The 576,716-nt window shown below is 41.0% G+C and overlaps 2 protein-coding genes and 1 pseudogene across 5 annotated transcripts; all 3 read right to left on the reverse strand.

Moving 5' to 3' along the window:
* Positions 1-13,961: 13,961 nt before the first annotated feature.
* On the reverse strand, positions 13,962-64,748 carry ASPHD2 (aspartate beta-hydroxylase domain containing 2). Of its 3 annotated transcripts, none has more exons than XM_075276551.1 (4): positions 64,658-64,748; positions 35,814-36,949; positions 23,861-23,974; positions 13,962-15,429 (listed from the first exon to the last, which is right to left on the reverse strand). In XM_075276551.1, exons 2-4 carry the CDS (start codon positions 36,763-36,765, stop codon positions 15,320-15,322), a joined length of 1,176 nt encoding a protein of 391 aa, XP_075132652.1. In that variant the 5' UTR covers positions 36,766-36,949; positions 64,658-64,748; the 3' UTR covers positions 13,962-15,319. The 3 variants fall into 3 exon arrangements, with proteins under 3 accessions (XP_075132652.1, XP_075132651.1, XP_075132650.1); XM_075276550.1 differs by having other exon boundaries at positions 35,814-36,943; positions 64,520-64,748; XM_075276549.1 differs by having other exon boundaries at positions 64,520-64,748.
* Positions 64,749-112,745: 47,997 nt separating this feature from the next.
* SEZ6L (seizure related 6 homolog like) lies at positions 112,746-442,313 on the reverse strand. Of its 2 annotated transcripts, none has more exons than XM_075276577.1 (18): positions 442,133-442,313; positions 441,569-441,749; positions 261,028-261,732; positions 260,122-260,255; positions 200,516-200,708; positions 195,342-195,527; positions 185,632-185,797; positions 169,231-169,385; positions 155,593-155,787; positions 152,881-153,019; positions 147,171-147,367; positions 140,642-140,836; positions 135,436-135,627; positions 130,909-131,103; positions 128,176-128,208; positions 126,300-126,414; positions 116,713-116,815; positions 112,746-113,847 (listed from the first exon to the last, which is right to left on the reverse strand). In XM_075276577.1, the coding sequence occupies exons 2-18, from the start codon at positions 441,654-441,656 to the stop codon at positions 113,818-113,820; spliced, it is 3,021 nt and encodes a 1,006-aa protein (XP_075132678.1). In that variant the 5' UTR covers positions 441,657-441,749; positions 442,133-442,313; the 3' UTR covers positions 112,746-113,817. The 2 variants fall into 2 exon arrangements, with proteins under 2 accessions (XP_075132678.1, XP_075132679.1); XM_075276578.1 differs by having other exon boundaries at positions 441,569-441,802.
* A 54,235-nt stretch (positions 442,314-496,548) lies between these two features.
* On the reverse strand, positions 496,549-496,769 carry LOC142190773 (U2 spliceosomal RNA; annotated as a pseudogene).
* Positions 496,770-576,716: the final 79,947 nt, after the last annotated feature.

The following is a 576,716-nucleotide window of genomic DNA, read 5'->3' on the forward strand; positions in this document are numbered from 1 at the left end:
CTCGTGTTCACCATTGATTGACTGTCATTTAGCTAACAAGGTCAAGATGTTGGCTCATTACACCTATTGTTTACTAACAAGGACATACTTAATACTAGTCATGAGAAAGGCTTTTCCAGCAATGCTATGAAGGTTTGAGTTCAGCGATTAGAAAATAGTCCTGTTATTCAGGGTCGTTTTAACATATTGGTGGGCCCTGTGGCAAAGGTTTCATAAGTGGGGCTCCCATCACCACCACTTCCAAATACTTGACCTGCACAAATTATAATTCACCCTCAATGGCCCACACATAGTATAATGCCTCCCTAGTGGCCCCATAGAATATAATGTCCCCTTCCAGGTTGCCCCCACATTTTCTTGTCCTTCTCCAGGTTACCCTCCAGATTTATGTCCCCCACCCCTGGTTTCCCCCACAGTCTCATGAGTCCCCCCCAAGTTGGCCCCATACTGTCATATCCCCCTCAGTTTGCTTCCAAATCAGCCATATGTCCATTTTTTTCACAGACATAATAACACAGTTCAGGACTTTTGTGTCCATTCAAAATAACGGACTTTTGATGGATGGCTAGCGTCTGTTATTTTTTTATATTAATGTCTATGGCTAACAGACAGTAACGGACTGGAGTTCATTATACTGTCCATTATTACTTTCCGTTTTTTTTACTGTGCATGCACAGAAAGCAGAAGCAAAAAAAAAAAATGGACAGTATAAAGACGTTCATTAACTTATACTAAATGATGCTAATGGACACCTTAACACCAGATAGTATCCGTTAATGTCTGTTAATATAAGCGTCCTTTTCTAAAAAAATATTTTTTAACAGACACCAGCAGAACGGACATCTAAAGGTAGTGTGAATGACCCCTAAGGGTTAAAGTTAACGGAAAACGTGTACACATCTTGTTGCAGATCAATTGCTTCATTGTACATATTGGCAGGGTGCCCTCTCCATTGCTGAAGATGATTCCCTGTACTCTCTAGATGATGGCGTACAACTACAGAGGTAAACTATATCTTGTCAAAACAAGTCTTGTCAGCAAACATTTGTAAAAGGAGAACATTTCGCAAAATATGGGTTTGCTGCACATATGTCATCAGCACTTTTCCGTATATATATATATATATATATATATATATATATCTACATATATAAAACAGCAAATATATAATAATAATATATACATAATGTATGTATACATATATATTATATATATTTTTATATATATATATATATATATATATATATATAATGAGTAATATATGATTTACTAAAAAAAAAAACAAGGTCCATGCCTATGTTATAATAAATATTTGGATAATATAGTTATATATAGTTATATATAGTTATATATAGTTATATATATAGTATAATATAGTTATAAGCTGGCTATTTTAGATGATATACAGATATATTTCAGTGGGACCAGTTTACTATGTAATATATACGCTGATGCCATTGCACTTCCCCAAAAGAAACAGCCAGAGGAAGGAAGTGGGTAATGGTTTACTAAGGCCTGGCTCAACAAATTATTATTTTTGTTATTATTTTTTAAATGTCATTCATTTCAGTATATTGTAAATACTTTATGAAAATATCTCCAGGAATATAACCTGTAAGATAACAAAATATATCCACCCAGGTATAAATCTAACCATATGCAATAGTATTTATTGATAAATAACCATAGTAATAAATATAATCAGACATAATCAAGAGTCAACATTGCAAAATATGACCAAAATCCACTGTAGTCTCCCACAGAACAAAACCCCAGGTATATGGTAGTACAATTGTTGCCATATAGAGATGAGCGAGTACTGTTCGGATCAGCCGATCCGAACAGCACACTCGCATAGAAATGAATGGACGTAGCCGGCACGCGGGGGGTTAAGCGGCCGGCCGCCGTCAAAGCCGAAGTACCAGGTGCATCCATTCATTTCTATGGAGTGTGCTGTTTGGATCGGCTGATCCGAACAGTACTCGCTCATCTCTATTGCCATACACCCAGATAATACAGATTATAAAACAGCACCTTTACGTAAAGGGAACCTGTCAGCTGTTTTTGCTTCCACCATAAACTGACCCCATTGTGTACAGGATTGAGTTATTCCCTTTCCATTGCTGCCCTTCTGTAATCTTTCCATTGGGGAATATGATGGCGCTATATAAGTAAGCATAATAAATAAAGTAATAAATAAAATAAATAAGTAAATTATCCTAAGTAGTCATGGTGGACGAGGAGCAACTTCAGCCTAGTCACTGTCCCCTTGCTAATCCCACTTTATAGGCATGATTGACATCTCCCTCATAGTCCATCACTTCTCAATGTCACAAGATGTCAATCATGCCCAGGAGGTGAAAACAGTAAGAGGACATTGTGACTAGGCAGAAGTCACTCCCCGCCCACTGTGACTACTCAGGATAATTTGCATATAACTTTTTTGGTGTTCAAACATTTGTAGCTTGCCTTTGCTGAATCAGAAAGTTTACAGAGGGACACCAATGGAAAGGGAATTACTTGCTGCATATGATGGTAGGGTCGCTTTAATCACAGATCAAATGGTGCAGCTGCACGGGATCCCCATAAGCCACGCCTAGTGACATCGCTCAGTTTGTTCTGTTCTCGCCCAGAAGTTCCTCAGCACTTTCCACCACACGATCCACTGTGTATCGTATGGTAGGGAGTGCTCAGGACTAGAGATGAGCGAGTACTGTTCAGATCAGCCGATCCGAACAGCACGCTCCATAGAAATGAATGGATGCACCTGGTACTTCCGCTTTGACGGCGGCCGGCCGTTTAACCCCCCGCATGTCGGCTACGTCCATTCATTTCTATGCGAGCGTGCTGTTCGGATCGGCTGATCTGAACAGTACTCGCTTATCTCTATTCAGGACCTTCTGGCCAAAGACAGAACAAATAGCTATAATGGTCACAGTTACAATTGCAAATGGGCCCCTAAGCCAGCGGGTCCTCATAGGCTCTTTTACTACACTACTGCTGTAGTGAATTTCATACTTACCTCTTCTTCCTGCAAAGCAGGAAGCACTAGATACCAAAGATCTAAGAAGAGGTGCGCAGATCATAACTGTCTCCTCTGTAAGGCATGGCAACTTTTTAAATACTATGGTAGTATTGTTTGTACAACTCTTGAGATTCATCAAATAAGATACAAGTCTGAATGTGAGCATGCTCTTAAGATGATACCACATAACAAATAGTAAATATTTTTTTATATTGATTTAATACTTCCCCGTAGTAAGCTAATATTATAGGAATATTCAGGTGGCTTCACATTCACCCATGGACCTCCAGTGAGCAATGAGTAATCTCTAAGTTGTGTAATAGTAGAAAAACAAAAATAAAAAAAGATACACTAAAAAGTAACTTTTATTAGTCTACTAGCAGGAGGACCCAGCTTCACATGGAAATTTTACATTTTTTGTTTGTGTAGTGGCCCCATAAGAATTGTCCAATTATGCATTGGTGTATTTTGTATGTCGTTTGTGTGTGTCCATAAGCATCATGTGATCATTTTGGATATCAGTGAAAAAGCCTGTGATCAGTTGTTATGGATACCTGGAGTAAAGCTGCGTGTATGTGACCTTGTGTAACAGTGTCATCCACAGTGCCCTGCTTCTTTAAAGCTGACATACAGCAGTGAAGATAAATGGCTGAGTTGCTACGGAAACCTGGAGTAAAACTCTAATGTGTGGTACTCTGTGCAGAGCCGCCTATCTAATCCTCCAGTTTATGGTACTGTGTGCATAGGCACATATCTAATCCTCCCTGTGTGGTATTGTGTGAAGAGGCTCGTATCTAATCCTCTGGTGTGTGGAACTGTGTACAGATGTGCGTATCTAATCCTGTCCTATGTAGTACTGTTTGTAAATGCAAGTATCTAATCCTCTGGCGTGTGGTACTGTTTGAAGATATGCATATCTAATCCTCCGGCGTGTGGTACTGTGTGTAGAGGCACGTATCTAATCCTCCTCCTTGTAGCATTGTGTGCAGTGGTGTGTATCTAATCTTCCGGTGTGTGGAATTGTGTGAAGAGGCGCATATCTAATCCTCTGGCATGTACAACTGTGTGCAGACGCGCGTATCATATCCTCTGGCCTGTGGAGATGTGTGCAGACGTGCGTATCTAATCCTGCAGCATGTGGTACTGTGTGAAGACATGCGTATCTAATCCTCCTGCGTGTTGGACTATGTGAAGATGTGTGTATCTAATCCTCCCGTGTGGTACTTTGTGCAGACACACGTATCTAATCTTTCAGCGTGTGGAGCTGTGTGCAGATGTGCATATCCAATCCTCCCCTGTGTGGTATTGTGTGAAGAGGCACGTATCTAATCCTACAACGTGTGGAACGGTGTGTAGATGCGCGTATCTAATCCTATAGTATGTGGTACTGAGTGCAGACGTGTGTATCTACTCCTATGGGGTGTACAACTGTGTGCAGACACGTGTATTTAATCCTATAGTGTGTGGAAATGTGTGCAGACATGCGTATCTAATACTATGGCATGTGGTACTGTGTGCAGACCCGTGTTTCTAATCCTACGGCGTGTAGAACTGTGTGCAGATGGATGTATCTAATGTTCTGGTGTGTGGTACTGTGTGCTGAGATGTGTATCTAATCCTCCCCCATGTGGTACTGTGTGCTGAGACGCGTATCTAATTCTCTGGCGTGTGGGACTGTGTGCAGAGGCATGTATCTAATCCTCCGAAGTGTGGTACTGTGTGCAGACGTACTTATGTAATAGTCCCCTGTGTGGTATTGTGTGAAGAGGCGCGTATCTAATCCTCCACGTGTGGTATTGTGTGAAGAGGTGCGTATCTAATCCTATGACATGTGGAACGGTGTGTAGACGCACGTATCTACTCCTACGGCATGTGGTACTGTGTGCAGATGTGTATATCTAATCCTCTGGCGTGTAGAACTGTGTGCAGATGCACTTATCTAAGCCTCCCCTGTGTGGTATTGTGTGAAGAGGTGCATATCTAATCTTACGGCGTGTGGAACTGTGTGCAGATGTGTGTATCTAATCCTATGGCGTGTACAACTTTGTGCAGACACGCATATCTAATCCTCTGGTGTGTGGAACTGTGTGCAGATGCGTGTATACAATCCTCTGGCATGTGGTACTGTGTGCAGACACATGTATCTAATCCTTCAGCATGTGGAACTGTGTGCAGACGCGTGTATCTAATCCTCTGGCATGTGATACTGTGTGCTGATCTGTGTATCTTATCCTCTGATGCGTGTATCTCAGTTTGGATATCAGTGTTGGATTGTGCATGTGGAGTGACCGTGTGTATTGCAGTTGGAATATGAGTGAAAGACTTGCAGGTTTGTATTGGCTTAGGGGAGGGGGCATTGCGTTGGGAATGCTGTATCTCAGCAACGGTACGTCCGAGCGAGTTGGAGTCTTGTCTTAAACCTTCCAAGATGCCTGAAGTATCTCTCTACTAAATTTGGTGAAGATCGGTCCAGTCGTTTGGTCACATATAAAGAACAGACAGACAGAAATTCATTTTTATAAGATAGAGAGAATAAAAGCGAAAAGTGAAAAATGCTAAAATTGCTTTCTGTTATGCTACAACAATTAACCTGTGTAGTCGGTATGCATAACTCAAGGCTAGTTTAAAGGCATACACTGCATAAATAAAGGCACTAAATCATCTAAGGCTATCAACCTAGGGATTGAAATTATTGCTGTATAGTAGTTGCACAGCTGATTATAATGAGTGCCTATGTATCTTGTAGTGGACCCTGCACTGGTGTGAACACTCAATAGATATAAAGGAAAGGGGGTAATTTGTAACCCAAGGGGTCTAGTAACTACAAGGTCTGACCTCTACTAGTTTAGGAATTGTCTGACCCACTACGGTGACCGCTCACGGTGCACTGTCTCTCCACTTAGCAGTTTCAACACACATACAGATTCTTAGTTCTTCAGGTAGCCTACTGGCCCAGTATTTTCATTCACACCGTACTAAAGCCACACAACTGCCTGACGCGTTTCTACTGCACATTTCAGCTCATCAGAGGCAGATACACACAGTTTTTTTGGTTCAAAGATAGAGCGTAGGAGCGCTATAACGAGCAGCAAGTTAGTCTGCCCGGTCAGCCGTAGTGTATGGCCATGTGAAAGTGTGCGACCGTCACTTCTTCCCTAACAGTATAATTGTACTGAGAAGTGGCTGGGGCCTCCACATACCCAGCAATGATGTTGGGCAGTAAAGACCACCCATTTGGCGTTACATTATGTTTGTTACTAGAGCAGCGATCAGAAGATAAATGTTTGATCAAATAGTTTATGTAGACAAAAAAATCTCCTTGTGTGTAAACAGGGGGCACAAAGCCAATACCAATGGAAATGTAGGAGTTGAACGAAAGGGCAGAAATCTGCCTGTGTAAGATATCGATGATACATAATAGATAGCTTTAAGCTGAGAGCTCTCCCAAATACCCAATATACATGCGTGCTCTGCATAGCATAAAGATGTTTCAATAGGGAAAGGGAAAAAAGTTGATGTCCTAAAACAGTTGTGACATAAAACACTTGTGCCCTCAAAGGGTTTCTACATCCTCTGTTCAATTAATCCTCGCCTTTCTTCACTACGGCCCCCTGCAGAGAACCATTACCATAAGTATGGCCCGTCATCAGCTTTGGCACCTTCAGATGTTCTTGTCCAGACTTTTGCAAATAGTCAATAGATGTTGATTCCTAGAAGGCAATGTCAATACAGACCACAAAAACATTCACAGAGTAATATACTGTTAGGTGTTTGATTCTGACCATAGTGAATATGCAATGTGGTGGAAATTATAGTGAACCACATTCACTTTACTAATTATTAAGAAATCCTATAAGTAGTAATAGGCAAAAAACAAGGCTTTTGGGACATCAAAAGACAACTACTGTCCTGCTAAGCACAGACCATCCCTATACATGAGCCTTGTGCACCTGCACCCCCGTATTTAAATCACTCTGTCTTGCATAATGAAACCTCATTCTTGCACATCAAAGCATTGAGGGTTTTACAAACACTTCTAAGACTTTTCATTGTCCAGGGGCAGAGGTCTCCAGCCATGTAGATGTCAAGGTGCTGGTAATGAAGATTTCTTCGTATATACTCTGAAGCATGTAAATAAATATATGATATGTTCCCGTATACAGCACCTCATTCTATATTTGCTATGTTATTCCAATCAAGACATGTTTAGAAATGTCACAGACTTTCCCATATTGTGTTGTGACTTGAGTAAAAAGATTAGGACTCCTATTAGTAGCTGCTCAAACAGGTCATTATCTCAGCATGAGAAACACATTGTTCTGCTCTAACTCCATCATCCTATAGGAAAGGCCATTTTCCATTCAATGCCCCCATGACACATCCTGAGCCAGAAGCTTATAAGTGGAGCATTTCAGACAAAGTTGCACAGAGTTGAGGAGCTATTTTCCAAGAAAGATGTCTAGATTTTGGCTTTGCCTGTATGTCTTTATCCAAGTTTCTTGGAGTTCGCCCATCATGAACAGTCTTGGACATCTGCCAGTGCACAAGATAGGAAGGGCTGAGGAAAGCAATAACTTTATCAAGAAACAGAGATCAGAGAGTAGAGAACGAACGGAGAACATCCTTGAAATATTTGGGACTGACAGATGGTCCAAAGAACAAGATATTCTAAAATATCACCGCTCGCAATGCAACTATAAAAACCAATCTTGGACACAATGGCAAGGTTCAGCTGATCATCAAGACCTCACCTCTGTGTATGACGTCAAAGTCTACACCGGACCCCTGAAGCCGATATTCCCTCAAAAAAACCTTTTCCAATACATGGGCAGGATCTACAGGTGCTGCAAGCTTGGATTCAGCTGTAGTAGGATAAAGGGTCTCCAAGGAACCTTAGATGAAGGTAGGAGGTTTTTAATACTCCTTTATATACTGTACTACTCAACTAGTCATGGATTAATTGTTACGGTGTTATGACACTTCGTGAATGTAAATCACTTAATGCTATGGTTTTTATAAAATAGATGGTCAGCGGTTATAAATTTAATGGCAAAAACAATCAGTAAACTCTTTTAGGAATTAGCTGAAAAAATACTATTGCCATATTTTATATTTATATTTTTCTTTGCAAAGTATAGTACTGTATATTGTGTATATATGATCACTATGGTGTGTAGTTTTTAAAAAGCCTCATATCCCTTTAACGCATGTTTTATCTCTTGTGCAAAGAGATGTCACATTTCCCAAAAAAATTAAACGCCCCCCCCCCAAGCAAATAAAAAAAATGGCCTAAGACATTTTTAGTGGAACTTACCTACTGCTTCCATGTCGCCTAGATTACAGATTCATCATCCGTCTGCTATAACACCGTCTATATACCCATGTCATTTTTTTTTGTATGGGTTGGGGATGTTTAACTAGGTTACCATGATCCATTCACTCATAGGGTTTATTCCATTGTTTTATGACTCTGATACTTTCCTTACCTTGAACATTTACACTTCTCATCAAATTACAATTTGTTTCTATGATCTCCATATCTGATCTCGAACAAAATGCTGAGAATCACTAAATAAGATAACTCGTATATTAGCTTCCTATAAAGCGATACATTAAAAATATCAGGCTAGCTGACAGATCTAACATAAAATGTGTTTGGATGTAGGAGGAAGAGAGCTGGCTTTCTACATTGACTCGGATATCTTCAGTCTTTCCATTCAGCGAGCCGAATTACATTTGCAAATTTCAGCTGATGATCAAGTGACGGTGATTCCTGTCCTTAACGTCAATGGAGTCAGGCGCTCAAGGTACCTATATTATGCTTCATATGCAGTATTTTGTTATACTGGGATACGTTATTCATATGTAACTGAACAGCTAGGTGTCAGCAGAGAGCTGGACAACAGTGACATGTAAAGGCTGGTAATGTGACAGTCTGAAAGAGCCATTTATACAATGCAATAATCATTAACATTTCACTGAATGAGGTATAGAAAGCTCAGCAATAAAAATACACATATATCACACCTACTTCAAAGTGTGCAATCGGAGAATACAATAGTGTTATTGGTGGCATACATGTCCTGGCAACTTTTCATACCACCAAATGTTTGTTCAAATGGGCTTTAGGTATTGCAGATTGACTAGGACAGATCAGCCAATTTGGGAGAGGATTAGATAAGTTTGAGAAAAGAGAATGTAGATATTTCAGACAAGGTTCTTATTCGGGCAAGTTCACATATTAAGAATTCTTTCCAAAATTAAATCAGCACAACACCAAAATCTGCTTATTGTAGGCTATGGCTTGGTAAGGCTATTCCAGGCATGACACATCCAGAGACTGCCACATCACTGTGCAGCATTGCAACTAATGGAAAGTAACTCTCAGCCATAAAAAAAAAAAAAAAAAAAAAAAAAAAAAAAAAAAAAAATAGAGCATGGATTTTTAAGTTTTATAGTCACAGCAACCCTGGGATCACAATGCAGTTCAATTCATTTACATTCGTTGCGAGGCACAACTACCTTTAGTAACATATGGAAGGATATCGGACCTGCTGTGGAATTGAAGATGCACAATATTCCTAGAATTTGAGGTGGATTTTTTTTTTGTAAGTGTAAGCGAATGGGGTTCACTAAAACCCCTTTTACTAACATTGTACTGTGTTTTGTAGAGAAAGATCAATTTAGATTCTACAACTAAAATTCCAGAACAAATCCCTTAAAGTTCACACAGAATATTTTCTCACCACTTCTCAATGAATTGTATTAGTAAAACTGGAATTAGGCTAACACAGAATATTATGCAAATGATACCGAATAAATATTTTCCACGCCTTGGATAACAATGCTGTTGCTATAATTTCTAGAATTCTCAGTAATCTCATTTATTTCTTTTAGATTCGTAGAGAAAAGGAATGGTCTGATCATAGACTTAGCTCTTGATGTGATGTTCATCTTACAAGCCTTAAAAGAAAGAGACATGGCGGACATGGTGCACGAAGAAGTAATAGAGCTCAGCTTGTCCTTACACTGTATGCAAAGCGATGTCCATGTGCCCTGTAACCTCCATAGAGTATCTCTGCTTCATTCACCATTCATAACAATACAGTACAAGTAATACGGCCAGGACTTGATCTAACACTTCAGACGGAGGTATAGAGGCATTGAGGACAATCTGCTGGACACTCGGACTATGGTGTAGTCAATTTAAGAACTCTCTGCATTTTACAGAGCATAAATGGCAAGACTATATTGATACCATATAACGTGGCATAGCATGGCAATAATGCAAGAAAGTTTCATGGAAACATAGATTTGCAAGAAAAGATATACCAGTACTTTATCACTGCAACTACCTTGATAGCTAAGGTCCTATCAGACAGGCTGATATCCTAGGAACGCTTGTTGCCAATAATGGCCCTGTTTAATAATTCTGCCGATCAACTGACCAGTGAGCAGTTTCTCGCTAGTCTGGCCATTGTATCTTTTATGTAGGGAAAAAGCTGCAGATTATTACTGGAATATTGTCCTGTGTAATGCAGGTAAAGGTGCCAATAATCCATACAGATGAATGGCGATGGTGAGATCACAATAGAGATCATTCCTCCCCATTGTTGCACTGGCCTGAATGATTAGGTTGATAAATGGAGTTTTTTCATTGGTTGGCAAACTTGGGGGCCAAGATATGGCTGATAAAGCCTCCACTTCTGTGAGATCACTTCTTCGTAACGCTGTATTAGACAGCCACCTCTTAGCCCCCAAGGATGTCGATCAATGAGAACACGTTCCTAGAAGCGCTTGTTGCTGAGAATAACCTTATCAGCCAGTTGAATGGGGTCTTGAGTTGAACTGCCCCTCTTCTCATGTAGCATAACCTCGTATTCTGGCACTTTTATTATTATTTTTTTTATATATACAAGAGGCTACATTTTGTTTTGAGGCAAAGTATTGACGTTTCTTCCACCAAAATTTTTGCCATGAAATATAGATGGACATTGGAAGTAAACAGCCATATGTGATTTATGATACTACAGCAGGTTAAATTCTTATAGGACACGTGAACCCACTGGCCATACATCATTGACATTTTACTCTTCCTCTACTGACATTTCAGAACTTTTCACATAACAAGTAGGACATAAGGGGTAGATACATCTTTTAAGAAAATGTATATAAAAAGAAAAGCATAAATTTGTAATGGAACGTGAATAATGTAGCTGTGTAAAGATGGAATATTTCCAGATGATAATAGTTGAAGGGTAGACATATGTGGGCACTTTATTTGTGTAATATATATTTATGCACTATATTTTAATTTCTTAATGGTTCATGCAATGTTTGGATTAAAATTCACATTTTTATAAAGTTATTTTAATAAACATTTCTCAAAGTATTATGTATTGTCATAGTATTTACCAATATGACCTTGTACTGCAAGTCCAGTAAATCATCTACAAATATGATAAGGAGGTTGACTTGCATTTAGGCCCTCTTGAGAATGTTGCTTTATACAATTTTGTCTACTCCAACTTTAGAGCAAGATGGTTCAAAATGTACCTGTCCTCTCCATTCCTTATTATTAAAATAAAATCAACCTATGTCTTGGCCATTGCAAGGTGATAATACCCTTTGAATAAAATCATGTGGAAATTCTCATACGATCAAGGCCACTTGACACTATGGTCATATATCCTATATAAAGAATATTGCTGAAAGACCTGTTTTATATGCGGGTTATTTGGCATTTAGGTCATCAGTATCAGATCTGTGCAAGACATAGCACAGTGGATACAGATATGCTTGCTGGCAGTATACAGCTCTTTACACTGTCTAGTGGCTATGGCTGGTTACTGCAATTCACATCCCATTCGGCTGACTGAGCTGCAGTAACCAAGTACAGCAATTATATAGTACATGGAACTATGCACTTACCAGCAGCCGTGGTTTATGCAATCCCCTAATCTGAGATTTATGACCGAATTTATAGGTGGTATAAACATAGAATAGACAGTGTGAGGGTTTGTTCACATGGAGGAATTTGCAGCCGCTTTTAATGAGAGTATGTTCACATGGAGTCATTTGGTTAGGAGGAAATATAATCTGCTTCAGGATGATTTTTATGCAGATTCTGAAAAACTGCTTCAAAAATCTGCCTCTCATTCATTACAATGGGAGTTTCAGGCAGAATCCATATTTAGGTAAATGCCCCACGTAGCACGATGCAGCCAAAAAATGCTGTCTCATGACATGGGGTTGGGCATTCGGTTGCAAAGATGAGAATGAGTTGTGGACACTGCCAGCAGATCTCTGCGGTTTAGAACAGCAGAAACCCAGTCAGCTAAGGTCTATTACACATCAGCTCCTGAGTAGGTGACAGGTTTAAATATAAGTTCTTGTTTAAGAGGTTTCGTGCAGGTCTCAACAAAATCGCTGCTCTCTTCTCAAGAATTTACATCACAGCCATTGGTCACATGGCAATGTCGCATCTCAGTCACATTGAAATGAATGAGACTGAGCTGCAGCAAGACTATATGACCAACAGACCTGATTTCACTTCCTGAGAAGAAGAAGAAAAGATGTTGTCGAAGTCCTGCACAACCCCTTTAAAGAGGAGGTCATTAATATCAGATCAGTGAGGTCTCAGCATTGGAAGCAGACAGCTCAGTACACTGTGTAGCGACCATGTCAAAGCTGCTACCATCCCTACCAGAAGTGGGGGTGCTGGAAGTTATAGGACCATGATCTAACAAGGATGACATATCCAAAGAATATGATCAACAATATCCCGGAAAAATATACTGTAATAAGAAGAGATATAAGACACTTTACCTGATCAATGAGCTTTTTGCCCTTTGCAGATCTGAATTTTCAGTTGAGGGTGAGAAAAACATTCATATTCATATTCGCCTTCCCTTACTTCTTTTTGGCCTCATTGTGGCGTTGAGCACTTCTCTTTGAAGTCACTGACCCAGACATGGGCACGCCGAGAGTCATGGAGCACGTCGTGCCCATATGACCACTGGTGACCCGGTCACAGACCTCAGTGCTGAGCCAGGGTCTTCAGTCACCGAAGGCGAGCATGATTTCTTTTTTTTTTTTTTAAATGCCAGCCCTCGGTGTTCACCTATTATTCTATGAAGAGACCCCAAAGTATAATAATGTCACTCTGCCATAAGTATGGCTGTATTCGGCTAGAGAGCTAGAAATTGGATAGGTAGATTCCTAAGAGCCCCAAGACTGTTCTATGCTTTGTTTTAAGCCAATTTAAGGTGCGGTTCATACCAAACTTGTTTGACCCGAAACAAATCAGGAATCTGAGCCACCGAACCCAAAACAAATCGTGAGAGGTTCGCCCCTCTCTAATAAACACACTTTTATTACCCTAGACCACAATCTAGTGACATTAACCCCCACCTTCTACCTTAGACCACCAGGGAAGTTATACGTAATATGAAATATTTTTTTGCCCCAAAAATAATGTGTATATTTTTCATACAAAATGTGTATATTTATATTTCAGTAATATTTTTGCCATCTTCAGTCTACGGTATTTCTTCCACTCAATTCTGTGATGCCAATTTTCAAGTTTTGTGTTAAAATAATATGCAACTGTATCCAATGTGACCAGAAACAGAACTTGAAGCTACTGGGTCCACAATGCAAAATCTGTAACGGTGCCTCTACCTACCTAGTGCCATTTAGAACAGTAGAAGATTTTGTGTGGTAGAAGGACCTTTGGGACCTCCTCAGGGTCCAAACCTGGTAGTGACTAGCAGGCTGTTACTGTTGGCAAGCATGCTGTAATAGAAATAAGTAAATAATACATTAATAATAAATATATTATTATATATTATATATTTATAATATATTTATATGTATATTTTTGGGAATGATGGCATATGTGAAACCGCTTTGTAACAATTTACAAAATAATCCCAAATTGACATTGTAAGCCACATGTTTTACATATGGAAAACATTTATTCATTCTATCCCACAACAAAATACCAAATGAAATCATTATATATCTTAGACACTTTTTTTTTCTTTTTATTACGGAACAAAATGGAGTCTGTTGCACTGTGAAAGTACAAGACAAAAGAAAAAAAAAATCTACATTAAAGACAAAATGGCTGCTTTACAACCACCATAAACAGAGATCTTTAAATCTGGAGCTGGAACACTAGACAGACAAACTGGAAATGTTCCTTTTATCAAACGAATAAAACAAAACAAAACAAAAATGCTTTGGTCGGATAAAGATACAAGATCTCTGAAATTCCTTAAAAATAATCTTGACCCAGCCCTTCCAATGCCCACAACTATATAAGTGAGCTCATATATATATATCTGAAGAGATATCTAAAGACATTTGAAGAATTATTCCTATTTGTCAATTCAAAAAAAGTCTCTACAAATTTGGACCACAGTAGAAAGTCCGTAATTTTATTTCGCTTTTATCTATGATTTAAGCAATATCCTCTGCATTCTTGAGATCTCTGAATGCAGTACTGAAGCTCATTTAAAAAAAGACATTATTCATTTTTTTTTGTTACGGTCATGGCTGAGCTGAGAGAGTCGTCTCCCGCGTGATTAATGAGGGTGTAACTACCCCAACATATCTATGAGAATTCCTACATGGTTGACAGATTTTGACATGAACGTGACAGGGTACTGTCGTGTTCATGTTATGAGTACAACGCTTTACGTCCTGTCCTTAACTTGGATTTCAGAGTTGTATAAATATACAGTAGCAACATGTAACATACTATAGTAGTGCTGCATTCTAGTAGAGGATGGAGAGTATGGTATTAGCTGCAATGTGAGATAATACAGTCCTCGCTACAGAACTGAGCTTGTAGAGTCTTTCCAGTCATTCCCTGAATACTTCCTATTAGCGCCTATTGATTTTCTCCCAGCCTCGGTCTCATTGTTAATAAGCTTTTAAGTAGAAGGTTGGTTTGTGCTGTTTATTAAATATGGAGCCAGGAGTCTTTAGCTTCCATATTAAGTGCTCTCCTCTGCTGAGTAGAGTTCGGTGCTCTTTCGTGCCAGAGTTGCAAGTTGGTTGATGCATATGCTTCATCATCACATAATTTCTACAATGTAAACCTATGGAAAAGCCAATGGTTAAATAGATAACATAAGATGTAGCTAATATACACAGAAGGTTTTTTTCTTTTTCTTTTAGAGACAAGCTTTTTTTTTTTTTTCCCTTTTTTTTTTTTTTTTTTCCCTTCTTTGAGGCAATATCCCATGAGCATAGATGTTTTGATGCAATAGTGGTATTCTTGTATCAGCGACCGGGAGCAAATATGGAATCCAGGGCTTGGCGTTCAGCTGCTGCCACGTTGGGGTGCCACAAATCGACCATAAAAATGACTCTAGGTCCTTCCTCAGCTGATCCTATAGTGATAAAAATAAAAGTGTATTGTAATTAGGTATTACTGGATGAAATCAACAGTTTGCACTAGGCGATCATGTCAGCCAATCACAAGTCTCAATGGTCACCGCTTGACAAATGGCACATGACTGCTGTAATGTGAATAGGTCCCCACTGAGGCCTGAGATTTTGCAGCAGCAGATACCAGGCACAAACAGCCCAGGGACTTGTAAACTGAAGACGGAATCTACCGCCATTGGAAATGAAGGTCCACAGGCGAGTAGAAATGTTAAAATTAGGATGATTAGCAGAACTCTACATGGGTGGATCTATTTTGGGCTGGAGGATGCTTTTGTAATGAAGAGGTTGGTATAGGGAGAGGGGAAGAGAGAGGAAAAAGTTTCACAGTATGCGTGAGATTTAGTGATATAGCGAAGTACAGTCAAATTGGGGAAAGATTTTTTTTCTCAGATACTCGTATATGGTGTATATGAGAAAAACTAAAGAAGAGGTTATTGGCCTCTAGTTTCATATGAAGCGTACTAGCAAGTGACGTGGGTGCGGCTGTTAGGGGTCACTTCACTCCACTCGTTCGATCTTGCACTCAAACTTCATTTAGGATGCAAATTGAGCATTAATAGCACCTCAAATGCATGCTGCCGACACCTATTGTATTCAGAAATCAGGGTCAACAGGAATCCCATATACACACACTACTGCTCCGGGCAGTCAGACGCAAACACGCACTATTAAATTTAATGATTTCAGCTCTTTATATGAGAAAGACAAAAAAGAGAAAAGAAGAAAATACAGAAGAACCTTATACGTAAAGTCCTTATGCTTCCAGGAAGATTAGAGGAGAAGTATGGCTACCACCCAGGTTGTTTGCTGACTTCTGACTGTTTATACCTTAAAACATCTGATCAGTTTTAAGGTATAAACAGCCTTTTGTACAGTAAAACTCCTGGCTCGTGCTTAGCTAAGCTATGACTCCTGTTAAAGTGCCTCTCTCCTCCTCCATCTTGCAGAGCTGCAAAGTGATTGGTATCATCTGCACCTTGGAAAGAGGAATACTCCACACAAATGGCCATGAGGTCACTAGCTAGTCACACTGTCTTATGAATGCCTGACTAGGTAGGTTAAAAATCAACTAGTGATAAAGCAACTAATATTTCTTGGCAGTATCTGGTCCTGATGGCAGAAAAACATTTACACCCCTGACATTACTTATATACACACATACCAATGCAATATACTGACAACACAAGCATACATGAACAAAATAACTCAGCAATGATATATCCACTAGTTGCCTCCTTTCATCACAACTTGTGGTATGGGGTGGTATGGAGGAGATTTGGTTCTCACTGTGCTTGTTCTCCATAGTTGTTATACTGGGAGATGTTTAGACTCCATATATTTTGCTTTCTTTGCCTAGCTTTGTGGAGTACTTTGAACAATGCTGTAAAAGTGATGTAATATTGGACTTTACTTATAGATTATAAAGTATTTTGGCCTTTAATTACCAAAAATAAAAATATTGGAGCATTGAGTATTTCTTATAGATGTTATGGGGTTGGAGCACTACAATCACAGAACAGCCTATAACTGTGCTGTTTAACCTTAGGGTTTTTCCCCATCTCAGGGTTTCACCAGGTCTCCTGTTTCCTCCACTTCCTGGGTTGACTTTTAGGGTGGAATGAACAGGTCAGACCAGCTGAATATTCGAAGACTGCATGTTCTAAAATGCACACTTGTCTCATACAAAGCCCTATTCTAGACCTTATCAGGGTGCAGATGTTAACCGGTTAAGGACCAGGCCCAAAAGTATGTTAAAGACCAGGCCTCTTTTTTCAAAACTGACATGTGTCACTTTAAATGGCAATAACTTTGAGACGCTTTAACTTACACAAATGAATTTGAGATTGTTTTCTTGTAACACATTATACTTCATGTTAGTGGTAAACACTAATCAATATTTTTGCATTTATTTATAAAAAAACTAGGAAATTTGATGGAAATTTGAAAAAAATTGCAATTTTCAAAATGTGAAATTATCTGCTTTTCAGGCAGATAGTCATACCATCCAAATACATGAATAAATATTATCTCCCATATCTCTGCTTTATATTGGCATCATATTTTGATTGTCTTTTAATTTATTTTGGACGTCACAAGGCTTACAAGTGTAACAGCAATTTTCCAGATTTACAAGAAAATTCTCCAAACCAATTTTTTAGGGACCACTTCAGTTCTGAAAGTAATTATAAAGGCCTGTATAATAGAAACCCCCATAAATTACCCCATTTTCAAAACTGCACCCCTCAAATTATTCAAAACAGCATTTGGGATGTTTGTTAACCCTTTAAGCATTTCATAAGAATAAAAATAATATGGCAGTGAAATTTAGACATTTCATTTTTTTTCACTAATACATTCATTTAGACCCAAAATTAACACATTCACAAAGGGTTGAAGGAGAAAATGCATATGACAGTTTATTGTGCAATTTCTCCCGTGCACAGAAATACCCCACATGTGGGTATAAACTGATTTTTGGGCACACGGCAGTGCATGGAAGGGAAGGAGCGACACTGGGTGTTTGAACAGCAGATTTTGCTGGAATAATTTTCAGTGCCATGCCTTATTTGCAGAGACCCTAGAGTACCAAAACAATGGAAACCCCCCAAAAGTGACCCCATTTTAGAATCCACACCCCTCACAGAATTCATCAAGGGGTATAGTCAGCATTTAGACCCTACAGTTGTTTCACAGATTTTACTAACATTGGGATGTGTAAATGAAAAATTACTAAAATGTCACTTTATCTCCAAAGTTTTCATTTTCACAAGGGGTTAAAGGAGTAAAAGCCCCCCACAGTTTGTTAAACAATTTCTCCTGAACACGGCAATACCCCATATGTGGCTATAATCTGCTGTATGGGAACATGGCGGGGCTCAGAATGGAAGGAGCGCTATTTGGCTTTTGGATGGCAGATTTTGCTGGAATAATTTTAGGTGCCATGTCGCATTAGCAGAGCCCCTAGAGTACCAATACAGTGGAAACCCCCTAAAAGTGACCCCATTTGGGAAACTATACCCCCCACAGAACATATTAAAGGGTAGAGTGAGCATTTTGACCCTACAGCTGTTTCACAGATTTTATTAACATTGGGCCATGAAAATGAAAAATTACTTTTTTTCCAACAAACTGTCAATTTAGCCCCAAATTTTTAATTTTCACAAGAGGATAAAGGAGAAAAAGCTCCATAAAGTTCGTTACACAAATTCTGCTGAACACAGAAATGCCCCATATGTGGTCATAATCTGCTGTATGGGAACATGGCGGGGCTCAGAATGGAAAGAGGGCTATTTGGCTTTTGGAGGGCAGATTTTGCTGGAATATTTTTCAGGTCCCATGTCGCATTTGCAGAGCCCCTAAAGTACCAATACAGTGGAAACCCCCTATAAGTGACCCCATTTTGGAAACTACACCCCTCATAGAATTTGTCTAGGGGTAGAGTGAGTATTTTGGCCTCACAGGTGTTTCACAGATTTTATTAACATTGGGACGTGAAAATGAAAAATTACTTTTTTTCCCAATAAATCGTCCATTTAGCGCCATAGTTTTAATTTTGCAAATAGTTTAAGAATTAAAAGCCCCCCACAGTTTGTTACACAATTTCTTCTGAACACGGCAATACCCCATATGTGGCCAAAATCTGCTGTATGGGTACATGCTGGGGCTCAGAATGGAAAGAGCGCTATTTGGATTTTGGAGGGCATATATTGCTGGAATAGTTTTGAGGTGCCATGTCGCATTACGGTTACGGCGATACCTCATTTATAGTATTTTTTTATGTGTTACTAGTTCTGCAGAGGAAAAACACATTTGGGGACATAAATCAATGTTTTTTGCATCGCATCTTCTAAGAGGCGTAACATTTTTATTTTTCGGTTGACAGAGTTGGTTGAGGGCTTATTTTTTGCGGGACAACCTGCGCTTTTTATTGGTACTGTTGTCGGATGCATATGACTTTTTGATCACTTTTTATAGCATATTTTGTATGGTGAGATGGCGAAAAATCATTACTTCCGGCGAGTTTTTTCCGTTTTTTTTTTCCGGCGTTCGCCGTGTACATTAAATATTATTTCAGTTTTATTGTACAGATTGTTACGGACGCGACAATACCAAATATGCATTGTTTTTATTACTTTTGAGTTCTTTTTTTATATAATTCATTTTCTATTGAGAAAAAGGGATTTTTGGGCTTTATAACTTTATTAATTTTTTTCATACACTTCATTTTATTTTTTTTACATTTTTTTTTTACTTTTTCATGTGTCCATTTAGGACACTTCAATCAGCAATACTTTGCTGATATAGAATGCCATGTGAGACACAGCATGCAGGTGTCCCACATGGCATTCCGTAGCAGGATGTCAGGCTGTGTAGACGCACAGCCTGACATCAGAAGGTCCTGGCAGGATCACCAGGTATGTGGGGGCTCCGGGCAGTCTGGGGTCACTGGCCAGACCCCAGACTACCTTTTACTGCTATCGGCACCCTCCGATCTCGCCGCGGGGGGTGCCGATCAGCTTCAATTGTCGGCGGATGCCTTTCGATCGCGCCGTGATGTTTCACGGCGCGATCGAAAGGGTTAAAACTTCCAGTCGGACTCAGTTCCGACTGGACGTTATGGAGGAAGGGGTTAGGTGTTAGTAACACCTAACCCCTGTCCCCCCCGCACCCCTCCCCCCGCCAGAAAGGTACCTAAAGGCCGGACGTATTTCGGCAATAGTCCGGTCTTTAGGTACCAGCACATGAGGCCGTAAATTTACGTACGGCGGTCCTCATGTGGTTAAAGGGGTTTTCCCATGAACATAATATTTTATAATTTGTAAACAATTAAAAGTTAAAAACATTTTTTGCGAATGAATTAAAACTAAAAACAGTGTTATTATTAATTCTATTTGGAAAAACGTTTATCTTTTAATCGTCTACAAATCTTAATATGCCGAAGAGTGTGGCGTACCGCAACGTTTTACAGTCACAGCAAAGTGGATGGGATCCTAGAAAATCCCATCCCCACTTTGTGGAAAAATACATGCAGCAGAGAGGCTGCGATTTCCAAAACAGTCGCAGTTTTGGAAATCGCAGTATGTCATTTATACCTACAGGAACCAGCGGTTTCCCTAAAGGTATAATTGAAGCAGAAAGTCTGCAGAGGAAACCTGCGTTTTTTTTCCCGCAACACGTTTTTGCTGCAGGGCACTATGTGGGGCTTTAGCCTTAAAGAGGACCTTTCATGTCCTCAGGCACCTGCCGTTTTATATACTGTTAGAAAGCAGACAGTGTGCTGAATTCAGCTTTCCTGTTCTGTGTCCCCTCTGAAGAGCTATCGGTGCCGTAGCCATAGCTCTTCAATGTCAGAAGGGCATTTCTGACAGTCTTGTGAGCAACGACCCTCCTGACAGTAGAGTCCATAGCACTAACTGTCAGAGGAGATGTTCCTCACTGCCCAGCGATGACACTGAGCAGTGGGGAACGCCACCCACCGTCTCCTGACAGTACTCGTCCATAGGCTAGTACTGGGAGAGTGTTCCTCACCGCTCAGCGTCATCACTGGGCAGTAAGGAACGCGCCCTCTGACAGTATTATTTGAGTGTCCTCTCTATCCCCCTCCTCTCTTCACAGATGAATATGGAGAAAGTAAATGCCTGAAAAATGGAGAAGAAAACATACAGTCCTATGAAAAAGTTTGGGCACCCCTATTAATCTTAATCATTTTTTGTTCTAAATATTTTGGTGTTTGCAGCAGCCATTTCAGTTTGATATATCTAATAACTGATGGACACAGTAATATTTCAGGATTGAAATGAGGTTTATTGTACTAACAGAAAATGTGCAATATGCATTAAACCAAAATTTGACTGGTGCAAAAGTATGGGCACCTCAACAGAAAAGTGACATTAATATTTAGTAGATCCTCCTTTTGCAAAGATAACAGCCTCTAGTCGCCTCCTGTAGCTTTTAATCAGTTCCTGGATCCTGGATGAAGGTATTTTGGACCATTCCTCTTTACAAAACAATTCAAGTTCAGTTAAGTTTGATGGTGGCCGAGCATGGACAGCCCGCTTCAGATCATCTCACAGATGTTCAATGATATTCAGGTCTGGGGACTGGGATGGCCATTCCAGAACATTGTAATTGTTCCTCTGCATGAATTCCTGAGTCGATTTGGAACGGTGTTTTGGATCATTGTCTTGCTGAAATATCCATCCCCGGGGTAACTTCAACTTCGTCACTGATTCTTGAACATTATTCTGAAGAATCTGCTGATACTGAGTGGAATCCATGCGACCCTCAACTTTAACAAGATTCCCGGTGCCGGCATTGGCCACACAGCCCCAAAGCATGATGGAACCTCCACCAAATTTTACAGTGGGTAGCATGTGTTTTTCTTGTAATGCTGTTTTTTTTGGACGCCATGCATAATGCCTTTTTGTATGACCAAACAACTCAATCTTTGTTTCATCAGTCCACAGGAACGTCTTCCAAAATGAAGCTGGCTTGTCCAAATGTGCTTCTGCATACCTCAGGCGACTCTGTTTGTGGTGTGCTTGCAGAAACGGCTTCTTTCTCATCACTCTCCCATATAGCTTCTCCTTGTGCAAAGTGCGCTGTATTTTTGACCGATGCACAGTGACACCATCTGCAGCAAGATGATGCTGCAGCTCTTTGGAGGTGGTCTGTGGATTGTCCTTGACTGTTCTCACCATTCTTCTTCTCTGCCTTTCTGATATTTTTCTTGGCCTGCCACTTCTGGACTTAACAAGAACTGTCCCTGTGGTCTTCCATTTCCTTACTATGTTCCTCACAGTGGAAACTGACAAGTTAAATCTCTGAGACAACTTTTTGTATCCTTCCCCTGAACAACTATGTTGAACAATCTTTGTTTTCAGATCATTTGAGAGTTGTTTTGAGTAGCCCATGATGCCACTCTTCAGAGGAGATTCAAATAGGAGAACAACTTGCAATTGGCCACCTTAAATACCTTTTCTCATGATTGGATACACCTGGCTATGAAATTCAAAGCTCAGTGAGGTTACAAAACCAATTTTGTGCTTCAGTAAGTCAGTACAAAGTAGTTAGGAGTATTCAAATCAATAAAATGATAAGGGTGCCCATACTTTTGCACCAGTCAAATTTTGGTTTAATGCATATTGCACATTTTCTGTTAGTACAATAAACCTCATTTCAATCCTGAAATATTACTGTGTCCATCAGTTATTAGATATATCAAACTGAAATGGCTGCTGCAAACACCAAAATATTTAGAACTAAAAATGATTAAGATTAATAGGGGTGCCCAAACTTTTTCATAGGACTGTATTTCTCTTATAAGATATATTGCAATGTTTTTTTTTATTTTCACCTGTATTATTCACTTATGAAAAGTTCTTTATTACTGGAGGTGAGCTTTAAGGGCCCAACTCTTGTTCTCCAAATCTGATGCGTGACATTTTATGAAAATAATGTATATAATGAATTTACTTACGCAAATGATTTTGAGCCCATTTTCTTCATGACACAGTATAAATTAATTTATGCTGGTGGTAAATTGTGAAATTTACAGAAAACGGAAAAAAAGTTAAATTTTCAAAATGTCAATTTTTTAGTTTAAAGACAAAAAAGTCAATAATTAAGATCATATATCTGCTTTGTGTTGCTATTTTTTAATCTTAAAGATGTGACCTATGTTGGACTTCAGCAACAGTTTTGCATTGCTGGTTTTCTCATTTCAAAGGACAGAATTTCTATTTACCCGTCAACAAAGCTGTATGAAGGATTGCATCAAAAGTTGAATTTTTTTGATGGCAACACACTAGGTATAAAATCCCGTAATTTTATTACAGTTTTGGTGTTTTGCTTTTAAGACATCCACTTTATGATAAAAATGTAATCATAATTTTCTGTGGTTCATTACAATGATGTAACGCCCCCTCTGTGTGTAGCACTACACTGTCAGAAGGGGCGTTCCTTACCACCCAACTATGACGCTGATTGGTAAGGAACACCCCCCATCCCTCGACAGTACTCGTCCATAGACGAGTACTGGGGGGTGTTCCTCACCGCTCAGCGTGAAGAGAGATAGTTAACGGCACCGATATCTCCAGCCCCGGGGCACATAACGGGAAAGCCAACAGTGCACCGAATTCAGCGCACTGTCGGCTTACTAGTGGTATATAAAACCGCATATGCTTGAGGACATAAAAGGTCCTCTTTAAGTGTAGTCCATGACCTGACAAATAAGAGCTACCCATGACAAACATTTTTGAGAGGTTAAAAGTGTTTTTTGTCTTTTTTTTGTTTTTATAAACCAATGTATATATATCTTATTTCAATAAAACAAAAATTAATTAAGCTTTTTTACCTTGAACTAGAACTTACCCTCATGAAATGCTGTGTGCAGGAAAGAGTCATCAAAAAGAAGACAATGTCCTTCTGCCCAACACTGGGGTTCTCCTCCTACCACAAGCTCACAGTTAGCTGGGATTCGTAGACCTTGAAATTAAACATGCAGTGTTATTACATATAATATTTTTGAGGCAGATATTCTTAGAATATTGCATCAACATTTTTTTGTAGAAACAACAGTTTTTTTTCCACCTATATGTAAAAGTGACATTCAATACATTATATGTAAAAGTAAAAAACATCTTCCTGCTCAGAGGTGAACAATACATTGTGCAATGTGGACAATCTGGGATGGCTTTTGGATAATCTTGAGCTCTACTTCAGAACAATGGTTTTTTGTTTTTTTTTTGTTTTTTTTTTAAATTTACAAAAACACACAATTTTTGTATAATGTCATCTACTTGTCACTTATATGCCATGCCTACATATTCTAGTTTCATTTATACTGCAGTCTATAATCTATGAATAACCTGCTGCCAAAATATTCAAGATAAGATCACAACACCACAAGCTTGGCCTGTTCTCTGATACTTGGGCAGTGACTGGACAGCCTGCTCACCAGCAGGGATCTGTGCTCCACGCCATAGAGTACATTGCCAGCTAACAGACATAAGGTGCATACATGTCTGACGGAGAAAACCCCAAACCAAAGAGATAAGCAGCGATGTTAGGGGGTGCTATAAGAACTTGAATAACTTGGTGCAGATACTGTGTCTACAAGCCAGCTGAAAATGACATCTGCCATGAGCACCCTGAATTATTACTGACATTATTATTATTACTGAATTATTACTGATCTTTATTACTGACTGACAGTAATTAAGCACTACTTAGCAGATATCCTTGGCAATGGTGACTATAACTGCCTGGCGATAGCGCTTACGTTCCTCCTTTCCCCGGCTGCTCCAGTGGTCCCGCTGGTCAATGTAGATTTTCTTACAGTACTGACACCTTCTACCAACAGTGGTCAATCATGGGGCTCAGGGGCTTTGAGATATACATGTCAGGATCATGCCTAAGGCCAGCCACAGTTTCCAGTAGTCACATGGGTAGATAGCATGTAGAAGAAATATTGATACTTATAAAATGACCAAGTCAAAAGATCTACTACCCACTCCATGTGGGCGGGGCCTGGGCCGCAGCATTGTCAGATTGACATTGGATCCCGGAGAGGTAAGTAACATTGTTTATTATGTTCTCTCACTTCCCTGGGGCTCCGATTATTATACTCGGTGATCTGAAAAGACCCCCGAATATAATAATAGCGGTAGTGGGATCGCGGCCTGGCTTATTCACTACCGCCCGCCGCAGCCTATAGTACAAGGGGAAGCGGGGGCGGCACTGAACAGGTCCGGGGAGGATGGTAAATAGGCCGCTACCTGCTGGGAATACTCCAGTAGGTAGCGGTCTATTATAAAACAAACAAAGTTCTCATACTTACCGACCTCGATACTGCTGCTGCTCCCGCAACCTTTTCTCCTGGCAGAAGTCTGCGTATCAGCGTAGGCGGCATGATGACGCCGCCTACGCTGAAACGTAAACGTCTGAACCAACGCAAGGAAAGCGGCAGCTCTCCTACGCTGGTTCAAACAAAGTAAAAAAAAAAAAAAAAGTCACGCGATCGACCCATACTTCCTTTGCGATCGACCGATAAGTCGCGATCGACGTATTGGAAACCACTGGCTTAGACCATCAGAACCACAAGGGGATTTATCAGGTGAATACTGGTTTATGTTTTTTTCCTTTCTTGAGCCTAAATTTTGCCCAAGCAAAATCAGAGGTGGTTAAACTTCTGACTTCTGGGAGATAGAGTAACAATGTAGTAACAAACCTTATCCTCACACTACAGGTTTTAAACAAGCAATTTTTGGAGCATGTTTGACCCTATATTTCAACCCTGGTTTCTGCTGCAAGCGGGTCAGCTGCAGGATCCGGTGTGGCTTTAGCCTTAAGAGTCTAAGTACTTCTTCAGGTATGTTCACACAGAGTTTTTTGCAGGCAGATTTTGACGTGGAATCCGCCTGCAAAAATGACTCCCATTCATTTCAATGGGAGTTCCTCGCTTTTTTTCCCCACTAGTGATTTGTTTCATCTAGTGGGAAAAAGAAGCGACATACCCTATCTTCCCGCGGATTCCGCAGGAGAGTCAACTGAGGCACCCGTGGCTTGAGACTCCTTCCTGATTAGGCCCATTCATTTGGCACTGCATTGGCATCCCATTGTGGCTAGACACACAGAGAAGTCACACGGTGGAAAAGTTACCCTAATAGATAACCTAGGTCTGTCTTATGACTAACCAAGTCTACCACTATTCTTGGACAGAGTGCGGCATGGAAACAGTGCCAGGAGGGGCATGCTCTGATGAACAGCTGATCTGCAGGGGTCTCGACAGTTGAGCTCTAACTGATCTAAAACCAAGCCCTAGTTTTTAAAAGCTGAATAACCCCTTTAATTTTGGAGAAAAAGGGGGGTGAACTCAAGAAAATCTGTTTAAATCATGTTGGAATGCTTTTATAAGCTACATGTGTTTTTTTTTTCACTGACTCCAAGCTTAAATCTTATATAGTATGTGATCCAAAGAAAATCAGAAAAAAAATACAGGCATTTAAGCAGTATGTCTTACAAGAAAACAGCTCCTTTGGCAAGACTCCAATACTACACTGTAGAGACTCTAGTAACAGAATGATGAGACATCACAACTAGGCGGCAGCTCTGAAGGTTTTTCTTTCCTGAGGGCTCGCACATCTACTTGGTGTGATAGGAAGGTGTTAATTACAAGACAATATAAGGCAACAAACTTATCTAGGTCAGACATCAAAATCTCTCACAGCTCCTTCTGCAAGCTCTTCCACATGTGTATTGCACCTACAATTTGGGAATTGCTTTGGTTGTAGAAAAAGCGATTGCAAAAACCAAACACAAAAAAAACCTGCTTAACACCCAGTTTTATTATTCCAGGGCACACGTATCTGAAGACAATCAGGAGATGAGAAAGTGCTCCGCAATGTACATAAGACAGAAGGCTGCAGACACACAAGATCGCGCTGTCTTTCTGTCATTGATATGATACATGGCGAAGATTTAGTGCTCTTGAAACATGAAAGTGGAACAGAGATTGGTTGCTAAGGGCAACAAAGACCATTTTCTTTTTTGGCAGTGTTGTAAATCTGCCCGTCAGACTGTGATAGTAGCCGTCTCTCTCGTCTACACTTGTCATATGGACCAGTGCATATAGATAAAGGATTCTACAGCATTAGGCAAACCCAGTCCCGTTGCCTCATACAGTGGTCATTTCTTCTGTATGGGCCGACTTAATAGTAAAGGTGACAACCTATTCCATTGGTATAACTGGCCTTTCTGAAGAGGCCTAATATATAAAGGTACATTATAAATGTCCAATATCTACTCCCCGTGCTATATAATAAACTTTATAGATCATCTATATCTGATCTGTGGGGTCAGATTCCCAGGTGAGTATTTTTTTTTTTTAGTTTTTTCACTGCCCCCAGCAGAATTAAACTTTACACCATGTGGGGCCCCAGCCTTAAATGCTCAGATATGCTCGTTGCGGGAATGCCGCAGGAAAAATCGCAGCGTTTTACAATCACAACAATATGGATGGGATTATAGTGAATCCCATTCCCATTTTGCGGTAAAACCTCACTGTAAACAGGCTACAATTACCAAAACCGACGCAGTTCTGGATATCACAGCATGTCAATTACACCTATGGAAACACCAACGGTTTCCCCATAGGTATAATTGAAACAGAAAGTCTGCAGAGGAAACCTCTGTAAACTTTTTGTCTAAAACACTGGGGGAAGTACCGTGATGCGTTGCCGCTGCATTTTTTCCCGCAGCGCTTTTTTGCTACGGGAAAACCACATGGGCCCCTAGCCTAAAAGTTTAGCCTAGACAACCCCTTTAGGACTCGTTCACATGGGGCAAGATGGGGTGGATTTTGGCGCGGAATCCACATCATAATCCGCCCCCTCACAATGGTGGTCTAGGTAGACCGCTAGCGTTCTTTTTTTCTGCTAGCGGCATGTTGCCGCGAATGGTAAAAAGAAACAAGCTGCCCTTTCTTCAGGTAATATTATTATTGCTACTACCACCATGTATTATGTATCTGTATACACATTTCATGGAAAGTTTCTCTGATCGCTACAGTTCAGCAGTCTGCTCATATTTTATGATATTATTGGAGTTTCTCCATTTGGCTACAGGAAGGTTCCAAAAATACTCTGCTAAATGCAGGAGAAAATTCTCTGAGAAAACTCCACCAGCATCGGCAAGTGAGATACATTTACAATATTCTATAAAATGGATGGATCTGGCAGCCTACTGTAAACAGCAAATCAATTTGTTCTTCCTCTTGCTCAGTATTTTGGAAGATTTCCACGTTTTATAAAACAACAACTTTAAGGTCTAGTAGATTCAATGGCGCTAACCCATGGCTTTAGTGTGGAAGCTATGGCAATATTAAAAACTGTGCTTTTTAACCTCAAAGCATAGTGTATAAAATACATCTTTCACATGCTGAAGAGACAGGTTCTGCCTGTATCTTTATTTGCCAAATGAAGGGAGGGTCAGTGGTTACCATTAAAGGATTAATCACATAATAAGCCCCATCCCTCAATCGCACAAATTCCTCCTCCATTGACATATCAGGCTGAAGTGTACTGACTGGGAAACAGCAAGTGTTAAAGACCTCACATAACATGGGGTTCCTTATAAAATGCAGTGTTAAACATGGTGTTAAAGGGGTTGTTCATAAACTTAAAACTTTTGACAAAAATCTCAGAATGGTCCAAAATAAAGTGATTTAGGATAGGGATGAGTTTTCATCAAGCTAGCTGTCGGCGATTCAACAGTAGCAGTGCAGTAGATGGGATTTAACCCTTTAATGCTCTGTGCTGTACTATTACGGCTCAGCGCCATAAAGGTGAATTCACACTGAGATTCCACCTTGCCAAGCCCATTGAAATGAATGGGAAACGTTACGGGATAACATTATCTATCCTGCACGGTGAACAATGTTAAAAACAGATATACTACAAAGCGCCAATTAATATGTTTTGGTCAACTCTCCTTCCCCAAAAATAGTACTAAAAAGTTATCAAAAAATTTCACATACTAAAAATTGGAACAAATAAAACATCTGTCAATAAAACAGTAAAAAGATATGGTATCACTGTATTCATAATGATCCACTGGACATACTGTAGTTGTAACGTCATGTAATGTAATGCAGAAGATATGTGATGGAAAAACAAAATGCAAAATATAAGTGACGTTCTGTTTCCGGAAACAGGAAAACCTAACGTCACCACAAAATCTGAAAGTGTGCTGGGGCGGTCACACGACTGTCCCTGTGATCTAGGTAAATATAAATTTGTAAAATAATTAAAAGGGCTCTATCATTGGGAAAAGTCATTTTCAACTAAGCACATACAGGTAGTCCTCGACTTACGACGTTGATCCGTTCCTACATGGCGTCATTTTTCGCCGGTTTTCGACGCAAGTCGGAACATACAAAACTGTACCATACACAGTACAGTATTACCATAATAACAGTTCACAGGCTTTTCCAGTAGTTTACAGTACCTTGAAAATCCTGCATTGTATTGTAAAGGGGAGTTGTGGTCACGAAACATCGTAACCCGAGTCAGTCGTAACCCGAGGACTACCTGTACTTGCATAGCCTTTAGAAAGGCTATTCCACACGTACCTTTTGTATGTAAATCACCTCAGTAGTTTTTGAATGAGCCCGTTTTTATTCATATGCTAATTGGCCTCCAGCGTGCACCTGGAAGTCTCAGCGAGCACTCCTCTCTCTCTGCTGTGTGAGAGCAGCGAGATGAGTCAGCAGCAGCAGCTGCTTCCCTGCTCTACCACACACATAGCAGACAGTGCTCGCTGAGATTTCCGGGTGCACAATGGAGGCTAATTAGCATATAAATAAAAAAGGGCTCATTCAAAAACTACTGAGGTGATTTACATACAAAAGGTACGTGTGGCATAGCCTTTCTAAAGGCTATGCAAGTATGCGCTTAGTTAAAAATGACTTTTCCCAATGATAGAGCCCCCTTTAAGTTAGAAGGTAGGCAGGGGGAGGGTGTTTAGCTTAGTGTAGAAATATTTTCTTGGACAACCCCTTTAAACTAAAGCATGCTAAACAAACCCAAAACAGTCTGCTGTGGTCTTGAACTTGGTCTAAACTGGTTAAAAAGCTACTTCAGCCTTTAAGGATAAAAATGATTCTTGTGATAACCCTTTAAGTGCAACACAATTAATAATTCCAGATGACTAAAAGCAATAAAAAGTCCAATCCCACCTAAATTTTTTATTTTTACCAGTGATGCCTTTTTTCCATCGACTCATCACTATGTCCAATGATGCTACATACATAGGCTGATATAGCGCTTGTTCCAGGTCTGCAGGTTAGCAATGCATGCTGTGATCTCTTTTTTACATTTACTGATTTATTAGAAGAACAATCCGGCAGCGCCTCACCATTAGTCTGATCAATACAATATGCTAATTGCTCATCAGTTTTCATTCTGTCGCCTGTGCCAGGGAAAAGCAATGTACAAAAATCATTACAACACGGTTTTCTACAAAGATCTGGAGACGCCTCGCCATAACCTGCAGTTATTTACAGTGGAGGTGTGACTGGACATTTTATTCCGTACATCTATATTTTGTACCTGGATTAGATCAGTGTTTTTTTTTGTTTTGTTTTTTAATCAGAAATATTTATGCTCACTTATGTTATAATTCAACGTCTACAGTTTATGTGTTTTGCTAAGGTTCACCACAAGGGTATTTTTCATTTTCTTTTTTAACACTTTTCGCAATGTAATGTATATGTTCAGCAGCAACTGGTCTGCTATACCAAATTTAAAGGTACGTTCCAGATAAATTTTTTAACCCTTGGAGAGGATTAAAGTAATAAAGAGTGCATATTTACCCATGCTGAGGATCCAGCAGATACGTTTACATGGATTACGTCCTGAATCTGCCTCCCGTTGTTTTGAATGGGAGGCAGAGATTGCAGCAGGACGCTGAAATATGTAATATGAAATGTAGTAGCTTTGTGGGTAATTTTTACAAATATTTTTTTCTTGAAAAAAATAAAAAAACAAAGCCGAAAAAAAACATAGGGGAAAAAAATCCACACGTATGTAAAGTTATTCTTAAATTCATATTTAATATAAATAAATGGTAACATTTAGCTTGTGTGAAAAAAGCCTAAGGCCCCACATACCATATATATATATATATATATATAAAAAAATCAAACACCCACAGTTTTTTCACAGCGTTTGTCATTGCAATTTTGCTCAGTTTTTCTTCCCTTATTATACCTATAAGTAAAATGCCAGCGTCTCTGCAGCAATTTTTTTTCTGCAATGTGTGGATGGGAATAGCCAGGTACTGTAAAACAAACGGACAATACCGCTGTGTTTTTGCAACATGGGGTTTTAACTTTTAACCTTAAAGGGAGTCTGTCAGCAGGAATATCAAATTAATACCAGCACCTTACAGAGCTGCTTTTACACTTTCCAAAGATGCCTTTCATATTCTGCATTGCAACTCCATTTTCAATCAGCATTTTATTTTTCTGCAAATAAGCTGAAAAGGGCTTTAGGTCAAGGCCCCACATACCAGACTGCAGCAAAAAAGCACTGTGGTGAAAAAAACGTGGCAGAAATGCATCACATTTTTTCCTGCAGCAGTTTTCACAGAAAGTCTACAGAGTTTTCCTCTGCGGACTTTCTGTCCGTATTTTAACTATACGGAAAATGCCATTTTTTCCATAGCTATAACCGACATGCTGCGATTTACAATAACGCATTGGGTTTTTTGTAATCACAGCATGTCCTCTGCAGATATTTTTCTGCAACATGAGGATGGGATTAGCCAGAATACCATCCACTTTGCAGGTACTGTAAAACACTGCAGTGTTTCCATTACATGAGGCCCAGGTCTTAGGGGAGTTTCTCATCTGGCTGGGGATTCAGTCTTTAATCCACTTTGTGAGTGGTGTAGTTTGGTTAGTGTGTACCAAGTCTATCGAAGGCAATCTACACACACACAAAAAAAAAAAAAAATTGTCACAACGGCAAAAACAAAACTTGTAAACTCATAAAAAAAATTGGTGCTATCCAACTCCATTCTGAAGTTTTTTTTCTAGCTTCCCAGTAGATTACATGGGTATTATATGGAACATTAAAGGAAACGTGGAAGGTTTTAGAAGATGGGAGTAAAAAACAAAACCAGAAAAAAATGGCTACAGCAGGAAGACAAAAAGCAAAAAAATAAAATTTAATTAAACACTGAGGCCACAGTTTTTTTTCTTCTTTTTATAGTTCCCATTCCCTTGGAAGCATTTTTTTGCAATGTTCGGCCTCAAACTTAAAGGGATTGTCCAGGATAAAACGAGCTTTCTAATCCAAGCTACCCACTGCCTACCTTGTAAATACTGACCTGCTACTGTGCATGCTGGCACTCTGGCTCTATTGTCCAGAACAAGTATGATAGGTGGAGAGGGGTTGAGTTGGTTCGGAAGGGCTAGTGAGGGAAACAGGAAGGGGGTGTGAATGAGGGGGGAACAAGAGAGGGAGGTGGTGTGAGTCAGCTCGGAGTGAAGCACAAGGCATCATGGTAGTTGTAGGAAAACAAAACAGGAAGCTTTCCATGTAACAAAAGCAGAAGAAGCCAGGAGCTCCCAGAAATCTCTGAAGACACTGTTTATTCGGTTGCTCTTATAACACTAACAGACTTTAAAAAAAAAACAAAAAAACATTTGCCTGAAAACCCCTTTAAAACAGAGAACCTTTAATTTCATGCCCTCCAAAACACTGCATGTCATACACCATTACACTTTTATAGTCTTGTACTGTTCCCCACAGCCCAGTGATGACATTGAGCCGTAAAGCTGGGCCCCCTGAGCCCAAATAAATTCCACCAATTACTGGAAAAAGGGGGACGATACCAATACACCACCGACAGCTTTGTAGTGGTATATGACGTGGCCTATCCGCTAAGCAGCAGGGGTTATGGGGAGATGTAATTCACAATTATTTTGGCCTTCTTGGTTAACAAATTTGTAAAAGTCTAGATAAGTGATTTGTCATTTTAGGACCATCACCAAGAAGAGGATTTAGATGAAGTTTGCACTGTTGTACAATGTAGCTGCAATTTCAGCACTCGTAGGGTGTTATGACACTAGATAAGGCTTCCTCTCCTAGGACCAGGAAACCAGTCAAGGCCCTTTTAAAGACCAATGATAGATTTGTTATTGACCCATGACCCTGATAAGGACCCCAAGATACCTGGATGGGAGTTTTTTTTATGTTCAGGATTCTGTTCCTCCATAAACTGTCATGTTATTCTGCTTTCTACAAGATAATACAATGCATCTGTATAACAAGTATGGCTTTTACATAGATAAAGCTGTACAATGTTTTGGGCACGAGAACTGGACAAGCTCACCATTGTAACCATGCATATTCCTTTTTCCATGCTTATCGTAGTCACTCCATTTACATTAGAATGCTGGAAAGGGCTATTGTCTTGAGAATGTATGATATGAATACAGGAGTGTAATATGGAAAAACCTAATATGAAAAGTGTCATGTAGACAGCAGAGGACATCTAGTACTAAAAGTTCTCCAATCAATGGGAGTACATCAATCTCACGCTGTCTGTACAGTATATCCGTGGAGCACAAAAGTTCACCTGCAAGCAATCGATGAAACCTTTAACCTCCCCGACATAACATAATGACATCCATGATTAGCTTCTACTAATACAGACTTCTATTTCTTCAGACAAAGCAAACCCACACGAGATGCCTGGCTACGGATTTAACCTTTCTGCAACATGTACAGCAATATATCTCTGTAAGACTCTACCTTTTAATTGGATTGTCTGAATGGAATTATTTCTGATAGTTTTAACTTAAATTTGTCATTTTAGGACCATCACCAAAAAGTGGCTTTAGATGAAGTTTGCAGTGTTGTACAATGTAGCCGCAATTCCAGCACTCGTAGGGTGTTATGACACTCGATAAGGCTTCCTCTCCTAGGACCAGGAAACCAGTCAAGGTCCTTTTAAAGACTGATGATAGATTTGTTATTGACCCATGACCCTGATAAGGACCCCAAGACACCTGGATGGGAGTTTTTTATGTTCAGGATTCTGTTCCTCCATAAACTGTCATGTTATTCTGCTTTCTACAATGCGATTCTCACTTATTTTTTACTATGGCTTCTCACTTCACGCTGATGTGTAATGCATAGCCTACTCAATCTCCCTGATGGCTGACATCACTAACATACGGTAGTAAGAGGGAGAGACCCAAGAGATGTGTGCTGTCAGATCCATGTCATAAGCAGCAATATAGGCAGGTGTTCACACACATACAAGCTGCAGCAACAATGGAACTCAACAGGAAATGGAAAATGAAAACACTCCCAAAATATTTTAGAAGACATAAACTCATACTTTCCATCTGTGTTCACCAATGATCTGCCAGGCTGAATTCCAAGTGGGGCTAAAAACCCCAGTCTTCAAGCTCAGGGAAGGGGCAGACAGACAACCAAAACACCCCCTCCCCTTCCCCAGTGTCTACTGCACCAAAAAATTCCAACCATTTTAATTTTTTAAATTTTCCAGTAGCTGCTGCATTTCCCACCCTCGGCTTAAACTCAAGTCGATAAGTTTTTTGTGGTAAAATTAGGGGCTTCAGCTTATATTCGGGCCGGCTTATACTCGAGTATATACGGTATATTGGAACATTGTACAACTTATTAATATACAAACCATAACATTTTTCTCTCAATGTTGGTCTGAAAGCGGCCAACCCCTTTAACATGTACCACTGGGAGAGAATTGCTGTCAGGGGTATCTAGAAGGTTTATTTTTTTTACCCCTCTCTACTGCAGCAAACAATCCAAGCAAGGGTTCAGCTATACTTACCTATTGATATGAATGCTGAATGTATGAGGTTGTACTATATAAGAAAGGAACTTATTAATACTTACTCTTTTTCTTCTAAAACTGACATATCTTCTGCCTAAAGCAAAAACATTCAAGCTCTCAGGTACATTATGCATTAATAACACAAATGTACTCATATTGCTGTCTACTTGACTAAGGTTGTGATGTGCCCCATTACTCCCGACACAGCTCTTCTACATAGCCATTTGTCTATGGAAGTAGAAGCTCTCATTTTCTGTTCATCTCTCTAACCTAACATAATAGGAAACATGAAGTGTATCTAAATTTAAGGCATAAATCTATCAACAATGGCTTAATCCAGTAAAGAGCATTGATGGTCATGGTTTCCAGGCAATCCTGTGGATTTCTTACAGTAAACTAATCCATGGTGTGAAAAGACCAATTCTCAATCAGTAACACAAGTGTTAAAGGAACAGTAGACACAGAAAAAAATATCCCATCAAATTTAAAAAAAAAAAGTAGATTGTGTGCCTGACATAGGGCTTACAATATACATTTTTCCTTATCAGTATGTCTTTAGAGTATGGGAGGAAATCCACGCAAACATGGGGCAAACATATAAACTCCTTGCAGACGTTGTTCCTGGCGGGATCTGAACCCAGGACTGCAGCGATGTAAGGCTACAGTGCTAATCACTGAAACCCCCTCCCCCCCCACACACAGCCATTGTTAGCTACCAGACAAAAATTCCATAGATCAGTAGGGGATTGTTGTCGGTGGTTGCATAATTTCTACAAGACTGTTCTGTCACAATCATGAATATGCTGCAAGCTGTTTACTTTTAGCATTCATTTTTAGGTTTACTGTTCCTTTAAGATAACACATTTTTGAGCCATTGGGTCCAATATCTACTGAAACAAGAACACGAATATATACAGCTTGAATAAATGCTTACCAAGATGGCATCTTATCCTGATGTTGGTGGGGCCATAGTGTTCTGTGATGACGGTCCCTGGAGTAAGCACAGATATACAAGCATTCCCAAACACATTGTTGCCAATGAAGGTACGGAGGTTTCCAAGCAAGCGATACGTCCGTGGGCATTTCTTGCAATTGGCAGGAATACACACACCTTGGTTGACTAAATAAAATGTATACCATTCCCCGATGGGAGTACTGTTTATTTTCCACCCTTGAGGCAAGTTGCAGTTTGAAAAGGCTTTGTAGATGACTTCAAATTCACTAAGAATAGTGGCAAAGTTCTGTTCTAGCAGTTCCACGTCATGCTTTTGAGCATCCCGTGCAAAATACGGCATTGTGGGTAAATCAGGAAGGAAGAAAACCTCTGGCTTTTGTATGGATGGCCTGTCGTTCAAATAACGACCTTGTTCTCGGATGCCTTTGTGAATTCTGCCCATGCCGGACCAGGAGTACCTTTTAGCATATTCCTGCAGATTGTGATAGAGTTTTTGGTTGAGTCCATCATTATGCGTACAGCGTACACACTCACGTGAGTGGCAATAAGCAAACCCGTTCTGCAAGCCTTTGGCATCTGAACTCTGGATAAGTAAATTCACAGTGGCAAAGGGAGAACGGGGTTGGTCCTTGCCAACTCGGTAACAATACCATGCAAACAAGAGCAGGAGGCAGATAACGGTGGTTAGTGCGAAGGTATTGCAGTCACGCACAGCTTGGATGCAACCAGCAATAAGGTCACGAAGTCCTTTCAGCAAACAGGTCCAGTCAGTCAACCACTCTGCAGACATTTTTGTCCAGGTGCTGTCTGGTTTGTAAGACGATGCAATGCAACAAGGACTGGAAGTTCTAGGAGGGGCCCACACCATGCGGGTTAATATGGATGAATTGGTGAACGACACAACATGATCCTGCCTGTTCTCTTTAGACATCTAAGCAGAGTATTAGTAGCTACGAGGGGTTTGGTGTTGACATTCAGAAGCGCATAGAAACACATGGGACCAAACAGACTTCCGGGGTCTGGTTTTATATAGGACGTAGCAATGTGTCATTACCGGCTTTACTGCTATCCACTGAGGAGAGGTCATTCTGAAGAGGACCACAGGTTATCTAGATCTGTTGAGAACAAAAGAAACACAAAAACACAAATAAAAAAAATTCAGTTTGTCTTCAAACAGAACAAATAATACTTCTTGTCTTACTAATCTACGTGATGCAATCTATTGCAAAGCACTTTGAAAAGCTGGCAACATATAATACCTCTGGCAACGTATAATACCTCTGGCAACGTATAATACCTCTGGCAACGTATAATACCTCTGGCAACGTATAATACCTCTGGCAACGTATAATACCTCTTTGACAATAAAGGATTTCCATTGTTCATACTGGGTACAAAATTTTTGTGCATGGACACTGTTGTTCATAACAACCAGCGCAGCGATGTGGGGCCAAGTTTGTAGTAGTGTGCACACAGATGAAATCAGAGTATGTTCCATGATAGATTCATGTCTATCGGGGCTTCTGATCCATTCTGTTCTGATGATACAAATGATAACACAGCAGGTACTATCCTGCACCATGTCATCGTAACAGAATGGATCAGAAGCCTCTAATGATATGAATGCATCAAGGAATACACCCAGATGTCACTCACTATTTGTCACTGCAATCTCAGCCCACATCGGAAGCACATTCAATTGTATGCATGGAGTTTAAGTGTTGAAGGCTATGGCCCCACGTAGCGAGTCATAGCAAAAAAAATCCATTGCAGTTTTTCCCACAGTGCTTTTCACAGATAGACCACAGAGAAAACCTCTGCAGACTTTCTGCTTCAGTTATACCTATAGGGAAATCACCAGTGTTTCTGAAGGTATAACTGACATGCTGCGATTTCCAAAACTACAACAGTTTTGGAAATTGCAGTGTGCCCACTGCTCTTACCTTCCCCACAATGTGTGGATGCAGGATGCGTTTACACCACGTAGGGCCCCGGCCTAAAACATTTCTGTGCCTTGCCCAATAAGCAGGTGTGGCTTATTGAGAAAGGGATAGGGCTTAAAATGTGACACCAAGCATTAAAAAAAACAAACAAAAAACAAACAAACAAAGCACCAAAATTTGGTGGCATTTTTTGTTAAAACTAGGCCAAAGCCTAGTCCAACTTGACACCAAGTGGCGTAAAGTTAGACTAGATATTCTGAAAAATCTGGCTCAGTTTAAGACTGTCTAAAATGTAGACAGTATTAGGTTATCTACCCCACTATTTTTATTTCAATCTACCCTATAGTTTAACAAAGAGCTTGGAGCAATAAGAGTTCACTGTGCGACTTCTCCCCAGCCTACTCTGCTTCATTGAAAGGGTCCGGACTATGATATTCATTGCTGTGTCCACTGTATAGTGGCTGTGCTTGGTATTGCAGCTCAGCCCCTTCATTTGAAAAGAATCAATGGAAGTTATAGGCTTATTATTTATTTATTATGCTTACTTATATAGCGCCATCATATTCCGCAGCGCTTTACAGACATTGACAGTCACTGTCCCATGTAGGGCTCACAATCTAAATTCCCTATCAGTATGTCTTTGGTGTGTGGGAGGAAACCGGAGTACCCGGAGGAAACCCACATAAACACGGGGAGAACATACAAACTCCTTGCAGAAGAAGTGACGCTCACCCAAGTACCGCAAACTGTTGATAAATAGGGGTCTCGGGTGTTGGACAGACCTAATATAAATGGTCTATCTTTAGGATAAGTCATTAGTTTATGAATCAAGCTGGGGAGGGTGGGGAGAAGCAGGACAGCAAACTCACCCCCACGCTAGGACTCATCTCCCTATACCCCGCTCTTTTTGGAAAAATCTTCTGAGCATTTCCGAGTAAAACATAAATCTGTATCACAAGGCAGCAGGAACTCATTGATGGTTTGCCTTTAATCTTACTCATATTGCAAGGACATCTTGCCATCTGTGGCAAGATATTCTCCATTTAAGGCAATCATATCATAAAATCTAGTAAAAAACAAAACAAAAAGGGCCCCCAAAAAATGATGCTGTTTTTTTCTAAAGAATTTGAGCAAAACAGTGATAAGATATGGGATCATAGTGGAGGGGTACAAAAATATACACTACTTCAAAGCAAAGAATTCCATTTGTGAAAAGTTTCAGATTGCCGTGTTAGAAAAGGCGACTAATTAGGAATCTCGTTAAGATGCCGCTGGATGTATTAGGCTTGGCTTTCTAATTGTACAGTAGAGATTTAGATCATATTAAAAAAAATTACATTACCATGCAAAAGAAGCCTCGCAGGCGCACACACTGCATTATTAACAACCAATTCCTGAGCACAGTCACCGACATCTATATCTCACAACCGCTACAGACAGTACTGGAACGTCATAGAGCAATGATATGCCAGCAAACACAATGCTAGCACTTTGAGGATGACTGCTTTTAGTCAAATATTTTCCTAACAGGTAATAAAAACACAGTCTAATTCCTTCCGAAGTATTTGCTGTCTGCATACAGTCTTGCTGAAGTAACTGTATTGGAATCCTAACCCATAGTATGCAGTCATATAATATAGCCATAAATATCCATCACCCATAGCTTTAGACACACAAAGATCCATTATTTTTATAGCTTTCATGCACATAGCTAGATTATGGGTCTATTTAAAGGGAGTTTTTCAGGTCTAAAACTCAATAATAATGCTGGGTAGGGAGCTTTAACAGAAGAAGAAAAGATAACTATGGCCACAAAGCGATGAAACAATGATCATCTTTTTATGGATATGCAAACCATCCTCAAGTGCATCAGGGGTGGCCCTGACTTGCCAAAAAACGCCTATAAATCTCCACATGGGTTTCAAATATCCTCCAAAATTGCTGCCCAATGTCGCAGTGAAAGACACTTCCAGTCTCTCTGAAGAACATCTGACAAATCAAGCCCAGCCTCCAATGCACTTGCAGGTTAATTTGCATATACGATAATATATGATTATCTTTCTATCACTTAGTCAGTTTGGGCCACAAAGGTAGACTTCTGCCTCTATTAAAGGCTTTATTATTGGTTGGGGAGGCATTCAGTACCCGACAGGCTCTCCTTACAGGATAAACCTGACCAGAGGTCAGACCCAGACAAACGGGCTGCAAGATGTGAAGCAGATTTCTTAAATTTGGCGTTATCGCTATCATACTGGACACTGAAGGTTAAACATGGCACCTCAATGCAAAGAACTCTCTGAGGATCTGAAAAAAAAAGAATTGTTGCTCTACATAAAGATGACCTAAGCTATAAGAAGATTGCCAAGAGCCTATACCTAAGGTGCTGCATGGTGGCCAAGACCTTATAGCAGTTTAACAAAACAGATTCTAAAACAAAACTTTGGCTTATACTCGAGTATATACGGTAAGTCTATTTTGAAAAGACAACCTCTGAATATGATGCTGAGCATGGGCATGCCACTTCTTTGGTTGAACCAAAGAAGTGGCATGCCCATGCTCAGCATCATATTCAGAGGTTGTCTTTTCAAAATAGACTTACCGTATATACTCGAGTATAAGCCAAAGTTTTCAGCACAGTTTTTGTGTTGAAAAAGCCCCCTCGGCTTATACTCGAGTCAGCAAAGAAAAAAAAAAAAAAAATATTTTTTTTTAAGAGGGGCGGGGGGTGTTCTATGACCCGCCGCAATATCAATGTGTAGAATCTCCCATAATAGTGGGGAAAAAAAAAAGCTTTAAAAAAAAAATAAAAAAAGTTCTAAATCCCTCCTTTCCCTAGAATACATACAAAAGTAGAAAATGACTGTGGAACACATACACATTAGGTATCACTGTGTCTGAAAGTGCCCGGTCTACTGAATATAGGGTATCTGCAGTGCTCCTATTCCATCGGGAAGAGGTTAATAGGAGCACTGCAGATACCCTATATTCAGCCAGGCTGAATTCCAAGTGAGGGAAAAAAAAACAAAAAAAAAAAAAAAACTCAGTCCTCAAGCTCAGGGAAGGGGCAGACAAACAACCAAAACACCTCCTCCCCTTTCCTAGCACCCAGCATATACTGCACCCAAAAACTCCGACCATTTTAATTTTTGAAATTTTAAAGTAGCTGCTGCATTTCCGCCCCTCGGCTTATACTCGAATCAATAAGTTTTTTCAGTTTTTTGTGGTAAAATTAGAGGCCTCGCTTATATTCAGGTCGGCTTATACTCGAGTATATACGGTATTATAGCAGCCAGTATTACTGCAGAGGTAAAACGGGTGAGGGTTCAGCCTGCCAGTGTTCGGACCATACACCATAGCACATGTGCACATAGCACATCAAATCTTCTAAAGATGATGCAAAGCAAAGCCAACAAACAGTTTGGTGAATACAAGCAGACTAAGGCCTTGTTCACATCTGTGTTGATAATCCGTTTGGGCGAGTCCGAATGGGGACCCCCCCGAACGGAATGCCAAACGCATTGGCAAGCGGTGTGCAGTGAAAGCACATGGACCCCATAGACTATATAGCTATGACACAGTCGTCAACAAGAGCGGGAGACAGCTGCTGAACCTGTGCCAGAGACTGGGACTGTACATAATGAACGGGCGTACCAGAGGGGACACTCAGGGACGCTTCACACTAAACTCCCATGTGGGCAACAGCGTGGTGGACTATGTCATCACAGACGCAGACCCAGCAGACATAGATGCTCTCATAGTCACCCCTGAGACACACCTGTCAGACCACAATCAGATCCTGCTGTACATGAGATCCACTGACAAGCCACTCACACAGCAGCCCCACCAGATTGGTCTCTACAACCTGCCACCATTCTTTAAATGGGCCAGTCACCGGGCCACCGAATACACCAATGCGGCTAACCGACCCGAAATCAAGGAACTGCTCAAACACTTCTATATGAGTACCTACCAGCCAGACCAACAAGGGGTCACCCGAGCAGTGAAGGACTTCAGTAACATCCTGTACACCACGGCAGAACTAGCAGGCCTGAAACAGACAAAGCCCAAGAGACCGACTAACAAACAGTCTCACAAATGGTTTGACAGTGACTGCAAGGCTCTACGCCGTTCTCTAAGGGCAGCCTCCAACCAAAAACACAGAGACCCCAACAACAGAGAGTCGAGGGAAGCCTACAACAATCTATGCAAGCAATACAAGGGCACTCTCAGAGAGAAGAAACAGAGGTACTTCTCCCACAAAATAGAGCAACTAGAGGACTCCCTCCAGGACAGCTCATTCTGGGAGACCTGGCACCACATGGGCACAAAGCCCAAGAAAAACTCTCTCCACATTCAAAATGGCAATATCTGGCTCAACTACTTCAGAGGTCTCTACAAAAACATCCCAGAAGAAGAACTAACTCCAGAACAGCAACAGATAATCACCAAACTGAGGGACATGGAGAAAGTCATCAAAGACTTCCAGAACCCTCTGGACTCACCAATCACCATAAAAGATATACAGGAAAGAATTGTCCTGCTGAAAGGCAAAAAGGCCAGTGGCCCTGACGGCATCCTACCAGAGATAATCAAATACAGCCCTCCAGCAATACACGCGGCACTGGCAAAGCTATTCACCCTCGGGCTCAATGCTGGAACTTCCCCGAAGACTGGAACAAAGGGCTCATAACCCCCATCTACAAGAATGGGGACCATTATGACCCCAACAACTACAGAGGGATCTGCGTCAGCAGCACGCTGGGGAAACTGTTCAACAGCATCATCAATAACAGAATCCTCACCTTCCTCACACAACATGGGGTCCTCAGCAAGAGCCAAGCAGGGTTCATGCCAAACCACCGCACCACAGACCATATCTACACCCTGCACAGCCTCATCAAGACGCACGTCCACAACACCAGAAGAGGCAAGATATTCGCCTGCTTCGTGGACTTTAAGAAGGCGTTCGACTCAGTATGGCACCCAGGCCTGCTCCTGAAACTCCTAGAGAGTGGAATAGGAGGAAGAACGTACGACGTCATCAAGAGCTCCTACACCGGAAACCAGTGCAGTGTGAAGGTGAATGGGAAAAGGACAGCATACTTCCAACAGGCCCGAGGGGTCAGACAAGGCTGTAGCCTGAGCCCAACGTTCTTCAACATCTATATCAATGAACTGGCTACAGCCCTGGAGGCCTCACCAACCCCAGGGCTCACCCTGAACAATCGAGAGGTGAAGTTCCTGCTGTATGCCGATGACCTCCTACTCCTGGCCCCCACTGAGAAAGACCTCCAAGAAAGCCTGTCAGTGCTGGAAAAATTCAGCACCACATGGGCCCTACCCATCAACCAGAAGAAGACCAAAGTCATGGTATTTCAGAAGAAGGGCCACAATAAAGCCTCCACCACCCCACAATTCACACTGAACGGCTCCACACTGGAGAAAACCAACAGCTACACCTACCTGGGGCTGGAGCTCAGCCAATCAGGAAGCTTCAAAGCAGCAATAGAAACCCTGAAAGCAAAAGCCTGCAGAACCTTCTACGCCATCAGAAGACAACTGTACCACCTCAAACCACCGGTGAGGGTCTGGATGAAGATATTTGATGCTGTCATCTCCCCGATCCTTCTCTATGGCAGTGAGGTTTGGGGCCCAGCCACCTACCCAGACCAGTCAAAGTGGGATTCCAGCCCAACAGAGAACTTCCACCTGGAGTTCTGCAAATACCTGCTCCATGTCCATCGCAACACCACCAACATGGCCTGCAGGGCAGAGCTAGGTAGACTCCCCCTATGGCTCACCATACAGAAGAGGGCGCTAGCTTTCCAGGCACACATCCAGGGGAGCAAGCCCGACTCCTACCACCACCAAGCATGGCTAAGCCACCTGAGCAAACCAGACACTCACCAACCAAACAACAGCCAACCACCAAACCAAAAACACCAACAGACGATAACCAAGGCCGAAATAAAGGCGACCACAGAGGCAAACAGAGAGCGGTACATTGAAGAATGGAGAAACGAAATAAATAACTCCAAGAAACTCACCGTGTACCAATCCCTACAAAGGGACTACACCTTGGCCACCTACCTGGAGAGAATATGCCACCCCAAGCACAGACAGACCCTGAGCCGGTACAGACTGAGCGCCCACAACCTAGAGATAGAGACGGGGCGATACAGGCAGACGTACAAGCCACGGGAGAACAGACTGTGCCAGCACTGTGACCAGGGGGCCCTAGAAGACGAGACCCACTTCCTGCTACACTGCACCAAATACTCAGCTGTGAGGGCCGTCTACTACCAAAGACTCTCTGCCCACATCCCAGACTTCATATCTGCAGACGAGAAGAGGAAACTCTACATCCTACTGGGAGAAGAAGAGGCCACTGTGGAGATCGCTGCCCAATACGTGTCCAGCTGTCACCAAACAAGAGGAAGATGAGACTCCACGGACTGTTATATTTATCCCAAAACACCCGCCCCACCCCACCTCCCCATATAACGGTCACCAACGAAGAGGAAGATGAGACTCCATGGACTGTTATACCCCAAAACATCCACCCCACCCCCACCACTCACCCACCCGAGTCCAACTCCCCCCCCACACACACTTTACTAGCTTTGGCAATGCCAAATATCTATTCGGACGTGCCAATAAAGCTTTTTTGATTTGATTTTTGATTTGATTATAATGGGGTCCATGTACTCTCCATGCGGTGTCCGCACGAAACATGAGGTCCGAAAAGTAGATCGTAATCTACTTTCATGTCCGCATGAGTCGTACGGGCAGTGTGCGGAAAGCACACGGACCTCATAATAGTCTATGGGGTCCGTGTACTTTCACAGCACACCGGTGGCCAGTGCGTTCGGTAATCCATTTGGGGGTCTCCATGCAGACTCTTCGACACTGCCTCCCCGTGTGAACGAGCCCTTAAGGGTTAAGACATGGATTACTGAAGCAACGTCTTGTGGTCTGATGAGACCAAGATAAACTAATTTGGCTCAGATGGAGTTAATCGCGTATGGTGGAAACCAAGTGAGGAGTACAAAGACAAGTGTATCTTGCCTGTAGTCAAACATGGTGGTAATGGTGCTGTGGTTTGAGGCTGCATGAGTGTTGCCGGCTGTGGGGAGCTACAGTTCATTGAGGGAACCATGAATGCCAACATTCATGGGCCATAAGGGCAGTATTCCAACATGATATTAACCCTAAACACAGCTCCAAGACAATCACTGCTTTACTAAAGAAGCTGAGGGTTAAGGTGCTAAACTGACAAAGCATGTCTCCAGACATAAACCCTACTGAGGATCTGTGGGGCATCCTCAAATGGAAGATGGAGGAGTGCAAAGTTTCAAAAATCCGCCAGCTCCATGATGTCATCATGAAGGATTGGAAGAGGATTCCTGTGGCATCCTGCAACATTCTAGTGAAATCCATGCCCAGGACGGTTAAGGCAGTGGTGGTAAATAACAGTGGCCACACAAAACATTGACACTTGGGGCACGATTTGTGCATTTTCACTTAAGGGTACACTTACATTTGTTGCCAAGGATTTAGACATTGATGGCTGTGTAGTGAGTATACATAAATATATCTATATCACACACTATATATGTATGTTATGTATTTAATATGTGAACCTGTCTGCTGCAGCCAATAATTTCATATTCTTATAGCGGTCACATGTCAGTACAGACCGTCATCACTGTTGCTGGCATGTGAAGAGAAGTTAACTACATTGAATTGGCTTGGTTCACTTCTACCGCTTTTGTCATTTTTCCATAGTGAACCAGTCTTGGCCAGTACGTGGTCCTTTTTTTGTTTTTTTCTTTAAGAAGGAGTATCAAGCAAGCCAAAGTAGTACTGCAAGGTCATGTGTCCAAATACTACAGTGAAAAATGAAGTGCCAGATAAGAACATAGACTTGAGTTGAGGTGCGGTGAGTAGAGATGAGCCAGTACCAAGCAGAAGGCACCTGGCTATAGATGGGCAGGATACCATGGCATTGCCAAAAGGGTAGAAGGTGATTCATGTGTTTTTTTTTCCCCAACTCTTGCAGCACCCTTTATACCTGCAGCGTCCTTTACGGACTAATATTCAATTGTGGCTTCAGCATAGACAAGCCAACCCCATTTCTGTTTATAATCCTAAAAAAAACAAAACATGTTTTTCACGGCTCCCCAATTAGAAGAGTGTATATCCTGCTGTGTATTATGTGATATGGCAGTTACTTTTTATCTCACCATTCCGGCTGGGTTATACAATGCCTGCCTTCCTCAGCAGAAGCTATACGCTATACACCACGGCAATTAAATAGCATTCATGGGTAATAAGATACACACTACAATAGAACGGGAAACTCCACAATGGCTGTTGATGAAAACCTATTTAACATCTTCAGTGACTGTGAGATATATTTTCATGTTTTTGGACATATATTTCCATGAAATCTCTTTGGATGAACACCTCTTTCAGAAAACCACCCTTTATCTAGACCAGATTTAGAAAGAGTGATTTTTTAGGGTTCTAGCACAAAAGCGGTTTGTACTTGCATTAAAGGTTTGTCCAATCCATTTTTTTTTTTTTACTAATGACCCATTCTGAGGATAGGTCAGCAATAAAAAAAAAAATAAAAAAAAAATACTGGAACTGATACCTGGACCCCACGCTGATCAGCCGTTTGAAGGGGCAAGCATCAACAGTTGTTTTCCTATAACAGAACGGGGAAAATGATTCCCATCTTGCAGAAAGAGACAGAGCCCACAGAGACAGACACATCCATTATGTTTATTATAACGAGGCCCATTGGGTGTCCGGTGTTTTTAAATTGGCTCTATCATTGGGAAAAGTCATTTTTAACTAATCACATCCTTGAATAGCCTTTAGAAAGGCTATTCCACACCTACCTTTAGTATATAGATTGCCTCAGTGGTTATTGAATAAGTCAGTTTTTATTCATATGCTAATTACACTGGGTGCACGATGCATCGTGCACTCCTCTCCTATTATTTCCTATGGGAGGCTGCTGCTGATGACTCAGCTTCCTGTTTGCACACACATAGGAGATAATAGTAGAGAGAAGGCTGCTGGGAACGGAGGTAGTGTTTTACCTAAGTACCATCCATACCAATGGCCCTGAATATCTAAATAGAGTATAGGGAGCAGAATATATTCTTTTTTACTTATAGAGATGGAAAGCACTATTCCTAAGTCCCACCCGACTGGGCCTTATGGGAACTGCCAAATAGTGCTGCTTTATGCTGTTCAATGTATAAAAGGTAAATGGCAGTTCCAGAAGTTTAGTTATGCTGTTCTAGTCACTGTGGAGCTACAGAAACAGTGTAGTTCAGCTGTGCCATGCTGTTTCTGCGGCTTCCATTCATTTCTGTGGGACGTATGAGAAAACTACCCATTTCTGTAAATCCCAACCTGATGGATAGGACTTCAAAGAATTATTCCCATCTTGGCAATAGAGAATAACTGCTTGCAAATAAAAAGAAGCATCCATGAACATGAGAATCATCTACTGGCACTAAAGGCACATTTAGGCGTTGTGGAAAAGATGCGTTTTTCGTTGCAGATTTTGCTGCATTTTGAGCCAAAGCCAGGAGTGGATTGAGTAGAAGAGAGAAGTATAAGCGCTTCCTATATATTTCCCATTCCTATTGTAGCTGCTCGTGGGTTTGGCTCTAAAAACGCAGCAAAATATGCAAAAAAAAAAAAAAGCAGCTTTTCCGCAACGTGGGGCTTTAGCCTTAAAAAGACTCTATTATGGGGGGATGCCTTGCTGCCTCTCCAAGCTATACAGGCTTTTTATAGCCTCTCTCAGAGGAAGAAAAAAACTAAACTATTGCACGAGAAATGTAAATTCATAAAAAAAGGAAAAGCAGGGAAGAAAAATGTAGAAAGCAGAGATTGTAAGATATCAGTGTACTGGGAGGAAAGCTTGGTGTGAATGCGTGTAGAGCTAGAAAACAGGCAGTTTCCAGATTTATAGAAATCTTTTTTTAAATAATGGAATTTGTGCCAAGAAACAATAATTTTTGTCCATGGCAAAATGTAAGATAAAAGGATAAGTGACAATAATAATACAAGCTCTATCAAAAATCTCTTCATTCCCTGGTTCATAAATTATCTACCGGTACCGCTCATTCTTCTAGGACTTACATGAGAAGTTATGTACTCTCTTGGGTTTAATACGATATGTTTTCCCATTGCTTACAAATCATACACTTTTAACATTTAGGGTCCATTGACACTGAGTTTTTTGGCGAGGATTTTGGCGCTGAAAATCTATGTGGGAAAAAAAGCCTCCCATTGACTCCCATCCGCGTTAGAATCCACGTGGAAAAAACGCCTCCCCATAGAGTTCTATGGGTTCCGCTTTTTCCCCTACTTCTTTCAGACGGATTCCACCTGCAAAAACCAACACAGTCAACAGGAGGCGAAAAATCCACATCATGGATTTGGGCGCGGAATTGGCAAAAAAACGCTAGCTGTTTTTTCAAGGTCCATACACTGAGCTGGAGGAAAAAAACATTTCCTAATTCCTGAAGCAGATTTTTATCCTCGCCAAAATCCTCCATCCAAAACCCAAAAAACCATCCATGACTGAGTAACCAAAAACACACATTCTGCAATAAAAAGCCTTCAATTATTTACCTTTACATACAAATCTATTCATCCATATATGCAGACAAAGCCACTGATCAATGTTTCCCAAGGCAGCATGTAATATACCTGTAAATTATTCACGACACCGGTAGAACAAACAAAATCATCAACACTATAAGAGTTACAAACAGGGGAAGGTGAGGCCATGTTTTCTTCATGCTTGTATAGAAAATGAATAGGAATAGAAAAATTTTCTACAGGGCCCACAAACGCCCATATTTGACAAAAACTGACATTGATGTAAGGTCCATGGACCCCGACATTGGGTTTGCCATTCAGCAAATTCTATTATGCTGTCTTTTATTATGTGCTGATCAGCCATGATATTAAAACCACTGACAAGTAAAGTGAATAATATTGACTAGAAAAGAGGCTCCCAAACTGTGGGTTGCAAACCTCTGGGGGGGGATGTCATGTAAAGACTGACAAAGATGGCAAGACATTAGTAGTAATAAGGCTGTGCAGCGCTACAAAGCAGTCCAGATATGGCTGCTGATAAAGATTAGCCGCCGTATTGGTAGCAGAGTATTGCACAGCCTTTAGCAGTGGGCCCAGGAGAGGGGAGTGAAAATAACTAACACTTATACTCACCTCTCCATTTACATCATGAGCCCCATGTGACCACTGAGGTCCAATCATAGGCCTCACCAGTGACCCCCGGGGTATGTGACATCACAAGAGGTCTGAAGAGGACACAAGGTGATGGCAGGAAGCTGCCAGACGCAAGAGGATACTAGGAAAGCTGAGGCAAGGAGAGTATGAGTATTTTTCCTCTTCTCTCCTGGGCATTCACTTATTATACTCTGGGTTGTGAGGAACCTCATGAATATTCATCAAATAATTGGTGGTTTGACCATCTTTACTAATGTAGAAGTCCGAGGCATTATACTGTGTAGAGTCACTGTGGAGCATTTTATATTGTGTGGAGAGTTCCAAAGAACATTATACATTCTATGTGGGAGCCACAGGACAGTAAACCGTAAGATACATTGAGGGCCCACAAATTTTGCCAGTATGAGCCTCCAAAATTTGTGATGGCAGAATACAATAAAAGACAGAATACAGTGCTAAAAAGCATAATACAAAGGTAGATTACAGCAGAATAGGAGGCAGAATACAGGAAAGGACATTTATTTATTGTGGCTGAATATGGTAGAGGTGGGTCTTTGGCAAAACTCTCATCCAAAAGTGGGTCTCAAACTCCAGGCGGTTTGGGAACCACTGGACCATTTCAATAATAACCATGACGGATTGGGCTATATATCGCAGCGTGTGTTATCTTCTATTGTTACACTATCTATCTTCTCTATGACATCTACAACTGGGACTAGGAGTCGGCAAAGGTGGTGAAAGGTCTATATAACTGTCAGTTAGCACACTGAGATGAACGGGTCTGTGGAAGAACATTATATTAAAAAAAAAAAAAAAAAAAAAAAAAAAAAAAAAAAAGCAGGTCACACAGAACCCTAGAATGCATGGCCAAAAATCATCTCAGTCATGTGAATATAACACAAGGGTCCAACTGACAATATACTTTTGCAATATTTGCATCTTTCTTTTGCACACACTGATGCAAACAACATGAGGAGGAATGACTGCTGCTGCCATTGCTCCTTTCCTATACACTTTCAATGACTGGTGCCAGCACATCCCAGTCTACCCAATTCCTGAGAATTCAAGCATCTTTTATACAGCAGAAAAAAGACAAAAACAGCTGACAAATGAGCATTTGCTCTTTTGTCATCTGATCAGGAACATATTTACTTGGGACAATTACTGGAAATAAGAATGCGTGTTCCAGATATTTGGGCTATGACAGACTGTGTTTATAAGTTCAGTTTTTTTTATTTTATTTTTTTAATATGCCGTCTTTGAAGCCAGCATGGCGAAAACATATAAAAGGACAGATGGTGCTTCTCTCTTTTGCAATAGACTTCTGATTTTGGCATCTAAAAACCTGAACGTGAACATGCTCCATAATCGGAACCTGCCCCACTTTCATCTCCAAGACTTTCCGCATACTTCACCGATTCACTAAAACTGCACTACTCAAGGCTGTGAGAATATCCAGTATCTACAGTTTAATTACTCTTTAGGAAAAAAACAAAAAACAAACTCAATTTTTTTAAATTTTTTTTTAGCCAGGCCTTTCACACTTCTAAGTCTTCTCTATCTCCCGACCCCCAACCATATTACCTTCAGGTATATGGATCACATATATACACACAATGCTTTGTAGAATTACAGCAGGATCATCTTTAACTATTGGATCACCACACCATTTCCTCATGGATTGTAAGCTTCTGTGTCTTACTGTAATGTCTGATTTTACGGTCCCTCTGTACTGTAAAATGCTGCAGAATGTGCTGGCACTATATAAAGAGGTAATGCCAATTTTATCCTGTTTAAGTAATATTTTGGGAGCTTAAAGAGGACCTTTCATGTCCTTGGACACATACGGTTTTATATACTGCTAGTAAGCTGACAGTGGGCTAAATTTAGCTCATTGTTGGCTTTCCTGTTATGTGCCCTGGGGCTGGAGATATCGGTGCCGTTATAACAGTGCCCACTGTCAGAAGGGCTTTCCTGACAGTCTAGCTGGGCTGTGAGGAACACCTACCCTGCCACCTCGACTCGTCCAAAAAAACCCTGTACTGTCAGAGGGGGTGTTCTTTACCACCCAGTGATGGCGCTAAGGACCGACCCCTCTGTAAAAAGTTATGGACGAGTACTGTCGGAGAGGGAGGCATTCCCCACAGCCCAGCTAGACTGTCAGGAAAGCCCTTCTGACAGTGTACATTTTTTTGCTATCAGTATGTTTTTGTTTTTTATTTTTGGAATACGGGATGGAAATCCATGCAAACACGGGGAGAACATACAAACTCCTTACAGATGTTTTTTTGCCCTTGGCGGGATTTGAACACCAGGACTGCAGCACTGCAAGGCTGCAGTGCTAACCACTGAGCCACCATGTGGCCCCTGACAGTGGGCACTTTTATAACAGCACCAATATCTCCAGCTCTGGGACACATAACGGAAAAGCCTGAATTCAGTGCAATATGATACGCGCGTATCATATTGAAAGCAATAGGGAAAAAGCAGCCCATACATTTCTATGGGGAGCGCACGTATGCCGGCTCCCATAGAAAGCAATGGGATCTGTTTTAATGCCGCTGATTCGGAACGTGTTACACGTTCAGAATCAGTGAGCGTACACTCAGTGTGAATGCACCCAGACTGATACACTGTAGCAAACTGCCAGAGACATTTGTGCCGTTGCTGCTGCTTTATGCAACTAATGGACATGTCTGGCCAGAACCTAAATGGATACAGATTTCAATGCAGGCAGTTGTATTTAGAAATGAGAGATACTGTAAGGACAGAGAGAAATAATGGCCACAATAAAGAAAGAGATAGAAGATCAGGGTCAAAAGATAAATCATGCTGAGGACAGAGGAGACAGAAAACTTTTTTTTTTTCACTCTGGGCAAATTCCATAGCGAAAATCCAATTCATTCCCACAAGGAGAGATTTTATGTAATTAACCTATCTTCTGCTAGAGGGGATCATGTTAATCTAGAGCCAGGGCCTTCTGCCAAAGACATGTTGAAAGGTTATTTCTAATTTTTAATAGATACAGAAGATTCTCCTGGCTGATAGAACAGGCTCAAAATGTCTAAAATGTAAAGAAAAAAAAACAAAGAGCAAAACACACAAAACACTAACAGCTTCCAATTTTGATGATATAAGATATACAATATTTTCTAGCCATTATCAACTAACCAGATCTAATTTTTCAGAGACTGTCCTGACACTGCAATGGCCATTTAACCCATTTAGATGCTGCAACGGTGACTGCGGCATTTAATGGATGTAAATGAAGGGATGTGGTTGCCCTTCTGACGGTCGATCGCCGGAGGAGGCCATATTGAAATCAAGGTCCTAACAAAGTACTCTGATACATAATGATATATAAATAGCTATTAGGCAGGGCTTTTAGGTAAGGCCAGGAAAGAGCCTGTCGGCTTTGATGAAAAGGCAATAATGCATCTCTAGCTGGAAGATTTTTTTAAAAATACATTAAATATAATGAAATTAAGAAAAAAGTATGCATATACTAATTTCTAGGGGTTGGTCCTCTCAAAAAAGGTGGCCAGTATGCACAGTACAGTATGTGATGGAACAGGAAATCTAATCTAGATAAATGAGAGGTCTTGTCATGTGGAGAGGTTTCACAGTAGATCAATCCTCCAACCAAGGACGTATCAAAGGTCCCAGAGCCTTAATACTACGTGTAAATACCTATAAGGCCATGCTGTAGGAATAGCCTAATAAGTACCAGTCAGTTTTTCACTTAAATAATGCATTTCTAGTAGAACGAAAAATTGTGTATAGAAGGTTTAATGAAACTAAAGAGGTTTTCCCACTGCCAACACTAATGCTCGAAGGTTCAGTAGTCACAAAAACTGGGATCCCAAATGCTCAATGGGAATGAAGCACTGGTGCGCATCGGTGACCACCACTCTATTACTTTAACATATCTTTTAGCTGACTGCCAGAGACCACAGTTCGGGAAGTGAACGGAGTGGTGGTCATGTGTGTGCGCTACTTCTACATTCACAAGGGGCACTCAGGCATCTCAGTTCTGGTGACAGCTGGGCATCCCAGAGGTTGGACCCCCAGTAATCACATATAGGAAAGGGAAAAACTCCTAGTAGTGAGATAGGGAAAAGTCCTAAGAATGAGGAAAAACCCTTTTAGGGCCATTAAGATGTTTGGTTGTATAAACATAGTCTGCATGACAAACAGATAGTCCCTTTCCCCAAACTAACCACCGTTAAATTGAATTTGTAGCTTTATAGCAATGTATGATATTGTAAGATCCTAAATTACTGCGGTTCTACAGTCACAAACTCTGCTCAGTAGCAAGGCACTTTAAATTTTAGGTTTTATATGAATAAATCTCATCCACTTTGATGCTACTGTACAATGCAAGAGCTTAGTTGCTGGTGAGTACACCCAGTATTACCCAACCTTAAAGAGGTTTTCCCATCTTACATTTTCAGAAGTTTGCTTGCTATCTCTTCTTCTCACTTCTTCCCACAGCTTGCTGGGACACACAATACTTGCAGATCAGATAATATGCACATGCTGGTAGAGAACTACTCAGGGCTCGTTCACATCTGCGCCCGTACTCTGTTCTGCAGGTTTCCGTTTCCTGCTCAAAACTGGGCAGGAAACGGAAACCTGCCGGCATCTTTCAAACCCATTCATTTGAATGGGTTTGAAAAGTGTCCGGCTGTGAGCACTGGTGAGCGTTTTATGCTCTCTGTGGCAAAACCTTTTTTTTTTTTAAACCAGACACAAAGTTGGACATGCAGTACTCTGTGTCCGGTTTAAAAAAAACTGGTTTTGCCGCGGAGAGCTCAAAACGCTCACCGGCGCTCACGGCCGGACTCGGCATGACAGGTGGCAGAAGACGGAAACCTAATACGGGAGTTCCGAATGCTGGTGTGAAACCAGCGTCAATGGTCTGCTAGGAGTCCCTCTCTTGCCATGATGTTCTGTCGAGTAGGTTTCACAGCTGAAACTTGTTAGTTGAAAACTGATTGCCGGTTTTCGTCTCCTGTCCAGTTTCTCAGGTAGAAGATGGAAACCTGCAAAGCGGAGACCGGGCGCAGGTGTGAACCACCCTTAGGGAACAGAATACCCTTTCAAAGGGTCCTTTTTGCTGAATAAAAGTAATAAGGCATAAAATTACCTAAACCATACATATGTCTATAACCTGGAAAACAAATTTAACATGTTCTTTATATGTCACTATGATGAATGGCATAAAATAAAAAAGTAGAAAACCATCTCCAATAGAGGAATGGCATAAAACAAAATAAAATGTATCAATGTTGACAGCCCCTCCCCAAACAATAAATATGGTATGTTATTAGTCTCTCAATCTACAATTATTATAGAAATAAAGGATTTTTCGGTTCCTACTTTGAATGAGAGATTTCATTAGAGCATTAGAGGATGTTTCTGTTGTCGCATGTAGGCTTGCTTTATTTCAATAGTGTTGTATTGACAAAATCCGCTAGTGAAGAGAAAAGCTGTTTCTGTAATACACCCACTCAGGACCAGCTGCTGGGACTACAAATATTTAATGCCTGAACATGCAGCAGACCTCCTCTGTTCCTGGCATCATCATCCATGGTTTGTCTTCCTACAAAGCACAAAGACAGGCATGGAGCAAAGGAAAAGAAACAAAAATATCCTTGCTAATAGGTGGCAGGAAAACAGAACAGGAAGGCAGCACGTACCCCAGATATAGATCACATCTCTTCACAATTACATCTATTATTAAAAAGCACCTGTAAACCTAAAATTACAATAACGAATATAATGACAAGACTTGTGTTCTAAAATATTGTACCTCATTAAAGGGAGTTTATCCCCTTCCTTAACCCCTTCAAGCTGCCACCATAGTTCTGTAGGGGCTGTGACACGCTTCAATATCATACCTTTATTATATGTCACAGCGCTATGGCGGCAGCTTGAAGGGGTTAAAGAAGGTGATAAACTCCAGTTAAAAGATTCTGTATAGTGAATCTGTCACATGGGAAATGCAGCACAATCTACACGTGTTATAGAGACTGAGGAACTGGACAAATTGATATATGGTTGTGAGAAAAGATTCTTTATAAAAGTACGTTCATATGGAGAAATTCCGAGCCAAAATTCAGCCCGAAATTTGTCTCCCAATGGAAACTGTGGCACACATTTCTTGTTTCAGTGGGCTGAAAAAGAAGCACTAGCTTGATCTTGGCAAGGTTTGCCTAGCGTGGGGCATCATGCCCGATCATCCCCATTGTATATGAGGATAATCAGTGTACAAACCTGCACCAGAAATCCAAGGCCGAGCTTTGACTTTCTGCCACTGGTTTCACAGGGCTGGTTTTTGGAGAAGAATCAAATCCAAATTCCTCAGTGTGGATGGGCGCTAACATCATTCCTATTTCTGCTCTTTTCTGTGCTTAGAAACATTCATGGGGGTGGTCCTATCAGTCTCCGTATCTCGGTTTGTATGGCCATACAGGGAGGGCTGTCAATCACTAACTAGGACCACCCTCATGACTAAAGGACTGTTGCTGACTGTTTCTAAGCATAGAAAAAGCAGAGATAGAAGAGACATTATACTGAACCTAATGCCATAGGATATCAAAAAACTCCTACAGCATTTTCACAGTGGCAGGCTCACTTTAAGAGGCAGCTGAAAATGAAGAGGGATTTGAGGTGGAAATCCAACGCAGAATCCTCTCTATTTTGCAGCCCCTGGTTTTCTCTCACTGATCTGGCTCAGTGTTGAGTTTTTCGGGCCAGACACTGCCACTGAATCAGACATGCAATCCACAGCAAGATAGAGCTGGGCACTAATTTTTTTTCAGCATCCTGCTTTGACCTCTTGCGTCCCATTGAAAACAAGAGGCAAATCATGGCGGAATCTGCCTACTATAGAGCAAGAGAAGCAGAGCAGATTGCTATATAATGTGTTGGAAAAGATTTAACATAAGATGTTATCCACAGGTCCGCAATTTGTGTCACAGACAGCGCACAATCCTTGTCCATGTGTTTCCCTTGGTCAATTCATTTTACACATCTGTATGGAAACTGATAAAGCTTTTTTTCTCCCAAAGTATTTCTGTTTGTCAATGTATTGGGCCCAAGAAAAAGACACATGGATGCCATTAGTTTTTCTTTCCATGGATCTATAGAGTTACAATGGTATGATCAATGACAATAAGCAACCAGGTGAACCTTTCTTTTATGGACCCATAGTTTGTGAATAAAACAAGTATGAATTAAAACATTAAAATGAATGGATCCTGGACCCAGGAAAAAGTCAGACACCAAATGTATGTGAAATGTGCATAAGCTCTATCCCTGTATGCAGTGTTATACACCGCCTCCTTGACTTCTCAGCATACAAGAACAGAGATGTAAATATATATATATATATATATATATATATATGTTCAGCTTTCCTGCTAAGTAAAATGATGCCGGTAGATTAGAAGGCATTTTAATGGCTACAGGTTCCTTCTAAATAGGTTTCTTAACTTTGCGTTTCTATCCTGCTCTCTAGAAAATCTGACATGAATGCCCACTGGGCATCTGCTGTGAATTATCGTTGTCACAAGTACAAGAGGTTTTGAATGACAACATGCTATGGGGCTTGCCTTTCACGCCCTTTGCTCTGTACCATGCTGTCTGCAGATCAGACACCATGTTCGATGTGATAGGTTCCCTTTAGGTAAGGGCATTACTGAAACACTTACCTACAGATTCAAAAGGCGAGTGCTGCAGGGAAATACAAGACCCCTATTATACAGTACATAAGATCTAGGGAGACAGAATGTGTACATTTTGGAGATACCATGATAACAAAAAATGCTCTCTGTATGCCTGTGTCAGTTCTGTTCGGCTGTTCCTAGGTGATCAGAATGGTGTACAATGCTGTGTTATTCTGCCCATACTCGGAAAAGGAAAAAAACAAACAAACAAACAACTTATGTTATTGGCAATAAAAAATACAAATTGCCATGTCAAGTAAAAACAGAAGCAATAACCATAGTAAGAACACAGTTAGAGGCTGTGACACTATAGTAGGGAGCCATGAAGCTACTTTACATAAATGTGTGAAAACTCATTCTAAATCCAACTCACCCAAATTTTTTTAATGTAGATTGTGAGCCCCATATAAGGCTCACAATGTAATTTTTTTCCCTATGAACATGTCTTTGGAGGATGGGAGGAAATCCACGCAAACACGGGGAGAACAAACTCCTTGCAGATCAGTGGCGTAACTACCGCCATAGCAGCAGAGGCAGCTGCCACAGGGCCCGGGACATTAGGGGCCCGACGACAGCCTCTACCGCTGCGTTTTTTGTTTTTTTTAATAGGCCGTTACCGACTGGAGTTACTCCAGCAGGTAACAGGCCCTATTTACTTACTGATCCTGGCAGGGCAGGGATCGGTAAGTGACGCGCGGGCCCCACAAACACTATCATTATACTTGGGGGTCTTTTCAGACCCCCGAGTATAAAGATCGGAGGGGAGGAGCGGTAAGAAACATAAAAAACACTGTTACTTACCTCTCCACGATCCGGGCAGGCTTCAGGCCTAGTCGTCTGACGTCTCTGACGTCACATGACCCCGGCCTGCGTCCCGGGTCATGTGACGTCTGACGTCATAGAAGATGGACTACAGCAGAGGCCGACAGCGGAGCCGGGAGATAGGTGAGTAACATTTTTTTTCTATTTGTTATCCCCCCCCGGGTCTCCTATTATTATACTCTGGGGTCTGAAAAGACCCCAGAGTATAATAATTGTTTATGCGTGTCCACAGTGGGACATAATACTGTGTGCAGGGGCCACTGAGGAACAGAATACTGTGTGTAGGGGGCACTAAGGGACATAATACTGTGTGTAAGGGCCACTATGGGGGATAATACTGTGTGTAGGGGCCACTGAGGGACATAATACTGTGTGCAGGGGCCACTAACGGACATAATACTGTGTGCAGGGGCCACTAACTGACATAATACTGTGTGCAGGGGCAACTAAGGGATATGTCAAAAGTTCGCCACGGGGAACCGCCATTTCTAGTTACGCCACTGTTGCAAATGTTGTCCTTGGCGGGATTCAAACTCAGGACTCCAGCGCTGCAAAGCTGCAGTGCTAACCACTGAGCCACCGTGTTGCCTCCGCACCCAAATCTTAACCATACTGGAGCTGCCACTAAAGCTACATTCACACGATAGTGAACAATGGAGGCGTGATGTCGATTTTTTAACAGACGTTACATGGCAACTTTAGATTCAATGTCAGTGAATGGGGGCTATGTCCTATTTTTGTCCATTGTCATGGATCTATCCATACACTCAAATGTATGGGGGATCCATGAAGACAGGTGCCCCTCAGCTGCAGGATGCCATGAACAATGGACGGTTTGCAAATCGATCGTCTGACTGTAGCCTTATCGGCATGCTCCCTTCCTTAATACCTTCATGAATGTTCATGTCATGCCTGACTTGTGTGGTTAGTCATCTGTGCAGTAAACTCTTTATATGGCTGCCTGACCTAATATTAATTAATATAGAATTGGTAGAGGTCACAATCTGGGAGAGTCAGCAATGCTGCGGAGCATTTTTACTGTTTAGTCATGAACTCTTTAATTACTTCCAGAACTGACTGGTTACCTTGAAATTAAACCAGCGTCTCAATAATGTGCGACCTATGGGTAAGAACATATAACATATTATATAACATATATAACATACTGATAGGTCCCCCTGCAGAATAGATCACTAATATATCTACATTCTTATATGCCCTTCCCAGCCATCATATGACCTAAAAGAGCCCGTCAGGGTAGAGAGCACAAAAAAGGGGCAATTGTGCAATTTTTTTTTTTAGCAAATGCCCCTTTTTGAACGCTAAAGTGCACATGGCCAAAAAAAGCACATCTAAACTAACATGTACAACATTTAACAAGGAGGTGTGCCTACATTATAAATAACCACTACAGTAAACCTAGTCTAAAATAGGCGTACCAGCAAAAAGTATGTCTAAAGTACTGTCAGTGATCGACTGCTTCACCCTAAGACTGAGTTCACACAGAGTTTTTTGGTCAGGATTTTGAGGCCAAAAAGACGGCTCCCATTGAAATCAATGGGAGCCGGGCAGGTCTTTTTTCCGGGAGCCAATCGTTCCGGCTCCTGGAAAAAAAGGATGGACATGCTCGTTCTCAAGACACTCCCTCCTCCCGACTAGGCCCATTCATTGGGCCTAATCCGGAGCGGAGTGCGCAACTGGATGCTGGTGCAGTACACTGGCATTCAGTTGCGGCTACCCGTTTTTTGGTCCGCAACCTGCGGCGGCCTCTGCCTCAGGTTCCGGACCAAAAAACCCTGTGTGAACTTACTCTTAAGTGTGAGAAGGAGCGCTATCGGAAGTGTTTCCTCTCCGCTGCTGTTAGGCTGTACATCCAACACCAAGCTTAGCATAGATCATTCCATACAGAGAACTGAAAGATCCTTAAGTTTGTGATATCCCTTCTACTATTGCTTACCTTTGTCTTATTTTAATCTGTACCTACTGTCACTGTAATGCCTCTACCGTAGAGCTTTTATATTATCTATGCTGCTGTAACACACTGAATTTCCTCATCGTGACACTATTAAAGCATTATGTTATCTTATCTTAAAAGGGGCAGACGATAAATAACTCAGATTGATTTCAATGGAGCATTTTAACGGACCGTCAATTCAAAAGACAAGACATCCTATATTTTTAGGTCTCGTGGATCAGTCAATAGATGACCCATGGATGAAAAATATAATCGTAATAACAATAAAAAAAAAAGTCATGTTAGATCAGTTTTTAATGTCAGTTTCTTTCAAGATAGTGTCCATTTCAGGAGATCCACATCCATGTTAAATGGAGTCATTTCCTTTGTGGAGGGAAAGGGCAGGAATTTACAAGAGTGGGGCTTTCTTTGAGAAGTCCTGCGCCACTGGAGAATGTGCATCATTTTTGAGGAGTCTGTGTGCTCATACTGAAAACTATGCCGGCTCATGGCTAGAAAACTGGCATAAATGACAAATCTTGTAGGGCCACAATATCCTCTAGCCATGCTCTCTTCTTGGAAAGTGCAAGGGTCTCGTAAAAACACTACTTGAGAAAATTCTGGTTACAAAAGATGTTTGAAAAGATGCAAATCCGAGGTTTGCGAAACCTGGCGCACAGGCTTAAAAAGGGTTATCCCACAAAGAGAAAACGGAAGGACCTTTCTTCTGCTGCAAATTTAGCCTGACAACAGCTAATCATGGCATAACCCCTTTAATAAATCTGCCTTAAGTGTTTTGAAGTTGGACATCCCCTTTAATTAGGATGGCCATATTTCTTAGATAGCTGTTGGCTGAATGCTTGTCCGCTATAGACATAGATAACTTTCTTTTTCCACTATATAATGTTTGTATTGCTGTTTTTGCCTCTCATTAGTCGCCTCATCTATCTGACTGCTATAGAACTGAAACATGATCACGAAATTAGAAGGGTCACTTGTTCGAGACCAGAACATGAATATCTCGAAATGCTAACATTTCAGTTATTGATTTCTATGTTCCATTGCCAGACTGTCAATATGTGCAGCACGTCCTTCCCTGTCCATCAAATTCTCGAATTTTCCCAACATTTACACTTTTTGAACCATTGATTTTTTTTTTTTTTTTTTTACGGTTAATTAAGTTTCAAGCAAAAAAACAACTGCGAAAAACTTTATCTACAGCAACGCTTGTATTCATACAACAGGGCAGAGACTTTTTTTTCACAGATCTCAGGTGCAGCGTGGCTGATAGAGTGTGTGACCAGGCACTAACTCAGGTATTTCATTATTTACACAATATCGATAATTGTATATTACATAATATTTAATCATTTTGTTATGAAGCCATAGTTGGTAACTTTTTCCAGCTGCTGGCAAACAATCTTTGTGAACATTTTTGTGATGTCCAGTAGCCACTGTTCCTCCATGAAAATGTCAACTGCGTTGTTACCATTTCCAAGAATCAATGGTGGATTGCTGCACCCCCTCCCAAAACATGTTATAAAAGTTATTTAAAGACGACCTTTCACGTAATCCTAGATCTGCGGTATTATATACTACTAGGAAGCCGACAGTCCGCTTAATTCAGTGCACTGTCAGCTTTTTAGCAGTACATAATACAGCTGGTCCCAAAAGATGTGCAAGGTCCTCTGTAATACTATTCTATTACTAATACAAAATTATTTAAGTGGCATTTTGGATTTTACACCAAAAACGTGCTACAAATTACAATACTATGCAAGTAAATGTACATATATAATCTCTCACACATGAAATATGTACGATTTTACAGGTACAGTGGAATTTTGCCACGTCTGCTGCAAATCCATCTCATTTGAACATACACATGGATTTTGTTTGAATTCCACTAACAGTAAAATTCAGTAAAGAATATGCATCTGAAATCTAACAAGAATTTTTTTTTATGTTTTTCTGTATTGATAAAAAAAAATAATCAGATTTATTAAAATATTTCTTAAAATGCTCTAAAAGAAAAAAAAAATAGTCTTAGTTGGGCATAGCAACCAATCGCAGCACGGTTTTGTATTCTCCTGAAATGAAAGCTGCGTTGTGATTGGCTGCTATGAGCCTACTAAGACTGATTTGCTTTTAGACTGTTTTAATAAATATGCGCCAATGTGCTTGCCCACAACTTTGAAACATACGGTCAAGTTCACACAGGACAGTGTGGTGAAGCTTTTCTGAGCCACAACTAGCAGTGAAACTAGGAAAACTGAAAAATTTCAGTTTTTCTATTTTTGGATGAATTCCTGCGCATCAAACTTCTACTATGTGAACAAGGCCCAAGTCCCTTACTTACTCTGACCATACACTTTGGATAGGTGTTGGCCAAATGATTTTACAGCCAACATCTATACTTCCTAATTCCCCCATAACACTTGGCTAAGTGTGCATGTGTCCTGAATGAGAGAGGAGTGGTCCACAGTCAAAACACCTCTGGTGGCGGGTTATCGCTCTTGAGAACAAATCAAACATCCTGACCCTTCTTTTCTCTGACAATCACCATCGGGAAAAGTTGGAACACCCCTATATACATAAGGTGGTTGGCCAGTCTCTCTCAGAAGTTGATGACTTTAGCCAATTTAATGTGTAATGGCTTCCTTAACTCAGTCCTTTGGATTTTGCCAGGAAAATAGTGTTGGTCTACAAGCAGCTCTTCGGGATGTGGTATATGTACAGATTCATATGTACCCATACAGCGTCCATGGATAACACACCACACTGTTCCAGGATGCACAAAACATACGAAAACCAGAAGGGCAGGAAATAATTGTTTGCTATAATGAATTGTAACACACAAATAAGTGCATGCACATATATAGAGGAAGAGAGAGTAACTGTACCCAGACCCTGGTGCCTTAGGAGGTCCATAAGGCCACTCTGCCATGTAAAAATGATAGATCACTGGGGACATGGGTACAGTGTTTTATATATCAGCTTAGCTAGCTCAACTAGACTTATTGATAATCTAAGAGAGTCCTGTGAGAATTAAGGGATGCCAAGGTTATTAGCACGTAAGGATTAAACTGTCTGCTGTGTATACTACCTGATATAGAGAAAACTGTTGATCATCCTTTGTGGGTGGGGTAAGCAGTATTCCCACTGTATCTCTTAGGAGTCCAGACAGGACTAAAGCTGCTTGTCTCTCATAACTCCTGATCCAAATCATATAAACATATCACAGAGCTCAGAGTCTCCCCTTCGATCATTTCCCGTTATCTGATAGGGCAGCAGAAATCAACTCATAGGTTCAATTTAAAGGTGTCTTCTAAGCAAATTTTATTGAAGACCTATCCTTAAACTAGGTCATCAGCGTTAGTTTGGTAGGGGACCGACACAAAGGACTCCTTCAGATCAGCACTTCTTAGCAGTCACAGTGTGTGCAACAGAGCTGGAAGCAGACAGCATAACCAATACAGCGCTATCTTCTTCAAGCTCTGTGGTACATATAGCAGCTGCTGAGAACAGCTGATCTGCGGGAGTCCCATGCGTCACAATCTGATACAGATCCATTATCAGGATCATTTGCTTTTAAGGAGTTAGTGCAAGACGCCCTTCTTAGAAATCTTGTGTCATGTTCTGCCTACAGACGCCTTACACAAGGCAGTTATTTTTTATAGTTATCAATAGAGAACAACTCGTAAAGTTAGCTACTTGCAGGATAATTTTACATTGTTTACTTGTACTGTACAGAATATTTTAATACAAAATAAATCCGGTTACAAGACATACACCAAAAAGAACCAACTTTGATAAAGTTCAAGGACACTTTGTAAAAACTTTTCCACCCTAATATTTAAAGAAATTGGCAAAAGGGATCACAGAGATGGAGCAATAAAAATTTGACTAAACCCACTCCAGATAACAAGCCCTCGGGCTCCTTGCTGTCCCAATCTACATATTTATTACCAATGACGTCACCAACCCACGTAACACCCCCTTGATGAATTATGGTTCCAGATCAGCACCCTGACCAATAATACAGCATTTCTCAAAAATTAGCGCAATTTATACAGCAGAAATGCAGATCCTGGACACTCCAAGAGACAAGCTGTGAGTGGCTTACTGTTACCATGACAACAGCCGGCACCAATCACAATCATCTTCAAGTTTTATCTGGTTTTCTACAGGTTAAAAAAGCTCATACCTATTACTATTATTATATCATAACACAAAAAAGTTATTTCACAACACATAATATTTTTCAGAGATTCCAATTATGACACATCCTGCCGGCTACTAAAGGGCCTATGGTGCAGCACCATTAAATTACCTAATGTAAATTCCCTGTGAATAGGGGGGCTCTAGAGAGCGAATATAAATGGTGTTCATAGGGGCGTCTATGAAGGCTGCCCCGTGCTAGGAATATATCATAGTAGTGGGAGAGAGGCGGATGGAGCACCCATGGGACCCAATAGATCTGATCACTAATAGACATGGACGGTTCAGCAGGACAGCCCAGCCAAACCCTCTGCAAACAGCTTACGGCTGGAGGACTGCTGCAGATGGCTCTACCTGTTTAGCATACATATTACACTTAATCACCCACCCCCAGAGATCACCAATGCATGGGAAAGGACATGTCTGACAGGAGACAGCCTCACTACCCAGGCATGCCATAATCTGCAGTGCTTTTACATCACAGAGCCCCCATCTGCCAGTGGGGATTACTCCTCTAGCACAAGCCCTAGGTTGCAGTTAAAGAGCCCTATGCAGCAGCAGTGCTGGCATCCTACAGTAACAATGGCACATCAATAAGAATCCCCTTCTGCTGCCTGCCTAGTGCTGTGCACACAGGCCCATCATTATGCAATCCAGAGGCAGTAGCAGCAGCAGCATTCCCAGCTCATGCATTGATTTATTAGAAGGCTGCAGTTACTGTACCTTCTATCACAATGCTGCGGGATGATGATGATGGGTTGATCTTCTCACTCTGGTCATGTCTCACCCTGTCACTCGCTTTTTTTTCTATACACTCATTTAAATACGTACGTACATTGCAGTAAAATCCCCCTAACCAACCTGCTGCATTATCTCCGGCTCACACGGAGCCTTTAAGTCCAGGCTGGAAGCTACATCCTAGTGGTGGGCTCTAGGACCTGTGCTGACGTCACGGTCATGTGGCCTCTCACGTGCTGTGGGAGGGGCGCGCTCTGTTGTGCTGCTGCTCCCGGGCGCTGCTTGTAGTATCGGTGTGTTGCGTTCCCTCTGCACTGGACGCCTCAGTACAGGAGTGCATGTAGCGGAGCTGTGTGTATGTGGAAGGTGCCTGCAGCAAAGCTGTGTGTGGAGATATGGTTAGCGTGTACATGACGAGGATGGTTGTGACTTACATAGTAGAGCAGGGTGTCGGTGCTCAGACAAGGTGAATGCAGTAGAGCTGTGTCTAAGATGCATAGTGACACACACAGGCATAACTAGCAAAGACTGGGCCCCCACCCGTCATAAATACACAGTATAATGTCCTTTTACACACCCTATAAGGTCCCAAAGTGGCTTCCAAACAGTATAATATCCTATAGTGCACCCATCACATAGTATAATGGTCTTTAGTGCCCCCCACACAGTATAATGTCACATAGTGACCCCTCCATATAGGATAATGTCCCATAGTGACCCCTGCACACAGTATTATGGCTCCTGCACAAAGTATAATGTCCCACAGCAGCACCTCCAAACAGTATGATGTCCCATAGCAGCTCCTGCACAAAGTATAATTTCCCATAGTGGCCCCACCACACAGTATAATGTCACATTGTGGCACCTGCACACAGTATTATGCCCCATAGTGGCCCCTGCACAAAGTATAATGTTCCATAGCAGCTTCATACAATATAATGTAACCCAGTGGCTCCTCCACACATGATGATGTCCCATTGTGGCCCCAACGGTGTTTGTTGCAAATATTATAAACATTCTGGATTCAGCAAAACCAGAAATTGTTGGGGTACACCCAAGAACTATCATTATACTCTGGGGTCTTTTCAGACCCCAAAGTATAATGATCGGAGGTCCAGGGGATATGACAAACATAAAAAAAACAGTGGCACTCACCTCACTGGCGGTGCTCCCTACTGTTTTCGGCCCTCTTCAATGACGCCGGCCTGACCATGTCACATCTGTGACGTCACTACAGAGGCCTGAAGACAGGGGAGAGTCGCATCGGATGCCAGGAAAAGGAAGTAACACTAATTTTTATGCTTACTCACCTCCCCTGGCCTCCAATCATTATACTTGGGGGTCTGAAGAGAATCTAGAGTATAATAATAGCAGTATTTGATGGGGTTTGTCCATCAAATAGTCCTTCCGCGAGCTTGCAGCCTTACTTATCGATCCCCGCTACTGCTCACACCCACTGTGTATTTCTCTGGAGAACTGAAAATACTGAGCATGCTCAGTACCTCCCTACATCTGGAAGTGAAGTGAAGCCATCCTGGCATTCTCAATATACTCAGTTCTTCAGAGAACTACACGAGCATATGGCGCAGTACACTCGTGTAGCAGACCACCGGAAAATGGCTGCTTGGGTATGCGCAGTCGTCTCTGCCTGAACCCAAAGCATCAGCCGATTGCACGTGCGCAATATTTTACATGGGTACAGCATTGCGCCAGATGCCTATGAAGGGCAGAAATTCTGGCCAATTGGAGGAGGAGAGGGATCAGAAGCATAAAAGGGGTGGTGGAGAGTGGGGTGCTCGGAGCACTGTGGGATTGCCCTCCCCCATGCTCCGTGATCCTAATTTGTGTAAGAGAAGAAATGGAATTTTGCAGAAACGACAGGGAGAAGAAAAGAATGGAAGGTAGGAGTAGAATAGCCTTTGTAAAGGCTATTCCAACATGCCATTAGTTTAAAATGTGTTTTTCTAATGATAGACTCCCTGTAAAAAAAACAAAAAAAACAATGGCCCCCTAAGGCCACAAATGTAGGTCATGCTCTATTTTTGTCTGTTTTCATGGATTGCCATAATGTTTATGTTTTTATTTCTCCATTTACTGAGTCATATGATGGCTTTCCTTGAAATCATGTCCTTAGGCTGTGTCCAACTTATAATAATATTAATAACTTTATTTATTTAGCGGAAACATATTCTGCAGAACTTTAATCAGAGGGCGCATGAAAAAACAGTATTAGGCATTATGGTGTGACAAAGAAATTAACACATCAAACAATAGGAGTGAGACCTCTGCCCAGGAGAGTTTACAACCTATGAGGATATGATGAGATACAAGAGGTAAGAGGGCTTGTTTGGTACAATGGCCATCTTTTAATAAATAAAATCATATAACTGAAGCTGATCCCATCACTAGCTGGTATCTATGAATATAAGATACCAAGTACAGGGAGCACCAGGTAACTTCTAGATGTAGGGGTCAGGTTCTGAGGAATAGTCCAGGATGTGATGTGATAAGCCTGACTAATTAGATGTGACTTTAGGGAATGTCTGAAGCTGCTGTAGTTGAGTATTAATCTTAATGTCAGGGGTAAAGCGTTCCAGAACTCCGCTGCAGCTCAAGAAAAGTCTTGGAGACCGGAGTGGGATGTTCGTATAATAGAGGTTGCAAGTCTAAGATCATTGGCAGAACAGAGAGGATGCTTAGTGTAGTAGACAGTGACGAGGGATTAGATGTAGAGAGGTGCAGCGCCATCAATGGTTTTATGGATGAGTTTAATAATTTTATATAATATTCTGTATGGGCAACCAGGGCAACCAGTGCAGTAAGAGGAAGCCCAATGAGTAGAGAATTGTAATAGTGAAGAAGAGAGAGAATCAAAGTAAAAATTAGGAGTTTTGATGTTTCCACAGTGTGAAAAGATCAAACTCTAGAGATGTTTTTGAGGTCCAGGTGAGAAGAGTGTGCATATGTCTGAATATGTGGAGTGAAGGTGAGATCTGAATCGAATACAACCCCAAGACAGCGGGCATGCTGCTTTGGTGTTAGAGTAAAACCACACACAGAAATGGAGATATCAGGGTTGGATCGATTAGTAGATGTAGGGAGAACAAGACGTTTAGTTTTTTGAAAGATTCAGTTTCAGATACAGAGAAGACATGATGTTAGAGACAGAAGACACAGCCACTGGTGTTCTGTAATAGTGCAAGAGGTATATCATGGGATGAGGTATATACAGTAGCTGGGTGTTATCAGCATAAAGTTAGTACTAAAAGCCAAATCTGCTTATGATTAGTCCAATAGGGGCTGTGTACAGAGAGAAGAGGAGGAGGGCTAGGACCAAGCCCTGAGGAAACTCAACAGCAAGAGGGGAAGAAACAAAGCCTGCAAATGATACACTAAATGAGTGATCAGAAAGATAGGAAGAAAACCAAGAAAGCGTGGTGTCTCTGAGGCCAATAGGGTGGAGAATAGTGAGGAGGAGTTGGGGGTCTACAGTGTCAAATGCTGCTGAGGAATCCAGAAGAATAAGTAGTGAATAGTTCCCTTTAGATTTAGTCATCAGAAGATCGTTGGAGACTTTTGTATGGGCTGTTTCTGTAGATTGTAAGCTCTTGCGAGCAGGGTCCTCAGTCCCATTGTGTGAAATCACTTTCTTTGTAATGTATCTTTCTGTCTGTATTTGAACTCTACAAATTGTACAGTGCTGCGGAATATGTTGGCGCTATATAAATAAAATTTATTATTAGAGGGTAATGCACGAAAACCCGGTTGTAAGGGGTCCAGAAGAGAGTTAGCAGAAGACAGCGGATTAAGGGAGCGTTCACACTACCGTCGGTGTCCGACATGTAGTGTCCGCTCCTAGTGTCCGCTCAAAATCTGTCACAGACACTAGGAGCGGACACTACCTGCGTCCGTGACACCTGTCATTCATCTCAATGGGCATCGGGTGCGTTCTTTTGCACTCCGTTCCCGTCCTTTCCTGTCCGCAAGTGAAGATGTCCGACTTCTCAAGCGGACAGAGGAACGGTTTTTCTGTCCGCTTGAGAAGTCGGACATCTTCACTTGTGGACAGGAAAGGATGGGCACGGAGTGCAAAAGAACGCACCCGATGCCCATTGAGATGAATGACAGGTGTCACGGACACAGCTAGTGTCCGCTCCTAGTGTCCGTGACAGATTTTGAGCGGACACTACATGTTGGACACCGACGGTAGTGTGAACGCCCCCTAAGCTGGAAGAGACAAAGTGTTCAAGGAGTTCATAGCTGAAGGAATGGTTAAAGATGCTTTGATAGCAGCACAGGATGGCTCAAGGAAGGGTTTTTTCAGTAGGGGGATTATGACAGAATGTTTGAATGAGGAGGGAAAGATTCCAGAAGAGCGAGGCGTTAAATATTTTAGTAAGGTAAATTGTAACACCAGGGGACAGAGATCGGAGGAGGCGTGATGGGATAGGATCACTTGTGCAAGTAGTGGGGCAAAAGGAGCTGGGAGACTTCTGTTACAGAACTAGCTTACGCATGCTTTTCCTTCCCCTTTAACCCATTGGTTTTCAAAGAAATCAGGGCGGAAAATGTCAAATTAATTCTAATCTTGGCCAAAACACAACTGGTACCCTGTCAATTAACACTGGAGGAGCTTCCTCTCAGATCAAACCTTACAAGGTAAGATAAGATAATTCTTTAATAGTCCCACCATTGGGGAAATTCATATTGCAGGATCCAGTGTTACACCTAGACCTAGACAAGTTAAATTTAACAGAGTCGATCCTGAGCGGCAGATAGACCTATCTGATAAGGTTATTACTACTTTGCACTAAAAGCCATAAAGCAGTAACCTCTGCCATCTATAAAGAAACTTGGAAGAAATATTGAACATAGTATGGGCACATTACAAGAGTTTTTATAATCTCTAATAATATTGCAATAATTCTAGATTTTTATAGGAAGGATTTAACAAAGGTTATCTCACCAAACACTTTAAACGTTCAAGTCTCAGCCATAAGTTGTTTCTATCGATAGTCATTGTGGAGGATCAGATTAGATCCCTCTTTTATACCAAAAGTAGCCGCTACAATTCATAGAAAGCAGGAAATAAGTCTGCTTTCTTTTTGTCCAAAATCAAAAACCCTTAGGAATAATCCTTCCATTGTCTGCACGTACGGTAAGCAGCTATGTACTACAGTGAAAGAAGTGCGGAAGAATCATAACCTCTATGTCCCTTTTTCTTCTAAAAATAAATTAAAGAAGGCTTTAAAATCTACTCTTGCTAGATGGATAAAATTAGCTATATTGAAAGCCTACTATAGGCTGAGGCTCTGTGTATCAGAAACACACCTTTTTTGTTGAAGCTTTTGCTGCAGTTTTTGAGCCAATATCAGGAGTGGATTGAGCAGAAGGTAAAAGTACAATTACTCCGTATATATATCTCATTCCATTTTGACATTCTAGACTTTGGCACAAAAAAAAGCAGCTAAATCTGAAACAAAGAAAGCTGTGTTTCTGCAACATAGGGCCCTAGCCATAGTCAGGGATTATCTACCACAAGGGACATTAGGGCAAGTTCCATCAGGACCATTGTTTTTTCATAGGCAGACAGTGAAAAAGCATCAGTAGACCAAATCTACTGGTACCTAGTCAACTTTTCACACTTTTTCGAAATGTTATAGATTTGATCTAAGCTCTGGATGGACAGTCCTTCAAGCCATAATCCCCTGAGTTTATTATCTGATACCTTAAAAAAAAAAAACAGACAATTTGTATATATTGTGAGAAGGTGACAGGCAGAGTGCTGGTGTCCAGATATATCAGCCCTAGGTTTCTGACATATGTGTGGTCCAGGGTGGATCTGGAGTAGACCACAGCCCAGGTGTAGATCCTGGGCTCATTACTGGGCCAGAAAAGGCTGCAGATCCTGCATTGCAGGGCAGTTCCATGAGGTGTGTGTAGTTGTGTCCTGTAACCCTGAGTCTGGTAAGACTATATTATGCCTGTTTTGTTTGCGTGGCTGGAAACAAGCCAAAAGTAGTTAGGTTATCTGTTCTGTTTAGCTATTTGCTCAGACGAGCAGGTATTTATTTTGTTTTTGCCTAAAGTTAAGGCTGTATTTTGTTTTGTTCCTTTTGTGCCTGAAGTCAAGGTTTATTTATTTTCCAGGGTTTTTTTTTTAATTTTTTTAAAAAATCCGTTTGCTTCATATTTTGTGTCCCTGTCTTGACTGTTTGGGTCCGCACCACTGCTTCCACCGAGCTAACTTCCTCCACAATACTTACGTAGTATGTTCTGTTTATTATATTTGTGTGATGCTAACATGCATATATTGAATGCACCTACCCAGGTGTGGAAATCAGAAAAACTTCAGCCAGGGGGTGGGTGTGCTTTTAACCTTTCTGTTTTCCTGTCCCTTTATAGGACAAGAGAGCAACCTCCTGTGGTGCTGTCATGAGGGACTCCTGGAAAACTAATTACAGGACTAATTCTTCCTTTTCAACTTTTTTTTTTCTTTTATTTTTAGACTCCCTTGGGGTCTTGGATCCTAGGGGGTCAGATCACTCATACAATATATTGCTAGGCAACAGTATAGCGGTGCTCACACACAGCTAAAATTTAGATGTTTTGGTAGCAGTTGACCAAGGCATCTAAAGGGTTAATAGCCCCAAGCGTTGCAGGCACTGATTGTAGTTGTTAACAGCATGTGTCTGCTGTATAATACAGCCATCACTTGCCAGGAATGGAAAAGGCTCAGCTCCTGAACCCTCTCCATACCACCTTAGTGACACACAATGTAATAGTATTTACTATGTCTTTAAGGGGATAAACATCTAATGGCATAAGGGCAAACTAGATGGACCAGGCAGTCTTTTCTGCAGTCAGATTCTCTGTGTCGATACGGTCTGGTTCACATCTGTGTTCGGTATTCCGTTCAGGGAGTCTGCTTGGGGACTCCCTGAATGGACTACCGAATGCATTAAAAAGCAGTGAGCAATGAAACCACTCAGACACCATAGACTATAATAAGGTCCGTGTGTTTTCTGTGCGGTGTCCACACGAATCATGTGGAGAGAAAAGTTCTGCTTGAAGTACTTCTCTAAGTAGTTCTCTATGCTAGCGGGGGAAAAAAAAAAAAAAAAAATGAGGGACTCCCATTGAAAGAATGGGAGACATTTTTGCTGGTGGATTTTGAGGCAGATTCCGCTTCAAAATCTGCCTGCAAAAAACTCTGTGTGAACATACCCTAACTCCCAATATGACTGTTAAATCTGTTTATTTTTTGTAAATATTGTGAAAAAACCACAAAAACATTTAAAAAAAAAACCTAAAAGAAGCGGATCCTATTTTTTTTTTTTTTTTTTTTTAAACATTGACTATTTATTTTTGTATCTGTTAAACAGCTCTTCTAAGGGCTCGTTCACATCAGCGTTCGGGTCTCCGTAGTTCAGGTTTCCGTTTCCTGCCTAAAACAGAGGCAGGAGAGGGAAACCTGCAGGAGTCTCTCTCACCCATTCATTTGAATGGGTGAGAGAGATGTCCGGCCGTGAGCGGTGGTGAGCGTTTTATGCTCTCCGCCGCGAAACCGAGTTTTATAATCCGGACACAGAGTCGGACATGCAGTACTCTGTGTCCGGATAAAAAAATCTGGTTTCGCGGCGGAGAGCCTAAAACGCTCACCGCCGCTCACGGCCGGACCCGGTCTGTGGTTTCCGTCTTCTGGCATGCAGAAGACGGAAAGCTCAGAACGGACAGGAGAACGCTAGTGTGAACCTAGCGTAAACAGATGTGACAAATGTGATTTTACTCTAAGGCTCAGAACAAGCCTGTATATGTTTAAGGCCGTATGGTCCTTCTATTCCGTCAGTATTTGTAAGTTTTTTTTCCAAATATTGTTATTGACTCCCGTTGAAGATATACATTAGAAGAACTCCTGTGATTGGGAGAAGGTGCTGTGATCAGATGAGACAAAAATTGAGCTCGTTGGCATTAATTCAACTCACTGTGTTTGGAGGAAGAGAAATGCTACCTATGACCCAAAGAACACTGTCCCTACTGTCAAGCATGGAGGTGGAAACATTATGGATAACATCTCTGCTAAGGACACAGGACTACTTTACTGCATCAATGCTGAGAAAAAAAAAAAAAGAGAAAATGGTGACCTGGCACCCGTTGGTGGAAATCATAGACTCCAGTACAAAGTCCACCAAGCCAGTTACATCAATGGGAGAATGGATGGAGCCTTGAACCATTAAATCCTGAGTGATAACTTCCTTCCCTCCACCAGGATGTTAAAAATGGGTCGTGGCTGGGTCTTCCAGCAGGACAATGACCCGAAACATACTGCCAAGGCAACAAAGGAGTGGCTCAAAAAGAAGCATATTAAGGTCATGAAGTGGCCTAGCCAGTCTCCAGACCTTAATCCCATAATAATAATAATACATTTTATTTATATAGCGCCAACATATTCCACAGCGCTGTACAATTTGTAGGGTTCAAATACAGACAGAAAGATACATTACAAAGAAAGTCATTTCTCACAATGGGACTGAGGGCCCTGCTCCCAAGAGCTTACAATCTATGAGGTAGAGGGGGTGACAAAAGGTAGCAGGGGCGGCATTGCTTATACAGAGGTTAGACAATGTTATAATAGAGGTTACTGTCATTACACAAACATATAACTGTATGAGCCGTCACTAGTCGTGTCCTTTAACATGTGGATGGAGCTTTGACCTATAAAGTTAGCCTGTAGAGATGAGCGAACAGTGTTCTATCGAACTCATGTTCGATCGGATATTAGGCTGTTCGGCATAATCGAATCGAACACCGCGTGGTAAAGTGCGCCATTACTCGATTCCCCTCCCACCTTCCCTGGCGCCTTTTTTGCTCCAATCACAGCGCAGGGTAGGTGGGACAGGAACTACGACACCGGTGACGTTGAAAAAAGTAGGCAAAACCCATTGGCTGCCGAAAACATGTGACCTCTAATTTAAAAGAACAGCGCCGCCCAGCTTCGCGTCATTCTGAGCTTGCAATTCACCGAGGACGGAGGTTTCCGTCCAGCTAGCTAGGGCTTAGATTCTGGGTAGGCAGGGACAGGCTAGGATAGGAAGGAGAAGACAACCACAACAGCTCTTGTAAGAGCTAAATTCCAGGGAGAAGCTTGTCAGTGTAACGTGGCACTGACGGGCTCAATCGCCGCAACCCAGCTTTCCCAGGATCCTGAATGGAATACACTGTCAGTGTATTCCCGTATACCCGATATATACCCCCGATACCCGTTCCAACGGTGTGCCCCCCCACCTTCACCCCAGAAATACCCTGCAAGTCCCCTAGCAATAGGATTGGGGCTATATACACCCACTATTTTTGCTACTGCCATATAGTGCCATTGTCTCACTGGGAATTCAAAGAATATATTGGGCTTACATATAACTTCAATTCCAGGGAGAAGCTTGTCAGTGTAACGTGGCACTGACGGGCTCAATCGCCGCAACCCAGCTTTCCCAGGATCCTGAATGGAACACACTGACAGTGTATTCCCGTATACCCCATATATACACCCCAAATCACCGTTCCAACGGTGTGCCCCCCCACCTTCACCTCAGAAATACCCTGCAAGTCCCCTAGCAATAGAATTGGGGCTATATACACCCACAATTTTTGCTACTGGTATATAGTGCCATTGTCTGACTGGGAATTCAAAGAATATATTGGGGTTACGTGCACCCACAATTTTTACTACTGGTATACAGTGCCATTGTCTGACTGGGAATTCAAAGAATATATTGGGGTTACGTGCACCCACAATTTTTACTACTGGTATACAGTGCCATTGTCTGACTGGGAATTCAAAGAATAGATTGGGGTTACGTGCACCCACAATTTTTACTACTGGTATACAGTGCCAGTTTCTGACTGGGAATTCAAAGAATATATTGGGGTTACAAATACCCTCATTTCTTGCTACTGCCATATAGTGCCAGTTTCTGACTGGTAATTCAAAGAATATATTGGGGTTACGTGCACCCACAATTTTTACTACTGGTATACAGTGCCAGTTTCTTACTGGGAATTCAAAGAATATATTGGGGTTACAAATACCCTCATTTCTTGCTACTGCCATATAGTGCCAGTTTCTGACTGGTAATTCAAAGAATATATTGGGGTTACGTGCACCCACAATTTTTACTACTGGTATACAGTGCCATTGTCTGACTGGGAATTCAAAGAATATATTGGGGTTACGTGCACCCACAATTTTTACTACTGGTATACAGTGCCATTGTCTGACTGGGAATTCAAAGAATATATTGGGGTTATAAATACCCTCATTTCTTGCTACTGGTATATAGTGCCATTGTCTGACTGGGAATTCAAAGAATATATTGGGGTTACGTGCACCCACAATTTTTACTACTGGTATATAGTGCCAATTTCTAACTGGGAATTCAAAATGCGCAAGGCTCCCGGAAAGGGACGTGGACGAGGCCGTGGGCGAGGTCGGGGGAATGGTTCTGGGGAGCAAGGTAGCAGTGAAGCCACAGGGCGTCCCGTGCCTACTCCTGTGGGGCAGCAAGCATTGCGCCACTCCACAGTGCCAGGGTTGCTTGCCACATTAACTAAACTGCAGGGTACAAACCTTAGTAGGCCCGAGAACCAGGAACAGGTCTTGCAATGGCTGTCAGAGAACGCTTACAGCACATTGTCCAGCAGCCAGTCAGACTCTGCCTCCTCTCCTCCTATTACCCAACAGTCTTGTCCTCCTTCCTCCCAAAATTCCCAAGCTTCACAGAACAATAACCCCAAATGTCCCTGCTCCCCAGAGCTGTTCTCCGCTCCTTTCATTGTCCCTCAACCTGCCTCTCCACGTCACGATTCCACGAACCTAACAGAGGAGCATCTGTGTCCAGATGCTCAAACACTAGAGTCTCCTCCATCTCCGTTCGATTTGGTGGTGGATGACCAGCAACCCACCCTCATCGACGATGATGTGACGCAGTTGCCGTCAGGGCATCCAGTTGACCGGCGCATTGTGCGGGAGGAGGAGATGAGACAGGAGTTGGAAGAGGAAGTGGTGGATGATGAGGACACTGACCCGACCTGGACAGGGGGGATGTCAAGCGGGGAAAGTAGTGTGGATGTTGAGGCAAGTGCAGCACCAAAAAGGGTAGCTAGAGGCAGAGGCAGAGGTCAGCAGCTTAGGCGAAGCCAGGCCACACCCGGAATCTCCCAAGATGTTCCAGTTCGTACCCAGCCCCGAAAAACTCCCACCTCGAGGGCACGTTTCTCGAAGGTGTGGAGTTTTTTCAAGGAATGCGCCGAGGACAGATATAGTGTTGTCTGCACAATTTGCCTCTCGAAATTGATTAGGGGCTCTGAGAAGAGCAACCTGTCCACCACTTCAATGCGCCGTCATTTGGAATCCAAGCACTGGAATCAGTGGCAGGCAGCAACGGCAGGACAAAGGCCGCCTGCCGTTCACGCCACTGCCTCTGCCACTGCCTCTGCCTCTGCCACTGCCACTGCTGACTGTGCTGGCGATGCACTCCAGAGGACGAGCCAGGACACCACTTCATCTGCCTCCGCCACTTTGTTGACTTCTCCCTCATCCTCCCCTGTTCCTGTCTTATCTCCTTCTCCTGCACCATCAGGCATTTCTTTACAACAACCCACCATCTCTCAGACATTGGAGCGGCGGCAGAAATACACTGCTAACCACCCACACGCGCAAGCCTTGAACGCCAACATCGCTAAACTGCTGGCCCAGGAGATGTTGGCGTTCCGGCTTGTTGAAACTCCCGCCTTCCTGGACCTGATGGCAACTGCGGCACCTCGCTATGCCGTCCCTAGCCGTCACTACTTCTCCCGGTGTGCCGTCCCCGCCTTGCACCAGCACGTGTCACTCAACATCAGGCGGGCCCTTAGTTCCGCGCTTTGCACAAAGGTCCACTTGACCACCGACGCGTGGACAAGTGCATGCGGACAGGGACGCTACATTTCACTGACGGCACACTGGGTGAATGTAGTTGAGGCTGGGACTGCTTCCCAAACTGGCCCGGTGTACCTCGTCTCCCCGCCTAACATTCCTGGCAGGGACACGAGAAGAACACCCCCCTCCTCCTCCTCCTCTACCGCCTCCTCCTCCGCCACCGCCTCCTCCTCCGCTGTTAGATTGACCCCAGCTACGAGTTGGAAACGTTGCAGCACTGGCGTTGGTAGACGTCAGCAGGCTGTGCTGAAGCTGATCAGCTTGGGGGACAGACAGCACACTGCCTCCGAGGTGAGGGATGCCCTCCTCGATGAGACGGCAATATGGTTTGAGCCGCTGCACCTGGGCCCAGGCATGGTCGTTTGTGATAACGGCCGGAACCTGGTAGCAGCTCTGGAGCTTGCCGGACTCCAACATGTTCCATGCCTGGCCCACGTCTTCAACCTAGTGGTGCAACGTTTCCTAAAGAGCTACCCCAATGTTCCAGAGCTACTGGTGAAAGTGCGGCGCATGTGCGCCCACTTTCGCAAGTCGACAGTAGCCGCTGCTAGCTTAAAATCTCTCCAGCAACGCCTGCATGTGCCACAACACCGGCTTTTGTGCGACGTCCCCACACGCTGGAACTCAACGTTTCAGATGTTGAATAGAGTGGTTGAGCAGCAGAGACCTTTGATGGAATACCAGCTACAAAACCCTAGGGTGCCACAAAGTCAGCTGCCTCAGTTTCTCATCCATGAGTGGCCATGGATAAGAGACCTTTGTGACATCCTACGGGTCTTTGAGGAGTCCACAAGGAGGGTGAGCTCTGAGGATGCGATGGTGAGCCTTACAATCCCGCTCTTGTGTGTTCTGAGAGAATCCCTGATTGACATCAGGGATAACTCAGATCACACAGAGGAGTTAGGGATAGCATCCGATCCGTCACAGCTGGAGAGTAGGTCCACACATCTGTCCGCTTCACTGCGTTTAATGGAGGAGGAGGAGGAGGAGGAGGAGGAAGAGTTGTCCGATGATGTGATGGTGATACAGGAGGCTTCCGGGCAACTTCGAATCGTCCCATTGTTGCAGCGCGGATGGGTAGACATGGAGGATGAGGAGGAAATGGAGATTGAACTTTCCGGTGGGGCCAGAGGAGTCATGCCAACTAACACTGTGGCAGACATGGCTGAGTTCATGTTGGGGTGCTTTACAACCGACAAGCGTATTGTCAAAATCATGGAGGACAACCAGTACTGGATCTTTGCTATCCTTGACCCCCGGTATAAAAACAACATCTCGTCTTTTATTCCGGTAGAGGGGAGGGCCAATCGCATCAATGCTTGCCACAGGCAATTGGTGCAGAATATGATGGAGATGTTTCCAGCATGTGACGTTGGCGGCAGGGAGGGCAGTTCCTCCAGTAGGCAACCAAGTTCTCACCGGTCCACACAAACGAGGGGCACACTGTCTAAGGTCTGGGACACCTTGATGGCACCCCCTCGCCAAAGTGCCGCCACGGAGGGTCCTAGTGTCACCAGGCGTGAGAAGTATAGGCGCATGTTGCGGGAATACCTTTCCGACCACAGCCCTGTCCTCTCCGACCCCTCTGTGCCCTACACGTATTGGGTGTCGAAGTTGGACCTGTGGCTTGAACTTGCCCTATATGCCTTGGAGGTGCTGTCCTGTCCTGCCGCCAGCGTCCTATCTGAGAGGGTGTTCAGTGCAGCCGGTGGCATCATCACTGACAAGCGCACCCGTCTGTCAGCTGAGAGTGCCGACCGGCTCACTTTGATAAAAATGAACCACCACTGGATAGAGCCTTCATTTTTGGGCCCACCTGTGTAAAGCACCCCAACATGAAACTCCATGTCTGTACTCAACCTCTCCAATTCCTCCGCATCCTCATACTCATCCACCATAAGTGTTGCACAATTCTGCTAATACTAGGCTCCCTCCACCCTGATTTCCCCCAACTCTGCTGGTTAGAAGCTCCCTCCACCCTGCTTTCCCACAACTCTGCTGGTTAGAGGCTCCCTCCACCCTGATTTCCACCAACTCTGCTGGTTGGAGGCTCCCTCCACCATGAATTGGTCCAAACTGGGCTGTTTAGAGGCTCCCTCCACCATGAATTGGTCCAAACTGGGGTTTTTAGAGGCTCTCTCCACCATGAATTGGTCCAAACTGGGCTGTTTAGAGGCTCCCTCCACCATGAATTGGTCCAAACTGGGCTGTTTAGAGGCTCCCTCCACCATGAATTGGTCCAAACTGGGGTTTTTAGAGGCTCCCTCCACCATGAATTTGCCCAAACTGGCCTGTTTAGAGGCTCCCTCCACCATGAATTGGTCCAAACTGGGGTTTTTAGAGGCTCTCTCCACCATGAATTGGTCCAAACTGGGCTGTTTAGAGGCTCCCTCCACCATGAATTGGTCCAAACTGGGGTTTTTAGAGGCTCCCTCCACCATGAATTGGTCCAAACTGGGGTTTTTAGAGGCTCCCTCCACCATGAATTGGTCCAAACTGGGCTGTTTAGAGGCTCCCTCCACCATGAATTGGTCCAAACTGGGGTTTTTAGAGGCTCCCTCCACCATGAATTTGCCCAAACTGGGCTGTTTAGAGGCTCCCTCCACCATGAATTTGCCCAAACTGGGCTGTTTAGAGGCTCCCTCCACCATGAATTGGTCCAAACTGGGGTTTTTAGAGGCTCCCTCCACCATGAATTTGCCCAAACTGGGCTGTTTAGAGGCTCCCTCCACCATGAATTTGCCCAAACTGGGCTGTTTAGAGGCTCCCTCCATCATGAATTGGTCCAAACTGGGGTTTTTAGAGGCTCCCTCCACCATGAATTGGTCCAAACTGGGGTTTTTAGAGGCTCCCTCCACCATGAATTGGTCCAAACTGGGCTGTTTAGAGGCTCCCTCCACCATGAATTGGTCCAAACTGGGGTTTTTAGAGGCTCCCTCCACCATGAATTGGTCCAAACAGGGGTTTTTAGAGGCTCCCACCACCATGAATTGGTCCAAACTGGGGTTTTTAGAGGCTCTCTCCACCATGAATTGGTCCAAACTGGGCTGGTTAGAGGCTCCCTCCACCATGAATTTGCCCAAACTGGCCTGTTTAGAGGCTCCCTCCACCATGAATTTGCCCAAACTGGCCTGTTTAGAGGCTCCCTCCACCATGAATTGGTCCAAACTCTGCTGGTTAGAGGCTCAATCCACCCTGATTTTCAAAACAAATGTTGGTGCCAACCTCAACTTACTACAAGGGCCAAATTCACTGCTGGTGACAAGCTCTCCTCACTGCAAGTGCCAAATACACATGTTTCAAGGTGTTTTCCTACTGTCAGAGAGGTGGTATTGAGTGTGTAAAGTGTGTAGTTGTTAGGCTGTGATGTTGGGGTAATAGAGGGTCTTTGGTGTATTAGATGCCCCCAGACATGCTTCCCCTGCTGTCCCAGTGTCATTCCAGAGGTGTTGGCATCATTTCCTGGGTTGTCTTAGTGGACTTGGTGACCCTCCAGACACGGATTTGGGTTTCCCCCCTTAACGAGTATCTGTTCCCCATAGACTATAATGGGGTTCGAAACCCGTTCGAACACACGAACATTGAGCGGCTGTTCGAATCGAATTTCGAACCTCGAACATTTTAGTGTTCGCTCATCTCTATTAGCCTGAAATAGTGTCATATCATGTGGGGAAATGTGGAAGCGGGGACAGAGGAGGATTACATTTTGGGGATTCTAATTATAGTATGGAAGGGTTTACATTAGAAATTGTGATAGGCCTGTCTGAAAAGATGTGTCTTTAGATTGCGTTTGAAACTGTAGAAATTGGGAGTTAATCTGATTGTCTGGGGTAGAGCATTCCAGAGAAGTGGCGCAACTCAGGAGAAGTCTTGTATACGAGCGTGGGAGGTTCTGATAATAGAGGATGTAAGTGTTAGGTCATTGAGTGAACGGAGAGTACGGGTTGGGCGGTCGACAGAGATGAGGGAGGAAATGTATGGAGGTGCGGCATTATGGAGAGCCTTGTGGATGAGGGTGATAACTTTATATTTTATTCTATAATGAATAGGTAGCCAATGTAGCGACTGGCACAGACCCGAGGCATCGCTGTAGCGTCTAGACTGATAGATGAGCCTGGCCGCTGCATTCAGAATAGATTGTAGAGGGGAGAGTTTAGTGAGGGGAGGACCGATTAGTAAGGAGTTATAGTAGTCAAGGCGAGAATGAATCAGAGACAATAAGTGTCTTTAATGTATCTCTGGTAAGGAAAGGGTGTATTCTGGAGATGTTTTTGAGGTGCAGGTGACATGACCGTGCAAGTGATTCAATATGAGGGGTGAAGGAAAGGTCTGAGTCAAACATAACCCCGAGGCAGCGGGCATGCTGCCTAGGAGTTATAGTAAGGCCTGAGACTGCAATGGATATATCAGGGACAGATCTATTAGATGGTGGAAACAGTACTAGTTCAGTCTTAGAGAGATTTAGTTTCAGATAGAGCGAGGACATGATATTAGAAACAGCAGAAAGACAGTTACTGGGTGTAATCAGCATAAAGATGGTACCGCAAGCCAAATCTGGTGACGGTTTGTCCACTGGGGGCTGTGTAGAGAGAAAAGAGCAGGGGGCCTAGGATCGAACCCTGAGGAACCCCAACAGCAAGGGAAAGCGGGGAAGAAACAGAGCATGCAAATGATACACTGAAAGTGCGCTCTGAGAGATAAGAGGAGAACCAGGAGAGCGCAGTCTCATTGAGGCCGACTTAGCGGAGCATAGTAAGGAGAAGTTGATGGTCAACAGTGTCAAAGGCTGCAGAGAGGTCCAGAAGAATAAGAAGAGAGAAGTCATTATTGGTTTTAGCCATTAGGAGATCATTGGAGACTTTTGTGAGGCCAGTTTCAGTAGAGTGCAGAGCGCGGAAACCAGATTGTAAGGGGTCAAGGAGAGAGTTAGCAGAGAGATAGCGGATTAAACGAGAATAGACCAGGCGTTCCAAGAGTTTAGAGATGAAGGGGAGGTTAGAGATGGGTCGATAGTTAGCAGCACAGGATGGGTTCAGGGAGGGTTTTTTTCAATAGTGGGGTTATAACAGCATGCTTGAAGGATGATGGGAAGATTCCAGAAGAGAGCGAGAGGTTAAATATTTTAGTAAGGTAAGTCGTGACAGCAGGCGACAGAGATTGAAGAAGGTGTGAGGGGAAGGGGTCACTACTGCAGGTTGTAGGGCGAGATGAAGAAAGTAGCTGGGAGACGTCCTCTTCTGTAACAGGTTCAAAGATGAGAATGGACAGTCTGAAAACTTATGGCGGGAGCTGAAGCTCCGAGTTGCGAAGTGACAGCCTCAAAATTTTAATGATGAGCTGCAAAGAGGAGTGGACCAGAATTCTTCCTGACGTATGCAAACTTCATCATAAACTACAAAAAACGTCTGCTGTGCTTGTCAATGAGGGTTTTGCCACCAAGTATTAAGATGGATCAAATACTTATTTCTCTATGTGTGTGTATGCGTATTATCATCGTGCCAGAAAAACAACTCCAACCCATTGGGGCATGGACTTCACAATACCTTTTCCAGTGTGGCAAATTATATTACCTGAAATGAGAATCACTGACATAATATAATGTCATTGCTACTAAAGGGATGGAGTTGGTTTGTAACAGTGTCCAGATCATCACCTCTTCCAATGGCTTTCATTTTTTGTTTAGTTCATTCTGTTACTAACGCCATTTCCCAGGAAATTGATGGACATGCACCCAGGCATCTACATGATGCTAAAGAAAACATGATTCGCCTGCCCAGGCCACCTTCCTCCAGTGCTCCATTGTTCAGTTATAATACTGATGTGCCCATTCTAGGTGCGTTTAGTAGTGGCCAGGAGTCATCATGATCATTTTGACTGGTTTGCGGCTGTGAGGACCATGAGTATGAGTGAAAATACTGTTATTATCATTTTTGAGGAATAATTTTTAGCCACTGTCAAGTATTTTTAGCCAAGAAGGTGTACAAAGTTAGCAGTAATGGAAATAGTTGATATATGGGCATAATAATGCTAAGATTTCACTATCAAAAGATGACCTTTCACTACCTCCACCAATTTAAGCTCTTAGCACCATTAATAGCCACTGCTCCACTGACTCCAGCAAGCAGTTGGAATTTTTTCTCTAGCTTCCATTGTTCTTGAGCAACAGATGTAGGTAACCTAAGTGCTTGATGTGCAATTTAGACTGTGTAATATCGAAGGGCAGTGTCATAGCTCAGAATCACTCACTTTTGCCTAGTCCTGTCTGACACCGCCCTTCTGACAGTACAGAATCTAAATAGCATATGAAAAACTAAAATTAGCAGCATTGATTGCTCGGGAGCAGTGGAGGCTAGAGAAAAAAATCCAACTATGCCAGAGTCAGTGAAGCAGCACCTATTGATTGATATAACGATCTGGACTTGTTGGAGGTGTAAAAGGTTCTCTTTAATCGGAAAATCATTACGCTAACTGTCTTCCATGAAAACATAGACATGTAAAAATGACATGTCCCTTATATTCTTTGGGATGACACTATCACAGCGATTCTAAATTTAGATAGGTTTTTATTATGTGTTAATCCTTTTACAAAAGGTCCAAAACTTTGCAAAATGTTATTATTTTAATTGTCATATTCTGAGACCTGTAACATTTTTATGTCTCCATGTAAAAAATGTTTTAACCCCTTCCTGCCGTGGACATTTTTTGATTTTCGTTTTTGACTCCCTCCCTTCCAAACCCCATAACTTTTTTTATTTTTCTGCTCTGAGCCATATATGGTCTTAATGTATGTGGGACAGATCTTTCTTCATGATGCCACCATTAATTATTCTGTATAATGTGCTGGGAAGCTGGAAAAAAATTCAGAATGGGGTGGATTTGAAGAAAAAGTGCATTTGTGTGACTTTCTTACAGGCTTCGTTTTTACAGCGTTCACTGTGCAGCCAAAATGACATGTCACCTGTATTCTATGTTTCGGTACAATTCAGAGGATACCAAATTTAATATGGTTTTATTTACATTTTAACCCCTTAACAAAAATTGAAAACTGTGCCAAAATAATTTTTTTCTAAAACTCGCCATATTCTGCCACCCGTAACTTTTTTATACTTCCGTGTACAGGGTTGCATAGGGTGCCAGGTGTACTTTTCAGTTATACCATTTTGGGGAATTGCTTTTGCTTTGATCGCTTTTTATTAAAATTTTTAGCAGATGCAAAACAGTGAAAAAGCAAACGTTTGGCACTTTTAATCCCCCCCCCCCCCCGCTAAAGTACTTACTGTAGAGGAAAAATATTTTTATAGGTTTGTAGAGTTGGCGTTTTCAGACATAAGGATACCTATTGTGTATGCATGTCACAGTATTTAAATACTTTTATATGTGTTCTAGGGAAACTGGGGGAGTGATTTGAACTTTTATTATTTTTTCTATACTTTTTTCTTCTTTTAAACATTTTTTTAAACCCCAGGGGGTCTGATCACTAATGCATTGCATTAAACCAATTCTTCTATTGCTGGCTACATGGAGTAGACTGCAATAGAATCCATTGAATGACTGGCCGGTGAGCCTTCACAAAGCTAGGAAAATGGCGCCTCGGTCAGCTTTGACCAAGGCGCCAGAGGGGTTAATGCCCATGATTGGTGTGGGTGCTGACTGTGGGCATTAGCATTGGGTATAAAACAGTAGACACCCGGCGGCTATGGTGGCCGCGATGTTTAAACACCCAGTACATTGTTGGGAAGCGGTTAAGGGATGTCTGATATTTTGATTACTTTTTATTTAATTTGATTAGGGAGTCAAACTGGCGATTTGGCTAATTTGATCTTCTTTTTTTTTTTTTTTTTTTTTTTTTTTTAACCGCCACAGTGTTCTCCATATGAGATAAATATTTCTATATTTTTACAGTTTAGGCATTTTCTGACATGGTAATGCTAGGTTCACACCAGCGTTCGGCTCTCCATATTAGGTTTCCATCTTCTGCCGGCAGAAGACGGAAACCTGTCATGCCGAGTCCGACCGCGAACGCCGGTGAGCGTTTTATCCTCTGCGTGGCGAAACCATTTTTTTAAAACTGGACACAGAGTACTGCATGTCCGACTCTGTGTCCGGTTTAAAAAAACGGTTTCACCGCGGAGAGCATAAAACGCTCACGGGTGCTCAAGGACGGACACTTTTCAAACCCATTGTGCAGGAAACGGAAACCTGCATAACGAAGTCCCAGGCGCAGATGTGAACGAATCCTAATACTTAGTCGTTCATTTTTATGTGTTTCACGGAAAGGGAAGGTGAATTGAATTATTATATTTTTCTTTTTTAAAATATTTTCAGACTTTTTGTTTTTTAATTATTTTTACATTTTTTTTTTCTCTTTCTTTATACCCCACAGACTGTTATACATACAGTTATGTTGGTTCACACATCAGTATGCCATCCGTCCGTTTGAATTCAGTTTGAGACTAAAAACAGACTGATACACATATTGATTGTATACTGACACCTTTTTATGTTGATAGCAAACGCTGTCGTGCCCTAGAGGACAGATAAGGGGATTAAAAGTCGAAAATTGTAAACAGAGTAGAGATAAGGACATTTATTTAATTCCTTGAGGGGTATAGTTACCAAAATGGGGTTATTTTTAGGGGAATTTATTTTGTAGTAGTACCTTAGGCAGACTGGAAAATCTATTCCAACAAAATCTGGCCTCCAAACGCCAAATAACTTTTTCTCTTCCAAGCCCCATGTGCCTATTCAGCAGTTTAATACCACAAATAGAGTGGTTCTTTATTCAGGGGCTGATTTACTACAGTCCTAAACTGAATCAGACATATCAAATCTGGAATATTGTTATACTGTCTATTTTACCGATTTATCTGGCTATTTTAAGCAGAAAGGGGCGCTGGAGCGACATTACACCAATGTGGTATGGGACCCCCCCCCCCAGCCCTCCACAGGGCTGAAGTGGAAGTGAAGGCAGCTGTGGCCAGGAGTGGGAGCAGTAATCAAGGCCATAGGCCCATGTCAAGAGTATTTCATGGGTATACTTAACAAGATTCCTGCTATGTATCTGTGGGGAGCACACAGTTTCTGCATTAAGCACTTCCATTAATAGAGATGAAATTGTTCATTGCAGGACCCTGGAGTAGATGTACCATAAGAAGCTCACTTCCGTTAACGTTTTCTGGCACTGCAATAATGGTCCTGGATCCTATCTTCATCTCTGGTGGGACTGTCCATTGATCACTCTTCTGGTCCCATGTTGTGGATCCAATCAGACAGACCTCCTCAATCAGACTTTGTGTTGATGCCCAGTATGATCTTCCTGGCAAGGCCATCCCAACATTATAGCCCATTGAGAGATCCATTCATTATGCATATGCTTGAGGCTGCAACGTCTGTCATACCTCTACATTGGCTCCAGACCTCTCCACCTTCAAACCAAGAATGGCAAGCTAAGGTACACCAAATCACATGCTTTGAAGAGTTATTGAGTTGGACTAGGAGAACTCACCAGAAATTCCTGACAACCTGGTCACGGTGGATGCAACTCACTTCGGCCTAATGGAAGGAAAAGGCCAGACAGTGACCTTCTTCCTCTATCTCTCCCCTCTCTAACCCCCCTTCCTTCCTCTTCCTCTCTCTTCCCCTCGTTGATCCCTTCCCTTGCCTCTCACTTCCTTTCCTTATCTCTTCCCTCTCCCCTCCCTTTGTTGGTTGTTGGTACTGCATGTTGTCTGTGCTTGTCTGTGGACATCTCTCTCAAGGATGGGTGAAATACTGTGATAATCACATTTGGTCCTAGTCTTCTACCTTTGTTACATATATTACTCTTATGTATGTTTCTAGGCATTCTCTTCATTGGCTATTGTACAATGTCTTTTTTTTGTTCTACTTTATTATTGTATATATTTGTTTTATAAATTTTGAAAACAATAAAAACCTCTTGTATTTAAAAAAAAATATATATATATATATATATAAAAAAAAATGTTCATTGCACTGTTCCTTCACACGGAGTAAACGCGCGTGTATTTTTGCAAAATACACGTGTAAAAATAAGACTTCCATTGACTTAAATGATATTTTTTACACGTGTAAAAATACGCCTGTAAAATGTCATTGAAGTCAATGGGAGTCTTATTTTTACATGTGTATTTTGCAAAAATACACGCGTGTTTACTCCGTGTGAAGGCTCCCTTTACATTATCAGGCTCTGTTCACAAAGTGGAATCTGATGCCGAATCTGTGCTGGATTTCGCCCCCAAATCGCGACATATTATTCCTTCATCCTACCTGCCATTGAAAAGAATTGGAGCAGGACGCTGGGAAAAAATGTCCTGCTCAATCTTTCCATGGATTCTTATTTGGATGCTGCGGCTTGAGACTCCCCACTGGTTGAACTCATTCATTTGGACCTAATCAGTGGTGGAAAGCCGCAATGTAAGGGCCTGTTCACACGGAGATTACGGGCGTGCAATCTGGCACGTATACACGTGTCAGAGTTTGTGCGCTGAAATCAGATTCCATTCATTTCAATGTCGGGTTACGGGCGTATAACGCAAAATTACGCCAGTGCTTTTAACACCATACAGCCAGGGCTATTGAGGGAGAAGCTGGACCTTGGCGGTGTGGACCATCCCCTGTCCAACTGGATCCTAGACTACCTGACAAACCAACCTCCGTATTTGAGAGCCCGGGATTGGTGTCAGACGCTGTGGGACTTTCTGTCAAAAGCACTGTGGGTAGTACTATCTAATATCTAATGAGGAAGATCAATGTAGCAGTCATCAATGATTGCAGTATTAAAAAAGTCACTAAGTCTGCTGGGCCTAGGAAGTGGTCTCAACTTGACACATTGTTTTGTACTATGGCGTCTATCGACCCTTGAACCTCGCTGGAAACTTTCTAGACAGTGGGATAACCTGGCATGAAATGTACCACAAATTTATGGCAGTTCCTGACTGCCATAGATTTGAGATCAGATGCATCTACATGTGCAAGAATTGCTAGAGCCGGGAGACTGTCAGGAACTACTGGTGTAAGAATTTCCAGTCTTAATAAATTCCACCCAAAATTCCTTTGGCTGGCTTTCAAATGGTTTTTTTTTTTTTTTTTTTTGGCACTGAACTTTTAGACACTGAATATACAGAGAGGCATAATTTTCTTATTTTGCAATGGTGGTAGGTGAAATAATATATTTGTTTTTGAAGCAATGACATTGGAATCCCATTTAGTGGAACTTTTAGGCACTTTTATTTTTAACTAGCTTTTACCCGCGACTTCGTCTGCGGTGATTTGAGAATTGGGCGGACACAGATGTGTGAAAAAGTAAAAGTGCTTTAAAAAGTTTGGTGGGATAGCAAATGTGATGTGTTATTGTGTATGTAGTAATACAGACAATGTGATGTTATATTGTGTATGTAGTAATATAGACAATGTGATGTGTTATATTGTGTATGTAGTAACAGACAATGTGATGTGTTATATTGTGTATGTAGTAACAGACAATGTGATGTGTTATATTGTGTATGTAGTAATACAGACAATGTGATGTTATATTGTGTATGTAGTAATATAGACAATGTGATGTGTTATATTGTGTATGTAGTAATACAGACAATGTGATGTGTTATATTGTGTATGTAGTAACACAGACAATGTGATCTGTTATATAGTGAGGGCTACTCCTGAGGTCACAGTAAAGAGTGTGCAGGCAGGTTGAGGCAGGAAATGCCAGGCAGTGTGTGTGAGTCTATAGCTGGGGCTAGGAGTCCTGCTTTTGTGAGTCTCCTGCTAGGAAGCCATGTTGTTTAGTGGCACCAAAAGTAGCCTATGACTCAATCCTAAGGGAAAACTATGTTTGTGGAAAATTGCACGCAAATCCGTCCAGGCGTTTTAGCGTGATTGAGGAACAAACATCCAAACTCGCAAACATCCAAACACACAAACTTTCTAATATTAGTAGGATATGTGTCCCATCACTAAGTCAAATCCACATCTTATTGTCTTATAATCACTCATGGGAAGATAAAGGTACTTAAAGAGGATCTTTCATGGTTTGGGGCACAGGCAGTTATATATACTGCTGGAAAGCCGACAGTGCCCTGAATTCAGCGCACTGTCAGCTTTCGCAATCTGTGCCCCGGGTGAAGAGCCATCAGTCCCGGTACTGTAGCTTTTCACAGTTAGAAGGGCGTTCCTGACAGTCTGTCAGGAACATCCTTCTCCACAGCAGCGCCAATAGCGCTGTACTGTGAGAGCGGGGAGGAACGCCTCCTCCCTCTGCTCACAGTGCTCGTCCATATACGAGTATTATCAGGAGATGGGTGAGCAACTGGGCATAATAGAGGTTGCAGGGTCCACTGTGGCCTCTGTAACCTTTATGATGCCCCACAGCAACAACCCCGCAACCTCTATTATGCTCCACAGTCTATTGTGCCACTGTGTGGCATAATATAGGCTGCAGGGGCCGCTGTGGAGAAGTGAGGAGTCAAAGATGTCTGTGTTTATAACTTTAGAGTCAAGTCACAGCTGGAAGAAGTGGTCATGGCGGTCCAAAGGGAAGAGACGGGAAATGTGGAGAGACATCCTCTTGTAAGTATTACTGTACAAGATATTACTGCATTGTATTCCCCTATCCCCCTCCCCCCCCTGCTGCCTGAGGCGGACGATCAAAACATGAACTTCGCCTTTGATTGTCCGCTTCAAGCAGCAGAGAGGCTAGATTCTCCGCTGGGTAGGGGGTCTGAGAGAGGGAGTAGGAGGCAGTGAGATGGGGCTCTGAGGCTAAAACAGCAGGAAGCTACACATGTAGTGTTCTGTCCCCACATGAGGCGAATGAAGATGTGGCAGGTGGATGGAGGCTGGGAGAGGTCCTACCTTCGTTTCCTCAATGCAGGGCAGACAGGACCATGTTGCTCAGCGTCCGGAGAGATGATGCACATCAGGAATGGTGAAGTTCAGGCTTGTTTATTTGGAAGACTGGACATACAGAATGTGATGGTAATGCAGCACTTCTCCAGAAATACAGGCAACTACTTATAATTGTGGTAGTAAGTGTGCGTGTGTGAGTAAGTGGTCGAAAACTGATGCCTTCTGCTGCTCAGTCCAAGGGTGTCTCTCCCAGAGAAAATGGAGACTAGTGATGTGAAAACAGGAAACAGTTACCCTTGAACCAGGAAGTGAAGGCATGTACAGAATTAATTAACTACAGGCTGTCTTACAGAAAAGGGACAGCAGGTGGCAGCAAGGTTTACAAAGAATACAATCTATGTGTGAACGGTATGATTACACCTAGATGAAACAGCACACTCCCCGTCTGAAATTCCGTAAGGGATTTCACTATATATATTTTTTAAAGTCCAATAACCTAGAAAACAAACACAAATATGCATGCAATATAATAATAACTTCAAACGAGGTAAATGACAGGCAGTTCCTGAGATAATCCAAAGATACCCATCTTCGGATCGGAGAAGCCGCACTAGGCCAAACTATCTCCGACCCAGTTGTAATCCAATGAACGAAGTACTAGGGTAGTGTTCTGTTCATGGTTCATCCTACCGGAATGTCCTCAACTGGTAGAGAGTGGTTTATGGCAAACGTGCCAACCGTGACAGTCTTTGTCTCCATGTAAGTTGTTGTAAGATCTCGCAATGTGGACTAACCTTGCTATAGACTTGGCAAGTTTCATCCAATTGGAGAAGCGTTCAAAGCTCTGGCAACCGAGGCTGGAGGTTGTTTTAGTGTTCGTTGTCAAAGCACTAACCTCGGAGCGGACTTCTGGGTCACCATCCGGGTCCTGAATGCTGAAGACTTCCTGGACACATTCACTTCCCTTCTGTTCCAACAGAAACTTAGGACCTGAAAGCCAAGAAGAGTTAGCGAAGGAACTTATAGACATACGTCTAGTGGCATGGTCAGCTGGATTAAGTTCGGATGGGATATAGTGCCATTGTTCGGGCTTGGAAGATCTCCTTATTCTCTCGATGCGGTTACTGACATACACATAGAAGCGCCTTGTTTGGTTGTAGATGTAACCTAAGACAATCTTACTGTCACTGTAGTATTGTACGTTATCTATGTTGACGTCCAGTTCGTGCTGTATAAAGTCTGCGAGTTCTACTGCAATCACGGTCCCACAGAGCTCAAGCCTGGGAATAGTGTCTTCAGACTTGGGAGCTAACTTAGCTTTGCCGAAAACGAACCCAACGTGATCTTGGTTGTCGGGTCCCGTTACCTTGAGATAGGCAACTGCTGCAATGGCCTCCATGGATGCATCCGAGAACACATGGAGTTCCCTTCTAGTGCTAGCAGCGAGTGAGGTTCTGGCGTAACATCTTGGTATATGGATTTCATCCAAGGCACACAAAGATTGTTTCCAGGTTTCCCATTTTGATTCCTTATCAGGGGGAAGTGGGGCATCCCAGTCTTTGACTGTTTCGGAAAGTTGTCGCAGAAGAGATTTACCTTATATGGTTATTGGTGCTACGAATCCCAGTGGGTTGTATAAGCTATTCACCACTGACAGGACGCCACGTTTAGTGAATGGTTTATCTGCGCAGTTGATTTGGAAACTGAAGGTGTCAGCTGACAGGTTCCACCTCAAGCCTAGGCTTCTCTGCACAGGTGGACAATCTGATCCCAGGTCTATGTCCTTGAATACTGGAGCGTAGTCACTCGACTCAAAGGCTCTCATGACAGCCGGACTGTTTGAAGCAATTTTGTGCAGTCTAAGATTAGCTCGGTACAGCATACCTTGGGTCCTCTTGAGTAGGTCGATCGCCGCTTCTTCTGTGGGTAGAGATTTTAGTCCATCATCTACATAGAAGTCTTTCTCTACAAAGTCTCTGGCGTCTATTCCATATTCGGACTCTCCTTCTTGTGCGGTTCTCCGCAGACCATAGGTTGCCACTGCGGGGGAAGGGCTGTTCCCGAATACGTGTACCCTCATGCGATACTCCACCATCTCTTTGTTGGGGTCATTGTCCTTGTACCACAGGAACCTGAGGAAATTCCTATGGTCCTCTCTGACTATGAAACAGTGAAACATCTGTTCAATGTCAGCGGTGATGCCAATTGGCTCTTTCCGGAACCTCATCAACACTCCTACTAGGTTATTTGTTAGATTAGGACCTGTGAGGAGGACATCGTTGAGAGATACGCCTTGATGTTTGGCACTTGAATCAAAGACAACTCTAATTTGCTTAGGTTTCCGTGGGTGATACACTCCGAATGAGGGTAGGTACCAGCACTCCTCATTTTTCTTTGAGAGGCGCTGGCTCCGCATGGTTATTCCGGAATATTTTGCTCATAAAGGTGATAATGTGTTCTTTCATCTCCGGTTTGTTGCTAAGTGTACGCTGGAGGGAGTTGAATCTGGACAAGGCTTGTTCACGATTGTTCGGGAGTCTTACCCTGGTGGCTCGGAAGGGTAAGGGAAAAACCCAGTGATTAGTCTTGTCTTTAAGGAACTCATTGTCCATTATCCTGACAAATTCCTTGTCTTCCATTGATGGGGCTACCTTGTTATCCTTAGTTGTATGAAACACCGATTTTCCCAAGTCGTCTGCATAGGGAGAAGGAATGGCATCAGGTAGTTGTACGGGATCCGGAGGCTTCTCTTTCACATCATAGTGACGAGGGCATGGTTTGCAGAAAGTAGTTCGTCCGTCCCGGCGTACATAGGTCTTAAAGGAATCAACACTTGTTCGGTCCAAGCACACATTTCCTATGATTACCCACCCTAAGTCGAGTCTCTGTGCGTAGGGGGCGTAGTCAGGACCATTGCACTGTTGGCGGACCTTATGTATCCTTAAGTTGTCTCTGCCAAGCAGAAGTAGGATTTCAGCATCTGTATCCATAGGTGGGATAACGTTGACTAGGTGCCTTAGGTGTGGTTGATGTAACGCAGCTTCTGGGGTAGGAATCTCATCCCTTTGGTTTGGTATTTGATCGCATTCAATTAGCGTAGGTAGGGGTATTTCTACGCCTCCATTGATGGGAGAAGCGATGAAACCTTGTGCCCTCCTGCCACTAGTTTCTATGCGGCCTGAGCAAGTGTTCAGAGTATAGGGCATCGCTGGTCCTTTGATTCCAAAGGCTTCAAAGAACTTGGGTCCAGCTAGGGATCGATTGCTCTGATCGTCAATGATGGCATACATTTTTACTGCGTTCTCTGGTTGCCCTTCTGGATAAACTCTGATTAGGCATATCCTAGCACAACATTTATCACTTTGGCTCTCTCCATACTTCTGAGCATGAGCAGGAGACCGCTGTGGTAGACTTGGTGTTAGCCTGTGGCTCCCCGCCATGGCTTGTAGCCGGACTAGAGGTAACTGCGACTGCTGGATCGCTGGTGGCTGAGGTTGGATGCAAAGCTGATGGGTGTTTGTCACTATGACACTCTTCACACTTAATGGCAGATTTGCAGTCCTTGGCCATGTGTTCTAAAGAGGCACAGCACTTGAAACACACCCCAAGTTCACTGAGTATTTTCTTGCGCTCCAGCATAGTTTTGGACCTGAAGCCTCTACATTTGTTCAACGAGTGTGGTTTTTTGTGAATGGGACACTCACGATTGAAAGATTTATCTCTTGAGGAAACAGTGTTCTGTTTATCAGTGGGTACCGCAGGTAGTGGCAGGTTAGTCTTTCTGACACTTACACTGCTCTTCAAATCCTTGCGTTTATGTGTGATGCTTTCATACCTTAATGAGGATGTTGCTGGAGCTGCGGTGTTAGACTCCAGGAAGTCTAGGCTAGGGTAATTCCTCATTTGGGCCTGTTCATCAATGAACTTGCAGAATTGAATGAATGGAGGAAAGGTGACATCATGTGACCGTTTGTACCTGGAGACGCATACCGCCCACTTCTCTTGCAGACTATGTGGCAGCTTTGAGACGATTGGGTTCACCCCATGGGCGGTGTCTAGGTAGCACAATCCAGACAGACGAGGATCCTTTTTTGCAAGTTCCAGCTCCATAAGCAGATCACTCAAGTCCAGAAGCTTGTGGGCTTCCTTAAGGTTGATCCTTGGAACATTTTGCAGTCTCTTGAATAGGGACCTTTCTATGGCTTCAGCGCTGCCATAGGTTCTTTCAAGTCTTAGCCAGGCAGCAGCGAGACCTGATTCCGCTTGCCCCACGTAGACGGTCCGAAGGCTTTTGATACGGTTTGAGGAGTCAGGACCCAACCATTTGACCATAAGGTCGAGCTCCTGTTCTGCAGATAGGTTGAGGTCAGCAATGGCGGCCTTGAAAGTAGCCTTCCAGGCTCTGTAGTTCTCTGCACAATCATCAAACTTTGAGAGGCTGGTACTGATCAGCTCTCTGCTCACCATAAACCTGGCAAATTCAGACATATCTGATCCTTCACTCCTTGTTGCCGCGTTAGCTTGTGGTGCTCCTTGGGCGTATAAGCTGTTTGGCGTGACAGGGTGAATTGCTCCCGGGTAGAATGATGTCGCTGCAGGGTTGAGCTGTGGTTTAACCTCTGGAGATTTCGATGACTGCGGCTTGAACTGTGGAGATGGGCTGGAATGCGTCTTGTGGTCGTCTTGTGGTGATTGCTGCTCCTGAGGGGACACATTATGGCATTGGTCTTGGGTCTCCGCAGATGCTGTGGGTAACACTGGCACCGTAGGTTGGGCTGACTTGGATGTTTCCACATTGTCGGGTAGAATGTCACTGGAGAAGGCATGTGCTGCAGATATCTGTCTCTGTACATAGACGCTGGTACGAACAGCTGGATCATCTTCTTCCAGTGGTGGTAGGCAAATTGGGTCAAGGTTTTGCTTTAAAGCTTGCTCGAGTATTGTTACTTCAGCTAATGCGATTTTTTTCCTCCATTTCTGTTTGAAGGATCTTTGCTTTGGCTTCTGCCTCTGCCTTCTTGGCTTCTGCCTCTGCCTTCTTGGCTTCTGCCTCTGCCTTCTTGGCTTCTGCCTCTGCCTTCTTGGCTTCTGCCTCTTCCACTGCTTTCTTGGCTTCTGCCTCTGCCTTCTTGGCTTCTGCCTCTGCTTCTGCTTTCTTTTCTGCATAGGAACATCTTAGTTTGGATCGCTCTGCGTTTAAACGGGCCTCTAGAATTCTGTCGCTGAGGGCAGAAGTTCTTGAGCAGGATGATCTGTATGATCGAGAAGAGTGCTTGGATGAGCCTGACCTGTTAGATCTGGCTTCTTGCAGATAAGCGATACGGAGCTCTGCTTTATCTTTGGTGTCTTGCACAGCAGCATCCCTTTCTCTGTTTGTGGAATCTGCTTTGCTTAGCTCTGATAAGGCTTCATCAATATTAGTCTTTTAGGAAGGCAGCGTACCTTGTGGATAACCTCTTGTACCTTCCATGGGTCGCATCTAGCCGTTTTATAGTGTCCTGTAGACTAGCTGCATCATTTTTGTGGCGTTGGATGCTTGACATGAGGGACGTGACTCTTTCCCATAGGTCATGCAGGTTGTCATTGAACTCATCCTTCATGTAACGGTAGTTCTCAAGGACCTTTACAGTTGGCTTAAGAGAGCGTACAGGTCGTGAGTCTTGGCCTGCTTCTGGTGCTGACTCTACTTCCCGTTCTTCATGGTAAGTAGTATCAGGCTGTATTTGATCTGTTTCAACACTGGGGAACAATGCAGAGTCCTTTTTGGCCATTTTGGTTTAAGGTGCGCTGTCTCTTTAAGAAACTGGACTTTTGAATTGGGGCCTGGAAACCGCAGTGCAGCTTAGTTAAGGTGTTCTGACAAGATTCCCAAGCTGTTTTGGAGAATCGTGGGGTTTTGGAGTCCAACAATCTGCATCAATGTTGTATAACATACAGATAGTCTCTATACACAATGCAGACTAGGGTGGCACTGCAGACAGTTTCTTAGCAGAGCAGAGTTGTGGTATATGGGCAGGCAGAGGGGTTACTACAGGTTGGGGCCGGGCTTCAAGGCAGTTTTCGACTGTTCTGTCCCCACATGAGGCGAATGAAGATGTGGCAGGTGGATGGGGGCTGGGAGAGGTCCTACCTTCGTTTCCTCAAGCAGGGCAGACAGGACCATGTTGCTCAGCGTCCGGAGAGATGATGCACATCAGGAATGGTGAAGTTCAGGCTTGTTTATTTGGAAGACTGGACATACAGCATGTGATGGTAATGCAGCACTTCTCCAGGAATACAGGCAACTACTTATAATTGTGGTAGTAAGTATGCGTGTGTGAGTAAGTGGTCGAAAACTGATGCCTTCTGCTGCTCAGTCCAAGGGTGTCTCTCCCAGAGAAAATGGAGACTAGTGATAAGTGAAAACAGGAAACAGTTACCCTTGAACCAGGAAGTGAAGGCATGTACAGAATTAATTAACTACAGGCTGTCTTACAGAAAAGGGACAGCAGGTGGCAGCAAGGTTTACAAAGAATACAATCTATGTGTGAACGGTATGATTACACCTAGATGAAACAGCACATGTAGCAACAAATGCAGAAGATGCCAGGAGCTCCCAGTGAAAGACAGAAAACACTCAATATACTGCTAAAGGTATTTGGGTGCACTTATTAACTCATTAATAGCACTAAAATACCTTTTTAAAAAATGTTTTCCTTGCCTGGAAAACCCCTTTAACCCTTTTCTTGCCGAGGATGTAGCTCTACGTCCTCCCAGGGTGGTGCTTCTGTAGCGGAGGACGTAGCTAATATGTCCTTTCCTACTAATGCCGATATCTCAGGAGTGCATGCATATATCTTGATGATTTAAGATTCATTTTGACCCTTTCCCTTGATCCACCGCATGTCAGGTGTTTAACTATGGCGGCAGATTTTTGTTCCTTCCAGCTCTGGAGATTTTCTGAAGACACATGCATGCGGGTGTAGGCCATAGTGATGTGAATGAACTCTGGACATGTTGAACTCTTATTTTTAGGAGGTTTGGTGCATTTAATTTTTTTTTGTTTGGTTTCCGCTTTTAGCAACTAATATACATTTATTTGCATTTTTTCATAAAACATTCACTTTAAATCAAAATTGCATGAAGGTGCCTGTTCGTATACAGTACCAAGTGGCATTCTGACAATACTTCAGGTGTCTACTTTAAGAAAATATATAAGTATGGTGGGTTGGATGCTTTTTTAATGTTGCAATTTAGGTTTGATTTGTCCATCTCGAAACTGTGAAAATTACTCTGGCTACTGGAGGTGCAAAATTTCCAGAGACCCTTGGCAGTGAAAGGGATAAGTGAGAAGAAAAGAAAAGTGTATACAATTATGGTGATACCATGTCAATGGATTGCGTTTGTCATATATGCATATTGTAAAATACTGGGAATTATATTTGAAGATTGCATTACTTTGGCTACAAATTTAAGTAGTTTTAAAACAACAGCACCATCTTGTGGCTACCAATATGAATTGCGTAGCTACCATTATGAAACAACATTGTGAGGCTAGGTTCACACTAGCGTCGAGTTTCCGCCCTTCGGGTCTGCATGCGGACCCGAAATACAGAAAAACTGTTCACTTTAAAAAACAGTGACCCACATAAATCCACAGATCCCATAGATTATAATGGGTTCCATTGGGTTTCATCTGGTTGCTGACGATTGTATATTGAAATTGGAGGAGAGAAAGGTCCTGCTTGCAAACAAGCGGGATTCTGGACAGAGACAAGCATAAGCCTAGGTTCACACTAGCACTGGGCTCTCTATCGTTGACCCCATAGACTATAATATTTTTACTGAAACCAGCAAAAGGAAAATTCCTTTAGGTGTAATTTTTCTCTCTGCTGATTTTTGGCAGAATCTGCTGCAGAGTCTCTCCATCACAGATGTGAACCTAGTCTAAGTTATGTATCAAACAACAAAATGCTAACATTGGGGGTTGACAAAGTTCAGATATTTGTACTATCTTTATCTACTTTTAGGCTAAGGCCCCATGGGACATTCCTCAGCTCTAAAGCGCTGCGGGAAAAACAGGAACGCATCGCAATTCTTCCCATGGCGCTTTGAACGGAAAGTTCACAGAGTTTTTCTCTCCGGACTTTCTGTTACCATTATATTTACGGGAAAGCTGCCAGCGTTTCCATAGATATAATTGACATGTTGTGTTTTCCAAAACCACGCTGCTTTTGAAAATCGCAGTGTGTCCACGCTGCGGTTTTTACTGTAAAGTGGGCATGGGATTCACTTCACTGTAAAACGCATTGATTTTTCCCATGGCGTTTCTACCACAAGCAAATCGCGGCTTCTCCGGCCCATGGGGCCCCGGCCATACTCTGTCTCCTCGCTCCTATCCAGTCAGCACCCATAACACAAATAACTAACTGTGAAAACAGTAACAGACAAAAGCCATGATGAAGTTGAGAAAAAGCTACAAGAATCTATCCCATCCAATAATCTGACCTTTGAACTTTATTTGCCTGCATTCCTTGTTTTACAGCTTGTTGCAGTATTAAGACTAATATATATTTTTTTTTTTTTCTCATTTCACAAGCTGTCTAATGTCAATAGTAGATTAGAGGGAAAATCAATAAATAAATATATGAAGTATAGAAATTATTGCAGTCGGATGACAAACCACAAATACATTGGTGCGCACAACTTCTTCCATGGGGGCCTGAAGACAGTGAATGGCATAACATAAAAAGATAAATCCCTTGGTGCTCCAATGCCATCGCGCTGGTGTTTATTTGGCTGCAGGATTGACATCCCATCTACCCATGTGACCAGCGCAGCAACTCACTCGCCTCATTGTTCTGCTGAGGCCAATGAATTGCTGCAGCAGTCACATGAGCAGACGGATGTCTTTGTTACAGGGTAGTAAACGCAAGCTGCCAGTGGTGCAGGAACATTGGAGAATTAAACAGGTATGCATTGGTTCTTTTGCTATTTTATGACATTACTTCCCTTTGAACAATTTTTTATAACTTGGAATCCACTTCAATGGTATTCTTTTGGTGATTACTCTGACTCATTAAATTTCTTCCTTTCTTGCATTGTGATTGTTGGACTGTGCATCACATGACCATACCAGGAGCTTTCCTTTCACCCTTACCTTGTAGGTATATTGCATAGAAGTTTTTCTAGGAGGGGTGCAAGTACAAGTCAGAACTGTAGCAAGCAAATCTATTTTTGGGTCTTTGTAATTGTAGGAGATCAGGTTTGGGGCCTGGTTCTGGGATTTGTATTAAGGGGATCCACATTAAATTCTTATGCCCATCTTCACAAATTGCTACCAAGATAGGAAGAACTTCTCCTTGTACCACCCTAAGGCCCTGTTCACACGGGCCAGAGGGGGCGGATTTTGGCGCGGAATCCACGTCATAATGCGCCCCCTCACAATAGTCGTCTGTGTACACTCCTAGCTGCCCTTTCTTCAAGAGGATTCTGCAGCCGATTGAGCCGCGGCATCCGCCTCGTGGCTGCACGCTCTTGACTAGGTCCATTCATTTGGGCCTACGCCGGACAGGAGTGCCGCGACTGTCGGAAATCACGGCAGGTGGATTTTGTCCATATTCTGACGTGGCTTCCCGCGTCAGAATTAGGACCAAAATCCGCCATCCATGCTCCATGTGAACGGGGCCTTATGCTACTCTATGCTTATCCCAACTCTCTCTGTTCCCACAGCTTCACAGTTACGAGAACAGCATAGCTAGATGTTAGATGTTGTTTAAGTTGTTCCCATTTTCTTCTATGGAACTTATGGGAACATTGAGGAGCAACACTCACTGCTTGTATGTTCCCACAAGTCTTGCCTTAGGGGCCGGAATTTAGCACGTTATTCCCATCCTCGTAACAATTTGCCAACATGGGAATAACCCTTTAAGTAAGGGTCTGTAATTTCTGGAGTCCTGGTGAAACATACCAGGGTGCTGTATGTCATTTTACAGTTTTAATTCATGGGGTACTGGGTGTATAACCCCAATCAATATCATATTAATGACCTATTCTAAGGATTAGTTATCAATATCAAAAGTTCAGAAAACCCCTTTAACCCATGCCTGCAATGTTTCTGATAACATAATGGCTTAGAGTAAGAGAAAAACTGCATTTGCATGACTTTTTTATGGGCTTTGAACTTTGCAGCTTTCACTGTGCAGCTAACATGTTACCTGTATCCTGTGAATTGTCACAATTACAGTGATATCAACTATTTATAGTGTTTATTACGTTTTAACACATTAAAAAAACATCCAAAACTTTGAAAAAAATTGTTTTTTGAAGTTGCCATATTCTGACACTCATACTTTTTTTTATATTTCTATATACGGTGCTGTATATCTTTTTTTGAGAGGCCAGATATATTTTTTGTTTAGGCCATATCTGATGTTTTGATCGCTTTTTGTTTAAATTGTTATGGGAGGTCATTCAGCGAAAAAAATTTGATTTGCCTCTTAATAATTTTTTTTTTTCTTTTTACCACTGCAGCATTCACTGAATGGGAAAAATATTTTTATGTTTCTTGCTCATGCTTTTTTTTTGCAAGCGGGGGTTGCATAATTTATTTGTATTTGTTTTTGTTTATTCATTTTTATTTGAAATCTAAGTAAAAAGGATGATTTGAGCATTTTTATAAAATTTTTTTTTTTTTTTAAATTTATTTATTTATTTTTACATTAGATCGCTTGTCCCATAGACTGTAATACAACAGTTGCATTTTATGGGATATTTGTTACATAGCTAGTGAGGCCTGCCACAGGCAATATGGAGGCATTACTATGGAGTACTATGGAGGCATTATGGGGCCGCTATGGGGCATTATACTCTTTGGAATAGGGGCATTATACTCTGTGGGAGCACTATGGGGTATTTTACTGTAGTGAAAAGCAACTAAAGCGAGCATTATATTTTATGGAGGCAATATATGTGTAGGGGCAATATGGGGCTTTCTACTGTGTGGAGCAGTCCTGTGTACAATGTGGAGGGGTACTGTATATTATACGGATACAACCAAAAAAAATAATCTTTTCTCCAATAAATCATTTTAGAGGGAACCCATTTTGTCTGGGAAATTCTGTTAAGCTAAACATGTTCTTGACTAATATGAGGTATGCATATATGGGATCTGCAGTTCCAGAGTCTAGTGTTCCCTATATATTCTGGAATCTGTCATTCCTCTGTGTTTCATGTTTGGAATTGCACAGGTGCTGTGTTGTTGCATTGGCCTGCCTGGACTGCTGGGTTGAATTCAGATTAGGACAGTTCAGTATTGCTTCTTTTCTGTTCACTGTCATTTCATTCTGTCTACCTGTTTACCATACATGTTTTATCCACTTTAGTGCTAAATCATCCTCCTTCCTTGACCTTCAACATTTGATGCCTGTCATCCACTGGTAAGTTTAAGAGCCATGTTTTCTGCCAGTACTGATACGTGCTTCTTTTTTTTTTTTTTTTTTTTTTTGACTGCTTGTGATGTAGTTCAGTCCTGCTGTTAAGTCCAAGGGGTACCACATTTAGGACATAGGAAATTTCAATGCTGTAGACAAAAGTCCTGTTCTTTGGTCTTGGAATTGTCATAGGTGTGACATGGAGCTCCAGGGCCCCAATGCAAAATATGTAAAGGGGTCCCTACTTACCATGTGCTGGCTATAATACTGGTATCTTCTCATGTCGTATGGAGGCCTGTGGACCTCCTCAAGCTCCAGGTCCTTTTAAGGCTCCGTTCCCACGGAGTAACGTGCCGCTCATTCTGACACGTAAACACGTGTCAGGGTGCATGCACACGGAGTAACGCTCCGCTCATTCAGACACGCAAACACGTGTCAGAGTGACCGCTGTAAAACACAATCCCATTGATTTCAATGTGTAGCACGCGTAAGACCTGCACCCATTGAAATCAATGGGATTCTGTTTGACAGCGGTCACTCTGACACGTGTTTACATGTCTGAATGAGCAGAGCGTTTCTCTGTGTGCATGCACCCTCAGAGTGAGGCGCTTCAAAACAGATCCCATTGACTTCAATGGGTGCCGCGCGCTACCCATTGAACTCAATAGGAGGAGTTTTTACCTATTGCTTTCGATGTGATACGCGCGTATCACATTGAAAGCAATAGGTAAAAAAGCCGACCATTGAGTTCAATGGGTAGCGCTGTTGTGGATGAAATGTCTATTTTTGATATGAAAGACATATTTTGTATTATCATTAACCAAGTTAGATACTTTGTTCTTAAGTGTTCATTATGACTATTCTTTGTGAGCTTTACTACGCGTAATCATGTAAACAGCCAAGCAAGATGGCGCCTACATCCTGACCAACACCCAAGACAGGTACAAGAACAGGATGCAAGAAGAGACCACCGCAAGATGCTATAGCCAATGACAATGTGACACATATATCACTGTCAGTTGTCGTCAGGGGTGAACCTAGCCTTTTTGCTGCCTGAGGCGGACGAGAGAAAGCCGCTCCCCCCAGCTTGTCCTGGACTGGCTTAGGTCAGTAAAAATGCGCCCCCCCCCCGGGGCCCCGACATAGTGCCGCCTGAAGCGGTCGCTTCAGGTTGCCTCATGAGAGGTGCGGCACTGGTTGTCGTATGCAATGCTATATAAGATATGTTTTTGTGGTAAATAAAGGAAGTGTCCACCCTGACTGAGTGCAGAGTGTCATTTCTTCTAAGTGTGCACCTTATCTCCTATAGATTTGAATGCTAGATAACCAACCAGAGGATTGATTTATGGTCAATCCTTTTCAGCGCACATAAGCCGGCACCCATTGAATTCAATGGGATCTGTTTTGAAGCGCCTCACCCTGACATGTGTTTACATGTCAGAATGTGTGGCGCGTTACTCTGTGTGAATGGAGCCTAATAACAATTACTACCTCTGCACTCCCAAAAGCTACAATCCTGGGCGCTGTTACATTCATATCTCCGCAATACTGGTAGAGAGAAAAATACAAATAATTCTTAGAACATGTTACAAAGACCCTCAATTCAATCACAAGTATCATTGTGCAAGAATCTAATCCTATATTATTACTGTTGAACAGATCCCCAGTGTGCCACATTCTATGGTGTGGATGATGTTGTAAAAAACAGGACAGTTGTATATAAATCCAGATTTTCTGTACTATTCCTGTTGCGGTTTTATTTACAAGAGCTGAATTTACGGTTACAGGTTTACATCTCTTCTGTCTTATAGTAATATGAGAATCATTTTTCATTTTTTTCTGAGACAAGCTTTAAAATAAATTTGTGTATGGGCTTGGTACAGCTCCAGGAATGGAATTGTATGTAATTTTAGTTGTACCCGATTGTGAGGATAAACTGCCGATGTCCTCAATATCATCTGTGTAATTCTACAACAGCTGTTCATTGTAAAATATTGTTCTTGAATAGAAATGTATACATTTATGGAACAGATGGTTTTTACTAGGAGGTCTTTGCTTATATAAAACTCCAGGGAAGTCTTTATCTGCTCTACAGGAACGAGGTGTAAGATTTTGTCATTTAACTCACTTAGCTACACCTAAGTTGATAAACATCCCATAGATAGTAGATGATGTTTTAACCACACTATGACTTTTACCTGGGAGCTAGTGTAAATCATGTATATGGAAATAAAGTTGTATATAATAATCACATCTTAGTTGATTTCCATGTAACTTTTTCCACCGTATGTTTCGGACTATAAGACGCACCTAGCAAAAAATGGTAAAATATTTAATATATGGGAGTTGTAGTTTTGCAACAGCTGCAAGGCCACATTGACAGGTGACCCTGCAGCTGTACGGGGACGCATATAGGGTTTTTTTTTTGTGCGGGGCCAGAAGTACTTTTTAGTTATACCATTTTGGGGACTATCTATTGCTTAGATCACCTTGTATTGAAAAAAACCCCGGTGGTTTATGATATATGATTTTCTACTTTTATATATTTATTCTAGGGACAGGAGGTGATTTAGAACTTTTATTTATTTCATATTTTTATTATATATTTTTAAAGCTTTTTTTTTTTTTTTTTTTTTTTTTTTTACTATTTTATTCCCCCCCGGGGGCTTGAACCTGCGGTCACTTGATTGCAAGTCCCATAGACGGCAATACAACTGTATTGCCGTCTATGGGACATTCTGTCTATTAGTATTACGGCTGGTCATAGACCCAGCCGCAATACTAATATAGCAGTGACAGGCCTGGGAGCCTCATTAGGCTCCCGGCTGTCACCCGAACAGGTCGGCTCTTGCGATATCGCCGCGCAGGAGCCGGCCTTCAACTTCACAGGTACGGGGCCGGTGGGGACCGGCCCCGGGGGAGAAGGGGCCGCTGATACAGACTACAGACCCGGCATCCGCTGTAGTAGAGAGGCGGATGCCGGCGAGGGATAGACGCCATCACAGGTGTCAGGGCCTGAGACATCGCTGCGCTCCTCTGCCCTGCATGAAGCCAGCGGCGGGGGGACGGAGGAGCGGAATAGCATCGCCCCTGCCGCTGCTGGCTTCATGCAGGGCAGAGGAGTGCAGCGATGTCTCAGGCCCCGGCATCTATCCCTTGCCGGCATCCGCCTCTCTATTACGGCGGGTGCCAGGCGCCACATTCGGACTATAAGACGCACCCTTCTTTTCCCCCCAAATTTGGGGGAAAAAAAGTGCGTCTTATAGTCCGAAAAATACGGTACTTATATATGTATTGTAGAATGGTTTTTAAAGAAGAATTTTCATCTTGTGCTGTGTGTACTGAGACAAGGTCACTGGTAATCTCATTATCCTCACATGGTAGGTTTACAGTGTAACACCTTAAAGGGATCCTATCATTGGATACCCTTTTTTCTAACACGTAGGAATAGCCTTAAGAAAGGCTATTCTTCTCCTACCTTTAGATGGCTTCTCTGCGCCACCATTAGGTAGAAATCCAGGTTTTCTTCGGTATGCAAATGAGTTATCTCACAGCACTGGGGGGCGTCCTCAATGCTGCGAGAGAAATCTCCAGCTCCGCCTCCATCTTCTTCTGGAACAGCCTCTCCCAGTGTCTTATTCTGTAATGCTAGGTTGACGCCTGCGTTCGGCACTTAGTTCCGTGGTTTCCGTCTTCTGCATGCAAGAAGACGGAAACCACAGACCGGGTCCGGCCGTGAGCGGCGGTGAGCGTTTTATGCTCTCCGCCGCAAAACCATTTTTTAAAAATCCAGACACAGAGTACTGCATGTCCGACTCTGTGTCCGGATTAAAAAACTCGGTTTGCGGCGGAGAGCATAAAACGCTCACCACCGCTCATGGCCGAACAGCTTTCTCACCCATTCATTTGAAGATTTGAAGAGTCCTGCAGGTTTCCGTCTCCTGCCTCTGTTTTGTGCAGGAAACGGAAACCTGCAGAACGGAGACAGGCGCAGATGTGAACGAGCCCTAAGCTGTGTAAACGGCCATTTTCTTGTGGCCGTGGGGCATGCGAAGATGACTCTACCTGACGCCCAATGGCAGAGCCAACTGTGCATGCCTAAAAGATTGAATCCCAGGATGGAAGAAGACACAAGGAGAGGCCATTCCAGAAGAAGATGGAGGCAGTGCTGGAGATTTCTCACGCAGCATTGGGGACGTCCACAGTGCTGTTTGAGTGCTGGGGACCGCCCCCAGTGCTGCGAGAAAACTCATTTGCATACCGAAGAAAACCTGGATTTCTACCGAATGGCGACGCAGAGAAGACATCTAAAGGTAGGAGAAGAATAGCCTTTCTTAAGGCTATTTCCTACATGTTAGTCAGAAAAAAAGGGTATCCAATGATAGGATCCCTTTAAGGCTGGGGCCCGATATGAAAAAAAACGCGGCATTTTACAGTCCCTGCAAAGTTGATGGGATTCTAGCAAATCCCATCCACACATTGCGGAAATATATGGGTAGTGGACCTACTGTCATTTCCAAAAAACATTGCGGTTTTGGAAACCGCAGCTTGTCAATTATACCTATGGAAATGCTGGCAGTGTTTTTTTGCTGCGCCCTGCTATGTTGGGCCTTAGGCTCCATTCCCATGGAGTAACGCGCCACTCATTTAGACACGTAAACATGTGTCAGAGCGAGGAGCTTCAAAACAGATCCCATTGATTTCAATGGGTGCCGGCTTACGCGCACTACCCATTGAAATCAATGGGTTATAAAGCCTCCCATTGATTTCAATGTGTAGCATGCGTAAGCCAGCACCCATTGAAATCAATGGGATCTGTTTTGAAGCGCCGCGCTCTGACACGTGTTTACGTGTCTAAATGAGTGGCGCGTTACTCCGTGGGAATGGAGCCTTAGTCTAGGGCAGATAACGGTGAACTAATCTATTGAACTGCATGGCAAAAACAAGATGGCTGATACACTTTTTGAACCTCCCTGAAAACACATGGGCCCCATTATAGTCTAAGGAGTCTGTGTACTTTCATTGCTCACTGCTTTTTAATGCGTTCGGTATTCTGTTCAGAGGGTCCCCAAACAGAATCCCCAACTGGAATACCGAATGCAGATATGAACCAGGCCTTACCCTCTTCCATAATCCTGATCTATTTTATCTTGTGATCCAAAGAATGGAAACTACAAAAAAGAAGACTTTTTTTAAAATTTTTTCTGTATTTTTGGTGTCAATTATGTCCTCATCTTCAGAGCATAGACTATGAAAAAAATGAACAGGGTGGGATATATTGGGGCCAATTCATCATGACTTCTACATTAGTTTTCTGACCTCCATTTGCTCAAAAAATCGTGACTTTTTCTTTTGTCACCCCTCTTGTCACTTTTCAAAAAAGTAAGCGCAGCAATGTAGGGATGAAGGAAGGTCAGGGCTGGGATGACTCAGATCAAAAAATTTATTATAACTTATGCCAGAAAACTGGCAGAAACTATAATTGACACCTATTTCAGTTTAAGTTGTATACGGGCCGGAGCTTCTTGTTAATTCAGGCACATCTTGTGCTAATGTACAAAGTGATTAAGATTGACTCACAAAGTAGCGTCCTTAATAAATCGTCTTCTCTCTGGCTCAGAAGTAATCCTAGGCTCTTACTTATGCGATGACAAGTCACTGAAGTATCTTATAGCTAAGCTCTACTCCACTAAGTAATTTCACTGACAGTCCCAGGACTAAAGAGCTAAAACATAACTTTTATTAAGCATCCCATTGAAAATGTCTAATAAATAGCATTACTACACTGTTTGATTCAGGTGGCCCTAACTTATTTATCTCTGGGGCCGGGTTAATATGCTTGGTTCTGGTGGCAGACTCCCTTTAAGTGGACTTATAAATATAGCAAATTATATTGTATCAGGCCAATATGATGCGAACACTGATGTACCGATGTCCTGCTGTTTAAGACCATGGAGCAAATATAAGCACACAGTCAATCATTTTTGCAGAATAATTTGGTTGTTTGTTATTAGGACCCAAAGGTCTTTTTGCCACATAATAAGATACCAATACTACAAATGGCATATGATAGCTAAGGAACGATAGTACAGATTTTACAATTGGGCACAACTTCATATTGTGCCTCTGCTTGCTATATAGAAGGCCACTTTCTCTTTGATTATGTTTTAATATACTATTTGTTATGAGGATTGGGCTAAAATCCATGATAGCTTGGTTACATTTGGAAGGCTCCTAGTATACCTAGTATACGGTTATGTAGACATGGATACATTATCAATTGTGTTGCTGCAGTGAATTATAAAGGTGTGTTGTAGTAACTCGCCACACATCAGGAAGGAATATGTCATCATGATTTTTAGGCCCGTTCACATCAGAGTTTGGGTTTCCATTCAGGGAGTCCGCTTGGGGACTCCCCCAACAAGAAACCTATACACATTAAAAAGCAGTTACCTAAGAAACCACATAGACTCCATAGACTATAATGAAGTCTGTGTGGTTTCCGCTCGAAACACGCAGAGAGAAAAGTAATGCAAGCTGATGTGAATCGGGCCTGAGTCATCTTCTTTGCTCTTGTATTAAGTAGTGTAAATCCACTTTAGGACGGGTTTACACCAGCACCCGGTCTCCGCTTTGCAGGGTCCCGTCTTCTGCCTGAGAAACTGGACAAAACGGAAACCCAGCAGTCAGTTTTTAAACCCATTCACTTGAATGGGTTTGCAAAGTGACTGCCCATGAGTGTCTTGTGCCTCTCCGTGGCAAAACCGTTTTTTTAACCAGACAAGACATGCAGGACTTTGTGTCCGGTTAAAAAAAAAACCTGTGAATTGGTTTGAAAATTGACTGCCGGGTTTCCATCTCCTGTCCAGTTTCTCGGACAGAAGACGGAAATCTGCAAAGTGGAGACCGGGCGCTGGTGTGAACCCTCCCTCATACAATTAGGTATAATAGGTGGGCACAAAAGGCAGCGTCTTGCCTATCCCATTCTCAAGCTGGTTCCCAGCAGAGAAGCCATGGGGAGTGATGAGTAGTTATATATTTTTATATATTTTTTAACCCCCCCCCCTCCCAGTGCTTATATATATATATAAGCCACTAGGGTACCAATAATGGAAATTTCAAGTAAAGAAATGTTGACCTGATAAAGTGATAAGCGATCCAGTGAGTTAAGTAGGAAACACTATAAACAGTATGCCGTTTCTGTCACCAGAGCAGGATACTGAGGGCCCGTTTTCACAATGGTGGTCTATGGAGACCGCCAGGCTTCTTTTTTCCGTGAGCGGCATGTTGCTGCTAGCGGAAAAAAGAAGCAAGCTGCCCTTTCTTCAGGTGGATTCCGCAGCTCATTGAGCCGCGGCGTCCGCCTTGTGGCAGCAGCCTGCGTAGATGCCCCCCCCCCCCCGTGTGAACGGAGCCTAATTCTCGAAAAAGGAATGTCTGGGTCACAATAGCAGGGCTAAATCTGCATATACTACATCTTTGAGAACCAAATGCAGATAAAACCACTGACCACACCTTGAGCATTTGGCCAGAATTCTGCCTGAACATTGTCGCCTGCATCTTGAATTACCAACATCCGTTACTTTGTTTCTATGATTTAAGGAAAGTGAATTAATAGACATGTTTTATATGCTTGAAAAGTATGGAGTGGTGTCCTAGAATATAAGTGATGTATGATGCATTTTTATAATGTACAGTTATATCAGTTACATTTATAGAGTCCATATATAGATGGAAATGATTACATTGGGCATCTGCACAACTAAGAGAGAGCTAACTGCATACAGATTTATAGAGCTCCTATGAAATCCAATATTAAATCTGTATGCAGAAAACTATTACGGGAATCGTTCCAGTATGGACATTTCTCACCTATTCACAGAGCAGATGATAAATGTCTGACCCCTAGGGGCCCCACCGCTGACATCTCCACTGCTGACTAGAATGTTGATTTCTCCTTACTGTATGACTACAGTGCAGTGGTGGTCACATGCACATTGAAGATCCATATTAGTTCTATGTGGACGAAAGGACAGCCATTTACGTCACTGTTCCCATTAACCTGAATGTAGAGACAGGGCACAAGTGTGACTACTGCTGCATCCAATCTTCTCCCCACTGCATAAAAATATAAAATATATCAGCACAAAATGTTGGATATAAATTTTGTACCATGACCAGATCCAGTTATAATTTCTTAAACCTGGTCTTCTTAGGATCTAGTCAACATGAATTCTAAATATTCCTTGCATATATTATTGATCCAACACCCTGTATGTTTGTACTGAGAATCCTTTCTGGATAATTCCTTATAGAGTTTTTGGCAGAATTGTATATCCATTCAGTAATAAAGCCTTTCTTAATATGTCTAATTTGGAGAAAATGCCATACGCCATATTTGTCATTCTTTTTCAACCATACAAATACACATTCGTCTTTTTTATTAAATTTTAAATATTCCAGGTTTAAGTCCAATGCATTTTGTTATTTTTCAAAACAAACGTAAACTATTAAAATATTTGCTGTCGTTTCCAAATGGCTAACATAGGAGACATAAGAGAAAATAATATCTGACAAAGTAAACACAATGCCATCCAATAAAAGTTAGTAGTCCTTTCCAGTCTCAGTCATGGGCAGAGATTTATCCATGCAGGGATTAGTAGTCACCGCTCTAGTTATCCGTTACAAAAGTCCCTGTTTCCACATTCCGCACCATATCAATAAAAATACAGCATAAAAAAGACATCTAAAAGGTCTTCTTCCCACAAAACACGGCTCGGTAGAGAAGGGTCAGGTTGACAGTAGCACAATCACCATCACTGAAATGGTCCTGGGATTACACACGGCATTAGTAAAGGACTTTAGCAGAACTTCCAAAACAACGGCTGGAACGTATTGGGTTTTGATGCTGGAAAATATTCAGTCATATCTTATTTTCTTTCTTAATCCAGTTATGAAAACCAAACATTTCTTACAATCTAAAAGTGTACAAAAGACAAAGATAAAGTTCTATAATTTAAAGTACATAGAGTTCCATGGGGCTGAATCCATACCTACATGCTGTGGCGGGGTTTTCATATAGATTAATTGGCACAGTTTTACGGATTGTAATAAAACCACTCAACCATTAACGTATTTGTCAGTGGCTTGGTTTTGTAGGTTAAAGTTATGGCATAACTAGCTAAATCATGTGGCATATTAACTATTATTTACTTTGCTTACTTATATAGTGCCAGCATATTCCGCAGCTTCTTTACAGTTAATCACTGACCCATATAGGGCTCACAATCTACATTCCCTATCAGTATGTCTTTGGAGTATGGGGGAAACCCATGCAATCATGGAGAATATACAAACTCCTTGCTAACCGCCGTGCTAACCACTGAGCCACCGCGCTGCCCAACTATCACTAGAAAACCTATCCCACCACATGTAAGCATGGCTTTTGGCCATATTCAGTCAAGAGTGTTCCCTAAAACTATAAGTGCTTTTCAATAAAAATTGTTTCAAATTGATAGATTTACTCTTTATCTGTTTCCAATTGTCCGGGTTTTGGGTTGGAATGGTAAACTAACCCACAAAAATTAACATATTTGACAATTAATTTGTCATTTATTAATCACTATCCTAATTTCAAACTTGTAAAAAACACCACCCCCTCCATGTACCATTTTAAAGTCACCAACTAAATGGATAAGATATTGCTAATATCGACATGAATGGTGTGAGCCAAGTAGTTGTGAATAAGGCCCAGTTCAAATCCGCGTTCGGTATTCCGTTCATAGAAAAGTGGTTACCTAGGAAAACATGCAAACCCCATAGACTATAATGGGGTCCGTGTGGTTTTCATTCGGTTTCTGCATGAAACATGTGGAAAGAAAAGTGGTGCTTGCAAGACTTTTCTCTCTGCCTGTTTTGTGCGGAAACCAATTGGAAACCACACGGACCCCATTATAGTCTATGGGGTCCACATGTTTTCCCAGATAACCGCTTGCATATAGGTATACATTGGGGAGTCCCCAAGTGGACTGCCCGAACGGAATCCCTAACCCAGATGTGAACTGGGCCTTAGTCCAACAGCACATGCAGACAGACAATTTAATGCAAATATTATTGCAGAATATATAGTACACCATTATTAAAATTATGTTAATTAAAATAGCACAGCCTAATTTTTATTATTTGGCCCTTTAGAAAGATACATGATGTAAATTGTAGTGAAAGGAATCTATTTACCAGCGGCTGTATTTGTGAGTTGTCCACTTTGTTCTGGTCCTCAGATGTGTCATGTGACCAGCAATAAGAGCATCCAACTGACACAGTGTCTTATGTGTGGAGGGGAAAACCCAGCTGCCTTGTATGCCAGTTTGCACAAAAAAAATTGCAACTTTTTTAAATTTTGCGATGTCTTTGCCACTTTCCTTAAAGGGTGTATGATAAAGGTGCAGAAATTTTTCATCATTTATGCCAAATTTCCGGCATAAATGATGTTGGAAATCTATGGGAATTAAGAATTGGTTCAGATTTCCATGGGACAGTGGAGGGTGCGCCTCACTTATGAGGAGGTGTAAGACTTGTCATAAATCAGGCGTACCCTCCACCAACTTAAGGGTTGGGTAGACAGCTCTTAAAAACACAAATCTTCATAAATTTGCCCCACTAATCATCTCTAATCATTCCTGTGAGTCCCATAGGAATGAGAAGAGAAACTAAATTCCTGTCCACATTTGAGACTGTGTCAGTTGAAGAATCAGAATATCAGTCACATGACACAGCTAAGGACCAGAAGGAAGTGGATAACTCACAAATTCAGCTCCTGTTAAGGGAGCGTTCACACTACCGTCGGTGTCCGACAGCTAGTGTCTGCTGCTAATGTCCATGCAAAATCTTGTGCGGACATTAGCAGCAGACACTAGCTGTGTCCGTGACATTTTGCATTGATTTAAATAGACATCGGGTGCGTTCTTTTACTGTCCGTGTCTGTCCTTAACTGTCCATTCCCAAAGATGTCCGACTTTTCAAGCGGACAGAAAAACCTGACATGTAACAATGATAACAGTATCCTTTGCATTTGGCTCTGGGAATCAGTATAAGGCCTGGTTCACATCTACGTTCGGTAATCCATTTGGGGAGTTCGCATGGGGAGGCATTGGCAAGCGGTGAGCTTATGAAAGCACACGGACCCCATAGAGTATAATGGGGTCCGTGTACTTTCTGCACGGTGTCCACTCGGAACATGCGGACAGAAAAGTACTTCATGATCTACTTTCTAGTCCACATGACTCATGCGGACACCACATGGAAAGCATACGGACCCCATTATAGTCTATGGGGTCCGTGTGTTTTCATAAGATCACCGCTTGCCAATGCGTTTGATATTCTGTTCAGGGGTCCCCATGCGGACTCACCGAACAGATTATTGAACACAGATGTGAACCAGGCTTAAGAGCTATCTGGCAGTAGAACATTTTTAAGAAAATTGTTGCAATGTTACAAAAGGAATAAAATGATTGCTCAGCCAATGATTGGCTGCAGAGGCTTTTTCCACATTTTGAGAGGGACCAGGAAGTAGAGAACGGCATCAGGGGATTAGTAAGGTGAATATCGGTTTTTAGGACACATTTATGAACCTTTTCTAAAAGATTCTATCCCGTCTGGCAATCTGTTTAATTCTACCCAGAGACTATGATGGCTATATGATTTTTTTTTTTTGTAGGTAAAACTAGGAGTGGATCCAAAAACACAGAATATTTACTTCTATACTTTTCTATCTGTATATGTTTTTGTACTTTCATATCTTTAAGATTCACTTCTGGATATAGTTAAAAGAAATCATGGACTGAACTGCATGAGTGTATTCTTAGAGCCATAGGTTCTTCAAATTTTTGTGTTGCCCAAATTCATGAGAAGCTTCTTACGCAAATAAGTAAGTGAATTACCATTTATGTAATGTTTTTCCTCAAGTATTCTATAAATCCCCTTTTTCATAAAACCCTGGCCTCACCGGTATGGGATCTGGGCTACTACTCATTGAACGTTATAAGTTACGCTATATTCTACAATTCTCTGTTGGTATTTTTCAGTTTGTACAAGAGCTAATCTCTCTTTATGTCTTACAACGAATATCCGAACTGCCCAGTCCTTACCATTGACAACAGAGAAAATGTATCACCTCACAAATATCACGACAGACATAATTCGGCCTGTATAAAGTAAAATCAGATTCCAGTGTAAGAAAAATTTAGACAAATGCAACCCATGGAGTTTAGCAGGAGTACCAGCTATGTTTCCTTGTGCCAAAACTGAAATGGAACAGATCACTGCAACTGAGATAGATGGAATATACATGACAAAATACAAGTTTAAGTTAAAGGGCTTCAAGAATTTGGAGACTGTTTGGGATCGCCTCAATGTACGCTTTTTGTGATACCCCTGATTTACTTTTGTAACTAATTTTGCTCCATTTCGTGCTTACTAAATCTCTTTTTGAGGCATTTTGTATGAATTTTCCACCAAAAATATGAAAATATCTCCTTATTTGCTCCAACACATTCCAATTTTGCTTTCATGTGCAATACTATAAAGTGCATAAAAGGCATCTTAGACTTTTGCTAATATCTTTTGCCAGTTAGTTCTATAGCGCAGATTAAGCTAGGATTCAAATACTCAAGACTTGAAGCAAATCCTCTGAAGCCGAGGACTATCACTTTATTACCACTGCAGTTTTGCTATGTTATGTTAGATTAATCCCGGGAGCATTAGCTGTCCTTGTTCGGACTAAAGTGTTTCTTGTACCCTGCAACATAATAGTGTTTCCTAAAACACATCTAGTCTCCTAAATGTAAATGTTATAAATACAGAGATGGAAATCTTCAAGAAAGAGTCAAAAAGAAATACAACTAAAATACTAAAAGGCTCATTTCAACTCCACATGGTCTCTGGATGAAGCACTGAGAACTTCTATCATATTGCAGAACTGACATCTTGATTGAAGTTGTCCGGTGCTCACTTTCGTATGAAAGTCTCAGCTTCTATATTGAAACTTCATATTCTCTCGTTTCCTAAAACAAAATAAAGCATATTGAATTGGCACTGAGATGTATTACAGGAATTGTTGTATGAAGACAAATCCTGTCTATATACGTTATTAGAGAATATGGACATTATAGAGTGGGGTCCCTGCTCCGGACCACCTCTGTTAGTCACAACACAGAACCAGTTATCTCTCCATCTCAATGGCTGCCATGTAACACTACATTTTTGCAGTGATAATACCGGGTTTGCCACAGATTCTCCTGGCAGAATCAGCTTTCTGCTGGGAGTAATGGGAATGTGACCTGGGACACATTTTTAAGAGAACATGTTACTATCAGATCTTTGTTAGGCTATTCTCCCTTCCCCCGTGGAAAGGCAGCGTTTTTTTGTTATAGATTTTGCTGTGTTTTTTCAAAGGTCAGGATGGGCTTGAAAAGTAGTGGAAAATATAAAGGAAGCACTTAGGTATTGCATTGAGGGGACATTATAATTTGTGCAGGTCAAGTATTTGTAAGTGGAGATGAGCGAGTACTGTTTGGATCAGCCGATCCATACAGCACGCTCCATAGAAATGAATGGATGCACCTGGTACTTCCGCTTTGACGGTGGCTGGCCGCTTAACCCCCCCGCGTGCCGGCTACGTCCATTCATTTCTATGTGAGCGTGCTGTTCGGATCAGCTGATCCGAACAGTACTCGCTCATCTCTATCTGTAAGTGGTGGTGATGTGGGGGGCCCACTTATAAAACCTTTGCACAATGCCCACCAGTGTGTTAAAACGGCCCTGAATCTAGTCTGCCTAACAGGAACAAGGTATTATGGCTCTCCCACTTGTACAGCCCCCCCCCCATGTAGGTCATCTGTACCAGCTCCGGTTACACTATAAGAGATATTTCTTTATGTACCAGGACGGTGACCATCGTTATTAAATAGAGTTATTACATGCCCTGAAAAAAATGAGCATGTAAGGGCTCGTTCACATCTGCGCCCGGGACTCCATTCTGCAGGTTTCTGTTTTTTGCACAAAACAGGGGCAGGAGACCGAAACCTACCGGCATCTTTCCAAACCCATTCATTTGAATGGGTTTGAAAAGTGTCCGGCCGTGAGCGCCGGTGAGCGTTTTATGCTCTCCGCAGTGAAACCGTCTTTTTTAAACCGGACACAGAGTCGGACATGCAGTACTCTGTGTCCGGTTTAAAAAAAACGGTTTCGCCGCGGAGAGCATAAAACGCTCACCGGCGCTCACGGCCAGACTCGGCATGACAGGTTTTTGTCTTCTACATGCAGAAGACGGAAACCTGAGAACGGACTCCAGACGCTGGTGTGAACCCATCGTTAGGCTTAGGCACTGCATTACAGAAACACAGCAGAAAAAAAAAACGCTGTGTTTTACAATACTAGCATGAAATTCTGGCTAATTCCATCCACATATTGTGGAGAAAAAAACACTGTAGAAAAGCTGTGTTTTCAAGAAGGATTTTTTAGCTGCATTCCACAATGTGGGGCCTTAGCCTAAAGGTATTTAACATTAGTATGTATAAATCAGTGTGTGTGTGGGGGGAATTCATCAAGCCGTGCACACAAATTTCTTGTGTAAAAAAATAAAGAGTAGCAAAGTAGAGATTTGCAATTTTTTAGGTATTTGTGCTAGAATTTGCAACTCTTTCTATTTTTACAACACTACTCTATTTTTGAACAGTGGATGGGTGAGGGAGTGGGCTTGTTTAGCTTGTCTATATGTCAGTACTCCATATTAAGCAACTGGAACTGTTTTTTTTTTTTTTTTTTCTCCAAAAAAAGGTACACCACAAATAAAATGGAGCTACAATGACTGTGTGTATGAGTCCTTAGTAAGATAAACAGAACATGATGGGTTTTGGTAGCATGATCTGGCTTCGAAAACTGTCTTGTGCCACACATTAGTGCCGGCAGGGCTGCGGGGGGGAAATTTTGACTATGGCAAACATCTAAGCGGTCAATCTCTACTAAAAGCCTCTGATGAATCTGCCACACCAGTTGTAGGCAGAGGAAATGCATCAGGCTACTTATTGCAGACAGTTTATGGTTACCTAATGTAGATGGGGGCTACACTGATATTGAACCAGTACGCTAGGGCTTTCACTGGAATATAGGGAGGCAGTGTGCAATAATGAGGCTGCAGATATACAGTACGTATGATTGCGATCATCGCTCTCTATGTGAATTAGCACCTAGTTAGAGGGTGTATTCTGAGCAGATAAAGTAAATAAATGCCAGAACACTAACCCATCTGTACTGGAGAAATTGGACCTTATTAATAATTTAACAGGTTCAGCTACTTAATAAACACAATATATTAAGTGACTTTTATGTGACCAAAGGAATATGTCTGTTTGGTTCTCTTTTATTGGACTGAATTAGGGATCTGTTTGGCTCAAACTCATTTCCACAGAACCAAGAAGTACATCTTACTATTCAGTCCTTCTTCCTCCTTTTTGAATTCTATACACTTGGGTGTTTGTTTTTGTTTAATTTTTCACATAAAAAAACCTAATTTTAATGGTATTAATAAAGTTCATAATTTTAAATACGTCCATGTAATAGACCACTCATCTATTTTAATCCTTCTGGGTTTCTATTTCAGCAAACAAGCATAATTAGAAAATGTTACCCTAAAATGTTGAAAAATCCTAGCATTAGAAAAAATTTCCTGATCCATATCCAGAAATAGCTCATTCTTGGCTATAGGCAGTGTTTACTTGTGCAGCTCAGTCCCATTCAAGTGAAAGTGTCTAAACTGCAATACCAGTCACAGCCATGAATAGAAATGGCACGGTTTCTGCCAAAACATTTTTCTAATGTCATATAACCGAGTATTGGCAAGTAAGTTCAACATATGAATGTACACGTACCCCAGTCTCATAGATTGGATTGTCAAACTCTGTCTCTACTGTTATCTGGCTGTATGGATGAGAATACATAAGAGGAAGGCGAAGGCTGGAATAATATCTGCATCTGAAAATAAAAGGGAAATGTTTATTAGATTATTAGAAAATCTTATCATATGTGCAAAATAGGATTACACAAGGTGCAGTGATATATATGAGGTTCATTGTGTATTTGATGCATACATTTATTTTCTCATCAGTGTAATCTATACTGGCTGTTTAGTCTGTGACACTTTCTTATCCAGTGACATGAGTACATGTACCACGTGACATCAGTATGAGCAATCCTGTAGGCTACAGTTGACTCTCATGTTAGAAGTATATGTGTCATTAATAATTTTTGTAATGTACTTTATTAACAAATTTTGTCTTTTCTGTGAAATCCGGCATCTCTTTATTCATCATCTTGCTTCTCTTGAGAGCTGTATCCTGCTTCTTACTTCTAAAATCTTTATATCTTGGGTATTATAAAATGTAGTGTCCAGAGATATAACTAGTTGAAAACACAGTCAGGACTGGAATATTTATATGCAGCTGCATATCCTAATCATTTGATTGTATTTTCAACCAGTGATATCTCTGGAAGTAATATAGATAGCACTGCCTTAGTGTCATATGAAAGAAGAGAATCTCTTCTTCCGTATGACACCAGAAGCAAGTTATTTTATAATGCCAGCGATGTAACTGTTTGAGGTGACCCCCCCCCATTTTCTCTGCATTTTACATAAGTATTGTATTCCCTATGCCATGAGGAGCAGTGGACAGCTCTCAATAGAGAAACAAAGGAAAGAATAAAGAAATGCAGAATTTCACAGAAAGGAGCATTACAAAATTTATTACTGACACAAAAACTGGCAGAAAATCAAAAGTTGTCCAAAAGTTTAGTTACTCTTTAAGGCATCACAAAACAAAAAGTATTATATTATTTCAGAAATATTTATCCATTACATGGGGTTTCCAAAAATCACAGTTTTTTTCTTTTATTGAGGCTGCCACCTTTCCACCATTTCAGGTTGTAACCCTTTCCTGCCGATGGCATTTTTTGATTTTCGTTTTTTGTTTTTGACTCCCCTCCTTCTAAACTCCATAACTTTTTTATTTCTCCGCTCCCAGAGCCATATGAGGTCTTAATTTTTGCGGGACAAATTTGTCTTTATGATGCCACCATTAATTATTGTATATAATGTACTAGGAAGCAGGAAAAAAATTCAGAATGAGGTGGATTTGAAGAAAAAATGCATTTCTGCAACTTTCTTACGGGCTTTGGTTTTACGGCGTTCACTGTGCAGCCAAAATGACATGTCCCCTGTATTCTGTGTTTCGGTATGGTTCCAGGGATACCAAATTTATATGGTTTTATTTAGATTTTGACCCCTTAAAAAAATCCAAAACTGTGTTAAAACATTTTTTTTTTCTAAAAGTCGCCATATTCTGGCAGCCGTAACTATTTTATACGTCAGTGTACGGGGATGCATAGGGCATCTTTTTTTGCGGGGCCGGGTGTACTTTTTATTTCTACCATTTTCTCGAAATGTTACTGCTTTGATCACTTTTTATTCAAATTTTTAACAGAATCAAAACAGTGAAAAAACGACGGTTTGGCACTTTTGACTATTTTTCCTGCTACGGTGTTTACCGAACAAGAAAAATATTTTTATAGATTTGTAGAGCAGGCAATTTCGGACACGAGGATAGCTAATATGTATGTGTTTCACAGTTTTTAACTACTTTTATATGTGTTTTAGGGAAAGGGGGGTGATTTGAATTTTTAATACTTTTTATATTTTTTTTATATATTTTTTTTTTTTACTTTTTTTTTTAATTTTTTTTATTTTTCGCATTTATTAGACCCCCTAGGGGTGTTGAACCCCAGGTGGTCTGATCACTAATGCAATGCATTACAATGCTAATGCATTGCAAAAAATCATCATTTCTTTTGCAGGCTGCATAGACCAGCCTGCAAATGAAAGAATTTGCAGACAAGCCTGGGAGCCTTGTAAAGGATCGCAGCTGTCATGCCAACGTGACGTCGGCCCTGGAGCACCCCAACATGAATTCAGCCATGTGTGCCAGAGTGTTACTTGGCATGACTTCGCTGCCCCCACCGGAATGGTCACTCTCCATTTCCTCCTCTTCCTCCATTTCGCCCCATCCGCGCTGCAGCAATGGGACGCAATGAACTTATCCGTTAGCCTCCTGTGTGACAATGAGATCATCTGCCACTTCGTCATCCTCCTCCTCCTCCTCTTCTTCCCTCAATATACGCTGTGAAGTGGACAGAAGTGTGCACTGACTATCCTGCTGGGATGGTTCTGCTCCTATGCCCGCCTCCTCAGCATCCAATGCGTTATCCCTGATGGCGTTGAGGGATTCTCGCATCACACACAGGAGCGGGATTGTTACACAGCTGACCCTCTTGGTGGACTCCTCAAAGACACGCAAGATCTCGCATAAGTCTGCCATCCATGGCCACTCATGGTGCAGAAACTGCAGGAGCTGACTCTGAGGAGTTGGGTTTTGGAGATGTTACTTCATCAAGGGTCTCTGATGCTCACACACTCTGCTCAACATGTGGTATGTTGAGTTCCAGTGTGTGGGGACGTCGTACAACAGCCGGTGTTCTGGCAGATGAAGGCGTTGCTGGAGGCTTTGGAGGCAAGCAGCGGCTACTGTAGACTTGTGAAAGTGGGCGCACAAGCGGCGCACTTTCACCAGTAGCTCTGGTAAATTGGGGTACGTTTTTAAAAACCGTTGCACCACTAAATTGAAAACGTAAGCCAGGCATGGAACATGGAGGTTGGCAAGCTCCAGAGCCGCTACCAGATTCCGGCCGTTATCACACACAACCATGCCTGGGCCCAGGTGCAGCGGTGAAAAATTCAAATTCAATATGAGCCAACAGTGTGGTGCTGCTGCAAAAAAGGCTAATAAAATTCTGGGATGTATTAAGACAAGCATTGAATCTAAATCAAGAGAGGTCATTATTCTGCTGTACTCTTCCCTGGTCAGACCACACCTGGAATACTGTGTACAGTTCTGGGCGCCTCAATTCATGAAAGACATCGATATATTGGAGCAAGTCCAGAGAAGAGCAACCAAAATGGTGGAAGGTCTGCAAACCATGTCCTATGAGGAGCGGCTAAAAGAACTGGGATTGTTTAGTTTGCAGAAGAGAAGGCTGAGGGGAGATTTAATAGCAGTCTACAAATATCTGAAAGGTAGTCACAGTGCAGAGGGATCTACCCTATTCTCATTAGCACAAGGAAGTACAAGAAGCAATGGGATGAAACTAAAGGGAAAGAGATACAGATTAGACATTAGGAAAAACTTTCTGACAGTGAGGGTAGTGAGAGAGTGGAATAGGCTGCCACGGGAGGTGGTGGGCGCTCCATCAATGGAAATCTTCAAGCGGAATCTGGATAAACATATAGCTGGGATGATTTAGGAAAACCTGCACTCGCAGGGGGTTGGACCCGATGGCCCTTGAGGTCCCTTCCAACTCTACCATAAGAATAAGAATAAGAAAACCATGTTGACGTCTCATCAAGGAAGGCATCCCTCACCTCTGAGGCAGTGTGCTGTCTGTCCCCCAAGTTGATGAGCTTCAGCACGGCCTGCTGATGTCTCCCCACGCCAGTGCTGCAGCATTTCCAGCAGGTAGCTGGGGTCAATGTGATGACGGAGGAGGAGGAGGGTGGTGGTTCAGAGCCCCTGCCAGGAATGTTGGGCGGGTAAATGAGTTGGACCGCCCCAGTTTTGACCGGGTCTCAGCCTCAACTACATTCACACAGTGTGCCGTCAGTGAAATGAAGCGTCCCCGTCCGCATGCACTTGTGCACACGTCGGTGGTCAAGTGGACCTTTGTGCAAAGCTCTGAACTTAGGGCCCGCCTGATGTTGCGTGACACGTGCTGGTGCAAGGCGGGGACAGCACATCGGGAGAAGTAGTGATGGCTAGGGACGGCATAGCGAGGTGCCGTACTTGCCATCAGGTCACAGAAGGCACAGAAGTCACAGAAGTTTCCACAAGCCGGAACGGCAACATCTCCTGCGCCAGGAGTTTGGAGATGTGCGCGTTTAAGGCTTGTGCATGGGGGTGAGTAGCGCTGTATTTTTGCCTGCGCTCAAAAGTCTGGGAGATGGTGGGTTGCTGGGAAGAGGCGCCTGATAGTGCAGGAGAAGGAGCTGACACAGGACACAGAAGCTCATCTAGTACCTCCGGTGATTCGGGACGTGATGGGACAGAAAGAGGGACAGTAAATGGACCTGAAAACAGCTCCTGGGAGGTGGGAAAGGTGGGATTACTTTGCTGGGAAGATTGTGCATGTTGTGAGGAAGGCGGACCAGACTGTTGGGTAGGAGGAGGAGTTGATGTAGAGGCTGACTGGCTGGTGGAGAATGTGCTGGAAGCATTATCCGCCAGCCATTGTAACACCTGTTCCTTGGATGTGGTTAGTGTTGTACCCTGCACTCTACTTAATGTGGCCATCAAGCCGGGGACTATGGGGAAGCGCAATGCTTGTTGTAGGCACGGTAGACACTGTTGGTTGACCGCAACCTTGCTCCCCATCTGCATTTCCACGCCCCCGTGCTCGTCCCCGTCCTCGTCCCTTTGTGCTAGCCATATGCATTTTTATGGTCTATACACCGAGGAAAGCTTGGTTGAGCGTATATAGCCGGACCTTTTTGCTCTGTATACCTGTTTTGGGGGGACACTGCCTGCAACGCTGGGTTGAGCATATATAGCCGGACTGAATGCTCTGTATCCCTGTTAGGTGTTTGGGGGGACACTGCCTGGAAAGCTGGGTTGAGCGTATATCGCCGGACCTATTTGTTCTGTATCCCTGTTTTGGGGGAACACCGCCTGCAAAGCTGGGTTCAGCGTATATAGCCAGACTGAATGCTCTGTATCCCTGTTAGGTGTTTGGGGGGACACTGCCTGGAAAGCTGGGTTGAGCGTATATAGCCGGACTTATTTGCTCTGTATCCCTGTTTTGGGGAGACACCCCGTGGAAAGATCGACTCCTCTCCCTGCAGTATATAGCTCTGAAAAGAGCTGTTGTTTTTCTTCCGTTTTTGCCTGCCTACTAGAAGCTAATACCTATCTAACCCTCAGCAGATCTCTTTCTCTCTCTGTTTCTCACCGCAAATGTGACGAAGATGGTGCTGACTATTCTTATAAATCGGAGGTCACATGTTTTCGGCAGCCAATGGGTTTTTTCAATTTTTTTTAATGCCTCCGTGGTCGTAGTTCCTGTCCCACCTCCCCTGCACAGTTATTGGTGCAAAAAATGCGCCAGGGAAGGTGGGAGGGGAAACAAATTTTTACTGCATTTGCCACGTGGCTTTCGATTGGAATTGAATACCTCGAACGGCCTGATATTCGATCGAATACCTGTTCGATCAAACGGCGTTCGCTCATCTCTACCACTTATTATTGAATACTAATGTTTTGCTTCACTATGATATGGTAGGTTATCCTACTATTACTACGATATGGTATGTTATTACAAAAGGGACAAAGCATCGAAGCAATTATTTCTCAGCAGATATTTCTCTGAATACAGACACTGAAATGTGTATATGAAATTACTTTGTGTCTTAGCGATCCTCGTCTTTATTGCTTATGTCAGTGTACCAGACTTAGACATTGTGTATGTGCGTTACTGTTTATGAAGGCTATGTGTGTAGCCACACTAAAAAAAGTATATTTTTCTAGATGAGAGTCCTTGAACATAAACAACAGCAGCTAACATCAGGAGATCACAGCAGCCTTGAATAACAGATACAGAATGACTGGTAACTATAACACAGAACATTCTGCACCCGTAATAACATTACTAAATCAATTAAATGCAAGAAACCAATGTCGTCATCTCTTCTAACACTGGCCATGAACTCAATGCAAAGTTTTACTCCAATACAATCTAACTATTCTCAAACCAGGGGTGTAACTTTAAAGGATACAGAGGTCGCCGTCACATCACTGCATTAACTATTCCATTACTGGACACCACTGTGTGAGAGATACATGGGGGGATTCATAAAGCTAAATGGACTAACATGCTGTGCATCACATTTAGCAATTCTTTTAGACTTTTCAACTTGTACAAAAAGGAGATGTGACTTATCAGGAAAGGAATATGGCCTACAATGCAACTCAGTAAACCGAAAATACGTCAAGAACTTTTAAGCCAACTAATAATCGGAGTAATGTGACGGTCTAAAAATATACATTTATCAAAGAACAAGAAACACTTTGATAAATCTGATGCAGATTAAGAGTGTCTAGTCTAAAGTCGTACTGTCTAAAACACCTATTAGCAAATCTGCCCCACTGTGTTATCCCTGTACTGTAACATCACCAAGTGAGAGATACACTGGGGCAAATTCATCAATCCCGCTACAACTAAAAAAACTGGTGTAGAGAGATGGTATTGAGGTGCACGATGGGCACAAGTAAGTGCCTCAAGCCCAGATCTGCGCTCCACCTGCCACATGGGGCGAGTTTTCTGGGGTGTGTTATGGTGGAAACCTATGCCAGTTCCTAAATGGCTGCTTTCTTTGTGTATCAGGTTGGATATTACTGTGTGCATAGTCCACATATTATGACATGCCTAAAAGATAAATGAATGCTGTAATGCTGTGGGAAGGAGTGGGTCAACTGTTTCTGAGAACACGATCAGAACTATAAGATGCGTTTATAGAATCTACCATAATATACGTAATAAACACCTGCCAATACGACACACGATATTCTGCTGTAAGGAAATAGACTTTGTAGCACTGCAGTAATATCATCTCTATCAATGCTGATTATAAGGCAGTAAAGGGAATTTAGTAAACCATATACTCCAGTTTTCTGGTACAGATGGGTGTTCATGCACATGCAACTTTGGCATATGGCCCTGTCATGTGCCAATAATGCATCACATATTTTACTCTGCACAAGGTGGGCCTCTTTATAATTCAGACACGCCTAGCACCAATTGAGGACTCTATTGGCTTAGGAAATGCAAGTCTTAATAAACTCAAGGATATTACACTAATAAGTCTGACTGGCACTTTGATAATATAATTGTGTATGTTTGGCAGTTTTCAGAGTGACCAGCAGATGTCAGTATTTCAACAACAATACGCAGCATTTGGTAAGAGAATGTGAGAGGTAAGCAGGAGAAGCAGCACAGACTGTCATTATTCTAAATGTGCCTAAAATAGAGCTTATGATTTTCGGATTTATTTTTTTTATCATTCTCAGCTTCTTTAGATCTTCACAAATCTGTGATATGTGTATATACAAGAGTCATCTGTTGTCTGCGTTGTATTGTACTGTTTTGTATGTATGAAGACTTATATATTATTAACAATTCCAATCTTTTCCATGATTTTGTACTGTGCCAGTCCTCTACTAGGCTGAAGCAGCATGGATGAACGCGCTGCTGAATTTTCGTCAGGGAAATGTTTCATATTCCCAGAGGCATAACCTGAAGCTCCTTGGCCCTAGTGCAAAACCTGTACCAGACCCACCAACTATAATGTATTGTTAACAAACCTGGTCTCTTTGTATTGGGAAAACACACATTATGGACCCTGTAAGGCTCCAGGGCCCAGGTCCAACTATAACCTACCAAGAAGCCTTCAACTACCCCAGAAACATTACCAGATGAAAGTCTCTCAATCCTAATGAAGTGCTGACAACAGTACATGACGGATGCTTTGTGGGTGTGCCGCAGGTCTGTCAGTCTAGCTCATACACATAACAGACAGATTGCAATAAAATATCCAGCACAGATCCAGCCAACAGATTTGGTTCTGACCAACTTTAATTGATTGTTGGCTCTATGGGATGAACTGTCATAGATTTATGTACAACCAACCAACAGCAGAGAGGTCACAATCTGCCACTTCAGGAGTCTAAAATCTAATGTATATGGCCAAGCTTTAGCCTCAGATGTTTTTTTTCTTCAGAGACCATGCAGGTTTCCTCCAGCTTTCAACCTTTGCAATGATTGAAAGTCGTAGATAAAAACCACAGAAATACCTGACATCCTGCAAGTTCTAGAAATCTCATCCACTGAGCTGCTACAATTTATGTCCTGAATATATATGATTATTATTCCCCTGGTTAAAGAGGTGTCTATACACAGTCTGACAGGCCGGGGCCTCGTATGGCGTAATTTCCGTGGTTTGCCCAAGACAGAAACGCTGCAGAAAAAAAGTCACGGCAAAGAGAATGGGATTCTAGTGAATCCCATCCCCATGTTGCAGAAAGATATGTGCAGTGGACACACTGCAATATCCAAAGCCGCTGCGGTTTTGGAAATTGCAGCATGTCAATTATACCTATGGAAATGCTGGTGGTTTCCCTATAGGTATAATAGAAAGAGAAAATCCATAGAGGAAACCTCTGCAGACTTTCTGTGAAAAGTGCTATGGGAAAGACTGCGATGCGTTACCACTGTGGTTTTTCCCACAACGCTACGTGGGGCTTTAGCCTAAGGGCTCATTCCCATGACAGTATCCCATACCCATTGTATACATGGCTTCATAGACTTTTTTGGGTCTATTCACATGACTGTTGTTTTAATGGTCCATGTGAAGGATCATTCCAAGAAAAAATAAAGTGTGCTATTTCTCAATCCGTGTTTACAGATCACTTAAAAGACTCTTGTTTATGAGGGATCTGTGAAAATGGATTATCCTCGGGTGTATACTTGACTGTGAAAATACTACTTATCATGGCCGAGTGCACATTACTGTTGTTGGATGAGGCTAAGAGGCACAGGACACAGAGGGACACAACCATAACTGGTAACACCCTATTACCTATTTATTCATTCACTTCTAGGAGTAATAACAGAGGAACAGTACAAACTAGAGAGCAAAGAGTATTGTTATGTACAGGTAGATTGCAACCTACCATTTAGTCACCGCTGACTTCTAGCCGTCATTCAGTACAATTGCAACAAAGTTTCTCCTAGTTGTATTTAGTTTTTAAATATGGACTATTTTATATTACACTTCATGCTGTGTTCAGTGGCATTTAAGCAGTGTGTGCTCAGCCACTGTGGGTACAGAGCCCTGTTGCCTTGCAGCATTGGAGTCCTGGGTTTGAATCCAGCCAAGGATGACATCTACATGGAATTTGTGTGGGTTTTCTCTGGGTACTCTAGTTTCCTCTTATACTCCAAAGACATGCTGATAGGGAATTTACACCGTAAACTCTACTTGGTACAATGAGAGATAACAATATCTGTAAAGTGCTGTATATGAAAGTAAAATAAATTTAAAAGAAATTGTATTTTTCTCAAAAAAGTGATGTGTGGGTGCTGTGAACCCCCTGTAGAACTTACAGCAGTATATGCCTAGGGCTAAAAATAATATACTCAACAAAGAACCAAATTATAAAGTAACCAGCAACCTGGCATAGCATTGGTAATAATTGTATCTGATTCCTGAGGGGACACAAACTTTTTTGAACTATGGCTCTGGATATTGGTGACAAAACAGCACCAACATTTCATGACTTTCTTTTATTTCTGTTAAAATTACCTTGTTATGTATATGTAAGCTCCACCAAGCAGCACAGAAATGATCACCACTGGGATGAATATTGCTAATGCCATGTTCCCTCCTTCCAAGGATGTTTCTGCCGCTGCCTCTGCCACTAGAAATATAAAGAGTATATGTTTGACACAATTCTCCGATAAGCACAGACACATGCATCCACAGACATACATAGAAAGTGTCCAAATGGTTGTAGGTAGCAATGTAAAGAAAGTACATTGTTTATTGCTCCCCTCGCCAAGTGTGCCCTAAGTGGATGTGTGCTCTGCCAACTGAACCACCTCAGGATTAATGCTGGGAAGACCAAGGAGATGGTGGTGGACTTTAGTAAACGGAGAAGCGCTCCGACCCCAGTGGAGATCCAAGGGACATGCATTGAGATAGTCAGGACCTATAAGTATCTGGGTGTGCTCCTCAATAATAAACTAGACTGGGTTGATCACCTGGAGGCGCTGCACAGAAAGGGCCACAGCAGACTCTACCTGCTCAGGAGGCTGAGGGCCTTCGGAGTCCAGGGGCCACTTCTTAGGGCCTTTTTCAACTCTGTGGTTGCTTCAGCCATCTTTTTCGGCATGGCCTGCTGGGGGAGCAGTATATCAACCAGGGACAGAAATAGACTTGACAGGCTGAACAGGAGGGCCAGCTCTGTCCTGGGGAGCCCCCTGGACCCAGTACAGGTGGTGGGTCTGTGGTGTCTGTGGTGACCTCCATGCGGGAGAACAAATCCCACCCCATGTATGGGGCCTTGATGGCACTTAGCAGCACTGTAAGTGATCATCTGCTTCACCCCAAGTGTGAGAAGGTGCGCTATCGCAAGTCCTTCCTTCCAACCGCGACCAGGCTGTATAATCTACATTAGTCCAAGCGAAGATCAGTCTGCACAGAAAACTAATGATTATGATTATGAAGTCTTCCTTCTTTCTTCTTCTGTTCCTTAGCTGCTACGGACTCCTAGTATATATAATCTTCTCAGCATACGTATGTCTACGTCTGTAATATATTACTGTGTATTATCCTGTATCTGTATTACTATGCTGCTGTAACATACTGAAATTTCCCCACTGTGGAACTATTAAAGATTATTTTATCTTATTATTTCTCAGTTTATAAATACCTTTTAATGCCAGGGTAATGCAACCACATGCAGATATATATCATATAATATATATGACAGTTTAGACTCAATAAATAGGCAGAGTTTGTAAAACTTTTTGCCCACTGAAAAGACCCTTTGCTGACCTCTATAGGTAAATGGGACTTCTTTCAATGTGCCTGTTTGGCAACTAGTAGCCCATTGGCTTATTCACCTATGAATCTATATTAGATCTATACTAAAATAACTCTCTGTGATTTACTAGTCCTGTTCAGATTAAGACAGTGTAAAATTCTGCTAGATTTATCAATGTGGTTTGAAGTTGGACAAGAACATTTTTGCAAAGTTAGATTGTTAATCTAAACTTTTACCACCTGTTTTGTTCAAAAATTCTGGCACAATTTTGGCGCATAGTGGTGGATAGTAAGTCATATCACTTCTTCAGCAGGCCATCCCCCTTGCCTACTAAGTCATATCCTTTGTTAGATAAAGTGGAAGGTGTCTAAAACACATAAATGCAGTTCTAGAGAGTCTGGGATTCAAATCTTACCAAGACAACATCTACGAGGAGTTTGTACGTTCTCCCTATGATTGTGTGGGTTGACAATGTCTGTAAAGCTCTATGGAATATGTTGGCGCTATACAAGTAAATAAAATAAATGTAGTACACAGCAAATATGACAACTTTTTGAGGAAAGTTATGCATTTAGATTAGTAAATCCCCCCCCCCAATTTTCTTTTTTTTTCTAGCCATATAATCTCACTTACCTTGTAATGCATGTTCAAATCTGTCTTGTGTTGCTATGAAAGAAAAGAAAAAATATCATATTATAAGATTACAAAAACATTTCTGCACTATAGATAGACAGTGGTATCACTATGTAGGTTATTCCAATTCCATAACCTCTGAAACAAACAATGCCTAGCTAACAGAGTCATACAACGCTCTACTACAGAGCAGTAGGTGCTTTGTGTCACCATATGGTACCACTGTGTAGTACAAAAGCTCAGTTTAGGCCCCCTACCCAACTTTTTCTCATAATTATTAGCCGTATCCCAGGTCTTTTTCTATCTAGGCCCAAACCCCTGTGAAGACTTAATCACAACATATCTGTGCACATAAGATTCCCATATCCTATCCTATCAATACCCCTGACATAATAATCAAGTCCCCTTCTGTACCAAAGCCCCCTATTAGAATCCCCCTTGATTTAAGTTTCACTTCTATGAAACCAGGAGGTTGTATATCATAAATCTCCCCACCCCAGCTCACCAGTAGGAAGAAGTTAAGACACTTATGATGAATAGATCGCCAGCCATCAGAGAACATAAAGGAGATCAACAAAATGTATCCATCCCTAATGTGTGAAGGTGGCCAATAGGCCCTTTTAGCTTCTGGACTTGGTTTGCAACCTCTATGGTTACACCAATGGCCATAGTATAGAGTTAATCTCTCTTAGGGCCCGTTCACACGGAGTATGTGCGCGTGTATTTTGGCAAAATGGCAAAATACATTGAGGTAAATGGGAGTCTGATTTTTACACGTGTATTTTTCCATAATCAGCTCGCGTCTACTCCGTGTGAATGGCCCCTTAGAAAAAATGCTACTGAGGGGAACATAGCTCTGCAGCCATATAGAATAGAAAGTAGCAATGTAGCATTGGAACCACAGGAATATAGAGTTTAATGGTTATGGGGGCACTCTGGCAAACTTTAGCATTGTATTATGTGACTTTTTTTACACTTTTGAGGTAAGTTTTCTTGGAGAGGATAAAAAGGCTTTACAGAGGGGGGCCTATGTGTAAAATATTTTCATGGCAACCTTCCGTCCTTAAAGCAATTGTCCAAAGGTGGTAACTATGGTAAGCATAAGAAAAAACAGAGAGACAATAACAGGCCAGGATAGGATACAATTACACCAAAATGAAAAGCTCCGCAACTCCCAAGATGCCATCTCCAAGGTACAAAGATCACAACAACACTATCCTCTAGCAATTGATGTTTATTACACCCAGCAGTACACACAACAGCAGCAGCTTTTTGACCCTTACAGAATAAAACATCTTTTATAAGGGTAAAACATTGCTGCTGTTGTGTGTATTACTGGGCACAATAATCTCACATTATTAGAGGATGCTGTTGTCATGTTGTTATTTCCTCGGAATTGGCAAACTAAAGTTTAATTTCACAATTGCCCTTGTAAACAGTCATGTAAGTGTTCAGTTCTGCTGTCAGCTGAGTCCTCAAAATGTAGTAAATGTTGGTAACAAGATATAAGGATATTTGAATGGAAATGTATCTGTAATTTTCTGCATTTTTTTTGCATTTTCTGGGGGGTCATACGTCTTAATGCCACTGTCCTAGTGACTAGCTTCAATTATGAACCATTAAAGATTACGTGAGGAAAGAACTTGCAATATCTTTTAAAGATCAGTATTTCTTTTGTATAATATAATGCATTTGTGGTGAATTTTTGGTGTTCACTATTTGTTAAATGAAGCCAAAAATTACTTTCAATCTTCTCCTTTCATGACCAATAAATCAACCAGAACTACAACCCGCAAATGAAGAATAAGGTTCCATACAAAGAAGTAAATGCACGTTCCTGGCTGTCGAATTTAGAAGATCGTATAACATTGTGGGTGTCATTTATCAAAGTGTTCCTGATTAATGAGGTTGTTCTGGCTGCAGGTCTAGTCTATTTGAATGGGAGCTCCGGACAGAACAGCCACATTAAACCATAATGGAGTTTGATGACTTGTAACTCCTCCTATTGCTCTATATAAATACTCAATAAAGAACTCAGCAGGGTCAATTACACTGAAACTCTGGCGCTATAAGATGTGCTGAAAATGTCTTGTGGATTCTGTTAGTCTTTCCTGATGACATTTTATGGAAGGGGATGTTTTCTTAATATATAAATCATAATAATACACTCTTCTTTTAATATCATTTTTATTCTTATAGGTGAAAAAAATTAAAAAATTCTAATTTAATTTCTTGCAAATAGTACATCTTATAATACTGTTTTGCTTTACAATTGGGGTATAATAAAACATGGCTGATACTGAAATCAAAAGCTTGTATTATAGCAGATGCTTCACACTTTGTTAACCAGATCAGCTATTGCCGGGTAACAAGTTACTCGAATACAGACATCTGTTTAGTATAACCTGGCAGAATCTCTTTTGTCATCTCTACTGGGTGACATGAAATGCATTGGGTGTTGAAGATACCATCTGCTTACAGAGTCCATTGTGAGATACAATAATTTGTTTTTAAGGCCTCTTAAGCTTAACAGTATCAAGTAGCAAATGACTAAGATGAGTTTTTTGTTCTTATTCTAAGAGGCTGACTCAAGTCTCTTAAATCTATTCACTTTATAACTGTTAGGACTGTTTCCAATCTGTACCCATTCCCTGCCAGTCCTATATTACTGGATTAAAGTAGAATTCTCAGAGATCAGTGAGTGGTGCCCATGTTCTTCTCAAAGAGAGTTACCTTTGCATATTGGAAGTGGTCCACTCCATTGGGATGGCTGACCTAGGATACATTTAATTGTGACTTCTCCCATTAATTCAAAGCCTTCATAGCACATAAACGTAAGCGACTCTCCAGGAAGATAAAGCCTTTTGTAGAGTATTTGATAACCATTTTCTGGTAGACCAGGATTATCACAGGCAAGTGACTCTTCAGCTGTAAAGACATGTGCAATATATTAATCTAGTACAATAGTATTTGCCATAATGTTTCTATCGCTATCACAGTGTACAAAAATAAGACTTGTTTCACATCTGCGTTTGGTATTCTGTTTGGGGAGTCCACTTGGGGACCCCCTGAATGGAATACTAAACACATTGACAGGCAGTGAACTTATGAAAGCACACAGACCCCATATACTATAATGTTGTCCATTTGTTTTCTGCGCGGTGTCTACACAAGTCATGCTGAGAGAAAAGCACTTCATGAACTACTTTTTTCTCCGCATGTTCCCTGCAAACACCGTGCAGAAAACACACAGACCCCTTTATAATCTATGGGGTCCGTGTGCTTTCATAAGCTCACCACTTGCCAATGAGTTTGGCATTCCATTCAGGGGCTCCCCTAGCGGTCTCCCCAAATGGAATACCGATTGCAGATGTGAACCAGGCCTGAGATCTTTGAGACAACTAATACTATATTGGAGTAAAGTTAATGATAAACCCTTTAAGTGCTACAAATAGCAACGGATAGTCGCTACATTTTTAATCTTGTTTCTATATTTGTCCTGTGTTTGGATAAAAAAAGGAAAGCAGATATCTAAAATGTCATTGTGTGCTGAATAAAATACCATTAACAACAGTGTCCTGACCATTATTTCAATTGGCACCATACTCCGGCACGCGGCATTCTCACATTTTCACAAAGTCAAGATATTTCCAAAAGATAAAACTTCTTTGAACTATAAAAATTGATGGCACTACTATTATAACTTCTGATACACTTTTGACTTTTTTATGGTAATTTTCTAAATTAAAACCTAAATGAAACCTTCATTTATTGAATCTTTTCTCAATTGTTGGTACATGTACTGTTTACATGAAAATACCATTTTTGTACAGCAGATGGAGACCTGCAGTTCTGACTAGAAAGCTGCCAACTGTTCTGATAAAAGATTCTAGCACAATTCTATCACATCTACGGTCTCACAACTGATACATTAAGTGAGACAGTAAATTACAAGGACAAAGGAAAAGTCAAATTTGTTGGCATTTTGACACAGACACCGTATATAATTATATGGGTGTTTCCTTGTATTGATTCCTTGACTATCTCTTTGATGCAGCAAACATATTGTGACAGCCACAATCAATGCATTCAATAGATCTGCTGATATGACAGAGGAAGAGTGTTGGTGAGTCACCTCTAAACAAAGTAACGCATTTCACTTTTAGTTCACAGGGACAAAGCAATCTAGCTTTGGATTTGACAATAGATACAATTTTTAACTTCATATTCCAGGGTACACAGCGCCTATATGTAGAGGAAAATTCTAGTCGAGTTGTTGTAACTCACATAACTCATGAACCTAAGTTCCTCTCAATATACTGCTTTCATCTCAGACTTAGCGTATCAAAACGTGCAAACAACTTTTAATTTTTTGCCAGCATTTGTGCCATTAATAAATGTTGTGTTCACTGACAATTTCAGTATTTTAATGAGAGCACCAAAATCTATGACAATATCTGCATGTAACATGTTATAGAGAATCCTCACTCCACAAAAATAACTTTTCTGTGTGCAAATAATCTTAAATTTTAATTAAACTTTTGAACAATTTTTGATTTTATGCCAATGTTTAAGACATTAATAAAATATTGTAAAATAACTTATATTGCAACATTTATGGATGACACAAATGCAGGTAGAGAATTAAAAAAGTTGTATAAAAGTTTAGGTACACCCGTTGTCAAAAAAATGTATTCGGTGTCAATCTATGAATCTATTTTGTGTATATTATGAGAGTTGTTCTTTTTCTGTCAATAATGTTTGGACATTCCACCAAATGTTGATCCAGTAGGTTCTGAGAGATGGTGATTACAGTCTACTGGGCCCTGTCCGGAGTATGGTCTTATCATTTTAGGCAATATCTAGTAGAGGAACTTATGTACTGTGATTATCACTGTTCCCTTTCCGCATCAGGGTTCTGGTTTGGCCAAAGGAAATTTCTGAATGGAGTTTGTATATTGTCCTTGTCCGTGGGATTCCCTTGTGTACTGCTTTGTCCTCCTATACTTTGAAGACATCCTGAAGATTGGCTTCATATGAAATTGGCCCTTCTATGTATTTCTGTGAGCTCCAATACAGACATGGACTAACAAATGGGCACAATCTCTGTTCAGCACTACAGACTATGTTGGTGCTATATCAATGACTTTGTAACATCTTTGCCCATCCGGGCTTTGGTGTCATCATCCGGCCGCATGCTGCGGCGCAGGAGATGTGTTTGGTTGTGATTTATTCCGTTGGTTTCTTCCTGCACTGAACACTGCCCTATTCTTTCACCTTGGTAATTGGTTTTCCACCACATCCATCTCCTTCACCTTCAGTTTTATCTGCTCCTCTAATGGTTAATCTGGCCTTGCCCTGTGATTGACAGCTTGCCTTCCTGTCAACTCCATGGACGGGTTCTTCCTCCCCTATTTTATCTTGGCTCCCATTCACACCAGTGCTTGCTATTGCCGCGTGCATACTTGCTCCTTTCTGTCCCTATTTTTGCTTACATTATTATCCTTGACCTTTGGCTTTCCTCACTCACTATTCTTTGGACTCCGATTTGGCACTGCATCGCTCGACTGTTACTGACCCTTGGCTAGCTGACCTTCCGTTGTTGTTGTCCGTCTTATCTCCGTTTTGTGTTTCACATATACAGGGAGGGAATGTCTTTGTGGTTGCCGCCTATTACGTAGGATAGGGCCTGGCAATGGGAAGGGACAGTTGGGGGGCGTCAGCTTAGGGCTCACTGTCTCTTGTGTCCCGTCCCAGGGTTCCCTAACACTGTATAACAGACGTTCACAAAAAAAGGTAAGTCCAATTACTTTTTCCTGTTGGACTGAAGGTGTTATAGTCTGACATTGTGGACATTGTGGTCATTGTGGGTCAGGGGCTGGTGAAATCTTTTCAAACATTTTTAGGAACAGAAAACATTTAATGATTAGATTAAACTTCTCTTTTTTGTATTAAAATTAGTGGGTTTAAGAGTTGACATTTCTAAAAATAAAAGTTACACATTTTCTAAAGAGTCTCCTTATCCCAGATTGGTAGTTAGGTTCTTCAAAGATTCAGTTTTTGACCATAGCCTTTCTTCTAGATACCCTGGCCCTGGTGGACTGGTTTTTCCATCAGCCTTCCCCTTCGCCTCTACACCCCTGCAATATCTTTAAACTAAGGGTAATAAAGCCATAATGCATGTTAGATGGAGTTTGCCTTTAAGTGTTTGCTTATACACCTTTGCAGTATATAAACATGTATACCATAACAAATAAGACAGAATACAGGGAATTACTTTGCTGTATATTTCTATATTGATGTGTTAATGAAAAAGCAGACTCATCCTAATGTAAACTAATAAAACTTGCCAGACTGAGAAAAGTAAGATTTTCTCTGGATTTCCTGAAATTGACAAAATACAGATCTGAAAGGCTAATTTGTAAAGTCATGAGTAATGGGGTGTTCACATAAGTAAATTAAGTTTCTTGAAGTAAGTAATTTATTTTCCTTGACACCTTCTTTATACTCTTCACTAGTAAATTAAGTCTTTTATTTAACCAAAATCTACTATTTATTGAATAGTAAACCCTAAGCTGAGAATTCTCAATCATGTAATCATCTTTTTAACCATCTAAAATTATATATTTGTTTAATATGAATGAAATAGCAGCCATTTTGGAACACCACATAAACCTGTGCAGGCAACGGGAACCATTCATCTATGTTATTTTTACTTGGCTTTTTATTGCTTTACTTAATTTACATTTATTTTTGAAACTTATAATGGAAAAAATTCCTTCTTAGGCCTGGTTCACATCTGGGTTCAGTATTCCATTGGGGAGTCTGCTTGGGGACCCCCCGAACAGAATACCGAATGCATTGACAAGCGTTGAGCACTGAAAGCACATGGATCCCATACAGTATAATGGGGTCTGTGTGTTTTCCACATGGTGTCCGCACAAATCATATGGATAGGAAAGATGTTCATGAAGTACTTTCCTTTCCACATGACTCGTGTGGAGACCGCACGGAAAAACACACAAACCCCATTATAGTCTATGGGATCTATGTGCCTTCATAAGCTCACCTCTTGTCAATGCATTTGGTATTCCATTCACGGGTCCCCATGCGGACTCCCTGAATGGAATACCGATCGTAGATGTGAACCAGGACTTAAATCACACTGCACCTAAATGGTCATTGATACATTTTGGAGTCAGTGACCTTCACATGCTTAAACATATTCTGGGTGTTACAGTCCATATTGTTGGTACTTACAAACACAGTGTGGAATCCTTGAAGTCCAGATGGGGGTCCCAGTCTCCCGGCTGTAGCATGTTAGAAGAGAGCTTCCTTCAAGAACAAAGCCGGTGTTGCATGTATACTGGATTGTGGTTCCGACCAAAAGTACTGGGTCTGAAATAAGGCGAGTGGAGTGCTCCACCTCTCCTGGATCTGTGCAGTACATGACTGCAACACAAAGAGAGAGATGAATTCTGATTAATATACCTCCAGACATATATATAGATGTATGTATGTATGTTGGGAAAGTGATAAGTAAAAAAAAATCTTTGATAGAAAAAGAGATAAATGCTAACCAATGAGTTAGCCTGGATTTATAAACTAAAACTATAGAAAAAAAAGTCATTGCTAATTGACCTACATAGATTATAGTCAATAGCTTTCAACTATTTCTAACGCAATAGTTACTGCTGTGTTATACATGATAACTGATAGTCTCCTAAGATGTATGGAATGTATTAAAGCTCAGGACTGTAATATCTATGTGAAAATAATGCGTATACTATGTGGGGCTATCATGGCCCTGAAGCTACTACCTTTATTTCTACAAGTGTAATATAATATATATTAAATGTAACCTTAAAAAGTCTACAGATACAAGGTATGATAAGCCAAGTGGCTCTTCCCCAGTTGTAAATCTCACCCTTCATATGCTTAACCAACAGGTTAACCAAATTGATCAGGGCCTAAACTGAAATGCAGATGCAAAACAGAATTTGATATTCACTTCTGAAACGTGATAAACTATTTGTAACGTGAGGAAAATCTGTACTATAACGTTTTAGTCCATATTTACATGACCTCATCATCCCCGATAGAAACATCTAGATACTAAAGAAAGTCATAACAAATGAACACAATGTAACATTCATCTGTAGCCAATGAAGTATATCCAGAAATAGTATGTAAGAGTCAAAGAGCAATAGTATTTTTAAACTTTTTATTTTACCATCGGTTTTCGTTAACTGTTACAAGTAACTAAAAAACAACTTTCATCATTCACAAACTTGAACAAATATATAAGAACAATCTTAAAGTAGGAGGCACTTTGACAGGCACAATTACAAAGAGTTCAATAAAGAATTTATAATTCTTCACAAAAGTCACAAAATATTTCACAACACAAAGTATAATCTATTGATGGAGTTGTCGGACAAGTCAAGAATTCCTTGGTCTTGCCAATCCAACTACTGTTTTTAATGATGATGACGTCTTCAGAGCAATCCGAGTTCACAGGTATTTCTTATGGACATTCAGAGCGTCAGTGATTAAATTTCCAGTCCATTTTTTCATCCACAAAATAGATCAGAATATTTTTATTAAATTGAAGGTGATTTGATGAAAAAAGCAAAGCATCCATAGCTGATGATGAAATGTTGATCCTTGTGAATCATAGCTAGGTGAGGACAGTCCCTTTTATATCAAGAAGGCTAAGGTGGTTAAAGAATGGTCAAGTGAGAACTCTTTCATCATTAACCAGAAACAAGTCATACAAGAAAACAGATTGTAAAATACATATTATTGGAAGTTTATAGATGTAGGATATTGGAAGTTATCGTATATTTGTCAGTGGAACTATATGCAACTCATAACATCTGAACAATGAATGCATTAATGGGGCTCCAGAATATGGAATGCAGACAAGTCATGAAATTACCGATGGTCGCAATATGGCCATTAGATGGCTGGCTACAACTGTAGACGGCTTTCAACCGAATGCACACTCCCCCTAAACCCCACCCCCTACTACATAAGAATTGAGCATGTTGAAATCCAACCCATCTTTTCAGTGACATCTGTTAGGGGTATTAGGGTTTTGGTAGACATTTATCTTATATGTATAGTCTTGAGATCCAAAATGCTAAATACCATACATTATTTTTCCGCAGAAAAATGTGGTGTTTTTTTTCATTTTGTCCAAGTGGGCATCACATTTTGTTTTTCTCTGAGAGGATACCGCCCGATTAAAGAATCAGACCTAAGTTACATATAAACTTCTAAGGGCCATTTCTTATGACACTTTGTATTCTGTAACATGAAATCTACTGACATTCAATTTAAAGATGTCACTACCAAAACTGCTCGGTAATGTTATTCTTACTTTATTACCAACTGAAGAGCACTTCCCCTTTAATAACGTTACGATTTACTTGCTTCTTCCAGAATATAGTGAGTGTATGTTTGATATTGTGGTAGCAGTGTTGTAGTGTGCGGCACAAATGTCAAAGCTGTCTAGGGAAGATGTTGATTAAAAATATTTAAGTCTTCGTGTAACCTTTATGCCAAAATCTCTAGAAGTTTCCCGGATTGCATATTTCTGGTAAGTGCTGAAATGTATAAGTTCAAGTGTATTTCACCTTTCCGAGTACAGCCTTGTTCTATTTAAGTATAGATTTAATCTACATAAGAAGTTAAATAACTTTTCCTATCCCTTACCGTTCTTATCTTATTCTAATGCTGGGTTACAGAATGTATTATAGCCCAGGGCTGACCTCACAATTCTCTTGATAATGGAAACACAGATAGTCCCTTTTAGGCAGCTTATCTGCTATTACGGTGCAAAGATCTTTATTGCATTGCATTCTGAGAGTCTTGTTTTTTTTTTTTAAGAAATCATATTTCTGTTAAGTACCCGGTATAACAACTACATTTCCTAGGAAGAAGATCAACAGGACAAGCACAATCTATTGAACAAGCAGGACACTTGGGAATATTGTGCTGGGTAGATTTTTGCTGACGTCAGCAGAATTTTAATGATACAACCTGTGCACAGGGGCCCAGTAAGTCAAGGGGCCCAATCACCTAACCAGCTTCCCACGGTCTATTAGATTGTGGGTAAATGTCTAAGTTAATGAACTTCGTGTCTATTACTATGACTCGTGAATTGTTAGAGAGACATAAGAGGGTGAGCTATTCTGAATATTGTAAACCATGGCACCCATAAATGCACTTGAACGGGGGTCCTCCGCTGTCTGTGTCTACTCCCTTATTGGAAATTATATCTCAATGTGAACTATAACATTGTGCTGAAAGGTGAATGTGCTCTTTAAGACTAAAGGAACAAGAGAGGTGTAATACAGTCGAGTAATAAATGAAATGTTATAAATTAATTTTTCATTGTTCAGTAGATGTTACAGGCTGTGCCTCAAGAATAATAAATGCATTCACCTCATGCATACATTGCTCTGCTCTGCAGTTTTTCCATTTACCAGATTTCTTTTGCAACAGGAGCCCTTTTAACAATAATATTAATAATTAACTAGTAATAATACTGCCATTCTGAATAATAGATTTATAATGAATATGAGTTATGTAACACTTCATTGCCCCCTTATCATCTGGTGACTTTCAACCTATAAATTCACCAACCTCACAAGCTGTTGTCTTCTTTTTTCCACCGTGACCCATTCATTTCCCTTATTGTAAACCTCATCCATTCTTCTTTTGTAAATGTACATTTCATAATTGTCTTTTTATCATATCTTCACCCAACAAGAACAGAAATATATATATTGTATCCAAGAGCTATCAATTACTCACTAAATCAAGCATATTTCATTGTTTCCATCATAAAAGTGCTCGATGCCAGGTAGCATGATACAAAAAGTTAAGTTTTGGGTGAACTGAAAACTTTTCATGTATGAAGTGGACATATGGTATCATTTGGTCCATTATGATGGAGTCAACTGACTTATCACTACATGTTGTGTGTAGTCCTAGGTGGCGTCCCTAAATGTTGTTGTCATATCATGAAGGGTGCACCAGCCCAAGACCTCATGGATGGAGCCATATTAATATTATTATAATCATATAATATATAATAGTAAAGTAAAAATGATGTGGCTGAAATCAAATAAACTCTGTTTAAGCAGTTGCCACCAATTGCTGTACAGGACTACAATCTAGTGTGATGTCCTGGCCATAATACTAAATTTCTGTTTTATCATCCTGATGCCAAATGAAAATCATATGAATCTTAAGCTAGCCATACACATTTGATGTATTTCAGTCAGTTTACGCTCTACGTTGGGTACTTTGGACAAGATGGAGTTAAAACCATATAATAATGAGGTCAATAACAGATATACCTGTCTACAAGGTGCAATATGGAACAACGATTGCATATAAACACGCAGATTTTGTCAGGAACAGATGAAAATCAAATGCATATTGGTGCCCCCTGATTCCTTCCATGATGTTGGCAATGTCAGGGAAGATAAGAATCGGGCGCTTGAAATCCAGACCTTTTGTTCTTAGTATAATTCTTTTTATTCTCTCCATTTGTTTCACCATTCAGCACATATTGAAGCCAAGAATAGGGGAGGTGGGCAATATAGCTGAACGATTGTTTGGCCAACAGCTATCTAATGTGTATAGGCCTGTGGGTCTGACACTGGTGCTGTGTTTAAGTAATACTGTGAAATGTTTGAGTTCTTGGTGTCCTCTAGCTTCTTTAGCTATCACATCCAGGACTCTTGATGTGTCTCCCTATGCTTAGGGAATACTGCTTTAAACCAAATTTCTAAACATTTTCATTGTCAGCAGGCACGAATAATGTTCCCTTTAAATTGGGTAGTATTTAAGTGTAACGTTAACTGCTTGCAAGGTCCTTATAGTCTTAAGACACATCTAGTGAAACATTTATTATATCTTCAGTTGAACGCTTTCTCTTTCTGGATTAGTTAGCACAGATGTATCACTATATACCGTAGTTATGGACCTTATGACACTTCATTTTTAATAAGCAAACAATGTCAAGAAATCCATATTCCTGTCTATCTAGATTCTAATGAAAACCATTTCTTGCTGCATTAAATGTGATGTTTTAGTAGCTTTGTGCTGCTCACTTAAAGAAGCCAAATAAAATACAAGTGTTACGTGTACTGTTTCCATAGGCAGCCAAAAAGAAGTTATGTCTCTAGTGCATCAGTACTTCTTCTCACATCTATCTTCCTTCCATATATTCAATTTCTTACATTCTTATGCGTCATTCTATTTTCACTCTTCCATCATTTTTACAAATGGAAATGTATGCTTAAGAAAAGCACAAGAGCAATGGCAATTTTAATGTGATAATTCCAAGAGAAGGGACTTGATGACTTAAGATGAACATCAACTGCAGACGATTCAAGAAGGCCATGGAATAATCGAGAATGAAGTAATAAAACAGTTTGTGTCTTACTTTTTTCACAAAATGGGGGGTCGCTGCTCCAGCTCAGATCCCACTGGCAGGTTAGGGTTTCACTTCCCACAATATCATATCCTGGGTCACATTGGTAAGTTATTTTTGCTCCTCTGACAAGATCTGTGTGAGATGTTGTTTTCCATCCATTCTGAATTTCAGGAAGGTCTGAACATGAGTCATTTCTGGATACTTCTAGAATATATGGTAAAAGTCTTGTTGTTTTTTTTCACATATAATTCATATACATATTTATAAAATCAATAGCTGGCCTATCCCACGTACAACTAGATCATAGAGGAAAAGCAGTAATCTACTTGTGTCATTGGTGGTTAATTCAGAGCAACGGCCCTTCGGAAGCCAGAATTGCTAATGGTACATGTGAAGACAAGAAAACCACTCTTATATGTCATAAGATATATCTATATCGTATATGTATACTGGTATTAAATCTACCTTCACAGTTTTCAATAGCTTCCTATGTGTTTTTTCAGCACTAGGTTAAAACTAGAGATGAGCGAACAGTGTTCTATCGAACACATGTTCGATCGGATATCAGGGTGTTCGCCATGTTCGAATCGAATCGAACACCACGTGGTAAAGTGCGCCAAAATTCGATTCCCCTCCCACCTTCCCTGGCGCCTTTTTTGCACCAATAACAGCGCAGGGGAGGTGGGACAGGAACTACGACACTGGGGGCATTGAAAAAAATTGGAAAAAGTCATTGGCTGCCGAAATCAGGTGACCTCCATTTTAGACGAATAGTGGATTTCAAATCCGGGTCATATGAGAATGTGAACTTTGTGACTATGAGACAGGGATAGCTGTACAGGCAGGGATAGCTAGGGATAACCTTTATTTAGGGGGGAATGTTATTAAAAATAACTTTTTGGGGCTCTATCGGGTGTGTAATTGTGATTTTTGTGAGATAAACTTTTTCCCATAGGGATGCATTGGCCAGCGCTGATTGGCCGAATTCCGTACTCTGGCCAATCAGTGCTGGCCAATGCATTCTATTAGCTTGATGAAGCAGAGTGTGCACAAGGGTTCAAGCGCACCCTCGGCTCTGATGTAGCAGAGCCGAGGCTGCACAAGGGTTCAAGCGCACCCTCGGCTCTGATGTAGGAGAGCCGAGGGTGCACTTGAACCCTTGTGCACCCTCAGCTCTGCTACATCAGAGCCGAGGGTGCGCTTGAACCCTTGTGCACACTCTGCTTCATCAAGCTAATAGAATGCATTGGCCAGCGCTGATTGGCCAATGTATTCTATTAGCCTGATGAAGTAGAGCTGAATGTGTGTGCTAAGCACACACATTCAGCTCTACTTCATCGGGCTAATAGAATGCATTGGCCAGCACTGATTGGCCAGAGTACGGAACTCGACCAATCAGCGCTGGCTCTGCTGGAGGAGGCGGAGTCTAAGATCGCTCCACACCAGTCTCCATTCAGGTCCGACCTTAGACTCCGCCTCCTCCGGCAGAGCCAGCGCTGATTGGCCGAAGGCTGGCCAATGCATTCCTATGCGAATGCAGAGACTTAGCAGTGCTGAGTCAGTTTTGCTCAACTACACATCTGATGCACACTCGGCACTGCTACATCAGATGTAGCAATCTGATGTAGCAGAGCCGAGGGTGCACTAGAACCCCTGTGCAAACTCAGTTCACGCTAATAGAATGCATTGGCCAGCGCTGATTGGCCAATGCATTCTATTAGCCCGATGAAGTAGAGCTGAATGTGTGTGCTAAGCACACACATTCAGCACTGCTTCATCACGCCAATACAATGCATTAGCCAGTGCTGATTGGCCAGAGTACGGAATTCGGCCAATCAGCGCTGGCTCTGCTGGAGGAGGCGGAGTCTAAGATCGCTCCACACCAGTCTCCATTCAGGTCCGACCTTAGACTCCGCCTCCTCCAGCAGAGCCAGCGCTGATTGGCCGAATTCCGTACTCTGGCCAATCAGCACTGGCTAATGCATTGTATTGGCTTGATGAAGCAGTGCTGAATGTGTGTGCTTAGCACACACATTCAGCTCTACTTCATCGGGCTAATAGAATGCATTGGCCAGCGCTGATTGGCCGAATTCCGTACTCTGGCCAATCAGCACTGGCTAATGCATTGTATTGGCTTGATGAAGCAGTGCTGAATGTGTGTGCTTAGCACACACATTCAGCTCTACTTCATCGGGCTAATAGAATGCATTGGCCAATCAGCGCTGGCCAATGCATTCTATTAGCGTGAACTGAGTTTGCACAGGGGTTCTAGTGCACCCTCGGCTCTGCTACATCAGATTGCTACATCTGATGTAGCAGTGCCGAGTGTGCATCAGATGTGTAGTTGAGCAAAACTGACTCAGCACTGCTAAGTCTGCATTCGCATAGGAATGCATTGGCCAGCCTTCGGCCAATCAGCGCTGGCTCTGCCGGAGGAGGCGGAGTCTAAGGTCGGACCTGAATGGAGACTGGTGTGGAGCGATCTTAGACTCCGCCTCCTCCAGCAGAGCCAGCGCTGATTGGCCGAATTCCGTACTCTGGCCAATCAGCACTGGCTAATGCATTGTATTGGCTTGATGAAGCAGTGCTGAATGTGTGTGCTTAGCACACACATTCAGCTCTACTTCATCGGGCTAATAGAATGCATTGGCCAGCGCTGATTGGCCGAATTCCGTACTCTGGCCAATCAGCACTGGCTAATGCATTGTATTGGCTTGATGAAGCAGTGCTGAATGTGTGTGCTTAGCACACACATTCAGCTCTACTTCATCGGGCTAATAGAATGCATTGGCCAATCAGCGCTGGCCAATGCATTCTATTAGCGTGAACTGAGTTTGCACAGGGGTTCTAGTGCACCCTCGGCTCTGCTACATCAGATTGCTACATCTGATGTAGCAGTGCCGAGTGTGCATCAGATGTGTAGTTGAGCAAAACTGACTCAGCACTGCTAAGTCTGCATTCGCATAGGAATGCATTGGCCAGCCTTCGGCCAATCAGCGCTGGCTCTGCCGGAGGAGGCGGAGTCTAAGGTCGGACCTGAATGGAGACTGGTGTGGAGCTATCTTAGACTCCGCCTCCTCCAGCAGAGCCAGCGCTGATTGGTCGAGTTCCGTACTCTGGCCAATCAGCACTGGCCAATGCATTTCTATGGGGAAAAGTTAGCTTGCGAAAATCGCAAACTGACAGGGATTTCCATGAAATAAAGTGACTTTTATGCCCCCAGACATGCTTCCCCTGCTGTCCCAGTGTCATTCCAGGGTGTTGGTATCATTTCCTGGGGTGTCATAGTGGACTTGGTGACCCTCCAGACACGAATTTGGGTTTCCCCCTTAACGAGTTTATGTTCCCCATAGACTATAATGGGGTTCGAAACCCATTCGAACACTCAAACAGTGAGCGGCTGTTCGAATCGAATTTCGAACCTCGAACATTTTAGTGTTCGCTCATCTCTAGTTAAAACCGTTATTTTACTTTTTTCTGTTTCTTCTTCTGTTACACTACATTTTTGATGCTCAGCAGGCACTAAATTGGCACAATCTATCCAAATAATGGGGCTGTATTGACAAACAGTAGTATCCTATCTCAAAGAGCAGCAAGAAATAATAACTATGAGACTGGCTGGGTGCTAAGAGCAGAAATAAAGTCTACCTTAACCCCTTTATGTCAGCATGCCACAAATGGCAGCAAATACTAGGCACCAGGAATAACATAGTGTCGGTAGACAATTGAATCCTCAATACATAATATCCTTACAAAAAGATAGCTTGTCGCATTTCTCACATAAAAAAATGTGTACAATTGTATATAATGTATATAAACTAAGCAAGAGGAAAATTGGTGCGCAAATATAATTTACAAAATGTGAACAGGCATCTATCTTCTGTTGTCCAAACTAGTTTTTATACACGATCAATAGATATACAGTCCTATGAAAAAGTTTGGGCACCCCTATTAATCTTAATCATTTTTAGTTCTAAATATTTTGGTATTTGCAACAGCCATTTCAGTTTGATATATCTAATAACTGATGGACACAGTAATATTTCAGGATTGAAATGAGGTTTATTGTACTAACAGAAAATGTGCAATATGCATTAAACCAAAATTTGACCGGTGCAAAAGTATGGGCACCTCAACAGAAAAGTGACATTAATATTTAGTAGATCCTCCTTTTGCAAAGATAACAGCCTCTAGTCGCTTCCTGTAGATTTTAATCAGTTCCTGGATCCTGGATAAAGGTATTTTGGACAAACAATTCAAGTTCAGTTAAGTTAGATGGTCGCCGAGCATGGACAGCCCGCTTCAAATCATCCCACAGATGTTCAATGATATTCAGGTCTGGGGACTGGGATGGCCATTCCAGAACATTGTAATTGTTCCTCTGCATGAATGCCTGAGGATTTGGAGCGGTGTTTTGGATCATTGTCTTGCTGAAATATCCATCCCCGGCGTAACTTCAACTTCGTCACTGATTCTTGAACATTATTCTCAAGAATCTGCTGATACTGAGTGGAATCCATGCGACCCTCAACTTTAACAAGATTCCCGATGCTGGCATTGGCCACACAGCCCCAAAGCATGATGGAACCTCCACCAAATTTTACAGTGGGTAGCATGTGTTTTTCTTGGAATGCTGTTTCTTTTTGGACGCCATGCATAACGCCTTTTTTTATAACCAAACAACTCAATTTTTGTTTCCAAAATGAAGCTGCCTTGTCCAAATGTGCTTTTTCATACCTCAGGCAACTCTATTTGTGGCGTACGTGCAGAAACGGCTTCTTTCTCATCACTCTCCCATACAGCTTCTATTTGTGCAAAGTGCGCTGTATAGTTGACCGATGCACAGTGACACCATCTGCAGCAAGATGATGCTGCAGCTCTTTGGAGGTGGTCTGTGGATTGTCCTTGACTGTTCTCACCATTCGTCTTCTCTGCCTTTCTGATATTTTTCTTGGCCTGCCACTTCTGGACTTAACAAGAACTGTCCCTGTGGTCTTCCATTTCCTTACTATGTTCCTCACAGTGGAAACTGACAGGTTAAATCTCTGAGACAACTTTTTGTATGCTTCCCCTGAACAACTATGTTGAACAATCTTTGTTTTCAGATCATTTGAGAGTTGTTTTGAGTAGCCCATGATGCCACTCTTCAGAGGAGATTCAAATAGGAGATCAACTTGCAATTGGCCACCTTAAATACCTTTTCTTATGATTGGATACATCTGGTTATGAAGGTCAAAGCTCACTGAGGTTACAAAACCAATTTTGTGCTTCAGTAAGTCAGTAAAAAGTAGTTAGGGGAATTCAAATCAATAAAATGATAAGGGTGCCCATACTTTCGCACCGGTCAAATTTTGGTTTAATGCATATTGCACATTTTCTGTTAGTACAATAAACCTCATTTCAATCCTGAAATATTACTGTGTCCATCAGTTATTAGATATATCAAACTGAAATGGCTGTTGCAAACACCAAAATATTTAGAACAAAAAATGATTAAGATTAATAGGGGTGCCCAAACTTTTTCATAGGACTGTATATGCTTTTTAAAGATGGCTGCTTTATTTCAGAAATAATACCATACATTACTTGTGTCCAGTGGCGTAACTTTCAGGGTAGCAGAAGTAGCAGCTGCCACAGACTCCGAGATATTAGGAAACTCGACTAGCTCCTGATGTGTGTGTGTGGTATTTTTTAAACAGACTATTACCTTCTGGAGTAAATCCAGCAGGTAACAAACCCTATATACGTACCGATCCTGGCTCCTGCTCACAGCTGCCTGCATTTCCCCTTCTGTGGATGTGGCTGTGATCAGGAGCGGGGATCTGTAAGTAAGGCCACGGAACTGCAAACCCCACAAACACTGCTATCATTATACTTGGGGGTCTTTTCAGACCACTGAGAATAATGAACGGATACTCAGGGGAGGTGAAGGAACATAAAAGACTCTATTACTTACCTCTCCTGAGCTCCGTCAGGCTTCAGGCATGTGTGGTGACGTTCCAGATGTCGCTTGAGCTGGGCCTGCATCATTATGCATCATGACGCGGGGATGTCTCATGAGACGTCTGTACCAAGTTGGCTGAAATCAGCAGGGAGTGCGCCGGAGCCCAGGAGAGGTAAGTAACAGTGTTTTTTTTATGTTTGTATCCTCCCCTGGGTCTCCAATCATTATATTCTGGAGTCTGAAAAGACCTCAGAGTATAATAATTGTTCATGGGTGGTTCACACTGGGGCATAATAGTTTGTGCAGCGGCCACTATGGGGCATAATAGTGTGTGCAGGATCCACAATGGGGCACAATAATGTGTGTAGAAATGCGGTTTGAATGGAGGGGGGGGGGGCATGTCAAATGTTCACCTTGGGGCCCAAACAATGCTAGTTACGCTACTGCTTGTGTCACATATTGCACGTCGTTTCCATTGAAATAAATGGCAATGAGGTGCAATACAACATACAACTGGAAGACAGGCATATTGCATATTCTGGAAGACGCCAGAAGTCTTATTATTTGATTCATCGAAAGGCAAAAACCACACACCTATGTAATTTAAGATAAAACCTTGCCCCTTTCCAAAGATCATTCCAGCTGGATCTGAATGAAACTGAATAGAGAGGTCAGGAGAAGACGAGTAGAGCTTCTGAGGTCCACTGCTTCCAACAAACTGTCCTAAAATCTTTGAGGTAATTTCATCTCCATCATAAATAGTGAGGATATCATTGTTACTCAAATTTAATCTGAAACGTAAAGAAAATATATTGTGTTATTGTGTGCTAGAAAATCCCCAGTTTCAATACTCCAATTGACTGCCTACAATATTTGTATTTTATTTTTTATTAGTATTAGACTGGGTTCACACTACCATTGGATTCTGTTATGAAGGTGTCTGTTTAAAAAAACAAAACAAAAAAAAAAAAAAAATGACACCTATCATAACGGACACAAACAGACAGTAACTGATGGCTATCAGTTACTGTCTGTTATAAGTCCGTTGCCCATAGACTTCACTTCCCGTCTGTTTTTCTCTAACGGACAGAAAAGTAATGCATGTAGGATTTTTTTGTCTGCTGGGAAAAAACAGAATTGGGTGTAATTGGACACTAACGGACACTAATGGACACTAACAGACACAAGATAAAATTCCATTGAAGTGAATAGAAATTTTAATGGACTACTGATAATTCAGCTAGTGTCCATGGTTAAAATCTTGTAATGGTCAATAGCTACGGAGACTGCTGACGGACACCAACGGTAGTGTGACCGCACCCTTAAACTAATGCTAAGATTTTTTTCTTAGCTACAGCACCACTCTTGTCCATTGGCCGTATTTGGTATGGCAGCTTACTTCCTTTATAATCTCACACAATATTTTGCATATTTCAAAATCAAAGTCTATGCTTTTTCGAGAATGACTTTTATTGCGTTGTATTCACACCATTTTGGCAAGTGTCCAATGGCTACTAACGTGTGCCAGCACTGCCTATGGTTGTCCATTAGACTTTTAGGCTTTGCCCTTTGTGGCACAGTATAATTTCTAAGCCCAAGTTGGTTGCAGCACTTGTGAATATGAAAAGTTTAAGTACCCATTAGTAGCATAATAAAATGAAGTCCCAATGTCTAAAGATCCTGTATATATCACAGCCTATTCTTTGGTTCTCAGACCTTCTGGAAAGGCTCAAGTAATAACATTTTAATCATAATATCTTGCAAAAAGAAATGATAAAACTCCAAAATCCACTGAGAAACAGCATTTGCTTATTTATGTGACTCTCTGTTTATTATGCTTTTTCGCACAGTTGTATAATTGTTAATTATTCCATTATAATTCAGTGCGAGATTTATTTTCTCATTTCTGAAATTCTAGGACAGGAATAAAAATAAAAGTATAATTTAATATGCTGAAAGATAAATATTTCCAGTATTGAATAAATTCATGACTGTAGCTGGGTCTGGAATAATGATGAGGGTTTATTATGGAAATAACCTTATCCTTTTAACATTTACAATAAAAATAAATGTGTATCTACTGTTGCTACAGTATCTGTAGCTGTTCCAGAAATGGCTTTTCTATAGTTGCCAGGACTCTAAGTGTAACCTTCTCTACAGGAATGAATGTCATAGCAACTCTATGAAAACAAAAAGGAAAACAGCTGTGGCTTTGGATTGGTACTTTCTAAAATAATAGAGGCACTAAGCCTTGGTAACAGACCTTTGGTTTTTGGATGGGTTTACTGGGTTTGTCTGAAAAGGATGAATTGTCAGAGCTTTCCATTGGGAGAAGAAGAAATGGATATACAGAAAAATTCAGAAAATTCAGAAAATTGGACTTCAAAACTGCGTAACAAACATAGCTTAACGATTTTTCACAATGGTCATGGTATCTAGTAAGTAACTAGTCCAAACTGAACAAGAAATTTGGTTAACTTTACTCTGATCCTCCAACAGTTTCCATGTTTACCTTCAATATTCTGTAGGTACCCATGTTACGTCTCCTATTTTTGCTACTGCTACTATTATTGCTAATATTGCACTTAATCCATATTATAATATAAATTATTCCGATACCCCAATAATTGATCTATCTAGCATTATCTTTAAGGCCTGGGCCTCACATAGCATAAACATTGTGATTTTGCTGCTGCAAAATTGCTGTGGCAAAAACCGCAGCTGTTTTATAGTACCTTAAAAGTGGATTCGATTCTGGCTAATCTCATCCACACATTGCAGAAAAATACCCGCAGCAGACATGCTGCGACTTGAAAAAGCGTTGTGCAGCATGTCAATTATACCTACAGAAATGCTGGTGTTTTACGTATAGGTATAATTGAAGAAGAAAGTCTGCAAAGGAAAACTTTGTGAAAATCATTGCAAGAAAAAATATGAAGCGTTTGCGTCACTGATGTTCCTGCAGAGCTTTTTGGCTGCAGCTCACTACTTTTAGGAGTAGGGCCAAAGCCTCTGCAATGCTGTGTGGAGGTTACCAGCCTTCTCCTCCCTACGCTCACATATCCCCTGCTTCTGGATCTTGGGAGGCAGGCCAAAACCTTTGCAGCGATGTACAGGGGTTGCTGGTCTCCTCCTAAGCTGGATGGGTGACTTCCAGTTTTTGGCCTATCGGCGGGCCGGAGCCTATTTAATAATAATAATATAATAATAATACATTTTATTTATATAGCGCCAACATATTCCGCAGCGCTGTACAATTTATAGGGTTCAGATACAGACATACATAACAAAGAACGTCATTTCACACAATGGGACTGAGGGCCCTGCTCAAAAGAGCTTACAATCTATGAGGTAGAGAGGGTGACACAAGAGGTAGCAGGGGCGGCATTGCTTATACAGTGTTCAGACAATTTTGTGCATTAGGAATTGTGATAGGCTTGTCTGAAAAGATGCGTCTTTAGTTTGCGTTTGAAACTGTAGAAGTTGGGAGTTAATCTGATTGTCCGGGGTAGAGCATTCCAGAGAAGTGGTGCAGCTCGGGAGAAGTCTTGTATACGAGCATGGGAGGTTCTGATAATAGAGGATGTAAGTGTTAGGTCATTGAGTGAGCGGAGAGCACGGGTTGGGCGGTAGACAGAGATGAGGGAAGAAATGTAGGGAGGTGCGGCATTATGGAGAGCCTTGTGGATGAGAGTAATAACTTTATATTTTATTCTATAATGAATAGGCAGCCAATGTAGCGACTGGCACAGACCGGAGGCATCGCTGTAGCGTCTAGCCTGATAGATGAGCCTGGCCGCTGCATTCAGAATAGATTGTAGAGGAGAGAGTTTAGTGAGGGGAAGACCGATTAGTAAGGAATTACAGTAGTCAAGGCGAGAATGAATCAGAGAGACAATAAGTGTCTTTAGTGTATCTCTGGTAAGGAAAGGGCGTATTCTGGAGATGTTTTTGAGGTGGAGGTGACATGAACGTGCGAGTGATTCAATATGAGGGGTGAAGGAAAGGTCTGCGTCAAATATGACCCCAAGGCAGCGGGCATGCTGCCTAGGAGTTATAGTAAGGCCTGAGACTGCAATGGATATATCAGGGACAGATCTGTTAGATGGTGGAAACAGTAGTAGTTCAGTCTTAGAGAGATTTAGTTTCAGATAGAGCGAGGACATGATATTAGAGACAGCAGAGAGACAGTCACTGGTGTTCTGAATGAGTGCAGGGGTGATGTCACGGGAAGATGTGTATAATTGGGTGTCATCAGCATAAAGATGGTACCTGAAGCCAAATCTGGCGATGGTTTGTCCAATGGGGGCTGTGTAGAGAGAAAAGAGCAGGGGGCCGAGGACCGAGCCCTGAGGAACCCCAACAGCAAGGGAAAGAGGGGAGGAAACAGAGCCCGCAAATGATACACTGAAAGTGCGGCCTGAGAGATAAGAGGAGAACCAGGAGAGCGCAGTGTCATTGAGGCCAACTGAGCGGAGCATAGTGAGGAGAAGTTGATGGTCAACAGTGTCAAAAGCTGCAGAGAGGTCCAGAAGAATAAGAAGAGAGAAGTCACCATTGGATTTAGCCTTTAGTAGATCATTAGAGACTTTTGTGAGACTTTTAAGGATGGCTCTGGCCTCCGCTGGCTATTCAGTGTTGCCTCTGTGTTCCTGATGTGCTCCTGTATCTTATTGCCGGTGTTTCTGACCCCTTGCCTTGATCTCTGACTCTGCCTTTGCTTCCTGATTTTTGTACTGTGCCTGCTCCTGTTTATGACCCTGGCTTGCCTCTAGACCTCTGCTTCTTGAACACCGTTTTTGTACTGCTCTACCACTTCTGTTACCGACCCAGCCTGCCTGATCTACCCTTTGGATTACCCTCTGTACTGCGCTGTCCTCTTGTTGATGACCTGGACTGTATGACTACACTTGACTCTCTGCCGCCACCTGCTGACCACTGCCGTTGCCTTCTGGTTCTGTGGGCCTGCACCGCTCCCTGAAGATCTACTGGTAAGAGTTCCCAGTGTCTGTTTCTGCTGTGATTTGTGGTGCGCTGTGTGTTTGTTGTTTCCTGATCCGTACCGCTCTGCCTAGCAGTGCTGTCAAGTCCATCCCCACCATCTTGGGCTCTGGTGAACACCACTGTGGGGTTGAAGTTGGTGCGGTTCGGGGGGGTGTTGGAGACACAGCACCGTATTTACCATTTTTATAAGTGTGTCTAGTACTGGTTCTCACTATTGCCTCAGAACTGCATCTGTTATCCTAACAATAACATGAGGCCTTAACATGGTTTTCCCATTTCCCTTGCTCAACAGCTAACCTGCTCTCTCTCTTCTTCTCACTTCCTGTACTCTTCAACAAGCTGTTGGGTGAGCTTTGACTGTGTATTGTACATGACACTATGAAGTACCTCAGTACATATAGATAGATCGGTTTTACTATGAAAGATTATTTATTATGATTAATAGAAACATAATATAAATGCAGATCAAATGGGACCTAGGAAACCTTGTGTTAACAGTGGGGAGGGATAGTCTTACATAACAGGTAAATAAAGCAGCATTGCTAAAGCAATGTATTTAGGAAAACTCTTAAATTTACATAAGCTCCCAGTTTAGATAAGATCCTTGAGCTAGGAATACCTCTTTAAATACTTAAAGTGGTTGCCTCGTATAGATCCTTTAGCAATATGCCTTGGGTCTGTTAATGTCGGAAATAGTCTTCTACGGTTATATATTTCCCGCATTGTAGCTAATGTAGGGAAAGTGTGGCATTATATAGCAGCCAATCTAATAACCAGCCAGCCATGCAATCCATATCATCTGTTCTTTCTGGCTCATAAGGGGAAGACCTGATGAGCCATTACTATGCCAGTTATACACACATATGGCTTGATGAATGACCTATCCTAAAGCTGAAACATGAAACGATACATTGGATAAGAAGAAAAGGCAAATATATCTAGGAACTAGGAACAGCTAGGGTGGGGTTTCTTATATAACACCTCCTTATATAACACATCTTGAAATCTCCTTATTGATGTACAAATTGTTCTTGTAGATTGCAATCTACTCTTAATCTATCCATAAATCATGAAGATTATTAGCACAGTCAATTTGAAGGTGGTGGGGTGAGTGTTTCAAAGCAAAGCACCGTAGATTAAATAAATGAACACTATACAAACCTAAAACATACAGAAAATGTATTATTATTATTGGCCAACCATCTAATAGATGTACCAGTCGCTACTTTCACAATAGATATCAATATGGTGCAAGCCCTAAAAGAGTGCAGTTGCTTTAAATGTAAATTGTAGTACTTACAACTGGATATCAAGGAATATTCTTCTGTCGTCTCCCACATGGATTCGCCATATACAATCTTCTCCTTCTGTGTACAGATCAGGCCAGTTTGGTGATAATATGACCCCTGCTGGGGTTGACAATTCACCACCACACATTGCTGGAAAAAGGAAAGAAAATGACAACAGTAGTTTATATAAACATTAAGAAGATGGGTATACGTATACAATATAGGAGACTATGGTCCCTCTATTGTAAATTATATGACTATTAGAAGTCATCGTTGATCGCTATATCTATACAAAACCACTGGGATACAGTCATTTTCTTTTCAGTTCAACTACTAAAGCTGGTGTGAACAACAAAGAGACATTTATAATGGGTTTTGAGCCTGACTTTAAAAAACTGCTGATAAATACATGTAAAGAGAAGAAGTGTGCTACATTGCAGAGCTCAGAGACATCAATCACTTCTTCATTTTAAGGAACCTTGAGAGTACAGGTGAGTGCTCGGCTGAGAACGCCGGGCGGCTGTTACTTTATTGTATAATCAGCGCATCCTGATGAACTTTGGTATTTACAGAAATATCAGCAAAGGCTCTCTAGTATTATATATGGTACCCAGTAGAGCGCAACTTAAAAAAAGTCTTTGAAGAGTTTACTAGCGATTTAGTATTATGTCTCTTGTAGAGGTCACAGGGAAGTTAGCTAATAAGTAAGTTAATGTCTTTCATTTTATATGGAATCTGTTATCATAAAATTACCTTTATTATATCAAGTTTTACAGAAACTTTTTAAAACGTTTTTGTTATACTTTTGGATATGTGACATAGGCCTAATAATAGACTTCCTAATCTGTAAAAGTCATCCCATTATTGGCAAACTGAAAAGTGACAGATATACTGTATATCCAGGGGTGTAACTACCGGGGTAGCAGCGGTAGCGGCTGCCACAGGGCCCGGGACATTAGGGGCCCGGCGACAGCCGCTACCACTGGGTTTTTTTTTTTTTAATAGGCCGTTACCGGCTCCAGTTGGTAATGAGCCCTACTTACTTACTGATCGAGGCAGGGGCCGGGTTCGTTAGTGACGCCGCGGGCCCCACAAGCACTATTACACTCGGGGGTCTTTTCAGACCCCCGAGTATAATGATCTGAGGCCCAGGAGAGGTAACTGAACATAAAAAACAGTGTTACTTACCTCTCCGGGCAGGCTCTGGGCCTACTTGCGTGACGTCACTGACATCACATGACCGGGACCTGCGTCCATATGCGTTGCAATGCAGTGTCCCCCCCCCCCCCCCCGTCACATGACATCCCGGACATCAATGAAGATGCCGGGAATAGGTAAGTAACAGTGTTTTTTAAATGTTTTTATCCCCCGCTGGGTCTCCTATTATTATAGTCTGGGGTCTGAAAACACCCCAGAGTATAATAATTGTTCATGTGTGTCCACAATGGAGTATAATACTGTATGCAAGGGCCACTATGGGGCATAATACTGTGTGCAGGGGCCACTATGGGGCATAATACTGTGTGCAGTGGCCACTATGGGGTATGATAGTGTGTGCAGAAATGTGTGTGTGTGTGGGGGGGAGTTGGTTGGGGTAAGCCCCATGTCAAAAGTTCGCCACGGGGCCGCGCCATTCCTAATTACGCCACTGTGTATATCCTACATGTTCCACCATTTACAATAGATAACGGATTCACTGAACAATGACCTATACACAAGTCATAGAGAACTCTCCTCAATCAACATCTTTAGTTCAGATTATTGTGTTTAAGGTCTATGTGGCTGCTGTAAAGCATATCTGTAAATGCTGGTAGCAGCCAAAGCAAGATGACAACCTCCATACTTATGCAAAGAGAGTAGAATTTTAAAAAAAATCTGCAATCTGAATGTAAAAGCAAATTATAAAAAAGTTATTTGTTTCACTATTCAGTTATAATCAGTAAAAACGATTATAGGTGATACTGTCCCTTACAGATAATGGAATATACGATTATTATTAGACAGTTTTGTTGCTTTGTGCTCTGCGCACAAGGTTTAGAAATGTGAAATGTAATTTTATGTTGTGTTATGAAGTGCTTGAAATGAGGCTGTCTATGAAAAACACTTCTCTTCCTGGGTCCTGAGAACACTTTTGTGGCACTTGCTGTAGCAGCTCAGTTTTCAATGTTTTTTTGCTCCGTTTTTCTGCTCTGCCTTGATTACAAGGAGGCTTATAAGATTCATCTTCAGCCTACACTTGTATTATTATAGCGCTACATATGCAACAATGCACTAATACTGTATGTCATTCTGGTAGTGCTTTATACCAAACTTAATGCTCCTAAGACCTATTGAGTTTTTTGGGAAAAGCTTTGACATTTTCATGGCAGTTTTTCAAGCAGTTTATTTTTTTTTTATAACTCAAACCAGAACTAGATTCAAAAGAAATGGCAACAAAATATGCAAACATCCCTGAATCTACTCCCTCAATAGCTATGGGTAGCAGAAGAAAAGCTTTCTTAGAAGAATCCATGCTGTCTTTATACATTGTCTCCTAGTTCTGAAAAAGGATATTTTGGAATTTCTTTATACGCAAGTCCAAGTTATATGTTTCTATGCATGACATTAGCTTGAATTCACATGCTTTGTGTACAGACATATACAGTTTGACATAGTCACATTGTCCTTAGATTATAATGACACAGTCTGGAAGGAGACACTATAGTTTGGAATGGTCTTCTTACCTCTGCAGAGAGGCTCTGTGTCGTTCCAGTAAGGGTCCTTCATATTAATACACTCTATGATAGCCGGTCCTTGTTCCAGAGAGTGGCCAGGGTCACAAGTAAATTCCACCACGGTTCCCATGCTGTATGTAGGATCTGTTGTAGTGAAGTTTCCGTTCTGTATATACGGTTCATAGCAGTGTCCTCTTTCAAAGGCTTGGTGGATGAAAGACAGTTATACAATTATTGTCATTTATCGTGGTGGAATGGAAGTGACTGAGACTAAGCAACATTTTCCTCCCTCTTTTAGCCTCGTGACCTTTACTGGGGGAATTTAAACCACATCTTCTCATAGTCTGACTGTCAAAAGACTAAAGCGGATCTTTCATTATACAAATATTAATAATAAAAATGATTTTCATCTGGTTTTACACATCCTTTAAATGACAATAACATCACAGCCTGATCTCCCCATCTCTCAGCACGATGTTCTTAATCTTTTCTTAAGAAGGTCCGGCAAGGCAATAACTTGCTCAGATTGTTCTCAATAACAACCATGTTCATCAGTTTTTTTTAAATATTTTACATGAACAGCAGGAATTTGCAAGATTAACGTAGATTGTTCTTAGAGTGGAAGAAATACATTGCCATTTATTAATATTCTATGTAAAAATTGGCCTGTGACAGCATGTGTTAATGCTTCCATTATTCTTGTGAGAATTCATTACCTTCTAATGGAATGCAGTTCACCCGGCAATATTAGATCTAAAGTAATAATAAGGAGCTATGATTAATGCATGACATCTGCTCCATCATACAATAATACAGGTACTTATCAGCTACTATTCCCAGTCTGCATTTTATAAGTTACTTTTTATTATAACCACACAATTTATCAAATGTGTCCTGCTTTGCCTTTCCAAAAATGTGCACCATGAGCTAATTTGCTACTATTTTGTGATATTGTATCATGGTGACATTCCTATATGTGTCAATGTGCGGATACCTAGTGGTTGTGTTGTACTTTACCACCTGTCAAGGGTTTTACTAGCATGTCACAACATTGTACTCAATTGGCTTCATGAGCAATTGGAGTTAAGGACAGCCACAAATGAAGTTTCCTTATGCTCACAGTATGATTTTTACCAGTCCAAAGACTGTCTATCGCTTCAACAGATAATAATATATAGATCATAGATATGGGATGAAAGGAATTTGACAGTGGTATATCAGATGATCAAATTTTTCATTAGGTTTAGTGAGGGGAACTCAAGGAATGGTGGCAGAAGAAATGGTAGGGATGCAACCTTGTCCAAACAGAGGGATGATGATGGCTAATGGGAATAATCTGGGGTGTAACTTGAGGGGGTGCAGAGGGTGCAGTTGCATTGGGACCCAGGAGCCTTAGGGGGCCCATAAACACTGGCCTCAGTATTGAGATTGTAGCTTTCATCTGGCCCATAAGCCAAGGAGACCCACAGATTACCCTAACCACACTAAGGTTAATTGAACTCCATAACCATCACTATCAAAAATTTGCTGTAGAGGTGACGTATGAGGCCCCCAACAAGTGATTTCACCAGGCCTACAAGACTTTAGTTACGCCACTGGTAATAATGCCTGCAGAGTTTAGGAAAATATTGGGGAAAGTGAGTCAGCAAGGTGATGGGGCCTAACCATGTTGTCACTACAGTATTAAAGGGTTGTAGTGGCCAATTGTATGAAGTGCTTGCACACTTGTTTGAGAGCTTGCAAAGACAGTGTGCCCTAGTTGTGGAAGACTATTTCAATTATACTTGTGCCCAAGAAGAACAGTGAACTGGAAATAAATGAATACCAAAAAGTTGCTCTAACCCTTCAGGTCATGAGGGTGCTTGAGCACCTTGTGCTGACTTACTTAAGGGAGTGTGTAGCCCAATTCCTTAGTTTGTATACTGCAATAAAGTGGGTGTGGAGGATTCTCTTACCACCTATTGCACACAGTTTATTCTTACCTAGCAGGTCAAGAGTCTAGTGTTCGGATCACCTTCTTTGATTTAAGCTGCACTTTTAACACTATTGGGCATGAGCTGCTAGCAGAGAAACCACTGAAAATGTCAGTCGCAGGATTTCTTTGTCAAGTAGGTTGGTTAGCAGTGTAGGAGCACCGTAGGTTATGGTGTTGGCAACATTCTTCTTTACTGCCTATACATCAGACTTCCAATACGAATTCAGACCCTGATTGTGGCAGAAGTTTTCAGATGACTCAGTGATTGTTGGGTACATAAAGAAAGATGATGACAAGGAGTATAGGGATCTTTTCATCATGGTGTGTTGAGAACAGCCTCAACTTGAATGTGTTAGAGACTAAGAAGATGATTATCAACTTTGGGAAAGTTAGTGTGGTTGACAGCTTGGTCTGCATTGAGGGGCAGGAAGCGGGGAGCGTTACGTTCTACAAATACCTTGGTGTACATCTAGACTAAAGACTAAATGCAGACAAGTTATATAAGAAAGCGTCTACTAGGACGTTCTTTCTTTGACAATTGCATTTCCTCGAGGTGCATGAAGAGCTACTAGCAATCTTCTACCAATTAGACACTGGAGCTCTGTTCTATGCGGCTCTGACTTTTTTTTGGGGGGAGGGGGGGTAACACTAGGTCAATGACCATTAAAAAGATTGATAAGCTGATCAAAAGGGTGGCTATGCAGCAGTTTGATAAATGGGAGGGTACTGTACAACAGAGAAGCCTACAGAAACTAAAGATAATCAAGTGGAATCCCAAACACTCTTTTCCATCAGGTATAACAAAGCGCCTTCAGTGGAAGGTTCATTATGCTCCTCTGTGTCAGAGAAAGGCTTAGAAGGTAATTCCTTCCCTTTGCAATCTCACTCTCCAACAGTGTCAACAACTGCATAATGCCTGGGGGCTCTTCATAATGTCACTCAGGGATCGTTCACATCTGCGCCCGGTCTCCGTTCTGCAGGTTTCCGTTTCCTGCACAAAACAGAGGCTGGAGACGGAAACCTGCAGGACTCTTTCAAACCCATTCATCTGAATGGGTTTGAAAGATGTCCGGTGGTTAGCGTTTTATGCTCTCCGCCACAAAACTGTTTTTTTAAACCGGACACAGAGTCAGACATGCAGTACTCTGTGTCCGATTAAAAAAAAATGGTTTCGCGGTGGAGAGCTTAAAACGCTCACCGCCGCTCACGGCCAGACCTGGTCTGACAGGTTTCCGTCTTCTGCATGCAGAAGACGGAAACCACAGAACGGAGATCGAACACTAGTGTGAACCTAGCGTAAGCTGACAGTACTGTACAGTACTGTATGGACTCTATATCTTCTGTACATTTTCTTGTTGGATTGTATTGCCTATACATGTGTCCTGGTGTTATTCTGTGTTAACTGGAGCTGTGGGAAATATCAATTTCCACAAGGGGATTGATAAAGTTTATTCTAGTCCCCCAACAACATGCAAGTGGTTTAGAAGCCAGTTTCAGGACCTTTGCTTGTTGCTGTTAGATGAAAACATTTTCTTTTACAGTGTACAATATACGTACAGTATCTAGACTGATACATTCAGCAAACATAAAACCATTTGTCATTTGGCTTACTGTGGGGATAACCCTGCCCAAACAATAGCTTGGTACTTTCCTATGAGAGTGCCCTTTACAATGCATTGATTGTAATTTATAGCGCCTGTGTCCAGAAAGAGACAGTATGTATTTCCTGTAGTTTTGCAATACTCAGCATTAAACTGGATCACTCATGATGAAATGTACTCACGTTAATAGTTTTATGTCATAATCCTTTCCTAATAGTCTTTTTACTTCTGTGTGACTAAAATAAGTAAATGACTAGAAATCATAACTTGCACAAAGACCTACTTCATTGCTACATCCCACACGCAAGATTATAAATTGAGATTTCTATTTATATGCAAGTGGAGAAGTTGATAGTTGATGGAGTGGCTTTTGCCTCCCATTAAGATCCTTTTTTCCACGAAGCTTAACATTGAGTCTGTTCAATATAATGCAGTCTTGTAATGAAAGGCAGTAAATCTGATGTAGTTGGAGGAGAAAATCGATTATTTTGAAGTGTATATGCGGGCCATCAATATAATAACGGCTGTTTCTTCTTTATCAAACTTATCTAATTATGGCAGCCATCTTCCTTTATGTGTCTCATAACTACTCTAGGAAAATTCTGCTATTGCAAAACATCTTTTGCTTTTTGTGTAATATTCATTTTCTAAAATAAATTAAGAATATTATATCTGAGACCTATTGTTTATTTAGTTTTCAGTGGTATTTGGTTTTGGCTACTAAATACTATTCTTATACAATGAAAGCTATTTTCCAGTATCCTTTTTGTATCATTACATGGTTTCCAAGAGATCTGCATGAATACATTGTATGCTTCCAGGGAATAAAAATCTCTTTGAATGACGTGTACATGGACCAACATTGATTTTCAACCTCTGAGATTAAACGATGTATGGTTTCATACAATTGCAGAAAATACAGATGCTATGAGAAATATTTTTTTTTTATATGTTGATATTAATTTTGAGACATGTATCAACATTAATGCTGGAGGTGAATACTGTCCTAGTCGTGCATTAAGTGAATTTTGTGAATTTTGACTAAATTGATATTCATAAATTGAAGTGGAATTCCTTTAACCAGGACTGGTGTCAGCACCAGTCAGTGCTGGTGCCCCAAGCTCGTGAGGCAGCCCACTGGGCTACCGGCTGCTGACTGCAGCTTTTTTTTTTAAATAGACCATTACCTGCTGGAGTGACCCCATTACAGGAGCGGGGATCAGTAAGTATTGTTGGGATAGCCGAAACTGCCATTATCATACTCTGGGGTCTCCTCAGACCCCGAAGGATGATGATTGGAGGTCCAGGAGAGGTAAGCAAACATAATAAACAGTGTTACTTACCTCTGCTGTGCTCCTTTGCATACTTTCTTTGGCACTCTTTATTGACCTGTCATGGGTAAGGCCAGAGGTGCGACACATAATGACGCCGGCATAACCCACGTCTGTAATGTCATCGAGGAGTGCTGATGACAGAGCAGGGAGAGATGCCAGATCCTCGTGTAAAATAATAGTTTGTGGGTTGTCAACCCCAAAAATTTCGGTTTCTGATTAACTCAAAATTTTTCCAATATTTGTAAGGACCACCCTAGAGGACATTATGGGACATCATACTGTATGGAGGACCACTATGGGACATTATACTGTGTGCAGCGGCCGCTATGGGACATTATGCCACATGGAGGGGCCACTATGGGACAATATGCCACGTGGAGGGGCTTCTATGGGACATTATGCAACATGGAGGGAACTCTATAGGACAATACACCACGTGGAGGGACCGATATGGGACATTATGCTGTGTGGAGGGGCAGCTATGTGACATTATGCCATGTGGAGGGGCCACTATGGGACATTATGCAGTGTGGAGGGGCCACTGTGGGAAATTATGCTGCATGGAGGGAACACTATGGGACATTATGCCACCTGGAGGGGACACTATGAGACATTATGCAGTGTGGAGGGGCCACTATGGGACATTATGCCGAATGGAGGGGCCGCTGTGGCACATTATGCAGTCTGGAGGAGCCGCTATGGGACATTATGCCGCATGGAGGGGCCGCTGTGGGAAATTATGCTGTGTGGAGGGGCCGCTATGGAACATTATGCTGTGTGAAGGGGTCACTGTGGGACATTATATTGTGTTTAAATTGAGCGTTATACTGTGTGGAGGCCAGGAAAGTGGGCGCTATGCCATGGGGGGACCAAAGCCAAAGGTATGCTATAGGGTCCAGTCTTTGCTAGTTATGTCCCTATATATATTTATTATTATACCATGTTTCTGTGTATATTTATATACAATATGTGATCAAAAGTATCCGGACACCTGGCTGAAAATGACTTACAAGTTCGTGGCGCCCTCCATCGGTAATTCTGGAATTCAATATGGTGTTGGCCCACCCTTAGCCTTGCTGATAGCTTCCACTCTCTCAGGCATACGTTCAATCAGGTGCTGGAAGGCTTCTTAGGGAATGGCAGCCCATTCTTCATGGAGTGCTGCACTGAGGAGAGGTATCGATGTAGGTCGGTGAGGCCTGGCACGAAGTCGGCGTTCCAAAACATCCCAAAGATGTTCTAGAGGATTCAAGGCAGGACTCTGTGCAGGCCAGTCCATTACAGAGATGTTATTGTCGTGTAACCACTCTGCCACAGGCCGTGCAGTATGAACAGGTGCTCAATCGTGTTGAAAGATGCAATCGCCATCCCCGAATTGCTCTTCAACAGTGGGAAGCAAGAAGATGTTTAAAACATCAATGTAGGCCTGTGCTGTGATAGTGCCACGCAAAACAACAAGGGGTGCAAGCCCCCTCCATGAAAAACATGACCACATCATAACACCACCACCTCCGAATTTTACTGTTGGCAGTACACACGCTGGCAGATGATGTTCACCGGGCATTCGCCATACCCACACCCTGCCATCGGATCGCCACATTGTGTACCGTGATTCGTCACTCCACACATTTTTCCACTGTTCAATTGTCCAATGTTTATACCAAGCGAGGCGTCGTTTGGCATTGACCTGCGTGATGTGTGGCACCCAATCACCTGACCACATTCGAAGTCCGTGAGTTCCGCGGAGCGCCCCATTCTGCTCTCTCACGATGTCTAATGTCTACTGTGGTCGCTGATATGGAGTACCTGGCAGTAGGTGGCAGCACAATGCACCTAATATGAAAAACGTGTGTTTTTGGGGGTGTCTGGATACTTTTGATCACATAGTGTATGTATGTATGTGCCTGTGGAGGACAACTCCATCTTTGCATTGAGCACTTCCATTAATACAGATGAAAACGTTCATTGCACTATTAACAGAATCAGGCCCTGTTCACATGGTGGAATCTGGCACTGATTTTGCAGTGGAGTTCACCTGGAAATCAGCGGCAGATTATTTCTTCATTTTGAATCCCATTGAAAACAGTGCAGTGAAAAAAAACGTGTCCTGCTGGATCTTGCCGCTTATTCTGCAGCTGATTCGGAAACCATGGCTTCAGACTCCTCCCTGATTAAACCCATTCATTTGGGCCTATTCAGCGGTGGAAAGCCGCAAGGGCCTGTTGATGCTCTGCATCCACCAGCGTGAACCGAGGGCAAAAAATAAAGAGAAATCCGAGGCAGATGTGTGCCTAAAATTCCTCTTTACGTTACGAAGTACATTATGTTACGAAGTAACATAAATGTAGTTTAGCTTTCTATGCTGACACATACCACCCAGGTGTATGTCAACAAAAGAACACTTTTGGCATACATTGATTTTGTGAACATATCTTAAGCTTTGCTCAGGTGAGTCATTTTCCCCTTGTTTACCCTTTTTTCACAATATTGCTTTCCTGAATGTCCTTCACACTGTGAGAAATAGCATGACCTGAACATGAGTTAGTGTCTGAATGATGCATTTTACATCCGGATTACTGTACTCAATAAACTGGACACTGCCAGAACAGCACATCATCAATTTTGCTATTTAGGTCATGCTTAGAAAACCGGAACAAAATGATTTCATTTAGACTTTAGAAATCATAAAAATTGGAGTCCTGAGCATTTTGTTTGAATCAGCTCTCCTGTGCTCAGCAGGTTAAGCATCTATGTAACATCTGAAAGACTGTTTCAGAACTTGACAGGCCCTATGGGAAAAGTAACTGAAATAAAGATTACACTCTGTGACGTAATTCACACAGTAAGATGAGAAACAGATTGCTGAATATTCTTTATATCATTTCATAAACAACAGAAAACAACAACTGAAGGCTGGATGAAAGTAATACACATCACCAACAAATATGCATTTTTGGGATATTTAGGACACTGCAATCTCTTACTGAGACTGGCCAAATGCATTAGAAGGCTGTTGTTCTTCCCGGCCTGATTTTTGCATGTGAATGCTACAGTGCCAGGTGCCTTTGGCAGCCGCCTATCTCCCATAAGAATATAAGGATTTAGCTTGTTGAAATCCAACTACCCAATCCTTTTCTTCCCCAGCAATGGGGGATTCTGGAGGCTAATCTCCCATTAGATAGTCAGCGGATCCTCTTAATTTGGCAGGTTTGACTAACAGCTGTCTACTGTGTACAGTATTTGCTCGGCCAGTTTTTCAGTTTTTTGTTGCATATGTTTTTATACATTATCTATCTATCTATCTATCTATCTATCTATCTATCTATCTATCTAATATCTATCATCTATCTATTTATTAAAAAATATGCACTTACAATGCAAGATGTCTACTGTTTCTATGTTTATGTATCGGTGTGGTTAACAAAGTTACCTTGTGGTGCTGGTGTCCTCGATTCAAATATAGTCAAGGGCAATATCTCCTTAGTATGTATAGTCACCTCTATGTGGACTTCCTCTGGTTACTGCAGTTTTCACAGATTCAGATTAATAGGATGTAGTGTACATGTCTGTCAGAGATAGAGAAGTACTGTGTGCACTATATGGACCAAAGTATTGGTCATTGAATTCAGGTGTCCCATTGCCAGAGGTGTATAAAATCCAACACCGAGCCATACAGTCTGCCTTTACAGACATTTGTGAAAGAATGGGTTGTTCTAAAGAGCTCCATGTATCTAGCATGGTACTGTAATAGAATGTCACTGTTGTAAGAAGTCAGTTTGTGAAATTTCTTTCCATCATCATCAACCTTGAGTGCAATTATTGAAAAGTGGAAGTGCTTAAGAGTCACAGTAACTCAGGCAAGAAGTGACAGATAATGTAGAGTTACAGAGCTGGGTCACCGAGTACTGAGGTGTATAGTGCTTAAAAGTCGCTAACGCTTTGCTGACTCAATTACTGTAGAGTTCCAAAACTACTCTGACATTAACATCAGCACCAAGACTGTAGGCTGGGAACTTCATGGCATGACTTCCACGGCTGAGCAGATGCATGCAAGCCTTACCTCACCAAGGCTCTAGACCAGTAGAGATATGTTTTTTGGAGTGGCGACTCACAATTCTCTATCTGAGTCTGGATTAGGCGAATACTAGCAGAATGCTACCGAGATAATGCTAGAGGCTTGTTTTTCAGGGGCAGGCCTAGACCCCATAGTTCCAATGAAGGGATGTCTCACTAGTTTGCCTGCTGTTCTTCTTCCTGTATTCTTCAACAAGCTGGTAGGCAGGCTTTGACTGTTTTATAGACAGGACACTATGAAGTACCTCAATAGATGTATACATTTTTTTTGCTTGCTTTTTGAAAACATAAAGATGGGTTGGCGTATGTGATCCAGAGTTGTTTATCTTCAGCTTGGAGGCTGAGACTAACATTACTTACAAATGATTTTCTTCTTTTTTTTTGTTCTTAGGACTAATATGTTTTGTTAAGTATAGGACCCTAAGAGAAACATGTTCTATGGGGGGAGTAGCAAGACATTCCTCCCGCCAATGATCAATCATAATTACTGGTTTCTGCGCATGCTCTTATAATTGACACGACCATTTACTTTCTTGTTTAAAAATCCTATGTTATGTTTAAATGAACACAACTCGCTTCGATAACACCAACTGCGTGTGTGTCGGGCCAATTTTTCCTCCATGAGCTCATGAGATATATATATATATATATATATATATATATATATATATATATATATATATGTATATATATAGATCACAAATAATTTGGAACCACTTGACAATCAAGTGAGTATTAGAGTGCAGATACAGACTCCACTTACAACAGCTGTACTCAGCAGCAAATATCTACAACTCTTTAGGCAAGAGATGTTGCCATCTGCAACAAATTAATCAGTGCAGAGTAGACAGTTGCTGGGGAGTGTCTATTGTATGCTTGAGATTTGTAGTCAGGGCTGAGATTTCAGCCATAGAGAATGACTATATATCTGGTTCGTTTGACACATTAGTTATTTTTAACCTGTAGAATAAAAGTCAAGTTTTACTATATAAGTTTGTGTAGGGCACAATAGTGTTTAGTTAGGTTCTCTAGTTCCCTAGATCCCTGTGTTTATGGAACAATACCACACTAACGTCTGTGGCTTTAGAATTGTCATAAAAGCTCCTGTAGATTTAATGTTCTAAGAGTATGTTCACATGGCGGAATTTGCATTTCACGTGTGAACATTCCAGAGCATCGGCATCCCGTCAAGGCATTTCGCTTCGGATTGGCCTATGAATGGGCCTAATCGGGAGGGAGCCTCATGCCATGGCTAAATCAGCTGGGGAATCCGCGGCAAGATAGGATAGCTCGCTTCTTTTTTCTGCTACTTGCTAGCGGAAAAAAGAAACAAGTGGCTCCCACTGAAGTCAATGGGAGCCGTTTTTGGCAGCGTATTTTGAGGCGGATTCAGCGTCAAAATCTGCTGCCAAAAAACTCCATGTGAACAGACCCTAAACCCTACGGAGAACACAGACAGTTGTAAATCAATAAATAATAATAAGATTTTTTTGGAGGCTGATTTTGAGGCAGATTCCTGAACAAAAAACTCTGTGTGAACTCAGCCTAAGTCATATCTAGCATATGGGCACCTCCATTGATCATCTGATTGCTGGGCACACCATGTGCATGAACCAGCTATGCAGTGTATCACTGCTCTAAGTGAAATCTGACTAAGGCCTCTTGCAGATGATCGTAGCCATCAGTGATGTAACTACCATGGTAGCAGTGGTAGCAGCTGCCACAGGGCCCGGGGCATTACGGGCCCAGCGACAGCTGCTACCCCAGCGTTTTTATTTTGTCTCCTATCTATCTATCTATCTATCTATCTATCTGTCTGTCTGTCTGTCTGTCTGTCTGTCTATCTGTCTGTCTCCTATCTATCTATCTATCTATCTATCTATCTATCTATCTATAGGTTTCCGTTCGTGGAGTCTGTTTGGGACCCCCCAAACAGAAACCTATACGCATTAAAAAGCGGTTACTTTCAGGGTCTCCAATTATCATATTCGGGGGTCTGAAAAGATCCCAGAATATAATTGTTCATGGGTGTTCATTATGGGACGTAATGGTGTGTGTAGGGGCCACTGTGGGGCATAATAGAGCGCGCAGGAATGTGGCGGATGTCGGTCGGTCGAGGTCTTTAGTGTCAGTCAGGAAGGGGGGGCCCATGTCAAAAGTTCGCCGCAGGGCCCCGCCATTCCTAGTTGCACCACTGGTGGCCATAGTCAGTGTGCTATTTGTGTATTTCACGGATAGCACACTGACTCATTCATTTCAATGGGCCTGTACACACAACTGTGAATTTCTTGGTCCGTATGCAGCTCGACAGTCCAGGCTGCAAAATTTAGAACAGGTCCTATTCCTGTCCTATTTTGTGGCTCCTATTCATGTAACGGAAGGGGCCACGGAAGCACAGCCCATGCATGGCCAGCACAATGGGGGCATCCTAGTGTCCTCCATGTGCTGCGCATGGTTTTAATTCACGGCTGGTTGCAGCACAGTTTTCTGCAACCGGTCTTAGCTGTAGTAACCAGGCGCGGCAAGAACACACTGTGCCCTGCAGTCAGCTGAGTGGTGAAATCATATTACTGTAAAGAATAAGTTGTTATAATGGCAGATTTTTTTGTGGGGACTACATTTTTTTTTAAATTAAAGCAATGTTCTCAATACAGACATTTATGGTAATGGTAATACTATATATGTATTGTTTGAGTATGACATCTTGCAATTGTTCACAATTACTAGTCACTTGTTGGTCCCACTTGGCTTTTCCTAGAGCTCACATGGTTACCTTAATGTTGCTTTATTATTGCCTTTGTAAAAGTAGACCCTACAGGAGATAAGACGTAGACTTAGTGTTTTGCAGGTGGCCCCCAAGAGTTGGACAGTGATGGCATATCCTAGCAGAATTAATACCTGTACTTAGAACACCTCTTTAATGGATAGACATTGCTGTTGACCCTCTGCCATTGGCAATATCATATATGAAGCTATGAGCAAATGGATAAAACATGTTCTTGCCAGTTTATGTTCTCCATACGCCAGAATAAATTGAATAAAATAATGTAAATCTCTTTCTAAATACAGAAGCTATTCATTTTTTGCTGCAGAGTACCTTGTACAATACCTATATGTTTGCTATGGATTGGAGAACATTTCAGTGTCCATCAGCTGGTTATTAATAGAGATGAGCGAACACTAAAATGTTCGAGGTTCGAAATTCGATTCGAACAGCCGCTCACTGTTCGAGTGTTCGAATGGGTTTCGAACCCCATTATAGTCTATGGGGAACATAAACTCGTTAAGGGGGAAACCCAAATTCGTGTCTGGAGGGTCACCAAGTCCACTATGACACCCCAGGAAATGATACCAACACCCTGGAATGACACTGGGACAGCAGGGGAAGCATGTCTGGGGGCATAAAAGTCACTTTATTTCATGGAAATCCCTGTCAGTTTGCGATTTTCGCAAGCTAACTTTTCCCCATAGAAATGCATTGGCCAGTGCTGATTGGCCAGAGTACGGAACTCGACCAATCAGCGCTGGCTCTGCTGGAGGAGGCGGAGTCTAAGATCGCTCCACACCAGTCTCCATTCAGGTCCGACCTTAGACTCCGCCTCCTCCGGCAGAGCCAGCGCTGATTGGCCGAAGGCTGGCCAATGCATTCCTATGCGAATGCAGAGACTTAGCAGTGCTGAGTCAGTTTTGCTCAACTACACATCTGATGCACACTCGGCACTGCTACATCAGATGTAGCAATCTGATGTAGCAGAGCCGAGGGTGCACTAGAACCCCTGTGCAAACTCAGTTCACGCTAATAGAATGCATTGGCCAGCGCTGATTGGCCAATGCATTCTATTAGCCCGATGAAGTAGAGCTGAATGTGTGTGCTAAGCACACACATTCAGCACTGCTTCATCACGCCAATACAATGCATTAGCCAGTGCTGATTGGCCAGAGTACGGAATTCGGCCAATCAGCGCTGGCTCTGCTGGAGGAGGCGGAGTCTAAGGTCGGACCTGAATGGAGACTGGTGTGGAGCGATCTTAGACTCCGCCTCCTCCAGCAGAGCCAGCGCTGATTGGTCGAGTTCCGTACTCTGGCCAATCAGCGCTGGCCAATGCATCCCTATGGGAAAAAGTTTATCTCACAAAAATCACAATTACACACCCGATAGAGCCCCAAAAAGTTATTTTTAATAACATTCCCCCCTAAATAAAGGTTATCCCTAGCTATCCCTGCCTGTACAGCTATCCCTGTCTCATAGTCACAAAGTTCACATTCTCATATGACCCGGATTTGAAATCCACTATTCGTCTAAAATGGAGGTCACCTGATTTCGGCAGCCAATGACTTTTTCCAATTTTTTTCAATGCCCCCGGTGTCGTAGTTCCTGTCCCACCTCCCCTGCGCTGTTATTGGTGCAAAAAAGGCGCCAGGGAAGGTGGGAGGGGAATCGAATTTTGGCGCACTTTACCACGCGGTGTTCGATTCGATTCGAACATGGCGAACGCCCTGATATCCGATCGAACATGTGTTCGATAGAACACTGTTCGCTCATCTCTAGTTATTAAGTAATCACTTCTTAGGCAAAATGAAAATGTTCCAAGAGAAAAAATCAGCACATTGATGAGATAAACAACATTTCTTACATACAGCTGATACATAAAGCTTCATTTACCTTCAAAGCGAATGTTGAACCCAGGGGCGGTTTTGGACTCATCTGTAGAGAATTCAATCCTAATGCAAGACCCTTCACTAATCAGACCTTCAAACGGCACGGTTTCTGTTTTCGCAGAATCAAAGAGAATCTTCCCGTTGCTGTACACGGCCAACCTAAAGGATTTAAAAGGAAAACATTAGCCTTTTGGGCTTTTAGTGCATATTTGAGCCAATCATTTAAAGTTGTTTTCACCCTTTACTACTCTAAGTATCCCCATACACATCACTAATACAAATAGATGTGCACTTTCAGGTGAGGTTTAACCCCTTCATGCAAAATCACGTACATGTACAAGATAAGGCGCAAAGGGCTGTAAGGAAAGGAGCAGCGGACTTTGAGTGAAAATTGCTGTGGAAAAACTGGGATGCGTTACCATTGGGGGTTTTCCTGCAGCGCTTTTTTGCTGCAGTCCACTACATGAGGCTTTAGCCTCACATTGCCATCTTCTAAAAGCCATCATGTTTTTATTTTTCTATTGACAGAGCTAGTTTTATGGATTATGTTTTTTTGCAGGTCACCTTTCCGTGATGAATACAACTTTTTGATATCTGTACTTTTTTTTTTAAGTTGAGGTGACCAAATACTTGAATTTCTAATTATTTCTAATTTTATGCATTTTATGAATTTTTTGGAACTTTTTCTTTAGTTTTGGTATTAGACTATGTGATGTTCTGCCAAGATCATAATAAAAAGACAGAACTGGAGGTCTTCATCAGGCCACCAGCACACATGACAACACATTGGCATCCCCCTGATAGCAGTAAGGGCAAGAAACTGCCCAAAGGTTTCTCTAGTCTTGGGTATTGCAGCAGCACCCACTATTGATGGCACTATCCCAACTCATGTGCCAGCACCATCAGCATGCTGTACTGCATAATGTAATATGTCAATTCGCACTGTATAAAGGTTACCAAAACAACTTTGCAAGTGGCCTACAATTGTGTGTCTACAACTCCTCTGTAGACAGTGTGTCTATTCACATGTCTGTTCAAAGCTATCAAACAAGCTTATATTCTCTTTCTCCATTTTCAGGGACACTCAGATGCAACAGAAATTAATGGATACATTTCAATGAAAGTACAATGTATTGATGTACAAGTTACAGTTGTGAAAAATAGATCAGAGAGTTGAGTAAAAAAAAAACTTATTCCTTTTTTTTTGCTGACAGTTAAGTACTGATGCAAAACACCACCACAATTGGAAAAACAGAACAGGTTCAAAATGGATGCAAAATGACTGTTAAAAATGCACACTTATGTCTGTCTTTAACCCCTTACCAACAGTATGATGGATGCTGGGTCTGTAAAGGTGGCAGTGTAAGTGCCATAACAATGCAGGCATTGCAGGTCAGGACATCCACCTCCAAAGTTAAATAATGGCCTCTGGGGTCTCGTACCTTTAGTGAGAGATAACCTATTCCTCTGACAGCTGGAGGCCTTATGAATGCTCCTAGGGTTGTCATTGCACTATAGCTATTGAGGCTGGTCATAGATGGGAATAATAATAAAATCTTTTAAAAGATATAAAAAAGTTCAAATCACCCCCCTTTCCCTGGCTGAGTGAATGGCGCAAAAACGAAGCTGTTAAAAAAGTTGCACAAATGTACTTTTTCTTCAAATTCACCCCATTCTGATTTTTTCCCCAGCTTTCCAGTAAATTATACAGAATCATAAATGATAGCACCATGCACAATTTGTCCCACAAACATTAAAGGGGTTGTCCCATCACAAGGATCCTATCTATACTGCTTGTTAATGTGGATGTAAGACTTTTCCTAAATACACTGCTTCAGCAAAACTGCTTTGTTTGTCCACTATCTTACTCTATTCAATTCATTGTTGACACAGCCCTTGACTTATCTGCTCAAAAGTCAAGTGATGTATCTGCCTGCTCTCAGGGGGGAGGGAGGAGGGGCTAAGTTCACAGGAGCGAGCCTGTGTTTCTAGCTATTCCTGTGTCTACACCACGTGACCTAGCTCCCTGCTCTCAGATAGGGGAGAGGAGCTGCTTTCATTTCTGAACTCGTCTTCTGTTCTCCCAGTTATCAGGCTAGCTAATTCAATTGTGTTCATTATGGCAGAGACAGGCAGTCTCTGTATGTAACACAGAATGGAGTTGCTCCTGCCTCTACTTCATAGTCCAATATTGTGCATATAGTGTTGTTTGAGGACCTTTGATGACATCACAGGCCCTTCAGCCGCCCCATAGATAAGATAAGATAATCCTTTAATAGTCCCACATTGGGGAAATTTCAGCATGTTTACAGCAGCATAGTAATACAGGTACAGGATAATACAGAGTAATATATTACAGACGTAGACACACATAAGCTGAGAAGAGAAAATCTACTAGGAGTCCATAGCAGCTAAGGAAAAACGGAAGAGAAAGAGGAAGACCTCATGGTCATCGTCATAATCATTAGTTTTCTGTGCGGAGTGATCTTCATTTGGTCTGATGTAGATTATACAGCCTGGTCGCGGTTGAAAGGAAGGACCTGCGGTAGCGCTCCTTCTCACACTTGGGATGAAGCAGACGGTCACTTACAGTGCTGCCAAATCCCATCAGGGTCCCATACATGGGGTGGGATTTGTTTTCCCGCATGGAGGTCACCATAGACAGTATCCTTCTGTCACCCACCACCTGTACTGGGTCCAAGGGGCTCCCCAGGACAGAGCTGGCCCTCCTGATCAGCCTGTCAAGTCTATTTCTGTCCCTGGTTGATATACTGCTCCCCCAGCAGGCCACACTGAAAAAGATGGCTGAGGCAACCACAGAGTTGAAGAAGGCCCTAAGAAGTGTCCCCTGGACTCCGAAGACCCTCTGCCTCCTGAGCAGGTAGAGTCTGCTGTGGCCCTTTCTGTGCAGCGCCTCCAGGTGATCAGCCCAGTCTAGTTTATTATTGAGGAGCATGCCCAGATACTTATAGGTCCTGACTATCTCAATACATGTTCCTTGGATCTCCACCGGGGTCGGAGCACCTCTCCATTTACTAAAGTCCACCACAATCTCCTTGGTCTTCCCAGCATTAATCCTGAGCTGGTTCTGCTGGCACCATTCAACAAAATCCCGATTTAAGTCTCTGTATTCCCTATCGTCGCCATCAGTGATAAGGCCGACTATAGCAGAGTCATCGGAGTACTTCTGTAAGTAACAGCTGGATGAGTTGTGCCTAAAGTCAGCAGTGTACAGTGTGAAGAGAAATGGGGCAAGAACTGTACCTTGTGGTGCCCCCGTACTACAGATCACAGTGTCAGACACACCGTCTTGGGCTCTCACATACTGAGGGCGGTTTGTCAGGTAGTCTAGTATCCAGTTGGACAGGTGGTGGTCCACACCACCAAGGTTCAGCTTCTCCCTCAGTATCCCTGGCTGAATGGTGTTGAACGCACTGGAGAAATCAAAGAACATTATTCTCACACTGTTCCCGGGTTTCTCCAGGTGAGAGAGAACTCTATGAAGAAGGTGGATGATAGCGTCATCTACCCCAATGCTTGGCCGATAGGCAAACTGGAGGGGGTCCAGGGCGGAGCTCACTAGGGGGCGTATGTGTGTCAGGACCAGTCTCTCTAGGACCTTCATCAGGTGATGGATAGGATCACGCTATGCGGTGGGTAATTTGGGGGCAGAGCGAAACGGCAGGTTGCATATGAAACCCCGCCCACCAAATGATGCAAGAAACCAGGAAGAAAGAAGATTTTACAGCAGTGAAGACTGGAGAGTATGGGACGTGGGAATACCCCTTTAAGCCCTCATATGGCTCAGAGAGCAAAGAAATTAAAAAGTTATGGGTTTGGAAGGTGGGGAGTCAAAAATGAGTAAGGGCCTGCTCACATTGAGTAAACGTGCGTGTATTTTGGCAAAATGCACGTGTAAAAAATACATGTGTAAAAATAAGACTCCCATTGACTTTAATGACATTTTTTTTTTTTACACGTGTAAAAAATCACGGCAAAATACACAGCAAAATACATATGTAAAATGTTTTTGAAGGGGGGCCACATGGTAGCTCAGTGGTTAGCACTGCTGATTTGCAGTGCTGGAGTCCTTGGTACGAATCCTGTTAAGGGCAAAAAACCATCTGCAAGGAGTTTGTATGTTGTCCCCGTGTTTGCATGGATTTCCATCCCATATTCCAAAGACATACTGATAGGGAAAAATGTACATTGTAAGCTCTATGTGGGCTCACAATCTACAAAAAAAAAAAAAAAATGTCAATGGGAGTCTTATTTTTACACATGTATTTTTTACACGTGTATTTTGCCAAAATACACACGTGTTTACTCTGTGTGAACGGGCCCTAAAAAAAATCTAAAAATGCTCTTATATGTTACCTAATGAAATAAAAAATACTTCTGGGGTTACTTACAAACAAGCACTGACCAAATTCTTTTTAGTATTTGGACCCATGTAACTGTTGCAGTCTCCATGACTTAGCATTTATTATGGGTTAATGTTAAATTTGGCTGTAAATGTAAAGGAATTCTAGGGTATGTAAACTGGAATCATAGTGTTATATATAATTTTATACTAAATAAATGCAAAGTGAATGAGAAATGGTAAGCCTAGAATATTGTATAGAGTTATTGCCTTTGATGTAGAGCCCATAGTACGTCTCAGGGAGCTGCTTTTGTTTGGTGATGCTCAGTAATGACTATTGATTTTGTACAAACTGCGCTATGTAAACAGACTAACTTAATTAGATGCCTACAATGGCAGAACCAGAAAGCAAAGCTGCACACTCCAGCAAGATTAAAGGAAAATGGAAATCTTTCCAGGAGAGTATATTACAGTTATGTTCACTGGACACTGTTCTAGTAATTCTACAACGATTCACAAAGTTTTGCTTTTGCTTTATTATTTTTTTTAATTAAGTAATTCGGCTGAACCTAAAATATATTCATTTCTAAATTCCCAGAATTATATTTGGAAAGGTATTTCTTCTTAGCGAACCCAAACATGGCCAGCTAAAATAGTCAATTTTTAAAGTCCATTCTCCATCCGTGTGTTACATATTTTTCATCCATTTTGTAGCTGTCTGTCCATTTTTAACATCTATCTGTCATCCATTTTTAAATGCCTGTTAAAAGAACAAATGAACTGTACTGGTCTTTTTTTTTTGGGACCGAACACACTGGTTGATTTTTACAGGACGTTACTTTGATGCAAATCTGTTTTGGCAGACAATAAAAACTAACCCATTGACTTGTGTTGTGTCCGTCAGGCCATGTAAATGGACAGAATTAGGAGATATCTTTTTTTTTTTTTTTTGTTGGATGTTATTCACTGTTTGTTAAAGAAACGGAAATGTGAATACATCCATTGACTTCCTTTGTTCTGAAAAAGAATGTGTGATGGACATAAAAATGGGTTAATTAAAATCCAACCAAAGGCGAGATCTAAATGGACATTTGTTTGTGCTTCTTATTTGCACCTGTTTACTCTGAGTAGAGATGAGCGAACAGTAAAATGTTCGAGATTCGATATTCGTTTCGAGTAGCTCCTCAATATTCGACTACTCGAATCGAATATCGAACCCTATTATAGTCTATGGGGGGAAAATGCTCGTTTCAGGGGTAGGCAACATTCGATCAAATTACACTTACCAAGTCCACGAGTGAGCTGGATCCTCCGAGAAGTCTTCTCCGTGCAGCGTCCCAGCGGCGTCTTCTGGCTTTTCATTCACTCTGCCAGGCATCGGGCCTGGGCAGAGCCGACTGCGCATGCCCGCTTGTAGTGCTTGTAGTGCGGGCCTGCGCAGTCGGCTCTGCCCAGGCCCGATGTCTGGCAGAGTGAATTCAGAGCCGGAAGACGCCGAGAGGGAAGCTGCATGGAGAAGACTTCTAAAGGTAGGAGAAGAACCAGCGTTGATTGGCTGACTGTATAGCATTCGGCCAATCAATGCTGGTTCTGCATTGAACTTTTCCATTCGAATAGAGAGTGGTACTCGATCGAGTACGAGTATTTCGAATACCGTAGTATTCGATCGAATACCTACTTCATCGAGTACTACTCGCTCATCTCTAGCTCTGAGCAAATATCCAAATATATACTGTCTTATACTGTCTTACTGATTAACCTAGGCCAAGTGTATGTGATATAGAAATTTCACCTAACTTCTATTCTATGATTATGGTGCCTTTGAGATTCTCTTGCCAGGATGCCATCACCCATCCTTTTACACATTTCTATCTGTGGCCAGAATTTTTTCCATTTGTTTTATGTAGCTAAAATAAGTTTAACGTTTCCAAAAAAGAGCTTTTGTAACCTATTTTTTTGGACAAAATGGAAGTAAGGGCAGGTTCACATCTGCATCCGTTCGCACTTTAAGCAATCCTGCTGGGTTTCCGTCTTCTCCCCCGAGAAATGAATGGGTTTGAAAAGTGAATGCCTGTGAGCGTTTGGTATTTATCCGCAGCAAAATCGTTTTTTTTAACCGGACAAAAAGTTGGACATGCAGGATATTGTGTCCGGTTAAAAAAAAAAACGGTTTCGCCACGGACAAGTACCAAATGCTCACAGGCGCTCACTTTTCAAACCTATTCACTTGAATTGGTTTGAAAACTGACTGCTGGGTTTCCGTTCCCTGTCCAGTTTCTCAGGGGAGAAGACGGAAACCCAGCAGGACTGCTTAAAGCATGCATGGGCGCAGATGTGAACCCGCCTTGAGAAAGACTACATGAATGGATATATGGCACACATGCAACAAACACATCTACTCCATAACCTCATAACAATTTGCGCTGTACTATTATGTCACGCTAAGCACATAGGTAGCAGGACAGGAACCAGGACCCAGTACTACCCGCAGGAGTCAGAAAATGCTCCAATACCTGCAGTTTAACCCTTCAGATGCCCACAGTAGCAATCTGGGCATCTGGATGGTTACGGCACAAGATTTCCCACCTATAATTATCTCAGGTTTGCCGCAATGAGATTACAGAGTTTGAGGCAGTGGTGTCATGGAAACCAGGAGGGCAATCAAGGTAGTAGCTCAAGGTAAAAGTTTAAAAGAAAGTATAAAAATGAAATAATAAAAAGTTAAAAAAAAAATCTTTCCAACATTCTATATCCCGTTGTGTGTATAAGCACGGTTTTGGAAAGCGCCAACTGTTCATAAATTCACAGTCAATAAAAATAGATGTGGTTGTAAGTTTTGCAGCTGTAGAATCTTGTAGAGTTTAGTTATTGTGATTGAGATTATCATGGTTTTACATTTTTAGACTGGGGCCCTCGTGGCGTTTTACAGTCCTTGTAAAGTGTAGTGAATCCCATCTACACTGCAGAAAAATCCATGCAGCAGAAATACTGCGATTTGCAAAACCGCCGGTTTAGGTATAATTGAATCAGAAAGTCCATAGAAGAAAATGCATTTCCATTGCGGATTTTCCCTCAGCGCTTTTTCACTCCAGCCGTTTACGTGAGGCCTCACTTTGTTTTGTGACTGCTGTTGAGCAGGAATTGGTAACATATCCTATCCTATCAATGTCTTTGGAAACAACTCCTTCCTACAGCCTTAAATACCCTTTTTTAAAAAAATTTCAATATATTAATGAAACCTATAAAGCTAAGATAATAATGTTTTTACATGTATGAAGAGAGCACTCTATAATAACAAGTCAATAATAAAACAATCCCAAAAATGGTGAAATATATCCAAACTGGGTTGGTGACATTTAGTGCAGGAATAGACGTTAGAAGTAGACGTTTTTGACAGTGACAGTACGAAAAATATAATATACGCTGACTGGGATAATTGTATTTGTTTAGGAGGTTACAATCCGGAGCTGTAAGGTCTCATGACCATTTGGTGGCCCATGAACGAGCCTGTGACCATTCTCTACAGAGTCTAATGACCCTATGAATCATGCATACAGAATTTTGGTAAGAGCATATTTGCTTCAAAAGAAGTTATGACTTTCCATAAATGTTGCTAATATATTCATATTAGTACTTGACTGATATACATATATTACTAACAGATATTAAAGCTGACAGCATTCAGTTCCTGAATTCTGTATTTCTCCAGGTGTACTGCTCTGTATCCTTGGTGGTTCTCCCTTATAAATTAAGAATTAAAAAAATAGATATTTGATTATTAAAACATAAGTAAAGTCAAATATTCATTCTGTATTTGTCTCATTTTGCGGTGAAATAAAATGTATTTTTCTAATCTAACTGTAAGGCATATGACATATTTTTCTCAGTCTCCTGTCTCAGCTAAACCCCCAAAGACCGAAGGCACTAAAATTAAGTATATCTAATATTTAAATCTACGACATTGCCAGAGCTCGGCTTTCTCTAGTTTCTGCATAGCATTATCACTTCCATCTAGAAAATGATATGCTTGGATTAACAGCTAGAAGGATGAGCAGCTATTCATACACACACATGTATTTTATAGTTTTTATATTACATAGATTTAAGAATAAAGCTACAATTTTGTATAGCATCAAAACAACAATGTAAACCCATAACATTAAAATCACAGACAGTTGGAATGAATCGCACTGATTCTTGTGACAATGGCGCCTGTCCAAGTGCAGGATATATTAGACAGTAACTGAACTCTTGAAGTTCCTGAGTTTGGTAGTTGAATACAGGAAAAATGACTTTAAGGCTAAGGCCCAATATAATGAGCTGTAGAAGACATGCATTGCGTTTTTTTCCTGCAGTGTTTTTCATTGAGAACTTGCAGAGTTTTTCTATGCAGACTTTCTGCACTTATTATACCTATACGGAAAACACCAGTGTTTCTGTAGGTATAATTGACAGCTGTGATTTTGAAAACGCTGTTATTTTTCTCCAATGTGTGGATATGATTATCTAGAATCCCATCCACTTTGAAGGTACTGAAAAATGTGGAATGCAAAATGCAGCATGTCACACAATGTCGCACCCCGGCCTTATTATTTTTTGTTGTTTTCTCTAATAGATTATCACGTTGCAGAACAGTTAAACCAAATGCAGAAGTTTGGGTTAACTCTGTCACATCTGTATATACAATCCAACAACATTGAAACTGCAACACCAAGAAGGACAATTGTTGCTAACATCTGCAAATGCTCAAATTTTAAGAACCTAGCTGCAATCTGTGGCCTGAGGGAGGGGCGTAAAAACCAGATTGAAAGCAAAGTTTTTTTTAGTCCTATGAAACCTCTGAGAGACAGAATCTTTGAACTAAAAGACCTTGATTTATCACTTCAGCTAAGGCCACAATGCCAACACTGTTCAACTTTACATGTCACAACTATGAACTGGAATGACAGCAAGAGCTGTGTGGAGGTGAACCTCTACATGGACAAGTTGTGTGATTGGAATAATTGGTTGCAAGGCTTAAATGTGCTACCATGGCTTGTAGTGTGTGTGGCTTGTCTGCCATTGAGCATGTCTGGGTTTTCATTAGGTTAATAATTGAACAACTGCATCATTGGATCAGCCATTCTTGATGATTTGCATACCAAAGTGCATTCATTGTGGTGTAATCTCAGGCCTGGTTCACATCTATGTTCAGGCCATTCCGTTCCTCTATCCACATGAAATATGCAGAGAGAAAAGTCAAGCAAGAAGCACTTTTCTCTCCACATTTTTTTGTGCAGAAACCAAGCAGAAAGCACACAAACCCCATTGGGTTCTGTGGCTTTCTTAGCTAACCGCTTTTCTATGCAGATAGGTTTAAGTTTGGGGGGTCCCCAAGCAGACCACCCGGACGTAAACCCGAACGGAGATGTGAACTGGGCCTCAGACAACCATTATGGTAAGTTCACACAGAGATTTTTGTTCAGGATTTTGAGGCCGCAACCACCTCAAAATCCTGACCAAAAAGATGGCTCCCATTGAAAGCAATGGGGGCCACTCAGGAGTTTTTTCTGGGAGATGTTTCTTCTGGTCCAGGAAAAAAGCAGCAAGATGCTCATTCTTCAGGCCGAGTCGCGAGGCGTTTCATCCTGAAGACACTCCCCTCCTTCGGAGTAGGCCCATTTATTGGGCCTAATCCGGAGCGGAGTGTGCATCTAGATGCCGTTGCAGTGCTTTCAGTTGCGGCTACCCAGTTTTTTGACCGGGACCTGAGGTGGCCTAAAAACTCTGTAGATACCCTAAATCTCATTGATAGCATGCCAAGGCATATACACTATGTGATCGAGACACCTGGCTGAAAATGACTTACAAGTTTGTGGCGCCCTCCATCAGTAATGGAAGGGGCTTGCACCTCTTGTTGTTTTGCGTGGCACTATCACAGCACAGGCCTACATTGAAGTTTTAAACAACTTCTTGCTTCCCACTGTTGAAGAGCAATTCGGGGATGGCGATTGCATCTTTCCACATGATCGAGCACCTGTTCATACTGCACGGCCTGTGGCGGAGTGGTTACACGACAATAACATCTCTGTAATGGACTGGCCTGCACAGAGTCCTGACTTGAATCCTATAGAACACCTTTGGGATGTTTTGGAACGCCGACTTCGTGCCAGGCCTCACCGACCTACATTGATACCTCTCCTCAGTGCAGCACTCCGTGAAGAATGGGCTGCCATTCCCCAAGAAACCTTCCAGCACCTGATTGAACATATGCGTGCGAGAGTGGAAGCTGTCATCAAGGCTAAGGGTGGGCCAACACCATATTGAATTCCAGCATTACCGATGGAGGACGCCACAAACTTGTAAGTCATTATCAGCCAGGTGTCTGGATACTTTTGATCACATAGTCTAGGTGTGTATGTATTTTCGCATGTTGCATTTGGAGGTGTTATGAATTTTTTTTTTCGATTTTTAATCATTTGCATTTATCATTTTCCTTCTTGGTATTGCAAATTCAAAATGTGTGTGTCTATCTCCCTATATTATAAAAATGAATTTCTGTCTGTCTGTCCGTCTGTCTGTCTGTCTGTCTGTCTGTCTGTTCTCTAATGCGAACCAAACGACTGGACCGATCTTCACCAAATTTGGCACAGAGATACTTCAGGTATCCGGGAAGGTTTAAGAGGAGACTCCAACTCGCTCGGACGTACCGTTGCTGAGATACAGCATTCCAAATACAATGCCCCCCCCTTAGCCAATACAAACCTGCAAGTCTTTCACTCATATTCCAACTGCAATACACATGGTCACTCCACATACACAACCCAACACTGATATCCAAACTGAGATACACGTATCAGAGGATTAGATACACAGATCAGAACACAGTATCACACGCCAGAGGATTAGATACACGCGTCTGCACACAGTCCCACAAACCAGAGGATTAAATACGCGCTTCTGCACACAGTTCCACATGCCGAAGGATTAGATACACGCGTCTGCACAAAGTACCACATGCCAGGGGATTGGATACATGCGTCTGCACACAGTACCACATGCCAAAGGATTGGATACACGCATCTGCACACAGTTCCACACACCAGAGCATAAGATATGCACATCTGCACACAGTACTACATGCCGTAGGATTAGATACATGCATCTACACACAGTTCCACATGCCGTAGGATTAGATACGCGCCTCTTCACACAATACCACACAGGGGAGGATTAGATACGTGTGTCTGCACACAGTACGACACGTTGGAGGATTAGATACATGCCTCTGCACACAGTACCACAAGCCAGAGAATTACATACACGTCTCAGCACACAGTACCACACAGGGAGGATTAGATACACGCGTCTGCACACAGTACCACATGCCGTAGGATTAGATACGCGCGTCTACACACAGTTCCACATGCCGTAGGATTAGATACGCACCTCTTCACACAATACCACACAGGGGAGGATTAGATACGTGTGTCTGCACACAGTACCACACTTTGGAGGATTAGATACATGCCTCTGCACACAGTACCACAAGCCAGAGAATTACATATACGTCTCAGCACACAGTACCACACGGGGGAGGATTAAATACGTGCATCTGCACACAGTACCACATGCCAGAGGATTATATATGTGCATCTGCACACAGTACCACACAGGGGAGGATTAGATACGCGCATCTGCACACAGTACCACATGCCAGAGGATTAGATACGCGCATCTGCACACAGTACCACACGCCAGAGGATTAGATACGCACGTCTGCACACAGTACCACATGCCGTAGGATTAGATATATGCCTCTTCACACAATACCACACAGGGGAGGATTAGATACATGTGTTTGCGTACAGTACCACACTTTGGAGGATTAGATACATGCCTCTGCACACAGTACCACAAGCCAGAGAATTATATACGCGTCTCAGCACACAGTACCACACAGAGAGGATTAGATACACGCGTCTGCACACAGTACCACATGCTGTAGGATTAGATACGCGCATCTACACACAGTTCCACATGCCGTAGGATTAGATACGCACCTCTTCACACAATACCACACAGGGGAGGATTAGATACATGTGTCTGCATACAGTACCACACTTTGGAGGATTAGATACATGCCTCTGCACACAGTACCACAAGCCAGAGAATTAGATACGCGCATCAGCACACAGTACCACACAGGGAAGAATTAGATACACGCATCTGCACACAGTACCACACGCCAAAGGATTAGATACGCGCGTCTACACACAGTTCCACACGCCGTAGGATTAGATATGCGACTCTTCACACAATACCACACAGGGGAGGATTAGATACGTGTGTCTGCATACAGTACCACACTTTGGAGGTTTAGATACAAGCCTCTGCACACAGTACCACAAGCCAGAGAATTAGATACGCGTCTCAATACACAGTACCACATGCCGTAGGATTAGATACGCGCGTCTACACACAGTTCCACTTGCCGTAGGATTAGATACACGCCTCCTCACACAATACCACACAGGGGAGGATTAGATACGTGCATCTGCACACAGTTCCACACACCAGAGGATTAGATAAGCACGTCTGCACAAAGTACCACATGCCGTAGTATTAGATACGCGCGTCTGCTTACAGTTCCACATGTCAGACGATTAGATACGCACATCTTCACACAGTTGTACACGCCATAGGATTAGATACACGCATCTGCATACAGTACCACATGCTGTAGGATTAGATACGTGCGTCTACACACAGTTCCACATGCCGTAGGATTAGATACACGCCTCTTCACACAATACCACACAGGGGAGGATTAGATACGTGCGTATGAACACAGTACCACACTTTGGAGGATTAGATACATGCCTCTGCACACAATACCACATGCCAGATAATTAGATACGTGTCTCAGCACACAGTACCACACGGGGGAGGATTAGATACGTGCATCTGCACACAGTACCTCATGCCAGAGGATTAGATACACCTGTCTGCACACAGTACCACACGCCAGAGGATTAGATACGTGTGTCTGCACATAGTACCACATGCCGTAAGATTAGATATGCACGTCTGCACACAGTTTCATTTACCGGAGGATTAGATACATGCCTCTTCACACAATGCCACACGGGGGAGGATTAGATACACACATCTGCACACAGTACCACACGCCGGAGGATTAGATATGTGCATCTGCACACAGTACCACACCAACAAGGATTAGATACTTGCGTCTAAACACAGTACTACACGGGGAAGGATTAGATACAGCTTTACTCCAGGTATCCATAACAAATGATCACAGGTTTTTCACTGATATCCAAAATGAGATACACATAATCACATGACGCTTATGGACATACACCGAAACAACATACAAAATACACCAGTGCAAAATTGAACATTTCTTATGGGGCCACTACACAAACATAAAGTGTAATATACCCGTGCGAAGCCGGGTCCTCCCTCTAATATATATATATATATATATATATATATATATATATATATATATATATATATACATACTTAGATATATATGCATTTGTGTTTGTGTATAACAGTCAACATTTTAGCCTACGCATACTATTTTTTGGAACCGTGATTCTAAATTATGTATTAAATGAATAAAGCAATATCGCACAAACTTACATATTAAGTAGTTCATTTTACTAGGAAACTGTTTTGTTATGAACCTGACAAAGAGAAAATTCCAGATTTTTTTGTTATATAATCGTGATTTTTATTAAATAAGAAGAGCAAAAATGTATCTATTATTTAAGAAGTCTAGCTCCTTTACCTGAAATAACACTAATTAGTTTAAGTAGCTTGCTTGCTAGGCAAGCAGCTGTCAGGGCAATTGTATTCTGTGTAGTATGTTTCTCAGATAGCAGATAATTTGATCTGAATTCTATCTACCCTCCCTCGTCCTGACTATTAGAACAGCAGGTGCAACATCCATTGCAGAGCTTGTTCGATCAGTTCACTTGTAACAAGTATAGAGAATATGGGAGTAGCGTTAAACAAATGGTCTCGATCATTTCATGGGAGACTAAAATTACAACATACGAAATTGTGCCTCATAAATACTTTTGGAACATAGTTGCCAAAATCTTCCCACAGTTAAGCAACGAGGAAGTTTCTCAAAGCAGTCTTTATGAAAGGGCTTGTCTGGTTGAGAAACTCATTTTACTAATACTTTATAAGGGAATTAAAAATGATCTGGAAGTAAGTCTTCTTCAGGACTCTCATCTACTAGCAGAAGGCATAGTGGCTACAGAGACCATCTCCTGCTCTTGGTACCCAGCATATCCCTCCCATATGTGGACAGCATATAGATTTTAAAGGAACTATTTTCTTCATTGTACCAGGAATGGTGCTACAGAAACATCTGCGGATGGGCTTCCGCATAGAATGTAGCTGATCACTGGAGGTCCCTGCTGTGGAGAACTGAGTGATTTATTTATTGCTGGGAGACCCTTCTAAAAAAAAAAGTTCATTGGTGATATCCCATTAGGACAGTTTCAGAAATACTCATAGATCATAGTCAAACTACAAATATTGACACTGCCGCCTCAGTTTCCGGACCAAAAAACGGGTCTAATGCCTCCGATCGGTCCCCAGACCATTTTGCCCGGGATCGCCGGCTCCTAGAACATGCTCCAGGGCCGACGTCACATTGGCATGACAGCCGGGAGCCTTTACAAGGCTCCCCGGCCGGTCTGCAATCTCTTTCTTTTGCAGGCTGGTCTATGCAGCCTGCAAAAGAAAGGATGATTTTTTGCAATGCATTTCAATGCATTAGCATTGTAATGCACTGCATTAGTGATCAGACCTCCTGGGGTTCAACACCCCTAGGGGGTCTAATAAATGCAAAAAATTTTTTTAAAAAAAGTAAAAAAATATAAAAAAATATAAAAAGTATTAAAAATTCAAATCACCCCCCCCTTTCCCTACAACACATATAAAAGCAGTTAAAAACTGTGAAACATATACTGTACATGTTACGTATCCCCATGTCCTAAATCGCCTGCTCTACAAATCTATAAAAATATTTTTCCTGTTCGGTAAACGCCGTAGCAGGAAAAATAGTCAAAAGTGCCAAACCGCCATTTTTTCACAGTTTTGATTCTGATAAAAATTTTAATAAAAAGTGATCAAAGCAAAAGCATTTCCCGAAAATGGTAGAAATAAAAAGTACACCCGGCCCCGCAAAAAAAGAAGCCCTATGCATCCCCGTACACTGATGTATAAAAAAGATACAGCTGTTGGAATATGGCGACTTTTAGAAAAAAAAATTTTTAATACAGTTTTGGATTTTTTTTAAGGGGTCAAAATGTAAATAAAACCATATAAATTTGGTATCCCTGGAACCGTACCGAAACACAGAATATAGGGGACATGTCATTTTGGTTGCACAGTGAACGCCATAAAACCAAAGCCCGTAAGAAAGCCACAGAAATGCATTTTTTCTTCAAATCCACCCCATTCTGAATTTTTTTTCCTGCTTCCCAGTACATTCTACAGAATAATTAATGGTGGCATCATGAAGAAAAATTTGTCCCGCAAAAATTAAGACCTCATATGGCTCTGGGAGCGGAGACATAAAAAAAGTTATGGGGTTTAGAAGGAAGGGAGTCAAAAACAAAAAACGAAAAATCAAAAAATGCCATCAGCGGGAAAGGGTTAAAAATGCATTAATAAATTGACAACTTACAAATTGACAAAGGGGTGTGTCCATACACAGTATGGCACTGTTATCAGTGATTGTATGGTATCAGACTGTGAAGTTACCTCCCTCACCCAACTGGTAACACCCACCTGTCAATTTATTCTCTTGTAGAGCCCAGCATCATGCAGCCTTTGTTGTCACAGCACTACAGCTGTCTGTTGGTTGCCTATGGCACTATTTTAGAAATAAGCAGTCATGTTTTTAATCCCGCACAACCCTTAATGACCCTAGTAGATATTTAGTAGATATATTGGTTTTATGAGGTTAGGAAATTATAACGTAGGAATAACTTTCCATTTTATAATGCTTACCGATCTTTTTCGGTCAAAATGAACTTCTCAAAATGCAGGTGTAATTTCTGTCCTCCAGGAGCATCTATTGTCCATGCACAAAAGAGATTGTTGCTATAGTTGCTTGGGAAGTTTGGAGATAGAACTCTTCCAACAGTGGCATTCTGAATTCTTCCTCCGCAAGGAGCTAAAAAAAAAAGGACAAAGTTACATTGAACATAAAACAGTGTATAAGACACCCCTACATATACTTTAGAGGTGACTACAGGTGACTGTCCAGGCATTGATGGATGGAAATGTGATTTATAAAGTGCTGTGGAATATGTTGGTGCTATAATTATTAATACAATTTTGTACATAAAAAATTACACAGTCTTTAAAGGTGGGCAATAACTTCAAAGCTTTGTCAACGTTAACATTACGCTCTTTTCTGTCCGTGTTTGTTGCTCCCAATTGAACAGCAGTCTGTTGCATTATTCGTCCCAGAAAAGAAAAATTCTGAAATCTGAGCGACCTGTTATTCATATCACCACCTACTGTAAGGACAAGGCCCCACGTTGTGAGCCACGGCCAAAAAACACTGCAGAGATGCATCAAGGTTTTTTCAACAGCGTTTTTCACAGAAAGTCTATAGAGATTTCCTTTGCGGACTTTCTGCCCTTATTAGCATTTCTGTAGGTATAATTCACATGCTGCGATTTTCAAAAACGCAAGATTTTTTGAACACAAGTGTTTTTGAAATCACAATTATTATTTTTTTCTGCAATGTGTGGATCCCATCCACTATGCATGTACTGTAAAACACATTTTTGCAACGTGCGGCCTAATACTGATTTATCATATGTGTCATGGTCCTGTAAGAGTAGAATTCATGCCTCCAGTATGAACAGAGCCTTACATGGAAATGTATTGGATGTGATATACTGTATAGTATCTTTAACCTACATAAGTGTAAATTTTTTTATTATTTTTTTCATAAATTCTCACTTGTAAGCAGATAGCTATTTGTGCTTTATAATCCATTTTCAGTGTTGAATGCTTTTCCAATTAAAAAAGTTGAAGTTTCAACCAACTGACTTTATTTAATAACAGGCTCAGTTTTTTTTTTGGTTGAAATGTGCTAACATAGGGAATTTCATCTGTTAGGCAGCTTTAACAAGCAAGCAAACTATCTACCGTATAACTTTCTCCTTCTCCATCTGAAAGAATTGGTTTAGAGAAGCTTATCCCTTGTAAAAATATCCTGAAAAAAACATGACACACACACACACACACACACACACACACACACACACTATGTGATCAAAAGTACCCTGACACCTGGCTGAAAATGACTTACAAGTTCGTGGCGTCCTCCATCTGTTATGGAGGGGGCTTGCACCCCTTGTTGTTTTGCGTGGCACTATCACAGCACAGGCCTACATTGATGTTTTAAACACCTTCTTGTATTCCCACTGTTGAAGAGCAATTCGGGGATGGCGATTGCATCTTTTAACACGATCGAGCACCTGTTCATACTGCACGGCCTGTGGCGGAGTGGTTACACGACAATAACATCTCTGTAATGGACTGGCCTGCACAGAGTCCTGACTTGAATCCTATAGAACACCTTTGGGATGTTTTGGAACGCCGACTTCGTGCCAGGCCTTACCAACCTACATCGATACCTCTCCTCAGTGCAGCACTGAAGAATGGGCTGCCATTCCTCAAGCAACCTTCAAGCACCTGATTGAACGTATGCCTGCGAGAGTGTAAGCTGTCATCAAGGCTAAGGGTGGGCCAACACCATATTGAATTCCAGCATTACCGATGGAGGACGCCACAAACTTGTAAGTCATTTTCAGCCAGGTGTCCGGATACTTTTGATCACATAGTCTATCTATCTATCTATCTATCTATCTATCTATCTATCTATCTATCTATCTATCTATCTATCTTAAATATATAAAATAGACACACACAAAAATTATATAAAAGATGAATATTTTATTGTAATATTTATATAAAAGATGAAAACAACATTGTATACCAGGAGTAACTGAGCATAAGTTTTGCCTTAGCTTCATTAAGGGGAATGCAAAGCTAAGGCTGGGTTCACATGGGTTTTTTTGGGACAGATTTTGACACGGAATCCGCATCAGAATCCAGCTAAAAAAAAACGCCTCCCATTGACCTCAATGGGACCCGTTCACTTCTATTTTCCACCAATGGTTTTGTGCCACTCGTGGAAAAAAGAAGTGGACTGCCCTTTCTGGCCGTGGATTCCGGCTAGCCAATTTTTGGACCGGATTCTGAGGTGGCCTCCGCCTCAAAATCCGGTCCAAAAAACCCTAAGGGTGAATTCACACTGAGTAAACGCTAGCTTATTCTGAACGTAAAACACGTTCAGAATAAGCGGCGTCTAAAGCAGCTCCATTCATTTCTATGGGAGCGGGGATACGAGCGCTCCCCATAGAAATGAATGGGCTGCTTCTTTCACTCCGTGCAGTCCCATTGAAGTGAATGGGGAGTGCCGGCGTATACGGCAAGCTCTGCTCATGCTGAGCCGTACACGCCGGCACTCCCCATTCACTTCAATGGGACTGCACGGAGTGAAAGAAGCAGCCCATTCATTTCTATGGGGAGCGCTCGTATCCCTGCTCCCATAGAAATGAATGGAGCTGTTTTAGACGCCGCTTATTCTGAACGTGTTTTATGTTCAGAATAAGCTAGCGTTTACTCAGTGTGAATGCACCCTAAGGCAAAACTTATGCTGAGTTACTCCTGGTCGGGGCGTGGTTTGACTCCCCACGGTTTTCATTTTCCCTCACTACCGAGGTATATTTTGTATCTCTTCTTTTGGTTTGCTTTATTATGTGCATTTATCACTTTACTCCTGGTATACAATGTTCATTATCTGGATTACTTTGTGATTTGTCCACCCTGTGGGATGTAACACTATTTTATGTGGTTTATGATATTTATTATTGAATCAGGCACATGTGTTTTCATTATATATATATATATATATATATATATATATATATATATATATATATATTGGTAGCTCAATTTTGCATAGGTTACACACACACACACACACACACACAGACACACACACACACACACACATTGTTTTAATGCCTTCCCCCAATATTAATGAATATAGTAGTTTTTTGATTATAACTATTGTTGAGTTCATTTAGGACTGATCACAATTTACAATAAGTGTACTGGTAAACCAGCTAAAATGTTTTTCACAGCCATTTTGCACCTCGAGTTTCTGACAGGAGAGAAACAGCCGAGGTGAAAAGTGCCCTGATGGAGCAAATTTATGACAGTGACTCAGGGACACACAGGTCAGAATTAGAGATGAGCGAACACTAAAATGTTCGAAATTCGATTCGAACAGCCGCTCACTGTTCGAGTGTTCGAATGGGTTTCGAACCCCATTATAGTCTATGGGGAACATAAACTCGTTAAGGGGGAAACCCAAATTCGTGTCTGGAGGGTCACCAAGTCCACTATGACACCCCAGGAAATGATACCAACACCCTGGAATGACACTGGGACAGCAGGGGAAGCATGTCTGGGGGCATAAAAGTCACTTTATTTCATGGAAATCCCTGTCAGTTTGCGATTTTCGCTAGCTAACTTTTCCCCATAGAAATGCATTGGCCAGTGCTGATTGGCCAGAGTACGGAACTCGACCAATCAGCGCTGGCTCTGCTGGAGGAGGAGGCGGAGTCTAAGATTGCTCCACACCAGTCTCCATTCAGGTCCGACCTTAGACTCCGCCTCCTCCAGCAGAGCCAGCGCTGATTGGCCGAATTCCGTACTCTGGCCAATCAGCACTGGCTAGTGCATTGTATTGGCGTGATGAAGCAGTGCTGAATGTGTGTGCTTAGCACACACATTCAGCTCTACTTCATCGGGCTAATAGAATGCATTGGCCAGCGCTGATTGGCCAGAGTACGGAATTCGGCCAATCAGCGCTGGCTCTGCTGGAGGAGGCGGAGTCTAAGATTGCTCCACACCAGTCTCCATTCAGGTCCGACCTTAGACTCCGCCTCCTCCAGCAGAGCCAGCGCTGATTGGCCGAATTCCGTACTCTGGCCAATCAGCACTGGCTAATGCATTGTATTGGCGTGATGAAGCAGTGCTGAATGTGTGTGCTTAGCACACACATTCAGCTCTACTTCATCGGGCTAATAGAATGCATTGGCCAGCGCTGATTGGCCAGAGTACGGAATTCGGCCAATCAGCGCTGGCTCTGCTGGAGGAGGCGGAGTCTAAGATCGCTCCACACCAGTCTCCATTCAGGTCCGACCTTAGACTCCGCCTCCTCCAGCAGAGCCAGCGCTGATTGGCCGAATTCCGTACTCTGGCCAATCAGCGCTGGCCAATGCATTCTATTAGCTTGATGAAGCAGAGTGTGCACAAGGGTTCAAGCGCACCCTCGGCTCTGATGTAGCAGAGCCGAGGGTGCACAAGGGTTCAAGTGCACCCTCAGCTCTCCTACATCAGAGCCGAGGGTGCGCTTGAACCCTTGTGCAGCCTCGGCTCTGCTACATCAGAGCCGAGGGTGCGCTTGAACCCTTGTGCACACTCTGCTTCATCAAGCTAATAGAATGCATTGGCCAGCACTGATTGGCCAGAGTACGGAATTCGGCCAATCAGCGCTGGCCAATGCATCCCTATGGGAAAAAGTTTATCTCACAAAAATCACAATTACACACCCGATAGAGCCCCAAAAAGTTATTTTTAATAACATTCCCCCCTAAATAAAGGTTATCCCTAGCTATCCCTGCCTGTACAGCTATCCCTGTCTCATAGTCACAAAGTTCACATTCTCATATGACCCGGATTTGAAATCCACTATTCGTCTAAAATGGAGGTCACCTGATTTCGGCAGCCAATGACTTTTTCCAATTTTTTTCAATGCCCCCGGTGTCGTAGTTCCTGTCCCACCTCCCCTGCGCTGTTATTGGTGCAAAAAAGGCGCCAGGGAAGGTCGGAGGGGAATCGAATTTTGGCGCACTTTACCACGCGGTGTTCGATTCGATTCGAACATGGCGAACACCCTGATATCCGATCGAACATGTGTTCGATAGAACACTGTTCGCTCATCTCTAGTCAGAATCACAGCGGGTTTGTAGAATTTCTGGCAGTTAATCTTATCCGCACACTCCATCTAAAATCCAAATACGAGGTGTCTTGCTCTGCAGGTTTTGAATCTGTGAGTCGACACAAATGAATGGGTTTTTCCCGGATATCACACTGAACTAGCACATGGGGCCTTAGGCCAATTGTAGATGACCGTGCTGCAACTGGCTTGCCATGAATTAAAAGCATGGGCTGCACACGGGGGATGTCCCCGTGTGCCGCTCTTTCAGGGGTCGTGCTTCCGTGGCTCCTTTCATTAAATTAATAGGAGCCATGGAAGCATGGACCGCAAAATAGGAAAAAAATAAGGCCTATCCTATCTGATACAGCCTGGACTGAAAATCATGTCATGTAAAAGCGCCCATAAAAAAGAATGGGTCAGTGTGCTATCCATGAAATACACAAATAGCGCAATGACCCATACTGCGGTTGTCTGCATAGGGCCTAAGGGTGTAAATTTTAAGGTCAGCTATCTGCACCAGAAATTTTATGTGCATGTTACAATGAAAACCAGACAATTTTGGCAGGTTTTTTTTGCTACAGGTAGGTTTGCTGCAGGGTGTATTCTGTGGAAACCCTGCAGAGGACCCATCCTGCGAGGTCTTAACCTAAGACCATGATTGTATGGGCAGTAACTGCTGTGGGCTAGCAGCCACTTTTTAAGTCTGCTGCAGGTGAATTGTTGCCTGTTGACTGTGAGTGGCCGTGGCCAAAGGGTGTTTTCACACATATGAAGAATTTATTATTTAGAAAACCGTTGTAGATATTGTGGCATAAATCACCTTTCCTGCGCCACAGCGCCATTGTGAGAATGTGGACAGGGGCAAGAACGCCTTGGCTCAAAATTTTCCTAATTGGCATAGATCTCCATTTATGCACATGGACTTGCACCTGATTTATGGAGAAGCTGGAAGTCTATAGTGCAACAATGTGTTTTTGTTTGTGGTATTTTATTGTTTTGTATCTTTTAAACATTGAAAAAAAGCTTAAAAAGTAGTAGTAGTGTGAAGAAGACCTGTGTTCTACATATTGCATCAGGATATTAACTTATTCATATGAAATAGCTAAGGTACATTTATGACACCATTGAGGTCTTATATAGAGATGAGCGAGTAGTGTTCGATCGAGTAGGTGTTCGATCGAATACTACGGTATTCGAAATACTCGTACTCGCTACACTACTAGCTGTTCGAAGTTTAAGGTTCGATGCAGAACCAGCGTTGATTGGCAGAATGCTATACATTCTGCCAATCAACGCTGGTTCTTCTCTTACCTTTCCGAAGTCTTCTCCGTGCTGCGTCCCCGCGTCTTCTTCCGCGTGGAATTCACTCTGCCTAGGCATCCGGCCTAGGCAGAGCCGACTGCGCATGTGTGGGCATGCACGCGCATACACGCGCATGTGCAGTCGGCTCTGCTCAGGCGTCGGGCCTGGGCAGAGCCGCACGCGCATGTGCAGTCGGCTCTGCCTAAGGCCGGATGCCTAGGCAGAGTGAATTCCAACCGGAAGAGGACGCAGGGACCCTGCGCCGGGAGAAGACTTCAAGCAGAATCCAGCCCGACCCTCACTCGTGGACTTGGTAAGTATGATTTTATCAAATGTTGCCTACCCCTGAAACGAGCATTTTCCCCCATAGACTATAAGGGGGTTCGAAATCCGTTCAAACAGTCGAACAGTGTGCGGCTGTTTGAATCGGATTTCGAACCTCGGACACTTTAGTGTTCGCTCATCTCTAGTCTTATAAACATGTCAGTGTTTTATATCAGTAACTGTAAACCTAAACCAGGCACAGAGATTACACGTACAATGGAAATATCTACTGTAAATATCTGTACCTGCTATTTTTGATCCACTCCTGGTTTTGGCTTATAATCACTGATATAAAAATCTGATCAAACCGCTGGCATGTGAATAAGACCTGATGTATTTGAATGTTGGAGGGTTGTGTTTGTGGCATGGTTTGCCAGCTGTAAGGCACATATTTTACTATCTAACCAAAGAATTTTGTCATACTAAAGTGGAGCTTAAGTGAAAGCCCCCCGTTGCGGAAAACACAGAATTTTTTAATTGCAGATTTTGCTGCGTTTTATTTTAACCAAAATCAACAGTGGCTTGAATAGCAATGGAAAGTATAAAGGAACCACTTATACTTCACTCGTAACTTTGGCTCAAAAATGCAGCAAAACCTGCAACAAAAAAGCTATGTTTCCACAAAGTGGGGCCTTAGCCTTAGGTTAGCTGTACACGACCGAGTTTCACCCATGATTTAGCCAGATTTGCCAGTTTTAAACTTAAAACTTTTACTTCATGCTGGGACCAGGACTACTAGCATCATAGTTATCTTTGATGATAGGAATCCTTACCTCCCAGTAATATACTGTTTGGTTTCAGTTAGTACGGGACAGTATGTTGCTGGGAGGTATGGACTCCTAGCATCATGGATAACTATACTGCTAGGACTCCCAGCATGAAGTTCAAGCTGGTAAATTTGGTCAACACACGGACATAGGTGAAACTCGGTCGTGTGCAGCTAGCCGTAGACAGAACTAGTCAAACAGGTCAGAATGGGTTATCAACTGTTTTCTAATTGGAAATGCCACAATTCTGAACATTTAACAAAATGTAAAACATAACCCCACGAGCACTTTGCACACATGTTGCAGTCCTAAACAAAATGAATGAGAAATTTTTCATGATTGTACTCCTGTAGCAATATTGATAAAGCTGTCCTAGTTTGTTCCCTGCTGCTTGTAGGAACAGCAATTACTGGCCACTGCAGTGATTTCCGTCATCTATAATGACTTAAACTTCACTTGCAGACATACATATCCACAAGACTGCAGTAGCTGTTTTCTCTATGAACTCCCAGAGGTGATCTATTAAGCTGATACTGCAATGTGAACTCTTTTAAAGCTATATTTCACAATGCTTTATAGGATGTCCAACACAGTCCTAGAATCTGCTTCGCAGCTGACAGAAGGCTAAATAACTTAGACATTGGAAAGTACTAGCTAAACTACTGCCCAGTGTACTATAGAAATATAGATAATCTTTAGGTTACCTTTTATCAGTAGGAGATTATAATATGGTGGCCACCTGGGATGCAAGTCTCCTGGTGGGCTATGACCACCCAAATCTCTCACCAATTTTCACAAGTGTATGCCACTTAGAAGTAGCCTGCGCTGGCAGTAGACTTTTACATGTTACAAAGTAACTAGCGTTAAAACAAACCTGATTCTAATTTCACCTTCAAATTATCCACAAATCTTAAAGGTTCACACTTTTGCCAATGACAGATACTGTATATATGTCATATATGTATATATAATATATGATATACTCGATCATTTTCTTCTATAAACTGATGAAAGTTTAAATATTTTGAATCATTTGTTTGATTCTATTTTATATATTCTTTATCTACTTTTAGGATTTGTATGGAAATCTGATGTACACACATGGATAAAATTGTTGGTAGCCTTTGTTTATTGAAAGAACCTCATGAAACAGGCCTGGACAGGAATGATGGTTCCTATAACTTAATATTTTGTTGCACAACCTTTTGACGCAATCTCTGCAATTAAACGATTCCTGTAACTGTCAATGAGACTTCTGCACCTCTCAGTAGGTATTATAGCCCACTCCTCGTGAGCAAACTCCTCCAGTTGTCTCAGGTTTGAAGGGTGCCTTTTCCAGACGGCATGTTTCAGCTCCTTCCAAAGATGCTCAATAGGATTTAGGTCAGGGCTCATCGAAGGCCACTTCAGAAAAGTCCAATGTTTTCCTCTTAGCCATTCTTGAGTGTCTTTACCTGTATGTTTTGGGTCATTATCCTGTTGCAAGACCCATGACCTGTGACTGAGACCAAGCTTTCTGACACTGGGCAGCACATTTCTCTCTAGAATCCCTTGATAGTCTTGAGATTTCATTGTACCCTGTACAGATTCAAGACACCCTGTGCCAGATGCAGCAAAGCAGTCCCAGAACATAAGAGAGCCTCCTCTATGTTTCACAATAGGGACAGTGTTCTTTCCAAGATATACTTCATTTTTTTCATCTGTGAACATAGAGCTGATGTGCCTTGCCAAAAAGTTTGATCTCATCTGTCCATAGGATATTCTCCCAGAAGCTTTGTGGCTTGTCAGCATGTAGTTTGGTTATTACTACTTTTATCAGATTCAAGTTATTTCTGTGACCATTGTGGGTTTTTCTATCATTAAACGAGGACTACCAACAATTTTGTCCACGTGTGTAGTTTTATGTCATGTTTATACAGAAGTATTGAAAATTCTGAAGTGCTCACAAACTTTAAAGCACCGCTGTATATCTATGTGTTTGATTGTTACCTATACTTTACAGAGAAAAGTGCTGGGACACAAGTCAATCACTGAATTCAGGAGTTTCATTCAGTCTCATTGCCACAGGTATATAAAATCCAGTACCAAGTCATGAAGTCTGCTTTACAAACATTTGTTGGGTGCATGCATTCTAACCTAAGGATTTAGAATGTAATATAATATAATTTTATGGATATAATGTATGTTAATTTAAGAGGTTCTTGATTGTTTGGCTATGTAGGGATACATACCTATACAGACAGGCTCTTTATCACTCCATCTCGGTTTTGAAGCATTGATGCATGTAAGATTTCTGGCTCCTTCCAACTCATATCCCATATTACAATGAAAATGAGCAGTTCCTCCAGCATGTAGTCCCATGACAGTAACCTCTCCGTAGTCTGGCCTTCGAGGAAAACTGCAGCTCAGCATAAAAACTAAATCAAGACAAAAATATATTATACAGTTCTTAGTTTCCAGAGCATTTAACATCTATTGCATGTTAATAACTTCACAAGCTTAAATACTGTATGAGCTGGTAGGAAATCCCTCCTTGTCTTGGGGGTAACAAAGTTAAAGTATCACTTAAATGATAAAATACATTTATGGCTAATGAGGTATTTCCCTTTACAGAAACATTTACGGAGTATCAACCCTAGTTATCAAGAGCGCACTAAGAAAAAAATTACATAATATACAAAAATACATATAATCGAAAAAAGGACATACTTACCCAATACCAGATAAAACATGGCTGTGCAGGATGTGGAGACTCGGACAGGCACATGCAGTATATGGTAGAAAGTGCACAGATATGAAATACTAATAAAACATCCACTTACACACCTACAATACATGAAGGGGTGGATGCCAGGATTGTTAATGCACATAGAAAACACTCACACCACACAAGGCGCTAGTCACATAATATGAGAGTTGCAAAGTGCTAGGGTAAAGCCAATTGGTCAAGTCCCTTATAGAGATGAGCGAGCCGATCCGAACAGCACGCACACATTGAAATGAATGGACGTAGCCGGCACGCGGGGGGTTAAGCGGCCGGCGTCAAAGCGGAAGTACCAGGTGCTTCCATTCATTTCAATGCATGCGTGCTGTTCGGATCGGCTGATACGAACAGTACTCGCTCATCTCTAGTCCCTTACTATCAGATCAGACGGGCTGTCCAGCATCTCCACTAGTACCAGCACCCTGCATATATAACTGGCGCTGGCTGCATCCTGCAAAAAAGCTTAAATATCCATCAGGTATTTGTTAGTATTTTGGCCAATATATTCAAGCTCTCAAACCATGCCAAGGTTCCTCATGCCATTGCGAGTCCCTAACCAAAAATATCAAATACACAAAATATTAAAAAATGCCTTATGGTTTTAACTTTTTTTTTAAGCAGAGCAATGTTTTATCTAGAATTGAGTAAGTGTGGCCTTTTTTCAGTGATATGTTTCTAGTTTGGAAGAGGTGTCCAGTATGTGTCCAGAGACTGTAGGAAAGGAAGTGTATTGTCTTCTAGAAACATACATTCTTAATACTACCCTTAGAAATGTAATATGTTCACAGGCTTCTTACTGCATATTTATGAATGTTATTAGTGGCCCAACATTTAAGTAAGCAATTAATCCCAATAAATATTTACACTCTAGTTAATATTGATTTTGGAGTAAATGCCATGAACTGAATACATTCTTCATTAAGGAAAGCCATAAACAACAATCCCCAACTATCATAGTATTATTAGAAAGCTCTGTTTATAATGGCTCCCCAGAAACAACTATATATATATATATATATATATATATATATATATATATATATATATACTGTATTCCCACAAAGCCAGTAATACAGTGTTACAGTGTAGATATATTGGATGCAATTCCTGTTGTCAGGTTGTCAAACAAACCAATGACAGAATCGTTGCAACATAATTTCCAAAATTGACTATTTGTTCTGTGTGGAAATACTCTTTAATGGTTTAAGATTAGTCTGTCAAGAGGACATAATAGTTGTATGGATTATTTAAAGCTTTATAGACACCCTAAGGATGCTTTCACACGGAGTTAACGCTCCACTCATTCTGACACGTAAACACATTCAGAGTGAGCGGCATAAAACAGAATCCCATTGACTTTAATGGGTTCGGTCTTACGTGCTCTACCCATTGAAGTCAATGGGAAGCTTTTTTACCTATTGCTATCTATTGACTTCAATGGGTAGCGCACATAAGACCGAACCCATTGAAGTCAATGGGATTCTGTTTTACACTGCTGACTCTGAACGTGTTTACGTGTCAGAATGAGCGGAGCGTTAACTCCGTGTGAAAGCACCCTAAGGCTCAGTTCACATCAGTCAAAACTCCAAATGAAAAAGTCGCACAAGCAGGACTTTTCATCCTGCAAAATGATGGATGCTGGAATGAAAGCTCAACAGACCCATCTATAGACAATGATATCTTTTTATAGACAATGAGATCTTTTGAGCTCCATTGGTGTCTCTCATTTTAAACATTCCGCACTTGTATTATTCTGATCTTATAAAGATTCTCCATAAGTACTGCATATATATATATATATATATATATATATATACAGTATATATTTATTTATGTTATTATATTTCAGTATCTCTACACCTGTTGGCTTTCCCTGACTTTGGAGGATTGTACATTACATAGCCGACAAGTTATGCACACTTGAGCTGAGCATTCACGTCTATTTCAATGAGTAGTGGGGCTACGCTTCTCTAGTGACATGTTAATCTGCCATTTACACATTAGATTGTTGAGCAATTGAGGCAAAACCTTCAGCTTAGTCCAACATCTGTATAATTGGTATAGATAGCTTTACTTGTTTGGCAGCAGTCTAATAATTCATGGACACAGCATATTATTGTGATATGTGGTGTAGATACAGATGCACACAAAACAAGAACTTGTGTTTTCAGCACATTTTCCAAATATATCGTATCTTTGTTATGTTCTCTAAAGAACAGTGTCTCACATCTTAAAAGACATATTTTACATGATTCACTCTAGAGGACAAAAATTCTACTTTCATCTAATCAAACAAAACCAACACATGGGAAATGAATATACACAGATGGCTCGCCTTCTCTAAACAAAATGCTTTAGCTTCTTAAAGGCTTAAAAAATAACTAAATTCACCATACATCTCTATATAAAGAAGTAATATATTCCTCTGCAAACTGAATTGAATTTTCTTTGCTTTTGTTTTTTTTCACATCAGCATTTTTAGCCAATAGGTAGAACTATAAGATTGAAGATTAGAGATGAGTGAGTAGTATTCGATCGAGTAGGTATTCGATAGAATACTATGGTATTCGAAATACTCGTACTCGTTCGAATACTACTCCTATTCGCAGTAAAGACTCGATTCAGAACTAGCATTGATTGGCTATACAGTGTACAGCTTTCGGCCAATCAACGCTGGTCAATGCATTCCTATGAGAAAAAGTCAGCTCCCGCATAACCGGATGCTGCCAGCTCTCCCGACTAGCAAAGAGCCTGCTGCAGAACCAGAGTTGATTGGCCGAATGTTATAGACTGCATAGCATTCGGCCAATCAATGCTGGTTCTGCAGGACAAGTAAGTTCACATTCTCGCTTGCCTCCCGTCTGGAAGGAGTCCGCAGGAGGACCCCCCCGAATGGAATATCAGCACAACTGCAAGCGCTGTGCAGTTAAAGCGCCCGGACCCGTTATAGTCTATGGAGTCCGTGCGCTTTAACTGCACAGCGCTGCTCCTAAACATTCTCCTCCTGCTACTTATGGACTTGGTGACTCTCCTTTAGTGGAATAGTGGTCTCCCCTGAAACGTGCATTTTTTTCCCATAGACTGTAATGGGATTCGATATTCGATCGAGTAGTCGAATATTGAGGCTCTACTCGAAACGAATATTGAATCTCGAATATTTCACTACTCGCTCATCTCTATTGAAGATCATTTGTCACTGGGTCAAGCAGCTATTAGATGCTAATAAACCATTTTCCCTTGCTTAATTAAAAGGAGACTAAGACACCTCGTTGCAGAAAAGCTTCTTTTTTTGTTACAGATTTTGCTGAGTTTTGTTTTTAGTTAAAGGGGTATTCTCATGTACATAATTTTTTTAAAAATTAGTAGATAATTAAAAGCTAAACATTTTTGCAAATATAAGTGATTAAACATTTTGCAGAGTTTTAAAGATTTTCTCTAAATATCTTGTGGTCACAGTCTTGTGGTCTTGTTCAGTTGCCAGCGGATACGACCATGAATGCAGGAACTTTCTAAGGTCAGAAAATCTGCCATGATTTCCTTATCTTCTCATACATGTAGTGTCCCTGCCTGATAACCCGGCTACAATAAGAAAATCATAGCTGGGTCACTGACAAGTTCCAGACCATAGAAAGTTTCTGCATTAGTGGTCGTAACCATTGGCTACCGATCAAGATAAAAGACTGTCACCACTAAGAAAGTTAGAGAAAATCTTTAAAACGTTGCAGAATTTTTAATTACTTATATTTGCAAAAATGTTTAACTTTTAATTATCTACAAATATAGATGTAATTATGTTCATGGGAATACTCCTTTAAGCACAAAATTAATGGGAAATATAAAGGAAGCTCTTATACTTTTATGTTCAGCTCAATCTATTTCTGACTTTGGCATAAAATAGCACAGCAAAATCTGCAAAAAAAAAAAGCTGCTTTTCTGCAACATGGGGCACTAGTTTATGAGTGGATTTAAAGGGAAATTAAGACATGGAATTTATCATAGACCTAAACCATGGATTTCAATGGGTTTATTCACATGGCACTGTCTACGTCCGTTTTGATGGACAAAGATGGTTAATGCCAGGTTTTTTTTTGATGGCTGGGAAAAATGGACTGACGTGAATATACACATTAAATTCAGTGGGCTGTCAAAACAGCTGTGTGACAGACGTTGCAAAAAGAGCTATCACAGTCTTGTGAATAAGCCCTAAGAGTAGAGGTCCATAGGTTATGCCATAAGCCTAGTAGATGGTGTCTTTCTCCTTGCAACCCCACCTATTCAGAGAATAGAGGATGGTAGCTGCAAAGAAAAAAATAAAGTGTTTGTACAAAATGTACAATTTTGTGACTATAGACTGCAAGAGGTTAAGACTAAAAATTAATGAGCGCTGTGTCTGAATTATTAAGATTCTCCTGTCTCTCAATAATTCAGGTGCACTCCCCTGCACCGTTTTCATAAAAATTGGCAAGTGAGGCACCGAAAGAGTGATGTCATATATCTTTGGTGTAAAAAGGGCCTTTTTGCCAAAGATGCACTATTCCCATCCTTGCCAGAAGACAGACATAGAAGGAATAGTAAGGAATTAAGAAAGAAAAATTAATTAAGAAAAGTAAATTCCCCCATTACTTGTGATGCCTTGCTTACTTTGATAATGTAGTTGAAAGGTTCCAATTGTATCATCTTGGAATGTTTTGAAGTAAACTGAAAGGCTGTTGGTTGGACTTCGGATCACTTGACCTTCAACCAGAAGAGTTTCATTTGCTAAGACGACAAGGCTATCATCACTTATCCCTCGAATAGACAGGTGCTCTCCTTCAGAAAGGTTGACACTTTTAACCTAAGATGAAAGAATAAATTATGAGTACTATACATGCTTTTAGTTTGCGCAATCAAATAAAACAATCGAATATACAATAGTTCACATATGACTTTGCTACTTTTCATGAACTAACATAAAACCAAAAGAATGTTAAAATATAAGACTGCTTGCCTGGTGGCACCTAGAATGGAAATAGTCTTCAAAACTATATCTCCAGGTTTCTGACCTATGTGTGGTCCAGGGCGGGTCTTGAGTTGGCCTCAGCCCCTGGTGTGGGTCATAAACACCTCTTTGGTTGTAATCAATGGCTGCTGGAAGCCAAGAAAACTGGTGGACATCTCACAGTGGACAGTTGATTTATTATAGCTTATGAAAAACACATATCTGTAGACACTGTATGTCACATGTAAGCACAGACTAGAAATTGGAAATAAACAAGAACATATATATAGCCAGGAAAGCGTATATCCAGTATGATGGAAATACCTCCCTCTTCACGCGGGTTGGGCAGTAGACCTATAAGGCTCAGTCTTGTGCTGGCTAATACAGGTACTCTGGTCTCCATAGGTTGTTACTTTAAGAACTCTTTTAAACTTGGTAGTGAAGAGAAAAGAATTTTCAGAATCCATTATGGTGGAAGAAGGGTTGTATCTCTAGCCAGAAACAACATCAGAACAAAATGTTTTGTCTGTCTGGGGCTCCACACCCATAATGCTTTACATGTGAGATTATAATGAAGCTGATTAGATTTGCCATGTTGGGTTCTTTAAAAAATTGGAATGGAACAGAGTGGCCTGTTTTTCCTCTTCACTGGCATGTTCATAGCTAAAGCAGTTGTACATGTTGATAATCCTACCAAAGAACTCCTGATATCAGACTTCTAGATAAGCTATTTTTTATGAGTAGGGATATTGGCTTTATCTGTAACCCAACCACATTTTTGAGATTTTTGAGTAAAGTCATACTATGGACAATCTGTAAGAATTGAAAGCTGTCATGTTGCCAGATCCACAACTGATGGTACCACCAGATACTGATGACCTGCAAGACACATACATTAGGGGCTGGAAAATCCCAGTTATCTGTCTGTATATGTTTAACATCTAGTTGTGCAAACTTCGGATATATATATATATATATATATATATATATATATATATATATATATATATATATATACAGTCCTATGAAAAAGTTATATCTAATAACTGATGGACACAGTAATATTTCAGGATTGAAATGAGGTTTATTGTACTAACAGAAAATGTGCAATATGCATTAAACCAAAATTTGACCGGTGCAAAAGTATGGGCACCTCAACAGAAAAGTGACATTAATATTTAGTAGATCCTCCTTTTGCAAAGATAACAGCCTCTAGTCGCTTCCTGTAGCTTTTAATCAGTTCCTGGATCCTGGATAAAGGTATTTTGGACAAACAATTCAAGTTCAGTTAAGTTAGATGGTCGCCGAGCATGGACAGCCCGCTTCAAATCATCCCACAGATGTTCAATGATATTCAGGTCTGGGGACTGGGATGGCCATTCCAGAACATTGTAATTGTTCCTCTGCATGAATGCCTGAGGATTTGGAGCGGTGTTTTGGATCATTGTCTTGCTGAAATATCCATCCCCGGCGTAACTTCAACTTCGTCACTGATTCTTGAACATTATTCTCAAGAATCTGCTGATACTGAGTGGAATCCATGCGACTCTCAACTTTAACAAGATTCCCGATGCCGGCATTGGCCACACAGCCCAAAACCATGATGGAACCTCCACCAAATTTTACAGTGGGTAGCATGTGTTTTTCTTGGAATGCTGTTTCTTTTTGGACGCCATGCATAACGCCTTTTTTTATAACCAAACAACTCAATTTTTGTTTCCAAAATGAAGCTGCCTTGTCCAAATGTGCTTTTTCATACCTCAGGCAACTCTATTTGTGGCGTACGTGCAGAAACGGCTTCTTTCTCATCACTCTCCCATACAGCTTCTATTTGTGCAAAGTGCGCTGTATAGTTGACCGATGCACAGTGACACCATCTGCAGCAAGATGATGCTGCAGCTCTTTGGAGGTGGTCTGTGGATTGTCCTTGACTGTTCTCACCATTCTTCTTCTCTGCCTTTCTGATATTTTTCTTGGCCTGCCACTTCTGGGCTTAACAAGAACTGTCCCTGTGGTCTTCCATTTCCTTACTATGTTCCTCACAGTGGAAACTGACAGGTTAAATCTCTGAGACATCGTTTTGTATCCTTCCCCTGAACAACTATGTTGAACAATCTTTGTTTTCAGATCATTTGAGAGCGGGCTGTCCATGTTCGGCGACCAACAAACTTAACTGAACTTGAATTGTTTTGTAGAAAGAAATGGTCCAAAATACCTTTATCCAGGATCCAGGAACTGATTAAAAGCTACAGGAAGCGACTAGAGGCTGTTATCTTTGCAAAAGGAGGATGTACTAAATATTAATGTCACTTTTCTGTTGAGGTGCCCATATTTTTGCACCGGTCAAATTTTGGTTTAATGCATATTGCGCATTTTCTGTTAGTACAATAAACCTCATTTCAATCCTGAAATATTACTGTGTCCATCAGTTATTAGATATATCAAACTGAAATGGCTGTTGCAAACACCAAAATATTTAGAACGAAAAATGATTAAGATTAATAGGGGTGCCCAAACTTTTTCATAGGACTGTATATGATAGCCATGATGATATTGGAATTTATTATAGCTTGTAGTTTATTAAGATTTATCATTATCTTTCTAATCACTCAAATAAGTAGCTACATTGGCATTTCACTATCACGGTGTCATTCAAGTGGAAACTGGGTCCTAATGAAGAGACCAAAGAACTATCACTGCAAATTTCCAAGAAAACCTCATTAGAATGACATAAAATCTCATTCCATTATCATCAAGAGATTGGAGTTGCCGGGGTTCACTCTTCTAATCTGCAGCAAGCTAGGAATGCTTTCTCAACACCCATCTAAATGTAAAATATGACAATCCTATCTATACCACATTCTTGCTTTAGCAAAAAATAATGTTTCTACATGAGCTGCATGGTAAATCGACCTATTTGACTGTTTATTTCTAGAAATAATAGGCTTGTACATTCTCAGACTTACCAAGGAATGTTTTATTTATTTATTTATTTATTTATTCATTCATTTATTTAATGTATTTATTATTTATGGATTTTTATGTATGTATGTGTACTTATTATTATTATTATTATTATTATTATTATTATTATTATTATTATTATTATTATTATTATAATATCATATTTTATTTATATTTATAATTGCTCTCTTTATTTCGTTAAGTGGGAAACCATTTTGCTGGCAATAATACAACTCCAGATATTACAGCAACACCTTTAGATGATAAAACTCAGAAAATTACTGACTATGAAAAAGTGTAGTGAGCATGCTAAATTACATGTTCAGACGTCAATATGCAGTGAGCGGGAGCAGCTAAAGTCTCATGCCATTGAGAAATGTCATAGGCATTGTGAAAACTGGAATATTTCAATATTTCCGTTAATAATAAAAATTAAAAAAAGACCATCAGAAATGTTTAAGTGTAATACAAAATGTAATTTACGTGTGAGATCAGTTAATAATTAGAGATGAGCGAGTAGTATTCGATCGAGTAGGTATTCGATTGAATACTACGGTATTCGAAAAACTCGTACTCGATCGAGTACCACTCGCTATTCGAATGGAAAAGTTTGATGCAGAACCAGCATTGATTGGCCAAATGATATACAGTCGGCCAATCAACGCTGGTTCTTCTCCTACCTTTAGAAGTCTTCTCCGTGCAGCGTCCCCGCGGCATCTTCCAGCTCTGAATTCACTCTGCCAGGCATCGGGCCTGGGCAGAGCCGACTGCGCATGCCCGCGCTACAAGAAAATTGCCGCTTTGACTGTAAGCGGCCATTTTCTTGTAGTGCGGGCATGCGCAGTCGGCTCTGCCCAGGCCCGATGCCTGGCAGAGTGAATTCAGAGCCGGAAGATGCCGCGGGGACGCTGCACGGAGAAGACTTCTCGGAGGATCCAGTCCGACCCTCACTCGTGGACTTGGTAAGTATAATTTGATCGAATGTTGCCTACCCCTGAAACGAGCATTTTCCCCCCATAGACTATAATAGGATTCGATATTCGATTCGAGTAGTCGAATATTGAGCGGCTACTCGAAATGAATATCGAATATCGAACATTTTACTGTTCGCTCATCTTTATTAATAATTGTAAACACGAGGCTTTTTACACACCTAGAAATACATGGAAATAAAGTTTATACTAAGCTTTGCTGAAGAATATATATATATATATATATATATATATATATATATATATATTGCTTTGAAAACATAATTTAAAAGCCTATTCAAGCAGAAAATATTTCAGATAAACTAGGGAAGCATATATAACAACAATAGAAAAAATAACCTCCTCCACAATGGGAACTTTGTCATAAATGCTATTGAGTTATTTTCTAGTTTATTGGTTTCTTTTCTGTAGTGTTTGCATTTGTCAGTTGTCAACTACACAGCATTATTTTATACATTTCCCATAACTAAACTCTGCTGCTTTAATATTTGCTCTTGGAAATCCATGCAGCTCAGAAAATGAGACAGTTGTATTTCTTTTTTATTAACACTCCTACATAAATTGCGCATTTTGAACAGAATTTCCATAAAATTGTTAACAATCAGTGGATATAATTCTGGAAAAAAAAGAGAGGGATTTTGGAAGTTAACGCCCGTGTTCGAAGAGAAACAAGCACTGACATTTGAGGCAGAGCATACGGTGTAACCTGGTTACAGCCATGGCCCTGCATATATCAATCTAATGGTTGCAGATAATAATTATATCAGGGGCCTGAGAACAAGGCAAGGAAGGTCTAACCTGGGCTAAAGTCCAAAGAGGGTGTACTAGCAATGTGCACAGAAGTGACGACAAGGTGCAGCTAAATACCAGTTCCATCACAAAATACCAGGGTTGATATATTGTGGTTGGGTTTACAAATCACCTGTAGACTTTTTTGATTGTGTATAAATGTTACAATGCAATATGAGATATTTTGTATAGTTGGAGTTGATCATTATAATGATTTCTGGTTGTTACATTGATAAAGTAATTGATTTGGCAGAATAAATAGGAATAGGCAATGCATTATCAACAAACTCTATAAATCAGTACTACAAGCAAAAACAAGATACTTTTCCTCCCATTATACATTCTACTTCCTCAATTGATCACTAACTGTAAATTTACTGTTAAGTCTGTCTTAAAGGAGTTTTCCTAGCTAGTGTATCAGTCGACTGCCTGCAGTGTCTGCTTCTCACTTCCAGTATTTCTCCTCCCCCCCTTACCTGCTGAACAGGACACACAATCCTTCTGCAGATCAAATTATATGCAGATGCTTGTACAGAACGGACTTTGTGTTATCTGTGTGTACATAGAGAGATAACAGACCGGGCTTTATCAGCAATGTGCAATTAGCTGAACGGATTGTCCTGCAGCCACTGAGTAAGTGACATCACTTGTCCTATCTCCCAGGTCCGTGGTTATAGCAATGTAGTGTAAACATAAACAATGGAAGGAATAAGGTCATATAGCAGGTAAACAAAGCAACATTTCTAAAGCAATATATTTAGGAAAAGTCTTCAATTTACATAAGCTACCAGTATAGATAAGATCCTTGAGATAGGACAAGCCCTTTAAGAAGCGACCTTATTTTTCAATGGCAGATGTGATTAGACGAGTTGACATGACACTTCATGAAAAAATTAACTTTACCATTTCTGATACCAGTCCACATTTTAACAAGATTTGGTCACCCTGTATTAATAGATCCAACATCCCGGATCTGCCATATTGTCTCCAGCTCTAGTTTCTCATTGGAATTAAGTCTTAGGTCTTGATTTTTTCCTTTAAAGAGGACCTTTCACCATTTTGCCCACAGGCAGTTCTATATACTGCCGGAAAGCTGACAGTGCGCTGAATTCAGCGCACTGTCGGCTTTCCCGATCTGGGTCCGGTGTGAAGAGCTTACGGTCCGGTACCGTAGCTCTTCTATGGTCAGAAGGGCGTTTCTGACACTTAGCCAGAGACGTCCTTCTTCACAGCACAGCCAATCGCGCTGTGCTGTGAGAGCCAGGAGGAACTCCCCCCTCCCTGTCCTGATAATACTCGTCTATGGACGAGTACTGCGAGCAGAGGGAGGGGGCGTTCCTCCCGGCTCTCACAGCACAGTGCGATTGGCTGTGCTGTGAAGAAGGACGTCTCTGACTGACTGTCAGAAACGCCCTTCTGACCATAGAAGAGCTACAGTACCGGACCGTAAGCTCTTCACACCGGGCCCAGATCGGGAAAGCTGACAGTGCGCTGAATTCAGCGCACTGTCAGCTTTCCGGCAGTATATAGAACTGCCTGTGGGCAAAATGGTGAAAGGTCCTCTTTAAGCATCATCTCCCTCTCCCTTTTCCATTTTACATATGTGCCATAGTGCTGCCCATCCCTCTTTCATTCCAACTATGTTTGTTACTGGTTATTTACCTTTTTATCACTATTATTTTATAGCACTTCTAATTCCTGATTTGGCAATCTATCGTTGTATTATATTCCACGTATTTTATCTTCAGGATAATTTGTATTGCTATCCTTTTATCTGCTTTTTTCTTGTACTTTTGATATCAATAAATACTTTTGAAACTAAACTTGTTGTAAAAGATAAGACTCAGCTCAGTAATGGACACAGCTGCTATGAGTGCTGTATCTTACTACAGTGCTGGATTCATAGCTTCAATACATCTCTATAATGCCCGGCAGGTTGCTGCTGCTCTATATATGTGGGAGATGAGTTAGAACAATACGATCTCACTCTCTAGTCTCTGCATCATAGAGGCTAGTCTCTGTCCAGTAGCTTAGAGAAACAGACTAACAGATATGGAGACTGTAGAAAGACTTCTGGACAATGCCAGGAAAACCATAGGACCAGGACCAACCCAGATGGTGAAGTGAGGCAATGATCAGCGCTTACCCAATGATTACACCACACAACAAAAAACAGTTTTTCGTCTGCTACTGGGCAAAAACTATTTGTCCTATACTAAATTGAGTGTGCAGATTCCAAATCCAAAGTCCGAACTGTTGTAACATGTTTGCTATGTATAAGTAGGCCAAAATGAATTAAGCATAATTTTGAACAGAACGAGTTTTACTCCAACAATTACCTGTTCTACATCAATTTTTTCTTAGTAAACAGCGTATGAAAATGTAATGGAATAACAAATTTTCAAAAAGTCTCGTTTTTCAGTTTAAAAGTCTTACTTGAGCGAGGCCCAGGACTGTTAAAGGTGTTTCAGGCATTTGCTTTTGTGTTTCTGAATGGTCATATTTTCCCATAGCAAAAACCAGCAATAGTCATCCATCATGTTGGGATTCCAGCAGCCTTGAAATCTGTTCTCCACTGTAGAAATATCTTTATGGAACCACTCTCCATGTTCGTCACTTACGTGTACCAAATTGGGTGGGAAAAAGTCAAGATGGGAATGTAAGAAATGCACTTTCAATTATATTAGGTAGTTGTTCATATGCTGTAACCATGTTGTCTACTAATTCAGCAGAGTTTTCAGCTTGTCTGGTCTCAAGGACGTTCTGCGCTACTTGCACAAATGCATCCCAAGCTGCAAGGTCCAGAGGGTTGAGTTTTGTTCTGAATGTGTCTTCGCATTAGTTTGTTGATTTCGGGGCCAATAAAAATTCCGGCCTTTATTTTAGCCTCAGTTTTCAGTGTGCTAAACTTTTCCTTGAAATACTGGAAACCATTTCCATCAGAATCAAGTGCAATTACAACATTTTTCATTAAACCAAGTTTAATGTGAAGTGGTGGAAGATAAACTTGTAGTGGATCAACTGTGTGCTCCGCTCTGAGAGGCCACTGTCTCATTATGTAATGATTGTTGACTAGAGATGAGCGAGTAGTATTCGATCGAATACTATGGTATTCGAAATACTCGTACTCCATCGAGTACCACTCGCTATTCGAATGGAAAAGTTCGATGCAGAACCAGCATTGATTGGCCGAATGCTATACAGTCGGCCAATCAACGCTGGTTCTTCTCCTACCTTTAGAAATCTTCTCCGTGCAGCTTCCCCGCGGCGTCTTCCTGCTCTGAATTCAATCTGCCAGGCATAGGGCCTGGGCAGAGCCGACTGCGCATGCCCGCTTGTAGTGCGGGCATGCGCAGTCGGCTCTGCCCAGGCCCGATGCCTGGCAGAGTGAATTCAGAGCCGGAAGACGCCGCAGGGACGCTGCACAGAGAAGACTTCTCGGAGGATCCAGCCCGACCCTCACACGTGGACTTGGTAAGTGTAATTTGATCGAACGTTGCCTACCCCTGAAACGAGCATTTTCCCCCCATAGACTATAATAGGATTCAAGTAGTCGAATTTTGAGGGTCTACTCGAAACGAATGTCGAATCTCGAACATTTTACTGTTCGCTCATCTCTATTGTTGACATCATGACTGTTCCATAGCCACAAGAAACACGTTTTGTGTACCCTAACTGTAGGCCAAGCAGCAGTGCTAGTATTGTCAGGTCAGCACAAATTTTCCATTTATGTTCAGAGTATTTGATAATTTCATTTAGCCTCCATTAATCAGGAACATGTAAACCATCTAACTCCATCATAAGACCATTTACATCAGTACAGAAAAAGACATCATTTTTCATTGCATAGTATGCAGCTAACTTGGTGTGTCGATAACGAAAGTGTGAAGTTTTGGTGCCGGACAAGTCTGGGTATGTCCATTGGAATATGTCCAATATATAATGCATTAATATCATAACTGAATAGGCTTTATACGTATAACTTAAAATCTAGATGTGTGAGGCAAATTGCGAGTTCATATTTAGAATCAGCGCACTCATTTTGAGTAAATCACGTTTTTCTCTCAGTAGAAAAATCATTGTTGTGCGGTGTTATATAAACGTTCCTTCTTTATTATTGACAAATCACAACGCATTTCACGGCTTCAGTGCCCCTTTCTCAAGTGTACAATTCAGGCAGTGGTCAATGCCATCTGGAAGCCATTTAATGGCCAGTAATAGTGTTACCTTTTCTACTGTTCTTTAAAAACACCTAAACTGACACAGTACAGTAAGCTTTAAAGGAATTTGTTTCCAATGAGGCAAAAAAGGAGAGAGAGTACATTTTTGCCTACTGTGCATTTTAATACAAGTAATGGGACCTCAAGGGACTTCATTGTACATGTGCTTTGTGCCTTGTTTCTACCTAGTTGGCAGCTCTCTATGCCCATAAGGAGAGATTATAAACCAATTTGGAACTCACAGACTACTGGTAGAAGTGCCCTAAGATTTAGGACTTGCCTAAATTTTGCAGCAACACCACATCACTGTAAACATATCTAATTGGCTCTATCTACGTGTCAATGGCATTTCTCTACAAATATCGCAATAGCTATAGAGCCTAGGTAAAGCTGTGCACTTTACTTACACTGACTGTCAAAATCCCAAGGCATGCAGTCAAAAGAGTCATAATAGATTCCCTAACAGGATTTATCTGGGGAATACACCAGCTCTCACTTGGGTATAAAATAATGAGACTGACTTTGTGCTTGAAGCCTGTGCTATTACCTCTGATATTGAGAAAATGGCCTTTTCAGTATAATGAAAATTGTATCTCGAAGGGGATGAGTCCCATATGAATTTCTCCTAGTTTCAGCTAACCATTTGGAAGAAATTATTTTGTGTGCAGTTCCAAAAACTCATTATATAAGAAACTCTTGGTGTCCTTCTGAAATCGTAATTCTCTCCGTTTCCAACAAAAGATGTAACCATAAAACTTACAAGATGCAGCAACTTTTTTTTCATCAGCGCTGGCATTTTTTCTGATGTTTGAAATAAGATCCTGAGCATACAATGATCTTTCTACATAAAAGTCACATCAAGCTGTGCTATCTTTGTAGCCTTCATCTATTTTACTTCTTCTCTTTAACTCATGTCTGTATACACATCACATATAGAAAAAAAATACTTATTTTTGGGATGACTATTGATTTTTTACATATAAATGATAGCCTGTCTCTGGTAATATATTATCTGCAGGATTAATCTGATGCACTGCAAAAAGGAAAAGCATTGTAGAGTGCTCAGAATATTTCTATCCAGCCATTTGATGTCACATTAACGCTCAGGGCGCTTATTATAACAATTTGTTGGATGGTTCATCAACAACATATGGTTGGTAAGTGGGGGTGCAATCTGTAGTGGAAGAGGTGTGGGGGGAGCTTCATTCCCTGCTGGGAATTTGGGGCATTGCACAATTGGTATTCAGATAAAAGTGTTGTCCATATAATGTATTGATAAGTCCGGCCCTCCAGAGCATTTTCTAATCTATAAATAGGTCAAGAAACATCACAAAAATTGTACAACTGCAGGTTCTAGATTAAGGGCGCTTTCACATGACTGTGTGTTGGCCAAATTTACAGGCCTGCCCCTTATGCCTAGAGAGGAACTCCTAGAATTACAGTTACCTATGCTGCTAGTAGTCTCTGCCTCACCTTGACATACTGTGCAGGACTATAACTGGTATGTGGCTGGGAGATAGGGACTCCTAACCTCATAGATAACTATACTGCTAAGGGTCAATGCACACAGAGTTTTTTGGCGAGGAAAAAATCCACTTCAGGAATTAGGAAATGGTTTTTTGGAGCATTTTTTGAGGCTTTTTTAGTTTTTGTGTATGGACCTTGAAAAAAGCGCTAGCGGTTTTTGAAGCATTTTAAGCAAAAACCACATCAAAAACAGCGTCAAAAACCGCTAGCGGTTTTTCCGCCTCCCATTGACTCCCATTGGTTTATTCAGGTGGAATCCACCTGAAGAAAGGTCATTTTCCTTTTTTTTTTCTACTAGCAGGAAAAATCCACAAGCGGAAAATAAAAAGCTAACGGAATACCTAGAACTCTATGGTGAAGTGTTTCTTGAAGTGGATTCTGATGCAGATTCAGCGTCAAAATCCTCACCAGAAACATTCAGGGTGCATTGACCCTAAGAATCCTTCTCCCAGGATAAGGTGCAGGCCCATATATCCAGCCAACACACAGACCAAATTTCGCGGCTGAAACTTGGTTGTGTGAATGCACTCTTACAATAATTTTTTTAGGTAATACCCATCTCATAGTATGAAACAAAAAAAAGTTAAAATTGTACAGAACAAACCAGCAAGACTTCTGTATATAAGGAGAGGGGGAAATCTCTGGAACATTTAGTATAAGAAAATCCACATCATTAGAATACATCATTTCATCAACCGTGTTGTAGCAGACTGTCATGCAAGATTACCTCCATAATATGAACTGGAAAAGACATTTCTGAAACCAAAATGGTGAGATACTATATAACAACATCTGCTATTCCCTTGAGAAAAGATCACATTCAAGGAAATGTTACAATTTTATAACAATACTATGATTATGTTATTATCATAATAACTTCAAAACAGCAGACGTGTGAACATAAAATCTCTGTTTATGTGGTCTGGGTGGCAATAAATCTGACATCAAAAAAGTAAGCACTGCATGGCAAGATAATAAGTGAATATAAACCATAACTCTATCCGCACAGCTGTTATATGTGGAATAAATTCATCAGGTAGAGATGGAATAAAGTGATCTAAAGTTGTGTTGTTACCAGTCACATTCTTAGAAAAGAATGAAAAAGACAGTCCACACAATCTGTATACAAACTGGAGCAAATTCTTCATTCCCCGTATTCCAGTACATCTGTTTTAACAAATTTGCCCTAAAAAGCAGCTAATAATCCACACTCTTTTTAGAACGCAAGCTGGTTTTACCAAACAGCACATTTTACCAAACCTTAAAGGGGTTAGCCCATTTTTAAAAAATATGCGCTAAATAATAGGGCGAATCAATACAAAACACTTCCTAATATATATCCTGTTTAGATTTCTCAGGTCATTGATCTCAGCTTTGATGTTTTGTTTGCAAGCTGACTACCCCTTCCTTGTGAGTAGTTCAGCCAGCAATCCAAACTTCACAGCAGCATGTGACCTCAGATGTGGAAGTGATTTATTCCTTCAGATTTCATTGCAGGCGACAGTGAAGAAATGAGGGGTACAAAAAGAGTGAGAGCCTACCCAAGATGCTGGTCACAGAAGCAACAGATGACACCAAAAGTGGCTTAGATATGTTTACAGTAAAAGAGCATTGATCTTTCAACCATGCTAGCTGTGTATGTAAGTAAAAAAGTAAAATAAACCTTTATGACTTCATAAGTGACTTTACAGAGAGGAGACATGATGTTATATGTAGACGACAACTATCTGTCAGGTAAAATGATGTTACATCATAGGTTGCTAACAGTCAGGAAAGCTGCTGTGATGTCACAACTGTGTCCTATAAGGTTACTGCGGTGACTTTACTACTATACAGTATGTTTGGTGAGCTGCTCTGACATTATAGATGGAGTACAGTCTACACAAGACTATTGTGGAATCAAAACTGTGCTCCCGTTAAGGCTGGGTTCATATGGGGTTTTTTGGTCCGAAACCTGAGGTGGAAGCCGCTTCAGGTTCTGTACCAAAAAACGGGGAGCTTTGACTGAATGCCTGCATCCAGTTGTGCACTCCGCTCCAGATTAGACCCAGTGAATGGGCTTAGTCGGGAAGAGGGAGTGTATTCAGGCTGATTCGCGAGGCATGCCCGTTCTTTTTTCCGGGAGCAAAACGGAACAAACGGCTCCCGGAAAAAAGACCTCACCGGCTCCCGTTGATTTCCCATTGATTTCCCATTTCAAATATGGCCTCAAAACCTTGACCAAAATACCCTGTGTGAACTTAGCCTAAGTAAGCTATACAACACATGTGTGTCTTAGTAAGGTTAGCTATTTTCACTCTGGTAGGCCCAAGCTTGGACATACCATGTATACCATCAAATTTCCGGAGTACTGTGCTTACTCAGGGCCCTCAGTTCTTGATGTCTATCCCGGTGTCATTAGCCATATGGGAGAAAATCTCTGGAATAAACACTGTAGATTTACATACTCTTTACATTACTTGCTTTATATAGACACTATGTTGCTTTGAAGAATTACCATATACTCCACGGTCTGTGTCTGCATATAAACCTGCTGGTAATACTCAATAACCAACATGGTATTTTTAATATAAATTAACTTACATTTTAAAAAATCCTAAAAATAATAAAAGTATTTCACAGGGCATCTGTAACTAAAATGCTAATTTTCTCTATTTTTGGACAAATCATTTAGAATAATTGAATAACTATATTATACAGGTAAGGGTTATATTCTTCACCTAATGTGCATTATGATTCACCAAAATCAGAATAGCTGGTCGTGAATATTTATTAGACGGTCTGCCTCCATCCAGCCCTCTTACTATGTATAATTTAACAGTGTTCTCTCTATGCTGACTGCTGACTGGCCCGCCATGTGACCCCATTAAGTATCCATTTTTAAGATGCCCACAGGCCACCAATGCTACAAATTAGAATAGCCGTACTCTTTATTTATCAGTATAATTATACAGCTTTCTGGCATAGCTGCATTTAAAAAAATGGCGTTGAAAAACTTTTTCTAACACGAACAACTCTGCTCTTCAGAGCTGAATCACTAGGAAAATGAAAATTTATTTCAAGTACAGATCTTATACAGGATATGGGTATTTTTGTATTTGCCTTTTTACCATCAGCAGTTAGAGCTTACGCACACCGCAGAAACATGTACATGGAGTCCGTATAGCCGTGCACAGACCTGTACAATGTCATATAGTATACCACTATATGAAATTGGAAACATGAAATGCAGAGTACAACTAATGTAGAACCCAGGGAGAAAAATGGTGGCTTAATGGTTAGCACTGCAGCCTTCCACTGCTGGAGTCCTGGGTTCAAATCCTGCCAAGGGCAACATCTGTAAGGAGTTTATTTGTTCTCCCCATGTTTGTGTAGATTTCCTCCCATATACCAAAGACATACTGATAGGGAAAAATGCTCACAATCTACATTTGAAATAAATAAAAAACTGAAATAGACCTCATAAACTACTGATGTGCCAACTCTTAAAGTGTACTACCAATTACAAAACAACTTTTCAAAAATGTATGGTATGTGTAATAGAAGAAACTTTGTAATCCATCTTAACCGGTTAAGGACCAGGCCCAGAAGTACATTAAGGACCGGGCCTCTTTTTTCAAAACTGACATGTGTCACTTTAAATGGCAATAACTTTGAGACGCTTTAACTTACACAAGTGATTTTGAGATTGTTTTTTTGTAACACATTATACTTCATGTTAGTGGTAAACACTAATCAATATTTTTGTATTTATTTATAAAAAAACTAGCAAATTTGATGGAAATTTGGAAAAAATTGCAATTTTCAAAATGTGAAATTCTCTGCTTTTCAGGCAGATAGTCATACCATCCAAATACATGAATAAATATTATCTACCATATCTCTGCTTTATATCTGCATCATCTTTTGATTGTCTTTTAATTTATTTTGGACGTTACAAGGCTTACAAGTGTAACAGCGATTTTCCAGATTTACAAGAAAATTCCTCAAACTAATTTTTTAGGGAACACTTCAGTTCTGAAAGGAATTATAAAGGCCTATATAATAGAAACCCTCATAAATCACCCCATTTTCAAAACTACACCCCTCAAATTATTCAAAACAGCATTTGGGATGTTTGTTAACCCTTTAAGCATTTCATAAGAATAAAAATAATATGGAGGTCAAATTTAGACATTTCATTTTTTTTCACTAATACATTCATTTAGACCTAAAATTAACACATTCACAAAGGGTTAAAGGAGAAAATGCATCTCACATTTTGTTATGCAATTTCTCCCGTGCACAGAAATACCCCACATGTGGGTGTAAACTGATTTTTGGGCACACGGCAGTGCACGAAAGGGAAGGAGCGACACTGGGTGTTTGAACAGCATATTTTGCTGGAATAATTTTCAGGCACCATGTCGCATTTGCAGAGCCCTTAGCGTACCAAAACAATGGAAACCCCCCAAAAGTGACCCCATTTTAGAATCTACACCCCTCACAGAATTCATCAAGGGGTATAGTGAGTATTTAGACCCTACAGTTGTTTCACAGATTTTACTAACATTGGAATGTGTACAAGAAAAATTACTAAAATGTCACTTTATTCCCAAAGTTTTCATTTTCACAAGGGGTTAAAGGAGTAAAAGCCCCCCAAAGTTTGTTAAACAATTTATCCTGAACACGGCAATACCCCATATGTGGCCATATTCTGCTGTATGGGAACATGGAGGGGCTTGGAATGGAAGGAGCGCTATTTTGCTTTTGGATGGCAGATTTTGCTGGAATAATTTTAGGTGCCATGTTGCATTAGCAGAGCCCCTAGAGAACCAATACAGTGGAAACCCCCTAAAAGTGACCCCATTTTGGAAACTACACCCCCCACAGAACATATCAAAGGGTAGAGTGAGCATTTTGACCCTACAGCTGTTTCACAGATTTTATTAACATTGGGACATGGAAATGAAAATTTACTTTTTTTCCAACAAACTGTCAATTTAGCCCCAAATTTTTCATTTTCACAAAAGGATAAAGGAGAAAAAGCTCCCTAAAGTTCGTTATACAATTTCTCCTGAACACAGAAATGCCCCATATGTGGCCATAATCTACTGTATGGGAACATGGCGGGGCTCAGAATGGAAAGAGCGCTGTTTGGCTTTTGAAGGGCAGATTTTGCTGGAATATTTTTCAGGTGCCATGTCGCATTTGCAGAGCCCCTAAAGTACCAATACAGTGGAAACCCCCTAAAAGTGACCCCATTTTGGAAACTACACCCCTCATAGAATTTATCTAGGGGTTTGGTGAGCATTTTGGCCTCACAGCTGATTCACAGATTTTATTAACAATGGGACGTAAAAATGAAAAATTACTTTTTTTTCCAATTAATTATCCATTTAGCGCCATATTTTTAATTTTGCAAGTAGCTGAAGAATTAAAAGCCCCCCAGAGTTTGTTACACAATTTCTTCTTAACACGGAAATACCAAATATGTGGCCATAATCTGCTGTATGGGTACATAGTGGGGCTCAGAATGGAAAGAGCGCTATTTGGCTTTTAGAAAGCAGATGTGGCTGGAATAGTTCTCAGGTGCCATGTCGCATTAGCTGAGCCCCTAAAGTATCAATACAATGGAAACCCCCCATTGTGACCCCATTTTAGAAACTACACAGGTGACCGTAAACTGGAATTCACCAAGAAGTGACCCCATTTTGTAGGGACAATTTTAGGGCCTCTGCAAATATGACGTGGTGTCCAAAAACAAAGAATCTAAATCTGCACTCCAAAAGCACATATCGCTCCTTCACATCTGCGTCCTGCTGGGTACCCAAATAGCAGTGTATGCCCACATGTATGACACTGGTGTACCCCGGATAACGTACTTAATGCCATATGTGGGTATAAATGGCTGTTTGGGCACAGCTGGGCACAGAAGGGAAGGAGCGCTATTTTGGTTTTTGGAGCACAGTTTGGTTTTTGGAAGTCATGCCACTTTTGCAAAGCCCCTGAATTGCCAATAAAGTGGAATCTGCAGACATGTCACCCCATTTTGGACACTACCCCACTCATGGGATTTATCAAGTGGTGTAGCGAGCATTTTTAACCCCTGAGTGTTGCATTTATTTAGTTTCCAGAAATGAAATCACAGCTGATAATGAGAAGTTAAAAATGAAAATTTTCCAGAGATTCGCCATTTCAGTATCTGATATGTTGTGCCCAACTTATGTCAGCAGAGACACTCCAAAAACTGGTAAGCGGGTATCCCGGGCACAACAGCTTTTAGAGCGTTCATCTCTGATACAAGTCGGGCACAATATATTACGCACTGAAATGACGGATTCCTGGAAAAATTGTCATTTTCACCTTTCACAATCAGCTTCGTATTTATTTATGGATAATAAGTTATAGCAACACTTGGGGGTTAAAAATGCTCTCTGTACCCCTGGAGAAATCCTTCAGGGGTGTAGTTTCCAAAATAACGTCTCATATCAGGGACGTTACTGGCGTTTCAGCTCTGCAAAAGCGTCATGGCATCCAAAAACCAAACCGTCTGTGCTCCAAAAACCCAATAACCCTTCTTCCCTTCTGTGTCTGGCTGTGCCCTAATATCAGTTTATACCACATATGACATTACGTCCGATATAACGGGTACACCAGTGTCATACATGTGTCATACATGTGTCATAAACTGCAGTTTGGGCGCACAGCAGGGCGCAGAAGCGAAGGAGCGCTATGCGGCTTTTGGAGCACAGATTTGGATGTTTGGTATTTGAACACCATGTCATGTTTGTAGAGCTTGTAAGGTACCAGAAAAGCGGATTCCCCAAAGGAGTGACCCCATTTTGAAAACTGCACCCCTCAAAGAATTTATCAGGGGGTGTAGTGAGTATTAGTATCCTGGACGTGACTGCACAGCGGATGGCGAAGAGGGAACATATAAGCAGTGCGGAGAACATTGGGAACACCAAATTCCCTACTATGTCCCAGTAGCTCCTATGATTGGTCGAGTCACTCTGGGGGTCACTTCTGGTGTTTTTTCGCTCATAAGCTGTAAATCTGGGGTGTCCCCTGATATTCGCTCGCACAGCTTATATATTCCCTACCTGCCGCAGCCAGTTGTGTTCTAATAATTTGGCGATTTTGGGGGGGTTTTGCCTTCACATTGCTAGATGCTATATTTTCTTTATTTTTCTGGTGACATGGCCATATAAGGGTTTGTTGTTTGCGGGATGAGATGCATTTTGTAATGACACCATTTTTGGGTGCCTACAACTTACTGATTACATTTTATTAACTCTTTCTTGCTGGATTAAAAAAAAAAAAAAATCAATCCTGCATTGAGTTTTACATTTTAAATTTTTCGCCATGCAGCGTACAGTATAAGTAACATGTGTCCTTTATTCTGCGGGTCGGTACGGTTACGGCGATACCTCATTTGTGCTATTTTTTTTATGCGATACTAAGTCTGCAGAACAAAAACACATATGGGGACATAAATCAATGTTTTTTGCATCGCCATCTTCTGAGAGGCGTAACATTTTTATTTTTCGGTTGACAGTGTTGGTTGAGGGCTTATTTTTTGCGGGAAAATTTGCGCTTTTTATTGGCATTGTTGTGGGGTGAATATGACTTTTTGATCACTTTTTATAGCATATTTTGTAGGATGAGATGGCAAAAAATCATTACTTCCGGCGAGTTTTTTCCGTTTTTTTTCCCCGACGTTCACCGTGTACATTAAATATTATTTCAGTTTTATTGTACAGGTTGTTACGGACGCGGCGATACCAAATATGTATTGCTTTTTTTCATTTTTAGTGCTTTTTTTTACATAATTCATTTTGTATAGAAAAAAGGGATTTTTGGACTTTAGAACTTTATTACTTTTTTCATACACTTTTTTTTTTTTTTTTAAACTTTTTTTTAACTTTTTCATGTGTCCCTTTAGGACACTTGAATCAGTTGATGCTTTGATGAAAGCACCAACTGATTCTGTATAGTAGCAGACAGGACACGAGCAGGACATGAGCCTGCTCGTGTCCTGTAAGCTGCAGAGGAAGTGAGACACATCGCTCACTTCCTCCACCGCCTGGCAGGATCACCAGGTATGTGGGGCTCCGGTAGTCTGGGGTCACTGGCCAGACCCCAGACTACCTGTTACTGACATCGGCACCCCTCGATCTCGCCGCGGGGGGTGCCGATCACTTTCAATTGTCGGCGGATCCCTTTCGATCGCGCCGTGATGTTTGACGGCGCGATCGAAAGGGTTAACACGTCCAGTCGGACTCAGTTCCGACTGGACGTTATGGAGGAAGGGGTTAGGTGTTAGTAACACCTAACCCCTGTCCCCCCCGCACCCCTCCCCCCGCCAGAAAGGTACCTAAAGGCCGGACGTATTTCGGCAATAGTCCGGTCTTTAGGTACCAGCACATGAGGCCGTAAATTTACGTACGGCGGTCCTCATGTGGTTAAAGAAATATATTCCCTTCTCCATTTATTAGGCTGCTCTTCTCCTCTTTCCCATCACTTATGCAGTCCGTCTCATACTCAACTCACACAAAGACGTCTATGGAGGGGGGAGGAGGAGTGTCATTTGATTTATTGCTTCATTTTGTGCAGCCATAGACTCTTAGGCTGGATTCACATGGGGTTTTTTGGTCCGGAAACTGAGGCGCCTCAGTTTCCGGACCAGAAAACGGGTAGCTGCGACTTGATGCCGGTGCAGTGCAGTGGCATCCAGTTGCACACTCTGCTTCAGATTAGGCCCAATGAATGGGCCTAGTTGGGAGGAGGGAGTGTCTTCAGGTGGATTTGCGAGGCTCCTGAAAAAAAGAACTGATCGGCTCCCATTGATTTCAATGGGAGCCGTATTTTTGGTCAGGATTTTGAGGCGAATTTAGCCTCAAAATCCTGACCAAAAAAAATACGTGTGAACTCAGGCTTATGTTAAAGAAACAGCAGTGATAAAGAGATACTTGACTCACAGTGCTGCAGCTGTAGTTATTTGTGTGCCTTTTCCAGCAGCCCCCTCCCCTTTCTGTAGACATTTATGAAAAAATAAAACTTAGCCTGAAAAATGGAGACAGAAATATATTTCGTAATAGGATACTTTACAAAGTTTCTTATATTTACCTTTACTTGCATTTATGATATTTTTTTTTATTGAAGACTCTCCTTTTACATTAAGGACTACACTTTCCCTCAATACAAATCCGGCATAATATTGCTGCATACTAGCAAGATCCTAGAATCACACATGAGCAAATGAGGCATACACATCTCACACCACACATTTCAAGCCATGAGGAAAAGTGAAAAAAAAGAACATCTGTATATAGAGAGTTTGTTCACAATAAGGTCTGATGGATATCTTTCATGTCAGAAAGGGTTAAACCTGAGATGTTAGGAGCTGTGAACTTGACTTAGCTGCTGATACTAATTACAAAGGTGGAATTGAGAAGTGTTAAGAATTAAAACAGAATCTGCAAATCAATTAGAGTTGTCACAATGAGCTGCAGTATATCTGAGGTGCAATATTGCATTCTAATGTTTTAACACCTGCCTTCATTTATCTTACTGCGTAATAACTTAATTAGCTTGGTAATTAGTGCTGATGAAAAAAAAAGATATTCACATGGGATGATTTAACACAGATTCAAAAGCCTGTAAAATGAGCTACATATTCCATCAGTAAAGGGATTTTATACATTCATTTTCCAAATGGTGTCAGATTATAAAGCATAAAGAGCACTAAAATGATTCCATTAGATGCAATCTTGGAACAACTCCAGGCCCACTGATCACATTCAGGGTCCACAGGAGATGGATATGCTATGGACATGTGGACTGTGGAATTGTGGGAGAACAATACAACGTGTTTACAGTTCATTTAAGTAGATAAGATTCAAAGAAATTTCATCTAAATTTTGCAGAAAGAGTTAGCAGCAGATATTGGTCTGCTATTAGATTTTAAGTGAGCAGCATTCAATGCATGCTATGGATTTTCACTGGGAAATTGATGATTTGCAATGTACAAGGTGAAACTTGTGGCATATACAATACTGTGCAAAGATTTAGACAGGTGTGAAAAAAATGGTACAATTAATGTTTTCAAACACAGTATTGTTATTATTTTGTGTTCTTTCATGTGACACTAAAGTGGCGTACACATTGCCACTGTTGTCCACAAGAAAATGGCTGCTTACTTACTGTGTAAGCGGGCATTTTTCTTGTGGCCTCGGGCATGCGCAGTCAGCTCTGCCCGAGGCCTAGAAGTTTGACTGCCTGCGCCGGAAGAAAATGCGTGAAGAGGCCGTTCCTGAAGAAGATGGAGGCGGCACTGGAGAGTTCTCTTGCAGCATTACGGACGCCCCCCAGTGCTGCGAGAGAACTCATTTGCATACCACCGAAAACCGGGATTTATACCAAATGGCAGCGCGTAGAAGACATCTAAAGGTATGAGAATAATAGCCTTTCTTAAGGCTATTGTAACATCTCTGCCTGTTCGGGTCACTGCACCACCCTCTGCTCGCGTGCTGCGGCGCAGGAGGCGGGTGCAGTTTGGTTCTTGGATTAAAGTTTTTGGTCGCACTGTGTGAACTCGGCTCTAGTTCTGTGATTGCATTTGCACCACACCCGTCTTCTGCCTATGTTGCCTCTGTCCATTAAGTGGTTAATCTGGCCTTGGCCTGTGATTGACAGCTGCCTTCCTGTGAACTCCATGGGCGGGTTCTTCCTCCCTATTTAGCCTTGGTTCCCATTCACACCAGTGCTTGCTATTGCCGTGTGCATACCTGCTCTTACTGTCTCTGTTTTGATTACGCTATTATACTTGACCTTTGGCTTTCCTCACTGACTTCTCTTTTTGGACTTCGATTTGGTACTGTATTGCCCGACTGTTACTGACCCTTGGCTAAGTTGACTTGCCATTGTTATTGTTCGTCTTGTCTGCGTTTTGTGTGTCACATACTCAGGGAGGGACTGTCTTCGTGGTTGTCGCCTATTACCTAGAATAGGGTCTGGCAATAGGAAGGGAAAGTGGGGGGCTTCAGCTTAGGGCTCACTGTCTCTTGTGCCCCGTCCCAGGGTTTAAACAGTTACTGGGAATTGCTGTCTTAGCAATTCCCTTACAGCTATTCCTATGTGTCAACGAGAAAAAATTCAATTTTAATGGTAGAATCCTTTTAATGACACAAATACAGACAGAAAATCCAAAGTTGTCTGAAAGTTTAGTTCACTCATTAGTGATAGGATAAAATAATATAAAAGGGAAAGAACGGAAGCATAACAGTGGGGGGCGAAGAGAAAACAGAGATAAAGGAAGTAGCATTCTCTCTGGAGAGGGAGAGAGACAATTCAGGAAGGAGGGTCAGGGATGGAGGTCTGGAAGGCAGGAGAGTAGTAAAAGATGTTCCATAGGAGTCACACTTGTTGATGGATTTGATGTGAGCTCAGCAAGAAGGTATTCTATGCGCCGGATGTGCAGGACTTCTTGCACCCAAGATGTGGTAGTGGGAGGCGAGGTTGACTTCCATAGTCATAGAATAAAGGATCTGGCCGCCACAAGGAGGAAGCCAATTTATTTGCATACAGGCTTAGAAATTTTCCTGGGGAAGATTGAGAGAATGAGGGGAGCTGGGTCATCATACATTTCCACACCAGTCGCAGTCTTAGGCTCCGTTCACATGGGGCGTGGATGGTGGATTTTGGTCCTGATTCTGACGCAAGAAGCCACGTCAGAATATGGGCAAAATCCACCTTCCGTGAATTCCAACAGTCGTGGCACTCCGGTCTGGTGTAGGCCCAAATGAAGTAGCCTAGACCGGAGCGTGCTGCCGCGAGGCGGACGCCGCGGCTGAATCAGTCGTGGAATCCGCCTGAAGAAAGGGCAGCTTGTTTCTTTTTTCTGCTAGTGGCAACATGCCACTAGTGGAAAAAAGAACACTAGCAGTCTACATAGACCACCATTGTGAGGGGGTGGACTATGACGTGGATTCCGTGCCAAAATCCACCCCCTCTTGCCCCGTGTGAACAGTGCCTTAATGATTCTGTGGATGTCGGTCCAAAATGAGCAAAGGAGTTCAGAGTTATATGTCCAGCATCTAACTTAGGTAGTTGGAAAGATTTCAGAACAGCAGGGACTTTGTACCAATGAGATAGGATTTTATAGTTTGTGTCTTGTGCTTTGCGGGAAATTGAGAATTTATGGCAGTTGAAATCTTGAACGCTACACATCTCCCAACTTGCGGAATATGCTGGTAAACGGTTGTCTTTGTAGGCAGTGAGTAAGTGATATATGAGGGAGATGGAGTGGGGTGTCATGGATTGTGATGTACAGGGGCGTTTGAAGGGGAAGAGGGATCTATGTAGGTTGCGTAGACATAATGCCAGTGAGTGGACAGTGTTCTTTTCTCCGAAGGAACCAAGTCTTTATAGGAGTGTAGAGTAGACATGGTTTGTACTTGCTCAAACCTGAGCTTGCCCCAGGAAGTGAAAGAGAAATGGAGATTAAAGTGCAGCTGGGAAGTCTGGGTTGCCCGAGATGGGAGTCATAAGTCATTAGAAAAAGAGATGTGAGATGCTGCTGTATATCCTACAGTTATGAATAACTTGACACGTTATATACGGTAGATCAGCTTTGTCCAAACAATGGCGCACATGAAGTCAAGGAAGGGCAGTGAGAGGATGAGGGCTGAGAGTCTCCTCCAGGGCAACCCAGAGTTTGAAGCAGGTGCAGTGATGCTTTTCCAAAATGCATGTGACAGTTGCAGCAAAGTAATAGTTTAATGTGTCGGGAACTGCTAGGCCCTCCTCCTGCTTGGGGACTGTTATTATTCATTTTACAATTCTTGGGGTTTTAGAGGACCAGATGAATACTGCCTTGGTCAGGATCAAATAGATTAATCAAGCATGGACCTAGGCTGTCATAGTAAGGCATTGGCACCCTCCAATCTTGAGCCAATGTTTTGATGCTGTGGTCACTATTGACTGCAGCATTAAAGGGTTAAATAGCAGAGCTTGGAGATATCTTGGGGATGTTTTGTGAGTGAGAGAGACATGTTGTACTCTACTTACTATATGCAGTATATGGCAGATAGTCTCTACCCGGAAGGCTCAGGGAGAAATGCAAACTACAGATTGAGCCTGCAAAGGAGAGAAGTATTAGGGTGCATTCACACTACGTATACTGAAGCTTATTCTGAACGTAAAACACGTTCAGAATTAGTGGCGTATAAAGCAGCTCCATTCATTTCTATGGGAGCCGGCATACGAGCACTCCCCATAGAAATGAATGGGCTGCTTCTTTCACTACGAGCAGTCCCATTGAAGTGAATGGGAAGTGCTCACGTGTACGGCTCGGCATGAGCAGAGCTTGCCGTACACGCCGGCACTTCCCATTCACTTCAATGGGACTGCTCGCAGTGAAAGAAGCAGCCCATTCATTTCTATGGGGAGTGCTCGTATGCCGGCTCCCATAGAAATGAATGGAGCTGCTTTATACGCCACTAATTCTGAACGTGTTTTACGTTCAGAATAAGCTTCAGTATACGTAGTGTGAATGCACCCTTACTCTTCATGTGCACAAACATGGCAACTTACCCTGAAAACTTAAATGAAACAACAGGTACACTTTCATACCAAAAACTGATCAGATCCTGTCAAGCCAATCCCAAAAGAATTCCTTTTGGAAAGATTGATTTGCTTTCATAACATTTTTTGGAATATATTTTATGACTTCAGCTTTTTATGTCCAAAAGAAGATAAACAGGCGAGTAATAAATTATTCATGGAAAGTTGCCATATTTATAACACTCAGTTCTTTGTTTCAATTGAGGACAACTTTACACAATTTTATTGTCCTCAGCCTAATATAACAGAATGGGTATTTTGCCTAAGGGATCCCTTAAAAAAAGTTATTTGAATCTGTTTGACCAATATGTTTTCAAAGTTTACAGTTTTGTAGATAATACTGCACGTAGCAAATATATATAATTCTTCCCTGGTGGTTTGTTATGTAAATGAATTTAGGAACAGTATGCTTTCAGCAATTAGTTATTTAACTCCTTACACATTGTAGAGATCTGCAACCAGAATCTATCTATCTATCTATCTATCTATCTATCTATCTATCTATCTATCTATCTATCTATCTATCTGTCTGTCTGTCTGTCTGTCTGTCTGTCTGTCTGTCTGTCTGTCTGTCTGTCTGTCTGTCTATCTATCTATCTATCTAATGCAACAAATGAACAGCACTCCTAAAATAAATAAAAAAAGGTGAGGATTTATTCCATAGCAACGATTCAGTCCCAGAAATGCAGGACCTTTCTCAAGCAGTAGCATAGTGCAATGTGCAGACTTTTATAGTGAAATACATGTCCCTCATTGTAATCAATAACAATCAAATACATCATTAGTAAAAATATTACATTACACAATGATCAAAACATGTGTCAAACATATAAAGTGCAAAAGTGTCAAATATACTAAATTTTAAATCAAGTGATATATTGCATGTATAATCATTATTATAAAAGCATATAAAATAAAGCTATGTTGTAATGAAAACACAAGTGTAGCGAATATACAGTGATTAATAAACCACTTGTAAGCGATAAAAATCACAAAACGCCATTACTATGCAAAACCACATGTATAGGGAAGAGCAAGTAGAAGTGACCGAAAACTCCATTCAGTACAAAGTGCCGGAGCATGCTCAATAGAGAGAAAAGGGATCGGGAATGTACTGGCAGAATATGTCTTTATCCTGATCAAACACAATAAAACTGCGCTGATGTGCATTAGACAACAGCACAGCGCTAAGTATTACTGGAGATAAACTGCACTATGTAAAGAGAATGATACATATAACATGTATATAAAGTAATACTATGAAGATCTAATAGGTATAAAATAAATAATTGCCACATTGTGGACACAATCATAACATGACTGGTCCCAATCAGCAATAATAAATAAGGATATATGTAAAGTGGTAATGCCACGTACAATGTGAACAGCATCACCACCAACACAATAGCCATATTTACTTCAACCAGTCTAGAATGAAGACCAAATCCGTAACCCTGCCAAGGGAACAGGAGAGGGTCTACTAAAATCCTTCTCAACCACGGTTTATATTTGTTTATAAATTTTACACTTTTTCTGTCTATGTGCTATTAACATGGGCCACAATGCCAGAGATAACTCATTCACTACTAGACTGAGCTTTTCTGAAATGGGTTTGCTGGACCTGTATGATATATCCTTTGGATAGGTCATCATTAATCAAGATATACACTCAAGACTCTGCAGATCAGATGGACATTCGTCATGTGGCCTGTGTGCAGCTCTGTTCCATTCAAATGAATGGGGCTGAGCTGGAAAACCAAGTGACTGTACAATGTATGGTGCTGTGCTTGCTTTTCACCCCAGAGTTTGCACAGTTCATATGAATACTTCAGTTTCTTAAAACTGCTGATATTTATGATATTTAGAGATGAGCGAACACTGTTCGGAACAGCCGTTTCGAACAGCACGCTCACAGCACGCTCCCATAGAAATGAATGGAAGCGGCCGGCATGCGCGCGGGGGGGGGAGTGTGTGTGTTAAGCGGCCGGCCGCCGGCAAAGTCTGCGTGCCAGGTGCTTCCATTCATTTCTATGGGAGTGTGCTGTTCGGATTGGCTGATCCGAACAGTGTTCACTCATCTCTACTGATATTCTATTGATGACCTATCCAAAGGATAGGTCATCAATCTTATAGGGCATCTATCTTATAGAGCCTGCAAACCCATTTAATAATACAGAAAGTACTGTTCTTGTTGTATCACTTTCTTTGCATTTAAATGAGATTTTTATTTGTATCCAAATGACAAAGTCTACAAAATTACTCCCTAATGCTGTATTTTTTTTACTTTCTGCATGAATTTGCGATTTGAAAACTGTTTTCCCAACACATTTTAGTAGAAACACATGAAAGCATGGGAAAGTCTCATAAAGCTCATAAGGTTTCATAATATTCAGCAAAACCTTTTACAGGTATTCTGTGATGATAGATCACAAATATGTCCTTAGGGTATATTCACACGGAAGAAAATGGCGCTTTATTTGGCGCTGAATTTTCCACGCTGAAAAAAAAGCCTCCCATTGATTTCAATAGGTTCTGCTAGCTTTTTTTTCCACTAGCAAAAAAAAAGCTAGCAGAACCCATTGAAATCAATGGGAGGCTTTTTTCCAGCGCTGAAAATTCAGCGCCAATAAAGTGCCATTTTCCTCTGTGTGAATGGACCCTTAGAGGAACATTATAGAAATACTGTAATGATGTCACTTCATAAAAAAGTGCCTGATAAACGGAAGTTTACTTCCTTAACTTTTCTCTTTGGAAAAAATATTGGAGAGCCTGGAACTGCTGTTCCTCTTGACTGCTGACTGAGTATGGGGACGTCAATGGCATCATTGGGAGTAGGAACGGCCGCAGAAGAAACAGAGGAACCAGAGTTTTGATTTCCCCAGCTGCCGTGTGCAATAGCAATAAACTTGTTTTTTGGGAGCAGGGACCAGAGTATATATTAATAATAAAGCTCATCAGGATCAAGGAATACACTGCTATTGCTTTCTTACTCCCTGGAGAACCCCTTAAAAACAAGAAGATCACTCCCAGAAGTGATGATATGGCCCATAGAGGCCTGATCGCAACATCTTCCAGTCTGTATGGGATTACATGAAGAACAAGTCGACCTCCCCATAAGATCTGTGGTTAATTCTGCTCACTGCTGAATTCCTTCAAAAACTTTGTGCAATTGTAGCTAGGAGAATTACAGCTGTTATGAAAATAAAAGAGCAGTCACATCAAATAGTGATTTAATTCAGAAATTTTCTTTTGTACGTTTACTTTTCATTTTCTTACCATTTGTACTTTTTGATAGTATTCTTACTTTGCAGCATTTTTGTTACATCTGCCTAAAACTTTCGTACTGTTCTTTTGCTAAATAGCAGAAGAAATGAAGTGAACAGAAAAGAGGCAATCTGAACTGAGCTCAGTAATAAGCCAAGAGACGGCAGCACCAAAGCAACCAGCCATATATAAAAGCAGAAACAAACTATTCTCTTTGGAACTACATGTTCCTGAAGTCAGAGAATGTGCAGAAAACAAACCGTACAATATTAAGATCAAAATATACAAGGCAAAACAATATACGTGAAAACGAGAATGGAATAGAAATAAGCTCAACTGTTAGTAACTCCACCAAAATCAAAGATTTTCTCTAAGATGTCAGATTTAGAGATGAGCGAACTGTAAAATGTTTGATATTCGATATTCGTTTCGAGTAGCCGCTCAATATTCGACTACTTGAATCGAATATTGAATCCTATTATAGTCTAAGGGGGGGAAAATGCTCGTTTCAGGGGTAGGCAACATTCGATCAAATTATACTTACCAAGTCCACGAGTGAGGGTCGGGCTGGATCCTCCGAGCAGTCTTCTCTGTGCAGCGTCCCCGCAGCATCTTCCGGCTCTGAATTCACTCTGCCAGGCATCGGGCCTGGGCAGAGCCGACTGTGCATGCCCGAACTACAAGAAAATGTAGTGCGGGCATGCGCAGTCGGCTCTGCCCAGGCCCGATGCCTGGCAGAGTGAATTCAGAGCTGGAAGATGCCACAGGGAAGCTGCACGGAGAAGACTTCTAAAGGTAGGAGAAGAACCAGCGTTGATTGATCGACTGTATAGCATTCGGCCAATCAATGCTGGTTCTGCATCAAACTTTTCCATTCGAATAGCAAGTGGTACTCGATCGAGTACGAGTATTTCGAATACCATAATATTCGATCAAATACCTACTCGTTCGAATACTACTCGCTCATCTCTAGTCAGATTCTGTGAAATCTTTCTTGTGAAATCAGAGGCTACTGGGGTTGAATAACCTGCCACCATATTATTCCCATGTACAGCTAAGAGCTGTAATATGATCATGAACAGAGAGGTTTATCAATATTGGTTTAGATTAATTAGCTTCAATTTACATCAAAATTGCACCAATTGCCATAAGTCACTAGACATGTTAAATCCATCTTTCATCTGAATACTGCCTCACTACTGATATACATTTACATGATTATGAATTTTATGACTCAGTTTAGCAGTAACCATTTTTCTAGACAGTTTGAAGTCTTAGGAAGTGTTATAAGATCACAGCAATGTGATCCCTCTATTGTATTTCTTACAGGAATCTATTACACTCATGGAACAAGGAATGGAAGACGAGGAACAGTTTCCTCCTCTTAGTCAATGTTATCACCCTGGTTTGATGGAGGAGGATGAAGATCTGGGTCAGGATCATTATGGTGAAGAAACTGGTACTTCTAGATTGGAAGAGGAAGAGGAGGAGGAAGAGGGCTCTCCTTTGAATGCAGAAGGGACCCTTAATATATTACATATGTCACAGCCAGAGGAGGCTGAACAGCATTTCTTCAAAGATGATGATGATGGCAATGATCATGCTGGCCAAGAACACCAACCAAGGCAAGTTCCTGGGTCTGTGTACATGTTCGGGAGCATGGATAGTCTGTATGCTGTATACTTATGCAATGACAAATGTATTATTTGAATCAGGCAGAGGGATGAGTACTGGATGGCAGTGCTCTTAGACCCTCTCTATAAAGCCAAAATGGGGGAATTCTACCTTGCTTCCCATAGGGAAGAAAAATTCCAAAATTATCAGGATAGCAGGATACCCAGCTCACCGCAGCATATAGGGAGGCCTCTGTAACAACTAGTCACACGTGTATTCAGGTGCCCTCTGCCTACTCTCAATTCACTTCACTCAGCCAGTGCTACACCTCCTCTGCTAGTGCATAGTGTATAGTTAAAGTCACAGTTTATATCCATTGCTTATCACCTGTTTTTCCATAGACATATATGTCACTTTCACTTTAAGAAGACTTTGGCAAGATCTGTAAAATGGATAGATAGGTTCCTAGGAGCCCTGAGAGTGTTATATGCTACGTTTTAAGCCAATTTAAGTTGCGGTTCATACGGAGCTTGTTTGACTAGAAATGAATGTGGAACCTGAGCCACCATTGAGAGGTTCGCCCATCTCTCTTGACAATTTACAATTAAAAGAAATAATGTAATACTCTTTCTATCCCCTATTTTGGCATAAGAAAGTTTAAACTCAACATGTTAAACATTTGTAGAAAATACATAAATCTGTTCACAAAGAAACATGTGACCAATGCTCGGTATAAATACAAATTAGATTTCTTCATGCCATGTCAGGGCTGCAATTTGAAAAAGATGTAATTTTTTCACTAATGCACTTATAGGGACAAAGAGTCTTGCAAAACCCTACAAGCAAACAAAATCAAAGAATTTCCTTAATTTATTTTGTGAGATTACCACCCACTATGATCCAGAAACCGCACACAGCCATACACTTAACTCCCCGCTGCAGCATTTGAATACTGAGTTTCAAAAAGAATTATTGTTTATTATATTCTCCATTAACTTTCCCTTGAGTTCACCTTGAAGAAAACCAAATAAAGACTTTCCTGAGAACAAAAAAGGGCAAAGGAGGCTCAGACTGTGCTTTCAAGGCTGCATGAATATGTTGCATAGCATTCCCGATGTTCCCTGAACAGATCAAGGCAACTGGTTCTCACTTTAGTTAATTGGAATCCATCTGCATTGGTTATTTATTATTCTATCTTGTTCAGACAAAAATTAAAGAAGTACATAAAATATTCATGGCAGACATGGCTTGGTGCATGCTATACAAAGCTAAGCCTAATAAAAGGAAAATAATCAATGCATGGGGCTGCGCGGTCTGAAGTTCTAATTATGGTTGTATGAATTATCTGCTTAATCTCAAAGTCATAGCACATAAGGCAAATTGGTTAAAGTTGCCGTTTTCTGCATTAGTTTATCTTATATTGTAATAATAATTTGACTACTGTTTTCCATCATAAACCCGCCTAAGTCTTAAGTGTCCCTGAGCACCCGGTGTGTTATGACTCCTGTTGGATGAAAGCTTCATTTCTTTTAATTGTCAGCAGAGGAGCTATTGATCAAGAAATCTCCCGCTGGTAACATGCAATATGCTTGTTGGACAGCACAGAGAAACATATCACATAGTACTGCACAGAGACACTTATCACATAGTACCGCACAGAGACACTTATCACATAGTACCGCACAGAGACACTTATCACATAGTACCGCACAGAGACACTTATCACATAGTACCGCACAGAGACACATATAACTGCACAGAGAAACATATCACCTAGTACTGCACAGAGACACTTATCACATAGTACCGCACAGAGACACTTATCACATAGTACCGCACAGAGACACATATCATATAGTACCACAGAGACACATATCACATAGTACCGCACAGAGACACATATCACATAGTACTGCACAGAGACACATATCATATAGTACCACACAGAGACACATATCACATAGTACCGCACAGAGACACTTATCACATAGTACCGCACAGAGACACATATCACATAGTACCGCACAGAGACACATATAACTGCACAGAGAAACATATCACCTAGTACTGCACAGAGACACATATCATATTGTACCACACAGAGACACTTATCACATAGTACCGCACAGAGACACATATCATATAGTACCACAGAGACACATATCACATAGTACCGCACAGAGACACATATCACATAGTACTGCACAGAGACACATATCATATAGTACCACACAGAGACACATATCACATTGTACCGCACAGAGACACTTATCACATAGTACCGCACAGAGACACATATCACATAGTACCGCACAGAGACACATATAACTGCACAGAGAAACATATCACCTAGTACTGCACAGAGACACATATCATATTGTACCACACAGAGACACTTATCACATAGTACCGCACAGAGACACATATCATATAGTACCACAGAGACACATATCACATAGTACCGCATAGAGACACATATCATATAGTACCACAGAGACGCATATTACATAGTACTGTACAGAGACACATATCACATAGTACTGCACAAAAATACATATAACATATTACCGCATAGAGACACATATCACATAGTACCACACAGAGACACATATCACATAGTACCACACAGAGACACATATCACATAGTACCACACAGAGACACATATCACATAGTACCACACAGAGACACATATCACATAGTACTGCACAGAGACACATATCACATAGTACCCCACAGAGACACATATTATATAGTACCACACAGAGACACATATCACATAGTACTGCACAGAAATACATATCACATATTACCGCATAGAGACACATATCACATAGTACCACACAGAGACACATATCACATAGTACCACACAGAGACACATATCATATAGTACCACACAGAGACACATATCACATTGTACCGCACAGAGACACTTATCACATAGTACCGCACAGAGACACATATCACATAGTACCGCACAGAGACACATATAACTGCACAGAGAAACATATCACCTAGTACTGCACAGAGACACATATCATATTGTACCACACAGAGACACTTATCACATAGTACCGCACAGAGACACATATCATATAGTACCACAGAGACACATATCACATAGTACCGCATAGAGACACATATCATATAGTACCACAGAGACACATATTACATAGTACTGTACAGAGACACATATCACATAGTACTGCACAAAAATACATATAACATATTACCGCATAGAGACACATATCACATAGTACCACACAGAGACACATATCACATAGTACCACACAGAGACACATATCACATAGTACCACACAGAGACACATATCACATAGTACCACACAGAGACACATATCACATAGTACTGCACAGAGACACATATCACATAGTACCCCACAGAGACACATATTATATAGTACCACACAGAGACACATATCACATAGTACTGCACAGAAATACATATCACATATTACCGCATAGAGACACATATCACATAGTACCACACAGAGACACATATCACATAGTACTACATAGAGTATTAACAGCATTTACCCTTTCAGTTGCATGAGTCAGTGAAGCAAAATACTTAAATGGGCCTGTATAATATTTCAAAGAGATGTTGGTGAGGACAATGTAACATGCTACATAAACAGAAATTTCAGATATGTATAAGAAATTAAGTTTCAGACAAGTTAGAGATTTGTAGCCAGACTCATAAAATGTTCATTTTTAATACTGACTTGCCTGAAATTAATAGAAAGGGTCTGTTTTTTTGTTGAAACAATGGCCCCACTCTGGTGATGCATCTCATTCCCAGTCTACTATAAAAAAGATTAACAACCTTGTTACAGCCCTTCAAATAAGCAGGATATGATATATGGTGTAATATACTTACACTCAGGACCCTTATACCTGTCAGTGCATTTAATATGCTCTAGCCTCCACCCCTTACATTTATTACTAGGACTGGCCCATAAGGGTACGAAAAGATCCTCTGCTGGGTCCAGGCTCAAACACAATAATGATACAACAGAAGACACTTTGAATGGTATTATGGTCTATTTCCTAGGGGTTGTTGGGGAATCGAATCCCAGAATCTTTTTTATCTGGTGGGACAAATATCCTCAGCCCAACACTGCTTTCTACTCTACATCATTACAATTCATTTATACTGTTCATGCTTATTTACTAATACAATTGACCCACTCAACGATTTCTAGACCTCTACATCAAAAAATAAAGTATTGACATTGACATGTCAAAAGCTGTAATCTATAAGGGTCTATAAAGTGGAACTCCAGTGATTAGTATAAAAGGAGTCACTCGGGGTCCCCTACTGGGCATCATGCCCCATCAATCTTTTAGCTTAGTGATTGCTGTGTCAATGGAAGGACTAATTCTTTGACCTCATTCATTATAAGGGTTAGTGAGGGTCCTAATTTATGGACCCCTCTATTGACAACTTCCAATTTGCCCCAATGACTTCAATGAACCTGAAACCTTCACTTTAGTAAAGCTATGGTGTAAAATCATTACTTTTATTTCATTAGTAATTTAAACATTATTGTAATGTTTATTAGTTATATTATGCGTTGTCTTCTTTAGTTTACTGATATGAATTCTTATTATTAGTCTTTATGACAAATACTTGGGAAACCAATATGTTTCTATTCATTGCCTGGTGTTATAAATGGCCTTGGTATAGCCTGTAATGCACTCCTGTTTCCCATATGCCCAACAATTGTATTCATTATGTTTGATAATAATTCATACTTTATTGTGTTATACTTTTTTAATAATTAAAATAGATCCCTGTTTTATGCTAAACAAAAAGATAATTTCATGTCATTTGATAAAGTATATAATGTTAATGTTTATTATCAGTTTCGCCAGTGGCTATAAAATGTTCTATATATTTCCAGGCCTTTGGTTTTAAAAGCTTTTTGGAAAAGACATTTTTGGAAAAACAAATAAGCAGGTTTATAGATCACATTATCACGTTACACAGAACATCACAATTACAAGTCAGCGTGGAAACTTAATGTACTTGGCTAATCATTTGCGGTAAAATTAGACTAATTATGTTTTCTACTATTTTTCATCTGGCTGATTAAATGACTTGTATCCTGAAATTCCCATTAACCTTTGTAATAATGACAGTGATGTTAAAAGAAAAGTCCCTAAGGTCTGTTTAAAGCGGCATATATTTACTTGGTATATTATTCTGCTAATAGGTTGTAGTCCTTTACAATCTTTACATATCCTTGTTTGAATTAAAAAAAAAAAAAATAAAAAATCATTGGTCAGTTTTATTTAGTAATTAATAACAGTTTGAGATTTATCTTATATTCATAAAAGGAGCCATTTTAAGCTGTATTTTATTCGAGTACCTTGGGATTACCAAAGAAAATGATTCTGAGTCTTTATAGACCCCAGTGATGAGTGATCTGCTGAAAACTGAGATTCTGTGGTCTCCTATTAGATCTCATAGACCATGTTGTAGCTTTGGAAAACCCACTGTGAAATGAGGATCCTCTCAGGGTGCATTCACATGGAGTAACGTGCCGCGTGATCTGGCACTTATACGGCGTGTGTGACTTTGCGCGCTGTAAAAGCTTCCATTGATTTCAATGGGAGGTAGGATCGTATACGCCGCGTTATTTTGCGGCCGTGATTTTGCAGCGTATACGATCCAGGCTCCCATTGAAATCAATGGGAGCTTTTACGGCGCGCACGCCGTATAAGTCACACACGCCGTATACGTGACAGATCACGTGGCACGTTACTCCGTGTCAATGGACCCTTAGGGCGCATTCACAAAGAGGAAAATGGTGAGGAATTTGGTGTGGAATTTCAGCGCTGAAAAAAAGCCTCCCATTGACTACAATGGATTAGTTTTTCTTCCAGCTGGTGTGGAATTTCAGTGCTGAAATTACCATTGTCCTCCATGTGAATGGACCCTAACAAAGGAGTCAAATACAGATGTTATAGCTTATTCAAAGAAATATTACATTGAGAATTCTACATTTCAAAACTGTTACATGTAAACTTGAACATATATAGTACATTGATGGAGGATCTACCTAATCCACATCCACATCAAAAACACTCATACTGGTCCTTATTCAAATTAAGAACAATATTTTACGATTTTTTATTAACTATTAAAATTAAAAAAGTTTTTGATTGTGTAAGTATTGATTAGTATTCTTACAGATCAGAATGGTAGACCCTTGTGAAAACTCACATATAGCTCATAATCTGGATGAGAAATATTTTTTCCTGGATGGATTTGAGGCTGTAGCTTCTGTTTAATGTATAGTATTGTGTATTTTGTGCCAGTGACATTGGTGATGGTAGTCAACAAGAATTTTAACAAATTTAGGCACTTCCCTCTTAATGCACATGTGTTTGAAATTTTTTGGATGTTTTAATTTGTGCATCTTTAAACTTTTTGTATATACTTGCAGCCTGACCACACCTTTCCCTGTTTCATTTTCTATAGTAAAAAGACAAAAGACATTTTTTGTGCACTTTCAGTACTATTTTAACTGCAACCAAAACCAAGCACAAACTAAGGCTAGGTTCACATTTGCATTCAGGTTTCCGTTCTGCTTGGGGATCCCCCGAACGGAAACCTAATGCGCATAAAAAAGCAGTTACCTTAGGAAACCTGCAGACCCCATAGACTATATTTGGATCCATGTGGTTTCCTCTCGGTTTCCACCCGAAAAGGGCAAACTATGCGGAGAGGGGAACGTCTCAGCGGTTAAGCTTTAAAAAGGTGTGTCAAAGCTCGAAACGCATTGTGTGTGTTTACCAATAAAGCCGTTTTTGCATATGTATGAGGAAGCACAATTTCTACTGTCCAGAACTCCAACTAAAGTTTGGTCCTGGTCCTTGGTTACATGTCCATTTACACCCTAAGGGTGTCAGGAATTCTGCTGCTACGACCCTCCACAACCTCCTCTGACAAGTTGGATCCAACGTTATCTACGGAGTTGTGGCCAGTCCATAACCCAACAAGGTGAAAACCTTTCTTCTTCCACCTACTACCATATCCACATCAATGGAGTTACACTATGGGCCGCTCGGTGCTGTTTTTTGTTTTATTTAGGAAAAAATAATGGGCTGTGGTCTCTGGTGCTAGATTGCATTAGGGTTAGGATATATGCATCTCAAGGTATTGATGAGCAATATTGGTAAATTTTGGTGAATCGACTTTCACTTATATTGTCCTGTGTGTTAGGCATAGACAGCCATAAAGTAACACTAAGCACACATTTCACGGTAATATTTTGCAGCAGTATTTGTAACCAAAATAAAGAAGAGGAACTCATCTTTCTATTGTAAATTTTTTCTGTACTGTTGGTTTCTTCCTTGGCTTTGGTGTGCAAGTACTGAAGCAATATACTGACCAAATTACTGTCGTGTGAAGAGCAAGGTGTAGGCCTTGGACTGACCTTGGCACTGGAGCATTCGCAATACATAAATGTTTATATGGTGGAGGAAAACATAATGTATTATGAATCATGGGTCATTTTATGACGCATGTGGCTATTATTTACTAGATGGTACATGAGAAGACTACAAATACTGAATATTGAAAAAATATAGTGTCACGGTGTCTCTTACCCTTGACATGTTCGACTAGAACGGTATAGCTATTCACTCCACATTTTAGAGAAGGAGGTTTGACAATTCAGAGCTTGTTTAATGCGAAAGACAGATTCACAACGGACAATGTTTCTTCCCTCTTATCTCTTGACAGATGTGGGAGATTATTTGTATTAATCATCATCACCTGTGACATTCACTGATAGTTACAAAAAAGATTTATGCCGCCAAGCCCTGTATGCGGTGCGATGTTGTTCCAAGATCTAGCTGCCTGAATGGTAAGGTGAGAGTGGCTGATACTTATCGATGGTTATGCCACTGAATATACTGCTACATGCAACAAATAAATGGCCATAGAAATGGAAAGGTTCCAAATAAATGCACATAAACCATTGTCATCATTTGTCTATTGTACTCTTACCATTTATTGCTGTTTGAGTATAATGTTTAGCATTGAATGGGTTCTCTCCTAAGCAGTAGTTGTACACCTAATGGTGTATAGCAGGTTACATTCATTCAAAGGTAAGCCAGGAAGAAGTAGGAACATGCCGGAATATTTTTTACCATAGAAACACACAGGTCTGCATTAGAGCTGTAGAAGCAAAATATCTTCAATGAACATTGTTTACATAGTTGCTTCACTATTCTAGTGTGTACGCTAAGGCAATAATACAAGGTGGTACATAGCCTTTAAGTGCTTTTTATTTTCCAAAACGTTAATGTGAGAAATAAATGGCAGAAATCGATTGTACTCTGCTCAGAATCTCAAGTAGTTCTAGTTTTCAGCAGTAAACATTTGCTTGATACAACTATTCTTGCAATATACATGGCCATGACTATACTGGTAAACATATCAGTAAATGTTATTTTCGGTGGTTTCTGTGACTAAGTTTCCAATGGAGACTTTGGTGCAAATGTGAACCCAGCCTGAGGCTCTTCTATTTGGCAATTGATAACTGGTTTTATCCCTCTAAGTTGCTCTGAATATGGCTATAGATCAATGTAGGTCTCTCAAGTATAGCAAAACTATATTTAAATAAAAATAATGTTATTGAGATAAAACACTAGATCTGGTATTTGAAACTCATTTATTATCACACAAAGGTCCCATTTAAGAATGTACACTCATGGACAAAATTGTTGATACCCCTCTTTTAATGAAACCCCCCACAAAGGTCACAGAAATAACTTGAATCAGTCAATCAAAACAAAAGTAATAATAACCAAACTACATGTTGAAAAGCCACAAAGCTTCTGGGAGAATGTCCTATGGACAGATGAGACAAAAATCAAACTTTTTGGCAAGACACATCAGCTCTATGTTCACAGATGTTCAAAAATGAAGCATATCTTTAAAAGAACACTGTCCCTACTGTGAAACATGGATGAGGCTCTGTTGTGTTCTGGGGCTGCTTTGCTGCATCTGACACAGGGTGTCTTGAATCTGTGCAGGGTACAATGAAATCTCAAGACTATCGAGGAATTCTAGACAGAAATGTGCTGCCCAGTGTCAGAAAGTTTGGTCTTAGTCACAGGTCATGGGTCTTGCAACAGGATAATGACCCAAAACACACGGCTAAAAACACCCAAGAATGGCTAAAACATTGGAAAACATTGGACTATTGTGAAGTGTCTTTCTATGAGCCCTGACCTAAATCCTATTGAGCATCTTTGGAAGGAGCTGAAATATGCTGTCTGGAAAAGACACCCTTCATACCTGAGACAACTGGAGCAGTTTGCTCATGAGGAGTGGGCTATAATACCTACTGAGAGGTGCAGAAGTCTCATTCACGGTTACAGGAATTGTTTGATTGCAGAGATTGCCTCAAAAGGTTGTGCAATAAAATATTAAGTTACGGGAACCATCATTTCTGTCCAGGCCTGGTTCATGAGGTTTATTTTTTTTGTAAATTCTGTTGAAGCGAAAAGCAGTGTCTGACTTTCATTTGTTCATTTTCATAGAGTTTTTATTTATTATTACTTTTGACAGATTCAAGTTATTTCTGTGACCATTGTGGTTTTTTCTTTCATTAAACAAGGGGTACCAACAATACTGTCCATGTGCGTGTAAGACTATAAAAACAAAATACATTGTTCGTAGACTTATAAGCTATATTAACTGTATTTAACAGTTCAAGTAAACAACTTGTAAGGTTGAGGCCCCACGTTGTGGAAATGCAGCTTGTTTTTGTTGCAGATTTTGGTGTTTTTTGGGCCAAAATCAGGAGTGGATTGAGCAGAAGGGAGAAGTATAAGAACTTCCTATATATTTCCCATTCCTTTTATAGTCTGACTCCTTTTATATTTTGACTCAAACAGCCTATGGCAAATAGTGAAGTGGAATAGAGACCTTCATGTGCTCATGAGAACAGATTGTCTTCCGGGTCTGAACACAAATCAATGCCAAGGAACATGAAACTATCAGCCATAGTGATTAGAAAAACACCTATTGATCCTTAGACTCTTGTACTGAGCTTGAAGGTTTCAAACCTGGCCATTCTGTATCTAAGCAATCTGCTTCCATGGTTGTCATATAGCTTCTGTGCAACTAGTTTCATTAGGAGTTAGAAGTTATAAATGTCTAAATAATGTCATGGTGGTGGCTTGTTGAATCAGTGTTTGGTAATGGTATCCCTTTCCCAGATATTATATTTTGAACCATTAGGCTAAGGCCATACATTGTGAAAATATGTTTTTGGCTGTTGCAGAAATGCAGCTGAAAAACCTTCATTTTACATTACCAGCAAAGTGGATGAGATTTTGTGTAATCTCATCCGCAAATTTCGTAAAAAAAAGTGCACAAACGCTGCGTTTTTGAAAACTGCAGCCATGTTGATTTTACATGTGGAAATACTGTATTTTTCTTATGTGGGGTGGGGAATAATGAAAAATGCAGCATAAAGCAATGACAATGGCAAACATTTCTGCTCCATTCTTTGCTGCATTTCTACAAGGTGTAGCCTTAGCCTCAAGCAGATCCACAATAGGATGTGATGACTCATGTTTTTTTCCTTAGTTTTTGGGATCAGAGGAAGTATCAGGGAGCTAACATCATAAACCATGACATTGAACAATAGGAATATCTTTAGAAACCTTATTAGTGCTCAACACACTGACCAGATGTTAAAATACAAACTGCATACATTATTTGGAAATTTTTGCAAAAAAATTGAAGCTGGTGTGCTTACTTTGAAAATCCATGTCAAAATATCTATATAATGCTATTGTTTGAAGATACCAAAAAAAACCCAATATCAATTCACTAAAACGCAATCTACGCGAGTAGATCCCCTAAGCGGACATGCGCAGTCGGCTCTGCCCAGGCCCGATGCCTGGCAGAGTGAATTCAGAGCCGGAAGAGGACGTGGGAGCACTGCGCAGGGAGAAGACTTCTAAAGGTAAGAGAAGAACCAGCGTTGATTGGCAATGTATAGCATTCTGCCAATCAACGCTGGTTCTGCATCGAATCTTAACTTCAAACAGGTAGTAGTATTCGATCGAGTATGAGTATTTCGAATACCGTAGTATTCGATCGAACACCTACTCGATCGAGTACTACTCGCTCATCTCTATTTAAAAGCATACACCGTGCACAGGTGGTCCCATCAAAGGAAATTAAAAGCAGTATACTGCGATTTGAATAATATAACCAGAGCTGTTACTTAAATAGGAACAGAGTTGCTTCCGATCCCTTCCAGGGCAATAGTTTCCAGTGCCCGAGGCAGCCACATCAGCAGATTTGTGTGCAGTCTGGGTGTAAGACCCCACAAATCAGATACTAATAAACTGTCCTGTGGATAAGTCATCAGTGTGAAAAACCACTAGAGGGGCCATAAAACCCATTTAACATATGAATATACTGGACTCATCATTTTATACAGTCTTTATCTTGACAGTTACAATTAGACAGAAAGACTTTTAGGCTAAGTTCACACGTGAATTACGTGTGGCGTAATTTGGTCCGAAAAACCCCCCACTTCCTAATTAGGAAGCGGTTTTTCGACCTTGAGGCATTTTTTTTGAGTGTTTTCTGGAGCAGTTCTTGGTAAAAACCGCTTCAGAAAACGCCAGGCGTTTTTTCCCTCCCAGACAATGAATGGAGTGTAAAAAAACGTGTTGCGGTTTTTGCCAATAACCGTGCCAAAAAGCATGACGCGGTTTCTGCCTCTCATTCACTTCTATTGATTTCCTGAAATGGAATCTGCCTCAAGAAAGGTCATGTCGCTTCTTTTTTTCTTGTTGCCGCTAGTGGAAAAAAGGACGCTAGCGGACTCCATAGACCACCATTGTGAGGGGGCGGAATATGACGTGGATTCCGCACCATAATCTGCCCCCTCTGTGCCTGTGTGAACGGGCCCTAAGGTTAAAGTCACACATTACGGAATCGCAGTGTTTTTTGTTATAGATTTGGCTGATAAGAGTGGATTGAAAAGGATATAAGAATATAAAGGAAGCGCTTAGATGCTTCTCTTCTGTTAAATCTGGCTCAAAAAACCGCAGCAAATTTTGCAATATAAATGCTGTGTTTCCACAATGTGGTGCCTTAGCCTTAAATAGGATTATACACATTCAATCAGACATGAATGGTCAAAGCAAGTATACCAACCTTATCGTATATAAGATATCTATATACTGATATGTGCGGTATGTATTCTGAAATCTAGTGACAGATTCTTTGTAAAGTGGCCTATCAAAACAAAGAAAAGAATATGTGGAAGAAACTGAATAACTTATACAAGTCCCTTTTAATCTCTTGAAGGTATTTGATGCATAAATGCAGCACAATAAATAGATTTTTCATTCTCCACCTTATAAAATGTGCTGTTGGAATTATTATTATTTTTTTTTAATGGAGACACACAAAAAATGAAGTTATGAAGTTTTTGCTGTGTGGACTTTACAAGCACTCAACCATTTCCACAGTGAAATTGAAAAGAGTATTTTCGTGTGATTTATTGCTGTGTTTAATATTTGATGTCATTTTGGTGAACAAATCATAGAAAGATACTATTAATTCCAATTAATTCGGCAATCATTCGATGACAAGGACAGGTGCTGAGATAATTAACAACGCTTATTGGATATTCTAGAGAGTGGAGAGCTTAACTGGAAATATTATATTATTCTCTGGATAGACTTTGGATCTCTGAAACTTATTTTCTTTTGGGTAATTAATATCTGTGCAAAGTCTCTTGCCAATAATGTACCATTATTATCCAGGTAGTGATAATGTTTCACATATGGTCTAAATGAGAGCAGTTAGCGCTAACTACCTAATAAATGCTGTGATATTAGTCCATAATTCCTGTACTTTGATGTCAAGTATGTATTACACCTGCATATAACATCATCGTGTAAATATACCCCTATGCTTGGATTAACATTGCACAGGGTGACTCTTCAATCTGCATTACCTAAGACTTATTATCCTACAACAACAACTCATAATTTGACTATTACTTTAGGGACAAAGTTTCAGTAACCAAATGGCATCCAAAAAACAATAAAAAAATAACCTTAACTGTCCAAAGGCCAGAGATAAGTTAAGATGATGGCCAATATTTCACTGAGTAGATGAAAAAGAGATTACAAACAGAGTTTACAAAAACAACATGTGAACTAGACCCAGGCCTGACCTCACTCTTCTTGAAATGTACTGACCTATTCATTTTGGCCATCAAGAACATGAGTGGGATCTTCCATGATCTACTGAAGTCAACCATCATTAAGCCCCTTTTAAAGAAGCCCTCTATGGACCTAGATGCCTTGAGTAGCTACAGACCTGTCTCTAACTTCCCCTTCTTAGGGAAAGCTATAGAAAAGGCTGTTGCTATTCAATGAGATACAAGATTATCTGGTGATGGCATCTATGACCCTTTTCAGTCAGGCTACATGAAAAAACATAGTACTGAATTAGCACTCACTCAAGTATTAAATGACCTTATCATGTCTTGGGACATAGACAAATGCACCATTTTAATTCTATGCAGCATTGGAAACAGTTAACCATGATATCCTAATACACCGAAGAAGTTTTGTTTAATTGATGGTACAGTTCTTCAGTGGTTTACTTCTTTTCTGGTTGACAGACCACAAAGAGTATCTCTTGGCTCATCACCAGTCCCTCAAAATATGGAGTTCCTCAGGACTTGGTGCTATCCCCCATACTGTTTGTTATTTCCATTAGGCACTTTAATCCAGAGTCAAGGCCTAGCTTCATCTACTAAGCAGATAATAAGTAACTATGGATATCCTTCAAGCCCAGAGTCAGTCATCCATCTTCAGCAACAAATTCATGCCTACATGAACTACAACAATGGAATACCAGATAGCTAAAACTTGGAAATTGAAGTTTTCATGGTTGTAGGTCAGCATTTAATGGCAAAATGGCAACTTTTACATCCACAACTTCTATCCCTAGGAAACACAACACAACCCTTCAAAGTTCAGACTATATTCAAAACTATTATTCCGGTGCTGTGATATCATGGTGCATAATATTCATGTGCTGTAGTTCCTCTATGGGTCACTACAACCACATCATTGTGACCATTATCTCTAAGATGTGATATGTGTTCCATGTCTGTGCATATCAGGGAGACTAAAGTAATAGTAACATTTTCATGTCTGAACTTATTTGCCATGTTAAAATTGATCCACCTCTTCTAACTTTTATATTGGTGAAGGTCCGACTGCCTGGCCACCACAAATTAACTGTTTTCCAATATCAGCATGAACTTCAGTGTTCACGTGTCATATTTTCAATAATGACTATAGGGAGTACTGCAGTGGTTGTCCCATTAACCATTGGGGTGTTCACTATGGCCTCTATTACAAGTATGGTAAGTGTACACTGCTGCTCCAACCGAAACAGGGAGACAACTGCTCTGTGGGGCTCCCAGAAGTTGGACACCTACATTGATGGATAGGACATCAATTTTAAAATACTACTTTACTCCTTTTAGGGCCCTATTGCATGTCCTGTTATGGGGCTGCATTGTTACTTGTTTTGCCCCTGGTGTGTATAGTTGCCTAATTAATAGCAAAATTTCCAGTAATAAGTTCCCAAATTTTATTCCAACCAACAACTGTATTGAGTATATTTTTTTTTCTCTGTGCTCCATGTGCTCTGCCAGGCTGTTTTTGAAACTGCCCATAGTGTGAGTGTGAGATAGGATTATAACATTGTAAATCTGCTAGTAAGGATCTAGATTGAATGGATGTATTGTGAGGAATATGGTGGCACAATTATATAACACAATTGATAGAAGATTCATAAAAAATAGCACATTAAATGTACAGTGCAGCCCAAAATAGAGACAAGTTAAGATAAGTACAGATGAAATATTACAATGTAAACCTCAAACCCCCAACCAGCTATCTTACACGAAATGACTCCGATAATAGAGAGCCTGATGTATAATTAATTAAAACTCCAAATCTCATCTGAGCTTGTGGCAAATACTGAACTTCCAGTAAATCTATGTATCTGATTATTAGTATTTAAGAGGATCAGCTCTTGGAAGAAAACACACATATCGAATCCATTTATTGTGCTCAAAATAAGTCTAAAAAATGTAAACTTGAGTGAATTTGATAAAGTTCTTCATTAAAGTAAGATAATGCATTCAGAATTCTCTACTGAAGCATGCATTCTTTTCTAACTGATTACGTTTCATCTTTTTGTCTTAAAGTCTTTAATTGATAATCTCAAAGGATACTTAAAAGAAAGGCCTACTAACTTGTCAGGTGATAAAGGGAGTGGTGGGAGTCCCACCAATTGCTAAAATGAAGGACCCTGCGGCACACATCCAAGTTGGCTATAATACACAGACATTAGAGTAGAAATTGAGATGGTTGAGTGAATAGGCGCCTGACCATGGCTACCTGGATGACCGAGCAAATGTCTATGGGCCTTGACTGGCCGGCATAGCCCAACATTAAGTCTAAGGCCATATCTAATTACAATACTGGAAGTCCTTGACCTGTGACTCTTTCCGGTTGCTGTAATGAAGCTCCTATGCACTAAACCGAACATTTTTTAGCAAGATGAAGAATAAAAGATGACCCTACCCTGAAATAAAATGATTTTTTAATTCGTATCAGTGTAAAATGAGCAATGTACTCATGTGACACAAGCCCTAATAATAGAAGATGATCTATTCATTCATTGCAATATATTGTTATCTAATCATTCATATACACATTTTCTTCTTATTTTAATGCTTTCAATGTAAAAAGAGTATATTCACTGCTAAATATCTTTTGACTTTAGGCATGTCACATGTCATATGGTACCTTGGTCAACTGTTGAAATAAAGGGGCTGAGATGCTCTTTGTGGCTTGTGTCATTCTGAAATGAATGAGACCTGAAAGTACCCGCAGTTGCAGAACTTAAAGAAAAAGTCTGTGCATATATTTACAGAATATATATATATTGCAGGTACCAGCTAGTATATATATATATATATATATATATATATATACTAGCTGGTACCCGCAACTTCGTCTGCGGTGATTGTAGCAGTGGGTAAATACAGGCGCGGGTAAGGTTTTCGTAGTGTGTATAAGGTATGGGATATGAAATGTAACTTTGTATCTTGTTTTTGCTCTAATTCAGAGAATACGGGAGACTTTTGTGTTGAAGTTAATTTGTATTTGAGCTGCTATACGGTGTTGTGAGAAACTTTACATAGTGACTTTGGGACAGAGGTATTTGAAGTTAACCCTTTCCCGCCGATGGCATTTTTTGATTTTCGTTTTTCGTTTTTGACTCGCCTCCTTCTAAACCCCATAACTTTTTTATTTCTCCGCTCCCAGAGCCATATGAGGTCTTAATTTTTCCTGGGACAAATTTTTCTTCATGATGCCACCATTATTTATTCTATATAATGTACTGGGAAGCAGGGAAAAAATTCTGAATGGGGTGGATTTGACGAAAAAATGCATTTCTGCGACTTTCTTACGGGCTTTGGTTTTACAGCGTTCACTGTGCAACCAAATTGACATGTCCCCTGTATTCTGTGTTTTGTTATGATGCTGGGGATACCAAATTTATATGGTTTTATTTACATTTTGACCCCTTAAAAAAATCCAAAACTGTGTTACTTTTTTATACGTCCGTGTACGGGGATGTATAGGGCGTCTTTTTTTGCAGGGTCGGGTGTACTTTTTAGTTCTACCATTTTCAGGAAATGTTATTGCTTTGATCACTTTTTATTCAAATTTTTATCAGAATCAAAACAGTGAAAAAACGGCGGTCTGGCACTTTTGACCATTTTTCCCGCTACGGCGTTTACCGAACAGGAAAAATATTTGTATAGCTTTGTAGAGCGGGCGATTTCGGACGCGGGGATACCTAACATGTATGTGTTTCACAGTTTTTAACTACTTTTATATGTGTTCTAGGGAAAGGGAGGTGATTTGAATTTTTAATCCTTTTTATTTGTTTTTATTTTTTTTTTATTTTTTTTAAACTTTTTTTTTTTGCATTTATTAGACCTCCTAGGGGTACTGACATGGGTGGGCGGTGTCGCGGATTGTCAGAGCGGTGGGGGTCGGCAAACATGGCTGCTCCAGAGCGTTAAAGAGAGCCTCCTGGAGTATCGTTAAGGTGAGAGGCAAAGTGGTAAAGTATATGTATATGTGATTGTGTGGGGTTAGGGGCTAGGCTGTAGAGGGCAATATGAATTTTGTGTCTTGCTATGGTCCAAAGTGTGTGAGATTGCAGAGATGGTGGTGTGAGTTTGGGTTTTGTGGGGGTCCTGGCACAAACGTATGTGAGCTATTGTGACGAAAAGTAGCCTATTGCGCAATCGGGTGTATTAACTATGTTTGTGGAAACTTTCAGCCAAATCGGTCGAGCAGGTTTTGCGTGATTGACTAACAAACATCCAAACACACAAACCCACAAACATCCAAACGCACAAACTTTCACATTTATAATATTAATAGTATATATATATATATATATATATATATATATATATATATATATATATATATATATATATATACAGTCCTATGAAAAAGTTTGGGCACCCCTATTAATCTTAATCATTTTTAGTTCTAAATATTTTGGTGTTTGCAGCAGCCATTTCAGTTTGATATATCTAATAACTGATGGACACAGTAATATTTCAGGATTGAAATGAGGTTTATTGTACTAACAGAAAATGTGCAATATGCATTAAACCAAAATTTGACCAGTGCAAAAGTATGGGCACCTCAACAGAAAAGTGACATTAATATTTAGTAGATCCTCCTTTTGCAAAGATAACAGCCTCTAGTCGCTTCCTGTAGCTTTTAATCAGTTCCTGGATCCTGGATGAAGGTATTTTGGATCATTCCTCTTTACAAAACAATTCAAGTTCAGTTAAGTTTGATGGTTGCCGAGCATGGACAGCCCGCTTCAAATCATCCCACAGATATTCAATCATATTCAGGTCTGGGGACTGGGGTGGCCATTCCAGAACATTGTACTTGTTCCTCTGCATGAATGCCTGAGTCGATTTGGAGCGGTATTTTGGATCATTGTCTTGCTGAAATGTCTATCCCCGGCATAACTTCAACTTCGTCACTGATTCTTGAACATTATTCTCAAGAATCTGCTGATACTGAGTGGAATCCATGCGGCCCTCAACTTTAACAAGATTCCCGGTGCCGGCATTGGCCACACAGCCCCAAAGCATGATGGAACTTCCACCAAATTTTACAGTGGGTAGCAAGTGTTTTTCTTGGAATGCTGTTTTTTTTGGACGCCATGCATAACGCCTTTTTGTATGACCAAACAACTCAATCTTTGTTTCAACAGTCCACAGGCTTGTCCAAATGTGCTTTTACATACCTAAGGGGGCTCTGTTTGTGGCGTGGTTGCAGAAACAGCTTCTTTCTCATCACTCTCCCATACAGCTTCTCCTTGTGCAAAGTGTGCTGTATTGTTGACCGATGCACAGTGACACCATTTGCAGCAAGATGATGCTGCAGCTCCTTGGAGGTGGTCTGTGGATTGTCCTTGACTGTTCTCACTATTCTTCTTCTCTGCCTTTCTGATATTTTTCTTGGCCTGCCACTTCTGGGCTTAACAAGAACTGTCCCTGTGCTCTTCCATTTCCTTACTATGTTCCTCACAGTGGAAACTGACAGGTTAAATCTCTGAGACAACGTTTTGTATCCTTCCCCTGAACAACTATGTTGAACAATCTTTGTTTTCAGATCATTTGAGAGCGGTCTGCCCATGCTCGGTGACCATCAAACTTAACTGAACTTGAATTGTTTTGTAAAGAGGAATGGTCCAAAATACTTTCATCCAGGATCCAGGAACTGATTAAAAGCTACAGGAAGCGACTAGAGGCTGTTATCTCTGCAAAAGGAGGATCTACTAAATATTAATGTCACTTTTCTGTTGAGGTGCCCATACTTTTGCACCGGTCAAATTTTGGTTTAATGCATATTGCACATTTTCCGTTAGTACAATAAACCTCATTTCAATCCTGAAATATTACTGTGTCCATCACTTATTAGATATATCAAACTGAAATGGCTGCTGCAAACACCAAAATATTTAGAACTAAAAATGATTAAAATTAATAGGGGTGCCCAAACTTTTTCATAGGACTGTATATATATATATATATATATATATATATATAAGCACATACTGTATGTATATATGCACATGTGTATCTCTCTCTCTCTCTCTCTCTCTATATATATATATATATATATATATATAAACAATACGGTCTGTCAGCAACTTGTATGGATAGAAAATGTCCTTTTATTGGAAAAAGCAGTACACCACATATCGGTCCACACTGGGACCTTTCCCAGTGTGGACCGATATGTGGTGTACTGCTTTTTCCAATAAAAAGACATTTTCCATCCATACAAGATGCTGACAGACCGGATTGTTTTTTCTATTGCAAACCCTTTTGCCTGGAGAGGAGTTTCTGCTGTGCAATTCGTGGGATAATCCCCATATATATATATATATATATATATATATATATATATATATATGCAAATGTATGTGGGTAAATAAATCTATAGTATATAAAAATATGTATGCTTAGCTGTATATATACACAGTGCCTTGCAAAAGTATTCGGCCCCCTTGAACTTTTCAACCTTTTGCCACATTTCAGGCTTCAAACATTAAGGTATAAAATTTACATTTTTGAGGGAAGAATCAACAACAAGTGGGACACAATTGTGAAGTGGAATGAAATTTATTGAATATTTTAAACTTTTTTAACAAAGAAAAAACTGAAAAATTGAGCATGCAAAATTATTTGGCCCTCCTTGCGTTAATACTTTGTAGCGCCACCTTTTGCTGCGATTACAGCTGCAAGTCACTTGGGGTATGTCTCTATCAGTTTTGCACATCGAGAGACTGAAATTCTTGCCCATTCTTCCTTGCAAAACAGCTGGAGCTCAGAGAGCTTGGATGGAGAGCGTTTGTGAACAGCAGTTTTCAGCTCTTACCACAGATTCACGATTGGATTCAGGTCTGGATTTTGACTTGGCCATCCTAACACCTGGATACGTTTATTTGTGAACCATTCCATTATAGATTTTGCTTTGTGTTTTGGATCATTGTCTTGTTCGAAGATAAATTTCTGTCCCAGTCTCAGGTCTTTTGCAGACTCCAACAAGTTTTCTACCAGAATGGTCCTGTATTTGGCTCCATCCAACTTCCCTGTCCCTGCTGAAGAAAAGCAGGCCCACACCATGATGCTTCTACCACCATTTTTGACAGTGGGGGATGGTGTATTCAGGGCTGTGTTGCCTTTACACCAAACATATCATTTTGCATTGTGGCCAAATAGTTCGATTTTGGTTTCATCTGACTAGAGCACCTTCTTCCACATGTTTGGTGTCTCCCAGGTGACTTGTGGTAAACTTTAAACAAAACTTTTCATGGATAGCTTTGAGAAATGGTTTTCTTCTTGCCACTCTTCCATAAAGGCAAGATTTGTGCAGTGTACAACTGATTGTTGTCCTATTTACAGAATCTCCCACCTCAGCTGTAGATCCCTGCAGTTCATCCAGAATGATCATGGGCCTCTTGGCTGCATCTCTGATCAGTCTTCTTCTTGTTTGAGATGAAAGTTTAGAGGGACGGCCGGGTCTTGGTAGATTTGCAGTAGTCTGATACTCCTTCCATTTCAATATGATTGCTTGCACAGTGCTCCTTGGGATGTTTAAAGCTTGGGAAATCTTTTTGTTTCCAAATCTGGCTTTAAAATTCTCCACTACAGTATCTCGGAACTGCCTGGTGTGTTCCTTGGTCTTCATGATGCTCTCTGCGCTTTAGACAGAACCCTGAGACTATCACAGAGCAGGTGCATTTATATGGAGACTTGATTACACACAGGTGGATTCTATTTATCATCATTGGTCATTTAGGACAACATTGGATCATTCAGAGATCCTCACTGAACTGCACAGAGTGAGTTTGCTGCACTGAAAGTAAAGGGACCGAATAATATTGCAAGCCACACTTTTCAGTTTTTTCTTTGCTAAAAAAGTTTAAAATCTCCAATAAATTTCGTTCCACTTCACATTTGTGTCCCACTTGTTGATTCATCCCCCAAAAACTAAAATTTAATATCTTTATGTTTGAAGCCTGAAATGTGGCAAAAGGTTGAAAAGTTGAAGGGGGGGGGGCGAATACTTTCGCAAGGCACTGTATATTGACTTAGAACAGGGGTGTTCAAACTTTTTTCAAGGAGGGTCAGATTTGGTAAGGTGAAAATGTGGGGGCTATCCATTCAGCCTGACATTCTTTTAGGCCTGGACCCCACGTGGCATAAACAATGAACTATTTGATGATTATTTTATTGCACATGGCATACTTTTAAGATCTTCACATATTTTTCAAAATTAGTCCGTAAACAATATAATAGTCCCATCACTGCATACAGTATGGGGGACCAGTGAGGAGGCCACTGTATTGGGGACCAGTGAAGTGGCCACTGTATGGAGGAGAATAGTAAAATGCCCCTGTATGGGTCATACAGTGTCCCTTTCATTGGTCCCACTATAGCAGTATTAGGTCATTACCTGTCTGCTTCCCAGTCCTGCTCTGTATCCCTGCTCTTGATGCACTGATGTGACATTGTGAGGGCCCTCTAAAGGCAACAGTGCTGACGGGTCGGGTAAAATCTGAACACATGCTGGCTTAAAATGTATTTAAAGTGTAATCACACAATCTGTTCCCATGAAACAACCCTTCCCAGTAAGTCTGTGTTTACATGTGATGTTTTGCTCCAAAAGCATGTGTTTTTAAGATAAAACCAAATGCATTTTTTTAAAACAATGTATGTGGTTTTTAAAACCCACACATGCTTTTTTAAAACAAACCGTTTTCCCTGCATGATGCATCTACCATGCTGCCAGCCAGTCAGTCTCCATAAAACCCTCCAACCGCTAACTGAATACTGCCTGTCAAATGGAAACAAGCTAGAAGCTAGAATAACTAAAAATAAATAATAAAAAAAAAATGTGTTTGTCTAACTTGCTGCTGCTGTCTCTAATCGCTGCTGTGATCACCTACATGTGTGAACCAGGTGCTAGTCTGGTGATCAGAACTAGCCCCACCTCCTCCTGGCTGCTCGGGCAGTCAATAAAGTTTAGACAAATGTGGGTTTCATCAGTGATGACATCATGCTCATGGTGGGTGTGGCTAACACCTGAAGTCATGGGCACAATTAATGAAAATGCTCATCACTAATAAAGTGATTGTGACTGTGTTTGGTTACAAATTTCTGTGAAATTTTTATTTGGGCTCAAAAGAACCCTTTAAGAATGCTATGGTTTTGGATCTAAGAGTGTATCCCCATAAAGGAACTGGTCTTGTATATAATTAATGAGAGTTACAAAAAGTACCAAGTTAGAACATGTTACAAAACACTTTCTTAAGAAAACCCCTGCAACAGACCGAAGCTTGCAGCAGTCTAAGTAGTCATTACTAGTCATTTTCATCATACATTATATGATTAAAACAAAACCTATTTTGCATTTCTTATATTACTAGAGAATTGTGTCTACATCGTTTTGGCAATATTTGATGTTGAATTTCTTAGAACTTTATTTATGTCCAAATTAATTTTCCGGTCTGCCCTGACAAGAGTTAGACATTAAAAGCTCATGTGGTCAAAATGTAAAACTGGAATGTTGTAATGAAAAAAATGGAAAGCATAAGAAGATGAAAGAAATGCAGTCAGTAGAAGATATGGGCTATATTAAATATAATTGGGCCATCAAAGGACAAGTGAAAACTATGGATTGGGACATACAATTAGTAATGCAGCCCCACTGCAGGCAACAGACAATAATGGTATACGATTGCTTCTCATTTTAGAGCAATGGAAATGAGCCAAATATATGTACAGCAAGGGGCGGTTGAGTTCCAAGCTTGCCAGGAAGATGAATGTTCTTTGAGAAAATGTGTTATGAAAATAAATATAACATGATTATAGTTAACAGCATGCCTTCTTGAATGGAGTTTTCACTCACTTATCATTCTCCTTTGCTACATAACAAATAATTGCTCAAAAATGTTCAAATTTCAGTTCTGCCCTTGCGTCTTTAGCTGTATTATTTTCGCACTTGGAAATGGAAAATTAATACAAATATCTACATTTACTTAGCTTGAAAATATCAAATAAAGGAAGAAAATGTTGAAATATAACATATGTGTCAGATATTGTTAATATCTTTTATATTTAGAATAAGATATCCCTGTCTAAAATAAAATTTGTTTCCCATTATAATTAATGATTAGCAACGTAAGTTCTAATTTTGGCACAGAGACTGTATGGTTGGAACGCCCAAACTGCTCTTACACAATAGATCAGGGGTATACACACCATTGGTGCAACCTGTGCAGCTGCTTAAGGGTCCAAAAGAACATGGGAGACTCATGTTAAAGGGAGACTGTCAGCGGTTCATTAAATTCATTATAAACCTAATCACAGCACCTTGTATTGGTGGTTTCAAAATTTGTACTGCTAACGCTAGGTTCACACTAGCGCCCAGAGTCCGTTCTCAGCTTTCCGTCTTCTGCATGCAGAAGACGGAAAGCTGTCAGACCAGGTCCACCGGGTCCTGCCGTGAGCGCCGGTAAGTGTTTTATGCACTCCGCCGCGAAACCGTTTTTTTAAAAATCGGATACAGAGTCCTGCATGTCCGACTCTGTGTCCGATTTAAAAAAAAAAAAAAACGGTTTCACGGCAGAGTGCATAAAACACTCATCGGCGCTCACGGCCGGACATCTTTCAAACCCATTCAAATGAATGGGTATGAAAGAGTACTGCAGGTTTCTGTCTCCTGCTCAGTTTTGTGCAGGAAGCGGAAACCTGCATGAACGGAGATTGGGCTCAGATGTGAACGAGCCCTTAGCTGGAGCCCCACCAAAGTAAATACTTTGATTTTGGCGTGGTGAAAATGCCACAGCAAAAACTGCTGTATTTTACAGTAACTGCAAAGTGGATGGGATTCTGGCCAATCCTATTCACACATTGCATAAAAATATCCGCAGATGACATGTGATTTCAAAAACCTTTGCGTTTTTGTAAATTGTAGCATGTGAATTATACCTACGGAAACACTGGAATTCTATAGGGATGCTTTTTTTGGAGGCTGATTTTGAAGTGGATTCAGCGTCAAAATAAGCACCAAAAACCTCTGTGTTCACTGACCCTAAGACTGCGAAATACAAGCAAAGACCATTAAAAAAAACCTTCTAGGACATCTTAATATAGGTAAACAAGTTAATATCTTTTGGGTGTTCTGGTTACCTGTCCAACCCCACTCAGAACTCAATGATATTACGGCATGGGAAAAGTGCTACTAGGGCAAATTGGGGTTAAAGAAGAGGTACCAGTTCTAGTATTTAGAGAGGAAAACCCTGACAAAAGCGACTTCCCCCTAAAGACTTGGCATCAATAAGTATCACCTTGTTTACTGTGCATTTTAACAGAAATGTGTGGTGATGCACGATGATCTCTTACCATCACAATCCCTTTAAGACTGCTGAGATTGACTAATATAAGTTATAAGAAGAAAACAACACCTCCTACAGGTATTTGCTTTTCATGGTTGTTTTAGAGTCAATTAGTTGAGTTTCCTTTGGCCTCATTAAAATTGCTGAATACAAAAGATGTTGAAGCATTTTAATGAATCATTCTTCATTAACCTTGAAAGGGCACCATGTTTGGAGCTGTATCTACGAGTCTGAACTATCTTTAATTATGCGATAGAAAGATTTTTGACTTCCACAGGTCATGTAATGTCAAAAATGTTCAAGCAAGATAACTATATATAATAACAAGGGGCAAAATCACAGTTAAAGATGATAGATTCTACCAGGCTCCATAGAACTCGGAACAGAAAGCTTGAAAGGGCCATACAAAAAAGTATCGATGGCAAATGTCGAACAGTTTAATTCACAAGCTAGAAATAATGGACTATCATAGTGCACACTGATCGTTCTTCTGCAAGTTACAATAATATACCACTTTGAAGCCACTTTTATGTGGCATAGAAGTATTGAGTATTTTTTACCGAGTGTTTCATTGGACAAAGGTTAAAGTAGTATATAGAAGGTATCACTTGTGCATAAATGGCTCAGATCTACTATTGTGGTAACAACTAGACACTGACGTAAACCTGGTGCATCTGTGGTGCAATGTGGCAAATATAATTTGGGCTAAAATGTTTTGCCTTGCTATACGTGGGTTTGGATGCTCAGAAGAAGGGGGCATGGCTTTAATGTACCATGACATGCCAAAATTGTGTCTAATAATTCAGACTCAAAGTAAGCCAACTGAATGGTGGCTTAAACTTAACCTAGGTAGCCTATATATGCTCCAGACATATTATTTTCAGACTGTGTATGTTTGTACTGTCTCACTATTAGTAAATCTGGTCCTGTGATTCTGGTGATATAAGTATTTATCCAGTCCAGTTTACGTCATTTACATGTGGGACTTCCATTATAAACCCTCTGCAGGCCCAAGCCCTCAAAGAACATGGTTACCATTGAAATTCCATACTTTGAGCCCAAATTTAGTTTGATGCAAGGCCTGGTTCACATCTGCGTTTGGTATTCTGTTCAGGGAGTCCGCATGTGGACCCCCTGAACAGAATACTGAACGCATTGACAAGTAGTGAGCTTATGAAAGCACACGCACCCCATAGACTATAATGGGGTCCATGTATTTTCCGCGTGGTCTCCACATGAGTCATGTGAACAGGAAAGTAGTTCATGAAGTACAGAACGTAGATGTGAACAAGGCCTTACATTTGCAGGTTTTATTTTATGCAGTAGCTTAGAATAAATCCATAACAGTGCTAAAGGATAAGGTTTACGTTAGAAATCATAGAAAACCACAGGCAAACACCTCCGACTTGGTTACATGTACAGGTCCGTCCATCTTTTTTTAAATTCTTGTTACAATTTTATTCCTTTCGGCAGCCTGGTCAATGCCTTTGCATGACGTTGCTATGATATATTAGTAAGCTGGAAGAGTGGTTTAGGTGGATTTAATACAAAACTGGTGGGAATTAGGTTACTGATATTTCTTTACCTAATATTACAATCACTGGTTTAGACATAAAAAGACATAAATATAGTCTATATGATTACCTGCACTGATATACAAAGAGCCAGAATAAAAATGATAAAAGCATGACTAATTCTCTCTACTGCATTTGATCTGTCACTACCAATTCCCATAGCATCTTGAGAAAGTATAGACCTTTTAAAGGAGGAAGATTCATTGGGCTCGGAGGTAATATAAGTCATGTTGCCGCTCCTTGTTATTACCATCTCATTGTTATACCGCACTTCCACAATCAGATTCTATATATAGGCACTTTATTGTTCTTTTCTGTTATTCTTTACAAGCCTTCTTATTGTGAATGCAGGTCACTCCTCTTCTCTATAGTGTGTATAGATAACAATGTCAAACTTACTATGTAATGTGAAGTTTCCCGCTATATTCTGTCAAAATGAATGTTGGCAGCGTTATTGTTGTAGACTGCGGAGTATTGCTTCAGGTTGTGTGCAGAGAATGCTGAGATCTTGATAGTGGTTTTTATAGATCTTGTCTTGTCTAATATTGTCATATGTAAAAGCAAAGTAAAATACTAACAAGGTCATTGTAAAGGAGGAGCTGTGATTTCTTCTTAGCATTTTCTGAACTTAAGCAGCAAATTATTCCTTACATGGGAGTGGAATATTCATTTTTATAATGCCGTATTCCTTTACAAACCAATATTGGGATTATTATCTAATTTTATTATCTAACTTATTATCTAATAATGCCATTACAAATGATTTACTAGTAGGTAGGTGCAATACTTGTTTGAGGACACTGATACATAGGGTTGAGATGATCTTGAGATTTCAGGGTCTTTTTAAAATCTGATTTTCGATTATTTTCCAGCCGATCCTGATCGCGATCATGAAATTTGCTCAGTCGCCAATCGGGATCCGATCTTTCTTGATCCCGATAGCTCAACCCTATTAATGATATATACATGAATGGGGCTGAACCGATCTTGAGATCTAAGGATAGTTTCTAAAAACCGATTTTCGATCATTTTCCAGCCGATCCCAATCGCGATTGTGAAATTTGCTCAATCGCCAATCGTCATCCGATCTTTCCCATTCCCAAACGCTCAACCCTACTGATATGTCATAGTAAGTACTTATTTCTAACCCTGTTCTACCAAACATTCATTCCAGAGACCATAAAATTCCAGTTTATTAACTGGTACACACATCTTCATTCCTTTGTCCAGTGACTTTTTGGATTGAAGGGGCAACTTTTCAAATATGTGTACCAAGAAAAAAAAAAAACATCAGGAAGATCCAGCCAATCAGTGTAGGGTATAAGTGAATACCCTCCCCCCCCCCAAAAAAAAAAAGACATACAAGCGCTGGTCCAGATGCATAGAGTTTTAATTGAAGTGGTAAATACACAACGTGTCTCTGGTCTTGCCCTTTATCAAGTGTGCACTATGATATACATAATGACTTGACATATATATATATTAGATTAAAATACTTTACATCTGGACCAGCGCTTTTATGCCTCTTTTTTGAGCTATTCATTTATAAAAATGAAAAAAACCTCTCCACTGGTAAGCTCACCTTTTAAATGAAGTCTTCAGGGTGCACGATCATACGCCTTCGGACTCCAGAAGGCCATACATGAGTAGACAAAAAATGAAGGATAGAAGACCGAAGCACATCCAGACCTCAATAAAATATAACTTTTAATCCATCTTCGTTAAGATACAAAAAAAGTACAAGATAGATGAAAAAGATTAGAAAAAACACATAGTGTATTAAAAATTCTCTAACGCGTTTCAGGACGTTCTGGTCCCTTAGTCATAGCCATTATACGATGCTCTGAGAAACCTAGGAATGTCTGCTTTATATATATATAAATGAGGGACCGATTTCTTAATTACCCAACATACTCATTCCTGTTTCTCAGAGCATCGTATAATGGCTATGACTAAGGGACCAGAGCCTCCTGAAACGCGTTATACACTATGTGTTTTTTCTAATCTTTTTCATCTATCTTGTACTTTTTTGTATCTTAACGAAGATGGATTTAAAGTTATATTTTATTGAGGTCTGGATGTGCTTCGGTCTTCTATCCTTCATTTTTTGTCTATTCGTTTATACCCTACACCACTTGTTTGGAACTTTTGAAATATGAGCACTTCTGTAGTTAGACAATCTTACTAAACGATAAGGTGTAACACTGACATAATTCAGTTCATGAAGATGTTAAATAGGATTAAAGTCATGGTTAGGGTATAGCGACTAACCATTGAGTCTTCATGCTAAAACTTTTAATGGGCCCCATTAGGAGCAGCTAATGCTATGCTTGCTACCCTGGTCATTACACTGTAGACTCCAAGTATCTTTGTCTATATGATACTACTGTCTTGCAAGAACATTCTACAAATCTTTTGTTGGTGGTATTTAAAGAAGTATTCCATCTTATTCCCTCCTCCCCATTTGTACTTTTCTGGCTTAGTGGGGTACTGTGAGGGTTTAGCTGGCTTCTTTCCTTATCTAGTATGTATAGTGCCCGGCACTACACTGACCCGACCTGCTTCTGAGTTGCCTGAGGTCGCTGTCTTTTTCACCTAAATGGAACTTGAGACTCTCAGTGTATTTCTATGGAATTTAGAACAGTTTGAGCTGTGGTTCATTGATCAAAAGCATGTCACACAAGACATATATACATATATTTAAATGTTCCTTTATTTCATTTTTTTTCAGTCTAAATGTTATTGAGCTGCTTTGAATACTGTACATGAATAGTTTCATCTTGACTTGAAATCATATTTATTAATAGTTGTAACTCTTTAAACTAATGTGCCAATGTTTTGCTCATATAAAACTTTCTTCTACATCTAATAAAATGTCTGTATATTCTACTTTAGGCTCAAAAACCAGCAGCTATATTTTGTTGAAATGTTTGATAGTCTTATTTTCTGTAGGAAAGTAAGCAATTTCATTTTGTCAGTTCCATTGTTTATCCCTCACTCTCTCACTCATGCATTTACTTTCCTTCTTTTTTTACAAATATCCTGTATATCTATCTATGACTTCCCAGACACCGCTTATGGTGATGCGCCTTATATTTATGTCAAACTATAAAGTTTCTGATTTTTAAAAATCTAGAAACACTAATCCTAGAAATGAATGAGAAAAATGGGGAAAAACATGTCTATAGCGTTTGTTTTAGGGGCTGGTTTTGGGCTCGGAGCCAGTGTAGTGGGGGAGCAGTTAGATCAGGTCATTGCAGTAGAGAATAAGAAGAGATTGACAATATAACACATTCAATGGTACTCATTTACATCTGCCATTTTACTGGATGTGGGTGGGGAGGGATTGCTAAAGCAATCCTCAGCAATCCTTAAATAATTTTTGAGCTACATAAAAGATACCCATCCAAAAATGTACTCATCTTACCCAAGCCAATTATTGGAAACATGTGTTTGTACATAAATCTGTTACAAATAATTGGCCCAATCATTGGCTGCTCTAGTTCTGTTCTACTTCTGTTCTAGTACATGTGGTTGGGTTTCTGTCAGGGTTGTGAGAAAGATGAATTAAGAAATGGCTGATCTATTGGTGTATATACAGTATAATTCTTTACTTCTCACAGTTTTGGTTACAAAATGAAACAAAATACAATTATAGGCATTAATATCACCAGCAGTAGCTTTTTTATTTACTAATTAAGAGACGGTGAAATTTTTTTGTTTTATATAATTTGTTTTTATTTTCAAATTGTAGACTTTTTTAATGTCTGGACTCATTGCTGACATGCTCTGTGACCTGTTCAGGAGACATTGTGGAGGGTGAGGTAGTAGAACACCTATTGTAAATGATGGATACTATAATAGAGGCATTACTTTAACTGTAATCCTGTCTGTAATGGTAATGAGATTACTGCTGAAAAGTGAGCAGAATAATGTACAACATACAGAACAGGAAGGTCGGCCTTAGTTCCAGAAAAATATGAAAGCTTTTTAGATGTTCTGTTAATCTTTACATATGATATCATGATTCAAGATTACACATAGTCTCAAGAAATTCATCTTTCAATACATAAAATAGGGTTCTTACCTGTAACTCCACACCGTAACCCATGTAGACTGTGATATTGTAGGTACATTCAAGGAAATTTTTGAAAGGGAGTGGTGGGTAATCTGTTGAATCAATGTATCCTTCTGGTTCCAAGAAGTTCACGCTGCATTGAACTAAATACAAATCTTTGTTAGTAGAGGATACTACAGGGTAGAAGTATGCTGTATAACATTTATACAGTGGTTAAACATTTGCTGAATATCTTCCTCCAGTTTTACCATTCTTCTAACTTGTCATACTGTAGGAACAAGTTTCTAGAGAGAAGCAGACCTATAGCTTGTCTGAGCTATCTCTGAGCTACCTCTGAGATCATATCAATGGAGCTGCTGTAAAAAAAAAAAAATCAATGGGCTGAAATAAGGCATATTAAAGTGAGATGAATTCCCATTTAACCAGCTGAATAAAGCTGTACTACGTACCTTACAAGATATTAATTTCCCTAATTGTTCAGTCATTCTTTAGTATAATAACCAAATAATGAGCTTGAAAGGATTTAGAACAGATACAGTAATAAACGCTTCATTATTTCTATTTTTGGACAATAAAGTGAAAAGTGTAGAATACGTTGAATGTGCGGCTGCAATAATTTCTTTGAAATATAAATGTATAATATATTAAATGATATTTTGAAAGTGTAAACAAAATACATTCTTGAAATTAAATGAAGAGAAACCAAACAATATTAGATTTCTTCAATCATTCCCAGTGTTTTGTCTAAGATATGGTGGTAGCTTTTTGCCACAATAGAATTTATATTGAAAGCAATGTTGAAAGCTATATTAAAAGTGTACACGTACCATATCTTACCATCATCACATATCTACTATAGAATGTAAAGCTGTAATATAATAATCAATGGCTGGACCGAATATGTTATATAGATACCTGGGCTGTGTTCAGTCATAATCACTGTGGTGGTTATTATAGTAGATGTGGTAGTATCTTGACTTTCATCTGCGACCATATCACTCTCCCCATGATGTGTCTTATAGGACTCATCCGCTTGCACTGAAGTATTTATATCAGATGAAGACATTTTTCCAGAATCTGGATTGTGTGGGTTTAACGGCTGTGCTGTGTATGGAGTCAACTGGAAAGGTATTTGAGGGATGAATCCGCTATGTCGTCTTCTGTTTATCCACAATGGAAACTCTGGGATGTGTTCCTTTACCTCTCTGGTTTCAGAAGAAATGTCCTTCAATACAGGGGACTTTTCTAAGAATGATAATGATGGAGATAAAAGACTGGGGCGAGGCTCTACTAGCCTTTCCGAGATAGTTGGCATTACTTGTGGCCTCAAGCGCTTCCTTGCAATATTCAACTGCTTTAAGGATGGAGGTTTTTTCCTAGTTGGTAATGTTTGATTATCTGCAAAGTCTGGAGTGGAGCTTGGAGCTTGAGATGCCTCCCTTTGGAGCAATCCTTCCCTTTCAGGATCTGAGTCAAAGAGTTCCTCTCCAGAATTAGGGGCACTTTGTGATCCTGTGTCCTTGAAGTTGGAATTCTCCTTTCCAATTCTGTTGCTGACATGTTCCACCGGGAGCAATTCCAAAGTAATTGTAGGAATGGGGCTTTGTTTGATGTTATCATCTATAAAATCAAAGGATAACATAATTTTATATATGTTTGCATATATATTCTGAATATCTAGAGAATAGTAAAAATTAAAACCCAGTATGTCTAGGAAATGAGACCAAATGGTGACAATATTGGAGCAAAAATTATAATAATTATAGCAGTTTTGGGAAATCTGGCATCAGCAAATATAAACTCACTATTTTAGCTTTTCTAGATATTGATTATACAAATCTTTTTTCTTCTAGTTAAATCTTACAGAACTAAGAATTGCTGGGTTGACAACCCATGCAAGAGAATGAATGGCTTCCATTTTTTGTAGTGAAATAGCTACAGTAAGTAACTGTAACATAGTGTAAAAAGAATTATTGTATTTGTACGTAACTTAAGAAATGGACAGAAGAAGACAACTTTTAATAGCCTTGGAGCCTATCTTTGGGAAGAATAAGATATCTATTAAAGGGTCATGAAGATCTATCTTTTCTCCTGACATATCTGTTTTAGTAAATACTTGCATTCACCATAAAATAACTTCTGGAACATTTGTCTTAGAACTCTGCATTGTGTCGTCCCTCCATTTTCCATCTGGAGCTATATAAATAAAAATATTCCTCTTGTCATTTGTCACTAGTTTGTCCATACACAGGTCTGCACTACCACCACTTATTGGATTGTGTCAGAATATGGAAAATGGAAAGGTAACACCAAATGTTCAACACAATTTAATAAAATAATCTGAGATTTATATTTATAGTACATTCCCATGGCAGTTTATGGATAACATATCAAAAATGTATAATAAAATCTAGTGCACATGAGGCCTATTTCTGATAAATCTATTACTTTATGATACACGACGTAATGTACCAATGATCGATTTCTTGGGTCTAATCATATAAAAGTTCCATCGTTCCATAGTAGATGAGGTTGGATGAAGACATCAGTCCATCACGTCCAACCTATAACCATACAATCCCCTATAGTGTTGATCCAGGGCAAGGCAAAAAACCCCATGAGGCTCATGCCAATTGCCCCATTTCAGGGGAAAAAAATTCCTTCCCGACTCCAATCTGGCAGTCAGTATAAAAACCCTGGATCAACGTGTACTAAAAATCTAGAATCCATAACCCGTAATATTCTTCTAGATATTAGTTTGCGATTTAAATCAAAAACACATTTCTTTAATTTACTGTACCAAAGTCTGAAACTAAGTGGTAATAAATGATCATAAGACAACATATCCAGAAATCTTTCCATCTTGCGCCCTATTTCTTGCTCTATGTTATTATTCACTATTATTCATACAGTTGAAGGGGAACTGAAAGACATTGTGCATGTGGTTGGGTTATCAATGAGGCTGCTCAATATTGTCATAAATATTAAATATGTTACATAGCTTCTGTTATGCATGGGAACATAGATCTTAACCACAAAATCTGACATTTTTACTATTATGAATTAAGAGGTAAATTTCCAGCTGCATAATATGACAATGTGTGTTTTATTCTTTTCTTTGTAGTTCTGTATCAGTTTCTACACTATATATTGGATATGATGCTTCATCATAAACTTTAACCTTGAACGACTTGCCACTTTTATACCGCTTTTTCCTAACTCTATCCAAAGCTTTTGTGGCAACTTATTAAATACTATAAGCTTTATCTATTTTGGAAGCCTTGTGGCCTTTTTTCACACATCTAGACATATATTTGGATAGATTATCTTAATCTTGAACAAAACTTGAAAAATTTTCTGAAGCAATTCTGGTTTTACAGTAAGAAATGTATTTGTGGACTAAGATCACGGCACTGTATTTTTTTTAATTTGCTGCATGATCTTTTATTTTCATCTCCATCATCCTCATACAGCATCTGTCTCAGGCATTGATAAAGTGATAGAATGAATGCATTAAGAAAATGAAGAGCAGCCATCAATTCTGGAACTCAAACACATCTCTTCTATGCTGCTATATTCTATGGTAATCTAATATACCTCCTACTGTCTTCTAAAACCTTAGGAGACACATGTCACCATGATAACAGACTACAAACGGTGTCACTAGTTGGCAGTCATGCTTTCTTCCGTATATATCAAAGCCATGTTAAAAGCTGGTGACAGATGGAAGTGTGTAAGCATAACTCAATGGAGTACACTAATGCAATATAAGCTGTTTATATTACCCATGGCAACCAATCACAATATAGTTTTTATTTGTCAAATGCAGAGCAGAATAAAAAACTAAATTTTGACTGGACACAAAGTCCTCCATGTCCGACTGTGTCTGGCCAAAAAACTGTTTCCTCATGGAGAGGCTGCATACAGAAATCGGTGGTTTCCTTTTAAAACCCATTCAAATTAATGTGTTTTAAAACTGACCGCCGGGAAGCCGTCCACTATGCAATGGACGTAAACAGGGCGGAATGACACAGGGTGCACAGGGGCACAAGTGTGAGCACCCCCTAACCCTACACTGATACATCAAAACCTTAAACATTACATTGTAAACTATGCAGCTATGTGAGCAGAACTTGGTTGGAACAAGGTTTCTGGATCATAATATAAAAAAATAAAAGTTTAACCATAACCGGTAAATCAATTTTTCTGTTCTTTACTCTTGCTTTTTTATATGGCTTGTAAAGATGAGAGAATCTTTAAAAATTCAATTCTCCATTGCTACTCCAAAATGCGAATCAATTGCTGCAAATCTCTTACCTGTTGAATCAATTCTATCATTTCTAATAGTTTATATAAAATGTGAGTTTTCACAGATTAAAAGCATTTTTTTATTCTTAAAGAATTTTAGGGAAGTAACACAAACATGAAATGTTACAAACATCAAAAATTTAGATTTCCAATAATAAAGAAAGCTGCAGTATTAAAAGTTTTTTTCTAGTAAATGTAACTAAGTTGCAGAATTGAACCCCCCTTTCCTGCCTCAGTCCTTTTTTGATTATGGTTTTTACTCCTCGCCATCTGAAAGCCATAACTTTTCCATTCACAGAGGTGTATAACGACCTATTGTTTGTGGGTACAGACTGTACTTCATAGTGTTACCATTTAATATTCTGTGTGATGTACTGAGAAACTACAAAAAACATTCCAACAGGAATAGTTTCCACCTCTTAGTCAACATCATTGACCTGGGTTGATGGAGAAGAATGAGGATTTGGGTCAGGGTCATTATGGCAGAGGATCTTGGATTCTGAGACTATAGACGGAGAACTCTCCTTCTCAGATGTAAAGAGGGCCCTTACTATGTCACAGACACAACCGGGGAGGATGCTGATCCTTATTTCTTTCAAGATGATGATGTTGACAATGACCATGTTGGCCAAGAACACCATCTACGGCAGGCCCATGGGTCCATGCACATGTGTTAGGATGGGGTCCCGCAGGCTTCCCGGCCAGTGCATAGCGCCACCTGCAGGACAATCCAACCCTCGCCCTCGGCATCATACAGTGAGGTGTCTGGAGTCTAAGTCCAGCTTTCGGCCTACTGTGCATGCTCAGATCTTTTGGAGCCGTTCAGAGGCTAAGTCCCATTCGTCCCCTACTGAGCATGCTCAGACCTTTTGGAGCCGCTCAGAGGCTAAGTCCCATTCGTCCCCTACTGAGCATGCTCAGACCTTTTGGAGCCGCTCAGAGGCTAAGTCCCATTCGTCCCCTACTGAGCATGCTCAGACCTTTTGGAGCCGCTCAGAGGCTAAGTCCCATTTTGCCCATACTGAACATGATCGGTGAGGTCATGACCACCGCCCCTGTTGGGCGGGGACTTGCCTTTATATAGTGTGAGCACCTGCCAGGTGCTCACACTTTAACTAAAATTGAGACAGGAGGTCAGGGCTAGGTTCCTGTGAAAGGCAGGTTGTCAGGTTAGGGATCCAAGTTAGGATTCTTTGGCTCTGCTGGTAGGGACCTGACTTGCCTATAGTACTGTCCATCAACTTGGTAGCTCCAAGCTATTGTGGAGTCCTTTGTGTTGCTGACCAGGGGTGACGGTTAACCCCTGGCAGCCTTTCCTGTGTAGCCGGGTGAAGCAGGTGCTGGGTCCATCTCTCTGCTGATAGTTCGCAGATGACTATTGCAAGGCCTCATTAAGCTTCACTCAGCAGCTATACACAATAATAATAATAATCTTACTCTTGGGTAGTATCCAAACATGTGAAATATAACTTGTTATATGGTATCCTGCACTAAGACGTTTGTACCCTGTATTTACACATATTTCTATGTACTAGTAATTTTTAAAATTTAAACTTTGTCTTTTTGTCTGTATTATGGTCCATATTCTTTGAGTTTTCCCTATTCCCCCTATTTCTCCTTTTCCATTTTTTTACATGACTTTTGCTAATAAAATACTTCGCAGATATCATTTTGAGTTCTGTCGTAAAACTTTTTCTGAAGATGCCACAGTGTTGCCATAAAAAAACAAAAACCATTTTGATTTTACATCTGCTCCTGAGTAACCTGAGCCAGAAACTACATGAATCTAGAGAGGTTAGCTTATTTCTAGTTCTTAATAGTAGAGGAATTCCCTGTACCATACTACATGTTGTCTAATAGCAGCAATTGCAAGTAAGACCTGGTTCACATCTGCGTTTGGTAATCCATTTGGGGAGTCCGCATGGGGACCCCCAGAACGGACTACCGAATGCTTTGACAAGTGGTGAGCAGTGAAAGCACACGGACCCCATAGACCATAATGGGGTTCATGTGCTTTCTGCGCAGTGTCCTCATGGAACATGTGGACAGAAAAGTATGTCACAATCTACTTTCTAGTCCACATGACTCATGTGGAGACCACGCGGAAAGCACACGGACCCCATTATAGTCTATGGGGTCCATGTGCTTTCACTGCTCACCGCTTGTCAATGCATTCAGTAGTTTGTTCTGGGGGTCTGCATGTGAATTCCCCGAAAGGATTACCGAACGCAGATGTGAACCAGGCCTTACTTGCAATTGCTGCTATTAGACAACATATACAATCTTTTAATATAGTATTGTGTGCTTTCTATCAACAGCATTCCTGAATCTATAAGCCACTCTCACTATTATCTCTACTATAGTATATAACGGCCAGGCAGATGAAAATGAACAAATGTTCTTAATAACCACCTGCATTTTTCTGCATATATCAATTCATGATGAGTTGGATATTTCATGCACCAGATTTCCTAAATGAACATTAGCCTAATTAACCATAACTAGATTGAGATGTGCCCAGACTAACTAAATTCTGATTGGTGGACCAAATCCTGAACACTTTTTGAAAAATACATTGCATTTTTTTTTTTTTTTTACTAGAGGCAAAAAAAATAAATTAAAATTAAAGACTGTAATAGTGAAATTTTTTTCATTTTGACCAGTCATTCGATGTCAGTTAGCTGTCACTCTAATGTCACAGTACATGTACAAATTGCTCTGTGAAGTTTCTAGAGTCTCCTTCGAAGAGGCTTGTGAAATATAATAGCGCATGTTTTTCTTCTGTTCTAGAAGAAATTACAGCCAGCTCTGACTCATTACCTTCTACAGTGAGCTGGCCCCACTCTCATTTTATCACAATATGATAGCAAGTAAAGCCCCGGCCAAATTATTATTAATTTGACGTGTGATTGGCAAGCACTCTAATGCCATAGGATTTAGTCCTACTACATTGTATCCACAAATGTGTTTGGAAAGTTCTAAAATTCTACAATCTAAAAGTCTGGCACACAGATACTATTACATAATTTTTTTAAAACCTGCAGCCACTTAAAAGTCACTCCTGTATCACATTGCCCCGAGCATGTCAGAATTTGATAATTTTACTATAAATGAGAGTGGGAATGCTAGCATACATTTAAATGGGACTTGTTCTGGGTTATATTTCTAGGTAGAGAGGTAAAACTGTCTGGAAATCTGCAATGCTAATAACAAGTGATATTCAGGGTACAGCACAGTAAATATTCCTAAATTAAATGCTAATGGTATATATTAGGTTTCTTAAAATATATTTTCAAATCTGAATTTAATTCCCATCATAGTCAAGGATGAAGTAAGATTTCTTGTTCTTCTAGTTGTATTCTTATTTTTCCCTGCACTCATTTTATGAGAAATGTTTTGGTCTGACACTTATTCTTACTCATACATATTCTTATTCTTACTTTATTCATACTCATACATATCAAGCCAAAATTAAAATAAATAATAGTATTTACAAAATGCTACATATATGTCAATGATAAATTACAATAATTGTTACAAATAAATTAATGATATTTGTAATAGTATAATATGAATGCTGATGAAACGATATGCTTAGAATCAGGGACTCAATACAAGATCTACAACAAGGCCCACCAACTACCATGCATAATTCATAGCATGCCCCATTTAAAGCAGAAGAACCTTTGAGTCTCTGGTCCCAGAACTAAGTGTAACTGCATTTTCCCCCTATAGTTATACCTCAGATTCAACCAAGTGGGTCTCTACTGTGAGACAGAAAGAGGAGTGGGTTATAGTGATACCCTGCCAGAAAGTGAGAGCAAGTCCTCGATGCAACCAAGTCATATAGAAAATAGATCCATGACAGCTATTAAAGGGGCTCTATCAGCAACATTATGCTGTTTGCGCCCCACATACAGCGTATCGGATTTGAACCACCGGAAGAAGACGACGTGAAGCCGGGGAAGAGCCAGGACCAGAGGGCATCACCGAAAGAAGAGGTAGGCGTGTCAGAAGATGGCGTCGGACCGTGGCTCACCGCCCAGCATGCACGCTAAGGTATGATTTACATATATGCTTTTATAGTTTTATTTTAAAATGGGAGGGGGGTTTAAAATAAGATCAGTGGTGCCTAAATAGCCTTTTTAAAGGCTATTCACGCATATATGGGGCTCATACAGCATAATTTTGCTGATAGAGCCCCTTTAAGGATAATAATCATAGTTATCACACACTTTCCTGTTCGAGAAACTAACAAAGTGTGGAGCCCAATTGGCAGAATTTTCAAAACAAGTATTCAGGAGAGTAGTACATGTTCATTTTGGCTGATGATGGATAGGATAAGGTAAGATAAGATAGGATAGGATAAGATTAAGATGAGATAGGATAGGATGAGATTAAGATAAGATAAGATGAGATATGATAAGATAAGATAAAGATAGGAGGTGCATAGGATTGGTGAGAAATGTATGATTGACTCTAGAACTGAAACAGTGATATACCAATGAGGAGGAGGGCTAATAGATTGTAAGCGCTTATGGGCTGGGCCTTCTTTCCTACTTGTATCAGGTTAGTTATCTAGTTAGTTATGTTTTTATACTTTTACTATGTATGTAAATCCCTTCAACATGCAATTAACGTTGTGTTATAAAAAATAATAAATAATAATCGATCATGCATGTGACTGCTCCATCCAGAGACAAGCATGTGTGTCCAAGCAGTGGTGTGCTCAGAAGTCAGGCATTTATTATTATTATTATTATTATTATTATTACTATTATTTATTTATTTATATAGCACCATTAATTCCATGGTGCTCCACTTTTGAGGGGGTTTACATACAGTACACAAAATATACAAACAGATATAATGCTAACAATGACCGACTGGCACAGTGGGGTAGAGGGCCCTGCCCGCGAGGTCTTACAATCTATGAGAGAAGAGGTTGTTCAGATGGTGATGTGGTGACAGTAGTGTTATTGGGGGTTGTAGGCCTTCCTGAAGAGGTGAGTCTTCAGCGCCTTCTTGAATCCTGTGATTGTGGGGGTCAGTCTTATGTCTCTTGGTAAGGAGTTCCAGAGTATGGGGGATGCATGAGAGAAATCTTGGAGATGGTTGTGTGAGCAGTGGATGAGGGTAAAGCAGAGTAGGAGGTCATCGGAGATATATGGAGAGGATAGATTGTGGATGACTTTGTATGTTAACGTTAGTAGCTTGGATTCAATTCCCTGGGTGGCAATGGGTGCAATGGGTAGCCAGTGAAGGGACTGGCAGAGGGGAGCAGCTGATGAAGAACAGGCCGTGAGGTGAATTAAGCGGGCAGCGCAGTTTAGGGTGGACGGGGGGGGGGTCGGGGGCGAGGGTTTTTTCTGGGAGTCCAGTCTTTGGTTGGATAACTCCTACAGGCTAAGGCCCCATGTAGCGGGTCTCAGTGAAAAAGTACTACGGGAAAAAAAAACGTCAATAACACATGGTGTTCTTTCCTGTTCCATTTCCTCTGCAGACTTTCTGCTGAGTTTACGCAACGTGGAGCCCTGGCTTTAACAATTCTTTATAGTAAATATCATACCTGTATTCTCATTCACATGCCTTAATGTGTTTATCGATTGTGTAAATATACTTGTATATTTTTTGTAAACCATTAGCAGGAATAACACCTCCCTGGGATTTGTAATTGTCTAGAAATTATTAGGAAAGCCTGAACTGACTTTCCACACGTGTCTATGGGCACATTGAGAGGCTGCGGCGCTTATCCTGCCATAATTACACACCCAGCATTTGTTAGTAAGAGCGCGTAAACAACCAATGCAACCTACTACTACCAACAAAGACATAATTCTAGTGAAGTTTCCGTACAAACTCAATACACTAAAAACAGCTGTACAAGTACTGATAAAATAAATAGAACATATAATTTGGGTATAATATGCACTACATACGCTTCAATTGCTGCTTATAAGCAATACAGGCTATCACACTCCAGTGAATACACCTCATACCGGGCTGTAATTCCTTTTTTATTGTGCTGATTTTTTTTAAGTTCATAATAATAAGAAATACATTTGCCTCATTCGGCGAAATACATTTGCCACATACTGCAGTAAAAGTCAATCCATTTTTTTCTCATTGGTCTATGAACATGCTGAATATACTTTCCTCGTATTTAACCTCATTTCCGAAGTATGGATATTGCATTCAACTGTTTATGCCCTACCAAATAATTTTGCAAATGTCGACTGACTCCAGCAAACGTTAACTTGACATTTAACACATGTGGTACATCAATTAAATGGCATGTAACCCATTAAATGTTAACATTTTTGGGGTTTATTAATATGTGGTGAGGGCTCGGTCAGGTGAGATGTCAGATTCTATGACATTACGCATGTTTAAGGAGGGTAAATCACTATGACATCACAATCAGGTTGCAAAAGGGTGGACATAGTATACCCCATATACCATACTGTATAGTTGTTGCACAGGGATTCTCTGCTGTTGCCTTTGTCATTATCCATGAAGCTCCAGAATAAATGACTAGATTTACGTCCTCTTTAGATACATTCTTCGTTACACAGTTACATAGTTGATGAGGTTGGATAAAGACATTAGTCCATCAAGTCCAACCTATAACCCTACAATCCCCTATAGTGTTGATCCAGGGGAAGGCAAAAAACCCCATGAGGCTCATGCCAATTGCCCCATTTCAGGGGAAAAAATTCCTTCCCGACTCCCAATCTGGCAGTCAGTATAAAAACCCTGGATCAATGTGTCCTTAAAATCTAGAGTTGCACATATATTGCTTTGAAACATTACTATATGATCTTTGACTATTGTTGCTCTTGTCTGAAATCTTCCAGCCAGGAGACAGAAAATAAAGGGAGAAGTTTTTATCCTTGTCAGATGTTATGTGTGTAAAAATTGCCCTTCTTGAAGTGAAGGGATCAGAGGCTGTATCAACTTCAGAGATTTTACTGTGCGGTTAGTTTGAGCATATAGCTCAGGGGTCTTGACCAGAATCTCACAGGTTTCCTTTTATCTCTTACAGAATTATGTCCTGTTATCTCTACTTTACACCTATTTGTTTTTGTACAACAGACCAGTTATTCTACTAGAGCAACCCGACCGGAAACTAACAGAATCAAGTCTGAGCCTGTCTGGTACCATGTAGATACAGTATTCTTGTATTTGGTCATATGGATTTATGCAAGATCTCTATGCCAACATGTAAACCAATCACACCAGCATACAATGTAGATATAGCATTTCCATATAGTACTAGCCATAGAGAAGGGGAGATTCATCACTGGAGGGCATTGCATAAATAATTCACTGTACCATATTTCTGTTTTAACAGTGGCAGATCCAGGCTTTGTGGGGCCCTGGGCAATTGACTTTGGCGGGGCCCTACTTACCAGGGGGTCTAATCCATACCTCCCAACTTTTGAAGATTAGAAAGAGGGATAAAATGTGCATCTTCATGTGCCCCTAGTTTCATGTCCCCCCTCTCCATGTCTGTGCCCAATTTCATGTCCCCCCGTTTCTGCACAGTTTCATGCCATTCTCCCCCCCTTCATCTGCCCCAGTGTCATGCCATTCTCCCCCCCTTTATCTACCCACAGTTTCATGTCCCCCCATCTCTGCCAAAGTGTCATGCCGTTCTCCCCCCCTTCATCTGCCCCAGTGTCATGCCGTTCTTCCCCCTTCATCTGCCCCAGTGTCATGCTGTTCTCCCCCCTTCACCTGCCCCAGTGTCATGCCGTTCTCCCCCCTTCATCTGCCCTAGTGTCATGCTGTCCCCCCCTTCATTTGCCCCAGTGTCATGCTGTTCCCCCCCCCTTCATTTGCCCCAGTGTCATGCCGTTCTCCCCCCTTCATCTGCCCCAGTGAAATTGGGACATACCTCCAAGCTCGCCCGGCCCTGGATCTGCCCCTGTGTTTTAAAGATATTTTTTGCTTTTACAAACAAATATAAATGTATTTAAAGCAATGTGGCAAAAAAAACTTTCTCTCCTGTCTTTCCCTATCAGTATGTCTTTGGAGTGTGGGAGGAAACCCATGCAAACACGGGGAGAACATACAAACTCCTTGCAGATGTTGCCCATGACAGGATTCGAACCCAGGACTCCAGTGCCGCAATGCTAACCACTGAGCTACCATGCTGCCCTTGTCTCTCTACTTTAATGTCAATCAAATAATCACTAAGTTAAAGATTATCGGCATACACTTCATGAGCAATGTCAGGCTTACTGTAAAGAACTAACAAGTCCCTAGTGATGTGAATAACACTATATAATACACAGAGTCATAGTGATGGCATAATAAACAACAGACACAATAAAAGCATTTACAAGTATATTAGGACATCATCACTTCTGGACTGGCGAGTTTCAGAAATGGTGGGAAAGTCAGTGTTGGTGCTGAAACAAGGTGTGAAAGGTAAGGTCTTGGTTTATGTCGCACATTTTCCTGGCAATCTTCCATTTTTATAATATATGGATATAATATATTATTCAGTACAACTTACATGCATTCATTCTGACATATTGTTTCTGGTATTACATGGAATGTTATGGAATACTTATTAAATCTTAATATCTTAATTCTAGAAGATATCTAGATATTGAGTTTATCAGGACTAATTTCAGACCTGTCTATTTTGCAACTTACAGTACAGGTCACAGCTTTCTAAGCCATTTATAGGAGCATAACATGCATATAGCAGTACCCGAGCTGTTTTATAGCCATATCTGGGTAGTGCGAGAATTGGATGAGCTCAGCACTTTTCTGATGGATGCTTTAGCAATTTTTCTGTGTCAAAATTAAATATGTATCTGGGTCACTGTTCCTTTAGTAGTGCTGAGCTATAGCTAAGGAGAAGTATACTTCCACATGACTAAGGCTATAATGGATGAGCACTACAGGGCCATTTACACTGCCAGCATTGAACAGGGAAAGTGCCCCTCTCCATGTAGCCTTACAGGTCACATAAAAGTCATCAAAAAGAGATGTATTGTCAGAATGGTAATACAATACCACTAACTAGCCATGGACCAGGATCAAAACAGAACTGAATAACAGTGATCATTGTGTATATTTCACTTGAAGGGGCATTGACACTTTTACAGCTGTGTTACATGGATACGCCACATATATCACATAGATTTTCAATCTTTTCTCTGTGGACCTCTTTGAAGTAAAGCACTTTGACATGAGTAAGTCAGCCACAGAATCAATGATGTAGAGAAGGATCTATGGCTGAGCGTACAGCGCATGTCAATTGTCTGTCACAAATCAGAAAAGTGCAACATTATATGTAATCAATAGATTTATGGATACCGAAGACTATCAATCTGTGGAAGAGCTATAGTAAATCGGTCAGGACCAGTCTCTGTGGTCTCATCTCTGTCAACTATTGCTTTTTATTCATTGAGATGTACAAACCTGAAAATGTACTGTTGTGTGTACAAAAGTGAGTTGTGGGTTTGGATTTAGATGGATGAATATCTCAGATGGGTATCCAAAGAAAATGTAAAAATGCCATTTGGTTAAAGTAAATGTGCAAAAATATATAAAAAATAATATGTGAGAATTTGTGTGATCACTTGACGTCATAAGACTAAAGCTAATGCTGTATGCTTAACAGATTTTTGGGGCAACTTAATGTCTCCTCATGTCTTTGTTAACAGAGCTTTTGTCATACTTATACATGGCCTCATTCACGATGATCTGCAATACAGATATATCATATGGCAGCCATATAGAGGTATAGAACTATAATGAATGTCTGTTTACCATCCATTTTATATGGTGGTACAAAAAAGTTCTTTATGTATAATTTTATGATTAGCATGTTGTATTGGGTGCTGTATTATGGAAATATTCACCCCAGTGAAGGCATCATTCAGGCCTATATAGTCATACACTCACCGGCCACTTTATTAGGTACACCATGCTAGTAACGGGTTGGACCCCCTTTTGCCTTCAGAACTGCCTCAATTCTTCGTGGCATAGATTCAACAAGGTGCTGGAACCATTCCTCAGAGATTTTGGTCCATATTGACATGATGGCATCACACAGTTGCCGCAGATTTGTCGGCTGCACATCCATGATGCGAATCTCCTGTTCCACCACATCCCAAAGATGCTCTATTGGATTGAGATCTGGTGACTGTGGAGGCCATTGGAGTACAGTGAACTCATTGTCATGTTCAAGAAACCAGTCTGAGATGATTCCAGCTTTATGACATGGCGCATTATCCTGCTGAAAGTAGCCATCAGATGTTGGGTACATTGTGGTCATAAAGGGATGGACATGGTCAGCAACAATACTCAGGTAGGCTTTGGCGTTGCAACGATGCTCAATTGGTACCAAGGGGCCCAAAGAGTGCCAAGAAAATATTCCCCACACCATGACACCACCACCACCAGCCTGAACCGTTGATACAAGGCAGGATGGATCCATGCTTTCATGTTGTTGACGCCAAATTCTGACCCTACCATCCGAATGTCGCAGCAGAAATCGAGACTCATCAGACCAGGCAACGTTTTTCCAATCTTCAATTGTCCAATTTCGATGAGCTTGTGCAAATTGTAGCCTCAGTTTCCTGTTCTTAGCTGAAAGGAGTGGCACCCGGTGTGGTCTTCTGCTGCTGTAGCCCATCTGCCTCAAAGTTCGACGTACTGTGCGTTCAGAGATGCTCTTCTGGCTACCTTGGTTGTAACGGGTGGCTATTTGAGTCACTGTTGCCTTTCTATCAGCTCAAACCAGTCTGGCCATTCTCCTCTGACCTCTGGCATCAACAACGCATTTCCGCCCACAGAACTGCCACTCACTGGATGTTTTTTCTTTTTCGGACCATTCTCTGTAAACCCTAGAGATGGTTGTGCGTGAAAATCCCAGTAGATCAGCAGTTTCTGAAATACTCAGACCAGCCCTTCTGGCACCAACAACCATGCCACGTTCAAAGGCACTCAAATCACCTTTCTTCCCCATACTGATGCTCGGTTTGAACTGCAGGAGATTGTCTTGACCATGTCTACATGCCTAAATGCACTGAGTTGCCGCCATGTGATTGGCTGATTAGAAATTAAGTGTTAACGAGCAGTTGGACAGGAGTACCTAATAAAGTGGCCGGTGAGTGTATATAGTTGACTTAACACCTTGTTACAATATAGGAAAAGAATTAATACATTAGAGCCTAAAGCCTATACAAGAAAAAGACATTGATGAGAATATATTAAGACTGTCTCTCCCCCCCCTATTTATTTTATCCTTTGTATCATTCATTTCTGTTGAGCATTTTCAATGTTAATTCTAACTAATTTATTGTTATTAAATTCCCTGGTTTCTAAGGAAAAGAATTTGCAAAGAATTTCCTTCTTTCACCATCTCCACTAACTCTAATTCTTTGGATTACTTAATGGGGACTGCTTCACAGATTCTGGCACAGTTGGAATATTTTTCCTCTAACCCTCACTATTCCTAAGAAAACATTTCTGTTAGTTTCAGCACAATTATGAACGGTCCCTTTCTACCTGTTCCATCCCAGGACCGCCCACCTGACAATGAACAGTATGATTGCGCTCGAAGTAACAGAAGCAATTACTGGTGCTAGAGAAAAAATCCAACCGTGCAGGAAACAATATCAACTTTTAATATCAACTTTTAAAGAGTTTGTGAGAAGGTGAGAGGTCCTCTTTAAGGATCCACTGGTCAATAGATAGATTATTGAAAAGATAGACTTAATTGAGACTACTTGTGTTGACCCAAAGTCTGGTACACTCTGTATCAATACTGTATCAATACTCAATAATTTACTGTAATTGTCAAATTGGCTTTCCCTAAAAATTAAACAATGTATCAACATTAATATGTGCCCCAGAAATTGTACATCAGCATCGTATGAACAAGGCATACAGCTGTCATTCAGTTTTGGAATTTGAATATGAGGTTACTTGCAAACCAAGTCTTGTAAATGAGGAGACGACCCACTCGCTGACTCTGTCAATCAGAAACTACTTTTCTACTATTGGGATTCTATTATTACTGTTATTTTATCATATTCTTCTTTTCTTATTATTGTATTGTTTTGTGTTGAACATGTGTGTCTTTCACCTCTGAAGCAAAGCAATTTTATTTGGCTTGAATTCTCATCCCTATGTCTCGCATCAGGGAACAGACGATGTTCAAAAGCGTTAACATGAGAACAGATGATGAAATAATAAGACCTCTGTGCTTTGTACCTACATGGTTATTTGTGGTGTGAACAAACAGATGGTTATTTTTAGCATAGGTTTTTAACCTACCATCCAGTTTTAAATGGAATTCTAAATACTGTAAATGAAGCGATATATTCTCAAATACTGGTACATTTTTGAAGTACAATAGTAAATGTAAAATATAACATTCCAAATGTACAATATATTGATTAGATAGACAGATATATAGAAATTTTTTTTACAACTAGTGTTCAGCGAATAATATTCGTCGAATACCTCGCTCACATAGGAATGCATGTTAGTGGCAAACACTAAGGGGTTAAGCGCAGTGAATGTTTGATGGCCGCTAACACGCATTGCTATGGGAGCGAGGTATTCGATGAATACTATTCGCTCAACACCAATCCAAAAGTTTCTAAATTTCCACTAATTAAGCAATTACTATGCATATCTAATACATTGTCTACTAGAGATGAGCGAACAGTGTTCTATCGAACACATGTTCGATCGGATATCAGGGTGTTCGCCATGTTCGAATCGAATCGAACACCGCGTGGTAAAGTGCGCCAAAATTCGATTCCCCTCCCACCTTCCCTGGCGCCTTTTTTGCACCAATAACAGCGCAGGGGAGGTGGGACAGGAACTACGACACTGGGGGCATTGAAAAAAATTGGAAAAAGTCATTGGCTGCCGAAATCAGGTGACCTCCATTTTAGACGAATAGTGGATTTCAAATCCGGGTCATATGAGAATGTGAACTTTGTGACTATGAGACAGGGATAGCTGTACAGGCAGGGATAGCTAGGGATAACCTTTATTTAGGGGGGAATGTTATTAAAAATAACTTTTTGGGGCTCTATCGGGTGTGTAATTGTGATTTTTGTGAGATAAACTTTTTCCCATAGGGATGCATTGGCCAGCGCTGATTGGCCGAATTCCGTACTCTGGCCAATCAGTGCTGGCCAATGCATTCTATTAGCTTGATGAAGCAGAGTGTGCACAAGGGTTCAAGCGCACCCTCGGCTCTGATGTAGCAGAGCTGAGGCTGCACAAGGGTTCAAGCGCACCCTCGGCTCTGATGTAGGAGAGCCGAGGGTGCACTTGAACCCTTGTGCACCCTCGGCTCTGCTACATCAGAGCCGAGGGTGCGCTTGAACCCTTGTGCACACTCTGCTTCATCAAGCTAATAGAATGCATTGGCCAGCGCTGATTGGCCAATGCATTCTATTAGCCCGATGAAGTAGAGCTGAATGTGTGTGCTAAGCACACACATTCAGCACTGCTTCATCACGCCAATACAATGCATTAGCCAGTGCTGATTGGCCAGAGTACGGAATTCGGCCAATCAGCGCTGGCTCTGCTGGAGGAGGCGGAGTCTAAGATCGCTCCACACCAGTCTCCATTCAGGTCCGACCTTAGACTCCGCCTCCTCCAGCAGAGCCAGCGCTGATTGGCCGAATTCCGTACTCTGGCCAATCAACACTGGCTAATGCATTGTATTGGCGTGCTGAAGCAGTGCTGAATGTGTGTGCTTAGCACACACATTCAGCTCTACTTCATCGGGCTAATAGAATGCATTGGCCAGCGCTGATTGGCCAGAGTACGGAATTCGGCCAATCAGCGCTGGCTCTGCTGGAGGAGGCGGAGTCTAAGATCGCTCCACACCAGTCTCCATTCAGGTCCGACCTTAGACTCCGCCTCCTCCAGCAGAGCCAGCGCTGATTGGCCGAATTCCGTACTCTGGCCAATCAGCACTGGCTAATGCATTGTATTGGCGTGATGAAGCAGTGCTGAATGTGTGTGCTTAGCACACACATTCAGCTCTACTTCATCGGGCTAATAGAATGCATTGGCCAGCGCTGATTGGCCAGAGTACGGAATTCGGCCAATCAGCGCTGGCTCTGCTGGAGGAGGCGGAGTCTAAGATCGCTCCACACCAGTCTCCATTCAGGTCCGACCTTAGACTCCGCCTCCTCCAGCAGAGCCAGCGCTGATTGGCCGAATTCCGTACTCTGGCCAATCAGCACTGGCTAATGCATTGTATTGGCGTGATGAAGCAGTGCTGAATGAGTGTGCTTAGCACACACATTCAGCTCTACTTCATCGGGCTAATAGAATGCATTGGCCAATCAGCGCTGGCCAATGCATTCTATTAGCGTGAACTGAGTTTGCACAGGGGTTCTAGTGCACCCTCGGCTCTGCTACATCAGATTGCTACATCTGATGTAGCAGTGCCGAGTGTGCATCAGATGTGTAGTTGAGCAAAACTGACTCAGCACTGCTAAGTCTCTGCATTCGCATAGGAATGCATTGGCCAGCCTTCGGCCAATCAGCGCTGGCTCTGCCGGAGGAGGCGGAGTCTAAGGTCGGACCTGAATGGAGACTGGTGTGGAGCGATCTTAGACTCCGCCTCCTCCAGCAGAGCCAGCGCTGATTGGTCGAGTTCCGTACTCTGGCCAATCAGCACTGGCCAATGCATTTCTATGGGGAAAAGTTAGCTTGCGAAAATCGCAAACTGACAGGGATTTCCATGAAATAAAGTGACTTTTATGCCCCCAGACATGCTTCCCCTGCTGTCCCAGTGTCATTCCAGGGTGTTGGTATCATTTCCTGGGGTGTCATAGTGGACTTGGTGACCCTCCAGACACGAATTTGGGTTTCCCCCTTAACGAGTTTATGTTCCCCATAGACTATAATGGGGTTCGAAACCCATTCGAACACTCGAACAGTGAGCGGCTGTTCGAATCGAATTTCGAACCTCGAACATTTTAGTGTTCGCTCATCTCTATTGTCTACCAATAAGTATTTGTACACCTGTGTTAGAATAGAAAAACAACATTTATTCATATTCAATAGTTGGTAGAGCCCAGTAGATGCTTCCTTGCAGATGGTATTGATGGACACAATACTCCCGGATGCCTGGTGAAACTCCTGGTGTATGTGAGCTATTGGTTGGGTGCAGTTTCTCTGGCCAGCACTCATCAGTCTCTATTTCTCAGTTTCGGGGGTCTGCCGACTCGGGGCACATTCCGACAATCACCATTCACCTTCCACTTCGTAATCACAACTCCTACATATTGTAAACACTTGTCAGTCCTTCTTGGACCGTCCAGTCCAACCCATCCCAAACTATCTATTTACACTGTGGAGGCCAGGTCATCTGGCAGAAATCCATCAATCTCCTTTTTGTCAGCTATCTACAACACAGCCTGAATATTTCTCATCACTGTTCTATTGGATAACAAATGATGGGCCCACTAAACACAAACCAGTTGGAATGACGTATTACTTGAAGAATTCCGCATAGTTAACTGTGCTTTGAAATGATAAAATGTCAACAGTGTCACCAACAAGGCACCCCATACCATCATATCCACTATCTCAGGCTTCATAACAGATATTAAACAGACAAACATTATCTGTTTACCTTTTGTTGGCCTAATAGAGTCACAATGGTTAGAGTCATAAATCTATCAGATTGACATATGCAGTATGGAGGCCAGGTCATCTGACACATCACACAGCGGTAAGATTGCAGCTCGCTATGTGGGGTTTTAACAATCCTTTTAATAATCTGGTTGTTATGATACTGGTGATATACAGCTGGAATTTGGTAGCCAGGAAGGATGGCAGATGCCGTGGAAGACTTGGTTGGTGGATAGCCACGGGTCGGTACATAAGTGAGAAGTCAGATGGAGCCAAGGTCAGTACACAAGTGGGTAAGCAGATGGAGCCAAGGATGGTACACAAGCAGGTAAGCAGATGGAGCCAAGGTAATCTGAGCAGGATATACCTCAGAGCGAGAGACTGGGAATGGACACAATACTCTAGCGTGGGTCTGAATGTGCTCTGAGTTTGTAAAAGCCTAAAACAGGAAGCAAGATGGCTACAGACATGAAACGGGCATCTTGATTGTGGGCAAGAGCTAGGGAACGGTGGCCTCTAGTGGTGGGAGTAAAAAACTCTTGGGAACAGTGGGCACTAGTGGAGATTCTTGAAAAAGCTTCTTCACTGAGGATAAAACACAGCTTCTAACACTGGTTTACTTTAGAGTGTCTAATCTAACTTTACACTACTTATTAGTTGATTTAATTTCCAATAAATAAATGTGCTAAAATTTTGTTGCAATTTTTGTCAAACAGTTTTTCATATTATGTTCTGTCCCTTTTTGAACAAGCCCCGGTCATCTGTTGTTCAAGGGGATAAGCCTTCCCTAGTAGTTTAAACCCACATTTTATATTGGATTAAATTTATTAAATGAATAGATTGTTGGAGTTTGTATTAGGGAGTTCCAATTGTGGACCCATTATTGTGTTAGAGCATGGGTTTACTGATCCTCAGTGTGATAGAGGAAAGCTGGAGAGGAGGAAAAGGGTATGTAGATAACTCAGCTTGTCTTTCAGTTGTTTGGCACTATTGAACCCAGTGGACTGGCACTGAAAGAAAAAACAAATGGTAGCTTGATAAATCCTGTGAGGTTTAAGGCACTATCCGCCAGAAAGATTGATGGCTGTTCATTCTCCTTTCCATGCCTAGCCCATAATTGAAGTTATAAGTAATGCAATGCAATACTTTGTATGTGACCATGCCACCAGGGCTTCGCTGAACAGGTGTAGCCTATGAAGGCACTAAATCATTACAAAGTTACAAGTAGCCGTTTTTCACCATCAGCCTATAAATAGTATTTTAGAACTATTCTCGGTCAAAGCCAGAAAAGCTCCACAAGGTAAGGACATCAATAATACACATAATAAATACTCTATTTTCAGCATTTCTATCCTGAGACTATTTTACCAGCAACTTTTTTTTTTAAAAGAAGCGATTGATGTGATATTTGATAGATGTATCAAAGAGAATTAGTACAATCTGCCAAAAGCTTATTTGCAGAATTTCCAATCTCTTATACTTTTAGCAGTTCTTAAGATCTTTTAACATGTAACTCATCAATCACATTCTGAAAAACCACCTACATAAAGTAAAGTGAGTGCATACAGTTCAGGTTTTATCAAACACACTAAATGTGTGGGACGTATAAGATTAGCAAAATCTAATTTCTTTATTTCTAAAAACAGTGCAACATCCAATCCTAGGCTTAGTCTAGGGATGGTCCCCAAGTGAACAGGTGAGTCTCTGGTGGACCCTCAGTGGTGGGCCCCGGCTCACCCTAGCATGGCACAGTACACTCATTGTACTTCATACAGATACTTATAAGCTCCTCAACCAGGCTATGCAACTGTATATGGCCCCTGAAACAAGATGATCCATTACTATGACAGCCTTCAGCCTATTGAAGGCTCGCAGGCTTGTCTGGTGTAGTCTTCTATTACTGGCTGCTCTGTGCACTTTATATATACAGTATGTATATATATACTGTGTATATATATATATATATATATATATATATATATATATATATATATATATATATATATACACACACACAAACACACACACATATACTTTAGGTATCACTGTGTTCAGAAACACCCAGTAGACAAAGTTCTAAAAATATTTTTCCCATATGGCAAACACCATAACAGGAAGAAAGAAATCAAAACGGCCAAATTATCTTTTTTTGCTGTTTTGTACCCTAAAAGTTTGGATAAAAAGCAATCAAAGTAATAAACATGCCAAAAGATGGTCTAAAAAAAGGTACATCTGACCCCGCAAAAAGAAGACATATTATACATCCCTGAACATGGAAATTTAAAAAAAGTTACTGATATCAGAATAGGGCGACTCCAAGAAATTTATTTTTTGCACAATTTTGTTTTTTTTAAGAGGTTAAAATGTAAAAAAAAAAAAAAAAAACTGTATAAAATTGGTAACACTGTAATTGTAATGAGCCATAGAATATAGGTGCCACTTTATTTTGGCTGTGCAGTGAACGCTGTAAAAACTAAGTCTGTAAGAAAGCCACACACATGTAGTTTTTCACCCAATTCCACCCCATTCCGAATCTTTTTACAGATTCCCAGTACATAATACAAAATATTAAATACTTCCTGTTCAGCACTATACTATTACATCACATTGAGCATATAAGTAAACGCTCCTTGTTGTAATACTGTCAAATAGCCAAGGCCTGGGACTTGGAGTATAGTGATCACGGAAACCAGGGCCCTCAGACCCCTGCAATGGCCTCCTGACTGCCTATGCACTTTACACATAGAAAACCTATGTGTGATGTACTACAATGTTATGTAATTTCAGTACATTACACTAGGGATTAGAGATCAGATTAGAATTTTATGTACTCCAACATAGTGCCAAATGAAAGTACAACTCATCACGCAAAGAATATATCCTTACATAGCTATGTCAACAGAAAAATAAAGAAGTTATGAATTTTGGAAAGCAGGGAAGGGTGTGTGGAATATGATAAAACTCGCCGAGCATTAACATACAAACTATCCTGTGTCTATAAGGGGTTAAATAGTACCCTTACAAAGTACAATTTGCCCTGCAAAAAATAAGCCCTCACATGACTGTTTAAATGGAGAAATAAAAGATGTATGACTTTTGGAAGCGGAGGAATCAAAAACAAAAGTAAAAAAACTTTAGAAACAGAAACAAACTTTTTCACAGAAACAAACTTTTTCACTTGCAATTTATTGAACTTTGAACCTTTTGGGCTAAAAACCCTCAGCTGCTTTTTTTTTTTTTTGCAGATTTTGCTAATGTTTTTAGAGCCAAACCCAGTAGTGGCTACAGAAGGAAATATCTAGAAAGCGCTTATACTTCTCCCTTGTGGTCAATATACTCCTGACTTAAAAAAAAAACAAGCAAATAGCTTTACTGCAACATGAGGCCTCATCCCAAAGAAGAATTGTGATAAAGGCTAAAAAAATTATATTTTCCGTACTTTTTATTGAATTGAATACATTTTAAGATAAATTAGATTCATTAATAGATTCATTTAAGATAAATGTGCATTTAAAGTGGATTTCTATCCACAACATAAAATTGGACTTTAAACTGTATTACTAAATCAGTAGTTGGGGAGATGACAAAACTTTTATGATCATGTCTGTGTTACTTACAGTACCCATGCATAGACGTTTTATTTGATTTCTTGCAGAGGTTATTGTAAGTGAATTAAGAAGAAGATGTGTAGTCATCATAATTGTTACTCTCGCATTAACTTTCAGTAACAGAAAACAAATCATTTTGTCAGCAGGATCTGTCAAAGTTCAAATTTGAGGCGTAAATTCAAAAATAACAAAAGTGTCAACCAATACATCTATAATTTCCTGTTGTCAATTTAGATGATGCTGGATGATAAATCTGGTCTAGCTTTGGACTGCCTAGTCTAAATTGTTATCATCTGCCATATTAATTTTCTTACTTTGCACCTGATTTTCTTTCTAGAATGTTAAACATTGTCACATCTTAAGCCATGTCCCTGCGTTGAAAACCACGTCCCCTTGTTGTACAAGATGATGCAGGATATCCTCCTACTAATATTATAAATGCGAAGGTTTGTGTGTTTGTTACTCAATCATGCAAAAACAGCTGAACAGATTTGGATGAAATTTGGCACATAGATAGTTTGTAACCTGGATTAACACATAGGCACATTTATCCTGGTAAATGACATAGCTTCACAACTGTTATGAATTTATGGTCATATACTATATTACACTGCTCTTGCAGCAGCTTATCTCAGGCCTGGTCTGTTATCTTTCTATCTAAACACTCAACTAACCCTCAGTCCATTCTGTAAATGCATTTGCATATTATGTGATCTGCTCCAGGCAACATGCTGACACACTGGATGGGAAAACGCCTTTAATCCAAAAAGCCAGTTTGCTACTTTTAAATATGGCGAGAAAAAGAAAATCTAATTTGTCGCAAACTTCGAAAACAATGAGAGCTATGAAGGTAACCAGAAGTAAACAGCGTTCTCCTCAAGCGGAGCTCAGGGGGATCATCGGTGCCAACAATATGCTCATTATATGGCTTCCCAGTGAGCTGCTGAGATGCCAGAACAATCACAGGCATGGCGAGAGGAACAAGTTCAAAAGCAGGACAACTTAAGAGTTTCCGAAACATTGGAGCAGGCAAACCATTGATGGTAGCAATTTGCTGAATATAGGCGGATCATCTACGCCAACAACATGCAGATGAATTTGTGGGCAGAGGCTAGTATAACATAACATACAGGCTAAAGTATTGGCTACCGCTATATATATATATATATATATATATATATATATATATATATATATCCCGCTATAGTCTTGCTGGTAGTAACTTTTTGTTGAAATTCAGCTGTTACTTACAGACTAGTGTTTGTCCATAGAATTTTTTTTATATTATAATAGTATGAATTATTTACTACGCACAGTCAGTATTTTAGATTCTTAAATTCAGCTATTTAATTATGGTGCTTGCTCAACAATCCATTAACAGGGTCTTGTTGCATCCTGCCAAAATGAGTTAATAACTGTGAGGTTTAAGTTGATATTTTGGACAAAATACAGAAACTCGCAACCCATGTCACTGAAAATGAGACCGTATTCACATGATATTGGGTGAAGCAATGGTTCACAGCAGGACAGGCCCAGTACATGGTGGAGGCTGTACACATGTAACGTTCACATTATACCACTGGGGTCTGTCTGCATTTTGCTGTGAACCGTTGCTTCATCTAACATCAGGTAAGTATGGCCTCTTTTTCAGTTGTATGATTTATAATAATGTCTTTTTTAGTGAATTATATTCTGTAGATTACAGTTTTCGGCACAAAAACGACCAGTATTCTGGTACATTTCGCTTAGTGAATCTCATCCAGTGATATAATTTTTTCTGAGACAAGGATGTTGGTTATATTTTCAGGCATTGTGTCCAGTGTTCCTTTTCCCCCTACGCCCAACAGCAGCACAACTGGGGTATTCCTGCCCCTATGAGCTGTTAGGACAGGTGGAATTTTTAATTACCTAACAGCTTTTGACCTCTATAAGAGGCCGGAAGACCTGCTCCTCCCTTGTGTTTTTTTCTGTCCTGTGGGACAGGACAGGTGGTCAGGGGGGGAGCAGATGTTCTGACCTCCTATAGGGGTCCACTACTCTCCCCCACCGGTACCTGACAGCAGAAGATCTTTTTCTGGACATCCTCTTTTTTCAGCAGAGGTCCCCTTCTCCCGGCGGGGACCCTGCCGGCTCGTGCACGCTCCTGTCCGACTGGGGCGCCGGGTCGGGGCTTTCCCCTAGGAACGCTAGACCTAGGAACCTTTCTCAGGTTCCTCCGGTCCGCCGTCTAACAGGGTCCGCCGCACATGCGCAGTGCGCGGGTCTCGCGGCGGACGGGAAGAGAACAACCCCTAGACACGAGCATTGCACGGTAGTTCGGGAGGGGGGTCCCCCGGTCCTGGGGACCATACCTGGGTCAGTTCCCCCTCCCCCTGTCTTCTCCCCTCCCCTTTTTTTCATGAGATTCTGGCTCCGTTGTAGCCCCTACCCCTTGGGCGGGGCTCCGGGCAAAACCCCGCCCCCTGGCCTATTTAAGTCCCCTTAGAGCTTCAGTTAGTGCTTGTCGCTCCGGTTGCAAGCACATCAGTTGGTGAAGCTCCCTGGTCAATTTCTGTGCTGGAGAACTGTCTTCATTGACTAAGGTTTGGTGGACATGGCCGGGGGGGGGGGGGGGGGAGGGAGGTTGGAGAGTTGCATCTCTGAGTGCAGTAAGTAGTTAGTGTATCCTTTTTCTTCCTCCTCAGAATGTCTTCTTCTTCCTCCACTGTTCCGCCTAGAAGGAAGGCTACTTCCAAAAGGAAGCATCTGGCGTGCGCTTCTTGTAGAGTGCCGCTGCCTGATGACTCCCAATATCGCTTCTGTCAGGGGTGCAGGGCCCCCTCTGTTGAAACAACTCCCATGCGAGAGATGGTGTCCTGGGTGAAGGGGTACGTCCAGGACTCCATGAAAGGAATGGAAGCCGTCTCCCTGGCCAAGAGGCCACGGCTGGATTGCGAATTGTCCCTGCCGCCTCTGGAAAAGCTGCGTCTCAGGGATGTGGAGTCGTCTTCTAGTACGGAGGAGGAGAAGGAGATTTTTCCCTTGACAAAATGTCCAGAGTATTCAAGACCCTAAGAATCAGAGACCGGGAAGGCGGGGAAGGCTCTAGCCGTAGGTCTCGTACCTTCAGGCCCTCTTCGGAGATGCTCCGCCTGATGGAGGGCGAATGGAGGCACCCGGAGAGATCCTTTGCGCCATCCACACGCTTCAAGGCACTTTTTCCCGTCTCTGAGAGTCAACTAAAGGCGTGGGGTCCCCCGCCAAAGGTGGACGTCGCCGTGGCCAAGTTATCAAGGCGCTCCATCCTTCCATCAGAGGACGGCTCGGGCCTCAGGGACCCCATGGATCGCCGAGTCGAAGGATCTTTGAGGCGTGTATATTCGTCCGCCTCTGCCCAGGCCTCTTTGGGCATGGTCGCGAATGAGGTAGCAACTGGCTTACGCGCAGAACTGTCATCCCTGGCCAAGGACATTGATTCCGGCGTGGATCGTGATGATCTCCTCGCGGCAGTGTCCGACATCACGCTGTTGGTGGATCACCTGACAGAAGCTACCCATTTTCAGACCCGTCTGGCGGCTAGATCCATGGCACTGGCTACTGTGGCTCGCCGACCCCTATGGCTGAAGCCCTGGAAGGCTGACCTTACTTCCAAAAATAGCCTCTGTGGTCTCCCCTTTGAGCCCGGACGGCTGTTCGGAAGGGAGCTCGACCACATCATGGAAGGCTGGGCCGACTCTAAGAGCAAGAACCTGCCACAGCCCCTTGAAGGTCGGAGTACCTCCTTTCGAGGAAGAGGCACTCGAAGAGGCACCAGAGGCCAGCGGCGATCCGGGAAAGGAAGAGGTCGGGGCTCATCTCGTGGCCGTAAGAATGCCCCCTTCTAATTCCCTCTCAGTACACCCCCCCCTTCCTACTCCCCCCCCTCCCCTGGGGTGGGCGGTCGTCTTTCCCACTATGTGGAGGCCTGGCGGCAGAATATTCGGGACCCCTGGGTCATCCAGATGATCCAGGAAGGTTATAAAATTAATTTTGTTTCCCAGCCGCCAGAGAAGATGGTAAGAACCCGCCCTCTTCAGGGCCCCAAACAACTTCATCTGGAGAGATTGATTCAGGAGTACGTAGACAAGGCCGCGCTAGAGATGGTTCCTCGCGCAGAACAAGGCACAGGCGTCTACTCTCCAGTCTTCTTGGTCCCCAAGCCATCAGGCGAGTGGCGTATGATCATCGATCTCAGGTATCTGAATCACTTCATCCGCAGGCTGCGGTTTCGCATGGAAACCATAAGGTCAGTACTACCTTTTATGCACCCTGGAGATCACTTCGTCACTCTGGACCTGAAGGACGCCTACCTTCACGTACCCATCTTTCTGGCACACCGAAAGTTCCTAAGGATTGCCGTAGACATACAGGGGAAAGAGGCGCACTTCCAGTTCGCAGCCCTCCCGTTCGGCATATCCTCCGCCCCCCACACCTTCACAAAGGTCATAGCTCCGGTCGCTGCCACCCTGCGCCTTCAAGGCATATTCATAGTCCCGTACCTGGACGACTGGCTTCTGAAGGCTCATTCAAAGGAGGTTCTTACCACGCAGGTGCAGACCGTCGTAGCTCTACTAGACAAGCTGGGGTGGCTGGTAAACTGGCAGAAGTCAGTGATGGTGCCATCAACACGAGTTCAGTTCCTGGGACTTATTCTAGACTCTCTCAACATGACGGTCTCTCTACCCTCTCCTTGCAAAAGGAAAATTGCTCGGGCGGCACATCATTTGTCTTCCACACGGAAGGTCACCATCAGGACGGCGATGAAGGTTCTCGGATTGATGTCCGCTGCCCTAGATGCAGTTCCTTGGGCCCTATGGCATATGCGCCCTCTACAGAACGAGATCTTGAGAGTCTGGAATCACAGTCCTTCAGGTTTACAGAAGCCAATCCAGTTAACCATCAGCACCCGGCAAACCTTACCCTGGTGGACCCATCTGCGAGATGGGAAGTCCTCGGTCCAGCCCGCCTGGACCCTGTTGACTACAGATGCCTCCCTCACAGGCTGGGGAGCTCATCTGGGGGAGACCCCGGTTCAAGGTACATGGAATCAGCGGGAGAGGATGCACTCATCCAACTGGCGCGAGCTTACCGCAGTTCATCGAGCCCTTCTGTCATTTGCACCACTTCTACGAGGGAAAGCGGTCAAAGTAAGATCAGACAATCTGACGACAGTCCACTATAACAACAAGCAGGGAGGAACCAGGTCCCCCTCGCTCATGCAAGTCACCAACCTGATCTTCTCCTGGGCAGAACGAAACCTCTCCCAGGGCCGCCTGAACATCCTAGCGGATCAACTCAGCAGAGGCCGGCCGACCGCAGGCGAATGGTCCCTGAACCAGGACATCTTCCACTACCTGACCAGGAGGTGGGGTCTCCCCGAGGTGGATCTGATGGCCACCCAACACAATGCCAAAGTAGAAAGGTTTTGCTCCCTGTACCGGGAAGACAACCCTTTGGCTGTGGATGCCCTGTCAATACCATGGAGGTTCGAACTGGCATACGTGTTCCCTCCCATCCCGATGATACCGAAGGTATTGGCGAAACTCAGGCAGGACCAGACTTCACCAATAGTGATCATGCCGTTCTGGCCAAAAAGGCCATGGTTCACCGACCTTATCCTTATGAGTCGGGGGAACTACTGGAGGCTTCCACCAGTCAGGAACCTGGTGTCACTGAACAGTCGGCCGTGCCTGGGCCTATACAAATTCAACCTCACTGCCTGGAGGCTAACCGCGCCATACGCGCAGACAGAGGATTGTCCCAGGGAGTGCTAAGTACCTTAGCCCATTCAAGAGCAGAGGCAACCAATCAGAGCTACCAAAGGATCGCCCGGATATTCCGAGATTGGTGTACAGGCAGCCACCGCGATCCAGACAGAGATGCAGTCCTAGAGTTCTTACAGAACGGCTTGGAGAGAGGACTAGCACCTGCCACCCTCAAGGTTCAAGTGTCAGCTCTATCTGCTCTCCTGGAGACACGGTTATCACAAGATCCTCTTGTCAAACAGTTCCTTAGGGGGGCTGCCAGGCTCCGCCCCCAGGTACGGCCCCCTGTCCCCAGGTGGGACCTGGCCGCGGTTCTACAAGGGCTATGTGCGCCCCCCTTCGAACCATTATCTGAAGTGGACTGGAAGTACCTGTCATTTAAAGTGACCTTTCTGTTGGCAATAACCTCCGCCAAGAGGGTTGGCGAATTGCAGGCTCTAGCAGCCTCCGAACCTTTCATAACTTTCTTTCCTGACAGAGTACAGCTAAGGTTCGTCCCAGGATTCTTGCCGAAGGTACCCACACTTCAGAACACCAATCAAGTGATCACCCTACCGGGCTTCTTTCCCTCCTCTACCACTGAGCAGGAGGAGAAGCTACACATACTGGATCTGGTAAGAGCACTACGTTTCTACCTGGATCGTACAGCACCGTTCCGAAGATCAGAGAATCTTCTGGTTAATGTGTTTGGCCACAATAGAGGAGCTAAAGCATCAAAGGTAACCCTGTCTAGATGGATCAGAGAAGCTATCAGCTGTTCCCTACGGGCTCAGAATATTCCTGTTCCAGATTTCCTACGAGCCCATGCCACCCGATCAGTGGCGACATCATGGGCAGAGACACGGTTCCTCTCTCTAGAGCAGATATGTGCTGCAGCCTCTTGGAGCTCACAGCTGACTTTTGCCAAACACTACAGATTGGACTGGCGTACGGCCGATGCTACAGCATTTGGGCACTCCATCTTGGCATCAGCCTGCCAGGAGGTCCCGCCCTAGGGGAGATAATACTTGCTAAATCCCCAGTTGTGCTGCTGTTGGGCATAGGGGGAAAGAAAGATTATGAATGATAATCTGTTTTCCCTTAGCCCAAACAGCAGCACAAGGCTCCCTCCCTAAGAGGTGCTATTGTACAGATTTTGTGTATGTGTGTGTAGCTCTTGGCATAGATTGCTCTGTATATCATACTTGTTACTAACACAAGGGAGGAGCAGGTCTTCCGGCCTCTTATAGAGGTCAAAAGCTGTTAGGTAATTAAAAATTCCACCTGTCCTAACAGCTCATAGGGGCAGGAATACCCCAGTTGTGCTGCTGTTTGGGCTAAGGGAAAACAGATTATCATTCATAATCTTTCTTTCTTGTCTCACTGTGCAGGTGTTTTGGGGAATTAGGCTTTAGACACTGACGGACATATCCATAAAGCATTTTTCATTTTGTAGTGATTGATGCCAAATTGCTACAAACAACTAAACGTTAATGTTATTACATATCACTTATTACAAATAAATACAGCCTGTCACAGCTAATCTCAAACACCATGTTTTTTGGAAAATGTCATGCTTTTTATCCAAATATACCTTCCGTCATGAGACCATTGCTTGCAAAACCATTATTTATTTGATCACTCCAAAAGTAGATTTCTTTATTTAGATTATTTTTCTTCACATCAATTTCTAAGCTCAAAGTTGCATTATGAGATGACTACTGAGGTTTCTGGTCTTTCTAATAAAATTCAATTACTATTGGTGGCTTGGAAGAATAAGGGCTAGTTCACATAGAGTTTTTAGGAAGTGGATTTTGATGCAGAATCCAGCTCAAAATGCACTGCCAAAAACGGCTCCCATTGACTTCAATGGGAGCCACTCGCTTCTTTTTTCCGCTAGCTAGTAGTGGAAAAAAGAAGCGATATTCCCTATTTTACCGCAGTGCTGAGTCAGCCACAGCGCCCGCGGCTCAAGACATGCTCCATTGATTTGGGCCTACACAGGAGCGTGATTCTGCGATGGAATACCGATGCTGCATGGGCATTAGGTTGCGGCAAGTGGCGCGGAATGTTCACACAGCGGAAAAGGTTTCTGCGACCTTTTCCTCCATGTGAACATACCCTAAAGGCGCAAACTTTTTGCCAGTGATGGTTGAAAATACAGTTTCATATTGTTGTTTCAGGTGACATTTTACAGTAAGCCACTACAGTATATTGCTTTTATCGGTATTTACTAGAGATTAGCGAAAACTGTTCGGATCAGCCGTTCTGAACAGCACACTCCCATAGAATTGAATGGACCTGGCACGTACACTTTGCCTGCGGCCGGTCGCCGTGCCAGGTGCTTCCATTCATTTCTATGGGAGCGTGCTGTTCAGAACGGCTGATCCGAACAGTGTTCGCTCATCTCTAGTATTTACCCTTCTTCAAGCTCTACCTCTATTATATTATTCCTGTAGTCTGTTGCAGAATGCATACACAGTGCAGGGTGAGGGGGAACCAAGCTTTCCTAACCTGTATAGGAACCTACACAAAAGTAGCAGCAGCTTGGAGGACATTCTACATCAGTTCTGAACAGTGCTGCTATGAATACAACACTGGGGAAGCAGAATAAAAAATAACTAAAATCAGCAGCAATATCCCTGTGTCTGTGACACGCTCTCTCTCTTGCTGTTTCATTCTCTTCCTCCCCTTAGTATAGATATCTATGGGCTGCAGTTGTAACCTGTCCTCTCAATGAGCTGTCACTCCTTCTTACAAACTATCTCTTTAAAGACAGAATGAAGTGAATGATGAGTGCAAGAGGCAGAGAAGAGGAGGAGTGGAGTGTGATAAATGGAAGACATTTTTAAGACATGACATGTTATAAAAAATTTATTAGCACCACTAACCACAATTATTCTGCAACATAGTTTGAATAAATTCCCTTGGTAAAAAAATCATGCACACAACAAAGTGTTTTTCATAAGATTACTAAACACTTGATTGGCATACAGATTAAACATATAAAATGTCAAAGAAGCCCTTTGAGGTCTGTACATATAACCTTCTTCTATTCTTACGTCTCTGGTGCTGACCCCTGGTGGGAGAACCAGTGACTCAGAACCTGCCTCTAAAGACTGATATATTCACAATCCTCAGAAAACTATTTCCAGTTATGACCTCTAGACTTCCTTTGAAGAATTTCTTTTGTGTATCACTGACCTCACTAAAGTTTTACCAAGACATAAAGTTTTTTTTTTACATGAACTAGAACGAAAATAAGAAGAATGACCGTTTGAAGGAAAGTGATGGTTTGGATGTTTTTAATAGTGTTCATCTTAAAATATTATTAACAAATATTTAATGTCTATATAGTAGGCATTGCAGTAGAAAGCGGGAAGGGTAAGGATTTAATACCACAAATCATTTAGATCTAGATTAGTTACGGTTTTTAGATGGAATACACAAGACTTTTACATTCCTTCTTCTACGTCCTTTATCTTATTTGTCACTGCATAAATGAGAGTACACTGGTAGAAGCTTCTGACCTTTGGGTTTCTCTCTACTGAGCTTTTGCTCTGACAAGGAACAGATGTTTTCTTGAGAGTCAGACCATTACAGTAAATATTCTTATAGTGAATGACAAAAAGTACTGAGCTTGCCTATTTTAACTGAAAAGATGGAAGGTTTACATAAAATTAAGGTCAATGAGTGATTTATCTGAACTGGTGTTTACAATATCTTCATTATTAAAGGGGTTGTCCAAATTCATATACTTATTCCCTATTTACATCTCTGGGTGCTCCACCATTCAGTCCCCTCTTCTCTTGATAACTGGGGAACCCAGCAGTCAGACCCCCAGCAATGTGACACTTATCCCCTATCAAGTAGATAAGGAATACATCCCTGTAATAAACATCCTTTTCATTTATGACAAGGTTTACACCTTGTCATAAATGAGGTGTATCCTCTGGCAGTGCCTGTGCCAAGACCAAAATCGATATAGAACTAACCACAAATGGGCTAACAGCATCTAATGTATCTAATCTAATGTAAGAGAATTTTGCAGATCTGTTATGGATCACAATAATACTTGGATAAGGAAGACGCCCCCATCTTCTGCCATACATGGGAGCACCATTCTGCCAATATGGACCATCTGAAAGCTTGAGACATTGAAGTAGTAGCGCCACCAGCGAGGGGTGGAAGTGTTAGCAGAGGGATCCTCCAAAAGAGTTTTACCCTCTGAACAGTCATACCAAGGAGATTGAATGATGCAATTTCTTATGTGTTTTGTTTCATATCTTCAGATCCTCGAGAGACTGCACAACAAAGATACTAATGATGCTGTTTGGTCTGACAGTATATTTATAGCTAGAATACTGTCCCTTTAATACCCCTCTAGGTGAGTTGAAATATATTACTGATTCTGATATAGGTGTTTGATCTAGTGCTATGAATATGGTCTACCTGACAATATACACAGATTTAGGTGATTTGACATGTATTTGTTGTTCCTTTATGGTCCCCCTGATTTTACATGTATTTGTTGTGCCTCTATTGTTCCCCTAGGGATTTGAAATATATTATGGTCCTCTTTATAGGAGATTGATAACAGATAACTAGTATGGGTAGAATAGGTAGATAATATTCATGTGATGTTACATATGATCTTTAGGTCTTCATATGTGTGATTTGTTCATTGGTAGTGGTTGTATGACACTCTCAAATGTGCCTAATAACAAAAAGGTAACAAGCCTAAACAATATTTACTCTCTTTGGAATTGAGGGGCCATTTTGAGCTAAGGGCAAAATCATTAAATTTTAGATTTAATATACAAAGAAGAGTACAGTGGTTAACAAAGAAAGTATATCAAAACAAGGCATACATACATGCAATAAATATAAGATAAAGAACAGACCTATTTCAAGCCTGGCTGGGATTGCAAAAGAAAAAATGGACAGAACTACAGTTGAACTACATCTCCAGTATCTGATGCTTGAGCATCCTGACATCATCCCTTTTGAAGCACCCTCACCCCAGCCCCCTTTCTGGAAACTCCTACATGTGACTGGGGCTGGCTAATGGCTTGAATTAAATTCAGAGAGGTATAACATATTTTTGGAATACGCCATAACTCTGGTGGGGTACCACTTATAGGTATGATATGCCCAGAAAGTGATGCCAAATATGCAGATTAAATTATACCCCTTCCCTAATTTACAAAATTTAGGGTGTTTACTAATGCACAAAATCTAGATTGTTGATGCCACTGACTGGTTAGGGTTCCCCAGCTATCTTTTAGAGCAGGGCTGTCATAAAACCTGAAATAAATATGCTTTAATGTTATGCTCCGTCCTTTGTTGGAGATATATTCCCATATTCCATCTGATTTATAAGCCACATGTAAAGACTTGCTAAGTAGTGACTGTCTGCACTGGATTTACATCCTGCTTAGTTGATCACCTATAACATGTGGAAGGGATCTGGAATTACTGCACAAATTTGTCCCACGCCAAGTCTTATCCATTACCAGGACTAAAATCCATAACCAGAAAAAAAATTATAAATAGATGCATGACTCAATATGATATTCATATCTCATGACATCTAGTAACTTTATCTCAAGCTGGATTTACATGAGTCAATGTTTGGCTAGCAGAGTAAATAGTAGAGTGTTTTTGGCATTTTTCCAGGCAATAATATAGGACTTACCTGTACACAGCAACCACCACTGGAAAGGACCAGTGAGGACTGGTGAGAAGTGAGTACATTTTTATTATTTTAACGACTTGGACAATCCCTTTAAAAATGCAGGAACATAATTAAAGGAATTTTACCAGAATCAACATGTATCCTCTATCCAAAATGAGAGGTGGTAAGTGTCAGATCACTGCAGGCTACACTCACGATTACATGAGACCTGTGTTCCCCATTCCCGTAGCTCCTCTTTTATCTCATTCGAAAGTTGTTGAGCATATGTATTGTCATTACATTTACAGTCTATGAGACTCATGAATATAACTGAGTACAGTGCTTCAGAAACAGGAGACACAGGACACCTACAGTATTCTCATGATTTGTGGGTAACCTGGCTTTAGGGACCCCAACAACTAGAGACTTATCACCTATTCTGTGGGAGGTGAAAAGTATTGATCCTGGGAAGATCCCTTTAACAAACTTTGGCTGTACTGTGACATTTGGCTTACTATGACTAATACATTACTATTTTTAAGTTTTGGGTGAACTTTTTCATTGTAGAAAACTGTTTTTTTTTTCCAAGTGCTGAGCATATAGAGGATTACTGAGTACAATAGATATACTATATAACATTTTCTAAAGGTGTTAGGTGACCATAGTAATACATAATATCATCCAATGATCCAATGGTTGAGTGTATTTCTATAATCTTTCTGTTGGAAGCCCAGCTAGTTATGAACTGCAAAAAATATAATTATCCCATTGTCTGAGAGAAAACATTTATCTTAGATCCTAAATCCAGAAACGACTATACTGTAAAATCCTTATTGCACCATGAGACTACTTGTATAACTATTACATATTTGGAAGATGTTGGGCATTAGATTTGTCCGCACAATACATACTTTACAATGGTGCCTAAACAAAAACATGTGACATAAGAATTTATATATCTTAGGCTAGGTTCACATCTGCGTTCAGGTTTCCATATGGGAGGGTTTGCTTGGGGACCTCCTGAATGGAAAATTAATCTGCTAAAATAAGCAGTTGCCTTCGGAAACCCCACAGACCCCATTACAGTAATGGGGTCTGCGGGGTTTCTGCCAGTTTCCTCCCAAAAGGGATGAAAAGTGCGAAGAGAAAAGTGCTGCTTACAGCGCTTTTCTCACCGCATTTTTCAAGCGTAATGGGGAATGGAGTCCCCAGGTGGAGACCGGGCACAGATGTGAACCTAGCCTTAGGCTACCATTAAAGTTTTTATCAGGTTTATAATAATCTCTGATGGCCAAAATACCACAATATGTTGTATTATACTTTCTTGTTTAAAAAAAATAAAATAAAAAAAATCTGGAGGTAAGTCAATGGGATCTTTTATAAAATGGGTCTATTATAACTGTCATGTCATGTTAGTTATGAAATCCATGGCACTAGTATAAACGACATTCCAATTCCTAAATCAATGCAAAACCTATTTTATTTCTAATGCTCGTAATTTTTTTTTTTTTTTCCCAAGATATTCCCCATATAAGATTTGACAATGACTGGATTTTATTTAGGGTGTGCGGACATAAAATATATTTGCCTTTATGTTTTTCATTTCCGTAAAACAACACTTTATCATTTTTTATTCTACAATACATTTTACTGTTAAATCCATTTTCTGCTTCCAGAATTTTGACTTATACCTTATTTCACCGCTGCATAGGAAACATTAGCACAGTCTCCTTTTAACAAAGCGTGAAATGAAGCATACAGTATATTATTCTAATTCCACAATTGGAGTCAGAAAAATACTTTGGAGGCTTTGATTCTAGTACCACCCACCGCATGTCTATAATATATCCTTTCTTATCCTAATTGTTAAACAATTACTTTATATTCACTGAAAGGGAACACACTTTGTGCTATAATCTTAGCAGATGGGGTGAGAGGGATTATGGAATTTAAGTTGTTATACCTTGCACAGCCTCTTGGTGCAGCTGGGATGTGCGTTTTCATTTTGTATATCACACTGTTAATTGTTCTATACATGTTTTTGTGCTATATTACAAACCTCTGTAAAGTTGGGGGGCCCCAAGTGGCATAAACGCTGCGGGCAAACGCAACATTTTACAGTCACTGTGCAGTGGATGGGATTATAGCGAATCCCATCCCCACAATGCAGGAAAATACATTCTGCAGACAAGCTGTATGAACTTGTTTTTATGTGAAGATATTCAATATATGTGGAATTTATTGACTTACATTTTTTTTACTATATAATTGGAATAAAATAAAGCATTATTTTTTATTTTGTATAAAATCGAAGAAGACATTACAATTGATGTACACTGCACTATCAGTAAAGTCCAGGAAATGGTCAAACAATTTATTACAGGTACATTAGACAATAACTATCCGCTACTGAGTAACAAAGTCATTCATAAAAAATGAACACCAGATTTCTCGCTGTCTAATTGTTTGAAAAGGTCAATAACCATCTTGGATTTTCCATCAAGTAATGCGTAGACTTTATGGCATGTTGCCAGAAATCACCGAGGAGGAAGTTAGTGACATGAAAGTCCTGTATGGAAAATAGTAATTTTTTCTTATATATATTAGGAACAACTGTCAAAGCAGATCAAGTTTTTGTTCTGCAATATTTAACAACTACAAGTCCTATATACTATATATATGGGTTATTATATAAGCCTGCAAGAATAATATGCAGTACAGACCAAAAGTTTGGACACACCTTCTCATTCAAAGAGTATTTTCATGACTATGAAAATTGTACATTCACACTGAAGGCATCAAAACTATGAATTATCACATGTGGAATTATACACTTAATAAAAAAGTGTGAAACAACTGAAAATATGTCTTATATTCTAGGTTCTTCAAAGTAGCCACCTTTTGCTTTAATTACTGCTTTGCACACTCTTGGCATTCTCTTGATGAGCTTCAAGAGGTAGTCACCGGAAATGGTCTTCCAACAGTCTTGAAGGAGTTCCCAGAGATTGTAATGGAATTGCTGAGACAGCAATTCCCCAGTAGCTGCTGGAAACCCTGGAGTGGGGCACAAGAGACAGTGATCCCTAAGCTGAAGCCCCCCACTGTCCCTTCCTATTGCCAGGCCCTATCCTACGTAATAGGCAGCAAGTCGAAGACGATCCCTTCCTATATATGTCATACACAAAACACAGACAAGACGAAACAACAACAATGGGCGGTCAGCTAGCCAAGGGTCAGGAAACAGTCGAGCAATGCAGGGCCAAATCAAAGTCCAAAAGAATAGTCAGTAGGGAAATCCAGAGGTCAAGGATGAGAATACAAGTAATGACAACAAGAGAAGAAGCTAGTACGCACAAGGCAATAGCAAGCACCAATGTGAATGTGAGCCTAGAATAAATAGGGAGGAAAAACCCGCCCCAGAGTTGATAGGTGGATAGGCTGTTAATCACAGGGCAAGACTGAAATTAACTATTAGAGGATCAGAGGGAAATGAAGGTGAAGGAGATGGGTGTGTTGGAAAATCAATTACCAAGGTGAAAGAATAGAACAGTGTTCAGACAATGCAAGAAGAACCCAAGGAAAGAAATCACAGCCGAACATGCCTCTTGTGCCGCAGCATGCGGCCAGACGATGACACCAAAGCCCGGATGGGCAAAGATGTTACAGAGATGCTTAGCACTTGTAGGCCCTTTTGCCTTCACTTTGCGGACCAGCTCACCCCAAATCATCTTTATTGGGTTCAGGTCTGGTGACTGTGGAGGCCAGGTCATCTGGTGTAGCACCCCATCATTATCCTTCTTGGTCAAATAGCCCTTAGACAGCCTGGAGGTGTGCTTGGGGTTATTGTCCTAGACATTTTGGTGTGTTCCCATTTCACTAGGGCTTCATCTGCATATTTCTAATATCTGCTTTGTGCATCTTTTGGGCTGTCTGAAGGTATGATGGTGCAGCATAATGTCCCCTACAATGCACTGTGACTTATTTGATATAAAGTTTCTTAGTAACAAGACTAGTGACTCAAGGCTATGCCCACAATTGTGTAGGAAGTTTCATCATCCCTTCTTAATGAGAGTTAAGTCTAAGAAATAAAGTTATTCCTCTTGTCAAACCATATCACTATGACCCTTATAGGAACCCCATTGTGCAGGATGTCACTGTGGCCTATTAATTGCCTCTGGTATCCATCAAACTATCCCGACACTGTCATGGCTTTTATTATTAATGACCATTAAAAAAAGCCTAAGTAGATCTTGAGCAACAGATCTTTTATACAATTGGATAGGGAAATTCATGATATACATATTCAAGTCCTTATGATCATCCTAAAATGAGGTTTTTCATGAAGAAATAGCAGCAAATCTGTGACTGTCATGTTAGTGAGTGAAAGTACTCTATACATTGAGATCTTTAGTAGGGGGTGCTAAGTATCTGTCTGTAGATGGTGACTTTAGATCCATTCTTCTACAGTATTAACCAATGGGACTGGACACTCCCAGCTCTGATACTTACTGTATATAGTCAGTTTGATAAATACCCTCCTAATGTATATATATATATATATGTGAATCTAAACTGGAGACATTATTTAGTATTTAGCCTATGACCTGACCCATTGTTTTCACTCAGATAACCTCCAAACTATGTAGAGTACCAAAGAGGATTATTTGAAAAATGTCATTGCCAAGCCTTACTAACATCAAGTAATGTCTTATCGGCCTAAAGACTCAGCAGAAGTGTATACATTTTAGTCACCATCAACAATGTAGTGTTGGCAATGTAGTTGATGGTGTCTAACTCGTAGTTCCTGGGCCAATGCGAAATATGCAATAGGGCCCCCTTAGCATGTGATAGCTGTAATACTGGAGTTTTCTTATGTTGTAGAGAGGCCTTTGGATCACCTGAGCCTCTAGGGCCTAGTAGCAATTGCTTTCCCTGCACCACCTATTGCTACACACTGGGTGTCTAATTCCTATTGACTCAAGGCTGCTCTGCGTACTCAGATCCTGTTGAAATGAGAATGGTTGGGAGCTGTAGAGTGAAGTATTTGTATAGACTAAAGCACATGCAGATATGTTCAGCCCTACGTATATAGACAGATATAACATAAACAATACCATGCAAAATCAAAGCTGGTCATTTAGTACCACTCATATTTTGATATACCAGTACAAGAAGAGAGGCTGCATCTGCATCCAGTAGATGGCCATTGCAAACCAGTTTCATTTAAACTGGTATTCCATTTTCACAAAATTTATTGAGAAGAACTTTATCCATTTTTTGGATTTCTACATTAATATCTTATTGTATCTTATATGATTCTGAATTATCTTAGGCACATAGTCTCAGGAGTCTAAAATACATGGCATCCTTTAACCATACTTGAAGCAATACTGTTTGGTACACACAGAGTGAATAGAAAAGGATTTCATACACACTGACCTGAGCAAAATAGAATTAAAGAGGAAGAAATGATGTTAGTGTGCCCCTAAGGACTTGCTCCAGCAGACTTAGTCCCAAAGTAAAAACTACATTTAATACAGTGATATTGACTACTGCCCATCTGTAATATGTTTCTGACAAGCTTGCTCTTTGTAAGCTGTTCTGTGCAGCAGTTAACATGGATTGACATCTAATAGTGATACCACCGCTCCAAGAGAACATTTATCAGCTGCCAGGAAAGCTGAAAGCAGAACTGCTGTCATTATTTCTAGTGACATTGAGTAGACTGATGAGGACTCTGTAAGTATGTTATGATATTATCATATAATGGTGAGGATCATGAAGAGCATTACGATGATGCCATTCATAGATAATATGACTATTCAACAGCATGCCATTACACTAATATGTTTTTCACTGAAACAAAACACTATCATAACGTCATTTGGATCTGATCACATTAGGACGGTTTTGTTTCAGTTCTCCAGGCTTTCTGCTTGATTCTAAAAATGGCAAGCTGCAGGCAAAGCCCTTCTAATCTGCAGAACTGACATATTTGTCTGTCTTTAGTGCTTTTTACGTTTATGTTCTAGATGGGATATTTGAAACCTGAAATAGATATGAAAAAATATTCTTCATCATCATAAAGCTTTATTGTATATTGTTTGTTCTTATTTTGTGAAGTGTATATATCTCCTGCTGGCTATTTAGTCTTTATGGATCTTGGATGCCCAACACCTTGAATTTTTTTTTTTACCAAAAGCATATAGCATTTATTTATAGGATTTTCTATAAAATAGGAAATAAGCTATAGACACCTTACCATTTCTCTAGTATTCCTGTCCAACTGCTTCCCAAATCCCTCGCTGGTCACTGTATTCTGGCCTCCAGTGACAGTTCAACACAGAAATGTGAGCTACATGTGTAGCTAATGACTGACTGCAGCAAGCAGCAGAGAGGTCACCACTGTAGCTAGTCATTGGCTGCAGCAGACACCAGAGAGGTCACCACTGTAGCTAGTCATTGGCTGCAGCAGACACCAGAGAGGTCACCACTGTAGCTAGTCATTGGCTGCACCAGACATCACCGAGGTCACCACTGTAGCTAATCATTGGCTGCAGCAGACACCAGAGAGGTCACCACTGTAGCTAGTCATTGGCTGCAGCAGACACCAGAGAGGTCACCACTGTAGCTAGTCATTGGCTGCAGCAGACACCAGAGAGGTCACCACTGTAGCTAGTCATTGGCTGCACCAGACATCACCGAGGTCACCACTGTAGCTAATCATTGGCTGCAGCAGACACCAGAGAGGTCACCACTGTAGCTAGTCATTGGCTGCAGCAGACACCAGAGAGGTCACCACTGTAGCTAGTCATTGGCTGCAGCAGACACCAGAGAGGTCACCACTGTAGCTAATCATTGGATGCACCAGACATCACCGAGGTCACCACTGTAGCTAATCATTGGCTGCAGCAGACACCAGAGAGGTCACCACTGTAGCTAATCAATGGCTGCACCAGACATCACTAAGGTCACCACTGTAGTTATCACTTGGCTGCACCAGACACCACTGAAGTCCCCACTGTAAATAGCCATTGGCTGCACCAGACATTACTAAGGTCACCACTGTAGTTATCCCTTGGCTGCACCAGATACCACTGAAGTCACCACTGTAGCTAATCATACATCACTAATGTCACCACTGTAGTTATCCCTTGGCTGTACCAGACACCACTGAAGTCCCCACTGTAGCTAGCCATTGGCTACAGCAGATACCACTGAGGTCACCACTGTAGCTAGTCTTTGGCTGCACCAGACATTACTATGGTCACGATTGTAACTAGCCATTGGCTGAAGCAGACACCACTAAGGTCATCACTGTAGCTAGCCATTGGCTGCAGCAGACACCAGAGAGTTCACCGCTATACCTAGCCATTGTCTGCACCAGACATCACTGAGGTCACCACTGCAGCTAGCCATTGGCTACAGCAGACACCAGAGAGGTCACCATTGTAGCTAGCCATTGGCTACAGCATTCACATAGTCAGACATTGATGGAGGCTAGAATACATGAAGATTATGACTATGCTGGAGACCCAGGAAGCAGTGGCATTGGAGTGGTTGGGGATATCCAAGGTAAATATAATGCAATTTGTTATTTTAAAGCATTCTAAGCTTTTAGTAAAAAGGGGGATGCCCCTCCCCACTAACAAGGCTTTTTTTATTATTAACATTATGGTTTCAAATAATTTGTTGAAGGTTGATCCAACTACATAGGGTCTTGCAAATGCAGAAATCCCATGGATTCACAAATACATGTTCTGTAAAAGTCAATAGTTCTTATGTTGATCTTTTACAGCTGATATCCAGTTGTATGATTCCAATTGCTATGTAAGTCATACCTCATGTGTTTACTACATATAAGTGTTCTTCATCTGTTTTCTTTTTAGATCCTGGTCCATTGGGCACAGTCAAGATCAGTAACTCCACTATGTGTGTTATCTATGGTGTTCTGAAAAATTCTGAAATATTTTGTCCTTTGCCCAGCTCCTACCAGCTGTCATGTATAAGCTCACTGTCACATCTCAGTCCTTGGAGTAATGATTGACAATATAACAACACAATTACTACAAACTACATTTAACCTAGTCAGTAAGGAAAAATTATCATATCATTAACAACATTGGTGGGAAATCATCAATCCCTCTCGGACAGTTTTCTGGCATTGTGGAATGATGTTGTGGCACAACGCCCTTTCTTTTGCCAAATGTGCACCACAAGCCCATTCCCTACCTTGCTTGTTACATTGTGCCCAGGGATTGTGAAGGGCTGGGCCAGAATTCAACAGATTCATTATAACTCATGCAATTTTTCTGGCATGTTATAAAGAAAATTTAAACCAGTTCCTAACTGTGTAGCCTCTTCATAAGTCTTTATTAAGACTGGCATATGATACACCACTCCTAATAAATCTGCCCCATAATAGTCAAGTGAATGGGTGGTGGTATGGGGGGTAAATATGACTAAATATGAAAATATGATTAAATGTACAGTCATCGTACTTAGTGTCTTCCTTCCATGCTGCACTTGTTTCTTCATTCAGGTCCCCCACCAAATTCAGTGAATAAGTCTTTTTAGCCATTGGAGTATTAGCTGTCAAATAATTCTGTATATCCGTATATGCTGAACATGACAATGACAGAATCCCTTTGGATTTTAGCAGTCGTGCTTAACCTGTATTATATATTCAGTTGGTGATACAGCTTAGATTTTTTCCATAACTGCAGCTGGATTCAGTCTAATGAATGTTTAGCACAGCCTTCCGTAGGTGATTATGACATCAATCACTTGTACGACTAGGATTAGAATGATATTTCTTCTGTTTGTTATCATGTAACATCAACTGCTTAATTTGTTTCCTCCGTCCATGTGCAGGATGCACTAAATATAACCTTGCTCTGGATGATTGTCTGATATACCATATTATTACTGCTGTGCTAATGTAACAATATGTTATAGTTCTTGGAGGGGGATATCTGCTATGAAGCAGACAACTTCTTCTGGGTCATCTCATGTAATTTCAGGACCGGCTATTTAAATCTGTTCTCTCCCTGTTCTACATCATTAATTTAGTCATTTACCCTCCCATGCTTTTCTGTAAACAGTTTTCAGTAGGAACGTTCCGTGCTCTCCATCTCATTTGGCTATTGGAACTAAAGCAGTATTCCCTGTTCTTACCATATGCTTACATGAAATAATACAACTCAGAATAGTCAATTTCTGGGAACATTGGCAGATAGACTGGCACTGACTAGTAAAGGCAAGAAACTTGGTCTGCACAGTACCTTGGCCTATGATCAGATGGTCCTGTCATTGTTAAGGAGTTCTCCAAGACCATTAGGTCATTGTTACAGTATGAGATTTATGGGGTCTTTCACCCAATACCACCAATGATTAACTGTTTCGCACTAAAGTTGGAAGCAGACATCTCTGTATACTGTACAGTGGCCGTGCAGCACTCATACATTGCAAAATTATTAGGCAACAAGACGTGTTTCCATATTGGATCAGGTTTTTTTTTAAAAAAAATATGCAACTCGCTAATAGACTGGCATGCATATAGATTATCACAGAGCGCAATAGTGGTGAATGGTCACAATGTGGCAGGAGTAACCCCATTCAGATGTGCAGAATGGATTTTTTCTTCTTATGTAGATTGTGAGCCCCATATAGCACTCACAATGTACAGTTTTCCCTATCAGTATGTCTTTGGAGTATGAGAGGAAATCCATGCAAATATGGGGAGAACATACAAACTCCTTACAGATGTTGTTCCTGGCAAGATTCAAACCCAGGACTCCAGCACTGCAAGGCTGCAGTGCTAACCATTGAGCCGTGTTGCCCCAATGCAGAAAGGATTTTCAACTGCAAAAATGTCTTAAATAAATCTGCTATTGGTCATTCCATAATATGGCTTCTTATAAGCACTTGTATTTATTGTCATATGTTAAGACAACACTCAATTTCTTGGTGGCATTTTTAATAGAACTATTCTGTCATGTCTTCATTGGGACAGATTTATTACTGTAATTCTGACTGGACTCTGGTGTAATATGAACATTTCTGAGCATTTTAGAACATGTTGCTTTCTAGTTTGAGGTTAATGTCTTTTGACTTGCCATAACTTCGCAGGGAAAGGGTGTGGCTTAAGATCTGCTAAAATTTCAGTGTAAAATTCTTCCTCTAAATACAGTGACTATTTTGTGGTATAAAGATAGACCAGATAGTCTAAAGATGCACCAGATTTATCATCCAGTATCAGCCATTTTGATAAATCTGGTGGATTTCCAGACAGCCTGTGAACATTTACATTGATTTAGAATTGGACAGGATTATTAAATCTTCTCCCCAGTGTATGGTAACAAATTCAAATTTTGGCGCATGGCACACTACAATTTGCATCTTGTTTGCCACTTTTCCAAAAAAGTGTGGGGGTGTGGTTTGTCAGGGGGCTGGAATGGTTTTCCATGGTCTAGAAGATATACTATAATTTACATTAGAAAATGATTACAATTATAACTCAACTCCTAGCCATGTACTAGCTGGCACAGGTTTGATATTCTGGCAGACAGGCAGGCAGACAGGTGATATACCTAATTTATATATTTAGATCTAATTTAATAAATTACACACATCTTACTCCAATGCAGGGAAGCTCAAGATTAGTATAGGAAATGTCAATTGTAATAAATCTCTACTATGACTATCAAGGTCTGTAAAGCGCTGAGGAATATGATGGCGCTATAAAAGTAAGCTGTAATGTCTCTGCCTGTTCGGGTCTCTCTGCCACCCTCCGTGCACATGCTGCAGCGCAGGAGGCGTGCTTATTTTGATTCTTTGCTTAGAGTTTTTCATTGCATTGTGTGAATACTGCTCTATTTCCTCCCCTCTGTAATTGAATTTCCATCACACCTGTCTCCTGCATCTTGTTCTCTTTGTTCATCAAATGGTTAATTCTAGCCTTGCCTTTGTGATTGACAGCCTGTCTTCTAATCAAGTCTAGGGCTGGTCCTGGGCTTTCTATGTACAGGAGATCCACCTACACAGACTCGCTGGCTATTGAGACTCTGTCCTTAGACCTTGCCCCTGCTAAGCTCCTCTGTCTTCTACTATTATATTACTGACCTCTGGCTTTCCTTTTGATTATTCTCTTGGATTTTGATTCTATACTGCGTTGCTCGACTGTTACCGGACCCTTGGCTAGCTGACCTTCCTTGTTGTTGTTTGTTTTGTCTTCGTTCTGTGTTGCCACTTATATAGGAAGTGTCGCCTATTGCTTAGGATAGGACCATCAAGCAGGAAGAGACAGTGTGTGTGTGTGTGGGGGGAATTCAGCTTAGGGCTCACTGTCTATTGTACCCCTCTCCCCAGGGTTCACCAGGAGCTACTGGGGAATTGCTGCTTCTATTGAAATTCCCTTACACAAGCATAATAAATAACCTAAAGTAAAAAATAATTATTTTGTGTCTAGAATAGCCATAAGAATACATATTTTCAGTGTTTGTTATGGAGGTGCGGAGAATTAGGACTGCATGAATCTAGGTGGGTCAGTGCCTCTTAGTAACTTGGATGTGTCTAGCGTCTATCGGGGAATGAATTAAGAAATGTCAGTCTTCATATATTGCCCCCAATGTCTTACACTGTGTCATGGCAGTTTAGCTCAACGTTTTTAATGGATTTACAGTACCCTTTGTTATGTTCTGACATAAGCAGCACAGTATTAGTGTCACAATAAACTTTGCTCCAGGTTTAGCTGGTACACTTGGTGGAGGTTTATTAGACTTTTATGATGATGAAGTTATGCCTTTCACTACCTCTGCTATATGCCGCGCAGTACTCTTTATTATGATGTGTGAGCATTCAGAATAAAATATTGCAACTTATTCTAATTGAAAATAGTCAGGACAGAATAATAGTCTCGCAAACTATTTTTGGCCAGATCATTTCCTTTCTATTGTTGTAAGTATAATCTTAAATAACAGCAGTAAACGTACCAATAGCCACTTTAAGTAATTTCTCTGAACTGCGATTCTAACTATTCACTATAATTCCTCCCAAACATTTTGTTGCTCTGTAGTTGGCAGAATAACCAGAAGATGATTAGTTAAAGCAAGCTAAGCAATGTATTCACACTGCCTTATGAGAAGAATCGTAATCACATTTCCTATGAGGCGGGAACTTATATCTGGGAAAAAAAAGGTTATTGTTGCATGCACAAAAGCAAACCAATACTATTTTCAGCATTAATGTAATAGGAAAAAATAACAATATTTCTGCCTGTGATATATAACGCCTGTCATTGCTCAGTATGAGGCATATTGCAAATTTCCTAGCAGCAGCTTTTTCTGCACAAGTATAGCTACACGTCCTGCTGAAAGTTAGATTACTGCTCTTTATGAATGTCAGGCCATTTGCCATTGTACTACAGTAAATCAACATTATAGTACTTTGATATTTTTAACAATATATGTATGTGCATGTACTTTCATGGGAGCCACTTTATGTGCTACTGTGATCAGCATATTGTGTACCTGTCCAGCACTGTGCAGGGACCAAGTTTTTTCTCTATTGATAATCACCTTGATAACAAATACACTATGTGATCAAAAGTATCCAGACACCCCCAAAAACATACATTTTTCATATTAGGTGCATTGTGCTGCCACCTACTGCCAGGTACTCCATATCAGCGGCTTAGTAGACATTAGGCATCATGAGAGAGCAGAATGGGGCTCTCCATGGAACTCACAGACTTCGAACGTGGTCAGATGATTGGGTGCCACACATCACACAGGTCAATGCCAAACGACGCCTCGCTTGGTGTAAGGAGCGTAAACATTGGACGATTGAACAGTGGAAAAATGTTGTGTGGAGTAATGAATCACGGTACACAATGTGGTGATCCAATGGCAGGGTGTGGGTATGGCGAATGCCCGGTGAACGTCATCTGTCAGCGTGTGTAGTGCCAACAGTAAAATTCGGAGGCGGTGGTGTTATTGTGTGGTCGTGTTTTTCATGGAGGGGGCTTGCACCCCTTGTTGTTTTGCGTGGCACTATCACAGCACAGGCCTACATTGATGTTTTAAACACCTTCTTGTATTCCCACTGTTGAAGAGCAATTCGGGGATGGCGATTGCATCTTTCAACACGATCGAGCACCTGTTCATACTGCATGACCTGTGGCGGAGTGGTTACATGACAATAACATCTCTGTAATGGACTGGCCTGCACAGAGTCCTGACTTGAATCCTATAAAACACCTTTGGGATGTTTTGGAACGCCGACTTCATGCCAGGCCTCACCGACCTCAGCGCAGCACTCCGTGAAGAATGTGCTGCCATTCCCCAAGAAACCTTCCAGCACCTGATTGAACGTATTCCTGCGAGAGTGGAAGCTGTCATCAAGGCTAAGGGTGGGCCAACACCATATTGAATTCCAGCATTACCGATGGAGGGTGCCACAAACTTGTAAGTCATTTTCAGCCAGGTGTCCGGATACTTTTGATCACATGGTGTAGGTGTATAGGGTTAATTATTTTTGTCTGTTTTAATCAATACGGAATTCTTTATAAAATAACAATTCTGCATTGGCTATCCCTCTTGGCATATTCCTCCTGAAAATATATGAATGCATTGATAAGGCCGTGTTGCTATTCCTCTAGCCATTGTGCAGTCTGACAATACCAATACCTTTCCAATATATTTTCTTAACCAAGGAACCAAACATATGGCATTTCATTAACCTTTAAACAGAATCTGGAAATATATTTGACCGCCATAAACTACTACAATAATGGCATCCCCTCTACTGGGATAAATCCAAAGATACCCAATCCAGCCAATTCTTAATGTTGTCTCAATAATGATGTTAAAAGATTCCCATATTGTAATAAAACAGTATCTCCACTTATGTGATGGATTCTTTACTTTATTCAGCCATGATTGAGCACCCTGACTGGTCATATGATTGGCGGACTGACCTGATGATTCACATAGCTGCCAGAACTCAGTGTTTCCTATGTTATTCTATGGAAGTGTTATAAGTATTTGCATAGTAAAAGTGACTTGTGACTACTGATGAATTAGCAGGTCAGTCTGCTAATCACATGACTTGCCAGGGGACCTATTTGGCGGATGGATATGGTGAAGAATCCATCAGTGGGTGGACTCACCAATTAGTACACATCACTTTGCGCTGTACCATAGGACTGAGCATTACATTTCCTGGAGTGGTGCCTTAAAGTGTCCACTAGGTATAACCCTAATAAGGAAAGGGTTTTCACCCAGTCTGGCTTCATTGAAGTATCTAGTCCTCAAGCCTAGTCCAAAACCTTCAGGACACCTGCTGTTAGGCACACAGAAGGGGCAAGTCATTCATTGGGCTGCATCCCCTTGATTGTGTCAAGAAGCATTTAATATGGAAGTCAGGCCATCATCAATAAAATATTTCTGACTTTCCCTAGGAATTGGCTATTATTATAGTCCCAGAGAACCTCCTTTACACATCTTCAGATATATCGCATTGCATACACACCACCCATAGAAGTTTGGAGGGTTCACTCCCATGACTCGTTCCCTTTGGTAGCTGGTCCTTCGTGTTTGTTGATCACATAACTTACTCGTGCTTATTATTCGGGATACATTGATCTAATAGGAAACAATCTCCCCTGGCTGTTGCCACAAAATATTAGTGTGTGTCTTCTGAAAAATTTGTTGCATTTTCACATCTGTATTTAAAAGACTAAAAGAAGAATCCCACAGGCGGTCCTTTTTACAGATAGCAATACTCTCAATACAACTCATCCTCCTGGGGAAAGAGCATGTACTGAATCCTGGAAATTTCCATCTTATATTGAAAAACATCTTCTTAGCCATGTTCAGATAATATTAGGAATAAGAATAGTATAATCCCTATGCTAAATTCAGGTTTTATGAAGTAAGTGCTTTGTATGACTAAACTTTTTTGATCTATCTTCATCCTATACAGTAGTATCGCCATATGTGTGACATCTTAATAACCTGCTACTATTATATCTTGACTGTTATCGTCAGAGATATTGTCACAGAAGTGGTATATGGTATAACGCTAGGATATGCCATTGCCTTATGTTTATGGGTGGTCTGACTGACAGGAGTTCTTTAATCATACCATTCAGTATATACCATTTACAATGTCTCTGCTAAGTTATGAACAATGGAAACTTTGTAAGTGGGAATCAGTCCTAAAGTTGATCATGAATTAAAGGTCAGAAAGAATCCAAAAACCGGACCCCTGGTTGATCAGCTACAGGCCTGCAGCATTTGTGTGAGCCTTGCAGCCTCTTCAGTACTTACCAAGCAGAGTGCTGTATATCTTTGTAATGGCTGTGCTTGATATTGCAGATTATTCCATTCACCTGAATTGGACTGAACTGCAATCAGGTCATGTTCATGACACCACATATCCTGTGAAGTGTGAGCGGCGCTATTGAGTTTGCTGGTGAGACTCTCCCTTCATCTGCCGGAATGAGAGTTTCTTCTTGTTCAAGGCTTTTTGCTTTGGCTCAAAGTGGGGGATCCTTATGATAGCCTCCATTATGAATTCTGTGCCAGCCATATAGACAAGTGTTTTATTTAGAAGACATTTACATTAACCTGTACTATTTAATTATACACTTGGGCTCCCTACAATATACTATAAAGCAATAATAAAGTCTAATAAAATCTAATAATAAAACTGGTATTCTTCTTTGGACCTGGTAACAGAGTGACCTTTTGAATTACTTCATGAAAATAACCTTAACAATATATATTATAATTTATATGAAGTGTCTTGTTTTATCCCTGATGCACGGTAGACAGATACTCGTAATTACCAGCACTTGCATTGGCGTTATAATGCTTTCAATAGGACCCTGAGGAAATGGCACAAACAGAATAGATCCGTTATCAGAGAGGATCTTGTAAAGTCTAGCAATGTCACCCTTGGCTTGTAGAAAAATAAGTCATAGATCTAATTAATTTCCATGTGCATTAAGCAGATTCGCTGTCCTTTGTGCAATGTTAGAACAAGAACGAGATAAAGGTGACAATTTAAATTATTGCTTTGCCCTTTTGTTCATTCTACTCCAGTGCTGAAAGAGGAGATGAATAGAATAATATCATAAAACCTCAAACTGTGAGGCTACTGAAATGAGAGAATATTACAATTACACCACTATTCATAGAAAGGTATATTACATTATATATACATATATACATTTATTACTCTCTCTCTCTCTCTCTCTCTCTCTCTTTCTCTCTCTCTCTCTCTCTCTCTCTCTCTCTCTCTCTCTCTCTATATATATATATTATATATATATATATATATAATCATGGCTGTAAGTGTTGCAATTATGCATGTTTTGTTATATTTATTTTCTTTGTGTGTATGGGCAAATTGGACATAACGACACAAAACTGAATTGTTGGCATCTTTTCAGATTTATGGGGAAATAACTGTGTTTCAAGCATGTGATGCTTGTTTAAAGTCACCTGTGGCAAGTAACAGGTGTGGGAAATATATAAACCATACCAGAAACCAGATAAAAAGATAACAATGGAGAACAGAAAGAGGAAAAAAAGAACTGTCTGAGGACTTGAGAACCAAAATTGTGGAAAAATATCAACAATCTCAACAAGTCCATCTTCATAGATCTTGATCTTCCTTTGTCCACAATCACACCATAATCAAGAAGTTTTCAACTCAGGGCACTGTAACTATTCTCCCTGGACAGATGGATGGAAGAGAAAAATGAATGAAAGGTTGCAACGCAGGATAGTCCAGATGGTGGATAAACAGTCACAATGAAGTTCCAAAGAAATTCAACCTATCTTGCGAGCTGCTGAGATGCTAGAACAATCACATGCATGGTGTGAGGAACAAGTTCAGCAGAAGGCTAGCTTGAGAGCTGCCGAAACACTGGAGCAGGCAGATCATCGATGCCAAGAACAAGCTCATTATATAGCGTTCCCGCAAGCTGCTGAGATGCCGGAACAATCACAGGCACAGTGCGAGGAACAAGTTCAGCAGCAAGCCAGCTTGAGAGCTGCTGAAAAGCCACAACAGGCACATTTTTTTTATCACTCACACATTTTTCATTTCTCTCTGGACCTAATTCTGAAGTCCAAGCAGACAAAGTCGCGGGCAGAAGCTAGTCCAGATCTAAATGCCATTGAACACATGGGAAGAGATCTTAAAATTGCACATGTGTATAACAAAATATGTATAACTGCAATCAGTTACCAGAAAATTTCATGGGTGCCAACACTCACGGCCATGATTGTATATATATATATATATATATATATATATATATATATATATATAGACCAAACTGCTTAGTTCGCAATTTCACAAACTGAATGGGATGAATTTTTTAAGACTTCCATTTTCTACACCAGTCTTAAGTCCCCTGCTGGTGCAAGATGTGGCAGAATCATTAAGAGGTGCATTATTGGTAAAAATAGTGGCCATGTCAAAGATGCGCCACATTTATGCCAGTTTTCTGGCATAGATCTATTAGTAAATTCTCTCCAATGTCTCTTAGAAGACCTTACCTCATTAATAGAACTGGTGATCACTTATGAGAATGGTAACAGAAACATAGGGGAGAGGTCACAGCATGCTCTGCTATTATAACCAATGAACTATAGATTTAATGCTGTCAATGGGCTAAAATTAACTCTGAAAAAAAGGAAGAAAATAAGCGGTACCACTTAGGTATTAGAGTAAATTTCTTCTTCTATCCAGAATAACCAGACAGCAAGGGATATATACAGTATCAGGCAAGAGTACTGCTCATTTAGTATGAGTGGTGCTCGCTGCATGTCAAAAAAGTAACAAGAAAGTCCACACAAAAAAATAGAAAAAAACAGGGCACTCACCCAATCAGACATCTATAAAATCGGAACTCCTTTATTGAAAATATTCTAAAAGATAGGTACAGCGAGAAGAGGATGGTAACATTACAAAAGCGACGATCGTTTCATGCTGCACACATTTCATCCGGCATTTCATCTGAGTAACCTTTCTTTATTCTGCTGCTGTCACTGTACTTTCTTTATTGTCTTTCCCTAATACCTATAGATATTGTAAGGCTGTTGCTCACTGGCCATCTCTGTCCCTTCCTGCAATGATCGTCTGTAAAGAATCAGCCTCTTATGTTTCTTTTCAGAAAAGCAGGAGGTGGCATAGAAATCACCGCCATAGGTAGTCACTATTTCGTGCGTATGAGTTAACGTGTCTTATGGAGTTTTTTCTCTAATAAGCATATCCACAATATATGGTAGGTGCTTTTTATTATACAGCATTGGCTATTTGCAGGCGTCATGAGTTTTTGTCACCATCAGAGAGTTGTTGAAACAAAACTGCCAAACTGTTTTTTCTTTCCCTTGAAATTACAGAAAAGTCATGGAGACTTGTCATAGCAACTCAAAGTAAAAGTATGATAGTGCTCCGATAACAATGGAGTATAAAAGCACCCTACAAAAGAAAAATCTATTATATATACAATGTTCCTGAATACTAGCCCAATGCTCCTTGCGTAATGTCTTTCACTGTTTTGGCAGGAATGGAATAAGTTTTATAAAGTGTATGCAGAGTATATAATATGGCCCCCGCCGTCACCTGTACTAGGGCCAATGTTCTGTGTCATAAATATTTGCTTTATATTAATATATTGCCGTATTTGGGAGTCAATGAATGCTTCATCTTTTTAATAGGTAGTGAAATTCTTTAGAAAATAGACAATTTGGTGTTTTTTTTAATCTTTTATCAGGCTCTTGAGTTTCTACTGGAGAACAATCCACAGACTGAAATAGTTCTGAAGCAGATAGATGGTTGAGAATAGCCGTAAAATTACCACTTACTGCTACAGCAGAAAATGACTTCACGTAGCAGCTTACATTTACTATAATGAATGTCAGATGATTTCTATACACCGAAATCTCGAAATCTTTTAATAAGAATATATGCTGCACAAACACTGCAACAACTATGAAGGTCTAAAAACTAGGCATAAAATAATAAAATGTCAAAATGCACATAAATTGCTTTCTCTGTATGCTTACTTATTGTTGGTATATTTTTTATTTTATTTATTTTTTACCTTTATCTTTTTATCTGTATCTACTGTCACTGTATTGCCTCTACCTTGGAGCTTTAGTATTTGTATTTTATGTTATTATTGTATTATCCATGCTGATGTAACACAATGAATTTCCCCATGGTGGGACTATTAAAGGATTGTCTATCTATCAATCTATTTTTTTTGCTGTCCCTTTCACCTCTCACCATCACTCGAATGCTTCCTTTAGAACTATGGATCACATTCACATGAGTAGGAATAGTCTATAAACAGGCTGTGCTGCCTAGATCTGAGCAACTGAGGGCAAATACGGACTGTGTAGCCACATGTCTATACAGATGCTCACCATGTAGTGAGGGGCACACCTTCCCAGGCCAGTAGGTGTTGATGGTACTATAGATCCAGACGGCCTGCTAAACATGGGAATCTGGGGGGGGAGGGGGACGAAGGTGGGTTTATGGGAGGACTAGTCTGGCCCAAATTTTGGCAGGCAGTGGAGAGTTGGTGTGCAGGTGATCGAATAATAGGATGAGGTAGGAGGGTTGGTTAAAAGAGTCATAGCAGGTGAATAAATAGGAGCGGTGTGGAGAGTTGAGGAATCTAGGCAGTCCATAGGAAATGTCAGTACCTGATTATTGGTCTGCCCAAGTACTGGTTCTTACAAAGGCCATGTTAAATATTTTTTCAATATATTGCATCAGTGTTTGACAGCCAAAACCAAGAGTGGAGATCCAAAACACAGAAGAGTAACACATAAAAGTGAATGACAGTGGCCTAGCTCTCTATTGACCCATATCTATCTATCTATCTATCTATCTATCTATCTATCTATCTATCTATCTATCTATCTATCTCCTACTATCTATCTATCTATCTATCTATCTATCTCCTATCTATCTATCTATCTATCTATCTCCTACTATCTATCTATCTATCTATCTATCTATCTATCTATCTATCTATCTATCTATCTACCTATCTATCCAAAATGACAGCACTCCAAAATATCCAAAAAATATATCTTTGAAATAAATCCACTGACATGTTTTGGATATTTACATAAACGTATAAATGAGAATATTGTATAAATAAAAAAAAAAAAAAAAAAAAAATGGGATTGGCTTACAAAACTGATGCAAAGCACTGGCCAAATACTGAATGGGTGAAAGTAGCGTAAGTCTCAGTTCACACTACTTTTTCAAATACATACAGTCCTATGAAAAAGTTTGGGCACCCCTATTAATCTTAATCATTTTTTGTTCTAAATATTTTGGTGTTTGCAACAGCCATTTCAGTTTGATATATCTAATAACTGATGGACACAGTAATATTTCAGGATTGAAATGAGGTTTATTGTACTAACAGAAAATGTGCAATATGCATTAAACCAAAATTTGACCGGTGCAAAAGTATGGCCACCCTTATCATTTTATTGATTTGAATTCCCCTAACTACTTTTTACTGACTTACTGAAGCACAAAATTGGTTTTGTAACCTCAGTGAGCTTTGAACTTCATAGCCAGATGTATCCAATCATAAGAAAAGGTATTTAAGGTGGCCAATTGCAAGTTGATCTCCTATTTGAATCTCCTCTGAAGAGTGGCATCATGGGCTACTCAAAACAACTCTCAAATGATCTGAAAACAAAGATTGTTCAACATAGTTGTTCAGGGGAAGGATACAAAAAGTTGTCTCAGAGATTTAACCTGTCAGTTTCCACTGTGAGGAACATAGTAAGGAAATGGAAGACCACAGGGACAGTTCTTGTTAAGCCCAGAAGTGGCAGGCCAAGAAAAATATCAGAAAGGCAGAGAAGAAGAATGGTGAGAACAATCAAGGACAATCCACAGACCACCTCCAAAGAGCTGCAGCATCATCTTGCTGCAGATGGTGTCACTGTGCATCGGTCAACTATACAGCGCACTTTGCACAAATAGAAGCTGTATGGGAGAGTGATGAGAAAGAAGCCGTTTCTGCACGTACGCCACAAATAGAGTTGCCTGAGGTATGAAAAAGCACATTTGGACAAGGCAGTTTCATTTTGGAAACAAAAATTGAGTTGTTTGGTTATAAAAAAAGGCGTTATGCATGGCGTCCAAAAAGAAACAGCATTCCAAGAAAAACACATGCTACCCACTGTAAAATTTGGTGGAGGTTCCATCATGCTTTGGGGCTGTGTGCCAATGCTGGCACCGGGAATCTTGTTAAAGTTGAGGGTCGCATGGATTCCACTCAGTATCAGCAGATTCTTGAGAATAATGTTCAAGAATCAGTGACGAAGTTGAAGTTACGCCGGGGATGGATATTTCAGCAAGACAATGATCCAAAACACCGCTCCAAATCCTCAGGCATTCATGCAGAGGAACAATTACAATGTTCTGGAATGGCCATCCCAGTCCCCAGACCTGAATATCATTGAACATCTGTGGGATGATTTGAAGCGGGCTGTCCATGCTCGGCGACCATCTAACTTAACTGAACTTGAATTGTTTGTCCAAAATACCTTTATCCAGGATCCAGGAACTGATTAAAAGCTACAAGAAGCGACTAGAGGCTGTTATCTTTGCAAAAGGAGGATCTACTAAATATTAATGTCACTTTTCTGTTGAGGTGCCCATACTTTTGCAGCGGTCAAATTTTGGTTTAATGCATATTGCACATTTTCTGTTAGTACAATAAACCTCATTTCAATCCTGAAATATTACTGTGTCCATCAGTTATTAGATATATCAAACTGAAATGGCTGTTGCAAATACCAAAATATTTAGAACTAAAAATGATTAAGATTAATAGGGGTGCCCAAACTTTTTCATAGGACTGTAATTCTAAGGAATGGTTTTCTTTCTTATGTCTGTTCCTGTTTTTTGTTAAATACAATTGATAAAATGCACCTATAGATTTGTGTAAGTTGAGACTCTAGATCCCTTAACCATTATACAGTGTATTCATGTATTTGTATATCAGGGACATTGTCTATACAGTATATCCATGGGCTATCATTGACTTTTAATATGAAGTGTTTCCTCTAGTTTTATCGGATGTCTTTTCCAGGGTATATATTGTAATGAGCAGTCTGTCTGCTTGGAGACTTATGAGCATGGAGATGAGATGTGTCACATTGTCAAGTGAGCGTTAATATGTAGGCGCTTTCTTCACTAGACCTTTGAGCCTTAACACTCTGTTTTTGTCTAAATCCTGACAACATCATAGCGACAGAGATTCCAAGACGACTTCTCCTGCAGGAGAACACGGAACAATACTATGCTTTATGACCAATAGATGTTATGCTGGTGATACACTGACTCTTGGTAACCATAGAAACATCTCTAATTTCTGCAACAGAATAAAAATAGCAAGGTTTAAAAATAACCCAACTTTTAGGTTCTGCTCTATATTTTATGAGCTATATATGTCTATAGGTTGTGTGGGCACATTTGTATAGTTGAGGTATATGAATACAAGGTACATAAAGGGAAATTTTCTAAAATGATTAAAACATTTGTACATGGATCATAAGGATTATTATGATTAAATCAGCTAGAGCGTGATCATTTGTGCGATAGAATGCATATGGGTAACAAGTAACCATGGGGCTCCATAGCAGAACTGGTAATGGGGCCCCACCCGACCAAGACCACCGCAGCAAGTTCAGAAATTGAAGGAAATTATTTTAGTATTCTTTAATATGCACACAGTGATTTATAATACAGATAATTCATGCAGTGATTCCACAATACAGGTATAATGTATATTGTGATGTCACACGGTCACACAATAATGTCACAGTCCAGGGTTAATGCACACAGTAATGACAAAGTATGGGGGATAATGCACACAGTGATGTCATAGTACAGGGATAATACACACAGTAATGACAAAGCATGGGGGATAATGCACACAGTGATGTCATAGTACAGGGATAATGCACACAGTGATGTCATAGTACAGGGATAATACACACAGTGATGACAAAGTATGGGGGATAATGCACACAGTGATGTCACAGTACAGGGATAATACACACAGTGATGACAAAGTATGGGGGATAATGCACACAGTGATGTCATAGTACAGGGATAATGCACACAGTAATGACAAAGCATGGGGGATAATGCACACAGTGATGTCACAGTACAGGGATAATGCACACAGTAATGACAAAGCATGGGGGATAATGCACACAGTGATGTCATAGTACAGGGATAATGCACACAGTAATGACAAAGCATGGGGGATAATGCACACAGTGATGTCACAGTACAGGGATAATGCACACAGTGATGTCACAGTACAGGGATAATGCACACAGTAATGACAAAGCATGGGGGATAATGCACACAGTGATGTCACAGTACAGGGATAATGCACACAGTGATGTCACAGTACAGGGATAATGCACACAGTGATGTCACAGTACAGGGATAATGCACACAGTAATGACAAAGCATGGGGGATAATGCACACAGTGATGTCACAGTACAGGGATCATGTAAACAGTAATGTCACAACACTGGAATAATGCACACAGTGATGTCACAGTACAGGGGTATTGCTCACTGTGACTTAGTAATACAGAGGTAATACACACCCACAAAAAGGTCATTATTATACTTTGATATGAAGAAATTAATTGTAATGATGTCACATACATGCATACATGATGTCCTGGTAAAGTAATTGCAAATCATTTTAGTTTTCCACATCTGCTTCCATCATCTATAGTTAACTAACAGTATCTACATCCTAGGTGTTAGTGGAAATCGGCCACTTCAGTTTTGGGCCTCATGGCAGCTGCTATGTCTGTTACCCTAATAGTTACATCCATGCTTATTGTTCAGAATGGCATAAAAACACAAAGATGTACTACTCATTTCACCGATCCCCTACTGCTCCCATTCTGACCTTTGCACCGGGTGGTCTCTGCTTCTTGTTCCCTCTAAAAACACAGGAATGGCTGCTCAGCTAGTCATTGACTGAGGAGGGTCACTGTTATGGCCATTGAGTGGCTGCTGAACTGTCACTTGTGTTTTCCAGGAATCAGAAAGTAGAGACCAGCAGGGACCTGCAAACATTGTAATGGTAGACTATTTTACATATTAATGCAGGTGTAGCACCCAGTAATGTACAACTAACTTGGAAGACTACATTGTGGGAGAAAACGGTGCATCTATCTGGGCCTTACTAAATGCATGAATATTGCATGGATCACAAGCTGTCCTGCTGCAAGTCTTCTGTCACTTGTACAATTCCTAACAACTTGATCTACAAGAGTCAGACACAAAGCCCACAGTACAGTACACCAGTCTTGACAAGTACCAAAAGTGCAAGCCATCCATACACATAAAGGACAAAGGACTACATGACAGGTACACTTTAATTGCTTGCTTTAATATGAGGTGACATTTGAAGGCTGCCTTTGTTCTTCTCAAGACATTTACTTGTGCTGGCATTTGAAAACAATTGGGGACACTGTAACAAACACCTCTGTCTACCTCTTTCATCTCAGGGATGCGCTGGGACGATCAGCAATACAACTATTATATATGGCTTGTGCTATAATGGTCAGAGTGTACTACCTTTTATACCACTATAAGGTGGTGAGGTGTCATGATGACGTTACATACATACAATACATCTAAAGTGGATAAGCATTTCCTTAGTGAAAACATTAGAAAAAGTATGCATTGTAAAATTAAAGCTCAGGGTATGTATTCATATTATGGGAATTTTAGCTTAATATGAGAGTAACTGGCATGGTGAAGGAAGACTTAGCATCCAGTTATACTTGATCAATGTACTGCTAAAGGACATAGATATGGAAAGAAATCTTCATTTGACTCAAGCAGCAAGAGAGATTCTTGTAGTCCATTAGTACTTGATATTGTATATCTCTCTGCCAGCTGAACCTACTTAGAACTGGTCCTATATCCTATCCATCAGATTGATGTAGATAGGAATCAGCATGTCTATTTCAGCCATGATATATAACATAACTTGTATCACAAAGACACCTGCTACCAAGTTTTACAAAGCATTTTATGGCTCCATACACCTCTCCAGTTGTACAGAGTCATAATATGTTTTTTTTTGCCTAAGATCATAGATTCTAGGTTAGAATTTCCCTGTAATACATTGCAGTTCTATACAGCACACTGCGACACATAACTGTACATGGCGGCCTAGTATGAAGCCACAGGGAAGCCATATGCTTTGGTTCTGCTCTATGTATTGCGCCTTATTTTATATTTCTCTCTCTTTTTCTCTCTTTCACTCTCATGAAGTGATATGACTACTCAGTAAGAAATAACAGTGGGCCATATTTATCAATACTGTTAAACTTGGCACTAAAACTAGTCTAAAACTATTAACAAGAGATGAGCAAGTAGTACTCGATCGAGTAGGTATTCGATTGAATACTACGGTATTCGAAATACTCGTACTCGATCGAGTACCACTCGCTATTTGAATGTAAAAGTTTGATGCAGAACCAGCATTGATTGGCCGAATGCTATAGAGTCGGCCAATCAATGCTGGTTCTTCTCGTACCTTTAGAAGTCTTCTCCGTGCAGCTTCCCCGCGGCATCTTCCGGCTCTGAATTCACTCTGCCAGGCATCGGGCCTGGGCAGAGCCAACTGCGCATGTCCGCTTGTAGTGTGGGCATGCGCAGTCGGCTCTGCCCAGGACTGATGCCTGGTAGAGTGAATTCAGAGCCGGAAGATGCCGCAGGGACGCCGCAAGGAGAAGACTTCTCGGAGGATCCAGCCCGGCCCTCACTCGTGGACTTAGTAATTATAATTTGATCGAACGTTGCCTACTCCTGAAACGAGCATTTTCCCCCCATAGACTATAATAGGGTTCGATATTCGATTCAAGTTGTCGAATATTGAGGGGCTACTCGAAACAAATATCGAACCTCGAACATTTTACTGTTCGCTCATCTCTATTATTAACCCCGTTTGTATTTTTAGATATATTTGTTTCTCTTTCTGACAAGCCAAAATTCTTACTCACTTTCAGATGCACCAAAAAATCTGTCTCCATTGCCCATGTGCCAACATTCTGTCTCAACTGAATCTTCAACTAAGTTTACACCATTTTAAACTTGGTCTACTTTGTGCAAGAAAACCTGCGCCATGTTTGTACCTTTCTGTATCATAAATGTGTCTTAATGTTAGACACTTTTAGGCAACACCCATTATAGTGCCCATTTTTCAAAAGTATCATGTCAGTCATATTTTTCTGTACCTTCTGGTCCATGCTGTTTATAAATATATGGTGCATCACAAAATTTGGTGTAAATGTAGACAGAAAGTTCGGACTTCTATTGATAAAAATACCCTAATATGTTTAAGGCCCGGTTCATATCTATGTTTGGTATTCCATTAGGGAAGTCCATTTGGGGACCTCCCAAGTGGAATACTGAACACATTGACAAGCGGTGAGCAATGAAAGCACACGGACCCCTTAGACTATAATGGGGTCCATGTGTTTTCCGCACAGTCTTCACATGAGTCATGCGAAGAGGAAAGTAGTACATGAAGTACTTTTCTCTCTGCATGTTCCATGTGGACACTGCGCGGAAAACACAAAGACCCCATTATAGTCTACGGGGTCCGTGTGCTTTCATTGCTCACCGCTTGTCAATGTGTTCGGTATTCCATTCGGGGGGTCCCCAAGCAGACTCCCCGAACAGAATACTGAATGCAGATGTGAACCGGGCCTTAGGTTGTATTTTACATATTCCTGTCTTTTGAACAAGCATCATTATAGTTTAATCTGTCATTTATTAACTCAATAGTGAAAACAATCTCAATACTAGTCACAATGCTAGTGATAGGATATGAGCGCTACAATAGGATCAATATCTGGTCATTTTTGACAGCGACAATTCAACTATAACTGAAACCAGATGGCACTTCAGGACTGAAACTAAAAAACAAGGGCACTAGTTCTGCTCCACTAAAGCCTATTTACACGGTTACAGCTGTACTTCCACTGGATTGCTTAATGTTTTATTACATCATTTAGTTTTATTTGTAATTCCTGTTTTGTTTAAAGAGCCCAATAGAATAATTACTCATTGTAATACTATAATAATTATCATAGCAATAATAATTACTGTTATCGCCTGCTGACTTTTAGCTATCTCTAGGACGTCCATCTGTGAACTTTTCAAACACATCAGTCATTTTAGAAAAAGGTCTGTTTAAAAGTGTTAGCCTTTTATAGTGTTGTATGTCATCATCCTGAAAGTATATTTCATATATACTATACTATACTATACAGTGGCGTAACTAGGAATGGCGGGGCTCCGTGGCGAACGTTTGACATGGGGCCCCCCCGACACCGAAGATCTCGACCGAGTCCCTCCTACACATTCCTGTGCGCTCTATTATGTTCCATAGTGGCCCCTGCACACAGTATTATGTCCCTTAGAGGCCCCTGCACACAGTATTATACCCAATAGTAGCCACTGCACACAGTATTATGTCCCTTAGAGGCCCCTGCACACAGTATTATACCCAATAGTGGCCACTGCACACAGTATTATGTCCCTTAGTGGCCTCTACAGGACTAAATACTGTCACGTCACCGCTGACCGCTATACCAGGACAAATTGTGGATAAAAAATCTGGTCATGTGCATTACAATTTAGTAACTCAATTTGCCTCATATTAATAGCAGTTAACCCCATCATCTCCCTCACATTAACCCCTGTGTGCCTCACCATAAGAGTTACTGATATGTGAGAGACATGGAGGTAATAATAAAGTATCTTCATTATTATTACCCCCATATGTCTCACATATCAGTAACTGTTATGGTGAGGCACACAGGGGTTAATGTGAGGGACATGATGGGGTTAACTGCTATTAATATGAGGCACATGGAGTTACTAAAACAAAAGTAATCCCCCCAAATGCCTGATAGTAATAAGTAACCCCAGTACGTACCTGTGTATCTTCAGTTTCATTTTCCTGGAGCAGCTTCTTCCTCTTCTTCTCTTGCAGGACGGCAGGGATAAGCCCCGCCTCCTCCTCTCATTGGTGGGCAGAGGACAGCAGAGAAAGGGAGGGGGGAGAGAGGGGGAGCATCCTGAAGCGCTGACAGGAGCCAGAGCTGCAGCTCCTGTGTCTCAGCCGTTGCTGCAGCTTCGGGGCCCCCTGTTGGTGGAAAGTATTCCACCAACAAGGGGCCCCGATCATTATACTCGGGGGTCCGAAAAGACCTCCGAGAATAATGATAGCAGCGGTAGCAGCTGTCATCTAATGTCCCGGGCCCTGTGGCAGCTGCTACCGCTGCTATGGTGGTAGTTACGCCACTGATACTATACTATATCATCATCATCATTACACGTTCATTATCTATCTATATGTCTATCTATCTATCTATCCATACCAAATCTATCTATATATTATCTATCTATCTATCTATTCCATATCTACCCCCTTTCTATCTATTTGTCTATCTATATTAATCTTTTAGATATTTTTGTTTTTTTTTAGCAAGCAACTATTTTATGGTTGAGTAGAGATAGCTTCTGCCTATAAAGTTGTATGTAACTGTTATATGGTTCCTCATCCTGTATTATAGCCCAGAGTTGCATTAAAATTACATTTTTAAAACATGACAACTTGAGCCACTTCTAACATCTAATACGTAATAACTGAGATACTATCATTTTAAAACTTTTTGCTTTTTCCTACCATGGATTTGTGCATTTCTTGGTGTAAAGAATACACTTCCCATAACAAAGGGTTTCCCTGGCAATTGATATTGAGGAGCCATACTTAGGAAAGGTCAGCAATATCTCATCAGTGAAGGTCCTGAGTGTTGGACTGTTCTCAGCAGCTGCAATAGAGAACAGAGCTGGAAGTAGGCAGTTCTGTTCTTCATGTAGTGAGTACTAGAGATGAGCGAGTAGTACTCGATCAAGTAGGTATTCGATCGAATACTACGGTATTTGAAATACTCGTACTCGATCGAGTGCCACTCGCTATTCAAATGTAAAAGTTCGATGCAGAACCAGCATTGATTGGCCGAATGCTATACAGTCAGCCAATCAACGCTGGTTCTTCTACTACCTTTAGAAGTCTTCTCCGTGCAGCTTCCCCGCGGCATCTTCCGGCTCTGAATTCACTCTGCCAGGCATCAGGCCTGGGCAGAGCCGACTGCGCATGTCAGCTTGTAGTGCGGGCATGCACAGTCGGCTCTGCCCAGGCCCAACGGAGAAGACTTCTCGGAGGATCCAGCCCGACCCTCACTCATGTACTTGGTAAGTATAATTTGATCGAATGTTGCCTATTCCTGAAACGAGCATTTTCCCCCCATAGACTATAATAGGGTTCGATATTCGATTCGAGTAGTCGAATATTGAGGGGCTACTCGAAACGAATATCGAACCTCGAACATTTTAATGTTCGCTCATCTCTAGTGAGTACGCTAAATTACTGCAGCTTAGCTCCCATTCACTTGTATAGGAGCTAAGTGGCAATAACTCAGCCCAGTTATTACACGGAGAACAGAGATTTCTGCTTCCGGTTGCTCTTCCTGCTGCTGCTGAGAACAGCTATCCCAAGAATAGGTCACCAATATTATTTGCTCATAAAACACCTTTAAGGACCTGGGCATGTGTATTATACCTATGGAAATGCTGGCGGTTTCCCTATAGGTATAATGGAAGAAGAGAGTCCACAGAGGAAAACTTTGCAAATTTTCTGTGAACAGCTCTACAGGAAGAATTGAAATACTTTCTTGCTGCGGGACACCACGTGGGGTTTTAGTGCCTAAGTTACCATTGTAATCTCATTACAGAGAGCCAGCAAGATGCAATTATATGCGATTTCACTACTGAAGCCTACAGAATTCTAAATAAAGCCTTGGTATGTATTACAGGCTATAAGTTAGGATCAATACATGATGATGTTTTTACAAAATGACTCAATTATTTATGGGAAGAATATGCAAATCTGACTTCCATGATGTAATTAGGATGTCAGTGCCTCAAGTGTGCACACCAGTAGAAAGCGCTGATTGAGAATGTGCAAGTCTAACTTCCATGCTGTAATTAGGAAGACAGAGTCTCAGTCAAACACACCTGTAGAGGGCGCTCCCTTTAACATCATGCCGACCTTCTAAGAGGCCTTTGTTTGCAATGATGTTGGGATTATACCAGATACAGTCTTCTCAGCCAAGGACAGCCATTTCGATGTATTTGCATCTCATCAGCTTGGCGTAGAGAGGACTGATCTGGCAGAGGTGAGAGGCTTAGACAGGGTTAAGGGGATATCGTCACTCCATAGGGAGAGACCACCATATAGGTGTGTGGAGTCTTATTAAGCCATGAGCGCTCCACTGCAAAGGAACATGGGAAGAGTATGCAAATCTGACTTCCATGATGTAATTACGATGTCAGTGCCTCCAGTATGCACACCAATAGAGGGCGCTGATTGAGAATGCGCAAGTCTAACTTCTATGATGTAATTAGGAAGACAGAGTCTGATTTGCATATTCTTCCCATGTTCCTTTGCACAGTGGAGCGCTCATGGCTTAATAAGACTCCACACACCTATATGGTGGTCTCTCCCTATGGAGTGACGATATCCCCTTAACTCAATTATTTATGTAGAATTGTTTTATATAGAACATGTTAAGGCTTTGTTCTCACTAGCTCTATTATATTTCAGTCAGTATGCAACATTATTTTTGCCATAAAAAATATCGGAACCTGGTGGAACCCTGATATAATTTATTGGCTCTATTAGAATTCGCCTAATACTTTTGAAATTGAAGCTGGTAGAAATGTCATAAGTTTATTGTGAATTGAATCCATGGCACTAATGTGAACATAGCTTAATGGTTTTAAAGGTGAAATATACTTTGAATGAACACATTATACCAAATGCAATACAAAGACACTAGCTGTACCTTCAACAAGACAATTTCACCTAGACATACATTCCTGAGACTGTGCCCTGTCCAGACAGTTTACGCCACGTGCCATCCTCCTGAGAAGACACACGGCAGCCTAGCAATCCTTTCCTCTGTTTTAGGTAGTGTCCTTGTTTTCTACAATCCACTTCTACAGAAATGAAATCACGTTATATATTCACTGAAAACAAGAGAAAAGGGGAACTGAAGATGTGTTTCTTTCCGACATTACAAGACATCCGAAGAAAGGTTACCATAGAAACACATCATTACTTTGAAATCTTTTCAGATTCATTTTTCTAATGTCTGTTTATGCAAAGATGTTCTTACTAAAATGAAGGATCTGTTACTCTAAGGGCCAGAACACATATTATATAAATCATTACTGACCCTTGTGGCACAGTCTGTAGTTTCGAGTGAATTTCCATTTAGTCTGTTCACCTAAAAGTAGTTGTTTTAATAAGAACTGTACTTATAACATTATAGAACTGCTCAGGATCTCTGCACTCACTGCAAAGAACACTGAGGCATGGTGAGACGTCTCACTAAGATACAGTATACATAGCAAGAGAGGCTGGGAAAAGGGGGGATTTGTCCAAATCTGTGAAAACCTGCAGCAAAATCCAAATGTGTTATATATAGATTGTGCTGTGGATTTGCTATAGGCTTGTAGACTACTAAAGATTTCACCTCTCTATGTACATTGAAATGGGTAATATCTGCAGCCAAAATTTGCAGCAGAGATTGACATTCTGTAAACTTAAAGGGATTCTACCACTAAATCGCTTTTTTTGTGCTTTAGATGTCGGAATAGCCTTTAGAAAGGCTATTCGTCTCTTACTTTTAGACCGTTCCTTAGAAATACTGGTTTTAACCAGTATGCCAATAAACTCTCCCCGCCTCTTCTGTTTTCCATCTCAGTGCAAACTCCGATGCCTGCGCAGTACGCTCCTGTATTGAACTACAAGAGCAAGAGCGGCCTCCCAAAAATGGCTGGCCTCCCATTTATGGGAGGCCACTCTTGCTCTTGTAGTTCAATACAGGAGCGTACTGCACAGGCATCGGAGGTTGCACTGAGATGGAAGACAGAAGAGGCGGGGTTGCAGCTGAAGATGAGGCGTTGCTGGAGAGAGCTCTCTGGTAGCAGTGGGGATGCCCCCATCGCTGTTTGAGTGCTGGAGCTCGCCCCCATTGCTACAGAGAACTCATTTGCATGCCGGTTAAAACCAGTGTTTCTAAGGAACGGCGCCACAGTGACCACGTCTAAAGGTAAGAGACGAATAGTCGTTCTAAAGGCTATTCCGATGTCTAAAGCATAAAAAAAAAAAAAAGCGATTTAGTGGTAAAATCCCTTTGAATATCCACATCAATTTCTGCATGGAAAATATTCCCCCCTGTGTGTAGGTGAGATTAGGTAAAATCATCTACATGCTGTGATATTCCTCTGCACTTATTCACATGGAAATCCTACAGAGTTTAGACCTCATGAACATGTACCCTTACTTGCTTATAATTCATCTTTTTATTTCATTGTAGTGCGGTTCAGCATTAACACAAAATACATATATAGAACAGTGGGTATTATATCATACAATGAAGCTTTAGTGATACAAGAAATAAATGGCTTTACTTCCTCATGTACTAAAAAATATAGCTAGAATATCCTCGCCAAAGGGAATGGCATGGTTTCCCCATACCAATATCCATGACTGTTTTCTATGCATTTACACTATATTGATTGCCTAAAAGTTGACTTTTAAAAGTCAGCTGCAGTCCAATGTCAGAGTCACTTCTACAACATGAAAGTAACAGGTATTTTCACATATTAAGCTTAATATAAAATAGTAGAAGCTAAATAGGAATCTGGAGATTAGACTGGATTACTGGATCATTTACAAATGCAGAAGCAAAATTGGAGTTTCCAATTAGTCATCTTCCCTTCCCGGTGTCATGTGACAGGTCAGAAGGTCTCAGGTGTGAATGTCTCAAATTTGGTGTTTTTACTCTCATACTCTCTCATACTGGTCACTGGAAGTTTAACATAGCACATCATGGCAAAGAACTCTCTGAGGATCTGAAAAAAAGAATTATTACTCTGCTTCAGATGGTGTCAATCATGCATGGTGGCAACCAGGTGAGGCAAGTGTGTCTTGCCTACCATCAAACATGGTGGGAGGGGTGCCATGGTTTGAGGCTGCATGAGTGCTGCTGGCTTTGGGGGGCTACACTGAGGGAAGCATGAAAGCCAAAATGTACGGTGACATAGTAAAGCAGAGCATGCACCCCTCCCTTCGGAAACTGGGCCCAGGGCAGTATTCCAATATCACTGACCTCAAACACACCTCTGAGATAACCATTGCTTTGCTAAAGAAACCAAAGCTAAAACTGCTGGACTGGCCAAGCATGTCTCCAGATCTAAACCCTATAGAGCATCTGTGGGGCATCCTCAAATGGAAGGTGGAGGAGTGCAAGGTCTCTAACTTCCATCAGCTCCAGGATGTTGTAAGGGAGGAGAGGAGGAGGATAACAGTGGCAACTCCTGATGCTCTAGTGAACTCCATGTCCAAGAGGGTTAAGACAGTCCTGAAAAATAATGGTGGCCACACAAAGTATTGACACTTGGGGCACAATTTGTCCATGTTCACTTGGTATAAACTCACTTTTATTGTCAGGGATTTAGACATTAATGGCTATGGTGTTGAGTGATTTTGATGGCACAATAATTTTACACTGTTATACAATTTGTACACTGACTACTCTACATTGTATCAAAGTGTCATATCTTCGGTGTTGTCCAATAAAAATAAATAATGAAGTTATTAAGAAAATGGGAGGGGTGTACTAACTTTTGTGAGATACTGCATTTCACTACAGTACCTGTCACACGGCCTCAATACAGATATGATCTTTTTCACATTAAACTAGGTCAGGGCCGCTCGGAAAAGTACATTTTATAAATTCATTCCTCTGCTTTCCTCAGTAATGCAAATGGTAGACTTTTTAATACTAAAATACAGTATCCATATGTTAATGGGATCTGAAGGTATTTCATATGATGACTTGCCCACTCGGACAGTGATTTGTTTTGGCTGCTAGAAGCCATATATTAGGTATGGCTTCAAGTGAATGGTAGTAGCACTGCACCATTGCTACAGTGTTAGGAGCTCTGCAAGCTGTACAGAGCTTCTGCTCCATACAATGTAGTGGTGGCGCCTGGGACTGTAGCCCTGTTCTCATTCACTTGAGTAGGAGCAGGGCTACTTCCAACCATATTTCTAATATATGGCTTCTGGCAGCCAAAACAGATGATTGGGATTAGGTATGGGTGGATACGTTCCCAGTATGAAAGGGACCCTGGTGGGCTCTGCTCCTTATATTTGTAATGAATGGGAAAAAATGTGTATAGATTTAAAGGTATATACACTATTTACTAAGAGAAGGAGACAGCATGATAAATAATGGCAGAGAAAGCCAAAAAAAAAACATAATGTGAAGCCTCTAGGAGAATCATTCTTTACTTTCTTCCTAACTTTACTATTTAGGACGAGGAATCATGACTTGATGCAATAAATTTTCTGTGCTTCCTATAAGTATAGGCTTATGTAATACTGCACAAAGATGCTGTATCATGAGTCACTACTATTACAAAGCTTCTTACTGGAATTAATGGAAATATTTTACCAGTTGCTCACAATGAATAGGAAGATATCTTTGCTAAACAGGAAAAATATTGCAATTAATATGCCTGGTTTTATGTCACCCAGTATATCATATGATTTAGAGCGTCGGCAGAATGGGATTCATCCTTCCCGTACATTGGATTTGCTTGAAAGGGATTCACTGAGGCCGGGCAGAAATCCATTGTCAGCACTGAGCCACTCTGCTCCTCACTGGGCCCTACGGGCACATTTTTAGCGTGATGAAGTTATAGAATCTAATGTTTCTGACAGACTGTGAACAAGCACATTGTTAGAAGCTAGTAATGGACAATAAACATAGGTAGGTGAGGGGTTGATAATGCTTATGACCTCAACGTGAGACCGTGGAGCTATAATCATTAAAAATTAACAGAGTATACACTGTGACGCCATCTGCAAGTCCTCATCTAACCATCACAGATATTGGGTCCGATGTACTTATGTTTTTGTGAACCTATAACTAATAAGTTAATATGAAATGTAACATTAGTGATTGTAATATCTGAAAGACATTGACCTAGGAAATATCATATTCTCTCTGTTATGTTTACTAAGTAGTAATGCATATATCCATAAAGTGTTGAAAAGAATAATTCACTAGCTATGGATTAGAGATAATAGAGTCACCAAACAGCCTTATTTCTATTGATCCCTCTGGAGTATATTAGTAAGAGCCAATGCGAAATGTGGTGAATCAATTCTCTCATATGCAGATGTATTTGCTATGTCATTTTTAATTGATTCTTCAAGATATTAGTCAATTCATCTCAAAGCAAGTGAACCATCTTCAACCCCTATTATAAACAGGCAATGCCCAATACAAAATATTTACTGACGCTCGATACAACCATCACCTACCATGCATAGTATTGATGTCCTCTACTCAGGGGCAATTTAAGGGTATCATGGGCCCCAGACTATTCAGAAGTGTTTTCTTCCCCCAAATTCATGCAGATCCCTGAATCCCAATAGTCCCACAGCGGCCCTCTACTCAGTATAATGACATTCTATGCAGTATAATGTCCTATGGTGGCCCCTCCACACAGTGTAATGTCCCACAGTGGCCTCCATGCAGTATGATGCCCCAATAGCATCCTTCCACATAGTATAATGTCCTATAGTGGCCCTTTTGCAAATTAAATGAAAAACAAACAAACATATACATAGGTAATACTAAGCTGGTTCTTATTGAGAAGTGGGTTTGTCCCTTCCAAACTACTATTTTATTCTGTGATCTATTCAGACCCTAGAGTATAATAATCAGAGCCCCATTGAAGGTGAATAAAACTTCTTGTTATGTGTAGTCACTAGAGATAAGCGAACAGTAAAAATGTTCGAGGTTCGATATTCATTTCGAGTAGCCCCTCAATATTCGACTACTCGAATCGAATATCAAACCCTATTATAGTCTATGGGGGGAAAATGCTCGTTTCAGGGGTAGGCAACGTTCGATCAAATTATACTTACCAAGTCCACGAGTGAGGGTCGGGCTGGATCCTCCAAGCAGTCTTCTCCTTGCAGCGTCCCCACGGCGTCTTCCGGCTCTTAATTCACTCTGCCAGGCATCAGGCCTGGGCAGAGCCGACTGCGCATGCCCGCACTACAAGCGGACATGCGCAGTCGGCTCTGCCCAGGCCCGATGCCTGGCAGAGTGAATGAAGAGCCGGAAGACGCCGCGGGGAAGCTGCACGGAGAAGACTTCTAAAGGTAGGAGAAGAACCAGAGGGGCCACACGGTGGCTCAGTGGTTAGCACTGCAGCCTTGCAGCGTTGGAGTCCTTGGTTCAAATCCCACCAAGGGCAAAAAACCATCTGCAAGGAGTTTGTATGTTCTCCCCGTGTTTGCGTGAATTTCCATCCCATACTCCAAAAAAGACATACTGATAGGGAAAAAATGTACATTGTGATCCCTACGTGGGCTCACAATCTACATTTATAAAAAAAAAAAAAAAAAAAAAAAGAACCAACGTTGATTGGCCGACTGTATAGCATTCAGCCAATCAATGCTGGTTCTGCATAGAACTTTTACATTCGAACAGCGAGTGGTACTCGATCAAGTACGAGTATTTCGAATACCATAGTATTCGATCGAATACCTACTCGATCGAGTACTACTCGCTCATCTCTAGTACTCACCTACACTGGGGGTCCAGTAGTCCATTCTCCAAATCTGGATCAATATTATCTAATCACCTGTCATGTCCAGGAGGCTTCCAGTAGAGCCAGCAAAATGGTATCAATAGTTGTGCAGCTTGCATGGACTGGATAGTCAAATCTCCCTTTAAGGGTTTCCAAGAACTACTAGATAGTCACAATAGTTCTGTAATCTAAGAGCTACAAATAGTGTTCACCCCTTTTTTCAGCTCTAGGCACAGATATTGTTGCCAGTACTGTTACACCTATTACAGAAGCATTACCTGTGCTGTACTAGTATAGAGAGACTATTTGTATGGCACTGTTATTTCTACAGTACAGTATTTGGGGGCACAGTATTAGAGGTCGGCGCAGAATGACACTGTTAGGTTCAGTGCACACTGAACCTGAGTTTTTTGGTGCTGATTTTGACGCTGAATCCACCTCAAAATCAGTATCCAAAAAAATCCTCACAATAGAACTCTGACCCTTAGGGCTTCCCTCAGTTTTCTAACTAGTCTTCAGCTATACCAATAATTGGCATAAACATGGCCAGAAAGTGCCTGTTATTGTGTCCCAAATAGTCCAGGCTATAGTGCACCCTTTAACAGTACCAGTCACAATAAGCCTCTACTATACAGCCAGCTACTAACATGTACTTTATCCATGCTCTTGATATCCTCCATCATGCTCCTACATGTGAGTAGCCAGTCAGCAGCCACTCACAGAGCCCGGCACTAGATCTGCAGAGAAAAACTCTGCAAAAACACAATGAGAAACAAGCGTAAAAACATCTCATGCGTTTTTTTTTTCCGCAGTGTTTTTTAGCTGGATTTTGCTAGGTGTGACTTTAGCCTCATACTAATAATTCTCAAAGACCAAGAGTGCAAACAGGCAGTCGCCAATACTAGTGACCTACAATGATTAAAAAAGATCAATTTACAAAGTGATTTTTGTAAGACCCTGTCAGCAAATAATCCTGAGAACATTCGTTTGGATTATATGACATGAAGTATGTTTCACAAAAATTGTTTTAGTCATAAATCACAAATTCAGTAGCATTTATTACTTTAGCTTATGGCTTTGCAAATCCAATAATGCTTGAATACAAATTGTGTTACAGGACTCAGCAAGTTATAATGAAGTTCTTCGGTGTGAAATAATTGGTTCTGTCTTCAGCGTTCCCATTGAAAGTATGTTGTTATATTTTATCAGTACTCTATTTTATTGTCTGTTATATAGTACCTTGGTTGGGGATTTAAAAAAACTAGACAATAAAGTACAGTAAATTTCATTAAGGTTTCCTATTCTTAGAGCTATATTCACATGATCATTGCAAAAAAAAAAAAAAAAAAATGGCTGTGAAACTTTGACGAAATGGTCTGTTTTGCATTCATCACAAATCCTTCATAGACTTCAGTCTATAGTTTGACAGACACATATATATATAGACATATTGAAGTCTATGGGAGAATTCATCAACATCTATAGCAGTTTTGTGCTGTAGATATGCGGTGTATCTTTGGCCGAAGGCCCTTTCTTGTCCTGAAGTTGCAGCAAATTCCCCGTTATGCGACTTGCTTGCCACTTTCCAAATGTGAAAGGAATGGGGTAGATATATTTTGTATCACTCAAAACTGTTTTTTTGTCATGAGTTAAGTTAAGGCCCCACGAAGTGGAAAAAGCGCTGTGGGAAAAAACGTGGTGGCAACGCAACAAGTTTTTTCTTGCAGCGCTTTTCACAGAAACTCTGCAGTGTAGTGCAGGTTTCCTTGTGGACTTCTGCTTCCATTAAACCTACTGCCAATGTTTCCGTAGGTATAACTGACATGGTGCGATTTTCAAAACTGCAACTGTTTTTGTTATCACAACGTTTCTACTGTGCATATTTTTCAGCAAGGCAAAATGCAGTGACTGTAAGATGATGTGGTTTTTGATGCAGCTTTTACACCGTGACCAAACCGTGTTTATGCCACATCGGACCCCAGCCTTATACAAGAAACCTATGCCAGCTTGTGACTTGCACAGATTTCTATTGTGGTGCAAGGGCATGCACTTGATTTGTTAAGAGGCCGGAACACAAAACTAAAAAGCCTGACTCAGATTTGACTCTAGCCTGACTGGAATACTGTTGTAGCTAGACCTATGTGGATGGGTTCAGCCAGATTCTCACGAACGATTCATGCGGGCAGTGCGCGGCAAGCCCATGGACCCCATTATAGTCTATGGGGCCCGTGCGCTTGAACTGCACAGCGCTTGCAGTTGCGCTTGTATTCCATCCGTAGAGGTCCTCATGCGGACCCTTACGGACAGAACACATTAGCATGTGTGAACCGGGCATAAGTCAATAGATGCAATCCCAGGTGAAGTAAGGAATTTCAGTCATATTCAGTCCCAGCGTTCCAAGGTCTAGAGTAGATTAAGAGTTGTATCTTAGTTGTATCTCATTTATTTCAATATGGATGAAAGTGATTGCTATTGCTTGTTATAAGCATTTTAGTTTTTACGGCACATCTTAGACTGAAGCCCCAAAATGTGGAAACGCAGTTTGTTTGTTTTTTGTTGCAGATTTTGCTGCTTTTTTAGTAGAGTTAGTACAAAGGGAATGAGAAATATATAGGGTGCTCTTATATGTCAAAACTTCTCCTCAATCCACTCCTGGAAAATCTGCAACAAAAAAAGCTGTGTTTCCGCAACATGGAGCCTCAGCCTAAGCCCCCTTGCACACAACTGTATGTCTGGTCAGTGTCCAGATAGCACACTGACCCATTCATTTCTATGGGCGCGTACACATGACCATGAAAAACACGTCCACGTATGTCGGCCGACAGTTCAGGTTGCAAAATAAGGAGCAGGTCCTATTCCTGTCCAATTTTGAGGCCCTGCTTCTGCGGTTCCTATTCATTAAATGAAAGGGCAACAGGAGCATGGCCAGTGCACGAGCAGCAAACGGTTGATATCCTTGTGTCCCCACCTGCACCACCCCTGCCATTCATTCACAGCAGCCCGTTAGCACCTGTCCCAGGTTACAAACACATCTCTTAGGAGAGTTTACTACTAGGGTAGCATGCATGGAAGCCGTTATGGGGTCAAACAACTAAGGGAGTACATTTCATCTCAGGGGGAAGGGGATGTGGGCATTGAATATGGTCCCATATTAATTTTTACTTTAGAGCATAATAGTAACTAACCCCTGCTGTGTGTATTATACTCTACAGCATTACTTTTGTATTATTCCTGCGTTGTGGCATCTCTGCAATATCCCAGTACTGACATATCTTGTCTGCATTACACCTGCAAGTGACATCATAATGTTTTTTTTTACTGTACTGTTATGTCAAAGTGTACATTATTCAAGTCTGTGAATATGCAATGGGACGCCATCTGCAAGTCCTCATGTAACCATCAGAGCTATTGAAGTATTTGAAGTACTTATGCTTTTGTGAACTAATAAGTGAACAATGCAACATTAGTGTTTGTAACATCTGAAAGACATTGACCTAGTAATGCATATATCCATAAGGTGTTGAGAAGAATAAATCACTAGCTATGGATTAGAGATAATTGAGTCATCAAACAGCCTTATTTCTATTGATTCTTCTGGAGTATATTAGTAAGATCCAATGTGTAATGTGGTGGATCAATTCTCTCATATGCAGATGTATTTGCAATGTCACTTTTAATTGATCCTTCAAGATAGTAGTCAATGCTCTTCATTGCAAACCTCAAACCTAATTAATTTCCTATCCCGAATCTAGACAGACTATGCTCAATGCAAAGTCATTACTGACGCACAATTCAACCATCGACTACCATAGATTAGTACTGATATCTAGAGATGAGTGAGTACTGTTCGGATCAGCCGATCCGAACAGCATGCTCCATAGAAATGAATGGATGCACCTGGTACTTCCGCTTTGACGCTGGCCAGCCGCTTAACCCCCCGCATGCCGGCTACGTCCATTCATTTCAATGCGTGCGTGCTGTTTGGATCGGCTGATCCGAACAGTACTCGCTCATCTCTACTGATATCCTCTACTCAGGGGCAGATTCAGCATGTGTTGACATGGCGGAAACGCCTCTTCGTTTTCTGCTGCCATATTCGGCAATCTGCTACTGATTAGGCCCAGATGAATGGTTACAATCTGTAGGGAGTCTCAGGCTGGAATATTCACGCCTGAATCAATCCATGGGAAGATTGACCAAGACGCTTTATTGTTTTCAATGGGAGACTGATTCTGGAGGGAATCTGCCATGAATTTGGGGATGGCATCTGCCCCATATCTGCAGCAAATTTTTATGTTTGAATGTACCCTAAGGGTACAAATTCACACCAAAGATCCCTGAATAATAGTCCCACAGAGGTCCTCTATGCAGTATAATGCCTCATAGCGACCCTCTACGCAGTATAATGTCCTATATTTCCAAAGGGACATTCTCAAAACTGAGAAAGTACCCCTTGCGGGGATAATAATTTCCCCCATTCTGGAAAGGATCCCTGAGTCTTAATTATATATATTGAAAGGAAACCTCTAGGTCTTGAAAACTACTGTTTTATTTCCTTCTGACCCCATAGTATGTATTCTGTGTGTTCTATTGTACCTGTACTGTGACATTACTGTGCACATTTTCCCTATACTGTGCCATTACTAAGTACATTATGTCTGTTCTGTAACATTGCTGAACACATTCTCTGTATTTTACGGAAGGCTATAATAATGAATACGCTTTTCTTCTTGTAGACTTGCCTCTGTAAGTGTTCCTGGTGAACTAGGACTCCATTACAAGATTTGCTATATGGCACCCTATCTATTTGTCATCGCCTTAATTTTATTCTTATACATTTGACAAACCTCTAAAACTGGCTTCTCAGCTCCATAGATTCATTTCATGCCTTGTATTTCAGGTTCCCCAGGCATCTTTTTAATTGAATCTTTATTAACATGACTATTGATTATTATAAAAAATACATTGCGTAATGGAAATTCAGTAGCCAGCTCATGCTGAGGAATATGGTATGATATTGTTTTCCAGGACAATATTGCCAGCTCAGCTGTAAAGTGTTCCTGGAAATTATTTTACACCGTTGGCAACTATGACACATTTTTCCTCTGACTATCCAATTTTCGGACTTGTTTGCTTCCACTTACTATACTTGTACATTGAATGACAAATTTTACATAGCTGATACAATTTAACCCATCTGTCCTGTTAATCTTTCCCCACTTGGTTTTTCCAGCTAGCTTCACTCTTTTAATATTACATTGCTGTTATTTTGCCCTTGTGGACAGCGCGTCACTTGTTTGTGCAGTAAATAAATGGCTGCAGGTGAAACCCTTCCCAGACAAAAAACTGATAGTCTGAAATGTGGCTTTCATTCCATCATTTAAAGACCAATAAATAACAAAAATAGTAGCACAATAAATATACTGTACAACAGAAGACTGCAGATGACTCCTAAGAGGTAAAAGGACAAAGCAGATTATCAGATTTGTCGCCAAAAATATACATTGATGATGATTGAAGGTGGTTGTGAAGAAAAGGCTAAAATAAAAATATATCAGATTAAAATAGTTCATGTGAACTAAAACAGCTTCTATGAAACTTTCTTAGACCTCATTCACACAACAGTGAAATCGGCTGTGCATTTTAATGGACGATCAAGAAATAGAACATATTATATTTTTTGCTATTTTGATGGCCACACAGTCCCAATAGAAGTCAATGGGTCTATTGGGTTTTAATGGGCGAATAAATATGTCCATAAAATTCATCAATTTTTTTAATGGTTTGGTAAAAATGCATGAAAATGGATGACAAACTGATGCTTGAAATGGTCAGACGGCTCTGAAATTAATGCAAAATGTGAGATACATGGATATAACATAGACTTGATGGACTTGGATTGATGTTTTCATCCACCCTCATCTACTATATAACTATGTAACATGGATGTGACAAATGGACCATTTCATCTTTTAGTCATGGCAGTTTTTGTTTTTTTTTTACCACAGCCGAGTGGTATAAGCCATATTTGGGGTTAAACTACCAAATCTGTAAATCTAAACAGAAACTGTGGTCTCCAAAAGCTCTGAGGTTGTTCTTCATATTGCAAATAATTTTTGATAATTGTCTAGCAAATGGCAGTACACCCAACACTTCCCTCCACTCCCCATTCTCCCAGGGTGATCATAGTGATCATCCAAAATTCTGTAGCTCTAAATGCATTTGCATCATGAGGCTGGTTTTACACAACCACAGCTTTTGGCATTTGTATGGAATTTTTACTGATAGAAATGCAATTAAATGCATTGTGGTCAGATGTTACAGTTTACTTTATAAGAAATTATGAATAACCATAGACTTGTGGATTTTTTTTTCTATCTTTTTTTTTTAATTATTCATGGAATTTTTTTTCAAACCACAGTATGCCCAACGTATGGCACATTTTCAAGTGTTTTTCTTTCAATTTCATTACAGCAAAATAATGTAAGAAAATGCAGAATAAACGTTACGTGAATAAAAAAAAACAACAGAAAAAGCAAAATGCAGAATGGTTTTATATATGTTATTTTTTTTAGAGAAAAACCATGAAAAAACTATGTATGAAAGTAGACCTAGTCTTTTGTAATGTGATTATTTTAAAGTACTTTAAGGCTAAGACCCCACGAGACGTCCCGCAGCCAAAAAGCTGTGGTGGCAACGCATCATGGTTCTTCCTGCAGTGCTTTAAACAGAAAGTTTAAAGACTTTTCATTACAGTTATACCTTTGGGGAACCTGAAGGTGTTTCCATATATATAATTGACATGCTGCGATTTCCAAAACTGTGCTAGTTTTGGAAATTGCAGCATATCCGCACTGCAATTTTTACTGCAAAGTGGGCATGGAATTTGCTAGAATCCCATCCCCTTTTCACTTACTGTTAAACGCCGCAATTTTTCCCACGACGTTTCCACCGTGGGAAAATGGCATCGTTTCCGTCCTTTGGGGCCCCTGCCTAAGCCTTGTTCAGCAGTCTAGCTTTCTGATGTATCCTAAATATTACCCAAATGGGGCTGTCTATATTGTTAGGGGGTTGTCCAGAATTAGAAAAATGGGTCTGCTTTTATCCAGAAGCAGTGCCATTCTTGTCAATACACTATTTCTGTTATTTCAGCTCTACTAATCTGAATAGAATAGGAATAACAATGGTAGAGTTATTTCTCCAATGAAAGAAGATTTCTTTGCATCCTAAGCAACTCTAAAATTATCCAGAAATTCCTAAGATATTTTCTCTAAAATGGAACTCTACATTCAGCTAAAATAGCCACTTTATATTATGTGACATAAAAAAAATCATAAATTTGATTAATAGGACAACAAAATAAAGTAGGGCAAAAAATGTATTCACCCTTGAATAAGTAACTAGAGTTGCATTTATTTGGGGAAGATCCAAGCAAAAATGAAATGCCTGTACTGTCAAGGTCAGAGCGTTGTGTGTGTTAATCACGTATATGTTGGTGGCGGAGTCTGCCAATTTAATATCCTCTAGAGAAACACCAGCACTGTATTTCTCAGCAAGTAATGGGTCAGCAAATTCAAAGGAAAAATGTTGGCCTGGCATAAAGAATGTCTTGCCAGAGTTGTAAGTGTGATTCAGTTCTAGTATCTTTCTAGAACAGTACCTCTGCCAACAGCACTTTCTGTACGGAGTAAAAATACACACACAACAAACACTGTCACTTGCTAATGTCAGTTTGATCCTACTTTATACAATTTAACACCTCTGAGCACAGATGTAGAAGCTTTCACATAACATTCAGCAATCTTGGCTCTGTTGTAGAAAGCGGAAATCCTATTATCTGCCCTGTAATCCTAACCACATTTTCTCGTACCGGATCTTACATAGCAGTGTTATACCTCTGCCACTGAACAGGAAATAATATTTTTAATTATGAGATTAAAAATAATTGTGCATAGACTAGATACAGCAGCGGCTTCCTGCACAATAATTAAAAAAAGAAAAAAAATTGGCACATTTTTTCTTAAATAAGCACTGTCCTTTCAACAAACTTTGTTTAAGTGAATAGTATAGATGATTATAAAAGCCTTTGTAATACGTACTATCTACTGTGAGGCTGTTTCCCCATCTCCTCTTCTCTCTGTTAAACTGATTTCCTCCCTGAAAATCTCTGCTATATCTTCAGGCAGATTGCCAGCTGCGTGACTCATAGAACGTTTTGTAGATGGGAGGAGGGATTAGTGAGCACGCAATTCAGGAGATAACTATGAAAGACAGGCATTGGATGATGCTGGAGCTAAATAGAAACTTTCTACGACAAAGTAGTTAATTTACAACAGTATAAGTCAGTACTTCTCTATGTATGTCCTGCACGGTCCTGGGGCAATTTCTAAGTCAGTACTTCTCTATGTATGTCCTGCACAGTCCTAGGGCTACTTCTGAGTGACAGTTCTAGAGCAGATTCTCCTTTCATCACTGTGTGTAGTGTACGGCAGCAAGCCTTCACCCTCCAGGTCCCAGAGGAATGCAAAACTATACATTATGCAGCAGAGATAAAATAGCAGAATATAAATCATATAATGTCCAAGAATAGTTACACCTTGTGTGTATTGAAATGTCACCTTAAATGATAGGTATGTTTTACGTAAACTGCAAATAACACTGTAAGAAATAGGTTTCTAAATTTCAGAAGTAAACATTGACTACCTAAAGTGGCCCACATATTTAAATGGGTATTCCCATGTCTAAGATTATAAAAAACATATAGTTTAAGCTAACTGAGGAGTTTTACTCAATATATACTATCTTTCTCTGTGTTTTCTGTAGCATTTGGGTTTTTGCAGCAATTTACTGCATGGGGCTTTAGCTTTAGACTGGTGTCATGGTGTCATGATTTCAAGACACCAATGGGCTATATGGAGAGATGAGTCCTATAGTGTTAACATTTTAAACACTACAAAGATTGTTATTTATATCATACAGATCGTTCCCCAATACAATAATATGTATCTGCATATATCTCAAGAATGAGTGTCTGGAACCCATTTCCACAGCTGTTATGAATAGGAAGGGTACCACTGGCCACACATTTGGGATTCTACTTATTACTATGGGAGTTCTGAAAACAGTCATGCAGCCTTAGGTCTCATTCACACTACATAAATGCCAGCTTATTCTGAATGTAAAACACGTTCAGAATCAGCGGTGTATAAAGCAGTTCCATTCATTTCTATGGGAGCTGGCATACGAGCGCTCCCCATAGAAATGAATGGGCTGCTTTTTTCACTACGAGCACTCCCATTGAAGTGAATGGGAAGTACTGGCGTGTACGACTAGCTCAGCTCATGCCGAGCCGTACACGCGAGCACATCCCATTCACTTCAATGGGAGCGCTCGTAGTGAAAAAAACAGCCCATTCATTTCTATGGGGAGCGCTCGTATGCCGGCTCTCATAGAAATGAATGGAACTGTTTTATACGCCACTGATTCTGAATGTGTTTTACGTTCAGAATAAGCTGGCGTTTACGTAGTGTGAATGAGCCCTTACTTGGATGTATTCAGACTTTATACAGAACTGAATGGAGAGAGACACACATTTGTGGCCACTTCTCTATTCACAATGGCTACAGGATGGAGGACCTTGACCCCTTTTCTTGATTTAAGTGTGGGTCTCTTGAAATCTGCATCTATACGATATTTATGGCATATCTAGTTAATGATGTTATAAATGTATAGCGCAGGGGTCCTCAAACTGCGGCCCACGGGCCACATGCAGCCCACCTAGCACTTCTGTCTGGCCCCGCCGACAACGCCGGCAGGCGTGCATTTATAATGAAGCTCCTGGGGAGCTCGGGCCAGGCCATGGAGCGCACTTCACTTTACCTATTGGAGGGCACCGCTCCCGATGTCTGTGCGACCTGCTCTGCCTCCGGCCCACTGTTTGAAAAGTTTGAGGACCCCTGGTATAGCGCATAAGAAAACCCCTTTAGGCTAAGACCCCATGAAGTGGATCGCAGCAAAAAAAGCACTGTAGGATAAACCACTGAAGCAATGCATCATGGTTTTTCCCGCAGCGCTTTTCACAGAAAGTCTACACAGGTTTCCTATGCAGAATTTCTGATTCCATTATACCTACAGGGAAACCACCGGTGTTTACGAAGGTATAGTTGACGTGCTGCGGTTTTCAAAACCATAACGGATTTGGAAATCGCAGCGTTTGTGCTGCATGTATTTTTTCACAAGGAGTGGATGGGATTTGCATTAACTGTAAAATGCAGTATTTCTTTCCATGGTATCTATATATACCATTCATATTCCTCCACCCCCTTTGATCATGCCCTTTGGAGAAATTGTCTTATCTGAAAAAAGAGCCCTTTTGCCCTTTTCCACAATGTGAAAACGCAGCTTTTTTTTATGCAAATTTTTTTTTTTTTTTTTTTTAACCAAATCCAGGAGTGGATTGAGCAAAAGGTAGAAGCATAAATACTTTATATACATCTTCATTCCACTTGTAGCCAATCTTGGCTTTGGCTCAAAATCTGCAACAAAATCTGCATTAAAAAAACGGCCTTTCTGCAGCCTGGGGCCTCAGCCTTAAAGGAGTTGTTCCATCTCAAGGATCCTATCTATACTGCTAGCATATGAGGATTTAAAACTTTTCCTAAATACATTGTTTTATCAAAACTGCTTTGTTTGGCCACTATCTGAGATTATTCACTTCATTGTTTCCATATGCATGGACCTGGGGATGGTCTTATCTCCTCGCCCAGGACAAGTGACTAGCTCCCTGCTCTCAGGAAGGAAGGGGAGGGGGAGCTGAGTTCTCGGAACAGCTTGTGTGTCTGAGCTGTTTATCTCAAGCTCTTTCAGTTATCAGTCAGTTAATTGAATTTTGCTGATAAGGGCTGAGATATGGAGTCCGTTACCTCTGTATGTAAACACAAACTTAAAACGGAGTTTATTGCAAGCTGACTCTTGTTCCTGTATCATGTAAATTTGGGATTCTCATCACCTATCAAATCCAGCTCTGCTACATCAGCTTCATATTGTGCATCTTCCAGTGATACTGTGCTAATTTATTTACAACCATCCCTCATTACTGACTGCAAACATTTACTGCTATGAAGAGAGATAGCAGAGCAAGTGAAACCCCACCCACCAATTTCCCGAGAAAACCAGGAAATGAACACAGCGCACAGCATGCAGATTGGTAAACAAGCCAGTTGGGAATACCCTTTAAAGCTAAGGCCACATGTTGCAAAAACTCTGTTTATTTGTTGCAGATTTTTTTTTAAATTAAGCTAGAATTAGTAGTAGCTACACAAGGAATGTAAAATATCTAGGAAGCTCTTATGCTTCTCCCCTCTGCTCAATTTATTCCTAGTTTTGTTAGTTAGGGCTAAAAAAAACGCAGCAAAATCTGCAACAAAAAAAATCATCTATTCTGAAACATGGCTAAGCCTAGAGGTTATGGATTTCTTATCAGAATAATAGCTTTCCATCTAAAGTAGTGTTAATTATTAACCCCTTAAGCTATTCCGATTTTCTGATATTGATATTTGTTTATTCCCTTTCCACTTTCCAAAAACTATAACATTTTTGGTTCAAAAAGTCATAGCAGGGCTTATTTTTTCTGGGACAAATTGTACTTGATAACGGTACCATTTATTTTACATACACTCTACTGGGAAGCTGGAAAAAATTCAGAATGGAGCAGAATATGACTTCATATACTGTATACTGCGTTCACTTCGCGGTATAAATATTACCTATATTCTGTGGGTTAAGATCATGGTGATATCAAATTTATATAGAAATTCAAAACCTTTAAAGATGTAAAAATGTTTCCATGTATGTAGCTTTGTAAGGGCTCTTTTTTTTAGTGGGGCAGGTTTTAGTTTTTATTAATAACCTTTTTCAATTTGTATGATGCTTTGATCACTACTTATTAAAGTTTTTTGTGGGAAACAGGAAAAAAAGGGGGGAAAAAATGGCTGCGTGTTATTTCATCATATTTTTATAACTGAGGTAGAAGTGTGCGTACATAATTTCTTGATGGGTTAAGGAAAAGGGGGTGATTTAGACTTTAATACATATATATTTTTGTAACTTTTATTTTTAGACCTCCTAGGGTTCAAAAGGGGTCTAAAAATAAAAGTCAGAAATAAAATAAATAAAATCGCCATACAATGCAAATGTATTGTAGTAATTTGTGACATTAAGTAATTACTATTTGGCAGTCTCTAATAGAATGTTAGCAATGACAAGCCTAGGAGCCTTCAATAGACTCCCAGCTGTCATGACAACTTTTGCCACGCACTGATGACATTCCGGTGGGCGACAATCAGATCCAATATAACGGTGCCCATGAGTTGTTCCTATTTAGGTGCCTGGGTAACAATTGACTGAGGCATCTAAACGGCTAACAATCAAGATTGGTGCAGGCGGTGGGTGTATATTACAGTTGGTACCCACCGGGTATAGAAGGGGCTCAGCTGCTTAGCCCTCTCTATACTTCCTTAGTGACACCATGGCGTACAGGAACGTCATGTATTGCTTAGAGATTAACAATATGCATGACAGTTGTTTGTGATAAAAATGCAGTATTCCAGCTATTCTTCTACTGTGATTTGCTTACTGGATTCATATTTTTACTACTAAAATTCCATCTTTGATCCGCTTAGTGATTGTATTTCATTTTCTAATGGTAAAGTCTAGATTTTTCATTTGCCAACATTCCAGCCTTAAATATGTACCTGCATTAACATTTCATTTTATGGTCTGAGAACACTAAACACATCTCCCCTCCTATGATTAGATATTAAGATAAAGATCTCAGCAAAACATTCACACGAAGATGTTGCATTCACAACCGCGTCTCCACAGTCCCTGCTGAGCTTAACTGAGCTCTGCTTGTGTGGAACATCTTAATTTGATTACTAAATGCAGATTTCCCAGGGTTTTCTTCACATCTCAGCCGCACTGATGAAGGAAGAAAATCTCGGCATTAATGTTCACCTCTGTAATTTCTAGAGGAATTGCTAGAATGGGCACAATAATTAACTCACATCTTGTCCTCTCTATGGCAAATCTGAACAGTATTATGTACTAAATGTCACCTTGGCCTATTTCACAAGCAACCTTCTTTATGCTCCATATTAATGAGTGATGGGAATAGCATGCTCTTTAGATAACAGTGAATAGTGTCCTAATTTTAGACTAAATCTGATAGCTGATACAATTTTTTCCCCCCATAAAGTTATAGCAAACTTCATAACTAACATTTAGCCAAACCTGCTACCTTATCTGAGAACCTGCTATCATTTCTGAGCATTAGATATAAGAAGAAAACCTGGTATTTAGGTTTAAAGGATTTAGAGAAGAGGTTTTAAGTAGAAAAGCAGTTGAAATCCTGACAGGACTCCTGAGTTAGAGTCCTGCTTACCCTCCTGCATGGGATTATTGATAGCTTTCTCTGTATTAGTGTGAGAAAACATGGGTTGAGCGATCAAGATCGGAAAAGATCAGATTCTGATCAGCGATCGAGTAAATTTCACGTCTAAAAAAGATCAGGAACGGAATTCCGATCCCGATCGCTCAACTTACCTGCACAGAAGCGCTGCCCCTGCCACTCCACGTTGCTCTTGCTCCTCTTCTTTCTACGGCGCATGTCTGCAGAGCGCCATGCATGCCCCAGTGCGTGCCGCCGTGCATGCCACAACAAGCCCTGCCTACTCCCAACATCAGTGACACTAGCTTGGGAGGTGGGGGCACATATGGAGCTCTGCAGACATGCAAAGTAGAAAGAAGAAGAGCGAGAGTAGTGTGGAGCGGCAGCGCTTCTGTGCAGGTAAGCGGACAGCAGGGGGGACTTAAGTAGTCGGGGGATTTTTTAATCACTACACAGCGTGGAGTCCAAAAATTGAAGTGTTCAATTTTTGGATTCCACACTGTGTAGTGAATAGGATCACTTTTAAAATCCATTTTTGATCAGTAAAAAATCTCATTGACTTGCATTAGGATTGGAATTGGAATTGGGATCGGGTTCGGATGGAAAATGATCGGAAATCGGATTTTAAAAACGATCCTAAAATCTCAAGATTGGTTCAACCTTAGCTGTGGATCATCCTATGTAGGTGGGAGTAAGCGGGACTCTCAATGTCTCTCCTTGGAGTCCTGTGAGGAGTTATGCCTGGTTCACATCTGCATTTGGTAATATGTTCGGGACACATGGGGACCCCCCGAATGGACTACCAAATGTGCTGGCACATGTGTGCAGTGAAAGCACATGAACCCCATAGACTATAATGGGGTCCATGTGCTTTCTGCGTGCTGCCCGCATGAATCATGCGGACATGAAAGGACAAAATAATTCACAAATCTTGTGGAACTATATAAAATATAAATAATGTTAGTCTTGTGAGCATGTTACCTGACATGTACAATAGTCATTGTGTAAGGAAGGAGAGATAAGATGGGGGGGGCTAAATTGTTTCACCTTTTATCGATGACATCATTGATCCTAACCTGACTTTATAATATAGGAGTTACTTTCATTATAAACCTACTCCCTTATTCTTATAACATGACGCCTTCCCCTAGTGTACATAGCCCAAGCAAGAAAGTAATAGTAATATTCTTAAGACTGCTTTTGAGGTGGTAAACAATAATAAAATATCACTCGCTATATCTCTGAATTGTATATGGAATAGGTTACAAGGAAAGTATTACACACAGCTGTTCTGTCAATGTGAATGAAATGGCTGTGTTTTAATATATGGAAATGCTACATAGTGCCTAATTAGGTGAATGATTATCTCTGGGTATACAGGGTCACAGTGCATTATACTCCATGACAGACCAACAATAACACTCAGGTATTATATATGACAGGGTAATCGTCTTCCAACATTTCTGGGGATAGTTCCAATACTATTACTGCGGTTTCATCCGGCGAGTGTTATTCACTTTGTGGTAAGCCTGGCAGCTAGAAAAAAGCTGACAGGGGTTATAAAGTGACATTTAGAATATTCTGTGGTCGGGTATTTATCAGTTCATGTTCCAAGTTTTATATACAGTAGCAGATAGTTTGCTTTTTTAAAGAGGAACTTTCATCAGATTGGGCACAGGCAGTTCTATATACTGCTGGAAAGCCGACAGTGCGCTGAATTCAGTGCACTATCAGCTTTCCTGATCTGTACCCCGGGTAAAGCGCTATCGGTCCCGGTACCGTAGCTCTTTACAGTCAGAAGGGCGTTTCTGACAGTCAGGTACGTCCTTCTCCACAGCAGCACCTATCGTGCTGTACAGTGTGAGCGGGGAGGAACGTCCCTTCCTCCCGACTGCAGCTTTACAAAGTATGTGTTTATTCAATACCATTAGCTAAAGTCTGCCTACCATCTGAATAAAGGTGTATTCATATCATCTGTCCAAGGATCATGATCCATGTGCTGGCTGCATTTGCAGGACTGACCATGGACATGTGGATGGAATTCCCTGCGTTGTATTGCTACGAGTAGTAGTAATTTATAATGCAGCGACCTCCCAAACTGCTGAATCGCTGCTATCCTGAAAAGACATAAAGCTGTGAGTTTAGATTAGTAGGCCTCACATGGCGTTGTGAAAGCAGCCTAACTAATTTGCTATTCATATATATTAGAGGGGTTGTCCCATCTCAAGGATCCTATCTATACTGGTAGCTTGTAAATTGAAGACTCTTCCTAAATATATTGCTTTAGAAATGCTGCTTTGTTCTCGTGCTGTGTGACCTTATTGCTTCCATTGTTTACTCAGCGTTGCTATAGCCACAGACCTCGGAGATAGGACAAGTGATGTCACTTACTCAGTGCCGGTAGGGCAATCACCTCAGCTAATTTCAATTTGCTGATAAAGTCTGTTATCTGTATATGTAAACACACAGATAACACTGAGTCCCTTCTGTACAAGCATCTGCATATTATCTGACCTGCATATGTATCAGTGTCCTGTTCAGTAAGGCGGAAAGGGAGGAGAAATACAGGAAGTTAGAAGAAGAGACTGCAGGCAAAGGCTGTTCCTTATCACTGGTCTCATGGTCTCTTCTCTATTTCCTCTGCATAGCTTCAGATCGACTCTCCCCCTCCCTTCTTCCTCTTTCACTGTCTAGTTTATATAACCATGTGCACACAGCTTGTATAAGCACACAGCTCTCTGCACACTCTCTCTGAATCTTCTTCCCTTGTACTGTCTTTGTAAGACCATTGTATGTAGATTTATCATCATAGGACCGTATCTCTGGCAAGAAGAACTGCCTGTGTTTCTGCACAGTAATGGCATGCTGAGCTGTACAAAGCACAGTATGCCAGGCAGAAGCTTGTCTACAAAAGGGGAGGGGGAAGGTCCTGTCTGTCTGAGGTCTTCTCTGATGGGTTTTGATGCTAACAGGACAGAACAGCTGGCAATGTAAAACAACACATGCGAGCTGCAGAAAACAAACTGTAAGACATTTTTAAAGCCAAAATATACGAAAAGCGATGCTTATTAAAAAGTATATGTAATGTGCAAACATTTTAAAAAGTTGACAAAGGTGTCCATAGACTTTGATTTCATAATTTTTATTAATCCTTTTTCACTGCCATGACTCCATTAAAGGGGCTCTATCACTAGGAAAAGTCATTTTTAACTAATCACATCCTTCCATAGCTTTTAGAAAGTCTATTCAACACCTACCTTTAGTATGTAAATTGCCTCAGTGGTTTCTGAATAAGTCCGTTTTTATTTATATGCTAATTAGACTGGTGCACGATAGATCGTGCACACCTCTCCTGTTGTTTCCTATGAGAGGCTGCTGCTGCTGCTGCTGATGATGATGACTCGCTTCCTGTTTGCTTCACACACATAGAAGATAATGGCAGAGAGGAGGCTGCTGGGAACTTCCTGAGCTGGCTGGAGGCTCATTAGCATATGAATAAAACAGACTTATTCAGAAACCACTGAGGCAATCTACATACTAAAGGTAAGTGTGGAATAGACTTTCTAAAGGCTATGCAAGGATGTGATTAGATAAAAATGACTTTTCCCAGTGATAGAGCCCCTTTAACAAAGTCAGCTGTGACTATGGTGGGTAGAGTCAAAGCACAAACTAGAACATTAGCGGTAATACATGCTCAGGAAAGAGTTGTAATTTAAAACTCATGGGTCCCAATCCAAAATCTGCACAGGGGTATCAATTGCTACTGGTCCTGGAGTCTTAGGGGTCCTAAAGGTCTCTCTACAACATAAGAAGACACCAGAATTATATATAAGCAATGGTAAGTGGAGCCCCATTACAGATTTTGCATTGGGGCCAGGAAGATTCAAATTATTTATCTGGCCCCACTTACCATATGCTGTCTATAATATAACACATGATCCCTTTTAGGCTCTAATGCGAACCAAACAACTGGACCGATCTTCACCAAATTTGGTACAGAGATACTTCAGATATCCGGGAAGGTTTAAGACGAGACTCCAACTCGCTCGGACGTACCGTTGCTGAGATACAGCATTTCAAACACAGTGCCCCCCCCCCTAGCCAATACAAATCTGCAAGACTTTCACTCATATTCCAACTGCAATACACACGGTCACTCCACATGCACAATACAACACTGATATCCAAACTGAGATACACGCATCAGAGGATTAGATACACAGATCAGCACACAGTATCACACACCAGAGGATTAGATACACGGGTCTGCACACAGTCCCACAAACCAGAGAATTAAATACGCACTTCTGCACACAGTTCCACACACTGAAGGATTTGATACACGCGTCTGCACACGGTTCCACATACCGAAGGATTAGATACAGGCGTCTACACACAGTTCCACACTCCAGAGGATTAGATACGCGCATCTGCACACATTTGTACACGCCATAGGATTAGATACATGCGTCTTCACACAGTACCACATGCAGTAGGATTAGATACGTGCGTCTACACACAGTTCCACACGCCGAAGGATTAGATACGCGCCTCTTCACACAATACCACACAGGGAAAGATTAGATACGTGTGTGTGCACACAGTACCACACTTTGGAGGATGAGATACATGCCTCTGCACACAGTACCACAAGCCAGAGAATTAGATACGCGTCTCAGCACACAGTACCACATGGGGGAGGATTAGATACGCGCGTCTACACACAGTACCATATGCCATAGGATTATATACGCGCGTCTGCACACAGCACCACATGCTGGGGGATTGGATACATGCGTCTACACACAGTTCCACACACTGTAGGATTAGATACGCACCTCTTCACACAATACCACACAGGGAAGGATTAGATACACATGTCTTCACACAGTTGTACACGCCATAGGATTAGATACACGCGTCTTCACACAGTACCACATGCAGTAGGATTAAATACGCGCGTCTACACACAGTTCCACACGCCAAAGGATTAGATACGCGCCTCTTCACACAATACCACACAGGGGAGGATTAGATATGTGTGTGTGCACACAGTACCACACTTTGGAGGATTAGATACATGCCTCTGCACACAGTACCACAAGCCAGAGAATTAGATACGCGTCTCAGCACACAGTATCACACGGGGGAGGATTAGATACACTCATCTACACACAGTACCACATGCCATAGGATTACATACGCACGTCTGCACACAGTACCACATGCCGGGGGATTGGATACATGCTTCTACACACAGTTCCACACACTGTAGGATTAGATACGCACCTCTTCACATAATACCACACAGGGGAGGATTAGATACACGTGTCTTCACACAGTTGTACACGCCATAGGATTAGATACACGCGTCTGCACACAGTACCACATGCCGTAGGATTAGATACGCGCGTCTACACACAGTACCACATGGGGGAGGATTAGATACGCGCGTCTGCACACAGTACCACATGCCGTAGAATTAGATACGCGAGTCTACACACAGTTCCACACTCCAGAGGATTAGATATGCACGTTTGCACACAGTTGTACACGCCATAGGATTAGATACACACGTCTGCACAGAGTAGCACATGCCGTAGGATTAGATACACACGTCTACACACAGTTCCACACTCCAGAGGATTAGATACGCGTGTCTGCACACAGTTGTACACGCCATAGGATTAGATACACGCGTCTTCACACAGTACCACATGCCGTAGGATTAGATACGTGCGTCTACACACAGTACCACATGGGGGAGGATTAGATACGCGCCTCTTCACACAATACCATACAGGGGAGGATTAGATACAGGCCTCTGCATACAGTACCACATGCCAGAGAATTAGATACGCGTCTCAGCACACAGTTCCACATGGGGGAGGATTAGATACGCGCATCTGCACACAGTACCACACGCCAGAGTCATTAGATACGCGCGTCTGCACACAGTTTCACTTACTGGAGGATTAGATACGCGCCTCTTCACACAATATCACATGGGGAGGATTAGATATGTGCATCTGCACAAAGTACCACACCAACAAGAATTAGACACTTGCATCTAAACACAGTACTACACGGGGAAGGATTAGATACAGCTTTACTCCAGGTATCCATAACAACTGATCACAGGTTTTTCACTGACATCCAAAATGAGATACACATAATCACATGACGCTTATGGACATACACTCAAACCACATACAAAATACACCAGTGCAAAATTGGACAATTCTTATGGGGCCACTACACAAACATAACATGTAATATACCCGTGCGAAGCCGGGTCCTCCCTCTAGTATGTATATATATATATATATATATATATATATATATATATATATCCCTATCTTATAAAAATGAATTTTTGTCTGTCTGTCTGTCTGTCTGTCCGTCTGTCTGTCTGTACTCTAATGCGAACCAAACGACTGGACCAATCTTCACCAAATTTGGTACAGAGATACTTCAGGTATCCGGGAAGGTTTAAGACGAGACTCCAACTCGCTCGGACGTACCGTTGCTGAGATACAGCATTCCAAATACATTCCCCCCCTCCCTTAGCCAATACAAACCTGCAAGTCTTTCACTTATATTCCAACTGCAATACACACGGTCACTCCACATGCACAATACAACACTGATAAACTGAGATACACGCATCAGAGGATTAGATACACAGATCAGCACACAGTATCACATGCCAGAGGATTAGATACACAGGTCTGCACACAGTCCCACACACCAGAGGATTAAATACGCATTTCTGCACACAGTTCCACACACTGAAGGATTTGATACGTGCATTTGCACACGGTCTCACATGCCAAAGGATTAGATACAGGCGTCTACACACAGTTCCACACTCCAGAGGATTAGATACGTGCGTCTGCACACATTTGTACACGCCATAGGATTAGATACACGCGTCTGCACACAGTTCCACATTCCAGAGGATTAGATATGCGCGTCTGCACACAGTTCCACATTCCAGAGGATTAGATACGCGCATCTGCACACAGTTGTACATGCCATAGGATTAGATACACGTGTCTGCACACAGTACCACATGCAATAGGATTAGATACGCGCGTCTACACATAGCTCCACACGCCAAAGGATTAGATATGCACGTCTGCACACAGTACCACACGGGGGAGGATTAGATACGCGCGTCTACACACAGTACCACATGCCATAGGATTAGATACACGCATGTGCACACAGTACCACATGCCGGGGGATTGGATATGCGCGTCTACACACAGTTCCACACGCCGTAGGATTAGATACGCGCCTCTTCACACAATACCATACAGGGGAGGATTAGATACACGTGTCTTCACATAGTTGTACACGCCATAGGATTAGATACACGGGTCTGCACACAGTCCCACACACCAGAGGATTAAATACGCACTTCTGCACACAGTACCACATGCCATAGGATTAGATACGTGCGCCTGCACACGGTTCCACATGCCAAAGCATTAGATACAGGCGTCTACACACAGTTCCACACTCCAGAGGATTAGATACACAGATCAGTACACAGTATCACACGCCAGAGGATTAGATACACGGGTCTCCACACAGTCCCACACACCAGAGGATTAAATACGCATTTCTGCACACAGTTCCACACACTGAAGGATTTGATACACGTGTCTGCACACGGTTCCACATGCCGAAGGATTAGATACAGGCGTCTACACACAGTTCCACACTCCAGAGCATTAGATACGTGCGTCTGCACACATTTGTACACGCCATAGGATTAGATACACGCGTCTGCACAGAGTACCACATGCCGTAGGATTAGATACACGCGTCTACACACAGTTCCACATTCCAGAGGATTAGATACGCGCGTCTGTACACAGTTGTACACGCCATAGGATTAGATACACGCGTCTGCAGACAGTACCATATGCAGTAGGATTAGATACGCGCGTCTACACATAGTTCCACATGCCAAAGGATTAGATACGCGCCTCTTCACACAATACCACTCTTTGGAGGATTAGATATGTGTCTCTGCACACAGTACCACAAGCCAGAGAATTAGATACGCGTCTCAGCACACAGTATCACACAGGGGAGGATTAGATACGCGTGTTTACACACAGTACCACACGGGGGAGGATTAGATACGAGCGTCTACACACAGTTCGCATGCCATAGGATTAGATATGCGCATCTGCACACAGTACCACATGCCGGGGGATTGGATACACGCCTCTACACACAGTTCCACACGCCGTAGGATTAGATACGCGCCTCTTCACACAATACCACACAGGGGAGGATTAGATACACGTGTCTTCACACAGTTGTACACGCCATAGGATTAGATACACGCGTCTGCACACAGTACCACATGCCGTGGGATTAGATACGTGCGTCTACACACAGTACCACATGCCTTAGGATTAGATACACGCGTCTACACACAGTACCACATGCCATAGGATTAGATACACGTGTCTACACACAGTTCCACACGCCGTAGGATTAGATACACGCCTTTTCACATTTCCACACGCCGTAGGATTAGATACGCGCCTCTTCACACAGTACCACACGGGGAAGGATTAAATACGTGCGTCTGCACACAGTACCACACGCCAGAGGATAAGATAAGCGCGTCTGCACACAGTACCAAATTCCGTAGGATTAGATACACACGTCTGCACACAGTACCACATGCCGTAGGATTAGATACCCACGTCTACACACAGTTCCACACAGGGGAGGATTAGATACGTGCATCTGCACACAGTACCACATGTCAGAGTATTAGATACGCGCATCTGCACACGGTACCGCACGCCAAAGTCATTAGATATGCGCATCTGCACACAGTTTCACTTACTGGAGGATTAGATACGCGCCTCTTCACACAATACCACACGGGGAGGATTAGATATGTGCATCTGCACACAGTACCACACCAACAAGGATTGGATACTTGCATCTAAACACAGTACTACACGGGGAAGGATTAGATACAGCTTTACTCCAGGTATCCATAACAACTGATCACAGGTTTTTCACTGACATCCAAAATGAGATACACATAATCACATGACGCTTATGGACATACACACAAACCACATACAAAATACTGCACACAGTACCACATGCAGTAGGATTAGATACGCGTGTCTACACATAGTTCCACACGCCGAAGGATTAGATACGCGCCTCTTCACACAATACCACACAAGGGAGGATTAGATACATGTGTCTGCACACAGTACCACACTTTGGAGGATTAGATACATGCCTCTGCACACAGTACCACAAGCCAGAGAATTAGATACGCGTCTCAGCACACAGTATCACACGGGGGAGGATTAGATACGCGCGTCTGCACACAGTACCACACGGGGGAGGATTAGATATGTGCATCTGCACACAGTACCACACAGGGGAGGATCAGATACGCGCATCTGCACACAGTACCACATGCCAGAGGATTAGATACGCGCATCTGCACACAGTACCACACGCCAGAGGATTAGATACGCGCGTCTGCACACAGTACCACATGCCGTAGGATTAGATATATGCCTCTTCACACAATACCACACAGGGGAGGATTAGATACATGTGTTTGCATACAGTACCACACTTTGGAGGATTAGATACATGCCTCTGCACACAGTACCGCAAGCCAGAGAATTATATACGCGTCTCAGCACACAGTACCACACATAGAGGATTAGATACACGCGTCTGCACACAGTACCACATGCTGTAGGATTAGATACGTGCATCTACACACAGTTCCACATGCCGTAGGATTAGATACGCACCTCTTCACACAGTACCACACAGGGGAGGATTAGATACGTGTGTCTGCATACAGTACCACACTTTGGAGGATTAGATACATGCCTCTGCACACAGTACCACACGCCAAAGGATTAGATACGCGCGTCTACACACAGTTCCACACGCTGTAGGATTAGATATGCGACTCTTCACATAATACCACACAGGGAAGGATTAGATACGTGTGTCTGCATACAGTACCACACTTTGGAGGATTAGATACAAACCTCTGCACACAGTACCACAAGCCAGAGAATTAGATACGCGTCTCAATACACAGTACCACACGCAAGAGGATTAGATACGCGCATCTGCACACAGTACCACATGCCGTAGGATTAGATACGCACGTCTACACACAGTTCCACTCGCCGTAGGATTAGATACACGCCTCATCACACAATACCACACAGGGGAGGATTTGCTATGCACATCTGCACACAGTTCCACACACCAGAGGATTAGATAAGCACGTGTGCACACAGTACCACATGCCGTAGGATTAGATACGCGCGTCTGCTTACAGTTCCACATGTCAGACGATTAGATACGCACATCTTCACACAGTTGTACACGCCATAGGATTAGATACACACGTCTGCATACAGTACCACATGCTGTAGGATTAGATACGTGCGTCTACACACAGTTCCACATGCCGTAGGATTAGATACGCGCCTCTTCACACAATACCACACAGGGGAGGATTAGATACGTGCGTCTGAACACAGTACCACACTTTGGAGGATTAGATACATGCCTCTGCACACAGTACCACATGCCAGATAATTAGATACGCGTCTCAGCACACAGTACCACACGGGGGAGGATTAGATACGTGCATCTGCACACAGTACCACAAGCCAGAGGATTAGATACACCTGTCTGCACACAGTACCACACTCCAGAGGATTAGATACGCGCGTCTGCACATAGTACCACATGCGGTAAGATTAGATATGCACGTCTGCACACAGTTTCACTTACCGGAGGATTAGATACGTGCCTCTTCACACAATGCCACACGGGGGAGGATTAGATACACACATCTGCACACAGTACCACACGCTGGAGGATTAGATATGTGCATCTGCACACAGTACCACACCAACAAGGATTAGATACTTGCGTCTAAACACAGTACTACACGGGGAAGGATTAAATACAGCTTTCAGGTTTTTCACCTGATTGGGGCGCCTAAATTTAGGCCCTATGCATATAATGGGGAAAAGTGAAAGTGAAAGCGCTGAGGTGAAAACAACACTTCTGACTGGCAGGGACGGATTATAGTGATGGCGCCAAAGAGTCGCTGCTAAAGGGGCCGCACCACCACAAACAACACACAAACATTTCACATACTCCATATAAACATCACACAGACAGCACACATACACCAACCCACAAGCTCAACACCACACAAATACCACAATACACCACACAAACACCAGAGCACTCTAGACACAAACAACACAAGCACTACTCCACAAATGCCACACACGCACGCAAAGACACTCAGATGGATGCAAACTACACACACAGATGAAGAGAGCACATGCGTACTCACACACAACTACCAAACGCATAAACACATGGATCACACGTGCACATACACGCACACATATACACGGACCACACACGTACATGCACACACGCATACATACACATGGATCACATGTGTACACACGCACACACAAATACACACACGCACGTGCACACACACGCATACATATACACAGACCACACACCTACATGCACACATGCATACATACACATGGATCACATGTATGCACAAACACATATGAGCACGCGCACACACACACACACACACACACACACATGCATACATATACACGGACCATACACACGTGCATGCACACACACATACATACACATGGATCACACACACACGTACATGCATGCATGCACTGACAAAACTTGTTTGGTATCCTTAGTGGCTGCTTGCACACTGCAGTATTTTTCACCGGCCTCCAGGCCATGAATTTGGTGTTTCCATACACTTCTTTGTGCACAAAGCTGTGAATTTTGCAGGCTCCATAGAAGTCTATAGAGATGTAGAATCCATGGCCCGGAGACTGTAGTGTTACTGTACTGTGCAAGCAGCCTTACTGAGCAGCAATATTGGTCAGGTGAAACTGCCTGATAGTAAGATTGTCAGTATTGATGACTATACAGGGAGCTTTCATCAGTGAAGCCCTAAAATAGATAGTTGTGTAACTGTAAATCAATTTTTGTCCATGAACTACTTATAGAGTACACTGGAGGGAGGGGGGAAGGGTTGCACTATGTTGTTAATTGGATGTAAATCAGTGGCATAACTAGGAATGATGGGGCCCTGTGGTGAACTTTTGACATGTCCCCCCCCCCCGACGCTGAAGACCCCGCTCAATCCACCCGCCCGCATTCCTGCGCACGCTATTTTACCCCATAGTGGCCCCTGCACACAGTATTATACCCCATAGTTGCCTCTGCAAACAGTATTATACCCCATAGTGGCCCTGCACAAAGTATTGTACTCCATAATGGCTCCTGCACACAGAATTATACCCCATTGTGGATACCCACGAACAATTATTATACTCTGGGGGCTTTTCAAAACCCAGAGCATAATAATCGGAGACCTCCAAGAAAGCCTGTTAGTGCTGGAAAAATTCAGCACCACATGGGCCCTACCCATCAACCAGAAGACCAAAGTCATGGTATTTCAGAAGAAGGGCCACAACAAAGCCCCCACCCCACAATTCACACTGAACGGCTCCACACTGGAGAAAACCAACAGCTACACCTACCTGGGGCTGGAGCTCAGTCAATCAGGAAGCTTCAAAGCAGTAATAGAAACCCTGAAAGGAAAATCCTGCAGAACCTTCTATGCCATCAGAAGACAACTGTACCACCTCAAACCACCGGTGAGGGTCTGGATGAAGATATTTGACGCAGTCATCGCTCCGATCCTTCTCTATGGCAGTGAGGTTTGGGGCCCAGCCACCTACCCAGACCAGTCAATGTGGGATTCCAGCCCAACAGAGACCTTCCACCTGGAGTTCTGCAAGTACCTCCCCCATGTCAATCGCAGCACCTCCAACATGGCCTGCAGGGCAGAGCTAGGCAGACTCCCCCTATGGCTCACCATGCAGAAGAGGGCGCTATCATTCTGGACACACATACAGGGCAGCAGTCCTGGCTCTTACCACCACCAAGCCCGGCTGAGCCCCAAGAAAAACTGATACACCCCAACCAAGCATCAGCCATCTGCCAAGCCAAAACCCCCAACATGCCCTCAACAAGGCTCAAATAAAAGGAGTCATTGAGAAAGACAAAGAGCGGTACATCGAGGAATGGAGAAGCGCAATAAGTAACTCCAAGAAACTCACCGTGTACCAATCCCTACAAAGGGACTACACCATGGCCACCTACCTGGAGAGAATACGCCACCCCAAACACAGACAGACCCTGAGCCGGTACAGACTGAGCACTCACAACCTGGAGATGGAGACGGGGCGACACAGGCAGACTTACAAGCCACGGGAGAACAGATGGTGCCAGCACTGTGACCAGGGGGCCCTAGAAGACGAGGCCCATTTCCTGCTACACTGCACCAAATACTCAGCTGTGAGGGCTGTCTACTACCAAAGAATCTCTGCCCACATCCCAGACTTCATATCTGCAGATGAGAAGAGGAAACTCTACATCCTACTGGGAGAAGAGGAGGCCACTGTGGAGATCGCTGCCCAATACGTGTCCAGCGGTCACCAAACAAGAGGAAGATGAGACTCCACAGAATGTTATAGTTAAAAAAAAAAATAGTTGTAATAGTTTATACTACATAATATGTATTGAATATATAAAATCGATAAAAATGTTGAAACAAAAAAAAAAGTTGTTCACATCAATATTACGACAAATTAGTAAAATACCAAAATAGGAAAAATTTAAAGTGGCAAAAAAGATTTACTGTAGCACTCTCAAAATGTTAATTTCAGTTTGACCCTGAAAATTTTACCTTAGCTAGCATAACCAATAATTTAACATATTTTCTGCGAGCGAAGCCGTAAGTATTCTACTAGTAATTATATAAAGTTGCAAAAGTGCCCACAGCCACAGTATATGACAAATATATCTATGTTTTATTATTTACTAGACAAAAGTCTGTGAATTGGATTGTTCTTCGGTGAAATCTACCTGGATACTGTAACTGCAGTTTTGACTGACCCAAAAGTTATCCCAAAATGAAAATAGTGTAATGAAAATAGAGCAATAACCTACAGTTTGAGTATGCTATGGGATTTTCCACCTGCACAAGATGTTATAATTTATGGGAAGATATTAACATAAAGGCTATTGCACCTAAGGCACTGAATACATTTGGAGTGAAATTATTTTGGCAAAACCCTTAGATAGTAATAGTATTCTAAATTGCTACAAGCCAACTGGAACAGATAAAACAAAGTAAAAGATATGGAGGAAACATAGAACTGTCTCCAATGAAACATGCAACCTTTTATAAGGCATGATCTATAAATTTTACATAATTGTATCTGCCTGATTTATTATAATGAGCATTGCTATAACAGGTGATTTGGGACTCTTATAGTAACTTGTACTTTATGTTCATTTTTACATGGAAACCTGCCAACTGTTTATGTGCATAGCTAGATTGCAAGCAGAATTGCAGATCTTGCGTTTTTTTCATACCCGTCTTCCCAAGCATGTAATTCCAGAATATGGTTCCTGAGCAGTTGGTAAAATTTAACCATCACAGTTCCCCTGCTCAGAGACTTAGATTATGCTACTCTTGCTGCCACCGATTTCTGTTCATTTCATACTTTGTTCCATTTTGCAGATTTTCCATCTCCATTAGCAAGACATAATATTATAAATAATTTCTTATGTCCAGGATTCAGGAATTTGACCTTCAATATCAGACTAGAAACACAGAGTTTAACTTGGAGGTTGGTGGAGATTTCAGATGTTTTTTTTTGCCCATTTTTGGTCCTTATAAATGCAGCAACCATATGTTCAAAAAAGTAAAAGTTCTCTATACAGAAATAATTTTGGCCATTTCTGGGCCCAGTAGTGTTTTCTTAATAAAAATGTACCATGTTTTAAGTCTGGTGCCTAAACATGTTTTTCCAAGCACAGATCCCATTTTTTATACTGAATCCATAGATTTCACAAATTTGCATGTAAGACAAAGTGCTGCTTTAAACTGTTACAGCTTGATAGCTAAAATCATTTGCTATACACAAAGTCTGCATGTAGTCCTAGCGTAAGGCTATGTTCACATCAGCGTCAGAGTTTCTGTTGGAGACTCCATCGAAGTGTTTGCCTGAAAATCAGTGGAGGAAAAAGTCCTGCATGGAGAAACTTTTTCCTCTGCTGGTTTCAGTTTTAATATGGACACTTTTTTTGTTGTTCTGGTCATTGTTGGAACAGAATAATGGGGAGGCAACGCTAGTGTGGACGTAACATAAAGCTGAATGTCAGATAGTTAATATAGTATACTGTAGGGCTAATTTACTGTAAGATCCACCATTCTCTAAATGTAATATGCAAAGTCGAGAGCACTATAACTTGTAATTGGTCTGTGCCATAAGGTGATATTAGTTTCCCAATACAAATAAATAACCAAGTTCACTCCCTCAAAAAGGGAATAAATATATACAGATAAAACCTAATAATGAATCAATCTAAAATGGTGGATAACCAAAAAAAATCACTAAAAGAATTGCCCAAATGAGTACTAAAAACATAATGGAGACTAGCTGGAGATTGCTAGTCCAGAGGGGGCTACACATTGAAATCAATGGGAGGCTTTTAGCCTTCACACGGAGTAACACTCCGCACATTTTGCCACACATTACACATGTAAAAATACACGTGGAAAATGTGGTAAGCCATTGAGTTCAATGGCTTTTTTTTCCCCCTATAACGCGTGTAATTTTGTAGGCACAAAATTACGCACGCAAAATTATGCGCGTTATATGCCTGTTAGCCAACACATTGAAATGAATGGGATCTGTTTTGAGTGCTCACATTCTGACACGTGTATATGTGCCAGAATGCGCACGCATTAACTCCTTGTGAACTAAGCCTAAGACTGAAGCTCCACGTGACCGAAATGCCATGGTTGGCAGCAGTGTAAACACTACAGCAAATACCACTCATTTTAAAGTGAATAAATAGCAAATACATGGCAAGCTAGGAAAACAGATCACATGATCCATACATGACAAACAGTGTCATCCACAAAAACATAAATAGGCTCCAAATAACAGATCATGCCCTGACAACAGATATACATATGAATCACACAGTAAAGGAAGCAACAGCAGTCAGAGTATATGGAATAAAATACAAATTTTATTGAAAAAATAAGACAAAGTAATAAGAAGAAACAAACACTACAAAAATATCAGAGGAGAAATACAGAGAACAGGACAATAATTGTCCACATAAATGGGAAAAAACTATGCCTCTAATAACAGGATAATAATGTTCTAAAAAGGTGCATACAGGAATAGCAGCCAGACAAGAGAGACCTCAGTAAAGTGCAAGTACTTGTGTCAGAGGAAAGCTGCAGAGTAAAGACCAATCAATCCAGATAGACCAAAAAATATCCTAGCACATGCCATATAAAATATATAAAGATATAATACCCATAGTGATGGTAATGTCTGGCCTCCTTCCTCTGGCACATCCCAACGCACGTTTCAGCAAGAAGTTGCCTTCAGCTGCATTTTAAAGTGGAGGGGTTTAGCCAGAAAAATACCTACATTGGAAATGCTGCAATTTCCAAAACTGTTGTGTTTTCAGAAATCACAGCATGTCAATTACACCTCTTGAAACATTGGTGTTTCCCTATAGGTATAATTGAAGCAAAAAGTCCACAGAGATAAACTCTGAGGTTTTTACTACAGCACTTTTTGGCTGTGGCCCACTACATGGGGCCTTAGCCTAAGGGGAATTTAAATACTATGATAGGTCATTAAAGGGGTTGTCCCTTCTCAAGGATCCTATATATACTGGTAGTTTATGTAAATTGAAGCCTTTTGTCAAATGTATTGCTTTCGAAATTCTGCTTTGTTTGCCTAGTATGTGAATTTATTCCTACCATTGTTTACACGGAGTTGCTATAACCATGGACCTATAGAACAAGTGATGCCACTTACTGCTTTAGCCAGCAGGACAATCGTTCAGCTAATTGCACTTTTGCTGATAAAGCTTGGTCTGTTATCTCCCTATATAAACACACAGATAACACTGAGTCCATTCTGTACAAGCATCAGCATATTATCTCTTCTGCATAAGTGTTCTGTGTCCTGTTCAGCAAGAGGGATGAGGGGGGAGAGAAATACAGGAAGTGAGAAGCAGATGCTGCATACAGCTTGGCTGAAAGGCTGAGCTGGGAGAATCCCTTTAATATTTGATAAGATAGGATAAGATAATCCTTTAATAGTCCCACCATGAGAAAAATCAGTGTATTACAGAAGCATAGATAATACAATATATAAATGCAAAAACTCCAAGGTAGAGTCATTGCAGACAGTAGGTACAGCTAAAAAAAAGTAAAGGTAAAAAGAAAAAACATGATTTGGGATTCCCATAGTTCTAGTGAGCACTGCTTCTGCTTCTTAAGCCACGGACATCATATTCTTTTATTATATATGTTTGCAGCTCAGTCATATTCAAGTCAATATGGTTGAGCTGTGATACCAAGTAGAGCTTCTATATAGTATACAACACTGTCCTTGGTGAGTCTCTTTAAGAAGCTGATCAGTAGGGTTCCAGTTATCAGAACCACCAATTTGATATCAATGACTTTTCCTAAGGATTGCTTAGCCTTGGTAAACTCATTTAAGACTGGGGTTGTGGAAATTCCAGGGAAAAAAACGCTGTGTATTACAGTATCTGCCAAGTGGATGGCATTCTGGCTAATGCCATCCACACATTGTAGAAAAGAATTTACAGTAGAAATGCTGCAATATCAAAAATGCTGGCATTTTTGAAAATTGCAGCATGCCAATTATACCTACGAAAATGCTGGAGCATTGAAAAATGCTGCAAAGAAAAATGTGTTGCATTTCCACCACAGTCTTTTCCGCAGAGTTTTTTGGCTGCTGCTCGCTAAGTGGGGGCTTAGGGCTGGTTCACATTAGCACTTGCCTCCTGTCTGGAAGGAGTCCGCAGGAGGACTCCCCCGAACGGAATACCAGCGCAACTGCAAGCGCAGGACAGTTAAGCACATGGACCCCATAGGATATAATGGGCTCCGTGTGCTTGCACTGCCTGCACAAATGATTTTTGCGGGCAGTGCGCGGCAAGCACACGGAGCCCGTTATATGCTATGGGGTCTGTGTGCTTAACTGTCCATAGCTTGCAGTTGCGCTGGTATTCTGTTCGGGGAAGGTGGTGGTGGTGGGGGGTGTCCTCCTGCGGACTCCTTCTGGATGGGAGGCAAGCGCTAATGTGAACCAGCCCTTAGCCTAATTGTCAGTTTATATAATGAATGGGACTTCCAATACAGCCTTGCATGTGTAGTTATATAAGCCCTGATTTCAAATTCATCATTGACACTGGTTTCTTATAAGGGGTTAAAAGGAAAAATGCAAAAAATATGTCTATTGATATAACGCTAGTCTGGACCAGAATGACAAATCATTGCACAGAGAGAACATAAAATTACTCAAAGGCGGGGCCGACCATGTAGGGGTTTCATTAAATAGACCCTCATGCCATTAGTAATAGAAGAGCTAATGATAACTCAGCTGCTGCAATGACTTACACCCGCACAAGTCAAGGGGTAATTGATTTTCAAATTTGGAAAGCAAGAGCATCATTTTCTGCAGGGATGGATAGCGTGACGCTTAGTAATTAGCTGGTCAGAAGGACGCCTCGCGTCTGCTCCGTGTAATAATCAATGAAAGCACCGACTCTTTCTGGTGACTAATTTCAATCAAGGCAGAAAATAAAAGTTATAAATGTGTCACACTTTCCAACAAGTTGGATTTAGTGCTGACAGAACTGAAATTGGTAAATTGTTATTTTTTTAATGTATCAAGTTGATGTTATGGAACAGAACAGGTGAAGTGAATCACAAGAATAAATGTGCTGCATTTCTCTGCGTAAGGAACAAATATCAGCTATAAGCACAATTTATTGCATGGCAATTACAATGCCGTTAAACATTATTTTCAATGTGCCTTTGAGGAAGGCGTTTCACAATTCAATAACGTTGAACTAAAACTGCCTATTGCAATCGTCTACTTAATGCTGATGCCTTGTTATTAATCACAGGCTGCAACAAATGCACTTTGTATATTTTATAATGCCATTTCATTGTCCTGATCAATGTGCTAGCATAATATGTGCTTTCTATTTCTGACTAGGAGATTGTGATGTAAGTGATTGAGTCATGTCAGGGCTCTTGGTTGTGGTGCGCTAAGGTGTTCAGCAAGGGAAGGGACTTATAGACTTTGTACTTTTTATAGCCGTTCAATGAGTGTAATTCTGGATCTGTTGTCATCTTTCTGATATCTTTCTTAGGCTGGGTTCACAAAAGGTTTTTTGGGTCGGATTTTGACATGGAATCCGCCTCAGAATTTGGTTAAAAAAACAGCTAGTCGCGACGTGCTCCGGCATCCAAGATGGCGCTGCATGAGTGGCAGCCTCGATCCAGAGCTCCAAGCTGAGAGCAACCTTTATTTTTCCTTTTCACTCTTTTTGTCTGTATCTTCAAGAATCCTCTACTCAAGCAAACTAGCACTATGAACTAGCAACTATAAATCGAATGGAAGACCCTGTGGAGTATTTTTTTTCTTTTGTTTCTACTAGAGATGAGTGAGTAGTATTCGATTGAGTAGGTATTCGAACGAATACTACGGTATTCGAAATACTCGTACTCGTTCGAATACTATCGCTATTCGCAGTAAAGATTTGATTCAGAACCAGCGTTGATTTGCCGAATGCTATACAGTGTATAGCATTCAGCAAATCAATGCTGGTTCTGCAACAGGCTCGTCCTTGCTAGTCGGGAGAGCTGGCAGCTTGCGTTTATGCGGGAGCTCACTTTTTCTCATAGGAATGCATTGACCAGTGTTGATTGGCCAGTGTACAGCATTCGGCCAATCAACACTGGTTCTGCCGGAGGCTTGTCTGTGAGAGGTGGAATCTAAGATCGGACCACAGCAGTCTCCATTGTGGTCCAATCTTAGACTTCGTCTACTGACAGACGAGCCTCCGGCAGAACCAGCATTGATTGGCCGAATGCTGTACACTGGCCAATCAACGCTGGTCAATGCATTCCTATGAGAAAAAGTCAGCTCCCGCATAAACGCAAGCTGCCAGCTCTCCCGACTAGCAAGGATGAGCCTGCTGCAGAACCAGTGTTGATTTGCCGAATGCTATACAGTGTATAGCATTTGGCCAATCAATACTGGCTCTGCAGGACGAGTAAGGGCCGGTTCACATTAGCTCTTGCCTCCCGTCCGGAAGGAGTCTGCAGGAGGACCCCCCGAACGGAATATCAGCGCAACTGCAAGCGCTGTGCAGTTAAAGTGCATGGACCCCATAAACTATAATGGGGTCCATGCACTTTAACTGCACAGCGCTCCTCCTAAATACTCTCCTCCTGCTACTCGTGGACTTGGTGACTCTCCTTTAGTCGAATAGTGGTTTCCCCTGAAACAAGCATTTTTTCCCATAGACTACAATGGGATTCGATATTCGATCGAATAGTCGAATATTGAGGCTCTACTCGAAACGAATCTCGAATATTTCACTACTCGCTCATCTCTAGTGTGAATGTAAGACTTTTCCTAAATACATTGCTTCAGCAAAACTGCTTTGTTTGTCCACTATCTCACTTTATTAATTTTTTTGTGGCCACAGCCCTGACCTAGCTGCTCCTGAGTCAAGTGATGTGTCTGCCTGCTCTCAGGGGGAGGGAGGAGGGGCTAAGTGCACGGGAGCGAGCCTGGAGGGGGGGGGTAGTTTACCCTTTGGGGGACAGGTGAAGCCAGCAACATCTCTATGCTTCTGCCCTGCATGAAGCCAGCAGCGGCAGAAGCGAGGCTGCTATTCCGGGGCGGGGGGGCGGAGGAGCGGAATAACAGCATCGCTTCTGCCGCTGCTGTCTTCATGCAGGGCAGGAGCATAGCGATGTTGCTGGCTTCACCTGTGCCGGCATCTAACTCCCCGGCATCCGCTGTAATAGGCGGATGCTGGGGACTGTTAGACGCCGGCACAGGCACATCGCTATGCTTCTGCCCTGCATGAAGACTGAACCGCAGAAGCGATGCTGTTCCCCTTCTACATGCAGAAGATGGAAACCTCAGAATGGAGACCAGACGCTGGTGTGAACCCAGCGTTAACTGTGTTTTGCTCAGTAAGGCCTAATCCTTAGTGGCCCCTGCACACAGTATTATCCCCCATAGTGGCCCCTGCACACAGTATTATGCCCCATAGTGGCCTCTGTACACAGTATTATGCCCCATAGTGGCCCCTGCACACAGTATTATGCCCCATAGTGGCCTCTGTACACAGTATTATGCCCCATAATGAGCCCTGCACACAGTATTATGCCCCATAGTGGCCCCTGTACACAGTATTATGTCCCTCAGTGGCCTCTGTACACAGTATTATGCCCCATAGTGGCCTCTGTACACAGTATTATGCCCCATAGTGAGCCCTGCACACAGTATTATGCCCCATAGTGGCCCCTGTACACAGTATTATGTCCCTCAGTGGCCTCTGTACACAGTATTATGCCCCATAGTGGCCCCTGCACACAGTATTATGCCCCATAGTGGCCCCTGCACACAGTATTATACCCCATAGTGTCCCCTGCATACAGTATTATGTCCCATAGTGGCCCCTGCACACAGTATTATACCCCATAGTGTCCCCTGCACACAGTATTATGTCCCATAGTGTCCCCTGCACACAGTATTATACCCCACAGTGGCCCCTGCACATAGTATTATACCCCATAGTGGCCCCTGCACACAGTATTATGCCCCATAGTGACCCCTGCACACAGTATCATACCCCACAGTGGCCCCTGCACACAGTATTATACCCCATAGTGGCCCCTGCACACAGTATTATGTCCCATAGTGACCCTTGCACACAGTATTATACCCCACAGTGGCCCCTGCACACAGTATTATACCCCATAGTGGCCCCTGCATACAGTATTATGTCCCTTAGTGGCCCCTGCACAGTATTATACCCCACAGTGGCCCCTGCACACAGTATTATACCCCATAGTGGCCCCTGCACACAGTATTATGCCCCATAGTGACCCTTGCACACAGTATTATGTCCCATAGTGGCCCCTGCACACAGTATTATGTCCCATAGTGACCCCTGCACACAGTATTATACCCCACAGTGGCCCCTGCACACAGTATTATACCCCATAGTGACCCCTGCACACAGTATTATGCCCCATAGTGACCCCTGCACACAGTATTATACCCCACAGTGGCCCCTGCACACAGTATTATACCCCATAGTGACCCCTGCACACAGTATTATGCCCCATAGTGACCCCTGCACACAGTATTATACCCCACAGTGGCCCCTGCACACAGTAGTATTCCCCATAGTGGCCCCTGCATACAGTAGTATTCCCCATAGTGGCCCCTGCACACAGTATTATACCCCAGAGTGGCCCCTGCACACAATATTATGTGCCATAGTGACCCCTGCATACTGTATTATTCCCCACAGTGGACTTCCCGAAAAGGGAAGATGTGAACCAGGCCTAATATATATAATATACATTTACACACATACATTCATATACATACACACACACACACCTATCTACAAATATACAGGACTCACACAGTATATCAGACACTTTACACAAATATACACACATTAAATATACATATTTTACCCAAAAAATGTACTTACATTTGGCTGTGTCCTGTCTGTCCTGTCTGGCTGTGGTGAAAGCTCTGTTTACAGCAGCCGGCAGACTTCCCCCTGCACACTCCGATCTGTGTGGGGGAAGGGCAGCACAGCTCCTGCTAGTGACGGCAGTGTGCAGTGCAGGGAGCAGAGACACACTCCCAGCGATTGGTACAGGGGCCCATTTTGGCACGGTCAGGATCCCGATCGGGCCCCTGACAAGTGCATTTAGATAAAATTAATAGTCAGGCTCGGGGGCCCACCGGGGAATCCCCCGGTGCTCCGGCGGGCCAGTCCGACCCTGGCCGGGCAGGCTTAGGCTTTTGTTTTGTTTCTATGGTATCTTTTTTAGTGCTGAAGAACCTAAATAAAAGCACCATTGGACTTTGAAACTCACTGCCTGTGCAAACTCTGTCATTGCCAATCCCCAATCATAGAAAAATCCAGCACAAAGTCGGACGAAGGATAAAATCACCTTTTATTTGAATTCATTAAAAACCTCCATACAGGAACCATCTGTTCATATCATCTGTGCATAGATGTAACTGCAATCCCCACCATGTGAGCTGTTCCCTACAATATATATATATACATATATATATATATATATATATATATACACATTGTATGAATATAGGACTTCAAGTGAAATGGATGGAAACACCATAAGTAATACAGTAAGAAAACTGACCGCTGGGTGTATAGCGGCGGTCCTGCCGACGGTCAGCCTACCATACCGTTTATAACAAACAAAAGTAGTTTTTTACACTACAACTTGGTGTGAAGAGTTAGACCCCTAGTGTGTAAGTGTTATACTGACCACTTCTTTTCTAATATACAGGGAGATAGCTATAGGGAAGATACAGGAAATACCCTATAAGAATTTCTCCCATGTACATAGTCACTCACTGAAGTGTGTATTGGACCAATGGTGGGCCACGCTTTTTTAGGAAGTTTTTCTTTCTGTTTTTGGGTGTTTTAATAGCAAAAATAAAAGTGAAGTTTTAACATATACTTCTTAGGGGGACGGTCTATCCCCCTTCAGTGAAATAAGAAAACTGAACATTTTAGGCAGAAGTTATAAAATCAAAAGATGGTTTAATTATGGAAATAGAAAAATCAGTTGGTGGTTGTCAAGAAAATGTCACTTTGTAAAGACATTTGATGGAAAATGTGATGAGCCATCATCCTTACACTTACAGGGTTATTCAGAGATTTCTAATTTTAATTAAATCAATGTCACCAGATGAGATTGAGAATTGTATGGCATTACTACTTCCAACCCACCTGCTCTAATAATTGGCAATCATATCATAGTGATCTGGGATTACCTGACATTTGAGGAGGGTTGGGAGTTAGAATCACTTGACCTAGCAACCTCACCTCAAAGCCTCAACCATCATAAGTTGCGACCAACACATAGGCAGTGAGAAAATATTAGAAAATGTATAAGTAGGACCTATTTCAGACAAAAGGAGTTATTCCTGTAATTTTAAGTCAGCTCATATACTCTAGATAGAGGATAACTATTTTGTTGGTGGAGGTCCAATCACTGGGCACTGGGATACCCACTGATCTTGAATGAATACTGACCATGCATGTGCAGCTGCTCCCACTGGAATACAATGTAGAAATTACTGAATTTGCTGTAGCTGAGCAAAAGAGATTATTAGAAAACAATATATTAAATAAACTATTTCAAGTAGACCCATGTAAAATGAAAAGAGGAACAGTATTCATCCTGACCAGGCTCTATAAAGATAAACACTGCCTTGTTTATAATTGGTAGTGGTCCCATTAGTTGGTTCCCACTCATCAGACAGTGAATAGGGGATACCATAAAATTGGAATATCCCATTAAAAACCACTCGGTTGTATTATATTCTATTTTCATCAAAATCTGTAGCAAAAAGGTTTATTTAGAAAATAGCAAATAAATAAACCTTCACTTCAGGCACAAAAGGAGCAAAATAATATACGGCCTTAACTTCAGGTAAAGGAATGTGAAATAAAACCCTGCTCGTCTGAGCGCTAACTAAACAATAAGTACTAACTGTATGGGTGGCTTACTTCCAGCCACACGAATGAACAAAAAGAACACAATACAGTCTTACCAGCCTCGGAGTATCAGGACAGACCCAGGCACTTCCTATCGCTCCCAGGATCTGCCCTGAAGAGCAGGCTTTGCAGCCTTTTATGGCGCAAAAACAAACCTGGGCTGAGGCCTATTCAAGACCCACTCTGGACCACACATATGTCAGAAATCTGGGGGATGTATACCAAGACTCCAGCACCCTCCCTGTCATTTTCTCACAGTACGCATGAATTCATGTATATATATGAGGGATTATTGTAGTGTTGTATGTTTCATTGTAAAATGCTTAGTGTGTGCATGCCATTTTATGGTACTGTCACTGGCATCCAATTGTTGCCAGAACATAAAGCATGTATATTGAATTTTATAACTATGACAATTACAATTTGCTAAATAAAAATATACTTATTCGAAAATGTTTCATATTGCTAGATAAATATGAAATCCAGATAAACAGAAATGAAATTGCCTAAGTTTCCACTGACAACAGGGATAATTTTATTATTGTGTGGGTGTCTCCAAATACTGTAGTTATTGCAGCTAAATGATCCCAGGCCTTCCCACAGTCTATTCTAAACAGCCGGTATGAGCAAGTGAGGTTAATCTTTCTATCAAACTAAATTTGCATTTCCAAGTCAATTTAACTGCATGAAACCAATGACTTTGTTAAATCTGCATAAAATGCTGCATATTTACACATAAGGCCTTAATGTTCATTTTTATTTTAGGCACCTCAGTTACTTTCTTATCTCTCCGTTAATGATCTATGTATGAGTCATAGAATAAATTGCCAGCATCCTCTTTGCCTATAGACATAGCACAAATACCAGGCAACGGGCATTGTGTCAAAAAGCCGTTTATGGCAATAAAGTGAGGGCTCTAGAGATACAGATTTATAGCTTTTAGGCGGCATTAAAACCAACTGGGCATTTACTACTTAGTTTTCAGATTAAAATTATAATTTATCTTTTTTTTTCAGCAAAGTGCGGTGCAATTGTTATGATTGACAACATGGTAAACCTTTTATTAATAGGCTTTTGCATTGGAAGCTCTGCTGCAGAATCCATCAGATTTTATGGAGAAAAAACAGTGCAGCTTATAGCACAATTTTTCTCAAAAAATGACAGACACCATGTCGGAACCCGACAGATACCATTATAAGTCAGTGAAGTCCTTCGAGCACCGTAGGTAACTGTCATATGACTGATGTGTCACAGTATGAATTGCGTATTTCGGTTCCTTTGATGGAACAGTAAAATAAAATTCCTAAGGCTGTTGTAAACTCGGCCTTAGTAGCACCACTGTCTTCCATCATTTATAATATATGCCAATTCTAGTGTACAATGAGGCAGATTTACATTTGAGATAACAATTTCACCCTTGTATTAAATATGCCAAGATGTGGCACATCCTTGTACATTTTGGTGCATCTAGTCAGAGGTTTGGCTTTAGGAATAAGGAGCATGGCTAAACTTCAATAAAATCAAATTCTGGACCAAAGTAAGCCAACTAAGAGGAGGTATAAATTTAGACTAGATGGGCTAAAGATTCACCAAATGAATAATCTCAGCATTAGCCATTGTGATGAATATGGAAACAAAGGCAAAGGTCCAACTCATATATCCAAATCCCCTCATTGCACAGAGACCAACATCTTGCATATTTTAGAACAAACAAAGGGCTCCAGGTACAAGTAAATGGAAGTCCAAATTTAAAGGGGTTCTCCCATCCAAGTCTTTCAGCCAGGCTGCATGCAGTGTCTGCTTTTCACTTCCTGTATTCCTCCTGACTCCCCCTCCCTCTTGCTAAACGGCTGGAGAAGTCTCACAACACTTTTGCAGGTCAGATAATATGCAGATATCTATACAGAATGGACTCCATGTTATCTGTGTGTTTACATAGACAGAAAACAGACCATGTTTTATCAGCAAAGTGCAATTAGCTGAACATATTGTCCTGAGGGCACTGAGTAAGTGACATCACTTGTCCTATCTCCCAGGTCTGTGATTATAGCAACGCAGCGTAAACAATGGGAGGAGTAAGTTCACATAGCAGACAAACAAAGCAGAATTTCTAAAGCAATATATTTAGGAAAAGTCTTCAATTTAGATTTATGCTACCAGTATAGATAGGATCCTTCAGATGAGACAACCCCTTTAATAAATCACATGAAATCTAGATAAAATATGACACTAGGAAGCCTTGCTTACACGTCTCATGTTTACAACAAAGCCTTAGTTATTACCAGCAGCTGGATCTAAATCACAGTATTATCTCTCACCTTGTTCTACACTTCAGAAAAAAATGTTTTTCTATGTGTATATGCCCAGGGGCGTAACTTGAAGGGGTGCAGAGGGTGCAGTTGCACTGGGCCCACGAGCCTTAGGGGGCCCATAAGCACTGGCATCAGTATTCATATAATCAAGGACAACTGCAATTTCTGCACATACAGAATTTTTTCAGTTATTTAAACACACAATAATATCCCACCGCAGGGATACTAAATATAGGGGTGTGACAGTCCATGTACAGTATAATAAATATAGTGATGTGACAATACAGATGTAATAAATCCAAGTTATCAGATATATCTCATCACAGGGCTAATAAAAACTGTGATATCATAGCACAAGAGTCATAAGCTAAGTAATGTGATATAAGAACAGAAATTATTGTCAGCGTGATGTCAGAGTGCAGAGATGTGTACACAATGATGTCACATTTTATGTCACAAAATAGGGCTGTAAACGTGATGTCACAGAAGACAAGTGATATCACAGAAAACAAGTAATAAACACTTATGAAGTTAAAGTATAACTCTCAGTGTGTTGTTATAGCAAAGCCCCATTTGGGTCAGAGGACCCTAATGCATCTTGTATTATTACATCTCTGTACTTATGATAATGGAATTAGAATGGATATAGAATGATATGAATGGATACATTCAACATTTTATTTCAAAGTCATGAGAAAAAAATATTACTCGTTGTTATGCCCAGTATAGAGTCTAAGGGTCAATATTACAATTACAATACTTGTCACAATACAGTACACCCGTGACTCCCCAAAGTAAAGGTCAATAGAACCTCTAGGGTCTAGGTACTTTAGGAGTTGATGGGGTTGTTCAGGCATTATGGCCTTTATTTCCAGGAGGCCAGAGAAGGTCCCTGGCTCTCTAGTGTTCCCTGCTGCTCTCTGGTCCAGTGACACCAGGGGGCTTGTTCCACTAGAAGTCCTTACCATACGTAACTAAGGAAAGGACCCACGATGTCACTCACTTATGTCACCTGTGAAGTCCCAGTTCTTTTTCCTTTATTTTTCACTTTCCCCAGTCTTATGGCAAAAAGCTGTAATTCCTGGGCAACCTCTTTAAACTAAACCCTAATGTGTGGACCAGAGGGACAGTGGAGTACCCCAAAACCTACTTGAGTATGTAATAACTATACTTTATACTAACTTGATAAAGATTTGACAACAAAAGGTATGTTCATTACAAATTCCTCTCCTTTATCCCATCTTGAGCGTGGATTGTTTAATAAATATTGGATTTCGCTTTGAAAAATCTTTTGAAGGGATCAAAGACTTTTATGGTCATAAAAATTGCTGAAATAATTCTAATGGACTACTCTAAGAAAGCAAATGTTAATAAATAATAGATCATAGACTGAAAGATACTTGAAACTGCACTTTTGCTCTGATCACCTGATCACCCAAAGGATCAATGGTCCAGAGGTGTAAATTCTTACTCTGCTGAAGTAGCAGTAATAAAAGGAATTACAATTGTTATGTACACATACCCTATTTTTTAGTCAAGTCCCATGATGCATGCTTTCCAAATTGCAGCTTATAAATCTTTTCTAGCTTTGTTGGGTTTATTTGTCAAATGTCTTCACCTGGACATCTGCCAAAAGGCATCTTATGTAGGGAGAGAAAAGAAAATGTAGCATCCAGTTTTAAAGGCATTAAATCATCAAAATGGAATTTTTTCTCTCTAACACGTAGGAATAGCCTTAAGAAAGGCTATGCTTCTCCTACCTTGAGAATTCTTCCCCATGCCGCCATTCAGTAGATATCCTGGTTTTCTTCAATATGCTAATGAGTTTTATCGCAGCACTGGGGGTGGTCCCCAGTGCTCAAACAGCAGTGCTGCGAGAAAACTCTCCAGCGATGGCCTCTGTCTTCTTCTGGCACGCCCTGTCCATGATGTCTTCTTCCTATGGCAGAGCCGACTGTGCATGTCTGCGGCCATTTTCTTGTGTCCGCTTACACAGTATACTCAAGAAAGGTCGCAGTCATGTGCAGTCGGCTCTGCCCGATGGGAGAGCTGACTGCACATGGGTGCCATTTAAAGCCAGAAGAAGCCATCAGAAGAAGAGATCGTGGAGAGGGTGTGCCAGAAGAAGACAGAGGCCATCACTGGAGAGATCTCTCACAGCGCTGGGGAGTGCTGTTTGAGTGCTGGGTATTACCCGAGTGCTTTGAGAAAACTCTTTAGCATACCGAAGAAAACCAGGATATCCATGGAAGGTTAGTGCAGAGAAGACTTCTAAAGGCATGTGTTAGGGAGGAAAAAAAATCTATTTTAATGATTGAATCCCTTTAAACTTGTATTAAATGAATGCAGTGAAAAGAAGAGATGAGTCTGACACACTGAACACTTTTCAAACGTGTCCTGACAAGTGAGCGTGACTTATTTGAAAAGGAGCATGGTTTAGAGTGCAACAATTTGGTGCCATATTTTTTGTTTTAAAAATTGGGAAAACCAAGCCAAGGTGATAAAAAATTCTAAAAATATCTACACGAGCCAGATTTATTAATAGTATTAGCCTAAAATCTAAAATGAGTCAAATCCGCTACCCTGTGATATGAATTTTTTATTTGGGAGCTTTTCTTTAGATCTGGAAAGTGAAGTTATAGAGCATAGACTAAATGACTTGAAATGGAATCACATATCAATACTTTAATACATATAATTGATCTCTTCGGGTCCAGACTAATATAAAACGTGATATATTTTTTAGTCCTATAACCTTCTTCAACTGCTAAAGAAAAAGGATTTATTCTGCTTAGAATGTTTTTGTATACATGCTGTGTTCCCTGACATAAAAAACACTTTAACACATTGCAGATTGTGTTTCATCCCCTTAAGCTTTGTCATCTAATCTTCCTACAATGATATGGATAGAGTTTGGTAAGTGCTGAGGACCAACACATTTCTAGTTATTATCCTCTGCACAATTAGAGCTAAGAAGAAATGAGACAGATGCTTCCCACAAGATATAACTAATACGATGCTGATATGAAGCTTTTTCCTGCATGCTATGAGAACACAGGCCAAATGACTGGAGCACTGTAGTCAGTACTTAATAATTAGAAAAATGTTGAGTCTTTGCTATTATTTTAATGGTTTGCATTTAATGCTTTGATTTTTATTTTTATTTCGGTACAGATTGTAGGATGCAGAGTATAGGAAAGAAATGTTATGCGTGTCAGCTTGGTGCTCAGGAAAGCTTCCTCATAATAATCCGATGTAATCAGTCCCATAAGTCAGGTCTCCTGTATTCCCTGTTCCCACATGATCACGAGCTGTTGCTGAGAATATCTGATGAGTTAATGAGCAGCTTATTATTGTGCATTTACTCGGCACTAGGTTTATTGCACCTGAGACATGGTTTGCATACATCATAATATAATAGGGGTATAGGAAGTCTCCAGTCATGTAATGTGTCCCATGCTACCTGTCACAAAACTTCTGCTATAAAAGGAAAGAGCCTAGTTATACCTTGAGGTTTTTTTTTTTTTAATTTTATTTAGGAATATGAACATTTTTCTATTGCAGTAGAATGTTTTTGTAAGACCTCATTCATAAGACCTGTGTATTGCGTCTCCAGTTTGTGCTATAATATGGTATCCATAAAGGTGTATGGGATCTTTACTGTATCTTTGTTCGCTTCCTATTTCATACGGAGCTTATCTGATTATGTAATTTGTACTTACAGGTATTGAGTAAGACAAAGAAAAATGGGTCTACAGTTCCCACTGTACAATCGTGTGCATGAGGCCTTAGTCTGAGTTTGTTACACAATCCCTGGGTTCAGGGGTGATAGACGTTTGGTTCAGTTGAACATTAGTATGATGAGGAGGGTGAATCCAGGTTTTGTGGTTTTAACAAATAGCTGATAGCTGATAAGTGTTTAATAGGAGAAAATCCAACCACTGGTACCTGCACCAACAATGAAAATGGAGGTCCCTCTATACCCCCATTTAAATAAAGCATGAGATACTCAAGTGCATATTCATCTCCTTGAGACTAAAGTGCGTTTCACATCTGTGTTTGGGTTTCCATTTGGGGAGTCCACCTGTATGCATAGAAAGGATTATCTGGGAAAACACACGGTCCCCATAGACTATAATGGAGTCCGTGCTTGCAGGAGTCCACTTGTTTTCCCAGGTGACCACTTTTCTATGTGTATAGGTTTCGTTCAGGGGTCCCCAAGTGGACTCTCCGAACGGAAACCCGAACGCAGATGTGAACCAAGCCTAACATGTAGTTTAGCACTCAGAATCAGTTCCACAGTCCCATAAATGTAGTAGTATGGCTGATGCTCCAGCACATGGAAGTACAGAGGACTCCAATTACTATGATTGGGATGGTCCGAGTGATCAGACCCCCTCTGATCAAGCACTTATCACCTATCCTTTACATTGGTGAGAAATTGCCAACTTGTCACAACCTGTTACAGCTATCTAAAGGTGACCTTATTGTACTTTGGATTTCATAGGCTTAAAACTGTTATAAAAAGGCTGATGTATAGCAAAAAAAATTATATATATATATATATATATATATATATATATATATATATATATATATCTTACAGTGAAACCAATTACTAACCCCTAGTAACAAGGGTCAACCAAATTGGGCCAAACACATTGTGTTTCTGGATGTTTATTTCACATTCAAAGATGACAGTACATAAGAAGTTTGGATCCTACTGGGGTGTATGCGCTCCGACCTCTGTGTGGCTGAGCACTTTCCCACGTTTTCTCTTTTACATCATGATTTATAGCTCAGTCCTTTTACATATAGACCTGTCCTTACTAACACAATCACACAAATTGACAAGTCTCTGTGTTCTTCAAGATGAGTACTCTTATCTCCTGCACTGTGAACATTTTGGTTATCTGATAAGATACAGGTTGTTCCATTCCATCTATTCAGATGAGAAACAGACAAAGAGGAGATGTGATTAATGACAAAATGCTGCTAAGAGGCCAGTCACCTTGAAAGTAAAAGAAGGTTACATAGTACAGGGGTCCTCCATCTTCAGAAGTATACAGCTATACAGCCGAAGGTCAGCTGTCTGCTTGTCCTAGGATGCAGCCTATATGGGAATGTCAGACAGTGGTGTGATACAATTCTCCAGGATTTCAGGATTTATTGTGGCTTGTTGGGATGGTAGTGAGTAAACGAAATATACTGTAGGTGTCTGGTCTTCCATTTTTCTTTCACTGCTTACATTTCTTTTTCTTATTTTCCATTTTTTCTTTATCTCTTGTCCTCTGCTTCTTTCATGAACTTCGGAAACCAGTGGCACTAGATAAACATCATTGCCTGTAATTGGTCCATTGGATTTCTGTTATGGACTCTACTTTCTTCTATATATTTGACAGGATCTGAGACGGAGGCTAAGGGCGGGTTCAAATCTGCGCCCGGTATCCGCTTTGTGGGTTTCCGTCTTCTGCCGACAAGAGACAGAAACCCGGCAGTCAGTGTCTGACCGTGAGGGCCCGTGAGTGTCTTCTGGTCTCTGCGGCAAAACAGTTTTTTTTTAAGTGGTCCGACTTTGTGTCCAATTAAAAAAAAATATTTCGCCGCGGAGAGGCAGAAGACGCTCACGGGCGTACACTTTGCAAACAATGGGTTTGAAACCTGACTGCCGGTTTCCTTCTCCTGTCCAGTTTCTCAGGCAGAAGACGGAAACCTGAAAGCGGAGACCGGGAGCAGGTGTGAACCTGCCCTTAACTGTTTTTTTTTTTTTTTGGCCATGCAATATAGCTTAATTGTCCGGTACATCATTATACAACAGATCCAATTGTGATTCAAAGAACTATATAGCTTAGAGATTGTTCACCAGGTTTTTTTTATTTATTTTTTTTATTTCTTATAGCACCAGCATATTTCACAGTGCATTACAGATATTGTTATCACTCACTATAACAGGGCTCATAATCTAAATTTCGTATCAGCATATCTTTGGAGTGTGGGAGGAAACCTACGAAACAGTGGCAAAATATACAAACTCCATGTAGGTGTTGTCTTTAGCTAGAATTAAACCCAGGACTCCAGCGCTGTAAGGCCCCGTTCCCACAGAGTAACACGCCGCTCATTCTGACACGTGTCAGAGTGAGCGCTTCAAAACAGATCCCATTGACTTCAATGGGTTCCGTTTAGTGTGCATGACACATTGAAATCAATGGGTTAAAAAGCTCCCATTGATTTCAATGTGCAGCACATGTACGACGGCACCCATTGAAGTCAATGGGATCTGTTTTGAAGCGCCTCGCTCTGACACGTGTTTACGTGTCAGAATGAGCAGCGCATTATTCCGTGGGAACGGTAAGGCATCAGTGCTAACTACTGACACCATGATTTCCAGGATGACCACAGTTTACTTTGTACACATGTACATTTATCCTCAGGCTAAATATAGAAAAATCATTATTGCAATCATAATCCAATGGTTGTCAGAAAGTGACTTATGGAAAGGTGTGTGGGTATATGCATATGTGTGCTATAATAGGCACCAAGAGTAAGACTGAATAATGTCTGTATTATATTTGTATTCTGTATTATTCACTGCTACAGGATTGTATTGGGCAGGCATTATAAGATAGTGAAGGATTATGTGGAAACTGTAAATTTTATGTAGGCACTTGTGATATGTGAGCTCTTTGCCACTTTAGGCCAGGAGCCCAGATAGTGTAAATGTCCCGTAAATGCGGTTTTGGAAATCACAGCATGTCAATTATACCTACAAAAATGTCAGCGGCTTCTCTATAGATATAATTGAAGAAGAAAGTCTGCAGAGGAAACCTGTGAAAATTTTCTGGGCAAAGCTCTGCGGGAAGAACTGTGATGCATTGCTGCAGCATTTTTTTTTCTTTTGCTATGGCCTTACCCTTGGTTCACATCTGCATTTGGTAATCCGTTCGGAGAGTCTGCATGGGGACCCCCGAACAGACTTCCGAATGCATTTGCAAGCGATGTGCAGTGAAAGCACACGGACCCCGTAGACTATAATGGGGTCCATGTGCTTGCCGTGAGATCTCCGCATGGAATATGTGGACAGTAAAGTAGATTGTGAAGTATCTTCCTGTCTGCACGTTCCCTGTGGAGATCTTACGGCAAGCTCACGGGCCCCATTATAGTCTATGAATGCGGCCTTAGCCGCATATGGTAAGATAGATGTGGGTAATGCAGTTGTGTGGCATGTGTAGTCACGACAATAGTGTGTAAAATTGCATGTAGGCAATAAACCAATGCAACAGTGCATTAGATCCAGTAGTCTAAACACGCTAGCTATAAAATGTCTGTGCTATTTTATCCCACAGTACAAAATACATTTACAAGCAGATATAATGATGCATATATTATATACTCAGTGATAGAAATCTCCACCTGTAAAATACCTGTTATTATAATGGTTACATTTTTTTCTCAATGCGTCAGAATGATGAATGATGAATAATACACATTACTATCCGATTACAATTGAAGTTATATCACCATCATTAATTCATTCCCATTTTCTACCCATGACATTATATGGGCATATGCTTTTTGCCATTTAATACCTTTCTACACAGAGCAAGTCTTTCCATCTGCCATATACAGTTTAAAGTTACTGGGGGAAAGATGGGCAGGCAATGGCTGTATACAATGTGTCAAGCATTACATTAAACCACCATTCAAGACAATTCTAAATGATATTTTATGGCAGAATTTTCATATTTGGCTATTTATGACTGCCAGTCATTATTTTAGTAGGACATGTGAAAGCCAATGAAAGTGATTAGACCCCGAGCGAACAGGCAGATGTTTCATTTACATAATAGACAGAAGGTGGGTGATAAATGTAGAGATTGAAGGTATCTGAATTTGTTAAAGTTCACATTTCCTATTAGATGCAGTACATTTGTCTCCTATTAGCTTTACTACATCTCCAAGGGCAAATTTTGCTTCAGGGATATTGGAATGTATTCAGGATTTTGTGTGGTGATGCTCACAGTGCGATAGTGATTTGGTTATAATTGGAAAAGCAAAATATAGATATTTTGCTGTTATTAATATTATTACTATAACTGCCGTACAATTAACATTCATTTGATAATCCACTGTACTTTACCATTTCTATACTGTAAAGAATTAGGCATCAGAATGGAAGGTAGAACCTGTTATATTATTTAAATCAAGTTTTATGTTAAACATTTTAAAGAATTTTGGTGTATATAAAAAATTCTAAAAATCCTGTAATTCAGACTCTGACCACTAAGCATTATTATATGTTGATGCTTCATGTTTTGTGAGGGGATTTCTTTGCAGCAGCCATCTCATTTATTGGCACACTGATGATGACAGCTATTATGTATACAGATGTACAGAATCCACCAGTCAGAATAGGTGGTTTCACTGCTTATCTTCTTCTCTCCCTGCACATTACCAAAGTACAGGTCACACAGCATGCCTAGAAAACATTCCATAGAAGACAATAGGGTCTTTTCCAGACCACTGTGTCTATGGCCCATGGTCCATCTCCAGGAAACAGTAAGGGGGAGTTCACACGGTCTGAAGTGGCGCAATCTGGCACTTATACGCGGGTCAGAAGTTTGCACGCTCAAAAAAGATCCCATTGATTTCAATGGGAGTTATGATCAAAATTACAGGCGCAAAATTACACGCCGTATACGATCGTAACTCCCATTGAAATTACTATTAAATACATACATATTAGGTATCCCTGTGTCCAAAAAGGCCCGCTCTATGAATCTATAAAAATATTTTTCCTATAAGGTAAACGCCATAGCAGGAAAAAAAAATCAAAACTGCTAAACCCATGTTTTTTCACTGTTTTGCCTCTGATACAAATTTGAATAAAAACTGATCAAAGCAATAGCAATTCCCCAAAATGGTATAACTAAAAAGTACACTTGGTCCCGCAAAAAAAGACGCACTATACATCCCTGTACACAGTAGTGTAAAAAAGTTATGGGTGTGAGAATATGGCAACTTTTAGAAAAAAAAATGTTTTCACACATTTTTGGACTTTTGTTAAGGGGTTAAAACGTAAATAAAATCATATAAATTCGTAATCGTACCAAAACATAGAATACAGGTGACATGTCATTTTGTCTGCATAGCGAACGCTGTAAAAACGAAACCCATAAGAAAGTTGCACAAATGCACTTTTTCTGCAAATCCCCCCATACAGAATTTTTTTCCAGCTTCCCAGTATATTGTACAGAATAATGAATGAGAACATCATGAAGAAAAATTTGTCCTGCAAACATTAAAACCTCATATGGCTCTGAGAGCAGAAAAGTAAAAAAAAGTTATGGGGTTTTGTAAGGGAGGGAGTCAAAAATGAAAAACGAAAATCAAAAAATGCCTGCGGTGGGAAGGGGTTAAAGAGATTTTCTCATGCTTTAATGCTCAGAGTCTTCCCCTCCATGTTTTGCAGCACTCCGACATTAAAGCATAAAGTAGTAAACCTGACAGAGAGGCTTTTAAATTTATTTTCTAGAATCATTTCAACTTCTTTGAATGCTCACACCAATGTTAACACATTTCCCAACAGTCATAGTTTACAGCTTTTTAACTTTTGGAAAAGTCCACTTTCACAGTGAAAATCTATCTATTGGGAATCTCTCAATGAGCCCAGCTGAGACAAAACAATCTATTTTAAAATCCAGTAGTAAAAATGGCTTAAAACTGTTACTCAAGGGAGCAGCAAAATCAGCTCCCCATAGCTACACATGTTATCAGGTTTATACTGGTCTGTTAGTCACAGACAGAAGTGATACTGAACTTGTGACTTACCCAATAGACTGTGAACACATTGGAAGACCATTGTGTAAATTACTATGTGGCTGGCCAGGAGAATTGGCTGGCCCATAATTGAAAAGAAATGTCAACAAATCTTCCTCATAGATTGTAAGCCCTCGCGGGAAGGGCCCTCTACCCCACTGTGCCCGTCGGTCACTGTTAGTTTTATATCTACCTGTATATTTTGTGTATTGTATGTAAACCCCCAAATGTAAAGCACCATGGAATTAATGGTGCTATATAAATAAACAAAAATAATAATAATAATAATAATAATAATAATAATAATAATGTAAAAAGTGGGATTTTCCGTACGAAAGCTGAACATAACTATTGCATATGTGTTATCCTAACACTCTATACATATTACACAAATTAGTAAAAATAACACAAAATACCAATTTGTTAATATTTATCTTGTAAAGGTTCAAATGGTTTTCTAACATAGGAATTTGATCCTATCCAAAAGGCAAAGGGCAATCTCTGTACTGGTTAAGATTTTTTACTAATATACTGGCAAGATAAAAATAAACACAGCACCGCACAAAATCTAGTGTAGTGTGGTAAAGACCAATAGAAAGACCAAAAATAGATGATTAGATGTACGCTCACCTTTGGGTGTTGTGAACAAGTCACAAGTCACTTCGAATTTGAAATATAAAAATCAAACATCCCCTTTAAGGCAGCGATGGATCACCATCACAGAAGTGAAGGACATTAGACATTAGAAGGACCAAAGGAATAAACCATCCACGCTCACCAGGATGTCTTCAGAACCATTCTCTTTATTAATAATAGCAAACGCGTTTTGGAGCCAGTATGAGTAAGAGGCTTATCATCTCCAAAACGCATTGTGTTTGGTATTATTAATAAAGAGACTGGTTCTGAAGAATCCTTGTGAGCGCAGATGGTTTATTCCTTTGGTCCTTCTGGAGAAATTCTTATTATTAGTATACACCTTGGTTCCCCAAAGCCCTGTTTATTAGCTGTGTAGTAAGCAATTTGGGAGGCTGAAACACTCATCCCTCTGTTTTGCCTGCAGTCACTATGACTCTCACTGATCTCACTACTCTCCTCGACATCTGTCACAGATATATAGAGTTTGGTGGAGTCAGTCATGTGACTAAGAGTCGGAATTTCAGCCAAGAAGGCAGAGTAACAGGAGCTTCACCCTCTCTACCTGCTCTCTCCAAAGATACTAAATGGGGCTTAGTATGACAGAGTTGTATATAAATCAAGGAAACGCACTGTTAAGCTTTATTACTCCCCTGATAACTCCTTTAAGCTCAGTAAGCAATGTCTATAAACCCATGGATATTGACTGGATGGTAAATAAGATGGATGGATCTATAGATACAGGTGTGTCAGTCCTTACTTGGCCCCTAGGCTGTATATATCTACATTTTGAGTTAAGCTGTGTTTTCCAAGTTACCACATCCTATTTGTGTCTATGTGTGACCACCCCATGGGGAGGGTGACTTGCATCCTTTGCATCCTTGTTAGCTTGTTGTGATATTGTGTTGAATTGGTTTCAAGACATATTGGAAACTTTAATCAAACTGGAGATTAATTAAGTGTAGATCCATTTTATACATAGATGGATGGATTGATAGCTAGATAGATAGATAGACAGATAGATAGATCCAAAAAAATGCAGCAGCAAGGGCATATAAAGAACAGAGATGAAAACTGCATTACTGCTATTATTGGAACATATAAATAGTAATATGCTCTATTGACTAAATATATAAATTTGAGGTTCTTTATTATACATATTTGATCAAACAGTAGGAAGCCCAAGTGCCCCAACAAGGCGACCTCACTAAGGTAGGACCCTACACTAATACCTCTCTTGGCCCCAAATATGAGTCTACAGTGTGAAGACAGGGCAATAAACATACCTCTTCTGGACCCAGAACAGGTCTACAGTGTGAACACAGGGCAGTAGGATGCAGAGTGTACACTACTTAAAATAGCCTTAAACAGATGGGGAACTGAACGGTATTCTATATTCCAATTACATATGCCTGTGCAATTGAATGGGAGTGCAAGTCCAATTGGAAGGGGACCACTGTCTGAATTTTTTTTGGATAGATAGATAGATAGATAGATAGATAGATACTGTATAGAGATATAGAGACAGACTCTGTTTAAAGAGAAATTAAGAGAGGATGTATTTAATGTATACAGGGGATTAAAACATTCATCCATCTCTACTTATTTCTTTGTGGCACAATTACCACTCTTTCAAGTGACAGATCTCTTCTTCAAAGCTTGCAAAATGTAAATTGTGTCTTCCTACTCCCAGTAGAGCTCCCTGATCTTGTTTTTAATTTTTTTTCAGTGACATAGGTGAACCAGCTTCATGCTAGTAAATTAAAAAAAAAACCTTACAACAACAACTAAACCTTATTCATTCAGCAACATTATCTTAATTTCACATTCTAATACTGATTATACCATAGTAACATACTGTTACTCCTTCTCTACAAAAAGGGACCAATAATAATAATAATAATAATAATAATAATAATAATAAAACAAATAGGGAACTATAGTAATAATAATAATATACCTGTATAAAGCACTTTCTAAAATATATGATTTAAGATTTAACAGATATTTACCTGCTTTCTATATTTAGTATATAGGACATTCCTAAAATAAATCTGTTATTTTTCACCATCTACCTTGCAAATAAAAGAACCTTTGTTTTAATTGAAAAAGATGAAAAGCAAAAACTCCCTTTTATGATTGTACATTAATAATAGTTTTCCTATTGTAATACTATGAAATATTGATACATACTTGCATTACTAGATTGGTCATTGTAATATAACCTTTAGTCCTTGGGGGATTATTGTAAAAACTAGGTTGAGCTTTGCTAATGATATTGTATATTATATTGTAGTCAGACCCAATTTACATAGTATTAGCTTTTAGTTAAGAATCCTCCACCATTATATCATTTCACATCAATGAGCCACCTCCCTTAGGATATCAAGTACTCTTAGGTTTCAACATTGGAAAATGGAAATCAATATAATATAACATACTGTATTTTTCGGACTATAAGACGCACCCCCCCCCCCCAAATTTGGGAGGAAAACGAGGATGCGTCTTATAGTCTAAATGTGGACTACAAGAGGCCAGTGGAGGAGTGGAATTACTGCATCGCCATGCTCCTGACGCCGCTGGTTTAATGTGGTGACAAGAGTGTGGCGATGCTGTGGGCCCCGTCAGCTAAAACCCTCCCCGACATCTGAAGTTCTATTACAGCGGATGCCGGGTCTTTAAATCTAAAGGCGGTCGCTCTAATGCAGAGCGGTTACCATAGCAACCAGATCTCTGCATCTCCGCTGTAACGTACAGCGGAGACATCGGAACTAATGCCCACGCTCAGAGTCTTCTCTGAGCGTGGGCATTAGTACTTAAAGTCCCCCTAAAGTTGAAAAATCTCCCCTTGGGCTGGTCCTCACCAGCCCCATACCTATAAAGTTGTAGGCCGGCTCCTATGCAGTGATATCACAGGAGTTGACCTGTTCCACTGACAGTTGGGAGCCTACTGAAGGCTCCCAGGCCTGTCATAGGAATATTACTATTGCAGCTGGTCATAGGATGATTGCAGGTTCAAGCCTCCTAGGGGGGCTAATAAAATGGTAAAAAAAAAAAAAAAAAAATCTTCTAAATTACCTCCTTTCTCTAGAATACATATAAAAGTAGAAAATTACTGTGATACACATACACATTAGGTATCCTTGTGTCCGAAAATGCCTGGTTTACTAATATTTCTCCTTACGGTCAAAAGCACCAAACCGCCGGTTTTTTTCACCTTTTTGACTCTGATTTAAATAAAAGGTGATCTAAGCAATAGAAATTTCCCAAAATGGTATAACTAAAAAGTACATCTGGCCCCGCAAAAACCACTCTATGCTTCCCTGTAACAGCTGCAGGGTCACCTGTCAATGTGGCCTTGCAGCTGTTGCAAAACTAAAACGCCAATATATTAAATATTTTACCATTTTTTGCTTTAAATTTTTTTTCCCTATTTTCCTCCTTTAAAACCTAGGTGCGTCCAGTGCAACTTATTGTCCGAAAAATTTATTTCACCAAATCACACCAAGAATATATTTCAGCCCCCTTTTTACCTCTTTTCTAAATAGCTGTGCTCTACTTGGTCTGTTTTTCTCTACTGTGTTTTCTTTACTTGTTTTATGTTTTAAGTATATGCACATACAAAAGTGTACGTATGGTAGGACCTGAAGTGAAGCTGTATTAACTCTGAACTTTGTGGGTTATATACGATTGAATTTTCAGTTTTCCATAGGATAGCTGATAAGTGTCTGTTGTGGGGTGACCACCACTGAGCACTAGAACTAGAGTGTTTTGTACCCATTTCTTTTCAACTATATGAACTACTGGAGATAGCAAATCATTGTTCTTGGCTTTACTGGAGAGTCCCGTAGAGTTGGTATGGCAAAGCGTCAGTATGACCACTGTTCAATTTAGCAGGTATAAAAGAGACTCTTTGTTTTTTCCTATCCTTTATAATTTGTAACTTGGCCTTTTTTCATTACTGAGCAATAAAGAGCAATTTACTCATTTGCAGACAACTGCATAACTTGAAACCTGTGGATTCCAATGCAAAGTCTGTAATGGGGCGCCAACTTACCATTTGCTATGTATAATACTAAGTTACGTAGTTACATAGTAGATGAGGTTGGATGAAGACATCAGTTCATCAAGTTCAACCTATAACCCTACAATCCCTACAGTCTTGATCCAGGGCAAGGCAAAAAACCCCATGAGGCTCATGCCAATTGCCATATTTCCGGGGAAAAAATTCCTTCCCGACTCCAATCTGGCAGTCAATATAAACCCTGGATCAACGTGTCCTTAACAAAATCTGGAACCCTTAACCCATAATATTTTTCTGTTTGAGAAAGGCATCCAGGCCCTCTTTGAATTTGTTCAATGAATCCACCATCACCACTTCCTGGGGCAGAGAGTTCCAGAGCCTTGCTGTTCTTACTGTAAAGAATCCCCTTCTATGTTGCTGGTGAAACTTTCTCTACTTCAGACGTAGAGGATGTCCTCTTGTAAGTTCCAGAGTAGCCATAGGGCCTCCTCTGGCTCCAGGGCCAGTAGCAATTGCTACCTCTACATTACCTATAGCTACAACCTTGTTTGTACAAGCTAAAAAAAATCCTTTTTCACCGGACTGTGTTTTTACACCATTTATTTTATCTTTTAATATTATCACACCAATAATGCCTGTAATTCTCTGCTGAGAAAACACCTCAAACTCCAAGATATGTGAGAATAGAAACCTCACAACTATAGAAATGAAAGGACAGTCAAGGCACAATGTGAAAACGCCATTTTCATACAGCAAACCTGTTCTTGTACATCACTCGCTGATAACTGTAACAAATGTAGTCTTTCACAAGTCCTAAAAGAGTATATTTAGATGATGGTGAATGTTAAATAAGTCATTTGCTATTGTGAGGACTACACCCTACAGCTCCTCCGTATGGTGCAATATCCCATTTCTCTTACACTACTGTACTTTCAGGATGGAGGAGGAATATATGATGCACCCTCTTTCATTCTAATCTTCAAGAAGTACAGATCGAGGACATGGTCCCTTGATTCACACCTTTTTTCGGCATAGTAGTTAATGACACCTTGTACCAACACGTAACATTATCAACATTATCTTCATACAACATAGTTCATAACTTAGTTTTCTCTTAGAAGGCATTGCTTGACTTTTCTACACAGGCCACTGTATAAGGACTGAAACGTCTTGTATAAATATAATAGGGGTTTCATTAGAAATTTGTGCAGCAAATGGTGTTGACTATAGATTTTAGCCTATTGTTCCAGATACTAATCAGGAAAATGGACAAGGGTACTTTATATGACAAAAGTGCTAAACAACGAACAAGTGTAAACTGGAGTCTCACTCTGTAGTCTCGGCCTAAAACAATATGAGCTTATGACACTTAAGTACGTATCCTCTTTCTCAAGGCTGTCTGACAAGTGGTAATAGCCGGGGTTGCAGAAGTTATTTGTTAGCAGCTTTATGCTTCTATGGGTCATCGTGTCGCCTATCACCATGCCACTATTTTTTCATTGCCCCAACTACAGTCTACCTAATCCCACTCTAAGCTACTACCTTGTTTTATCTGGTTCTTATTTGTTCCTAGTGCTAGATGGACAGCCATTACTATTCTTGTTGGAAAATAGAGCACAGCTTTACCTGGAAACCAGGAAGAGAAGAGTTTATGATGGAGCAGCTTCAAGAAATATACGAGAGATGTAAATACAACAGAATACGTAAGGCTGGCTCTACACATTAAATAGATCTCATTGAACGATGGTTTGGCCACAGCTCAGTTCAGTTGACATCCTGTCACCCCATTTACCTCATAGATTGTAAGCCCTCATGAACAGGGCCTTATTCTGTGAAATGATTTATTAATATAAATTGTCTCATTTTTTCTTTATATGAACCTTATGGTCTGTAAAGTTCTGGGAAATATGTGGGAATTATGTAAATAAAAATATATTATTTCACCCTCTCATCGATTTTATCTGATTACTCAAGATGCAGTCAAAGTCTCAGCACTGCAGGATCTGAAGTTAGTACTTTTTTTTTTTTTAATGGTAGAGTTGGAAGGGACCTCAAGGGCCATTGGGTCCAACCCCCTGCGAGTGCAGGTTTTCCTAAATCATCCCAGCTATATGTTTATCCAGATTCCGCTTGAAGATTTCCATTGATGGAGCGCCCACCACCTCCCGTGGCAGCCTATTCCACTCTCTCACTACCCTCACTGTCAGAAAGTTTTTCCTAATGTCTAATCTGTATCTCTTTCCCTTTAGTTTCATCTCATTGCTTCTTGTACTTCCTTGTGCTAATGAGAATAGGGTAGATCCCTCTGCACTGTGACTACCTTTCAGATATTTATAGACTGCTATTAAATCTCCCCTCAGCCTTCTCTTCTACAAACTAAACAATCCCAGTTCTTTTAGTCGCTCCTCATAGGACATGGTTTGCAGACCTTCCACCATTTTGGTTGCTCTTCTCTGGACTTGCTCCAATATATCGATGTCTAACTTTAAAGGGTTAAGTTTTCTCCTTGGTGTCAGTTTGACTTGCAGACTGTCTGACCAGTCATTCCTATCTGTGAAGGGTGGGGTTGTATCTCTGTTCCTATTTAGTTCCCCCTCCCCCATGTTCATGTGCCTGCTATAGCATTCAGCTTTTGTTTGCAACTTCCAGGTTCTATATACAGTACTTTATCTGTACACTTGCTGCAGCCTTTAAGCTTTGTTTTTCTCTTACCCTTCCTGTTCCTTCCCTGTTTAGTTTCCTTGTTTGTATTCTATTGCTCACCAATATCTACCACTGGTCTAGCTGGACTAGGCTTATCAGCTATTTTCTCTGTTATCTGCCACTACTAGTAATACTTGGTTTGTTTCTTTTATTACATCTCAGCCCATTGTTAGGGTAACTATAGGGAATCTATTTTAGGTTCCAGTGAGGGGTGTCCTTGTAAGGATGTTACTCTGAGGTTAGGCAAGTTCAGTCAGGGAATCTGTTAGGGAAAGTTCCCAATCTGCTTCTTCCCGCGTTCCTGGATTATCACCTAGCCATAACCAATTTAGGTCAGAGGTTGCAGATATGTCGGGGACTCTCCTTGGTCACGGATTTCCGGGAGCTCCAGGTCAGTACCTTACAATATATTTGTACTTGTTAGGTTGTCCAAACTCTATGCCAAAGAAATGGCAAACTAAGTATTTCACCGAGGTCAAGCATCTTATAACTACACTATGAATATGGATGTATAATCCAAAAAGAGCCAGAATTGTAAGTATGAAATGTATTCCTTATAAACATGATATATCTGTAACAGTAAAGTCGGCATGGAAAGAAACACACTATATTGTGCCTAAGACAAATTGTTTATTTAAATGCACGGTTAACCTGCACGCAATGTATTCATATTTTAGTAAATCAAGCCCTTAATAGGTTTACTGATATTGAACGGCCTGGAACATACTGCCTTTGAGACACTGACAAAGATTAACTACACTGAGCACCAATGAAGAGCTTGCTGTCCTGTATATCTAATGAAGCATTGCATATAATAGCCAGCTTTGCAAGAAGCTAGATAAGGTCACAGAAAAAGAGAATATGTATCAACATTTAGCAACTGCTGACATTTACCCTGCACAGTTCAAAATGTAACTTTTGCCTTATTGAATTAAAGTGACTTTAATGACATTGGATTATTACACCTTGTTGTAATTAATCATTATGCTAATTATGTCACCTATATTCATTTCCGCAGGACCTTTTCCCCATAGGGATTACTGCACTAGAGAAGCTAAGAAGACGTGAATTAATTTAACGCGTAAACGGTAAAAACAAATACAGTAAGGACTTAAAAGCATTGTGAGTGGACATGAAGCTATCTTTCATCCTAAAAGGCTACGGATCATTAATTCATCATTTGGATAGCATCCAAACAGATCAATATTTGGACTGACCCGACTCTCAGGCTTATTTGTGTCAAAGCGGTTATGGGGCATGGAAACGGATACAATTGTGCAGTCTAGTGGGAGAATAAAGCTTAAAATGTTGAAACCTTAAAGCAACCCACCAATTTTTTGCTTCAATTTATATGTGACCCCGGATATGTAACAAATAACCGTGGGTCCCCACAGGAGTTAGAAACTGGAAACTTAGGTGCTTCCTTTGGTTCATTTTAGCAATACCGAGCCAGCTTTCACACAAGCAGTACATCACGGTACCACAACTATATATAGATTTGACCGGATGAAAGGGGCGATACGTTCTGGAAATGCATCATCAGGATAAAGTTGTGTCTTCACTCCATTAACTGTGCCAACTACTTCATCCCAGAAGCATGGTATATGAAATCTGCTTCCCAAATGGAAGTAATGATATGTTTCCATAAACACACAACCAAAATGTTAAATTACTAAGATGTGTTCTTCTTCATTAAAATGCAGTATGCTGGCGAAAATAAAACCAGTGAGAATTGCAAAAACTGATCTGTAGTCAACTGTAATTGTAGAATATGTTTTTTCCATTCAAGTAAATTGTTTACAGGCTTTCAAAAGAGAGTCATGTGTACACACTGCATCAGAACAACCGCATAGATGTTTGTTTCTGTCCATGCATTCTCACTTTTTATTAAATCCCTGTGTGCTAACGCAGAGGAAAAATAGGCAATTAGGAAACTGGATAACATCTCGGTACATTAAATTATGTGCAGAATTATCTCCTCCAGATGTCTTCTTGTTTGACAGTAACCACATTAGAAGTTAGCTTAGGGACCAAGTAGGTAAAAACAAAGCTGGTGACTGTATTGTATAGAAGAACACATAGAACTTTTATACTTTTATATCATATATATATATATATATATATATATATATATATATATGTTCTAACACTAAAATATACTATCATTATATACATAATATGATAAAAGTGAGTGCATGGACACAGAAGGTATTGACTGCATTATACAGCTCACACCTACCTGCCTTGGCTGTGATCAGAGTTCATTCTAGACTATGCATCTACATCAACTATGTGGTTAGACAAAAAAAAGAGGCACCTTTTGTCATCCCAACAAGCAACACTAACACATTCATGGGTTCAACAGGGGATGTCATGGCAGCCAGTAGTCTTTATCACCAGGCCTGCCATTTTAGTAGCTCTATTAAGTCCTGCCGGAGCCAGGCTTAATAGGATAACGTTGACAGACACAATTCAGTGCAATACAAAAATATTGTAGTGTATTATACAAAATTTAAGCATTTAAGTGATTGCAAGTTCAAATCACCTAATAGGACTAAAAACAATAATACAATTTCTAAGAATATTTAAGAAAACAAACAGATAGTAAAAGCTCAAAAATAAAAAAAACAAGTTAAAATTCATGTTTTCTGGATACTATTAATTAATATAAACTGATCAAAAATGTATTTATTGCCTCAAAATGGTACAAATGACAGCTCAGCCCCCAAAAAACAAGCCATCACAATTAAGTCAGTGTTAAAAATTAGAAAGTGTTGGTCTCAGAATATGTCAAAAGAAAACAATTTTAAAAAAGTTTTTTGTTTTGTAAAAGGTATTAAGACATGATAAAAATTGTAAAACATTAGTATTGCTGTAGTTATACTGATCACAGGAGTTAATATATAGTTTTTACTACACAGTGAATGCTGTGAAAACTAAACACAAAGTAGAAACAATGGCAAAATTGCATTTTTATATTCTACACCAGATTTTAAGCTTCTAAATGCATTATACGGCACATTACATTAGACATTTAAGCATACAAGTCACATCATAAAAAATAAGCCCGCTGTCAGAAAAATAAAATAAAATGACTAAGAAAATACGAAAAATGTCCGTGCTGGAAGAGTAAGCTGTGATCAATTTCCAAAATGGTCTGTATATCTTTGGCCTTTATCTAGACATTATGCTGTATTATCAGAAGAGGCATATATTTTTATCTGAAGTGTATATAGGAAGGCGAGAGTAGTGCATATGGACACCGCAGTGTCATTTGGGGCTCTTGTTAGGAAAAGTGATCTATGAAAAAGAACAATACACATAATATAGGGGAATCATTAGAATGAAATAAATAAATAGTCTGTCCAGTAAAATTCATTTCATCTTGTATTACTGGTTTCTCGACTTAAAAAAATTTACACACATTTCTATAAATCTGGTATCCACCCATTAGATTCTATTGACTCCAAGGCCCTAAGGGATTTTATTGTATGATACAAGTGGAGAAAAGATTTGTCTATTTAAATGCAACGTCCACTTATTATTTGTGTTATTTAGAAAAAAAATAAAACATCTAAAAAGTTAGAAATGTAAAGTGTCTGTCTGATCTTCTCTCCTTACAATTCATTCCTATCATTTGGAATGGAAACTGCAATTACCAGCTGTATATGAAGCCGACCTGCATGTTACAATATCCTACCAATTATCATTTCACTGTATTATGCTTGCATATGAGAAAGTGACAACTATTTTCACACATATTTCAGCAGGGACATTTCCTTTTTACTTAACAATGGAGAGCTTAACCACGGTCCAGAAGCAAATGTGTGAACTAATGATCTTATATTGTAGAGTGACACATGTAAGAGAGTCCCCAGGGTCTCCTTAGGTCGTGCAGTGTCCAGTACAAAGTGTCCCTAATGCACAACTTTAACAACCTCTAAACTGCTAAAGCATCAGAAAATCGTAGCGGCGCCACGTAGGTGCCTTTGGAAGCCATTTTTTGGCTCTAACAAACATCATTACAAGAATATAATGCTGACAATAGTAGTAAGGGTCTTTGGGTTGTGTGCTTACAGAATATAGATGTGTTTGCAAAGAAATTTCTCAAATATTGCTTTGACCATGTGAAGCAAGATCTCACAGCATCAACCGCTAAGCAAGGCTGTCTCAGTTCCCAATTACAAAGCTTCTGTAGGGTTGGCATGGAGAATGTAAAAGTATGCAGTTGAGAGCCGGTGCAAATTAGAGCTGAATTGTCAAAACAGCTTATTAAGTAGCTGAGCTGATGTTGCGCTGCTAATCCTTAGCCTTGGGCACACAGTGTACCTTTACAAAGGTTCACCAATGTGTTTAAATACATATTAAATGTATGTGACATTGTAACATCCTTGTAGTTTGACAGGAAATGCATTATCATAAAAACTAGGACAGATTCTAGGCAGAGAAATATGAAATCTCCATAAAAGGCATTGTCTTCATGTCATGATTGATATCAATTACAGTCAACCCACTAACTAGTAGAATACCTCTCAAACCTTAGCAAGGGAACAAATGCCCTAGCGTCAGTGGCCATAGTTAAGTGGGCATAAAAGTAGAGACCTGTGTGATATCTCATATCTCATCTGACATCTCATGTAAAAGGATATAGTTCATTGCACTAGCTGGATTGTAAAGTGGTTATATATGATTAGAAATTTTGTCTCTCCAGAAACAGTGTCACTCCTATCTGTAGGTTGTGTCTGCTATCTTCGCTCACTCTCATTCAAGTATATGGGGTGTCTCTCAAAGAAAGCAGCCTCATTTTTCAAATCTCATACAGTGTTGGCCAAAAGTATTGGCACCCCTGCAATTCTGTCAGATAATACTCATTTTCTTCCAGAAAATGATTGCAATCACAAATTCAAAAATCCAAATTGGATATAATTCCACAGCAAAAATAAAAAAGGGGGTGGACAAAAGTATTGGCACTGTTTGAAAAATCATGTGATGCTTCTCTAATTTGTGTAATTAACAGCACCTGTTACTTACCTGAGGCACCTAACAGGTGGTGGCAATACCTAAATCACACTTGCAGCCAGTTGAAATGGATTAAAGTTGACTCAACCTCTGTCCTGTGTGCTTGTGTGTACCACATTGAGCATGGAGAAAAGAACAAAGACCAAAGAAGTGTCTGAGGACATGAGAAGGACAAAGTTTTGATACATGTCTGGTGTATATAAGTCTATGGAGATATTACAGTATACACCTGGATATCATCCACATACATACTCTGAGTATAGCCAGCACATTTAATGTGAACAGAGAATTTTCAGTCTACCTTGTAATTTGTAGGCTGAAAAAAGGCCTTTATTTCACGTAGTTACGTAGTAAATGAGGTTGGATGAAGACATCAGTCCATCAAGTCCAACCAATAACCCTACAATCCCCTACAGTGTTGATCCAGGGGACAGCAAAAAAAAACCATGAGGCTCATGCCAATTGCCACATTTCAGGGGAAAAAATTCCTTCCCGAATCCAATCTTGCAGTCAGTATAAAAACCCTGGATCAACGTGTCCTTAAAATCTAGAATTGATAACCTGTAATATTGTTTTGTTCAAGAAAGGCATCCAGACCCTCTTTTAACTTATTCAATGAACCTATGCATTGCTGTATATGTGACCTGTTTGAGTAGTAAGTACAATAAAAATGGATGCTGTCTGGAGATGAGCGAGTACTATTCGAAACTACCGTTTCAAATAGCACGCTCCCATAGGAATGAATGGGAGCGGCCGATGCGCAGGAGGTTAAGCAGAAGGACGCTGGCCCCGGCTGCATACTGGCTGCGTCCATTCATTCCTATGGGAGCATGCTATTTGAAACGGTAGTTTCGAATAGTACTCACTCATCTCTAATGCAGTCAGCTTATTTGGGATTTTGTGAAAAATACTAGAAGTCTGGACCAATACGCATTACAGCTTTGTATCTTTCTTTGGTTCGTAAGGGTTATGAGGTGCAGTTTTTATTGTGTATTTTGGATAATTTTCCCCTATATAAGCAGTTAAACAAAAAGTGCCAGTTAGCTCATTATTTCCTCATGTACCTCAGATCCAACCAACATATGTGTTTTCTGAGCTGAATATTGTAAGACATCTTAATTGTCAGATAAAAAAATCATTTAGGCTAAGACCCCACATAGTGGGCCACAGCAAATACAGCGCTGTGGGAAAAACCACCGGGCGTCAATGCGTTGCAGTTTTTCCTGGAGAACTTTTTACAAAAAGTCTGTAGAGGTTTCCTCTGCGGACTTTGTGCTTCAATTATACCTATAGGGAAACTTCTAGAATTTACATAGGTATTACTGACATGCTGAGATTTTCAAAAGTGCATGTCTGCTGCAGGTATTTTTCTGCAATGTGTGGATGGAATTCGCTAGAATCCCATCCACTTTGCAGGACTGTAAAACAACACAGTTTTTGCCGCAGATAAACTACTGCATTTACGCCATGTGGGACCATGGCCTTAGGTGGCAATACTTCTATAGCTATGACCAGCTATGAATTTTATACTACACAAGCTGCCTTGGCATTATTTTATGTGTACATCAACTTTTGCTGTTCTTCTTTCTCGACATGTCAAAACGTAGCTCTGTGATGCCATAGTCCAAGTTTATTGATGGATTTCTCTTGCATAATTCTTTTTCTCATTTGTCAATATACATATAAACTATAGTTACTACCAACTGGAAAATGATCAAACAAGAGCATTACAATAGGGCACAGAGTATAACTGTGTTGAGATTAGTGGGATCCATTTAGAACTGTAGATAGAGTATATGTGATTTATTGAGTATGAAAGAGTGCAATAGTAGAGATCAAATATTTTACAATAATTTCCATATTGTACAAGGCATTGTTACATCATGATCTGTTACATGTGGTTATAAAATACATAAGGCTGCATTTTCTAATACCCCTTTTGCACCGCATGGCATCAGCTCTACTCAGTTTGGTTCAACTCAGCTTAAGTTGGTTTGTCTACTATGCAGGTTGCTTTCCACTATAGAACGTATCTGCTCCACATACCTCCTGTCATCTATAATGACGACCAGTCAGCTGAGCAGTGCTTGGACATGTGACCTTCCAGTAGTGCTTAGTTCTCTTGGTACCTAGTCTAAAGCTGGAACTGAAGAGGTGCCCGGTATCAGGTACTTTCCAGTAAGAATGACGAGTGGGCTAATGCAAGCCGAGGTTCTCCAGCTCAGTGCAGTAAAAAGCAGTTTTTATTGCCATGTACAAGCAATGCAACGTCATTTCCTTTTATGTTAAAATTTAAGTAGAATGTAGTTTATTTCCACTCTGCAAATGTCATGTTTGTGCATTCACGGCAACTACAGCTGTAATGTATCCCCTGGTATCTACAGATATGGGAGAGTAGTCAACATTTATCTGACATGCATTGTAAATGTGAGTAGTATTAACAGAACTACAGGCAACATTAACCAGACAATCTCAAGATCTCCTGATCAACATACAAAGGAAATCATTTGTCTCACTTCATACAATTACACAACTTCCATTTTAGAACTTGAAAATTTGTCACAAGGATCTTTAGCCCAACATTTTCCTATGCAAAATTAATATTTAAATTGCAGGGAGTCAGTGGTCATGATCCAGAGTGACTTTCAGCCATTCCAGATTTGCTATACAGGTTGTTATATTTTAGATCTTGCTAATGAGTAAAATGAGTATCCAATTTCAAGGACTGTCACTGGTTGTAATCCATGAAGTGCAGGTTTCGATAAGCTTTATAACATGCACTTATACTTGCTAAATCGCATGTAAGCAATCATCCAAAATTGACTGAAAAGTAGTCTCCCATATAGAAAAATGTGGCAAGTATACATGGTATATGATGACAGTGAAAATGTATCTATTAATTTATAATACAGATTAAAGGGGTTTTCTGGGCAAAAAATCCTTCCCCTTCTCTGTGCGCAGCCTAGCGATGCCTCTCTTCTAGGGTTGAGCCAATCTAGTGGTTTCAGGATCGATTTTAAAATCCAATTTCCAATCATTTTCCAGCCGATCCCGATCGCGATCGGGAAATTTGCTCAATCGCTGATCGAGATCCGATCTTTCCCAATCCTGATCGCTCAACCCCATTAATGATATATACATGAATTGGGTTGAGTCGATCTTGAGATAACCTCTGACCTTGATCCCGCTAGAAAAGATTGGGATCGGAATTCCGATCGCGATCGTGAAATTTACTCGATCGGCGATCGCTAAACCCTACTCTCTTCCTCTCTGTAAGCGCATATACACAGACTGGAAATACCTGCGACACCTGCACATTATAGATGGAATGTCATGTGTCGCACCTTAAGACTAATTGCAGAGAGGAAGAGGGGAGGAGCTGTTTCTGGAGAGGAAGATACGTAAGTATGATGGGGTTGGAGGGGGGAGTAATGGTGTTGTTCTGTTTCGGAAACGGGAAACAGAACATCACTGGATTATCAGAAAGTGTGCCTGGGGTGGTCACATGTCCACTCCAGGGATAAGAGAAATTATAGATTTTTTTTCTATGTGTAAATTAGAAGTTAGGCGGGGGAGGGGTTTTAGTTTATTTCATCCTGGACAACCCCTTTAAGTTACTAAACATACATATGCTTCAGTGTTGTCCACTGAAAGTATTGTATATGAAGGACCTTAAGTAGCTAAAAATACTTTTAGGTACAGGATACAAACAACTTCTTACATATATTATGCTATCATTTCCATATAGACATTGTGATTCTCATTCAAGATAGTGTACAGACAAATTTATGCCATTTGCTCAGTAAAGAAGTATAGTGTAAAGAAGCATTCATTGAATATGGATTGTCCGTGTTCTCTGGATTTATGGTTGCTGTACATCCTGATGTTTTATTACCTGTTCAGTACAGTCAATTATTCATATTTTCACTTGCTTAAAGTGATATTTTGATCTAAGACATGCCATAAATGTCTGCTACGTGCAGGTCATGGCTCTGGAACCAGCAGCTATTCTGGAGATCTGATGTAGCTGATGAGAATGGGAGGCCATGTGCAGTTCTCTCCATTCATTTCTATGGGAGTTGTAAAACCAGTTAAGCACACTCGCTGCGGTCTAGTCTCGCAGAGATACATTTCTATAAATTTATACTTTATAATTCATTTACTCCACGGAGCTGCTTTTTGGTACTGCTGGAGCCCTATATTCAGAATGTTAGAGCGATGTACTTATATTTGGCATATCTATTTTGTGTATTTTCTCTGCATCCCATTTACTGTAGTGAATCATTTCTCCAACCTATCTCTTGATTTTTCATTGTTGAATAGAAATTATAATTTACCAACCTCTGACTTGGCCATGGACATTAAACACCCACAATGTATGCATGAATGTGTTATAGGTCTTTACACAATTTTACGTTCCTCAATCTGATGTACTTTGTGGCGTTTTCCCATTGTGCATGCCCATTCATGCAATCTGATAATTACTCTGCACTTTCTGTCAACCTCGAAACAACAGAACTCTTTCTGCACCTATGAGCAGACTGATTTTAAATGACAGAATTAAAGGTAAGAACGACTTTATTTAGCTCTTTCTACTTTCTACTTAGTCTTTCAATCTACAATTAATAGACTCTGTGCGTTACATTGAAGTCGTTCATGTATGCAGCGCTTAATCACTTAACGGACGTTGTTACGCATTACCAAGCAGTAATCATTTTGCAAGGAATTAATTATTGGGCCTTATATTTAATTTGTTCCCTTATTTAACCCTTACACTTGCTTACAATATTGAATTCCACCCTCTTAAAAAAAATATTTTATGGATAGGTGAATGTAGACATCTTTGAACACTATCTGATAGTCAATAGTTTTTGGTTTTGACCTAGTATTCCAATAGATCAAATAGATTGCAGGATGATTCACTGTATTTTTGTAATACAACAGAAGGGTATATACATATATAAGCTCAGTGGGATATAGTAACATCTTTCTTGTCTAATCTGCCCTAAATATTATTAATGTACATTAATAAGTAATAGGACTACCAAGAATTCTACTCTGTCAATAAGATTTCATTTAATGTACACATTTTAGCCAGACAAAGTATATTTATACCTTTCCAAATAACTTACCCTCAAAATTATTTATATTTTATGTACATCCCTGAAACTGATAATATACTTTTGTTTGTATTTCACATATAAGCCAAACAGTTTATACTATCATGTCGTATACATACCATCCTAAACACATCTACACACGAGTACGTATAAATGAGTGTCTATGAGCCCTCAGGAGAGCAAATATAAGAGTAAACTATCACACTGAGATTGAGACTTAGCAGCCTGCAATGTATGTGAAAACATGTAGACTGCAGAAGACAAATAGTAAAACAGAAAAAAAAAAGACCAAAATAAGTACAATGCAATAAAATGAATGCAAAGGTTTCCTTTAAATAGGACCTTTCATGTCCTCGGGAGTTGGGCACATGCAGTTTTATATACCAACGAGAAAGTTGACAGTGCATTGAATTCAGCACATTGTTGGCTTTCCCGTTATGTGCCTGAGGAAGAGATATTGGTGCCATTACCGATAGCTCTTCACTGTCAGAAGGGCGTTCCTGACAGTCTAACTTCCAAATATAAGTCAAATTTGAGTGCTAGAAATTTCTTGTCTACTGTTACATGGGAAGCCTTTTCTGAGCAACTCTATGTTCAAGCAAAGTGACAGTACACTAATGCAACAAATTCCTGACAATACTTGTCCGCAGAGGAGTACTGGGGGGGGGGGGGGGCATTCCTCACAGCTCAGCGTCATGGCTGGGCGGTAAGGAGCACCCCCTCACAGTATAACACTACACACAGTACTGTCAGGAGAGGTGTTCCTAGCAAGACTCTCAGGAACACCCTTCTGACAGTGAAGAGCTATCGGTAACGGAACTGAAAGCTCTTCACCCGGGGCACATAACGGGAAAGCTGAATTCAACGCACTCATCGGCTTTCTCGTGCTATATAAATTCGCATGTGGCTGAGGACATGAAAAGTCCTCCTTAAGTATGATTAGAAGGACAAGATAAAGTACAGTAGAAAGTATAAGATGATATCAAGCCTACACATCACAAGATATTATTTGAATTCTCTAAAAACATTATATTTACCTCCTACGATTTTGCCTGTTTTTACCAACTAAAACAATAAATATAAATGTTTTTGTAATCAGTTTTTTTTTTTTTCAGATAAAAAAAGATTTTTAATATTTTTTACAAGTTTATGTCTGAGCTACTGTAATCAGCATCTCGAGACTGTAGTCTGCAGATGTTCGTCTTTGCTTTGGGAAGCCCACCATCTTTAAAGATCCGTCATCTGGCATAATAGTATGGAGGATGTCAGGACGGGGTTAATTTGACCAGAAACATTTCTTTGTGGCCCTAAACTGATGAAGCAACGCAGAAACAATCATTTTTTAACGGATATGCAAATCAGCCTGTAAGTGCACCGGGGGTGGGTCTGATTTTCCAGGGTTGTCTACAGAAGGCTATAATGCAGACAAAGGCTGAAAATGTTAATTGCAACTCTGATTCCAAAGGACAGCTAGTATATTTGCAACTGTCTGAAGGCAAATCTAATAAATCTGACCTGCCTCTGATGCACCTCTAGGCTGATTTGCTTATCCATAGAAAAATGATTATCTCTGCATTGCTTAATTGGTTCACGGCCATCCTTCTGCTCCTATTAAAAGTCCCTATGCAAAATACTATTGCTTGTTTGTGGGGCATTTTTAGTCCTGAAAGACTCCCTTTAAGATAACTTTTTAAATAGGTATGAGTTGGATTAATTGGAAATCCTGATCATTTTCTGCTTTATTGACTGGATGTAACTATAACCACATGCTGTACATCTGGTCAGTACTTACTAAACTGTAGAAGAATCGGTCATTACCTTACAGTGACTTGAAATGCGTTATACATATACTGCATATCTGTTGTGTAGTTGTCAGCAGCATGTAGTGTTATCTGTATGGATTTTGGATTCTGTACCATTCCTGTACAAATGATAAATGAGCCCTGGGGTATCTTGGTGACAGTGTCTGCTCATTTATGTTGACCAGATAAATGAACAGCTTAGATCACCCATTTAATTTTGAAGACACTTCAACTAAAGAGACAGCTCATTCCAAACTCCCCTTTCTTGTCATATGCAAGGTTAAACTAGCCATGTGAAAAGATGAAGTTCTTACTTTTTATTCTGTAAAAAGACATAAGAATGTTTGTGCTACAGAAAAAGCATTATTCTATTACTTAAGATGATTTGTAAACATATACTTAGTGATAACGTTATACCATATGCAAGCACAATGTCCAGTTATAAGGCTTTAAGGATTTGTCTACTTCATTTTAAATAATAATTATTACATGGTGGTCAGTAATAGCTAGGGTGTAATTGAATATGGAGTCATAGGCTCAAAGACATCCATGAAAAATATGGATCTTTACTAAATGCAGTTGCGTATCTATCAAGTGTTGTACACCTAACAATGCTTTTTTTATTCTTGTAGACTTCAAAAGGGTTTACTGTATAGAAAAATATTGGATAATCATAGGTTAATGTTATGGTATGTTTAAGGTCCCTGTTTTTTACATCAGGTAATATTGTATTTTGATAAACCTGTGGATTCATTTACGCAGTCAAGGTTTTTTTTAATTCAATAAGTTGCTTAAAATACATACTGAATTCTCACATCAATCCATTGTATTTACCCTCAAGCAGGTTAATCCAATGTGTTCTGTATGTCTGGAATTCTCATCAGGTTCCACCTCTAACCAGTTGTCTTCTTATCTGCTTTTCCTTATGATCTCTCCTTTCTTCTGTCTGTTTTCACTTCCTCTAGCAGGGTTAAGACTGCTTACCAGAATACTGGAGACACTTTTTAAAGAGGTTTTCCAGGATTTATATACTGAAGATTTATTCTTAGGCACCCGGGACTCCCACCGAACATCTGGCTAAAGTGGTTTTACATGAGCACAACACAGTTCATGGTAGAGTAGCATGCAAAAGTTTGGACACCCCTGGTCAAAATGACTGTTATTGTGAACATTCAAGCTGAAGATGGAAGGATCTTTAAAATGCATAAAGTTAAAGATTAAACCCACTTGTCTATAATAATAAGCAATATCAGTGTATTATTATTAGAGATGAGCAAACAATGAAATATTCGATATTTGACTATTCGAACGAATATCGAACCCCATTATAGTCTATGGGGAAAAATGCTTTGTTTCAGGGGAAGCCATACTTCGACTCAGGAGAGAGGCACCAAGTCCACTATGACACCCCAGGAAATGATGCAACACCCTGGAATGCAACTGGGACAGCAGGGGAAGCATGCCTGGGGGCATCTAACATGCCCAAGTACCTGTATTATGCCACTATCTTGTCGGGATCCCTGTTAGCTTGCGATATGCGGGAGTTGACTTTTTCCCATAGGAATGCATTGACCAGCGTTGATTGGCATACAGAGTACAGCATTCGACCAATCAACACTGGTTCTGCCGGAGTAGGCGGAGTCTAAGATCGGTCCACAGCAGTTTCCATTGTGGTTAGATCTTAGATGTAGCAGTGTTGAGTGCACAGCTCTGCTACACCTGAGATGGCTTGTTCACTATCATTATTAGGAAAGGCCAAGTGATGCAAATTTTACAGCTTTATAAACACCCAGCCTCCTCTGACTTTGTGCCAAAAAACAGCAGCCATGGGTTCTTCTAAGCAGCTGCCTAGTAGTCAAAATGAAAATGGTGGAGGCCCACAAAGCAGGAGAAGGCTAGAAGAAGATAGCAAAGTGTTTTCAAGTTGCCCTTTCCTTAGTTCAAAGGGTAGTTAAAGGGCTTGTTCCATGTCAAGGATCCTATCTATACTGGTAGCTTATGTAAATTGAAGACTTTTCCTAAATATATATATATATATATATATATATATATATATATATATATATATATTATAAATATATATTGTTTTAGAAATCCTTGTTTCTTTGCTTGCTATGTGAGATTATAGCTCCCATTATTTACACAGCGTTGCTATAACCACAGACCTGAGATATAGGACAAGTGACGTCATTTACTCAGTGCCGACGGAACAATCTGGTTCAACTAATTGGAGTTTGCTGATAAAGCCCGGTCTGTTATCTCTCAAAGTAAACACACAGATAACACGGAGTCCATTTTGTACAAGTATCCGCATAATATCTGATCTGCAGAAGTGTTGTGAGACTTCTCCATCTGTTTAGCAGGAGGGAGGGGGAGGGAGAGAAATGCAGGAAGTGTGTTCGATGACTTTGACGGCAATAAATAGTTTATTGGCAGGGATTTTGGGTGTCGAACTCCCACCGATTGATGATCTTTCCCAAGATTAGGTGATCTAATGTATCAATATAGGTTAATAGAAAAAAGCAAAAGTCAGTTGCCACTCACCATATAGAAGAAGTTTCTTCGGGGTGCACGATTCCAACCTCGGGACTTGTCGAGGTAAGTGATCAATGAATAGGAAAAAGGTGCGGATGCACAGCCCGACTTTAATCCATATTCAGTTTAAAAATAAACAGTGTACAAAAGTAGGAAAACATACAGTGCGAACAGAAGATAAAACAACCGCAGACGCTTTTCGGGTTTAGTATACCCTTAGTCTTAGCATCTCTAATGGGAAGATGTTCTGAACATCTTCCCATTAGAGATGCTAAGACTAAGGGTATACTAAACCCGAAACGCGTCTGCGGTTGTTTTATCTTCTGTTCGCACTGTATGTTTTCCTACTTTTGTACACTGTTTATTTTTAAACTGAATATGGATTAAAAGTTATTTTTTAAGAAGTCGGGCTGTGCATCCGCACCTTTTTCCTATCAATATAGGTGTATCAACTATTCACATTCTGTATATACCGTATACACTCGAGTATAAGCCGACCTAGGCCCCTAATTTTACCAAAAAACTGGGAAAACTTATTGACACGAGTATAAGCAGAGTAGGGGAAATGCAGCAGCTACTGGAAAATTTCAAAAATTAAAATGGTCGGAGTTTTTGGGTGCAAAAGTTGCTGGGTGCTGGGGAAGGGGAGGGGGTGTTTTGGTTGTCTGTCTGCCCCTTTCCTGAGCTTGAGGACTGTTTTTTTTCTTCCTCCACTTGGAATTCAGTCTGGCTAAATATAGGGTATCTGCAGTGCTTCTAGTAACCCCTTCCTGATGGAACAGGAGCACTGCAGATACCCTATATTCAGTAGACCAGGCACTCTCAGACACAAGGATACCTAATGTGTATGTGGTTCACAGTAATTCTCTACTTTTGTATCTATTCCAGGGAAAGGAGTGACTTAGAACTTTACATTTTTTTAATTTTTTTTAAAGCTTCTTTTTTTTCCCTCACTATTTTATGGGAGATTCTATACATTGATATTGCGGCTAGTCATAGACCCCCCATCCCCCCTTAAAAAAAAAAATATATATATATATATATATATATTTTATTTTTTTTTGGTGACTCAAGTATAAGCCGAGGGGGGCTTTATGAGCACAAAAACGGTATATATAGTAGTCTGACTATTACTTAGCATAGGTTAGTCACAATAGCCTCTGAGTTCTATAGATATCACGCTGATATAAAGAGTTTACCTCTTTACTGAATTAATACTTGCAGACGTTTCATATAACCTAGCACTGATCTTGTGGTTTTGGACCCACAAAGGGTACACATTTATATTGTTCATGAGAAGTACAAATACAGTTTTAGCACCGTATCTGTAAGTCTAAACCTCCTGTTTTTATGAAGATATTAAATGCTGGAGATGACTTTTCTAAAGAGATTAGATTAGCTCTGTTTCTCTAGATCATTAAAAAGTTACACCATCTGCTTATGCAAATATCCTCTAAGTGCTGAAACATGAGCATGGTACAATTGGAGAGAGAAAATGATACATAGCTTATTTTGACATGAAAATCCAGTTTATAGATGAGCAATCCTTTAGAGATTATTTGACTTTACAATATCATGTAATTTACCTCCGTAAAAGGGCAAAAGTGCTTTACTTTAATTAAATGCAGAAACTCATAAAAAACCAACAACTACTTTAGGAATGGATACTGCTCACTAAATCCCACTCTGCTCCAATTCCCTCCACTCTGTTATATACTTATACATATGCTGCTGAAAGAGTGGGATCCCTTTAACAGAAACCTCCTACTACCACTGAGAAAGAAGCTCTAATCAATTCATCATGCATACATGATGATGTACCCTCTAAGACTGAAGGAACGCGTAGGTGAAGGGGCCAGTGTCAACCCATTTTATAGAATTTGGAGAACACCACCACAGGGGTGTAACTATCGGGGTAGCAGCAGTAGTGTCTGCCACAGGGCCCCGGACATTAGGGGGCCTGGTGGCAGCTGCTACCGCTGCAGATTTTTTCTTATTATAGGCCATTACCTGCGGGAGTTTCCTCGCTCCTGCTTACGGCCGCCGGCACTTCTCCTTCTGCGGAGGCGGTTGTGAGCAGAAGCTGGGATTGGCAAGTGAGGCTGCCAACCTGCGAACTCCACAAACACTATCATTATAATCAGGGGGGTCTTTTCAAAAGTCATATCAAAAGTTCGCCACGGGGCCCTGCCATTCCTAGTTACACCACTGAACCACCACAAACATCAATGTAAAGGACTTTCTTTACAATACTTGGAATATGCTACCATTTCCAGTTGTGCTTATATTCTAAAAAAAAAAAAATACAGCTTATTCATAGAATGATATGTGTTTGTACCAGCTATGAACATATACAACAAAGAGAACTCCTACATGTATGTGCTAAGTAGCGTCAGTGAGGCAGTTTTGGAACATTGTCTAATGGACTCGTCCACAAAGCAAAGCTCTACTGTGGCTCTGTAAAAATGGAACTGTAAATGGCCATGTGCACAAGGATTTTAGTCATATCATATCTCATACTTTGATATTGCTGTGTTATCTTTCAGTTCTATGATATTCCTGTACTGTGACATCACTTCACTAATGTGAAACCTCATTATATTTCTTACCTTTATACTGTACGTGAGTGCATCATCTTTGTATACTAGCCAACATTTCCGTTGCTTAAATAGAGATGTTCCTGGGACCAACCTGAAACCAAGTGGGGCTGCCACTTTTGGGTAGAGCTTTTTTAAACTACAGTCCTTGGGGGATGAATTTACAGAGCAATTGAGGAACTTTTGAATTTATTTTTGAAAGTTCACTCACTCATATATGACATGTATGATGTATGATATGACTCTGTGATTCTTTCCTGTCACTTTGTTACCCATCTTTGCATTAGGACGTCTATTATTCCCATGTTGTTGTCTGCAGTAATGTTTCTATTACATAAAGTATGTTTTATCCTATGATATCCTTAGCAATGTGCATTATCTGACATCCCAATGGCTATTATTTCTATGGGCGGGTTCACACCTGCATCCCGTCCTCGCTTTGCATGTTTCCGTCTTCTGCCTGAGAAACTGGACAGGAGACAGAAGTGGGCAGTCAGTTTTTAAACCCATTCATTTGAATGGGTGTGCAAAGTGTCCGCCTTTGAGCGTCTTCTGCCTCTCCGTGGTGAAACCATTTTTTTTAAACCGGACACAAAGTCGGACATGCAGGACTTAGTGTCTGGTTAAAAAAAAAAAAATTCGCTGTGGGGATCAAAAGATGCTCACAGGCGGTCACTGACTTCTGGGTTTCCGTCTTCTGTCCAGTTTCTTGGGCAAAAGATCGAAACCCACAAAGTGGAGACTGCGCGCAGGTGTGAACCCGCCCTATACTGTTACTTCACTCTGGTCTTTACCATTGTGCTGTGACATCATTATCTTTATTACCCCATTTATTGCCTGTGTATTGTGATACATGTATACCTATATGTCACATCAATCTAATTATTATTCCTGTACCATCATATCGCATTATTCATTCCACCTGTAATATCACATCTCTGCATTTAGTATACTGCACATTTAATGTTTAGTACCCCTGTTATGATATGTCATTGTGTTTTTGTTTTTTTAATGTAGATTGCGAGCCCCATATAGAGATCACAATGTACTTTTTTTTTCCTATCAGTATGCAAACACGGGGAGAACCTACAAACTCCTTGCAGATGTTGTTCCTGGCAGGATTCGAACATAGGACTCCAGCACTGCAAGGCTGCAGTGCTAACCACTGAGCAACCATGTGGCCCCGATACATCATTGTGTTTTATCCAAGCTTTGTGATATTTTGCCAAATTATTCTTATGCAGTTGCACTTGTGCACAGGTATCTGAGGTGGTCACCTGGATTCCCTGCCACATAACAGTATACCTGTTGGGGTATCTTGTTTTACGTTTTATATCAGGGTGTGGGAACCTTAAAATTCGTCTTGTGTATTATGTAAATCCAATGATTTACCATGGTGCAGAAATAGTTAAATGACAAATTCAGCTCTGCTTCATCACTGCACAAAAGCAACTCTGCAGTTTTGCAGCATAAAAGCTTCACTAGCTTCATAGCTATATGATATGTCAAAAGCATCAGCATGTTTTGAAAGCTGACTAGAGCATCAAGTACTTGAAATAAAAATATATGCTTACTATGCTATTATTTACATCCCGAGCACGAGTAGCTGTAAAATCTTTATTTTCAAGTTTACAAACCTAAAACATCAGTTGTAGAAATGAGAGGTGCTTATAGCTCTGCTGCATGGAGCGAACATCGGATATTCCCTTCCTTTTTCTATGTCAGCTTTGCAGAACAACATGCTGAAATGTCTTTGCTTGTTGTTTTTAACACTTCGGCTTCTGATCATTTGTTTTTTTTTTTTTGTTTTTTTTTTTTGCATATTCGGCATATCCCGCATCATCAATTAGTGCAGGATTAGAAAATATGGCTACTTTCTCAGGAAGTAAACTTATGTCTATTGGTTCACAGAGCAGTGCTACAGCTCAGTCCCATTACAATAAACGAGACTGAACTGCAGCATGGCCATGTAACCAACTGACATGATGCCTTTCTAAAGGCTATGCAAGTATGTGCTTAGTTAAAAATGACTTTTCCCAATAATAGAGCCCCCTTTACCTGTTGATACTAATGTAAACAACATGATGGAAGCTATCTTCCATCATGTTTGTTTACCTTTGTAATGGAAGAAAAAGTCCTGAATGCAGGAATCTGTTTATGGAATTTGTTAATTCTGCACTAGCCAAGCTGTATTTTTTTTGCCGTTCCCTACCCATCTGAAAATTGAAGAATTGAAAAATAAAATCACTGTCTGCCTCGCCTTGGAATGCATGGGAGGCAGATTTCAGATGGACTTTGGAGCTGATTTTCAGGTGGAATCCAACTCAAGTTTATTTCCAAATTCAGCTTTGTAAATATACACTAAGTGGGAAATATAGTGTATGGGAGCCATAAATGGACATTACATTCTGTGGGGGCGCTTTTGGGGAATTATCCTGTGGAAGGGCATTAGTAGAGTATTATGCTATATGAGAGAGGCAAAAATGGGGCATTATACTGTGCAGGGGTACTACAGGAGCAATATTCTATCTTAGAGCACTAACAGTGCATTGTACTGCGTATGGGCACTATGGGAATATTACACTGTGTGGACATGACAGGTACTGCTGGGAAACTATATCTTGTGTAGCACTAACAGGGCATTATACTGTGTCTTGGGCAATGATTGGCATAATAATGTATGAGTGTACACTCAGTAGGTATTTTACATGGTGGCACTGAGGGGACATTATACTGTGTTTGGGCACTAAAGGGGCAATACACTGTGTAGGGGGCATTAAGGAGGCTTTATCGCTGTATGTAACACAGAGGGCACTATTACTGTATGGGGACAAAGGGGCTGGCCCCAGAAGGTTTCAAGGTACATATTCCCTAATGGCAGGGAATACATGCAAGGTAATATATCCTTCTACCCTGCCAAATCTGTTCAAGAATGATCTGAACAACATAACAGAGTTCAGGGTATAAACTTGGCTCCCAGAATGTTATGTGCATTTAATTTGTATAATTCAGAAGAATATAAACTAAGTGTTTGCTGCTACCATCATGCCCATTCATTTACATTTTGGATTCTCCTCTTTCCAAAATTCTGTACTTTTCCTTGCTATTATAATTATAATAATGGTCGTGACATCTGTTACCTCAGAAGTGTTGATAAAATTATAGTCATATTGCGGTGAGAACTAGAAGAGAATGTGTCCTCTCCACCTCTAATCAACCTTGCATAATAAATTTATGGCTTTGCTTTCATTGTACAATGTGAAATACATCCACATTGCTAAATTCCTCCCCGTAAATAAATAACAATAAAATGAAAAGTATATAAATATGACTTTATCATTTTTTTTTTTAAAAAAAAGGTATACGGTTATAGGGTAATATAAAGATATAGAGTAATATTTCTGCTGTTGTTTCCGTGCATCGAATAAGCTATTTATATTTTAGCTCATGTGGCTACTACCTGGGAATTGTGGCTAATGGGAGCTTATTAGGGAAAATCTGCTGTCAATCAGGCACATTATTATGAATTGGTTTTATAAACCTTAATAAAAAATACTCATAAAATCATATGAATTGCTTCTTGAAATGACTATAAAAAAACCATCATTAACTCACCCCATGGATTTTTCCTTCCTGCTAGCTATGTTTGCCTGTGGCAAAAGCATGAAAGGGGTGACCATTGCACTTGCCCCATTTCTTATCATTTACACCAGAAATCTGGCTTAAATGATGCTGCAAATCTACATCAGTTATGAGCCCATTGGAGGATGTGCCACATTTATGTCAGCGAAGGTGTGTGTTTTATTATATATGAGATGTAGCCTGCACTCGGCGATGGTGATATGAAGACTGGTGTTGATATTGCCAGTCTTTATACAGCTCTCCCAAAAACTCCATAGGAGAGCTGGTTTCAGATCTGGTGGTTTTAAGTCATAGCCATGATACCTAGCCTCTGCCTCTACTGCTCATTTTGCATCTGCAGAATTCTGCCTCAAACAACTTTTCTACAATGATAGCAAAGCTATTACAGGGTAAAGGTCCATTCACATGGAGGAAAGTGGTGAGGAATTTGGTGTGGAATTTCAGCTCTGAAAAAAAAAGCCTTCCATTGACTAAAAAGGAACCAATTGAAGTCAATGGGAGGCTTTCTTTTCAGCGCTGAAATTCCACACCAAATTCCTCACCATTTTCCTCCATGTGAATAGACCCTAGAGGTGCCAGATTGCTCATGTTTCACTCAGCTTGCAGCATTCACAAGAGAATCCTCAGTTATATTCACTATAGAGTACTCTCCAACTATTCCAATTCATCCCTACTTGCTAAATTAGCAGTATAAGGTAGGGGCCTCGTTGCAAAAACACAATGTTTCCATCATAACAAAAAGCGCCTGGTTTTCCAGTACCTGCAAAGTGAATGGAATTCAGGATAAATCGACACATTATAGAAAAAAATCAGCAGCGAGAAAGCTTTGTTTCCAAAAACACCTGCATTTTTGAAAATCGCAGCATGTCAATTATACCTGCAGAAAATTTGGTGTTTTCTGTATAGGTATAGTAAGGACAGAAAGTCCACAGAAGAACGCTCTGAAAAATGCTGCGGAAAGAAAATGTATGCATTTCCGCTGGATTTTTTCCACAGAGTTTTTTTTTTTGCTGTGCTTCGCTATGTTGGGCCTTAGATCAGTACCTCATTCACCTGGCTAATTTTCGGGTGCTGTGCCATCTGTAGTTGTTCTTTTTTTGTTTAATTTTGTATGTCTCTGGGTCTGTGAAAAGTTGTAACGTAACAATATGTACTGTACAGTGTGAGTAAAGGCCTAGGAGGTAAACAGAAACTCAAGGCTCTGCTATATTCTTATAAGAACCCTGCCCTGACAAGGGCAGTCCACATCTGCCCCTGTACAGCCCTGGTCTAATGAAATTCCCTAGTCCCTACGCGTTTCTTGGCACAGAGCTCTGTGTAGCTGAACTAGTCTCACCACTGTGGGCAGGCATGGTAGTATTTGGACACTTCTAAGTACTGTTAAGGTCCCCTGATGACTGGCGCAAGACGGTGCCAAGAAACGCGTAGGGACTAGGGAATTTCATTAGACCAGGGTTGTACAGGGGCAGATGTGGACTGCCCTTGTCAGGGCAGGAGTCTTTGGGGTCGTGAGGGTCAATTGTAGACTCTAATATAGGGAGAATATTCCCGCTGCACCCTCGATCCTGTCATTTCTCCTGCCTGCAATACTGACCTGGTAAGACCGTTTCATTTTATATCTTTGATAGACGGTTGTATTACTGCAACGTGGGTGAGAATCTAATTCACTCCTTGGTGAGTGTATATGTTTTTGACTACTTTATGTTCTTAACTAGGAACCTATATACTTTGGTTAGGGATCATTTTATAAAGAAATACAAATAAATGTTATGTTTTAATTATGGGCATCAGTGCTAGTATATACAGTATGTTTGAATATTGTCTGTTGCCGGATAGTGTGCCTGGCGAACATAGTATTGGCACTCTATAGCTCCCTCTTGCTGTATGATTTTTATATTCTTATAAGATGCTCGCTAGATCTTTCTCACAAGCTCCTCTTTTCCTTCTCACATTAATGATGAGATTTGTGGCAGATCCTTTGGATTTGTCAAACAAGCATCAGGTGAGTGACTTTTTCGCAATAAAGGACAATTCGTAGAGCCTTCCAGTAGTTGCCATGGATACTGCATTTATTAAGTGGCGCTAACCACACTAGCAATTGTTTAGTTCTGATTGATAAGCTGCCACATGTACAATTCTCTGCTCTCATACACTGACATGGATACAACACTGCGGGGCGTAGACATTAACAGCCACAGCAAAGTTTCTAATTACGGCGTAGTCTATGCAACTCATACCGGGAACATGGAGGACCGACTGAGTTATCATTAGTGTTAGGAAGGAAGAAAATGCTACATAACTACATTTATCTTTTCTTACACATATACACAGACAATGCCATGGTTTGGTTCACATCAACCCACATACCTGTCTGTAAATGATAAGACTGTCCCTCAGTGGCGTAACTACCACCATAGCAGCGGTAGCAGCTGCCACAGGGCCCAGGACATTAGGGGCCCGGTGACAGCTGCTACCGCTGCTATCATTATTCTCGGAGGTCTTTTCGGACCCCCGAGTAAAATGATCGGGGCCCCCTGTTGGTGGAATACTTTCCACCAACAGGGGGCCCCGAAGCTGCAGCAACGGCTGAGACACAGGAGCTGCAGGTCTGGCTCCTGTCAGCGCTTCAGGACGCTCCCCCTCTCTCCCCCCTCCCTTTCTCTGCTGTCCTCTGCCCACCAATGAGAGGAGGAGGCGGGGCTTATCCCTGCCGAGCTCCTGCCGTCTGCACTGGAGGAAGAAAGGAAGAAGGAAAGTGAAACTAAAGCTACACAGGTACGTACTGGGGTTACTTATTAATGTCAGGCATATGGGGGGATTACTTGTGTTTTAGTAACTCCATGTGCCTCATATTAATAGCAGTTAACCCCATCATCTCCCTCACATTAACCCCTGTGTGCCTCACCATAAGAGTTAATGATATGTAAGACATATGGGGGTAATAGTAATGAAGATACTTTATTATTACCTCCATGTCTCTCACATATCAGTAACTCTTATGGTGAGGCACACAGGGGTTAATGTGAGGGAGATGATGGGGTTAACTGCTATTAATATGAGGCACATGGAGTTAGTAAATTGTAATGCACATGACCAGATTTTTTATCCACAATTTGTCCTGGTATAGCGGTCAGCGGGTGACGTGACAGTATTTAGTCCTGTAGGGGCCACTATTGGGTATAATACTGTGTGCAGGGGCCACTATTGGGTATAATACTGTGTGCAGGGGCCACTATTGGGTATAATACTGTGTGCAGGGGCCACTATGGAACATAATAGAGCGTGCAGGAATGCGTAGGAGGGACTCGGTCGAGATCTTCGGTGTCGGGGGGGCCCCATGTCAAAAGTTCGCCACGGGGCCCCGCCATTCCTAGTTACGCCACTGCTGTCCCTATATCCCCTTTAGGGACAATAAAATGTACAGTACTCTATAGAAGGCATCACTTCTATTCTATAAATGAAGAAGAGGGGCTTATACTTATTACCATTATTACTACAATAACTAGACTACCGTTCTAAAATGAAGGTAACCCACTGAACCCCCTTACTTATGTTACTGCACATACAGTATGTGCCAAAACTGGATCCTGAATGGAAGAAATATATATAGGAAAACAATGATCCTTCACATTTCCAGACCTGCATCATCACTTTACAGCCACTCAGTACAAACTCCATGAAAGGTCTGAGAACAGAAGAGCACAGGAGAAGCGGGGACTTGGATCCTCCTTATTGGTGATCGGTGTGGGGCCCAGAGATGGTTCCCAGGGATAAAAGCTTTCATCTTTTAGTTTTTTTTTTATAAAGTTTTATTGTGGAAAACCCCTTTAGGTTGGTACTGCACATAGTTTAAAGGCCACAATTTCATTTTGGTGGAAAAATAGCGGAAAAAGACCATTTTATATTACCTGCAAAATGGATGAGATTCTGGCTAATCCCATCCACATTTTGCAAAAAACAGACATACTATGATGTCACATGCTGATGCGTTTTTGTAAACCACAGCATGTTAGTTATACCTAGGGAAACACGTTTGTTTTCTGTATAGGTATAATGGAAGCAGAAAGTCTGCAGAGGAAAACTCTGCAGACTTTCTATGAAAAGTGCTACAGGAAAAAACGCCATGCATGTTTCACTGTGGCTCGCTACATTTAAGTTTGAAACCAATGGTAGCCTGTAAACATCTACACTATGATTAGCACACCATACTGAGGTTTTACCGACTATCATAACAGTAATAATTGCAACACCTACATGCCAAATTACATTTAGTGACGTCATTCTTTCAATCACAACCAATGTTCTATTCTTGCAGTCCTGGTGGAAAACAGCCTGAAGGTTACAGTCTCTCAAGTCTCACAAGGGCAGTCTATGTGATTCATAGTTGAAGGTAACTACTTATGTAAACCCACTCTTCTGTCATTAAACCCACTTATATGACATGGAGCCACTTTTAGATCTTTTCCAAGGCCACTAAAATTACCCAGTCCACCTCTGGCTACACTTATACAGACAAATGAGCCTAATGGCATATTCACAAAGTGGAAAATATATATGCATTGCTGCATGGATTGTGTGCCGAAATCCATGTAAAATGTGCACCAAATCTGTGCCACTCTGCTTGCAATGGGAATCCTTGTGGCTGCTCATAGACATGCTAAAGTATGAAAAGGGAATTACATACATAATATAAAAACAGGTAAAATAAACTACCATGTTGACTGGTACAGAGGGAGAGAAGTAGTATTTATATCATATGTTAACAAAAAAAAAAAAAAAAAAAAACCCTGATGGAGAATGCACAACCATCCCAAAAGCTAATGTAACGTTTTTTTGGTGTGGATTGTTAATCATATGGGATTTATTAGTGTGCGACCACGCAACAAGGTTTTTAGCTTTGTTTTGAGTGAGGAAATTCTTCAAGAAATAGCATGTTATGTCTTTCTTAGCTCATGGAAAGAAGAACAGATTCTGTTACAAACTCCCACTGAAAACCAAGGGACGTAAATGGGAGCTGGGGGATTAGTGAAGCGGATTTTGAAGCACAAAGCTCCAAAATTCACATCGATAAAAAGCTGTGTGAACAAGCCTTTACAACCAATAAGGATAAGGCGCCACGTAGAGTGCCGCAGCCAAAAAGTGGGAAAGACCATGGAGGAAATGCATCGTGGTTTTTCCTGCAGCAATTTTCAAGAAATTTCCAGAGTTTTCCTCTGCTGACTTTCTGCTTCTATTACACCTATATGGAAAACGCCAGCATTTACGTACTGTATACTGTAAGTATAATTGACATGCTACGATTTACAAAAATGTGCAAATATTTTTCTGCAATGTGTGGATAAGATTAGACTGAATTCCATGTACTGTGCAGGTTACTGTAAAATGCCGCAGTTTTAATTACGGGGCGTTCACACCAACGTCTGCTGTCTGCCCAGAATGGGTTTTTAAAGCAAAGCACCGGTGTCCATATGTGGCATCGGAGAAACCATTTTTTTTGGATGGACACAAAGTCTTGCATGTCTGACTTTGTGTCTGTGCAAATAAACTGGTTTAACTGCGGAGAGGCCGTAGACGCCCCCTTATGCTGTTGTGGCATTTGCACTACATGGGGCATGGACCTATAACTGACATCTCATTTACCAAAGTGGATTTTATGTGCAAATGTTACAACTCCCAACCAACATGGCTAATCTGAAAGCAGATCCACAGATCTGCAAATGTACAGTGGTAACCTAAGGATCTAACTCCATGATGGATGTTTTGATGAATAATATCTGTCATTTGATCATCCCCTAAGGAAAAAGAAACATGGGTATTTGTTTTAAATCTGCTTTATCTTACTTAAGAATTAGTCAACCCCAGCCATATAAATGTTTTTAGAAAAAAAATATTTTCTTCACTTCCCTCTTATGACTGTAATACCGCTCAGGGATATAATGAAATGATGTTGAACACGGTCTTATGTATAGCTGAGCAGTTATGGCATCATTGACTTTAATGATAGCTATTGACTTGGGAGTTGCACCTAAATGCACAATGGGAATTCATTTTGCTATTGATTTTCTGTATTCTTACAAGTTCTGCTTGAATATCTGCTGTAATCGTATCTTGATTTTTTGGTAACATGCTTATACATCCATTGTAACACTATTTGTTCTCCTTTTATAGATCACTTTGTATTTTCAGTAAGTAGTACGATGAAAGTCATGGCTATACTACAGTCAGCCTTAGACCCTATGCACACGGCAGTGAAAAACGATCGTGTAACAGAGTTTTTTTAATGTCCTTTTTCGAACAATGGGAGTCAAAGGTTACTCACACAAGTCAGATTTTTTTTGTATTAACAGTGAATAATGTAACATTGTAACAATGTAACATGTAACAGTGAAACATTAAGGGCCTACTTGGCAGGCCGTAGCCAAAAAGCAATGTGGTATTCCAAGGTATTTATGCAGGGTACTTATAGCATAGCAAGAAATTTAGTTAGAGTGAAGCGTACTACTTTACATGCTATATACTATGCTATATATGTTACTGTTAGCATTCTATGGACATTTAGGGACATCTAATGAGGTATACATTCAGCTCTGCTACATCAGTACCTCTTCATAGTGCTATTGGAGTGATAACTCTGCTGTCTCTTGATTCACGTCCTTGGCTGAGATATTTTTCCATTAAGCTTGCCTACTCTGTTATATAGTAAATGGAAAACCTTTACCTCTTCTGTAATTTATATAATTTATATTTAATGTTTGCCTGTGCGGTTTCTCATAAATATCATGTTCCGGCACTGAAGTCTCCAGAGTGACCTTTCCTTGTAGCATTTCTGTAACCTGGCCTAGAAAAATTAAAAAACCTGAACAGCCGCGTTATCTAGGGAAAGGAATAAATCTGCTTCCAATTACTGAGTGTCCTCAGTTCAGACTGTGGACGATAACAGAGAGTAATTAGGATATCAACACAGCACAAGTAACCTGCAAACCTTGAAACATGGCTGCCTGAGACCTACTCATCATCCCAGGTCAGTGGGGCTCAGTAATGATATACTACACCTCATACACTTATCAATACTATAACATAACGAACGGAAAAAAAAACAAAACAAAAAAAAAAACGTGACGCCAACACCAGGACATCCTAGTACATTGCTGGGCTACTGACATGTACAATTTTCTAGAGGGTGGTTGGCTTATATTTAGACAAGAATATTTCAGGCTTTGTTCTGAGAACCACCTTAAAACAATAGTTTTCTTATCTTAATCCCATAAAAGAATGGGGCTGGTAGTTTGTTTGTATGGTGTTGATTCAATAAACCACCTTCAAATATGTATTGGGGGTTTATTTTTTAATTTTTCTAGGGCAGGTTACAGACATGCTACAAGGAAAAAACTGGAGGCTTCAGTGCCGGGATATGATATTTATGAGAAGGGTGCAGGATATGATCTGGACTGATTCTGTAAATGTTACAGTATTGTATGTTAGTCTGTGTTATACTCTGCCATTGTGCATGTTATAATTGCTTTCTCTTGAGACTTTTTAGAAGTGTACTGCTTCTGATGTATATATAGTATATACAGTTGTAATGGTACAAACATGGACTGTAGATACTACAATATCCAGGATATCTTTTGTTTCAGGGGCTGCAGAGGGAAGGGCCTGTTCCTCAATATCTGGTGGACTTGTCCAAAATTGTACTGCTGTTGGGTGACTGGTTTATACACTTATTCATGTTAAAGTTGCCATGGGAGACCCTCTTTATGAGGTGTTGTTTTTTTTTTGCCTGATAAGATAGCTATAGTATGCTCCTGGAGGACGTCTTCAGTCATTAATAACTTGGTTAAGATCATATTGTCCTGTGTTTTATAGTCAATTAGAAATTGGAGTCCAATCGCTGGGATACGTCATTTAATGCTACCTGGTCCCCTTGGTATCAGTATCAGCAGATCATGTGATTATGGCCAATGTCATATCTAACTAGGGAATGGCCTACTTAATTTACATCACTTTTCCTACCCTGTATTTCCTGTTTTCACATCCCAGTGGAGTACTGGTGTGGTTGTGAGAGTTTTCATATTCCTTTTTTGATTTTGACTGTGGCTTTCCCTTTCACCACCATGTTGTTCTATATCTATCTATCTATCTATCTATCTATCTATCTATCTATCTATCTATCTTTCTATCTACACTGTCTACCTATAAGTATTTGGACACCTGTGGTAGAATAGAAAAACAACATTTATTCATATTGAATAGTTGGTAGAACCCAGCAGATGCTTCCTTATGGATGGTATTGATTGACACAATACTACCAGATGCCTGGTGAAACTCCTGGTGTATAGGAGCCATCGGTTGGGTGCAGTTTCTCTGGCCAGCACCCGTCGGTCTCTATCTCCCAGTTTCGGGGGATCTGCCAACTCAGGGCACATTCTCACAATCACCGTTCCACTTCGTAATCACATAGGCCACTGTCAATTTTGGGTAATTCAGTTTGCTTGCTATGTCCCTTAAGTATCGACCATTTCCGTGGTACCCCACAATTACCCCTTTCTCGAAATAGGACAACTTTGCACTCCGTGGCATCTTGCATGCGACTAATGCCAATGCCTATTTAATAGGGAAGGCGTGACGTACACCACGACCGCAGATATCTTCATTTGCATGGGTGTCCAAACACTTATTGGTAGACAGTCTATCTACAAATATATCAACAGAAATAAGGTTATACTTGCTTTCAAAGCACTACCACACATATGATAATGATACAAACACACAGCAAAAGGCAGAAAGTGGAAAGTTTTATATTCTTCCACCTTGTTAGTGAACTCAACAAATGTATTTTCTTTGTGGTTGCAAGACCGTTCAGATGTGCATATTAGGATTCTTGTCATGCAGAGAGACAGCTGCAATCATCCTAGTAATTTAATCTTATGTTTCATGTAGTTAAGCCACAGGAGGGCCAACCTCCATGCTTTATGACACTGAACAAAGCCTGTTTGAAGAAATAATTAAAGGTATATATCAATAAGTTTCACCAAACAACAGCATATGATGGTAAAAAGTGACAAACCATAAAAACTAACAATCTGGCTGATTTTATTTTCCGATCGCTGAAATTCTAGAATGAAACACTTGTATGCATAACTGTGTTACTGTAAACATGGTTCTAAATGAGGTGAGGAACAGTGTTTTTACTGCTGGAGGTTTTATTACCGGTGTAAGGAGATGTGAAATACACATATTGTGGCAACATGTTAAGATACTATAGATAAGATCCTAGTAGAGGGACTGAAACATTGGATGGATACATAGATATATGAAATGAACAGACAGACACAGTGAATAGGTAGATAGATAGATAGATAGATAGATAGATAGATAGATAGATAGATCTAGCAATACTGGATTGCATTGGACCTACACAATCAGGGGTGTAAACTGGTTGTGCAGTCCTATGTGAAAGCACATTTACTATAGTATCACACTGAGTTGTTTCCAATTCCACATTCAGCTCTGCCACATCTGTGTATATCTATCTATCTATCTATCTATCTATCTATCTATCTATCTATCTAATGTATAAAAGTATATATTTATTTATGTATTTATTTATTTTAAATCAGGATACCAAATAAGTATTCCTCCCATTTTTACATGAAGGCAATAATTTATTCTAGCAATGGTACACAAAAGTAACTAATTCAATATCAATATTCTGTAGATTTCTGTTACATCTCAATGTGTAAAAAAGAGCTTTAGCCATCAACTTAAAATGCAATCGCTGCCATATCTGCTTCCACAGTAACACTGGGATATTGACACTACTGCATTTTAAGAAGAAGTACAATATTTTCTTTCTCTTTGCTGTTTGGGCAGGAAAATGAATCATTGACCACCTGGAGAGAGGCTTTTCTGTCTTCATCTATTGAGCAGCACATTTATTTATTTCTATTTCTGAGACCAGTTTTGTGAATGTCATGAGGCTCACAGTTTTATACAAGACTGGAGGACAAAAACCTATAATAAATGAGTCCATTGTCGCTGTATTCGGTGTAGGGAGCTGTCCAGCATACAGGTGCTGAAACTACCAAAATCACTTCTTTCACTAAATAATTTATTAGCAGTGCAGTTAAAATCAGTCATATGTAAGAACATTGTCAAAACGCTTTGCATACAGCTGCATATGGACTGGGTCAGCTTGATGATTTATTTTAATTGGAGTGAACGTTTCTTAGGTTTTTATCATACCTTTTTTATATTTGTATTTACTTTTGTAATAAAGAAGCTTCATAATATAATCTTGCAAATGTAAAAGCCTATAGCTACAATAGGTCTGCTTCATGTCTCCTCCAAAAGAGTAGATGGGCTGAGATAAAATACCCATATAGGGATCACAATGTACATTATTTTTCCTATCAGTATGTCTTTGTAGAATGGGAGGAAATCCATGCAAACACGAGGAGAACATATAAACTCCTCGCAGATTTTGTTCCTGGCAGGATTCGAACCCAAAATTCCACCACTGCAAAGCTGCAGTGCTAACCACTGAGCCACCATGTTGCCCCGGTATGGTGCTGTTTTTTTTAATAAGAAATTAGCAATATGTTTTTGGATCATTCTTTACTTTTTTAGATGCAGCCCTACAGTACATAAATCCACTCTGAAATTACAATGAGTTGACTAATATTACTCTGTCCTATCTGAAGAAAAAACATCCCTCCTATTTGTACAAGTCTTTGTGAAATTTTGATCTAACGGAACCCTTTGGACATATGAATGTTATACAACTCTTCATCCTCCTATTTGTGCCAGAGTTGGAGTAGCTGTGTAAGAGTATATTCCACTTTGGTGAATCCCTACGCGTTTCACATGTTTTGCCATTTATTTCAATAGTTGACCTGTAAAATATTGCTATACAAGCTAAAATAACTGCAATGGAAATATATTGCTGAATTAAATTTCCAGGATCTTGACCAACATCAATGAGATTATTAGGAAGGATATCTCTTTTCAATCCTTGTTACAAATACCCTCAATACATGGGAATATGATTCTATGCAGAATTCTTTCCCTATATGTTACTCATTTTGCTCATTGCAGTCTGAACATACTGTAGCCTAACACAAGGGGGTATAATTCATTAACATCACTGGAATTACCTATAGAGCTGACCAGATTTCATCCTACTCCTGTTTAGAACATACAGAGAACTACTTGGTTGCTATGGAAGTCACCTTCTTGTGGGCGCTTTTCTACAGAATTCTATGCTTTCATTCTATGCTTCCATGGGCTTTTCATGACCTATTTATTAAACTGAAGTTACAGGGCCCCAATGCAAAATCCTTAATAGCGCTCCTCCCCTTCATTTACTATTAATTTTTGCTGGTGTTGACTCATGCGGCAGAGGAACTAATGGGCCCCCTATAGCTATTGTATGCCTGCATTAAACTACATCTGTAGTGTATGTAGATGGAAATATTCTTAATATTATTAAATGGATTTTAAACATGTTTTAAGATACAGACAAGCAGCTGAATCTATTCAGTGACCTTAGTAAATGTAAGATAATGCTGACTGTCAAAGCTTAATAAACTGCTCCTAATTTTATAGAACATATGTTTGGGAACACCTGTGTGTTTACAATAATAATGCTTGGATGCTTGCAAAATACCGTACTTATTCATTATTGCTACAGTACCTTTCCAGAGAAGTCACATAGGAATTTGCAGGCACGTAGGAGGGATAAATTAGTTCAGGCAATAATTGGATTTATGGATTTTTTTTTTCAATTTAAATGTTCTGTTTTAATAACTTTAAGGATATTTGCCCTGTATTCACAAACTCAATTTTCTGATATTTAATTGTGTATCTGTAGATTGTAACTGCTCAGGGCCTATGTCCCAGGATATCCTGTTCAATAAAATCGTCCCATTTATTTGTTAAAGGGATATTATGATAGCCATAAATATTAGATGAAGGTCAACCAAACTCACCGATTTCATCAGGTCTGGATAACAATGTTAAGAATCTCACTGCGGGACTGTGATCACCACTGCTGCTACTTTAAGGTTGTCGTGCCACCACTTGATGCTTTCTGTATCTGTCATAGCTTTTCTGTGCTGATTTTATCAGCAGGTGAGGAAGGATAGTTAAAGCCTACTCTCCATGTGCCAGGTGCCTGCTATTAGTTAATTATTGCTAAGTTTGGCTTTAGAACTCTGACCATAACTGTTTGTTACTGATATACTGACCTACACTTGTTTACCAGATATTACCTTGTCTTCTAAGTTTGACTCTGACCTCTTGGATTGATCCCAGCCTGGGATATTTAATCTTTTGATTTAGCACTCCTGTTTTGATCTGCCTAGTAAGTAGTACTGTGAAATTTGCATAGCATTCAAACTGCAGAGCATCTATTTTTTTCACTAAGATACTGAGACGATAATCTGGGTACAAATTTTGCATAAGTCCAATTTACTTTATGATGGGCTCTGGTGAAGAATGTTTGGAATACCTTCCAGGGCAGTTTAAGATTTAGGTTGCTTTACTGCACTCTTATATCTGCCATTTACTGCATTTCTTGGCAATTGCTCCAGTAGTAATTTCTTAACACAGCAGTTATCTGAATCCAAGTTTGATCAACACCTATCCAATTTGAATGACTTGGCTGTTTCCATATCTGCCATAGAATTATGTGCTAGGCAGTATGCATGCTCAGCCATCACTCCATACAACTTCTCCCCACTGGCACCTCATTACAGCATTCAGTCGGATATCAATATAAAAATAGTGACCTGTTCACTAAACAGAGTAAAGTGGTGTTTGGGAAGCACCATCTAGTATTCAGAGCTGATGCACATCTCCTAGTAAGCACAATCTGATGATTTATTCTATAGTCAATGGTGAAAAATAAGACATCCCCCTAAAGCATTTCTGATTGATCAATTGTATGTATGCATAGTTAAAAAATTTGGATGCCGCTGACACATGATATTCTAGGGTAATCTATAGTGGCTGTTCTGTGAACAGAAACGAAATCCCAAGTCCATAAAAGTTTGTATAAAGAAAACAAGAACATCTACTTTACATAATATCATGAAAAGATTCAGAGAATCTGGAGAAATCCCTGTGCACAGGAGACAAGACTGACGGTCAATATTGGATTCTCATCATCTACAGACCCTCAGGCTGCATTACATTAAAAACAGGCATGAATGAAAAGCACTAAAGTTAATTTAAAATGAGCTGAAGCAAAATGGAAAATTGTTCTGTGGACAGAAGAATCCAAATTTGAACTTCTTTATAGAAGCCACAAATGCAGTGTCCTGCACTAGTGCCTATGAGATGGGCAGCCTACACACCTTGAAAGGCACTATCAATGCTGAGCAATATAAAGACGTTTTAGAACAACTTATGCTCCCATCCAAACAATGTCTGTTTCAGGGAAGTCCTTGCATATTTCAGCAAGACATATCTAAACCATATGCTGCATCCATCACAATAGCATGGCTTTGCAGAAGAAGAGTCGGGCTGCTGCACTGGCCTGACTGCAGTCTAGAACATTTTACCAATAGAAAACATTTGGCACATTATGAAATGAAAAATAGTAGACCCAGGACTGCTGAGAAGCTAGAATCCTACATATGGCAAAATAGCACAATATTCCTCTCCTAGAACTCCAACAATTGGTCTCCTCACTTCCAAGATATTTACAGACTCTTGTAAAAAAAGAGGAAGGGATGGTACACAATGGTAGACATGGTCCACACTTTTTTGAGATATGTTGCTGCCATCAGTTTCTCAATTAGTAATTTTTTTTTTAATTAAACTTTCAACTTCTGATATATGTTTTGTGTCCTATTGTATACACAGTCTAGTTACATAAGATTTCTATTGTCCTCTTTACGTTTTACACAGTAACCCAACTTTTGTGGAATTGGGGTTATATACAAAATAAGGTTTTAGCAGCACTATGTCGTATTCAGGGTTGCTGCACATTGCTTGTCAGTCTGACTCATCCACAATGCAACCAATAGACCATTGGCTGACTATGAATATAGTAGGTCATGGCTGCTTCTGAAAAATAATATTTGAAGGACAGGTATTTAAAAATTTGAATTCTGCATAGAAATTCTTTTAACTTTTGCACTGGCACAGAATGGTGTGTGTGTGTCTGTGGGAGATAATCTATAGCAGTTTACATCCAACTCACAGCAGAGTGTATGGGGAAGATTGTCTACAGCAGTTCACAGCATAGTGTAGGGGGAAGATCATCCACAGAAGATCCCAGTCAGTTTCTAGCACAGTGTAATAGGACGATTATCTACAGCAGCTCATAGTGGAAGAGAGGAGAGAGAGGATGAGATACAAATCTAATCAAGCATATGGAAGGCAATGTTTTTTTATTATAAATGTAGGATACACAGATACACTAGAGATGGGTGAACCTCCCAATATTTGTTTTCAGGTGGCTCAGGTCCCTGATCAGTTTTGGATTGTACAAGAGCGAATAGAGTCAGAAGTGAAATTATTATACTATAGGGTCTCTTCAGACCAAAGACAATAATAGGTGGAGACCCAGGCGAGGAGTAAGAAATAAAAAAAACATTTAAACTCATCTTCCCTCACCTCTTTTGGGACTCCTCATGAAATTCATTTTTCTCTCTCTCTCCTTGGTCACCTCTGAGGCTGTTGATTGGGCCTTAGTGGTTTCATGGGCATGCCAAGTACTATAACATCATGACCATGAAGAGACCCCAAAGTATAATAATTTTTTGCAACATATGCAGCCATTTTAGTTTATCTGAGATAAATCCTCAATTGTTTGGTCTCATTAAAAACAATTTGGGATATTCGGGTCGAATCTGGTTTGGAACAAATCTGTTCACCCATCTCTAATATCACCATGTCTAGGGTTTTTCTGTACGGTCAACACTCATGTTGGTGTAATAAATAGGTTGATCAACATGGCATTGTGGTCCAGCTGTAGCAGAGTTAACTTGACTTACTGCTGCGTGATCTTATCAACAAAAGTCAATGGAAAATTGTGTTTACATTTTTTACAGTGTACAGAATATTGTTAATAAGTTGTGTGATTTTAACCTTTGCTACATTTGTATGAAAATGTGATGACTAATAGAAAATAACTTTATAGAGAATAATTAGTACAAATATTTTCTTGTGTAAATGAGGCTTTAGAAAAAACTAGCAAAGGCAATAAGCAGCTATATAACTCTTTGGCGAATACTATGCATAATATTAATAATAATGTGCATCAAATGTGCTGAAGTTATGTAGTCAAATTAATGTATGTTCATTTTTTACAGTCTGATAAGAAATTCTAACAATACTTGCTAGCCTGCTTTTTTCAAAATTTCTATGGGAAATGTACATATTGAACTACATATGTTGTGTCACAACAAGCATAGATTTATCCCAAAGAAATTGCTTGACCTTGTAGTCAGCACCACTGACGATTAGATTTATGTTATGTACATATCCCATGACATACATCTTAACGGTTTACATTTCCTGCATGTATGTTATTAGTTTGACCTTTCATGAATTATACATGTACAGTATGAACTACATGGTAAATTAAATTTATGATGATGACAATGTCATCTTGTTGAATATCATAAGGAGCATGGTGACTCACTGGTTCGCACTGGCACCTTGCAGTGCTAGAGTTTTGGCTTTGCCTTCCAGTTGATGGAGTCCCTGTATTTGCTTGGGTTTCCTCCAACACTCCAAAGATACATTGATAGGGAATTTAGATCGTAAGGCCTATTTAGGATAATGAGTGATGACCATATCTGTAAAGCACTGTGGAATATGTTTGTGCTACATAACTAAATGCATAAAAAATATCACGTTTGTGTTAAATATTCTAGCATGTATCGTTGCAAACCTACTGTATGTATAGATTATATATTTTTGGAACTCTTTTTATTAAAAAATCAGTAAACATGCAAAAGTATAAGGAAAACATATACTTTACACATGTTCATTGCAATGAATCATTAATATGAATAATGCAAAATGAGATACAAAGCATATAATATGCACATAGATGGAGTATTAGTTGTCATCTTTAGAAAACGTTTTGAGGTTATCAGATGACTGATAGTTGTGGTGAGCCCATAAGTACCCTCAGAAAGGGACCCCTATACCACCTACTAAGAGTTGACTTGTTACTTCTGAGCAGTGCCGCACCTCCCATGAGGCGACCTGAAGCGAGCGCTTCAGGCGGCACTATGCCAGGGCCTCAGGGAGGGCGGCATTTTTGCTAACCTAAGCCAGTCCAGGACAAGCTGTCCTGGACTGGCTTAGCACGGAGCGGTGGTTTGGGGAGGCCACTGGAGCAGCGCTGCTCCAGCAGCCTCCCCGCACGCTCGGGCAGTCTCCGGGCCTGCTCTCTGCCGGCGAACGGCGCTAAGTCCCGCCCCCTTTCGAGGAGCCACGCCCCTCTGCTAAGCCACGCCCCCACTCCGCCCCCTCCTCTCGGCGGGGGGGGGGGGGGCTTTCTGTACTTCGCTCGGGCGGCGAAAGAAGCAGGTTCACCCCTGCTTCTGAGAACACATTTAACTCATGTAATGAGTGGAACCTTCTTGAGACAGATATTGAGAAGGAGATTACAACTCAGATGAGCTAATGAAATGGTTGCACAGAACCTTATGGTAAAGTAGGTGGTATATGGGGATTCACACCTAATTTCCATATGTTAGATTTAGCCCCATATATAATCATTAATAATGCTAGCACTTGCATATGTGCATAATGCCGGACATGTTCTGTGATCTGAGCTGCTTCAGCCATCCTTGCACATGTAGAGCTTACATATTAGTAGTACATATCATATTGAAGAAAGTGATAATTATGTTGGTTGTAAGACTTCTAAGGTGAGCCCTATTACCAAAACCAGCTTTATTAGCTCTTTAGAAATGAATGGGATTATTGGAAACAGAAACATAATCTCCTGTATCTCTTAGTATGACTTCACAGGGTCACATTATAGCTGTATTTTTAAGTTTTGAGAATGAAGGAGCAACTTTTTGTTACAGTCTCAATGAAGCTGGTCATTTAAAGCAGTCATACACAAAGAATCAATATCACATGTCAATATCATATCTATATTTACTATATGCTATGACACTGAAATTAGATCTTAACTGTTTTATAAGAAAATGGTGGCTCAGTGGTTAGCACTGCAGCCTTGCAGTGCTGGAGTCCTGGGTTCAAATCCTGCCGAGGACCACATCTGCAGGGAGTTTGTATGTTCTCCCCGTGTTTGCGTGGGTTTCCTCCCACACGCCAAAGACATACTGATAGGGAATTTAGATTGTGAGCCCTATATGTGACCGACAATATCTGTAAAGTGCTGCGGGATATGATGGCGATATATAAGTAAGCATAATAAATAAATAATAAAATAATATAGTATTGCTCTATAATATAATATATAAATAATATAGTATTGCAGAATTACCACTTGCAAGGAAATCTGCCTATCAGAGGCATCTGTGGCTGTCAGCAGGAGGAGAGTGTGAACCCAAAACCTTGTTGTGGGAGATGCCGACACAAGAGACCAGACCTTTTGGAAATGCAATAGAAGCTGAAACATGCAAAATGGAGGAGCGAGAGAATGTTTGAGCCCTTGTTTTGTATTGCACTGAGCCTTGCAACTATCCTGTGTTATATTACTAATAGGACATTGAAGGTGGATACAAGCTATATGGTTTGTGAGGATTCTGCTATATGGATTTGTTTTCTGTTGTTCCAGGACTAAGTTCTCAATATCATATTTAATCTTATTTCTTGTAGCTCATACAATGACAGAAAGACAATGTGGTAGATTTAGTAAGACTGATGTATCATACACTAGTCTTAATAAAGGCGCAGGGAACAAGTGATTTATCAAGAGGCTCCAGCCTTTTCATAAATCAGCTGCACATCCCAGTGTTAGAATGGAAATGTATGACAAAACACTGGCATGAATTATACTAAATATGTGGGACCAAGGTGGCCTGTCCCACTCCCCGACCAGCTCCCCTTCCTGCTCTGCCTTCATTCAAATAGCGATTGTGGTGATTAAGGTGCAGAAAGGGTCTTTCACCAAATGTGTGCCAATAATATGTAATGCCACAGACAGACCACAGGCAGCAATGGAGATATCAGGGTTAGGTCAGTTAGAAGATGGAGGGAACACAATAAGTTCAGATTTTGAAAGATTCAATTTCAGATAAAAAGAAGACATGACGAGAGAGCAGAGAGACAGTCACTGGTGTTGTGTATGTTGTGTAATAATGCTGGGGTGATGGCATGGGATCAGGTATATATACAGGTGTCATCAGCATAAAGATGGTATTGAAAGCCAAATGTGCTTATGGTTAGTCCAATAGGGGCTGTGTAGTGAGAGAAGAGGAGGAGGGCTAGGACCGAGCCCTGAGGAAACTCAACAGCAATTGAAAGAGGGGAAGAAATAGCACCAGCAAATGATACACTAAATGAGCAGTCAGGAAAACCAAGAGCCATGTCCATGAGGCCAATAGAGTGGAGAATAGTGAGGAAGAGTTGTTGGTCTACAGTGTCAAATGCTGCTGAGAGATCCAAAAGAATAAGTAGTAAATAGTTCCCTTTAGAGTTAGCCATCAGGAAAACGTTGGAAACTTTTATAAGGGCCAATTTTGTTGAGTATAATGCCCGAAAATCCAATTGCAAGGGGTCCAGAAGAGAGTTAGCAGATCAGGCGGGATTAGACCAAGTGTTCCAGCTTAGAGATGAAGGGGAGGTTAGAGACGGGTTGATTGTTAGCAGCACAGGATGGGTCGAGGGAGGGTTTTTTCAGTAGTGGGATTATGACAGAATGTTAGATTGTATTAGATTGCTCATCTCTTCATTTTCTTCACTCAGACTGTTTATTTGTATAGAATCTGCTGTCTCCATTGGCCTCACACAGAAGTCTATGGATAGGTTTGGGGGAAGATGTGACTGATTACAATAGCTACTGAAGTTATTGGTGTATCTTTTCCACCAGCATCCTCCCCTTCCTTCTCCATAGACTTCTATGTAAAAGTAACTGAACCTAATAAAACTTAATAAGCTGACTTTCTTATATTCACTTGTACTACTCTTTTATGAAAATTTGTTTTATAATTGGACAAATATTATAATGAAGACAGACAAAAAATAGAAATATGACACTAAAGTCTTTGTAGAAACATTTTGCCAGTAAAATGGCTCAGTCTGAATAGCCACACTGTCTTAATATACCACTTTTCCAACATATCAGCTTGTCAAATTTCTTCTCAGCTTGTGCTGTAAAAACTGTTTCTGTAAAGTGAAAATTTCCAGGAGCAGCAACAGCTCAAGCATGAAGTTGAAAGCTCAAAGAATAGTATCAGAGAATATAACCCCCGAGTACTGAAGTGCAGACTCAGACTGGCCCACAGGAGAAGAGGAGAACTGCCTTGTGGGTTTCTGAGCCAAACTAGACCCCTGGGCCAATGTGGGATACCAGCTCTACATACCTTGCACAAGCCATGCAGTGCACAGTACTCTCACTGTACAACATCTCAGATAGTCTATGCATCTATATGAAAAACTGGGTAGATTATCAAACTTTCCAGGTTATCATTATATTTTATATTATATCATATATGTTTTATATGTAGCCAATGTAAACTTGACAAGTAAATGTGAAGTTAACATTTACATTAACATTGAGTCATCAGGTGGCTGTAATGACACTTAGGTACTGCTGCAGGCCAACCAGTATCCTTCCTCCTCGGACCACTCCTTCTTGACTACGATCCTGGCCCCAACCACTTGCAGTATCAGGTGTGGTATGAACAAATACAGTAGCCTTCAAAATGAGACTCTTGGAACGGCCGTAGGGAAACCAGTCCTAGGAAAACTATTAAAGAGTATACAATGTTCACTGAAGGAGTAACTTGCTAAAATATAACTTTTATTAGATTCAATTGAAAAATGATTTAAAAATTTAAACTGTTCATTATGATTGTATGGGAGGACAGAGCAATTAGTGATATGCCTGTGGTATAATAAGATAACCACCTAAATGTTATGGCTCCTCTGTCCCACACTCACACTATCAAAAAGAAACCCCTAGGTGCTGCTAAGGGAGTTGCAATTACGTGCAAAAAGCACACATTATCAGAAGCCCCCAATTCCTTCAGGCTACCGATATTGGGGCAGGGTTGTCCAGGAGTACACGCATATAGAGAACCCCTGAATATACTTCCACAAGGTTTCCTAGGAGTACAAGCATATAGAGAACCCCTAGACACATTTCCACTTGTAGATCCTCACATAGATAAACCTTGCCCCATAGATTAACGTTCTCCTCAAATACAGTGTATACTTTTGCTTTTAGCAACAACCCTGCCAGTTTCACAATCTAGAACCCTAACACAAATACTTGGAGTGTCTTTAACGAGTAACCACATACTATTGTGTATTCATAATGCATGTCAAAGGGAATGATGGAAAAACACACTAGCTTTGGACCAATGGAAAGACATTCAGGAGTAATATTCTGCCTTTAGGTTGTTCTTGTGTTTACCAAGCCATCTCTAGGGGAAATGTAGCATTTAAGGCTGTCCATGTAGTGCTTGGACATACCACGAGAGACAGCTGGGGCCACCCCATCTAAGACACCCCTCTATGATATGCTCTAGTTGGGCATGAGAACTGAAGTTCCTGTTTTGAGATAGCCCCTTTAAATTTCAGCTATAGATTTTGGGATATTTTTAAATGAAAATTGTAACCTTTCAACTTTGTTTGTCATTTGAAGGAAGTCCTTTTAGAAAGTGTTTTAAAAGAAGCCTCTGGAGCTTTGTCAGTAACATTTATTCAACCAAGCAAAGGATGTTTTTTTTTTTTAGCATACCCAATGTCTAAAAGTATAGGGAAGCTGGAATCTGACTTGTTCTATGAAGAAATTTGACACTTTTCAGTCTTCACCATTTGATAGGTCTTCTTCTTGTGAACTATGTAAGCACTTTAAGTCATGAAACATCTACCAATGTACTACATCTACAGTTCATTGGCAGAATGAGCAAAGATAAGACTATTAAAGAAGCTCTTCAACAAACAAATTGTATCTTTTAGCTCATTTGGTACATACGTAACATTTACAGTATTGCAGACAGGCTTCATACCAGTAGCATTTGTGGATTATATAATTTGTAAGTAATATCCTCTTGGTCACCCTCCTCTGTATTGGAGTATAGAGACCAATTAACAAACTTAAGTTTATTCAGTTTAGAGAAAAAACGTTTACAGGGAGAGCTAATCGCGATGTCCAAATGACGGGAATACACAAATGCCTTTGTAATGATCACTTTACATCTAAGGGAGCGTTCACACTACCATCGGTGTCCGACAGGTAGTGTCCGCTCCTAGTGTCCGCTCAAAATCTGGCACGGACATTAGGAGCGGACACTAGCTGTGTCCGTGACACCTGTCATTTATTTAAATGGGCATCGGGTGCGTTCTTTTGCACTCCGCGCCCTTCCTTCCCTGTCTGCAAGTGAAGATGTCCGACTTCTCAAGCGGACAGAAAAACCCGACATGCAGGGTTCTTCTGTCCGCTTGAGAAGTCGGACATCTTCACTTGCGGACAGGGAAGGACAGGCACAGAGTGCAAAAGAACGCACCCGATGCCCATTTAAATAAATGACAGGTGTCACAGACACAGCTAGTGTCCGCTCCTAATGTCCGTGAGAGATTTTGAGCGGACACTAGGAGCGGACACTACCTGTCAGACACCGACGGTAGTGTGAACACCCCCTTAGACTCTAAAAATGACAAGGGGACATCCTCGACGCCTAGTGGAAACAATATTTCACCAGCACCATAGATGGGTATTCTTTATTGTAAGAGCGGTGAGGATACAGAACTCACTGCCAGTGAATGTGGGGATAGTAGATTCATTGTGCAAGGTCAAGAACGGTCTGGATGCATTTCTTGAAAGGACAAATATTACAGGTTACAGGCTTCAGACTTTTGGTGAAGATATGTTTATCCAGGGTTGTATACTTATTATTTACATGGACAATACAATATTAAGGATAAAAGTTTTTTGTGGGAATGCTTCTTCAGTTTTGACAGGTATGATACCTCTGTTGCTTATAACTTTTGTTATATGCATATAGTTTCTTATAAATGAAGCTATATCATTCTAATGATAGGGATTGTAGTGATTACTCTGATGAAGGTGATAGATTTAAGGGGGTTAATCCTATCCAATACAAGGTGAAATTCACTGAAGGTATTAACTATATAATCATCCACAGTATCATTCGATTGAGTGCTTATCAGAGCACATAGAAGAATGGCACATAGGGAACAACTATAATAAAAATTAAGACAGGAGCAATTGAGTGGAGCACTTAGAAGAGAACTTGAAAAGACTTATTAAATTAGTGAGGCATTTAGAAAAGAGTTTGTCAGTAATTTAGGAAAGCAATTTATTAGAGTGGCTGGAGAAGAAGTTATCGGAAACCATTCCAGGACCATTTACAGTTGAGTAGGAGGATAAATAGGTTTTGAAGGTATTTTTGTATGGAACGTTTATGAGAATAAAGACATAAAGTGCTGGTATAGAGAAAGAGAATCTTGAAACATGGCATTCTTAAAATGACAATGGGTATTAGAAGGGTTATCAAAGTGTTAAAAAAATATTGGTTAATTGAACTTTTTTGGTGTTTGAGGAAGAAACTTATAAAAGGTTTGTTCATGTACACTAATAACCCATTAAAGCACAACTTAGTAGAAGAAAGATCAAAACAGAAATACCTATATACCAAGAGCAAGTCTTTTTCATCATATATTTTATCATGTACTGCAGTGTAGACTTCTTCAGGTAATTCCTTAAGGAAGTTGCTACATTACTGCCACATTTTCATATCTTCTCTACTTTCTCCGTTTTATTATATCTTAGTTTTTCCTCTGAATATAAAACAAGGTCTATAGCAGTGTAGTTTATTAAGAAAAGTTTTCAACTTCACTTTTTTAATGATCTACATTTTGAGAAGATGTTACATTATATAGAGCTCCACTGAATTGCATCAATACTCCTTTGGGTTAAGCGCAGCTTTCCCCTTCCAAAAATATTAGCACTGTTTTGTTGGTTACTTAAAAGTAAGTTTAAACAGTAATGTGGGTCATGTTCGCATGCATGGTGACTTTCCAGTCTGCAAGCAAAGGTCTCAGTGACATACTGCGCATACACTACTCATGGCATGTACAGCCCAAGTATTTCATTCCTACAAATAATGACATAATGAAACTCTGGAAATACTGGATTTATCCCTCAACTAAATACATAGGTATTAATATTGAGCTGGTCCTGTCTAAAACCGCTTCTACTCTTCTGGGAAAGCTTTCTACAAGGTTTTGGAGTGTCTGTGGGAATTTTTGTCCATTCATCCAGAAGAGCTCTTTTGAAGTCTGATACTGATAGGGGGCAGATGGACCTGGCTTGAAATCTCTATTCCAGTTAATCCTAAAGATGCTTGATGGCTTTACAGTTGGGTTCTGTGCAGATCAGTCAAGTTCTTCCAAATCTAGCTCACTCAGTCATGAACCTTGCTTTGTAGATTGGAACTAAAAAGGCCACCCCCAAATTGTTCTCACAAAGTGAAGCAAAATGTCTTGATAGTCTAAAGAATTAAGATTTCCCTTCACCTGAATTTAGGAGTATAGGCCATGCCCTGAAAAACAACATCATAGCATTATTGTTCGTCCACCAAACTTTACAATTGGTACAATGCAGTGAGGCAGGTTTGCCAGCAGAGAACTGTGATTTGTTATTCCATAGAACATGTTTCCATTGTGTCAAAGTCCAGTGGCACCAGTGGCAGTGTGCTTTAAACTACTCCACCCAATGGTTAGAATTGTGCTTGAAAATGTAAGGCTTCAAGCCATCTGATCAGACATGGAAACCTATGTCAAGAGTATCTCAGTAAACAGAAGAGATTTGGGATGATTCCAGACCATATTGCCCACTTATATCCACCATACACAAGTGGTGGGTGTCACTAAGGGGACAAATAGACCAGGTGAATGGATGCTAAAATGTGATGTCAATGTACCCTAATTTCTTAGAGTACAATCATTTGACCTTTCTTTACAGAGCTCAGGAAGCCTTTTGTGTATTTGCAATGTATTATAATTTATCTGGCATGATGTGCTGTATATAAATGTGCCCATACATAAGCATGTCCACGATGTAGATACAATAGGAAACACATTATCTAGACAAGCAGTTCAGCAAAAGAGAGAGATGATGCAGATGAGACCTGAGAAAGGGATAAGCATAGCTGACCTCTGAAAGAAGGTTCTAAGCAAGACATAAATCTATATTTGTCTATATAGCATTTGCTAATTGAATTGAAGCATTCACATTCTGAAGGAACTAACCATATCAACTTGCCCCCAAAACACCATAAAAAATAATACATCACTCAGGAAATTAGAATTGGAAATAGATGCCAGTTTATTGCCCCGAGAGTCTGGGATGTGTTTAATTCATCTCAATCCTTTTCTATACAGATATATATATGTATATATATATATATATATATATATATATATATATATATAAAATAAACAAGGCTTATTTTTCTAACAAACACCACATTAAAGGGGATGTCTGTGCTGATGTAAATTAAGTGTTTTCTTGAGGTTTAATAATGAGGTTACTCTAAATCACAGAGTAAATCCTGACAGTACTCGTAGGTGTAGCAGAGACAGTGCGGGATCTGCTCACCGCCTTTCAATCATACAGAGAGACTGACAGCCTTCAATGTACACAGGGTGATATAGTGACAATCAATCCTGTTCTCTGGACTCTCGTGTCTCTCCTAGGAGTCTTGTCAGAATGTAATCTATGTTTCACTCAGACATCCTGCTCCAAATTCTAGACATACATACAGTACATATATGACAGAGCTCAGCCATCAGACAGGACAGAATAAATAACCTGACAGGTTTGCTTTAATACATTTTAGTTCGGACACTCTTTATAAGATATAACTTTTTCAGTTTCTTAGTTTACCGCTTCTTTTTGTACCATGTTGATATAACAAATTAGAGCTAAACCAACGCCATTTTGGCCGGTCCATGGCACCCGTGAGGTAATCTGATAATTCCTCAGTTCAGTTTCCAGTGTATGCATGTGAAGCTTGTATGAGTCTTGGACCAGTTTTCTCTTTCCACGTTTGCCATTGTGGCAGTGCCAGTGTAGAGAGGCTTTTTCTTATTTAAACTCCGCATTCAAAAAAGCATAGCTGCCTAATGGAAATCTGGCAGGTCAAAAATACCCCCAAAGCAATAATAGTCCCATGTAGGGGCCTTTAACTGGTGTAGTAGAGAGGCCACCTATGTATTTAGTCAGCTATAAAAAAAAAATACATGGAGCTGAGCTGGAAAGGACCCCGGACGTCACTAACATATGTCACCTGTGACATCCGGGGTCCTTTCCTTAGGCCATTGAGACCTGATTGGCCTCAGTAGTCATATGCATTGAGGACTTCTGTTGGAGCAAGCTCTGGGGCGCCATGGGACCGGACAGCGTTAGTCTTGTTAGCCAAGTCTTTTGGAGTGGTTGAGACAACTACTAAATTCAATAATGCATTGTGCACTATTGGATATAATATCATATTAACTATATAAGAGAATTTTCACTAGAATTCTAAGCAGTATGGCATAGTTAGTAAATCATTAACCTAATTGAAAGAACTGAACTTTTCACAGCCTTTCTCTGTGGTATATGTATAGAACATTTTCTCAGCATAATTGGTCAAGAAAGCTTTTATCAAGTAGAAAGATAACATAGACAGACTCGTAATTATATAGGACACAATAAAATGGCAAGATACTTTCCATGTGCATGAGCAAGGTGTTTAACTAATGGCACAGCTCCAGTGTTATGAGGCCCAGATAAATCATTGCAGCTTTCCCCACACCTCTTCTAGTTAAACACATATAGTAGAACTGTCATATGTCTTGCCATGTCTTCTTTTGAGTATTTTTTTTTCCAAATGCTAAACATGTCTCATTATGCAGCAGCTGTTGTGCGAGATTAAATTCTACTTAGGAAATAGTGTTGTATTTTGTGAGTATGTATGCCTGAACATATACCAAGGTGGCAAAGTTTAACTTGACAACCCCAATCCATTGCCACTGCTAAAATGAGTAGAGAAAATCTTACTCTGCATAATTTATATTACATATATTTACAAAAATGTTTATCCTTTAGTTGTCTGCAAATTTAAAAATGTTTATGTACATGGAAAAACCCATTTAAGGCTGAGGCCCCACATTGTGGAAAGGCAGCTTTTTTTGTTTCAGATTTTGTTGCGTTTTTTTGAGCCAAAGCCAAGAATGGCTACAAAAAGAATGGGAATTTTATATATAAAGTTCTTATACTTCGACCTTTAGCTCAATTCATTCCTGGCTTTGGCTCAAAAAAACACAACAAAATCTGCAACAAAATAAGCTCCGTTTCCGCAATGTGGGCCCTCAGCCTTACACGTTAAGAACACTATGGCATGCACTGTGTTAACTCTTTCAATGGGTTTCAATGGCTTATTTGTCTTCTGTGATGAGATATGAGAAAGTACAGTTAAATGTTGTTGTAAATTACAGTAGTTCTAATGTGAAAATTGCCTGTTTGCATAGATTTAATAAACAAAATGTGCAAACTATTAATTCAGTAAAATGACTGTACTTTAGCACTCAATGGTTAGCATTAGAGAACCTCAGGGATTTGTAAAGGGAATGTCTTGTTGAAAATGTAGTCTGATTTGCAGAGTAAACTGATGTGTATTTTTTTGCAAAATATACAGAATATCATGCAATCTATCTCCTGATATCTCTGCTTATTCAGTGTCCAGTAGTCCAAACTTGTACAGGAAAGCCTTTCAATGATTGAATAGTAGTGAGTATTTAAAGGAACAGTTCCTTGCAAAGCTGATTCACTGTGATATATGTAACTCAAAGCCTGAATGGGGAGGAGCATCACAGGGATTTTAAGAACAGCAAACAGCCAATCCTGGGTCATGAAAAGTCCCCTTAGGCCCCGCAGAAGGTGTAACACAGTGATTTACCTTTGCCTGGAGTGTGTCTTTAAATTAACAGTTGTAAAACTAGAAACTTTTCAGGTTTTCCTTCTTTAGTACATGCTTCCCACAGCTCAGACTGCATGTTTTACTTAGAGAAAGAGTGGTCAGAATTGTGGAAAGTGGTGAGTAGAGGTCTGTTGTCTCTTAAAGGGTTACTAGGGTGGGAGTTATCAGAACAACCAGTAGACTCTGTGGCACAAAACAGACCTTGTAGCAGGGAGGGCAAAGGCAGGGGTACACAGAGTGAGAGCAGACAGATGAATCATTGGAAATATAGTTTGTCCGCAGATTCACTGCATCTAAATAACAGTAATACAAGGAGCAGCAAGTAAAAGAAATCCAAGCAAAGGGTGTACAAGGGAACAGTGAGTATTTTGCACTGCTGTGGATGTATTTGCAGTTGATTTTTGAAAGCTGGATACCCCCTTTAAAGTTATGGAAGCATAGCCCAGCTGAGCTACATTGTTTTCACAGCTTCCATTCTTCTCTAAGGGGGTTATGGGGTACGGCGGCATTGTTTAGCTGTTCTATATGTCCTCGCCATAGGGGTTGGGATGAGGAACAGTTATTCCCAACTTTCACAGTGATTTGCCAATATGGGAATAAGACCTAAAGGAAGAGCATGGAGAGTTCCAGATGAGCAAAATATGATATATTTGAAATACCTTAAAACGAAATGATGATTTAGGACAACAACAGAAATCTCATAAATCCCTTTATGGCATCAAAAAAATTAGGTGCAAATAATTGCACATAATATTATGACACCTTGGAAATCAGTGTAGGTTTCAGTTCGTAGTCTTACACATCTGTTTGAAAGAAACTTATTTTATAGATCACATATTTATCACAGTTTTTCCCATTTAGTTACATTTATCCTCTATCCACAGAAGTGGTAGTCATACATGTACATTGCTAGTGCATTTATATGAGGCACTTGGAGGTCTCATTCTTGGTAACCCAGGGGATCCCAATAGTTGGACGTCCAGTGATCCTGTGAATAGGGGCTGTGTCTGTAATGAAAAATCCCTTTAATGGGAACCTCATATTACACCAGTTATTGAATGCTTTTATGAAATTGGTCTTCAGTAGGTTCACATTATAATCTTTAATGTCTAACTCCTCCTCTGCATAGGTACTGTGCAGGAGAGACTAAGGGGCAGTGCCATCTTATCTGCCAGCTACAATACCTGCTTCCAGATTTTAAATTCTTCTATGAGATGGGAAATGCAACATGAGAGATATCCTTCAAATGTTGTTTTAACTTTTTCTTATGTACAGAATCTAAATGCACATTTCTATAGTTCACAAACAAGGCATTCTGTATATGGTTCAAAATGTATGTGACATGATGAGACAATGACATGAAACAGAGCTTTAATCCAATATATTGTACAGCCCACAAACCATCCAATATACTGTACAGACCCCAAACCAGAGATAAGAGGGTTGTTCAGCAGATATAAATACTGCCTACTAATTCAACCCTACATGGTTGTCTTAGCAACAATGCCAACTTATTTTTTGGTTTTGTTTTCCACTATGAGTACTAATACAGGATTTGTTTTACCTTCCTATTAAATCATTTTCCAATCTATACATTTGTTTCAATCCATTGCTGTAACTGTTTCATTTAATTCTTCTCACAACTATGATATTATGTGAGACCTGAGCCTAACCTACACTAATCCACTGGGCACTGAACCAGCAGTAGTGTCAGACAGATGGTATATCTAAAATGGCAACATCCAGAGAACCTTTCACAGCCAAAGGAACACTCCATGGACTACTGTGTTGCATTGGCACGGCTCAATGATAACTTATATTGAAAAGACAAACATGGAAGCATCACCAACCCTCCTCCCCCCAAGCTAAATGCTGAAAAATAAGCAACAAAACTACTATGATCCAAAATTTCATTTGGAGTTGAATTACCTGTGAAAGTCACTGTATCAGAAAGTGGTTGCTGATAATAATATACATTGATGTGTGGTCTAGCTATTCTTGCTAGCTCACAGATAAAACATCTAAGAGACCGAAACCCAGTGTCAGAAATGTTTGCCTTTCTCCAAGTTAGAAGTTCTCTTCAGAAGATCCAACCATGAAATTGCCATTTTGGAGAAGCAGTCAATCCTATTAGGTGTATACAGTCATATCACATATTAGATCTTATGTCTTAACTGTACATCCAGTATCCCAGATACTGTTAGACACTCATCCTTGATGTTGCCTTCAGTCATCAGATGTGCCACAAATAACACATATAGTAGTTTAAGTCAAGTAATTGGATTCATGGAAAAAAAAAAAAAGAGAAAAAGCAGAGCCAGCTTGATGTAGACTGGAGACTTTACCAATAAGCAGGATTAATAACTGGCGTAGATAGTCTGCAGAAAAAATCAATCTATCGATGAAGAGGAGTATACCATCAAAATATATTTCTTAATAAAACAAAGCTACTCAATTTAATACCCTTCTACACCAAAGCAATAGTCTATGATATACTTGTGTATATTCATCTGCCAATTATTATAAGAATCATTTCATTAACACCAAGCAAATATTTGTCATGCCCAAACCTAAGGATGCTATTTAACCAGCTATGTATTAATATTGGTAATAATTTGACATGTACAAACTCTAACAATGATGTATCCCTGCCTGTTAGAGTTTGGTGTAGATCCTGTACAGGGGGTTACTGTGTTAATTTTCAGTACCTACAAGTGTATCCAGTCTACAGTACTGGCCAAACAAGCCTAAAATTATTCTAAATAATGTCTGACTATTACATTACTCACTAACACATGGTTTTGATAACCATCTATATGTCTAGTATGTGAACAGTATCTGTATCTATGGTTAAAATGAATTATCACTCACGTGGGGTCGTAATTATGATTTCATTAGCAATAAGCTTTACATGCAAAGTCGTCAAAACCATTTCAATATTATTTCTGGGTTTTTATAACTCATCATAAAAACAAAGAAACCAGACTGTAACGTTATCTTATCTGAAACGTACCATGCAGAGCACATTCCAGTTGATACAGTCTATTTAGACTCAGACCCTGGATGATTTCACGTTATAAATAAGAAGGGGGCCATATCTTTTAACAAACATTTCATAGCACAGAAGTACATTGAAGCCACATAGCAAAAAGACATCAAATACATAAGAGAATCTTCCCTGATCTAAGTGGCAAAGATGTAAGAATCTAACCATTGTAAGGCAGCGGAAGAAACTCAGCTTAGGGAATCAAAAAGATTGAAATCTAAAAGACTTCATATTCACATTTAATAATAGTCAAAACCAGAAGCAAAAGATCAAAAGCAAAAATTCTCACCATCCTGCCTAAAAAAGATACAGACTTGAATCCTGCACAAAGATTAACTTTCACTCACACAATATTTGGCTTCAAAAGAGCACCAGGTGCAGTAGGATCAGATGTGGACACTTACACTGCCCTGTTATTCTAATGAACACAAAGTCCCAGAGTGAGAAAGTTCAATCAGATTGAACATCCTCATCTCTACAAGCTCAATGGGACGTCTATAGCATAACCCTCCAAAGCATTGGATACTGTAGCAAAGACCTGATAAGACATATACAAGCTGTTTAGAAACTCTCAGATACATAGGCTAAGTAGTCAAACGTTTCTAAGGATTCCAGCTCTGACAGTGAGGAGCAGCAGCTCCCAGAACAATGCTACTTTCTCATCAGAGCATGTGCTCTTTTCTGTCCTACATACTAGTTTCTTAAAATTCCCATAGATCTTGCAGCACCGAGACAATTCTAATTGATTACGCCTTGAAAGATATAGCTCATCCCCTGCTGCTACTTTGTGCCTTTCTATAACATTTAAAGCACTCAATGCATTAACAATTTAAAGGGAAAGTGCTTGCAGAAGGAAAGACATTGATATCACTGATGCTGAGCATCTTCTTACCTTCAGCCTGGGCTCCAAGAAGCAGGAAGAAGAGGATGAAAGGGTGGACATAGAGACCAAGAGACTGGCATATTCCACGGGTCAACATGACAGAACCTCAGACTCTAAGGAAACCAGGATAAGTAAGGGTAGTTGAGCAAGATTTCCAGCTCTGGTCGTCTGCACATCCACTGAAAGATGTCTGGGGGTGAGATTCACAAGGACTCATTCATGTGAGCAACTCTCCTGGTGTGGCTATTGATTAAAGGGGAAGAGGAAAGAGAGGCATAGAAATGCACAGAGAGGGCTCTGTACTTGTTTATGAAAAGAATGATACTGTACTGAAATGGAGAAGGAGGGAGAGAGACAAGGCAGCGTGATAAAGGAGAGAAAGCAAGAGGGCAGGCAGGGACTAAAAAAGAAAGGATGTAGACAGCAGCAACAGAAAGAAGAGTGAATGGCAAACTGAAAGATACAGCAATGATCTGCAAAGAAGGGGCATGCTACACAGGCTGAATTTAGGCATAGCAATGGGTAGGGAAGAGGGATACAGGAACACAAAGAAACAAAATCTTCAGTACAAACCTAATGTGACAGACTGTGTGTTGTGATCTGGTAGGCTGCTGCTAGGAAGCCTTCATATTATAACATCCAAGGCAACGCACTGAGAGAATGCAGGCACAAAGTGCTATAAGGCACAGGCACATGGAAGGAAGGCATGCACTAAAGGGAACTGCAGTGGGAACTGTGCAATTGGATAGTGAGGGTAAAAATAGACACTAGCAGCCCATACAATACTCTATGTGATCTATGCATCAAACCGTGGCAAGAGATTTAATTCAAGTGTCTGCTAATAATTGTAGCTATCATACAATTCCTGACTTAAAGGCACAGTACACAATATTTCTATCAACAAATGTTTATGCTAAACATGAAATATTTACAAAACATATATGTTGCTATAGATTCTGTGGGATAAATAACAGGCTTCATCATAAACCTTATCTGCATATATGTAAATTAGTAATATTTTAAAACAGACTTGCTCTGAACCCTGATATGATTATGTATGAACACTGTGGTTAACAAAAGACTCCTATTGTTACGGAAGGAAACTGTCATTTTATATCAAATATTAAAAAAATAAAATAAAAAAATCAGACAATGTCTTACGAAACTTTGACCTCCCCGGACAGCCATTTCCTTTACTGCTTTTCTATCAATATTGTTTACTCTAATCTGAGATCATTCCCTCAATTCATATGAATGTCAGTAAATGTTTCCTGATCCAGTATGTGGGTCATTAAACTGAATCACTCTCATGTTTTACTGCACTTTCATTTAGTGTTTGCAAGAGTTAAACCATCCATGGTCACTTCTGACTCCATGCATTGTCTTTCCTTTGGAGATATGATTTGTAAATGTCCTTCTGCATTAATAAAATTAGTAATTTAAGTGTCAGGGACTAAACAAACAACGAGATTGTATAAGGAAATATTGTAATACTATGAAACAATTAATGCAGGGGCATATCAAAGTGAGGCTAGTAAGGCATGTATGGTAAATGGAGGTGGGGGCTGTGAGAAATAGGGGGAGCTCAGAGATACTCCTATAAAAGTGCTCAGGACTGAATTCTTGTCCTGGGTGAAAGGGTTCCTGGCTTTACTTCTGATTAATGTAGCAATTAATATAACAGATGACTTTTATAGAGCATATATTGATAGGCAACAGGAGGTTGGCAATGGGTACCAGTTCTATTACCTGTTATTATTTATATTAATGGGCACCAAGACAAGAATGATTTAGAATAATGAAGCATGTAATGAAAATAATACCCATAGCATAGTAATAATATAATCATTGATTGAATGTAAATGATTTGCTCATCTCATTACTAAGTCGGTAAGTGATTATGTCATTTACTATATTGGCTACTGAAAGCACAGATCAATAATAAATACATTTTTCAACATATCATACCTTCCACTACCCTACATTGTATGAAAAAAGAGCATGTATTGGGGGGAGAGAAATATCATAGCAACAGCTTAAGGATGTGTACAATAAACATGAAACACAGCATCTTATTCAGTAACACTGAAGCTAATAACAAGCAGCACGGTTCAGTTCAGTTGGGAAAAATAATCTGCAGTTGCCAAGCTTTCATCTTTACATAGAATTTCATAAGGTTAATTTAACTACAGTAAATCTGCCAGGAAATAGAAATCTAGTAATACCCTTTAACGTAAGAACAGAGTCTAAGGGTGCATTCACACTGAGTAAACGCTAGCTTATTTTGTAGAGTAAAATTACACTTGTAAATTTTGCTATCCCATTGACTTCAATGACATTTTACAGGCGTATTTTTTACAGGCGTATTTTTACACTTGTAAAAAAATATCATTGAAGTCAATGGGATAGCAAAATTTACAAGTGTAATTTTACTCTACAAAATAAGCTAGCGTTTACTCAGTGTGAATGCACCCTAAGGGTGCATGCACACTACGTAACGCCGGGCGTGTATGAGAGCCGTACACGCCGGCATTACAGCAGACTGCCGAACACTTCCCATTCACTTCAATGGGAGCGCTCGTAACAGCGGCGTTTACGAGCGCTCCCATTGAAGTGAATGGGAAGTGTTCGGCAGCCCTGCTGTAACGCCGGCGTGTACGGCTCTCATACACGCCCGGCGTTACGTAGTGTGCATGCACCCTAATATTGTTTTGCGGCTTCTTCATCTATCACTTGATATGGACTGTTTTATATCATGTATGAATCATGTTACAGAATATACTAAATGGACTTTCAATGCTGAGATATAATCTAGTATAAACTATAGAAAGGTGCAGAAGATAGAAGCAGTAAGCAGAACTACAATAAAACTGCTTCCAAAGATCACATATATAACCATCCCGGACAGCTGGAGAGCAGATGTGTCTATTACAACTATTAAATAACTTAATATACTACACTATGCACAGTATACTGCCCCCTAGAGGAGCAACTTCTCACTACAGATATGTGAGAGGTTTCTCTCGTTGTGAATACTACAGTATGTCAAAATTTAAAGGGAGTCTACATCCCCCCTCAGAAGATTTCCTATCGTGTTACAGTGATAAAGTAGATCTTTGTTATGTATGTCACCTTTGCTGATTTGGAGAATATTAACTTCAATATGCAAATGAGGAAGTTGTGCACTGGGGGTGGGCCTTCATCTCCTGGACCCAATCCCAGTAGAGAATGTCTAGGTAGCCAGAAGGGATGGTATTAAAATGTGCAAGAGTAGCTCAGGGTACACCCATAAGTTTAGGATTTATGAGAGAAGGGACCCCGGAATGGAGTCCTATGAGTTTGTGGAATATAATATGTGATTTACTGCACTCATTGCATCAGAGATATGACCTCTATGTATATAACTTCTACGGCAGCATCCCACCCTTTAAGTGCCTCAATTCCAGGAGAACTACAGCTTGTGATGCAGTGTGCAAAAATCAGAGAGGCCTTCCTAGATCACAGGATGAGTAGGGGGTGAGAGCAGGGCACTCTGCTATGAGAACATGTTTTTTGGTAAAGTATAAGGACAAGAGGATAGTTCTTGCGCTGATCACAATTCATGGTAACATCAGCACTCCTGCCAATGTACAAGATATCAATACCCCCAACGCCAAACCATCCATCCTGGACTATAATAAGCACGCAAAAGGGGTTGACCCAATAAAAAAGGGGGATCAATATGGGTTGTTAATATCTAATCACAATATCAGTAACTAATATTAATTATTCCTTTCCTATCTCCTTTTCACTCATATTAACTATTATCTCTATTACTTTCCATAATATGGCAATATATACTCAGTGTAAGATAATAAAATATGTTTATCAACCAATACTAATAGGCAAATGTAAAGTGTAAGACAAATTCACAATTTCCAGACTATCCATATATCTATGTATAAAGCAGAACCCAGTAAATACAACTTCACAATGCAATATCAAGAGTACAAAAAATATAAGTTACCTAAAATAGTACATTAAACCCATTCACAACATTATGGATCATGTACATACACACACAATTCTTTGACATACGTAACAACTACCGTATTAGGTTTTAGAGGAGGAAAATAGGGAAAAAAATTTTAAGCAAAAACTGGTAAAATATTTAATGTATGGGAGTTGTAGTTTTGCAACAGCTGCAAGGCCACATTGACAGGTGACCCTGCAGCTGTACAGGGATGCATAGAGTGTTTTTTTTTGCGGGGCCAGAAGTACTTTTTAGTTATACCATTTTGGGGAATATCTATTGCTTAGATCACCTTTTATTGAAAAAAAAACCTCAGTGGTTTATGATATTATACTTTTATATATATATTCTAGGGACAGGAGGTGATTTAGAACTTTTATTTATTTCATATTTTTATTATATATTTTTAAAGCTTTTTTTTTTTTTACTATTTTATCCCCCCCCCCCCCCCCCGGGGCTTGAGCCTGCGGTCACTTGATTGCAAGTCCCATAGACGGCAATACAACTGCATTGCTGTCTATGGGACATTCTGTCTATTAGTATTACGGCTGGTCCGCAATACTAATACAGCAGTGACAGGCCTGGGAGCCTCAGTAGGCTCCCGGCTGTCACCCGAACAGGTCGGCTCCTGCGATATCGCCGCGCAGGAGCCGGCCTGCAACTTTACAGGCACGGGGCCGGTGGGGACCGGCCCCGGGGGAGAAGGGGCCGCTGATACTGACCCGGCATCCGCTGTACTAGAGAGGCGGATGCCGGGGAGGGATAGACGCCGGGGCCTGAGACATCGCTGCCCTGCCCTGCATGAAGCCAGCGGCGGGGGGACGGAGGAGCGGAATAGCATCACTCCTCCCGCTGCTGGCTTCATGCAGGGCAGAGGAGCGATGTCGCAGGCCCCGGCACCTGTAATGGCGTCTATCACTTGCCGGCTTCCGCCTCTCTATTACAGCGGATGCCAGGCGCCACATTCGGCCTATAAGATGCACCCTTCTTTTCCCCCCAAATTTTGGGGAAAAAAAAGTGCGTCTTATAGTCCGAAAAATACGGTAACTATCCCAATTCTTAATGGGATATAAGAGGATGGGTTTAAACATGATAAATCAGTTGGGGAGAGGGGCAACAGTAGTAGGAAAGAAAACAGAGGGAATAGGAAGGGGAAGATAGGGTTACTAAAAGGAAAGAGGAATATATTAAGCCTACTTGTGCTCTGATAGTCTGAATGTAGGACTTCTAGTGGTGAGGAGCTTCTAATCTCATAGAACCTACCTGTTGGCGAACCTATGGCATGGAGACACTCAGAGCCCTCTCTGTTATCATGCACGCTGTTGCACAGATCGAAAATCGAAAATCGCAAATGTGAAATGGCACCTGCAAATTATTCCAGTAAGATCTGCCCTTCAAAAACCCATAGTGCTAATTCCCTTCTGCGTTCACCTACACCTCAGTTTACATCCACATGTGGGGTATTGCCGTGCTTGGAAGAAATTGCAAAAAAAAATTGTGGGATGCCTTTGCTCCTTTAACCTCCTGTGAATCATACGACTAAGTGAATGTATTAGTATAAGAAATGTGTAAATTTCACCTCCATTTTGTTTAAATTCCAGTGAAACACTTTCAGGTTAACAAACTGCTTTGAAGTATTTCATGGGTGTAGTTTTGAAAACGGGGTGATTTCTGGGAATTTCTAATACAAGAGCCATTCAAACCCTCTTCAGAACGGAACTGGTCCCTTGAAAATTGGATGGATTAAAGGGATCCTATTATTCACGCACTATTTTTTCTAGGTACCACATCAGAATAGCCTAAAGAAAAGCTATTTGTCTCCTATCTTTCGTTATCTTCTCCGTGCCGCCATTCGTCTACAATCCTGGTTCTTGTTGGTATGAAAATTAGCTCTCTCGCAGCACTGGGGGTGGGCCCCAGCACTCAGACAGCACTGGGGGCATCCCCAATGCTGTGAAAGAACTCTCTCCAACGCTGCCTCCATCTTCTTCAGCAGCGTCATCTTCAGCCTCTTCTTCCGGTGGTGGCTTGTAACTTCTAGGCCTCGGGCCTTGGGCAGAGCAGACTGTGCATGCCCACAGGCCACAAGAAAATGGCTGCTTGCACAATATTATAAGCACAGTTGACTTTTTGTGGCTCTATTACCTTGCTGGTGGCACAATTACATTGCTGGGGACAGTTACCTTGTGAGTGCCACAAGGGAACACTATTAACTTGTGTGGGCACTCACACAGATAGACACATACAGACAGACAGACTTTTGGGTGGTTAAAGGAGTCTTCTGGATATTAGTGCTGCATCAGTGGGTTACTTAAGAGATCCAGAAATGCAGCTGATAGTTGAGTCGTACCTGCTACCTGGCTACTCCAGAGTGTAACCAAAGATTGCTGAGTCACGCTTCTACTCCTTCTCTTGAGGATGCTGCAACTATAACTTTTAGCCACATAAAGATCAAGCAGATCTTAATTTTTTTTTGACTAGAAAACGTAGTTGCAACACTCCCTAAGTCGGACCTGGGCAAAGCACGGCCCGCGGGCCATATCCGGCCCTCTGACTGATTCAGATCGGCCGACGCAGCTTGACTAGCGAGGCATTTCTAGGGAGGGGTGTCTTAGTGCCAGCAGGACAGTGCAAGTAGATGGAGACGTGTGGTGTGTGTCCTAAGGTACTGAGAGGGGAATGTGAGATACAGGGGGGAGTGTGTGTGTCTATATGTGTCTGTCTGTACGTGTGTGTCTGTGTGTGTCTATATGTGTCAGTCTGTCTGTATGTGTCTGTCTGTCTGTGTGTGTGTGTCTATATGTGTCTGTCTGTCTGTATGTGTCTATCTGTGTGTGTGTCTCAGTAACCTAGAGGCAGAGATGGAAGGGGAATGCTATACTAGGGCAGAGATGGCAGATGGAGGAGGGGACATGAAACTGGGGGAGAGATGGAGGGAGGACATGAAATGGGGCAAATGAAGGGGGATATGAAACTGAGAAAGACGTGGAGGGGGGGACATGAAACTGGGGGTAGATGAAGAGGGCACTTAAACTGGGGGACATTAAACTGGGGACAACTGGAGGGGGCATTAAACTGTGCAGGTAGCTGGAGGGGGACCTGTCTGCATCTAGTTGCCCCCAGTTTAATGTCACCCTCCAGCTACCCCTACGGTTTAATGTCTGTTTCCAGCTTCCCGATTTTAATGTCCCCCTCTAGTTGCCCCCAGTTTCATGTTCCGCTCCAGCTGTCAATTTATTGCCCCCCTCCAACTACCCCCACTGTTAATGTCCCCCTCCAGCTACTCCAGTTTCATGTTCCCTCTAGTTTCCACCACTTTAAACTGGTGCACCAGGAGAGGAACTTAATACTGTGGGGCAGTTTGAAGGGAACATTATAATGTGGGGGCACATAATGTACGGGTGACTGTAGGAGGATTATACTTTGTGGGGGCACATGGAAAGATGATTGGGAATGGGCAGAGTCAGCGTAGAAGCGGGTGGAGCTAAATTTGCTGTGGCGCGGCCCTCTAGCATAGTTTCAATTTCTTATGCAGCCCCATGGGAAAATTAATTGCCCACCCTTGCCCTAAGTAGTAACTCTATTCACTTACATTAGTAATGAAATCACAGGACAACATGGCAATATTTGCATGAGCAAAGGGAGTTGTGGCCAAACTTTCTGTATAGCCCAAGCCAGGAGCAGCCATTGCAAAAAGTTGTAAGCGGGTTTGGGTCCAAGCTGAAGTTTTGCACCATAAGGGCTCAAGAGGCAAGACCTTATATTAACCCCTTCCCGACATGCGCCGTAATAGTACGGCGCATGTCGGGTCTGTAACTATGGCGACCGCCCGGGAGCCGGGCGGCCGCCATAGCCGCCGGGTGTCTACTGCTTTAAGCAGTAGACAACCGGCTTTAATGCCTCCGATCCGTCCCCGGACCGATCGGAGGCATTAACCCCTCCGGCGCTGCGATCAAAGGCGCCGGAGGTGCCATTTTCCCGGCGGCGCATGGGCGCCGCCATTTTGGCCGGGATCGCCGGCTCCTGGAGCATGCTCCAGGGCTGACGTCCCGTTGCCATGACAGCCGGGAGCCTTGTACAGGCTCCCAGGCTTGTCTGCAAATCCTCTTTTTTGCAGGCTGGTCTATGCAGACTGCAAAAGAAAGGATGCTTTTTTGCAATGCATTGCAATGCATTAGCATTGTAATGCATTGCATTAGTGATCAGACCCCCTGGGGTTCAACACCCCTAGGGGGTCTAATAAATGCAAAAAAAAAAATTAAAAAAAAAAGTTAAAAAAAATATAAAAAAATATAAAAAGAATTAAAAGTTCAAATCACCCCCCTTTCCCTAGAACACATATAAAAGTAGTTAAAAACTGTGAAACATATACATGTTAGGTATCCCCGCGTCCGAAATCGCCCGCTCTACAAATCTATAAAAATATTTTTCCTGTTCGGTAAACGCCGTAGCAGGAAAAATAGTCGAAAGTGCCAAACCGCCGTTTTTCACTGTTTTGATTCTGATAAAAATTTGAATAAAAAGTGATCAAAGCAATAACATTTCCCGAAAATGGTAGAACTAAAAAGTACACCCGGCCCCGCAAAAAAAGACGCCCTATGCATCCCCGTACACTTACGTATAAAAAAGTTACGGCCGTCGGAATATGGCGACTTTTAGAAAAAAAATTTTTTAACACAGTTTTGGAATTTTTTTTAGGGGTCAAAATGTAAATAAAACCATATAAATTTGGTATCCCTGGAACCGTACCGAAACACAGAATATAGGGGACATGTCATTTTGGCTGCACAGTGAACGCCGTAAAACCAAAGCCCGTAAGAAAGTCGCAGAAATGCATTTTTTCTTCAAATCCACCCCATTCTGAATTTTTTTCCTGCTTCCCAGTACATTATATAGAATAATTAATGATAGCATCATGAAGAAAAATTTGTCCCGCAAAAATTAAGACCTCATATGGCTCTGGGAGTGGAGAAATAAAAAAGTTATGGGGTTTTGAAGGAGGGGAGTCAAAAACGAAAAATGAAAATCAAAAAATGCCATCGGCGGGAAGGGGTTAACTGGATAACTGTTTTTTTTTTTAATAGAAAATACTGCTTGTGCTTTTAATCTCACTGTCAAACAAAAACTTCCAACCAAGTGAAAAAAGGGTAAAAAGGGACCTGTATGGTATGGAAGGCATATTTTAAATGCCTTTAAGACGTACCAATAAGGAAGACTACAATAAAACATTTTTATTCTACATAAAAGGTATGATTAACAATCAAGCTTTATCTCAATTGTCTAGTAATATAGGCAAATAATGTTCCTAGGAAGCTTGTTCCCCATAAATGACATAAGAACAGGATTGTGTAAAGGTTTCTTTAGTATCTTAAGTGATTTTTTTTCCTGGAAATTAAACCCTTTATTAAATAATTATTACTCCAAATTGCCACCAACCTGTACCTGTACAACAGTGAGGGTATACTTCCCCCTCAAAATGCTCTCCAGAAAATGACCCTAATCTGCCTCCCTAACCTTATTTTGGGTGCCTTTCTGTACGTGGGTCTATTTTTATGTCATTAAATTGTTTTTAATGGATTTATGTATCATTGTTCATTACTAGAGATGATCGAACAGTAAAATGTTCGAGGTTCGATATTCGTTTCGAGTAGCCCCTCAATATTCGACTACTCAAATCGAATATCGAACCCTATTATAGTCTATGGGGGGAAAATGCTCGTTTCAGGGGTAGGCAACGTTCGATCAAATTATACTTACCAAGTCTACGAGTGAGGGTCGGGCTGGATCCTCCGAGCACTCTTCTCCTTGCAGCCTCCCTGCGGCATCTTCCGGCTCTGAATTCACTCTGCCAGGCATCGGGCCTGGGCAGAGCCGACTGCGCATGCCCGCACTACAAGCGGACATGCGCAGTCGGCTCTGCCCAGGCCCGATGCCTGGTAGAGTGAATGAAGAGCCGGAAGATGCCGCGGGGAAGCTGCACGGAGAAGACTTCTAAAGGTAGGAGAAGAACCAGCGTTGATTGGCCGACTGTATAGCATTCGGCCAATCAATGCTGGTTCTGCATCGAACTTTTACATTCGAATAGTGAGTGGTACTCAATCGAGTACGAGTATTTCGAATACCGTAGTATTCGATCGAATACCTACTCGATCGAGTACTACTTGCTCATCTCTATTCATTACCAATAAACTTTTGTTATAGTTTTTATAAATTTAGATGTGTGCACATTGATATGGCTTGTCCATTTTCTTATATGTGAATTATTTATGCATACATAGCAATTCATACTTTATTATTTTGCTATGTCTATGTGTCTATATTTTTCTGTACCTGGTCTGAGAGACATCAATTAATCCAGCAAGGGGATTGGCTAGTGTCACTTTTTCAATGGCAGTCTCCATTTGAGATGACATGTTATACAACAGTTAAAACTGCACATACTATACTCCTTTAACGTGTCCAAAATATATTCTGGTCATCGCAATACATGGAAAACATAAAATATTCAGTTGTTAATGTAAGGGTCTGCGATAGCACGAGACAAACCTGGTCAGATGCCAGGGTCTTCTAGGCATGGAGGACTCAACGGTCTGGGTAATCCCTTTCAATATTTGTTAATTCTATGCTGTCATAAAGAGTGAACCTACTATGTGTCAAGTGACCTGGAGCCAAACTTAATAAACAAAATCATCTTGTATTGTCTGAAAGATTTGTGAACTGAATCCATTTAATATATTGAAAGAGTAGAATTTCTTCAAGCTGCAAAATGTGTCTTCTGCCGTGACTAGACGATTAAAGTGTTGCTAAAAATTCAAACAACGTTTGATTTTCCGGCATTGGTCATTTGTGACATTAATAAGTATTGTAATATATTTTATTTACTAGTTTTGCCATGTTTCTGTAAAATTCTGGGCTGAAATCCACTTTATTTGCTAGCTGATTTATTTACTGCGAGGTGGAATCTGCACTCCGCCTCTAACTGGAGTACAGATGGGTAGAGTCAACTATAATGCAGGGAAGCTGAGGCTTGCAGTCAGTCAGGTCAAATAGATAGTTATATCTCAGGAATTTTTCAACAGAGAACATTGAGTGATTCCTAAGTTATATGAGAGATGAGATTGAGATTTCAGCAGGGAATAAACGGAAACAAAGTGGATTTCAGTGCAGGAAATAAATGTCAGAAAGATGCCAGAAAATCAAAAGTTGTTTGAAGGTTTAGTTGCAATTTAACAACAAAATTGAAGACGTCTTTCTATCTGAGCAAATAATCTCCTTTTTACTTACAGATCATTGGTGATCAGGAAAAGAGGGGAGTTTTGTCCCTGGTTCTGAATAGAGCAGTGGTCAGGCACCATGTGCACTGATCCTTTCATTTCACTATGAGTGCTGGAGAAATCCAAAGTAAGGCACTTGGGATTCTTAAGCACTCGCAATGTAATAAAGAGAGTGATGTACATGCTGTCCAAGTATACCAGGGGGACAAAATTCACCTTTTCTTCTGATCATTTGGGGTCCGAGTAGTCAGGCCACCAACCTGCATGTTGCCCACTTCTCTTGGGGATAGGGCATAATTTTCCCAGATGGTAAAACCCCTTTAACTGTGTAACTGTTGTTTCAGGTGAGGTGTTTTTCAGAATAAATTGTCTTGTGTGTTTTAGACTTTTATATTGAATTTTTCATAAGTTTTCCCCCTCTACTGATTCCATTTTACATGTCAAGTTGGATATTCTAAGTACCGGAGCCCACCATCAGGGCTCCGGGGACTGCAGTTATTACTGCAATTTATGTATCTCCCGAGCATCTACATCTAAACTAGATATCTCCTGATGAATTTGACATTTATTACATAAGGAAAATGTGTTGAGCTTTTCGACTATATGCTTTGCATCAGATTGCTGGCTTTATTTTGCATGACCTATGCTGGGAGCTGGATAGGATCTATCCACTCCATATGCAGTTTTGCAGTATCTCAGTTAACTTAAGGGGCTGAGGCAGAACACACTGGTTGTATTAGCTGGGATGTGTTTCTCACTTGGTTTCCATTTTTCACTGCTATAGATCTGGAGTGATATAGATCAAATACCCATTCTCTCAATAGGTTCTTTATGGGGTATATTCATTAGGAGTATTAACTCCAAATATCTCCAGACTGCCTTATAATTACTCTTTCATGTGGGGAGAATACAGTGGCGTAACTAGGAATGGCGGGGCCCCGTGGCGAACTTTTGACATGCCCCCCCCCCTTCCTGACTGACACTAAAGTCCTTGACTGACCGACCTCCGCCACATTCCTGCACGCTCTATTATGCCCCATAGTGGCCCCTACACACACCATTGTACCATAATGAACACCCATGAACAATTATTATACTCTGGGGTCTTTTCAGACCCCAGAGTATAATAATTGGAGACCCTGAAAGTAACCACTTTTTAATGTGTATAGGTTTCTGTTTGGGGGGTCCCAAGCAGACTCCACAAACGGAAACCTGAACGCAGATGTGAACCGGGCCTAAACATCACATTATAAAATACAATTCTAGTATGTATAATGGTAGACATGTATAGAAGAAAATACAGATAGATAGATAGATAGATAGATAGATAGATAGGAGATAGATAGATAGATAGATAGATAGATAGATGATAGATAGATAGATAGATAGATAGATAGATAGATAGATAGGAGATAGATAGATAGGAGATAGATAGATAGATAGATAGATAGATAGATAGATAGGAGATAGATAGATAGATAGATAGATAGATAGATAGATAGATGATAGATAGATAGATAGATAGATAGATAGATAGATGATAGATAGATAGGAGATAGATAGATAGATAGATAGATAGATAGATAGATAGATAGATAGGAGATAGATAGATAGATAGATAGATAGATAGGAGATAGACAGATAGATAGACAGACATTGATATGCTGTATATACTTACACATATACACATCTACTCACACACATACATTCATATACAACATATACACACACCCATCTACACACACACAGGACTCACACAGTATATAAGACACATAATGTAAACACATATACACATCCCTATACAAATTTTATCCAAAAATATACTTACATGTGGCTGTGCAGCTCTGTCTAGCAGTAAAGAGAGCAGATACATTGCACAGGATGTCTCCCCTCACACTCCGATACTGAGGAGGGGGAGGGGTGGAACAGGAAGCTGCTGTGTGCTGAAGCTTTTACAAGAAGCATCTGCAGCCCTGCATCTAGCAGTGATTTGTCTACTGCCGATCTTCTACTTATGGTAGGGAAGATATGGGGCCCTTGAGGGTGTGAGGATATTAAGGAGCCTATTAAGGAAAAAAAAAAAACGCAGGGGTAGCGGCTGTCGCCGGGCCCCTAATGTCCCAGGCCCTGTGGCAGCTACTACCACTGCTACCACGGTAGTTACGCCACTGGGAGAATATTAACTCAACATTGATGTTATGCTGTGGGAGGCAGCTAGGGTGATCCAGTCTGGTGGTTAATTACCCATGGACTGGTATTTTGCTTCCCTTTTTACTGCCATCCCATGGGCATTTATTCTTAAAGTTTTGGGTTGTAGTACGTATGTATCTATTCTGATGTGCCTCCAATACATGGATTATAAGACAACATGAAAAGCATTATACAGTTATACTGAGCAGCGTAGCTTTGTATTCAACATTGTGGTGACATTACAGATAACTTACTAGAATCAGCAGCAGTACATGTTCCTCTCATTTTCACTCTCTCATGAGTGATCAGTACAGGAGATAGTACAAACAATAACAGTAGTTTAAAGGTGCATTTTTATATAATAAAATACATTACAAAGTTCAGAAATTACATCATCACTTGCATTACTGATTTATGGTAAAAAAATTCTTAGTCTAAGTAAATAGAAATGAATTGTCTTATATCCAAAAGACTGTAATTACAAGTAATGGATATATAGTAAAATGTTTATATAGGCATTATTAATCGTGTAGCTGGGTAAACGGTAGGTGGAATTTCAACAAGGAGACTACCCTTTAGAGCAGGGGTAGGGAACCTTTGGCTCTCCAGCTGCTGTGAAACTACAACTCCCAACATGCTCCATTCACTTCCATGGGAGTTCCCAGAACAGCAGAGCCAGTATGCATGCTGGGAGTTGTAGTTTTGCAACAGCTGGAGAGCCGTACGTTCCCTACCCCTGCTTTAGAGTGCACCTTTACACGTTTTAAAAGAAAACAGCACATGGTTACAGACCAAAACCCTCCATCAGAAAATAAATATGGCGGTAATGAAATTGTTGTTTTTTGCTTTAAAAGCCTAGGAGTAGTTTAATGTACTCAACTTTTCATGCAGAATAATGTACCTAATAGGTCTCCAGAAGACACTTGAGCCTGTGCCCCCTGTGGTAGCTCCACTTCTGAGTTAATTCAGTATAATGAGCCTGAGGCCACTAGACTGTGAATGACAGTCAGTGGTAACATTGTGCCTACAGAGGCAAGCTGTCGACAGTGTAACTACTGAAGCAAACTTTAGAGTTTGCTTGGACAACTGTTAGTTTGTTCTTTCAAATATTTCAAAGAATGCTTTATTCTTCTGAGATCAGGTGGAATCGTAAAAGGAAATCATAAAAATCAGCGTTACATATTTACAAAGTGAAGAGTTTCATTACTTTATTCCTATGTCTTCCTATGACTGATAAAAGTTAGAGAAAGAATATCACTGAAATAAAGCAAGGTTGAGGGGATATCGTCACTCCATAAGGAGAGAACCACCATTAAGGTGTGTGGAGTCTTATTAAGCAATGAGCGCTCCACTGTGCAAAGGAACATGGGAATAATATGCAAATCTTACTTCCATGATGTAATTAGGATGTCAGTGCCTCAAGTATGTACACCAATAGAGGGCGGTGACTGAGAATGTGCAAGTCTATCTTCCATGATGTAATTAGGAAGACAGAGTCTCAGTCAAACAAACCTATAGAGGGTGCTCCCTTTAACATCATGCCAACCTTCTCAGAGGCCTTTGTTTGCAATTATGTTGGGGTTATACCAGATACAGTCTTCTCAGCCAAGGACAGCCGTTTCGATGTATTTGCATCTCATCAGCTTGGCGCAGAGAGGACTGATCTGGCAGAAGTGAGAGGCTTAGACAGGGTTGAGGGGATATCGTCACTCTATAAGGCTTAATAAGACTCCACACACCTTAATGATGGTTCTCTCCTTATGGAGTGTATTACAAGAAAGAACACAAACAGGCTCAGAATAGCAGATAGAAAAAATATACTAGAAATCATAGCAACTAAAAGGAAAAGACGACTTCAGGATCATTTAGTTCTCTGTGCGTAGTGATCTTCGCTTAGTCTGATGTTGATTATACAGCCTGAACGCGGTTGGGAAGAAGGACCTCCAATAGCTCACTCCTTCTCCTTCTCCACTTGGGGGGAGCAGTTGGTCACTGACAGTACTGCCCAGTACTGTCACAGTCTCATACATGGGATGGGAGTTGTTCTCCAGCATGGAGCTCACCACGGACCATATTTTTCTATCATCAACCACCTGTACTTTGTCCAGGACAGAGCTGCCCATTCTAGTCAGCCTGTCAAGTCTATTTCTGTCCCTGGCTGGTATGCTACTCCTCCAATGTCGATTATTTTTCTGCACTCTTTTTTTAAGGCATCTTTCCAGCTCTCTCCACCCATCCAGCCTAGCCATTTCAGGCCCCTACTAATTTATACTAGGGTACTTACTCAGAATGGGAGAAGTATAGCACAGTTCTGTATCCTATGGAACTCACTTTTCACAGTCCTCCTCTTATTTACCGAACCCAATAGTGTGTATTGGCGTTCTGTCCCATTCTTCCTATAGTATAGAGTACTATTGGGGAGTCTGACTAGTTTCCATATTGCGTAGCACGTATTGTGCTATCCATTTACCAGATACATAAGAAGAGGAAGTCTGTAGAAGCCATAAGCACGGACTGCCTGACAACTAACACAGATGTGTGCTCCTCTATTTTTCTGTGTTCCCTGGCTGTATTCATTATAAAATGCAGTTGTTCTCATTAAGAGATAGGCAATTGTTACGAGATTAAAACTATTCATTTAGTGCATTGTGCTCCTATCATTAAAAACACTACAACTAATGGAATTGCATGCAGTTTAGACATTTAGTTTGATGCAATACAGTTCATTTCCAGCCATGCTAATGCCGATATTGATATTGTAATCAACAGTCATTAACACTGGTAATTAAATCATTTTTTACTAATAACAATTATTAGATCACAGTGTGCACTTGTGCGTTGCTGTATAAACGCAATGTTGTCATATTTGATCTGCTTTAAATTAACACACGGCGTAATAAAAAACAAGTTATCCTTCATAATTTCATTACACTAGATATCATGAAATATAATGCAATAAGTTACTGTAGGAAACCGATGCTTTTATATAACTCAGAGGGCTGTCTCTATAATTCGTGCCACTTGCCTGTTGTTACCATAATAATGTATACTAATGTGGGAAAAAAATCAACATGGCACACACCAGAGTGTAAAGATAAAGATGATCTTCTTTATTGAAACTTAAAGCAGGATACACATCATGAAGAAACATGGGTGACATAATCCTTTGTGATGTTTAGCCTGCTCTATATTTGAGTAAAGAAGATTATATTTACGCCATGCCATGTTCAGGTGGCTCAAGTACAAGAAAATAAGTGAATAATACAATAGGATACAAGAAGGGAAGAAAGAAGACATGGGGGATTTATAAGAGAGTTGAAAGAATCCCCACAAACACAACTAGCATATAGAGAAGGACAGAAACATCACTAATGAGAAACCATAGAATTAATTGCCTATACAATGTACACACAAAAATGGTCTATACGAAAAAAGGAAGTAAATAAGAGGGGAACCGTGAAATGTGAGTTCTGTTGGATACAGGACTGCACTATACTGGTCCCATTTCTATACAGTACTGTACTATATTGCTCCCATTCCTATACAGTACTGCACTATATTGCTCCCATTCCTATACAGTACTGCACTATATTGCTCCCATTCCTATATAGTACTGTACTATACTGCTCTCATTCCTATACAGTACTGCACTATATTGCTCCCATTCCTATACATTACTGCACTATATTGCTCCCATTCCTATACAGTACTGCACTATACTGCTCCCATTCCTATATAGTACTGTACTATACTGCTCCCATTCCTATACAGTACTGCACTATATTGCTCCCATTCCTATACATTACTGCACTATATTGCTCCCATTCCTATACAGTACTGTACTATATTGCTCCAATTCCTATACAGTACTGCACTATATTGCTCCCATTCCTATACAGTACTGTACTATATTGCTCCCATTCCTATACAGTACTGTACTATACTGCTCCCATTCCTATACAGTACTGCACTATATTGCTCCCATTCCTATACATTACTGCACTATATTGCTCCCATTCCTATACAGTACTGCACTATATTGCTCCCATTCCTATACAGTACTGTACTATACTGCTCCCGTTCTGAATAAGTATTCTAGTGTAATGTGATAGGGGTGATCCTGATACCACGGTCAAAATATTGTTCCTACAATATGTATTCAGGTTGCAATATTGAGGATAAGTAGCAAGACACAGCAAGAAAATGCTGTAGAAAAAAATTGGTGGAAATTAGAGATGAGCGAACACTAAAATGTCCGAGGTTCGAAATCCGATTTGAACAGCTGCACACTGTTCGACTGTTCGAACGGATTTCGAACCCCATTATAGTCTATGGGGGAAATGCTCATTTCAGGGGTAGGCAACGTTCGATAAAATCATACTTACCAAGTCCACGAGTGACGGTCGGGCTGGATTCTGCTTGAAGTCTTCTCCCGGCGCAGGGTCCCCGCGTCCTCTTCCGGGTGGTATTCACTCTACCTAGGCATCCGGCCTAGGCAGAGCCGACTGCGCATGCACATGTATGCCTAGGCAGAGTGAATTCCACCCGGAAGAAGACACGGGGACGCAGCGCGGAGAAGACTTCAGAAAGGTAAGAGAAGAACCAGCGTTGACTGGCAGAATGTATAGCATTCTGCCAATCAACGCTGGTTCTGCATCGAACCTTAAACTTCGAACAGCTAGTAGTGTTCGATCGAGTACAAGTATTTCGAATACCGTAGTATTCGATCGAACACCTACTCGATCAAACACTACTCGCTCATCTCTAGTGGAAATGCATCACAGTTTTTTTTCAGCAGCGTTTTCCTTTGCGATTTCACAGAGTTTTCTTCTGCAAACTTTCACAAACATTTTTGAAAATGCAGCTTTTTGGCTGCAATGTGCGGATCCCAGAATCCCATCCACTTTGTTGGTACTGTACAATGCAGCATTTTCTGCCACAGCAAAAATACTGAGTTTTCTTAACATGGAACCCTGACCTGAAGACGTACTTTCATCTTAGGATTTATAGCTACTATACATCCATAGGCCATAAATACCTGATATATGTGATTCACACTTTTGGGGCATGTTGCAATAGTATCTTGAGATCAAGTCCATCTGTTGCTAAAAGTATATAGACACTGTTTCACTCACTGTTAGTGTTGGTTGGTACTACTTCCCAGTGGCATAACAACCAGATCTGGGGCCATCTGGAAACGGCTAGGGCCCCGGACCACCATTACAGTGCTCGGGGAAAGCTTGGTTCCCCGACCGCTATACCTATTGTTAATGGATAGGGGCCCAGCCGGGCCCCTTTCCAATAAATGCCATCCCAAGGGAGGTGACACAAAATTAAAAAACTTCTTTACTTATTGATACCAAAAATGCAGCTGATGGGATCAGTGAGTAGATTAATATATATGAGAACAATTATACAGTATATTGAAGCCTCTCAACCACAGAGCAGAAACTAATCCTAAAAAGAATCTATAGCATAGCCACATGCAAGAAAGCATGTTGCGGTTGAATGCAACACCATTAGTTGTCTATTTACTAAGGCCAAAGAAGTATGACTTTCTGCAATTTCATACTGTCAACATCTCAAGCAAATGATTCACTGTTGTCCTTGTTGCAAACCTCTTACACACAACATTTTTTAAGGGTATAATTTTCTTTATTTAAAAAAATTTATACTTTTTTTGTCAAATTTTATATAAAAATGAATGCAGATGTCTATCACCTCATAGACTGCAATTATACAGATGTAGGAAGCACCAATTATACCCATACCACTACTTTTACTACTTTATTAGCGTTCACATAGCATTTGAGAGTAGAGTAGGACTAATAGACTTATTATTACAGTAGCCTGTCATTTGTAAAAATAGCACTTGCTACTAGAGATGAGCAAATCTCTCAATCTGCCAAGTCTATTTTGCCAAATAAGATGGTGGTGCTTTTTCATGTACACAGAGATTGTGTTTCTACTTTTGTTACGACACAGCCATGGCTAAGTTTCTACTTGCAGACCTTGAGCTTTGCCATGGATTTATCATTTGGTAATGTAGAAAAAATGCCCACATGGGAGATGACTGTGTGTGGTTGCTGTCGCCAATACCAGCAACAACAGATTCATGTCTGCCATTAACACCACCAATACAACCACCCCCACCCCACAAGCTTCCCCTATGCATCCTTTTTAGTTCCTCTGAGATGAATCAGCATTTATTTAAAAACATTTGTAATATTGAAATTGAACCCGGCTCATGACGATTTGATTTGCCTATCTCTTCTTACTACATCTGTATAATAAAGAAAACTTTAAGGGCCCCTTCACACGGCGGATACGCTCACTGCTTTGGAGCGTGTAAACGTTCCGTAGCAGCGGCGTCTAAAAGCAGATCGCATTGTTTTCTATGGGAGCCGGCAGACGCGCGCTCGCCATAGAAATGAATGGGCTGCTTTTTCCATTCATTTCTATGGGGAGCGCACGTATGCCGGCTCCCATAGAAAACAATGGGAACTGCTTTAGACGCCGCTGCTACGGAACGTTTACAGGCTCCAAAGCAGTGAGCATATCCGCCGTGTGAAGGGGCCCTAAGGGGAATTCATCAATACTGATGTTACATGCTCCAGTGTTAGCCTACATTCACAGGGCATTACTATCACAGTATGGGAATGGGAGTTATTCACATGACTGATTTTTTTCACGCTCCATTTTAGGCTAAGGCCCCACGAGCTGTAAATCGCAACACTAAAGTGCTGCGGAAAGAACCACTGCCTGATCGCATTGCGGTTCTTTCCGCAGCGCTTTCAACAGAAAGTTCGCTGAGTTTTCCTCCACGGACTTTCTGTTACAATTATATCTATGGGAAAGCCGCCGGCGTTTCCGTAGATATAATTGACATGCTGCGATTTGCAAAGCCGCAACGGATTTGCAAATCGCAGCGTGTCCGTATTTCGCATGAATCCCATCCACTTTGCCTGCACTGTACAACGCCGCGATTTTTCCAGCAGCGTCTCTGCTGCGGGCAAATCGTGGCGTTTACGTCCCGTGGGGCCCCGGCCTTACTCCATTTTACCATCAAAAAATAGGTCATGCCCTATTTTTGTCCATTATCACAGATCCCTCAATACACTCAAATGCTAATCTTAATAAATTACCTCCAATATTTGAAAAAGTGGACCTAAAAATATTTTTAATCCTAAAACAACAATTTACGGCACGTAGCGTTGTCCATATAAAACTATTCACTCCATTAAAATGACATCAGCAAGAAACTGAAGCTACTGCTAAAAACATGTTTATGCACAAAAGGTTAAAGCTACAAAACTAATATCATTAATTAAATCATCATAAACATGATCATGTTTTCCAGCTCTATTACAAGATCCATCTATATTCAGCAAGTAGCTGTGATTAAGCAAGTGACAAAAACTTCACAAGAAACATGCCTATTTAACATGTAAAGAAAGTTTATAGCCTTCCAAGACTAGAGATCTAACCTTTTATACCAGTTAATGAGGCATACGTAACACAGCAAAACACTATTAGGAAAGCGCACTCTACTGATTAGAACAATTTACTGAGCTGGTAGGCTTGGTTCATTGCCTCGGTGTAGGATCTTATTGCTCCATGGAATGTATATTAGACATTAATGCTAGTTCTGGAACGTACTGCTGATATTGCACATTCTAGAGCACATTAATCCTGAAGAAATTTGTATTTTTTTCCTTTTAAGTTAATGCAGCACTATTTATTAGACTTAGATTAAGTAAAGGTAGTAAAGTAGGTAATACTTGGTTTTCGATTCCACAATAATGAATAGCTTATAATAGGGAATAGGCAGGATAAAGTAATTCATTATTACTGGACTTTGCTCCTGAGTTTTTATGTGCAGCAACCACACATATTCATCAAAAACTGCAGGAAACCTCAATTTCTTCTACACACAATTTTCATATATTATTGCAATATGTTAACAAATTTTTGACAAGTTGCAGCATACCCACTAGGGGGCCCAGACAAATTATTATTATGGAAATCACAGGGATGATAGACATGTGCAAATAGTAAAAAATAATTAATGTAAATAAGAAAAAAGTGAAAACGACACATTTAATTTTTTTTTTACTTATTCAGTATCTAGTAAGATCCTGATGTTCAGAAATACACACACCTAAGGGAGAGTTCACACAGAGTTATGTGCCGCGTGGTGTGGCACGTAGACGCCGCGTGAGCTTTTGCGGCCGCAAAATCACGGCTGCAAAATAGCGCCGCGTATACGATCTCGGCTCCCATTGAAATCAATGGGAGCGTATACGGCCCGCAAAAGCTCATGCGGCGTCTACGTGCCACATCACTGTCTGTCAGCATCAAAAACATTTAATCAGGCCGAATACCTAGTAAAGCTCAGAACTGTGAGCACAATGCTATCATTTATTTGTAAAATGATTGCTTGGTTTTGATTTAAAAAAAAAACATTTTTATTACTATGCAAATGAGCCAAGAGTGTATCTGAGGCAGTGATTGAAAGGCAAGAATATTGAAAAACAGATCTTGGGACACTTTCAAGAGATGGCCAAACCACTGGCTCCACAACCAATTCATTGTAAGGGCCCGTGCACGTGGAGTTAACGCGAGTGTAGTTTAGCATAATACACGTGTATAGAATACACGTGTAAAAATAACACTCCCATTGACTTCAATGAAATTTTTTACACATATAAAAAAACGTGTCAAAACGCGCACCAAAGGACGCAACACGTTACACGTCATTTTTTACACATGTAAAAAATTTCATTGAAGTATATGGGAGTGTTATTTTTACACGTGTATTCTATACACGTGTATTATGCTAAAATACGCTTGCGTTAACTCTGTGTGCACGAGCCCTAATGGTGAGCTATTACTATGCCCGAAATGAAGACTAGAGAAGTCCAGCTACCATACATTATCCCCCCCACACCATGATCTCAGGAGTAGGACTGGTGTGATGTTCCTTTGTGAAGGCCTCTTTATAACATTGACCACATGGTCCTCAGACCAATCTCTGACTATTATTGCGTTTGAGATAGAAGTCAGACTCATTGCTGAAGAGAATACAACTTCTGATGGTTTGTGTCAATGTTATTTACCACTCTAGGCTTGGGATGTGACATCCAATTTCTATTGCAGTACAGAATGGATCACTATGCTACAATTCTTCTAACCAGATTATCCATCTGAGTACAGGTTGGCCTCTAGTCACTTCTTACTCTCATTCCAGTTTGTTGTTCTCCTTACCGATTTTGAAGAGTCTTGACATCTCATCCTACCGTGTAGCAATCTGTTGGAGTGATAAACCAAGGTCTTTCAGTTGAAGAATTCTGTCCCTCTCAATTTATGATAAATGGCAACAATTTGCACCAAAAGCATCATACAATCCTTCAGCCTTAAGGCAATTTCAGGACACAAGGAAAAGACAAGGCACCGAACAGTAGGGGACAGGAAGTGACTTAACGAGCTTAATCTATTCTTCAATAGATTCGACTCCAAGCAAATGCTCCCTCCACCAGCATGTCAGCCAACCCCCCATCCCTCACACACCAAGACCCAACCCCCACCGAACTGCGGTCAACTGCAATCTGACTATCTGATCCTGCAGGAGTCTCAAGTGTGTAAGGAAATGAAGAACATTAGAGCGAACAAAGCGGGGGGACCTGATGGTATAAGCGCAAGAGTTCTTAAAATGTGCAGTGACCAGCTGTGTGGTATTATAACGCACATGTACAATATGAGCCTGAAGCTGGGGGTGGTACCTCAACTGTGGAAAACATCTTGCGTGGTACCAGTCCCAAAGAAACCCAACCCGATGGGCTACAATGACTACCGACCTGTAGCACTGACATCACACCTAATGAAGGTCCTAGAGAGACTGGTCCTGACACACCTACGCCCCCTAGTGAGCTCCGCTCTGGACCCCCTCCAGTTTGCCTACCGGCCAGGCATTGGGGTAGATGACGCCATCATCCACCTTCTTCACAGAGCTCTCTCTCACCTGGAGAAACCCGGGAACACTGTGAGAATAATGTTCTTTGATTTCTCCAGTGCGTTCAACACCATTCAGCCAGGGCTACTGAGGGAGAAGCTGAACCTTGGTGGTGTGGACCATCACCTGTCCTACTGGATCCTAGACTACCTGACAAACCACCCTCAGTATGTGAGAGCCCAGGACTGTGTGTCCGACACTGTGATCTGTAGTACGGGGGCACCTCAAGGTACAGTTCTTGCCCCATTCCTCTTCACACTGTACACTGCTGACTTCAGGCACAACTCATCCAGCTGTTACTTACAGAAGTACTCCGATGACTCTGCTATAGTCGGCCTTATCACTGATGGCGATGATAGGGAATACAGAGACTTAAACTGGGATTTTGTTGAATGGTGCCAGCAGAACCAGCTCAGGATTAATGCTGGGAAGACCAAGGAGATGGTGGTGGACTTTAGTAAACAGAGAGGTGCTCCGACCCCGGTGGAGATCCAAGGAACATGTATTGAGATAGTCAGGACCTATAAGTACCTGGGCGTGCTCCTCAATAATAAACTAGACTGGGCTGATCACCTGGAGGCGCTGCACAGAAAGGGCCACAGCAGACTCTACCTGCTCAGGAGGCTGAGGGCCTTCGGAGTCCAGGGGACACTTCTTAGGGCCTTCTTCAACTCTGTGGTTGCCTCAGCCATCTTTTTCGGTGTGGCCTGCTGGGGAAGCAGTATATCAACCAGGGACAGAAATAGACTTGACAGGCTGATCAGGAGGGCCAGCTCTGTCCTGGGGAGCCCCTTGGACCCAGTACAGGTGGTGGGTGACAGAAGGATACTGTCTGTGGTGACCTCCATGCGGGAGAACAAATCCCACCCCATGTATGGGACCCTGATGGGACTTGGCAGCACTGTAAGCGACCGTCTGCTTCACCCCAAGTGTGAGAAGGAGCGCTATCGCAGGTCCTTCCTTCCAACCGCGACCAGGCTGTATAATCTACATCAGACCAAACGAAGAGCTCTCCGCACAGAGAACTAATGTTTATGAGGATGACCATGAGGTCTTCCTCTTTCTCTTCTGTTTTTCCTTAGCTGCCATGGACTCCTAGTATATCTTCTCTTCTCAGCTTATCTGTGTCTACGTCTGTAACATATTACTCTGTATTATCCTGTATCTGTATTACTATGCTGCTGTAACACGCTGAAATTTCCCCAAGGTGGGACTATTAAAGGATTATCTTATCTTATCTTATCTTATACCACTGGATGCAATTTTAAGATATCATTTGGCAAAAAAACCCTTTGCTTTTAGGCTGAAGCCCCAAGTTGAGGAAACGTAACATTTTTTGTTTCAGGTTTTGCTGCGGTTTTTTGAGCCAAAGCCAGAAGGCAGAAGTATAAGCACTTCCTCTATATTTCCTAAGCTTTTTCTAAGCCATTCTTTGCTTTGGCTCAAAAAAGGCAGCGAGCTCTGTTTCTGTAACATGGGGCTTAGCTTAAGGCTTAGGCTCCAAGTAGCGGGCTGCAGCAAAAAAGTGCTGCAGGAAAAAACCTAGTGGTTTTTCCTACATTGCTTTTCTCAGAAAGTCCTCAGAAGTTTCCTCTATGGACTTTTTGCTTCAATTATACCTTTGTGAAGCCACCAATGTTTCCGTAAATGTAATTGACTTTCTGCGATTTCCAAGCCCATGATGTTTGCTACGTGTATTTCATTGCACTGTGGGGAAGGGATTTGATCGAATTTCACCCACTTTGCAGGGAATATCACAAACCACGTTTTTTCTCAGCCAAACCGCGGGAATGTAAAGGCTGCGTCTTTTCCGTGGACAAACCATTGTGTTTATGCCACATGGGCCCAGTCTTTATTTTCTACCCCGCCCACATGCCACAGATTAGAGCTAGGTGCTTGAAAATTTGATGATTTGCATTTCTTAGAGACACCTGATACTTTTTTCAGTTTGTATAACCTTACAACTTATCCTTCTAGTTGTTGCACATTTAATGCTGAGTATTGTAGCATATACATCTCCTGACAGCATGATGTGAAATCATGTTATTTTCTCACAGCTGGCTATCACAATTCACATACAAGTGTAGTAGTCATTAACATAACTGTTTCTAGGTTGTCACTTTAGCAAGCTACTGAGTTACATTATCAGCACGGTGCACCATGATATCATGATATAGTGCCATGACATTTTTCCTATGGACTGCTACATCTGTACTTTGGAATACATGCAGTATGTTGAGACAAAAAGGGAGGTAAAGAAGGACACAACTTTATAGTATTTTACCTGAAAGCTCATACATTTGGGCTTCAGTTATTTTACCTTTCAATTACTGGAACAAAAAATGACTGTGAATCGTTTTTAATTTATGTACAAAAACAAAAAATTGGAGATGTATTGTTCAGTAATTGGGAACGCTTCTTCTCTGAAATGGGCTCAACAGATATGTACAATACATGCATAAATAGAAAGGTAGGGCATTGGCATTTCTTAGAAAAAAATGCAGTTCTATTTGGTACAGTAAAGCGAAAGGCACTATGGTGGAAATGTAATGGACTCCGTTATGGTCCATGGGGTCCATCAGGCTCTGTTGGTGTCCATCTTGCGATTGATCAGCACTTCTTGCAGTGTCAATGTTCTGCTCCTATGTAGGTTGTGAAGGGTAAATTATTGGTTCAACTTATTATTATAATTATTATTGTTACTATCATTATTATTATAACAACAGTATTACTTCCAGTACACAGTAGTTTACCCAATCCTAGTTTACGTCAGTCATGGAGCTACACTATTCTCATATTGCGTGAGGACTGATACAGTAATGGTGATAATTAGCTACTAGGAAAACTTTGTTAAAATGGGTGCTGTGGCCCCTTTAGGTTTGCTGGGTCTACAGAGATGACAGAGACAAAACCATGCTTTAATTTATGTGCTGGTCCAGGCTTTATAATAATAATAATAATAATAATAAATTTTATTTATATAGCGCCAACATATTCCCTGGCGCTGTACAATTTGTAGGGTTCAAATACAGACAGAAAGATACATTACAAAGAAAGTCATTTCACACAATGGGACTGAGGGCCCTGCTCGCAAGAGCTTACAATCTACGAGGTAGAGGGGGTGACACAAGAGGTAGCAGGGGCGGCATTGCTTATGCAGAGGTCAGACACTTTTATAATAGAGGTGACTGTCATTACATAAACATAAGACTTTATGAGCCGTCAACAGTCGTGCCCTTTAACATGTGGATGGAGCTTGGACCTATAAAGTTAGCATGAGATGGCATCATATCATGTGGGGAAATGTGGGAGCGGGGACAGAGGAGGGTTAGAAATTGTGATAGGCTTGTCTGAAAAGATGTGTCTTTAGTTTGCGTTTGAAACTGTAGAAATTGGGAGTTAATCTGATTGTCCGGGGTAGAGCATTCCAGAGAAGTGGTGCAGCTCAGGAGAAGTCTTGTATACGAGCATGGGAAGTTCTGATAATAGAGGATGTAAGTGTTAGGTCATTGAGTGAGTGGAGAGCACAGATTGGGCGGTAGACAGAGAAGAGGGAGGAAATGTATGGAGGTGCGGCATTATGGAGAGCCTTGTGGATGAGGGTGATAACTTTATATTTTATTCTATAATGAATAAGCAGCCAATGTAAGGACTGGCACAGACCAGAGGCATCGCTGTAGCGTCTAGACTGATAGATGAGCCTGGCCGCTGCATTCAGAATAGATTGTAGAGGGGAGAGTTTAGTGAGGGGAAGACCGATAAGTAAGGAGTTACAGTAGTCAAGGCGAGAATGAATCAGAGAGACAATAAGTGTCTTTAGTGTATCTCTGGTAAGGAAGGAACGTATTCTGGAGATGTTTTTGAGGTGGAGGTGACATGAACGTGCGAGTGATTCAACATGAGGGATGAAGGAAAGGTCTGCGTCAAACATAACCCCGAGGCAGCGGGCATGCTGCCTAGGAGTTATAGTAAGGCCTGAGACTGCAATGGATATATCAGAGACAGATCTGTTAGATGGTGGAAACAGTAGTAGTTCAGTCTTGGAGAGATTTAGTTTCAGATAGAGTGAGGACATGATATTTGAGACAGCAGAGAGACAGTCGCTGGTGTTCTGTATGAGTGCAGGGGTGATGTCATGGGAAGATGTGTATAATTGAGTGTCATCAGCATAAAGATGGTACCTGAATCCAAATCTGGCAATGGTTTGTCCAATGGGGGCTGTGTAGAGAGAAAAGAGCAGGGGGCCTTGGACCGAGCCCTGAGGAACCCCCACAGCAAAGGAAAGAGGGGAGGAAACAGAGCCCACAAATGATACACTGAAAGTGCGGTCTGAAAGATAAGAGGAGAACCAGGAGAGCGCAATGTCATTGAGGCCAACTGAGCGGAGCATAGTTAGGAGGAGTTGATGGTCAACAGTGTCAAAAGCTGCAGAGAGGTCCAGAAGAATAAGAAGAGAGAAGTCACCATTGGATTTAGCCATTAGGAGATCATTGGAGACTTTTGTGAGAGCCGTTTCAGTATAGTGCAGAGCGTGGAAACCAGATTGTAAGGGGTCAAACAGAGAGTTAGCAGAGAGATAGCGGATTAAATGAGAATATACCAGGCGTTCCAAGAGTTTAGAGATGAAGAGGAGGTTAGAGATGGGTCGATAGTTAGCAGCACAGGATGGGTCCAGGGAGGGTTTTTTCAATAGCGGAGTTATAACAGCATGCTTGAAAGAGGATGGGAAAATTCCAGAAGAGAGAGAGAGAGGTTAAATATTTTAGTAAGGTAAGTAGTGACAGCAGGCAACAGAGATTGGAGAAGGTGTGAGGGGAAGGGGTCACTACTGCAGGTTGTAGGGCGAGATGAAGAAAGTAGTTGGGAGACTTTCTCTTCTGTAACAGGTTCAAAAGATGAGAATGAACAGTCTGAAGTGTGTTTGGTGAGGGGATCATTACTATGGTAGATGATGGGATCGATGCCACCTGGGTCTTGGGCAGTAATTTCCTGACGGATCTTATCAATTTTATCATGGAAATAAGTGGCAAGGTCATCGGCACTAAGGTCTGTGAATGGCGTCTGCACCTTGGGTGTGAGTAAGGAGTGAAAATAATGCCCTCTACTTCTCACTTCCATGACGGCTATTGATTTTACCCTGGTTTTGACTCTGGTCTCTGTTGCTTCCTGTTTGCTGTTTGTGTTTCTCTGGCTCTGACCATCGGACTGTGTACTTGGACTTCTTTTTGGACTGTCACTCCACTAAACTTAGTCTCTCTGGCATTTGACTCCGGCCGTAAGACACTGATCTGGATTGGTTATGGCTGGGTGCAAATCCAGGAATGTGGAGGAAACAGATTGGGCAACTTTCCCTAACAGAACCCCTGACTGAACCTGCCTAACCTCAGAGTAACGTCCTTACAAGGACACCCCTCACTGGAACCTAAAATAGATTCCCTATAGTTACCTTAACAGTGGTCTGAGATGTAAAAAGAAACTAACAGAGTATTACTAGTAGTGGCAGGTAACAGAGAACAATAGCTGTTCAGAGTAGTCAGGCTAGACCAGTGGTAGATATAGGTAAGCAATAGAATACTGAAATAAGCAAGGAAACTAAACAGGCAAGGACCAGGAAGGGAAAACAAAGCTTAAGTGTTATGTCAGTCCAGGTAGCTGCAACGGGGCTAAGGAATAGCAGTAGGAAATCTCGCCTTGCACTACTCCCACTTGCTATCCCGGTCCCTGCCTCACGGGTGTGGGTCGGTTGTACTCAGGTTAAGCCTGACCCCGACGGCTCCTCTCTCACTGATACCGTAGGCCTAGAGGGAAGTGGGAGAAGGAATGCCCTATAAGAACTCTAGGGACTGGAGACTAAAAGGGGGTCACCCCTAACGAACAAGTGAAGCTGCTACTGACAGGGACTGACAAGGGTGTGCGCTGACTAACAACACAAGCAGCACACAGGAAAAATGTGGGAAAGGATTCCCCCAAACCAATATGGGAAGGTACCTTACACTAGGAAACAAACACAGGGGAACTGAGTAGAAATCAAAGGATAAGGCAATTCACTAACACAGTCAATACACATAGAGGGAGGATTGGTGAACACAGAAGGGAAAACTCACACACCAACTAGTTCACCCAAACCTCCCAAAAACCCACCACGGAACTTCCTCTATCCCAGATCACCACCTACTCCTCCTGCTAAGGCCTAGCACTGTAAAAGAGACACTCAGCACAGAACCATGGGAGGCATGGGTTTAAATACAGAGTAGAGACCACTCCTCCCAGGTGCAAATGGGAGGACAGACTAATCAACCAGGAAATAAAGCTGCCTACCAACAGTGCGCGTGTGCAAGTCAGAAGGTGTGCACTAATACCCACGACAGGACAACCCCGCAGCGCCAGGATGCCACCCCAGACACCGCGCAGCCAAAAACTCCCCAGGTAAGAAAAATAGAAAGCAATGAACCTAAATACTCCTAACAGGATCCTCCCCTCAAGGAGAAGACTCCGGATTCTCTAGGAGCATCCTTCTTCGGGACTGGGGAAGAAAGGGAAGAAAATACTCCGAAAACAGGATGTCTACCACCGGAGCAAAAAAAAAGGTGTGGTACCTGTGGCGTTGGAATCATGGTTGTTTAGGGAAAATTCTGCCAGGGGGAGAAAGTCAGCCCAATTATTCTGGTTCTCTCGAACAAAACACCTCAAAAACTGTTCCACATCCTGATTCTTCCTCTCAGTTTGTCCGTTAGACTCCGGGTGAAACCCAGAGGAAAACGACAGTGTAACTCCCAACCTGCTGCAAAAAGCCCGCCAGAATTTAGCCACAAATTGCGGACCCCTGTCCGAAACGATCTCCTCAGGAAGACCATGCAACCTTACAATTTCTTTAATAAATGCCTCTGATAGTGTCTTGGCACATGGCAGCCTGGAAAACGGGATCAAATGGCACATTTTCGTGAAGCGGTCAACGACTACCCAAATGACCGTGAATCCCTTAGACACCGGAAGGCCCGTGATGAAATCCATAGACAGATGAGTCCAAGGTGCTTTAGGAGGTTCCAATGGATGTAGAAGACCGTGGGGACGGGTATGCGACGCCTTGGCTCTTGCACAGACCGAACAATCTTGAACAAACTGCAAGACATCCTTACTCCATCCTGGCCACCAAAAATTCCTAGACACCAATCTCATGGTCTCTGAAACCCCCAGGTGACCAGCAAGAACCGACTCGTGACACTCCCTCAGGAGACTTTGTCGGAGAGTAGTTGGGACAAACAGCTTGTTTCTAGGTATCTTGGAAGGTGCAGCGTGTTGCGCTTCGATCAAGGCCTTCTCCAATTTCGCGCCCAATACTGCTACCACCACTCCATCCCCAAGAATAGTGGCAGGCACCTCTCATTCCTCCTCAGTCGACATATACCGGGATAAAGCATCAGCCTTAACATTCTTCGAACCCGGCACATAAGTCACGGTAAAGTGGAACCGCGCAAAAAATAGAGCCCATCTGGCCTGCCGTGCATTTAATCTCTTCGCTGACCCAAGATAAACCAAATTCTTGTGATCAGTAAATACCTGGACTGGCCTTCTGGCCCCCTCCAGGAAATGACGCCAATGTTCGAACGCTAGTTTTATTGCCAGTAGTTCCCTATCTCCGATGTCATAAATCTGTTCAGAGGCAGAGAATTTCTTAGAAAAGAAGGCACAGGGATGCGTACCCTCCTCAATCTCCTGAGAAAGTACTGCTCCCACCCCCACCGAGGAGGCATCCACCTCCACTCGGAAGGCCAACCTCTCATCCGGCTGTCTCAAAATGGGAGCGGACGAGAATCGCTTCTTCAATTCTTCAAACGCGGCTAGCGCCTCTGGCGACCACTTAGCACAGTCAGCCCCCTTCTTAGTCAAGTCCAAGATAGGTTTCACAACCTCAGAAAATCCCTTAATAAACTGGCGATAATAGTTGGAGAATCCTAAGAACCGTTGGACCGCCTTTAGGTTCTCGGGTCTTGGCCACTCCAAGACTGCCCTGACCTTCTCAGGGTCCATCTCGAATCCCTTTTCCGATAGGATATAGCCAAGGAAACATAATTTATTGACCGCGAACACACATTTCTCCAGCTTAGCACTTAATTGGTTAACCCTCAGGAGATCTAAAACCTCTCTCACTCTCTCCCAATGAGTCTCCAAATCCGGGGTGTAAATGAGTATATCGTCCAGATATACCCCCCTCCCTATGACGGCACTTAAGATAAGATAAGATATTCCTTTAATAGTCCCACAATGGGGAAATTTCAGTGATACAGTTTCATAGATGGTACAGTAGTATATAACAAGAGAGAAACACATAGAAGCTCATGGCAGATAGAGAAATCCTAGGAATCATAGCAACTAAAAAAGAAAGAAACACAGACATACTGCAGGATCATTTAGTTCTCTGTGCAGATTGATGTTAATAATAATAATTATAATAATAATAATAATACAGCCGACTTGGTTGTAGGACACGAGGAGGGGGGTCACAGCATGTGGATATAACAAGCAGAAATTTTTTGCAGAGGTGGGGGACATAAGCAGCTATCATGATAACATGTGGCAGTTCCTTTGGTAGGTGGTGAGATCTCCTGCTCACAGCTGATAGTTCGGTATCTTGCATCAGCACTATTGTCCTTTTAATCACAAAAAAATGCCCCAAATGTCCTTCATCACAAGCCCTCCTCCTCCTCCTCCTTACCACAGTGTTCTACTGCCCCAAGGAAGTCAGAGACCATCCAGGTATACATGGTGCTGCTCTCTTGCCAAGCTTCCATAACTCCTGGGGTAGGTGGGTGATGGTAGGTTCCCAGGTTGTAACAGTGTCCCACATGTCCACAGTAATAGAAAGAAATACCAGTCAGCTGTAGCATCTTCACACATCAGCAATTGACGCCAGAAATCATCTCCTTGAATGAAGAAGTCCGCATTTCCATGTAGGTTTCTCTTCCATGCCGCATGTTGAGCCATGCTGTCCTAGCTGGGGGGATGGTAACAGGCACATGTGGAAACCAGCTGAACCAGGTCTTGAGTCCATGCTTTGCAATGGAAACAAAAGGAACAAAAAACTCCACAGGGTCTTCCATTCGATTTATAGTTGCTAAATTCATAGTGCTAGATTGCTTGGTTACCGGATTCTTGAAGATATAGAGAAAAAGAGTGAAAAAGGAAAGAAAAAGTTTGCTCCCAGCTTGGAGCACTGCATCAAAGGCAGCCAGCCTCTCAGGGGGCGGCGCCAAAAAAAAAAAAAAAAAAAAAGTACATCATTAATAAAATTCTGAAAAAACGCGTGCGCATTGGTTAGACCGAAAGGCATCACAAGACTCTCAAAGTGTCCTAGGGGTGTGTTAAACGCTGTTTTCCACTCATCCCCCTTCTTGATTCTCAGAAAGTTATACGCCCCACGTAAATCTATTTTACTAAACCAGCGAGCTCCCGTAATCTGGCTGAATAGATCTGAGATCAACGGGATGGGATAGGGATTCCGCACCGTGATTTTGTTAATCTCCCTAAAATCCAAACAAGAGCGCAACCCTCCATCTTTCTTCTTTACAAAGAAAAAACCCACTGCTACTGGGGACTTAGATGGGCGAATATGCCCCACCTCTAGACTCCCCTCAATATACTCTGAGCGCCTTCCTCTCCGGAATAGTGAGATTGTACAACCGTGTCTTGGGTAGCACTGCATTTGGTATAAATTTAATCGAGCAATCATAGGTGCGATGTGGTGGTAATGTCTTGGCTGCCCTTTCCTCAAAGACCTCCCTGAACTCACATATTTCTTGAGGCAAATTGTCTATAGACAAAGACATAACGGATATGGGCAGACATCGACCATTACACCCCTGCCCCCAAGAAACTACTGACTCGGTCTCCCAGTTGATAATAGGGTTATGCTGCTTCAGCCAGGGCCACCCCAACACTACTTGTGCTGGTAACTTAGACAACAAGAATAAGTCAATCTCTTCCCTGTGGCCACCCACAATAAACTCCAGACCCTCCACCTGTTTGGAGATGACAGCTTGCTGTAGAGGGGTCTTATCAATAGCCCACACCGGTATCTGAGACTTCAAGACCAAAGGACTCACCCTTAATTGCTCGCAAAACTCTGAGTCAATAATGTTGACTGCCGAACCACAATCAACCAAAATCCGGCACTTCTGCCCATTTACCCATCCATCAAGGGTCAACCCGGCAGTCTGAGTACAGGAAATAGACACACCTCCCCCCTTAGTAGGTTTTCTCCCTTTACCCTCAATAGACCTGGGGTTATTACTCTCCTTGGCAAACCATTCTCTGGAGGGGCATACCCTTGCTACATGTCCCATCCCTCCACACACAAAACAGCATACTGTGCGGGACCCTTCACTCTTGGGTCTAGCACTTCGCACAGTGGCCCCAATCTGCATGGGTTGGTCCCCCGGGTCCTCTCTAAAAACAGAGAATTGAGGAGGGCTAACCCCCCCAGGACTCTTGTCTCCACGCTCCCGGAGGCGCCGTCCAACTCTAATTGCCAGCTGCATGGCCTCATCTAGATCTCTCGGAACAGGGTGAGAAACTAGATGGTCTTTAACCTGGTCCGAGAGTCCTGTCTCAAACTGACTAAGTAGAGCGGGGTCATTCCAGTGTACTTCTGCTGCCCACCTACGAAACTCTGTGCAAAATTTCTCCATAGCGTGATCCCCTTGCACCAAACGTCGTAGGTTATACTCAGCCGTGCGTACCCTGTCTGGGTCGTCATACAGTAACCCCATTGTGGAGAAAAACGCCTCTACAGTTAGTAAGCAAGCTGAGTCGGCTGGTAACGAATGTGCCCAGATGAGGGGATCATCTCTCAATAAAGTAATAATAATCCCAACTCTCTGTACCTCAGAACCGGAGGAAAACGGCCGTAGCCGGAAATACAAAAGACAGTCCTTTTGAAATCGGAAAAAATCTGACCTCTTACCTCGGAAGGGTTCAGGTAAGCTGACTTTCGGCTCCAGAGGCCGACCCACAGGGGCGCTACTCACCTGCCTTTGTATGCCCTCCACCTGAGAGGCTGTGTGTTGAGCCAACTGCTGTAACTGAGATACGTCAGAAGCTTGGATGGCATCCACTCGTAGCTTGATCCCCTCCATCTCAGTGGAAATCTGCTGCACCGCCTGGTACAACTGTTTCAGGTCCGTCATAATGCAAACAAACCTTTTTTTTTTTTACGGCTGCGTGTGCTGTTATGTCAGTCCAGGTAGCTGCAACGGGGCTAAGGAATAGCAGTAGGAAATCTCGCCCTGCACTACTCCCACTAGCTATCCCGGTCCCTGCCTCACGGGTGTGGGTCGGCTGTACTCAGGCTAAGCCTGACCCCGACGGCTCCTCTCTCACTGACACCGTAGGCCTAGAGGGAAGTGGGAAAAGGAATGCCTTATAAGATCTCTAGGGACTGGAGACTAAAGGGGGTCACCCCTAACGAACAAGTGAAGCTGCTACTGACAGGGACTGACAAGGGTGTGCGCTGACTAACAACACAAGCAGCACACAGGAAAAATGTGGGAAAGGATTCCCCCAAACCAATATGGGAAGGTACCTAACACTAGGAAACAAACACAGGGAAACTGAGTAGAAATCAAAGGATAAGGCAATTCACTAACACAGTCAATACACACAGAGGGAGGATTGGTGAACACAGAAGGGAAAACTCACACACCAACTAGTTCACCCAAACCTCCCAAAAACCAACCTCGGAACTTCCTCTATCCAAGATCACCACCTACTCCTCCTGCTAAGGTCTAGCACTGTAAAAGAGACACTCAGCACAGAACCATGGGAGGCATGGGTTTAAATACAGAGTAGAGACCACTCCTCCCAGGTGCAAATGGGAGGACAGACTAATCAACCAGGAGATAAAGCTGCCTACCAACAGTGCGCGCGTTCAAGTCAGAAGGTGTGCACCAATACCCACGACAGGACAACCCCACAGCGCCAGGATGCCACCCCAGACACCGCGCAGCCAAAAACTCCCCAGGTAAGAAAAATAGAAAGCAATGAACCTAAATACTCCTAACATTAAGTGCTGTAGCAAGTGTACAAGTAAAGTATACAGAACCTGGAAGTAACAAACTATTTTGAACCTATAGCAGGCGAATGAAGATGGGGAAGCAGAGGAATATAGGAATAGAGATACAGAAATACAACCCCACCCATCACAGATAGGAATGACTGGCCAGAAGGCTTGCCAGTCAAACCGACACCAAGGAGGCAACTTAACCCCTTAGTGTACTAAACACAGCCAGAGGAGTCACTGACACACCCCTGGGGCATGCGCCGCATACCAGGAAAGCCATGGCGTCCCCGAATCCTGACACCGGCTATGTACCTTGACCTCTCCTTCCGTCACTCGCTCCTGTACTTCACTGCTATCTCTGCTGCTGACCCTGCTCTGTCATTTACTCTTTGTCTGGTGAGTTGCTCTCTGGCTTCTGCCTGCGGTTAATCAATTTATGGAACTTTCCTCTGTGTTGTCATCTGCAGTCTGGGATTCTGCCAAGTCCATCTCCACCACTAGGAGTTCTGGTGAAAATGTCCTGAGACTGGCTTTGGCTCATACTGGGTGTGTAGCAGTTTGGTTACGGTTTCTCTGCTAGCGGTCATTCTGCTGCTTCTCTCTATTCTGACTACTCTGGACCCTGTACCTGCATATGAGCTCCTAACAGATGTAGTTATTTTATACTTCACCTGATTCTGCTTGTACATAATTTATATATGATCTAAATATCAATGAAATAAAAGGATTGCATTACACATACTGGGGCAGATTTTCTCATATTGCCTAAGATTTGGACAGTGTAACATTAACACCAAACATTTATGTTGAAGTAGGTAGAAAAAGTGTCTAAAACACATGGAAAACATGGTGCAAGGCATGAAGGCCAGTTTTTTTTAAAAAAATTGCACAATTCTTATGTCGTTTTTTTTTTTTTTTTTTTTTTTATGTAGATTGTGAGCCCCACATAGAGCTCACAATGTACATTTTTCCCTATCATTATGTCTTTTTTGGAATATGGGATGGAAATCCATGCAAACATGGGAAGAACATACAAACTCCTTGCAGATGGTTTTATGCCCTTGGTGGGATTTGAGCACCGGGACTCCAGCGCTGCAAGGCTGCAGTGCTAACCACTGAGCCACCGTGTGGCCCCCTAATTCTTATGCCTTTTTCAACAGTAAAGATGCCTTTTTGTTTTTATCAAATATGTTCCATATTATACAACCTCACCTTACCTAAATGTTTATTGATAGAAGTCAATGGATATGGCGATAGAGATATATACTGTTGATAATAGATAGATCTTAGAATTATAGAACAAATGTGACAGCTTTGAGCAACAAGATATTCAATACAGAGAAAGTCTCCATCTGTTACAGTATATTCAATCTGGAATATTTACACACCCACGATCCTATTCTGAAATGAGATAACACTTGAATGACTTCCTTATAGTCACATACATCTGTACACCTCTATGCAAGTTCTAATAAAAATGAATTATTAGTATGTTTATGATAGTATGAACAGCTGGAACAGGCAAAGCAGAAGTTCTCTCCTTTATACAATACAGGGTGCTCAATTTCCTCTCAATCAGCCAGAAAGTTATTTCAAAGAAATGTTCTCTTTGTAGGAAACCTCTAGGCAATATTCACACACAATGCTCTGGAGCCTGAGCAAATGAATATTGTACTATAACAGGGCCAGATTCATTAACGTCCATTGACTATTAACCCTTTATTTATTAGTACAAAGAGTTACAAAGAAATGTTATGGTCGTATCCAATAAGGTATACATGTTATGAATCTCTTTTTTTTTAATTTTTTTATTGAATGCCTTCTGTTCCATAAATGAAGTTCAATTACATTTACAGATTGAGGGCCTTTTCCCACTTACAGTCCTTGGGATATTTGTTTCTCTTTTCTCTACTCATCTCAACCATTCAAGTCTATGGGTCAGTGAAAAATTTGTGGCATGCACTATTTTTTCTCTTCTCTACTTATCTCAGCCATCAAAGTCTTTGGGCCCGTGAAAAATATACAGATACATTGCTAGGTGATACTGAACAATAAAGACATCTTCCTTTTTCACGTGGATGCAAGAACAAGTTTGATGCACAGCACCAAGAGAAGTAGGATGTACAATGTCCATTGTTTTGTAGTCTTCAAAACGGATAGTCAGTGTGAAACCAGCCCAAAGGTAAACAGGTGCTTTTCCTTTAGCTGAAATTCACATGGTTGAAATGGCCCTGAAAATGTAAATTTTTCATGACTGCTTTAATCCATTTTCACGCATGTGAATAGCCCCTATCGGACCCCCAATGAAAATAATGTGGCCGTGTGACGGACATTAAAAGAAAACAAACAATGGTACATTTCTGATTTTCACTGTTGCGTAAATATAAGGTAACATTTTGAAGCATTTATTAATCATTGCCTGAATATAATGGAGACTTGTTAGGGCCAGTTCACATGGAGTTAATGGGCGTGCATTCTGGGACATATACACATGTTAGAATGTGAGGGCTCAAAACAGATCCCATTCATTTCAATGGGTTGTTACGGGCGTATAACGTGCGTAATTTTGCGCACATAATTTTGCGGCCGTGTAAAAAATGTCATTGAAGTCAATGGGAGTCTTATTTTTACATGTGTATTCTTTACACGTGTATTCTTTACACGTGTATTCCGCCAAAATGAGCGCGCATTTACTCCATGTGAATGGACCAAGTAAATTTTTTTTAGTATACACAAGGTTATATTTTTATTTCATTTTTATTTTGCATTTTTTTATTTTTTAATATGCATGCAATATATAAATGAAAAGGTTAGGACATGTCTGTTTTTCACATTTTTTTCATTTTTTTAAAGCACAAAGTGCACTAAAATATATATATATATATATATATATATATATATATATATATATATATATATATATTCCTCTCTTTTATGGTAATTTTAGGTAGGTGACAAATAGTTTTGTGTAACTGGGGATGGGTCTAAAACCTTGTTCAAATATGTCTTTACTAATACTGGACAGATGGGGAGTAATTCAGCAGGTTAGTCACTCAAACATTCTAGTCTCTAATTTATAATTGAAGTCAAATGCAGAGTCTCTGGGTGAAGAGGACAAATACCAAAAGGTTATAAAATATTTTTCAACAAAATATGTCTCCTAGGGGCAACGTGGTGGCTCAGTGGTTATCCTTGCAGTGCTGGAGTCCTGGGTTTGAATCCTGCCAAGGACAACATCTGCAAGGATTTTGTATGTTCTCCCCATGTATGTGTGGATTTCTTCCCATACTCCAAAGACATAGTGATTGGGAAGAAATTTACATTGTGTGCCCCATATGGGGCTCACAATCTACATAAAAAATATATTTGACTCCTTGAAAGTGTTTAGAAATTAAAAACTATTAAGAAATAATGTGACCAAGGCAGAACCCAGAATCCCCACAGAATATTTTGGACACTAAGATGTAGGATTTGGGAATAAAGCCTTATATATCTCAAAAAATCTATAATTCTAATGAATTTTTCATCTTGCTTGTAGGATGAACTATTGATTTACCTGACTGTCATAGGGAATTGTGTTGATGGAGACAACTGAGATGGTTTGGTTAGCAATTACTTTTTGGACAGTGTTATCAAAGCATCAACTATGAGATGGCTTAATAGATACAATAGGAGATTGGTGAGTTAATGGAAATGTAGATTCAGCAACAGACAACCTCCCTAATGCCCGATTCACATGAGCTTATGTGAGTGGGTCCGTTATAGTCTATGGGATCTGTGTGCTTTAACTGCACAGCGCTTGCAGTTGTGCTTGTATTCCGTTCGAGGGGGTCCTCATGCGGACTCCTTCCAGACGGAACACATAAGCTAGTGTGCACCAACCCTAAGATGACACCTGGAAATGGTAATGATCACTTCGACCAGGTTCAAGTGTTGTAAGTCTTGGGCATGTTTTCCAATCTCTGACTTCATAAAAGCAAAGGCATAATTTTTTTCTTCCAAACATCAAAAAGTTAAAGATGTCTTCAATTTCAGACTTCCAGTTTTACTTTACTGTCCTGTTTATGCCATAATTATGGAAGAGCATCTTTTATTTTTTCAGAGCAGCTTAAGAAATGAAAGTTGAGCTGTAATTGGTGGCTATAGACCCATAGTGATGAACCTATGGCTCCGCTTGCCAGAGGGGATACTCAGAGGCCTCTCTGTTGGCACGTGCGCCAACGATTGCTCAATAACAGGGAATATGGGACAAGACTCCCAATTAGCAAGCAAACACTTCTTTCTTTACAGCTGAAAACTGTCAGTGTAGACAATGGGTCCATGGGACTGCAGCTTACCCTGACGGAAGAGTGTGACTTTTTCTCCCGACTCAGGCGCAAATACGTCAATTCATCAGCACCTGCACTGTGGTGAAAGGAGATCTCCTGACTGCTTTTCATGGGAGTGCAGGTAAGTATCATAATATGCTGTGTGTGCCCCCCCCCCACTGTGGAGCATATTATACTGTGTAGGGGCCCACTGTGGAGCATATAATACTGTATGGCGGCCACTGTGGAGTATATTATACTCACCTAACAACATCTCTATAGAACCCCTGAGATGTGTGTTTAGCATATGCTGAAAAGACGGTTTTGACTGGAAGAATTTTTTGTGGTTGTCTGAGCCAAATGGAGACGGAAAGATGACAACTCTTAATACAGAAGATGTCACCTGTAAGTCACTGGATGTAACTGCAATCACTTACATGTTATACAGATCCTGTGTAGTGCTGGTATCTACCACTTTGTGGGCAATGTGTCTGAGTACATTGGTTTTACTTAGAAACAATATGGTGCATTAGTCCATCACTGTGTGACAGTAATGTGTGTTTCTGTTGAATAGCTATTATTTGGCCCTTGTATACTGGCATTATTGGTAATGTTGGTCTGTGTATAGTGGTTTGTGCTCAGCATAACTAGGTAGTATTATTCAGTCATTGTATGGTGGTAATGTTGGAGGTCAGGTGTGGTGGTATTATCAGAAATATCACTGTTGGTTGTGTAACCATTTAAATACTGTGAACAACACTGGTAGGTGAGCAACACAAAGGCTGAATGACAGATCCTGTGGGTATTGTATCATTAAAACCACCATGATTCCTCCTTTTCAGGTGTAAACATTAGTTACCTGAGTTGCGGGCCCACAAACTTTCCCTCCCCCCTTGTGCCAAACCCCTAGCTACGACTCTGACAATATCCTGGGATGGGAAATATCCTGTGTATGGGAAATGTGCTCTACCCTTTCACTTCATCATATATATGAAAATCCCCCGGGAAGTAGATACAAGGCATGTACAGCAGAGGTGAATCATAGGTAGGAAATGCACTCAGATGCCTTTTTTCAAAGCAGGCCAAAAGTTGGTGGTCAATGGAACATTGCCCCTTGCGTTAGTGTTCAGAAAATTCAAAAGGAACCCCAGCTGAGAATCACTGCCATAGACTGTGATTCAGGTAATAGCCATTTCTTTGGTGTCAACTAATAATGTTAGCTATCTTTATATGGATAGATTTGTAGTGTGGGCTTCATTTTTCTTATTTTATTTTATGTTTTTGTAGTCTTGAACACCCAGAAATGAGTGCAACAAAAAAAGTAAAAACAGATCATGGAAGTGGAAGATCATTCCAAAAGGCCTGAACATTTGGAATTATTGAACGCAATGGGAAAACGTTACATATTTTGTGTAATGAAAGCATTGTGTGTCTCACATCAAGTGTTAGACAGTTCTTTGACACCAACCACAAAAGTGTTGCCAAACTTAGTGAAACTGAAAGAAAATAATTTCTTGAAGGAAAATTGCAGAAATATAATTCCCAGTCTCTTACTTTTTGCAACTATCTTTCTAGAACAAATTACCCGACAGCTGCCAGTTTTAAAATTTTACTGTGCATAGCAAAACATGTTAAACCACTATTATTAAAGCAGCCATATTGTCTTGGAGTAATTCCCTTTTTCATGATGTCCCAAATTAGGATAAAATTATTCAGTGCATCTCTTGCCACTTACGATGGGTTCACACCAGTGTTCGGCTCTCCGTTATCAGGTTTCCGTCTTCTGCATGCAGAAGACGGAAACCTGTCATGCCGAGTCTGGCCGTGGGCGCCGGTAAGCGTTTTATGCTCTCCGCGGCAAAACCACTTTTTTTAACTGGACACAGAGTACTGCATGTCCGACTCTGTGTCCGGTTTAAAAAAAATGGTTTTGCTGCGGAGAGCATAAAACGCTCACCGGCGCTCACAGCTGGACACTTTTCAAATCCATTCAAATGAATGGGTTTGAAAGATGCCTTCAGGTTTTCGTCTACTTCCTTGTTTTGTGCAGGAAACAGAAACCTACATAACGGAGTCCCGGGCGCAGATGTGAACGAGCCCTTAGCAGAAATACTGTTGAAGATCCACAGTATCACCACTGACTTACGGAGAGCCTGTTACTCCATGTGCTTGGATGAAAGCACAGGTATAAATAATCATGCAAAGCTAGCAATAATTTTGCATAATGCTGTTGGTGACATCATGAGAGAAGAGCTGGTGAAACTGGAAAATACCTACAAAGCTGTGATGGAGACATTTTTTTGACAAGACATAAGACTAGAAAAAGTGTTTTCATTAGTGATGGGGCACCTTCTATGATCGGGGCAACATCTACCGTAGTTTCATACAGTTCTTTGTTAAAGAAAAAACATCAATCAGCTTCATTGCATTATACATCAAAAAGCTCTTTGGGCAAAGGAAAGCAGCAAAAAATTTGATGATGTCCTCAAATATATCACAAAAATAGTGAATTACATCATGGCGCTTGCTATGGATTGTTGACAGTTTCAAGCACTTCTTGAGGAGGTTCAGGTGCAGTATAATTGTTTACTTATGTACAATAATGTCCTGTGTCCTGGAGCGATTTGTAGCCTGCTTGGATGAAATTAGGCTGCTTAAAAATGAAAAAGTGGAGGAATATCCACAGCTTACTGATACAACCTGGCTTACCAACCTCATGCTTTTTACAGATTTCACACTACACTTCAATGTACTCACCAAACAACTACGAGGTATAGGGAAAACAGCGGAAAAGATGTTTTGTGATATCAAACGTTTGAGAAGAAACCGCAGGTTTTTGAAAAAGACCTTAAAAGTGGGCAACTGAAATATTTTCCAAGTCTAAAAATGAATTTAGAAAATTCTACATTTGCTGACAATCCTACAAATCTATCAGAAAACCTAGCATTGTATCAGCAGCAAAAGTGAATTTTAATAAGAAATGTTTACAACTCCTTAAGATGGAAACAACCCTGTGTTTTCTTACTTCTCCAGATAAAGTCAGATTTGAAGAACTTGATCTTACGTGCTTACACTGGTTAGATTTAGAAAAGCTGAAAATGGAGCTATTGGAAATTCAAGAAAACCGGAAAAATAAATTCTATGACCTGCGTGAAACATTTGAGAAGATCGAAGGGATGACAATGGACAGCACAGTTAGTTCTGAAAATGAAATCCTTAAAGTGTGGAGTTCTCTGCCAAATAATTTCAAGTCAATGAAAACACTAAACACTTGGGATTACTTTCCTTACTTTGCTTGGATCATCTTTTGCCTGTGAACAGCTGTTTTCAGCTTTGAATTATATCAAATCTGACACCAGAAATAGACTGAGGGATGACCTGAGTGCTGCCTGCGTTGCTCTCACACTCGCAAAGTGTGAGCCAAGGATAAACAAATTCTCAGCATGCATACACAGCAAAAATCATATTAAGGGCCCCTTCACATGGCGTAAGCGCTCAGCTCATTCCGAGCCGTACACATGAGCGCTTCTAAACACTTCCCATTGAAGTGAATGGGAAGTGTTTAGAAGCACTTGCGTGTACGGTTCGGAATGAGCCGAACGCTTACGCCGTGTGAAGGGGCCCTAATTGTTCAAAAGTATGCAAAATGCCTTTCAGTACAAAGTTGTTTGTATCATTGAAAACTCTGTAACACCCCATGACGGTATTTTGTGCATCTGTAACTGTCTGCAATTGCGATGCGGACAGTTACGTTCACATATATTTTAATGGGGCTGTTGTAGTTGAGGCATGCTTTACCCTCTTCTCCATCTGACACTTAGCATTGTACTTGGTAATATAAGGCTTGCTTGTAAGTGCTTGGCCATGAAAACCCGTGGAGTGCATGGAGAGACATCTTCGGAGACTTTTAGTTTGAGGAGGTCCAAAATAGGTAACGGAAGATAATTAATTTTTTTTTTTTTAAATTGTCACCTCCCCTTGACCTTCATCTCTTCAGACTCCACAGAATAATGTGATGGACATTTTTGTTCATTCAAAGCGAAACTCCATCTGTTTAATTTATTTAAAAACTTAACAATTTGGAATATTTGGGTCAAATTCGGTGATTTACCCATCTTTAGATAATTTTTTGGTACTATTCCGTTATCGGGCCAGCAGCAGCGCATTTCAGCACCAGCTTTCGGGACAGCAGTTCAGTTCAGCAGCGGGAATTACAATGACATCCGAGGACTGCTGGCCCGATGCTTGTGCCCAGTAGCCAGTACATCAATGACCCCCCCTCCATCTCCTCCTCCTTCCAGTGCTGCCCCCCAGCTCTCCTTACATCTACCCCGTACCCTCTCCCCGCCACATGACTAAGCCGATGCTGGCCCGATGATAGAGGCTGTGCTTGTGTGTAGTAGGCAGTACATCGATCGATGCCCTCATCCTCCTCTTCCTTCCAGTGCTGCCCCCCAGCTCTTCTTACATCTGCCCCGTACCCTCTCCCTGTAATAGGCCTCACCGTAAATCTTGAGCAATGAATGCTACTAGATAGCCGCCGGACGCTGCAGAAAGTTTGTCCCTCCGGCTCGCTGTAGCTCACCGTTCCTATAGTCGGCGTGTTTCTTGTCAGGGCCTGGATTGAGCCCCGGTGTCTTTCCTTTCGGTCTCGGTACTAGCGCTGAGGTGAGGCCTAGTCGTGTGGCGGGGAGAGGGTACGGGGAAGATGTAAGGAGAGCTGGGGGGCAGCACTGGCAGGAGGAGAAGGATGGGGGAGGGGGGTCATCGATGTACTGGTTACTGGGCACAAGCATCGGGCCAGCAGTCCTCGGATGTCATTGTAATTCCCGCTGCTGAACTGCTGTCCCGAAAGCTGCTGCTGAACTGCGCTGCTGCTGGCCCGATAACGGAATAGTACCAATTTTTTTGCTAAATCTACTAAACTTGTCTATACTATAGAGCCATATACAATAACTTAAAAAATAATTTATTTTCTGTTTTAAAAAATGTTGTTTTTTGCAAGTTTATGGGAACTTTCTACAGCTGTCCTACAACCTGTATACAGTATCACATGATTTGACCACTAATAAATCTGCTGTTATTTGTTATTATCACTTATTTTGTAGCTGAACATGTATTGAACCCAACCTCAGTACTATCAGTCTCTGACATACATCATGTTCCGCCACTTGAAGAATTACGAGCCTTCTTTCAGTATACGTTGCACGTCGAGCAGTGGTGGATGGAACATCCATTACACTCTGAAGTCTTGACCCTTGCGGCTCACAGAGAGGCTAATATTGGTTTAAATGTGTAACCCAATCTGTTATTATTAAATTTTTAAATTGCACTCAGTGATGCATGTTCCTTAGAGGCGTAATATCTGCATGTAAATGTTATCGTCCTGCTCTTCCAATCCCCAGCCTCAGACTCAGTAATTGCAAGCCGCCTGCTTTCTGTAATTGTTTGCAGAGTTAAATAGGAATCTTTAATTATAATGATATTTTGCTTTGGTTTTCTTATGAAACGCCATAGATAAGAAGCATTTGGTCATTATTTCAAACTGCAAGGATTGTCTGTGTTCAGTAAGACATGATCTAGAGGTCATTTTATGTTTCTGTACAATGCTGTATCTTAACAAGCCATAAAATGAATACTGAAAGGCTATGAATCAGTGCACTATGAGAATATTACTGTAGACTTTATCTGATGTAATATGCATGCAGGTATATACAAGGTAATGAGGTGAATCTCTTTTATAATGAACAAACCCACCACAACTACAGTATACTTACTATATGCATTTGTACTGTTATCTACTTATATTGTATGTGTTATCTGTTATGTGAGGAGTTCCAGGTACCCATAGTAAACAACATTTACGGATTTGTAGGGTAAGTAGTGGCTATGATTCCCATAACTTATAACTTTATCATACCCTCCAATAAGTGAAACGTTAAAATAGGTGCACTCTGCTCCTCTACATGAAACATAATCAACATATAAGAAGCACATTTTAAAGAGCATTTTGCGACACTATATCCGTTTTTAATTACAATTTTATATTGGGAAGCGTGACCTCACTATATGTCATAGATTACCCAGGGCTGATTCTAGCTTATCTCCTACATGAGGTAGAAATTTAAATGGCTCCGTTAACAAAACTAACAATTAACAATTGTGTCAATTAACAAATTTAAGGGACTGAACAAAAAAAAAATCTAATTAAAATAAAAATTTCTGAAATTACCTATATAGTAGAGCTATACATAAAGGATATTCATAAATATCTACAACTTACACACAGAAAACATATATACTGTGCATATAGATATTGTGACACTAGTGCAGGATTGGTTGTAGAGGGGAAGTAATTTCTCCCAGATTTCTCTCCTATGTGAAGTAGTAGGCACAGATCTTCAGCTGCTTATTAATTAGTTAATTGAGAGGGGGTGGGTATTTAATAGAGGCTAAGAGGGCAACTCTCTCTGCCTTGGGTACACAGAAAGAGACACATTTGAGCTGGACATTCTTTTCATTGTCATCTGCCAGGAATAAGGAACTCCAGCTGCTAGCTAGGGTTGTTTAACCATTTCCCAACATACTGTACACCAGAATAGTATGGCAAATGCTAAGTCTTTACAGTTGGTAGCCACTTTGAAGCAGAGCAGCTGCCATAGCCACCGGGTCTCCGCTTTATTGCACATCGGATTCCCAGAGGTAATACCCAGGATGGCTCTCACATTGCAAGATCATGCCCATCCTCAATAGCTATGTAGCTAATCTCCCATAAACTGCAATACAAGGTTCAACCCCCCAAGGGGTGGGGGCCTAATAAATTGCAAAAATAAATAAATAAATAAATAAATAAATAGTTTTTTAAGTTTTTAAAAATATATATAAATAAATTCCAATCACTTTATGATGACTCTATGCACAGACAAATAAAAAGTTATGACTCTTGGAAAGCAAAGAGTTAAAAATGAAAATCAAAAAATAGCTATAGTGGAAACAGGGTTAACATTTAATAAGCTCCATACAGGACAAGATTCTGATTCTGATCGGTGGTCGAGAAAAATTCACGATCGCAATCAGATTCCCGAACACAATCTTTTTAGGTGGGATCGAGATCGGTGATCATTTCCCACAATGCTTTGCTAGCTAGTCTCCCATTCATTCTAATGGAAGACTAGCTAACATCTCTAGTAGCTACTTACCTGAAGAGATGGCTGGTCCGGTGCCCGGTCTTCTCGTTCTTCTTTGCCTCGCTGTCCCCTGCCTTCCAGGTTAGGAGAGTGTGGGCGGGTTAGGAGAGTGTGGGCGGGTACTGGGAGGGGAGATGTCACGGCTCCCCACCCTGTTCCCGCCCCCACACTCTCCTAAGTTACAAGCCCCGCCTTCCTAGCTCTTTAAACACTAACCTGGGAGGCAGGGGCAGCGAGGCAAAGAAGACTGAGAACACCGAGCACCGGACAAGCCATCTCTTTAGGTAAGTGGACACCAGGGGGGACTAAATAACCAGAGGATTAAAAAAAAAAATCCTCTGGCTACTTAGCGACTAAAAAAATTCACTACACAGCATGGATCCTAACAATTAAAGCGTTCAATTGTTAGATTCCATGCTGTATAGTGAATAGGAATGCTTTTAAAATCCGATCTCAGATTAGTAAAAAAAATCCCATTGACTTGCATTGGGATGGGAATTGGGATCGAGATCGGGTTCGAATGAAAAATGATCGGAAATCAGATTTCAAAATCGATCCTGAAAAGTCAAGATCGGCTCAACCCTAGACAGGATTTTCTGGTTTTTATATTTTTGTTTCATTTTCTGTATACTTGCAACTAGAGATGAGCGAACACTAAAATGTTCGAGGTTCGAAATTCGATTCGAACAGCCGCTCACTGTTCGAGTGTTCGAATGGGTTTCGAACCCCATTATAGTCTATGGGGAACATAAACTCGTTAAGGGGGAAACCCAAATTCGTGTCTGGAGGGTCACCAAGTCCACTATGACACCCCAGGAAATGATACCAACACCCTGGAATGACACTGGGACAGCAGCGGAAGCATGTCTGGGGGCATAAAAGTCACTTTATTTCATGGAAATCCCTGTCAGTTTGCGATTTTCGCAAGCTAACTTTTCCCCATAGAAATGCATTGGCCAGTGCTGATTGGCCAGAGTACGGAACTCGACCAATCAGCGCTGGCTCTGCTGGAGGAGGCGGAGTCTAAGATAGCTCCACACCAGTCTCCATTCAGGTCCGACCTTAGACTCCGCCTCCTCCGGCAGAGCCAGCGCTGATTGGCCGAAGGCTGGCCAATGCATTCCTATGCGAATGCAGACTTAGCAGTGCTGAGTCAGTTTTGCTCAACTACACATCTGATGCACACTCGGCACTGCTACATCAGATGTAGCAATCTGATGTAGCAGAGCCGAGGGTGCACTAGAACCCCTGTGCAAACTCAGTTCACGCTAATAGAATGCATTGGCCAGCGCTGATTGGCCAATGCATTCTATTAGCCCGATGAAGTAGAGCTGAATGTGTGTGCTAAGCACACACATTCAGCACTGCTTCATCAAGCCAATACAATGCATTAGCCAGTGCTGATTGGCCAGAGTACGGAATTCGGCCAATCAGCGCTGGCTCTGCTGGAGGAGGCGGAGTCTAAGATCGCTCCACACCAGTCTCCATTCAGGTCCAACCTTAGACTCCGCCTCCTCCGGCAGAGCCAGCGCTGATTGGCCGAAGGCTGGCCAATGCATTCCTATGCGAATGCAGACTTAGCAGTGCTGAGTCAGTTTTGCTCAACTACACATCTGATGCACACTCGGCACTGCTACATCAGATGTAGCAATCTGATGTAGCAGAGCCGAGGGTGCACTAGAACCCCTGTGCAAACTCAGTTCACGCTAATAGAATGCATTGGCCAGCGCTGATTGGCCAATGCATTCTATTAGCCCGATGAAGTAGAGCTGAATGTGTGTGCTAAGCACACACATTCAGCACTGCTTCATCAAGCCAATACAATGCATTAGCCAGTGCTGATTGGCCAGAGTACGGAATTCGGCCAATCAGCGCTGGCCAATGCATTCTATTAGCCCGATGAAGTAGAGCTGAATGTGTGTGCTAAGCACACACATTCAGCACTGCTTCATCAAGCCAATACAATGCATTAGCCAGTGCTGATTGGCCAGAGTACGGAATTCGGCCAATCAGCGCTGGCTCTGCCGGAGGAGGCGGAGTCTAAGGTCGGACCTGAATGGAGACTGGTGTGGAGCGATCTTAGACTCCGCCTCCTCCAGCAGAGCCAGCGCTGATTGGTCGAGTTCCGTACTCTGGCCAATCAGCGCTGGCCAATGCATTCTATTAGCCCGATGAAGTAGAGCTGAATGTGTGTGCTTAGCACACACATTCAGCTCTACTTCATCAGGCTAATAGAATACATTGGCCAATCAGCGCTGGCCAATGCATTCTATTAGCTTGATGAAGCAGAGTGTGCACAAGGGTTCAAGCGCACCCTCGGCTCTGATGTAGCAGAGCTGAGGGTGCACAAGGGTTCAAGTGCACCCTCGGCTCTCCTACATCAGAGCCGAGGGTGCGCTTGAACCCTTGTGCAGCCTCGGCTCTGCTACATCAGAGCCGAGGGTGCGCTTGAACCCTTGTGCACACTCTGCTTCATCAAGCTAATAGAATGCATTGGCCAGCACTGATTGGCCAGAGTACGGAATTCGGCCAATCAGCGCTGGCCAATGCATCCCTATGGGAAAAAGTTTATCTCACAAAAATCACAATTACACACCCGATAGAGCCCCAAAAAGTTATTTTTAATAACATTCCCCCCTAAATAAAGGTTATCCCTAGCTATCCCTGCCTGTACAGCTATCCCTGTCTCATAGTCACAAAGTTCACATTCTCATATGACCCGGATTTGAAATCCACTATTCGTCTAAAATGGAGGTCACCTGATTTCGGCAGCCAATGACTTTTTCCAATTTTTTTCAATGCCCCCAGTGTCGTAGTTCCTGTCCCACCTCCCCTGCGCTGTTATTGGTGCAAAAAAGGCGCCAGGGAAGGTGGGAGGGGAATCGAATTTTGGCGCACTTTACCACGTGGTGTTCGATTCGATTCGAACATGGCGAACACCCTGATATCCGATCGAACATGTGTTCGATAGAACACTGTTCGCTCATCTCTACTTGCAACCCTATCAATAATCCTGACCCAGTGTCATCTTACACCTACCTGTTGCAGTTTGGCCTGATTTTGATGAGATAGACGTGTCCTTTGACCCCTGAAATCCTACGTATGATCTCACAATATATACTGTACACACTACACCACATAAATAAATACATACACAAACTTACCTTCTATGACAACAGTCTCCAGTGTGTAGCAGTGTGCTCTACCCTAAAGCATCAGCCATAACCAGTTGTGAAAATCAAGCAAGAAAAGGGCACTAGCACAGATACAACAGGACTACTAACTAGCTTCCTGCACTGGACTCAGAACTATGAGTTCTGTCTCTTCTTGCTCTTATTTGCCTCTGGCCAACCATACATCATAGAAAGCACAAGGGTTTTCTTAAGATCACTTTTTTGTGTATTGTAAAGCTCTAACTATCCCATTTCCAAATACATAAATCGGTATATGATATGATCATATTTACAGTACTTGATCTTTTTTTTTTTTTTTTTTTTTTTTTTTTTATAAATTTCATTGAAGTAATCTATAATGTATGTGTGTTCTGTATGGAAAATATTATTGTATTTCGCTCCTCTGTCTGTTCTTTAGTAAAGGTGATGTTTTCTGCTTGAAATACTAGTTAATGGGTTTAGTTGCCAGTGCATGGAACACTTACAACAGATGCCAGACCACATGTTTTTCCTAAAGCACTGTACAAAGGAAAATGAGTTAAAAAGTAAGAGGGTAGCAAAGTAATGACTGCGGATGGAAGCAAATTTGAAGAAAATCTAGCACTGCAGTCAGGTATCCGTATAAAATAAAACTTAACTTTTATTGACTTGTAGTTGCTACATTAAAAAATCTGTGTGCAGCAATAGGAGTAGCAGAAGCCTACGCGTTTCGGGATAGACCCTTACTCATGGCATACAGAGCTGTAATATGCTGCAATCTTATATAAAAATAAAAGAGACACACATAAAATCCAGGCCCCTCCCATCTGCACATAGACAGGAAGTTAATTAATTAAGCAACATCTGTGATACATGCGATAAGATGCAAGTGAAACAGGAACAAAAGCAGACAAAGTTGGCTGATTGTAGTCAAAATAGTTCAAACAGGTTAAGGTAAATAAGTAAATAAATCATAATTTTTAGTGACATAGATAAAACGTGACATGACGAAGAGATGTAACATCTTCATTACATAGTTGTGGCACCATACTGAAGAAACATAATGACAACATCCCTTTCTATGGTGCATAATGCACCAGGAGGATAGAGTACGTATTATACTGAGAAAAAAAAAACAGTTTTTTTTTTCTCAGTATAATACGTACTCTATCCTCCTGGTGCATTATGCACCATAGAAAGGGATGTTGTCATTATGTTTCTTCAGTATGGTGCCACAACTATGTAATGAAGATGTTACATCTCTTCGTCATGTCACGTTTTATCTATGTCACTAAAAATTATGATTTATTTACTTATTTACCTTAACCTGTTTGAACTATTTTGACTACAATCAGCCAACTTTGTCTGCTTTTGTTCCTGTTTCACTTGCATCTTATCGCATGTATCACAGATGTTGCTTAATTAATTAACTTCCTGTCTATGTGCAGATGGGAGGGGCCTGGATTTTATGTGTGTCTCTTTTATTTTTATATAAGATTGCAGCATATTACAGCTCTGTATGCCATGAGTAAGGGTCTATCCCGAAACGCGTAGGCTTCTGCTACTCCTATTGCTGCACACAGATTTTTTAATGTAGCAACTACAAGTCAATAAAAGTTAAGTTTTATTTTATACGGATACCTGACTGCAGTGCTGGATTTTCTTCAAATTTGCTTCCATTTGACCTCATCTCAGCCGAGAGAGATTTCCTGGCACCGGTCTTGAGGTTCCACGATTCACAGCAACCAGCAAACGGACAGAGTGAGTGCACAAGGTTTTTTACCTATTTTTGAATTGTATGTCACTTTGGATGAGGGCTGTAGCTATTTTTCTAGTTTTGAATGACTGCGGATATTGGTTTTGGAAGATGTAGTACAAACCTGGAATAAGACACATGGGCACATACAATATATAAAATAGATGACATTGATAAATGACATTGTGCCCTGCTTCTGTTACCAGTCATTTTTGAAGTTCAGATATGGAGTAACCCCTGTTAAACCATCTAATCATACTTTAATGATAAAAACGACCTCTCCATCTACTGAGCTTAGGAAAAAAATCTCCATGTAATAGAGATAAATATGCATATGCAGATAAAGTGATAGGGTGTGCAAGACAAAATAAGAATATGTAAATAGGTGCTGTACTATTCTCAAATGGAACTTGAGATCTCTAGACACCTTGACTGTAAAATAACATTGTAATAGTAATAATTATGAGATGAAAAGACATGCTGTCAAGTTTTTTGTTTTTTTAAAAAATTATTTTAGAAGAGATCAAATTGTCCTGCAAAGACAAATAGCTAAATTATAAAATTCTAACTACTTGCAGGCACCACCAGTTAGAGCAAAATAATATACAATTATTATTATGTCCAGTATGGAAATAGTATGCAGTAAGTGAGTGGTGGATAACTAATACCTTATAATTTCATATCTATTGGCAGCTACTATGTTATCATTTCATTAGTTTATCAATCTTTAAAACTTCTGTAAATGGCTTACATGTAGTAGGAGAAGTCATTTACTATTGTACTGCCTGTAGCTGAAGTGGCTCTGTAAGCCAGTCTTACATACAGTTACATGGCCATAACCCTTGCATTTATCTCCTGCTTGTGTAAAGTCCTGTAAACAGGATGCTATTCTTACTTTTCCCTCTGTGATGTATGGATCATCACATGCTACCTAGCTCTCCGTCCTTCCTACTCTATCTCGGGAGGTAGTGTGTATCTCATGCTCAGGAACAGATTGTCCAGTGAGCAGTAGAACAGTTTCTCAGTAGCAGAGCCTGTGTTGTTTCTGAAACAGTATTTGCTACTTTATATCTTGTAATGGAGGAACATGTGGGCAACTGTAAATGGAGGAAGCAAGCTTTTGTATTAATGCTGTACCTTAAGCATCTTGTGTGTTTGTCGTAAGCTTACAAAATCCACTTACTCAATGGTATGCATGGAATTTGAAACTATGTATTAATCTTGTGCTCTACACAGGCCCTTTAATCTCTGTTCAGATAGCTTAATCATGATACTATTTATTGATTCATTAACTCTTTAACTCTACCATTTGGAACCCCATGCCTCGTGCTAGCTATGTATAACTAAAATCTTGTAGGAAATATAAAAAACAAAAAACTTGAGAGTCTTCAGTAGTTGACACCTTTTTTAATGGGTAACTAATAATGATGACAGATTACAACGTTTTGAAGCTCTCGACTTCTTCAGGTATATTTAAAAACTATTTCTGAAGGATGCATATTTATATACAAAAGGACACCCAGGAATAGAATTCTAGGAGGGAGGGTGGAAGAAGGTTATTGGTACATACAAATAAACAATTCATCAGTTTGCAATGTTCTTATTGGTTCAGAGCGTGTCTTTTATGGATTGTTCTCCAGATGGATCCTCAGATTTTTTCTTTTGTGATGGCCAGAAACTGTGCCAACATCCATCCACATACAGTACATAAAAAAGTGTGAATGTGCCATATTAAAAAAAAGTGCACAGGGATATGTCTATCATAAGCCCATTCCAAAAGGTTACGGGCCCCCCGAACAAACCTTAAAGGGGTTGTCCCGTCACAAGGATCCTATCTATAATGCTTGTAAATGTGAATGTAAGACTTTTCCTAAATACACTGCTTCAGCAGAACTCCTTTGTTTGTTCACTATATTACTTTATTCATTTTTTTGTGGCCACAGCCCTGACCTAGCTGCTCCTGAGTCAGGTGATGTTTCAGCCTGCTCTCAGGGGGGAGGGAGGAGGGGCTAAGTGCATGGGAGTGAGCCTGGAGGGGGGGGGGGTAGTTTACCCTTTGGGGGAAGGGGACGCCAATACACTGTTAGACGCCGGCACAGGTGAAGCCAGCAACATCTCTATGCTTCTACCCTGCATGAAGCAAGCAGCGGCAGAAGCGATGCTGTTATTCCGGGGTGGGGGGGAACCCAGGACCGGAGGAGCGGAATAACAGCATCGCTTCTGCTTGCTTCATGCAGGGCAGAAGCATAGCGATGTTGCTGGCTTCACCTGTGCCGGCGTCTAACACTCCCCGGCATCCGCTGTAATAGAGGAACAGGTGAAGCCAGCAACATCGCTATGCTTCTGCCCTGCATGAAGCAAGCAGAAGCGATGCTGTTATTCCGCTCTGCGGTAACATATGCAAAGCCAAGCGGCAAGATGCCGCCGGCCGTGCGTGCATGCTCATACACCAGTCTAGCCTTCACAATACGAATACAGACCCGACACCCTGTTGGGTCTGTATTTGCATTGTGAAGGCTAGACGGTCTATGAGCGCGCACGCAGGGCCGGCGGCATCTCGCCGCTTGGCTTTGCATATGTGACCCCGCCCACCAATGATGAGACAAATCCGGAAGACTGAAGAATTCAGAGAAACGAAGACTGGTAAGTATGCGACGTGGGACAACCCCTTTAACCCTCCGAGCCAAAAGGCTTTAAGGAGACAACTTTCACTATGCTGGAACAGGGAGACCACGAGCTCTGGTCTCCAAATGGGCTTTTACCCCAATGTATACTACCAGGAGCCGACAACTATACCCACCTCCACTCCACAAAAACAAAGGTGAGCCAGGTAGGAGGGAGTCTAAGAGTCACAAAGCTCCTTCCCCTAGACTTCAGGAGGGTCCCAAAGTGACAGACAGTGACAAACAAAACAGTGAAATACACAAAAATCGATAAATAGGTGGGTACCAGTGTAGGCCCGGTCTACCTGACGGATATGTGAAAGGTACCCTATGCCAGGTAAAAGGGCACCAAGTATATGGGTGAGTGCGCAAAGCAGTGGAGAAGAATTGCATGCAGTGTGCCACATTCAATGGGATTCTATCCCCGGAGAGTTAGGGCACCCCAATAATCACATAATAATGTGGTTCTCTATTCCCCATTACCGGCGTTCTGTTGCCTCCCTACAGTGAGATGACCAGTCCCACTAGCGGAGGCAATTATTGACTGGATCTGATAAGAACAGATACTAGACTTGAACTTAGCCAAAAGGCCTAGAAGCAATCCTCATATGACAGATCCTCAGAAGCAATAGTCAATCACAAATGCACCCTGTTAATAGAACCTTTACCCTTATGAGGCATTGGCTACTGTACTAATAGCCTATTAAACATAAATTAATGTAAGTAAATGTTTATTTTTCATCTGCTACTTATGACTTTACAGATGTGCTGCTGTCCCAGTAAAGTATGTAATGTAACATGATGTGCATGTATGATGTGTGTGCACGATTACATATGTAAAGATCCATGGTCATTTCATTTATTGTAAAATAGTAGTGGGTGAATGCTATATGACATGTCTTTCCTCTTTGAATACTATCATTTTATAACTGTATATCAGGATATAAAAATAAATCTGGTACTTAGAAAGTCTTAAAATTAGATAAATACACTGTCATTATATATTCAACAAAAATTAAGTCAAAATGAAAAATTTGTTCTGGTGTGTTTGCCCACTCATTACAATCAACCTTCAGTTCATCGAGGTTTTTGAGGTTTGTACACAGCTCTCTTAAGGTCATGATACAGATTTCAATTGGGTTTTGTGCAACTTTCTTGAACATTGCAAGGTCTGATGTTGAGGTGACTAAGCATTGTCAACTGTCTGGAATATTTTCCACTTCTGAATAATCTTACTCACTGTAGAGTGTTGGAATTTTTTTTTTTTTTTTGGGGGGGGGGTGTTAACCCGCAAAGCTTTCCAGATTTAAGGGCTGTAACAACAGTTTCTTTGCTTTCCTCTTACTGATGATCATTTCATCCCAGGAATTTGATTTGCAGCACTTGACTGCTACTGATCCTCTTAATTTCAATAGAAGAAAAATAATACTAGTATAAAAAGTAGTACTTGCTTTTTAATACATCGCTTCTACATTTTGACCTCAGCAAATGTCTCAGTTGTGAGTACTGCAACCTGTGGCCTAACGTGAACAGGATATCACTACAACTACCAGTATTAAAAGTAAAGCAAGTGGACACTGCAGCTTGCTTGATCTAGGATGGAAAGGATACTCTACAGTCATCCCGACAGCCAGACTGACCCACTGATCTAAAATTAATATCCTATCTTATGACTAGGACATCAATTTTGAATTACCAGACATCCGCTTTAATCATTTGAATTTCAAGAATCATTTTTGTGTATTTATATTATTTATATTTGTATTTTATTATTTATACCATTCACTTTTATTGAACATGCCAGCACTAAACTCTGCTTACTTATTCAATGCTCAGTAATTCCATGAATCCATTCACATGTCCATATTTCTATAAATCTTTACTTTTAAATGTATTTAATATTATGCAATATTCGTTGGTTGATGCTACATGACAGACATTTTCTGGCTGGTATCGACACTATGTAGATAAAAGTATGTGAACAGCCCTCTATATTATTGAGTTCAGGTGACTCAGCACACACGTTGCAAGTATGTTGATAACATAAAGCAGACAGCCATGCAATTTCCATAGACAAACATTTTATGGAAATCCAAATATAAGAGCGTGCAGCTTAGAACAAGTCTCAGGAACCTGCTGCTGGCCTGAATTGTAAGCTTGCCCACCAATTTGTCATTAGATCCAGGTAGTGGAGTAGATAGAAGAAGAGAGGCTACAATTTTACTTCCCCCACAGTAGTCACACCAATGTCACAAATAGGCAGTGGCGTAACTACCATCATGGCAGCAAAGGCAGCTGCCACAGGGCCCGGGACATTAGGGACCTGGTGACAGCCACTACTGCTGCTATCATTATACTCGGGGGTCATTTTGGACCCCCGAGTATAATAATCGGCGACCCGGGAGAGGTAAGATAGATAAAAAACACTGTTACTTACCTCTCCACAATCCGGGCAGGCTTCGGCCTAGTCGTCTGATGTCTCATGACCACGGCCGGCGTCCCGGGTCATGTGATGTCTGACGTAATTGAAGATGGACTACTTTGGAGGCCGACAGCATAGAGAAGCCAGGAGATAGGTGAGTGACAGAGGTTTTTTTTTATGTTTTTCTCCCCCTGGGTCTCCGATAATTATACTCTGGGGTCTGAAAAGACCCCAAAGTATAATAATTGTTTATGGGTGTCCACAGTGGGACATAATACTGTATGCAGGGGCCACTATGGGGGCTAATACTGTGTGTAGGGGCCACTATGGGGGATAATACTGTGTGCAAAGGCCACTATGGGGATAATACTGTGTGCAGGGGCCACTATGGGGGATAATACTGTGTGCAGGGGCCACTATGGGGCATAATACTGTGTGCAGGAGCCACTATGGGGCATAATACTGTGTGCAGGAGCCACTATGGGGCATAATACTGTGTGCAGGGGCCACTATGGGGTACAAAACTGTGTGAAGGGGCCACTATGGGGGATAATACTGTGTGGAGGGGCCACTGAGGCACATAATACTGTGTGCAGGGCCACTATGGGGGATAATACTGTGTGGAGGGGCCATTGAGGGACATAAAACTGTCTGCAGGGGCCACTATGGGGCATAATAGAGCGCGCAGGAATGTGTAGGAGGGGTCGGTCGAGGTCTTCCGCGTCTGTGTCAGTCGGGGGGTCGGGGGGGGGGCATGTCAAAAGTTCGCCACTAGAACCCGCCATTCCTAGTTACGCCACTGCAAATAGGATAGTTAGCATCTCCCTGTATACTTGACAGTTGTCACAAAACCATGTTGTTTCTAGTAAAGCTACTTAACTTATGTTAAACATATCTGGACATGTCTGGCCAAGGGAACAGCTAGGGAAGGATACATCTGTAGGTCCGGGTCCCAGGAGTGGATATGCCATAAATGTATGAGAGGAGAAAAGCCATGGATGAGTGTAGTCTATTTTGGGCTTTAGGAACTGGCAAATGTTATGTCATGGATTCTCTCAAGCAATATATGTATGGCAACAAAGACAGCAAAGTTATCAATGTGTGAATGGAATAATAACAGGACTGTTTTAAGCTAGTATCCTTATTTTTAGTGAATGGTAATGTTAATGCTGAACAATACACATATAATGAATGCATGCCTACAACTTTGGGGAGGACTATTTCCTTTTCTAGCATAACTTTGCTCTTGTGTACATAGCAGGATTTCTAAAGACTGGTTTGGTGAATTTGTTGTAGAGTCACTTGCATGGAGTCGTGACTTTAACTCCTTGTGACATCTTGCAAGTAAATTGTAACGCTAATTGTCAGCCAGAACTTGTCGTCCAACACCAGGCATTATTCTTTTAGGTGAATCACACAAATTCCTGCACATACACTTCAAAATCATATGAAAAAGACATTATAAGTGGTTGCTGCAGCAAGAGGTTCCAATTCCAATATAACAGCCAAGGTTTTGGCTTATATAGGTGTGATGGTAAGGCGTCCACATACGTGTAACTGTGTAGCTCTGAATTCCAAGGAACGTTAGACAGCGAGAAAGCTAGTACTGAAAAAAAAAAAATGTTTCCAAAAATACAAAACAACAGAATCAAATACAATCTGCTCAGCACCTATCAGCATGCAAGGGTCTAGTAGTCGAAAACTCAGTGTTTCCATGGAAACAAACCTCTGTGAGAAACATTGGTAACAATGCTATGCACCTGTATGCTAATCCTGTATATAGAGTAACACATCACCTAAATGCCAAGGCACTGTGGGTGCACACTGAGATTTTGTTTACCTACCTGCAACTGTAATTAATTGTGTTAATTTATCAAATAATTGATATATGCAATTTTTGGTTTAGACACCGCACAATAATTATCTGGGCCAAACATTTTTACGAAGAATTGGTTACAGTCCTGGCTTCAGGTACATCAGGTATTTGCAAAGATGCTTGTTAGTAGCTCAAAGGGTTATCCAGGGTTAATCCTTGTGGTAAAATCTTGTATTTCATTGTTATAATAAAGTTTCACATGTTTTACACTGTTCTATATAGTTTATTGCATTTTTACATCTTTATTCAGACTCCATGAGGTTAATCAGCTATTCTCATGATCAGGGGTGAACCTAGCCTCTCTGCTGCCTGAGGCGAGCAAGAGAAAGGTGCCCCTCCCCCTGCAAAAAAAAAAAATGGCATCCAAACACTTTCCCCATTTGCAGATCAATAATCCCCCTATTTGCCCCCCATACTGTAAGACCTCCTTTTTTTTGGCCCCCACAACGTATACAACTCCCATTTTCTGGACCACCATACAGTATAAAACCCACTCCCCCCCCCCAGTATTTGACCTGTTTTTATGCCCCCGCACAAAGTACATGACTCCCTTTTTTACACTCCAGTATATGATCCCTGCCTCCACACAGTATATGTTAGGCCACTAACTATTGTATTATAGCAATATATAATGGACGATCATTTACTCACCTCTTCACGCTCCTGTCCAGGTGTAATGTCTCTGCCTGTTCGGGTCTCTGCGCCACCCTCCACTCACATATTGTAGTATAATGTTCAGTTTGATTCCTTGCTTAGAGTTTTTTGTTGCTCTGTGTGAACACTTCTATAATCATCTTCTCTGTAATTTAATTTCCACCACACCCATCTCCTGCACCATGTTTCACTCTGTCCATCTAATAGTTAATCTTAGCCTTGCCTTTGTGATTGACAGCCTGTCTAACACTCAAGTCTGGTGCAGGTCCTGGAATTCCTATATACAGGTTATCAGTCCACACAGGTTTGCTGGCTATTGTGACTCTGTCCTTAGACTTTGTCCCTGCTAAGCTCCTCTTTCTGCTACTATTGTATTACTGACCTCTGACCTTTGGCTTCCTTTTTGACTACTTTTTTGGATTATGATTTTGTACTGCTTTGTCTCTAGATTTGGCCCTTGGCTTGCTGACTCCTCTTCTGTGTTGTTTGTCTTGACTGCATTCTGTGTCATCATCTATATCTACTACAGAGAAAAGATGTGGGAGACACCGAGCAGAATTATAGTGTAGTAATTAAATTGACATCAATTTGGTAAGAAATCCGCAAAATGGTCTCTTACCTCAAGATGTTGTGAAAGCCGTCACAACATCAGATACATCATATATTCAACCCAAATTGTGGTGGCAGCAACTTCTCCCTAAACGCTAACTTGATAGTGTGATCAGCAATAGGTAATAGACCAAAGAGACAGACGTCCACGATGGTGAGGAGGGATTGGGTGAAGTGCACTCACGAATAAACTGATAATCCCAAAAAGCGATATTTCTCCAAATTTATTGTTTAAAAGAACAATGCATTTCGGGCCGAGCCCTTTCTCAAGTGCAACGATAAAACTACAAAATCATAAAGTCACAGAATTCATAGATCAAAAAGATGAAATCCTTACATCAAAAGACCAGCACATCAAAAAATCCAATAAAAAATGTGATGTATACAGACAAATCTAATGTGACAATTGCTTAAGATAAATTGTTAAACCAAGCATTCCAAAATAATTCAAAACATATTGAGATGGATAATGTCCATAAACAGTTGAGAAAGTTTGTATAATTTGATTCCACAGTATTGTTCCAAAAGTGCACTCTAAAACCATATAGTAAACCTATATACCACTTCCAAGGTATATTAAACTAAAAAAGTAAGTAATAGCGATGAACGACTAGTATTCGATTGAGTAGGTATTCGATCGAATACTATGGTATTCGAAATATTCGTACTCGATTGAATACTACTAGCTATTCGCAGTAAATATTTGATTCAGAGCCACCGTTGATTGGCTGAATGTTATACGGTGTATAGCATTCGGCAAATCAACGCTGGTTCTGCAGCAGGCTCGTCCTTGCTAGTCAGGAGAGCTGGCAGCTTGCTGTTACGAGGAGCTTACTTTTTCTCATAGGAATGAATTGACCAGCGTTGATTGGCCAGTGTGCAGCATTCGGCCAATCAACGCCGGTTCTGCCAGAGGCTTGTCTGTGAGATCGGACCATAGTGGACCATTGTGGTCTGATTTTAGTGGGCAATTAAACAAGAGTGCTGCCCCCTAGTTAATTTAATGAGGCACTGCCTGAGGCCATCACCTCTGGTTGCCTCATGGAAAATGTGCACTTGCCCATGAAGTTTTGTAACCAGGAGTGGCATTTGCTGTTTTTTAAAAGGTGAGAGGAGTTAGCCAGTAACTTAGAAACTTCCAGTCCTTAGCCACTTTGAACCTGTTATATAGTGTGAAACGTACAGCATAATGCAGCCATTGCGTCCAACAATTTGCAGAAAGAAACCTAGATAGTAGCTAGAGCATGTCCAATGGTTATCTGTAAACCAATTATATCCATCTTTGTTTGATTGGTGTCTATATGGCATGTTAGAAGGTGACATTGTGTAAAAGTAGTTTTCTCAGTAAGACATATAAATATCATATAGGGGGAGGGAGTCGCTATAAATACCAGGCAAACATTACCCATACGTACTGACTTACAATTGTAAATTCCACATTTGGGCATCTGTTTATGTGGAATTTGCTTATACTTGGAATAAGCTTCTATGTATTCTATATAAGTATTGTATTTTATATTATATGATAGGACTGTATTAATACGATCTGCTATGATATTTATATCGGGCATAATAGATGAATATAGTAATAAAGGGAACATGTTATTAGGTTGTTCTATGGAATGGAGAGTGATAAGTTGTCAGAACAAACACTCTGTATTGAAAAAAGAGAGAATCTGAACTGACAGGGGTTTCCTTTGTCTTCTATATCCAGGATGCGGTGGCAGAGGAGATGTCCATGACATTGGACAATGTCAGACTGATGTTATGCTTTATTATAAACTATTCTTGATTGTTCCCAACTGTACTTACTGAAAATGACAACTGAGAAAGCGCATTCGGCTCAATCAATAAGTGGAATATATTTTGTTTATTAACCTCTTTGTTTCCAAGAAAATGACAGCTGTCTTAGAGCCAGTATATTTCTATAGCTTCTTGCTGATTCATTCAAGAAATGTTGATCAAGCAATTTTAAGTAACTTGCCTGATGGATAATGTATAATATATACACCTTATCTGACTAAACAAAATGCCAATGCCAGCCAAGATTATTCTCGTTTTGTTGTTTTTTGATGAAGAATTGAGTCATGTATTTGACTATGTACTCTCACACCTCGATGATCAACACTTCATTTCTAATAATACAGCCAATGCTCAGTTCCTGCTGTGACAATCCATTTGGTAAATTGACGCATTTCCCCTTTTAACTCCATTGGCATCCTTAAGCTTTAGCTTCCTATTATTTAGGCATCAGCTGGTGGAAGACCTGATGCTGCAGACAAGAAGCAGGAAAACCATAGAGCTTATTAGTTGTCTTGAGGCCACTTGAGGGACATTATTAGTTTTTTGGGGCACCACCGGAGGACATTATTACTGGAGAAGATGATTATTGCCTGGAGGTTACAGGAGACATTATTACTTGCCTGCAGACTACTGGAGAACATTGCTACTTGCCTAAAGGCTATTGGAGAGAATTACTACTTTCCCTGGGGCAAATAGGTTATTATTACTTGCCTGGGGCCACTGGGGAGCATTAATATGTGTCTAAGGGCTATTATATATACTGCATGTTGGACCACTGGGGAGCATGATACTATGTGAGTCCACTAAGGGAGCTTGGAGATGATAAAAGGTGAATTTTTGTAATTGATAGGAGGAAATTATAAGATGGTAGAGACTTCATGATGCATTCACATGGTGCAGTTGTGACACAATTACAATTGCATTAAAATTCCAATGGTAAAATGCATGCAGTTTTGCTGTTGCTTTTGGTGAGGATTTCTAAATTTAGAAGTAAAATAAATTTATGTTCCAGCTGTAAATTTAAAAACTGTGCTAAAAGGAAAACACATCAAAACTGTAGTGTTTCATCTTTTGGTAAAAAGGATTTGATAGGATGCCTTAGAAAACTTTTTTTCCAGGGGTGTTCTGAGGCTGCTAAGGTTGGGAAACACTGACTTAGATCCTTAAACCTCTAACAGTCACATTAAAATTGCAAAAAAACTCCCTTTATCTTTAGGACACCATTATGAGGTATCATTTAGTATAAGGAAAATGTTCGTTCTTGTATCATTTACTAATTCATCTTTTCTTAATATTGTGCACTACTTTCCATATGTATGCAAGCCATGTACTGCTCTTGCCAAGTAACCCCTGGTTCACATTAGCGTTTGGATTCCATCTGGAGGAGTCCGCGTGAAGATCCCCCTGTGCAGTTAAAGCACATGGACCCCATAGACTATAATGGGGTCCGTGTGCTTGCCGCACACTGCCCGCACGAATCATTGTGTCACTGTTTTTCACTTTTCTTTTTTTATTTATTTAATAACACAAAGTGCTATTACACAACTTTCTAAAATAGTTTTTCCTCTCTGTTACGGTAATTTGTATTTTGTATGGTGTCATCGGGGGTGAGGCTATAACCTTTAATAACAGTGTTTTATTGGCGTATTTTTTTATTTATTTATTTTAATTATTTTATTTACATTTTTTTAACTTTTGTATTATTATTATTATTTTTTTACATTGTGCCCCCATAAGGTCATAATAGACCTTTGTGGACATCTGATCACTGTTTCTTTTGTTAGGGAGGCTGATTTCCCCTGCAACTGGGGCTGGTACATTTAGCCCCAGTTGCAGGAAGAATACAGCCTCCTGCACATTAGTATATGCAGCTTACAGAGCTGATCTGGGTCTTGTAGGACCCAGCAGCTCCTGTAAGACACTGAGCCCGGCGGATCACTTGACCGCCAGGTCAGAGAGTGGCTGCATCATGGCGGCACCCACAGCTGTGTATACAGTGCTCATTGCATGCTGTTTATACAGCGATTGAGAAGGCAGGGAAGGTAATAAACCTTCCCTGCCTTCTCTCTGGGAGCTCCGGCTGAAGTTACAGCCGGCTCCTTGTTTCAACAGCTGCACAATCTCATGCAGCTACTGAGTTCTGCTTGGACGTACCGGTACGTCCTTGCAGAACAAGGCAGCCACCTTCTGGACATATATAGCCAATGGGTGGTCTGGAAGTGGTTAAGTTCTCTTTTATATTCAAACTTTGCAGTGGAAAATATAGAGAGGAGAGGTAGTGTGATATGGTCTATAAAGTAATATAAAGCTGAGTATTCTGTTCAGTATAATTAAATGAGACCAGTTTTGAGGTTTCCAATAGGACCACTCCTCATTTATTAAATAACCAAAGTTAGATTTCCATGCAAAATTATATATACAGTGCTGTGTAGATTATTGAAAATAAAGACAAATATGTATTAACTCCTGATTCAATAGCAATATCTGTATTGTTATGTTTTATGTGCGTATAATCTTTTATCATCTACAGAGCAGCATGGATAAATATTCCATGTGGTTTCTCTCTTGCAGTTCCCACAATAATGTATACGCAGAGCACATATGCTCACATACTGCAGATATTGTATATCTTTTCCTGCCACAGCATGAGAAAATGAGAACATCACTTACTGGATTTACTTTCACCCATTTCATGCAGAGATTGCAAAAGACCGAACCAATTACTACAATCAGTTAGTGCATTGATGGACTCCAGCAATGAGAAGGTGCTCAGCCATTTGGATTAACCAGAACCCTTAATCACATATGTTCTCCTTCTCTTACAGTCTTTCATTGTTATATTTTTTCTTGGTGTCTCTGCACAGTAAGAATAATGTACTCATTTTTGCTTTAAAATTTCTCTGCTACAAAGTTGCTGTAATTTCTCTACCTTAATAGAGTTGCTTTTGTGGAATTGCTGCATTGAATCTCAATTTAGTTTTTTTTCTGCCTCAAGACAAAATAATATATAAAATATACCAAAAGAATATGTTGTGCAACCAGAATCATCATAAAGTCAATAGTAATATTTTGCTTTACAAAAAAAAAACAGGTTATGGATTGGCCAATTACCTATGTAATACAGTGGCCCAAAACCACTTAACATACAGTAGGAAAATTTTAACCATTGCTCAGCTTATCAACAGTACACGTGGAAACCAATTAGAATGTAAATCTTGACTCTTAAAGGAATACTAAACCTAGAGGTGAAAGTACACACAGTATTAATTTCCTACAGATTTGCTCCGTATTTGATTGAAGATTGACTGTAGGCCGCAAAGCTTAGCCGCTGAGCTGTGCTTAACTAACCAGTTGTCTGCAGAGGGTACAGCAAGACGTCTGCTGCAGCCAGTGGACTTACAACTAGTCACTGGACTGTGTTGTATATGATAGAGGTACGACTGAGCTATAGAACTAAACAGTGAAGATTTCTTTGTATATTTGTCATTTTTAAAGGGATTCTACCATCTCTCTCCGCATACCTTTGTTATGTGTGTCATTTTTGTGGATTTGGAGAAAAGCAACTTTGTAGTCTATGCAAATGAGGTAGATGGTGCACTGGGGGCAGACCTTTAGCCATTGGGAGCACTACGCTTGCTGGTCAAGTAGCATGTGTTATTATATATCAGCGGAAGGATCAAATATCACTGCCTGGGCTGGTTCAGGCAAGTCTGAGGAGGAAGAGCAATGTTTCTGCCATCATAAGCCATAGATGACCCCAGGTAGTTTGCATACAAGTTCTTTATTTATATTCAGTAATGTATCTATAGGGTCACAAAGGTCGCAGTCAGTTCATTAAGTCACAGGATGCCACAGGTCCCACTTAGCACACTCAAATTCCTGATGGCAGCCCTATATAGTAGTCTTATAGCATGTCTATATAGAGAAGATTGCTGAACTGTACAGCCAACTGCGCATGCCCGTGGCCATTTTGTTGTGGTCGCTTACCCCAGCTTACTGTGTAAGCAGCCACAAAAAAATGGCCGCTTACCCCACTTTACTGTGTTTGCGGCCACAGGAAATTTGCCGTGGGCATGCACAGTTGGCTCTGCACGAGGCCCAACGGCCAGCGCTGGAAGAAGATGCAGGGAGAGGCCGTTCCAGGCGAAGATAGAGGTGTCGCTGGAGATGTTGGTCGCAGCATTGGGAACACCCCCCAGTGCTGTTTGAGCGCTGGGGACCACCCCCAGTGATGTGAGAGAACTCATTTGCATACAGAAGAAAAACGGTATTTCTACCGAACGGCGGCATGGAGAAGACATCTAAAGATAGGAGAAGAATAGTCTTACTTAAGGCTCTTCCTATGTGTTAGGGACAAAAAAAAAAATCACTTTTTAATGATGTCTTTAATCCTTTAAAATAGAGACTTAACAACCAGGGGTGTGACAAGTAAACATGAGGTCCTACCTGTTGTATAGGTCATGCTCCATCAAGACATAAAGACTTATTGTTATTTTGGCCTTCCCTCTTCCCCATGTCATTTCCTCTTTCCCTTGCTCTCCCAATTATCATTTTCTCATTTTAGCCATCCATCACCCACAGTTATCACTAACAACTCACTTTTCACAGGAGAGTTAGCCTGTTACACACTGGAAGTCTTTATGGCTATTATTACTACCATCATGGCATGTTGGATAGAATAGACTTAAAAAAAAATAAATCTAGTTGCTTGAGTATGGGCTTGGAGAAATAAAGTAAGTTTTTTGGATTTCTCACACTATTATTTATTGCTTGAGCTTTAAAATTCACTTTTTGATAATTTCTTGGTAATCTTATTCTCACAGGTGGTTTTGTGCCTTAAGGTTTCTAATTATTATTATCGGGCAGCACTGTAGCCTTGCAGCGCTGGAGTCCTGGGTTCAAATCCTGCCAAGGGCAACATCTGCAAGGAGTTTGTATGTTCTCCCTGTGTTTATGTGGGTTTCCTCCGGGTACTCCAGTTTCCTCCCACACACCAAAGACATACTGATAGGGAATGTAGATTGTGAGCCCTATATGGGAAAGTGATTGACAATATCTGTAAAGCGCTGCAGAATATGATGCCGCTATATAAGTAAGCATAATAAACAAATAAATTTAATCTATCATTATAGTAACGGAATCGTCCTTTAAATATAGAAGGTATAACTAATTTAAACAAGTGCAATTGGTTTACAAAGTAAGGTAAATGGTTATAAGATATGAATGTCACTGTCATCCTCTGACATCATCCAAACTCAGGAAGTGGGTTCTTGTCTCCTACAAATTCCAGACCATTCCATATGAAAGTTGCAGTCTTTCATCACAGCTTTGCCCTAACGGAACAGTTTCTTAATATATTCTAGTCAGGACAGGAACATTTGTTGCTTAACAGACTGTCAGGGTCTGGGGTTGCTAGGTGGGGTGGCATAGACAAAAAAAAAATCCAGTTTCTTTTAGTCTAAAACAAAGGTAGAGTTTAGTTTCACTCAAAAAGTAGTGCAGCAACAAAAGGAAACAATACAAAAATAAATACCTGCTCGGCTAGGCTCTAACTAAACATAGAATAGGTTACCTCACCTAGGATAACAGAAATCAAAAGCCAGAAGAATTACTCAGGACACAGCTCCTAAAAATAGGACCTCTTTCTTTGGCTCTCCAGCCAAGCTCTGCCAAAGTCTGCAGCTGGAGCTGGCGTCTTAAGCCTCCTTGATGAGGAGACTATCAACAGCTGAGTCGCTGCCGGAACATCCCCAAAGTGTGGACTGGAGGGGGGTGGAATGACAGGTCCCACTACCAATCTACCAGCCATTTCTAAAAATCCAGCCCAGTAACTTTGAAATAACACTCAGCAGACAGAATTATCTGCTGAGAAGCATTCTTTCTGGAGTTTTCTCATCTCACCCACCTTAGCAGTCTGGGTGAGATGTACAACCCTCCATTACCTGGCCCGCCATTGGCTTACAAGACATAACGTATACAGGTAATATCTAACAGTGAGGCCTTATTCGCATGACAGAGTGAGGTCCATTAAAAATAAACCTATTCATAAGGGCATAACATGAGTGGTGCAGAGGGTGCAGTCGCACCGGTGCTCAGGAGCCTTAGGGGGCTATAAGCACTGGCATCAGTATTGAGATTACAGCTTCCATCTGGCCCATATGCCAAGGAGACCCACAGATTACCCTAACCACACTAAGGTGGATTAAACTCCTTAGTAACTGGAACCATCATTATCAAGAATCCACTGTAGGGATGAGGTAGGGACCCCATACAAAAGATTGCATCGGGGCCCACAAGAGTTTAGTTATGCTGCTGTGTATTCACTCTCATTGTTATTAAAATAGGTATTTTTCACTGTTGTGTGAATAAGACCTGAGTGATAACGATATCTGTGAAGCACTGTGAAATATGTTGCCGATATATAGGTATGTAAGATAAATAAATAAATAAAATAAATATATACATGTCCTGCTAGTTTCTACATGGTAATTTAGGGCAACTTCTACATTTTCTTTGTATATTGCATTTACCTTCTATTTAACTCCAGAATAAAAGGCTTCTTCCCTGTAACTTTGGTCGTTATTTTAATTAAACATGAAATGTATATAACATAGCATTGTAATTGTTTAGAACAAAAATTACTTTTCTATCTCAAGATAAGAGAAATCAACGATTCTCTGCTATGACTGATGCTTCTATTGTAATGCATTATGACTTGCTGAAGATAAGGCAAAATTGAAAAGTGAGCCAAAGAATGCAATTTAATAACTGTTATCTTTCGGGAGAAAACAAGCTTGTGAACTGTATCCAGTACAGAATACTGAATTAATTTACAAGCAAATAACAGGGGAACCCATTGATCCCTGGTGCACAGGTCTGATCAATTCTCTATATATTTCAATGTGCAAAACCATACAACATACAATGTGTAAATGACTGCAATCTATTGTGAATGTGTGTGTGTGCATAGTACCTGTTAAAATACAAAGTATATAGGTATACCAATGCCAGGGTTCAGAGAAGGTAATAGGCAAGTTATTTGTGCCACAGCCAAATGGAAGAAACTGAAGGATGTGAGTAGTAGTGGTGGATGATGTGCCACCGGTTAGGCCGTGTGCCCTCAACCACTTTCCACAGCTCTACTACTAGACCTGACACTTAGGCCTGCTGAGCTGCCTGATGGTGGTGGTAATATTTCCCCCAAAGGCACCTCCAGTTGGAGAGAGAACCTCTCTACTCTTAGCTGGTGTGATGGTATTCAGAAAGGGCCCTGATGGTAATGCAGGAAATTAGTTATGTAGTTAGAACAGGTTTGAACTTTGCTCAGCAACTGAACAGTGAAACCAAGCAGCTTCCAAATGAGGGTTGTAGTCTCCCACTATGCAACTCCCCCAGTTTTGGTCTTTTGAGTCTGTCCATTGATCAAGTTCTAGTGCTGTGCTCCACTCCTCAGTCTCCTACAGCATCAGGTACTGGAGGCTGTACTCCAGAGTAGTTCTAGAAGGGGTCTGGTTACCTTGTAGAAGGGAGTCACAGGACTCCACTAATCCTCCTGGCATAATGTCCTAGTGATGGACAGCCAAATTCCTATTCTCAGGGATATCTCAACAAGAGCCTTCGGTGTGAACTCTTTCTCCTCAGGGGCTGTACCACTAGACCTTACAGGCCAGAGTCGGCTTGCCTTGACTCTACTGCACACTACTATACTACACTCTACTCAGAGTAGACTCTCACTGACACTTTAATGGTCCCTCTGGAGACCGAAGTCTCCCAGACTCCACACAATGTCCTGTGATAGGCCAGGGATGTACCAAGTTTAGGGGTTGAACAAGGGGGAAATAACAGAGCAAACAACCTGGGGCCTTCACGTCTTAGTTCATTCCAGAACTTTTCAGACAGGATATGGTAGTTTACATGAAATTGAAGAGCATCTCAAACAATATAAAAGTCTTATTATAAGACAGCAGGAGAGATTATGGGAGAGCATAATAATTTACCACAAAGCCTGTTGTGGCAGCCATTTCTGTTCACCCAAGATGAATCCCAAATTATTTGGTTTCAGTCAAAACCAAAAAAATTGGAATATTTGAGATGAATGTCGCTCGTTCTGCGACTATTGGTCAAATACTATTGCTGAAATATCACTTGTGTTCTCAAACTGTATTATAGAATAAGAAATATATGTGTATAGCTATATATCAAATGCATACAGTATATGCTCCAGTAAACCTGCTCTTGCTTTAGCTAGGACTATACAGTGACTTTGGCCACAACAGCTTTTCACAACCAGAGATCGGCATTTTGTCCTACAACATCCAATCTAATGTAAATGGGGACCCAAGGTTGCTGTGACTGTGATCTGTACTTAAAGTTTTTGCTACCGTGAGCAGCCACTTTAATTGTAGAGAAATATATATATATATATATATCGTAAATGCAATGTATATTTTCCATTACTATACAGGAACAGAAAGGTTATAGTCTGACTAGTTTACGGCTTTTAACATTGAATACATAAAGTGACGTAGATGCCCCAATTCACCTGTCAAATAATCTTAAAGTCAATGTCTTGGAGTAGGTCTTGCCAAGCACAACAATGATTAGTTATGACAATGTTCTATTCTCATACATACCAGGTCAGATTTATTCTATCAATGCTATCCTATATTAGCTCTCATCACTATTGTATGTATATTGAGTGCTGTGGGTGTGGCTATATATGACATTATTATGATAAGGAGCATTACATGTACAATAATAGCAAGTATGTTTCTCATTTGTTCTACATTTACATGTCTGTATTTTGTTGTTACGTGTCAATGATCTTTGGAAGAACATTTCTGAACTGATTTAAAAACTGGTAAAGTACACTGTTATACATTAGAAATGAGTGAACAGTAAAATGTTCGAGGTTCGATATTCGTTTCGAGTAGCCCCTCAATATTCGACTACTCGAATCGAATATCGAAGCCTATTATAGTCTATGGGGGGGGGGGAAATGCTCCTTTCAGGGGTAGGCAACGTTCGATCAAATTATACTTACCAAGTCCACGAGTGAGGGTTGGGCTGGATCCTCCGAGAAGTCTTCTCCTTGCAGCGTCCCCACGCGTCTTCCAGCTCTTCATTCACTCTGCCAGGCATCGAGCCTGGGTAGAGCCGACTGCGCATGCTCGCACTACAAGCGGACATGCGCAGTCGGCTCTGCACGGAGAAATCTTCTAAAGGTAGGAGAAGAACCAGCATTGATTGGCCAACTGTATAGCATTCGGCCAATCAATGCTGGTTCTGCATCGAACTTTTAAATTCGAACAGCGAGTGGTACTCGATCGAGTACGAGTATTTCGAATACTGTAGTATTTGATCGAATACCTACTCGATCGAGTACTACTCACTGATCTCTATTATACATATTGGTTATTCCAATTCTTTTAGACATCTGGTAAGGTTGCGAACGTTGGAGGATTACCATTTTAGGAACAAGAACCCTAAAACAGCTGTCTGTCTATGGGTGTCCTTTTGGAAGGCATTTTCCTGATTTGGCTCCTTTAAAAGTCAGATACTGACATATAGGATTATTATCTTCCAATAGGTTACTCTAGAGGCACAGTTTTCTTTTTAATTAAGGAAGAATACATGACCTTTGAGCTACTTTGCATACATGGTGGTCTCCAAGAGGAGACACAGACTCTCTTCTGACCCAGTATTTTATCTTATGGTACTTTGGTTCACTCCACAGCTTTAGTTTATGCTTATAACATATCCTATTAATATTATAAAGTTGAAAGTTTGTGAGTTTGGATGTTTGTGGGTTTGTGTGTTTGGATGTTTGTTCCTCGATCACAGCCAAACGGCTGAATGGATTTTGTTGAAATTTCACACACACACACATATTGCCCAGGAAGAGGTAATAGGCTACTTTAAATGTGGGTCACTCACCCCAAATCACCACTGTCACCCTCCAAAGAATCCTCCGGCTCAGCTGTAGCAGCTGGCATTCCACGCGCCTTCTATTGGTGCATGGCTGGGTGTGGGCAGGCTATGGAGCCAGGGCTGCGGCACCATACATTGGGGGCTGCATGTGGGCGTGCTGATTGAGCAGGGACACAGTGAGAAAGATGGCGGCAGCCCACATGGTCCCAGTGCCGTAGTTATTCCACACTGCCTACATACTGTCACTTCGCGGACGGCTAAAGAGGAGGCTGCTGCACCTGACACAGCACCTAACAGGTCAGTACAGCGGGTTAGGAGGGGGGTTTCTCGGGGGGGTGTCCCAGGGGAGGTGGTGTCCCCAACCCCCTGAACAAATGCCATGCGTCTCCGGGGCCGGCGTCAGGTTGATATGACAGTCGGAAGCCTAGCGCTGGCTCCCCGACATGCCAGTCTTCTGCTTCTATTGAAGCCTTGGCTGCGTAGGCTGCAATAGAGGTGCCGGTATTATGCAGTGCACTGCATAAAACCGACGCTTCACTTGCAGTCTACCTGCCATAGGCTGCAATTGAAGCACACCACTGACAGGCCAGGGAGCCAGTGCAAGGCTTCTGGCTGTCATAGCAAACTCTGGGTGCCGGCGTCAGTGGAAGGAGAGAGGAGAGCGAGCAGCGAGGGAGCGTGGGAAAGTGAGTACACCTATTCATGTTACACATCCAAGGGGGATATCATCTAAGGGGCCTATGAAACTGAGGGCACATAACGAGCAGGACAGACAACAGCATGACACTGGGGCACAAAACTGGAGGCAGAGATGGTGGGACATAAAACTGGAACAAGACATGTGGGGACATGAAACTGGAAGAAGACATAGGGGACATGAAACTGGAAGAAACTCTCTATATTCTTTTACTACACAGATCATTTGCTTAGCCATAGTGTCCTCTAAATGGCTTTAACTAAGCATAGCTTGCAAAGACCAAGTGAGACCACAGGGTTCAGATATTTCACCATCACATGCAATCTCATTAGGGGATATTCATCAAAGGCATTTAATAAAGTCACTTAACTTATTAAATCGAATATGGCGGAAATGGCAAAAAAACTCATAAAATCTAATTTCTTGATGATTTTGGCACAATTTAGAAAAACAGCTGTATTTTGGAAACTTTCATAATTTATCCAGTCATTCATGGTGTGCATATCTTCAGAGATGGGAAGGGATTAGAAAACCTCTTATGACTCTTCATCTCTGTCAGTCATCATCTTGCACAAATCCTGTACTGTTGCAACTTTTTAGGTCCAATATATATATATATATATATATATATATATATATATATATATATATATATATATATATATATATATAGAGTGACTTTTAGGTTTAAAGCCAAGTACAAATCTTTTGGTGTTGTAACTTTTTCATTGCAATTTGTTTATATTGCACCTTTCAGACCTGGGACCCACATTGCAAAAACGCAGCTTTTTGGCCACGGAGGAAATACTGTGGCAAAAAATGTTGCGTTTGACAGTTCCTGCAAAGTGGATTTAATTCTGGCTAATCCCATCCACACATTGCAGAAAAAATCCACAGGGAACAAACCATGTTAGTGTTTTTGAAAACTGGAGCATATCACTTATATATCTACAGAAACGCTGATATTTTCCATATAGGTATAATACCGGCAGAAAGTCCATAAAGGAAAACTCTACAGACTTTCAGTGAAAGACGCTGCAAAAAAAAAACAAAAAAAAAACCTGTCTGTTTTTACTGTGCTTCAGTGCGTGGGGCTTTAATCTTAAGAGTTTCATGCCAAGGTCAGGGTGAGGGGTTTTGCATCTACAAAAATATTTAAAATACGCAAAATTGGTGATTTTACTAATTTCTCAACACCGTGCAGGCTACAACCATTTTTTTATTTTTTTACAAGAAATTGGAAATATGACTAGACACACACACATCTGTCAGAAAATAGTGTAAAAGGTTGATGAACATGGCTAATAGTAAGTATGAATGAAATTAGGTGAAAATTCCATCTTTTTTTATGGAAACAATTTGATGAATTATACCCATTGTCTATTAATTTGATATGATTATTTGTCTTTTGCTTTCTTTCTACTTTCTCAATTGTAAAGACCTTGGAATATGTTGGTCCTATGTGAACAGTGTTATTTACAAAGAGTGACTGAATTGTACCAACATCAAGTGCATGAAAAATACCGAAATACAGTCATCAGATTATATTACAATATATCAATCTATATTACGGTGTATCACTGCAGAGCACTTGTGGGTTTATCACGTGACCAAGACAAGATTTGTAGCCCCTGGAAGAAGGCAAAGAAGCTTCTGTTCATTAACTGCAAGCAGAGGTGTTGAAACCCATGATCTATTTCTGTAGAATACACAGTAGAGAAATTATTTACCTTTCACTCATATAGGTAGATAGGTATGATCCATAGTTTTGCCTTAATGTAATCATTTGTTTGTGCCTGTAAGTAAAGAATTAGACCATATGGTCAACTATCAAAATGAAAACATCAATTGCATGGCACTATAAAACATTCACTTAGTTTTACTGTCCTACCAATTGTAATTCTTCATTTGTATCTTTCCCGCTACTTGGTCTCAATAATTTTTCAATACCAACACAGAGAAGTAACATGTCATGATTTTCATTTTGCCCATAACATTTGTATAACACGAATGCCATATTAAGCTCCTGCTCACATACAAAGCTTTACTTCCTTGATATTCTTATCTCACAGTGAATGCACTAACAATCTTTCTGACATTTAAGCAGTTAGCAAGAAGCCCTAGAAATAAAGTGTAATCCAGGATTTAAATTGTTCAATAAAATTCAAAGCTTTCTCTGTAATAAGCAGTCATGGTCTGCCTAGAAATTACAAAGGAACCTCTAATTGAGATTTTGCAGAGTCGGAAATTCTGGCACTTGTCACCTCTCAGTCATTTGTTTAAATAGGCAGAAGAAAAAAAAAAACACTTAGCCAAGCAATTAGTCTGCATTTTAATTGACTGGAGAGATCTGATTTCTAATGAGAACAGGCCTTCATAAATGGGGTTTGGAATTCTTAGTCGTGTAATAGGCCTCATCATGTTACCATGCTTTGTCATCTCATTTTCTACAGTAATGTGATATTTACTAGAATTCTTAGTTTTTATTACATGTATTTATTTGTAATAAGAAAATTGATTCTTATTTTATCACACAAGAAAGTCAAGTTTGCCATTCTGACAGTCAGTCAGGAACGCCACCTCTCACAGTACAGTGCTATAGACGCTGCTGTGAGGACGGGCGTCCCTGACTGACTGTCAGAAACGCCCTTCTGACAGTGAAGAACTATGGTACCGGGACTGATAGCTCTTCACCGGGGGCACAGAACGGGAAAGCTGATAGTGTGCTGAATTCAGCGCACTGTCGGCTTTTTAGCGGTATATAAAACCGCATGTGCCCCAGGAGGTGAAAGGTCCTCTTTAAGAAAATAGCTCAGGGGCCACACGGTGGCTCAGTGGTTAGCACTGCAGCCTTGCAGCACTGGAGTCCTGGTGTTCAAATCCCACCAAGGGCATAAAACCATCTGCAAGGAGTTTGTATGTTCTCCCCGTGTCTGCATGGATTTCCATCCCATATTCCAAAGACATACTGATAGGGAAAAATGTACATTGTGAGCTCTATGTGGGGCTCACAATCTACATTAAAAAAAAAATAAAAAAAAATAGCATAGTACAATATTCTGTTGATTCAATCTCAAGAATGACTATTTAGAAAATGTGAACTTTTCCCTTACAAAAATACACAGAGACCTTTTTTAACCACTGGAATTGATGGGAAGTAATAATGTGGTCAATTCAATAAATTCAACATATTACAAAAAAAATAAACTAGGCCAAAAGTACCCGCTTTATGAAATGCAGATGACTTAACAACTTCAGTACCAGGCCTATTTCTGGCTCAGGACCAGACACTTTTTTAGGTTTTTTGGCTGTACATTTTTGAGGGCTGTATTTTTATCATTTGCATTATTCAACTAATTTCTGTATTTTTTCGGTGACAGATAGGGCTTTATTTTTATGTTGCTTTTATTTTTACATGTGTTTTAATTTTTTCTATATCCAAGAATATATAAACAAAAGAGGAGGGAAAACCTGTCTGTTTTTCACTTTTCATTTTTTTTTATTTAAGAAAACAAAGTGCTATTAAAAAATTTTTAAGGCCAGGGCCCCACAGGCTGGAAACGCCACGATTTGCCTGCGACGGAAATGCCGTGGGAAAAATCGCAGTGTTTTACAGTAAGGGCAAAGTGGATGGGTTTCTAGCAAATCCCATACCCACTTTGAGGTAAAAACTGCAGTGTACACACGCCACAATTTCCAAAACTGGTGCGATTTTGGAAACTGCAGCATGTCAATTATACCTACAGAAACGCTGGCAGTTTCTGCATAGGTATAATTGTAAGAGAAAGTCCGCAGACGACAGCGAATTTTCTGTTGCCTTTGCGTTTTTTCCTGCAGTGCTTTTTTTTTTGCTGTGGGACATCCTGTTTGCTGGAGCTTTAGCCTAAAATATTTTTTCCTCTTTGTTACGATAATTTTTTTTTTTTGTATAGTGTGGTACGGGGTGGGCTGGAACCTTTAATAAGGGTGTTTAATTGACATATTGTTTTATTTATTTTTTTTTAATGATTTTATTTCAATATTTTTTTTCTATATTATGTCCCCATTAGGTCATAATAGACCTTAGGGGACATCTGATCACAGTTTTTTTTTTTGGAGGGGAGGCTAATTTTCCCTGTAACTGAGACTGGTACATTTAGCCCTAGTTGCAGGAGGAATACAGCCTCCTGCCCCTTCTATAGCACTGATCTGAGTCCTGTAGGATCCAGCAGCTCTAACACATGCTGATCTCTGTGGTCAGAGGGCAGCCACATTATGGCCATAGCTGTGTATACAGCACTCATTGAGCACTGTATACACAGTGATCGGGAATCTAGGGAAGGTAACGCCCCTTCATTGTCTTCTCTTTGGGAGCTCCGACTGAAGTTACAACCAGCTCCCAGTTTCAGTAGCTCCCTATTTCAGCAGTTTAGGGGTTAATTCATAGTTTATCCCGGACAACTCCTTTAACTTTGGCAATTTGTTTCATATAAGTGAATCTAAGTTGCAGTCTATAAAATGTGCGAGTTTCTAGTATATTCCAATTTACCAGACATTTGTTACTTTTTTCAAATCTCGAAATGTTTTGTTGCATATTGTACAAACTTCATTCATAATAGACAAAGCAACCGATAGATGCAATTCTACCTGGAGTATGATTACTGACGGATCATTGCATTTTAGCCTGTTGTTCCTAGTCAGTTTTTATGTATAACTAACAAAACTATTTTATAATTCACGAGCTGCAAAACACAACCTATCATCTATTATATTGTGATGTTGATCTGACACAAGAGCTACACAGGGAGTTGTGAATAATACATTGTAATATCTACCACAGAAAGATAACTATTGTGTTCCTTTACTTATTTATGAGGTTTAACAGCCTGAAACCAGTTTATCAATAGTTTCTAATCACTTCTCCTTTCATTCAGATGAAATCCCAGCATATAGAATACAGTATAATAAAAGCTTTATGTAACCCTATATACTGTATGCTCCAAACCGGGTGAAAATATTTATGTATATTTATAAGTATATCTGAACCTTTTATAATTTCTCTTACAAAAGCAATTCTGTATTTTAAGTAGATTTCAATGGACACATTGCAGAAAACTTTGCGTTTTGTTACAGATTTTACTGCAGTTTTGAGCCAAAGCCGGGACTGGATTAGCAGAAGGGAGAAGTGTATATATCTATCCTTTATATTACCCATTCGTTTTGAAGAAACTGCAACAAAAGCACAGTTTTTCCATGTGCATGTGACCTAAGTCTTTAAGGGAGTTTCCAGGCATAGCAAATGTTGATATCAATCACTTGCTGATTTGTGAGAGTCTGACCACTGGCTACTATCTTATGGGGATGTTTGGCCTGCCTCTGCCATCCAGTTACTGTACAGGTAATAGCAATGGGTAGAGAAAAGATAGATACTCTCTTCATTCTTGTGGTCTGGCAAAATGCTTAATCATTTAGCATGAATGGAAAATTCCTACAATTTGTCATTTTATATGTTTTAGCTGAATGATTAATGATTTGACACAGTGCGCCCCTTCTGACAGTACAGCTATGGACGAGTACTGTCAGGGGGGAAATTCCTCCCAACCCAGTCTGTCAGGAATGCCATTCTGAAAGTAGGCATAGATTAGTAATGGCACTGATATATCCACTAGAGGACTGGGGTGTTTAGGGCCCACCAGTGGAATTGTTTCTAGGGGCCTACCATCAGGACCCCTGCAGACCAGCAATACCGAGACAGGGCGGCTAAAGGTAATAACATGTCGGGAGCCATGCTGCTCACCTGCCATACAATGTGCATAACTGCACTACCTAAACCCACTGCTACACACTGTATGGAAAGTGAACAGCATGGCTTTTAGAAATGTTAGCATTACCTGTAGCCACGCTGTCCTGGAAGAGCTGATCTGCAGAGGTCCTGGCTGTTGTATCATCACAGATGTAATATTGATGGCCTATCCTAAGGACAAACCATAAATATTACAAAGATGGATAAATCCTTTAAAGATTTGTCCAGGAACTGGAGCGACCCATGTGCTGGGAGGGAGGTGTAAAATAAAAAATAAATAAATAAATAAAAATTGCATTCACCTGTCCTCCTTGCTCCGTTGTCCGCTGTCAGTGTCCATTTAGTCTTGTGCCGGTGCATACTTGCTGGGAGTCCTGCACCTCATGTGATCACTGAGACTAATCAGGTACAGGATTTCCAAAAATTAGGCCAACAGACACAGGCGGGGACAACGGGGGGCTGGGAACATAAGCTCAATGAAAAACACTGGAAAAAATACATTTGGCTTTCCTGTTCTGTGCCCCCAGTGAAGAGCTATTGGTGCCAATACCGTAGCTCTTCACTGTCAGAAGGGCATTTCTGAGTGGTGAGGAACGCCCCCCCAGTACTCATCTATGGACAAGCACTATCATGAGGGAAGTGTTCCTCACCCCACTTTCGCAGTACAGCGCAATAGACACTACTGTGAGCGATGGCGTTCCTGACTGACCGTCAGAAACGCCGTTCTGATAGTGAAGAGCTACGGTACCGGCACTAATAGCTCTTCACCTGGGGCACAGATCGGGAATGCAATAGTGCGCTGAATCCAGTGGTGTATAAAATTGTGATTTCTAGCGGTGTATAAAACCGCACGTGCCCCAGATGGTGAAAGCTCCTCTTTAACATCTCAATATACTGTACATCACACTATAAGCATAAGGCCTAACACAGTGTCCCGCAGCAAAAAAGTGCAGAAAAGTCAGTTTTTCCTGCAGCGCTTTTTGCAGAAACTCCACAGAGGTTTCCTCTGAAGACTTTCTGCTTCCATAATACCTATAGGGACACTGTAGGTGTTTCCGTAGGTATAAGTGCTGCGATTTCCAAAAACTGCAACAGTTACCTACACACTCATACATATACATTTATATATACTCACACGCACACATATATATATATAGGTTCACCCCTGGATGTATGATAGACACCATGGTAGGACTTAAGGGTTAAACAAATGTACACAAGCTGTCCTGGACTGGCTTAGCACCAAGCAGTGGTTTGGGGAGGCCACTGGAGCAGCGCTGCTCCAGCAGCCTCCCCTCACGCTCAGGCAGAGAGCAGGTCCTCTTCGTGCCTGCTCTCTGCCTGCGAACGGCGCTAAGCCACGCCTCCTTCGTGCCACCACGACCCCTCCGCTCTGCCCCCTCCTCCGGGGGGGGGGGCACTTTCTGTAGTTCGTCTCGGGCAGCGAAAGGAGTAGGTTCACCCCTGGATGTATGATAGACACCATGATAGGACTTAAGGGTTAAACAAATGTACACATATACATATTAATTATTACATTTATAAAAAAAAAAGAAAAGAATATACTTACATTTATGAAGCAGAAAGTGGATCATCGCAGCAGCAGACTCCTCTCTGTCCCCACACAGTACGATTTTTGCGATGACTCACTGAGGAAGAGGAGGGGGAGGGGAGGAAGTCCGGACAGAGAGTTCTTCATAGGATGGTAGCAATAGCTACTGCTGCTGCTGCCCCTGGTGTCATCAGTCCTCCCGATGTATACTTTCCCTATATTAATAGGGAAAGTATACCTCTGGCAGGAGGCCTCTGTAAGTGTCAGGGCCTTGGGAAACTGCCGGCAGCCAACCATCTTTAGTCATTACATCGCTGCCGGAAGCCTGGGGCCTCGACTATCATTTTGTCAATGCAAATGCATTGCTCAGGGGCCTGACGTGGCCCTGAAAATCCCGATCAGGCCCCTGAACAGTGTATCTGCATTTGGGAAAATGAGGACTGACAGTCAAGGCTCGGGGGCCCACCAGTCTGACCCTGGATATATCCAGCAGCAGGACACATAACAGCTGAATTCAGCGCTTTCTAGCGGTATATAAAACCACATGTGCCCGAGGACGTGAAAGGTACTCTTTAAAGAGGACCTTTCACTACTTTTGGGCACATGCAGTGTTATATACTGCCAGAAAGCCGACAGTGCGCTGAATTCAGCGCACTGTCGGCTTTCCCGATCTGTGCCCGGTGTACAGAGCTTACGGTGCCGGTACCGTAGTGCTCTATGGTCAGAAGGGCGTTTCTGACCATTAGCCAGAGACGTCCTTCTGCCTCGCGGCGCCTATCGCGCTGTGCTGTGGAGCAGGGAGGAACGCCCCCTCCCTCTCCTGATAATACTCGTCTATGGACGAGCGCTGTGAGCAGAGGGAGGGGGCGTTCCTCCCTGCTCCACAGCACAGCGGGATAGGCGCCGCGAGGCAGAAGGACGTCTCTAGCTAATGGTCAGAAACGCCCTTCTGACCATAGAGCACTACGGTACTGGCACCGTAAGCTCTGTACACCGGGCACAGATCGGGAAAGCCGACAGTGCGCTGAATTCAGCGCACTGTCGGCTTTCTGGCAGTATATAACACTGCATGTGCCCAAAAGTGGTGAAAGGTCCTCTTTAAAGGAAAAGAGCTGCAGTACCATTAGAGGCCACTGCACTATGTATAATGCTTTGCTACAGTATTTCCAGCTTTGCCTAAGTACCTTCATTTAGCTGATCAGAAGATCCATAGAGTTGCAGCTACATCAATCTTGATATTCGCAGTTCTTATAGTAACATAGCTATGGAAAGCCCCCCAAATCTACCCCATGTTAGAAATTACATATCTCAAATAATTTATTAAGGGTTAAAAAAGTGAAAATTTTGATTTTTTTCCCCACACTACAATGACAGATTAGCTTCAAATTTTTATTATTATTTTTTTTTTTTTACTCCTGAAAAGAGCAAAACTGTTCAAAACAAAGAATGTCACTTCACAGGGGATTAAAAGTGCATTATGTCCCTCCAAGTTAGTTAAGCAATCTCTCCTGAAGACAACAAAACTCTATATGTGGTCACTTTTTAATCAGTTTTTTTTTTTTTTTCCCCCACAGGGTATACTTTTCGTTTTTAATTTTGTTTTTATGCCATTCCTCATGCAGCAATAGTGATATGTTGATTCCAGATTTATGTTTTCCATCTTTTACATGCTAAAAACTGTTATGAATTGCTTTTTGGAACCTTTGTCTGTGGGCCATAAACTTTTTATCTCTCACTTAATGGATATCTGTCAGGGCTTTTTCTTTGCAGTATAAGTTCACATTTTTATTGGTACAATTTTTGGATGCATATGACTTTTTCTTCCTGTTTATTCAGTTGTTTTCTTTTAACCAAAAAAAAAAAAAAATCAGCAATACTCTCAATAGTTTTGCGTTTATCTTCTATATGGTGTTCAGCGTGCAGGATAGATCATGTGACATTTTTATAGTTCAGATTGTTGAGGATGCAGGGATAGCCAACACATGAAGGGTTTATTCTTTTTTCAGTAATAAAACACCTGATAGAGAAAATGTCAACTTACCGTATTTTTCGGACTGTAAGACACACTGGACTATAAGACGCACCCAGGTTTTAGAGGAGAAAAATAGGGAAAAAAAATTTTCAGGCAAAAAATGATAAAATATTTAATGTATGGGAGTTGTAGTTTTGGAACAGCTGCAAGGCCACATTGAGAGGTGACCCTGCAGCTGTACGGGGATGTATAGGGCGTTTTTTTTTTGTGGGGCCAGGTGTACTTTTTAGTTATACCATTTTGGGAAATGTTTATTGCTTAGATCACCTTTTATTTAAATCAGAGGAAAAACCCGGCGGTTTAGCACTTTTGATTTTGACGTTCACTGTACATAAAAATATTAGTAGACCGGGCATTTTCAGACACAGGAATACCTAATGTGTATGTTTCACAGTATTGCTATACTTTTATATGTGTTCTAGGGAAAGAAGGTGAACTTTTATTTATTTTATTTTTTATTATATTTTTTTTAAGTGGTTTTTTTTTTTTTTACTATTTTATTATCCCCCGCCTAGGGGGCTTGAACCTGCAATCATTTGATTGCAAGTCCCATAGACGGCAATACAAGTGTATTGCCGTCTATGGGAGATTCTATACATTACTATCGCGGAGGGTCATAGACCAGCCGCGATAGTAATATATATCTATGACAAGCCTCGGAGCCTTCATTAGGCTCCCGGCTGTCATCGGAACAGGTCTGCATCACTAAACTAATAACTAATAAACTAACTGCCGGGACCTGCGGAGGAGGAGCGGATTTGCAGCATGGCCGCGCTACTGCCACCGCTGGTTTTCTTCAGCAGCAGGAGCGTGGCAATCTGCAGGCCCCGGCAGCTAAGACAGTCCCCGGCATCTGCTATAATAGACCGGCGGATGCCGGGGAGTGTCTTAGCTGCCGGGGCCTGCAGTATTGTCACGCTCCTGCCGCTGCAGAAAACCAGCGGTGGCAGTAGCGCGGCCATGCTGCAAATCCCCCCGCTCCTCCCCCCACATTCAGACTATAAGACGCACCCTCATTTTCCTCCGAAATTTTGGGGGAAAAAAGTGCGTCTTATAGTCCGAAAAATACGGTACTTTTCTTTGGTAATTTTTTTTGGCTTTTTGTTCCAAAGTTTTACAATGGTACTTCACAGTATGATCATTACTTCTTTATGTCAGCGTGTTATACTTATTATTTTCATTTTACATGAAGTCTATGAAGCTAACAATAGCACTGCAATGGGAGATGGGAAGCTGAAAGATAGGGCTTTCCTCCTGTCAACTACAATAATGCCCCTGGGATCCACGGGACATAGCTGTATATTCAAACACATTAGATCTCTATAATTTTCGACTGACAGTTATATGAAAGAAAAATGCTTCTTTTTCTATTTATCCTGCTCAGTTTCTGCTTCTTAAAGGACTTTTCACCATCTGGGGCACATGCGGTTTAATACACCACTAGAAAGCCGACAGTGCGCTGAATTCAGCGTACTATCGGCTTTCCTGTTCTGTACCCCCAGTGAAGAGCTATTGGTGCCAGTACCATAGCTCTTCACTGTCAGAAGGGAGTTTCTGACAGTCAGTCAAGAACACCCTTCTTCACAGTAGCATCTATTGCTCTGTACTGTGAGAGGGGGTGTTTCATACCACCCTGTGATGACGCTAAGCGGTGAGGAGCGCCTTCCTCCCCTCCTGATAGTACTCAGTGGCGTAACTACCGCCGTAGCAGCAGAGGCAGCTGCCACAGGGCCCGGGACATTAGGGGCCCGGCGACAGCCGCTACCGCTGCTATCATTATACTTGGGGGTCTTTTTGGACCCCCGAGTATAATGATTGGCGGACCGGGAGAGGTAAGAAACATAGAAAACACTGTTACCTCTCCACGATCCTGGCCAGGCCTCCTTCCTAGTTGTCTGATGTCTCTGACATCACATGAACCCAGCCTACGTACCGGGTCATGTGATGTCCGACGTCATTGAAGAAGGACGGCAGCGGAGGCCGACAGCATAGGAGCCGGGGGACAGGTAAGAAACAGTAGTTTTTTATGTTTTTATTCCCTCAGGTCTCCGATTATTATACTATGGGGTCTGAAAAGACCCCAGAGTATAATAATTGTTTATGGATGTCCACAGTGAGACATAATACTGTGTGCAGGAGCCACTATGGGACATAATACTGTGTGCAGGGGCAACTATGGGGGATAATACTGTGCGCAGGGGCAACTATGGGGGATAATACTGTGTGCAGGAGCCACTATTGGGGGATAATACTGTGAGCAGGGGCCACTATGGGGGATAATAGAACGTGCAGGAATGCGTAGGAGGGGGTCGGTCGAGGTCTTCGGCGTCGGTGTCAGTCGGGGGGCCATGCCAAAAGTTCGCCATGGTACACCGCCATTCCTGGTTACGCCACTGATAGTACTCATCCATAGACTAGTGCTGGGGGGTGTTCCTCACTGCTCAGCATAATCTCTAGGCAGTAAGGAACACCCCTCTCACAGTAGAGTGTAATAGATGCTACTGTGAAGAGGGGCGTTCTTGACTGACTGTCAGAAGGTGAAAGGTCCTATTTAAGCTGATGTTTTCTCAAAAATAACTTCTGAATTTCATCTTGGTCTAAAAAGATGGATTGCCTGCCAATGAAAGTATGAAACTACAGCTCCCCATAAAAATCTGCAGTCACACATGACAGCTTGTCCTGAAAGGTTATTTGAAAGGTTAAGTACACTTTATATGTCCCAAACTTTGGCCACCAGAACAATCATAGTACAAGTAATAGTATCACAGATTCAGTCATTCAGTGCAACCTAGGGTTCACAATTCCAAAAACTGCACTTTATATATAAACACCAGTCAACTACAGACATCTTTTTTGTGTTTTTGTTTTTTATATTCTATTCTTAAGGTTATACTAATAACTATTAATTATTTTTTAATAACTATATCTACATCATTGTTTCCATTGCAGGAATATTACCTTTAAATTCACAATGCCAGCATAGTGTCGGACACAACCTATCTCCATGATGGGTGCTAGTTTTAACAAGCTTTTAATAGACAGGAAAAAAAGACAAGCTTGTTTCATTTGCACTTTTTTGTATCTGATGTGTCTATCTCTCCCTATGTCTGAATACCAAACAGATATGTTCACAACGTATAAGTGAGTTGGTGCCATAAGTGCTTTCTCCTCTGCTGAGTGTCACATAGTGAAGAAGTAGCAGTCCGTTTTAAATATTGAGAAGTGTTGACATCCTATTTCCCAGCCCCATACTTTATCTCCCTTGATTCTGCCATAAATGATGATGCTCAGCTTTCTCCATTCTGTGAATGTGGACACTGTAACATTGATGGATGACTTCATTATTTCATGGTGTATAGCAAATGACAGACACAAATGTATTGTTCATTTTTAAACAGGGAAGTTGAGAAATGGGGCATTGTCTTGAAAATATGGAAACATCTTTTTTTATGGTGTCGTTTTTCTGCAATCTCAATTATTAAATATTAAAAGTGTGTTTTGTGTATCATAAGACATGGATTTTCAGGCCTGTATCTGCTAAAAAAAAACTAAAGTGAAGTGTGGGAGAAGCTTACGCAATAGGAAAAATAGATTTTAACTAGTTATACTAGAACCAAAAAAGATCAGACTTCCGATCAAATGCCGAATTTTGAATTTTGAGAGGAATTTTTTTTTTTTTTTTTTTAAATGTAGATTGTGAGCCCCATATAGGGATCACAATGTATTTTTTTTTTTTTTCTACCAGTATGTTTTTGTAGAATGCGAGGAAATTCACGCAAACATGGGGAGGACATACAAGCTCCTTGCAGATGTTGTTCCTAGTGGGATTCGATCCCAGGACTCCAGCACTGCAAGACTAACCACTGAGCCACCGTGTTGCCCCTTTTTGATTGGAAATTCTTCCCTTTTGGACACCAAATTTTAACCAAATCTTTTGTTAAGGTTGTCCTTTCATTACATGGACGGCTGTCCCAATTGTTTCTAATAGGGGTAGTGTTTTCTTTTGTTTTATTTCTGACTGTTTTTGGTTCGATTTTGACGTGGAATCTGCCTCAGAATCCAGCTCCAAAAAAGCCTCCCATTCACTTCAATTGGAGCCATTCACTTCTTTTTTCCACTAGAGTCTTTTTGCCACTGGCAGAAAAAAGAAGTGAGTTGCCCTATTTTGCTGCAGATTCCGCAACGGAATACATCGCAGTGTCCACGGCGCGACACTCCCTCCTGACTAAGCCCATTCATTTGGGTCTAATCCAGAGCGGAATGCCATTTTTTGGACCAGATTCTGGGGCAGTCTCCGCGTCAAAATCTGGTCCAAAAAACCCTGTGGGTACTCAGCCTAAAGAAAACCTAACTCCAGGTTTTACCCATTCCCTCAGATATAATCTATGTATTACTTCAGGAAACACACAAATCATGTTCAGATAACACAATGTGTCATCTCTTTTGTGGACAGAATTTTATTTGCTCAATTTCACTTTGGATTCATCATCATTCTTATAAATGACAACTCACGTGAAGAAAAACAATGATTTCATAAGATATTCTGTGCTATAGGAAACTAATAGTTATAACTTGAGAAAAGTCTTTTGATGCCAGACAAAGTTCTAGAAATGGTTTACAGTTCATGGCTACTAGGTTCTTCTGATCACCGGGAATCTAAGCTTCAGCAGTGGGACACCAATATCAGATTATCATTATGCAAAGTGGATGGGGTTATTATTGGGGTACTGGAGGATTTGTTGCTGTCAATAGACAATAGATAGTAGGACAATAGATTCTAGTTTGCCAGTTCCCTGCTGAAAGGTGTTCCTGACTGACATTCATGTGTATTAGACTGCGATTTGTGATGATGACCACCATCCTTAACCCACTGTGCTATAAACAGTGTCTGGACCTCTCGTTGCTGACCTGGCCTGTTCCTGGCAACCATAACTCTGTTGCCTACCTTAACCATACCTTATACCTGATCATGCCCTGCCTGTCTGCTGGGGTCTCTGCACTTGTGTTTCATGGCACTTGGTAAGCTTTCACCTACACTGTGACCATTCCAAGAGGTAGCAACCTGATAGTCATCACAAAGTGAAGTTCAGATTCCAGTACAGAGTTAAAGGGTGAAATTTAGGGAGGCAACTTAGATAAAACTCTTAGGTGTCAAATCGGTTATGTGACACAGTGGTTCAAAACTCACTGGTTATAACATGTGTATTTACATGTTTAGGTTCTGCAAGTCTTTTTAAAGCCAAATCAGTAGAGATGAGCGAGTACTGTTCGGATCAGCCGATCCGAACAGCACGCACGCATTGAAATGAATGAACGTAGCCGGCACGCGGGGGGTTAAGCGGCCGGCCGGCGTCAAAGCGGAAGTACCAGGTGCTTCCATTCATTTCAATGCATGCGTGCTGTTAGGATCGGCTGATCCAAACAGTACTCGCTCATCTCTACAAATCAGTAATAGTTTGAAATCCAAGAGGAATAGCACTTCTCGCGTATACATTTTCTCATTATGATATGTACTTGGTTTTGCCTTCATCATATGAAAACCTGAATGTGTAAATGCACCCATAATACTTTTTCACTTGTGAAATAGAAGAAATGCCGGCATCTCACTGAAGTTATTACACTATGAAGTCAGCGTTTTTTAGGGTTATTCCTTTTTTTCCTTCATTTACTTTTTGTCTGTATCATTTTTATTCAATCTATGGATTAAAAGTTAAATTTTATTAATAACTTCAGTGAAATGCCGGCATTTTTTCTATTTCCTATGTTATACTGTGAACTTCAAGAGTCCGAAGTAGCCCGTGCACTCTAAATATTACTACGTATGAGGATTCATCAAACGGTGAGCCACAGATACCCTACTTTTTTTCCACTTTTCATTTGTGGCAACCTGCGATGACTGAAAGCATAAAGCTTCCTAAACTTGCAACCATTCTCAGTATTGACCAGCACTTGGGGTTGTCTTGTTAATATAATGGTCAGAAGCTTATTCCGTGGACACAGTCTTGTTGTCACGTAATGATTTTGAACGGGAAAATAAATGACAACTAGGTCTTCGGAAAGAACCATGATAAATTGTTCTAAATGGAAGTTCTCCAAGGTAGCAGCTGAATGAGAGTATTTCACATTCATACATGCAATTAAAGTAAAAAATGAAACAACAATTTTTATTTAAAAGCTTTTGACAATATCACAGCGTGCGTAACATTCAGACTTGAAATAGAAAAGTACGCTTTTTAATACAGTTAAATAAACAATTACATTTTCTGAAGGCGGTGAGATCCAGATTTAGACTTTAGAAGCTAATTTATTCATTCTGCTGTTTACAACACATTACACATTTACAGGGTGCACGGAAAAAGACTCCCATTAGTCATATCACAGCATTCACATTACAACATTAATTTCTGGGATGGAATTTCTATTTAGCTCAGAGGCATTCAGGAAGGGCTAGATAAAAAGGAACAATACAGTGGGAAACTTGGAAAGTAATGTTGGTTTAGGAATAGATTAAGTATAAGTGTGTTTATGTATGTTTTGTTGTAGAATATGAATTTACTGAGTTATGTATAGGTACAATTTGTTATTTTGTGAAATATCTAAGTAAACTATTAGTTTTCTGCAATGAAGAGAAATACATTTTTATTTAACTTACTAGCGCAAGAACAGAGACCATTAGATGCCTTTGCTGAAGTTTCACTACTTCCTTCCAAGAAGCCAGATTGAAGGATATCAGTGGGTGACTATAAACGGTTAATGATAACGCAATTCTCAGGATGTATGGTCCTTGGTCCCTAAAGCTGTTGTGTTTTCGATGTGGTGGGCAGAAGTTATTAAACTGCTTTCATTCGAAAGAGCTGAGATAGATGGTCACTGACAAGAAGCTTCATGTAATCAGCCAGTGTATGGAACTCAAGCATGGAGACAAATAACTACTGGATAGCCAAGGATGGGCAATGGGCCATTGACTATGTGCACTGTTTCAAGTGGATCTTTTTAAGTGTCTATTAGGCAGGAATCTACCTACTATCTCATCCAGGCTCCTTCTCTGTCCCTCTACTGGGTTCAAGGGCATAGCTCTGCTAGTTCATGTTGGTTATTTACTACTGTATAGATATAGCTGCTTCTAAACAAACATCCATCACAATAATGATCTTTATTTTGCAATTTCCATGCTATGCACTTTACGTGGCATTTAAAGCGTATAGTGGCTGCACTACACAAATTGCGTAAGCACAAAACAAAACTGTTTACTTTCACAGCTGCCACATTTTTTAGTATAGTCACAAAATAAAATGATTATAAATTGTAACTAAGTCGGTTTGAGAAATAAATTGTAGCCATTTAGACACTGAGGTGCATAGCCAGTCTTAGTACCTTTCTCCGCTGATGAGAGATGTGTCTTAATTATTAAGAGGAATTGGCTTCTTAATATTTTTTATTCACTTCAGGAAATCCCATGAATCACAATTGAAACCATGTTTTACACAGTGGTGTAACAAAAGTCTTGTGGACCTGGGTGTAAACTTTTGTCCAGGGCACCCTACCCCAAATTTTTGACAGTGACGATTACGGGTGCTGCAGTGGTATCTCAGATACTTGAAAGGGGTACGGCTGTAGTACCCATAACTACAGTTATCAAGAATACGGTGAGTGAGCAGTGCAGTGTAAACAATATTGGGAGATGAGTACTTTGGGAAACAGCTGATCTGCAGGGTTCTAACAGTCTAAGAGATATAAAGATCAGTGAGAATTCAACACCTGGGGCCCCTGCTGATCTATTCTTTGAAGTTATTGTGGTGCTTTTGTGAGTGCCGTGACTTCTCCCCTATTCACATTGCACAGCGTAAATTTTATAATCACCAAACAACCTGTAATAACAGGGCACGGCTGCTATAAAACAGATGGCGTTTGATGTGAATAGTGAAGGGGCCCCACACAGTATTAAATGTTCCAAAGTGGCCCCCACACAGTATTATATGCTCCACAGTGGCCCTGCACAGTATTATATACTGGACAGTGGCTCCCACACAGTATTATAAGCTCAGCAGTGTCCTGCACACAGTACTATACACTCATCAGTGTCCCTCACACAGTGTTATATGCTCAGCAGTGGCCACTGTTAGCGTTGTCATTAACCTTACCCCAGGACCGACCAGGTAGACCATATAATCAGATATTAAAGACAGACACACATGAGTTAGATTTCTGTGCGTCCGGACAGAGCTCTGCAAAGTTCTGCCCAGAATCAGTTTATTTTATAGTAAGTATTGTCATTGAGAATTAACCAATCCAAAAGTATATTGGAAATGAACCAATCAGATTAGATCAAAATTCCACCAATAAGATTATTCTGTGACTGGTCAGGCGTCATGCATAACCTGGCCAAAAATACATTCTTTTAGTATGTGACCAAAGAAATTTGGGACTTTTTCCCTACATCTGGCATCCATCATTGGTCTGCTAATTGGTCTGAAAATGATAACCGTTGACAGTTCTTTCCTGATTTCCAAGAAACCAAAGAACAACAAAACAACTGGACATCTGGTATCTTGGCTAACTAACCAGCACAAAGGTTCAGATGTGGGTTAGCTAACTTGAATATGGAGTAGAGGATACAAAATGGCTGCTGTGTGTACCAATAAGAATACACATCAATTGAACTACTCTAACAACTCCCCTCTTTTTATCATTTTCATACAAGGCCCATATTTCCTAACTACCTCCCTTTCTCTCATGGATAGCAAAACAGAACCATCCTACATACTCAAAAGTGTGTGAATACTAATTCCACAGATTGAGGGATGTTAGCATCCATCCGGATGGTCCCACCACCTCTATCCTTCTAACTTGAATCAAATCTGATCCACAGGACCTTGTTTAAGAAAAGGACAAAAAGATACAAACTAGAGGGAGCATTCTACTCTACTTCTGCCCTAACTGTAATAATAAGTATGCTACAAGATGAACAACAAATATATCAATATGGCGGAAAAGCTTCTTCTTAGCAGGCTGTGGCTGTTTCGAACTTTGTCCCACAATATATTCAGTCAGACAGGTCTTCCAGAGCCCCTTTTCCGCAATGCGTACATGTGCATTTTCGGATCATCAATATCATCATGGAATGGACGTTGGAGCTTTGTGCAAAAGTTGGTCCAATCTTAACTTTATCTGAAAAACAATTAGACTTTAGTGCTCTATTTAAAATCATCAAATCAAGTCTAAGCACAATCTACAGTATAAATATCCTCCTGGTCCCCTGAACCAATTAACTGGATTTAACCAGAATAGCCATCCTGGCCAGGGGCATCTTTTTCTGAATGACTTTCTCTGAACTCTTCCTTCAATCTCCTTGTTTCTAGTAAATTATGGGCAACCCTGAGCATACCTTGGGCATCAATGTAACGACAACAAGCTGGGCCCACAATCTAACATAAGTCTTCTTGAGCTGTAGTCAAATAATCTAATATCATAACATGCTGACTAGTGTCTAGAACTAACAGCTTTATATACCAAATACTAGTATTAATAGTTTACTTTATCTGTCTGCCATCATAAGCATCATATGTTCTGACTTAAAACATAAACAAAAACATAACATTGAATAAGAAATCAGATAATCTTTGAGACTCATGATTGAGGAATCGGCTGTAATGTGAGGCTTGAATCCAAGTCGGCTTCCCATCAGTTTCACTGAGGTGGATATGGTCAGCTGGACCTGGAATGGACCATCGAACCGCGGATCCACCAAGGATCTCCTGATGTGTCGCCTCACAGTAACCCAATCTCCAGGCTGTAGAGAATGAGTCTCCTCCAATGAGTCAGGATCTGGAATAGAGCTGAGACCACGGTTAGGAATCTATGGGAGATTTCTTATGCATATCCCTACATATTCTGCCATGTCAGAATGTCTGATTTGAAGCTCTTGTGGAAAATTAAAATCAATCTTTGGGTTTTAGTTTATAAGTTCCTTCCACTGACTTAGAATCTGGAGGGAAAGGGAAACTGAAAATATACATTAATCATATGATATTAATGATTCATCACGTAGTCAGGACATCAGACTACATCTGGGACAATTATGCAAAATTCCAAATCTAGGGCTAAGGCTAATTTCTCCTGTCATGAATGTGCCTTACAGAGAATACAAATGCATGTGCCAACCAATAAATACTTTCCAATACTCTGGGAACAGCATGGGTATGGGAAGGGGTAAGAAACACTTGTTATATCCCCATGGTATACATTTTCTTTATTATCCGTATGGTAAGTTCCATTCTCCCTTTGATGGTCTCGGGGATCTTACTTACACTACATCAGTCCTGTTTGTGGTGGTTTTCTTCACCAGATATGCCCCAAGCCATCCTGAAGGGAAACAACTACACACAAGCACATACTTATACCGTCTCACCTTTAGTAACTGTATATACTCAATCTGCAATCCCTGGAACAGGTACAAGGGCTTCAGGCCTGACTCTTTGGCCTAACACATGCCATATGAGCTTACATATATATATCTGACTATAGTGATGCTAAATCCTGCAGCTGCCCATCCTCCGCTCACCAGGTCACACATGGCTACTACTAAACAGTACACATAATACTGCTTATACCATCAATGGGGACAATGCTGTCAGCAAAGATACTCTCTTACCACCGAACACCAGGACTTGTACATCCTCTTTCCAAGTCTCCTTTCCTCCTGGACCGTTCTCGGTGCATCAGTGTCGTAAAACCTGGAAAGAGAGCTAAAAGGTTTTGGGCGTAGTATAGTGACCACTTGTCAGTAAAACATGTCCCCTAGGCTTGTGCAGCTGGGCTAATGGCAATGTCTGCCCACATGTTACTCCTCTACTTTCTTTCCTATCAGCCTTGGTGTGTGCCATGACTTCCAACTATACCCACCTGTGTGGGGGCAGCAGCAGAGTCTCCATCACTACCTGAACAGCCTAGAAATCCTTTTAGGCTTAACATTAAGCATACAGAAAGTTCTCGCTCTCCAGATCGGACCATAATTCTACTATATCAAACACCTACCCTCAGACATTGTACCATGTTCAAGCGATGGCTTCAAGTTCAGCTAAGACCCTTGGAGTCTCATAATAGGTCTCCGGTCTCCTTACGCTTAGTTTACCTCATATTCGGTGACTGTGGCATATCTGATACAGGATCCACCATCTTTCCCAAATCCAAGACCATCTATAATAGAACTCAATAAAAAAGTTATCAATAGATTCTTAAGTTTGTCTTAGTGAGAGAGATATACCGGTCAAAGCTAGACAATCCAAGAAGAGCCAGTATTATCTTATTATGCTGCAGCTCACATAGCTTCCTATCCCACTCATAGCTGCAGCTGGGTATCCCCCCTGTATCTCATAACTGTGTCCTGTGTAGGACTACAGACCTCAGCAATCTCTCTTAAAGAAACAGAAACACATTTGTACAATCTCATAATATCAATACAATAAGGTTAGGCAAATATTCACAATATACATATATCAGCAGAGTAAGCAGAAACATCAACTGAAGGTTCGGATCAATCTCCGGATCACACAACAAAATCATACACACAGAACATTACACAGCAGATATGGGAGTGACTTCTAATTCACTTCGTATAGAACAAAATAATTTTCTTCTCTTTTTCTTAAAAAAACCAAAACATCATTACAAAAATAATCTGTGCTACGTTTTTCTTTTCCCCTATCGACATGCACACACACATTTTCAAATTCAGACACCTTACTAAGTTTCTAAGTTTCAATAACGGTTTTCCTACAATGGGGAACAATCCTATTATATGCATATTATCACATCACTTTATGTTTCAACATTCTGAGTTCTATCTTTTTGACATCCTAAACTTAGGAAACACACTTAAACCTCCTGTCTTGGATGCCAGGACTGTAATATCAAATAAATATCAAATAAATATGCTAACTAATCGAACAATCAAGCATAATACTTATCCCCTGCGTCCTCTATCCCTTGGACAGCATCAGTTAACCCAGTGATTAACACTAACTGGTTGTTCAAACTCTGTATTACTATCTGTAACCTCATAAACAACAATTCCCTCCTCTCATTCCATTCTAGTACTGGTTCTATTCATGTAGTCACATCGGTTAGAACTTTCTTAATTCTGCCTATAAATGGAGCACCTACTTCCCCCCAGTACACAAAAATAATAAATCAAGGAACGTCACTTATAACCTTCCCAAAACTTTCTGGAAACCTGATGGATTTTCATATAATCATATAGGAAATACACTTACTAGACTAGTCATTGCAAGCTGTTCATTCTGCAGGGTTTGTCCCCTTATATGCAGAGTACACATCTTCCTTCATGTTCATCTGGTGTACTAGACACTTGTACTATAACTCTCCTAGGTACTCTAGGAAACTTCATCTTTCAGTATCCAAACGTCCGTTCTAGGGAGAAATTTGCACCATGCTATCACCTTCAAACTTTTTCCACCTCTAGACATCAGAGCAACCTGTGGCTGGCATACCAGCCTTCTTAAGAATCCTTGCCAAATCCTTAATGGCAGCTTTCCTTTTTCTGCTCTGACTAAATCCCTTATCGTAATCTTGGGGCCAATCCTCTCTGATTTGGCTTCCCTTCCGGATTTAGTGAGAACAGTTCCCATAGCATTCAGTCGAGGGTTGCGACCCCTGTCTCTGATTCATTCCGCTATGGTCAGTACTAGCAAACTAAAGTTTGCTACCGTACAACTAAGTTCTGTTGGATGTCACAAGGAGGAAAAAATGTAGCAGCCTCTAAGCCTGCAACTATTCCCAACGAGGTGAGGGCAACGTCCTGTGACAAATTCTCACCCACAAGTGTAATCTGAAATCGTACTTCGAGATTCTGGACACCTGGAAATGTAGAATCCACAGCAGCTGATCAAATGATCATTGCAATATACTCAACAAACAACCTTCATTAAGTTCAGAACAACTTACAGTAAAACGTGCAATCCTGCACTTCTCTGCCTCAGTATAATTCTCTAGTTGATCAAGATTCTGAGGACATCTAAAATCTATCTCCACCAGATGACACAACTTATTTTCCCTCAATATCACTCAATCACAGTTTAGCATTCTCAATCCAGTACTTTCCAACTTCATCCTGGCTCTATCACTTTAACAAATCTTTCATATTCTTCTTCTAATCGGCCAGCATTAACATAGATGGTATCCCACATTGGCGTCTGCATTTTCTGGCTACGTAAATGCTTAAAAAAATGTACTGAATAATAACAGTCCAACAATTGTTAAAGCAAAACCTTCTAGACCGGGAACAAATAATGCATATTAGTGTGTTAGTGACATGCGTTAATGTTGCTTCGACTTTAAACAGCAAGACATGAAACACAGACACAGACAAGCTGGACTGAGAGGAAACCCTCCCCCTTCTCCCCCTCTGCAGAAGTTAACTCTTCAACAAAGAGGTGAAGGAGACCCAAACAGGTCAAAAAAAAAAAAAAAAAAAAAAAAAAAAAACTACTATTGGAGAGTGTTCTTAATGTCTTCGTGGCAAGTTTACCCACAAAATTTTCTTTTGGCCAGATGCCAAGAGACCACACCTAAATTCAGGCGACTCTCATACACTCACATAGTCTCATTCAAGGAGTCTTAATGTCCATGAAACAAACAACATACGATCATACAATAAATAGAACAAGAAGTCAAGAAGATACCTTATCTTATACAATAGCAACAACTGTTTTTTCCCTAATTGGCAGCAGCACAACCGAACACGCACTACTCCACACCTCACCTGCTGTCAAGACAAGTTAATCAATCTACATAACATAACTTCTAAGCCACTTCTGATCACATACAGTACATGTAACCACATCCCACAATAATATACAATGGTACCAAAACATGTTACAGACAAACAGAAGACATAAAAGAATAAAAGAGACAGACAGAAAAGAAGATATATATCCGAGTATACAATCCACCTGGGGTGAATACCTTGTGGTCCCTCCAATGAACTGATAGGAGCAGTACTCTCTACCAAAGGAAAGCACAGTGGGGCATTGCCCTCACTTACCTAGGATATATGCGTTCCTCTGACAGAAAAGCACCCCCCAACACCCAGTCCACAAAAGGGTTAATTGGCATTATGCCCGCATTCTCCACCAAGTTGTTAGCGTTGTCATTTACCTTACCCCAGGACCGACCAGGTAGACCATATAATCAGATATTAAAGACAGACACACATGAGTTAGATTTCTGTGCGTCCGGACAGAGCTCTGCAAAGTTCTGCCCAGAATCAGTTTATTTTATAGTAAGTATTGTCATTGAGAATTAACCAATCCAAAAGCATATTGGAAATGAACCAATCAGATTAGATCAAAATTCCACCAATAAGATTATTCTGTGACTGGTCAGGCGTCATGCATAACCTGGCCAAAAATACATTCTTTTAGTATGTGACCAAAGAAATTTGGGACTTTTTCCCTACATCTGGCATCCATCATTGGTCTGCTAATTGGTCTGAAAATGATAACCGTTGACAGTTCTTTCCTGATTTCCAAGAAACCAAAGAACAACAAAACAACTGGACATCTGGTATCTTGGCTAACTAACCAGCACAAAGGTTCAGATGTGGGTTAGCTAACTTGAATATGGAGTAGAGGATACAAAATGGCTGCTGTGTGTACCAATAAGAATACACATCAATTGAACTACTCTAACACCACCATACAATATTATATACCCAGCAGTTGCCCCCACACAGTATTATATGGCCAGCGGTGGTCCCCACACAGTATTATATTCCCAGTGGTGGCCCCTCATACAGTATTATATGAACAGTAGTGGCCCCCCACAGTATTATATGCCCAGCAGTGACTCCCCCACAGTATTATAGGCTTTCATGCCCAGCAGTGTCGCCCCCACAGTATTATATGCCCAGCAGTGTCTGTCCCCCCGCAGGATTATATCCCAGCAGTGTCCCCCCTCACAGTATTATATACCCATCAGTAGTCCCCACACAATATTATATACTCAGTAATTACCCCTAGACAGTATTATATGCTCCCAACAGCCCCCCACTGCTTGGGCGCTCTGGCTGTCTTCAGCATCTTCAGCCATCTTGAGATGTCCCTACTGAGGTCTGTGAAGGGGCCTCAGTCACATGACAGAAGAGTGCCGGAGATGACACTGAGCCCAGGAGAGGTGAGTATATGTATTTATTATTTTAACTTACCTCCCCTGGGCTAGTATCTATTGAAAAGGGGCCTAGCGACATGCTGGGGCCCCTTTTCATTTATTATATGTATGGAGTTTGGGGAACCAAGCTTTCCTCGACCACTATCATAGTGGTCCGGGGCCCCAGCCATCCCCAGCTTGCTGCGGGCACCGTACCCCACCGGGCCTGGTTGAGGTCACACCCCCTGTGACCACAATCGTTACACCACTGGTTTACACATCAAAATGGAGCAATTGGTGCCAAATGTATTAAAAGAATCACAATTCAGGCAACTTTTGATGTCTCTAAAAAATATTCTTTGCTTGTTTTGAGCAGACATAGATCATAAATTTGACCCATTTTTCTTTACTATAATAAATTTAGCCTAAACTATGTCATATGGTCAGCCATAACTACATTTATGGTCACTTTTGAAAGGGAAGATAAATAGTCTCAAGTATTGCGAGACTTGTTACATTTTGCATTAAAAACCAACATTAACTCGTTGATAAATAGCCACAGTTGTGCATTGAAGAGTCTCAAAGGACAATCCTGCAGAAACTGTCCCAATCCTCCCCCCTTTTTCCTGCTCTTTATTGCTATGGTAGTGCTGTATGTTAGTATGGAAGTAGCTAGAAGTGTGCTGTAAAATACAGAAGTCATCAATTACAGGTACACTCCAATTCTGAGGACAGCACTGCATGCATCGTACCTGGCAGTTATTTGTGTGTAATATGTCAGACCATCTGCCCATTCAATGTGCTAATGGTTTATTCTCAGAATAGACCCGTATTTATCCCAATCAGGTTTAAGATCTTCTGGTTTTCAGTACCATCTGGCTCACAAAACATGCAATTAAGATATACATCTGGTTCATCCCATTGAAAAACATGTTCAGATCTACTGCACCATGTATCAAGCCAAATACTATTATGCACTAACAATATCTATCTATCTATCTATCTATCTATCTATCTATCTATCTATCTATCAATTATATTAGGCTAGTAAAATACTTTTTTTTTCTATTTTTGGAGTGTTGACCTGTTACTTTTTTTATGACACTATTTGTGGTCAATTGGCTATTGACCTGAGATCGGTCGATCTATCTATCTATAGATTGTGAGCCCCCACATAGGGATCACAATGTACAATTTTTTTTCCTATTAGTATGTCTTTGTAGAATGGGAGGAAATCCACACAAACAAGGGGAGAACATAGAAACTCCATGCTGTCCCTGGTGGGATTCAAACCCAGGACTCCAGCGGTGCAGTGCTAACCACTGAGCCACCGTGTTGCCCTTCTATTCTATTCTATTCTATTCTATTCTATTCTATTCTATTCTTTCTTTCTCTTATATAAAAGAGCCTTTATAAATAAGTAAACCTTAGCATCTATTGTTACTTTGTCAAGTGGAATTTATAACAAAACAAACAAAAAAGATTTTTAGCCCACTAGCCACTTCATGATGAATACTTTTTGACATGTTCCAATGTTTATGGCACTACATGGAAACCACTGCCACCCCAACAAAGTCTCCAAAGGAAGAGTGGTCCAGTAGCCCAACATCACTCCTGTCAGTCTAAGCCTCCTTGTCTCTGGACCACACCACCACTACACTATGACAACAGCCATTATACAGTACAATATTGTGGTCTGTATTATCAGGTACATGCCCTTATGCAGTCTTCAGTCTTTTCAGTATTTTTATATTATCTATCTATCTATCTATCTATCTATCTATCTATCTATCTATCTATCTTTCTTATGTAAAAAGAGACTTTATAAATACAAGTAAACCTATTTTCCTGGATCCAATATGCCCAACATTAAAAGTTTTAATTAGCACTTTCCACAGAACAGAAAATGTCATTATGGAAAATGAAATTACTTAACCCACAAGCCATCCAGTCCATTGCAGTGCAGCTAATTTGCTTTTTAGGTGATAGTGCACAGAACAATATTCAATGATTTTTCTCTTATCAACATTCCCTTTACTTTCACTTGGCTTAAAGTAAAAGTAGAAATGTAATATAATCTAACTGCAGAGTGGTGTGTAGAGAGACAGCGTGGGCCTGACTATACAGCATACATAAAAGCAACAATTTGTCATCCAGTCACTTCATGTTGTACCTTAGATAATGCAGCCTAATGACCTGATATCTTACAGTGACAAATTGCTGGATCACCAGCAAATATATAAATGCCATATACCTAATGAAGGAATCATTCTTTCTTTGTACGCTGTCTAAACCCAAAATAATGCTTTGCAAAAATTCCTTCTAGCAGCCTCTATGATGAAAGATGTGAATAGTTATTTTCTTTTGGGTCTGTATGAAACAGGTCTCAGCTTTGTTTTGGGTCAAACAAGTTCACTATGAACACACCTTAAACTGGCTTTAAACTTAGAGTTTAAAGAGGACCTTTCATGTCCTCAGGCACATGCAGTTTTATTCACTGCTAGAAAGTCGACAGTGCGCTGAATTCAGTGCACTGTCGGCTTTCCTGTTATGTGGAGATATCGGTCTCATTACCAATATCTCCCCACTGTCAGAAGGGCGCTCCTGACAGTCTAGTTGGGCTGTGAGCAACACCCACTCCCCCTTCCCTGACAGTATTCAGTCCATAGCCTAGTCTATAGAGGAGTACAGTCAGGAGGGGCGTTCCTCACAGCTTAGTGTCATTCCTGGGCAATAAGGAAAGGCCCCTCTGACAGTACAAAGCTATGAACGAGTACAGTGAGGAGGGGCATACCTCATAGCCCAGTTAGACTGTCAGAAACGCCCTTCTGACAGTTTGGAGATATTGTTGCCGTTATAACAGCATTAATATCTCCAGCCCTGGGAAAGCCAATAGTGTGCTGAATGGAGTACACTGTTGGCTCTTTCTAGCAGTATATAAAATCGCAGGTGATCAAGGACATGAAAGGTACTTTTTAAGGCCAAGGCCTCATGTGGCAAAAATGTAGCGTTTTGCAGTCACTTTGTAGTGGATGGGATTCTAGTAAATCCCATCCCACAGTGCGGTAAAATAAGTGCAGAGGACACACTGCAGTGTCCAAAACCGCCATGGCTTTGGAAATCACAGCATGTCAATTATACCTACGAAAATGGCGGCGATTTCCCTATAGGTATAATTGAAGCAAAAGTCTGCAGAGGGAAACTCTGCAAACTTTGGGTAAAGTGTTGTGGAAAAACCCGTGATGCGTTGCTGTCACAGTTTTTCCTGCAGTGCTTTTTTGCTACAGAAGTCCCCTGACGAAGCCCCGCTCTCTTGCGGGTGAAACGTGCGTCGGGCGTTCCATCTTGTTGGTATGTACGGTGGTTGGATTCATTTGTATAGTTACTAGGGAATAGTGTGGTTCCTTTGGGGTAGTAATGCTTAAATTATTATATGGTGTTGTTGTCTTCACCTAAATCTAGTGTGTTACATCCACATTCATATACCTAAAGACCACCATCTCCATTATTTGTCTTGTATACTTACCATCCGTTTACTTACCAACTGTGTTGGCAATTTTTGTACTTGTAGTTCTATCTACCCCTATCTAAATTATGTATTTATTCTTGTCAGTATGTCTTATGTGTTCTACTTTTTAGGCCGGGTTCACACGGAGTTACGTGCCGCGAGATTTGGCACGTAGACGCCGTGTGACCCTTTGCGTGCCGTACACGCTCCCATTCATTTCAATGGGAGCGGGGAGCGTATGCGCCGCGCTAGTTTGCGGCCGTGAATAAATGCACGGCCGCAAACTAGCGCGGCGCATACGCTCCCCGCTCCCATTGAAATGAATGGGAGCGTGTACGGCACGCAAAGGGTCACGCGGCGTCTACGTGCCAAATCTCGCGGCACGTAACTCCGTGTGAACCCGGCCTTAGTAGTTACTAATAAAGATTGATTATGTTTTATTAATACTTGTGTGGTAGTTTGTCATGCATGTTTACGGTTCTATACCCACACATATGTCACTATATAGACCTCTTTGTGGTTTGTTAATATTAGGCTGAATGATGCAGTGGTGATAGCTGTGGCAACATTTGTGGCAATGAATTAGGGACTAATATGATGGACCAGGCTGCAGGACATGCTAATGTTGTTGTTTTAATTCCTGACACTTGGAGCTGTGGCAATGGTGAAGAAGGTGGATCACTGGCTGAGTGATGTGGACTGGCAGAGGCGACCTCAGTATAAGTGTGGCTGGCACTTGCAATGGTCTTCCTGAATGCTACTGTAGGCTGGATATACAGCCTACCCTGTTAATATTCCAATTTTTGGAAAGCAAGGAATAATTCCCACATTTTGGCTTCATAGCGAGGGTCTAAGAGCACCGCCATCCAGGCTGAAGAGGGAACAGAAATCTGCGAGCAGGATTCGGTTCTCCGATGATATAGTTGCTAAAAATACAATCAGATCGCAGAAGATCAGTACTTACCTGTCTTCTCTCTCCCACTTCTTCCTTCTACAGGACACATGATGTCACTATAGTGTGCCCAAAACAAAAAGGAGCGGGACTGGGAGCACACATACTGTACAGTGGACCCCTATCAATTAGGTACCTGAGGATAGGCCATAAAAAATTATCCCCGGACAACCCCTTTAATATTTTCACCTAATGCCCCACAAACTTTAATATCCCCCCCACAGGATATTAGCTCACATTACACCACTGCACACAATATAATGGCCCCATAACTGGCCCTCATATAGTATGGTAAACCAGTGAAGTGGCCATAAAAAATTAGGCACATAAATGTGTCTTCCACTACCACCAACACTGCCACTAACAACTACGAAGAACTACCAGTAGTAGTATTACACCCCCTGCCAATACTACCTCCACCAGCAACATTCTTCATGTCTTCCTCCTCTGCTTGCACACAATGTTGATTGTTCTCACCCACATTTTTTATATTATTACTTACACAAGCTTTCCTTCCTTGCCCTCCTTTTGCCTGTTCCCTGCCGTTTTTCTTAGTAATTTTTTTTTACTGCTCACTGTTTAATTATAATAGTGATTGGCATAAATTCTGACACTGTATGTATTTTTTTGTGAGGTTTTATTTTTTTGCTTACCGTATATACTCGAGTATAAGCCGACCCGAATATAAGCCGAGGCCCCTAATTTTACCACAAAAAAACTGGGAAAACTTATTGACTCGAGTATAAACCTAGGGGGGGAAATGCAGCAGCTACTGGAAAATTTCAAAAATGGTCGGAGTTTTTGGGTGCAGTAGATGCTGGGTGCTGGGAAAGGGGAGGGGGTGTTTTGGTTGTCTGTCTGCCCCTTCCCTGAGCTTGAGGACTGTTTTTTCTTCTGAATATAGGGTATCTGCAGTGCTCCTATTAACCCCTTCCCGACGGAACAGGAGCACTGCAGATACCCTATATTCAATAGACAGGGCACTTTCAGACACAGGATACCTAATGTGCATGTGTTTCGCAGTAATATTCTACTTTTGTATGTATTCTAGGGAAAGGAGTGATTTAGAACTTTTATTTTTAATTCTTTTGCACTGTTTTATGGGAGATTGTATACATTGATATTGTGGCTGGCATTGACACCCCCCCCCCCTCCTAACACAGAGCTGAGTGTGTAGCAGGTTCAACTCTGCTTCATCTTGGCATAGGAATGCATTGACCAGCGTTGATTGGCCGAATGCCGTACTTCTGTATGGCATTCGGCCAATCAACGCTGGTCAATGCATTCCTATGGGAAAAAGTCAGCTTGCGCATATCGCAAGCTGACAGGGATCCTGACCAGATAGAGCCCCAAAGAGCTGGGTGAGTGACATTCCCACCTAAATAAAGGTAATCCCTAGCTAACCCTGCCTGTACATCTATCCCTGTCTCACAGTCATATAGTTCACAGTCTCATATGAACCGAATATTAAATCCACTATTCGTATAAAGTGGAGGTCACCTGATTTAGCCAGCCAATTACTTTTTTCCGATTTTTTTTTTCTGATGCCTCTGTTGTCGTAGTTCCTGTCCCACCTCCCCTGCGCAGTTATTGGTGCAAAAAAAGCACCAGGGAAGGTGGGAGGGGAATCAAATTTTTAGTGAGTTTGCCACCTAGTGTTCGACTGGAATCGAATATCTCGAACAGCCTGATAGGCGATCGAACATGTACTCGATTGAACGCTGTTCGCTCAATTCTAGTCATTAAAATGATCCTACAAGATGACCATAGAACATGGTAAAATAGGAAAATAGGTATATCAGAAGAAGAAACTCTTTATTCCTTATATATGTATTGCCAATTGGCTCCTATCTTATGAGTCACCAAGGCTAGGGCTACACAGCGAATTTGACCACAACTCTTGTTCTGTTGCCAAAGATCATGCCATGTCACATCATTCTTCTTGAGTATTATAAATGAATGGAGTTGCATTCTAACCCCTTTTTTTGTCTCAGGATTGCAATGCAACTCTATTTGTTCACATGGATAGAAAATGTTTGTTTTTGTACCGTGTTAGCCAGTGGGTAGGAAATATAAAAAAACAAAAAACTTGAGAGTCTTCAGTAGTTGATACCTTTTTTAATGGCTAACTAATGATGGTAGATTACAATGTTTCGAAGCTCTCAGCTTCTTCTTCAGGTAAATCTAAAAACAATTTCTGAATTCTGCATATTTTAGGTAATGATGAATTGTTTAGTTGTTTAGCTGTATAACCAATAACCCTCTTCTACCCTTCCTCCTAGAATACTATTCCTAGTGTCCTGTTGTACATAAATATGCGGCCTTCAGAAATTGTTTTTAGATATACCTGAAGAAGAAGCCAAGAGCTTCGAAATGTTGTAATCTACCATCATTATGAGTTAGCCATTAAAAAAGGTATCAACTACTTTTTTTTAAAATATTTCCACATGGTTTGAGGAATAAAAGTATAACACAACAATCTTTGGTCACACGGTACAAGTCACACTTTAGCCCTAGCCTAAATAACTTAAATTAAACTGTATAGCTCAAGCCTAAAACATTACAATGTATTTTCACTAGTGTTGATTCGAATAGTAGATTCCAATACCTCGCTCCATAGGAATGCATGTAAGTGGCTGGCGTCACCGGCCGGCACTTAACCCCTTAGTGTTCAGCTGTGTACATGCATTCCTATGGGAGCGGAGGTATTCGATGAATTGATTCGAATACTATTCGCTCATCTTTAATTCTCACTCAAATCACTTTATATAAGCCATGAACATGCAGCTATTCTGTATAACAATAGAGTAAAACACATTTCCTTACAGTAGGGCTAGCATAAAAGATATAGGAAGTTCTTATACTTCTACCTTCTACTTAATCCACTCCTGGCTTCTTCCACCAGCTCAGGGGCATGGCAATGGGGAGTCTGTGTGCCCCAACCTATGCCAATATGTTCCTGGGCTGGTGGGAGAGAGAGGTGGTCTTCGCGGACGAAATGGAGTGCTGTGTAGATAAATGCTGCTGCACACCGTATGGACGTGAAAAGTGAAAAATTTATTGGTACATATACGCCATGTATTAGTTTGTAAAGCATAAAGAAAGCACTAGATCATGGTAGTAAACATAACGTTTCGGTCATTTTAGACCTTCCTCAGATAAGATCTAGAAGTTAGCAGAGTGCGCAGAGGAGTCATGGCGTGAAATGGAGTGCTGGTCTTCTTTTGTTTTAATGTGGATCAGATATATAGACAATGTGCAGATCCTGTGGGGGGGCACTGAGGATCAGTTTAAGGAGTTTGTCAGGGTCCTCAATATTAATACCCTTGGATTATATTTTACATCAGAGATCCATCAATCCACAATTACATTCCTGGATTTAATAATTTTCAAGTCCCCTACAGGAAGACTCAGCACTGTCGTCCATAGAAAAGAGACAGCTACCTGTCTCCTCAAATGGAACAGTTGGCACCCCCGATCACTCCGTAGAGGAAAACCCAAGGGTCAAACAGAGGAATTGTACCCATTTCTCACAGTATCAACAGGCTGCAAGTGAATTAGGTGAGAGATTTCAACAAAGGGGATATCCCAAGAATGTCATCCAAAGGGCATATCAACATGCAGCCTCTTCGGAGCGTACAGCATTGCTAACATCAAGGTCAAGAGAGCAATCGGATGATGTTAGAATCATAGGGACCTATGACAAAGCATATGCAGAAATACAAACTATTCTGCATCGTCATTGGAGTATTTTGAAAACTGACCCTCACATAGGCCCGTTGTTAAACACCTATTGCGAGACATGTTTGGGACACACATGGAGATGTATCTTGTATTTCTTTTCAGGGCATAGAATTGGTCCATCCGTCACCAAGAGGTGGCGATTTTGACCATAAGGTCCTACAAAGAGAGGCTAGGTGGGCCCACTTGTTAAGAATAGAGATGAGCAAGTAGTACTCGATCGAGTAGGTATTCGATCGAATACTACGGTATTCGAAATACTCGTACTCGATCGAGTACCACTCGCTATTCGAATGTAAAAGTTCGATGCAGAACCAGCATTGATTGGCCAAATGCTATACAGTCGGCCAATCAACGCTGGTTCTTCTCCTACCTTTAGAAGTCTTCTCCGTGCAGCTTCCCCGCGGCGTCTTCCGGCTCTTCATTCACTCTGCTAGGCATCAGGCCTGGGCAGAGTCAACTGAGCATGTCTGCTTGTAGTGTAGGCATGCGCAGTCGGCTCTGCCCAGGCCCGATGACTGGCAGAGTGAATTCAGAGCCGGAATATGCCGCGGGGACGCTACAAGGAGAAGACTTCTCGGAGGATCCAGCCCGACCCTCGCTCGTGGACTTGGTAAGTATAATTTGATCGAACGTTGCCTACCCCTGAAGCGAGCATTTTCCCCCCATAGACTATAATAGGGTTCGATATTCGAGTAGAGTAGTCGAATATTGAGGGGCTACTCGAAACGAATATCGAATCTCGAACATTTTACTGTTTGCTCATCTCTAGTTAAGAACATTTAAGCCCTGGGGTTTGAATGATACAATTAATTATGCATGTTTTATTTAATCGACATTCTGACTGAACAGCTCAATAATTTTATAGTTGTTACAGGGTTAAATATTAAATATTAAATATACTGTTGTTTTGGATGAAATCATTAGGCAAGTTTATGGAGTTGATATATTATCTTCCTCCTGATGATGACTATCCCCTTTATTCCGATGTAATATCACTCTAATGGGGTTGTACTTTAGTCTGATATACTTAGTGTCATAGACGCTCTATTATAGAGCTGTCTTCTGGTTCCCCTCCTTTCTCTTTTTCTGAGGGGGTTTTACCCAATTGTGACATGTATATCTATATAGACGTTTGTTAATTAGTGTCTTCTGAGGTGTTTTCAATAAGGATTCTTCTCCTTCCTGGTTTCCTTGTTTTACTTACCTATCTCTGTGTTGTGGTCAGCAGGGTTTATTAAAAAAAACTTAAATGAAAACCCCACGGAGCCCTCTGGGCCACTGACTACTAACCAACCTGGTGTGAACAAAGGCTAACAGTTCCTGTCACTGCAGCTAAATTAAATGACCAGGTGTGCTCTGTTGCAATTCACAGAGCTCTGTGCAGTCAGAGCAGCCGCACAAATAAACAAACTGGCTAGCCTGAACTCCAGGACTAGCCAGAGACCAAGTAAACCCTGTGTGTGGTAGTTCCACCCAACCACCCAGGCAACTACTGCCAAGCCAGTCACCCTGTCTGGGAAGTTTTGCTAGCTAACCCTACAGACTTTTACCACACATACAAGGCAGCATGCTGCCTGACTACCAGTGGCATTGCTAGCTCAGGGGTCATTTACTAGCTAGGGCAAACTAATAGTATTTCAGGCAGGAACACACACACACACACACACACACACACACACACACACACACACACACACACACACACACCACACGTCCATAGGTCGACACACATGTCAATCAACCAGTCGACCACGCCCGGCTGTTGCAAGGCAGGTTAACCCTTGCAACCCTGGATTTTGCAGAGGAACAGACAGCGACGCCCATATCATGGCCGCAGTCTCTGCACAATCCTAACACTGTGTTTTATATATTTTGGCTTTTCCCGTACACTGTTCTCTTTTCCCGTCTGCTCGCCTGGAAAACCGGCCTATTTAGCTCTCACCTTGGCCGGAAATGGTGAAACTGCTTAAGGAAAAGGTAGGGGACAGACCGGAGACCCCGAAGGGGAACCGGAGACCTTGATAAATTCCTCCGCAAGAAGGCCTTGTCGTCCCCCATGCGCCTTCACAAAATGGCGCCGACACACTCCCCTGCTACAGACCCAGAAGGCCCAGAGGACTCGGACCAAGACGGCTCAAGCTGCGGTATGGAGGTATCGGATTCACATGACTCTACTCCCATCTCCCGTGCTTACCTGAAAAAGGTCTTATCCCAAGTTTTACCACAGGCCCTCTCCCCTGTAATGAAAGAACTCAGTGATATCAAAGCTGAGGTCAGCCACATGGGAGAACGTTTAGATATGGCGGAAACCACGCAGTTGGACATTATTTCTTTTTGCAATGCAACTGAAACATGCTGCAAGCAGCAGCATAATGCATTAAATCTTGCTTTGGAGAGAATAGAAGACCATTAAAACAGGAGAAGGCGTAAGAACATTAGATTTAAAGGGATTCTACCACTAAAACACATTTTTTTCTAGTTAACACGTCGGAATAGCCTTTAGAAAGGCTATTCGTCTCCTACCTTTAGAAGTGCTCTCCGCCGCGCCGTTCGTTCAAAATACCGGTTTGTACCGGTATGCTAATGAGTTCTCTCGCAGCGATGGGGGCGTCCCTCATCGCAGGAGCAGCGATGGGGGCGTCCCCATTGCAGCTCGAAAACCGACCGCAGCGCCACCTCTATGGTCTTGTGTATCCTCCCCTTGCTTCTTCAGCATCCTGTCGCACGCCTGCGCAGTAGAGCTCTGTTCGGCGAAGATTGCCGAACGTACTGCGCATGCGCGAAATTGCGGTCCCAGCCATAGTGCGGGCACTGCAATTTCGCGCATGCGCAGTACGTTCGGCATTCTTCGCCGAACAGAGCGTACTGCGCAGGCATGCGACAGGACGCTGAAGAAGCAAGGGGAGGATACGCAAGACCATAGAGGCGGCGCTGCGGTCGGTTTTCGAGCTGCAATGGGGACGCCCCCATCGTTGCTCCTGCGATGGGGGACACCCCCATCGCTGCGAGAGAACTCATTAGCATATCGGTACAAACCGGTATTTTGAACGAACGGCGCGGCGGAGAGCACTTCTAAAGGTAGGAGACGAATAGCCTTTCTAAAGGCTATTCCGACGTGTTAACTAGAAAAAAATGTGTTTTAGTGGTAGATTCTGGTATACCTTTAAAGGGATTCTATCTCCCACCAGGACTTGCCTGAGGCAGCTGCAAAACTCTTCACTAAACTCCTGGGTGAGGAACAGGCAGACTCCATTTCCATTGAACGTATTCACAGGGCTCTGCGCCCTGTTCCACAAAACGGTGACCCACCAAGGGATGTAATTTGTGCTTTACAGCTGTATTCAAAGCCTCTAGGTCCTACCAAGATTTAACCTTAGACGGTGAGCCTATCTTCCTATTCCTTCTGAAAGGTTTTGCCTGGAAGAGACGCACACTTGCTGGCACTCCGGAGTGTTTCTGGACTTGGATGAGTTTAGACGGCTGTTCAAGTCATTTGGTCTATATCTGACTATATCTCTTCCTTTCACTATCCATTTACACTCTCTATGGATGTATGTTAATGAGCGATACATATACATGTGGTTGAGTGAAGGCACAATCTCTACTGTAAGCTTATATGCTTTTCTAGGGCAAAAAACATTTTATTGCTATTTACCCCTGATGAGTGGGTGCATTGATATACATTGCATACCATAAAACGTGCATGCCGGGTCATGCTATTTTGTTTGAATGCTATTGTGTGTTTTACTAGCCCTTCTTACTTTGGCATATACATATTGTTGGAAAGGGTTAATCAGGGACAGACCCTGAATTAGGGTGAGGTTCCGGTCAGGGCACTGGCTATGTAGGGCGGTGACCCTGTATTAGGCTTTAGGGTGATTTTAGTCCCTTCCCAAGACTATATCCTATAGGGACTGTCGTTATTCTCTATATTTCACTCTATTTTCACATGAAATAGCCTCTTTTGGAATTTTCCCTTTCGTTTTTTTTTTTGGAATTTTCCTACCACGGATTGAAGTCGGGTAAGTGTGATTAGTTACCTTACTTGGGACCGCCGTGTCCACTGTAAACTATTCCGTGGTTGTGGAGTTGTTCCATTGTTTTCTATGAGGTGACATGTCAGATGTGTGACTTTTTTATATTTTTGTGTATATTTAATACTTTTAACTTATATCATTAAACGTTAAGTCTTATATCTTGATTGCTCTTTTTGGATTACAAAGCTACCTACCACCCATTATAAACATTGGTTTCACAGTTGTAACGTTAAAACCTCGAGGTGTGTGTCGATTGCTATAGCTAAAACGGTTCCCTTTGAGTCCTTGGTAGTATGCGCCGACCCAGAAGGGTGCTTTCTTTTTGTGAAGGGCAGAATAGGTAACCAATTGTTTTCCTTTTGCAACCTATATGCTCCCAATTTGAAACAAACCATATGGATTTCACAAACTCTGGCTAAATTTATAGACTTTGCAGAAGGTGTACGTGTGGTAGGGCACGATTACAACATCGCGCTGAATCCTGGTTTAGATTCCTCCCCTCCTTCCACAGTCCACTCTCAAAGAGCTCTTTCTAACTTATAAAAAGCACTACAAGAAACAAATGTCATTGACTCTTGGAGAATATTCCATCCCTCTTCCAAGGATTATAGTTACAGGTCCCTAGTGCATTCCTCCTCTCATAGAATTGACTACTTGTTTATATCTAAATTGTATGTAAATATTCTGTCTTCTGTTCATATTGGTTCTTTTACCATTTCAGATCATACACCAGTCTCCATGTCTCTGACTCTCCAGGAACTCCCTCAAAGAAGTTGGTCTCGGAGACTCAATGAAACCCTTTTGGATACTCCAAGTCATGTGGAAACTCTTTCTGCCTCTTTGAACTATTTCTTTATTGAAAGTCCTGCCTCAGACACTTCTGAAGCCATCACTTGGGAGACGCACAAGGCTTACATGGGGGGTGAGTTGATTGCTTTGGGGGCGAGGGTCAAGAGAGAACGTATGTCCCAACTTAATGATTTATTGGCTAAAATTTATGCCCTTGAGTGCATTAAAAAACGTTCCCTTGCTGTTTCTGTCCAATCTGAATTGTCAAATCTTTGTACACAATTGAAAGTTCACTTAAATATCCGTCATGCCAAGAGTTATCAATATTCTAAATTTAATTATTGATTTAATAAATCAAGAACAGTGTGGCTTTGTTCCTGGATGGGAAGGTAATCACAACTCTTGCCCCTAATCTCATCATCGTTTGCCCCTAGTCCTCCTTGGTACTGATGCCGAGAAGGCATTCGACAGGATTAATTGGTTATATATGTATCGCACACTAAATAGATTTGGGATTCCCGCGGATTTTATCACTGCTATTTCCTCCTTTTACTCGTGTCCGCGAGCTAGGATCAGAGTTAATGGCTTACTTTCAGACCCATTTACAATTAAAAATGTAACCTGCCAAGGTTGCCCCCTATCCCTTACCCTTTTTATTTTGATTATGGAAACCCTTCTCCAGGCCATCAGAGATCACCCGAATATCAAGGGTTTCAAAGTAGGTGATGTTACTCATTACAGTGCTGCTTTTGCAGATGATTTACTATAGTTTGTTTCAGACCCTATAAATACCCTTCCATACATAGTGGAATTATTTGAAAAATTTAGTTCACTCTCGAACGTTAAAATTAACTATTCAAAGTCAGAAGCTATGAATATCTTTCTTTCCACGCCTGAATTAAGGGTTATCCAAAAGAACTCCCCATTCACTTGGCAACCTTGCAAACGGAAATATTTAGGCATTTACATTACGAAGGACCCAAATGACCTCTTTCAAGCCAACTATACTCACCTCTTCCTATCTATTAAATCCTACTTGCTATCTATGTCTATACCAAGAATATCTTGGATGGGTAGGAAGAATCTCCTATGCACTTTCAATAGAGCTCGGAGGCTTTGGCATGCCGGATATAGCAACTTACTATAAGGCAGTATTACTTAAAAGATGGCTTTGTTTACATTCTGTTGGACAGAAGGCTCTGGATGTTTCATTGGAACTCAACTCTCTTGGCTCTTGCCTCCGAGCAGGTATGTTGAGCATGGCTTTAACCGTAGACACCCCCTTTAAGGTTTCTACTGCCCTTGTGAAGGTTTTCCGGGAAACCCACGACTCCTATCCTTTGATAGGATCCCCGCCCCCCCTTTTACCTGGAGATCTTGTCCCATTTCTTCTCCGACAAGGTGCGAGGGAGATGTCGGAAGCATGGAGACTGGTCAAACACTTACGGTTAAAAGATATTATTACTTGGGATCCCTTGATGTCCCTTCGCAAATTCTCGAACAGGCTTCTACCTTTCTACACTCTTCTGATCTTGAGAATTCCCACATCAAGCGCAAAAGCAGATATCCCAATGTTGCTTCTCCACCTTTGTTTGAGGTTCTTTTACTTAGCGAAAACTCATCCAGAGGTCTCATTTCTTTATCATATACATATCTCTTAACATCCAAAAAGATAGTGAAACCGGCGTGCATTTCCAGATAGGAGACTGACCTGGGACGCACCTTCTCTAAACCCGAAATTGCACACATCCACAACAAATCGCATGGTTTCTCCCAGTGTGTGAGAGTTCAAGAAAACTCCTTTAAAATAGTGACAAGATGGTACCACGCTCCAGATGATCTACAAAGAATGGGTTTGCGTACTAACGACATATGCTGGAGGTGTGAATCTCCAGGAGGCACATTGGGACATATGTTTTGGCATTGCGGCAAAGTTAGGCAATTTTGGTCTCAAGTGGAAGATATCTTATGTAAGGTGGGCCCCCCCAATATTAACTTGTTACCCATATCTGTATTAATAGGTTTGCCGGAGAATTTTTGGGCCCTTTCCGCACCCAATTTGGTCACATTCCTAGTTCAAGCAGCTAAAATTTAATACCTTTACATTGGCTAGAAAACGATCCCCCTACGATAGAGGAATGTGTAGGTAAGGCAACCTTGGTTTGCTTTCAGGAGACAATTTACTCCCTGACTATTCTTTGGCACATCTATTTGATACTTTCACATGGATTCCTCTAATACATCACCTTTATACATTGCTATACCTCTGGACCTCCTCCTTCCCCCCATTTTTCCACCTCCCTGCTCTTTATATTTACGATTTTACTCCATTCCTGTTTTAGAAATTACTTCCCATTATGTTATTTGTTATTGCTAAATTATATTCTTGTCCACATGGACACAGATGTTTGACTTTGCTTCATATTTTTCATGTAAATTATCTCTGCAGCACCCTGAAGGTGCTTTTCTTATGCCGATATATGTTTTTGCTTATCTCAATAAAAAGAGAATTTGAAAGAAAGAAAATGACTCGGCTTTCTGTAATTCCTTTCCCTTCTCACAGAGAGAACAACAGAATGCCAGCACTCCATCTTTCAATAAAATCAAGCTTTTGGCATACCAGCTCTTAGTCAAAACATTACTTCTAGTTACAGCTGGATGTTTGCACCTCTGTTACAAAATGCAATATACTGCTAGTCCTTATAACTAAATATTTAAGGATTCAGTGATGACTGTGTCTGTTCCATGAAATTGTTGCATAGCAAATACGGTGCTAATATTGAAAAAGAAGTCTAAAAGTGAGGCCATAAACTATAGGTCGGTGAATTTGACCTGGGTAATGCCATAGACTTTTCAAAGGCGTTTGATACTGCACCACATAAAAGTTTGATACATAAAATGAAAATATTGGAATTAGGGGAAACTATTTGTAACTGAAATTAATCCATTTCCAGACAGCACCACGTAAAGTACCTGAAAGGTAGTGGAGTGGGCCACATGACTGTAAATGGGATGAGGAGCAGACAGGGCAGGATAAGGTGAAGGGGTGAGATAGTGACAGTAGGCGGGGTTTTTAATGGCAGTTATAAACTAGGTAAACAGTGAAGGGGGTCTCATTAGTGAACAGGAGAACTGCTAAGAGAAGTTTGTCCTGCTCACCCTCCCTTAACTTAAGTTTTTTGTCACGGCAACATGCACAGGAGGGGTCTTTGTGGGCAAAACGGGGGTGGAGGACCAAGCGGTGAACTCCACCCACTTGACAGTAAGGATGCTGGTTGAGAAACCAGAATGGTTGGTAAGTCCTGAGGTCAGGGTACCCAGGAAAGATTGACACTCCGATGTGGGTGCCCCTGGACTGGGTGTTGCACGGCTGGGGTTAATAACCGGAGTTTAGTGGCTAATGGTGGTGGGGGATGGTGCCTTCACAATTCTCGTGTTTGATGCTGCTGTTGATGTTATTGATGTTATTTATGGAAATGTGTTTAAGGATTTTGCTTAAAGTGGTGCTTAATAAACTGTGGCCTTTTACTTCCAACCAGTGTGTCGGTGTCTTTAATTGGGCAGGTAGCCAAAGGGGGGTTGGAGGTTGGGCACAGCTCACACTAGGACATTTTACTAGTCATGATGATCTCTGCCGTATAATTACTATTGAGTTAACGCTCAGCGACTTAATAGTACAGCGCTGTAATGCCGTGAGCACAGAAGCAGTCTCGGTGACATAACATCCTGCTCTCAGCTGTGTTACACAGCCAAGGGCTGGGTCCAGCCACCGGAGTTGAAAGATACTCCAACTCTGGTGGGATAACCCACTGAATGCTGTGATCAATAGCGATCATGGCATCAAGGGGGTCAAAGGGCAAGATCGCCCATTCCTGTCACTCCTCAGACCCCCCACGATAAGATTGCCTCCTGACTGCCTATGCATAGTATTCGTAGGAACTAATGTGCAATGTACTATGTATTGCAGGACCGGTTTTTAATTTGCTAAACACAAATAATACTGTAATCACTGCTACTAATTTTGAATGTATGTGCCTCTACAGGGCCACTGATAGAGGTTCCCTTTCTTACATATATAGTAAACTAAATGCCCCACCTTCCACTATTAAATTAGATCTTATGACCACCTGGGAAAGGGTCCTAGAGTCCACCTTGACTCTGGCTCAATGGCATATTTTTTGCACATTTATTAGCAAAGGTAGCTGGCAGGTCATGCTCATGGAACCCTCTTTGAAAATCTTGCATAGGACTATACCGCATTTACTCTATGGTCCTGCCTCTGTTCTTTATGGTTGAAGCACTACTGGAGACACTCTCCACATATGGTGGACCTGCTCCTTAGTTCACCACTTCTGGCTATCCATTCACATGATGGTACAATGCCTTATAAGACGCATGTTACCGCTAACCGTACCAAATTTCCTATTTAGCCTAAAACCGTACAACTTTAGATATGTACAGTACAAACTCCATATAGCCTCCAACTGGAGAACACTGGTTGTCATTAGACAAGTTGACTTCATTATGCTCTGTGAAAAGATTAATGTTGTCATATCGTATACTCAGATATACTTTGATAAAATGTGGTCACCCTGGGTCAAAAGAGCCAATATTCCAGTCCTGTCATACTCCCTACAACTATAATCTCTGGATAGGCCCCATGACTCTAGTTCTTTCCGCCTGCAAGTGGCTTCCCATCTCTTTTCCTTCAGCTACAGTGCTCCTCTCTTTTCCCCAGATCACCCACGGTTATATACCTTTTAAACCTTTTTATCCCTTACATCACTGTAATGTGCATTGTTACTGATTATTTGTTATGGTTTGGTTTACAATAAGTGCATATTTTCAACTGCTCTTTTCCTTTGACAGTGTTACCAATATGCTTTTTGCTTTGGAAAACTTAATGTCTTGTTCACTGTTATTTCAATTATTCTCTGTACTAGTGTTTTCATTAAACAAGTACTTTTGAAACTAAAAAACTGAGTGGAAAAATACAGCATGCAACAAACAAAAAGGGAGAGGTGTAAACTCGTGCAAGTACTACAACTATTTAAAAAAAATGGATGTGGGTGGCAAGAGCAACACTGCTTTTGGAATTTCTGAGCTTTCAACTGTGTCTCCTTCACATTTTTCACTGACACAGATCCCTGTTAGTGATGTGACACCTGCTGAGCAATGTATTTATTCTAGTCCTTGCAGTTCCTCCTCTTTTTGATGAGCTGGGTGGAAACAGTCAGCATTGACTGCAAGCAAAAAAGGAAGACATGTTGACTGTTCGTGGAGGTAGTAGTGGCAAGAGGTGTAGTACTACTACTTCTGGACGTTCTAATAGGGGAGCTAAGGGGATATCTGGTAGTGAAAAGTCTAAGGGTATGCATGGTGCAGTGATGATGTGGGAAGATGATGATGATGATGATGACTTTGCAGTTCATGATTCTCTGGTGGAGAGGACCTGACACCTGGGTTGTGGTGACAAGGTGACATCAGATGATGAGGGTGGTGGTAGTGGCAATAGTAATTCAAGCCATTGTACAACATCCAAACAGCCTGGCCAGGGAAAACCTAGGGAAGACTCTCTGGCTTAGGTTGGTGGTAGTGGAAGATGTGTTTCTGCTGCTTCTGGCATCAGCAAGCATACATGGTCATCTCTCATGTTGGAATGTTTTTTCACATTGCCAAACGATAAATCTAAGGTGATATGCAAGATCTGTAAGCATATCAGGAACAAATGTAAGAACAACATCTCTGTGTACATGTAAAGGCATCACTCTCTTATTTGGAAAAATAAACTTGACAGTGGTACTGGCAGGGAAAGTGAACAAGACTGTTCTACTCCTCCCCATGATCTTCTTGGAAGGCAGGCCTCATCTACAAGTAGTACTACCACATAAGTCATCATTATTAAAATTATCACCAATTGTTTCTCCTCCTCTTCCACATCAATGTCAGTCATCTATAAGTTAATGTGTGGCCAGGAGACAGCAATATGCGCCCAGTCATAACAAATTTGTGTAAATTAACTCATACCTGTCCAAGCTTTTGGTGGTGCTTTCCAATTGATGGCATGCACTCAGACTCAATAGAGTATACCTAGTCACTTTTATTTCTATAGTAAAGCTATCCCTGCTTTTTATCGCTATGTCTTGGAAAACATGGGCTTTTCCTTGAATACATCAGTGCATGCCACTGTGAACACGTGGAGCAGCAATTATGGACAAGGAAAATATATGGCTTTCAAAGCCCACTAGGGCATTGGCCACTATCCAGAAACACTGCAAGGCCAGGTGTTAGTTCCACTCCGTGGAACTAACCATCTTCATCATGGCTAGCTGTTTCTTCCACTCATCTTCTTCTTCCTCCCTCCTCATTTCATAGGTGTAGAGCAAAGAACTGCCATGCGGTTTTGCAATTAATGAGCTTGGTTCAGAGCCGTCACAAAGCAGAGGAGGTGCTTCACTGTATCCTGCAGCAAGTATCCTGCTGGATGTCTCCGCACCAACTACAACTGGACAGTGTTGCAAGTGACAATGGCACCAATATTGTTGCTTCACTGCAGTTAGGAAGTATTGCACATTGTCCCTGTATAGCGCATATCATTGATTTGCAGCGACAAAATGGTCTGTTTTTGCGCCACCTTAGACATGTTGGAGCATCTGTGTCAGCAGCAGAAAAATTATTGCATGCAGCAGACCACAGGGACAATGTATTTCTTTGAGATTGGAGGCTCATAAGGGAAGTTTGCTGGCTTCTCAAGCCCTTTGTCATCAAATTTGTCAGCAGGAATGACATCAGTATCAGCGATTTGATCCTTCTATTGTATAACTTATAGGAAACCTTATACTTTTGCAACAAGGGATGGAAGAAAAGTAACAGTTTCCACCTCTTAGTCACCGTCATCTCCTTGTGTTGATGGAGGAGAATGAGTATCTGGGTCAGGGTCATTATGGTAGAACTGGAACTTCTGGACTGGAAGAAGAGGAAGACTCTCACCTTGGATGAAACATCATCACAGGCTCTGCCAGAGGAAGAGGCTAACCCTTATCTGGTTCAAGAAGAAGAAGATGATGATGACCACACTGGCCAAGAACACCACCCATGGATGACCCCTCCATGAATTTACTGACAAGCATCGCAGGCTGTATGCTCTGCTACTTACACGACAAGCATAACGTTAGCATCAAGCAGAGAGATGAGTAATGGATGGTTCTAAGGCGCTGTCAATAAAGACAAAATGGGGCAATTCTTCCCTGCTTCCAAATAAGAAGAAAAATTTGAATATTATCAGGATAGGATGTATAACCAGCTTGCTGCAGTGTTTAAGGAAACCACCGCAACCGCCTTATTCTATCCAATTAAACATCTCTTTATTTAAACACTTCTTTGCTAAGGAATCCTCAATTCTAATTCGAACATTTGGTATCTAAAATAAAGGCTCAATAGATCATATTCAGATTTTTTATTATTAAAGGTTTTAGGATGTCTGTATATTGATAACTTACATGAATACGTATGTTATCAATATGCTGTGATGATGTGAGATAAAAGTAACATTTTTGTACAGAAAAAAAAAATACTCGTCAAAATTGAACCAAAATAAATTCTAATGAATGTCCCATATTACTTTGATGATGTAGAAAAGACTAAGACTGAAACGCATCAGTGATCCTCAATAAGATTTAGCAGAAACTACTATCCATGTATGCCAGGCCACGATGAAGATTTATAATCCAACTAGTACCATTTGTTAAAGAAATGAAAATATGGATGTTATTGCTGCTCTTAGGATTATGGTTAGACCCTGCATCCTGCACAGTATGTTTGAATGTTCATAGGCAACATATTATAGAGAAGGAGAAGCTGAGAAGACTGATACACAGAAGAAGAAAGATTCAGTATAACTTTGATTTTGTCATTTTTACACCTTCCTACCGCAAGTATTTTTTGATTTTCGTTTTCGACTCTCCCCCTTCCAAAGCCCATAACGTTTTTATTTTTCTGCTCTCAGAGCCATATGAGGTCTTAATGTTCGCAGGACAAATTTTTCTTCATGATGCCGCCATTAATTATTCTGTACAATGTACTGGGAAGCTGGAAAAAAATCTGAATGAGGTGAATTTAAGAAAAAGTGCATTTGTGCAACTTTCTTACAGGCTTCGTTTTTACAGCGTTCACTGTGCAGCCTAAACGACATATCACCTGTATTCTAAGTTTTGGTACGATTCCGAGGATTCCAAATTTATAAGGTTTTATTTACATTTTAACCCCTTAACAAAAATCCCAAACAATGCCAAAATTTTTTTTTTTTTTTTTTGTAAAAGTCGCTGTATTCTGACACCCATAACTTTTTTATACTTCTGTGTATAGGGATGTATAGGGTGAATATTTTTGTGGGGTCGGGTATACTTTTTAGTTATACCATTTTGGGTAAATGTCTATTGCTTTGATCTCTTTTTATTCAAATTTTTATCAGAGGCAAAACAGTGAAAAAACTGTGGTTTGGCACTTTTGAGTTTTTTTTTTCATGCTACGGCGTTTACCGTATGGGAAAAATATTTTTATAGATTTATAGAGCGGGTGTTTTTGGACACAGAGATACATAATGTGTATGTGTTTCACAGTATTTAAGTACTTTTATAGGTGTTTTAGGGAAAGAGGGGTGATTTGAATTTTTATTATTATTATTTTTTTTTTTTTGCATTTATTAGACCTCCTAGGGGGCTTGAACCCCAGGAGGTCTGATCACTAATGCAATGCATTCCAATGCTAATGTATTTCAATGCATTGCAAAAAAAAATGTCATTTCTATTGCAGCCTACATAGAGTAACCTGCAATAGAAAGTACTGAATGACAGGCTGTGGAGCCTTCACAAGGCTCCCAGTTTCCATAGAAATGGGATGCAAGCCCTGGAGCTTGCACCGAGTGCCCGCGATCAGCGGAAAAATAGCGGCACCCAGGCGACACCGGTTAAATGGACCACGGGCATTAGCGCATGGTGCCTGCTATATAAAACAGCAGACACCGGGCAGCTATGGCGGCCATCATAGTTACACCTGGCATCCACCGTACTAGTAAGGTGGATGTTGGGAAGGGGTTAAAGCAAATCTGTCCCTAGAACCCAGCACATCAATCCAGCACCACAGATATTTAGGTTAGGGTCACCTAGATCAAACAGTGCTTTCCTCTAGTGAATTTTCACTATACACAAGTGTTCTTTGGAGCATCAAGATTGCTAATATTGCTCCAAAGATGTCAGCTGCGACCCCCTCATTGGAGAATATTGTCCATACCAGTAACTTTGTATATTGTGTTTTCCAAGGAATATGTCTAACCTTTTCTTAGTTCTATCAATATTTTATTAGTAAAATTCTATGGGAGCATGTATTCTAACATTATAGTTCAATAATGCTTTTGAACTTTGTGGCAAACTGTTCTTGACTGTGTTCACAAAACAACAAACAACAACAACAACAACAACAATAATAATATGTTTTATTACTTTCCCACAAGCAATGACAGTTGTTTAGGAAATTACATTTGGTTACTGACAGTTGAGTAGATCGTGTTTTTTACAATGTTACAATATTATTAGTTTTATTCAGTAACTATAAGTGTATTCGAAACGTAAAGTTATATTTCTTATGTAACTTGCTCTGAAATAAAACACCCACTGAATGCTTTGTTAAAGTGTTTTTAAGATGCTGTACAGATTTAAAGTAAAATTCTGCCTATGATATTGTGTGCCCTTCTTGAAATCTGGAAAAGGAACTGCAGCTAAAACCTAGTTGTGTCACTCCAATTCATAATCAACAGCAGCGACTTGGAGAAGAGGAGACGGCAGGAAATGATTTTAAAAAGTAGCATTATGTTAGCTCAAGGCATTCCCAAGATACAAAGTAATGGGAAATTATTGGCCATAGAATGAAGATTTAGAAATGACAATAAGTTGTTTTCCTTAGTATATAGACAAAAGTAATGCTGTAGAGGAATATACAATGCATGAACAAAACACATTTATGGAAAAGAACATTTTTTTCATGGAAATACACCTGAAAAAAAAATTTCACGAACTGTTTCCATTATCAGTCATTTTATTGTTTTCTGAAGGCAAAAATCTTTGTTAATAGCTCAGTGTGTTATTAGGGGGCATTCATACGGAGTAACGCCAGTCGTGTATCACAGCCGTACACGCCGGCGTTACGGCAGACTGCCGAACACTTCCCATTCACTTCAATGGGAGTGCTCGTAAACGCTGTTACGAGCGCTCCCATTGAAGTGAATGGGAAGTGTTCGGCAGTCTGCCGTAACACCGGTGTGTACGGCTGTGATACACACCCGGCGTTACTCCGTGTGAATGCCCCCTTAGGTTGCAAGTCAAATTTATGCATGAGATAGCCATGATGATTGTCTATAAAATGATGGTAGTCTCACAATCGAAGCTGAAGTGGATGGCGAGCTACGGAGCATATCTTTTTGCTTATTAGTGTATATTGTGTGTGGGAGTTAGTAAGGAGAATATTATATGGTGTTGAGGGCCACAAAAGAGGTTATTACGTTGTGTGGGGAGCAATAAAGGGGATGTTATACCATGTTAGTGCCACTAAAGGGGGCTTTATAAAATTTGGGAGACAGTAAAGAGAGGATTATACCATGTGGGGGCAGGAAAAGGGTGTGGTATACTGTGTGTGACTAGGAGAGGGTGTGGTATCCTTTATGCGGGCCAGTAAATGGAGCTTTATGCCGTGTGGGAGCGCTAAAGGGCTGAACATCGCATGAAGCTTAGCTTTGACTTTCTGTCAGAAAATAAAGAGTAATTTGAGGCAGATGTCTTCCTCGATTCATTTTCATATTCTGCTATCCTCACAGGCCCTTACTCTTCCCTGACCCTCTCAGAACTGCAAACGCCAGCAGCCACAGATCCTCAGGAACAATGTTTTCCATCTGCTGAAAAGGTCTGTACCTAACGTATAATGAAGTGCAGACCCCATCATAAATTAGGCACATCCTATAAGCTCTGTCGCCTAAAGAGAACTCCACATTAGCTCCTTGCTGGCATAGAAGTCAACCATAATTTATGCCATAAAACTGATATAAATCATGGTAAATTTGATGGGGCTAGGTAAGAGACGTGGCTTTTTTTATGGCTTATTCGCCAGTAGCAGTAGGTTGTCTCCTAAAATAAATTCCACTGGTGGGCCCTCGATATCCCAGTCCAACAATATATACAAATATTAAAAAACCTTTAAACAAGAATTTTATATACTGTTTTGAACATTTTAGAAAGTTTTATAATTGTACAGATCAAAATCGGCTTGCCTAGTTCCATAACAGCCTTGTACTGTATTACATACACTCCACCAGGACAACACCTGTTCTCCAACTGGTATATATACGTGTACCCTGATACCTCTTACCTATTATATGCCTATAGAATTGCTTTACTGTTTTACGTATACCTTCCACTAGCTCTATGTCCCTCAAGATTTAGAGCTTATGAGACAAAAGACACAAGACACACACTCCACAGTAACCCCCCCATTCATAGGAGCTACTGGGAAAATAGTATGTAATTTGGTGTACCCTTAGTATTCCGCACAGTTTACATATTCATTTTTCACCATCCGCCGCACATTCACGCCTGGGATACTAATGCTCACTAAACACCTAGATGAATTCTTTGAGTGGTGCAGCTTTCAAAATGGGGTCACTGCTGTTGGGCGCAATATAGCAGACACTAAAATGACATATCTCTGTAAACTGCATATTTCTGGAAACTAAATTATTGCAACAATGAAGGGTTAAAAATGCTCGATAGGATGCTTGACAAAACCCATTGGGGTTATGTGTCAGCGGATTCCACTATGCTGGTAATTCAAGGGCTATGCAAAAGTGGCACGACATCCAAAAACCAAATTGCACTCCATCTCATCTGTGTCCCGCTGTTTGCCCAAACAACAGTTTATACCCACATACAGTATTATATGGTTAAGTACGTTATTCCGGGTACAACAGTGTCATGCATTTGGGCATAAACTGTGAAGGCTCAATGTGTGTCTTACCTTTTTGGGGATGAAGTATATTTTATCTCAGGGCCTCTGCAAGTGCCCACCAGTGCAGTGTTACTATCCAACTTAGGCCTCAAATGCACATGATGCTTTTTCACCTCTGAGTCCTGTTGCTTTTCCAGGCAAAAGATTAAGGGGACATGTAGGGCATTTCCAAATCAGGAAACAGAGGAGAATAACTGGAGAGCTATTTCTTCACAGTGCCACAAGCTGGGCATGACATATCGGGCACTGAAATAACATATATATGGGAACATTTAAACTCTCATTTTACTTCATCCACTGCAGATTTCTTTTTGGAAACCATATCTTTGGTTAAAATGTTCATTATACCCCTTGATAAATTTTATGAGGGGTGTAGTTTCCAAAATAGGGTAACTTTCAGGGATTTCTGTTTATTGGGATTCTTTCTGTTGTATTGGTATTTTATGGGCTCTGAAAAAACTATTCTAGCAAAATCTGCCCTTTAAAAAGCTATGAATCCATACAGCAGTTTCCAACCACATATGGGGTATTGTCATATTCAGGAGAAATTGTGTAGCAAATTCTGGGAAGCTTTTTCTCCTTTCATTTGAAAATGAAAAATTTGGGTACAAAATGATTAGAGATGAGCGAACAGTGTTCTATCGAACTCATGTTCGATCGGATATTAGGCTGTTCGGCATGTTCGAATCGAATCGAACACCGCATGGTAAAGTGCGCCATTACTCGATTCCCCTCCCACCTTCCCTGGCGCCTTTTTTGCTCCAATAACAGCGCAGGGTAGGTGGGACAGGAACTACGACATCGGTGACGTTGAAAAAAGTAGGCAAAACCCATTGGCTGCCGAAAACATGTGACCTCTAATTTAAAAGAACAGCGACGCCCAGCTTCGCATCATTCTGAGCTTGCAATTCACCGGGGACGGAGGTTTCCATCCAGTTAGCTAGGGCTTAGATTCTGGGTAGGCAGGGACAGGCTAGGATAGGAAGGAGAAGACAACCACAACAGCTCTTGTAAGAGCTAAATTCCAGGGAGCAGCTTGTCAGTGTAACGTGGCACTGACGGGCTCAATCGCCACAACCCAGCTTTCCCAGGATCCTGAATGGAATACACTGACAGTGTATTCCCGTATACCCCATATATACACCCCAAATCCCCGTTCCAACGGTGTGCCCCCCCACCTTCACCCCAGAAATACCCTGCAAGTCCCCTAGAATATATTGGGGTTACAAATACCCTCATTTCTTGCTACTGCCATATAGTGCCAGTTTCTGACTGGTAATTCAAAGAATATATTGGGGTTACGTGCACCCACAATTTTTGCTACTGGTATATAGTGCCATTGTCTGACTGGTAATTCAAAGAATATATTGGGGTTACAAATACCCTCATTTCTTGCTACTGCCATATAGTGCCAGTTTCTGACTGGGAATTCAAAGAATATATTGGGGTTATAAATACCCTCATTTCTTGCTACTGGTATATAGTGCCATCGTCTGACTGGGAATTCAAAGAATATATGGGGGTTACGTGCACCCACAATTTTTGCTACTGCTATACAGTGCCATTGTCTCACTGGGAATTCAAAGAATATATTGGGGTTACAAATACCCTCATTTCTTGCTACTGCCATATAGTGGCAGTTTCTGACTGGGAATTCAAAGAATATATTGGGGTTATAAATACCCTCATTTCTTGCTACTGGTATATAGTGCCATTGTCTGACTTGGAATTCAAAGTATATATTGGGGTTATAAATACCCTCATTTCTTGCTACTGGTATATAGTGCCATTGTCTGACTGGGAATTCAAAGAATATATTGGGGTTACAAATACCCTCATTTCTTGCTACTGCCATATAGTGCCAGTTTCTGACTGGTAATTCAAAGAATATATTGGGGTTACGTGCACCCACAATTTTTGCTACTGGTATATAGTGCCATTGTCTGACTGGTAATTCAAAGAATATATTGGGGTTACAAATACCCTCATTTCTTGCTACTGCCATATAGTGCCAGTTTCTGACTGGTAATTCAAAGAATATATTGGGGTTATAAATACCCTCATTTCTTGCTACTGCCATATAGTGCCAGTTTCTGACTGGGAATTCAAAGAATATATTGGGGTTATAAATACCCTCATTTTTTGCTACTGGTATATAGTGCCATTGTCTGACTGGGAATTCAAAGAATATATTGGGGTTACAAATACCCTCATTTCTTGCTACTGGTATATAGTGCCATTGTCTGACTGGGAATTCAAAGAATATATTGGGGTTATAAATACCCTCATTTCTTGCTACTGGTATATAGTGCCATTGTCTGACTGGGAATTCAAAGAATATATTGGGGTTACAAATACCCTCATTTCTTGCTACTGCCATATAGTGCCAGTTTCTGACTGGTAATTCAAAGAATATATTGGGGTTATAAATACCCTCATTTCTTGCTACTGCCATATAGTGCCAGTTTCTGACTGGTAATTCAAAGAATATATTGGGGTTACGTGCACCCACAATTTTTGCTACTGGTATATAGTGCCATTGTCTGACTGGGAATTCAAAGAATATATTGGGGTTACAAATACCCTCATTTCTTGCTACTGCCATATAGTGCCAGTTTCTGACTGGTAATTCAAAGAATATATTGGGGTTATAAATACCCTCATTTCTTGCTACTGGTATATAGTGCCATTGTCTGACTGGGAATTCAAAGAATATATTGGGGTTATAAATACCCTCATTTCTTGCTACTGGTATATAGTGCCATTGTCTGACTGGGAATTCAAAGAATATATTGGGGTTACAAATACCCTCATTTCTTGCTACTGGTATATAGTGTCATTGTCTGACTGGGAATTCAAAGAATATATTGGGGTTATAAATACCCTCATTTCTTGCTACTGGTATATAGTGCCATTGTCTGACTGGGAATTCAAAGAATATATTGGGGTTACAAATACCCTCATTTCTTGCTACTGCCATATAGTGCCAGTTTCTGACTGGTAATTCAAAGAATATATTGGGGTTATAAATACCCAAATTTCTTGCTACTGGTATATAGTGCCATTGTCTGACTGGGAATTCAAAGAATATATTGGGGTTACAAATACCCTCATTTCTTGCTACTGGTATATAGTGGCATTGTCTGACTGGGAATTCAAAGAATATATTGGGGTTACAAATACCCTCATTTCTTGCTACTGCCATATAGTGCCAGTTTCTGACTGGTAATTCAAAGAATATATTGGGGTTACGTGCACCCACAATTTTTGCTACTGGTATATAGTTCCATTGTCTGACTGGGAATTCAAAGAATATATTGGGGTTACAAATACCCTCATTTCTTGCTACTGCCATATAGTGCCAGTTTCTGACTGGGAATTCAAAAAATATATTGGGGTTATAAATACCCTCATTTCTTGCTACTGGTATATAGTGCCATTGTCTGACTGGGAATTCAAAGAATATATTGGGGTTACAAATACCCTCATTTCTTGCTACTGCCATATAGTGCCAGTTTCTGACTGGTAATTCAAAGAATATATTGGGGTTACGTGCACCCACAATTTTTGCTACTGGTATATAGTGCCATTGTCTGACTGGGAATTCAAAGAATATATTGGGGTTACAAATACCCTCATTTCTTGCTACTGCCATATAGTGCCAGTTTCTGACTGGTAATTCAAAGAATATATTGGGGTTATAAATACCCTCATTTCTTGCTACTGCCATATAGTGCCAGTTTCTGACTGGGAATTCAAAGAATATATTGGGGTTATAAATACCTTCATTTCTTGCTACTGGTATATAGTGCCATTGTCTGACTGGGAATTCAAAGAATATATTGGGGTTATAAATACCCTCATTTCTTGCTACTGGTATATAGTGCCATTGTCTGACTGGGAATTCAAAGAATATATTGGGGTTACAAATACCCTCATTTCTTGCTACTGCCATATAGTGCCAGTTTCTGACTGGTAATTCAAAGAATATATTGGGGTTACGTGCACCCACAATTTTTGCTACTGGTATATAGTGCCATTGTCTGACTGGGAATTCAAAGAATATATTGGGGTTACAAATACCCTCATTTCTTGCTACTGCCATATAGTGCCAGTTTCTGACTGGTAATTCAAAGAATATATTGGGGTTACGTGCACCCACAATTTTTGCTACTGGTATATAGTGCCATTGTCTGACTGGGAATTCAAAGAATATATTGGGGTTACAAATACCCTCATTTCTTGCTACTGCCATATAGTGCCAGTTTCTGACTGGTAATTCAAAGAATATATTGGGGTTATAAATACCCTCATTTCTTGCTACTGGTATATAGTGCCATTGTCTGACTGGGAATTCAAAGAATATATTGGGGTTACAAATACCCTCATTTCTTGCTACTGGTATATAGTGCCATTGTCTGACTGGGAAATCAAAGAATATATTGGGGTTACAAATACCCTCATTTCTTGCTACTGCAATATAGTGCCAGTTTCTGACTGGTAATTCAAAGAATATATTGGGGTTATAAATACCCTCATTTCTTGCTACTGGTATATAGTGCCATTGTCTGACTGGGAATTCAAAGAATATATTGGGGTTACAAATACCCTCATTTCTTGCTACTGGTATATAGTGCCATTGTCTGACTGGGAAATCAAAGAATATATTGGGGTTATAAATACCCTCATTTCTTGCTACTGGTATATAGTGCCATTGTCTGACTGGGAATTCAAAGAATATATTGGGGTTACAAATACCCTCATTTCTTGCTACTGCCATATAGTGCCAGTTTCTGACTGGTAATTCAAAGAATATATTGGGGTTATAAATACCCTCATTTATTGCTACTGCCATATAGTGCCAGTTTCTGACTGGGAATTCAAAGAATATATTGGGGTTACGTGCAACCACAATTTTTGCTACTGGTATATAGTGCCATTGTCTGACTGGGAATTCAAAGAATATATTGGGGTTACAAATACCCTCATTTCTTGCTACTGCCATATAGTGCCAGTTTCTGACTGGTAATTCAAAGAATATATTGGGGTTATAAATACCCTCATTTCTTGCTACTGCCATATAGTGCCATTGTCTGACTGGGAATTCAAAGAATATATTGGGGTTATAAATACCCAAATTTCTTGCTACTGGTATATAGTGCCATTGTCTGACTGGGAATTCAAAGAATATATTGGGGTTACAAATACCCTCATTTCTTGCTACTGGTATATAGTGCCATTGTCTGACTGGGAATTCAAAGAATATATTGGGGTTACAAATACCCTCATTTCTTGCTACTGGTATATAGTGCCATTGTCTGACTGGGAATTCAAAGAATATATTGGGGTTATAAATACCCTCATTTCTTGCTACTGGTATATAGTGCCATTGTCTGACTGGGAATTCAAAGAATATATTGGGGTTACAAATACCCTCATTTCTTGCTACTGCCATATAGTGCCAGTTTCTGACTGGTAATTCAAAGAATATATTGGGGTTACGTGCACCCACAATTTTTGCTACTGGTATATAGTGCCATTTTCTGACTGGGAATTCAAAGAATATATTGGGGTTACAAATACCCTCATTTCTTGCTACTGCCATATAGTGCCAGTTTCTGACTGGTAATTCAAGGAATATATTGGGGTTATAAATACCCTCATTTCTTGCTACTGCCATATAGTGCCAGTTTCTGACTGGGAATTCAAAGAATATATTGGGGTTATAAATACCTTTATTTCTTGCTACTGGTATATAGTGCCATTGTCTGACTGGGAATTCAAAGAATATATTGGGGTTATAAATACCCTCATTTCTTGCTACTGGTATATAGTGCCATTGTCTGACTGGGAATTCAAAGAATATATTGGGGTTACAAATACCCTCATTTCTTGCTACTGCCATATAGTGCCAGTTTCTGACTGGTAATTCAAAGAATATATTGGGGTTATAAATACCCTCATTTCTTGCTACTGCCATATAGTGCCAGTTTCTGACTGGGAATTCAAAGAATATATTGGGGTTACAAATACCCTCATTTCTTGCTACTGGTATATAGTGCCATTGTCTGACTGGGAATTCAAAGAATATATTGGGGTTACAAATACCCTCATTTCTTGATACTGCCATATAGTGCCAGTTTCTGACTGGTAATTCAAAGAATATATTGGGGTTACGTGCACCCAGAATTTTTGCTACTGGTATATAGTGCCATTGTCTGACTGGGAATTCAAAGAATATATTGGGGTTATAAATACCCAAATTTCTTGCTACTGCTATATAGTGCCAGTTTCTGACTGGTAATTCAAAGAATATATTGGGGTTATAAATACCCTCATTTCTTGCTACTGCCATATAGTGCCATTGTCTGACTGGGAATTCAAAGAATATATTGGGGTTACAAATACCCTCATTTCTTGCTACTGGTATATAGTGCCATTGTCTGACTGGGAATTCAAAGAATATATTGGGGTTACAAATACCCTCATTTCTTGCTACTGGTATATAGTGCCATTGTCTGACTGGGAATTCAAAGAATATATTGGGGTTACAAATACCCTCATTTCTTGCTACTGCCATATAGTGCCAGTTTCTGACTGGTAATTCAAAGAATATATTGGGGTTACGTGCACCCACAATTTTTGCTACTGGTATATAGTGCCAGTTTCTAACTGGGAATTCAAAATGCGCAAGGCTCCCGGAAAGGGACGTGGACGAGGCCGTGGGCGAGGTTGGGGGAATGGTTCTGGGGAGCAAGGTAGCAGTGAAGCCACAGGGCGTCCCGTGCCTACTCCTGTGGGGCAGCAAGCATTGCGCCACTCCACAGTGCCAGGGTTGCTTGCCACATTAACTAAACTGCAGGGTACAAACCTTAGTAGGCCCGAGAACCAGGAACAGGTCTTGCAATGGCTGTCAGAGAACGCTTACAGCACATTGTCCAGCAGCCAGTCAGACTCTGCCTCCTCTCCTCCTATTACCCAACAGTCTTGTCCTCCTTCCTCCCAAAATTCCCAAGCTTCACAGAACAATAACCCCAACTGTCCCTGCTCCCCAGAGCTGTTCTCCGCTCCTTTCATTGTCCCTCAACCTGCCTCTCCACATCACGATTCCACGAACCTAACAGAGGAGCATCTGTGTCCAGATGCTCAAACACTAGAGTCTCCTCCATCTCTGTTCGATTTGGTGGTGGATGACCAGCAACCCACCCTCATCGACGATGATGCGACGCAGTTGCCGTCAGGGCATCCAGTTGACCGGCGCATTGTGCGGGAGGAGGAGATGAGACAGGAGTTGGAAGAGGAAGTGGTGGATGATGAGGACACTGACCCGACCTGGACAGGGGGGATGTCAAGCGGGGAAAGTAGTGTGGATGTTGAGGCAGGTGCAGCACCAAAAAGGGTAGCTAGAGGCAGAGGCAGAGGTCAGCAGCTTAGGCGAAGCCAGGCCACACCCGGAATCTCCCAAGATGTTCCAGTTCGTACCCAGCCCTGAAAAACTCCCACCTCGAGGGCACGTTTCTCGAAGGTGTGGAGTTTTTTCAAGGAATGCGCCGAGGACAGATATAGTGTTGTCTGCACAATTTGCCTCTCGAAATTGATTAGGGGCTCTGAGAAGAGCAACCTGTCCACCACTTCAATGCGCCGTCATTTGGAATCCAAGCACTGGAATCAGTGGCAGGCAGCAACGGCAGGACAAAGGCCGCCTGCCGTTCACGCCACTGCCACTGCCTCTGCCACTGCCTCTGCCACTGCCACTGCTGACTGTGCTGGCGATGCACTCCAGAGGACGAGCCAGGACACCACTTCATCTGCCTCCGCCACTTTGTTGACTTCTCCCTCATCCTCCCCTGTTCCTGTCTTATCTCCTTCTCCTGCACCATCAAAGGCACCATCAGGCGCTTCTTTACAACAACCCACCATCTCTCAGACATTGGAGCGGCGGCAGAAATACACTGCTAACCACCCACACGCGCAAGCCTTGAACGCCAACATCGCTAAACTGCTGGCCCAGGAGATGTTGGTGTTCCGGCTTGTTGAAACTCCCGCCTTCCTGGACCTGATGGCAACTGCGGCACCTCGCTATGCCGTCCCTAGCCGTCACTACTTCTCCCGGTGTGCCGTCCCCGCCTTGCACCTGCACGTGTCACTCAACATCAGGTGGGCCCTTAGTTCCGCGCTTTGCACAAAGGTCCACTTGACCACCGATGCGTGGACAAGTGCATGCGGACAGGGACGCTACATTTCACTGACGGCACACTGGGTGAATGTAGTTGAGGCTGGGACTGCTTCCCAAACTGGCCCGGTGTACCTCGTCTCCCCGCCTAACATTCCTGGCAGGGACACGAGAAGAACACCCCCCTCCTCCTCCTCCTCTACCGCCTCCTCCTCCGCCACCGCCTCCTCCTCCGCCACCGCCTCCTCCTCCGCTGTTAGATTGACCCCAGCTACGAGTTGGAAACGTTGCAGCACTGGCGTTGGTAGACGTCAGCAGGCTGTGCTGAAGCTGATCAGCTTGGGGGACAGACAGCACACTGCCTCCGAGGTGAGGGATGCCCTCCTCGATGAGACGGCAATATGGTTTGAGCCGCTGCACCTGGGCCCAGGCATGGTCGTTTGTGATAACGGCCGGAACCTGGTAGCAGCTCTGGAGCTTGCTGGACTCCAACATGTTCCATGCCTGGCCCACGTCTTCAACCTAGTGGTGCAACGTTTCCTAAAGAGCTACCCCAATGTTCCAGAGCTACTGGTGAAAGTGCGGCGCATGTGCGTCCACTTTTGCAAGTCGACAGTAGCCGCTGCTAGCTTAAAATCTCTCCAGCAACGCCTGCATGTGCCACAACACCGGCTTTTGTGCGACGTCCCCACACGCTGGAACTCAACGTTTCAGATGTTGAATAGAGTGGTTGAGCAGCAGAGACCTTTGATGGAATACCAGCTACAAAACCCTAGGGTGCCACAAAGTCAGCTGCCTCAGTTTCACATCCATGAGTGGCCATGGATGAGAGACCTTTGTGACATCCTACGGGTCTTTGAGGAGTCCACAAGGAGGGTGAGCTCTGAGGATGCGATGGTGAGCCTTACAATCCCGCTCTTGTGTGTTCTGAGAGAATCCCTGATTGACATCAGGGATAACTCAGATCACACAGAGGAGTTAGGGATAGCATCCGATCCGTCACAGCTGGAGAGTAGGTCCACACATCTGTCCGCTTCATCGCGTTTAATGGAGGAGGAGGAGGAAGAAGAGTTGTCCGATGATGTGATGGTGATACAGGAGGCTTCCGGGCAACTTCGAATCGTCCCATTGTTGCAGCGCGGATGGGTAGACATGGAGGATGAGGAGGAAATGGAGATTGAACTTTCCGGTGGGGCCAGAGGAGTCATGCCAACTAACACTGTGGCAGACATGGCTGAGTTCATGTTGGGGTGCTTTACAACCGACAAGCGTATTGTCAAAATCATGGAGGACAACCAGTACTGGATCTTTGCTATCCTTGACCCCCGGTATAAAAACAACATCTCGTCTTTTATTCCGGTAGAGGGGAGGGCCAATCGCATCAATGCTTGCCACAGGCAATTGTTGCAGAATATGATGGAGATGTTTCCAGCATGTGACGTTGGCGGCAGGGAGGGCAGTTCCTCCGGTAGGCAACCAAGTTCTCACCGGTCCACACAAACGAGGGGCACACTGTCTAAGGTCTGGGACACCTTGATGGCACCCCCTCGCCAAAGTGCCGCCACGGAGGGTCCTAGTGTCACCAGGCATGAGAAGTATAGGCGCATGTTGCGGGAATACCTTTCCGACCACAGCCCTGTCCTCTCTGACCCCTCTGCGCCCTACACGTATTGGGTGTCGAAGTTGGACCTGTGGCTTGAACTTGCCCTATATGCCTTGGAGGTGCTGTCCTGTCCTGCCACCAGCGTCCTATCTGAGAGGGTGTTCAGTGCAGCCGGTGGCATCATCACTGACAAGCGCACCCGTCTGTCAGCTGAGAGTGCCGACCGGCTCACTTTGATAAAAATGAACCACCACTGGATAGAGCCTTCATTTTTGTGCCCACCTGTGTAAAGCACTCCAACATGAAACTCCATGTCTGTACTCAACCTCTCCAATTCCTCCGCATCCTCATACTCATCCACCATAAGCGTTGCACAATTCTGCTAATACTAGGCTCCCTCCACCCTGATTTCCCCCAACTCTGCTGGTTAGAGGCTCCCTCCACCCTGATTTCCACCAACTCTGCTGGTTAGAGGCTCCCTCCTCCCTGCTTTCCCACAACTCTGCTGGTTAGAGGCTCCCTCCACCCTGCTTTCCCACAACTCTGCTGGTTAGAGGCTCCCTCCACCCTGATTTCCACCAACTCTGCTGGTTAGAGGCTCCCTCCACCCTGATTTCCACCAACTCTGCTGGTTAGAGGCTCCCTCCACCCTGCTTTCCCACAACTCTGCTGGTTAGAGGCTCCCTCCACCCTGATTTCCACCAACTCTGCTGGTTAGAGGCTCCCTCCACCCTGATTTCCACCAACTCTGCTGGTTAGAGGCTCCCTCCACCCTGCTTTCCCACAACTCTGCTGGTTAGAGGCTCCCTCCACCCTGATTTCCACCAACTCTGCTGGTTAGAGGCTCCCTCCACCCTGTTTTCCCACAATTCTGCTGGTTAGAGGCTCCCTCCACCATGAATTGGTCCAAACTGGGCTGTTTAGAGGCTCCCTCCACCAAGAATTGGTCCAAACTGGGGTTTTTAGAGGCTCCCTCCACCATGAATTGGTCCAAACTGGGGTTTTTAGAGGCTCCCTCCACCATGAATTGGTCCAAACTGGGCTGTTTAGAGGCTCCCTCCACCATGAATTGGTCCAAACTGGGGTTTTTAGAGGCTCCCTCCACCATGAATTTGCCCAAACTGGGCTGTTTAGAGGCTCCCTCCATCATGAATTGGTCCAAACTGGGGTTTTAGAGGCTCCCTCCACCATGAATTGGTCCAAACTGGGGTTTTTAGAGGCTCCCTCCACCATGAATTTGCCCAAACTGGGGTGTTTAGAGGCTCCCTCCACCATGAATTTGCCCAAACTCTGCTGGTTAGAGGCTCAATCCACCCTGATTTTCAAAACAAATGTTGGTGCCAACCTCAACTTACTACAAGGGCCAAATTCACTGCTGGTGACAAGCTCTCCTCACTGCAAGTGCCAAATACACATGTTTCAAGGTGTTTTCCTACTGTCAGAGAGGTGGTATTGAGTGTGTAAAGTGTGTAGTTGTTAGGCTGTGATGTTGGGGTAATAGAGGGTCTTTGGTGTGTTAGATGCCCCCAGACATGCTTCCCCTGCTGTCCCAGTGTCATTCCAGAGGTGTTGGCATCATTTCCTGGGGTGTCATAGTGGACTTGGTGACCCTCCAGACACGGATTTGGGTTTCCCCCTTAACGAGTATCTGTTCCCCATAGACTATAATGGGGTTCGAAACCCGTTCGAACACACGAACATTGAGCGGCTGTTCGAATCGAATTTCAAACCTCGAACATTTTAGTGTTCGCTCATCTCTAAAAATGATATTTAATTTTTTTTAATTTTCATCTCCCAACTTTAATAAATTCTGTGAATCAGCTGTGGGGTCAAAATGCTCACTATACCCCTTGATTAGTTCCTCTGAGGGTGTAGTTTCTAAAATAGGGTCACTTTTGGAGGGTTTCCACTATACTGCTTTTCAAACACCCAGTGACGCTCCTTCCCTTTGGTATGCCCAAACAGGAGTTTTATATCCACATATGGGGCATTTCTATGCTTCAGAGAAATTCCATAATCAATTGTCTTCAAAACATTGTCTTCTTTAACCCCTTGTGAATGTGTAAATATTAGGGTTAAATGAATGTATTATCGAAAAAGAAAGAAATGTCAAAATGTCACATCCATATAGTTTTAATTCCTGTATAATTGAATTAAAGGGTTAACAAACTTCCCAAATGCTGTTTTAATGATGTGACAGTTTGATATGTAATTTTGAAAATGTGTTTTTTATGGGGGTATCTAAGATATTGCCTTTAAAATCCCTAACAAGTGGGTATGGAAAATCTTGTAAATCTGGAAAATCGCTTACACAAAGCCTTCTCACATCAAAAATAAATTGAAGGACGATTAAAAGATGATGCCAATATAAAGCATGACATATGATAGATAATGTTTATTAATGAATTTGGGAAATATAACCATTTGAAAATCAGAGCATTTCACATTTTGAAAATTGCAAATTTTTCCAAATTTTCCATCAAATGTCCTATTTTTCATAAATAAATGCAAGCATTTTAATCAAATTTTACCTCTAACATGAAGTACAATGTGTCACAAAAAACAGTCTCAAAATCACTAGTGTAAGTTAAAGCATCTTGCAAGTTGTTGCAATTTAAAGGGGCTCTATCACTAGGAAAAGTCATTTTTAACTAATCACACCTTTGCATAGCCCTTAGAAAGTCTATTTCACACCTACCTTTTGTATGTAGATTGCCTCAGTGGTTTCTGAATAAATCCGTTTATATTCATATGCTAATTAGACTAGTGCACGATAGATCGTGCACACCTCTCTCTGCTGTTTCCTATGGGAGGCTGCTGATGATGACTCAGCTTCCTGTTTGCTTCACACACATAGAAGATAATGGCAGAGAGGAGGCTGCTGGGAACTTCCTGTACTGGCTGAAAGCTCATTAGCATATGAATAAAAACGGACTTATTCAGAGACCACTGAAGCAATTTACATACTAAAGGTAAGTGTGGAATAGACTTTCTAAAGCCTATGCAAGCATGTGTTTAGATAAAAATGACTTTTCCCAGTGATAGAGCCCCTTTAAAATGACACATGTAAGCTTTGAAAAATTGAGTTGTATGCTTAAAGGAATATTCCCATGAACATAATCATATCTATAATTGTAGATAATTAAAAGTTAAATATAAGTAGTTTAAACTTC

The sequence above is a fragment of the Leptodactylus fuscus genome, chromosome 1 (genome assembly GCF_031893055.1).
Source record: "Leptodactylus fuscus isolate aLepFus1 chromosome 1, aLepFus1.hap2, whole genome shotgun sequence".
NCBI classification, from domain to species: domain Eukaryota; kingdom Metazoa; phylum Chordata; class Amphibia; order Anura; family Leptodactylidae; genus Leptodactylus; species Leptodactylus fuscus.

Bases quoted from the DNA above. Each gene is read 5' to 3' on its own strand.
- ASPHD2 (XM_075276551.1), bottom strand. From the start codon at position 36,765: ATGTCTAAAGAGAACAGGCAGGATCATGTTGTGTCGTTCACCAATTCA. The intron at 23,975-35,813 runs GTAAGCATTTAT...TTTAATTTCAAG, and splicing joins CAGGATAAGATGCCATCTTG to GTCTACGAATCCCAGCTAAC. The intron at 15,430-23,860 runs GTAAGTTCTAGT...TTATCACTATAG, and splicing joins GCACACAGCATTTCATGAGG to GATCAGCTGAGGAAGGACCT.
- SEZ6L (XM_075276577.1), bottom strand. From the start codon at position 441,656: ATGTTGACCCGTGGAATATGCCAGTCTCTTGGTCTCTATGTCCACCCT. The intron at 200,709-260,121 runs GTAAGAACCCTA...CTTTCATCTTAG, and splicing joins GTTACGGTGTGGAGTTACAG to GTTAAAAGTGTCAACCTTTC. The intron at 116,816-126,299 runs GTAATTTTAACA...TTTTATTTTCAG, and splicing joins GCTTACATATACATAACAAG to ATGCAGATATTATTCCAGCC.